At 48.8% G+C, this 566747-nt stretch overlaps 15 protein-coding genes, 6 long non-coding RNA genes and 4 other non-coding genes across 99 annotated transcripts in view; 12 read left to right on the top strand and 13 right to left on the bottom strand.

The window, feature by feature from the left end:
* The window catches only part of TLCD2 (TLC domain containing 2), a 3964-nt gene extending 1151 nt beyond the window's left edge, over positions 1 to 2813 (bottom strand). Inside the window, exons 1-4 of the mRNA XM_086359763.1 lie at positions 2443 to 2813; positions 2121 to 2203; positions 1821 to 1903; positions 1 to 1253 (exon numbers count right to left, since the gene is read on the bottom strand). The exon at positions 1 to 1253 is cut by the window's left edge and continues 1151 nt beyond it. Of these exons, the coding sequence (XP_086215889.1) occupies positions 801 to 1253; positions 1821 to 1903; positions 2121 to 2203; positions 2443 to 2618 (795 nt within the window). The 5' untranslated portion in view covers positions 2619 to 2813 and the 3' untranslated portion in view covers positions 1 to 800. The remainder of the gene's footprint in view (positions 1254 to 1820; positions 1904 to 2120; positions 2204 to 2442) is intronic.
* A 1146-nt stretch (positions 2814 to 3959) lies between these two features.
* On the bottom strand, positions 3960 to 9667 carry LOC147352351 (uncharacterized). Of its 3 annotated transcripts, none has more exons than XR_015148092.1 (3): positions 9227 to 9667; positions 6392 to 6562; positions 3960 to 5115 (listed from the first exon to the last, which is right to left on the bottom strand). It is a non-coding gene; the product is annotated as an uncharacterized LOC147352351 (long non-coding RNA). The 3 variants fall into 3 exon arrangements; XR_015148090.1 differs by having other exon boundaries at positions 8602 to 9655; XR_015148091.1 differs by lacking the exon at positions 9227 to 9667 and adding an exon at positions 8551 to 8715.
* A 3470-nt stretch (positions 9668 to 13137) lies between these two features.
* Positions 13138 to 15148, bottom strand: LOC147352350 (uncharacterized). The gene is made up of 2 exons (XR_015148093.1): positions 14816 to 15148; positions 13138 to 14121 (listed from the first exon to the last, which is right to left on the bottom strand). It is a non-coding gene; the product is annotated as an uncharacterized LOC147352350 (long non-coding RNA).
* On the top strand, positions 14600 to 26814 carry WDR81 (WD repeat domain 81). Its single transcript, XM_086359757.1, has 10 exons — positions 14600 to 18574; positions 19487 to 19594; positions 19837 to 20027; positions 20137 to 20327; positions 20584 to 20749; positions 20842 to 21007; positions 21686 to 22375; positions 23428 to 23573; positions 23873 to 24052; positions 25441 to 26814. The coding sequence occupies exons 1-10, from the start codon at positions 14893 to 14895 to the stop codon at positions 25759 to 25761; spliced, it is 5841 nt and encodes a 1946-aa protein (XP_086215883.1). The 5' UTR covers positions 14600 to 14892; the 3' UTR covers positions 25762 to 26814.
* A 546-nt stretch (positions 26815 to 27360) lies between these two features.
* On the top strand, positions 27361 to 35333 carry SERPINF2 (serpin family F member 2). 4 transcript variants are annotated; one of them, XM_086359762.1, is made up of 10 exons: positions 27361 to 27424; positions 28835 to 28901; positions 29047 to 29085; positions 29201 to 29263; positions 29535 to 29736; positions 30335 to 30478; positions 30635 to 30838; positions 31629 to 31771; positions 33389 to 33593; positions 34222 to 35333. In XM_086359762.1, exons 2-10 carry the CDS (start codon positions 28839 to 28841, stop codon positions 34632 to 34634), a joined length of 1476 nt encoding a protein of 491 aa, XP_086215888.1. In that variant the 5' UTR covers positions 27361 to 27424; positions 28835 to 28838; the 3' UTR covers positions 34635 to 35333. The 4 variants fall into 4 exon arrangements, with proteins under 4 accessions (XP_086215888.1, XP_086215885.1, XP_086215886.1 ...); XM_086359759.1 differs by having other exon boundaries at positions 29044 to 29085; XM_086359760.1 differs by lacking the exon at positions 27361 to 27424 and adding an exon at positions 27637 to 27699.
* Positions 35334 to 42859: 7526 nt separating this feature from the next.
* SERPINF1 (serpin family F member 1) lies at positions 42860 to 54720 on the top strand. Its single transcript, XM_086355589.1, has 8 exons — positions 42860 to 42951; positions 46926 to 47011; positions 48373 to 48571; positions 49190 to 49345; positions 49761 to 49964; positions 51496 to 51638; positions 53444 to 53654; positions 54336 to 54720. Exons 2-8 carry the CDS (start codon positions 46934 to 46936, stop codon positions 54593 to 54595), a joined length of 1251 nt encoding a protein of 416 aa, XP_086211715.1. The 5' UTR covers positions 42860 to 42951; positions 46926 to 46933; the 3' UTR covers positions 54596 to 54720.
* A 719-nt stretch (positions 54721 to 55439) lies between these two features.
* SMYD4 (SET and MYND domain containing 4) lies at positions 55440 to 94894 on the bottom strand. Of its 6 annotated transcripts, none has more exons than XR_015146929.1 (11): positions 94523 to 94851; positions 93617 to 93762; positions 79263 to 79407; positions 74404 to 74493; positions 71863 to 73027; positions 61898 to 62080; positions 61197 to 61360; positions 59837 to 59969; positions 58884 to 59000; positions 58556 to 58755; positions 55440 to 57286 (listed from the first exon to the last, which is right to left on the bottom strand). XR_015146929.1 is itself a non-coding variant. In XM_086355584.1 (11 exons), exons 2-11 carry the CDS (start codon positions 93748 to 93750, stop codon positions 57133 to 57135), a joined length of 2409 nt encoding a protein of 802 aa, XP_086211710.1. In that variant the 5' UTR covers positions 93751 to 93762; positions 94523 to 94894; the 3' UTR covers positions 55440 to 57132. The 6 variants fall into 6 exon arrangements, 5 of the variants coding, with proteins under 5 accessions (XP_086211710.1, XP_086211707.1, XP_086211711.1 ...); XM_086355584.1 differs by having other exon boundaries at positions 58556 to 58679; positions 94523 to 94894; XM_086355581.1 differs by having other exon boundaries at positions 58556 to 58697; positions 94523 to 94875.
* A 44-nt stretch (positions 94895 to 94938) lies between these two features.
* On the top strand, positions 94939 to 140095 carry RPA1 (replication protein A1). Its single transcript, XM_086355588.1, has 17 exons — positions 94939 to 95089; positions 99050 to 99100; positions 100837 to 100915; positions 101580 to 101688; positions 114078 to 114166; positions 121728 to 121820; positions 124081 to 124213; positions 126056 to 126158; positions 127380 to 127448; positions 127589 to 127781; positions 128277 to 128416; positions 128831 to 128979; positions 131397 to 131529; positions 133821 to 133997; positions 134540 to 134647; positions 137530 to 137616; positions 139059 to 140095. The coding sequence occupies exons 1-17, from the start codon at positions 95057 to 95059 to the stop codon at positions 139161 to 139163; spliced, it is 1851 nt and encodes a 616-aa protein (XP_086211714.1). The 5' UTR covers positions 94939 to 95056; the 3' UTR covers positions 139164 to 140095.
* On the bottom strand, positions 101912 to 115608 carry LOC147352345 (uncharacterized). Its single transcript, XR_015146930.1, has 2 exons — positions 114625 to 115608; positions 101912 to 103407 (listed from the first exon to the last, which is right to left on the bottom strand). It is a non-coding gene; the product is annotated as an uncharacterized LOC147352345 (long non-coding RNA).
* Positions 140096 to 167185: 27090 nt separating the features above from the next.
* Positions 167186 to 201556, top strand: LOC147352343 (uncharacterized). The gene is made up of 2 exons (XR_015146928.1): positions 167186 to 167281; positions 199275 to 201556. It is a non-coding gene; the product is annotated as an uncharacterized LOC147352343 (long non-coding RNA).
* On the bottom strand, positions 170663 to 245228 carry RTN4RL1 (reticulon 4 receptor like 1). Its single transcript, XM_086355579.1, has 2 exons — positions 244744 to 245228; positions 170663 to 173767 (listed from the first exon to the last, which is right to left on the bottom strand). The coding sequence occupies exons 1-2, from the start codon at positions 244754 to 244756 to the stop codon at positions 172440 to 172442; spliced, it is 1341 nt and encodes a 446-aa protein (XP_086211705.1). The 5' UTR covers positions 244757 to 245228; the 3' UTR covers positions 170663 to 172439.
* A 3740-nt stretch (positions 245229 to 248968) lies between these two features.
* DPH1 (diphthamide biosynthesis 1) lies at positions 248969 to 259119 on the top strand. 6 transcript variants are annotated; one of them, XM_086355574.1, is made up of 13 exons: positions 248969 to 249044; positions 250850 to 251002; positions 251125 to 251188; positions 252812 to 252933; positions 253319 to 253476; positions 253596 to 253717; positions 255345 to 255413; positions 255813 to 255969; positions 256084 to 256184; positions 256850 to 256928; positions 257203 to 257343; positions 257500 to 257966; positions 258299 to 259119. In XM_086355574.1, exons 1-12 carry the CDS (start codon positions 248984 to 248986, stop codon positions 257587 to 257589), a joined length of 1317 nt encoding a protein of 438 aa, XP_086211700.1. In that variant the 5' UTR covers positions 248969 to 248983; the 3' UTR covers positions 257590 to 257966; positions 258299 to 259119. The 6 variants fall into 6 exon arrangements, with proteins under 6 accessions (XP_086211700.1, XP_086211702.1, XP_086211699.1 ...); XM_086355576.1 differs by having other exon boundaries at positions 248969 to 249416; XM_086355573.1 differs by having other exon boundaries at positions 248969 to 249571; positions 257500 to 257607.
* On the top strand, positions 257762 to 259119 carry OVCA2 (OVCA2 serine hydrolase domain containing). Its single transcript, XM_086355580.1, has 2 exons — positions 257762 to 257966; positions 258299 to 259119. The coding sequence occupies exons 1-2, from the start codon at positions 257783 to 257785 to the stop codon at positions 258796 to 258798; spliced, it is 684 nt and encodes a 227-aa protein (XP_086211706.1). The 5' UTR covers positions 257762 to 257782; the 3' UTR covers positions 258799 to 259119.
* Positions 259120 to 268276: 9157 nt separating this feature from the next.
* On the top strand, positions 268277 to 273270 carry HIC1 (HIC ZBTB transcriptional repressor 1). Of its 2 annotated transcripts, none has more exons than XM_086359723.1 (2): positions 268277 to 268789; positions 270262 to 273270. In XM_086359723.1, exons 1-2 carry the CDS (start codon positions 268348 to 268350, stop codon positions 272424 to 272426), a joined length of 2607 nt encoding a protein of 868 aa, XP_086215849.1. In that variant the 5' UTR covers positions 268277 to 268347; the 3' UTR covers positions 272427 to 273270. The 2 variants fall into 2 exon arrangements, with proteins under 2 accessions (XP_086215849.1, XP_086215850.1); XM_086359724.1 differs by lacking the exon at positions 268277 to 268789 and adding an exon at positions 269747 to 269920.
* Positions 273271 to 273421: 151 nt separating this feature from the next.
* Positions 273422 to 474094, bottom strand: SMG6 (SMG6 nonsense mediated mRNA decay factor). Of its 12 annotated transcripts, none has more exons than XM_086359688.1 (20): positions 473899 to 474074; positions 470010 to 471744; positions 469270 to 469462; positions 468582 to 468692; positions 465293 to 465399; positions 464981 to 465059; positions 456949 to 457059; positions 456356 to 456568; positions 426873 to 426934; positions 419887 to 420032; positions 382310 to 382351; positions 381721 to 381837; positions 379955 to 380123; positions 368142 to 368343; positions 295547 to 295723; positions 291697 to 291843; positions 281684 to 281837; positions 278612 to 278823; positions 278284 to 278365; positions 273422 to 275127 (listed from the first exon to the last, which is right to left on the bottom strand). In XM_086359688.1, the coding sequence occupies exons 1-20, from the start codon at positions 473984 to 473986 to the stop codon at positions 274997 to 274999; spliced, it is 4278 nt and encodes a 1425-aa protein (XP_086215814.1). In that variant the 5' UTR covers positions 473987 to 474074; the 3' UTR covers positions 273422 to 274996. The 12 variants fall into 12 exon arrangements, 11 of the variants coding, with proteins under 11 accessions (XP_086215814.1, XP_086215813.1, XP_086215812.1 ...); XM_086359687.1 differs by lacking the exon at positions 473899 to 474074 and adding an exon at positions 473641 to 473783; XM_086359686.1 differs by lacking the exon at positions 382310 to 382351 and having other exon boundaries at positions 473899 to 474094.
* On the top strand, positions 286928 to 295342 carry LOC147352338 (uncharacterized). Of its 2 annotated transcripts, none has more exons than XR_015148087.1 (3): positions 286928 to 287090; positions 288999 to 289118; positions 294225 to 295342. It is a non-coding gene; the product is annotated as an uncharacterized LOC147352338 (long non-coding RNA). The 2 variants fall into 2 exon arrangements; XR_015148088.1 differs by lacking the exon at positions 286928 to 287090 and adding an exon at positions 288531 to 288702.
* Positions 321949 to 322056, top strand: LOC147352337 (U6 spliceosomal RNA). The gene has a single exon (XR_015148537.1). It is a non-coding gene; the product is annotated as a U6 spliceosomal RNA (small nuclear RNA).
* Positions 388477 to 388549, bottom strand: TRNAK-UUU (transfer RNA lysine (anticodon UUU)). Its single transcript has one exon. It is a non-coding gene; the product is annotated as a tRNA-Lys (tRNA).
* SRR (serine racemase) lies at positions 473851 to 490961 on the top strand. 9 transcript variants are annotated; one of them, XM_086359746.1, is made up of 9 exons: positions 474230 to 474285; positions 479377 to 480754; positions 486009 to 486180; positions 487814 to 487940; positions 488149 to 488252; positions 489297 to 489416; positions 489538 to 489612; positions 490095 to 490304; positions 490632 to 490961. In XM_086359746.1, the coding sequence occupies exons 2-9, from the start codon at positions 480726 to 480728 to the stop codon at positions 490827 to 490829; spliced, it is 1035 nt and encodes a 344-aa protein (XP_086215872.1). In that variant the 5' UTR covers positions 474230 to 474285; positions 479377 to 480725; the 3' UTR covers positions 490830 to 490961. The 9 variants fall into 9 exon arrangements, with proteins under 9 accessions (XP_086215876.1, XP_086215879.1, XP_086215882.1 ...); XM_086359745.1 differs by having other exon boundaries at positions 478995 to 480754; XM_086359750.1 differs by lacking the exon at positions 479377 to 480754 and having other exon boundaries at positions 473851 to 474241.
* On the bottom strand, positions 489643 to 500015 carry TSR1 (TSR1 ribosome maturation factor). Of its 5 annotated transcripts, none has more exons than XM_086359726.1 (15): positions 499881 to 500015; positions 499598 to 499701; positions 499053 to 499272; positions 498800 to 498934; positions 497994 to 498418; positions 497097 to 497256; positions 496559 to 496716; positions 496109 to 496302; positions 495206 to 495368; positions 494738 to 494848; positions 493434 to 493566; positions 492200 to 492316; positions 491678 to 491818; positions 491497 to 491571; positions 489643 to 491369 (listed from the first exon to the last, which is right to left on the bottom strand). In XM_086359726.1, exons 3-15 carry the CDS (start codon positions 499105 to 499107, stop codon positions 491191 to 491193), a joined length of 2046 nt encoding a protein of 681 aa, XP_086215852.1. In that variant the 5' UTR covers positions 499108 to 499272; positions 499598 to 499701; positions 499881 to 500015; the 3' UTR covers positions 489643 to 491190. The 5 variants fall into 5 exon arrangements, with proteins under 5 accessions (XP_086215852.1, XP_086215854.1, XP_086215851.1 ...); XM_086359728.1 differs by having other exon boundaries at positions 499222 to 499272; XM_086359725.1 differs by having other exon boundaries at positions 499889 to 500015.
* On the bottom strand, positions 493208 to 493302 carry LOC147352333 (small nucleolar RNA SNORD91 family). Its single transcript, XR_015148516.1, has one exon. It is a non-coding gene; the product is annotated as a small nucleolar RNA SNORD91 family (small nucleolar RNA).
* Positions 494504 to 494597, bottom strand: LOC147352332 (small nucleolar RNA SNORD91 family). Its single transcript, XR_015148517.1, has one exon. It is a non-coding gene; the product is annotated as a small nucleolar RNA SNORD91 family (small nucleolar RNA).
* Positions 500016 to 500972: 957 nt separating the features above from the next.
* SGSM2 (small G protein signaling modulator 2) lies at positions 500973 to 539192 on the top strand. Of its 30 annotated transcripts, none has more exons than XR_015148078.1 (24): positions 501017 to 501415; positions 506562 to 506637; positions 520624 to 520786; positions 521031 to 521192; positions 521457 to 521524; positions 521624 to 521769; positions 522036 to 522170; positions 522642 to 522766; positions 523158 to 523225; positions 523359 to 523519; positions 523682 to 523808; positions 525381 to 525515; positions 530322 to 530475; positions 531250 to 531314; positions 531417 to 531562; positions 531998 to 532126; positions 532356 to 532538; positions 534522 to 534899; positions 535109 to 535233; positions 535645 to 535727; positions 535850 to 535982; positions 536588 to 536684; positions 537208 to 537375; positions 537591 to 539192. XR_015148078.1 is itself a non-coding variant. In XM_086359701.1 (24 exons), the coding sequence occupies exons 1-24, from the start codon at positions 501359 to 501361 to the stop codon at positions 537677 to 537679; spliced, it is 3051 nt and encodes a 1016-aa protein (XP_086215827.1). In that variant the 5' UTR covers positions 501017 to 501358; the 3' UTR covers positions 537680 to 539192. The 30 variants fall into 30 exon arrangements, 22 of the variants coding, with proteins under 22 accessions (XP_086215833.1, XP_086215829.1, XP_086215828.1 ...); XR_015148079.1 differs by having other exon boundaries at positions 537208 to 537449; positions 537591 to 537832; XM_086359701.1 differs by having other exon boundaries at positions 534522 to 534800; positions 535873 to 535982.
* LOC147352330 (uncharacterized) lies at positions 506737 to 508801 on the bottom strand. Its single transcript, XR_015148089.1, has 2 exons — positions 508677 to 508801; positions 506737 to 508174 (listed from the first exon to the last, which is right to left on the bottom strand). It is a non-coding gene; the product is annotated as an uncharacterized LOC147352330 (long non-coding RNA).
* Positions 539193 to 544113: 4921 nt separating the features above from the next.
* MNT (MAX network transcriptional repressor) lies at positions 544114 to 560576 on the bottom strand. Of its 6 annotated transcripts, none has more exons than XM_086359730.1 (6): positions 559966 to 560576; positions 553788 to 554367; positions 553206 to 553247; positions 552946 to 553057; positions 547768 to 547960; positions 544114 to 547634 (listed from the first exon to the last, which is right to left on the bottom strand). In XM_086359730.1, exons 1-6 carry the CDS (start codon positions 560036 to 560038, stop codon positions 546877 to 546879), a joined length of 1758 nt encoding a protein of 585 aa, XP_086215856.1. In that variant the 5' UTR covers positions 560039 to 560576; the 3' UTR covers positions 544114 to 546876. The 6 variants fall into 6 exon arrangements, with proteins under 6 accessions (XP_086215856.1, XP_086215859.1, XP_086215860.1 ...); XM_086359733.1 differs by lacking the exon at positions 559966 to 560576 and adding an exon at positions 558643 to 558908; XM_086359734.1 differs by lacking the exon at positions 559966 to 560576 and adding an exon at positions 556393 to 556510.
* Between the last annotated feature and the right edge of the window lie 6171 nt (positions 560577 to 566747).

The following is a 566747-nucleotide window of genomic DNA, read 5'->3' as shown; positions in this document are numbered from 1 at the left end:
AAGCTTGGGAAGACCCTACACGGGGCTCTCAGAATGGGTGGTTGAGTTCCTGCTATGGCTCTTGACTTTAGTACAGTTTGGAGAAGACAGACCTAGCCAGGTGCTCATTCCTCTAATGAATCTCAGAAATCCTCTAAGAATCTGCACTTTCTTTGAAAAGGTGCAAAGACACTAAAAAAAGGTAAAAGGAGGATGCTGGACACAGTTGGACTAGATTGAAATACAAACAGAATGATATGGTTTTGAGAACCAGAAACATCACCAGTTCCTTGTCTCTTAGCAACTATTATGTCCATCCCTACTGGTTACACAGCACCTGTTGTACCCTCTTCCCTCTGCCATAATTTGGTCATGGATGAGGTCTCTCTTCTCTCTGATCTTCACCCCTTCTGACCAGATCTCTCTCTGATCCTAGAAGGACTTCCACTTTCATCATCTGTTCCTGTGCTAAAGCAGAGTCTCTGTTCCCATTGGCAGTTTCATCCAGCTTCATGTCTCCCACTACCCTTTATTGGTAGCACAGGCTGTACCTCTGGAATTAGTTTGCTGAAAAGGGCAGTAATCTGATGATGGGATTCAGTGAACCAGAAACATTACCAGTTTCTTGCCCAGGTTCCCACCCATCCATGAATATTAGCATTTCTCCTCAGATCCTAGGAATGCAGGAGTTAGCTGGAAGAGGAACTGAGGTACTGAAAACCAAGTCCAGGCCTTGTCCCTGGGGGATAGTGCATTGAAGACGAGCATCTCCTGGTCTTAGTCTTCCCTCTCCCAGGCCTGGCAGAGGAGGAGCCTGAGGCTCAGTCTTTCAGGCTGAGAGTGGAATCATCCCTGGTGATGGCCTCACCATCACAATCGGTCCTGGTGCCCCTGGCTTCCTTGTTTCCAAGGATGGGTGGGCAGGGCCGAGATCGCAAAACATCACTGACCAAAATATGGACACCCAAACTGATGCTCATGACACCCACAAAGGCCAGTCCAGTTCCACCAAGGATGACCAAAGCAAGAGGGATCTGGTGGCATTGCTGGAACAGCCACAGGCTCATCCATCCCAGCGGCACCAGGCGGAAGAGGACCAGGGTGGCCAGGGCAGCCCAGCTGGTCACGCTGAAGGCCAGAGATGGGGCCTGGCGAGAGAGCAGCAGCAGTTGGCGTAGGTGCAGGAAGATGGAGTTGAGCTCCAGGAGCAGAGACACCACAGAGAAGCCCACGTAGTGGCCGGACAGAACGGCGGTGCTGAGGCAGCTCACGACCTGGGGAGCCGAGGTCAGAGGTCAGAGGACCTTCCATGACCTACCACCCATGAGGTCCCAACACAATCAGGTCCCAACATCCCAGTCCTCAAGAAGGGTTCCCAAGCATTTTGTGGCACTTCCCACAGAGCCCCCAACAAAGCCAACTTTATGTTTACCCTTATGTTAGGAGCCTGAATGGCCTTGAAACAGCCCTTCCATAGAATAGAATTGGAGCAGCTTTGGCCCCGGGCTGTCTGCCCCCTACGATTTGCATTCCTGTGCTTTCACACCCTATCCCCACTCCCAGTACTGGGACTCCCCCTTCTTATTAAGCTCCATAGTCAATGTTTCTGCGATAGACTGGACACCTGTGGGAATCCAGTCTCCTTGGGAGACTGCAGTGCTGACTCCAGCTTTGGCCAGCAGTAATCCCCTCCCCGCAGTTCAGCCCAAGGTTGGGAGGATCAAGTGCCAGCAGGGGTTGGAAACTCTGGGGGAAGTCACAGGACAGAAAGCTGATGAGAGACCAGGAACCCCCAGGCTGGGCATGCCTCCTTCCCTGTCTCGCCGCTTGCCAAGTCTCACCAGTGCATGGTGACAAACAAGATCCCAGGCCTGGCCCAAGGTCTGGTTCCACAACAAGTCAGTTCCATCTGCCAGGAAATAACCTGTGGGCAAGGAGGGGAGGCTGCTGTTACCCTTCCCCCAAGCCAGTGTCCAGTCTGGAGAAGAATCTCCACCTTTCCCTGCTCTTTAGTTTCCTCTCAGTAAAGCTGCCAGAAACATTTCACTCCATCAAGAAATGGAAGAGCGAAGGAGTCCTGGCATGACTTCTGGAAGTTTGTCCCTTGCCCCAAACTGGTCCAGCTTTCCCTGAAGACTCACCCACAGAGAAAGCCACCAGCAGCAGAGCCCAGGGAGGGTGGCCATGAATCGGGTCGGCGGCCATCTGAGGGTACAGCGACAGCCTGGAGGAGACGGGGGGGGGGGGGGGGGGGAGCCATGGTCACCGTCTGTGTGGACACGGATCCATTCTCCGACTGTGGACGGATCGACACCACCCACTCATCCACGAACCCACCCCAGCCTCAGACACTTCGAGATCTCGCATGGATTCTGAAGATGCCCCCGGGTCTTTTAATCCCAGCCAACCGCCCCCCTCCCTCGCCCTCGCCACGGTGCCTCCGAAACCTCTTAAGCCTCGCACCCGAGCAGCGCCCCGGCCCCCGTAAGCAAGCTGTGCACCAGGGAGACACAAATGTTCCGCCACTTCCAGCGGTTCTGGGCGGCAGATCCCGGGGTGGGCAGCAGCTGCAGCCCCCAGTGCAGCCCCCGGAAGGCGGCAAAGGAGGCGCCAGTGACGAGGAGCCCCGAGGGCGCCATGGCCTGGCGGGCGGGCTACGTCCGGATCGGTCCCTAGGGCTCCCAGGCTCTCAGCCCCGACGCATCCAACACCCCGCTGCGGAGACTGCGAGCAGGTTTTGTGGCAAGGCGGGGTCCTTAGGTGCCCCGCCCGCTCCGCCTTCGGAATCGGCTTTAACTTTTCCAGGTCTCGTCCACGCCCCCAACCCCTAGCTGGGCGGTGATTGGAGAAGCCTTGGGGCCACCGCCCCTTGAGCCACAGCAGCCGATCGCGTGCCGCCCTCGAGGGGGATGGAGGGTAGGGGGCTTCCGGGGCTCAGACCCGTAAACGGAGCTTAAGGAGGCTTTCTGGATGTCGACAGGGATCTTCCCAATCCCTCTTGTGTCCCCACGTCCCCGCAAATCTGGAAATGGCTTGTTAATCTCACCTGACACTCTCAGAGGCCCAGCCATATGAACCTCCACCTATTTCACCTGCTCTCACCTCTCACCTGCTGTCCCTCCTGCCCATCTCCTACCCACGCAGCCCTGAAGTCAGAGTCCAGGGCAAACCCGTTCCTATGGGCATAAACTTCGTCATCGCTCTGCCCCGCGCCCCACCCTGGTCTCAGTTGTGGAGCGGGGGGCGGGGAGGGGGCGGAGGGGGTGGGGAGGGGACACTGGGGCACCTCACTTCCTTCCAGCCACCTTCCTTCCCGAGGTTTCCAGACCTTGAACACATTTCAGCAACCTCATGTAAACTCCAGGAGTCCTGCCCCCTTGACATGGTACCTCTCATAGGGAACAACTCCCTTTCTCTAAGAGCGACCCACCAGGGCCCCTCCCCTACAGAGGACCCTTTCATCAAGAAGGGAACCATTCAGCCCTAGTCTTGAAAAGCACCCCCCGCCCCCTCCCGCCAGGGCTTGGTACCCATTAGGGGAGGAGTGAGTATCTGTGCCAATTTGAGGAGGCAAGGAGAGGTCACACAGGGTTATCTCAAGATTGGGGAAGAGTCAAAGGGAAAAAGACACATCTTGCTTTCAGAAGCAGGACTGTCAGGATTATACAGAAGCTTTCAGCTTTGGGGGCGGGGAACTTTTCCTCTTCTGAAGAGTGACAGGTTCTTCCTGTTTTCCATTTTACTCCATCCACTCTACATCTCTTTAGGTGGCTGCCACCAAGTCAGCGCAACAGCTGTTCCCTGTACAAGGAGTGGATTCCAGCTACTCCCAAAGAATAAAATTCATAAAGCAATAGGTGCTCCCACAAATGTTCTCACAACTCCCCTCCTCCACCAAAACCCTATTATGTGAATGGGGCTGGGGGGATCTCTTCATTCTTCCACACCCACCTCTCCAGAAGTTTTAAAAATTACACTGATTCTTTTAAATCTTATTTATTATATGAAAGCCATACATGATTAATGTAGAAAATTTGGCAACTACAGAAAACCAAATGGAAAATTACAACTTTATTCCATCATCCAAAGATAACCACTATTATTAACAATTTGGAGTATGTCTGCAGTCTTTTTAAAACTGTCTTATAAGTATACACCCATATTTAAAAAAGCAAAATTGAGATCACATAATACATATCATTTTATAACCTTTTTAATATTCAGAGAGCATTTTTCTTTCCAGTCAAATCCTCTCCTACATGACTTTTAATGGCTGCGCAGTGCTCCACCATCTGGGTGGATCCATAACAATTTACTCAAGCAACCCCCTCTTGCAAATTTTCATCACAGTAGAAAAAGAAATGAATTCCCAACCGGATAGTTGGTTCTCAATTTTTCCTACTGCATTGCTGGGATGAACATCTTATTACTAATCTTTAATTATATTCTTAGGATACATTCCCAAATATAGAATTACTAGATCAAAGGCCATGAAACTTTTAGGATGTTTGGCACACATTACCCAACTGACATCAGTAAGACTACCCACTTGTATACCCGTGTGCAACATATGAGAGTGTCATTTTAGTACTTCTTTGTCAATAACTGGGTCTTGTTTTTCCTCTTATAGTTGGCTACAGGAAAAAATGCTTCCAGCTATAGCTGCTTTTCTTTAATTACTAACGAAGCACACCTTTTTCCATGGTTTTATCTATCGGAATTTCTTTTATGAATTTTCTGCATATGTCCTTTCACAGCTGGCTCTTGCTCCTCTACGGTGCTTATAGACAAATTACATGGTGAGGAGAGGTGGGAGCAGGAGGATGAAGTCAAGGACACTTCAACATGGTCCCACGTCTCTGAGGGAGGCAGAAAGACTGGTGAGGAATGGAGAATGAAGTAGTCGGCTGGAAGCTTGTCTTCGATGGACAGTGGCTTGTCCTCCCTCCTCCTGGGGGCACTCCTGGCCTCTACGGGCCCCCCTCTGCAGGATGTCCAGACAGGGCCCTGTGCTCTCCAGGCCTGGTCCTTCACTGGTCTTCTGTCTGCCTCTGTGTTTTCAGGCTGTTCTTCCTCATTTCTGCTCCATGAAGGGTGAGGATGGCAGAGCCATGTACCCAAGGCTGGATGAAGACACTGTGGCCCGTGAAGCGAGGATGGGAAGAAAGGACGGAAGCAATGTCCAGGGACAGAGCAACCTTTGTTGCAGCCTGTGAGTGGACTCAAGTCTACCCACCCTCCTCTATTGCAGTCCACTCACATCCAGCTTAGGCTGCAGAAGGGTGGGTTCAATGAGCTACTCTCTCCTAAATCTGTTCCTCAAAAGTGGAGAACAGGATCCAGTTAACCGCACAACTCCTGCCCCCAAACAGAACAAACAGCTTCCAGTAACCCGTGAACTTGATTACCTTCAGGCAGGGAGACTGGGCCAAGGCTGAACCACACCAGAACATGAGCCCAAGGGTGAGATTAGATCAGGAGCTGGGGGTGGCAGTTTTATTCTGCTTGATGCCCCTAAAGCGGTCACATCTCAAAACCCATCTCTTCTGGTTGCTGGAGAGGAGAATTTCCTGCCTGCACGGGCCTGAGCTGAATCTCACACCCTATCCTTAAAAAGTGGGGGAAGTCAGCAGTGGCAGCTGGAACCCCATCAGGGCTGTGGTCCTGCTCTGGGAGGCAGGGGAAGCCTGAGCCACCTTTGCTTGGTGGGAAGTCAATGCCAAGACTGAGTTCCCAGCAGCTCCTGGCATTGGTCTAACCCTAGTCCCTCCCCTCAACCTCCAGCCCCAGCTGGGTTCTGGTCAGGGGTGGGGGAAGGGCAACAGCTTATGTGAAAAGCTGTTCTGTTCCCACCCACAGCAGAGGACAGCCCAGGCTCTGAGTCCACAAAAGTGGGCTTCTGATTCCTTCATGCATGCTCAATTGTGTGACTCCCCATTTCACAGGTGGAGAAACCGAGACAGAAGGCCTAAGGGTCCCACGTGGAGGTGAGTATCCCTGAATTTAGAGTCTGGGCCAGACTAAGGAAATACAGGGAAGAGGTAAGAGGAGGGAGATGACTACTCAGATGGGCAACTCAGTATGACCTTTTCCCTGAAGAAGAAACTTACTTTTGAACTTGGAAAGGCCAGTAGGAAGGAATGAGGGGCAAGGAAGGAAGGAGGATCAGGAAAGACATTTGCATAAAGGGTAAGGCAGGATTTCTTTGCTCCACTTCTTCCCACTGTCAAAGAGCAACTAAGCTTGGGTACTCAGAGCCTTCTATTCCTCAATTCAGCCAGGATCTCTGATCTGAAACTGTCTCTCTTGCTGGGTCAATCTGGGGCAAGGTTCTCCAACTGAATAGGGTTCCCTTCCCTAAAAGGTATCATCACTCTCGCTGTTCAGACCTTCCCAGCCCCAGTTCTGTCACCTTCCAGAGGGGGAAAGCAGCTCCTTCTCCTCTTCTTCCTCCTCCTCCTCGAAGCCAGGGGCAGAGGGCAACAGTTCTTCAACTGGCAGCTTTAGCTGGGTCAGGACATAAAGCTTGCCACTGAAGAACTACTGCGGCTCAGCCAGGTGAGGATGTGGGAGGCACAGGTTCCTAAAAGGGAAAGGAAAGAAAAATGGGAAAGACATGAGCAAGGCCATGTTACAGGGACACTGTCCCACTGGCCCTCAAAGTCCAGCTCCAGTGGATGTTCAACCTTCTAATGAAGGGCTTCTTGGCTCTGATCTGGGCCTCCAGCAAGGGACAAGAGGCAGCTCTGAACCTACTTCCCTGCTCCTCTTTCCAGAACTGAAGGCTGTAGAAACCTGAATGTGCTCTCACCCCTTGTCGCCTTGGCTACCCACCTACCCACAGGGCAGCCTCCAGCCTCCTCAGCACTGAGAGGGCAGGATCGGGGAGCCTGGACACCCTCCACCAGTTACCCAGGTATTAGGTGAGAAGGTGTACCTCAGGTCCAGAAATGGGAGGGATCAGGGCAACTGACTCAGTCTCAGGGAATTCAGCAGGAAGAAGAGTTTTGGGGGGGGGGCCTACATCTGGGGAAGAGTAAGGAAGGGAGGAGGTTTAGGGTTTCGAAGGTCAGCAGAGGTTCCTGGGACTGTGAGGAGAGGAAAAGGGACCAGAGGCTGGAGGAAAGGGAGGTAGGGCAGGGTGGTTGGGCAGCTTCCCCAGGACTCTTAAATGCCAGGCATTCCGCTTGCACATTCCGGGTACATCTGGTATGAATTCCAGGCTGTCTGCCGGCCCCTCCATGTCTGAACTTTGTTCCAAGTTCCAAGCCCCGCCCCCACAGTTCCAACGCATGAATCAGCAGGAAAAGCCGGGCCCTGCAGCATGGCCCAGGGAGGGGGCTGGGGGCGTGGCAGGCTTGAAGGCTGCGAGCTTGGGAGGGTGGGTCTGTGCTGACACTCTGTCGAAGGGCATGGTCCATGCCAGTGTGAGGGGACAAGGTGGTCTTGCCTTTAGATATCTATACTCAGAGGGTAAAGAGAGATTAGGGTGGGAGGTTTTCAAATTACAAAACCCTCTTGGGAGGCATGAACTTTGTGGCACCTTCCTTCTCCCAGGTGACCAGTTCAACTCCTTCCCACTCCTATCTGCTTGAGCAGGCTCTGTTCAACCCATAGGACTCAGCTGCTGCTGAGAGTCTGTGCCAAGCAGGTGCCCTTGGCTGCAGGGAGGGGTGGGCCCAGGGCACTGACCCTCTGACCAGCTGCTCCATCAACCCTTTGGCACTCTGACAGCTCCTAGCTCAGTCTGACAGCCAGGATGACAGGCCAAATGAGTTGGAGGCTGGAACTAGGGCCGGAGAGAGGTGGGGGCAATAGCCTAGCCAGAGGCCACGGGGAGGGGCCAAGAGTTGGCCGAGAGGTGGGGAGAGAGGGAGCCCAGTGATGACTAACCCAGGCGCCCCACCCAGCCAGCCGGCTTCCCAGGCGGTCAGGGCCAGGCCTGGGCTAGGGGCCCCACAACCGGACAGGCTGGGGGGAGGTGCAGAGGTGACCTTCTCTCGGCTCAAGACGGCCAGTTAGGCTGGGGAGGGGGGAAGGTTAGAGTTTCCAGGCTCTCCTTCTGCCTGCTCCCCCCACCAACCCGCGGTGAAACCCTAACCTTTGGGTTGCATAAGGCCCCCGCACCGCCGCCCCCTACTCCTCTCCCCTCCCCCCTTACATAACATCCCCTGGAGGGAACGAGAGGAGGGGCTGGTCCGCCCAGAGACCCCTTCCCTGCCAGGGCGCTCAACTGGCCCTGACCCAGTGACTGCCGGCACAGGCAAAGCACCTCCCCGCTACCCGCCCTGTCCAAATCCTCCTCAAGCTGGGAGGCCGGCTCCCGTATCCTCATACCAGAGGGCGCCGAGGTTAGCCGCCCCCAGCCCTCTGGCCCCTCGTCTTCCTCCCAGCTACTCCGCAAAACCTTCTGCACGACTACTGTCCCAGACTCCTTCTTTAAACCTCCTGACACACTACTCCAGCCAGTCAAGGCCCCTCTCCCCCGGAACTCCCCAACCCCCGCCACCCCCTCACCCCTCCCCCGGAAGGGCAGGGTGTGGCCGTCAGGACCCTACTTTCCCCCATTACCCCGTTAGCACGGTTCCCTCCTGTGCTGCCGGGACCCCAGCTCACACCCACCTGGTGCTGGGTGGGGGGGTTGCTGAGGGTAGGGGAGCAAATCAGTGCGTCCGATCCCCACGGCCGGCGGCGCTGTCTCTTCCCAGCGCCCAGCACACACCGGCTCCAGTCTCCGATCAGCTGGCGGCGTCGTGACGCACAAACTGCGATTGCACGGCCCAGGGCCAATCACCGCCCACTGCTGGGCAGCGTGACTACACCCACTCGGGGGCGCCAGCGCTTCGCCTTGGTCCCGCCTCCCTGGCCGTCTTAGCTTTGATTGGCAAGGAGGCCACCCCTTTGCCGAGTGGAGTAAGGCTAAGCCACGCCCACCAACTCGAGAGCTGGCCAATAGGTAAAAAGGTGTGGCTTAGCCCTGCGTCTAAGCTACTTGCTTAGAGGGGCGCTACGTCAAACCCGAGTCCTAAAGTGCAGAAGGAAGTCGAGGCGTGTGTGTTTGCGGTGCATACTGGTCAATGTAGTTCTCGGTCTGACACCTCGTTCCCAGAATCCAGCGCGCTCTGTGAGTTGGCATTTTTAAACTCCTCTCAGAATCCATCCCGGCGAACTCCTTAAAGGGCTACAGCCCCTCCTTCTCGGAGCTGTGAGTGGTTCTTTTAGACAGCCCCCAAACGGATTCACTGACCTCTTGCAGGAGGCGATGTTTCTCTCAGGAAGAGCAGGAGAGGCTGCAGGAGTGAGAACTGAAGGTGGAAATCAGCCCCAGGGCACACAGACTCTTCCTTTGAAATGAGGACTCCTGGGAACTTTTGGAGGAGTGAGGACTGCCCACCTCCGCTGGCCTCAGCTTTCTCTTGGAGAGGTCTAATCCACTCCTCCTCCTGGAGGGCCTTCCTAATCAGAGGAAACTTCTGGTAGAAGATGTCTTGCCCCAGTCATAGAGAGACAAAGCCTGTCAAGCAGCAGCTTCCCAACGAAAGATTTATAGCACAGTCTTCACCTGAGGGTAGAAGTTAGACTTGTGGTCAGAAACTAGGGGACGGGCCGGGCCAACGTGCAACTGGCCAGCAACCCCGTCCTCAGGACGATACCCCCATTCTGTCCCGCCCCCCAGAAGCTTTTCACTGACTCAGGCCTACTTGGGGAAGAGATTTCGGAGGTGGAGACCAATGAGGAGGCTGTTCCTTCCCCAGAGGCCAATCAGAGCATAGAGGGGCGGGGACATGGGCCAAAAAAAATTAATAATAATCGGAAAAGAACCCAATGACTTGGCAAAAGCTGCAGAACCGCTTCGTTAAAGGGGCAAGTGTGAGGTCCACCCTATCTCAATCATTCCCATCTCTCTGCCACCATCAAAAAGGGACGTGTGTAGAGGGATTCATGATGTTTCCATAAGCTCCCAATTGAGGGTGAAGGTAACAGCCTAGAGTGTGAGGTAGTTCCTTCTGCACGAAAGACAGGCTCCATCAAGCGATTGCTATGGCTCCTACGAGCCCCAGAATGCCGAACCTGTGTTCAGAACATTGTGCCTTTAAGGAAACTTCCTGCCTTCCACCCCGGTAACAGCTGATTGTTGGAAAGTGTGACCTCAGGGGACGAATCAGCTGTTACCACATCCTCCTCCAGTTCTACCCTCCTCTATCCCCTTCTTCTCCGCCCTCGCCCCCCCTCCATGGGTGGTGAGCAAAGGAAGATGAAACCCCAAATATGGGGGACCTGCTTGTACGTTCTTTCCTCTCTCTCACTCCAAGGCTGCCTCCCTCCCCCACCCTCCCCCATCTCCTCCCTCCCCGACGCTCCCCTTCTTCCTCCCTCCTCTCTCCCTCCTCTCCCGCCCCTGTCTGCTGGTTAGGTCTTCAGAGGCTCTGAGCGTGGAACGAGAGGTATTTCCTGTCAGCACAGTCAGCTCAGACTCGCCCTCCCCTGGTCTAGTTGGGAGGCCAGTATTGGGGAAGCCCGGAATGGTGGCTGCCTGGGTGTGTGGGTGCTCTCGGAATGGGTACTGGGGAAGGTCCCGTGAATCTACAGTCCAAACCTGGAGGAGAAAAATGGCTGTGGAAAGGAGCCTCCCCAGTGTCAGAACTCTGCTTTCCAGGCCAGCTCCCCACTACTCCCTCTCAGGTTCCTCCCCAGACAGGGTCCTGCTAAGGAGATCCTCCTGGCTTTGCCCATTACTCCATATACATTTTTTACACTGCTCCATTTTTTTATATTTTCACCTCCCCATCCCCCCGCCTTGCCAAAGGTGCTAATGTGGAACCTCCCAGGGGCCGCAGGTGGAGCACAAAGGCCCCAGGAACCAGGGGCTTTGGCTAGGAAGTCCTGTGCTGGAAGACCCAGGTAAATATTTTGCTCAGCCCTGAGCTGGGAGTCGGGGTCACTCCAGGACAAGCTTAGTGTGACGTCCCAGGACTGACTTGGCAAGGTTGGGAGAAACTGAGCAGGGTCTTGGCCAAGCTTGGAAGAAAGAGAAATCTCACCAGCTGCCCCCGTTTACCATTATGCTTAGCACAGAAGTCCTGTTCCCTTCTTCTCACCCAAGACCCTTGGGATAGGCCCTTTCCTGTTTTGTTCTAACTTACCATATTGCCATCCTGCCACTGTGTAGGGCAAAAGCAACAGGCTTTGAGCCCAGGGTTTTTGATCACAGCACTTGTGGGAGCTGTCCTGTACACAGTAGCTTGTTTACTGGGATCCTCAGCTCACTAGGTGCCTTTAGCACAACCCCTCCCACCGACTTATGACAATCAAAATTGTCTCCAGACTGACCAGATGTCCCCTGGGGGCCAAAATCGCCCTCCATTTAGAACCACTGAGTTAGACAAACTTGGATTCAAATTCCAACTCTTACCACCTGTAAGCTCGATGAAGATACTTCACATCTCTGAGCCGCAATTTCCTCATCTACAAAATTGAATGAATAATAAAATCATGGCTTATTGTAGGGTTTTAAAAAAGAATATGTTTGAAAACACCTAGCACAATACCTGACTCAGAGTTGGTGCACTAAACTTTAGCTTCCTTCACTTTTCTCCTTGCCACATTGGCAAGAGCTAAGCTACATCAGCACAGGCTGACTGTCGGGACTGCTGCAGGCTTCCTCCCTGACCATCCAAGCCGTGACCTCCGAGAAACTCAATATGGGGTTTGGTGAAGGAGAGTCGCTGACTTGGTGCCAGATCCCCCGAAGCCCAAGGGTGCTTGGGCTGAGATTCAGGGAGCATTTGGAAACAGAGTTATTACAGGACACAGTATTTCAAAATGTGGCCTGCAGATTGCCTGCATCAGAAATACCTAGTGCTTGTTAAAAATTCAGATTCCAGAGGTCTCAATCAGAAGTACGTCATAACATTTGAAAAACCACGGTCTTAGGGTTTGAACTGGGGAAGGTGTCATTACCCCAGAATTTTAGAACACCAGTGCCCAGTATTGCAAAGACATCTCAATATGAGAAATGGAAAGAACTCTTAAGAGATAAGGTTAGTTACACTCAAGGTCATTGGTGCATTACAAGCTAAAACCACTAGAGGGCAGGGCACACACAAACTTGAAGAAAGAAAAAGGAATGCCTCCTTACTCTAGGTAAACTGAAAGCAGAGCAAAGAAGACTGCAAAATTTTGTTGGTACTAAGAAGCAGGCTCAGGTGCACTAGTGGTAAAGAACCCGCCTGCCAGTGCAGGAGTCATGAGACGTGGGTTCGATCCCTGGGTTGGGAAGATCCCCTGGAAAAGGGAGTGGCTACCCACTCCAGTATTCTTGCCTGCAGAATCCCGTGGACAGAGCCTGGAGCGCTACAGTCCATGGGGTCACCAAGAGTTGGACACAATTGAAGCAGCTTAACACGCAGCACGCAAGAAGCAGGCACTACCTCCAGAACCTCCTCTGGTCTTAGGTATTTAGACCAATGTTGAGGATACAAGATTGTTCAGTTCAGTTCAGTCACTCAGTCGTGTCCGACTCTTTGCGACCCCATGAATTGCAGCACGCCAGGCCTCCCTGTCCATCACCAACTACTGGAGTTCACTCAAACTCATGTCCATCGAGTCGGTGATGCCATCCAGCCATCTCATCCTCTGTCGTCCCCTTCTCCTCTTGCCCCCAATCCCTCCCAGCATCAGAGTCTTCCAATGAGTCAACTCTTCGCATGAGGTGGCCAAAGTACTGGAGTTTCAGCTTTAGCATCATTCCTTCCAAAGAACACCCAGGACGGACCTCCTTTAGAATGGACAAGATTGTTAAGAACACATAATTTCCCAGGTGAAAAAAAACAATATAGCATGATGGTTACCAAAGGGAAAACAGTGGGGGAGGGACAAATTAGGAGCTTGGGATTAACACACACACACTACTATATATAAAACAGATAACCAACAGAGACCTACCATACAGCACATGGAACTCTCCTCAGTATTCTGTAATAACTTATATGAAAAGTATCTGAAAAAGAATGAATATATGTGTATGTATAACTGAATCACTTTGCTGTACACTTGAAACTAACACAACACTGCAAGTCAACTATACTCCAATAAAATTAAAAAAACAAAACAAGGGACTTCCCTGGAGATCTAGTGGTTAATTTTCTGTGCTTTTACTGCAGGGAGCACAGGGTCCATTCCTGGTTGGGGAACTGAGATCCCACATGCCACAGGCATGGCCAAATTTTTTTTTTTTTTTTTAATTAAAAACAAAATAGTACTTGGCCAAGGAGTACAAAGAACATTAGTTTTAGAATGAGCCAGGCCTAGATTTGAATCCTGGTTCTACCACTTCCTAGCTATGGGACCTAAGCAAATTACTTAAAGTAGTCAGCTTCCTCATCCTAAAACGGATCTAAAACTATCCTCTTAAAAAGGGTTGGGGTGAGAATTTAAAGTATGCAAACTGCTTAGCAAGATGCCTGGCTCCTGATCAGTGTTCTGTAAATGGTAGCTGTTATTACCGGTCAAGGTCATGTGACCAAGCACATCAGCGGTTCTAGCTGCTTTTTTCAAGAAGGATACAGATGAAATCAAATTATGGCTGAGCCATTCCTGCTCCTCTCTAATTAGGACTTCATTTTTTTCTTAAGTGCCTTTATGGAGCTCCCACACCTCCACACCAGACTCCTACATGAGGCAAACTCTCCTTCTAGGAGTAGGACTGGAAAAAGAGAGATATTGGCCACTCGCTGAACACAATGGCCTGTCAATCCTGTAAATGAGTCAGAACCGAGACCTCTTGAAGGAGTCCTGTAGTTCTGGCCCAGCTCGCTGGTTTCTGCTCCCTGACGTGCTGCACCATCCCCCCAGCCATGGTGGCATCTGCAAGGCTCAGACAACAGCAGGCAGGCTCTGTCATACAGCAGAAGCAGATCTTCAACAGGAAGTCTTGGGGGAACATTTCCATCCTGGCTTTTCAGCCTGGTCAACTTCTCTCCCCAAGATTGCCCAGAATTTTTATTTTATTATTAGAAAAAAAAAAAAAGGCTTTAAAAGAGCTGTCAGTGGGGAAGACTCCAGAGCAGATCTGTGCCCCAGTTTGGTGAGTTTCCATGCTGCCACTTGGAAAAGCCTCTTCGGAGGTTCTTGTTTTTTTACCTGTAAAATATGAACAATAATAACCGCCCTTCCTAAATCACTGAGTGTTGCCAGGGCCAAATGTAATGTTACTACTGAAACTTCGGAAAATTAAAAGCTCTTTCTTTTGGAAGGCAGCATAGAGGCGGTGAAGGGACTTAACGTGAAAAGTCCCAGCTCTGCTTCAGGTTTCTTATCGGTAAAACCAGAGCGAGGTGGTTGTGGCGGCGGATGCGGCGGCTGCGGCGGCGGGGGTGATCACCTGGTTAAAGGCTGCCCTCTCTAAGGGAAACCCTCCCTAGGTCCGCGTCTCAGCGCTTGAAGGAGGAAGTAAGGAGGGAAAGGGAAGTCTCGTGGGCCGCTCATAGCCCCCACCCCTGCCCGATTCAGCCCGGGAGGAAGCGAAGCCGCCACCAGGCCTAGCAGGGTGCGGGGAAGGAGAGGCCGGCGGGCGGTGGCGCGGCCTAGAGGAGGCGGGGTTCCCGGGCTCAGTCGAGCCACGTGCGGTTGTTTCCGTACCGGGGCGATCACGTGAGCAGCGTCAGCTGACCCGTCACGGTGGAGCCTGGCGCTGGCGCCCCTCAGCCCCCTCCCGGCCGCGCCCGGAGCGCAGGACCCTGCGGAGGGGTAAGAGCGCCCCCGCGGCCCCACTCTGTCCCCGGCCCATCCCCGCCTCCTCCGCCCCAGCCCCCGTCCCTCGCTCACCCCTACCCACCTGGCATCCCGGAAGCCGAGGCGAGGGGGGCTGTGGCCGGGCTCAGCCCCGCGCTGCCCCCAGGCGGCCAAGAGGGGATGGCCCTGGGGAGCAGGGGGCGGGAAGTCGCGCTTACCGCGAAGGCGGAGGACTGGTCACCGCCCCCGAGCCCCGACATGGAGGAGCTGCTCCGGAGCGTGGAGAGGGACCTGAACATCGATGCCCGACAGCTGGCTCCGGCCCCGGGGGGCGCACACGTGGTGGCTCTAGTGCCCGCGCGCTGGCTGGCCAGCCTCCGCGAGCGCAGGCTGCCCCCGGGACCCTGTCCGCGCGCCGAAGGCCTGAGCGAAGCGGAAGTCAGGACTCTCTTGCAACGCTCCGTGCAGAGGCTGCCTGCCGGCTGGACTCGAGTGGAGGTGCACGGGCTGCGGAAACGAAGGCTCTCCTACGCGCTGGGCGGCCTGCCTTTTGAGGAGGGGTCCAGCACCCCGGAGACCCTCACTCGCTTCATGCAGGATGTGGCTGCCCAGAATTATCGCAACCTGTGGCGCCACGCGTATCATACTTACGGGCAGCCCTACAGTCATAGCCCTGCCCCCGCGGCTGTCCCTGCCCTGGATTCAGTGCGACAGGCTCTGCAGAGGGTCTATGGTTGCCCTTTCCTGCCACTGGGTGAAGCTGCACAGTGCCCCTCATATGCCAGAGAAGGCCCCTGTGCCCCTCGGGGCTGCCCTGCCTCTCCCAGTCTTCTGAGAGCCGAGGCTCTGTTGGAGTCACCGGAGATGCTCTACGTGGTCTACCCGTATGTGCAGTTCTCCCTGCACGATGTGGTCACCTTCAGCCCCGCCAAGCTGACCAACAGCCAAGCCAAGGTGCTCTTCATTCTCTTCCGTGTGCTGAGGGCCATGGATGCCTGTCACCACCAGGGACTGGCCTGCGGGGCCCTGTCTTTGCACCACATCGCGGTGGATGAGAAACTTTGTAGCGAGCTCCGCCTGGACCTGAGTGCTTATGAGAGGCCCGAGGAGGCAGGGGATGAGGAGACCCCGGAAGCAAGAAACGGGGCAGGTGTCGAGCCTGGCGAGGAGGGACGACGGGGACCTGGGTGTCCCACCTGCCAGGAGGAGCTCAGGGGCCTTGTGCTAGACTGGGTCCACGGCCGCATTAGCAACTTTCACTACCTCATGCAACTGAATCGGTTGGCAGGTCGGCGGCAGGGGGACCCCAACTACCACCCGGTGCTGCCCTGGGTGGTTGACTTCACCGCGCCCCGTGGGCGCTTCAGAGACCTGCGCAAGTCCAAGTTCCGCCTCAACAAGGGGGATAAGCAGCTGGACTTCACATATGAGATGACCCGGCAGGCGTTTGTGGCAGGGGGTGCAGGCGGCGGGGAGCCACCTCACGTCCCTCACCACATCTCCGACGTGCTTTCTGACATTACCTACTATGTGTACAAGGCCCGGCGCACACCCCGGTCTGTGCTCTGTGGACACGTGAGGGCGCAGTGGGAGCCCCACGAGTACCCGGCCAGCATGGAGCGAATGCAGAGCTGGACTCCAGATGAGTGCATTCCCGAGTTCTACACCGACCCCTCCATCTTCTGCTCCATCCACCCTGACATGCCTGACCTGGATGTGCCGGCCTGGTGCTGCTCCAACCAGGAGTTCGTGGCTGCCCACCGGGCGCTGCTGGAGAGCCGAGAGGTGTCCCAGGACCTACACCACTGGATTGACCTCACCTTTGGCTACAAACTACAGGGCAAGGAGGCTGTGAAGGAGAAGAACGTGTGTCTGCACCTGGTGGACGCCCACACACACCTGACCAGCTATGGCGTGGTACAGCTCTTCGATCAGCCACATCCCCAGCGCCTGGCAGGGGCCCCTGCCCTCGCCCCTGAACCTCCCCTCGTCCCCAGGCTATGGTTCCACACCATCCAGGAGAGCACAGGCCGGGAGGACTTCCCTGCACAGCTTACAAATGGGATGGGCAGGACAGTTTTGGAGGCTACTCCCTGTGAGGCTGGCTGGGCCAGGGACAGGCCCGGGGTAGGGGAAGATGAGTTGGAGCAGGCCACAGAAGCTCTGGATTCCATCTCTCTCGCTGGGAAGACAGGTGACCAGCTGGGACCGTCTCCCTCCTCTACTTCGTCCTCCAGTCAAGTCCCGCCAGGCCTCTTGCCTTTCTCAGGGGCCTCAGCCTCTCGACCGGGCCGTCGGAACAGAGCTGCTGGGACAGACCCCAGGGAAGGTGAGGAGGGCAAGATTCTTCTTCCGGAGGGCTTCAGTCCTCTGCAGGCTCTGGAGGAGCTGGAGAAACTAGGCAACTTCTTGACCAAAGGCCTAGGGGGCCGCTTGGAGGTGCCTGAGCAACCCTGGGTTCAGCCCCCCGTGCAGCTGCGGGACCTCTTTCATCGGGACATGCAGGCTCTGGGGGTCCTGTTGGCTGAGATGGTGTTTGCCACCAGGGTCCGGACACTACAGCCTGATGCACCTTTGTGGGTACGCTTCAAGGCTGTGCAGGGGCTCTGTGCACGCCATCCCAAGGAGGTCCCGGTGTCTCTGCAGCCCGTGCTGGACACACTTCTGCAGCTGAGTGGCCCTCAAGGCCCCGTGGTTGCAGGGAGGGGCAAGCTGGACCCACTGTTTACATATAGGCCCGTCTCCCAGGGATTGCCCCCACCCTGCCCCGCCCAGCTCCTCAGCCCCTTCAGCTCTGTGGTCCCCTTCCCCCCATACTTCCCCGCGCTGCACAAATTCATCCTCCTGTACCAGGTGAGGCGCGTGGAGGACGAGGCCCAGGGGCGGGAGCTGGTCTTTGCCCTGTGGCAGCAGCTGGGTGCCGTTCTGAGTGACATCACCCCTGAGGGCTTGGAGATCTTGCTGCCTTTTGTGCTGTCACTCATGTCTGAGGAGCACACGGCCGTGTATGCGGCCTGGTACCTATTTGAACCTGTAGCCAAGGCCCTGGGCCCCAAGAATGCCAATAAGTACCTTCTGAAGCCTCTCATTGGGGCCTACGAGAGCCCCTGCCAGCTCCACGGCCGCTTCTACCTGTACACTGACTGCTTTGTGGCCCAGCTGATGGTGCGGCTGGGCCTGCAGGCCTTTCTTGTCCACCTCCTGCCCCACGTCCTGCAGGTGTTGGCTGGCGTGGAGGCCTCCCAGGAGGAAAACAAGGGCCTGGCGGGGGCCGCCGAGGATGAGGAAAGTGGGCTCCTGGGGTCCGGGCCCGGGTCCTGTGCCTTTGAGGAGGAGATTCACATGGAAAGGGAGCCTGCGGCTGCCTCGGGCCTGGGGCTCCCGGACTACACCTCTGGCGTCAGCTTCCACGACCAGGCTGACCTCCCCGAGACGGAGGACTTCCAGGCCGGGCTCTACGTGGCTGAGTCCCCTCAGCCCCAGGAGGCTGAGGCTGTGAGCCTGGGCCGGCTGAGCGACAAGAGCAGCACCAGTGAGGCCTCCCTGGGCGAGGAGCGGGTGGCCGACGAGGGGGGCGTCCCGATGGACAAGAGCAGCCTCAGGTCAGGCGACAGCAGCCAAGACTTGAAGCAAAGCGAGGGCTCCGAGGAGGACGAGGAGGAGGAGGAAGGCTGTGTGGTGTTGGAGGTGGGGGAGGGGGAGGGCGAACAAGAAGAGGTCCCTGAGACATCCGAGCTCACGCTCTCCGACACTGTGCTGTCCATGGATACGGTTGTGGCTGGCGACGCCGGGGCCAACGGGGAGGAAGAAGAGGAGCCGCTGACCGAGCAGTCAGAGGGCAAAGAACAGAAGATCCTTCTTGGTGAGTTCTTGGGCCTGGAGGTGTTGGTCTGATGGTCGTCATCTGCTGAGCTCTGCACCGAGTGGTGGATGGAGCCGATCTACACACAGCAGAGATGCGGGCCTGCCCTCCTAGAGCTCATGTCTAGCAGAGGAGATGCCACGCTGTAGGCAGGAGTTCTGTTAGTGCTGCAAAGAACGTGGCTGGGTACTACGAGGGAACATAAAGTGGGACTTAGATCTCGTTTTCAGGGGTCAGAGAAGACTTCCTTGAAAGTAGTGCTGGTGGAAGTTCAATGAGGAGGAGGAAGCTGGGCAAACATGGCAGGGTCTGTGGTGGGAAGGGCATTCCGGGCAGAGGGAACAGCATGTGTGAGGCTCTGAGGCTGTCATGGTTCCATTCAAGAACCTGTGAAAGGCCAGTGTGGTTAGACTGAGAGAGTGAAGAGAAACGGAGAGGGTGGAGGGCACCTTCTCATTTAGGAATTGGGGGAGAGTCACCATAAGAGTAACCTTCCTGCAGTTTGTGCCCAAGTAGGGCTTCCCTTGTGGCTCAGCTGGTAAAGAATCCGCCTGCAATGCGGGAGACCTGGGTTCAATCCCTGGGTTGTGAAGATCCCCTGGAGAAGGAAAAGGCTACCCATTCCAGTATTTTGGCTTGGAGAATTCCATGGACTGTATGGTCCACAGGGTCCCAAAGAGTCGGACACGATTGAGCGACTTTCACTTCACAGAGGTGCCTGGAGCTGCCCCAAAGCCAGACTCCCACAGGCTGCTCTGCTAAAGGGAGGGTGGGGCCTTGGGGCCACCACGCTCAGGCTGGGCTCCTGGGTGGAGCTGGGACCAGTGTCACTAGGTGGGGCCCATGGGGTGGGGTGGGGGAGTCGTGAGCCCCTGTTATCTGATGCACTCAGGGACTACTCCCGCCCTGCAGATACAGCCTGCAAGATGGTCCGCTGGCTGTCCGCCAAGCTCGGCCCCACCGTGGCCTCTCGCCATGTGGCCCGGAACCTGCTCCGCCTGCTGACGTCGTGTTACGTTGGTAAGATTGAGTATGGGGCTTCCTTCAGCTCTTTGTCCCTCTGGCCCCCTGTAGTGGATCCTCCACGTTCTCATCTCAGACCTCCTCCTGGGTCCCAGTCTGCTGTGAGTGCCTTCCTTGCTTGGGTCGGGTGCAAGGAGACCCCAGGCTGGAGTGAGCATGAGCGACCACTGCAGTTCCCGAAGGCCTCCTCCCTCTCACTGTCCACGGGCTGCTCAGGACTGCTGGCCCTTCCTTGGCAGGGCCCACCCGGCAGCAGTTCACCGGGGGCAATGGCGAGAGCCCCCCGCTGAGCGTGGGCAACATCTATCAGAAGAGACCGATCCTGGGCGACATAGTGTCGGCGCCCGTGCTCAGCTGCCTCCTGCACATCGCCCACCTCTATGGGGAGCCTGTCCTCACCTACCAGTACCTGCCCTACATCAGCTACCTGGTCAGTTGGGATCTGGGGGTGCTGAGGAGCCTGAGGGCTGACCCAGGACTTCTGGGGGTTACAGGGGGTCTGTGGGGCCACCTGGCCCTCATCTGCTCTGTTGCCATAGGTGGCCCCCGGTAGCACCTCGGGCCCCAGTCGACTGAACAGCCGCAAGGAGGCGGGGCTGCTGGCTGCTGTGACGCTGACCCAGAAAATCATCGTGTACCTCTCGGACACCACCCTCATGGACATCCTGCCCCGAATCAGCCACGAGGTCTTGCTGCCCGTGCTCAGCTTCCTCACGTCTCTCGTCACCGGGTAAGTCTCTGCCCACATCCCCCACCAGGGAGCAGCCCAGCAGAGGGGGCTACCCCAGGGTGGGAGTGGGGTGTCAGACATCCTGGTCCTCATCCTGGCTGGGTGACCCTGAGCAAGCCACACTTTTCTGTGCCTCCGTTTCCTCATCTGGTTTGGATGAGGTGGTCTTACAGCCCCTTTTGTTTACAGCTTGTAATAGATTCTGGACGAGCCCTCTAGACTGGGGATCACTGGAGCTTATAATCTCTGTTGGCAGGTTCCCAAGTGGAGCCCAGGCCCGGACTGTCCTGTGTATGAAGACCATCAGCCTCATCGCCCTCATCTGCCTGCGTATCGGACAGGAGATGGTCCAGCAGCACCTGAGTGAGCCTGTGGCCACCTTCTTTCGTGTCTTCTCTCAGCTGCATGAACTTCAGCACCAGGTGGGCAGATGTACCGGGCAGATGTACCTGGCAGCTGTGGGCTGGCCAATGGCCATGGCCTCTGCTAACTCCCCAGGGCTTCCTGCCCACAGGATCTGAAGCTGGAGTCCGTGGGCCGCAGTGAGGGCCAGCTGCCAGAGGTGGCCTTCTCTGATGGGCAGCTGCGTCCGGCGGACCCCGCCCTGCTGGACGAGCTGCAGAAGGTGTTCACCTTGGAGATGGCATACACAATCTACGTGCCCTTCTCCTGCCTATTGGGTACTGCCGCATCGTGTCCCCTCCCAGCCTCTGCAGCTACCGTTCTTCCCCTGGGAGGGCCCCACTTCCCGTCCCTGGAGTCAGTAGTGGTTGTTAGGTGCAGTTTTCTGGGTCAGAGCCTTAGACCTCTGAGTCCCAGTGACATATAAACAGAGACTGAATTTTGGCCAGTTGGGGGTGGGGGGGCACAGGAGTGGCCTAGCCTGTCCCTGGGGCAGGGAGGGGAGCCAGGCTGCCGGACTGATGTCTTAGGAGCCGCCCAAGAGGAATGAGCGGCCCACCATTCACGTAGCTTCCTGTGCAGGCCTGGCCCTGTGCCGAGTGTCCACATGTGTCATCTCCCTGAATAGTATGAGCAGCCCTGGTCGGATGTGTTGTCATCCCTGCGCTGACATCTGAGCCGTGGGAGGCAGAGCATCACGTGTCTTGGTCCCTGTTCTGTTTCTGATGCCCGGCGTGGCACCCAGCTCATAGGAAAGATGCTCACATGTCCATACTGAAGGCGTGAATCCAGGTTTTCCTGGGAGGAGGAAGCCGGCTCAGAGACAAAGAGTTACTTGCTGAGAGTTGCACAGCCAGTATCTTCCTTGTGTGCTGTGGTTCCCAAGCCCCTTGGGTGGGTGGCGGCAGTTGCTGGCCATCTCCCTTCATCTCAGGACCTCTCCCGCTCCCATCCAGGTGACATCATCCGGAAAATTGTCCCCAACCACGAGCTGGTAGGGGAGCTGGCGGGGCTGTACCTGGACAGCATCAGCCCGAGCAGCCGTAGCCCTGCCAGCGTGGAGCCCACCGCGCCCAGCACCGGCCCGGAGTGGGACCCCCAGGGTGGGGGCTGCCCCCAGGACGACAGCCACTCGGGGACCTTTGGGAGCGTCCTGGTTGGGAACCGCATCCAGATCCCCAATGACTCCCAGCCTGACAGCCCCGGCCCTCTGGGCCCCATCTCTGGGGTGGGCGGCGGGGAGCCTGGCAGCCAGAGTGAGGACAATGCGCTGAAGCGGGAGCTGCCGCGGAGCGCTCATGGGCTGAGTGGGAACTGGCTGGCCTACTGGCAGTACGAGATTGGCGTGAGCCAGCAGGACGCCCACTTCCACTTCCACCAGATCCGCCTGCAGAGCTTCCCAGGCCACTCGGGGGCCGTCAAGTGCGTGGTGCCCCTGAGCGGCGAGGACTTCTTTCTGAGCGGCAGCAAGGACCGCACCGTGCGCCTCTGGCCACTCTACAACTCCGGGGACGGCACCAGCGAGACGGCCCCACGCCTCGTCTACGCCCAACACCGCAAGAGCGTCTTCTTCGTGGGCCAGCTTGAGGCCCCGCAGTGTGTAGTGAGCTGTGACGGGGCTGTGCACGTCTGGGACCCCTTCACAGGTGAGCGGGCCCGGGTGAGGCCTGTTCTGTAGCTGCGGTTCTGTCCTCTACCAAGGGTGGTGGGTTGGGGTGTAATGGTGTGTGGTTGGGGGTGATGCAGTGAGTCCACAGAACAGAGCATTTAGGACTTGGAATCCATCAGACTTGAGTGTGAGGGTCTGCCAGCTTCCTTGCTGAGTGACTGAGCAAGTCCCCCTGCTGCTGGGAGCATCGATGTGTATGTGTGTGTGTGTGTGAGTCTTTTGGCCATGCTGCCGGCATGTGGCATCCTAGTTTCCCGACCAGGGATTGAATCCGTGCCCGCTGCATTAGCAGCGCAGAGTCCCCAGCTACTGGACCACCAGGGAAGTCCCTGGAAACGTCAGTTTTCCCATCTGCAAAATGGGAATCAGAACAAATGCTTAAGTAGATAACGCGTAGAGGTTTGGCTTAACATGTAGCATGTAGTATCCTGGTTAGTAAACAGTTGCTTGCTTATTTTGTGTTGTCATTGTAGGGAAAAATAAGGTTAAAAATCAGGGATTGGGGGGATGGAGTAGGATCAAAGCAGACGGTGGAAGGTGTAGCTTTCAGCCAGTTTGCTACGTGAATAGAGAAGCCTGGCATGGCCACAGAGATGTTAATAGAAAGATGGGAGGGTCAAAAAACATCCTTAGTGTTCGTTGAGATCTGGGATGTGGGAGGCAAGTATGGGGTGGGTAGGGGGGATAGGGGAGAAGGAAATGCAACCCACTCCAATGTTCTTGCCTAGAGAATCCTGTGGACAGCTGAGCCTGGTGGGCCGCTGTCTATGGGGTCGCACAGAGTCGGACACGACTGAAGCGACTTAGCATGCATACATGCATTGGAGAAGGAAATGGCAACCCACTCCAGTATTGTTGCCTGAAGAATCCCAGGGACAGAGGAGCCTGGTGGGCTGCTGTCCATGGGGTCGCACAGAGTCGGACACGACTGAAGCGACTTAGCAGCAGCAGCAGCAGGTGGGATAGGAGGAATTGGGGCTCTTCCATCAGTAACTGGAACCCCGTACCCACCATGTCTTTCCTTCACAGGGAAGACTCTTCGCACGGTGGAGCCATCGGACAGCCGGGTGCCCCTGACTGCTGTGGCCGTCATGCCCGCCCCCCACACCAGCATCACCATGGCCAGCTCTGACTCGACCCTGCGCTTTGTGGACTGCAGAAAGCCAGGCCTGCAGGTCAGGAGCGACCCTTTTTCCAGCCCTGACCTGGGTGCCTGGCAGGGAGGAGAGAAACCCCTCCCCCCACCCCTGCCCCCCAGGAAGAGAGGAGCCCAGGGTGGAGTTTTTCACTGGAGACAGATCACCTGCAGCAGCAAACCCTCCGGGGTGGGGGTGGGACTCTGGCCAGGGATCCTGGGGGCCTCTCCTTGATGGGTAATGAGGCTCTGGGGGTTGGAGGCTGAGCTGCACCTAGCGGGGGGAAACACGGGTTGGACTGGGCAGTGGAGCCCCAGCTTTTCCTCCTCTGCCGGCAGCATGAGTTTCGCCTGAGCAGCGGGCTGAACCCCGGGCTCGTCCGCTCCCTGGCTGTCAGCCCCAGTGGCCGGAGCGTTGTGGCCGGCTTCTCCTCGGGCTTCATGGTGCTGTTGGACACCCGTACGGGCCTAGTTCTGCGTGGCTGGCCTGCCCACGAAGGGGACATCCTGCAGATCAAGGTGACAGGCCAGGTCCCCTCCCCTCCTGCCTGACTGGTCCAGCCCTCACCTCTGCTTAGGGCCCACCCAGGACGGGCCCCCCTGCTGATGTCCTTCATACCTGCTGGAGGATTGACAGGCAGGGCGGGTCAGGAGCCAGACTGCACCTCAAGGACTTGAGCAGGAGGTGGGCCCCGGGGGCGGGAACCAGGGGGCCGAGCTGACCCTGAGCTTCCTGGAGATGTTCTAATGAATAACCCTTGTCCATATTTGTCTTACTTGGGGGATCAGGGGTCAGGCCCTGTCCATGACCCAGTCAGGTTAAATAAAGCTCAGCTGGGAGGCTGTTTACTGCCCCCAGACCACTGAGCAGAGTCCATGCCCCTTGCTGGGCTGTCCTGGTGGGGGAAGGGGCTGTCCTGGTGGGGGAAGGGGCAGGTCAGGCCTGGGAATCCTGCTCCCACCTCCACCCCGCCCCATTTTTTCAATCACAGACCTCAGGGAGGTCCAGGCAGGGAGGAACAGGGCTATTTGTGGGAGGGTTTTTCCAGGCAATTGGGAGTTCCTCCCCAACCTAAGTGGCAGCCAGGGGACATGCACTGCCACTGCTGGGGGCAGGGCACCCCTGGCTCCTTCCAGGGCCCCCTAGGTTCTGTCGTTGCTCAGTTGTGTCCAGCTATTTGTGACCCCATGGACTATAGTGTGCCAGGGTTCCCTGTCCTTCACTATCTCCTGGAGCTTGCTCAAACTCATGTCTGTTGAGTCGGTGATGCCATCAAACCATCTCATCCTCTGCTGTCCCCTTCTCCTCCTGCCCTCAGTCTTTCCCAGCATCACGGTCTTTTCCAATGAGTTGGCTCTTCACTTCAGGTGGCCAAAGTATTGGAGCTTCAGCTTCAGCATCAGTCCTTCCAATCAATATTCAGGGTTGATTTCCTTTAGGATTGACTGGTTTGATCTGGGTTCTGGATGCCTCTAAATTCTGACTTTCCAAGAAAGCATCAGGAGGTCCCTGGGGTCAGCCTGCATGTTAGTCCTGGCTCTGCCACTTACTGGCTCTGTGACCTTGTATGATGACTTAACTTTCCTGAGCCTTAGTTTTTTTTGTCTGTAAAATGGAAACAGCAGCACCTATCTCATAGAGTTGTTATGAAGATTAATCATGGTAAGATGTTGAATGTGCTTGATACAACATCTTACATGTAGTAAGCACCCAAGTTACAATGATTACTGGGTCGATGATGCTTTAATATACTCATATGAGCTGATGCTAATATAATGTGGGAGGGTGTAATGTAGGAGGGTGGCAGCCTGTCCCTGACTCAGGACGACACATCTTCCTGGGAGGAGATGTAGGAGAGAACAGGACGACTCCGGCCCCCACTGAGGCTCTCCCCTCTCCCTGGCAGGCAGTGGAGGGCAGCATCCTGGTCAGCTCCTCCTCTGACCACTCCTTGACTGTCTGGAAGGAGCTGGAGCCGAAGCCCACGCACCACTACAAGTCCGCCTCTGACCCCATCCACACCTTCGACTTGTACGGCAGCGAGGTGGTGACCGGCACTGTGGCCAACAAGATTGGTGTCTGCTCCCTGCTCGAGCCCCCTTCCCAGGCCACCACCAAGCTCAGCTCTGAGAACTTCCGCGGCACGCTCACCAGCCTGGCCTTGCTGCCCACCAAACGCCACCTCCTGCTGGGCTCTGACAACGGGGTGGTCCGCCTCTTGGCGTAGGCTGAGGCGAGATCTGGTCAGGCAGAGATGGCACACATCGTCCAGGAAGCCGTCCCTCATCTGTGTTTCCCCAGTAGCTCCTTCCTGGCAAGCCTCAGGCCCCACGCCCTGGGTGCCCACGTGGCCTGCCAGCTAGGGTGGTGTGGAAGCCTGGGCTCCTGAATCCCCAGAGTCACTGAGGCCCCCGGAGGGGATCTCATTCATGACTTGGGGCGATGTTGCTCGGAGCCAGCGGGAAGCAGATGGGAGAGCCTGGCAGGGGCTTCCCTGGTGGCCCAGTGATTAAGACTCTGTGCTTCCACTGCAAGGGGCGTGGGTTCAGTGCCTGGTCGGGGAACTAAGATCCCACATACCGAATGGTGCGGCCAAGAAATAAAAATTAAAAAAAGAGGGAGAGCCTGGGAAAGCATCGCTGCCCTCCCTTCTCTCCAGCTCCGCCCTCTGCATCCGCATGGGGACAGGATGCTCTGGGGAAGAGGGCAGGAGACCCCCTGCCAAGCTGTCTCTACCACAGCCCCCCTCCAGCTGGCTCTCTCTGACACTGTCCTCCAAGGATAGGGAAGCTGCCCCACTCCAGGACACTGATGGTGCTTGGACTCCAGCCTCTAAGGGCTGACCACGGTCCAGGAGTTAAGAGCCTTGGGCTGGGCTCTTAAGTGTCCACCCAGCCAGGCCCTGGCCAGTGTGGGACCAGTAGGGGGAGAAAGAGGGCAGGACCAAAGGAGGGCAGATGGATGGGGCCAGATGGTGCCTGTCTGGAGTGACCCCATGCCTTGCCTGCCCACCCCTCACCACAGTGTTTGTGCCTTGAGCTGATGAGGCAGCTTCTGGGTCCAGAAGCCTTGAGGGAGGGGGTCCAGGACCCTGAAAGAAGGGGTGAGAAGAATCATCTCTGCATCTCAGGTCTCCCTCCCCCAGGGGGACAGGAAGACCCAGGTGTTGCAGGTCCTCGAATTCTGGAGCAGAGATGAGGTCTGAGGCTGGACCCCTGCTGCCTTCTCACTATTTGCAATAGATGTAAATATGATCAATAAATCCTGTGGAAGAGCCATGGATCCGAGTGAGGCTTTTCTTGATGGTGGTGTTCGGGGAGGAAAGGTTGGGACCCCGCAGCTTCCAGGACAGGGATGAGGAGGGGAAGCATCCTGACCATGGTTCTTCAGGTGGTTACAGGGTCCACGGCCTCTAGTTCATGCAGCCCAGAACCCTCACCCCAAGGAGGGGAAGGAAACATTGCTTCTGAGGAGGTGGGATGCTGAAAGAGGCTGCGTCCCTAGACGGCATCTTTTCTCTCCCCTCCCCCTGCCTTCTGGACCCAGGCTGGAAGCAGCCCACCAGGAGCCAGGACATGGGAGGACCAGGGATTCGCATCCTGCATCCTGATCCAGGTTTCCTCCCTTGCCTTTTGTAGCTTCCTCTTCCCTCTTCTTGGGAGGGGGAGGCAGTTCTGAGGAAGAGTCAAGGACACTGGAAGCGGGAACCTGAATGTGACTCAGCCCAGCTCTGTGTCCTTGGCTAGGTCATACAGCTTCTCGGAGCCCGACTGAAGCAGTGATAACCCCCTACTTCATGGGGTCACTGAAAGTCCCCTGTCCTTCTTGGATCTAACCCCCTGATTGAAGACAGGCTCTTGGTCTCCTGAATCTCCTTTCTCCAGGCTCAGGTGGGAGCCTGAGAACCCTCTCCCGGGGTTCCAGGTGGCTGTCCCAGTATTAGATGCCCTGGTGGGAAAGGGGCTTTTGGTCCCAATATCAATGTTTAACCGGATGTGCAGGTCAATATTTACCAGAAGAGAAGGCAACTGGAACAGTGGTTGGCTGAGAGCAAAGGTCCTGGTGGGAGGGGAGGGCTCAGCTGGGTTGGCTGGAGCGGGGCAGAGCGCGGGAGCACCAAGCGGGCCGGAGGGAGGTTGTGTACAGCAGTGAGGAGCCTGCAGAGGTAAGGGCAGGGGGGTGCCTCGGCCTGGAGCTGCCCACCTTGCTGAGGGGTCTGGGCTGAGTTTATTCAGGAGGTTTGTGACTTCCCAGCCTCCTGAGATGATGAGGGGCCAAGGTGGGGGCTTTCAAGGGGAGTCCCTCTGGGAAATGAAAAACTAGAGGTCTTTTTCTTGGCAGGAAGATTTAAAAAACCCAGGTCGGAGATTGGGGCCCTGGCCAAGGGTCCTTGTGTGGGATGCGGAGGGGCCTAGGGGTGAGAGAAAGACGCTTGAGATGGGGGCGGGGTGGGGGTGTGTGCGAGACCCGCTCCGGGGCCAGGCCGAGACCTGCCCATCCCCACCAGTCATCCTGGCTTCCCGGAGTCAGCCTGGGGCTAGCGCGGGGGCCGAGGCCTGTGTTTTCCGTAAGTCCAAAGGTGGCTCTGGCCACAGTCATTCATTGGGCTCAGCTGTTGGGTCAATAAGGCCAGTCTCTGGCCCAGCTCCCCACCCCTACTGAGACCACAGGCCAGCCCACCCTTGTGGACAAGACCAGGCCAGCCAGAAAGGAGAGTTGGATTGGAGCTCTGGGGAGGGAATTCCAGTACGGAGCAGGCTTCAGGACAGGCCTTCCAGAAGAGGGGCCTTGGGAGGCTGACAGCCATCGCTGCGTGCTGGCCCGTGCAGTCAGGGCTCACCAAGACCAACTTAGGTTGGTCTCCACAATACACGTGGGATGAGAAAGGGACTTTTGCCACCATTTTACAAGATAAAGCAGAGCCCAGAGAGTTTAAGGGACACATCCTGGGTCCTCTGCCAAGAGGCGAAGCCTGGATTCAAACTCAGGTCTGACTCACAACTCCCAGCCTTGAGAAATAGGGACTTTTTCTGTTTGGGTAATATTTTCTGCCATGAACCAAAACTCCTTCAGGGCATACAGTCTAAAAACCAGAAAACACAAAGCGGGAAGAAAGCAATTCGGGAGAGAGTTCGAGCAATTCACAGCTCAGAGAGACACGCTGTGGGTGTGGGTACTGCTGCTGGCGTTGTCCCCTCCGCAGTGGTGGCTCAGGACTCCAGCTGCCCATGAGCCTGTGGGTGGGATTCCTCGGCGGGTGCGGGGGTGAGGTAGGAACAGAGCCTTCCCGTCCTGCACAGGAACATGGCGCTGCTCTGGGGGCTCCTGGCGCTCAGCCTCTCCTGCCTGTCAAGCCTGTGCTCAGCGGTGAGCCTGGGCCGAGGTCTGGGTGGGGCAGGGCGGCAGCTCTGGGAGAGGTCGAGGGTCTTGGGGAAAAAGAGGGGGGGTGCTGGGTTGAGGGAGGTCTTGGCTTCAGGGGTTCCCTCTCCTCTCCCCCTCCCTCTCTCAGCAGTTCTCTCCTGTGAGCACCATGGAGCCCTTGGATCTGCAGGTACTGGGGAATGAGGCAGGACAGGGAGGAAGGTCCCCAAGGGCCTCTCCTGTGGCTGGTGCTGGGTAGGGGGCTCAGGAAGGGCTGCTCTCCATCTGCTTCCTCCTTCCTTCAGCTAATGGACGGGCAGGCCCAGCAGAAGCTGCCCCCACTTTCCCTCCTCAAGCTGGACAACCAGGTACAATCAGGTGGGGCTGGGCAAGAGTGGGCGGGACCCGCGGGAGGAAGGCAAATCCGAAGGGCAAGGAAACGGGGAGGGGAGGGTGGCAGTGAGGCTGAGGCCTGAAGGGAGAGGATGGGAGGGACCCGAGGGAGGAACCTAGCCCCCAGAATGCTGTCGCCCATCGGGACAAGGCCCTGCTGTCCCCAGTACAGGGGCTTTGAAGGAAATCTTCAACAGAGCTGACCCCTTGACCCCAATGCCCCCCCCCCCCAATCTGTCCCTGTAGGAGCCAGGTGGCCAGATTGCCCCGAAGAAGGCCCCAGAAGACTGCAAGTTGTCCCCAACCCCTGAGCAGACACGCAGGCTGGCCCGGGCCATGATGACCTTCACCACAGACCTCTTCTCCCTGGTGGCCCAAAGCTCCACCAGGCCCAACCTCATCCTGTCACCTCTGAGTGTGGCCCTGGCACTGTCTCACCTGGCACTAGGTACTGGGGCAGCAGACCAGGAGACCAGGTGCAGACCAGGAGAGCTAGGAGGCCAGAAGGAACTCGCCTCCTTCCCCAGAGCTTACTATCAGGCGCTTCCTCCATCAGGGTCCCTTGAAAGTTTGTTAAAAACACAGACTCGTATCTCCATGAATCAGAGTCTCAGGGATTGGGCCCAGGATGGGCCTCTGGTGATTTTTATGCACGAGTCTGGCAGTTCCAGTGTCTCTTTTGGACTGGAGGGTCTCATGGTGGGACAGAGTCCAGAGAGGGAACGCGATGGAATGAGGTCACCCAGACTAGCAGCAGTGGAGATGGAAGTAAAACTTGGGTGTCCTGACCCTCAGGAGGTGGGAGGAGACAGTGTGGTCTCGTGGGCATGCTCACTGTAGATGTTCAAGGGGGACAGGAGGACTTCCCTGGTGGTCCAGCACTTAAGACTCTGCGCTTCCATGGCAGGGGACATGGGTTTGATCCCTGGTCTGGGAACTAAGATCCTGCAATGCTGCAAGGCACAGCTCCGCCCCCCCACCCAAAAAGGGTTAGGAAAAGACGAGGGGGTGGGAATGCCCACTGCTGCTGTGTCCTCCCTGCTCAGGTGCTCAGAACCAAACGCTGCAAAGGCTGAAAGAGGTGCTGCATGCAGACTCAGGGCCCTGCCTGCCCCACCTGCTCAGCCGCCTCTGCCAGGACCTGGGGCCTGGGGCTTTCCGGTTGGCTGCCAGAATGTATCTGCAGAAAGGTAGGTGTGGGTGGGGGCAGACACTGCCTAGGTAGCTAGGTAGTGCTCTGGGGTGGACAGCGTGAGGAAGATGGACGTGGGCTCAGGCAGTTTGTTGGAACGCTGGTGGCTCTGGAGCCCAAGTCCTGGCAACAGCCTGTGCTCCCTTCTGTGTAGGATTTCCCATCAAAGAGGACTTCCTGGAACAATCAGAACAGCTCTTTGGTGCAAAGCCCATGAGCCTGACGGGAATGAAGGGGGAGGACCTGGCGAACATTAACCGATGGGTGAAGGAGGCCACGGAAGGGAAGATCGAGGATTTCCTCTCAGATCTGCCAGATGACACAGTGTTGCTTCTCCTCAATGCCATCCACTTCCAGGGTGAGCTCCTCCCCTTCTCGGTCCCCACCTGCAGCCCCTACCCCTGCCCTGCAGGCATGCTTTGTTCTGAGGGTCCCTCCTTCTCCCCAGGGCTAGGCTGGGAGGCGGTGGAGATGGTGGGAGATAGGTCGCAGTGTTGCTGGGAAGAGGCCCAGGAACTGGATGGGGCTTTCGTGGAGAGTTCCCTAAGAGGAGCACATGGCAAGCCACTCCAGTATTCTTGCCTGGAGAATCCCAAGGACAGAGGAGCCTGGTGGGCTACAGTCCATGAAGTCGCAGAGAGTCGGACATGACTGAGCGACTAAGCACAGCACAGCCCTGGGAGTAGTGGTAATAGTAGTAGCGTTAGTCACGTCCAACTCTGTGACAGCGTGGACTGTAGCCCGCCAGGCTCCTCTGTCCATGGGTTTCTCCAGGCAAGAATAGTGTCTTCAGAGCATCGTCCCAATCTGGGAACTGAACCCGGGTCTCCTGCATTGCAGTCAGATTCGTTACCGTCTGAAATATAGGGAAGTCCTCCCTAGGAGGAAGTGAAGTCTAAAAAAACCTGGGGTAATGGGGGGATTTCCTGGGAGCAGAGCAGGGTAGGGGGAATGAAAGCCCAGATTCTGCAATCGCTCCAGAGAAGACACCTCAGATCACCTGGGTATCACCTGGCACGCCACTGCCTGGGGCCTTACCCTCCACCTTTTGTCCCTTTAATGGGTTCTGGGTGGGACGGGGAAGAGGCTAGTGGTGTAGACCCTACCTTGGTCCCAGTCTAAATGGCCCTGCCCTCTGTTGGATGCAGGCTTCTGGAGGAGCAAGTTCGACCCGAACCTCACACAGAGAGGTGCTTTCCACCTGGACGAGCAGTTCACTGTGCCGGTGGACATGATGCAAGCCCTCACGTATCCACTGCACTGGTTCCTGCTGGAGCAGCCTGAGATCCAGGTTACCCCTGACTGCTCAGGCTGGGCCTGGGTGCTGGGAGGTGGGAAAGGAACTGTGCAGCTGTGGACCACCATACGGTTCAACAGTGCACCTCACCTCCCTTGCAGTCTTGTCACTGGGGCAGGTGGCTCTGAAAAGTCTCGCGGGGCCCTCACCCAGGGGGACTGAGACTCGAGTCTCTTTGAGGTTCATTCCTTGGGCGTTACTTGTGTGCAGACTCTGTCCCAGGCACTGTGGTTCAGTGGAGAACAAGGAAAAGCAAATCCAGGGAAGACGCACAGTGCCTGAGCAAACGTAGATCAACAGGATAATTTCAAAGAGTGGGGGGAGGTATTTTAGCTAGAGTGGTCAGAGAGCCTTCTTTGAGGAAGAGACATTGTTGAGGCCCCTTTGGCTAAGGGGATTCATTTCAAGGACCTGTGGGTTGTGGGGCAGCACAAGCTCTCAGCAACCCGAAGCCTTTGAGATGCGACTTGAGCTCTCGCATGCTCCTTAGAAAGGAGGGTCTGATTGGGATGGCTTGGTCAGCTTCCTGATGGAGCGTTCTGATTAGAGAGAGGGCTATGCTGTGTATCTCAGGCGCAGCCTCCCGTGCTTCTAGCCTAAACATGGTCCCCTTGGCCTGAGCGAGCACTGGTCCCTGGGCCAGTCAACTGAGGTGGCAGTGTTGGTTAATTTCGCAAGGCCGTGACTGAGAGGGGCTGTGGGCAAGGCGGGTCCCCTGGAACAGTGTCCCAGCCTCTCTCCAGTTCACCCTGACACGTGGACCATCTGATTCACCTCCCCACCAGGCTGTGTCCTGCCCACACTTCCTTCACCCTTTAATTTTTTAAATTTTTTGTCTGTGCTGCTTGGCATGTGGAATCTCAGTTCCTCAACCTGGCATTGAACCTTTGTACTGGAAGCGTGAAGTTTTAACCACTGGACCACTAGGGAAGTCCCTTCCTTCATCCTTTAGTCTCCATCCTTTGCCCTCCTTGGCCCTCCTCTTCCTCGCACCCTCTGCAGGCTGGCCCAGGCAGCCAGATACTGGCACTCCCCCTCCCACCGCAGGGGTCCTGCCCCCTGGGTGCTCTGCCTGGAGGCCGAGGGGTCACATCCACTAGGGCCCGTGGAGCCCAGTGCTTTTCACCCTTCTTGGGCTGCAGAAACACCCATTCACATGAAATCTTACCCCAAATCACAGTATAAATAGGCAGCCAGGCAAGTCACTGTTGGAGGAGAAGGGAGTAGAGAGGGTACCCGCCTCCAGCAGGGAAACCTGGTCCATTGTACACAGGGAGGAAGCGAGAGGTGTTCACCGGGAGTTCCTCATCCCGAGTCACGGGCTGGCTGGCAGCAGAGGAAGAGAGAGAAAACCACCATTTATTGAGTGAGCACCGCCTATGTGCAAACACTCTGCTAGAAGCTTTAACAGTGTATCTCTTTCCATTACATGTCAGCTGGCAGTGTGGGCAGGTAGTGTCACTCTGCCCATGAGGAAGTGGAGGCTCAGGGAGGCCCCCTCCCCTGACACACCTGTGAAGGATGGGCTGTCTCATAAGGGATGCTGGCCCAGCTCCCACCTGGGCCTGGGCGCTTTCTGGCCCTCATGGTGTCTCCTTCCCCTGTCTGTAGGTGGCTCATTTCCCCTTTAAGAACAACATGAGCTTCGTGGTCCTGATGCCCACCCGCTTTGAGTGGAACGCGTCCCAGGTGCTAGCCAACCTGACCTGGGACATCTTGCACCAGCCCTCACTGTGGGAGAGGCCCACCAAGGTCCAGCTGCCTAAGCTGCATCTCAAATACCAACTGGACCTGGTGGCCACCCTCAGCCAGCTGGGTAAGGAAGCTGGGCATGGGACAGCCCCCCCACTCAGGCTAGGTGGGGTGGGTGAGGAGGAAGTTTCCAGCTGGCAGGTCAGAGTCAGAGCTAGCCTTGTGTCCTGGACTTTTCTGGGGCTTGGGGAGGTGAAAACCTTTGGATCCTCTCTCCTGGGGAGGGGTGCGTGGCCCGGCCATTGAGGGCCTGCTCTGCCCAAGACTGAGCACTTTATGTAAAGAATCCTGAATGGAAAACCAGAGTAGCACATGAGCCTCCCTGGCTCCCCTGCAAGAGGCACGGGAAGCCCACCATGTACAAGGAGCTCAGTCTTATGGGGTGGACAGGTGAGGAATCAAGTACTTAGAATTCAGCATAAGTGCTAAGATAGAAGGCTTCTCTCCAGTTCACCTGGGAGAACACTGAAAAGGCACCAGGCACCTATCTGGACTTTGGGGCAGGCAATCAGGGAAGGCTTCCTGGAGGAAGGGGCCTTTAAGCTGATACATGAAGGTTAAACAGGAGTTAACCAGCCCTCTGTGAGTTCAAGGTGTTCCCTGACCAGGATGCCAGACACCCTTCCAGGCAGGTCCAGGCAGCCTGTGGGGCAGAAGGCAGCTCTGACCAGCCATCTGCTGCCCTGGGGCAGGCCTGCAGGAGTTATTCCAGGCCCCGGACCTACGTGGGATCTCCGATGAGAGGCTGGTGGTCTCCAGCGTGCAGCATCAGTCGGCACTAGAGCTCAGCGAGGCCGGCGTGCAGGCGGCCGCGGCAACCAGCACGGCTATGTCCCGCATGTCCCTATCCTCCTTCATCGTGAACCGCCCCTTCCTCTTCTTCATCCTTGAGGACAGCACGAGCCTGCCCCTCTTCGTGGGCAGTGTGAGGAACCCCAACCCGGGCGCGCAGCCGGAGCGCAAGGAGCAGCAGGACTCCCCCGACGGCAAGGACTCCTTCCAGGATCACAAAGGCCTCCCCCGCGGAGACAAGCCCTTCGACCCAGACTTGAAACTTGGGCCGCCCTCGGAAGAGGATTACCCTCAGCCTAGCAGCCCCAAGTGAGGGGCTGTGGCCTCCAGCATCCCGAGTCTCTGCTTGGACCAACATCTCAACTCGTGTGACTCTTTCCAAAAACAGCTTTGTGGGATTGGGGCTGGGGGCCTGGGGAGGGCAGTCTGGGAGAGGGGAGGAAGGGAGCGTTCTCTTGTCTCCTCTTGGGTAGTTTGGGGTGGGGTGGCGCTGGGAGGAGGGCAGGCATCAGGGAACCATGGGCCTCGGTCCCACATCGCTTCTTCCAATGGGGCCCAGAGGGTGTCCTGGTTTGGGGCTCAGACAGAGGGGTAGCGGTGGGTCATTTTGTTGGGAAGGTAGGTAGTTTATTCCCTAGGGCAGCTGTGTGCCTCCACACTTGTTTACCAGAGAGGGAGGGACAGGGAGGAGGGGACACCCTGGCCGAGGAGAGGGGGCGGCTGTCTTGAGGTTGCACAACACGGGTGGAGGTTGAGCTCCCTGCACCACTGCCTCCTGAGCTGCCCAGGGCCCACCAGCCTCCCGCTCACTGTCACCTCAGTCTCCCCGCTGGTCCTTGGAGGTACCAACACTGCCAAGACTCCTCTTCTTCCTTCTCCCCTCTGCCCCCTCTGCGCCGTGTCTCAGTGGCTGAGAGGGTGGGGAAGGGGGGGCATTAGCTGCCAAAGGCTCTTTTGTAAAGTTTTTGTAGTGATTTTTATGCCACCTGAATAAAGAATGAATGGGCCTGTCTGCTTTGATGTCATTGTTTGGGCTATGGGTGTGAGCACAGGGTGCTGGGGGAATGCGGGAATGAGGCTACCGAGCAGACGCGAGGAGAACCACTCTGGGCTCCGGGAAGCAGCCCTCTCCGTGCCACGTCTGGCCTCTGGCCACTCGCCAGCCCTTGTCCAGCGCGCAGGCCCTCTGACCTTGCCAGCCTGGCTCTGCTCTCAGCCTGGTCCTCTCTCCGGGCCTCAGGCAGCCGGCAACAAAGGTGGCCCAGAATAGCGCCAGCCTCCTGGTCTGGGAGAAGAACTGGCAATTAGGGAGCTTGAGGAATTTCTAATTACACGCCGGCCCCCTCTGTCAGGAGCTGGCGCCTGCCAGCCTGGGAAGGGAGGGGAGCAGGCGGCTGGGAGCGCGGGCTCCAGCTGGAGACTGTCAGTGCCTGACGATTTGGGGGAAGCAACTGGGGGCACTTGGGCACAGGGCTGGGGGCTGAATGGCTGTCCACGTGGGTGGGCTCTTGTCTGTGAGTGCAGGGTGTCTGTGTGGCAGCAGCCACTTGCAGCCCTGTGGTGCAGTGGTTAAGAGCAAGTCCTTAGGACGGGCTCTGGCTTCTAACAAACCAGAAGGGTGGGGAGATGAGAAATAAGTCAATTAGTGACATACATGGTGTGTCAGAGGGGGATGAGTGCTCTGCTGAGAAGTAAAGCAGGGAAGGCCTCCCTGAGGAGGTGACTTTGGAGCAGAGATTAGAAGGAGATGAGGGCAGGCACTAGGGGAACATCCTGAAGAAGAGCATCCCAGGCAGAGGAGTGGGAGCTGCCCAAAAGGTTTAGGATGAGCAGGAGATCCGTGGGGCTGGAGGAGAGAGAGAATTGTAAAGAGATCATTGGAAAGTTACTGGAACAAATTGCCCAGCCTGCCAGCTTAATTTTCCCACTCCTGAGTTTTCTTCAGTTCTCTCCTGTCTATTCGGGCTCTAGCCAAAATTTGGCTCTAGTCATCACACCCAGGGCTGCCTTGACTACATCTTCTGCCCTGTACATACTTGTCAGGTGCCTCTGCTGGGCCCAGCAGCACCCCACGCTCTGGGGCTGCAGTGATCAAAAAGCCGACAAGATCCTCCCCGACAGAATCTAAACCTGGTGGGTGATTGGTCCGGTCCGGCAGTCCCCCACCTCCAGGATCTAATGACTGATGATCTGAGGCGGAGCTGATGTAATAATAATAAAGTGGACAAGAAATGCAGTGTGCTTCAATCATCCCCAAATCACCCCCTACCCCGCTGGGTCCGTGGAAAAACTATCTTTCACAAAACCGCTACCAGGTACCAAAAAGGTTAGGGATGCTGGTCTAGACAATAAACAAGTTAACATTTTGGATTGAAGTATAGGGCTTCCCAGGTGGCTCAGTGGGTGAAGACTCCATCTGCAATGCTGGAGACACAGGAGTCGCTGGTTTGATCCCTGGGTCAGGAAGATCCCCTGGAGGAGGGCACGACAACCAGCTCCAGTACTCTTGCCTGGAGAATGCCATGGACAGAGGAGCCAGGCAGGCTACAGTTTATAGGGTCACAAAGAATCAGACGTGACTTAGCAACTGAGCATGCACGCATGCATAGTATGCTGAAGCGTAATGAGCTGGACATGACACAGCGATGGAACAACAAAAGCGTAATGAATTTGTTTCACAAACCGAGCGCCCCGTGCCACCAGTACCTAGGTCAAGAAACAGTACTCATTCTCCTGACTCCTGGTAATGGACCAGTTTCTCCTGGTTTTGAACTTGAAATAAAAGAAGCACACAATCCGTGCTCCCTTGTGCCTGGCTCTTTTCGGTCAACCTCCTGTTTGTGAGATTCATCAGCGCCATGTGGATGGCAATTATTCACTCCCTGTGGAAGACTTTAATTGAGGGGCGCCATGGTCTGAAGTAAGCTCTGGAAGGCTCATTTGGCTGTTGTGTGAACAGACTTTGAGGGACAAACGCAGGAGGAGGGAGGCTGGTTAGCAGGCAAGAGTCGAGTTGTAGGTGGCTTGGCCCAGGGTGCTGGCTGTGGAAATGCAGGGAAGTGATCAGACTTCAGGTATATTGTGCAGGTAGATGTTACAGAATTTGTGCATAGATTGTATTGGAGATAAGGGAAAGGAGAGACTCGCAGATGTAGGGTTCATCATTCAAATCTCCGGATTTTTGTCTTGAGAAGATGAGTTTTACTGAGATGGGAATCTGAGTGAGGGGCAGACTTTAGGATTGACTGGAGATGTCCATTTTGAACATGACTGAAATGCTACATTGATACAGAGCAACCTATGTCCCATTGTGCCTCGGGCAGTTTGAGTTATGCCTGTGGTTCCAGTTTAATTCACAGCACCTATTTTTGATCTTAGAAGTGTTTGGATGATGAATTATAAGCTCCTCTCACTTGCTGGGCATCCATGTGGTTATGTCAAAGTCGAGGCTGCAAGTGTGTATTTGGGAACATACAGATGCTTTGAAAGTCATGGAACTGGCTGATGTCACCTAAGAGGAGATGGAGAGAGAAGAAAGGGGGATCCCAGAATCAAGCCAGCAAGGAAGATGGAAAAGATGGGGCTTGTGAGATGGAGAAAAATGGGAGGATGTAGGGAGTCAGGGTTTCAAGAAGGAGGAAGAGTTGGCTGCCTGCTGCCAAGGGCAGAGATGTCTGCTCCTTTGACAGCAGTTTCAAAGGAGAGCTGGGCACAGAAGCAGGTTGGAGGTTGAGGAGGGAAAGCACGAAGACGGTGCCGATGCCACGGTAACTAGCTCTGTCCTGTGTGGGTGGGAGGAAGGATGGAGAAACGGACAGTAGCTCTAAGGGAGGCGGCAATAAAGGCAGTGCCTTCCAACAGGGGAGTAACAGGCTATTTTACGGCTGTGGGATGGTCTTTCAGAGAGGGGTACGTTGATTGTGCAAGAGCGGGGTGGCCCATACAGTGCTGCTGTGACATTCTTGCCACGTCCTTGTGCACATATGCAATCTTTTGGGCTCAAACACTTAGAAGTAGAATAAATGAGTTGTGGGTTTGCATTTTCTTGCACTGCCAGGGCTGCCTCATACAGTCATTATGATTATTTTTCCGAAATTTTGGCTGCACTTGGTCTTTGTTGTGGCGTGTGGGCTCAGTTGCCCTGCAGCATATGGGATCTTAATTCCCCGACCAGGGACGGAACCTGTGTCCTCTGCATTGAATTCTTTTTTTTTAATTTATTTGGCTGTGCCAGGTTTTAGTTGGGGCACACAGGGTCTTTTAGTTGTGGCACACAACTCGGTTGTGACATGTGGGATCTGGTTCCCTGACCAGGGATTGAAACCGGGGTCACTAAGCATGGAGTCTTAGCCCCTGGACAGTCAGGGAACTCCCACGCTAGATATGGTTATGCACAACTTTGCCGTTTGTTGCCAGATTGTTCTTCAGAGGGGTTATATCAATTTACGTTCTCATAAGGAGGGCCCATGGAGAAGGCAATGGCACCCCACTCCAGTACTCTTGCCTGGAAAATCCCATGGATTGAGAAGCCTGGTAGGCTGCAGTCCACGGAGTCGCTAGGAGTCGGACACGACTGAGCGACTTCACTTTCACTTTTCACTTTCATGCATTGGAGAAGGAAATGGCAACCACTCCAGTGTTCTTGCCTGGAGAACCCCAGGGACGGGGGAGCCTAGTGGGCTGCCATCCCTGGGGTCGCACAGAGTCAGACACGACTGAAGCGACTTAGCAGCAGCAGCAGCAGCAAGGAGGGCCCAAGAGATCCTAGCTGTCTGCATGCTCACTAGTACTTGGTATTCTCAGAAGTTCCAGTTTAGCCCATCTGAAGAGTGTGAAGTACACTCATCAAAGTATGGTTTTAATTTGCATTCCCTTGATTAGCTGGTGAAAAAAACATCTATTCATAAGTTTATTGGACACTCAGGAGTCTTCATCTGTGAATTACCTGGGCCTGTTTTTCTGTTGAATTGTTTTTATTTTTTTATTGATTTGTAATTATTGCTGTGTTACAGTTAGTAATCTTTTTTGTCAGTTATCTGTGTTACAAACATTTTCTCTTAGTGTGAGGCTTGTCTTTTCATTTTGTTTTATGGTACCTGTTCACGAGAACAAGTTTCTAATTTAGTGCCAAATTTATCAGTCTTTCACAATTTGTGCTTCTTTTGGTGTCTTGTCTGAAAAAGCATTCCTATTCAGAGATCACAAAAAAATCCATCTATACATTTTTCGAAAATGTTTACATTTTTTTCCTGTTGTGTATATCTGTTTGTACTTGCTTTTTTTTTTTTTTAACGGGAGAGAAGGAACGAGTGGCTTTATTCCTTTGCCAGGCAAAGGGGAAACGCAGTAGGCTAGTGCCTCAAGAACTGTGGCCCCTAAATTTGTTTTTTAAGCCATTAAAATTATCTTTGAAAGGATTCATACAAAAGAGATTATTATTACCTGTCTCCAGGGAGTATGGACTCAGGTGACTGGAGATCAGAGTGAAAAGAGAACATTCTCTTTAGATAGTTTTGAGTTTTGAACATATGAACAAAATACCTATTCAAAAATAAGTTGAATAATTTAAATAAAAATTCATTAAAAAGGTGCTGCAAAAACAGAAATTGTTTTTAAGAAACACTTAAATCTCTAATGTACCTACAGTTAATTTTTGTGTATGTTGTGAAACAGGGATCCAACTTCAGCTCGTCCACAAAGATAGTCATGCCTTCCCATGTTTCTTATTACTCTTTTATTTGGGGCTTCCCTGGTGTTCAGATGGTAAAGAATCTGCCTGCAACGCGGGAGACCTGGATTACATCTCTGAGTGGGAAAGATCCCTGGGAGGAGGGCATGGCAACCCACTCCAGTATTCTTGCCTGGAGAGTCCCATGGACAGAAGAGCCTGGTGGGCTACAGTCCATGGGGGTCACAAAGAGTCAGACACGACTGAGCACATTCTTTTACTTGACTTTGCCAGGTCTTAGTTGAGCCACATAGGATCTTCCATCTTCATTGTGGCATGCGGGATCTTTTTTTTAGTTGTGGCATACAAACTCTTAATTGCAGCATTTGGGGTCTAGTTCCCTGACCAGGGATCAAACCCAGGCCCCTGCCTTGGGATCGTGGAAATTTGACTACCAGGAAAGTCCCCTTCCCATGTTCCTATGATTAGCTTATTTGTATTCATCATGCAAAACTCAGATTCATATATTCCAACTTTGCTGCCATGATAACATATAGAGCAATGACATCCATCAATGAAAATCACATATGCAGTTTAAGATTTCTAGAAGTTACATTAAAAAAGAAATAGGAGAAATTAATTTTAACAGTATATTTATTTAATCCAATATATTAATCAGGGTCAAAGTTATTGCTATTATTCACATTATTTTTCATACTAAATATTCAACATCTAGTGTGTATTTTACATTTACAGGTGATCACAGGAGCTCTGTGGCCACCGTGGTGAGTGGTTATCATACTGGATGGCATGGCTGTAGACAGCTATCACAGAACGTGCCACTATATTGGAAGGATCTGGGCTCATATCAGCCTCTGTTTTTAGCCAGCGAGCTTCTGAAGGACGGGCACCAAATCTTAATCGTCTATGCACTCCTTCTCCGTGTACCTAGAGAGTGATTTGAATAGAGGTCCTCAGTTTTTGGTTGGAAGGATTGAACTCTGACTGCTTTTTCCCTTTGTAAAAAATCGGGGTATACTTGCTTTACAAGGTTGCACAATAAAGTGAATTAGCTATATGTATACATTTATCCCCTCTCTCTCGGCCTTCCCTGCCCCTGACCCCACATCCTACCCACCTGGCTCATCACAGAGCACCAAGCTGAGCTCTCGTTGTTATACAGTAGGTTCCCACCAGCTGTCTGCTTTACACATGGTAGTGTGTAGATGGCGCTTCCCTTGTGGCTCAGTCAGTAAAGAATCCGCCCGCAATGTGAAAGACCTGGGTTTGATCCCTGGATTGGGAAGATCCCCTGGAGGAGGGCATGCAACCCACTCTAGTATTCTTGCCTGGAGAATCCCCATGGACAAAGGAGCCTGCGGGGCTACAGTCCACGGGGTCACAAAGAGCCGGACACAACTGAGTGACTAAGCACAGTGTGTTTACGTCAATCCCAATCTCCTAATTCATCATAGTACCCCCCACCCCTTGTTCACATGGCCATTTTCTGTGTCTGTGTCTCTATTCCTGCCCTGCAAATAGGTTCATCTGTACCATTTTCCTAGATTCTATATATGTGCGTTAATGTACAATGCTTGTTTATCTCTTTCTGACTTCACTTTGTATGACAGACACCTGGTTTATCCATATCTCTAGAAATAACCCAATTTTGTTCCTTTTTATGGCTAATATTCCACGGTATATATGTACCACATCTTCTTTATCCATTCATCTGTCGATGGAGAACGCTGACTGTTGACACACTTTTCTTTACATAAATCTCAACCTGGTTCCCTGGGGAGCTCTACCCAGGGGCCCTAGATCTGCTCCCTGGAACCTCACATGAAGTGTGTGTGTGTGTGTGTTAGTCTCTCAGTTGTGTCCAACTCTTTGCAACCCATGGACTGTCGCCCAACAGGCTCCTCTGTCCACGGGATTCTCCAGGCAAGAATACTGGAGTGGGTAGCCGTTCCCTTCTCCAGGGGATCTTCCCAACCCAGGGATTGAACCTGGGTCTCCTGAATTGGCAGGCGGATCTTTTACTGTTTGAGCCACCAGTGAGGGTCCCCTAAATTTTCTCTTCTGAATATCCCAGAGTGCTTTCCCTTCCTTCTCTGACCCCGCCTTCTCTGAACAACCACTGGGCTTGTGTCAGGGCTCACACGTGCCTGGAAAAGGTTTTGGTACGTTCTCTATAATCATTTCTCATGTCAGTATTTTAGTCTCACAATCACACTGCAAGTTTCTTAATGCCCTGAGGTGAGCACAGCCTCGGAGCACTGTTCCCAGGTGAAATCTACGGTGCCCAGGTGGGTGCCAGGTACTCACACTCGGCCTTCTCTCAGGACTAATGTTTACAGTACATTTCATTTCTTCTGCTCAGATATTTTCCCCACTGCCTTGTCTGATCTTCAGAAATCAGAGCATTTCAGTGCTGAAAAAGCACACAGACATCCCAGTCCCATTCAGTCATTTTTCAGTCAAGGGTAGGGAGGAGCCATGAATGATGTCTTGCCCCAAATCTCAGTACCAGAACCAAGGACCAGCAAAAACCCGAGTCCCAGTTCTCGACCAGTGTTTCCTCTATTTTGGCTTCCTCCTGAGCCTCCTCCTGCCAGACTCTTCCTCAGCCCTGCTCCCACCCAGGCTGACGAGGCTGCCCTCCGGGGATGGGGGGCACTGTCAGGGCTCCAAAGAAAGGTTTGGTGCTGCAGTCTGATGCGTGAACTGGGGGTGTGTGGCAGAAGGCCAGCAGTGGGTTAAAGTTAACACCAAACAATGATGCAATCACAGATGCAATCACAGACTCCAAATTGAGTGCAGATCGCTTTAAGAAAGGAGTAGCTGTAATCTGAAGCCTGCTGGACGCTGGCTTGGGAGGCAGCAGAAAAGGCTCTGGTGCTCACAGGAGCCCCTCAGTGTGCAGACCCAGGCTGGGCGCAGAGCGGCGGTGCACCCACAGGTAAAGCAGCTCCCTGTCTAGTCCGCTAGTGTATCAGGGGAAGTTGGGAGGCTCCCCTGGGCTGGGGTGACCAGGGTGAGGCAGGTATAACTCCAGGAAGCAGAAAAGAGGGGTGCCAGGGAGAAGAGGCAGGAAGACCATAGTTCCTCCAGCTTGGGGACCAGGGTGAATAGGTGAGGGACGGCAGAGGGAGTTGGAGGTCAGAAGGTCAGAACCCAATTACCCCTAAACCACTAGGAGAAGCTGGAGAAACTGCACCGCTGGAAGAAGCCGGGAAAACTCTTGAATGGAATGGGTTGGAAAGCAGTGGAGGAGGGCAGTGCAGGGGGAGAAGCGAGAACGTGGCTAGCTGCTGGGTCAGGTCTGAGCAGCAGTTTGGGGTGGGGTGCTCTGCAACCCTCGGGGAAAGAGGCTGTTGGGTGCTGTGCCTCCACTGGGGAGCCCAGTGGGCAACCTGGCCATGGCTTAGGCTAAGCTCCCTGTTGCCTTTTCAACATCACTGGCGCTGATTTTAAAGGTAACTTCTCAACACTGCCCAGCAGCTGGCCTGAGGGGAGCCCTCCTGGGGTGGGTGGTGTGCTGGGATGGAGGGCAGCGGGGTCCTTCTCTCCAGGGCCCACCATTTTTCTTTGGCCAAGTCAGCTGCCACTACAAGCTGGGAGATCAATGGGGTCTTGGCCTCTTGCAAACAATGACCACTATTGAGTTCAGCCTAGGGTATGGGATTTGGGGGCTTAGCTGCCAGAGCTGGAGAGGTTGGCCGCCCACACCCTCGGTGCTCCCTGGGGCCAGCCACATCGAGGGGCGGGTCTGGGCCAGAGAAGAACTTCAGGCTTCCCAGAAACCCCATCATTGTCTGGCCCATTCCAGTTCACCAGTTCAACCCCCAGGCTGGGGGTGGGAGGGGAAGCGGGCCAGGGAATTCTGTTCCCAAGACTGATCCTTCTGGGGTGCGGGGAGCCGAAACCCCTGGGTGCTCTGCCTCCACGCGTTCAGGTTCCAAGACTTCAGAAAAAAAGCTGCCTGGGGACTTGGTGGGGTCACCATGGTGGGGTGGGGCCGGGCAGTGCCCTTCCCTGCACTGCCCGTGAGGTCCACCGCCATGTGGCTTAAAGGCCGCGTGGTTCTGGGAGGAGGAGGAGTGATGGTGTTTGTCTCACCACTGGGTTTAATCTGAAACACATGTATTGGCTCAAATGTATCCTTCCAGCTGGTAGGCAGGATCCCAGAATCGCAGTTCCTTGTGTCTCTTGATTGGGGCAATGTGGCCGAGAGGCAGGCCTGAGCTTGGCCCAGCTGGGAGGAGTCACCTCCTCCCCGCCCCCGCAGCTTGGACACTGCCCTTTGGACGGGATGGTACCACTGTGCGTGTGCCCCTGGCCAGGTGACAGCTGCCTGGCCCAGCCACAGAACCGTTGTCCCCTTGGAAGACACCGAGTGTGCTCAGAGGGGCCCTCCTGTGCCGAAGACCCTTACTCTCAACCCTCTCCCTGCCCTTGCAGGGGGCTTTCAAGAATCTCTCCACTTCCCTCATCCCCAGGGCTTGAGGTGGAGGGTTCAAAGAGGCACCGCTAATACTATGTGTCCTGGCGACTGGCTCTGGCAGCTGTGGACCTGTGTGCCTTTCCCTGCCAGGGTCCCTGACCACCGCATCTTCAGTCCTCAGCTCACCCACGTGGTAACAATGATCAGATGACCCAAGGTTTGAGCTCAAACTCTGTAGAGACTCCTGTAGAGAAGATCCACCTTCAAGAGCATCTGGACCTGGTTTCCTTAAACACCAGGCCAGGGTGGTGTCTCTCAGCTCCTCCCTCTTCACTCGGTTCCCTACCCTGGCCCAGGGACTAGAGCTAATGGCTTTTCCTTGAGCCCTGCCGCCCCTGCATCTCACTGAATTTCCAGTCTCTGCTAAACCAGTTTGCTGGGGCTCAGGCAGGGAAGGCCCCTGCCAGCTCTGGGTGGGGCTGGCCGGGTGGAGAGAGCAGCTGTGAGCCTGGACGCTGTTACGGGCTCTATCTTGCCCTGCAGAAAGTTCTTCCCATTGCCTCAGTGGACAATTTCTCCCTGAGTGGCAGGGGCTGCCAGGCAGAAGAGCAGGTGGCTGAAAACAGAGGGGTCACTGGAACTCACTGGGTGACACATGCTCAGGGTTTAGAGAGAAAGCCAGGCTGGTGCCCACTGGCCATCCAGCCGTAAGCAGAACAAACTCAGAGGCCATCTTTTCTTTTGCTGCCTTTCACATTGTCCAGAAGATTGTGTGTTAGTCGCTCAGTCGTGTCTGACTCTTTCTGACCCCATGGACTGTAGCCCGCCAGGCTCTTCTGTCCATAGGATTCTCCAGGCAAGAATACTGGAGTGGGTTGTCATGCTCTCCTCCAGGGGATGTTCCCAATGCAGGGATCGAACCTGTATCTTTTTAGTCTCCTGCATTGGCAAGGGGGTTCTTTACCGGTAGTGCCCCCGGGGAAGCCCCGAGTATGTGTTTATGGGTATACAAAAGGAAGAAAGAGCTTGAGACCCTTGGCCGGTGTGTGTGTTGCAGGGAAGATGAGAGGTACAGAAGACAGATTACAAGTTCTTGACTCAGCAATGTGAATGGAGGGAGAGCCAGAGGTCCTGACTGCTGGGACCTTATCCCTCTTTCTAACCAGAAGGCCCTCAGAAGACCTTATTTATGAACTTCCCACTGCCTTCATCCCCTCTCACCTCCACATCCTGACCCAAGGTTGAGCAATATAGAGGCAATGAATGTAGGAGGGCAAGAGATGGGGGAGCCCTGCACTCAGAGTTCCCTTTGCCCTTGTAGTCCAGGGGTTGGATCAGAGTCAGGTCCTAAGAGGCTACTGCTGGGGAGGTATAGGGATTTGGGTGGCCTTACTAAGACATGGTATTATTTAACTTGAAGGAAAGAATTCTGAGGAGTGTCAGAGTGGGTCCCAAGCTGGTAGGAGGAAGAGGACTTGGCTCCCCAAGGGGAAAGGGGGGCCCTGGGGTTCCAGGAGTAGGGAGACACAATTTGGCTCAGGGGTCATTGGAGAACTCACCTGTCTTTGGCCCCGCTGAGTGCTATGAATGCATTGCCGAATTTAATTCTCATCACAATAGGTAAGAACTGATTTCCATTTTACAAGAGAAGACACTGGGATTTAGAGAGGTATTAAGACACAGAACTGGGGACTTCCCTGGTAGTCCAGTGACTAAGACTGCGTTCCCAATGCAGGGGGTCTAGTTTCAATCCCTGGTTGGGGAACTGGACCCCACATGCCACAACTAAGAGTTCACACGCATCTAAAGAAAAAAAAAAAGATTCCCATGTGCTGCAATTGAGACCCGGCCCAGCCATAAACAAACAAAAAAGACACAGGATTGATGGGAATTCCCTGGCAGTCCAGTGGCTAGGACTCAGCATTTTCTCTGCCTGGATCTGGGTTTGATCCCTGGTAAGGGAACTAAGATCTCACAAGTCCCTGATGAAACCACAGGTTCCAGGGCAGGGCAATTCGAGGAGAGAGTTTGAGAGCTTCTTGCGGGGGACCTGGGGCTGGACTGGATGCCCCCATTCTCTGTGTTCTGTGACTCTACATTTGAGATTCTGCCCCCATGCTGTTACTAGACATAGATCCAAATCCTACATAATGAGCTGGTCAGGTGCCCGCAGGGAACAGCCTCGGTGTGCATTTGGGCTGGATCACACTCCCACACAGGACCACTGCTGGGCCTTCACCACCCTGGAGGTTTAGGAGAGTCTCCTGGCACAGACATGGATGAAAGCATAAGCTTGCCACAGGACTGTGGGCTGTGAGGCAGGGGGAGGGCTGGGGAAGTGCTGAGAGGGAGGGGTTAGCAAGCTGAGGGTCCACTTCCAGCCCTGGGGGAGGCTGGGTGGAAGGTGCCTGGCCCTGCTCCCTCCCCAGGACGGCCGGTGGTGCAGGTGGTGAGGGAAGCAGCCTGCCTCCTCTTTTGCTCTCTTGCAGGCCCCGAGATGCAGGCCCTCGTACTACTCCTCTGGACTGGAGCCCTGCTTGGGTTTGGCCGCTGCCAGAACGCCGGCCAGGAGGCGGTCAGTAGGAGTTGGGTGTGGTGGGGGCCTGGGGCGGGGGGACGTTAGCAATCCCAACCCCGCCTCGCCAGGCAGCACGGGGAGAATGGACAGCACCCAGGCTGCAGGCCAGGCTCTGATCTTTCCGTCCAGACAGGGCCTTGGTTTTTCCAAGAGCAAAACAGAAAGTGTCTCGCCCTGCCTTTCAGAGGACAGAGTGGCGGTGGGGCGGGGAAGATCCAATAAGGTGAAAGGCGAAAGCCCTCTAACAAGCCCTTCAGTGAAGATTTTCTCATTACCCTTCATTACTTATGGGTCTCAGTGAGGAGCTGGTGGTCTTGGATGTTTGCTCTGATCCTAACTAGGGGGCAGCAGAGACGTAAGAGCGTGGAAAGCCCTCTTTCCTGTCCAGAGAGAGCACCGTCGGGTTGCAAAGGCGGATGCCAAGAAGCCTAGGCTATGCGACAATTGGGGGGTAGGGAGGTGGTGGTGACTGTCCCAAGGGCAGCCAGGGCAGGTGGGGCATACTGGCAGGAGCTCTGGACTTTATTGTGAGTTCCAAGTTTGAATTCTGATTCCACCTCTCACCAGATTTTTTATTTTAGATAAGTCACTGTAACTTGAATCTGTTTTCTTATCTATAAGACAGGATGAAAAATACCCATCCTTACAGGGCCAACGTGGACAGTCACTTATTTATCTACTGAACACCTACTCTGTAGGTGCTGGGGATGGGTGGAAATATAAAAGACTCAGTTCTGGCCTTCAAGGAACTGTTTTAAGACATTAATCTTTGAGGATATCACTTAGATCAACTAGTATGAAATGAAGTAACTCAAATGAAAAGAACCACCACAGAGCCTGGTGGATGGTATACACATGGTAAGTGGTTAATACATAAGTGGTAGTTGACTCTCAAAAATGGCCAGAGAACTAAAGGTGCCTTCATACTGGGGCCACCAGGGCAAGTCTGTGAGGGAGGAGGTGATGTCTGATCAGGGCCGAGAACGACAAGGAGAGTTTGATAGGAGGGTCCACGTGGAGACCTGGGAGCAGTGGGCAAGGCTGAGCAGACAGGAGACTCTGGCCTGAGAACAGAATTTCTTGGGAAGGGGGACTTCCATTTTTTTTTTTTTTCCATGAGTCACAGGCCTGAAGCTCCCAGATCACTGGTGTTTAAAGCTGGCCAGCTAACCTCTCTTGCGGGTTGCCTCTTCCCAGTGGAGCACCCCCACAGGAGTAGGGGGCACAGACTCATTCCAACAGATGGCTATACCTCCTCAGGCAGGACAGCCTTCAGGGACCAGAAGGACAGTCCCACGCCAAGCCATGAGACCAGTCACCCCCTGCTCAACTGCACTGGTCCTTGTACTCAAATGCAGGGCTCTCCGACCCCTGAGAGCACGGGGGCACCAGTGGAGGAAGAGGATCCCTTCTTCAAGGTCCCTGTGAACAAGCTGGCGGCAGCCGTCTCCAACTTCGGCTACGACCTGTACCGCGTGAGATCCGGTGAGAGCCCCACCGCCAATGTGCTGCTGTCTCCGCTCAGCGTGGCCACGGCGCTCTCTGCCCTGTCGCTGGGTGAGTTCCCCGCTGCAGAAAGCCCAGGATCCCAGAGCTGCCCTCTGACCTCTGTACATACCTGACTCTAGGCCCTGGACACACTTCACTTAGGGAGGGTGATGAGGGCCGAGAGGCTGGCCCAGGGGTCCTAGCACGTAGGAGTGGGGGCTCAGGTGGGGGAGTGGGGAGTACTGCTGACACAGTGTGTGGCCTTGGGACCTCTTATTGACATTCCTTAAAGGAGCTCCTCCTACGTGCCTGCCTCATCGGCTTAGCTAGATACTGGGGATGTAACTACACACACGCAGACACGGTCTCTGTTCTCACTCGGGCCACACAGCTGAGTTCATGGGGAAAAGTAGGAAATAGGAAGCTGTAGAACAGTCTGGTAAGTGCTGTGATGGGAGAAGCACAGGGACTTTGAACCTGACTCCCATCCTTTTATTTTTCCAGGCCTGATGCCTTTGGCCTACCTTCAGGAAAACCTATTTTTCTTCCACTGCCTTCAAATTCCTTCCTGCCTAGACAGTCTCCAGGGTTAGATAGACAGGCTCAGGGTTCAGGGTCCCCGAGAGCTAGGCTGACATGGGCCTGGCAAGCAGTTACAGAGGCTCACACGCCTGTTCCACTTGGCAGGTGCGGAACAGCGGACAGAATCCAACATTCACCGGGCTCTGTACTACGACCTGATCAGTAACCCAGACATCCACGGCACCTACAAGGACCTCCTTGCCTCCGTCACCGCCCCCCAGAAGAACCTTAAGAGTGCTTCCCGGATTATCTTTGAGAGGAGTGAGTTGCCCTGCTGGTCCGAGCTGCCTGAGGCGCATGGGGCTCTCTGCTGCAATGCATCTGGGGGTTTCTTTCTAAACACCAGAGCACGTCTGCCCAGGGCCAGGCCTGGCACTGGGGGGTGGGCAGGAAGGGGCTGCATGAGTACAAAGAGGATCAGAAAGAGGATATGGGCTGAAGGAGACAGTGGGAGGGTTGGGGGAGGGCAGTCATGTGAAGAGAAAACAGCAATGACTGAAATCTGTCGTTCCCCATCCAGTGCCCGGGGAAGCTGGCATGGAGTCTGGGAGAGCCCCGGAAGGATGCCAGGCAGGGAGTCAGGGCTTGCCAAGGATCAGGGAGAGCCACAGACTGTCAGGGAGGATGCTGGGTGAGGTCTCAAGAGTGCACTAACCTCTGCCCCATCTCTTTGCAGAGCTGCGGATAAAAGCCAGCTTCATCCCACCCCTGGAGAAGTCATATGGGACCAGGCCCAGAATCCTGACCGGCAACTCTCGAGTAGACCTTCAGGAGATTAACAACTGGGTGCAGGCCCAGATGAAAGGGAAAGTCGCTAGGTCCACGAGGGAGATGCCCAGTGAGATCAGCATTTTCCTCCTGGGCGTGGCTTACTTCAAGGGTGAGGGCTTCTCCACTTGGCTTTCGGGTGAGGGTGGACAGTGGGTGTCAAGAGGGGGCCAGGAAGGAGGGGACGTCAAAGGCAGAGGAGGACCCTGGAAAGTTCCTTGCCTGAGGGCTCCCTGCTTGTCACCAAACCCAAGGCAAACAATGGATAAGTACTTACAAAGTGTAAGGGGTGGTGGAGAAAGACCAGCAGAGATAAGGGGGCACTCCTGCTCCTGTGCCTTTTTCGGGGCTGGTAGAGGGTCCATGCCTGGCTCTGGCTGCAGAGATCTGCATGAACTTCATAGCCTTTTGGAGGCTGTTTTCTTGTCTGTCACTGGGAGATGGCAAACTGATTTCAGAGGCACTCTGTGTGTGTGGTCTCCTATCTTCTCATGGACCCAGCATCATGCCTGGGACACACAGCAAGTACTCGATAAACCAGGTGTGTGTGTGTGTGCTAGGTCGATTCAGTTGTGTCTGACTTTCCAACTCTATGGACTGTAGCCCACCAGGCTCCTTTGTCCATGTCTAGGCAAGAATATTGGAGTGGGTTGCCATGCCCTCCTCCAGGGGATCTTCCCGACCCAGGGATTGAACCCACATCTCTTACATCTTCTGCTCTGGCAGGCGGCTTTACCATCAGCATCACCTGGGAAGCCCTTGATAAATTACGTTAGTTTTCTAATAACATTCTTCTAGGCCATGGTGAGGTACCCAACTATTCCATGGGCCCAGTGTGAGGCCAGCCCTATTCATGAGCCTTGGGTGGGGTTTTGGGCAACCTCCCCTTAAAATGCTTCACAACTGTCTATCAGGCAGTGTTTAGAGGGGACCCCCTAAACCCCAGAGAAAAATCCTTCATGAAGCACTGAGCTCCAGGAAATGAAGAAGCTGTTACAGATCAGCATGTTAAAGACCACGTTAAACGATCGGCTCACTGTGTGAGCATGGGCGAGTCACTTCACCTCTCTGGACGTTCATGCTTTTCATCTGAGATGGTCGATGACATGACGTCGAGGTCCCTTCCAGCTCTGGTCTCCCTGCAGTCTGTCTCCTGGACACATCACTGTAGAAGTGTGTACCAGTTCACCTCTCTCCTAGCTATCACAGAACTTGAATAAACCTGACAATATTTCTGAGTTTACATATGGAAGGTAGTCAGGACCCTCAAAATATCATGGTCCAGACTGCCCATCCTAAGACAGAGCTATTCCCTGACGTGTTCGGGCCTCTGATGACTCAGGTTCCTGCTGTTGTTTAATTGCTAAGTGGACTCTTTCACAGTCCCACGGACTGTAGCTCCTCTGTCCATGGGATTTCCCAGGCAAGCATACTGGAGTGGGTGGCCACGCCGTCCTTCAGGTGATCTTCCCAACCCAAGAGTCGCACCTGCGTCTCCTGCATTGACAGGAGATGCAGGTCAATTCTCAGTTCTTTACCACTGAGCCATCAGGGAATCCCAAGATTCCCGTAGCCGGGCAATTTCCAGAAGTATGCCTTTCTGGTCTCCTGGGTCTCAGGGCACTCCATCTGTTTCATTCCAGGGCAGTGGGTGACAAAGTTTGACTCCAGAAAAACTTCCCTGGAGGATTTCTACTTGGATGAGGAGAGGACCGTGAAAGTCCCCATGATGTCAGACCCTAAGGCCGTTTTACGGTACGGCTTGGATTCTGATCTCAACTGCAAGGTCTGTATGGGCAGTGTGAGTGGTGGTGTGGGTTCAGGCAGGATGGTGCAATGGGAATAGAATGGCCTTTGAGATCTGACAGCAGTCTGAATTATTTATTGACTTATTTACGGCTGAGCTGGGTCTTCACTGCTGCGCAGCATGGACTTTCTCTAGTTGTGGGATGGGCTTCTCACTGTGGCTTATCTTGTTATGGAGCTGTTTGAATTTTACCTGCCACGTGCCCTTCAGTAAATTAAGAGCTTTTCTGAGGTCTTACTGGAGTGGGTTGCTGTGCCCTCCTCCAGGGCATCCTCCCAACCCAGGGATTGAATCCAGGTCTCCTGCATTTCAGGTGGATTCTTTACCAGCTGAGCCACAAGGAAAGCCCAAGAATACTGGAGGGGGTAGCCTATCCCTTCTCTTGTGGACCTTCCCGACCCAGGAATCAAACCGGGGTCTCCTACATTGCAGGCAGATTTTTTACCAACTGAGCTACCAGGGAAGCCCCACTAGCTGAGCCCTTTGTTTCTAAAACTGAAGGGCCATAGCTACTGAAACTTATCCTCGGACTCAAGGTTTGTTGCAAGGGTTGGTAAAGTGAAATTGAGTCCTCAAGACTGGGCACTCAAATTCTGGTTATTTATTTTTTTCTTCCCTTCTTCTCTTTTTTGGGGGAGAACTTGTATTTATAAAAATCCAAACTTTCAAACGGAGAAGGCAATGGCAACCCACTCCAGTACTCTTGCCTGGAAAATCCCATGGGCAGAGGAGCCTGGTAGGCTGCCATCTATGGGGTCGCTAAGAGTCAGACATGACTGAGCAACTTCACTTTCACTTTTCACTTCATGCGTTGGAGAAGGAAATGGCAACCCACTCCAGTGTTCTTGCCTGGAGAATCCCAGGGATGGGGGAGCCTGGTGGGCTGCCGTCTATGGGGTCGCACAGAGTTGGACATGACTGAAGCGACTTAGCAGCAGCAGCAGCAGCAAACTTTCAAAATCTGTCACAAACTCCAAGTTGCTGGCATTCTAAGTCTCTCCTAGGTGACTCAAGAAAATTCTAAGTCAGTAGTTTTTTTCTTTGGGAATCTGAAAAAATGCCTGAAGCACTGGAGAGAAATGCCACCTATGCATCTCTGCAGGTGATTCCAGGGGCTCCTGGGACCCCCGATGCCATCTGCCCTTAGGTTAAAGGCCTCTGCTCAGAGGGCCACTGTACTGCCACTTCTGCACTGCTCTTCCCAGTGCTCATTTCTAGTCCGTTCTCTGTATATAACAGATGATCAGTAACTATTGGCAGGCAAACCTTGGGAGAGAACCAAGGCCTGGGAATTCAATTCTGGCTTTTTAGAAAACCACAGAAGAAAATTCTTTAAGCAGATAACTTCAGTTGGTATTAGACTAAGAAAAGACAGTGGCTAATGCTTGAAGAAACATCAGCAGATAGCTTTTGTTTATTTAGCTGCATCAGGTCTTAGTTGCCTCGTGCAGGACCCTTCACTGCAGTGCAAGGACTCTCTAGTTGTGGCCCATGGGCGTAGTTGCTCTGCAGCATATGGGATCTCACTTCTCAGCCCAGGGATTGAACCGCTGTCCCCTGCAATGCCAGAATTCTTTAACCACTCTACCACCCGGGAAGTCCCATCAGTAGACATCTTGCTGCTGGAAAGCAACAGCTTAGAGGGACAACTGTTACACAGATGAGGGGCGGGGAAGCAAGGCAAGGCCTGGTCCCAGGAGAGAAGGCAGCTTGGGGTGTTTGTCCATCGCTAAGCTCCTGGGCTCCAAACGACTAACCCATGTGCTTCCTCCCTGTTGTTTCAGATCGCCCAGCTGCCCTTGACCGGGAGCACAAGTATCATCTTCTTCCTGCCTCAGAAAGTGACCCAGAACTTGACCTTGATAGAAGAGAGCCTCACCTCTGAGTTCATTCATGACATAGACCGAGAACTGAAGACTGTTCAGGCGGTCCTGACCATTCCCAAGCTGAAGCTGAGTTATGAAGGCGAACTCACGAAGTCCGTGCAGGAGCTGAGTACGGCTGCAACACCTCTTTGCTCTTGGGGAGTGTGGGGTTGAATCTTTGAGCCTTCCTTCCACCTTGCTACAGTGAAAGTGAGAGTCGCTCAGCTGTGTCCAATTCTGCGACCCCATGGACTCTACAGTCCATGGAATTCTCCAGGCCAGAATACTGGAGTGGGTAGCCTTTCCCTTCTCCAGGGGATCTTCTCAACCCAGGGACTGAACCCAGGTCTCCTACATTGCAGGCGGATTCTTTACCAGCTGAGCCACAAGGGAAGCCCTCCACCTTGCTAAGCAGAATGCAAAGCCTCCAGGGACTAGTACTGGGGCCCGGGATGATCCCTTCATTCTAATAGTGCTGGAGAGGAAGACTGAACTGCCTTCCTTATCAGACTCATTCCTAAGCCCTAAGACCATACATCCTGTAACAGGAACTCTGAACACTGCCTCTCAAGACAGGTCCCTTGACCTCGTTTCTAATCTTAACCTTGTTTCTAATCTTAACCTCACTGGCTGTGTGCTCTTAGGCAAGTCACTTAACCCTTAACCAGCCCAGAACTCTACATATGTCATAGACAGTCAAAAGCAATGTTTCACCCCCACTTAGCTTGCCTTCTTGAGAATCAGGATTGTATTCTTCCTTGCAGCGTTCACAAGGCAAGGTTTTAATGGAAATCTTTCTCAATTTCTGCAGAGCTGCAATCCCTGTTTGATGCACCAGACTTTAGCAAGATCACAGGCAAACCTATCAAACTTACTCAAGTGGAACATCGCGTCGGATTTGAGTGGAATGAGGATGGGGCGAGTACTAACTCCAGCCCAGGGGTCCAGCCTGCCCGCCTCACCTTCCCTCTGGACTATCACCTTAACCAACCTTTCATCTTTGTACTGAGGGACACAGACACAGGGGCCCTTCTCTTCATAGGCAAAATTCTGGACCCCAGGGGCACTTAGTACTCCAACTAAATGTTCAAATACCCCAGAAGAAAAAAACACTAGAGGGATGGCAGATTATATATTATACGAAGGCTGCCCCTACATTTCAATGTATACTTTGCAATAAAAGTGCTTTATCCTTACCTTTTGTTACCCTGCTCCTCCTCCTATTTTGAGCTATGTTAAATTTAATGTGAAGACAAACAGCCCTTTAGGAATTTTTTGGTCCCATCTTTATAGGCTGGGTCTATCTAAACTGCAGAAAGTCACCATATGAGATATGAACTTTAGTTATCTGCACTATATGATGCTGGGACTGAGTCTCTGCTCTGTGGGGGTTCACACTTCAGGACACCAGTCCCCCTGGGAAGAGATTTCCTGTCTCTACAATCAGTGGAGCCAGCTCTTAAATACACAGGACTTTGCACACTAAGTCGCTTCAGTCGTGCCCAACTCTTTGCGACCCTATGGACTGTTGCCCGCCAGGCTCCTCTGTCCATGGGATTCTCCAGACAAGAATACTGGAATGGGTTGCCGCGCCTTCCTCCAGGGGGTCCTTCCCGACCCGGGGACTGAAGCCACATCTCTCTGTCTCCTGCAGTGGCAGGTGGGCTCTTCACCACTGGCACCACCTGGGAAGCACAGGACTTCAGGGTTTCATTTTGTGGCCACACTACACAGCATGCGGGATCTTAGTTACCCTGGGTCTCCTGCTTTGCAAGTGTGGAGTCTTAGCCACTGGACCCCCAGGGAAGTCTTGGACTTTAGGTCTTGAATCAAGCACAGATAACCCCCTTGTCAAGCTAATGTCACCTGACAACACAGGCTAACATGCAGACAGATCAGGGAGGAAGCCTGTAACTTCAGGAAATAATTCTTTATTTTATAGAGCATTTAAAGAAAGCTTTTAGTTCACATAAGAATGAGGTCTGTGATGTAAAATTCTACCCATATTCTTTTTAAGGAAGTGGGCCTCTTTTACAAAGTACAGCGGAACCTTTTTTTCAGGAACTTGAAACGTGCCAAGTGTTTCAAGAACAGAACAACTACAGAAGCGGCCACAGGACTAAATTTTTCTTCTTGAAAGTCAGCTCTACCCAAACATCTCACTGGCCATGGCCTCTGCCACAGTGAATTAGCAGAAAGGAAGATAAACGAGATTCTGCCTGCCCTTCATTCAAAGGTTTGAGTGGAAACCATGTTCTGAACACTCAGCTTCTTGAAAAGCTATTGCCAGGCAGCGTCAAGGCCATTCAATTCCTGATTATAAATGCCAGGGCACTGGCATTATAAACTACCAGGCACTTCTTGGGCATGGTTGGGGTGGGCAAGCTCTCAAGGCAGTGTGAATTCTTTTCCACTAACTAACTCATCTGAACCACTTGGTCCCCAGTGGTGACAGAGAACCCAGGGTTCAGATCCAGAGACTCTGGCCTCCTCACAGGGTTTAGACTGGGGTCCCCAACCTCCAGAATCTAATGCCTGATGATCTGAGGTGGAGCTGATGTAATAATAATAGAAATAAAGGGCACAACAGACATAATGTGCTTGAATCATCCCCAAACCATCCCCACCCTGCTCCTGGTCTGTGGATAAACTGTCTCCCATGAAACCAGTCCCTGATGCCAAAAATGTTGAGAGCAGTGCTATATAGCCAGGCAGACAACAGTTCTTCCTATCTTGTCTCTTAGGTTTGAAACCACAAGCAGCCACGCCCACACCCTCAGCATCTTCTGAAGCTGTTTTTCCCCCTTTTCAGTACTTACATAGTCTGTATTTCATTTGCCTGCTTGGGGAGATAGGAAAAAAAAGCGATCTCTTTTCAGGTTTGCTAATAAACATAACTCAGAAAGGAGGTGTTATAAAGCCTTCGCTACAAGCTTGATCTTATTAGTGTTTGGTCAGTGAGTCAGCCAAGAATATACAGTGAAATCCAGAGAACAAGGACTGGAAAACTAGTAGAAAACACATTGAGAGATGCCATCCTAGCCCAACAGTAAAATGGCCCCATATTTATTTCTCTATTCATGATTTATATGCTACCGGTTTAAACAAAGGATTTGAGGAAGCTAGATAACGTAAATGAAACTGTCTCGCTAGAGGTAAGGAGCCTCACTGACTTCTGGCTTTATAACTATTTTTCAATTACAACACAACTATTAAGAGTTTAAGTTCCCACTGGACTGGTACACAACATTTCATTACTGCTAGAAACCATAGGAATGTTCCAGTGAAGCCGACATCATCATTTAGAGAGGTGGCGTCTAGCCAAAACCCTAGGCTAACATCCAGATGCCTGCAGACCAGCTAAAATCCTTTTAAAGGGCTTAGGCTCTCCAGATACCAGTTTGAAGTCTTTTCTGGGAAATGGGAGTTTGTGCTGGAGAGTAGTTAACTACTTCAAAAAACATCCATCAAAATAGGTGAGCCTGTCTCTAACTGCGATGCTCTCCAAGTCCTTCCCCATCTCGTACACCAGGCTGGTGACTGTCAGGCAGGTCCTGTATTTTAGGTGACAGCTCAGCAGCAACAGACCCTCTTTAACTCATCCCACCCTACTCCTTAGGTCCCACAGGGATGGGCAGCAAGTCCAATAAACAGGACTTCATCTTTTGTAGCTCCCGGATCTCGTCATTCCAAGGGCCATAATGTACCAACAGGACCTTCTCTGCCTTCTGTATTGTCTTCAGAGCTTCGGGTACTGCACACCTGAACCAAAAGCAGGTAAAGAGGAGTGAACCCATGTATTCAATCAAGCAAAGATTAGTGGAGGGCCTACTCACATCCTGCGAAGAATGCAGAGTACATAACTTTTGTTTTCAAGAACCTTATAGTCTAGAAGGGCAGATAAGACTCACAGAACACACTGAAAGGCAGAGTTTGAAATGAAAGTTACAAAAAAAGTACAAAGATTCCAGGATACGGAGAGACGGGCAGGTCTCAAAGCACTCATCCGATATTTCTGTTGTTGTTCAGTTGCTAAGTCAAGTCCGAGTCTTTGTGACCACATGGTCCTATATTTACTTGAGGTTTACTCAGGAGTCTTTGTCTCAAGAGATACCAAGTCCGTCTGTGACCTGATTCTGCAGCTCTTTGCCCTCTCTCTGACCGAATGGGCTGCCTCTATGTCTTGGGTATCAGGCCCACCCACCACACAGTCCCAGGACCTAGTTTCAAACATTTCACCACACCAATGGCAGCTTCATCAAGGCTGGACGTATTCCATCCAGAAATACTGACAGCAGGGCCTCCTAATGGTCCCCGTTACAAAAGTGGATGAGGCCGTCAACTCACCAACCCTACTGTTCTTTCAACTTGTAAAGCTGGGTTTCTCAACCTTGACGATATTGACATCTGGGGGCCAGATAATTCTTAGCTGGGGGGTCGAGGTGCTGCCGGCCCATGCACTGATGGGTGTTTAACAGTATCTCTGGCCTCCACCCCGAGTCCTAACAATTAAAAACGTCTTCAGACATTGCCAGACGTCCCCTGGGGAGCAAGAAGACGTGTGCTTGATTACAACTGCTTTAAAAATAGGACCAGGAAGAAGGAAGAGGGCCTGGAGTGAGGGTGCTGAGAATGAGCACCCGAGGGAGGGAGGGGACCGAGAAGAATGGCTAAGAGCTGCTACGACGGTGGGCATGGGGTGCGGGGAGCCTGAGGCAACCTCTCCCTGGGAAACTCCCTTCAGAGCTAAGAGCTTCCCCGCATCTCCCAGGAGGAAATTCTAAAGCAACAAATGTGTCAGCAGGACAGAAGGAAGGGATCGTTCCTAAAGGGGAAATAAAGACGTTTCACTTTATTTTCATTCCAGGGGCCGCGTGACCTAGTTTCCTAGAGAAACTGTTCGGCCCTCATCAGAGCCTCATCTCTTTTCTACAGAGCAGTGGGGTGCTGTGAGAGCAAAAAGGAACACGCAAAAGAGCCTAGTATAAAATCAGTATGTGGCCTGGCGAAGTGCTACGAAACAAGACTTACCCATTGAAGAAGACCTGGGCCAGTTTGAAGAGCTCATGGCCCATCTCCACACTGGATGGCCCATGGTGGACCTCCACCACCTGAAGACTCTTCTGCAGGTGGGTCGCTGACTTCTCCCAGTCCCCTGCAAATAGAGGAAGATCTGGATCCAGGTGAGAACCACAGTCAGCTGTGGATGAACTTGTTCTGGGAAAGGAAAGCTGAATGGAAGGGAGAGCAGCCTCAGATGGAAGACTGAGAGACACCCAACCAGACAAGGCCAAGGTCACGACCGCACACACAAGGCAGGTTCATTCCTCGGAGCGGAAGATACAGACACAGGCCATACCTAAGGCAGCATAGGCCTGGGCCAAGGCATCCTCGATTTCTCCCACCACGCTGTGTTCCGCAGACAGGAAGCTCTCGACATCACTCTGACACCCCAGCAACAGCTGAATGGCTACCTCTATCAATTCAAAGGAAAGTGGACTCATTACAGACACAAATCCAGTCTTAGAAATGAGATTCCAGCCCTTAAATCCTCTATGGGTGGGCCTGAATGTGGAAATCCCACTTTGTCTCCCTGGGTTGTGATCAACCCGCAATGTTGGGTCCAATAAAGCTGTTCTCTTATGTTTTCTCTTTCAACAGCACAAGGTGCTGGGTGAGGCCTCCCCACATGTGCTCTGGGTTTCCAACTTCAGTTTGAAGTGGGATGGCTACATTCCATGTATGGTCATTACTTCTCTTGACTCAGAAATCTAAGCAAAAAGGTCAACTTTCATAAAAAGTAGGGTAAATAAATTCCCATGACATCAAGCCCCAAGGCAGAGCTTTCCAGGATAATGAGGGGTTTTGTAACTCCCTTTCTGGAAAAAGCAGGATACTTAAACCCACTGGGCACATGCTCCACTGCTCTGTAGATGAGAGACAGGCTCTGGTGAGTGCAGAACAGTTTCTCTGGGAAATTAGATCACGAGGCTCCAGAACTTAAATAAGTGACATTGAGCTTCTGGATATGCACAAAGATTACGGATGTCAGAGATAACCCGTTAGTCTTTAACTAACTCTCTGATGCCTAAGAGAACAACAGCTTAAATCAGTTGGCCCTTTTTCAAGGACATCATGCAAATTGAACTGGTAAGGGTTTGGTCTCACTGGCCTACATAGCCATCTTGTGGCTGGCAGGGGGATAATTAAATTCAACGCTTCAATCTTCACTGAGTATCCTTGAGATCAAGGTGAACTTGGACTGAATAAAAGAGAAGGGGCTGGAGGACCGAAGCAGGGAGCCAGTCTCACCTAGTCTGCCGTTTCTGAGATGCTTCTGGGCCGCCCCCACCTGCCGCTGAAGGTCCTGTAGCCGGGAGACCAGGAGGTCTCTGCTGACTGATTCCATACAATCTGGGCCGCTGCAGCTCAGAACATCATCTCCCTGCAGAAGTCAGTATTCTCTTTATTGACCAGAGTCAGCTAGCGTCACTGCACGTGCTTACCCTATAGCATCACTCCAGAACTTCTGACCCTGTGGGGCAAGGAGACTCCTGCCGTAGCATACAATGACCAAGGGGGACTGAATCTGGATTCGGTTTGATGGCAGCAACTTTAGCAGAAGCAGGAGCCGAGCCTTGTGGGAGATTTAGCTTCTGCAACCAAATTAAAACTGGTACAGACCACAGTCTCTTTCCATATTAGCGTTGTGTTGTGTGTTAGTCGCTCAGTTGTGTCTGGCTCTTTGCGACACCATGAACTGTATCCCACCTGGCTTCTACAGTTCCTCTTACTTCTCTCTGGGGCTAGGACTTTGGATGACAGACATATTTCCAGGGGTTATGAAAAAGCCACAAGGAAACCAACAGGAAAAGGTGCTGGGTGAGGCCTCCCCACATTTGACGCTGGGCTTGTTGTGACTTCAGCTTTACAATAAAACCAGTTCCATGTTCTACCTACAGGTCCCCTAAGACATTAGCTGTTTTTCAGATGCCAGAATCCGTGGCTCCATTTGGCAAGAGCACCCTGATTTCTCCCGAGGGTCCTCTTTCACCCTTCCTCAGTCAGTACCTGGGAGCTGAGCGGGGAGCAGGCAGCTCTGATATGGCCCATCCCTCTGGCCCAAATGGCTGGAGGGAATCTCTGTGCCTCTGATTTCCCTCCAGCCACAGGTATTAGGTTGATGAAACGCAGTATGATTTTTGCCTACATCTCTGTTAGAGTCTGTATGTTTTTATCCTTCTGGACTGGGAGGGTCTAAGGCTGGAGCTAAAGGCAGCCATCCAGCCACGGCAAGGAGGAAGTCTCTCTGAGACGGGGTTAAATAACAGAGAAAATGGAGCTGAGGGGCAGAAAGAAAAACTGGGTCTTGGTGACGCTCCCTGAGCCCCTGGGCCACAGTGTATTTGAAGCGCCCTTGACCTGGGACTTCCTCGCGATTCACTGGAGCAACCCTGACTTAGTTTAGGTGGGATTCTCTGCTCTTTGCAGGAGAAAGAGCGTGAATCCCAACCCTTCCCTGTGGTTCCTGTAGGGGGTGATCAAGGTGTGGGGAAGAGAGAGTATGGCTTTCAGCACCTCCAAGTCCCAAAGGCATCCTCCTAAAGATTTCAGGCCTTTCAGCTGGATAACTGATGTCCCAGAAAAGCCACGAGAAGAGAGAAAGATTCACCTGCAGGAGCGCTCTGCAACGGTGACAACGGAAGGCTCCCCGACCAGGCCCCGCCGAGGGTCTCTGCTTCTCACGTTCACAAGGTGGACAGTCGCAGTCAAAGAAATACTGAGACCTCAGCTTCTGGCGCCTCTCAGCAACGCCCATCCTGCTCTCATGCGGTCCTGCAGAAAGACCACGCTTGGCCAATATTGAAACCCAGAGAGCACCAAACACTGCTTAAAAGATTGCAGGGGACTTCCCTGACGATCCAGTGGTTAAGACTCTGAGCTTCCACTGCAAGGGACAGCGGGCTGCCTCCCTGGTCAGGGAACTAAGATCCTGCACATCACAGTCAAAAAAAAAAAAAAGACTTCAGCTTAGTGGAGGGTCTGGTAATCACACATCATGTGAGAAGTACCTTTTACTCAAACACGGGTGTAACTATAGAAACAGGCTTCACAGTCATGGGGACAGGAAGGAAAAGAAGCCAAGAAGTTGTTCCCAGTCCATTTTCAGAATAGGATGCTTATAGGGATCAAGCCGTGAGACACACCGTAGTGTAGACACAACAGGGCCTAGTGAGGAGCTCTGTGCCACCTCCACCAGGAAACAACCCTCCCTGGGCAGATGAAGGCACCTGCTTTGGGGCCTGCCCATGCGAGTTCACCCCGTCCTTTTCTGCTGGAGAAGGTGGGCAGCGGGGAGGATGGACGGCTCACCATAGCAGTGCAAGATCTCTTGCCCACTTCGAATCAGCTGTGATGCCCGAATGGTGGCGATGGTGCCGATGAAGGACACGCTGGTGTTGGGGCTGCAGGAATGGTTCAGGAGGCTGACGACAGGGAAAAGGGCCGTGGCAAGGCGCACCCGCCGGGTGTCAGTAATGAGGCTCTCTTTAGATCCTGAAAGTGCAAGAGGAGACAGGGGAAAAATGTGTCAGGACATTCGTCCTGGCCTCGCCCTCCATTCCAGCCCGATGAGCTGGGCGATCAGGCCTGAAGCCCGGCTGAGTCAGAGTTCCACAAGCCGGATCTGATACAAATCAGACGGAGCGTGACTCAGAGCTAACTCTGGTCCCCAGGAAGCAAAGCAAATGAGCACATGAAAAGTCCACCAGAATCCAGGAACCTAACCACTGTGTCTCAATTCCCCCCAAATAATCCAAAGATTAGAATTTGTAGAAAATAATAAAAAAGGAATTATCAGTAGGGAGCCTTCTAGACAAGACAGTTGCATAATGTTCATGACGACATGGAAACCAGAGCACCTGCTGAGGTTACTTCCTAAAGACTTTTATAGTCCAAGTGCTTTTGTTTAACTGGTCTTTGGGGGGTTAATAGAACAGGTAACCTAATGGCTATCTTAAACAGGCCTATCATCTATTTTTTAAAAAAACTATAGTTATTTCTTATGCTCACCTCTTTATTCTGCTCTTTGTCCCAATTTGATGGGATATCAGTCAGTAGTAGTTCTCACTGAAAAAAATCTCTGAATCACTTTTTTTTTGGCTACACCTTGCCGCATGTGGAACTTCCCTGAGCAGGGATCAAGCTTGTGCCCCCTGCACTGGAAGTGTGGGGTCTTAACCACTGGACCACCAGGGAAGTCCTGGGCTATGTCTATTCCAGTTCCATATCCCAAGCAACCTCTTCTTTGAAACACAATCAGCAATTTAACCACATGACTGAAAATTAGGAAGGAAGTGGTGGAAAAGAGTCGTGAGGCTATTTCTGCACCAAGGCTCAACCACTTATATTCATATGTGAGTTCTTCTATTCTCCTGCAGGCCCACTTGCTCTTATTTTAGCCGTAACTCTAATTGGCATAGCTATTCAGCTTCTCAGCCCACAACAGTCCAGAAACAGAGAACTAATAAGATGCAGGATTTCTGACAACGGCCAAGGAGACGGTGACAGACTGGGGAGGAAGCAGAACTTATACAAGGATAATAGACTTGGGGCAAACAAAAATACTAGCACCACCGAGTTTTACTACAACTGTACATCTGACTTAACCAGAGGCTCTCAGACTCACACCATGCTTGCACGGATTTTTGTGACAGCCATACGTATCAGGAGAATGCACAGTACACACAACCTTGAGTGTACGAAAGGTTTCAACTGCGTTCCGAAGCCTTGGTGTAAGCATGAGCAGATCGTATTTCCAACAAAGCTGGTTGAAATAGGAAAGATACTGGTACTTGAAAGGGAAATTTCAGTTTTCTGGAAAACTGATAAGCCATCACTTAATTGTGATATCACCATATAAGCCAGGAGTCTCAATCTACCAACCACCAAATAATGGGGTGTAGGCACATATGAAATAAAGAAAATATAAACCATCAAGTGAAAATGTTCTAGAAAGGAAAACATTAGCTATAGGGCTAATACTGTCTCTCTGCAGACAATTCTATTACCTGCTGCTGTGGAGAGCCAGAATTAGAACAAGTAAATAAAACTCACAGGGAATCCAAATGACTCCATTTTAGTCAACAGTTCTACACTGTATTGAAATCTTTCATTAGTCCGTCTCCTAAATGCATAACTGATTTTAGTATCCTTCCCCCCGCCTTGTCCAAGGCCTACCTTCTGGTAAATGTGCTAATGAGCAGTGGAAATGCTAAAAGGTAAGGAGGCCGCAGGAAGGAGCAGCACCGGGCACAAACAGTTTGTAGTCTGAATAATCAGCCTCTGCATAATTAAAAGTTGACTTGCATTGCCAACTACTGATAACTGGCAATCTATATTAGAACAGCTGCTAAAATTTTCCCAGAAAAAAATTATCACAATGCCGTGAGTAATGCCAGCTTCGTGAATTATTTATGGATTATCCTCTGACAGAAGTAGGCCCAGCAACTGAGTGGGGTGAGTATTTTATGTCAGAGTTGAATCTCTCTCTAATTATCTCGACAAAATTAAGTATTGATTTTAAAAGTTATTCAATATTTTGCATTAGTCATCTATTAGCAGAGATCAGAGAAAGTGAGAATGTGTAGGTACCTTAAGCAAATCTGTTGACATTTTGTGTACAGAACAAACAAAAAACAAAAAAAGAGGGACCGATTCTGTATCTTACGGAAAGGGCAGCTCACTAATATCCTTAGTACACTTAAAATGAGATTCAAGTAAAGAAAAAACATTCATTTATAATACTTTTGGAATATACCTCTCTTGGCAGATATTTTATGAAACTTCATAAAACTTATGGCAGATATTTATGAAATTTCTGTGTAAAACAAGTCATCAAGGATCCCCACGAAAGGTAGATTCCCAGTGGCTGAAGAGTGAAAGGGCAGTGAATTGACCTGAACCTCTGCAGAACTTCATTAATCCCCTTTATGACCTGAACCCAGACACACCATGAATATGCCAGTTTTACCCAGACAGATCTGCACATACGGAAGTCTGGAGTTTCATCGGTGGCCAGTTCTATTCCTTCAAATAAGTGCCAAAGAGAGGTTCCTGAGGAACTATGATTAAATAGGATTTATGCAAAGATAATAACATACATTTTTATAGGTTTTTGTCAAAATCCATCCAAGTTAACACTTTAATCCTTCTTCTGAGCTACTGATGAAACAGCTGCTAATGAAATTCAATGAGAACACTAAACTGGGAGGTGTTGGAACCCCAAAGAAATAATAAAAAGGAATGAAATAAGATTAGAAATATTAGCAGACGGAGACAAAATTAGATTGACTTCAAAAATGAAAGTGAACATTGCTCGTGGGCGTGTTAACTGGTACAACTTTCCTGGAGGGCAATTTTGCAGTATGTATCAAGTGCCTTAAAAAATGCTCTTATCATGTGAACTTTTTTTATTGTTTAAAGAAACGAAATTACAGAAGAAACACATGGGAGTCCGAAAAAATTTACAATCTGAAAATTACAGAGAAAATAACATCATTTATAATACTCTCAGTCAGCTATAAGGTTTTGGAGCATTATATAAGTTTTCTTTCTAGCCCTAAATATGGAATTTTTAACGTAACTAGCAACATGAGAAACTTCACTTTGACTTTGCACTTTCATGCATTGGAGAAGGAAATGGCAACCCACTCCAGTGTTCTTGCCTGGAGAATCCCAGGGACGGGGGAGCCTGGTGGGCTGCCGTCTATGGGGTTGCACAGAGTCGGACACGACTGAAGCAACTTAGCAGCAGCAGCAGCAGCAACATGGTACACATAGTGATTTGTAAGTTACTTCTCTTCACTTAGTATGTCATGGCCATCTCTTTATACTCTAACCTGAGATATATACTATAATTAAAAAAAAAAACAAAGCAACTCTGCCAATCTGATAGGGAAAAAAATGGTTATCTTGCTTAAATTACTAGAGAGAGGTTAGAAATGATCATCTTTATTACTACTTTGATAAAGTGCTTGCTTATGTATATATAAGATTTAACTTATATACCATAAAACTCACCTATTTTAAGTGTAATTCAACAATTTTAAGGAAATTAATCTAAGTTGTGCAACCATTACCGCAATCCAGTTTTAGAACATTTCCATCACTATGTCCATTTGTAAAAGTTGACTTTAAGAGTTGCACAGTTGCTGGAAATGTTCTCATTTTGTCACTCACGTTCTCATTTTTCTTTATGGGTTTTGGGGGGTGGGGAGTGTTAAATCGACAACTATTTCATTTCTTACAATGCTGTGTGCCAACAACTTTGCTTGAGCTCAGCTGAATATTTTTTCTGCTAGTCTTGCCTGGGATTACCTTTAGGATTACAACCATCTGCATGTGGTTTTTTGAGAGGCTAGCCCAGGCTTGTTCACAGTCCACATCATCATTTTAAGAATTAACAATCGCAGCTGCAAGGTCTCTTAAGGCTTAGATTCATTAAGTCACATAACATCACTTCTACTGCACTCCACTGATCAAACTGAGGTTCAGCAGGGGGAAACAGGCTCCACCTCTGGATGGGAGAAAAAGCAGTGTCAAGTTCAAATGGAGTAAACATATAAGGATGGGACCACAGAAATTGTGGTCATGTTTGCAAACAGCCTCCCCTAGAGGCCTGGAGATTCACCTAGTCCTCTCATTATCCGTATCAGAGTAATGACCCCCACAGAGGTTGAGTAACCCGCCCAAGTTCATACTGAGAGTTAGTGGTTAGAGTGAGAGAACAGGAACTCACTGTTCCCCATCCAGCACTCTCATTCCTTCAAGGGCCTCTTTCACCTACATCTGCTATCTTCTTTTCTGATTATAGTGTTTTTGAAATTTGGCATTTAAGTTAAATCTAGCTATCTTCTAATTACCGAAATTTGGTATTATACACTTTAGAAAGCTTCTCTGACCAGCCTAAAATTATGTAAAAATTCACTTATCTTTGTCTAGATATTTTATGGTTTAATTTTTAAATATTTAATTTTTTAACGACTTGAGGAAAGACTCTAATACTTTTGGGGGGCTACCATATCAGTACTATATTGCTTTTAATTATTGTAGCTCAATGCTGATAGGAAATCTAGTAGTACTAAGTCCCTTCAGTACTTTTTACAACAAATAGGCTATTCTTACCCAGTTATTCAAGAAGAACTTTAGGACACTGTCAAAGTTTCAGAAAAATCCAATCGTGATTTCACTGGAAATGGCATTATACTGATTAGGTCAATGCAGGGAAATCAGCATTTTTACATTTTTTAGTCTTTCCTTCTCAGGACATGGCATGTGTCTGCATTTATCCAAGCCTTCTTTTATATCTTTCCAAATTAAAATATCCTTGCATTTCTGGAAGAGATTCTACTTGGTGATATATGATTGTTCCTTTAATAAGCTGCTGGATGTGACATAGCAGTGATTTTTTTTTTTTCAGGGTTTCTGCATCTATATTCACAAGTGAGACTGGTCTATAGTTTTTATTCTGGGCTTTGTAAAATGAGTGGGAAAAGGTACTAGGTTGTACCCATGTCCTGGAAGAGTTTATAATGTATAAAAATGATATAAAGTATCATTATATTTTTAGATATTTTTATAATGTTTATATTGTATAAAAAAGATAAAAATATCTTTCTGTTCCTTGAAAGGTACTTTTTAAAAGGTAGCTAAATGTGTTCCTTAAAAGTTTTAAAGAACTCACATAGAAAAGAGTGGGTCTGGCTTGTTTTTATGGAAATATTTTGATAACTTTTTCAATTTCTTCCATAATCATTGGACTTTTAAAGCATTTTCCTCCCTCTGGAAAAATTTAGGCAATTTCTATTTTTCTACAAAGTTGTCTACTTAGTATTTTCAAATTCAATAATCTAAAGTTGTACTAAATATTTGCTATAAACTTTAAAACAAATTTATATTCTTGGCTAAACCCCTTCATTGTTTCTAATTTGGGGGCGTTTTCCCCTGCTGCTGCTGCTGCTGCTGCTAAGTCGTTTCAGTCGTGTCCGACTCTGTGCGACCCCATGGACGGCAACCCACCAGGCTCCCCCGTCCCTGGGGTTCTCCAGGCAAGAACACTGGAGTGGGTTGCCATTTCCTTCTCCAACGCATGACAGTGAAAAGTGAAAGTGAAGTTGCTCAGTCATGTCCGACCCTCAGCAACCCCATGGACTGCAGCCATCCAGGCTCCTCCGTCCATGGGATTTTCCAGGCAAGAACACTGGAGTGGGGTGCCACTGCCTTGGATTTCTTACTTAGATTTGCCAAACTTCTGTCTCTATTAGGAACCTGTAGACTGTATAGCCTGTGTGCCAAATCCTGCCTGCTGCCTCTTCTTTGTACATATGTGGCCTAAGAATGGCTTTTGCGTTTTTAAAAATCATTTATTTTTATTTTTGGCTGCCCTGGGTCTTCGTTGCTGTGCACGGGGCTTTCTCTAATTGCGGGGTGAGCAGGGGCGACTTTCCAGCTGCAGTGGGAGGGCTTCTCACTGCGGGCACTTCTCTTGCTGCGGTATGTGGGCTCCAGGGCGAGGGCTTCAGCGGTTGCGGCCCACGGGCGTAGCTGTTCCTTGGCATGTGGAATCTTCCAGGACCAGAGATCGAACCCATGTCCCCTGCACTGGCAGGTGGATTCTTAACTAACCACTGGACCATCAGGGGAGTCTGGTGCTTACATTTTTAAGTGGTTCAAAAGAAAATTCTCATGAAATGAAAATTGTAAGGAATTCAGCGTTCAGCGTCCATAATAAATTTTCATTGGCGCCCAGCCAGGCACATTCATTTGTGTGCTGTTTATCATCGCTTTCATGCTACAAGTGCGGCTGAGTGGCTGCAGAAGAGACCACGTGGTCTGCAAAGCCCGGGCATTTACTACCTGGCCCTTTACAGAGAAAGTTGGCTAAACCCTGGTCTATAGGACACAAGCTTTGATGACTATATCTCTGAATTCCCTGTTTTATTATGTTATCTTGGTTTCTATATCCTTATTTTTAATATATTTGATCAGAGGGGCATATTAAACTTTCTTATAACCATGGAGTTTTTGCCAGTTTCTCCACGTATACTCAGTCACTTTTGTTTTACAGACACAATCTCTATGTTCCTGAGAGCTAAGCTTGATGATACATTTCAGAAAAGTCTTCTTTACAAAAATAAAGTGCCTCTTTGTTTTACTAGATATCTTACCTTGGGTTCTACTGTTTTATATTAATACCCTGATTTGCCTGTGATTCCCGACATGTCTTGCCCAAACACTTCATGTTGTTTCAAGAGTCACTTGGAGGAAGGCACGGCAACCCACTCCAGTGTTCTTGCCTGGACAATCCCATGGACAGAGGAGCCTGGCAGGCTATAATCCATGGGGTCGCAAAGAGTTGGACATAACTGAGCAACTAGTACTTTTTGTAAACAGAATATAGTTGGATTTTAATCTTTTTGACCCATCCTAAAAGATTCATTTAATAGAGTTTAGTCCATTTATATTTACTGTTTAAGACTCATTTTTATAATTTTCCTACCTTTTGCTCTGTGAACTATTTTTTTGAATGTTTCTCATTTCCCTAGAATGAAGGGAAAGGTATACAACCAATTTTAAATTTACTAGAATAATGTTACCACAGTGCGAATATGTGTTTTTAATTTTAAAAATACAGGTATGTTCAAAGAAAGCCATAATCACCCATATTTCCACTTTCAGAATTCATCACTGCTAATTAAGATTTTGGTATTTTTACTTCTAGTGTTGTTTTTGACTAATGTATATACAGTTAAAACATAAGTAAGAATAAATCATGCATAAAATACTAGAACCTCATAGATGAAGACAGAGTCTCCTTTTCCGATCACTTCAGGTGACCAGTATTATGGTACGTATCTAGTCCTTTCTAGTCTTTTTCAGCCACAGAAGATACAAGTGTTCCTGACCATACATATTCTTCCTACCAAAATTCATTCTTAACAACTTGTGAAAAATTTTACCCCAAACTTGCCGTGTAAATAAAAAATTGACTGCAATGCAATACCATGAACAGGGAACAAAAACATTTAGGCGATGACTCTTTGACCATAAGGGGAGGCCAGTGAAGGAGGGCAGGTGGAAAACACGTTCGTCCCTCTGGCTTTGCCATCCTGCCTCAAGGACTCAGCCTGAGTTAGTGGTCGCCACTACTGTTTTTCGCAGACAACAGTTTTCACAGTTTTGCAAGCTACTGACATTTATATCTTTTTTGTATGTTCTACTCAGTATTTTAGAGGCAAGACATAATAGAATCAAGAGGTGGTATCTTTCTGCTGTATAATCTGGAAGCTCTATATACTATTTTTTATATTCAGAAAAACAAAACAAAATGAAAACAGTATTTTTTAAAATGCCAGTGAATGTACCCGAGGGAAAACACAATTCTGGAGAAACACTCAACAGATATATTTTAGAAGGTAGCAATGGCTCAAAGCAGCAAAAGGCAGAGAGGAAAACGGAGACTGGCTTGCAGTGTGATTCTGTTGTATCATGGGATGAGGCCAGTGCTATTTTGGGATGTTTCCTGTGCTTCAGGATGGGGAATTGAGTCCTGCCCCAAAATATGTCCAATGAAATAACTATACACTGTATAACTTGGCAGCTGAATTAAAATTAGAGATAAAAAATATAAACAAAAGGTTGACAGGATTCTACATTACCTCGTGTGAGACAATCAAAAGAGCTAAGCATATATAGTTCAGTGAAGCCACATTTAATATCTGCCTATAAATACTAGGTGTAGATATGACCTCATTCCTCCCCTCCAGAGAGCTAATTAGGAAATTGAGAAAAGTATCCTGAGCTGACTGAATTGAAACACACTGTCTGCTAAAATGGAGATCAAACAACAGAAATGTTGGAAACACCATTTCTTTGCTAATAACAGTATCTGTTGTCAGTACAATCATATTAGAGGTGGCACTCAGGATGCTGGGCACAGGTAACCTCCCCATCTACCTTAACAGCCTCATCTCCAGGGTCTAGTTCAGGAAAACAGGGCTAGGCTAGTCTGTGTCTAGCAATGGCCCTGAGACCAAAGGCAGCCCAAACCCAGATAAGGTAATCCATGTTTGATTAGAAATAGTCATACAGCCCTGGAGAAGGCAATGGCACCCCACTCCAGCACTCTTGCCTGGAAAATCCCATGGACGGAGGAGCCTGGTGGGCTGCAGTCCATGGGGTCGCTAAGAGTCGGACACAACTGAGCGACTTCACTTTCACTTTTCACTTTCATGCATTGGAGAAGGAAATGGCAACCCACTCCAGTGTTCTTGCCTGGAGAATCCCAGGAACGGGGGAGCCTCGTGGGCTGCTGTCCATGGGGTCGTACAGAGTCGGACACGACTGAAGCGACTTAGCAGCAGCAGCAGCAGTCATACAGCCCACTATAGCAGTATTGCCTGAAAAGCTGTGCTGGGCCAGATTCCTCTCTTGGAAATTTAAAACAGAAGAATGGAGGGAAAAATCTGTTGGCTGAAGAGAAGAGATAAGACTAGCTGTGTCACAGGAGTAAGTTAAGATTCTGATACTTTAACTACAGACCCTGCTCCGTCTGCAGTCTTGTTTGTCGTGATTGTTTTGTCTAGATTGTTTGAGCTTTCCTTCACAATAAAAAATTAACAGTGTAGGATTTCCCTGGTGGTCCAGTGGTTAAGGATCTGGCTGCCGATGTAGGAGACATGTTTGATCTCTGATCCAAGAAGATTCCACATGCTCTGTGGCAATTAAGCCTGTGTACCACACCTACTGAGCCCTCGCGCCACAACTACTGAAGCCTATGCACCCTAGAGCCCATGCTCTGCAACAAGAGAAGCCACTATAATGAAAAGCCTCTGCACCACAACTAGAGTAGCCCCTGCTCACTGCAACTAGAGAAAGCCTGTGCACAGCAATGAAGACCCAGCACAATCATAAATAAACAAAATTTAAAATAAAATTACAGTTAAAATTAAAACAAAAATTAACAGTGTAACAGAGTTTTTTTTGGGCAGGGGATAGGATTTTTAACTTTATTTTTAGAAATAAGCACATCAGCTTCACAACTCTGTAATGTTAGGTGAGATTAAACTACCCATTTTACAGATGAGAAAGCTGAGGCAGAGTAGGATCAAAGTAATTTAAAGTCACAGAGCTTCTCGATGGCATAAGCAGAAGACAGCTGTGTGTTCCCTTAAGCCACTGACTTGACTACTGTTCTCTTTTACAGTTCTTTCTCCACTGTAAATGTTAGCTCTATCAAGAACAATATTGTAAGGCAGAATAAAGAGGTTTCCTCTTACCTGTTTGCTGGATGGTCGTTATTGCCTGAGCATTACACTGCAGCTGTAACATGTGTCTCAGCATAGCCACTCCCCAAACACTCAGCTCTGCACACAACACAGGAGGCTCTGCAGCTTTCAGCTTAGTTGGTTTCAGATCTGTTGTGAAGGCCTGTAAACCAGCTGCTTCGAGCTGCCTGCACAATGCAGAAACACTTAGAGCACAGAGGAATTTGTGCTCAGGGCTATGGTTTTCAGTATGGGGTAAAAGGTGGAAGATGGCATTATAATTCCTTTCATATTTCCCATTAATATCACATCCAGGAATTGGGGTCTCAACTGCTTTGTCCTTTTTGTCCCCCTCTCCTCCCAGGTCATATTTGAGTGTCTGCACCGGATTCTTGCTTTCAGGTAAGCAGATGCCCTGGTTACTCATCTCACCACAGAGCTTCTTTGTGACTTTGCCAACATCCTCAAACCTAGCTAAAAGAGTCGACCTCAGGGCAACATGACAAAACAAACCCAGTGTGAGAAGCAGAGCCCCCAGAGAACACTCCACACTATGGTAGCGATCCCAGGCCTGCTGCATACACTCCTGGCTGCAGTACTTGGCATAGCTGCATCCATCACAGGGAACCGGGGCCAGAGTGTGCCTCAGACATCGGTGACAGTGAAGGTCCCCATTGGTAACTTGGATGTCCCACTTGCTCTCCAGGCCACGAGGCCGCAGTGGCACTTCTCCTGGGTTAAGGACACTCACAAAAGCATCCTCTTTCACCAGAAGCTCTCCTGGGAGGATATCTTTTGTGGCAACCAGATAGCGGCCTTTTAAAGGGTCTATATGTAAGCTGACAGAGGACGAGGCACCAGGAATTTGTTCATTCTCTTCCCTTAGGTCCACACCCTCAAAGGTTTTGGTTAGAGCCTCTGGGAAGATTTCTGGGAGATTCTCCTTTTCTTGTACCTTCACTTTCACACGACAGAGGGTTCTCTGCAGAATCTGAAACTGGGAAGCTGAGAGAGTTGGCTTGGCAGCAAAGCTACTTTCAAGATCAATGATGGTCTGGCTTGCCTCCTGTGGTCTCCCCAGGGTCACCAGACACTCTGCCTTACGCAACAGCAGCTTGGGTTGCAGTCTTTCTGGATACCCATGGGTCTGTGCTCTGACGATGTCTTTAAGGCATGTCTAAAAACAGAAAGTAGATTCCCAAATGACCATTAGTCCCCACTCTATAAAATATTCACTTGGAAGTCTTAACAAAAATCTACAAGTGAGTGAAGGATTATTAAAAATAGAGCAACTACAACCCTGTGCTTATTTCTTTAAATCATATTGTACTGTGATCTTTTAGTTTAATGATTAGAAATACATGCTGAAGGTATTATGTTTAACTGTCATTAACTATTTTTGATTCTAAGGAGAAAAGTTTTACAGACAGAAGAGGCATATTATGGTGATTAAGAGGGCATCCCAGTACAGACTCCGCCTCTTACTAGTTGTATGACCTTGTGCAAGTGAATTAGCTTCTCAGTGTTTAAGTTTCCACATCGGAAAAAATGGGGATAATACCTCACAGGATAGAAGTAAAGACAAAAACAAGGTAATATACCTGATGTGTTAAAAAGATGCCTGGAACACAGTATGTGCTTAATATATGGGAATCATTATTGTAAGAAGTAATAATATAGGGAAGACATAAAGGGCTAAATGCTTCACAAGGTCTTCCCATCGCTGCCTTCAGTAGCCCAGGCTTTTCTTGCTGGGGGACTGGAGTTAGATTCTTGCTCTCCTCTTTTGGACCAAAGGGCTTAAGCGTGAACTTGTGATTACTCAGATAGCTCTCTCCCCCACCCCCGCCACTTTTCCAGTTTTGGTTGTGCTGGGTTTTCGTAGCTGCTCAGGTTTTTCTCTAGTTCTGGAGCATAGGGGCTACTCTCTAGTTGCGGTGTGAGGCCTTCTCACTGAGGTGGCTTCTCCTGTTGTGGGGCACAAGCTCTAGGGCTCTCTGGCTTCAGCAGCTGTGGCTTCTGGGCTCTAGAGCATAAACTCAGTAGTTGTGGAGCACGTGGGATCCTCCCTGATCAGGGATCAAACCTGCATCTCCTGAGTTGGCAGACAGATTCTTTACCACTGAGCCACCCGGAAGCCCTACAGGGATATTCTTAAACCTGCTCATCTACTTATTAAAAAAAAATAAATAACCCAAACAAATAAAATAGTTTGCAAACACTTAGAACCTAAAGCATTATTAGCAGTAGCTGTGTGTATCACAATTGATCTTAACAACTGAGCACTGCTGACCCACTGGAGAGAGTCCATGGCCCTGGGGAACGTGCATGTCTCTTTCCTGCCAACCAACACCACCCTACATAATAATCTGTGACAAGTGAAGTGAACTATGAGAAAGAACAAGTTCGGGAGGATATCGATTTGCTTCTGGTTCAACCAGTTGCATAGGGCCCAGTTTTAGTGTTCTGAGGTGGAAGCAAGGATGAAGGTCTAGTCCCCCGGGGAACCCCCTGCAGATCCTCTCCAATCACACCAGGCATTCTGATACTCACTTCATACTGACCCAGGTGGAAGAGGGCTGCAGAGCGATTGGCATAACACAGTGAAATGTCCGTAGAGCTGGGCCCCGAATGCGATACTCCCTGAAGAACAATGAACCGGTTAAGGTATATACATGGAAACTAGCATCTTCAGAGTTTTTTTTTTTTTTTCAGAGAACAGGGGCTCTGCTACAAAACACTGTATACGATTGGGAAAGTTACTGGATCTCTTTGTGCTTCATCTGCTTCATTTTCAAGTACCTTAGAGCAGAGCTGAGAAGATTAGGTGAGGAAATAAATATGTGAAGCACTTTGAAGCCAGCAGCTTCAGACACAGGGTCGGCCACAAGACCACACTCAAGGTAAACAAAAACTGAGGAGTATAACCTGGCACATAACAAAGTGTGAGGAGAGCAAACAGAAAGTCACACAAGAAGAAACACTAATGATACGTGGGAAACAATTCCTAGACAGATAGTCAAATACATGAAAATGAAAGCAGACAAAGGCTGCTTTTTTCTACCACCAAATTGGCAAGGAATAATCATAAAGGTGGCGTCTCCAATCACTGGAGAAAAGATTGGGATTATTCAATGAAAGTACTGGGACAAGTAGCCACTGAGGAAAAATAAAGTTGGTTCTCAACAGATGATAAAACTTTCATTAGGATAAATTCCCAATGGATCAAAACCTTAATGTGAAAACTAAAACTGTAAGAGCACTAGAACAGTCCAAAGTGATGCTGGAGTGAGAAATACCTTTCTAATTATGACACAAAACCCAGAAGTCATAAAAGGTTAATAAATGTGGTCACATAAAAATAAAAAATTTCTGTGGAGCAAAAACCAGTATCAAAAGACAAACATTGAACTGGAAAAAAATATTTGCAACTCCTATTATAGGCAAAGAGCTCATTTCTTTATGAACAGTCCTACAGATCAATAAGATGACAAGCAATAATTTAGTAGGAAAATAAGCAAATGATAGGAACAATTCTCACGGGAAACATAAACGGCCCTTAAACAAATGGAACATGCTCAACCTCATTCATAATCAGCAAAATGCAAATTAAAACTCTGCTGAGATGCTATTTTTCACTTATCAGATCGGCAAAGAGAAGTAAAATTGATAGGATACTCTGCAGGCATAGGAATGAGATATACTTTGTCTACATGGCTAGTGGGAATGTAAACTAGTTGCATGACTACTGAGGCGATTCAGCAATACATATATCTCTTAATATATACGTGCTGAGGCTTTCCAGTTGGTTAGTGGTAAAGAATCCACCTGCTGACGCAGGGGACGCATGAGACACAGGTTTGATTCGTGGGTCGGGAAGATCCCCTGGAGCAGGAGATGGCACCCCACTCCAGTGCTCTTGCCTGGAAAATCCCATGGGCAGAGGAGACTAGCGGGCTACAGTCCATGGGGCCACAAAGGCTCAGACACGACTGAGCATATACACTATATTTATATATGTATCTGTATCTCCACTGACCCAGCAATTCCTCTCCTAGGGATTAATCCTACAGATATAATCTCTTATCCTACACATATATGCAAAATAACATACATGAAAGGCTTCTCATCACAGAATTGTTTGAAGTAACAAAAGATAGGAAACAAATATTGATCTAGAAGACACTAATAAATTAACATTACATCCATACAAAGCAACAGAAGTGCAAAAACTGCAGTGCTTAACAGTGTGTGCAAAATTTTATTTACATAAAAAGAGTGCATGTGTGCAGGGGTGGCAGATTACTTGTATTTATTTGTGTTTGGTGAGGTACCTCTGGAAAAATACCTTTTAACAGCATCAGTGCTACTCACTTCTGGAGATGGAAACCAGGTGGCTGGGGAACAAAGGAAGCAGACGGCACTGTATATTCTTGCACCTTTAAAATTCTAGCTATGTAAGCACATTTCCTATGCCAGAATAAATAGGTAAAATAATGATAATAATACCATAATAATCAGTATTGCTTAGGATATAGAGAAATGAACATCCCATGTTCTGGTGGAAGGGGAGTAACTAGCTTTTTCCTGGAGAAAGATTTAGCATCAAGTGCCAAAGGCCTAAAAAAAAAAAATTACATTCAATTGACCCAGCAATTGCCCTTCAAGGAATTTATCCTGAGGAAATAATCAGGTGTGTACAAATATTTACATAGAAAGATGCTTCTTGCAGCTTTATGATACCAAACAACCTGCCAACATTAGGAGATGTTAAATCAAGTATAGTTCTCTGTAATGGAACACTAAGCCAGCCGTAAAAAATCATGTTCTAGCGGAAAATTTAATAACATGAGAAAACGGTCACAATAAATTGTTGAGGGGAAAAAAAGGTTACAAAACACTAAGTACAGCATTATCACAATTTTGTACAAGAAAAACATATTTTCAGAGGAAAAAGAGGCTGGCTGGATGTAAGCAAAAATGTTAACAGTGCTTATCACTGGTTATGGGATTTTTTTCTTACTCTTTATGCTTCTCTGTATTTTCCAAGTAAACATATATTACATTTACAGTCAGACAAAAATAACAAATAGTATTTCAAAAAAGAAAGAAAATAGCAACTCTATGGGAAAACGGCAAAGTACTATAATCACCAAAATACTAGCTTCATGAAAATAGGAAGGCTCATCTCCCTCTGCATTCAGAACAAATCTTAATTTTTCATCTGATTTTACTTTTTTTAGTTTATTTTCCTTGAACAACTTCCCTGTGATCACATTTATGACACGTATGCATGCAGCTGAAGAAAGATTAGCTCTGAAAAAGAACTATTAAGGCATTTATCAGTGATCATTACATCTAGTGGGTTTTAGTTCTTCGGCAATCACTAACATGTTATTCAGATAAATACTTTCTTGTAGCATCATAAAGCAGAGCTTTTATCAATTTTAGAAGATACTGCTGTTAGTCTGATAGCTGGAAAACTAATTCCAAACTTTAAGCATCGGTCTGTTTAAGATGCAGAGTAGGGGGTACCCACTTCAAAAGCACTGGCTTCCCTGATAGCTCAGTTGGTAAAGAATCTGCCTGCAATGCAAGAGACTCCGGTTCCATTCCTGGGTCAGAAAGATCTGCTGGAGAAGGGATAGGCTACCCACTCCAGTATTCTGGCTTGGAGAATTTCATGGACTGTATAGTCCATGGGGTCATAAAAAGTTGGACATGACAGAGTGACTTTCACTTTCACTTAAATTGCACACTAACTATAAATTGCACACTAACTATTTCAATAGACAAGGTTCACAGACCTGATTCAAGGGATTGATACATTCTTGCTTTAAACCCATATTTATTGCTAAAAAATTATGGAAGGAAGTCTCTCAGGAATTTTTTTCAAGTTCCTACTCTGGAAGCCTTCTCATACTGTTCATGGGGTTCTCATGAACAGTAGATCACAATAAACTGGAAAATTCTTCAAGAGATGGGAATATCAGACCACCATACCTACCTCCTGAGAAATCTGTATGCAGGTCAAGAAGCAACAGTTAGAACCAGACATGGAACAACAGACTGGTTCCAAATAGGGAAAGGAGTACGTCACCCTGCTTATTTAACTTATATGCAGAGTACATCATGCGAAATGCTGGGTTGGATGAAGCACAAGCTGGAATCAAGACTGCCGGGAGAAATATCAATAACCTTAGATACACAGGTGACGCCACTCTTATGGCAGAAAGCAAAGAAGAACTAAAGAGCCTCTTGATGAAAGACGAGAGTGAAAAGCTGGCTTAAAACTCAACATACAAAAAAACGAAGGTCATGGCATTTGGTCCCATCATTTTATGGCAAATAGATGGGGAAACAATGAAAACAATGAGAGACGATTTTTTTGGGCTCCAAAATCAATGCAGATGATGACTGCAGCCGTGAAATTAAAAGACGCTTGCCCCTTGAAGAAAAGCTATGATCAACCTAGACAGCATATTAAAAATCAGAGACTTTGCCAACAAAGGTCTATCTAGTCAAAGCTATGATTTTTCCAGTAGTCATGTGTGGATGGGAGAGTTGGACCATAAAGAAAGCTGAGCGCTGAAGAATTGATGCTTTTGAACTGTGGTGTTGGAGAAGACTCTTGAGAGTCCATTGGACTGTGAGGAGATCAAGCCAGTTGATCCTAAAGGAAATCAGTCCTGAATATTCATTGGAAGGACTGATGCTGAAGCGAAACTCCAATACATTGGCCACCTGATGCGAAGAACTGACTCCTTGGAAAAGACCCTGATGCTGGGTAAGATTGAAGGCAAGAGGAGAAGGGGACAATGGAGGATGAGATGGTTGGATGGTATCGCCGACTTGATGGACATGAGTTTGAGCAAGCTCTACGAGTTGGTGATGGACAGGGAAGCCTGGCATGCTGCAGTCCATGGGGTCGCAAAGAGTCGGATATGACTGAGCAACTGAACTGAAATGAACCTTAATCAAAGTTACACTGGCTATAAGCTAACCTGGTGGCTAGCCCCCAAATCCAACTTCTCTCTACATTGGGACTATCACACACTAACAGCCTCATCGGTTATTCAGACAAAAAAGGGCACACAATTCAGTGAGAGCTGATAGACACGGGTGAGGGAGGCCAAGGCGTCCAGTAAGGCTTGCTACACTTGTGCCTGAGGGAATACGTGAAGAGAAGTTTCTTGGTGGAATTTAGGACATATAATACAAACTCTCCTTTGTTTCAGAATATGAACAGAAACAGAGTTGTACCAGTTTTCTTTTTCAAATCCAATCCAGAATTAATAGACAAAGTTACTAGTGGCTATACCACTTGGCAAGAACGGTTCTGTCTTTTGAAGAAATATGCACTGTTGGATGGTTGAGACAGCTCCTCCTGCTTGGCTGGGGGTGGGTCTTACCTTAGAGTACAGCACTGCGGCTCCCATATAATCCTTCGCCTGAAATTTTTGGTTTCCTTTTTCTCTGTAGAAAAGGGAAGCGTCGGGGTCTTTTCCAACAAGGTAACCTCCAGAAAGCCTTTTTAAAAACATCTCATCCTCAGGTCTTCACGAAGAAAGAAAAAACAACAATGACAAAAAAAAAAAAAAGCACAGACTTGTTATTTCAAGGAAAATGAACGACTGCACCTGAAACAGGAGTGAGTGCCTATGAAACACTGGGACGCAAGAGGTTGGATGCGTTATGTAACGTGACTGGGGAAACCAGCTTCGGTCTCAGAGACAAAGGGACTAGAATTTCTATTTAGAGGACAGAATACAATTTATTTATTTGTTTTGGGGCTGTGCTGGGTCTTCACTGCGGCGCAAGGGCTCTAGAGCACATGGGCTCAGTGAGCCCACATCACGTGGGACCTTTTAGTTCCCCCGGCAGGGATTGAACTTGAGTCCCCTACACTGGAAGACAGATGCTTAACCACTGGACTTCCAGGGAAGTCCCGTACACTTTTTATTCTATATCTCATAATTACTGGCCAATAAACCATTCCTTGGATTAATGCATTATACAGAAGTTTGGGTGTGGAGAATGACATAATACACCAGAGTCTGTACTAAGACGTAGTCTCCACCTAAACTTTATTGAAAATACCTGGGTGAACAGCTGACAGAGGGGAGAGAGGGAGGAAGGGAGAGAGTGAGAAGAGGGAGGGGGAGAGAAGCCTGAAGAAGAGGAAGAGAGGAGATGAATCATAAAGTTAGTGTAATGAACTGTGAACATCTGGAGAATCTGAAAGAAGGGTGCTGCACAGCAATTCTTTACCTTATTTTTGCAAGAAAATCTGAAATTGTTTCAGTCTGCCAAGTGTTTAAAAGTAAGTATATGAATTTTCTAATATAGAAATATACAAACATACACCTTTCTTCCAATAAAGAAAAATAGTATAGAATAACCTAGCCTATGCTCTGACTATACAGTGCAATGAAACAAAATATGAACAGAATGGGAACTAAAAATCCTCTTAAGCAACTCTTGGGTTAAAGGGGAAATCAAAGTCAAAACTGCAGAATGTTCAGAAAACTATTTTTCAAATTTTTGTTTACAAAGATCTACCATAAGAAATACCTTTCACGTTGCGATTCAGTGTGATGCATCTGTGTATATCCGGAAATTTCACAAAACATTATCTTTCATTTAATGTCAAATATGGTTTTATTAATATTTAAACACAATATAAAAAAAAAAACTCAAAATAAATAACAGAGAAAGAAAAATAAGGAAAGATTTTATTTAATTCAGAAGGTGTGCCTGCCTGTTCAAAATTTATTCCAGTCCAGAAAATCTGAGGACAATAACCCACGCATATCTGATACACACAGATCCTATTCTTTGTTCTATTTGTTTTTGTGTTGTTTTAAATTAGGTTAAATCTGCAAATCCTATCCAAACAAAAAAGTTGTGATGAACAGTAATAACAGGAAAACTCTTCTTGCCTAACAATGACTATTCTTTAATCTTAATCCAAAATGATGACAAACTCAATGTTATTGTAATTGGTCTTCAGTGTAATTAAGAACTAAGCTGTAATAACTCATTCTTTCTTGCAGAACCAACTTTAACTCAGTAATTAAAAGTTTTGAAAAGCAAATGGATGGTCTTTTTTAATATTTCAAATTTTCTTTTGGAAGGTTAGGATAAAAAATGTGTGGAAGTGAGATGAAAAACGTTTTTCTTTGGGTGTGGGTGCACTCTGTGGCATGGTAGGTGTTAGTTCCCCACCCAGGGATTGAACCAGTGCCCCTTGCTGAGGAAGCTCAGAGTCTTAATGGATGGACCACCAGGGAAGTCCAAGATGGAACAATTTTCTAGTTAATTTTTTTTATTGTGGTAAATATTTTAAAAATTATCATTTTAACTATTTCAAAGTGGACAGTTTAAGTACATTCATAATGTTGTGCAATCGTCACCACTATCCATTTCCAGAACTTTTTCACCAGCCCAAACTAGAAGTCTGTACTCATTAAGCAGCAACTCTCTAGTCTTCCCTCCCTCCAGCCTTGGTAACCTCTATTATGCTTTCTGTTTCTATGAAGTTGTCCATTCTAGGTACTTCATATAAGTGGAATCATACAGTGTTTGTCCTTCTATGTCTGGCTTGTTTTACTAAGCATAGCATTCCCAAGGTTCTTTTTTTCACCGCTGAATAATATTCCATTGTACGTATATACCACAGTTTCTTTATCCATTCATCTGTTAGTGGACATTTGGGCTATTTTCACTCTTAGGCTATTGTGAATAATACTGCTCTGGACATTGGTGTGCAAGTAAATCTGTTCAAGTCTCATTTTCGGTTCTTTTGGGTATAAACCCAGAAGTGGTACTGCTGGATTCCATAGTAATTCTAGTCTAAAATTTGAAAAACTGCCATATTGTTTCTCATAATGGCTATACCATTTTACATTCCCACCAACGGTGAACAAGGGCTCCAATTTGTCTGCATCCTCACCAACACTTTTTAATTTTTTTTTGGATAGTAGCCATGTTAACGAGTATTAGGACAATAAGGTATCTTGCTGTCGTTTGACTTGCATTTCCCTAATGATTAGTGATGCTAAGAGCATCTTTCCATATGCTTATTTCATGTGCTTATCTTCTTTGGAGAAATGCCTATGCAAGTCCTTTGGCCATTTTTAATTGGGTTTGTTGTTGCTGTTCTTGAGTCTAGGATTTCTTTATACAGGATATTAATCCCTTAGCAGCTATATGATTTGCAATATTTTCTCCCATTCTGTCGGTTGCCTGCAGACAATTGCCAACAGAATAAATACTCTGTTGGTATTGCCACTTGAGGCACTAAATATTCCACTTTTCATGAAGTCTGATTTGCTTGTTTTTTCTTTTGTTGCTCATGCCTTTGGTTTCAGAGCCAAGAAAAGATGCCAAATCCAATGTCATAGGCTTTGGGCTTATGTTTTCTTCTAAGAGTTTTATAGTTTTAGCTCTTAAATCAACTAAATTACTTGAGTTATTTTCGAGTTAGCTTTTGTAGATGGTTTAAGGTAAAGGTCCAACTTCATTCTTTGGCATGTAGAGTCTAACTTGAAAGCAGATAGAAAGAACCAAGCTCTTTCCTCTAGCCATGCCTTCTCTTTCTAGAGCCCTAGAGAGGTAGAGCCTCTTATTAGCTTGATAGGCAAAGCAGAAAGGCCCAGCCCCAGCAGAGCGTACAGAAGATAAGAGCTGAGAAGCTATAGCTTAATAACTAGCATCCATTCACACGTGCATATTTTTTTTCCTGAAAATAAGTGCAGTCATCATGGAAGTTTACCTCTAAGTATTTCACCATGCCTCTGCTAAGAATAAGGACATTCTCCTATATCTTGATATTGCAATATCATTATCATGCCTAAAAAATTAACTCTAATTCAAATATCATTTAAAATTTCTCCATTATTCCTAAAATGTCTTTTTTTTTTCTTACCCCAACCTGATGCAGGATCAAGGTTCTAATTACTGCACTTAGCCATTATTTCTCTTTAGTGTCTTTTGATAGTTTCATGATTTTTGTTTTATTTTTCATGACTAAATTTTCTGAAGATTCGGGCCAGAAAAATGTTCTACATTCTGGTTTTGTCTCATTGTTTCCTCATGATTAGATTCAGATCAAACAATTTTTGCCAAGAGTATTAGTACATTATTAAATCTGTATACTTTTTGCTGTTTCAAACCAGGAGACACATAATATTAAGCAGTCAGTCCGACCACCACTGGGGATGCTGTTTGGTCATTTGATTAGTGACTGTTAGATTCCTCCAATATAAAGATAACTTACCTCTTGTAGTAAGTAACATTAATAAGTAATCTGTGGGGCTTTGAGGCCATGGGAATAATCTGTTTCCAGTGATCTTTCTTCTAATGGTTTGAGCATCCATTGATGATTATTGCCAGAATTCAGTTATTACATTGGGTGTTACAAAATGGTGATTTTCTAATTTTATCATTATTTTTAAACTTATTAATTAGCATTCTTATGTAAAGACAAATGTTGCCCCCTTTTCTTCTTTTACTTATGTATTTATTTGAATATCACCATGAACTTAAAAAATTCATTTTTATAAACCATTACCATCATCATACTTTTTGATGCTCAGACTGTCCTAAATTTGGACAGTGGAAACTCTCCAGACTGGCTCCTATGTTATTTTTATTTACATAAATCCATTAGTCTTTGAGCATTTCCTTGATTTCTGGAAAGTAGTCCAGCTGTACCAGTATAAAATCAAAACAAATGGAAAGGCAGTGAGTACAGATAATAACTCTGTTAAGGATTCCCTAGGACACTGCAGATTATCAGTGGGAGAGGTTCACTTGTCTCAGGAGGTCTTGATATTGACAAAAGGCATCTAATTGGAGAAAATATTCCTCAAAGACTGTAAATGGCAAAAAAGAAAAGTGCATGCCTGGCTTTAAGCTTTAAAGGCCCAATTCACATTTTCCTTTAACAGGCAAGCATATGGGAATTAGAAATTTAAATCTTTTTTGGTCATTTTAGATTATGATTGGCTAATTTTACAAACAGCTCTCCAGAACTAACTTGTTAAGTAAAGAAGTTTGGGGATGAAGTAGTGAGAGATACACAGAACAAATAAAAACAGAGGGAAAAATTAACTTCAGGGAAAACAAGAGCTGTATCAGAAAGGAAATGTAATTCAAAATATACTTTGTGGTTCACATGATATCTACAGAGACATAATGATATACACAGTGAAAACTGGTTTAACCAGTATCATATTCTATTAGCTATACAATTGTGGATCACAACAGACTGTGGAAAATTCTGAAAGAGATGGGAATACCAGACCACCTGACCTGCCTCCTGAGAAACCTATATGCAGGTCAAGAAGCAACAGTTAGAACTGGACATGGAACAACAGACTGGTTCCAAATAGGGAAAGGAGTACGTCAAGGCTGTATATTCTCACCCTGCTTATTAAACTTATATGCAGAGTACATCATGAGAAATGCTGGGCTGGATGAAGCACAAGCTGGAATCAAGATTGCTGGGAGAAATATCAATAACCTCAGATATACAGATGACACCACCCTTATGGCAGAAAGCAAAGAAGAACTAAACAGCCTCCTGATGAAAATGAAAGAGGAGAGTGAAAAAGTTGGCTTAAAACTCTACATTCAGAAACCTAAGATCATGGCATCTGGTTCCATCACTTCATGGTAAATAGGTGTGGAAACAATGGAAACAGTGACAGACTACTTTTTCGGGCTCAAAATCACTGCAGATGGTGACTGCAGACGTGAAATTAAAAGATGTTTGCTCCTTGGAAGAAAAGCTATGACCAACCTAGACAACATACTAAAAATCAGAGATATTACTCTGCCAACAAAGGTCTGCCTAATCAAAACTCTGGTTTTTCCAGTAGTCATGTATGGATGTAAGAGTTGGACTATAAAGAAAGCTGAGCACAGAAGAATTGATGCTTTTGAACTGTGGTGTTGAAGAAGACTCTTGAGAGTCCCTTGGACAGCAAGGAGATCCAACCAGTCCATTCTGAAGGAGATCAGTCCTGAATATTCATTGGAAGGACTGATGCTGAAGCTGAAACTCCAGTACTTTGGCCACCTGATGTCCTTGGAAAAGACCCTGATGTTGGGAAAGACTGAAGGTGGGAGGAGAGGGGGATGACAGAGGATGAGATGGTTGGATGGCATCACCAACTCAATGGACATGAGATTGAGTAAGCTCCAGGAGTTGGTGATGGACAGGGAAGCCTGGCATGCTGCAGTCCATGGGGTCACAAAGAGTCAGACATGACTGAGAGACTGAACTGAATGAATACATTGTGAACTATAATATAGTTATGACAACAGAATGAGGGAAAAACAAAAATATACATGGAGAAGGCAATGGCAACCCACTTCAGTACTCTTGCCTGGAAAATCCCAGGGACAGAGGAGCCTGGTGGGCTGCCGTCTATGGGGTCGCACAGAGTAGGACATGACTGAAGCGACTTAGCAGCAGTAGCAGCAGCCTGCATGTGAATTGGGAGTAAGAGAGCTAGATTTGGCATCTAAAACTAAAAACTCAAAACTAACATTATTACCATACTGTTTAGCAATATGAAATTAAATACTGGAAGAAACAGTGAAAATAATTTTAAATATCAGTCTTTGGGGAACAGAAATGGGGGAAAGTAAGACAGAGAATTGCTGTTTTTCTTTATAAGCTTTGAAGTATTATTTGACTTCTTACATTATATGCATATTCTGCTGTGCTATGCTTAGTTGGTCAGTTGTGTCCAACTCTTTGCAACCCCATGGACTGTAGCGCACCAGGTTTCTCTGTCTGTGGGATTCTCCAGGCAAGAATACTGGAGTGGGTTGCCATGCCCTCCTCCAGGGGATCTTCCCAATCCAGGGATCAAATCCAGGTCTCCCACACAGCAGGCAGATTCTTTACTGTCTGAGCCACCAGGGAAGCCTGATATGCATATTACTCTGATGAAACACGAACTAAAAAAGGAAAATATTTCCACTTAATAAGGTACCATGTCTACACAGTTTTACAAGATTTTCTACCCGCTTTAAAGAATCAAATAATCCCTACAATACATGAATTATTTCAGAGCACATAGAAAGATGGGAAACTCTCCAATTCAGGCTATGAGGCTACCATAACCCTGATACCAAGAGCTGACAAATAGAGCACAAAAAAGAACATGCCATCTAATACCATTTCAGAACACAGATATAAAAATCCTAAAAATAACATCAGCAAATTGAATCTAGCCATGTGTTAAAAAAAATGATAGATAATAACCAGAGTTTACCTCCAAAACAGTTCAACTTTAGTACATCTACTGATACCAATTTTGCATTAACAGATTAAAGGAGAAAAAGAAAATGATCATTCCTCTTAGAAGACACTAATATATAAAAAGAAAGAACTGATAAAATCCAGCACTTATTTATGGTGGAATGTAAGGCAACTTCCATAAACTGAAAAGGGTATTATATAATACTATATCCCTGTAGCAATGTCCTAAATGGCTATTACTATTCAACACTGCACTAGAGTCTGGTCTAACTAATGCTATAATTAAAAGGTAGAAGAGCTACAAATATTGGAAAGGAAGATTACTGCTTGCAGATATACTTCCTAAAAATTCTAACTGGACTGGCATAAAAATGATGAAATAATGTGAAAGCAGTTAGGTGGCCTGTTACGATTCCTAGGTTATGTTTATACCATCGATCATCAGTTAGATAATTTAATTGGGGGTTAAGTCTTATTCACAAGAACAACAAAAACCTTTTAAGAAGTAAGAATAAATCTGAGAGGAAATGTACAAGATCTGTATAAAGAAAATGATAAAAAAAATTTTACTTATGGACATAAAAGAAGCCCTAAACATGTGGCAAGATATACCCTTTACTTGAATGAGGAAATTTAATATTGTAAAGATGTCAAATCTCCCTAGATGAATCTATAAATCCAACACAATTCCAAAAACCCAATGACACTTTTTATTGAACTTGACTGTCAATTCTGAAGTTCACATGGGGGAAATGTATATAAAAATAGCCAAGATAGTCTTGAAAAAGAAGAATGACCCTGTGTGTGTGTGGGAACTTGGCTTAACAGAGAGCAAAGCCACATTTGTACCAGACTTTTCTGCCTTCAAGTGCTCTTTCTCACTACATCTGGTAATAAAATCTCAGGGGAAACCATTTCTTGTGGTTGGAGGAGGACTGACCCCAATTTCACAAGAGGGTTGGGCATGTGGTACAGGCCTGGCCACTCAGAAGAGCCCACGCCTTTGGTTGAAGGGGTATGCATGCCACCAAAGATAGGTTGATCAGAGTCCAACCCAGACATTTTTTTTTGGCCAAAACTCTTGGAAAAGATGACCTCTTTTCTTGTAGTTATTATCAGGGTGTGCTCAAGGCTACCAATGGCTATCCTGAGTACCAGGGGGAGAGAGTGCCTGACAGATGAAGAGATGGGAGTCTGATGACATCTTCTGAGCTCCTGGACACAACTTTGCGAAAAAATAGGCCTGCCTTTCTGCACATCCTAGTTTCATAGCCTGTAGATTTCCTAATTTGGGCTGGGTTCTGTCACTTGACTGAAAGAATTCTAATATTACACTATAAAATCACAGTAATTAAAACTCTTTGGTTTTGGCACAGAAATAGAGCCTAGGAACACATTTACAGATAAGTAGGAATTTAATTTTTAATAAATGTGGCATTTTGAAGCACTGGGGAAAGGATGGACTATTCAATTAATGATGTCAGGAAATCATCTGGGGAATAAAACTTAAAACATTCCCTCACATCATATACAAAAAATAAATTCCAGATGGATTAGAGAGCTAAAACTAAAACACAGAGTTACCAAAAGAGTAAGAGGAAAATAAAACATTTTTTATAATCCCGGGGAAGAGTAGACTACCCTAAGACACATAACCCAGAAGCCATAAAAGAAAATGACAGATATGGCTGTATAGAGGTTAAAACATATACACACAATTTATGCACGAGAGACACCATGAGTAAAAATTTTAAAAAGATAAACAATAGACTAGGAGAAAAATTAGTAGCATGTACCATAAAGAAATACATAGCCAGAGTCATGAAGACTTCTTATGAACGAGAAAGATAAATGATCCACTAGAGAAATGGGCAAAGGACAGGAACAAAAAATTAACAGAAGAAACAGAAATGGGTAACATTGCAAATGGTGTTACTGTAACTAGTCATCAGAAAAACGTGAATTGAAACGTTATTTTGTCCTTAAGGGTGCCAAAAATTAAAGACTGTTGCTTTCTAACGCTGGTGAGAGTACGTTTATGATAAATGGGTAAAGCCTTCTTGGAAGACAATTTGGCAGTATTTGTTAAATTTTCCGTGCTTATAACCATTGATACAACAAATCCTCTTTGAACAATCCATCTTAAGTTCTAAATATATGTACAAAAATATACATATAAGCTGTTCACTGCAACAGTTTTGTAACAGTTAAAAAAAAAAAAAAAAAAAAAACCCACAATACTATTTTACCATTTCCCAAACACAAGAATCTTACAATTTAACACCATTTACTCATCTTGCCCTTTGAACTACTGATGTCATGTCTTTGAAATGTTTTAAATCCCATAAGACGTTAACATCATTGTTTTATTTTTGTCATCATTTTAAGTAATTAATTCAAAACTATTTACCCACATACATACCTTTTCTGGTGCTTTTCATTCCTTTCTGCAATCACAATGCTTCCTAACCTGAAGAACTTACTTCAGTATTTCTTAAAGCTCTGATTTGCAGAAGAAACAGTCTCTCAGATTTTTCTTTTGCATTTATTTTTGAAAGGTACTTTAATTAGGTATAGAATTCTAGGTGGGAAAGTTTTGTCTTACTTTGTTTTTCTTTCACCACTTTAAATGTGCCATTCAGGTGTCTTCTAGCTTCTATAGTTTCACTGAAAAAAACTAGCCATCAGTCATATTCTTACACCCAAAAGGACAAAGTACATTTTTTTTTCTTTGGTTATTTTTCAGATTTCCTCTTTTTTTCACCTTTAGTTTTGAGCAGTTTGAGTCTGATGTCTCTAGGTGTGATTCTATTTATGTTTACACTGTCTGGGACTTGCTGGGCTTCTGGAATCTGTGGGTTGATGTCTTATCAGTTTTAGAAAATCTTTGGTCATCCTTTTAGAATATTGCTTCCATCTGACTCTCTTCTTTACTGACACTCCAATTACAGGTAGGTTAGACGTTTGATTGTATCCTATATATCTCTGTATGCCATACCATTTTCTCCATTTTCTTTTCTTCTTGTGCTTTATTTTGTTTTTCATTAACCTGTAAACCACTTTCCTAATCTAATTTTCCACTACATCCAATTTTCTGTCAAGCTTGAGAATTAAGTTGATTTTAATTACAGTATATTTTGAATTCTGAAAAGTCTACTTTTTTGCCTCTATTATTTAAAAACTACTTTTATTGTGGTAAAATACACATAGTATAAAATTTACTATCTCAACCACTTTAAAGTATATATTCAGTAGTAGTATATACATTCATGTTACATGACCATCGTCAACATCCATTTCCATAACTTGTAAAACTGAAACTCTAAACTCATGAAAACAATAACCCTCTATTTCCACCCACCCTCAGCTCCTGGCAATCACCATTTTACTTTCTGCCTCTTTGATTTTGACTACTCTGGACTACCTGAATTTGATTTTTTTTATAGATTCTGATTCTCTGTTGCAATCTATTTTTTCATCCACTTAGTCCATCTCCCCTAGTTTCTTCAACATGTTAATCAGAGTTATTTAAAAGTCTGTATGTAGATATCAATCGATCTATTTCTAATGTTAATTTTTTTTCCTCTTCATTATTGGTTATTTTTCTGCCCCTCTGCATGTTTAGTAAATCTGTGTTCCTGACACTGTGTACAAAAAACATAAGGAAGCAAGACAACATCTTCCACTGTCAAAGTGTCTCCTTTCCTATCCTAGACAGACAGAGTATGAGGGCTGGCCTACATTTATCCAATCAAGAGTTGAACTGGATCAGTGTTGGGCTACAGGCTTACTAAAACTCAGTACATCTGTGGTTTCCTCGGGTGTGGATCTCCTGAGCTTTTGGTTGAGAGACTAGAAGGTCTCTTGTCTCCTCATGCATGAAAGTTTTGGTCTCTGCATGTTTTGAACTAAGATTTTCTTTTTAATAACTTTTTTTTGGTTTTGGCTGTGCCACGCAGCACGTGACCAGGGATAGAAAATGTATCCCCTGCAGTGGAAGCAGAAGACCACTGGACCTTCACGGAGGTCCCTAGGATTTTCAACTTACCACGACACAGGTGCAGAATCCAGCAAATGGCTTGAGAGGAAGATTGTATGTGTGTTTTTTGTGTACAAAAAGCACACAGGAAAGACGTATGGCCAGTGATCTGGAGGGCTTCCCTGGTGGCACTAGTGGTAAAGAATCTGTCTGCCAATGCAGGAGACACTAGAGACTCACATTCGATCCCTGGGTTGGGACGATACCCTGGAGGAGGGCATGGCAACCCACTCCAGTATTCTTGCCTGGACAATCCTATGGACAGAAGAGCCTGGGGGCCTACAGTCCATGGGGTTGCAAAGAGTCAGACATGACTGAGTGACTGAACCTGGATGTCTACTGGACATTGCCAACTGGAATATGAATCGTTCAAGCTCCTTCCCAAGACAGCTCCACCTGCAGCTTTCCCAGGTGTGGAAATTTCATCCTTCTACCTTTGCCCTGTAGGTCTACATCACGAGAGCCACTTTTGACTTCTCTCATTCTCTAATACACCATATTCCATGTGTCAGGAAATGCGATTAAGTCCACCATTGGAATTCAACCACTTCTCATCCCCACTACTACCACCCTGGCCCAAATTACTATCACCTCCTCTCTCACCTGGATTAAAGCAATAATCCTCCCAACAAGTCTATCTATTTCCATTCTTGCTCCTCTTATGAAAGTGAAAGTCGCTCAGTCATGTCCGAGTCTTTATGACCCCGTGGGCTATACAGTCCATGGCATTCTCCAGGCCAGAATACTGGAGTGGGTAGCCTTTCCTTTCCCCAGGGGGGATCTTCCCAACCCAGGGATCGAACCCAGGTCTCCCGCATTGCAGGTGGATTCTTTACCAACTGAGCCATCAGGGAAATGTTCCTCCTATAGTATACCCTCAACACAGTGGTTAGAGCAATCCTTTAAAACAGGGATCAGCAAACTTTCTCTAGAAAGCCAAAGAATAAACATTTAGCCTATATGGGCCAAGAGGTAAAAATCAGGCTGTTATATACATACTTATACAACAAAAGAAAAAACATGCTTTTATTTGCAAAATTCAAAATTAATAGTAATAACCGAGCACATTTTTAAACAAGGTCTACTAATGAGAAAATGAAAACCAAAAAATTTTTAAAGGATCCCATTTTGCTAAACTGGAGCTCAAAGCCAATGTCCCCCATCATCAAACTGACTACAAATGTTTATCTGTAAAAACCATTCTTAGCTGAAGGCCACACAGAAACAGGCAGTGGGATGGATTTATCCTGTGCGATGTTGTTTGCTGATATCTGTTTTAAAATATAATCAGATCATATCATTCTCATCTCAAAACTGCGTTAATAGTTTTCTATTGTTGTGTAACAATTGCCACACATTTGGCAGGTTAAAACAATACCCATTTATTATCCTCAGTTCTGTAGATCACAAGTCCAGGTGGGCTTGCCTGGGCTCTCTGTTTAGGGTCTTAACAGGCTGAAATCAAGGTGAGCTCTTCTACAGAAGGTCTGGGAAAGAATCTGTGCCTAAACTCATTTAGGCAGTTGACAGAAGCCAGTGCCTTGCAATTGTGTGTCTGAGGTTCCCATTTCCTTGCTGGCTGTTAGCCAGGAAGCACTCTGGGCTTCCAGAAGCTGCCTGCATTCCTTGTCATGTGGCTCCATCTTCAAAGCCAGCCAAAGCGCATTCAAATCTTATGCTTTGAATCTCTCTGATTTCCCTTTCTGCTACCAGCTGGGACAAACTCTCTGCTTTTAAAGGTCTTGCTTGATTAAGGTTATGCCCACCCGGTAATTATATCTCAAAGTCAGCTGGCTTGGGACTTGCATTCCATCTGCCAAATCCCTTCCCAGCAGTGTTTAGGTTAATGTTAGATTAAATAACCAGGGGACAAGAATGGTGGGGGTGAGGGGCATTTTTAGAATTCTTCCTACCACATGCTGCAATAACTTCCCACTCAGAGTAAAAAGATAAGGCACTAATAAAGGGCCCACTTGATCGGGAAACCTGCTCCCAACTCCCATGCATGTCCCATTACTCCTCTGATAGTATTTCCTACCACTCGCCCTCTGGCTCACTTTGTTTATTCACTACTACCTGTTCACCCAACTTGCTGTTTTTTAAACCAGGCCGGATACTCTCCCATCTTAGGCTCTCTGCCCAGAATTCTCTTCTGTCAGACATCTACTTTGCAAACTCCTGTATGGCGAAGACTCTGCTCCACTTTTGCTCTTTCAAGAGGCATATCTGACGATACCATTTAATACTACAACCTGTACTCTCGTTCCTAGCACTGGCTATTGCCCCCACCCCATTCAATTTTCCTTTTTTCAACTGCACTTATCACTTTTAACATATTATACACATTATGATGTTTATTTCTGTTCCTCCTTGGTAGTAAGGATCTTTGTCTGTCTTAAAAAATTCATTTATCTATTTTTGGCTGAGCTGGGTCTTTGTTGCTACCTGGGCTTTTTCTCTACTTGAGGTACGTGGACTTCTCATCGCAACAGCCTCTCTCGGTGCAGAGCCTGGGTTCTAGGACAAGTGAGCTTCAGAAGTTTCGGCACACAGGCTCAGCAGTCGTGGCTCCCAGGCTCTTGAGCACAGGCTCAACAGTTGCGGCTCACGGGCTTAGTTGCTCCGCAGCATGTGGATTCTTCCTGACCCAGGGATGGAATCCGTGTCTCCTGCATTGGCAGATTCTTTACCACTGAGACACCAGGGTATTTTTTTAAATGATGTGCTTTTGGTTTACTAAGCACCTAGCACAGTAGTTGGCATGAAACAGATGTTCAATAATAATTCACTGAACGAGGTTTTGGGAAATTGTTTCAGTTTCTTATACACATGTGTGTACTAGGTCGTGATGTACAATATGTTTCTTATTGAAGAATGTAGTCAAGAGTGTTTTAAAACTACTTAGGTTAGACTATATGACCTCCATGGTTCTTTCCAAATAGAATTTTTTAATTTCTATGTGCAGCCACTGAATCTGCACTGTATCCTTTGGGATATGGCAAGGTGTACAGCCTAGTAACTACCTCAAGGCATGACTACTGAGACATAATGCTGACAATGACAAAGCTAACAAGCATCCATCCACCTGCCAATGCAGAAGACTCAAGAGACACAGCTTCAATCCCTGGTCGGGAAGATCCCCTGGAGAAGGGAATGGCAACCTGCTTCAGTATTCTCGCCTGTAAAATCCAACGGACAGAGGAGCCTGGTGGACTACAGTCCAAGGGGTCGCAGAGAGTCTGACATGACTGAGCACACACATACCTGTTCTATTGATATAATAGGTTAGAAAGAACTGTGGAAATAGCAAGAACTGCTGAATGCCCCAAAAGAGAAAAATCTGCACTTAACTCTTCCATCAGAAAGAGATATAATCTGAGAGGAAGTCATAAAAGAGAACACTTTCCAGATCAAAACTTCCCTGACTGAAGCTTTCATTCACTTACTGAAGAAGCGGAGATGAGTGAAGAAAGAGATCGTGCAAAGTCTCTGCTGTAGAAATGGTGACCTGAATGGACTTGGGGAGCAAAGACCACTTCTGAAGTATGTATGATTTCCACTCATCCACGGGCAGATCCATGCTACTGTAGATCTAAAAAATGAGTGAGAAAACAAGGAATTCAGTTTTCTACAAATGCATAATTTCAGAAAATCGATTTCATTCAAGCAAGCATGAAGCAACAAAATCAGATCTTGTAGTCTCTTCCTACAGTTGTTTACATGCCAAGCAAGGATGTATCCTCTCCCGCACCAATTCACATCCCTTCATTCAGAAATATTTACTGAAAACTGACTTTGTTCCCGGCATCGTATTAGGAAACCGTTATACATGATGAATCAGATTTCTTACACAGTTCAGTTTTTTCTTTTCAATCCCGAGGTCACTCCTTTAGTTCAAGCCCTCACCATTTCTTGTCTGGCATTCTTTCTCGAGTGTCATTAGTCTTCAGGCCCTCTGACTCCCCCTCCCCGCTCCCCCTTCCCAACTTAGTCCATCCTCCATACTGAGACAGATGTCAATTCTCTGCCTTAAATTCACCGATGCTCCTCCTAGAACTTAGGGAAGCCCAGTGCAAACCCTTTATTATTTGACCCCTGGCCCACTTTTTGATCAAGTCTCGCTTTTTCCTCTATACCCTACTATCCGAATTTCCACACATCCTTCAAGATGGTGGAAATGGTTCCTACTCCGGGAAGCCTTCCCTGATTTTGCCACCTGTGACGACAGGAGCACACTTTGCGTCTCTCCTGGGGCCCAAACCACGTCTACACTGAGTTAAGGCTACGCACAGCAGAAAACTCCCTCGACGTACTGTGCTCCCCTCTGGGAGTAGAGACCAGGTCTTATTTACCTTGAGAGACCCCCCACTGTGCCAAGCTCAGGGTCTGGCACCTGCGGGAGTTCAGCTCGGGGTTGCTGAAAGAAGCGAGTCACTGCTTTGACCACATTCAGTAGCAGAATTATCAGGGAACCCCTCGAACACGCCTCTGGGCCAGCAGTCTGCGGCTGCCAGCCAAAGGCCGAGCGCGGTTCGTTTCCTAGGGCCCGAGGGGCAAGCTCCCGGAACCCCTCCGCCCTGCGCCCTTGGCGGCGCCCGCGTCACGCTTCGCGCGCCCCGCGGCTCGGCGCCCCGCCCCCAGGCCCCCGCCATCCCGCAACAAGGCCCGGGACCCGGACTCCGGTGGGTCACGTGAGCCGTGTGCCGCGCCTCAGCCAATGCGGTGGCTGCTCGGCCCTCAGACCGCCCCGTGCCGTGCGCACGCCGGGAGGCGGGGGCGGTTCACGCAGCTCCTCCGGCCAATCGCCTTGGAGCGCGCGGGTCCCCGGGAGTAAAGCCAGGCTTGTGTTGGGGGAGCCGGAGCGCGGGAGTTGTTGCGGCGGAACCATGGTGGGCCACCTGAGCGAGGGGGCCATTGCGGTGAGGCGACGCCTGCGAGCTGGGCGCGGTCCGGGGTGGCTGTGGGCCCTGGGGCCGTGCGGGTGGAGAAGGGGGAGAGAACACAGGAGCCGGAGTGATAGCGGGGGCTGGGGAGGAACCACCGGATGACTCCCTAGAATCATCAGTTAACGTATTTTTATCGTCATCTTTTTAAACATGCTCATGTTTTTCCTGCTTAAGGAATTGAAACAAAGTAAACTATTGATTTCCTCCCATCTCTCTCCTGCAGCCACTTTTTCTTCTTCCCTTCCCCCATCCGCAGCGAAACTTTCTGCAAGAGTTGTCAGTTTTCAGTTCTTTTCCTTGCCTCACATTCCCCTTTAACCGACTCGAATTAGGCACTCCCCTCCCTGATCAGTGTTCTTGCCTGGAGAATCCCAGGGACGGGGGAGCCTGGTGGGCTGCCGTCTATGGGGTCGCACAGAGTCGGACACGACTGACGCGACTTAACAGCAGCAGTAGCTCCCTGATCGCTGTAACCCTGGCTGAAGTCAGCAGTGCCTCCTGGGGTTGTTAAATCCAACAGACACTTTTGAGATCTAAATTTATCAGTTCTCAGCAGCGTTTGACTATTGGGCAAAGCTTTCTTCCGGTAGCATCCTCTTTTTTTGGTTTCTATGGCTCAGCTTGGCTTGTCTTTCCCCGTCTTATTTTCAGATCCTTCTGTAAATTTTTGTTGACTCAAGGCTCAACCCTAGGCCCTCTTCTCCCAAAACAATAAAATTACCGTCTCTATGTCAGTTGCTCACAAGTTTTATTTTTTGTCCAGGGCCAGCTTTACTCTGAAAGACAAACCTCTATCATCTGTGTACTTGATATCTCAAAGACATGTTCCAACATGTTCCAAAGCAAATCTAGTATCTTCCTAAATTTGGGCCTCTGCTGTCCCCTGGCTGGATGCATGGCACCATTATTCATTAAGTTATGCCAGCCAGAAATGGTCGAGTCATTCTTCCTATAAACTCTGTCACCCTGGCTGTCCAGTCCGTACCTAAGTTTGGTCTGTTATGCCTTCACCTATGTCTCAAATCCAGCTACTTCTCTCCAGGCATACTGGCACCCTTGTTTGTGCCTGGCCTTCTCGCTTTTACCCAGCATAATCTTCCTCCTGCCATTCCTAACACAGCATAAAGTAAATTGTAAATTCCTGGTATATTTCATACTCCTGCCTTCCACAGGGGCTTTGAACATTCTTTAACCTGTGCCTACTGCCTGGGTGGTGCTTTTTTAAAAAAATTATTATTGTTATTAGATTTTTTATTTTTTATTGGAGTGTAGCCAATTAACAATGGGTTGTTCTTCATTCTTCTCCTGTTGATTAACATAATCTTCCAAGTCTCCACTCAGTTACTTCCTCAAAGAACTCTTCCTTGACTCACTTTGCTAGGCTTAAGTCAAAGTATTTTCAGATCCTAATTCCTGTTTGTTCACCTATTATCTGTGATTTCAGGCAAGATATTAAAGTCTGTCTTTCCTCTTCTGTCACAGGCTAATCATACCTAGTACCTGTTGCCTATGATTAGTGGAAGGATTAAATGAGCTATTAAAGTGCCTAGTCCATGTCTGATACATAATAAATGTGCATTACTTGTTACTTTTTATTAACAGTCGCAGATATGATTTTACATTAAATATAGGTCATTTCATTAATGTCAGTTCCTTTCTGTCTCCCCCCCACTGGATTGTAAATGCTCTGAAGCCTGAAATCTTGTTTGGTTTTTTTTTTTTGCCCAACACAGTCTGCCCGATTCCTGAAGCAGTGCTGGCCAGTATTAGGTGCCCAATAAATGTTTACTACTTGCGTGTGAGGCAGTGAAAAGAAAGGGACAGAGGTGGATGAAGAGGCACAGTTGGCAAAGTGGAGTGAATATTTTAATACATTAAAAATAATTAACCTTGAGAAGTGATTGCAAATTGTAGTCCTTGTTTCCTTTATAGCCGCAACCCTGCATCTTTAAGACAAATCAGGAATTGTTCTTTACTTTTAAAAACAGTGACTAAGGTATTATTTAAATAATTTGCTGAGTTAGTTTTTGTCACGTTCAGAATTGTAGTATTACTTAGATCTTGTTCATAAACGACAATGAAAATTTATATGTGTGTTTTGGTAGAGAACCTTTGTCAAATTTCTCATCTAAAGCAAGTAATATTTTAGTTCAAAAGACATAGACCCCCAAAGGGCAACTAACGCACACAAATAGTAGGGACATTTTCAGCAAGAGCTAACATGAGAGATTATTCATGAAACTATTGTGGTAAATAGAACAAATAGTATTTCTATCTTAAGTAATTAGGTAATACAAAGAAAGGGGAAGGGAACTAATATTTTTGATCATTTCCAATGTGCCAGATATTTCATTATAGTCAGTACTTACAGTAACCCTGTAAAGTAGATTTTTATCATTAACCCCGTCTTACAGACGAAGAAATTAAAATGCAGAGAAGTAGTTTGTGCACGAGCTGAGGATTTGAATGCATACTTTTGAGCGTTGCATTCTGTTGCTTTGTGTTTTTTTCCTTCCAGTTTTACGGAGATATAATTGAAATACCGCACTATGTAAGTTTAAGGTGTAGGGCATAATGATCTGAAACCATTACCACAGTCAGTTTAGTGAACATCTGTCACCTCATACACATGCAAAAGAAAAAATAGTATTTTTTTCCTTGTGATGAGAGCTCTTAGGATTTACTCTCAATAACTTTCATATTTAGCATCATTATATTAATCCTGTTGTACATTACATTGAGCCTGGTACTTATCTTACAACTGGAAGTTTACCTTTTGAATAGATTTGTTCAGTTCCTTCTCCCTCTACTTCCTGCTTCTGGTAACCACAAATCTGATCTATTTTTTTCTTTGAGTTTGTTCATTTTTGAAGTGTAATTGGCCTACAAGGTTAGTTCCTGGTGCACAACATAGCGACTTGATATTTCTGTACATTACAAAATGATCACCATCGTTGCTTTGTATTTTTACTAGCAATGGTAATTTGGAATGTTTAAGTCAGTTCTGTCTTAAGTGTATATGTCGTGTTATATGTCCCAGAAGAGTAAGTCTTATATTCACTATTTATTGATGACACAAATGTTAAGAGTAGTAAAGAAATACATGTATTCTGTTTTAGACTCAGATAGAACAGAAAGGTGCTTGATGAAATTACTAACCTGCCCCTTCCCCTAATTCTGTTCCCCAGTAATGGCTACTTAAAAATCAGACTTCTTGGCAGTCCAGCAGTTACAGTTCTGTGTTTCTAGTGCAATGCACGGGGCTCAGGTTCAATCCCTGGTCAAAATCTAAGGTCCCACATGCTGTGGGGCATGGCCAAAATAAAGATCACATTTACTGAAGTTTAATTAGATTTACATAAAGTAGAAATTATGTTGCATAAGATTTGCACACTATTAGTCTGTAATACATCCAGCTGTACACAGTAGTACATCAAGCCATATGCCGTTTGATGAATTTGGACAATTCAAAAAGTATAGAAGGACACAGTGCAAGGTCTGCCTCCAACTGGATGATGTATCCCCCATCACCCAGTTCCTCTTACAAGAGGCAACTAGTGGTATATAAACATTTTCTTGAGGCTGCATAATACTCTGTTTTAAGGGTTTGCTATACTTATTTGTCTGATTCCCACTTAATGGACATTATAGGGAAATAAATGTGCTATTATGAATAATGAGTACATATGTGATACCAGTATTTTATGAATACATACATGAAGTAAATGTATATTGTTGGTAAGTATGAATCCCACTTTTATAATTTGTCCAGAATGATAAAGAACTTAAAGTGGATTCTCAAATGGTAAGCTCTGAAAGGAATCTTTTACTAATGTTATCTGTGGTTTGTTCCAGATACCAAACTAAAAATACGTCAAGTTTTAATCATGATTTGAATACCTGTCTCACAAGAATCCGTTTTTACTTTTTCAGGCCATCATGCAACAGGGAGATACATCTATAAAACCCATCCTCCAAGTCATTGTGAGTATCTCCATATTTTTATGTCAAACATTTTTTGAACTTACATATAATTATAAATTACATTTCATAGAGGACATACAGTCCACTTTAGGAAATTTGTCCACTCTAAATTCTCTTCATCATCACAAAATTAGTCCAGTCCATGTTGTAACTCTGAGAGAGAAACTGGGCTTTATTTTTCTGTTATGTTAGTCAGAGTTTGATCTCTGGAGGTTCCAATTTGAAGCTTTGCTTTTCTCTTCTTTCCACAATTGGTAGATACTGTATTGCTACCCATTTTTATTTAAGAAAAGTATCATTTCTGTTTTTGCTACAACATTGTTGTTATTCCCATTTCACAGATGATGAAACAGGCTCAGAGAGGAAGCAACTTGTCCAGTTTATACAGTAGAAAGCAGTAGAACCCTGATTTGTACCCAGGTGGTCTGACTCCAGAGCCCACCTGCTGAACCCCTGCTCTTGATTATCTCATCTTAGGAACAGCTTTCTAACCCAAGTTCAGTGCGTCATCATTCTGTTATTCATAAATCTTGCCTTTGTACCTGTCATTTTTTAGCCTTCTAGATAAAGTATTAGAATCTTATAACAAGAACACCTGCTACCTGTGAGCATCTGGAGATTAAAGGATTCCTATAAACCCTTCAAAGTCAGTAGAGCCCAGAGTGAAATAATCTCTACATAATATAGAATGTAGGCTTTCCTGGTGGCTCAGCAGCAAAGAACCTGTCTGCCAATGCAGGAGACTTGGGTTCGATCCCTTGGTTGGGAAGATCCCCTGGAGAAGGAAAGGGCAACCAGCTCCAGTATTCTTGCCTGGAAAACCGCAAGGAGAGAGGAACGTGGCGGGCTAGTCTGGTTACAAAAGAGTCAGGCCTGACTTAGCGACTAAACAACAACAACAACAACAACAAAAACACACCATTACTTCTTCCTCCTTGGTGGTTCTACCCTGGGGTTTGTCTTGCTCAGATCTGTCTCATATTTGGCTTCTGGAGCTCTCTACCCAAAAAGAACTTGTCTGCTTAAAATTCTTCATTAACCCTATCAGTCATTTAAGGAGTTCTCAAATTTTGCTGAGGATTTTCAAAATCAATAGGAGCAGAAATCTGGACCACGATTGCAGATTCTGAGTCAGTAGGCCCGATGGTTTATCTCCCTGTTGCTCCCAAACTCATTGCCAGTCTTCTTAAGGCTGTTTTCGTATTTCATGTTCTTCGGAAAGCTGCCTCTGATTTTCTTCAAGCTGAAATAAATGTCTTGGCTCTGCTCCCATGTCATTATGTGCACACCTCTGCTATTCTCTGCCTCCATCTTCACCCCAATTGTAAGCCTCTTTAGGGGAAGGATTTCCCACCCCCCACCTCCCCACCCCCCGTTTTGTATTTTTATCATGTTTCCTCCATAGTACCTTACCTATATTAGCTGCCTTGTTGTATGGTGTTTTTTTTTTTAATTAAATTTTCAATCAAATTTGAGTTAGGGGAGAGAGAATACAAGAGTATTGGTAACTTACTTTGTTTTTATCTGTGTTGTGTTTAATAATGTTAGTAGAGAGAGGTTGGTGGGAGAATCATCAAGTCCAATTTTCTTTTGCTTGGATATAGGTGTCAAGAGAGTGGGCAAGCAGCTCTGTTTCTGTGGGACTAATGGCAAACCCACTCTCCTGCCGCTTAGGTTTACTTATCCCTGGGGACTGGGCAGACAACATGGCTAATGAATTGTGTTTTCTCTCCTAGAACATCCGTCCCATTACTACAGGGAATAGTCCACCCCGTTATCGACTGCTTATGAGTGATGGATTGAATACTCTATCTTGTACGTATGATGTATAAATCTAGGAGTTTGTATTTTAATAATGAAAGCGCACCCAGCAACCTGATTGCAGTAATTGGAACATTCCAGAAGTCTACATTTGCTTGGCTGTGTCTTCAGTCAGACAGAATTGCAGCTGCCAGAGAGCATTCTAACAATAGACTGGGTATAGTGGAAAGCTGCCACTTGGCTTAATTAATTTTCTCTAAGTGGTGCTCTGTGCTTCCTTTGATTAATTTCCCTTAGGATGATATTGACATTTAGTGGGTATGATGGGTTAGCTGTCCTATACTTGTCTTTTTGGGGTTTTATTTCTGCATTGGAAACTTTACAGGGAGAAAGAGAATTTGCAGAATATATACTTACTATCTCTAGTCACAAGGTGAAGGACCTATAAGAGATTTTTTTTTTAGTCTTTGTCATGAAACCTGAATGATTGAAAAGATAATTTGGGGCACTTCAGGAAATACTTAATTTCATCAAAGCACCAGGTGTTAAATGCACAGCAAATTATTACTGTTTTTTTACCTTACAGAGTCTGAGTAGTTTTAATTTCAGGAATGTCTTTTAAGGCATTGTTTTATCTTTTGCTGGTACAAGTATGATCAGCTTTTAGACTGTCATGACTGAAATGTCTTAGAGACTAAAGCAGTCTCTGTGCTTTCAGCATTCATGTTGGCAACACAGCTGAACCCTCTTGTTGAGGAAGAGCGATTGTCTAGCAACTGTATTTGCCAGATTAACCGATTTATTGTGAACACGCTGAAAGATGGAAGGTATGTGGTTTTGGTTTTTTTTTTCGTATTTATTTATTTGGCTTCATCAAGTCTTAGTTGCAGCACCCGGGGTCTTTCATTGGGGTGCTCAGACTCCTCAGTTGTCGTGAGCAGGGTTAGTTGCTCTGTGGCATGTGGGATCTTAGTTCCCTAAGTAGGGGTCGAACCTGTGTGTCCTGGACCACCAGGGAAGTCCCTGTGGTATGTTTTTTTCCTGTTGTATTGTGTTGTAAAATGGGGGCTAATTTTATTTAAAATAGAAGTTTAAAAAAAAAAAGTTTACTGGATGCCAAAATTCAATTAGGAATCAAAGAGACAGTGGTGAGCTGTCAGCCAGGAGTTCAGAGCTATTGAGTTCTGAACTCAGGCAACTGAAAACGGGACACCGACAGGACAGACGTATGGAACCAAACTGGAAATCTCAGAGCAGGAAATTGAAGCCGAATGTAGAACTCATATTTCTAATCTCTTCAGCAGCACTGATTCTAGGATTCTCTCTTGAAGTATCTTTTAATGAAAAAAGGGTCACTTTTTAGGGCAAAAGAAGATGCATTTCATTCTGTAACACTGCCCCTTTTCTGCAGTCTTGAATCTTTCATAGTAAACAGTTTCTTCAGCCAACAGAGAGTACTGTAGAGTACCTACATGATGCTCCATGCTATAGACACAGCGGTGAACAGAACTGTTAGTCACACCTGAGTAACCATTGCTGAAATACTTTTTTTGGTGGCATGCAGAGTCATACTTGCCAAATCTAGGGCAGTTTAAAAATTAAAACTGTGAGTTTCCTGGCAGTCTAGTGGTTGATGCTCGGTACTTTCACTGCCATGGTTCCAGGTTCAGTTTCTGATTGGGGAACTAGGATCCTTCATACTGTACGGTGTGGCCAAAAAATTAAAAAAAAAAAAAAAGCCAAAGTAAATAAAAATAGTAGCATTACAACTTATTGAATAAAGTAGGAATTCATACATCCTCACTGAATTAATGAATACATGAGGGGGAACAGAAAGCTTTTCTTACGATGGAATGTCATCTAAAAATGTAGATGGATTGACAGAATTAGAAAATCACCATTTGGCGACCGTCATATATGCAGGAAACATTTAATAGGTGCTGTGTAAGTTTCCTATGGCTGCTCCAGCAAAATACCACATGTTTGATAGTTTAAAACAAAGAAATTATTTCTGGAATAATTTCTGGAAGCCATGAGTTGACATCAGTTTCACTGGGCAGAGATCATGGTGTTGGCTGGGCTAGACTCCTCCTAGGAGGTCTATGGGAGAATCCATTCTTTGCCTCTTCCAGCTTCTGGTGGTGAATAGCATTCCTTGGCTTGTGGCTGCATCATACCAGTCTCCCTCCATGGTCACGTTACGCCTTCTGTCTGTACCAAGTCTGCCTCTACCTCCGCCTTTTTTTTTTTCTGACTGCACAGTGTGGTTTGTAGGATCTTAGTTGGCCAGTCAGGGATCGACTTTGTGCCCCCTACAGTGGAAGTGTGGAGTCCTAACTCTGGACCACCAGGGAACTCCATCTTCCCTCTTCTTAGAAGGATATATGTAGTTGCTTTTAGGGCCCATTGGATAATCTGGGATAAAATCGCCACTTCAGTCCTTAATTAAATCACACCTGCAGAGTCCCTTTTTGCCATAGAAGGTTCCAGGCGTTAGAATGTGGATGTATTTTTGTCGGGGGTGTTCATTCAGCTGACCGCAGATGCTGAAACAGGTAGTGAAAGTTTGATGAGGAACAAGTTATTTTTAGGGTTAAAGTATATCCCCCTGCCCCACACAGCATAATTATTAGTTGTAAAAGGAAAAGAAGCAATTTACAGCAGAGAAAACTGGCAGATGGCACCTTATTCCAGTTGTTGACATTAACTTTATCAATAATGGGGCAAAGACAAGTCAGCATGTTACCTGATTGGATGCAATGAGAACATAGTGTCAGTTCAGTTCAGTTCAGACCTCAGTCATGTCCGACTCTTTGCGACCCCATGAACTGCTGCACGCCAGGCCTCCCTGTCCACCACCAGCTCCCGGAGTTCACTCAAACTCGTGTCCATTGAGTCAGTGATGCCATCCAACCGTCTCCTCTGTTGTCCCCTTCTCCTCCCACCTTCAGTCTTTCCCAGTATCAGAGTCTTTTCAAATGAGTCAGTTCTTCACATCAGGTGGCCAAAGGATTGGAGTTTCAGCTTCAGCATCAGTCCTTCCAATGAATATTCAGGACTGATCTCCCCTAGGATGGGCTGGTTGGATCTCCTTGCAGTCCAAGGGACTCTCAAGAGTCTTCTCCAACACCACAGTTGAAAAGTATCAATTCTTTGGTGCTCAGCTTTCTTTATAGTCCAACTCTCACATCCATACATGACTACTGGAAAAACCATAGCCTTGACTAGACGGACCTTTGTTGGCAAAGTAATGTCTCTGCTTTTGAAAATGCTATCTAGGTTGGTCATAACTTTCCTTCCAAGGAGTAAGCGTCTTTTAATTTCATGGCTGCAGTCACCATCTGCAGTGATTTTGGAGCCCCCAAAATAAAGTCTGACACTGTTTCCAGTGTTTGCCCATCTATTTGCTGTGAAGTGATGGGGCCGTTTGCCATGATCTTAGTTTTCTGAATGTTGAGCTTTAAGCCAACTTTTTCACTCTCCTCTTTCACTTTCATCAAGAGGCTCTTTACTTCTTCACTTTCTGCCATAAGGGTGGTGTCATCTGCATATCTGAGGTTATTGATATTTCTCCCAGCAATCTTGATTCCAGCTTGTGCTTCATCCAGCCTAACATTTCTCAGGATGTACTCTGCATGTAAGTTAAATAAGCAGGGTGACAATATACAGCCTTGATGTACTCCTTTTCCTATTTGGAACCAGTCTGTTGTTCCATGTCCAGTGCTAACTGTTGCTTCTTCACCTGCATACAGATTTCTCAGGAGGCAGGTCAGGTGGTCTGGTATTCCCTTCTCTTTCAGAATTTTCCAGTTTGTGGTGATCCACACAGTCAAAGGCTTTGGCATAGTCAATAAAACAGAAATAGATGTTTTTCTGGAACTCTCTTGCTTTTTCGATGATCCAATGGATGTTGGCAATTTGATCTCTGGTTCCTCTGCCTTTTCTAAAACCAGCTTGAACATCTGGAAGTTCATGGTTCACATATTGCTGAAGCCTGGCTTGGAGAATTTTGAGCATTACTTTGCTAGTGTGTGAGATGAGTGCAGTTGTGCAATAGTTTGAGCATTCTTTGGCATTGCCTTTCTTTAGGATTGGAATGAAAACTGACCTTTTCCAGTCCTGTTATATTATTGCCAAAGATGCATAATCTGTATCCAGTCACGAGGAAGCCTAGGGTAAATTGATGGACATTTTATAAAATAACTGATTTTCAAATTTCAAACATTGAAGAAGTCTAAAGAGATAGAGTAATTAAATATAACACGTGATCCTGGATCCTTACACTGTTAAGGGCATCATTAAGACAATTTATGAAACGTGAATGAATTCTGTGCATCAGGTAGAAGAATTCTTTGGTTTTCAAGTTCAATAACCAGGTCATGTCTCAATGTCAATTGTTCCTTTTTTTTTCTTTTCTGGTACATGATGTACGCTCTTTCAGTCCGCAATCAGTTCTTTCTGATGAAAAGTTTCTGTTGTTATTCCTTAATGACCTTTTCTATTTCATTTGAGCTCCAGTTTTCACTTATGTTGTGGATAACTTTGTTCTCCATATATGTCTTCAGATTGCTCTAGTCTTTTTTTTCTAAGGCATGCCTTGGCTTAAGATTTTCTAACACATCACATAGTTTGGTCTTTGTTAGATATTGCTTCTGTTCTCTCTTGCCCCTTAACCTTTTTTTTAAAGATACACACACACACACAATCTTAGTTATTTTTTTCAGCTGTGCTGGGTCTTCATTGCTGCGCGAGCTCTTCTCTAGTTGTGGAGAGCAGGGGCTACTCTCTGGTTGTGCTCAGGCTTCTCACTGCGTTGGCTTCTCTTGTTATGGAGCATGGGCTCTGGGGTACTCAGGCTTCAGTAGTTGGGGCACGTGGGCTCAGTAGTTGCTGCTCCTGGGCTTCAGAGCACAAGCTCAGTAGTTGTGGTACTGGGGCTTAGTTGCTCTGAACATGGAATCTTTGCCGATCAGGGATCAAACCCGTGTCTCCTGCAATGGCAGGCATATACTTTACCACCTAGCCACCAAGGAAGCCCTCCCTTAACTTTTCAAGCTCTTTTTTTTTCTCAATCTCTTGTTTCTTCTCATCTTTTGACTTTTACTGAATTCTTAGTCTTATTTTACAAGCCACACTTGGAAAGCATTCCCTTTCTTGGCTTATGCTTTTCTCTGGATTGGATTCTTAATTGTCTCTGCCTCCTCTGTTCCTTTTATTTTTATGTACTGTTGTGTGTTACATTGCTGCTGTGTTATTTCTTTTTATCTTATGCCTGCCAATGCAGGAGAGATAAGAGACTCAGGTTCAGTCCCTATCGGGAAGATCCCCTGGAGGAGGGCATGGCAACCCACTTCAGTGTTCTTGCCTGGAGAATCCCCATGGACAGAGGAGCCTGGTGGACTACAGTCGACAGAGACGCAAAGAGCCAGACTCGACTGAAGCGGCTTAGCATGCACACACACACATGCTTAATGTGGACAGCTCTGTCCAGACTTCATTTGCTCTGACGTAGTCTAGGCTAGGTCCATCTCCTTGCCAACCTCTTCACTTGGGACCTGTTATCTGCCACCCCGGGCTGCTGTGGATTGCTTGAGTGGTGCCTTCTATCCACTTTCTCTCCTCTAGAACATGGGATAGGGGAGGGTGGGGAGCATTGCTGTGATTGAGTACAAAAACTCGAGCTCCATTCTCTCCCGTCGCGGGTGATGCCATGTGTTCCTTCCTACCTCTGCTGAAAACTTGAGTGTGAATGTGCGACCAGGTTTATTCCTTATCTTATTGATGGTCACTGGTTTATTCCAACCAGGGCTTTAGCAGTCATCCTTATACATTTATCTTTACAAGCTCATGCTGTTACTTCATAAGAGTTGATTACAAGAATTAGAATTGTGGGGATCAGGAGACATCTGTTGTAGAAATTAAACCAATTAACATACTCTTGATCCTTGTATAAGAGGACCTGTTTTTGAATAGGCAACAGACACGGGTTAGATTCCTGGTTCCCCATGGTGGGGGACTGGAGAGTTACTGCCATGGAGCACAGGGTTTCTTTTTAAGGTGGTAAAATGATCAGAAGTTAGGTCATGGTGATGCTTGCCCAACTCTGTAAATATATGAAAGACTGCTGAATTATATTTTTTTAAAAATTTATTTATTTTTGATTGAAGTATAATTGCTTTCTGGAGAAGGGAATGGCCTTCTCCAGATCCCTGTATGGGAGACAGGGATCAAGACCATCCCCAAGAAAAAGGAATGCAAAAAGCAAAATGGCTGTCTGGGGAGGCCTTACAAATATCTGTGAAAAGAAGAGAAGTGAAAAGCAAAGGAGAAAAGGAATGATACACGGATTTGAATGCAGAGTTCCAAAGAATAGCAAGGAGAGATAAGAAAACCTTTCTCTGTGATCAGTGCAAAGAAATAGAGGAAAACAATAGAATGGGAAAGATTAGAGATCTCTTCCTGAAAATTAGAGATACCAAGGGAACATTTCATGCAAAGATGGGCTCAATAAAGCACAGAAATGGTATGGACCTAACAGAAGCAGAAGACATTAAGAAGAGGTGGCAAGAATACACAGAAGAATTATACAAAAAAAATCTTCACAACCCAGATAATCACGACGGTGTGATCACTCACCTAGAGCCAGACATCCTGGAATGTGAAGTCAAGTGGGCCTTAGGAAGCATGATTACGAACAAAGCTAGTGGAGGTGATGGAATTCTAGTTGAGCTCTTTCAAATTCTAAACAATGATGCTGTGAAAATGCCGCACTCAATATGCCAGCAAATTTGGAAAACTCAGCAGTGGCCACAGGACTGGAAAAGGTCAGTTTTCTTTCCAATCCCTAAGAAAGGCAATGGCAAAGAATGCTCAAACTACTGCACAATTGCATTCATCTCACATGCTAGCAAAGTAATGCTCAAAATTCTCCAAGCCAGGCTTCAACAATATGTGAACCATGAACTTCCTGTTCATGTTCAAGCTGGTTTTAGAAAAGGCAGAGGAACCAGAGATCAAATTGCCAACATCCATTGGATCATCGAAAAAGCAAGAGAGTTCCAGAAAAACATCTATTTCTGTTTTATTGACTATGCCAAAGCCTTTGACTGTGTGGATCACCATAAACTGTGGAAAACTCTGAAAGAGATGGGAATACCAGACCACCTGATCTGCCTCTTGAGAATGTGTATGCAGGTCAGGAAGCAACAGTTAGAACTGGACATGGAACAACAGACTGGTTCCAAATAGGAAAGGGAGTTCGTCAAGGCTGTATATTGTCACCCTGCTTATTTAACTTATATGCAGAGTACATCATGAGAAACACTGGACTGGCAGAAACACAAGCTGGAATCAGGATTGCTGGGAGAAATATCAATAACCTCAGATATGCAGATGACACCACCCTTATGGTAGAAAGTGAAGAGGAACTAAAAAGCCTCTTGATGAAAGTGAAAGAGGAGAGTGAAAAAGTTGGCTTAAAGCTCAACATTCAGAAAGCGAAGATCATGGTATCCGGTCCCATCACTTCATGGGAAGTAGATGGGGAAACGGTGGAAACAGTGTCAGACTTTATTTTTTGGGGCTCCAAAATCACTGCAGATGGTGACTGCAGCCATGAGATTAAAAGACGCTTACTCCTTGGAAGGAAAGTTATGACCAACCTAGATAGCATATTCAAAAGCAGAGACATTACTTTGCCAACAAAGGTCCATCTAGTCAAGGCTATGGTTTTTCCTGTGGTCATGTATGGATGTGAGAGTTGGACTGTGAAGAAGGCTGAGCGCCGAAGAATGGATGCTTTTGAACTGTGGTGTTGGAGAAGACTCTTGAGAGTCCCTTGGACTGCAGGGAGATCCAACCAGTCCATTCTAAAGGAGATCAGCCCTGGGATTTCTTTGGAAGGAATGATGCTAAAGCTGAAACTCCAGTACTTTGGCCACCTCATGTGAAGAGTTGACTCATTGGAAAAGACTCTGATGCTGGGAGGGATTGGGGGCAAGAGGAGAAGGGGACGACAGAGGATGAGATGGCTGGGTGGCATCACTGACTCGATGGACATGAGTCTGAGTGAACTCTGGGAGTTGGTGATGGACAGGGAGGCCTGGCGTGCTGCGATTCATGGGGTCACAAAGAGTCGGACACAACTGAACGACTGATCTGATCTGATCTACTCCTTGGAAGCAAAGTTATGACCAACCTAGACAGCATATTAGAAAGCAGAGACATTACTTTGCCAACAAAGGTCCATCTACTCAAGGCTATGGTTTTTACAGTAGACATGTATGGATGTGAGAGTTGAACTATAAGAAAGCTGAGCGCTGAAAAATTGATACTTTTGAACTGTGGTATTGGAGAAGATTCTTGAGAGTCCCTTGGACTGCAAGGAGATTCAACCAGTCCATCCTAATCAGTCCTGAATGTTCATTGGAAGGACTGATGCTGAAGCTGAAACTCCAGTACTTTGGCCACCTGATGCGAAGCGCTGACTCGTTTGAAAAGACCCTGATGATGGGAAAAATTGAAGGTGGGAGGAGAAGGGGATGACAGAGAATGAGATGTTTGGATAGCATCACCAACTCAGTGGACATGAGTTTGGGTAAACTCTGGGAGTTGGTGATGGACAGGGAGGCCTGGCGTGCTGCAATTCATGGGGTCGCAAAGAGTCGGACAGGATTGAGTGACTGAACTGAATTGTGTTGGTTTCTGCCATATATCAACATGAATCAACCATAGGTGTACATGTGTCCCCTCCCTCCTGACCCTCCCTCCCACCCCCCACCCCTGAATTATACTTTTAAAGGGTGAATTTTATGGTATATGAGTTATATTTCAACAAACCTGTTTTTAGGGCAAAAAAATAACCATTTCCCCTTAACCTTGTTGGCATATTATACTAGGTATTACAGATTTTTAAAAAATAATTGCTAATCATTTTAATTTAAAATATAATAAATTCTCCTGTTTGTGAGGTCAAGTATCTTTTCATATATTTATTGATATTTGTAGTTCTTCTCTGAATAGCATTTGATTATATACTTTGTCTTTTATGTGTGTGCTGAGGGTAGGGTAGGGGGAAGCTTTTTATGAATGAGGGATATCAACTAATTCTTTTATCTCACTTTATCATAGTCTGTTTATGCTGTCTTATGATAAGGAGTTGATAAGTTTTTAAAAATATAGTTAGTTTTATCCATTTTTTTCTTTATGGCTTCTGAATTTTGTTTAGGAAGCTTCCTGACTGGGTTATAAAAACATTTCTTTGCTTCAGACACTTCCGGTGAATTTTTTTAAGTAGACGTCAGTTCATCTAAGATTTTAGTTTGTTTCTGCTTTTTAGTTTTAAAGGCACTTGGCTTATTTTAAGTTATTTAAGGTTTGGGTTTTTGTTATTATTGAAGTATAGTTGATTTATAGTATTAGTTTCAGGTGTACAACATAGTGATTTAATATGAGGTTTACTTTTATATGGGATATAAAGAAAGAATTTAGCTTAGTTTTTCCCAAATGGATGGTGCATATCATGGGAGGTCTACAGGAAGGCGTTTATTCTGAGTATGATGGGAAGCTATAGACTTTTGAGCGGCAGTGTGTGTGATCTGATAGTCCATTCTAAAGGAGATCAGTCCTGGGTGTTCTTTGGAAGGAATGATGCTAAAGCTGAAACTCAGGCCACCTCATGCAAAGAGTTGAGTCATTGGAAAAGACCCTGATGCTGGGAGGGATTGGGGGCAGGAGGAGAAGGGGACGACAGAGGATGAGATGGTTGGATGGCATCACCGACTCGATGGACATGAGTTTGGGTGGACTGCGGGAGTTGGTGATGGACAGGGAGGCCTGGTGTGCTACGATTCAAGGGGTCGCAAAGAGTCGGACACAACTGAGCAACTGAACTGAACTGATTTAAATATTTTAAAGTATCCAAGAGATGATTTTGATAGCTATGTGGAGAATTGGTGGTTGGTGACAAAAGTAGATAGAGGCTGCTGCTGCTGCTAAGTCGCTTCAGTCGTGTCCGACTCCGTGCGACCCCATAGACGGCAGCCCACTAGGCTCCCCTGTCCCTGGGAGTCTCCAGGCAAGAAGACTGGAGTGGGTTGCCATTTCCTTCTCCAATGCATGAAAGTGAAAAGTGAAAGTGAAGTCGCTCAGTCATGTCTGACTCTTAGCGACCCCATGGACTGCAGCCTACCAGGCTCCTCCGTCCATGGGATTTTCCAGGCAAGAGTACTGGAGTGGGGTGCCATTGCCTTTTCCGAGATAGAGGCTAGTATTCCATTTATCTTGCTCTGTTCTGTTGATCATCTTTTCCATCTATCTGTTTGTCTAGTCCTGTGTTTGTGCCGGAGTTGGTCTTTCTCTTTCTTTTTCTCTACCTTTTTTGTGACATCTTCTTGACATATAATTCATATACCACACAATTCATCTATTTAAAGTGTAAAATAGTTTTTGTTATACTCAGAGATGTCCAGCCATTACCACAATTAATTTTAGAATATTTTGTTACCCACCAAATAAACCCTGCACCCTTTAGCTATCACCCCCAAACACCCCATCCTCCCAACCCTAGACAACCGTGCATCTACTTTCTTTCTCTATAGGATTTGCTTATTTTGAACATTTCATAGAAATGAGACCTTGTAATATGTGGTCCCTTGTGGCTGAGAAGTCCCTAGTATATATTTTTAAAAGGTAGTAGTTCTTTTTTAAAAACTCTTATTTTAGTGCCTAAATATTCTGTCACTGTTCAGTATGCAAGTATTCGTGTGTGTGTGTGAATAATTTATCTGTATCAGGATCCAAAGGGAAGCGCACACTGCAGTCGGTTGGTAGTTCTTTTAAGTCTCTATGAGTATAGGTTCCTCCTCCATCTCTTTTTCTTCCCTGAGTGTTTATTTGTTGAAGAAACCAGGCCATTTGTCCTTTATCCTCATGCTGTTTCCCACAGTCTCAGTTTTGCTGATTATATCTGTATAAAGTTGTAATGTGTCCTTGTCATCTGTGTTTTCTCCAAGTTGGTATTGTGTGTATTCTTTTCATGTGCTGCTGGATTTATCTTACTAATATTTTATTTAGGATGTATGTATATTACAGAATAAAGTTAGTAGTTTGTTTTTTTTTAGGTTTTGGTATTGGGATAATACCAAATGATTAACAAGACTTCTGTTTTTTTCTGTGTTCTGGAGTAATTTGGATAATTTTGGAAGGTGTTAAATATCCACCACTAAATACCTATCAGAGTTTTTAAATAGTGAATCTGTATGTGATATTCAGGAACAGATAGTTTCAAGCTTATTTTATTGAAATAATATAGCCTTGATATGAAAACCTGCTAAAGGTTGCACGAACTGATGAGTTATATGTGAAAATGTAAAATACAGCAGACCATTTAAAGAATACATCACAATGAGTTTGGGCTTGCTGTTGTTTAACTACTACTCCAGACTGACTACCTTTTTTTTTTTTGCTGTGCTGTACAGCATGTGGGATCTTAGTTCTATGACCAGGAACTGAACCTGTGCTCCCTGCAGTGGACGAATGGAGTCCTAACCACTAGCCTGTCAGGGACATTCCCCGTCTGATCTTTTTAATGTCCATCGAGACTGTGCTAATTCTGGCCCCGTCAGTTCTTCTGTTTTTCTCCCTGCCTCCAGTTGTGTTCCCCTCAAAGTCTTTCATACTGCAGTTCTTTTTAAAATACGAACATAGGAGAAGGCACTGGCAACCCACTCCAGTATTCTTGCCTGGAGAATCCCACGAGACAGGAGCCTGGCGGGCTACAGTCCATGGGGTTGCAAGAGTTAGACACAACTTAGCAACTAAACTGCCAACCACCACCACTACCACAACTAGAGAAAAGCCCGAGCAGCAATGAAGACTCAGCACAGCCACAAAATAAATAAATACAATTAAATTTAAAAAGATTTAAAAATACGAACATGATCATGGCATTCCTGTTCAGGCACATATTGAGAACCACTGTGGACCAGTTGCTGAGGTGAACCCTGGAGGATGCCTGCCATGACTGAAAGGGCAGCTTAGTAGGAGTACAACATAGTCAATAATGAATATACAAGTAAAATATATATGTGAGTAAATAATCAATAATGAACATGCAGTTAACCCAGATATTAATCATTGTCAACCTGTATTAATTAAACCTGAGAGATTTGATCTGAAGGAAGGAAATGATGGCTGTAGAAAAGAGTACAGCCGAAGACTGATCTAAAGCAAAGATTAAAGAGGCCTCTCTTAAAGACCTGATGTTTGAAATGAATATTAGATGAAGCAGAATGAGAGACCCTCACAATCAGAAAGAGGCACGTACAGAGCCCTGTGGCAGGAGAGAGCATGATACACACCAGGACCTAGAAGGAGACAGATGGTGGAGGGCAAGGTGCCAGGAAAGCAAGATCAGCTGGAGAGAGAGGCGCGAAGCCAGAGCTGGCCGAGCCTCATCGGCTATGTGGAAAGGTTTCTAACTTGTGGTCGTTGGTCCTTGAGAAGTTACCGAGAGGTTTTAATCAGAATGAAAGATGGACAAAGAACTGAAAGTTCTTAATTAATTGTAATCACATGAAAAATGTCTCTGGGGACTTCCCTGGTGGTCCAGTGGTTAAGGCTTCGCCTTCCAGTGGAGGGTACAGGTTCAGTCCCTGGTTGGGGAATCGAGATCCCACGTGGCTTGTGGCCGAGGAACCAAAACAAAAAACATGTGACATTGTAACGAATTCAACAAAGACTTTAAAGTACTAAAAAACACCTTAAAAAAGAGTAAAAAAAAAAAAATCTATAGTCATATTGGTTTTCACAGGGAAAGGGCAATTGTTCAGATAAGTATATGTTTCTAAAAACAGATCATCTCTTGTTGTGCCACATATTGTCGGATTTAGTAATCTAAATTCTTATCATGTCATTTGCTCCTTGAGATACGGTATGTAGTAAGGACTCTGCATTTTAATTAAGGAACTAGATGGGAAACGAGAACCCTGCAATCATAAAAGGCCTTGATAATGATGCAGTGAAAGATTAAGGGAAATATTTATGTAAGAATTGATATCATATACTTCTCAAGTTATTCAGTAATGAAAAACAGTTGACAAAGGGAAATAGTTTTTATCACTGTGATTATTGGGGGAAAGCTTTTAAAGTAGCTTGTCATTTTAAGGGCTTCTGAATTTATTTTTTCTAACATGTTTCTATTCCTTTGCCTTTGTAGGAGAGTGGTTATTTTGATGGAGTTAGAAGTTTTGAAATCAGCTGAAGCAGTTGGATCAAAGATTGGCAACCCAGTGCCTTATAATGAAGGTAAAATGTTTTTTATAGGTTGTAGCACTCAGCTGAATACCTCTTAATAGATCTGGAATACTTCCTTTTGCTATAGTTTCATTTGTTCCTCTATGGGGGGGTCTTACTCTAGGAAAGAGTAACAGGTTACTCTTTCAGATTTTTTTTTTAATACTGAAAAAATGATGGTAGGACTCTGTAAAGGAAAACCTCTCCTCTGTTTTTCTCTGCATGCAACAATCATACATATTTCTGGCTGTGACCAGATATGTGGGTTTTTTCCTCTCTAATAAGCCATTCTCCAGTTCTCTATGGACATCAGCTGGGTCTCCTACAATTCAGTTTAGTTCTGACACTGGGTATCTGGAGTTAGCATCAGATCTCCCAGGGTAAGGGCTCAGGCCCACCAGACTGCCTTATCCCCGCCCCCACCCCTCCCCCCACCGCTGCTCCCTTCAGTCGAAAGTCCTGCTTGTTACCTGTGCTTCTGACCAGCTGGCTGTAAATTGTAGATTCCTCCAATTCCCTCTTCTGATTCAATTAGATTAATTTTTAAGTTGTATTTGTTAATTTTTGGCACGGCTGGGTCTTCGTGCTGTGCGTGGGTTTTCTCTGACTGCAGCTAGCGGAGGCTACTCTCTGGTTGTGGTGCTTGGGCTTCTCTTTGCAGTGGCTTCTCTTGTCGTGGAACACAGGCTCTGGGGCTTGTGGGCTTCGGTAGTTGCGGTGCATCAGCTCAGTAGTTGCAGCACACGGGCTTGATTGCTCCACAGCATGTGGGATCTTCCCTGATCAGGGATTGAACCCGTGTCTCCTGTATTGGCAGGCAGATTCTTTACCACTGAGCCACCAGGGAAGCCCTCAGTTATAATAATTTGCTACAGTGGCTTCCAGAACTCAGAGAAACAGTTTACTTACTTTGTTGTTGTTCAATCGCTCAGTTGTATCTGACTCTTTGTGACCCGTAACAGGCTTCCCTGTCCTTCACTATCTGGGAGTTTGCTCAAACTCATGTCCATTGAATCGGTGATGCCATCCAATCATCTCATCCTTGGTCATCGCCTTCTCCTCCTGCCTTCAATCTTTCCCAGCTTCAGGTTCTTTTCCAGTGAGTTGGCTCTTTGCATCAAGTAGCCAAAGTTTTGGAGCTTCAGCATCAGTCCTTCCAATGAATATTGGAAGGGGTTGATTTCCTTTAGGATTGACTGGTTTGATCTCCTTGCTATCCAAGGGACTCTTAAGAATCCTCTCTAGCACCACAGTTCGAAAGCATCAATTCTTTGACCCTCAGCCTTCTTTATGGTCCGACTCACATCTGTGCATGACTACTGGAAAAACCATAGCTTTGACTATACAGACCTTTGTTGGCAAAATGATGTCTCTGCTTTTTAATAGCATCAGTATCAGTTCTTGGTCTCTTTTAATCAGTTAATTTTTTTTTTCCATATTATCCAGAATATTTTTCTGCTTTGTGTGCCTGATAATCTTGGAATGAATTCAGGCATTGTGATTCATACTCTGTTGGGTGCTGGAAACTTGTATTCTTGAATTTTTTTCAGGGATACAGTTAAATTATTTGGAAACAGTTTTATCTTTTGGGGTGTTGCTTTTAAAATATGTTAGATGGGATCAGAGAGTGGCATTTATTCTGGGTCTGGTTATTCATAGTACAGAGGCAAGACCCGTTAGCGTATCCTACTCGATGCCCCATGAATGTGAAGTTTTCCATTCTGCCTGTTAGGTACAGGTGCTATTTCTAGCTTGTTGTAAGCACCGGACACTGATCCCTGAGGTCTTCTCAGATGGTTCTTTCTTTCCCTGGCTTCCGATAGTTTCCACACACAGATCAGCCAACCAGTACTCTGCCGACTCCTCGAGGGGAACCTTCCATCGTCTCTGGAGGTCTTTCTCCATGCAGCTCTCTTCTCTGGTACTTTGTCCTGAGAACCCTCCATGTCTTGATTCCCCACATGCTCAATTCCATCTCCTTAACTCGGTTTCTTCCATGCCTACTTCCTGTGTCACAGCCTGGAAACCCTCAGGGCTTCCAGTAATCTGGTGCAGTCACACTCACCTTGTTTGTTTCCTGTCTCAGAATTACTGTCCTTTGTTGCTTAATGTCCAGTATCCTGAGAATCATTTGTCTCATAAATACTTTGCCTTCTTTTTGGTTATTTTTGGTGGGAGGGTCATCTTGGTCTCTGTTATTCTGTCATGTCCTGTACATAGTTTAAAAGTCAAATAGTTTTGCGAGTGTGTTCTTTGAAGCAAAACCAAAAAAGCATTTCCCTCCCCAGCTGTTCTTTGTCCTCTGGCTCCTATCCAGGGGCAGTTTATTTCAAATCTTAGAGCTGTTTCTCTGCTTTGTGTTCACGTGTTTGTCCATTAAAACTTGTATACTTTTCAAAGTTGAAATATTAAGATAGACATATTTTTTTAAAATAAACATTTTTGTTTTAAATTTTGAGTAGATAATACAGTTACATCTTTTAGAAGGCAAAACTCTAAAATTAAGTATTTAGAGAAATCTTACTCCTGCCCCTGCCTCCTCTTGTCTTGTTCGTACTCACTGCTGCCCTCTGTAGGTAACCAAATTCAGTGGTTTCTTTTTGTCCTTCAAGGGTTTTCTTAATGAAAATACAACCAAAAAAAAGAAAATATAACCAAGTACGTAAATTACGTATTTTCACTCATAATCCACTTTGCTTACACCAAAGGTAGGATTAAAAAAAAACAACACTGAACAGCTAGACAAGTATGTACACTATGTTGTCTCTTTTTTTCAGTCCTGTTTTTGTTTTTTAATTTCAGCTTAGAGATATTTTCATATATATACTTAAAGATCTTCCTCCTTTTTATTTATTTATTAACAGTATAGCATGTTGTGTTGTGTGACTGTTCCATAGTTTAAGCAGCCTTTTATTGATGGGCAGTTGGGTGTTTCCATACTCTGGCTATTAAAACAGTGCTGCAGCAGCTAACTTTATACATATGCAGGTATATGGGCAGAGGGGCTTTGATTGTTAAAGGTGAGATTGTTGGATCCGTGGATAAATGCCTTTGTGGTAGGTAGATATGCTTGCGTTCCCTTCATAGGATAGCATTATTTTGCATTCCCACCAACAGTATGTGAAAATACATGTTTCTTCACAGCTATGCCAACAGAGTATGTTGTTAATCTTTTGATTTTTTTTTTTAATCAATCTGATAGATGAAAACTCAGATCTCAGTGTAGTGTTTAATTTGTATTGTGAGCAGTATGAGCATCCTTTTAAATGTTTAAGGGCTCTTTATTCTCTGAACTGTTGTGTTGTCCATTTTTCTTTTGAGTTGTTTATCTTTTTCTTCTCAATTTTTAAGAGATCTTTAAAAAAAAATAGAATTAGTCCTTCGTCTCTGATACAAGTTACAGTGTCTTTCAGACTTTGCTTGTGGTGGTTTTTTTTGCTGTGCAGCAGTTTTCTTTTGTTTTTATGAACTTGTATTTTGCAGTTTTTTAAGACTTTGGACTTTTGAGCTGTAGTTGGAAGGATCTTCCCCACGCCAGAGTTATAAAGGCAGTCACCCGTGTTTTATTCTAGTACTGCTGAGATTTTATTGTTTGTATTTGAATCATCCATGCTGCTTCTCTCTTACAGTTGTGATGTCTTTATTTGTGGTGTTTTGGGCTTCACTTTCGCATAATTTGCAATTTGTCTCTTTCCCCTAGCTTCACTAAAGATGCAGTCTGTATATGGGATGTTAGTTTATGGTACGAGCATTCATTCTTCTCGTCACTCTGTGTGATTTTTAGGAGAAGGGAAGGCTTGGGACTTGGTCATCACCATGCTTCTTTCAGAAGTGGAGCCTTCTAGATTTTAATTTTTACCTATACCAAACGTATTAATTTGGTTATTTACATTGGAAAAGGGAAGCTGCAGCCTATTCAGGTAAAGTTTCAAGATGTTAAATAGGAACAGCACAGTTGTTTTGCAATAGTAAAGTGTTTTTAAAACGAGCATGTAGGTTGTCTTATTCCCAGCTTTTAGGAAGGCAGGCCAAGACAAAGCAATACTTAGCATTTCTATGAAATCTCTGGATGCTGTAGGCTTGAGGGAGAGGTGATTTGCCCAACTTACTACCTTTGGCCGGATTTCTTATGTTTTTTATATTGTATTTAATTGACTGGCTGCTTTGAACATGTTGTCTTTCAGGGGCAGAGTATTTGAGGTAAAGATGGAGTTGAAAGGGGTGAAGGATAATCACCCCTTGGGGAGAGGACCTAGGAGTATGGGAAGCACTCCTTTGTCCAGTGCTCAGTCGCACTGGCTCGTCTTTCTTTAGGCTCTGTTAAAGTGCAGAGGAATGAGGCAGAGATTTTGCTGCTCAAGAGTATTTGCTATTGAATTTCATTGTAACTAGATCAATAACACATTGTTACTTGGGCCATCATGAAATAGCTTTGTTACAGTGACTACTACCTTATGGGTGTATTTCACAGAAATGGTTTATAATTGTTTATTGGAAAGCAAAGAGACTATTATTAGTGAGTAGAGAACTAAAGTTAGATTTGTATCCTCCCAGCACCTAACCCAGACTTGTAACATGTCAGGTGACCAGTAAAATTAACTCATGAGACCCAGTCCAGAATTAGGCAGAGGAATTCCAAAAGGTGCACTGAAATCGTCTCATGGTACTAGTACCACATTAAGTAAAGAGTGAAGATGCTTAGAGAATTTTTAAAGCATGAGAAGTAAAATTCAAACACAGCTCATGTTTCATTCAATATTGGGTTGGATGGTTTTAAATATCCTGTCTTTACCATTATGTATTTTTTTAAATCAGTATGTATATTAGTCTTGTGTACCTGCACTGTTTCTAACCATGATATCTTACTTAAGACTTAAATTTCTTAATATGTTGCTTAGTTATTAGTGTCGCTCATTACTGAAAGATACTAGTTGGAATTTTTTTCCAGCCTGACTCTGTTTATTTTCTATCAACAAGAAATTGTATTTATTGGATTGACTCTTCCTTATATTATTTGTGGTTATTGTTAAGAAAGTAATTACTGGTAGAATCTGAGGTTTTTGTTAATCTGTATACTCTATTGTCTGTTGTCTGATTTTTCTCAGCTGTTATTTTACTATTAGTGGCTTTTTGTAACTACTGGATATTGTAGTTATTAGTTATGTTCTTTATAATTATATTTCTGCCTGCCAGAATTGGTTGTTTAGGGTTAAAAATTAACTGGATGGTAGTGAAGTTGATTAGATCTAGTCACACAGACCTGGGTTCAGGACAGGGTTCTGCCTCTTCCTAGCTGTGTGACTCTGGGCAAGTTACTTGACCACTTAAACCCACTTTTCTCATCTGTTAATTGGGTGCAATAGTACTGTTATATAGAGGGCTTAAGAGTAAGTGGAATAATGCACTTAACCTTGTACCTGGTGCATTAAGTAAGCATTCAAAAAATTGTAGCTATTATGAACTTGTCTATCACAGGGCCTAATTGGAGTCTTATTAAAATATACTAAAGTTCATTGACTCTAAGAATCCAATGGTTATAAAACTATGCTATTATATACTACTAAAAAGAAATTTTAACATTAATTTTAACCCATATGTTAAAATGTTTTAAAATACTGATCTCACAACAGGTAAATAGATAAGTTACATTTTAAAAAAATTGTGGTAAAATACACATAACATAAAATCTACATCTTAGTCATTTTTAAGTGTATCATTAATGACATTCAGTCCAGTCACATTTGTGCAGCCACCACTTCTATCCACCTCCAGAACTCTTCCATCATCCCAAACTGAAACACTGTACCCATTAAGCAATCACTCCCCACTCCCACCAGTCCCTGGTAACCACCATTCTACTACAGTACGCATAAAAGTTAGTTACATTTTGATAGAAATTAACATAAGAGATTGGCAAGATCCTGTGACGATGTCCTACTTAGCAAGATGCTTGGAGAAGCAGGCACGGTGGCGAGGAAGGGACTTGGGAGCGTTGATGTGTTTGAGGCTGTGGGAGCACTGGGGGGACTAGGCTGGAATACAGAAGGGCTGGTGTATCTTCATGGTTCCATCTTTAACTGTTTAAATTATTTGGTTCGTTTGAATAAAATTTCCCGAAGCAGGTAAAAATGCAGATTAATTTCTTCCCAGTTATTTGGACTCAGTACTGTTTGTGGAGCAATTCATCTTTTCCCTACTAATTTAAAGGAAAGTTCACTGTAGAATTTCAGAATGTTCCTTCGTAAGACACACTGTCAAAGGAGAACAGTTCTCCCGTGCAATCTCTTGTGACACTGGAAGTTTAGAGGTAATGGAAAAGCTGAAAAGCAGACACAAAAATTCATTGTCGATAATCTTGGCTCTTTTTTCTATGTAAATAAGGCCTCTCAATTCTCTCCATAGGAAGAACTAAAGAGTTCTGTTTAACCCTTTTAATTTGATGCTAAATTTGTTTTACTCTAATGGCGCAGTTAACTCTCATTTAGTGGTACCAGTTAGGAGTGATATGAGCAGAAGGAAGTAAAATCAGTGCGCAGTGTGCCCATTTGCTTTAAGGCCTCGGAAAACCCAGTGGGGAACAGGGATGGAAGAAGCAGAGGCAAGGCGGCAGGCAGGGAGCTATTCCAGGGGTGCTCGCCGCGTGTCTGTTCTTACGGCTCTCTAGGAAATGTTTTGAGCTGCACTTGTGTGCCGCAAGCACTCTTGGTGATCAGCCCAGATTAGGTTTAACTTCTGCTTTTAGTGCCACTCACAAAGGCCACATCAAATTCCATAAATTTTTTTTTAATTAGCGTATTTTAATATTCTTCAGTTTCATCAACATTTGTAGAAAGGATGAGGGCCAAATAAATACTCTGATGGCATGGCCTTTTTTATTTCCTGTTTGAGAGACATGTTTGTTTCCCCTCCTTTTTCCTTTTAATCTCCGTCTCCCTGACACACCTGCTTCTGAACTCCATCCTCATCTCTCCTGCTGTGACAGTTCACTCGCGCTTCACGGTACCTAAGGCACTTTCAACTCTTATTTTCCACCAACTGTCAGTTGCAAAATAAGGTTGCTTTGTTTGGAAGGGAAAGGGTAGAATCCTTTCTGAATGTCTTCTTTCCCTTTGAAGCAGGAGCACTTCAGAGACAATTGAACTGCTTTTAGGTTTTTGTTACCACCCAGCTTTTTCTTCTGATAGATCCTGCCGTGAACACAGTTCTGTTGATAACATCGATTTGTTGCTATGGAAATAGTGGTAATGTCACCGATTCAGCCCAGTGACTTTACTTCAGGTTCACGCAGGAGAAATGGGCAAGGCTTTAGGGGAGAACCTCATTAAAACTGAAAGCCATCAATTATAAGCAGGTGAAAGGTAAATGGAGCCAACCTTTTAGGTAATGAAAACAAAAGTGAACCCCCAGCACTTTCGCTGCATGCAGTAAAGTGCCCCAGCATGAATTCTGACCCAGGAGAGTCTTTGACAAAAATCACAAATTTACACTTTCTCAGAATATTTCTTCTGCTTAAGTTTAAATCTCTTAATCCAAATTATTGGCACTAAAATGGTCTTTCCCTTTTGATCATCAGGACACGGACAGCAGCCAGTAGTTCCTCCTCCTGTCTCAGCAGCCAGTCCACCAACCAGCAGGCCCCAGCAACAGAATGGGAGCCCAGGAATGGGTAAGGCTGCCACCCAAGGACGCGTGCTGATTGTGTGCGGCGGGCTTTTGAGTGATGATTTGAAATTTAATCTGGGACTAAAGGGAGTTTTCACAATGCCGCACATGACAGTTGCTTCTTGCAAAGAATAATTCCAATTTTCATTGTAAAGTGTGTGATTGAAAAAAATGATTAAAGACAGTCTTTGAAAGATACTTAATATGCTTTTCTTTAAAAAAAAAAATCAAAATGATACACTATTCTCTGTTAATAATTTATCTGGTAGTTTCTCACTTAACATCCTCTTGACTATGTGAATTACATAACTTTTAAATTCTCGCCTTTTAACTCTCCAGGATCCACTTACTCATTTGGTTTGTCTTGCTCCAGGTTTCCCGTTTGGGGCTCTTGGGAGTATTTATCTTAGCTTGAAGACAGTATCATTTATGTTGGTCATAAGTCTTGCTTCTGTCTCGTGGATGAGAAATAGTTTCTTCTTTCTGACTTTCTCTTCAGCAGGTCCTGAGAGACTATAATGGAATCACTTTGTTTACTCTCTGGCCTCTCCTTTAGGAACCTCTTCGTGTGGGATGTCACCAGTGAAAATTATGATTTGTAGAATTTGGTTGGAATTTATTTTTAGAGTTTCTTTTTTCTGTCACAGCTTCACACACACTTCCTCCCTTCCCCTCCCCTCAATGATGAGTTTCTATTCCTCAGTGCTAAGGTTCTAAAAAAAAAAAAGCAGGGTTAAGACGTCACTAGCATTTCTATGAAACTTTCAGGAGGTATGTCTTTTTCCCCACTAGTCTTTGATGTTTTTATCTGCCTTGTAATAGCTATCTTCTAGCCATCTCCTTTTACAAGTGGATCTATTTATATATAGCTGTCAAATTATGTACTGTTGGAGGGAGACGAGGAAATAGATTATCTAAAATGGTAAGTACCCCCAAAATATTCACTTTCTTAGGCTGAAATACAAATAGTATGTTATTCTTCTCCCCACTCTCTGACCCCTGACAGATTTATCCTTGTGTCTGTCTTTGGCTTATATTGAGATCCATTTAAAAAAAAAAATCAGTTAACGGTCTCTAAACATGTAACTGGATGCCAAAAGGAAAAGGACTGGAAATGTATTGAGGGGGAATGGCCAGCATGCAGACTGGATGTGTATGTGTTTTTATAGTTGTGTATTGTATACCAGATCGATATTCTACACGTACACATAAGATGTTCTACAGAGAGCCTGTGCTTCCTCGACTTACCTTGAGGTAATTGTTACTGCTGTGTGTGTGAGTCGTCTCTTGACTCCCGAGTTAGAAAATTTTAAGATCTGGGACAGTTTATGTCTATTTTTTTACCGAATGCTACAAGTACCCAGAATAGTGTGGTGCTTGCTGTGGAAACTCAGTAAATAAATTCTGAATATGGAAGATACACATTTCTACCCGGATGCCATGTTGAAGAAATATTTTGGTATAGAAGATATGAAATCATTGGACTAAATTATTGCTTCTGAACTTGGAGGTTGAATCTTAATAGAAACAGCGTGCATATAAAGGCATTCATCTGCTTATAGGTGTTACATAATGACATATTCTTCCCAAGTGCAAGGCAGCTGCATAGGCTTGGAGGAAAAGGAGGCAAGAAGGGGCCGTGATAGCCAGTCCCCCCCACCCCTGTTCATCTTAAATGAAAGACTGATTCCTTGGCCTTTGCTCCCAATTAAACCCAATCCCATAAACTTCATTCTAGATGATCTGTTCCTGTAAGACCAGTTGAGAGCTGGGAGTTTTCTGGGGGTGTTTTGAGGAGATTTGTTTGTAATAGGTACTCTTCACCTCAGATGGTTCACCCACTGTGTCCCTTAATTCCCAGTCTTTCCTTCTTGCTCTTTCTCTTAGGCAACCAGTGGCTTGTCTTCACTTCTCAGTCAAGGTTATTTTCTTTCTCCAACCTATTATCTTGCCTACTGATAGAAAAGTTTAAAGATTCATCTCTGAAATAGCAGAGTCTGGATTCATTACCCTAATTATCTCAACCTCAGGATGTAAGTCAGCAGATACAGTCCTGAACATCTGTACACCCAGCCTTCATTTTAGACCTCACTCTAGTCTCCCGTTTCAGTCTGTGTTTGATTTCCAGATCTCTTGATTATTTAAAAGGAAAAACTAGGCTTCTCATTTTATATGATGTCACTAGTAGATTAAGAGTTCTTACAAAACTTACCATAAAATTTAAATAAAATAATGATTGTCCTTCTTTGTATTTGATTTTAAAGCTTCCACTGCATCTAAGGCTTTTGGTGCCTCAAAGACATTTGGAAAAGCTGGTGGTACCAGCCAAGTGAACAGCTCTGGGGGAACACAGGCCAAAGTGGTACCCATTGCCAGCCTCACCCCGTACCAATCCAAGTGAGTTATTTCATAGAATACATTTAGAAGGGACTTAGAAAGGAGTATAAGAGGTTGTTATGGGCTCTTGAGTTACTCATATGTGAACTTCAGGGTTACCATGCATAAAATAGGTTTCCTCTGTTTTTGTTTTTTTTTTCCAGAAGGGGATGAAATTGCAAATTGTGGCAACCTTTAACTATTTCATAATAAAATAATGGCAGAAAGAGCAATCAGCCATAGCTTATGGAATTTCATTCATTTTAAAAGAGTTTGAAAATTAAAAGATTTAATGTTTTAAGAGGGTGGCTCAGCTGTAAAGAATCCAACTGCCAATGCAGGAGACATGGACGTGGGTTCAGTCCCTGGGCCGGGAAGATCCCCTGGAGAAGGAAATGGCAACCCACTCCAGTATCCTTGCCTGGGAAATCTCATGGACAGAGGAGCCTGGCGAGCTACAGTCCATGCGGTTGTAGAGTCAGATACAATTTAGTGGCTAAACAACAACAACAGAGTTTTAAGAACCAGTTGATAGTCTTAAGAGTAAAAATAAATCTTTGTTCTAATGCAGAAGGCATTTCATCTTCTCATCAAATAAATAGATGACTTTCAGTCCAGAAATTATTACTACAATTTTGTTGGCTCAAAAGAATATGTGTGTACTGGAGCCTATTATACAGAATGAAGTAAGCCAGAAAGAAAAGCACCAATACAGTATACTACGCATATATATGAAATTTAGAAAGATGGTAATGATAACCCTGTATGTGAGACAGAAAAAGAGACACAGATGTATAGAACAGTCTTTTGGACTCTGGGAGAAGGCGAGGGTGGGATGATCTGAAAGAATAGCATTGAAACATGTATATTATCACATGTGAAACAGATCGGCAGTCCAGGTTTGATGCATGAGACAGGGTGCTCAGGGCCGGTGCACTGGGATGACCCAGAGGGATGGGATGGGGAGGGAGGTGGGAGGGGGGTTCAGGATGGGGAACACAAGTAAACCCATGGCTGATTCATGTCAGTTCATGGCAAAAACTACTACAATATTGTAAAGTAATTAGCCTCCAACTAAAATAAAAAAGAATATGTGTGTGTGTGTGTCAACCGTATTCCTATAAACTGAACAGATACTTCTTTTATATGATTTCTTTCCATTAAAAATTTTAGCAGTTGAAAATTAGTGCTCTTTTCAGAATTCTTTCAGATATCATTTACTTATTTATTCTTCAGTTGTTGGCAATGTGAGGAAGGGCTGTTCCCCTGTGAAGTGATGAGTAGGGTAACTAATGTGTCCAGGATGGGCACCAGGATTGGATATCAGACCTTGTGCCCCCCTCTCTCTAATGGCTTCTGTCTAAGATCATAATGCTTGAGAGTGTTTTCCTTTGGTGGCTTACCCAACACCATGTTCCATACCCTTGTGTTTACATTCCATGTGTGCTGGAAGTGAGACAGAAGTTTGACATCAGTTATATCAGTTCCTATAATTGAAAATAGCGGCAAAATATAATTGCTGGTATTACTGCATTTTCTAGCTTAGAACCTTTCATTAAGGGGATAGTGTTGCCTTGGTGATGCCTTTTGGAGAAGAGAAAGCGTTTATAAATTTACTTATTTGACAGGAGAATGAGTCAGTGTTAAATCACCTTGTGTGTTTTACTATTTGCTTATTCTATAAACTGTCAAACCTGGATGTCATCCTGGGGTTTTAATTAGCTGGATTAAAATACAGCTTCCCCTGGAAAATAGAATATGCATAAGGTAAGAAAGTCTCTAAGAAGATAATAGGGAGGGAACATTTCAGATCTTTCCCAAGTAAGACTCCTGACACTAAGATTATCTGTTTTTGATTTTTAGGTGGACTATCTGTGCTCGTGTCACCAACAAAAGTCAGATCCGTACCTGGAGCAACTCCCGAGGGGAAGGGAAGCTTTTCTCCATAGAACTGGTTGATGAGAGTGTGAGTATCTGTCAGGTGGGGAAAGAAGAGTCCTCAGCTCTGGGAAACAGAGGGCTCACCTCTGTGCAGGCCCATAAGGTGAGAAAGAACAGTAGGCCAAGAAGAAACATGCTTCTTGCTGCTGTTTTTCCTCTCTTGTAATCTTCTGATGCCATCTGTGGGCACAGGGTTCAGTCATAAGTAAAATCCTTGGTCTCAGACGGAAGCATTTATAGCAGTTGACACTAGTTTTCTAAATGTGAGTAGCCTCACGGGCAGGAGAAATCAGAGACGTTGTCTGACTTGCCAGGAGGCTTAGTCAAAGCCCCAAGAGGTGATGTCTCCTTGGGAGCCTCATGGAGCCCTGGGCCACAACAGAAGGCACGTGGCAGCCTGGACTAGTGATAAGTGGTTGGTTTTGCGAGACATGCTTTCTGGCAGCGCAGACTTCCTGTGCTTTATGTAAACGAAGCCAAACCACGATGGAGAGATGAGAAATCCAAGTAGTGGCATCTCAACAAGCGTCTTGTCATGCTATATTTCTGTCCATTCATTTTACTTATAATCCCTAGTATATACTTCAGGCATTCTTTTCAAACAGCTGTATATTTCCTATTTGTTCACACCTCTAAGAGGGCAGAAAAAAATTGTTTGTTTGTTTTTTTATTTGTTTCTGTTTTTTTTGAAGATGGGATAACACCGCCAATGACTGTGTCAGAATCCAAATTTTTTAAACCAAATTATTGGTCTCATCTGTCACTTGGCTAAAAATTCAGCTGTTAATTTAAGTTTCTTCTCCATCTGTAGCGTTTTGACTGACAGGAAAGTACAAGTGAAAATCCAATCACGAGCAACCTGAAAGTATGATTTATTTTAACATTTTTGGCAATGACTCTTGAGTATGAAGTAATTCCTTGATCGGTGCAAATGCGAGGGAAGCTGGTGAATCACGGCGGCCCAACACACTTCCCTGGGGGCTTCAGTAATGTCACTCACGTTCAAAATACATTTTTTAAGGTTTCTAACTTGAGGTTTAATGAGGCGCAGTAATGGGGATCGGCTAGTTAAACCTGGGTTGTTTCGCTGGAGTTAATAACGTGAATGTGTGACTGTGAACTGTGTGTCTTCTGTGTGACTGTGCTGCTGTTTCCAAGATGTCACCTTGACACCAGAGTGTCCCGTTTTTCACTGGTAAAACGAGCTCCATAGTTCTAACCTGCTCTCTCTCACACGCTTCTGCAGGGTGAAATCAGAGCGACTGCTTTCAATGAGCAAGCGGACAAGTTTTTCCCCCTTATTGACGTGAACAAGGTATGGCAGTGTGGCGTCTAGACCAGAAACGGCCAAGTGATGGGGTGGGCACTGCTCTCCAAAAGCAGTGTGATGGTGAAGGCTTTTGAGACCCGATTTGATGGCACATCCCACGTTCCACGGCTTGGCTTCTTTTGCAGGTCTATTATTTCTCTAAAGGCACCCTGAAGATCGCCAACAAACAGTTCACAGCCGTCAAAAACGACTACGAGATGACCTTCAACAACGAGACTTCTGTCATGCCCTGTGAAGACGGTCATCACTTACCCACAGTTCAGTTTGATTTCACAGGGATTGGCGACCTGGAGAGCAAATCTAAGGACTCGCTTGTAGGTAAGTCTGTGCGTGAGAACCAAGATTGGTCATCATTAGTCCGGCTTGCACCACACAAGGGGGTGGCATGAGACGAGTCCTTGCTGCTTCACTTTCGGTTGTGCTGTCACGAGAGCCTCGACCATCTTTTTAATTTTGTTTATTTATTTTTGGCTGTGCTGGATCTTTGTTGCTGTGCAGGCTTTTCTCTCATTGCAGAACGTGAGGGCTACTCTCTAGTTGCCATGTGTGGGCTTCTCATTGCATTGCAGGACTTCTCTCTCTGCAGAGCACGGGCCCTAGGGCATGCGGGCTTCAGTAGTCGGTGGCTCTCGGGGCTCTAGAGCACAGACTCTGTAGTTGTGGTGCACAGGCTCAGTTGCTCTGCAGCATGTAGGATCTTCCCAGACCAGGGATCGAACCCATGTCTCCTGCATTGGCAGACGAATTCTTTACCCTGAGCCACGAGGGAAGCCCTTGACCATTTCTTACTAAAATGCCGTGCTTGTGTCTTAGACATAATCGGGATCTGCAAGAACTACGAAGATGTCACAAAAATCATAGTGAAGTCTAACAACAGAGAAGTCTCGAAGAGAAATATCTATCTGATGGATATGTCAGGGAAAGTGGTGAACGCTACCCTGTGGGGAGACGATGTAAGTGCTCGCGTTGAGTGGCGGGAGTGTATGCAGAAAGGTGGGGACACAAAGCTTCCTGGGTGGTGGTCTTGCCTCTGGAGCTGTGGGGTGTTGGCCATGTTGGCCGAGTGGACCCTTCCTCGTGAACGTTTGGGCTCTCTGGGGAATATTTGAAAGCCTTTAGGATTTACTTCTGTGAGATTTGCTGTGATTTAGATTTTACGTAGTGAAATTTGCTCTTTTCTCTAACTCGGTTAGCTTTGCTGCATCTCTGAGCAGATTCTTGTGTGCGAGGTTACCTTGTATTGAGTCCATGTAGCGTTTATTGCATTCACTCTACATGGCTGTTTTCTTTGTTTTTTATAAAAAAACTTTCTGTGTGTCCTTCCTGCCATTGACACTTGTTTGTTTGTTGTTTCTGTTGTTATGCAGGCTGATAAATTTGATGGCTCTAGACAACCCGTGATGGCCATCAAAGGAGCCAGAGTTTCTGATTTTGGTGGACGGAGCCTCTCTGTCCTATCTTCAAGCACCATCATTGTGAACCCTGACATCCCAGAGGCCTATAAGCTTCGTGGATGGTAGGTTTTTTGGGGCTCAACACAGGGGCTATTTGAACTTGGGCTTGGAGAAGAACTGGTTCTTTTGGTTCCTATAATCAGCGTGTGATCTGTCTGCCAAGCAGAGGGCTCTGTTACTAAATGAAGCAGTTCCTATATTTCTTGGAGGCATTATGCCTTCTGAGAGGATGGCTCTAAAGCCCTTAAACTGACAAACCTGTAATCCCATGACAAACCTGGAGAGTCGCAGGGAGCAATTGGGACAGGAACGCTGCCCGCCGACCTTGATCCTGCGAAGCAGGTGAAGACGGGCTGTAGCAGCTTTGTGCTGGAGCTCCGTGAGAGGAGGTGTCTTTCATTTCACGGCTCAAAGCCGTGGGTCTCTGCGGGTGGAGGGGGTGGTGGCTAGGCGTCTTGTTCCGTCTAGACTCTGGTGCCGATCGCATCTTCTAGTGTGTATTCACCAGACTCTGATCGAGTGCAGTGGGCACAATGGGCTTTTGTGGGCAGTATGTTGTTATTCACAAAGCACTCGGGATGAGGAGAACCTACTAAAATCTCCTTGCTGTGTCTAGCTATTTAGGGTGTTAAAACTCTGCCTCAATAGAGCACTTCAAACTGAAACCTGGTATGCAAGCATTGATGTGGTCAGGGGAACAAAGCCCTGGAACTCACTTGAGCTTGCAAGCTACAGAGTGGGGGTAGGTGGGTGTTGATTTCCAACCATGTCCTAGGGTTTGAGTGACTAGAGAATTGCCTTGTATTACATACTCCCCTCTTTCATTTGAGCTTAATGTGAGCCAGTAGCACTACTATTTGAATAGTTTCATGACACATCTAAGGCTTCCCTGGTGGCTCAGTCGGTGAAGAATCTGCCTGCAATGCAGGAGACCTGGGTTTGATCCCTGGGTCTGGAAGATCCCCTGGAGAAGGGAATGGCTACCCACTCCAGTATTCTTGCCTGGAGAATCCCATGGGCAAGGAGCCTGGTGGGCTGCAGTCCATGGGGTCACAGAGAGATGGACACGACCGAGTGACCGACACACGTGACACATGTCCTGGCATGGCCATGTCGCTTAGGCCAGCCTTGTGCGTGTGGTCCGCGTGTTCCCTGTTCCGCTCTTCTGGTAGCTGGCTTTGCATTTTAGCGCAGGGCCCATCATCGACACGCGACCGGAAGGAACCACGGCTTCGGTTTGTCCTTGCCGCTTGATTTCCCGTCAGGCTCTGAGCACGACCGCAGCTTAATTGCCCACGTTAAGGTCTTCATCGTTTACTTGTCCATAACTGTGATCCCAGTCAACATAAGAAGACATGGCTGTCCTTGAATAAGGCAGCTTGGTGTTGATCAGAAAGGAGCTCAGCGTGTCCGCCCCCCAGGCAAGGTCTGGGGGTGTCTAGATCTCGGTTGCAGCAACGTGGAGTTTCTGCTGTACGAAGGGCTGCCTCTCTCCCTGTTGTTTCCTGATGAGCTGTCTTTGGTGGCAAATGTCTCCTCAGAGTTTTTGAAACTGTAGACTTGTGTTGCTAGTCGAAGTGAAATAGATTTACAGACCTTGCTGTGCCTCTGTGACGGATTTAGCCGCTTACCTGACAGAACAAAAAGGCAATTGTCTGCAGCTTAGGGCAGCATCCATTCTGTCCCATGCTCTCATTTTACGGAGCCTTTTCTGTACGTGGTTACTTTTAGTTATCCTCCTTTAGGGTGACATTGGTGTGTTTTTAATCTCAGACTGCCTCTTTCTTGACACAAGTGTGTTTCTGACACACTCCTCTTGGGTGTCCTTTCCTTCATGTTAGCTGATAATGTGATCAGCTTTATAATTTAACATAATTAAATTTCAACTTTCATTTTGGCATAAGTAAAATCTCACTAAGAAGGTCAGTCTACAGGGAAACAGGTAAATACCTTCTAATAAATTATTTTCGATTATATAATCTTTTGAAATTATACCAGTCTTAAAAGATCTGGGAACATTTTTTGCTATGCCATTAAAATATGTCAACTGTCCCTTTCTAGCCTGGTACATTTCAGCGATGAGAAAAATGCAGCTGCTGAGCAAGAATGAGCATCAATAGCCCAGAGAAGTACACCAGGACTCTCCATTGTTGCTTGTTTTGTTGTTGACTTTCCAGGTTACTGTTTTTTTAGGCACTTGGGCCATCTGGCTAGTGTTGATAGCAAGGCTAATTTAAGAAAAGGTTCTGTGGCAGTTTGGCACTGTCTTTCGTGACCACTGGGAGGCGTCAGAGCAATTGAGATTTAAAAGAGGTCACTCCATTTCTTCAGTAGACTTGAGATACAATGAGGAAGATGATACCACTTGATCATGACCTGTGAAAAGTTGGACGGGGAGCACATAGCCTGTACCTGGCATATAGAAACAAGTATCACATTCAACATGCATATAAAGTACCTGTTATTCTTTGTTTTTCAGGTTTGACTCAGAAGGACAAGCCTTAGATGGCATTTCCATCTCTGATCTAAAGAGTGGAGGAGCAGGTGGGAGCAATACCAACTGGAAAACTTTATATGAGGTCAAGTCGGAGAACCTGGGCCAAGGTGACAAGGTATGCGGTTCCTGACTTTCTCCACAAAAGCGTGTATGATGTGTGAGAGGGTGAGTTTCCAGGTCCACTTTCTGATAACCAGCTGTTAGACCTTAGTCCAGAGCCATGATTCTTACCTGGGGTGATGGCTAAGGATGCCAGCCAGAGTGAGGGAGCCATGCTTTCTAATAGGAGTATGTTATATCCCTCAGGTCAGTTGAGGCAAAAAGATGTTCAGAGCTCTGACTTAGAGAGTTGTGTAGTTCTTGGAGGAATCTTAATGAAGCAGTAGTAATCAAGTTGTGTATTAACGTGAACTGCATTCAGGTCCATATTCCTTCTCTGTGATTGTTCCTGCAAGCTGAAATGCCTGCAGACCAGAAAGGCAGCTTTTGAGATTATAGCTCACACTGAGTGTTAGTGAGTTTCGGCATCAGACATGGAGTGGTTCACGTGTATCCTCACTGGCTATAGAGGATTAACCTCTTGGGGGCTGAGCACCCCTGGTATCCTCTGACAAGAATTGACTGGTATTTGACTGGAGTTGCAACTTCCCTTTCAGTGTTTGTGTTTAATGACCCCCGCCCCCCATCTTGCTCTGAATCTGTATTCTGTCAGCAGTTCAAGATTTAAATCATTTATTTCTCCTTTATGTTCCCAGAACCAGTAATTCCTGCTTTATTATTTTCATATTGTACAATATGGTTTTTATTCCTTACTGTCTCATTCCACAATACTTTCTTATCCATCACTGTCAATGACTGCAACTCATAAGGCTGTTACACAATGTCCTGAGACTTAAACGTTGGACAGATCTGTGTCACTCTGGGTTTTCTTGTTAACCAGTTTCTTTCTTAGACCTAAGGGTAGACAGTAGGTAACAAGGAATCAGGCCTAGAGAGTACCTATTCACACCCAAACTTTCAAGTCACACTTGGAATCGGGCCCTTACCTGGAAATACAGAAAAACCCTTCAGGCATTCTCCTGGAAGGCTCCCCTTCAGTAGAGCAGGAGTCCCCAACTCCTGGGCTACAGACCAGTACTGATCCACAGCTTGTTAGGAACTGGGCCACACAGCCGGAAATGGGCTGCTCCCTGTTGCTTGCATTGCTGCCTGAATCATCCTGTGGAAAAATAGTCTTCTACCAAAATGGTCCCTGGTGCTGAAAAGGTTGGGGACTGCTGCTCTAGAGCCTTTTAGAGTGAAGATTCATCTGGCCCTGAGTTCAGAGTACACCCAGAGGGAACTGCTCACCCCCCCAAAATTATTCGTCCTGTATCCTTTCCATGACAGTTAAAAGGCAAAGCAAATAGCAACAGAAAGCCTATGCTTGTGACTTGGTCCTTGCCACGTTTACTTATCAGTGATGTCTCCACTTTGAAGGCGCTTGTTCAGTCTTCTTGCATTCTACTGAACTTGGTGACTTAGACCGGGGGCCCACAAACAGGCCCATGGGCCATGTCTAGCCTGCCGCCTATTATAAATACAAATACATTGAAACCAGCCACCCGCTCTCATCTCTAGACTGTCTGTGGATGGTCTTGCACCCCAGCAGCAGGGCGAGTAGCTGCAACAGACTGTGACCCAATGGCTTGTAAAGCCTGAGATAGATACTGTCTGGCTTTTTACAGAAAATGCTTGTTGACCAAAGACAAAGTTGAATCTAGATGATCGAAATCACTGCTATTGTTTTTAACATGGGAGGAATGGTTGAAGATAAGTATGCTAGAGTTCACTGTGTCCTGGTTCTGTTACCTTCTGAGGGGTAGAGGAACAGGAGCAACAAGATCAAGAGCTCTTGAAGTCTTTTGCTTTCATATAGTCATATAGTCTATTTCAGTTTTAATTAAATAGTTTAGTCTAATTTAGAATTAAGGACTTCCCTGGTGGCTCAGACAGTCAAGAATCCACCTGCAATGCAAGAGACCTGGGTTTGATCCTTGAGTTGGGAAGATCTCCTGGAAGAGAACATGACAACCCACTCCAGTATTCTTGCCTGGAGAATCCCCATGGACAAAGGAGCCTGGTGGGCTAGTCCATGGGGTCACAAAGAGTCAGACACCACTGAGTAACTAAGCACAGCACAGTTTAGAATTAACTTCTTTATTATTAAGGAGTAATATGCTTTAGAACTTGGTTTGTTACCCTTCTGGATTTTGTAGTCAGCTCAAGTAACTTCTGAAACTATAGAATGAATTATCCCTTGTAATCACATTGTGAGAGTATGCAAACACCCTCATATGTCAGGGCAAATCCAGTCCTGAACTTTGGTCTGTACTCTTTGCCTCATACCACTCTCTTCTCCTGAAGCCTGACTATTTTAGCTCTGTGGCAACTGTGGTGTATCTTCGCAAAGAGAACTGTATGTACCAGGCCTGCCCAACTCAGGATTGTAACAAGAAAGTGATCGACCAGCAGAACGGATTGTACCGCTGCGAGAAGTGTGACAGTGAATTCCCCAATTTCAAGTACCGCATGATCCTGTCAGTAAGTAGAATGGGTGAACAAGGACCGCTCTGGTGTTTCTTGAGTCCCTGCGAAGCTCCCGGCACTGTGGAGACTAGCTTGTCTCTTAGTTCAGGCTTTCAGATTGTCTGGGATGCTCAGCAGTGACTATAAGCTGTCTTAGGGAGTGCCTCCTGGTGACTGAAGTGTGTACGATTTAACATGCAGACGACATTGGAGACTCATTCGAAACCTTTAGTCCAAAGGCCATTGCAGCTGGAGGGCCACTGAGTCCAGTGTGCCCGGATCCTGCATCTGAAGGTGATTTTTGTTGGGCTGTATCTCCCCTGAGAACTGAAATCACAGGTCCACACCACATGTTCCTGCTGTGATCCACACTTAACATTTTGAACTTCTCTCTTGGATACTTTTTACATTCTTTGGAAAGAACATAGCTATTTAGTGGAATCGGCTTTTTTCCCTAGAAACTCTTTTAAGGAGTGGAAAAAGTCAATCTCCCAGTCTCCTTAGTGTGTCTTCCTTTTGTTATTTCTGTGGTGTAATGATGTAAAGTTGTTTTTTAGGTCAATATTGCCGATTTTCAAGAGAATCAGTGGGTCACATGTTTCCAGGAGTCTGCAGAGGCCATCCTTGGACAAAGCACTGCTTATCTTGGGGAATTAAAGGAGAAGGTTGGCCATTTCCTGTATTATTACTGTAGTAGTTCCCATGCTGTAACACTTACCTGTTTTTTGCTCTGATAATTTTTGGTCTATTGCTGGTGGGTGTTGTATAGCGTCTCTCACTGCTGACTGTGAAAGCTCATCTAATTCTAATTGTGTCCACCTTGTGCTAACAATGAGGTGATGAAGTAATGTGTATAAAATTCTTTAAAAACAGCCCTTTCTAAGTAGAAAGCACTTTTTCCTCCTGTTCTAAGAGTCAGTGTGCCTGCAGTCACTTGAGATCTGGAAGTATCTTCTGAAGTAAGCTGAAGTCCAGATACTTTTTTTTTTTGAGTCTGTAATAATAAACTTTAAGTCCATTATGGTTTTCCTGTTATAGTTTATCCTGGGATGTTGACTAGTTCCCTGTGCTTTACAGTAGGACCTTGTTATCCCCCCGTTCTATATGTAATAGCTTCTATCTACTAACCCAAGATCCCCGTCCATCCCTCTCCACCCACTCCCCCACCCCCGCCTTGATAACCATGTCTGTTCTCTGTGCCTTGAGTCTGTTTCTGCTTCCTAGATAGGTTCATCTGTGTCATATTTTAGATTCCACACGTAAGTAATGCTCTGTGGTATTTGTCTTTTTCTGACTTTGCCTAATATGATAATCTCTAGTTGTATCCGTGTTGTTGCACATGGTATTATTTCATTCTTTTTTATGGCCGAGTAGTGTTCCATTGTGTATCCATACCACATCTTTATTCAGTGTGCCTTTTTAAAGTAATAAACACTTTTCTGAAAAGTTGAGTCAAATCCTGGTTTAAATTCACATATAAGGTATGTGCTTATTTCATGTTGTCAGATGCGTTCTTACAAAGTAACTTTCTTTCGTAAGGTCACTTTCTCTATTTTATTTTTATAAAAGAGTATTTTCACATAGTAGTTTTGTTTAATTCAAGGACTAATTACTAGTTATCCTAAAGTTAAGAAAGATGTTTGCTCAGATAAAACATATAAAGACCAATAAAAGCTATAGTTTCTGAGCCACACAAATTAGTATCTGTCTATAGATTTTTCTCCCCCATTGTCCTCCAAATCGGTTAGTATACTTGTAAAAGCCAGTAGCGAAAAAGGATTTGTCATTTGTTTTGGTGTGTGTGTGTTTTTTTCTTTCTTTCCTGTCTTTTGTTCGTTTAGCTCTGCCCTTTTGTCTCTTTGAAATTGTCCATGAGCTCTCTGAAAATAATCCCAACAAGCCCTTTTACAGAAATAACTGGAATTGACTTTAAAGTATGATGGTATCTTTTATCTGTTTTGCCTGGTCCTCTATTTTCATATCAGCTTTTAAGGCTCGAGGCAGCCTTTCAGGATTTTTTATGGGCTTATTACATTTGACTGGTTTTACTGCCAGTGAATGAGGACATATAGGAACTCTCCCCTCAGGAATCATAATATTCTTGGAGTATGCACTCCACGCTTTCACTAATCTTGAAAGAATGATGGCAGCTGGTACAATTTTCTGAGGGTTTAACACATTGTTTTATTTACATACCCAAAAGCCTGAGGACTCTGTGTGCGTGTGTGTGTGTGTAGTAACCTTTATACAAAGAGTTCTATATATAACAAAGCTATTTTCATGTTCCAAGTGGCATGCAAATAATACTTGACTGATATGAACTATTAATTTTATTAAAAGTTCTTGTACATTTATTTTAGGCATATTTGTGTAAAATGCTTTCTCTAATCCCTCTGTTTACCAGACTCTTTTTTTAACTCAGAAGCTTAATCAAGGGATATTTGAGAGGCCAGTAAGAGAGAGAAAACTGTGGATTTTAAACTTCTTCCCAAACCTTTGCCCATTTCTGTCTTCTTCACTTACCACATCTGTAAATCCAGAGGCTGAAATAATGTATATATGACAACTTGAACTTTTTTCCTGAGTCCTCGCCCATTCTTAATTTGTTCTGAAGATTCTGAGCCTCAGATTTATTCCATCACACATTTTGAAAGTTTAGAAATGTATTTCCTAAGAGTGTTTCAGTTTTTTTCTATTGTGATAAAATATACATAAAATTTACCATTGTGAGTGAGTGAGTGAAAGTCGCTCAGTCGTGTCTGTCTCTTTTGCAACCCCATGGACTATACCAGTGAACCAGTGAAGTTGCTCAGTCGTGTCTGACTCTTTGCAACCCCATGAACTATAGCATACCAGTCTCCTCCATCCATGGAATTTTCCAGGCAAAAGTACTGGAGTGGGTTGCCATTTCCTTCTCGAGGGGATCTTCCTGACCCAGGGATTGAACCCAGGTCTCCCACATTACAGGCAGACACTTTACCATGTGAGCCACCAGGGAAGCCGCATGGACTATCCAGTCCATGGAATTCTCCAGGCCAGAATATGGAATGGGTAGCCTTTCCCTTCTCCAGGGGATCTTCCCAACCCAGGGATCGAACCCAGGTCTCCTGCATTGCAGGTGGCTTCTTTACCAGCTGAGCCACCAGGGAAGCCCACGTATACAAGTTCAACGGCGTTAAAATACCTTCATATTGTTGTGCAGCTGCCACCATCATCCAGCTGTAGAACTTTTTCATCCTCCTCAGCTGAAACTCTGTACCCATCAAACACTAACTCTCTGTTGCCCCTGGCAGCCATCATTCCACTGTCTGTCTGTATGAAATTGAGTACTCTAGGTAGAATATTTTAATTTTTAATAAAATTCTACCTAAACAGTTTTATGCGATGAAATGTCACCTATATATTAGTCATTCCTAAGAAATTTCAAGCCACTGGGAGGTGATCATTTTCTCAGAGGTTTTCCTCCAAGTCTTTTCAAAAACCGTACAGATAATTTCAGGTGGTCTGGTAGTTTCCATGCCGACAGTTTTACGTTTTGTTTCTCCAGAACGAGCAAGCGTTTGAGGAAGTTTTCCAGAATGCCAACTTTCGATCTTTTACGTTCAGGATCAGGGTCAAACTGGAGACCTACAATGTAAGTAACGTCACCCACGGTGCATGAGGGTAGCAGCACAGAACTGCTGTTTGTCACCCACAAGCCCACTACAGTGTTAGCTGTGAGTTCCTCGTTCACTGTGTTCCAGACGGAACCCGTAACACCCTGCATTTATTACTCACTGAGTCACACCAGCACTAGGGTACTGTTATCATCTCTGTTTTCAGATGAGCAAACAGACCAAGAGAGAGGTTAAGGGTCTTGTCCAGTATTAACATCCAAGGAAAACATGCTGTGTGGCCTTTTCAGTTAAACCTGGGGGATTTTGGTTTGTGTCCTGACAGAATGGACCCACATCTTCCCCATGGTTTGGGTTCTAAAGTCAGTATATGAAAGAAAGACCACATGTGGTTAAAATTACCTTGAAAATTCCTGTAATTGCTCATAACATCATACAGTTGTAAAATCATGAAAAAACAGCCTTTATTGAGTACTTACTGTCTGCCGGATACTGTTCCACACCCTTTGCATACTTTGTCTCCATTCATCCTGGCAGTAACCTTGTGTGAAGGAACTTTTGTTGCCCGCGATTTGGCAGTGAAAAGCCGTAGGCTTATAGAGAATTGAGTAACTTGCCTAAATTCATATGCTGGCAAGTGGCAGAGCTAATCATTGCACACAGGCAGTCCAGCCTCAGAGTTCTACTCGTGCTTAGAAATCTGACTGAGTTTTGTAGATACAGAGCTGGAGTGTGCAGGCCCTGAGCTGGCCTCACCCCAGTCTGCCTCTGAAGGCACTGTCCAACCTAGTGAATGGGCAGTGGGAGGATTCAGGAAACCTTGCTTGTTTCAGGGTTTACTTGCTCTGTTTTCTTGTCAGGCCTTAACTCTAATGCCTGCTAACAGCTGTGTTTGATTTTGTGAGCATTAAATGAACCTCTCAATGTCAGCAGTGTGGTATCAGGGTGGGGTAGGGGTGGTCGAGAGGGAGGGATGGAAGGGTCTCTGGTCCCCGCGTGATGTGGACGGGGTGGTGAAGGGTGGCGAGGTCGCCTCTCGTGGGGCTGAGACAGGCCACGGCAGGCCTCGGCCTCTGCTGCGAGCACGGCTGCTCTCCCCCAGCCCGCTCACAGAGCCCGCGGCGTGGCTTTAGCAAGCCACTGTCTTCTCTGGGCTCCCGTTTCTCGCTCTGTAAAGAGAACAGATTGAACTTGAAGAGCCCTCTATAGTCCGTCACACTTGGAGTCTCGGTTTCCGAGTGTTTGGGACCATGAGGAACCAGTGCAAGGACCTGTGTGGAAGGGAGGCCTTTGTTCCACCAGAAACCCTGGCCTGGGCACTCGTCATCACGGCTCCTTTACTGGCATCACGGGACTCCGAACCACCAGCATGTCTTTGTGCTTTCTCCTGTTGGGATCAGTGAAACCAGGAACATGGCCACAGGCGTTTATTCGTTCACAAATCGTTCTTCTCTTTTCAAAGGATGAGTCTCGAATTAAGGCCACGGTGGTGGACGTGAAGCCTGTGGACTACAGAGAATACGGCAGAAGGCTGGTCATGAACATCAGGAGGAACGCGGCGATGTGAGAGGATCGTGCCTATGGGGCAGGAGCTTGTGGATAGAGGGCTGAAGCAAACCAACCCCCCACCCCACCTCCGACCTCCACCCGCACCACCATCCCCGCCCTGACTGACGGCGGTGCAGAGCGCCCCTCTACCATGGACTAAGCCATCACCTCTCGTCACACCTGGGAACCCACTGGCAGCAAAGGCACACAGTGGAATACGCCTAAGTGAAAAGGGAAATACGCTTGTGGGGCTGTGGTATAAACCGTTTCAGACCTCGGGGTCAGCTGCGCGGACCGTAGTACCACTCACTCCCTGTCTTTAGGTTTTTGTCAGTTTTACTAAGAGCTCATTATTTTCAACCAGGAATTATGTCACAAGTAATTGACCCTCAATCTGTAGACAGTGAAATAAATTATGTAAGTTGGGTTCCTGCTTCTCCAGTGCTGACACCTTCTCAGCTCGGGTCCCTTCCCAAGGGGGAGCGCTGAGAAGTGGTTTTGTGGAGGAACTTGAGTGTTTTAGGAAGCCCGTCTTCCTCGATTTCAAAGGCTCCCTTTCTAGAGGGGCCACACAGTTGTTAATGCCTGGATTGGCAATAGGGTAGAATTATTAATCAAAGTCATATCTTTTATATCTGAAGAATATCCTTCCTTCAGGGTTTAATAGACTGAGTCAGATGGGTCTGATATTAATCAAAATGGTCTCTTCTGAGGAAGGCTGATAAGCATTGACTTGCTGTCCCCTAGAGACATCCCGGCAACTACAAAGCATCGCTTTCGTCTCCCCTTCAATTAATGTTGCATTTCTGTTGGTACGCCTTTTCTACCTGTACATGTTTCTTGAATTTGTATGTTTTCTTTTCTTGATTAAAGCTGTATTAAATAGAAGGGATTCTGAAGGGAGAAGCCCTTTGTTGCCATTGCCTTGTTTAATAAACAGTTTATTCTCTGCTTATGAATCCCACTTTCTTTGAATGCAAAGTGTTCTTGTAACTGGAAAGCAATTAATTAGCCTTCATAATAAATGTTCACTTGGGGAAGATGTTAACTCATTACAAACTCGAAGATTAGTCCAAAGCATAGAGATCATTCTTCCTAATGTCTGCAACCTTGAAATGCATCTTTAAAAGAATGAAAACACCAAAAACAAAAAGCCATTGTGCCCTGGAATGCTGATGATCCGGCACTTTGGGATTTTATTGATGTTTACACAGCGGTCTTAACACCAACCAGGCTTTGAAATGTGAACAGACAGTGAGCTGGTAAGAAAACAGTAATTATGCTACTGGGCTTTTCAGTCGGCAAGAACATGCTTGCTCTGTGTGTTCCTAATCATATTAATTATCTATCCGGTCGCTGCAGCCCCTCATCTGGCGTTCGCAGCACACCTCTGCAAGCGTCCAGGCGGCATTGCCGTCTTCCTGTGGTGCCGGGCCCTGGTTTTTAATGTGGGCAAGCGCGGCACATGGAGGCCCTGGCTGGGAGTGAGCACGTCCTGCCTGTGTCATCCTTAGCCTTCCTCTTCCGGGAGGAACCAGCTGGCGTCAGGCAGGATGACTTCCATGGCTCAGAACCTAGGATGGCCTTCTCTCAGGCCCTCTTAATTGTCTGGACACGGTCAGGATAGCCACTGGGCCACACTTGATTCTCCGGCCAAGGCCTCAGCGATTTTTTACGGAAGCTCCTTTCTGTCTGACCTTGCTCGTAAAGCGCTGACTAGAAAATTACAGTCTTCAGTGCTATGGTGGATTGACAAATTGTGGGTTGGAAGTGGCAATCTAGCTTTCAGCCTGGTAACCAGTCTTTTATATCTACCGCTCCCAGCATCCCCTCCTCTCCCCATCACGGCTCCCACCCCACGAAGAGCACTGACCGGCAGCGTGACCCTGACGCGTCTCCCGGAACATGGTACCAGCTGCCATGCCTTCTCCACGACCATGCGGTGACACCAGCACGTCTCCGCGGATGTGATTAGAAGCCCACAGAGGGATGCTCTGAGGTGGGGCGGCTCCCTCGAGGGGGCATGTAGAGCAGATTCCCCACTAAAAAGCAGATCACCGGCAGAGGAGCATCAGAAATTGGCTCCACTGTTTGGCTTTTAAGAGCTTCAGGTCCCTGAGGGTCACCTAAATAGATTCTGGCCCACAGTTCTTAGAATTCTCTTGGAGATAGTTTAACCTCGAAAGGCTGTTCGTGTTCTATTTCTCATCTTTCACTTAGAGATCAATGTTTATTTTGTGTACACCATGACATCAGCGTTAGACAATTAGGGAAAAATCTAATCATTTTGTCTTTATTTTAAATGGCTCTTGGATCCCTTCCAGTCTCATTGTGATGGAGGCAGTGGGGGGGGAAAGGGTAATAATCTGATTTCTGTCCATATTTTCTGTGTTTTATGCTTTCCATTAAGGCCTTGCTAATCTCTGGTGTGCTCATTCTGACTTTTTGAACTTCAGGATCAAAAACTTCCCCTCCCCCACGTTCTTTCCTGAGTGGCCCATCTTCGAAAAGTATAAATAATATCGATTATGGCGTTTAATACCCTAATGAAACCCATAGTTATTGACTACGTAATTAATACACTGTCTAAAAGTGAAGTTTGGTAGCCCAGTATATAAAGGTTTAGATATTGACTTGTGTTTCTTTGGCAATATGCCTTCTCGGATTTTATTTATAGAAAATGAAACTGGTTGTTCAGTCTCTTCTCGTTGTTACTTGTTAGAAACCCACTACTCCCCCCGCCCCTAGTAAATTGATGATTTCCTTATCTCAAAGAGGATATCCCCCATCCCCAGGGCTCCCACCCACCCTCTTTTATGTGGTTTGTTAGCTCATAGTGTTATAATCCACTCTGCTGCTAGAGCTATGGCTTTCAGAAACACTTTTAGGAATAATCTCTTTTTTTTCCCTCTCAAAAAAGACTTTAGATGTTTAATTTTCATTGTTTTGAAAAAGAAGCCAACTGAGTATGTTTTATTATTAAGCTGATAAGTATTGTTAATGTCAATTAAAAAAAAAAGAATGGGTACTATTTGAACCATTGATTATTTCTTAAGTAATCCATGTTCATTGTAGAAAAAATAACCTGCAGACAAGAAAAAACAAAATTGTCCTTAATCCCGCCTGTCAGCAATAATTGCTTATATAGCTGACTACTTTTCTCTCTGCTTTTATGTGTGTAATTATAGTTTTAACTTAAAAATGGGATTATATTATGCATATTATTCTGTAACACTTTGCTCCTAGCACTAAAGAATGGACCTCTTTCCTGTTTCAATAAAAATAGATCTGCATTATTTTTTTGTAAATCTGCATAATTTTAATTGGCATTTGGCTATGTGTATGCATGGGTAAGTTCATTGAGCCAATTCTACTGGATGTGCGTATTTTCTAACTTCTAAACTTTTATTTTTATTTAGACCTAATTGGCATATAACATCACATTAATTTTCTTTTTTTGACTGCATTGAGTCCTCATTGCAGCGCACCAACTTTTTCTACTTGCGTTGGGGCATGTAGGATTTTCGTTCCCCTACCTGAGATTGAACCCGCATCTCCTGCATTGAAAGGCAAACTCTGAACCACTAGACCAGCAGGGAAGTCCATTAGTTTTAGGTATACACATACTTTCTAATTGTATTTTAAAAACTCAGCTTTTGAGCTTTTGATGGGCAGGAACATTCTCCTTTGCTCCAGTGTGAAACTGTGTGCCTCTCTTGTTCTGTACAATTCTCTGATCGTGCTTTCTTTGCCTTGGTTCAGCAAGGGCTCCTCTGACCCTGTATACCATCAAGAGCTGGCAGGTGGTTCAAGCAGGCACTAGAATCCTCTGGAGCAAAAGCAGGTGGTTGACTTGGGAGGAGAGAGCTGGAGCCATGGTGGCTTCTTCCTACCTACCACATGGACATGGTGGTGGCCAAGAAGAGGCCTGAATCCTCTTGTTTTCTATGAGAAATGGCCTTTTGAGAACACATCTGACTTGCATTATAAATCAACCTGATTTTTAAAAAAAATTTTTTTGACCACACTTTACGGCATGTGGGATCCTAGTTCCCCAACCAGGGATTGAGCCTGCACCCTTTGCCTTGAAAGCTCAGACTCTTAACCACTGGCCCACTGGAGAAGTCCCAAATTAACCTGCTTTTTATCTAAAGTTAATAATGATTATTAAAATCTTTTCATTATATTTGCGATGGCAGTTTCGAATCATTGAGAAAAGTACATAGCACCTGTCTTCATTGACCACCTGTGCCATTTTCTCCCTCTAGGTGACTTTTTTTTTGGGGGGGCACACCTCATGGCTTGTGGCATCCTACTTCCCTGACCAGGGACTGAACCCATGCCCTCAGCAGTGAAATCATGGAGTCCTAACCACTGGACCACCAGGGAATTCCCCTAGGTGACTACATCAAAATACCTTGTCCCCAAGAACTGCAGTCTATTTGGAGCAAGGCTTGGGGCTAAGTAGTAGTATCACAACTCAAATTAAAATTCAGTAGATGGAGAGATCACTGGAGACTGGAGTCATCAGAAAAGATTTCACAAAGAATTAGGTGATTTGAGACTCACAAATTGTAGCCTTCATTTAGGTCAGGGGCTGTCTGATCTATATGGAAAATGCGTGCAACCCCTGCTAACAGCTATTCATTCTATATTCACCACAGGCAGATGAAGCCACGTAGATGCCATTAGAGTTTTAAGTAGCATCAAAGGAAACGGGGTTCCTGTGGAAGTAATGTTTGACCATGGCTGGTATAGAAGGACTTGCTTGTACTATCTCTTGCCAGGCCCGTAACTCTTCCCAGGTGGCACAGTGGAAAAGAATCCACCTGCCAATGCAGGAGATACAGGAAATGCGGGTTAGATCCCTGGGTCAGGAAGATCCCTTGGGAAAGGAAATAGCAACCCATTCTAGTGTTCTTGCCTGGAGAATCCCATGGACAGAGGAGCCTGGTGGGCTACAGTCCATGGTGCTGCAAAGAGTTGGACATGACTGAGCAACTGAGCATACATAACTCTTCTTGCATTGGGCTTGCAAGTCACATGAGTTTGTGACTTGCCCGTGACCTTGTGGCTGAGACCCAACCCACCACCTGGCCATTTTTGCAGCCCTCCAGCTTTGCCAGGCTCTTGATAGCTGTCTCCTTGGACCACCCCCTCCTCCTTAGCTCTTGATAAATCTCAGAAAAAGACTTTTCATTTCTTTTTCAGCCTTGAATACAGACCACATGAAAAACAATCCCACCTGCCTCGTGAGATATATTTATATCCAATTCAAAAGTAATCGTGTAAACTTTTAATAATTTTGAGCCATTCTTATAAAAAAATCATACCTGCTCCCTGGGGTATTACCCGGTTGGTAATTGGAAGTTTGTGCTGTCATTAAAAATGACAGCTTCCTCAGTTAACATTCTTGGTGCTTGTAAAATGCAGATAAGTCAGCCTATATTTAACTTGTGTGGGGCAGCTTCCATTCCTTGGTTAGGTAACCAGGGGCTGGTGCTGGGAAAGCAGTAGAGCTCACTGCAGGGAGCGGCAGCTTTGTGTCCATGAATGCCTCCCCCCGAAACGCAGTCAGAACAACCAGGACTTTTTAAAAATAAGCTTGGATTGGGCTCTCATCTCCCCTCTCACAGTTGACACTGCTGTTCATGTTGAAGTTTATTTATATCTTCAGTCAGCCATGGTACAGAGGTCATTTCTATTGGCCTAAAATTTTAGAGGCTTATGTTTGCCTCGGAAAGCTGATCTCCAAAGCACTTAGGCTTGGAATGCAAAGCTGGTCTTCTGTGGAAGTTTTCTGTCTCCACAGCAAACCTCTCCCCTCCTGCTTCTATCACTACCACCACCAATTCCTCTCTCCATCATTTATTTAAAATTTGAATAGCTTTCGGAGGTGCATTCCTGTAAACGAGCTCCCCACCTCTAATGGGCTCTCTCCAGGCAGCAAACCTTCCGTAAAGGAGCCACTAATTAAGCAGAAAACGGTTTGTCTTGCTTAGCCATGTTCCATGAATCTAGCAGTCAATTTAGAAGATGGCAACATCCTTCTTTATGGCTATGATTTTAATAATATTCTTTTGTCTTTCTGCCAGCGGTTAGGGTGTTTGTGTACGCGTCTTCCTCTCCACCTTGAAGACTCGTTGCCGTGGACTTTTTATGAATATCCTTATTAAAGTTACTCTTGACGGATCAGACCCTTGCCGAGCCTTCCTGGTCGGAGAGCCGGGCGGTGGGAAAGCTCGTCCATTTGCAGTGAAAGCACGCACCCGGGCTCCCAGGGAAGATGCCTGTCAGTCAAACGGCTCTCTTGTTGTGAGAGGCCCCCAAGGCTCTCTGGCCTTCTCCATCTGAAGGTGTTAGCAGGCTTCCCCGTTGGCAGATGTGCACACCCCGGCCAAGCTGCACATGCCTCCTATTCGAACCTTTAGTTCCTGGAGCCGAGTCTCCTTGTGTGTGTGTTATTCAAGTGCCGGGAGGCTAGGAAAAGCAGGGCCTTCTTAATTAGAAAGCAACATTCTTGCATAGTAGTGGTGTTCCGTTCGTGGCATAATTGTCACAGCAAATTACCAGTTAGGTTAAATATTGAGCTGGTAGTTCTCCGAGCTTCAATTATTTGCTCCACCCCACCCTCCCCACCCGCCCCTACCCTCACCATCACCTGCTATCCTGCACTTCTAACTTGATCTTCTGCCAAGTGGTAGCTTTTAAGTGAGGCTTAGAGAAGATACACTTTACAGCAGGAGCAATAAATCTGGCTTTGGGCAAGTTATAGGACGCTGGGAACATCTAAATGAGGGGTGCAATTTTTGCTCTGCGTGAAAGCGGGGGATAAGCTGGGTCGTCTTTCCTGACTTCTCACTCCATCTATAAAACCGTTAGGTCAGTCAGTATATCTAGCAAGGCTGTCTCCTAATGTGAAAACCCTATTTGAGATGCCAGAAGAAATGCAAAGGAAATATAAGACTCAGTCCGTTCTCTCTAAATTTTCATCGGTGAGGGGGAAGGCCCACAACATGGTAGAGTACTTCTTATAAAGAAGCAAAGTAGGAGACTTCTCTGCAGGTCCAGTGAGTGGTTAAGACTCCTAGCTTACACTGCAGAGGTCACCGGTAGGATCCCTGGTCAGGGAACTAGGATCCTGCAGCCAAAAAAAACACAAAATGATAGCTATGGGAAAGGAGCCGGTGGAGAGGAGGGAACAGACTCTGGCGGAGGCAGTCCCAACACATGTGAATTGTCATCGCAAGGGCAGGAAAATGAATTGGCAGGGAGAAGAGATCCATCTCCAGCTGAAGGAAGAGCACACAGTGTGGGCGCAGGAGAAAGGGAAGTGGGTGCAGTGTTACCAAGGAAATCAGCTCGGTTCAAGGGCTTGATCTTTGTAGAGAAATAGGAAGTGAGATTGCTGAGCATCGGGAGAGCGGCCTGGACCTTGATTTACAGGGAGCTTAATGTTAAGCCCTTTGGAATGTGGGTCCCAGCTAGCATCCTTTGTCTTTAATTGACCGATTGTCGGCTGCTTCCTGAGCCGGCGTTCAGGCCAGCCAGAAACCCTGGCAGATTGCTCCAGTGCAGCCTCTCTGCTTAGCCAACTAAACCGCCGAGGAAATCCTGCAGGGAATGTTATTGGAATGTTGTACACTCCATTCCTCACCAGCTTCATGCTGGGCGGCTCATTTTCTTTGGACAGAGATAGACTGGCTCCCTCTCTTGTTGATGGAATGAAAATTCTCCCTTGCATTATGGCTCATGTGATAGCTTTGGTGGCGGTGCCATGGGGGTAATGAAGAGCCTCTTAATGGCTCTAGTTAAACCCAGTAATCTCACTCTATCAACCTTCAGCCGGCTGTGGGACTCTAACCCAGTTTTGTATTCCTTAATGCCTAACACCCACCACTGGCATCCGGAGCACATTTATAAATGGGTGCTCATTCCTTGACTCTGGGATTGCGCCTCCTTCAACTCCACTTCTTGGCCAAGGTCAACCTCTCTGAATAAACCAGGGAAGGTGAAGTTATTTTGGCCTCAGCATCACCCTTCTCAGTCTCTCAGCTACTGGGCTGCTGGTATAGTGTCCCCAAGGCGAGGAACTCATTTTATCCTGGAAAATGGGGAGCCGGATTTGCTTCAGGACCTGCCTAGGTCTAATTAGCCCCGGTCTGTAAGCAGGTGTGTGAGCACGGTTTGTGAGGTGGTGTGTGTGCACATGTGTGCCCTTGGCTATAGGAACCTGGGCTCAGCAATGGCTGCTGCTCCCTCTGGGGGGCTCAGTCCTCTTGTTCTCAAGAGAGCTGGTGCATGAGCCCACCTTACCCGGGTCTTCCTGAATTTCCCAGGTTCACCCCCAAATGGAAAAGCATTGATGAACTTATTTGTAGGGAAAGGAATGGAGACGCGAATGTGGACACGGTGGGGGAGAGGAAGAGTGGACGAGTGGAGGTGGCATCAGTGACATACAGACACTCTCCGGTGTCAGAGGGACAGCAGGTGAGAAGTTACTGTGTAGCGCAGGGAGCCCAGCTGGGTGCTCTTCAGTGACCTGGAGGGATGGGATAGGGGGACGGGATGTATGTATAATTATGGCTGATTTTGTTGTTGAATTTCAGAAACCAACACAACATTGTAAAAAAATGTTTTAAATTTAAATTAAAAAACCGAAAAAAAAAATGGAAAAGCGGCCAAGTGGATATGAATGTCAAGGCAACTTTCTGCTGTGCCTGAGTGAACTAGGAAATGCACCCCCACACATCCCCCGCCCGGGGCCGGAGTAAAGATATAGGTGCGGAGAGAGGTCATTTTAACCTAAATTAAATAATGGAAATGACAATTATGAACAGCACTGAGAGCAATGACTAGGCAGCCAGGGCTACCTGACCATGACAAATGGCTCTCCGGGGAGGGGGTGGGGGGCGCAGGGCTGCTGCAGGGCGCAGCCTCCTGTCCTGGTGGAGCCGAAAAAGGGTCCCTCCACCCGCCGGGGCGAGAGGCAGGGCGGGCGCTGCCTGATTTAGCCTGGAAGTTAAAATCGCTGGAGCAGTTTATAGAAACAGAGGAGTGAGCTGTACCGCACAATCAGTAGGCAGGATCCAGAGATGATGGCATAAACGTTTCAAATGTGCTCAGGGTAATTAGTTTTGAATTACCATGTGCATATTTTAAACATTTAAATGATCATCCCAGGTTTTCGAAAAACAGTTTCACACGGCCTCACGTCGCTCCCCCTCCCGGCGCGGCCTCCCCGCGGGAAGGCAGCCGGCGCGGGGCTGGAGATGGAGCCAGGTGGATGGAGCGGAGCGGTTCTGCGGCAGCTTCGGTGGAGAGAGCAGAGCGGGAGCCGCGCTAACCCCGCGGATCAACGGGGATTAGGCCTCAGCCCAGGTCCTGGCGCAGACAGCTCGCCCAGGACTCTCCTTCCTCCAAGCCACTGTCGTCTGTGCCAGTTTTTTTTTTTTTTTCCAAAACGATTTGTTCAGCTTTCATGTTTTCCATTGTGCGTGAAAATGCAATTCCATTTGGGTAGCTTCTCCCTCCCCCGCCGCCGTCCCATTTTATTTTATGAAGACCTGGACAGCTGGGAAACTTGAAAGATGGTTAGCCAGGTAGGAATAACATGAGGGGTTGTACAGTCGGGTCCATGTCCACCAGTCAACTTCCAGCAACTTCAGTCGACCCCTGTGTTTGGGCCAGAATGCCAATAGAAGTTTCTAAAATCCCTAATTCGGTGGAAAGTGGAAAGGGCAAACCTGCAGTCTCTCTCCTCTTACAGGAATTGCTAAAGGAGGTGCACGCTGGTGGTATCTTTCACAGGACCTTCCCAGGTCCTTCCCGTTCGAAGAAGCGGGTATTTATAAAGTCAGGTCTCTAATAAAGGACCTGAATTTGGAGCAGAGGCTTAGAAAGCAGCCCCGGCATCCTTTTCTCCCTGTTAGATGCTGTTCCTCCAGCAGGGGGAGCTGGGAGAATAAAAACTAGGAGCCCTTGTCTAGGACCTTTGGAGTGGGAGCTATCTTTGCTGAGATCCTGATTGAATGAAAATTGTTCATTATGCAAACTGTGTGGTGATACACAGAGGCGGCCCCCAGGCACAAACCCCAAGTAGTTGCTTTTTCTCTCTGCAGATTAAAACATATGAATTGCTTTGATGTAATCTTATAACAAAGCCTAATAGAAATTTTATTTCTTCTGAAGTTGCCTGTCATTTCTTATTGCCCCTCTTCTTATGTCCTATTAATACCCTTACAGTCAGGGATACGCGGCTGAGTTTAGACTGTATCTGAGGATGGGAACAGTGTGCTTTCCTTGGCAACGGCCGGGGTTATTTAAATACACGTACACTGCTTGCGATATGTTTAGTCTCTTGGTTTTTCCCGCCACCCCCCACTGCTATTTATCATCTTAATGGAATGCTACAGAATATCACATTATGCAATGTGTTTAAATTGATAAATTATATTAGAAAAATATTAGATCGGATTTTTTAATGGTAAGTGGGTTTTGTAGAAATATTTCCTCATTAGTAGATCAGCTGCTTGCAGGGTAGACATTGTAAGGATTTGGGAATAAGCTATATTTATGACCTATTTGGCTAATTAAAATTAAAGCATAATTTTAGCATGAAGTTCCTGCAAGACTTTGCAGAGAGGGTGGAGGAAGAAACTTGCCCAAATCCAGTTACTTTTAAATGTCAGTTGCCATAACAACTTCACATGAGCCATATTTTTGCTTGAAAATTCCTTTTAGGATTCGGTTGCTATAATAATTTGCCTCAGCTCTTTTTAGGAGGCATATTTTCCTGTTTTCCTTTTGTGATCATTTCAAGGCTTTCAATCCTGTAACAAAAATGACCATGTAAATAGCTCCACTCTTCTTTCCTTCTACAGGAGCAGAGTACCCCCCTCCCCAAAATAGAAGTGTAGGCTACAGGGGATTCTTTTACAGGGAGGGGTCTCCCAGACCACAGGGGAAGAGGGCAAAGTTCTAGGGCTCCGTTGCTGCAGGAGCCTGTGTCCTTGTAGTTGGGAATCATTAAGCCCACAGAATCTTCTGAAGTGTCACTGTTCAGCTTTTCTGTGTCCTGGGGGTTTTGCATAAGGCAAAAGCAGATCTGACCCTCTGAAGGAAGTCTAGGTCCGCTCATGTATTCTGGAGGCCTATCGCCTGTCATCAATTTGTTGTTCAGAGGAAATGCTGGCATTTGATGACTGAATGAGGCAATCCCCAAAGTATTCACTTAGAAGCAGAGTGGTAGCAGAGTCAAGTTCTGTGGCCTTTCTTTAGCTGTTTAGCTGTTAACCTTAATTCATTAGATGATGTGACCTCAGAGAAGCGCTTGCATCTAAGATCTTCTGGCCACAGGCACACCAGAGGGGACCAGTTGCCACCAGCCTTCCAGCTCTCTCTGGGGCCGACACTGTCTTTGCTGAGGGCAAGCTTGGGGTCCCAGGGAAAAGGTGTTGCAAGTGGGAAGAATATTTAATTTCAAAAGGCTTGTGGTCCTGTCTCCTTGGAGGAGCTCTGCTGTTCTTACTCACTTCCGGTGTCCCTTCCCTGGGGCAGAAGTTGCGATCGAGTCTCTGAATTGACCCCACCATGACTTTAGTGACCCTAGCCTCTCTTCTGGGTTCTCCCCATGGTCCTTCTTCTCCCCTGACCATCTTTCCTGTTCTCGCTCCAGCTCTTTGGTGAGATCTCGAATTGTCACATTTTTCCTGTGACTTGGAGGCTTGCAAAGGAACTGTGGGACTCCTGCTAGGAGAATAATAAAGAAAAGAGAGGACTTGATGGCTCCCCTATGATCCCCGGGGACTCCACAGTGGGCAGCCCACTTGGCTTTCTGCTGTCCATGCCTGTGTGGGGAGGGGAGGGTAACCCCTGCCATGACCCCCACCTCTAAGGGTGGAAGTGAGCATCAAATGCAATGATTTGTGACAAAGAGAAAGCGTAAAACCCTCTATAAATGTGCCAGGGATAAAAAGTATTATATTTTCTCCTCGGAGTGAAAGCAGACTCTGGAAGTATGGAACTTATACTCTAGAAAAATCAGCTGGGCTGGAGACATGAGCTTCTCTTTCCACACCTTGGCGGTGTGTCTCTGAAGGAGACTTTGGTGAAGGTCTGCGTCTGTTTGGGGATGTTCAACCTTTTGATTGTTCTGTACACGTTCGCTGAAATGTAATACTTGACATTTCTCAAGCACTGGTTGTGCTTTTTTCTTGTTTTTCAATCTGAATGTAACTGAACTATACGTTCAGGGAAGTGGAAATAAAACATGATTGCTTGGTTTCGATGTGAAGCTGGAGTTTCTGCTTCACTTTCATCCTCCTTTTAAGGATTTTCATCCTTTCCTCAAGTTTCAGTCCCCAGGCACGGAAAGCAGACTGTTCCTTCACACAGGAGGAAGACAGAGATGGGGTGGGCACAATCTGAGGACTCTGCGATTAGATAGATATGAGTTCAAATCCCACATCCTCCACTTATCCGATGTCAGGATTCATTCCCTCATGTGAAAAGCATGAGGGATAATGACCCACACCTTTCAGACTGTTGTGTAGATTAGAAATAATATTTGTAAGTATCTAGCATCAGTTCAGTTCAGTCCCTCAGTCCTGTCCGAGTCTTTGCGACCCCATGGACTGCAGCACGCCAGGCTTCCCTGTCCATCACCAACTCCCAGAGTTTACCCAAACTCATGTCCCTTGAGTCGATGATGCCATCCAACCATCTCATCCTCTGTCGTCCCCATCTCCTCCTGCCTTCAATCTTTCCCAGCATCAGGGTCTTTTCAGATGAGTCAGTTCTTTGCATCAGGTGGCCAAAGTACTGGAGTTTCAGCTTCAGCCTAAGTCCTTCCAATGAATATTCAGGACTGATTTCCTTTAGGATGGACTGATTGGATCTCCTTGCTGTCCATGGGACTCTCAAGAGTCTTCTCCAACACCACAGTTCAAAAACACCAATTCTTCTGTGCTCAGCTTTCTTTATAGTCCAACTCTCACATCCAGACACGACTACTGGAAAAACCATAGCCTTGACTAGATGGACCTTTGTTAGCAAAGTAATGTCTCTGCTTTTGAATATGCTGTCTAGGTTGGTCATAGCTTTTCTTCCTAGGAGTAAGTGTCTTTTAATATCATAGCTGAAGTCACCATCTGCAGTGATTTTGGAGCCCCCCAAAATAAAGTCTGACACTGTTTCCCCATCTATTTGCCATGAAGTGATGGGACCAGATGCCATGATCTTCGTTTTCCGAATGTTGAGCTTTAAGCCAACTTTTTCACTCTCCTCTTTCATTTTCATCAGGAGGCTCTTTAGTTCTTCTTCACTTTCTGCCATAAGGGTGGTGTCATCTGCATATCGGAGGTTATTGATATTTTCCCGGCAATCTTGATTCCAGCTTGGTCTTCATTCAGCCCAGCATTTCTCATGATGTACTCTGCATATAAGTTAAATAAGCAGGGTGACAATATGCAACTTTGATGTACTCCTTTCCTGATTTGGAACCAATCTGTTGTTTCATGTCCGGTTCTAACTGTTGCTTCTTGACTTAAATACAGATTTCTCAAGAGGCAAGTCAGGTGGTCTGGTATGCCCATCTCTTTCAGAATTTTCCAGTTTGTGGTGATCCACACAGTCAAAGGCTTTGGGATAGTCAATAAAGCAGAAATAGATGTTTTTCTGGAACTCTCTTGCTTTTTTGATGATCCAGCAGATGTTGGCAATTTGATCTCTGGTTCCTCTGCCTTTTCTAAAACCACCTGGAACATCTGCAAGTTCATGGTTCACGTATTGCTGAAGCCTGGCTTGGAGAATTTTGAGCATGCCTTTACTAGCGTGTGAGATGAGTGCAATTGTGCGGTAGTTTGAGCATTCTTTGACATTGCCTTTCTTTGGGATTGGAATGAAAACTGACCTTTTCCAGTCCTGAGCCATTGCTAAGTTTTCCAAATTCGCTGGCATATTGAGTGCAGCACTTTCATAGCATCATCTTTCAGGATTTGAAATAGCTCAACTGGAATTCCATCACCTCCACTAGCTTTGTTCGTAGTGATTCTTTCTAAGGCCCATTTGACTTCACATTCCAGGATGTCTGGCTCTAGGTGAGTGATCATACCATTGTGGTTATCTGGGTCGTGAAGATCTTTTTTGTACAGTTCTTCTGTGTATTCATGCCACCTCTTCTTAATATCTTCTGCTTCTGTTAGGTCCATACCATTTCTGTCCTTTATTGAGCCCATCTTTGCATGAAATGTTCCTTTGGTATCTCTAATTTTCTTGGAGATCTATAGTCTTTCCCATTCTATTGTTTTCCTCTATATCTTTGCACTGATCACTGAGGAAGGCTTTCTTATCTCTCCTTTGCTATTCTTTGGAACTCTGCATTCAGATGCGTGTATCTTTCCTTTTCTCCTTTGCCTTTCACTTCTCTTCTTTTCACAGATATTTGTAAGGCCTCCTCAGACAGCCATTTCGCTTTTTTGCATTTCTTTTTCCTGGGGATGGTCTTGATCCCTGTCTCCTGTACAATGTCATGAACCTCCATCCATAGTTCATCAGGCACTCTATCAGATCTAATTTCTTGAATCTATTTCTCACTTCACTGTATAATTGTAAGGGATTTGATTTAGGTCATACCTGATTGGTCTAGTGGTTTTACCTACTTTCTTCAATGTAAGTCTGAATTTGGCAATAAGGTGTTCATGATCTGAGCCACAGTCAGCTCCCGGTCTTGTTTTTACTGACTGTATAGAGCTTCTCCATCTTTGGCTGCAAAGAATATAATCAATCTGATTTTGGTATTGACCATCTGGTGATGTCCATGTGTAGAGTCTTCTCTTGTGTTGTTGGAAGAGGGTGTTTGCTATGACCAGTGCGTTCTCTTGGCAAAACTCTATTAGCCTTTGCCCTGCTTCATTCTATATTCCAGAGCCAAATTTACCTGTTACTCCAGGTATTTCTTGACTTCCTACTTTTGCATTCCAGTCCCCAATAATGAAAAGGACATCTTTTTGAAGGTGTTAGTTCTAGAAGGTCTTGTAGGTCTTCACAGAACCATTCAACTTCAGCTTCTTCAGCATTACTGAACAGGGCATAGACTTGGATTACCATGATGTTGAATGGTTTGCCTTGCAAATGAACAGAGATCATTCTGTCATTTCTGAGATTGCATCCAAGTACTGCATTTCGGACTCTTTTGTTTATGATGGCTACTCCGTTTCTTCCAAGGGATTCTTGCCCACAGTAGTAGATATAATGGTCATCTGAGTTAAATTCACCCATTCCAGTCCACTTTAGTTCTCTGATTCCTAAAATGTTGATGTTCACTCTTGCCATCTCCTGTTTGACCACTTCCAATTTGCCTTGATTCATGGACCTATCACTCCAGGTTCCTATGCAATATTGCTCTTTACAGAATCAGACTTTGCTTCTATCACCAATCACGTCTATAACTGGGTGTTGTTTTTCTTTGGCTCTGTCTCTTCATTCTTTCTGGAGTTATTTCTCCACTGATCTCCAGTAGCATATTGGACCCACCTGGGGAGTTCATCTTTCAGTGTCCAATCTTTTTGCCTTTTCATACTGTTCATGGTGTTCTCAAGGCAAGAATACTGAAGTGGTTTGCTGTTCCCTCTCCAGTGGACCACATTTTGTCAGAACTCTCCACCATGACCCGTCCATCTAGGGTGGCCTCACATGGCATGGCTCATAGTTTCATTGAGTTAGACAAGGCTGTGGTCCCTGTGATCAGATTGGTTAGTTTTCTGTGATTGTGGTTTTCAGTCTGTCTGCCTTCTGATGGAGAAGGATAAGAGGCTTATGGAAGCTTCCTGATGGGAGAGACTGACTGAGGGGGAAACTGGGTCTTGTTCTGATGGGTGGGGCCATGCTCAGTAAATCTTTAATCCAATTTTCCGTTGATGGGGGAGCTGTGTTTCCTCTCTGCTATTTACCTGGCATATAATGGGCTAAATTTAAAAACTGCAGTAATGATTGCTGTCCATGGTTGTGGAAGGGTTGAAATTCCTTTGGTCAGTCTGGTCCAGCTGCCAGTGCCCTGTGTCCTCTGGGGGGAGGGTATATTTTTCACCCCCTCAACTGATTAGAATAAAACCTGAACTCCTGAGCTCAAGGGTGACCTTCATTTGCAGAGTTCTTGAAGGAATCTGGGACAGTAGGAGGATAGCATTCCAGGTAGGTCACTTAAAAAAAAAAGTCATTTATTTGGCTTTGCTGGGTCTTAGTTTTGGCATATGAACTCTTTGTTGTTCCATGGGAGATCTAGATCCCTCACCAGGGATTGAACCCTGGTCTCCGGCTTTGGGATCAAGGAGTCTTAGCCACTAGACTACCAGGGAAGTCCTCCAAGGAAGTCACTTTGAACTCAACCAAAGAAAGCATTTTGTAATGATCAAAACTAATGAATGACATAAGAGGTCACTTTAGAATATAATGAGCTTCTATCCATTTTCCATGAAGAAAAGGCTGGTAAACATTTGCAAAATCCCTGAAGGAGAGGAGCCCTGGGCTTGGCCCTTGCGGCTCAGAGCTTGGGAGAGGACAGACTGTGAGCAGGAGCATTTTGGCTACAGGGTTCAGCAAACACTTCCCTTTGATTCTCTTCCTTCCTGGGGATTTCTGTGGGGAGATGCTCTGTGGTGGCTTCCATCTTAGAAACTGCCTCCACGGTTTCTAAGGTTCTCATGGCTGAGTAACAGTCCAGGGACATGGTTTAGAAAGATGTGGCCTGGCTCTGAGGAAAGGCTTGGTGTGGTGGTGGCTTTGTTACAGAGCCAAAGTCCCAGGCACCTCAAGGGTAGGCAGAGGGTACAGTGGGAAGTGGACTAGAAAGTTTTGCCCCGGAAGCAGTTCCCCAGATGACTTCTAATGTCACTGTGAGTTGAATGGTGTTTCCCCAACAGATATATCCAACTGAATCTGTGAGTGTGACCTCACTCAGAAAGAAGGTCTTTGCAGATGAAATTATGTGAAGGCTCTTGAGATGAGATCATTCTGAACTAGACGGTGAAAGTGTTAGTCACGCAGTCGTGTCCAACTCTTTGAGAACCCATGGACGATAGCCTGCCAGGAATATCCATGGGATGCTCCAGGCAAGAATATAGGAGTGGGTAGCCATTCCCTTCTTCAGAGGATCTTCCCCACCCAGGGATCGAACCCAGGCCCCCTGCCCTGCAGGCAGATTCTTTACCATCTGAGCCACCGGGGCCATTACCATCCTAAACTAGAGTGGACCCTAAAGTCAATGACCAGTGTGCTTAGAAGAGAAGGCTTGAGGGCACAGAGGAAGTAATGTGAAGATGGAAGTAATGCTGCCTCAAGTCCAGGATGGCAAGGATTGCTGGCAGCTATGAGAAACTTAGAGAGAGGCGTGGGGCAGCTTGTCCCTCAGAGTCTTCAGGAGGAAACCAGACTACTGACCCCCAGATTTCAAACATCTGGCCTCCAGAACTGGGGAGAATAAATTTCTGTGGTTTTGAGCCACGCAGCTTGTGGTTATTTGCTTCAGCAGCCCTATAACACTATGCAGCTGCTATTTTGCTATCTGGGGCAGTGAGGGAAACCCTGGACCCAACCACCCAAGTGTCCATCATATCCTGTTAACAACTGCCTCCCTTGCTCCTGGGGCTGTTCTGTGAGGTGCCTCAGCTCAACTGTCCCTTCTCTATCTCCAAATGCTGCCTGGGATCTGATTCCTTCTGCACCAGGTACAACTGTATTGTATTCTTAGTGGCTGGGGTTTTATTACTTAATGATGTCTGAGCCAGGCATGAAGAAACACAGGGCCATCGCCACAAGGCATAAGCCCCATGCAAAAATCACCAGCAGAAATAACATTTTTGAAAATCACCTAAAAAATAAAGGTAGCACCAGGCATGCAATAAACAGCTTCCAGCCACAGTCTGCCAGCCATAAATTTAATCTGTTTTGACCTGGACACAGCTGTTTTCCTCTCTTTTCTTCAGCATCTTATTCTGAGCTGGCAGCGTCCAAGTGCCCATTGTCATTGGCAGTGAGTTTTCATGTTGAAAGACACTTTAATGAGAGAGTTGGCGCCACATTCCGCACCTCGGTGGGTATTGTTCCCTCAGCAAAGTTTGCAGTTAACGAGTTTGGGGTTTTGATCTCAAAAGCACTAGGGAGATAAGCTAGGAGGCCTGGCAGTGACATTCCTTTGGAGACAGGCAGGAGCCAGCACTGTTTTCCAGGAGCTGCTGATCAGCCTGGGAGGGGTCTGCAGGCAGACCACACAGAAGGGGTGAGCATGCTGGGCTATTTCATCCCACTCATCACAGCACCCACCCGAGCTCCTGCTTTCTCCTGGGAGAGAACACCAGAACCCCTGGGTCTGCTTCCTTGAGCTATGGTGGCCCGTCTTGCTTTTCAGAAAGATGCTTTTCTTCCCAGGGCAGCCCAGCATTAGCATGGAAATTGAGACATCATTCTCGAGGGGACCTCTGTTGACATGTTCCTCACACATCAGTGCTGGGGAGCCAGTCCCTCGGCTGTGCTCTGAGCAGAGAGGATACATTTATCCTGTCTCCTGGCAGGTGGTACCCAAGGAGCCCTTGCACTGGACCCTGTCACCACAGAATGTCAAACAACGTGCCGACTTGGATTCTCCAAGCCTGGCTTGGATGTCTCCGGAGGCAGCCTTTCTCCTTCCTGGGACTAATGAGAACCTTTCAAACCATCTTTTTCTCTTTTTTCTTCTTCCTATTTTTTCCTTTCAATATTCTTTTCTGTCTGTGTGAAAGTACCAAGTCCTGAGTGCTGCTGAGAATGGAGTTGTCAAAAGTGAAAAAGGCAAGGAAAAATCAAATGTTACTCTCATCAGCCACAGCTGAAGGCGTATGACGACTGTCTCCCACCGAGGGCCCATGCCAGGCACAGTGCCCCCTGTCTGCAGCCCTGGGTGGTCACGAGGAACTCAAGCACCAGGTACACTTGAAATGACGGAACAGTTAAACCACGGCCAGCTACCGCCCACGCACCTCTGCTTGGCTTTTCTTTTTTGACCGTGCCATGCAGCATGTGGGATCCTAGTTCCCCAAGCAGGGATCAAACCCGCATTGGAAGGACAGAGTTTAAACCACTGGACCATCAAGGAGGCCCCTCTGCTTATCGTCCTCACTTGACTTATGAGGAAGCCTCTCGTGCCTGAGGAATCCATTTCCCATCTTCGTGTGGACATGTGGTGGCCTCACGTACAGAGCAGGGTGGCGTGTTTGGTGGGCAGGGGTTATGATTTGGAAGAGAAGGTTGTGATCTGTGAGGCCAGAGAGAGAGAGAGGCTGGGAGGGAGGAGCTGTCCTGGGCAGAAAGGCAACTTGTCTTTAATGGAGTCCTTCGCGGGAGCAGAGGAAGGGGGGCTAGAGGGAGACGCGGAAGCTGCAGCGCAAAGTGTAAATAGGATGATTGTTGTCTCTTTCTCGGGAAGTAAATAAATCAGCTCCGTGTAGATTCGAGAGGTGGCTGGCGATGCTGTGTACTTACACGGCGTCCTGGACCCGGCCTCTTCATCGCGTTCCCGACGTTGATTCATGACGCCTTCGCCAGCCCACCGAGGGCGGGAGGTGGAGAGAGTTATTATCCTTCCTCTAAATCCAGAGACTGAGAGAGGTTAAGAGGCAGTAAGTTGGGAGTCGAAGGCGGGGTCCCCGCAGCCCTTCCAGCATTTCCTCCACTAGATCATGCTCCACTTAGAAGCAAGTAATTGTCAGGTAACCTATTTTTCGGGGGCTAATTTCAGCGTATGAGGGTTTTGTCTCCCCCGTATATTTCTTTGCCTAAAAAATGTATGAGCTTATGGAGCAGGAAAGAAGAATTTTAATCATGTGCCCGAGCTCATCTGGGGACCAAAGGTCCGAGAGACAGAGAGCAGAGGATGGCATTTCCCGCCCCACCCCACCGGAATGGAGTACCTTTGGCACCCAGGTGAAATGTGGATGGGGAAACGCCTGCATCGGTGGAATCACGGGGCTTCTGGCCTTGGGTTTCCTGAAAATGTGGATCTGAAATGATTTTCTCATTAAGAATCTGTTGACCAAGTGTCCTGGGGGAGGGCTCAGTGCGGGAGAAGAAGTCAGACGCTTTGGCTGTGGGTTTTTGCTCAGGAGTGGTGCTGTGGCGGTGCAGCTGGCTGCTGGGGTTTGCAAATGGGTGGAAAGTGCATAAGCCTCTGTCATCCCAGGCCTGAAGTTCAACCCCGGCTGGAGGATGGAAAGCCAGGCAGTTAGGAAGGGATGAGACTCAGATCTCAGATGCCAGAAGGAAAAGTTCTTTGGAATAGTTCTCCGCAGTGCTACTGCTATAACAAGACCATCCGGAGCTCTTCTCACCCCAAACCCTGCAGCTCTCCCCAGGTTCCTGAGAACGGGCGGGGGTAGCGGGGAGCAGGCGAGCTGCCAGTGGAGCTCTGTCTTGTGTGTTACCAAGGAGCAGGTGAGCAGAGGAAACTGCCTTCTGTCCCCAAAGACCAATTTCTTCCAGCACCAGCAAGTGTGCAGAGCCTCCACCGGGTCCCACACGTCAGGGTGGCCCCGGCTGGAGCCTCACGGACGGCTCAGCAGATGGATGCAAACTCCGCATCTTCAGGCCCCCCTGGGGAGATGCATGGCTCCTTCTACGAGGGAAGGCACACCTGGGCATGCCTGCCCGCCATCTCCTCCGCCCCCCACATGTACACCATGGGGAGAGGAAGCTCTAGGCAGCCTGGGCCCTGTTCCCTTATCCTGAAGCGGCAGGGCCCACACCGATCCCTGCTATATTGCGCAGGCCCTGCGGGGACGTAATAGTATGTGTTTAGCACCATTGCAGGGACCTGCCACCATTATAGCCGTCTGACGCAGTCTGGCGCCCCCCACCTTCCATTGCTTGCCTTCATTCCCTTCTTCCCCTCCCTGCCTCGCTTCTCCATCTCTTTTTTTCTCTCACTCAGCCTCTGCTGAATTCTGCATTGACATCAGCACTTCCAAAAACAACAACAAAGGAAAGTAGGTCACTGGCGGTTTCAGGTCGGAGCTGGGCCCCAGTGCCAGCTGAGTCAGGGGGTATGACTCCTCCCATGCAGAGCAGGGAGACACCCCAAACTCTGCGCCTGCTGCTTTGTAAGTGGGGCTGGGTTCCCACCCCTGCCCCATATTCTCTGGGAAGGGTAAGTCCAGGCACATATTCCGTGTGTTTGCACACTAGCTCGCTGACAAGGCAAAGTTGGGGCTCTGGCACTGAGAGCCATGCTCTGATCCTGGTATAATGTTGGGGTTCAGGGACCCCGGGGTGTGCACAGCTGGTCTTGTGAGTGGGAAGGCAGCCTGAAAATCCACATGTTTATTCACACATGTGTACATAGGCCCGTTGCCTTGGCCTCTTCTGCCCTCTTCCTCGGAGGCATCACACGTAATATTTCCTCTGCTCTCTGTGGTCATGGAACTCCCAGTTCTACTTGAAAGATACCCAACATGCTAATTGGGACTCCTGCTATGATTAAAAAGAAATTTCAGATTAGAGCCACCACACTCTAGAGCCGGGGAAGAAAACAGCTCTTTATAAACGCAGCAGGAGCAGACTTTAGAGTCTTTTTTTTTTTCCTTCTAACTTTGAAAAAAATTGCATCTTGCTGGTGTTTTGCCCATGACGGCTTATGTACAAATAGCCACTGGGTAGGGCCCAACCCATAAAGAGAGGGGTGCTTACAAGGAGATGAAGTTGCAGCTTCCCCCCACCCTTTCTAATACAACAGCTGCAATGGAGTTCTTTCTGTGAGCCTGGATCCTGCCTCACCAGCATCTCTGGCCTCCTGACTTGGGAGATGCCAGCATCCATTCCAGGGCAGCCTTTGCCCAGGATAAAGCGTTTATGAGCAGCCAAGGGTGAGGTACACATTTCAATCAAGCTCCCTGAAGCGATTAGCTTGGGAGGTCCCTAGGGCTGGCCGGGGGGCGATTTAAGCTGTGGTCAGTCACCGACAGGAGGCACGGCAATGAGGGCAGCGCTCCTGAGTGATTTCACTGCAGGGCTGAGCTCATCGCATGGGTACTTTTAGATCTCATTAGCTTGGGGAGAGCAAGAGCACACTGTACTGGGTCCCCGGGGCTCCTTACCTTTTCAAGCAGCTTCTCTTGTTTCAAGAGGGATCAAGTTCGCCCCATCCCTTCCTACCCCCAGCCCCCAGGTACGATGTTTAAATTTTAATGTTGAACTCAAACCCTCCTCAAAGGGGACCATCTGACTCTGTAGATGAAGTGTCTCCTTTATATCGGTTTCATTAAAAGACCCAAGAAAAGAACATCAATGTTTGCTGATAGAAGAGTATAATTGTCTTTAAGGGTAATTGGTAATTATTGCAGATAATTATCTGCAAATAACGGAGAGGCAGGTAATAAAGAGAGAGAAGGCTGAATGGAGGGGCTGGGGCAGGTAAGGAGACCTCACTGCTTCAGTGGGATGAGGTTGAGGCTAGGAGAGTATAAGGCCAGGACTGCACTGTCTGACTCCTCCAAAATCACCTTTCTCAGGGTCTTGCGATTCCCCAGAGCAGGAAAATTCCAGAAAGAATTTGGAGGGCCTCCCTGGGATGGCCAAGGAGAGACGTGGAGAAACAAGAGCCCCTGTGCACTGATTCTATCAGTTCACAAAAGGAGGGGTCCTTTCAGGACACCCCTCTCCATCTCCCAGCCAACACCAGGACTCAATTTCAGAAGAAAGGATTATCTTTATATTGAATAACTTTGGTTTAATGAAAAGTTCGCTACATTAATGTTTCATCGCAAATCAGTAATATCACAATCACAGGCTCCCCTTGTCTTCAGACCATTGTTTCCCAGAAGCAGTTGCCATGTCTTTTGGAATGAAGAGGAGGCAGAGAACCTGGGTTTGGCGTGTGGGATCTTAGTTCCCTGACCAGGGAGGGATTGAACTCGTGCCCTCTGCAGTGGGAGCATGGAGTCTTAACCACTGGACCAACAGGGAAGTCCAAGAACCTGGGTTTGAAAGGCTGTTGCCATTTTATTCTCGTAGTCTCTCAGTCTTCCCTGCCCCCTCCCCTCATTTCCTTCATGTGAAGTAGAGGATTTGGTCAAAGCCAAGCTGGTTAAGAAGGACTATTTCCACTACTGCCTTAGCCTGATCTCCGGCCACTGCTGCCCTGAGAGCCAGGGATGGCATCTGGAAGGCAGAGCGCCACCTATGGGGCAGGGTGGAAAGTGCAGCAAGGATTGCTGCTGCTGCTGCTGCTGCGTCGCTTCAGTTGTGTCCGACTCTGTGTGACCCCATAGACGGAAGCCCACCAGGCTCCCCCGTCCCTGGGATTCTCCAGGCAAGAACACTGGAGTGGGTTGCCATTTCCTTCTCCAATACATGAAAGTGAAAAGTGAAAGTGAAGTCGCTCAGTCGGGCCCGACTCAGCGACCCCATGGACTGCAGCCTGCCAGGCTCCTCCATCCATGGGATTTTCCAGGCAAGAGTACTGGAGTAGGGTGCCATTGCCTTCTCCGGCAGCAAGGATTACTTGAGGCTTTAATTAGACTCCCAGTTTTTAACTTTTTTGAGGATCTGATGAAAAGCTCTCTGTAGAAACTTGCACTTCCCCAGAAGGCCTTGCATCAGAGCCACACAGTTTAAGGACACACTCCCTCATTCCCCAGCTCTGTTTCAGAATCCTGATTCTTGACAAAGCTCTCTCATCTTTCTCATTTCAGTGACATATTTACACTTAAAATCCCAATGTTTCATTTAGAAACATCCAAGCAAAAGTGTAACCATTTATATCATTGTCCCTAAATTTGAATAAAGTTCCAATAAAGTTGAAAATTTTGTTTTACTAATCAAAGTTGTTTAAATAGAAAACTACCTAAATATGTAATAGCATGAATTGAAAATAAATTTAGAATTGAAAAAGCAAAATAACCTGAAGTTATATAAGATGTTACCATTGGGGTAAACCAGGTGAAGTCTATACTGGACCTCCTTGTACCCTTTTGTGGTGGGGTAGGGGATGGGAAACTTCTGTGAACCTATATTATTTTTTTTTAATGTTTTTTAAAAATGGAAAAAAATTTCACCAAGATAAATTATAAAAAAATATACTATCATCTACGAAAAATTACTTGAGCTAGTGATTGCCTGTTCATGTTTTAGCCAATTTTCTATTAGACGATTTAATATTGGAACCAAACTTTCAAAATTCATGAAAATACTCCAAACAAACAAAAAGCAGATATATTTGACTGAAAATATTATGATGATGGTAAGTTAATTTTCCAAATGAACAAAAACAATGAAAAGAAAATCTAAATGTCCAAAACAGTCTCAACAAAGCTCTGAGGAGAGGCCAAAAATAAATTATCAAAAATGCTGAAGGGGGATTTCCCCGGTGACCCAATGGCTAAGACTCCATGCTCCCAATGCAGGGAGCCCAGGTTCGATCCCTGGTCAGGGAACTGGTTCCCACATGCTGCAACTGAGACCCGGTGCGGCCAAATAAATACATGAATTAAAAAAAATGAATACTGAAGAGACTTCCGTGGTGGTCCAGTAGTTAAGACTCTGCTTCCACTGCAGGAGGTACAGGTTTGATCATTGATTGGGGAACTAGGATCCCACATGCTGTGCTATGTGGCCAAAAAATAAAACAAAAAAATACCGAAAGCACAAAAAATTATAAAAAATGCAGGCACTTGAGAGGAGCAGCTAGGAAGGTACCTGTTTTCTGTTTGTACATAGGGACCTCCACATTGTTCTCGCAGGTCTAATTGTCGACTTTGAGTGGCTCTTACCCACTGTCCTCCTGTACAAGGCGGGAGCTGCCTGCAGGGGAAAGGAACATGGGGCAGGCTCTTCTTTCTCTGCCTTTACTAGTGGGATTGCCCTACTATCAATATGTGGGGTCCTTTCAGAAATGGGGACCCAGAGACCACTGTCAAGAAACTGGAGAGGGGCTTCCCTGGTGGCTCTATGGTGAAGAATCCGTCAGTGCAAAAGACACGAGTTCGATCCTGGGTCTGGGAAGGTCCCACATGCCGTGAAGCAACTAAGATCATGTGCCACGACTTCCGCGTCTGTGCTCTAGAGCCCGGGACCCAAAACTACTGAGCCCATATGTTGCAAAAACTGAATCCCGTGTGCCCATGCTCCGAAACAAGAGAAGCCACCCCCATGAGAAGCCTGCTCGCCGCAACTAGAGAGCAGCTCCCACTCTCTGCAACTAGAGAAAAACACCCGCACAGCAACGAAGACCCAGCACAGCCAAAGATAAATAAATAAAATTATTTAAAAAAAAAACAAAAAAAGAAAGAAATTGGAGAAATAACCGTGCCAGCGTGGGAGTTCGTTGTAACTGTACCCCGGTACTTGTGGGGGTGTCTGCCAGCTCCTCCAGTCACTGGCAATCCCAGTGACCCAGTTTGGGAAAGTTTAGGGGGTCAGGAATGCAGAGAGAACCTCTAGGGAAAGATTCTGCCTTTTGATTGATTCTGCAAATCAGTTCTTCTGAGGGTAAAATTCCTGAGGGTGGGAAGAAAGAGTTGAGTCCCACCCCACACAGGTTGTTCCCACTCTTAGCCTTGGGTCATGTGGGAGGGGGTCTTCCACTCGGGGAAGAAAGCCCAGAGCTGTATTGGGGAAGACCCCAGTCTTGGGCTCAAACGCATGGATTTGAATTATCAGGAGACTATTTTTTTCCATCTGCAAAATGGGGATTGTGATCCACTCTCCTCAGAGGTGACACTTCCCAATTAACTCTGAGGTTGTGTCTATAAGGGGACTTTAAAAAACTCTGAAATTCCACCCAGTTCTAAGTTGCTTTTTTGTTGTCAGTCATCACTGGTCTTAGGAGAGAAAAACAGATGTGGAGGAAAGATTCCCAAGAAGACAGGGCCATGGCCTTGCTGGAGCTGGCCTCATGGGTTGAAGTGGGTCAGCAACTCTGAGAGATGAAGCTGTCCCTGAGTGAGGAGGCTGAGGGGAGTGGTGGCCGCTGGCGAGACCAAGGCCAGGCTGGGCCCAGTGTTGGGCTGGTAGGGAAGGAGAGAGGCGCTCCAAAGACAGCAGAATGGTTGCAGGGAGAAGCCCCCCACCCCTGTCCTGGGAGCATCACCTGTGAGGCCAGGAGGGATGTTCGTCTGGTCTAGGGAGTGGGGAAGGGCCGCCGCAGGACAGGTCCAGCCGATCGGGGACAGCTTGGGGGTGTGGAGTCCACAGCAGCCTCTCCTACAGCACCTTCCACCCAAGATATCCAGTCTCCACCCTTCCTGCCTCTGTGGGCACAGAGCTGAGGGCATGTAGGGCCCCCAGGGTGGTCTGAGTCACCTTTCCGATGAACTCTGTTCACAGCCAGCAGAGACACAGATGAGATGAGCCTGGAGTGGCATCGGGAAAGGAGGCTGGTGTGGAAATTCAGAAGAGCCTGTGCCTTAGACTTGCAAAGTGCCAGACACTCAGTGGCACTTTAAATGCCACAGATGAAACAGTGAGAGACTCTCTGGGCGGCAGGCGAGACGAGGGGTCAGGGACCTCGGGGCTTCTGAGGCTCAGACGCTGGGATAAAGAATAAAAACACCTTGGAGACCTCAGTGATCCCGAGCGTGGGGGCGGAATGCCAATATGGAGAGGCACCCGCCACATGCCCATGGACACGGCCTCCAGGAGATGCAGGACTCAGTCCGCTGGAGCCTCCTCGGGGCTGGGAGGCACACAAGCACTTTCAGGGTCAAAGCTCAGTGGGAAATGCTGCCCCCCAGGGCTCAGACCAGATTCCGTCTCTGGTCACATGCCTACCAGTCCCTAAAGAGTGGTCACCAGCGTGTGGGCAGGACTCACCCCACCTTCCACTCTCCCTGGGCAGCGGGGAGTGGTGTCTACATGACAACCCCCTCCACCCTGCTCCTGACTATGCTCCTTGTAATCCTCCCTGGGGGCTCAGACAGCAAAGAATCTGCCCGCAGTGGGAGAGATCCAGGTTCAATCCCTGGGTCGGGAAGATCCCCTGGAGGGGGCATGGCTACCCACTCCAGAATTCTTGCGTGGAGACTCCCCATGGACAGAGGAGCCTGGCAGGCTATAGTCCTCAGGGTTGCACAGAGTTGGACATGACTGAGTGAATAACATTGTCACTTTTTTTTTTCCCAGTCAAACAAAGGGGGATGTTGGTGGCTGGAAGGTAAGTTCCTCATCAGTGCATGTGGTGGGCATCCAATCTGGGGACCATGTGAATGTCCCATGCTCGGATGCACAGGGGCGGTGACAGGACACAGTGCCCGAGAGATGCGGTTTTCTCCCTACTGCACCCTCCTGTCTGTCTGTCTGCATCTTCCCTGCCTCTGACTCTGGCTTCATGATGCCCCAGAGGGTTGTTTTTTCTCTCCAAGTGACACTGTGTGTGTCTTTCGGGGTCTCTCTTGGACTGCGCCAGTCCACACCGGGACCCCATCCCCTCACCACAGTTCCCTTGGTGGGTTTGGCCTGCCGGCCCTGGTCCCTGAGAACGTCTTATTTGGTGGCTGTCCCTTGCATCTCTCTCTGGCTGGAGCAGTGAGCAGACACCTGGATGCTGCCTTGCCTCCATCTCTCATCAGCTGCCACTCGGAAGGCATCCTTGTCTTGCCCATGACCGTCCCTGAAGCTGGGGGGTTGGGTGATCCAGAGCCTCTTGCCTCGGAGGCCTCCCACCTGTCTAGGTCCTGAGCACTTGTGTTTCCTTCTCCCTTAGAGTCTGTCTCCTGGGAAATGGTACTTACAGAGATTGAAGAGTTTAATACATCTCTCGCTTCCTCTATTTTCTGAGAGGGAGCTACAGAAACTGTGGTTGGCAGGGGCTCCCCAAAATGCCTGAGTGAAGGAGGAGGTGGGGGTGGGGTGGAGCCTCAACCAATTTGGACAGCACTGTGACCCAAGCCTGCTCTGCAGCAGCAGTGTCAAATTCTGCTGTTCAGACATGCCATTAATGTGCACGCTGCCACACAGGAATCCGTGACACAAAAGGCACAGCCTTCCCCACCCTCCTGGTGCTTAGAAACGGAGAGCTGTAATGAGAAATAAGAGCTGAAAGCAGAGAGATGCAGGGCAGGCCACATCCGTGCAGGCGGGTGGCGTACCTCGGAGGAGGCTGACCCACTTCTTTTGGAGGTAAGGGGCCTTGTGGGCCGGCTCACTGAAATACCACTTAAATTAGCCACTGCTACCCACACAAGGGTCCCCTTTGTTCTCACCCCTCCCGCATTGCTTTTGGAGCATGTCAACACGGACTCACAGTTATCCTGCACTCGCTCTCCCTCGGGGCATCCTCTGCTGCCTCGCCCAGTGGACATTTTAAGACCACAACCCACCCTGATTCTAGGGGCCCTCTTAAAAGAGACAGACAGAGAGACAGCACAGGTAGGCAGGTCTCACGCTGAGCCTCCCTTTCTTCCTGGCTTTTTGGTTGTACTGTGAGTTATTTAGCCAACAGTAGATGTTTATGTATACTTTTTTAGAGCTTGTATTTATTAACAGCCTGCAAAGAAGGGAGACGGGGAGATTTATACTGAAAGCACAGTGAGTTAAAAGGGACAATTAGAGGAGCAGAAAGAGATATCGAGTAGAGTTGAAAAGGATATTTTAATGCACAAAGGTTCTTGAGATATTTCCCAAGTAGACAGAAGGTAAAAGAAAATTGGCCCATTACAAGCTGATGGTGGGGAATTGGTAACACGGGATGGGAGTAATAGCTGATGGGCTAAACTCCTACTTAGACCAGAGAGCCAGGGTGGGAGGAGGTGAGCTGTAATGCTACCACAATTGCGTCAAGAGGCTGAACATTAGATATTGAGAGGGATCCCATCAAAAGGTACACTCGCTGTGGATCCAGCAAAGAAGATACACAAAGCAAGGCTGACATCTTCCAGGTCAGGGTGGAAAAGGCCCCTGAGGAGCTGGGTCCCAGAGTCAGGTCCACCCAGGGGCTGGTGGGGATAGTCTGAGTGGTGGAAACTCAAGGGCAGATTTGCTGGGAACCACCAAATCCCTGAGGCTCCCAGCCGACTTCAGGGAGCCCCACTCCCAGAGCAAACCTGTTCTCTCTGACCCCGGATGCTGCAGCTTGTCCTCCAAGAAGCCTTCCTGGCTCCTCCCAGCCCCCTCAAACCTGCCGACAGGCCTTCTGGAACCCCCCATTTGCCATAGTGGCAGAGTGCTGAGTGATTAGTTAGGTGGCAAGTAAACATTTGCTAAATGGGATTCTTGGCTCCCTGGTAACGAACAGCCCCAGCAGGAGAGGAAAAAAGGGAGGTGCAGTCTGGGGGAGTTCTGGGGATCACTGATGGTCTGCTGGAGCAAGCGCATGCAGAGGTGTCTGGGCAGCCCTGTGGAAGCGAGGAGAGGGGCTGAGGGGTGAGCCCTTTGCGGATAGGGAAGGAAGGAGTCTGGGAGATAAAACAGCTCTGGGGTATTTCCGAGCTTGGAAGCAGCAGGTGTCTGGGAATGGGACTGTGGCCCAGGCACACTTCCAGGGAGCGCTCCAGCCTGCTGGCACAAGGGAAGGATCTGGCTGAGCAGAAGAGGCAAGGTTTCGATGATGAAATCCACTGTTGAGGAACATTGGCAAGTGTGCCACGGGTGCGGGCCACGTGCTTGCAGAGGCGCTGGGGGTCTGGAGCAGGGACGAGGACCCCAAGGCAGGGGGCTCACACCTACACTTTTGGAGTAGAATCCAAGTTCCCCAAGTAGGATCCCTGGGCCTTTCCCTTGCCAGGCTCACCTCCCACACCTCCCCCAACAGCATTCCCAGTCTTCAACTCACAGTTGGTTGCAGATAGCCCAAACGTGGTGCTATTGCATGCCTCCAGCCCTCTGCCTGGAACACTCCCCACACTCTTCTCTGGCTGCCTCCTCATCCTCTGAGACCCATCGAGTGTCACCTCCTCCCGGAAGCCCTCCCTGACAGCCCCCACCTTGCCTGAGTTTCTCATGGTGGTAATGGGGTGCACTTACAGAGACACCAGTCCCACTCTGATTTCACCCATCCCATACTTGTTTCCACATCTAGGCTCTGAGGTCCTTTTGGCAAAGCCACATCTTCACACTTTTAGGTCCCCAGAGCCTGGGCCAATAGTTGGCATAAGTAGATCCTTGTTTAAAGCTTGTTGAATGAAGGGTAGAGAGCTGGCCAAGCTCTGGGGTCTGGGGAGGAACTTGTGGAGAGAAACGCTGAGACCACTGGTGGCAGATGAGCAGATGGCTCCCTCCTGGGGCCTGGGGACAGCAATGAGGGAAGACGGCAGAGGGGCTGGCCCCACCAGGAACAAAGGGGTGGGGGATGGCCCTAGCCTCTGGGAGGAGGATGGAACTCTCCGGGCAGGAACCCACCCCTCTTTGCCCTGAACCACCCAGAAGAGACGCCGGGTCTGGTGAATTGAGGGGCCTTGGCTTAGCTCCCAACGTGTCAGCTTGCTCCAATGCTCTGCACAACGGTGTCATTGTGCCTGAGTAGCGTATGAGCCACTGAGTGACAAGTGATGTCATCCACCACAGAGCTGCTTTTATTCCTTCTACTCTTAGAGGAGCAAGCTGCTGAAACACACCTGGCATCCTGGGCCCCTCTGCCTCAGCTCTAATAACAGTCGGCAACCAGAGACTGCGCTGTGCTTGACAGAAGTGGATCATTTATAAAACATTAGCATTTCTTGTCCTGACATTTCACTCCCATATTACAGGACTTACAAAGTCTTTTTAAAAAAAAAATGTAATAAAGTGCTTGGACCCTTGATTTTCCCGCCGAGGGCTGTGCTGTCTAAAGTTGGAAATGAAATCAACAACATAACAGCATCCTCAGGTTCTAAAGGGGACAGCTAGGCCTGGCACCGGCCTGGGTAAGAGCAGGCAGACCACTGGGAGCAAACGCAGATAATTTGTTCTGCCGCCACCAGACTCCCTTTAGGGCACATTTCCAGCCCTGTAATTAGGAGGATTTGTCCAGGCCTGGAAACACAGCCTCTTTCTTCTATTTGGGGAAACTCACTCCTTTCTTCAAAGCCAGGGAGGTGGGTGCAGCCTCCAGACCCCACACACATCCACTATTCCATAAGTCAGTCTCTGGCTTCCTGGAACACCCTCTGGGTCCTGGGAACTGGCAGTTCCCTTCCAACTACCCCCCAGAGCCCACTTAAGAATCGACAGCTCAGCTGCTGCGGGTGAAGCTCTTAGGAACAGGCCAGGAGTGATCCAGGGCCAGCCTGCTCTGGGGACAGCCACAGAAATGGTGCCGACCCAGTGCAGCCAGAGCATGGGAAGTAAGTCGCATCCTGTGTCAGAGAGCGAAGAACCGAGAACGTGTGCGTGCATGCATGTGTGTGTGTGTGTGCAGGCACACGTGTCCCAGTGAGTCAGTGTGCCCCTGCTTCAAACAGCACCTCCCACCGACAAACGTGCTTGTGTTTTCAGAGCTGAGCCTAACCAGGCTCGCCCACCCCCACGAAAGCCTGGGATCTGCCACTCCTTTAGGAATGCGGGGTTAAGAATTGAGAAACAGGGTTCTTTCCAAGAGAATTTTATTATTATTATTATTTTTCTCTCTTAATTGGATTCAATGTTTCTTGCACCTGACACACAGCTTCTCTGGTGGGGAATTCGGGTTTGTGCAAAGCCAAAAACAATTGCTCCCGCTCGGACCCCAGCCAGCAGCATGGCTGACCTTGACTTGAGCCCCCCTCCCCTGTCTCTGGGCTTTCCTGCTCCCTTCCCTGCACATCCCCACTTCTGACCCCTGAGTCTGGCCACCCCCCTGAACTCTCCCTGTCCCCGGGGCACCTTCAAAGGGTCCAGGAGGGATGGGGCCTCCGTAATGAAAAGTGCCTGAGATGGTTCTTGAAATGCCCTCTTTGTTCCCCTTCTGCTAAGGCCGCCTGATGCCACCCTCCTGCCACCCTACCCAGGACCTTTGCTGGGACGCCCACCAAAGAGCCTCAAGGAAAAATTCAGCAGCTGAGCCATGCTGGAGGCCTGGGCTCATGCCCAGAGTCTCCCTGGCCTGTCCAGACTGTTGCTGGCAAAGCCCTAGGCTGACGACACTGCCCAGCCTGTTGGACTAACACTGTGAATGCTGCCTCGCCTGCCGGCCTAAGAAACCCAAATCGCCTTCCTGCCCCTTCTCCTTCCAGCCCCTTCCCAGAGCCTGGCTCCCTGATGTCCAACAAGCTGCTTCTAGCTTCTCACCCTGATGCCAATTGCTGCTGTACTGGGAGTGATAGGGTGCGCTGGGGTGGCAGACGGTCTTATGTTGCATATAAAAACATGGTGATGTTCTAAATATCTAAGAATATTGGTCCCCTGAAGTGATTCTTATGGCATCCCCTTCTCTCTGACCCTCCCCACTGCCCTTTGGCCCCAGGCTCGGGAAAAGCCCAGGTTACGCGGGGACTACCGTTGCCAGGTTGGGATTCTAGACAAAAATCCTAGAACTCCTTTCTTGCTAGAAATCACCAATACAACCCTTAGTTCCGCAGATATAGTTTTCCATATAGTTTATAAACATGATGAGACATACAGTTAGGTAAGGGACTAGGGAAAGGACCTGTGCATTTGTGTATATATATGTAGAGAGTGTGTATATATATATAAGTGGACATAGTTATAAAACTGCACCTCCTGTGAGAACCCCATTGCACATGATGAAGTTCTGAATTTCAGCCTCTGATGATCTTGCCTTTGGTAATTGGTTCTTGGAGCCCAGCAGCTGGGCCTGGTCTGCCAGGGTTGCCTGAGACATCAGGAATGAGAGGCATTACCCCCAAAGGAGGGACTGAAGGTGGCACATGGTTGGATTCAGGGCAGGGTGACTAAGTGGCCTCAGGCAAGAGCCAAAGTGCCACCTGCTCACGTGCCCCCACATAGCTGGCGGGCCCAGCCTCTCATCTGTTCGCTGAGTCCTGCTTCCTCCAGGGTGGCGGGGCCCCTTCAGACATCTCCAAATGACCAGGATTCCACAGAGCTCAGCTCCCATGGGGCACTGTCCCATTGTTGCTAATGAAGGATTCACCTTGAGGCTTTAACTGCCTTGCTGGGTGGATGCTGTCCATGGTTGCTCGGCGAGGGGGCTGGCTGGGAACAGCTGGGTGGGATGCACTAAACCCCCCTCTGCTTGGGGCTGTACACTTTGGGTTTATAATCCACTGGCCAGGGCCCAGACAGCAGCCGAAGCCTCTACCAGCCTTTGCCTGAAACCCAGCAGATCCTCCACTTGTAAAAATAGAAAAGAAATCCTGTTCCTTGGTGGACATGTAGCAGTGCTGGGTGCTGGCACCCCGCTTCCTCAGCGGAGAGTGACCACCAGCCCCAGTATCCAGGCCAGGAGCGAGGCCCTCAGGGAGGTACCCAAGGAGGCCTGCTGCACCCCGCTGGGGGCACGGATGGGGGTCCTTCGGGCACACTTGCCCTTCCTCTTGGGCCGTGATGTGGGCATGAAGTCAAAGCTGAACTTGTGCTGGTAGTCAGGGGCGTAGTCCTGCAGCTCGGGGGCCTGCTTCCCGGAGCCCGCCTTCGAGACCTGGTTGCGATTCCTATGGCTGGTGCAGTTCTTGCCCGGCTTCTTGGAGCCTGACCGAGAGCCGGGCAGATGGCCGTGTGGGTGGCCCTTGTCCCTGGCAGGGCCGTGGTGGGGTGGGTGGTGCTCCTTGCGGGCGGCCCTGTCGGTGGTGGTGAGCGTGTGCGACTTGATCTGGTGCGGGGACGCCGGCCCCGAGCAGTTCCGGAAGTCCTCGGCCCTCAGCAGCTTCAGGTCCTGGCCGTGCAGACGCTCAGGGGACACGCAGGGGACCGCCGAGCTGGAGCCCCGGAACCTCTGCAGCCATTCCCACAGGGAGCGTGCCCGGCAGCCACAGTCCCAGGCGTTCCCGTTGAGGCGGAGGAACTCCAGGGCCCCCAGGGGTGCCAGGCAGTCACCTGGCAGCTCAGAGAGACTGTTGTTGAAGAGGAAGAGGGTGGTCAGCCTGCGGAGGTCGTGGAAAGCCTTGTGATGGACCCACTGCAGCTGGTTCTCATGCAGCAGCAGCCGGTCCAGATTCACCAGGCCCCGGAAGGTGTCCTGGCCCAGGCTCCACAGCTTGTTGCCGTGGAGAAACAGGTGGCTGAGGTTGACCAGGTCCACAAAGATGTCATCCTGGAGGTACTCGATGTGGTTGTCCTGCAGATAGAGGTACTGCAGGCTGTGCAGGCCGCCAAAGATGCCGGCCGGCAGGGCGCTGAGCCCACACTTATAGAGGTAGAGGGCGTGGAGCTTCACCAGGCCCTGGAAGGTCTCAGGGGCCAGCGTCCGCAGCTGCCGGTTGTCGCCAAGGTCTAGCTCCTCCAGGTGCACGAAGCCCTGGAAGGTGTTGGGGTCGATGAAGGTGATGTTGTTGGAGTAGATCCACAGGGTGACCATGGCGGGGCTGAAGTGGCCCTGCCGGAGGAGGGTGATGTGGTTGTTCTGCAGGAAGATGCGCTCGCTGTCCTCCGGGATGCCCTCGGGGATGGCGGCGAAGTTGTGCGCCTGGCAGCTGACTGTCATGGGTGCGGGGTAGCACACGCAGTCCCGCGGGCAGCCGCTGCCCAGAGGCAGCTCCCCGGCCAGCAGCAGCAGCAGCAGTTCCACACAGCACCCTGGAGGGGAGAGAGAGAGCACAGCCAGGTCACAGGGGGCTGCCCGGGACGTGGGAGACGGTCAGAGAAGCCGAGCTCCACGGGTATGTGAGCCTCCTTGGTCACCGGGGCTCTGTCCTCGTCTTAGCCACACAGCGATCTGGGGTCTGGGGTCATAGCCCCCTGACTCCTGATGGCTTCCCATGCCCTGGCGCCCCATCTCTTCTGGGGGTTTCTATTCCAGCCTGGGTTGTGAGGTGCGTTGGTGTAGAGGCTGCGGTCCCCCTACATCTGGCGGACTTCTTTAGCCCCACCCTGCAAAGCCCTAGCCCCGCCCACAGCTTCTGAGCCCCGCCCCCTTAGGCCCTGTCATCCTGGCTAGGATTGGGGTCACAGCCCGTGGACTCAGCAGCCAGCCTCGGGGGTCCTGTCCCCCTGGGGTCTCAGCTCTGCCACTTACTTGCCTTTATCTGCATGAGCAGATAGTGGGGCAGGCTCCTGTTCTAACAAAGTAAATATCTCATATGGGCTCCTGAAGAGTCTTTTTATTTCAATTATTCCCAATAACAAACAAAGCGAGCAGGCATGTCACCAAAGTTTTATCTTGAAAGATTTCTCATTTACAGTGCCTTCCACGTCCTCAAGCATGCATCATCCCCCATGACTTAAGATTCCTCATTTCTAAGTAATAATAGTTTTTCTCTGCAAAGGACACGTGTGTGTATGCGTGTGTGAGAGAGAGAGAGGGAGGGAGAGACAGAGAGAGAGGAGGACTGTGGGAGGCACCAGGACTGATGGTTCTGGGGTCCTAGGAGTAGCCAGAGAGAGACTGCCCCTCACTACGGTCCACTGTCTGGTCCCTCCCCTCTCCCCAGCTCTCTGGAGATCCCAGGCTACCACTGCAAATCAGGCCTTGCCTCTCGATTGTCCAGAGCATTTCCTCTGTAGCTTCTCTCTAATTGGGCATTAATTAGGCATTCGTTAATGGATCCTTAAAATAATTTATTTTCGGATGTGTCCAGCCTGTGGTCGGATAACAGCCACGCACTCATTATCACAGCAGCCTCATTATGGATGATCGTCATTACCTGCCTTTTTCCAGGGTCGCAGCTGCCCCGGGCAGCCTGGCAGACACGCCAGTGTTGTGGGGACCGGCTCTAGGCCTGTAGACCCCCACCCTGCAGGGCCAGGCCGTCATCTCGTTCCTGCTGGGGTTGGCTTCCTGATCCTTCCCTTCCAGCTTGGCTGATCACAGGCCTCTGGGGAGAGCTGGGTGCCTGGGGCAGCTCGGCTGGTTCTTCCGGCTGCCAGCTGTACCCAGAGCATATTGGATGAGAGAACTAACCCTCCCGGCCACTCTCAGGCGGGCCCCTACTCCCGGTCTCGGGCCGGCCGCTGCCCTAGAGCTGCCTGCCCGGGCTCCAGCGGACCTCACCACCCCTGCCACCCTCTCTTTCCTCCCAGAAACGGCGTCGTAAATAAGCGACAGCTCCCAGCTGTTGGGAGTTATGGGTTCCCAGAGAGTGGCAGCTGCTTCCTGTCCCCCTGTAATCACCCGGCTTCAACAACGTTTCCAACACAGAAAAATCATCGCACATAATTCGGTTTCTGCATAATTGTGTTGGGTTGCGATTTCAGAGCAATTATGACCTCGGCAGTTGTGGCGATGGTGGCAGAGCAGCTGTGAGTTCCCATTCTGGGCTGGGCCACGCTCTCTGTGGCCCCTGCCCCGCTTCAGTCATCACCACCATTGAACAGTCATCACCACCATTGAACAGTCTGCAGCCCCAGCCCCAGGCAGGGGGTCCTTTTGAGCCGCAGTTTCCCCGTGTGTAACAAGAGTAGGAGAGGATCGCTAGGCCAGCACTCCCTGAGTGGAGTCTGACCTCCAGGTCTGGCCAGGGGGCCCCAGCCCTTCAGGAGGAGACTCTGCAGTGGGAGGACCCCCTAGGAGCCTGGCCCCCAAACCCAGGCTGACTCTCAGGGAGTCTGCCCACTGCCTTGAGCCTCCAACACCAGGGCTGGGAGGAGGGCCCAGCAAATACCGGTTGCATCTTCCACACAGCCCACCACCCCATCTCCCCTTGCTCATCTCTGCTCCTCCTCCCGGCCCAGATGGCCCTGGGGAGGCGCCCTCGCCCTGGCACCATGAGGGAGCCCAGGGTCCCCTTCCTAGCTCAGGGACATTCAGGGTGCTCACTGTGCTGAAGAGGACAGGGCCACAAAAGACCCCCACCCCCACCCCCTGGGGTCCTGCAAAGACAAGGCACTTCCTTCCTTTAAGTCAGGCAGGGAGCGTGGCCCGCAGTGGGAGCAGGCTGAGCCCTGGCAGGCTCAGTGTTAATACCGCCGACATTTGTGCAGCTTACAGAGTTTACAGAGTGCTCTGCTCACATTCCTCAGAGCCTCAGAACCACCCTGTGTGGTGTGGGGGTGAGGGAGGAGGTTTCCTGCCCCCTGACCTGGGGTGGGGCAGACAGCCCTTCTGCCTGCTGCTGTGGCTCTGTCTTTGAAAGGCTGTGGGTGGGGATTTTCTGAAGTCATCCTCAGAGAAGCTGGGGGTGCTCCATAAAAGCCACACCCCTCCCTTAGGCAGGTGCCCCTGGCTGGAGGTGTTGGGGTACAGGGGAAGCCAGGCAAAGACCCTGGTTTGGGTAAAGGAGCCAAAAGTCCAAAAATCTAGGTGTGGCCTTAGCGGTCAGCATATGAACACATTTTGGCAGGTGGGAGCGGTCAGATATCGTGGGTGGGGGAAGGAGTATAAAGGTGGCACTCAGGGCAGGAGCCTGAGAGGGGCTGTTCCCCTGAGAGGGGCCCAGGAGGAGGCAGGGACCCCAGGCGATGCTTAGAGCTGCTCTCCATCCTCGGGTACTATTGAGATGCCAGGGGACCCAGGCCAGTGACCACTGCTCCCTACCACTGGGCACTGCAGTGGGTCTCAACTGAGTCTGCTTCTCCAACCTGGAAGCTGGTTCCATCTCCAAGGCCTTGGACCAGCTCTCCCAGCCTACCCCGCCTCCTCTGCCTGAGCCAGCATGTGCCCTGGTCATGGATCATCACCCTGCCTATTTCTTCCCAGGGAGGCTGGCACTGCTTCGCCACAGCTCCTCCTGTGCCCCCGTGCCCGCTCTGTGTGGCCCATGGGAGCCCCGACCCACTGATTACTGATTAATGTACTAACAATGACACTGGTGCCTTTGCTGTGCATTTTAAGATTGCAAATTAGCATGGATACAAGTCTCCGTGGAGGAGCCTTATGCTTCCTCCCATCAGCTTCCTTGCCATGTCCTGGGGAACAAGGAGGTCACTCTACCTGAGTGGGCTGGAGAAAGTAAGGTGCAGACTCAAACTCTGGACTTCCTCTGGCTCTCATCCTCCACTGTCTCCTCTCCTGCTCCCCCTTCCTCCCCCTGCTCTCCGCCTACTCCAGGGGCATCCACCTGATCGTCTACTCGGCTGCTCCCAGACCTCCTGGCCTCCCACACACAGATTTGCAGCCTCATTCATTCCTTCCTCCATTCAACACTTGTCGCCAAAGTCTTGGAGTATGCAGAGTGCCAGGGTAGGGAGGGGCCTGGGAAGAACTTGGCAGGTGGGTTCAATTCCTGGGTTGGGAAGATGCCCCTGGAAAAGGAAACAGCAACCCACTCCAGTATTCTTGCCTGGAGAATCCCATGGAGAGTCAGACACGACTGAGTGACTGAGCACACACACACAGCAGATGGGGGTCTCAATACCAGACTGTCCAGCAGGTGCCAGGCCCAGAGTAGGCGCCTTGGTGTGTGATGGGAAAGGCACTTGCTGCCTTGTGCCACTTCCTCCATGAAGTCTTCTTGCTCCCCTGCCAGCACAAAGGGTGTGCAGAAAAGGAGAGCCATTACTGTCTTCAAGTCCCGTGTGTGTGTGTATGTGTGTGTGTGTGAGTGCGCGCTCAGTTGTGTCTGACTCTTTGCGGCCGTGTCTGACTCTTTGCGGCCCCATGGACTGTAGCCCACCAGGCTTCTTTGTCCATAGAATTTTCCAGGCAAGAATATCAGAGTAGGTTGCCATTTCCTACTCCAGGGGATCTTCCTGACCCAGGGATCAAATCCTCATCTCTTGCATCTCCTGCGTTGGCAGGTGGATTCTTTACCACTGTGCCACCTGAGAAGCCAGTCTTCATGTCTTCTTTGCCTCAAATCCCCAAATCCCTCACCTGCTGAGCAGGGACCTGTGAGGATCTGGGTGAGTAGCCTGGGCTTGGGCAGGCCCCTCACCCAGACTCAGCAGCCCATTCATAAGCTGTGCCTATGAAAATTTCCATAGGGGCTGGACCTCTTGGGCTGGGTGGAAAGGGCATTCCAGGCAGAGGACAGCACGTGCCAAAGTACTGAGGTGGGGAAGTAGGCAGCAGGCCCTATCTTACCGCAGCCCTTCTCTTAGCCTCTAAGTAGCCTGAACTCCCTATGAGGCTGTAACTACAGCTTAAGCTGGGTAAGGGCTACCCAGGGCTGGGGAAGCCAGTGAGCTCCCACTGGGACCAGCACCACTGATAGGGCCCCTGCTCCTGTCTCAGGGGCCCTGCAGCTTCCCTTCCCCCAGAACGGGAAGGGAGCTAACCAAACGGGACCCAACCCTGTACCAGAACCGAGTAGCAGGTTCCTTACATGGTATCCTCCTGCTACCCCACAGGTGGGAGGCACAGAGGGGAGGGGCCGGCCAAGGCCACACCGCTGGTGAGCAGGACAGCGAGGGCATCCTCGTCTGAGGCCTGGTCTGCCCTCCCTGGCCCCAAGGTCTCGGGCGTCACTCTGGCCTGAGTCTGGTGCCTGCCCTTCCCCACACCCATGCAGGGTGCCAGCCCAGTGGGCTGATATCCCCTGGAGCCACCAGGCAGCTCCGTGGGGCTCTGGAGGCTTAGAGACCGGTCAGCCGTGTGGTCAGTCCTCCTGCTTCTGCAGCCTGCCCCCCCTGCCCGGGGCTCAGCTCCTGGCCCCGCTGCTGCCCCAGCCTGGCCTGGCGCTCCTCTCTAAGCCAATCGATGCTAACGGGATGGCTCTGTTGCCAATAACGGCCTCAGGCCAAGCCTCCTGTGCTCACAGAGTGACTGGCGCCTCCAGCCACACGGCACTGCCCCTCTGTGCCACACCCAAACCCAGGTCACTTCTGGAGACAAAGAAGCCAGCCGGGGCGGAGCTGGGTTTCCCTGCTCTTGTCCTTTCCATGCCGGGCACATCCTGTCTCCAGCCTTCTGCACGCACCGTCCACTCTGCTGGAAGCTTGCCCCAGGACACCTGCAGGGTTCCTGCCCTCACCTCTCCGTTCAAGCCCCTCCCCATGTCACCTGCTCAGGGAAGCCTTCCCCAGCAGCCTTTGAAAATATTTGTTTATTTATTTAGGGGCTTCCCTGGTGGCTCAGACAGTAAAGAATCTGACTGCAATGCAGGAGACCTGGGATGGGAAGATCCCCTGGAGAAGGGCATGGCAACCCACTCCAGTATTCTTGTCTGGAGAATCCCATGGACAGAGGAGCCTGGTGGGCTACAGTCTATGGGGTGGCAAAGAGCTGGACACAGCTGAGTGACTAACACTTTCAATCCATTTATATTTTTGGCCGCACCACTCGGCTCGTGGGATCTTAGTTCCCCAACCAGGGATGGAACCCAGGCCCTCAGCAGTGGGAGCACAGAGTCCTAACCACTGGACTGCTTGGGAATTCCCCCCCCCCCCGCAGCCTATTTTAAATGACCCCTTCCCTGTTTTACTTTTCCCCGTAACATTTCTTCTTTCCTAATAAATTCCCGTCACTTTTTAATTGATGTTATTTTCTGTCTTCCCTCACTTGAGGGGCAGTTCCATGAGGAGTGATCTTGTCTAGTGTTCCCTGCTGTGCCCTCAGGGCCTAGAACAGTGCCCGACACACAGTAGGTACTCAGGAAGAAAACTCTAGGCCCAGAGCCTGGCTCATAGTGAAGTGAAGTCCTCAGTCATGTCCGACTCTTTGCGACCCTATGGGCTGTAGCCCATCAGGCTCCTCCGTCCATGGGATTCTCCAGGCAAGAATATTGGAGTGGGCTGCCATTTCCTTCTCCAGGGGATCTTCCCAACCCAGGGATGGAACCCAGGTCTCCCGCATTGCAGGCAGACGCTTTAACCTCTGAGCCACCAGGGAAGCCATAGTAGGTGCTCAATAAACATAGTGGTCTTGATTAGTGCACAGGCCTCCGTGGTGAGCAGAGACTCAGCTGTGGCTCTCTTTCAAGGGGCCCTTGGCCAGCACGGAGGTGACAGAGGAGGACTTGGGGAGGGAGGGGACACGCCGGGCCTGCCTGGGGCCTGGGGCAGGCGACCAGCACAGGTTTGTCCGGGACTCAGGAGTTTCCCAGGACACAGGACTTTTAGTGCTAATATCTGAAAGTCCCAAACAAATCTCAGTCAACCTATCTGGGGGCCAGGAGTGCCATGGCCCCCCCAAAAAACTTCTGGCCACAGGATGAGGGGCGAGTAAACAGGCAGGCATGAGGCACGATCGTTCTTCAGACCCACACCTCAGGCCCTGTGGCTGCAGCCTGGGGGCTAGACAGAGCCTGTGTGTGTGTGAGTGTCTGCACATCTACATGTATGTTTATCTATGTGTGTGGACATGGCCGTGTGCACATACCTGCGTGCCCGCATGTGAATATTTCAGCACACCTTTGTCTCTGGAGACCATCGAGGGGGCTGGCCACCCAGCCCTTTCATCCTGACCGTTCCTGAACTCCACCCCAGGGAGGGGGCAGGGCCCTCTTCCAAGGAGAGGCACGCCCGCCCGTGACATCCCCGTCTTATCTCAGCGCCCACTCTGGCTTTGCCTATAGCTCCTGCTCTCCTCCTGACACGCTGAATTATGTACCCACTCCAAGCCCCTCCAGCACACCAGGATCACTCTCAGCTGGGAAGTGGGCGGCACCTTATTGGAATAACCTTTCAGCTTTCATCTGCTGCAGCTAGTCCCCCGAGCGGGCCTGGCCGGGAACGCCGTGCTAATTGGGCCGCCAAGCTCTCAGGAGGCCTTGTTGGAGCAAACTCAGCCTCCTCTCTCCTCTGCCTAACCGTGTTTATCACCTCCTCACTGCGGGGGTCCCTGAGTGGGATGGAGAGGTGAGGGGCTACACTGGAGGCCGGCACAGGCAGCTCTGTGTCCATGAACTGCCTGGGCCTGGGACCAGTCCCAAAGGCAGCACGTTTCATCTGGACAAGCTCAGACAGGCCACCAAACCTCTGCAGCCTCAGTTTCTCAGTCCGGGAATGGGGACTTAGAGCACCTGCCTTCTTGGGTGTTGGCAGCACTCACTGAGGCTGTGCTCTGAACTGGTACCCAGACCGGCTGCAGGGCGGGGCATCCCCAAGGCTGAGGGCTGGGCATCCCCAAGGCTGAGGGCTGCATTACCGTTACCGCTACTCCATCAGAGGAAGCCGCTGCCTCCCCGCCCCCTACCCCGTGGACCCTGGCTTTCACCCCACCCACCCTGGCGCTCCCAGACCCCAGAGGCCTGGCAGAGGGACCTGATGGATTAGATTCCAAGTCAGGGCTCAACCTCAAGTTCCTGCCAGGCCTTTGCTGCCCCAGGGCATAGCAGGTCGGGGGTGGGGGTGGGGCCGCGGGGCGGGGCGGGGGACGAGGTCTTGAGCTTTGTACTTGGCTCTCTCTCCCAGTCCATCCCCCGACACATGACCAGCTCTCTGCACAAAGCCCTGGTCATATGAGCTCTATCTTCACTTTGCAAAGCTGCCCTGGGGCTTATAATATGTGTTCACTGCTACTCAAATTTGCTTCCCAGTCTGTGGGCCCCAGAACCCGGGCTGTGGCCTCCAGGACTCCAAGGCTGAGGACAAGGGCCTCTGAAAGCCAGCCCTTCCCAGGGGCTTCAGAGAAGGCTCTGTGCCCTGTCTCCTCCATCTGGAACCAATTGTCTGTCCCCACAAACCCCAGAAAACTGTAGGCCCACATGCAACCAGACAGGCCCCCTGACACCCTTATGGTGTGATAACTGGGGCTGGGAACCTCTGCAGGGTTGGGACAGTCCTCAGGGGGCAAGTGTCCATTGAGATGCCTTCCTAGGGGGCTCCTGAAGGCGTGTGAGAGAAGGGAGTTGCGGGGGTTGCTCTACCAATCCCTGGAGGAAAACAGATGGAACCCAGCCTTTGAGAAGCAGGTGCAGAGCTCTCCACCAAGACCCCTCATTCTGAGTCCCTGGAGCAGCCACTCCTTCCTTGCTGTTTGTGAAAGGCCTTCAGAACTCACGTCCTATTTATCGATCACCCCTTTCTGAATCTGCCTTCCAGTTCTTTCATTCATGTGAGGAACAGCTCCGTGCTTGGTGCTACAACAGTAAGAGACGTAACTCCTTCCCTCGTGGAGCTTACAGTCTAGGGGGAGATGATTTAAACAACCAGAGACGCCCAAACTGACAGAGCGGTAGGCACTGGGGACACAGGAAGGGGGTTTAAGACAGATGAATGAATGAATGGCCTCTCTGAGGAGCGGTTGACACTTGGGTTGACACCTAATATTAAGAAGGAGCTGAAGAACAGCTTTCCAGGCAGTGGGAACTACAGGTGAATAGGTCCTGGGGCAGAACTGAACTTGGTGTGGATGAGAGGGACGTGTGATGGGGTCAAAAATGGCTTTAAAAGGCTCAGTCAAGAGTTTAGTTCTGGGACTTCCCTGGAGGCACCGTGGATAAGAATCCACCTGCCAATGCAAGGGACATGGGTTCCATCCCTGGTCGGGGAAGATCCCACAGGCTGCGAAGCAACCAAGTCTGCATGCCACAGCTATTGAGCCTGTGCTCCAGGGCCTGGGAACTGCAAGTAGTGAAGCCTGTGTAACCTAGAGCCTGTGCACCACTGAAGCCTGTGCGCCTACAGCCACGTTCCGAAACAAGCCACGTTCCGGCCACTGCAAGGAGAGGCCCACACTTGTCGCAACCAGAGGAAGCCGGCCACAGCAATGAAGACCCCGCACAGCCATAAATAAACAGACTTTGGATCTGATTCTGTTTCTGGCAGGAAACCGAAGTACTAGCAACCTGATCAGATTTGGGGGGAGCATGGATTTGTGGGACCAAGAAGGGAGGCAGCGAGGCCTACGGCTGTCATCCACGAGAGACACGGAGGATTCAGAAGGGGTAGGGGCCATGGAGACAGACAGCAGTGGACAGGCTGAGAAACATCTGGGTTGCAGAACTGACGGACATACGGATGGACCGTTGTAAGGGAGACAGGAGGCTGCAGAGCGTAAGAGTACAGCAAGATGGGAGGAGCCTAGGAAAACAGGTGTTGGGGCCGTGAAGAGCTCCGCCTAGGATGAACAAAGTCATAAATCTTACAGAGTTGTACAAAACTGAAGCCCAGAGGTGAGAAGCACACTTGGGAGGCACCAGCATAGAGATGGTATTTCCATCCATGGGAATGGATGAGGTCACCTCTGAGAGTCAAGAGAGAAGTTAGAGTCAAGACTTCCCTGGCGGTCCAGTGGGTTAAGACACTGCACTTCCAACACAAAGGGTGTGGGTTCAATCCCTGGTCAGGGAAGTTCCACATGATGCATGGCACAGCCAAAAAAAAAAAAAAAAGAGAGAGAGAGAGTGTGAGAAGATAAAGGATTGCGGACTCTGGCAACACAGCAATTCTTAAGGTGTGTAAAGGAGAAGGATGGGCAATGAGGTCAGAGGAAAGCCTGGAAAGTGTGGCATGACCAAAGCCAAGAGTGTTTTGAGAAGGAAGGAGGAATTAGTCGTGATGAGAGTGGCTGAGAGTTTCCTTGAGGACTGGAGAGTGTATTTGACAATGTGGAGGTAATGGGTGATGCTGGAAAGTTCGTTGCTGGTAGAAAGGAGGGGCAGAAGGCATGTGGGAGTGGGATGAAGAGTGAATGGGAGCTGAGGAGGGGAGACAGCACTGTATCAGTCAGGACAGGCTGGGGCACGCTGATGTGACCAGGGACCCAGAATCTCCACGGCCACAGCAACAAAGACTGGCTTCTTGCTCAGGCAGGGCAGCTGCCGTTCTGCTCAGGGATGCAGAGGGGACAGAGGACTGGCACTTGAGGCTTTCGTTTCCAGGGGTGCATGTCACTCCAGTTCACGCTTCACTGGTCAAGGTCCTTCAAAGGGCCCAGCCTGTTGTCAGTAGGAAAGGGATGAAGGCTCCCAGGGGACTCCGGGATCAGCAGCTGGGAGCACCCAGAGGCCACTCACTAGGGAAGCTTGGATGCGAAGGGAGCAGACAGTCTGGGCAGGACCCGAAGGGGTGTAGGGTCCAGGGAGGTTGGTTGTTTTCTAAGATGGAAGAAAAGACACTAGAGTCTGTTTGCATGCTCCTGGGGGTGATCCAGGAGGAAAAGGAGAGAGAAATTGATGGCTTAGGAGTGAGAGGACCAGAGAGACCAAGATCCAGAGGTCCAAAGAACACCTCTGGTGCAGGTGTTCCTCCTGAAGAGAGGAGGATGTGTTAGCTTCTGAGGGCTTCTATTTTCTCCCGGAAGTAAGTGGGGTCATCAGCTGAGAGCTGAGGGAAGGAAGAGGGAGGGAGTTTGAGGAGGAAGAAAACGGAATGAAACAGGCCCTCTGTGTGGTGAGAAATCAAGCCACCCTGGTCACACACAAGGTTTGTGGGGACAAGAGGACAAAGTGCCTGCAAACCCAGGCTTCCACGGCCACTGCCCCAGGCTCTGCCCAAGATCCCCTTACCTTTCACTGGACAGGTGGGGCTGTCTGGCCCCTCCCGTGAAACCTGCTCAGGTCACTCCCCTGCTGACATTGCACTGTGTGTGTGCGCGTGTGTGTGCTCAGTCGTGTCTGACTCTTTGCAGCCCCATGGACTGTAGCCCACAAGGCTCCTCTGTCCATGGAGTTTTCCAGGCAAGCATACTGGAGTGGGTTGCTACTTTCTACTCCAGACCCAAGGATGGAACCTGGATCTCTTATGTCTCCTGCATTGGCAGGTGGGTTCTTTACTACTAGCTCCACCTGGAAGCCCTGACGGTGCATTAGCTCAGCAAATGTTTACTCCCCTACTTTCCTCTGACCAGGCACCATGCCAAGAGGGCTCTGGGAATAAAAGAACCAGTTCCTGGCTTCCATGAACTGACAGTCTTCCCCAGATGCCTTCAGGAGAGTATGTTGTGGACATCTGTCACTCTTGTCAGCCACCCAGCAGCTAAACCCTCTTCCTGTACTTGGCAGATCTTCCAGTTTATGTAGATGAGCCTTTCCTTCCCCGTGGAAGCTGAAAAGGTCCAGCCCTCCCTTTCCCAGCCTCCCTTGCAGCTCCGCCAAGACCCAGGGTCGGGGCTCTGCCACTTGACACTACCACCCCAGACTTCTGAGCTGGGAGTTAATGAGGCGGATATACAGGGGGCCGAGCAGGACACATGCTTGCCAGGATGGCAGCAGTGGCAGAGCCAATGGGGGCAGAGGCTGCGGTGAGAACCTTAGAGGTGCTCACTGGAGGTGTCTTTGCCTTCCCTTGGGCTGTTTTTCCTACCTGTGGAGTCCCCAGCCCTCTGGGAGATTCTGTGAAGGACTCAGTATACTCCCCAAAAAATTGCCTTTTATTTAAATTAGTCAAGGCAGGTGTCTGTTGCTTGCAAATAAGAATCCTCACAGATGTGAGGTCCCTCCTGCTGAGCATGACTCCCAAGCCCTCCATGGTCTGGCGCTGCTCCCCCAATTCCTGCTCTTCTTGTGGGAGCAGTGCCCTAAGTTTCCTTGGGGTTGGGGGGAACCACCCCCAACTAGTGCCAGGTATGTGGAGCTTATCCAAGCTTGTCTGGTGAGTGCATGAATGAATGATTTCGCTGATGTAATTCTAGCCCAAAGCAAGGAAACCAGGTGCTAGAGTTGGCTGAGATGGCTTGTTATGGGTAAACACATGCGTGCGTGCTCAGTCACTTCAGTTGTATCTGACTCTTTGTGACTCTATTGACTGTAGCCCACCAGGCTCCTATGTCCATGGGATTATCCCAGCAAGAATACTGGAGTGAGTTGCCATTTCCTCCTCTGGGGGAATTTTCCCGACTCAGGGATCGAACCTGCATCTCCTGCATTGGCAGTCGGATTATTTATACCACTCGAGCCACCTGGGAAGTCCAAATATATACAATATATATTTTACAGTAAGTTTTAGCAGCAGGAGAGACCTCATGCCGAAGAGAGTAATTTACCAGGCATTTCAGGCCTCACCTCACAGACCTTTCTCTTTTGACCCTTTTGCAGAATCTCTCGATTGGCTCCTTAAGACACTCGGCAGGGAATGCTTCACATGGATCTGTGGTGTTCTATGTGTTAAACTGAGCAGCGGGCTCAGGGATGTTAACTTTCTTATTTTTTATACCTTATATTTGCTTACATTTACTCTTCAATAAAATAAATAAATCCTACAGAAAAAAAAAATACCCTGCTGAGTTTAGCTGAGAATCTTAGGTCCCAGGCCTTGAACTGCTGTCTCCTCCCTGCTGGTGGAGCCCCGTACTTTCTTCAGGGACCCTCGTCTGGCCAGCCACCAGCACAGGGTAGCTTCTGACCCTTATCCAGAGAGCTTTAGTCTAGGTGGCGGGGGGCTTCCCGGTGTCCCCAAGCCCTACCTATTTTCCCCCACAAGGTTTTCCTTTAAAGTCACTCTTCCTTACTTGTTTTAGCTTTAAAATAATACTTGCCAATTGTGGAAAATGTGAAATGTATAGAACTAAAAAGGAAGAAAAATCACCACAATCCTATTATCCTTGACAATCATCCACTGGGCCTTCCTGTACCTTCTTACGAGAGTTCCTTCATTTACGTAGGGATATATAAAATTTAAATAAAAATTTTATTTAAAGCAATAAAACTGGGATCATGCTATATATGCAGCTCTGTAGCCTGCGTTTTCTGCCTAACTTATTCATTCGTTCAGCTGCTCTCCAGGTGCCTCCATCTGTGAGTCTCTGCTCTAAAGCAGCCTTGGGGAGCCCAGCAGACAGACTGACCCCACCCTCCAGGAGAATACAGTCTGATGGGAAAACAGACCCTCACTGAAGGGCCATATCCATATCTAATCATTGGATGGTGTCACCGACTCAGTGGACATGAGTTCAGTAAACTCCGGGAGTTGGAGATGGACAGGGAGGCCTGGGGTGCTGCAGTCCATGGGGTTGCAAAGAGTTGGACATGACTGAGCGACTGAACTGAAGGAGGAGTATAAGGAGAGAGATCCAGGTAGCCAGGAGAACTGTGGGGGCTCCCCTTGTCCACGGGGGTGGGAGGGCTGGGAGTCTGAAGGTTGAGAAGGACTCCACTGGGTGAGTGGGCATTCCAGGCAGAGGGAACAGCAGATGCTGAGGATAAGAGGCAACCACAGTCAAGTGACGAAAGATCAGGTATGGTTTTTAGAGACTACAGAGGATCCTATTGTATGGACAGACCATAATTTATTTTTCTGAGACATTTAGATTGTTTTCCGTTTTTCACTGCTATAAATTATCATGGCAAAACTGGTAATATCATTTGCCTCCTGGGAGACTCTCCTGGAAGCTTAGGGACTGGTGTGAAGGGAAATTCACTTGTATACCTGTCAGGAGTTTCCAATTTATTACCGTGTGAATGTACCTATTGATTCTTTTAAGAGTCAGTTAAGCTAAAACTAAATAATATTGAAATGAACATCCTTATGCATAACGCTTTATCCAAAAATTTTTGTTTTTACTCTTTCCCTAAATCAGAGATTCATTATCAGTCCTCCTGATACACGATGACAAGTCACCCAGAAAGGTTAGTCTATACAGACTTACGTTCCACGCCCAAGAAGTCACCAACCACAGGGTTTTCTTCCCATCTAGGCTGTGAGCTACTCAGGAGACAAAAGCTGTGTGCCTCCTACAAAGAGGAGACCTCTGGGGTGGGGAAGCACAGATAAACACATGTTGAATCCCTCCTGTGTGACAGATATACCATCCTGGGAGCATCCACATATACTCTTTAGAAGTGTATGTGTGTGCTCAGTCGCTTAGTCGTGTCTGACACCTTGCGATCCCCTGGATTGTAGCCGTCCAGGCTCCTCTGTCCATGGGATTTTCCAGCAAGAATACTGGAGTGGGTTGCCATTTCCTCCTCCAGGGGATCTTCCCGACCCAGGGATCGAACCCTCAACTCTTTCGTCTCCTGCATTGGCAGGCAGATTCTTTACTACTGCATCAACAGGAAAGCCCACTCATTAGATATTCCCCCACAAAGATTATTTATTTATATTTGTTTATTTGGCTGCATTTGGTCTTAGTTGCAGCACACAGGCTCTTCGTTGAGTCGTGCTGGATCTTTTGTAGCGGTGCACTAACTCTCTAGTTATGTGGCGTGTGGGCTTAGATTCCTCTTGGCATGTGGGATCTTAGTTCCCCCACCAGGGATCGAACCTGTGTACGCTGTGTTGCAAGGCAGATTCTTAACCACTGGACCACCAGGGAAGTCCTCCCCCAAAAAATTATTAGGAAGGTATTCATATCCTTATTTTACAGCTGAGAAAAATAAGGCTCAACAAAGTGCAGTGATTCACCCGAGATGGGGAACCAAGACCCAGACAAAGCTGGATCTGGCATTGATCGATGGGAAGACAGCTCTCTTCTTCGAGACCCCTGGCCCCTCAGGGACCCTCACCGCATCCCACAGACACTGTCTCTGCTCCCTTGCCGACAGCTTCACCAGCCCTCTCAACCCACCCCATCGTCGTTATTTATTTCCTCTCCTTGTGCTTCTCACTTGCAAGGCTGGGGAAATGGAGGAGGCAGATGGGGAAAGAAGTGGAAATTCTGTGTAATACCATTGACTGTTATCACAAAACTTGTCTTAAGTGCCAACCCTGGGGATTTGCCGGAGTTGGTACGACAGAGGCAGGGCCAAAGGTCAGATTAAATTGGGCTAGTAACCCCAGGGGGATGCTTGAAAGGGGTAGCTAAAGAAAGCATTTCAGCAGGAACGTGAGGCAGCCGAGGCAGGCAGCAAGCCGGCTGGCCAGGTCAAGCCTGCTTAGAGAAGCTTAGTGGTGACAGGCCTGGGTTCACACATCCTCCTCCAGAAACCTGAAATCTTGCCTTTTCCCCCCAATAATGAGTTGGTATAAAAATGGATCCTGAATAAAATCGTCTGCAGTTTTCAAATTTCAAACTGCATTAGTCAAAATATATCAAATTTCCGTGTACTGACTTACCACCTGCTCAAAATCGGATCCTTTTTCAGCTGGAATATATTGAAATATGAATCACCTCCTGAAGGAAAAGGGGAGATGTGGAGAGAAGGCCCTCACAAAATGTGCGGATGGGCAAGCCAGCATCCTGTGCTCCTTGGGCTCCCCGGCCTCCACCAGCCTCCCAGCCACCCTCAGCCTCCCTGTGACAATGGGCTCCCCAGTGGCCCGTGCTCCTCAGCTCCTTCCCCTTGATAGATAACTGATTCCTAGCTCGAACTCTGATGCTCTGGGCAGTCTATGCTGCATAGTCCAGAACATGCTCATTTCAAGTCCTCCAACCTTTAAATAAGCATCTACTATGTGCTGGGTGACACAACTGAGCGACCAAGCACAGCACAGCACACATGTGCTGGGTGCTCAGACTCACAGGGAAAAGTGAAAGTGAAAGTCGCTCCGTCCTGTCCAGCTCTTTGCGACCCCATGGACTGTGCAATCCATGGAATTCTCCAGGCCAGAATACTGGAGTGGGTAGCCTTTCCCTTCTCCAGGGGATCTTCCCAACTCAGGGATCGAACCCAGGTCTCCCGCATTGCAGGTGGATTCTTTACCAGCTGAGCCACAAGGGAAGCCCAAGAATACTGGAATGGGTAGCCTATCCCTTCTCCAGGGGATCTTCCTGACCCGGGAATTGATCCAGGGGATCTTCCTGACCCAGGAATCAGACCAGGGTCTCCTGCATTGCAGGCAGATTCTTTACCAACCAAGTTATCAGAGAAGTTGGACTCACAGGGAGCCCAATCTCTAGTTACACTGCTAAGTCCTAAGATGACTCCTCTGTCCCCATCTCCTCATCCTCTCAGCAGCACTCACTGAACAGTGTGGGCCCTCCCTTCTGGAAACACTTTCTCCACTGCAGAGGTAGAACTGCCGTTTTTTTCCTCCTGCCTTGCTGGCTGCTTTTCTTGGTCTGCTGTGCTGGGGGCTCTTCTTTGGCTTGATTTCTACATAGCCTGACTCCCTAGGCACAGCCCTGGGATCTTCTCTCTTCCATACCCACACCTATCCCCAGGAAGCTCACCCAGGCTCAGGTTTTAAATACTGTCTCCATGGGATGAAGATCAGACATGTGTCTCAGTCCTGAACTCTAGACCAGCCCACCCAACGGCTCCCCTGACATTGTGCGTGGATATCTAATAAGCTGCTCAAACTCTGAGTGCCCCAAAGGTGTTCCCTCCACAGGCTTCCTCATCTCAGTAAACGCCAACCCCATCCTTTTAGTTGCTCAAGTTGAAAATGTAAATGGCATTCTCCATTCTTCCCTAGCCCTCAGTCTCTTTCCCTTTAATCCATCAAGTCCCACTAGTTCTACCTTCAAAATAAACCCTAAGTCGGTTCTCATCACTCCATCCCCAAGGCCCGCACTCTGCCCCAGGCCACCATCGTCTCTCCCCCGGACCCCAGCAGCAGCCTCTCCACCCAATCTCCCTGCTTTTATTTAGGTCCCCTCACCACCCACGGCCCACACACAGCCACCAGCATCTTTAAAAATGGTAAGTGCTATCTTGTTCCTTTCCTGCTTGAAGACTTCCCAGTGGCTCCCCCACTGTACCAGAATAAAATGCAAGCTTCTCACCAACCCAGCGCTTCCTCATGATCAGCTCTCATCACATCTCCAGCCCCATCCTCTACCATTTTTCCCACACTGGCCTTTTGGTACCTAGAATACAGCAAGCTCATTCTTTTTTTTTTTAATGTATTTATTTATTTGGCTGCGCTGGGTCTTATCTGTGACACGTGGGATCTTTGATCTTCATTGCGGCAAGCAGGCTCTTTAGTTGTGGCATGTGGAATCTAGTTCCCTGACCAGGGATCAAACCTGGGCCCCTTACACTGAGAGCTTAGAGTCTTAGCCACTGGACCACCAAGGAAGTCCCAGCAAGCTCATTCTTTTCATCATCCCAAAAGAAACCCCATAACCATTAGCAATCATTCCCATCCTGCCTCCTGCTCCCCACCTCCCTCGCCACTGCCCCCGCCCCCACCGCCCACCCCCGCCCCAGCCTCTGGCAACCATTAATCTGCTTTCCGTCTCTAATTTGCCTATACCGGAAGTTTCATACAAATGGAATGATACAATATGTTTGCCTTGGCCTTTTAGCTCTGACTATTCCTGCTTGTACCACCCTGCCCCAGGCCCTTGTGGGACCACCTCCCTCTCAGCACTCAAGCCACAGCTCCAGCATCACCTCTTTGTCTAAAGCAGACGCCCCCGCCCACCGCAGTCCCTCTTGATTGCAGAAGTACATTGCGCCATTGCCCTCTTAGCCCTCTTAATTATCTGTTTACATGTTTATCGTCTTTGCTCTCATCTGCTCGTTCCCTGTCATGTCCCAACCCCCAGGATAGTGCCAGGCACCTGGGAGGCACTCAACAATTATTTGTGGATTGAGTTAAGGAGGGCAGCATCAGCGCCATGATGGAGCATTGAAAACGCTCTTAGAGACATGGGTGAGGGTGGGAGCCAGTTGTGCTGCAGGGGAGTGGAGGGGTCACAGTGGAAAGGCTGCCTCCAAGGGCGAGTAGAAGCTCCCCCTGGCTTTTGTGCTAGGTGGAAGGAACCGCCATGGTCAAAGGCCTAGAGGCAAGAGACAGCCTGTCTAGTTTGGAGTCCATGATGTCTCCTCTGGTTTGCAGTTTGTCCCCTAATTCATCGGTCCCCCAACCTTTTTGGCATCAGGGACTGCTTTCATGGAAGACAGTTATTCTCTGGACCAGGGTGCAGGGGATGGCTTTCGGATGATTCAAACACATTACATTTATTATACTTTATTTCTAATCCAATGCCACCGCTGACCTGACAGGAGGTACCTGTCTGCAGCCTACAGGTTGCGGGCTCCTGCCCTAACTCTTTCCCTAGCTTCCCGCAATAAGGAGACACAGATATGTCTAGGAGTTGGGTTTGATACAAGATGCAAGGTACTGAGGAGAAAGAAAAGATGGAGTCTTTTTCATGTTTCTTCTCCCCCAGCTTGGTCCTGGCATGGGCTGGACACCCGCACAGATGCAGAGAAAAACAGACCGGTTCCAAGTTTTCTGATTCTGAGTCATTCGCAGCTACCTTTCAGAGACATGGGAAGGTGGGAGGAGATGGCGATGTATATTACAGACACTTGCAACGGCGTTTTGAAGATGGGGCTGAGCCAATGGCCCCTCTGGGCGCTGGGCTGTCTGTGAGTCCCACATTCTTTATTTCTCCTGATCCAATCAGGCCCTGCCAACCTAGGCCCTGTGGCTCTGGGAGTCCAACTGGGCTCCCAGGAGGAGAGGCCCTTCCCCAAAGCCAGGAGGCTCAGGAGGGCAAATTGAATTGTGTGCAAGGCAGGAGCCATTAACCTGTCTGTGGACCACAGTCCCCCCTGCCTTTCTCCGCTTGGCCAGCCAGGCCTGTTCAGGCTGCCTCTGCCAGAAAACAGCCTCCCAACCATCCCGAAGGCCCCCTGCTGCCCCGGGGCTGTGCGAAACCTTTCCTGTCCCTTGGTGCCTCATAGCTCCCATCACCCCTGCCTCTAAGATCAGAGCAGGTTCTGAGCTAAGAAGAAAAACCAGTCCATGTGGAACTCACTCTGTAGTCAGAGGCAAGCCTGTATCTTGGTGCTTCCTGCCCCTCAAACTTCCAGGTGGAATCTGCCCTCGTGTGTGCATGCTCCGTCACGTCCAGCTCTTTGCAACCCCACGGACTGTAGCCTGCCAGGTTGGGGATTCTCCAGGCAAGAATACTGGAGTGGGTTGCCGTGCCCTCCTCCTGGGGATCTTCCTGATCCAGGGATTGAACTCGTCTCTCACATCTCCTGCACTGGCAGGCTGGTTCTTCACCACTAGAGCCACCTGGGAAGCCCATCTTGGCAGGGATACCCAGCGCGGTATGCGGGAGGGCGGGCTGGGAGCACTCTGAGTGGGTCCGCCTGCCCCTCGAGGGTGCAGAGGAATTAGCTCAGAGCAGGACTGGCCTGTACCTCTCCCAGGTGGCTCTCCCGAAAACTCCGGGCCCCTCTCAGCCCAATCTCAGGCCTTGGTGGGCCTTCCTGCCCACTGCCCTGCCAGCCACACACCCAGTCCACACTCCAGAAAGTCTGGCTCCTTTACCCCACGATTTTCCGCCCTTACCTGGACTCAATTTATCAAATGGCTGCATGTCACCATGGATGATTGTGGCTTCTGTCTTTCCCCCACCCCAGAAACACACAACTTGCTCGCTTTCTTGTTTCAAAGCCCAGATTACCGTTTCAGGCTCTCCACTAAATCTGCTGCTTTCTGTTCAGGATCGGGCCAGCTTATTTAGGCAGCTGGAACATGAACAGGAGCAGGAACAAATCAGGAGCACCTCCAGAGCTAATGAATGATCCGAGCCTTCGGCTCAGGTCAGCAGCCCCCCGCCAGCCTCCTGGGTCCTCTGTGATGGCTCATTATTCCAATATTCCCAGGAGACAGACGGAATTTTCCCCAACATCGCCTAATTACATTCCGGCTCTACGTGATACTGTGACATGTGTGCAAGCTCACACCGTTCCCCACACGACGCAGACCGGAGCATCCCTGCAGAGGGTGCGGACGGCATGTTTTCATCTCAAGGTGTGCGCTGAGAGCTGCTACCTGGGGAGGCTCGGGGATGATACCCACCCCTCTCCTGTCAAGAGCAAGCCCCATCCCAGGTGACAGAGAACCAGCCGCAGAGGCACAGACAGAAGGGACTTCAAAGGGAGGACAGCTGTAGGGAGGGGACGTGTGTTTCCTGAAGGCCTGCCGCAGAGGATTGGAGATGGCTCTGATGTGGAGTCTCGGGAGCACTCGTACACAGGCCCTCCTGGACTTGAGTCCCTCGGGGTGCCATGTTGAGCTTCCCAGCGTGCTCCCAGCCTGGGAGGGTCCCTAGGACAGAGGAGGGCAGGCTCTGTCTTCTGGGGCCCTGGCTGTGTGGCCCCAAGGCTTGGGGACAGCCCAGACCCACTAACAGAGCCAAAGGACACGGAGGTGGGTGCAGAGGCTCCTGGAGGACAGAGCAGCCTCCTTCACGCCCTCCCCTCCCTCCAGCTTCTGTTCCATCACCCGGGGGTGTAGGCTGGACTGCAGGTCCCGGCCCCCCAGCCTCACTCCGTGTAACCTTCACAACCTCCTCTCACGTCCTCCTCATGGCCTTTCCAAACCTTTCCCACTCTCCCTAAATCACTACCCTTGGCCTCCGGGCCTGCCTCCTCACCTTCTCAGCACCCTCCCACATCAGGCCCCCTGCTGAGGCTGGCTCTGGTCTGCCCTCTCACCTCTCCTCACCCCGAGGTTTCAGTGTAAACGTCTGTGCTGTGCTCAGTTGCTTCAGTCGTGTCCAACTCTTTGTGACCCTGTGGACTATAGCCCACCAGGCTCCTCTGTCCATGGGGATTCTCCAAACAAGAATACTGGAGTGGGTTGAGGTGCCCTTCTCCAGGGGATCTTCCCCACCCAGGGATCGAACCTGCGTCCCTCAGGTCTCCTGCATTGGCAGGCAGGTTCTTTATGACTAGCGCCACCTGGGAAATGTCTCCTGGGGCCAAACAGGAAACACAAAGCGTGAGAAGGGCAGGTAGGATGAACGGGTGGCCACCTGGAGGCCAGGCCCATCTGGAGAGGCCCAGGCTCCAACCCCTGCTGCCTGTGGAAAGGAGAGGAGGGGAGGGCTTCGATTTTTCCGGACAGTGGGAATGGGAATTTTCACATGTCATTGTTTAGCAGCAAATTCCACCCAAAACAAAACACGCTGTGGACCAGCGCAATCCCACCTGCAGCCCGATTCTGCCCGAGGCCGTGGTTTCTGACAGCTGCCTCCTTGTCTGGTGTGCGCCCTCTCAGCTACTCCAGTTCCCTGCCCCCACTATCGACTGCTCCCAATCCGCCTTGAGACTCACTCTAGCCTCTCCCATTGAACAAGAAACCCTGCCAAACCAACATCGCCCTGCGGCCACCGCCTCTCTCCTCCCGACTCAGGCCAGTCAGAGGCAAACCACTTGAAAAGTCTCTCTCCTCGCAGTCAGCCCACTTCCTCTCACTTCCAGCCCCTGCCCTGGGATTCCACCTGCTTCTCATGCACAAACTCCCTGCTTCTGCCCAAATCCAACTGTTTTCAGTCTCTCTCTTGGATCAATTGCCCCTTGAAATCTCCTCCACCCCAATTTCCTCAACACAGCTCTCTCCAGGGTCAACGCCAACTCAGGTCTACTCCGGACATTCCTTCTCAGCCCCTGCCACGCGCACCTCTTCCTCTTCCCATTCTATCCACAGTCCTTGGGGGGCCACCAGAACCCACACAAATTCATCCCTCCCTTAGCTCACTCCTAGCTCCAAATCCAAATCTCCAAAGGCTCCGTGCACGTCCCCTGCGATCATCCAGACTCTTCCTACTCAGCATTTCCCAAACGACTATCACCCCCCTCCAAACCTCCTCCCCTCTCCCTGAATCACCTTCTCAGTGACCATTGAGTCTTCAGTCTGCACAAAACCTGGACTCTGCATTTCTTCTCTTCTCTTCCCTTGAGTCCCGTTCACCCCTGTAGCTTCAACTTTCAAAACTCCTTCCCAAGGGAGCAGCTGCCTGCTCATCTCCTACCTTCATCGTTTCTCCCTTCCAGCTCCTCCTTCTGACCCTGTCACTCCAATGGCTGTGACCCTCTTTGTCCAGTGCCCTGGATCCTGAGCCAGCATTCAGCTCCTGTCACAAGCCCACCCTGGTCCACCTGGCGCAGTGTCTCCCCCATCTCCAGGCCTTGGGTCATGCTCCCCTCGCCTTGAGATGCCCCTCCTTCCCTCATCTACCTGCGAGTTCTCACCTGTTCTTCAAGCTTAGTGCAAGCTAAGTGTGATTTTCCTTGTTTTGGGCTCACCTAGAAAGCTCTGTTCATTCCACACGGCTTCACTATCATCAGTTCACTTGCAGGAATCTGTTGTCATATGAGAGACTGAATATACAAACAGGTAATTCCAAACCACATAGAAAAACAGAACTCTGACACTCAGTCTGCAGTAACCAGCCCAGGAAACTGTCCCCTTACCTACAGTAACCAGCCCAAGAAGGCAGCCTGCTACCAACAAGTCAGACTTGTAGGAAATCAGTCCATACCTCTAGCAAACAGTCCAGGAAGCCAAACAGTAACCCCTGTGACAATCAGCCCCAACTGGCAAGAACCTGACTAGCTTCCCTAATTTTTGTCCCCACTTGCAACTTAAGGTTAAGCAGGGAAAACCAAATATGCTCCTAACCACACATAGAAGATACCTTGCTTCTTTTTTTGAAAAATATTTATTTATTTGGAGCTGCACTGGGTCTTTGTTGCTGCTCAACACTTTCTCTAGTTGTGGTGAGCAGGGACAGTGTGCAGGCTTCTCGTTGCGGTCAGTGGCTTCTCTGTTTGCAGAGCATGGGCTCTAGAGCTCTCGGGCTTCAGTAGCTGTGGCACACAGGCTTAGCTGCCCCGAGGTATGTGGAATCCTCCCTCCCAGACCACGGATTGAACATGTATCCCCTGCACTGACAGGTGGATTCTTAACCACTAGACCAGCAGGGAAGTCCAAGGATGCCCTACTTCTAATGAGTCCATCCCTAGCTTCCCCAGGTCGATCAGGGCACAATTGAGGCCTTCTTTTTTTTCCACTGTAAAACTTTCCCACTCCTCTGCCTGCCTTGGACTCTCTGCCAAAACGTAAGTGATTGTTACTTCAAAAGGCAAGCTCTGAGTAAACTGTCTTTACATGTTCTCATTCGGTTGGTCCATTTATTTCCACGTGTGTAATAAACTATCCCAAACTTGAGCCATTAAAACAAAACTCATGACCTTGTGGCTCTGTGGGCTGCATGGGCTCTGTGGGATGGTTATTCTGTTGTTCTCGTTCAGGGTATCTCTTGTGCTTGCAGACAGATGATGGAGAGCCCTGGGTCCTCTGGGCTCGGAACTAAGAAGCTGGGACTCTTGAACCCCTCTCTCCTTCTCCATATGGTCATGGGGCTTCTCCTCTCAATGTGGTCACTGCCTGTGATCTCTCCAGAGGAGCCAGGGGAGCCAGACTTTTCACCATGGCTCAGATCTCCCAAAATCTTCTTCAGACTTGGGAAAGTGAAAATGCTGGCTTTGATCAAGAACTGGGGATGGGATTGGATGGGAACAGCTCCACTTCCACTGCATCCAACTGGTTAAACCCAGTTGTGTACCAGCCTGATTCCATGTGGGAAGGGACCCTTCCAGGCTATGATGACGGGAGGCACGGGGGCCACCTTTGGAGACTGGCTTCCACACATCTTCCCTCTCACTGATGTTGTTCTTAGTCTCTGGGTGTCGGCATTGAGCAGGGGCTTGGCTGAATCGGGGCTCAGCAAGGCTTGACGATCGGGTATGAACTGACAGAGGGTTGGCGTGTCCAAGAGATGAACAGAAAGACTCTGCACTGGAGGCCCTGCCCCCAGGCCCACACCACCAATGTGTCATTCACATAAACACTGCTCTCTGCTGCTCAGCACACCGCTATTTTTAAACCTCTCAAGCAGTGAGTGGTGCTTAACATTTTTTGAATCAGAGACCCCTTAGGGAATCTCATGAAAGCTGTAGGAGACCCTCTCCCTGGAGAAGTCACTCACAGTTCTGCAGCATATTAATGACAGCTGCCCTTTACCGAGATCTTTAGAGCAAGCCAGTGACCGTGTGCAATGCAGCATGTCCATGATCTGGACTTATTACCCCAAACATACTGCAGGCTAAATACTACCATTTAGCACCATTTCATAGATGAGAAAGCCGATGAGAAAGCCAGACTCAAAAAGGTTAGGAGTGGGACTTCCCTGGTGGTCCATTGGCTAAGACTCCGAGCTCCTAACGCAAGGTGCCTGGGTTCAATCCCTGGTCAAGGAACTAGATCCCACATGCTGCAACCAAGACCCAGTGCTGTCAAATAAATAAAAACAAACACTAATTTTTTTAAAAAAGCATTCTGGAGAAGGAAATGGCAACCCACTCCAATATTCTTGCTTGAAAAATCCCATGGACAGAGGAGCCTGGTGGACTACAGTCCATGGGGGTCACAAAGAGTCAGACACAACTGAGTGAGTGAGTGCACGCATATTAATTCCTACTTGTAGATGCTTTATGCCTTTGAAAACTAAAGCCTCCTCTTAACAAGAAAAAACTTCACAGACCCCCGTGGTAATTGTGTGCTTTAGTCCCTGATTAGAAAAAATGGACAGTGACAAGAAGCAACTACTCAGAGACATTTGCAAATGAGAACTATTTCATCATCTGCAACAGATCACACTTACTTGAAAACAGTAGTCTAGTAAGAACGGGCTGTATGGTGCAGGGACCTCTATTCGATGCTCTGTACTGACTTAGATGGGAAAGGAATCTAAAAAAGAACGTGTGTATGCGTATGTGTCACTGATTCACTTCGCTGTGCAGTAAAAGCTAACACAACATTGTGGACCAACTACACTCCAATAAGAATTAATTTGGAAGAAAGAAAGGTTAAGGAGTAACTAGAAAACAGCACTAGAACTCAGTGCAGGAAGGTCTGAAAACAAAGCCCAGACCCTTCAACCACGGCACCCTACAGTTTTGGGGTTTCTGGGATGCTCTGAGTCCATCTGGGAACCCCAGGTTAAGAATCCCTCCTCTAAGGGCTCCCAAAGTCCTACTTCCTGATCTAAATACCCTACCTGTATTTAAGGCTCTGAATAAGCCGGACCCACTCCTTGCTTCCCCCTCCCCACCCCCAACACCCGGATTTCTGGCTACTCCCAGGCCACACTTAACTGCTGTTTCAGCCTGGCTACCCCAGACTCTGAGCTGGCCTCCCTTGAAATGCCCTCTCCACACTGTCCTCACCCAAAGGTCAAGTCCCCTTCTCTCGAGAGCTTTCCTTGACAGCCTGCCCTGGACTAGTGCTGGCTTATCCCTCTCCCACTTGGGGCTCTCATCACTTCCTGAGTAACTGCTATTTTCCCAACTTAGCTCTGATCCTCTTGAGAGCAGAGACCCATCCTCCCTGTCTTTCTCACCTTCCTAGATAGATACTTGCATAAACACTAACGGTTCACAGACTCCTCACCAGGCCCATTTCCTCCACTCTCCTTTTGATCCCTGGACTCTCAACCCCAAAGGCTGAATGAGACTCCAGAGTAGACCAGGTCAGAGAGCCGCTGCCTAGACCCAGACATGTTTCCCTTATGCAGAGAAGCAGCTGCTGAAATACAGTTTTAGGACCCAGTCCAGGGTCCAACCCACACCTGGCTGCTCCAGCAGGAATATCTGGTATCATCTGTTTCTTTCTTTTGCATTCTCAGGGGACACCATGTTGCACGAAATCTGTGACTGTTTTGTTTCCTGATAACAATAAATAAAGACTGAAAAGAATGTGCATGTATCAGTCGGATGCACAGCGTCTATGGAGCAAACAGGACAAGAAAGCAGGAGACATGGGTTCAATCCCTGGTTGGCGAAGATCCCACATGCCTCGGGGCACCTAAGCCCATGCACCACAACTCCTGAAGCCCATGCATCCTTCAGCCCGTGCTCCTCAAGAGAAGCCACTGCAATGAGAAGCCTGTGCGCTGTGACTAGAGAACAGCCCCCACTCACAACTAGAGAAAAGCCCGCACAGCAACAAGACCCAGCACAGCCAAAATTAGGAAAATAAATAAATAAAATTTAAAAAGAAAGAAATACCAGCTTCCCAAGCTCCATGAGAGTCTGCTCTCCTGGTGCCCCACTCCTAAACCAGGCAGTCAACAGGCGCTGGCCTGTGGATGGAAAGCTGACAGCAGGATGTAAGACCGCCACAGGCAGACCAGGACAGACAACTCCCAAGGACAGAGATGATTGACCAGCCCCCCACACACACCATTTCTGTCCCGGAAGGCTAAAGTTACTGTCCTCCAAGCCCTGGGTCAAGCACTTTGCGCTTGTTTCAACCACATGAGCAAACTGTTGAATAATAAACTTCATTTTATAGGTGTGAGAACCAAAGCTCCAAGAGGGAAATGATGTGCCCAGGACCACTGAGTCCATTGGGTGCCATTAGGTACTTTGAGGATAGTTCAATAAAGGGACAACTGACCAAGGTGTGGGCGGGGCCTCGGCAATCCTCAGGGATGGCAAATAGCAGGCAAGTGTCACCACGCCTAGGCCTGAAGAGGGGACAGAAGGGAGGGGATTGGAAATCAACCCAGAACACAGAATCTGCATGAGGAGGGCAAGAGCTGAGACATTCGGTCAGGGATGAGGATAAATACCCAGCAAGCACTTTCCTCCCTGCCTCTAATTGCCTTCCCTCCCCATGCCACCTGTCGGCTGGGCAGGAGGTCACAGTTGGAAACAAATAGGTCAGACTCCAGGGGTGGGGTGGGGGAAGGGCTAGCACCTTCACCCTCTGGAAAGGGGCACATTTCTATGGGGTGGAGGCCAAAGAGGCCCAGAGGGGCTTGTGCACAAGTCTGGGGTCCTCCACTGCCCTGGGTGTTGGCACTCCCATCAACTCCAAGCATTGAGGTCTCACCCCTCATTTGTTCCCCACATGGTCCAGAGCCCAAAATGAACCTTCTAGTTCTTTGAGAAAATATGGTGTGGAAGGTTTGAGAAGTCCCTGGCAGAGGGGACCTGTGGTTTTACAATTAACCTAAAAGCCTCTTATTAGCATCTTGGCCTAAAAGTCTCCAAACACCCACACAGAAACAGGTCTTCCCCCACACCGCCTGGCTTTCAGCTTTCAGGTAAAGAGAGGGTTTCAGCAGAGATGTGGGCTGAGGCTCTGCAGTTCAGCACAGCCCCTTTGCGGGGGGGGAGTGGGACCAGGCTGCACCCCTGTGACAGGAGGCTCAGGGGTGGCTAACATCACATCAGCTCATCAAACCCTCCTTCATTTGCAGGTTTATTAAATCAAGAGCCAATTCTGACACAGTTTCTTTCAAGCCATTCTACTTTGCAGGTGTGCAAAATTTATCTGAGATAAAGAAAACCATTACAGAGAGAGCACAATCTTCAAAGCCCACCTCTGAGACCAGGAAGAAATAAAAACAGTAGCCCATACAAATGTGCAATTAAGTTTGCAAATACTTGGGAGCCAGGAGAAACACCTTCCCTGTGGAGAGCAGGTCTTTAAGGCAATTTTCTTGAACTCTATTCAACACTTACTCAGAATGCCTTTTAAAAAATAACATATGATTTTCTTCTCTCTCCAAAGACTCCCTTATTCTTTCTCTTCCAGGTAAGAATAAGCCAGCTCTGGAGTGAGAAAAGCAGTTGCTCATATTGATAAGGGATGATGGACTATGTTTCAGGGGAGGTAAAGAAGAAAGACAAACAAACATCCTTGGCCAGGGAGCAGGGTTTTGCTGAGGTATAGGGAGGCCCAGAGCCTAGGGGCTGGCCCTGGGGGTCTTTACCCACCAACAGAAGGCCACGGTTCCAGAGATCAAGACTCAGCTCAGAGGAAGTGTCTATCCATAGCCTGGTCTGGGCTCCACAAATGCTCAGTCTCCCCAGGTGGGGATTTGATTCCCCGTGAGAGGCAGAGGGCTTGTTTCTGCTATAGTGTTTACCAAGCATTAAATTCATTTTTCTACATGAAGTTGTGTGTGTGTGTGCTCAGTCGAAACCAACTCTTTGCGGTCCCCTGGACTGTAGCCTGCCAGGCTCCTCTGTCCATGGGATTCTCCAGGCAAGAACACTGGAGTGGGTTGCCATTTCCTTCTCCAGGGGATCTTCCCAACCCAGGGATCAAACTCACATCTCTTGCATTGCAGGCACGTGAAGCAGAGCTACAAATAGATGCAAGATGGAGTCAGCGCCGCAGAGACAGGACTCACATTCTGGCCCTCCACTCAGCAACAGTGTGACTTTGGGCAAGTGACTTGGCCTTCTGAGCCTCAGTTCCCTGAGCTGTAAAATGAGACACTTCATAGGGCTGTTGGCTGAATATGTGGTTTAACTACAAGAGCACCTAGCAGGTTATACGTCCTGGACCCAGGAAAAAACCACTGCAGCTGGGGCTCAAAGCATTGTCCTAATTCCAGAAAGGGCCACCACCCAGTTACCAGTGCAGAGAACCAGAGGTATCACTCTGTAGAGACGCACAGTTTTTGGATGTTGCTGCTGCTGCTGCGGCTGCTAAGTCACGTCAGTCGTGTCCGACTCTGTGCAACCCCATAGACAGCAGCCCATCAGGCTCCACTGTCCCTGGGACTCTCCAGGCAAGAATGCTGGAGTGGGTTGCCATTTCCTTCTCCCGATGCATGTAAGTGAAAAGTGAAAGTGAAGTCCCTCAGTCGTGTCCGATTTTTCGTGACCCCATGGACTGTAGCCTACCAGGCTTCTCCATCCATGGGATTTTCCAGGCAAGAGTACTGGAGAGGGTTGCCATTGCTTTCTCCGAGTTTTTGGATGGGACTCAGCCTTTCTTTGGCTGTGCCTGGTCTTAGTTGTGGCACATGGGATCTTCGATCTTCGTTGCAGGGATCTTTAGTTTCAACATGCAAACTCTTAGTTGTTGCCTGTCGGATCTAGTTCCCTGACCAGGGATTGAACCTGGGCCCCCACCTTGGGAGTACAGAGTCCCAGCCACTGGACCACCAAGGACTCACATTTGAAACTTAGTTCATAATTTAGCGTCTATATGTCCCTCGGCCGAAGCCCTTAGCTTCTCTGTTTCTCAGTCTCACCGTCTGTGCAATGGGAACGTGAATAATATCTGATCAAAAGAGCTAATCCATGTAAAGTGTTTAGCTAGTGTCTGGCACAGAGTAAACATTAATAAGCATTGTTTTGTTGTCATTATGGCTTTCCCAGATCAGACTCCATGTGCTAAAATTTAATAACATTTTGTTTTTTTGTATTTATTTCTGCAGTTACTTTCTATTTATGGCAAGTGTTACTGTCTCCATTTACAGAGGTGTTATCAAGTTTCCCTTTTAAATACATCTATTTAAGCTAAAGTGGGTCAATATATAGAAGAGAAAAGAAATGAAAAATTAGTGCAGGTGGATCACAGATGGGTGAGACGCTGAGAAGGTGTGAAGCAGAAATTGAAATTTGGGAAACACCCAGATAATAAGCCGTGTGTAAAGCCAGAAGCAGACCCAAGCCATGCCCCACGCCCACCCCAAGGCCATCCCAAGGTCGTTCGGAGGCCAGCAACCTTGAAGCCTGCTCTTCCCTGCCTTCAGAGTCTTCCCTGGATAGGCCACTCTGCCTCAGGCAGAAGTCCCCAGCTCCCCTGAGGATGACTCCCAAAATGAGGGTGCTGTGAGGAGCTCCCAAGGCCCTCTGCATGCCTGACTCCCAGGGGTGCCTGGGCCCCAAGAGGGAACCATGGCGCCGGAATCTCGGGGCAAGTCTGGTGGAAGACCTCCAGGCTGGGGGCTGGGGGCTGGAAACTGGGAGGTTGGGGGGTGTGGTCCCTCTGAGGAGGTAAACCGAATGCCATTTTTCTACAACTTCTAAGGAGAGACTTGGAACAGCCTGGAAAATAAAAACAGAATTCTGACTCTCTCCGCCGAGGTGTTACAACTCAGTCCCAGTTGCCTGGCAACTGTGCAGGTGTGTGATTGGGTGAGCGGCGCTCCCAAGGAGCCAACCAGCGCCCGCCGGGCCGGCCAAGGTGGGAGCAGGTCCGGGAGCAGGCCTGCGGCCGCATCCGCATCCCGCATCCGATCGCGCCCGCCGCCACCCTCCGGCTGCCCCTCCCCCTGCCCACTCGGCGAGAGAGGAATCGCTATGGCCTCTGGGGGTCGCGGTTTGGGCGGCTGCCAGGTACAGGCACCCGTGCTGCGGCCTCCACTGCTGTCTCTAGCCCAGGAGGGGTCACCGACTTCAGAATCCGTGTCCGAGTCCTGACCCGCTACAGACTGGCCTCCCACTCCAGCCCAGCCCAAACCCGGCATTTCAGAGAAACCCGAGAATGAGAACGGGTGGGACCTCCGCCTCCGGGATCTAGGCTCTCTTTTGGCACATAAATACACCTTCTGTCCCCAGAGAAGGTGCTAAGGGAGCAGAAGCTTTCAGAGGAGGGTTTTGGTGGACTTCTTTTGGTTGGCGCCACTCTCCAGGTGGGTTCTCCCAGCACCAACAACCAGTAGGAATAGTGGCTAAGACGGCTGTTTGCAAGCAGGCCTGCATTTGAATTCCAGCAGATGACCAACGGGGCTGTGTAGCCCTGAGCAAGTCACGTCGCCTCACAGTTTGCTGATCTGTAAAATGGGGGAAAACACCTGCTTCCTAGGGCTGCTGTCATGGTTAAGTAATAAACATAGAACATTTAGCATGGCGCTTGACAAATTCTCAGCCCTCAGTCCCGGAAAAATAAATAGTTCTATTAGGACCTAGAAGCTGGTGCCACGAGGCATAAGTCACTGATGCTGGGGTGCCTCCCACTCAGCACATGGCATTCCAATCTCCACCCCTTTTTCAGTAACCTGTGCAGGCGGCCTCTCAGAGGTGGGTCCCTGTGATGAAAGATGGGCTGACTACCTCCAGCCAGCATCCCTGCATTTACTGCCTGGAAAATCCCATGGATGGAGGAGCCTGGTAGGCTGTAGTCCATGGGGTCGCTAAGAGTCGGACACGACTGAGCAACTTCCCTTTCACTTTTCACTTTCATGCATTGGAGAAGGAAATGGCAACCCACTCCAGTGTTCTTGCCTGGAGAATCCCAGGGACGGGGGAGCCTGATGGGCTTCCATCTATGGGGTCGCAGGGAGTCGGACACGACTGAAGCGACTTAGCAGCAGCCGCAGAGAAATGCTGAAGAACTTCTCTGGTAACCCAGTGGTTAAGAATCCACCTGCCAATGCAGGGGATACAGGTTCGATCCCTGGTCCAGGAACTAAGATTCCCACGCAAGGGGTGACTAAGTGTACCACAACTACTGAGTCCATGCTCTAGAGCCACCCCAATGAGAAGCCCATGCACGGCAGCTAGAGAGTAGCCCCCACTTGCTACAACTAGAGAAAGCCCACACGCAGCCAGAAGACCCGGCGCAGCCTAAATAAATAACTAAAAAGGAGTGCTGAGTCAAGGGGCAGGGGGTGGGGGCAATCAAGTCTTCTGCCTGGCTCCACCTGCTGTTTGCTGCACCCGCCCGACTCTGCCTTTTCACTCTCCCCCTAAGGCCGCGCTCTCCATGGGGTCCTCTGCAGCCTGCACTAAGGACTCATCTTCTCAGGGCAGGTGCTGCTCACTTGCAGTTCAGCAGGACTGGGCGCTCCCCACCACCCCCATCAGGAAAAAAAAAGGGGAAGCAGGCCAGCTGACTCCACCCCTTGGCCAGTGGATAGCTCTTCTTTGCGGAGAGTATCATTCCCCCCCACCCCGCCAATCCCTCTCTTCCATCCTCTACCCTTCACTGCCTTCCACAGACCCCAGGCGGCAGGCGGAGAGGCCAAGTGTGAAAGCGCTCCTGCTGGGCAAGAATGTAGAGAAGGAAATCTCTGAGATTGAGGCAAACCCCATCCCACCTTCTGGGAGGCTCCTGGAAAGACTTGCTGAACCCCAGGGGCTGAAGACCCAGACTTTGTTCACACTCCCCAGCCTGGAGGGGGGTGCCTGCAAATCCCCTACACTCCAAATGCACTTGGTTCAGATGTGTTTTCTTAAAAAGATTAATTCCATGAAGTCCCAGGCAGCCTTTGACACTGATGTTTACATGGGGTTTTTAAAAGCTTCTGCTTTTCAGCCAACATATTAACATGTTAACAGTTGTGCTTGACTCTGCTTTGATGTCTGGGCTTTTTCTCCTGCTTCTTTAGAGTTTTCTATACTTTTTTTTTTTTTTCAAATTTTCCACAGATGGTGTGTATTACTTTCATAGCAAAAAATTAAAATAAACAAAAACAAAAGATTAATTAGTGGGCCCGCTCAACAACCTGTTTAAATCCTTATCGGAAGGGTAGCAGAGTTTCCCCGAGGGCCAGAAATGGCCCCTGTCTCTGGATCCACGCTGCTTTCTGAAGCCACCCTGGGCAAGAAGGGCAGGGAGGCACTGGTGGGACAAAGTGACCCCAATGATTCTCCTGGGACCCCTCCAGGGAATGGCTGTGGTCCTACCAGGGAACAAGTGGCCAGCAGGTTCCTGGAAGTCACCTACCCATGGTACCAGACAGAAACTTCCCTCTTAGGAAACTGGCAAATGAAAATTCTGGTTTTCCCTTTGTTCAGCTCTGCGCTTCCAGGAGAGTTTCCCAGGTTGTTCAGTGGTAAAGAACCTGCCTGCCAGTGCAGAAGACATAGGTTTGATTCCTGGGTCTGGAAAATCCCCTGGAGAAGGAAATGGCAACCCACTCCAGTATTCTTGCCTGGAAAATTCCATGGACAGAAGAGCAGGGTGGGCTAAACCATCCATGGGGTTGCAAACAGTCAGACTTGACTGCGTGACTGAGCACACATGCACCCCCTTTCAGAGACATTAGGAAAACAGGCTGGAAGGGCAGGGTAGGGAGATGGGTTGTCCATCCCTCATTCCTGCAGCTTCCTCATCTGCCCATCCTGACCCAGCTCCACCCGAGTTACCGACCCCTTCCAGCTTGGCCTGCTCCAATTTGTTGCAACCAATACTGCCCAAGGCACTGCCCTGGGAGATCCATCCATGCCTTGGCCTTGACCAGTCTTCTCCCAGGAAGCTCTAGGACCCAGCAGAAAAGGAGACTTGCCAAGATGCTAGAGAGAAAAGGGTGGAAACTCCAACGGGGCAGGGATGACTCTTCCAAAACAATAACAGTAAGTGAAAATTTAGAGCCACTGACCTCAGGGTCAGCACTGTGCTCAGCCCTACATGTGTGAAATCCCTAACCTTCTCAACACTCCAGCAAGGCAGGTGTTATTACCCATCTTCTAGATGACAAACTGGAAGTGCAAAGAGGTTCAGAGGCCTCCACAAAGCCCGCAAGTACAAACTGGCAAAGCGAGAGCCAGATCCGGGTCCTGTGGGGTCAGCCTCTTGCTCCCAACAGCATCTTTCTTGCCATCATATCTTCAGTGTCGTGCAAATACAGGTGAATAGATAAGGCAAGGATGGAGGGAAGGGACTTCCCTGGTGGTCCAGTGGCTAAGACTCAGCACTCCCAATGCAGGGGGCCCAGCTTTGATCCCTGGTCAAGGAACTAGATCCCACATGCCTCAACGAAGCATTCATAGGCTGCAAAAATAAAAAAGATCCCTCATGCTACACCTAAGATCCAGCACAGCCAAAAAAAAAAAAAAAGATGGAGGGGACTTTCCTGGTAGCCTACTGGTTAAAATTCCATCTGCCAGTGCAGGGGACACAGGTTCTATCCCTGGACCAGGAAGATTCCACATGCTGCCACAGCTACTGAGCCTGGCTCTACAGTAAGAGAAGCCACTGCCAGGAGAAACCTGTGGACTGCAATGAAGGCTAGCCCCTGCTTGCAGGAACTAGAGAAAGCCCTTGCAAAGCAGTGAAGACCCAGCACAGTCAAATAAATTAAATTTAATTAATACATGTTTTTTTTTAAAAAAGGATGAAGCTAGCTTCTATGCCCCCTAACCCTCCATCTTCCAAAGGGCCTGCCCCAAACCTGGGCCTGAACAAAGCATCATACTCAGCTCACCTCAACAGAAACTATGGGAAGAGGCCATGCCACAGACACTGGGACCCCTCCTTGGAGGCCCTGCACACAGCCCTCTCCTCTTCCTGCACAGAAACAGACGGCCAGGACCCTTTTTATCTGTGGGATAACCCTGAAAGTGAAGCCGGGGAGGCCCCACCACTTGCTGAGCTGGGGGAATGAGGAAGATGGTGGCTCAGCAGGCAGCAAAGCAAAAGCAGGGGAGTTGCAGTGGCCAACGGGCCATCATTTACCCGTAAACTGGGTCTTCTGTTACTGGGAGCTCCTTGAGGGCAAGCTGGTCTTTTCACACATCCATCTCAAGCACCCAGTGGAGCAGCAGCCAGAAAACTGGGTCAGCGCCCCTGGGAGGCCACAGACCTGGTGGCTGAGCTATGCTGAGACCCCATATTCTCTTGAGGACACTTGTTTAGTAACAACACCAGCAGAGGCAGATTTACAGGGATCCTGACAAAGCATCCACAGTCCTCCCAAGGCCCTGCACCTAGTTCTGTATTCATGACTTATTTTTTTTTATATTTATTTATTCATTTATTTGGACTTCCCTGGTGGCTCAGTGGTAAAGAGTCTGCCTGCCAATGCAGGAGACACAGCTCGATCCCTGGGTCAGGAAGATCTCCTAGAGAACAAAATGGCAACCCCCTCCAGTATTCTTACCTGGGACACCCCATGGACAGAGAAGCCTGGTGGGCTATAGTCAAAGGGGGTCACAGAAGAGTTGGATATGACTTAGAGATTAACCACAATGATTTATTTGTTTGTCTGCCTCGGGTCTTAGCTGCAACACATGGGATCTTCCTTGCACCATGTGGGATCTTCCCTCAAGGCATGAGGGCTCTAGTTGTGGGTCCCGGAGTGCATGGGCTCAGTGGCTGTGGAGCGTGGACCTAGTTGCTCCTTGGCATGTGAGATCTTAGTTCCCCCACCAGGGATCGAACCTGCATCCCCTGCCTTGCAAAGCAGACTCCTAACCACTGGACCACCAGGGAAGTTTCTCATGATTTGTTACACTTTTTCATAAAAAGGGGAGTCTAAATTATGTAAACTCCACAAAATCTGGAACCAGCCCAGAATGTCAAAACCTGGAACCACCCCTCCCCTCCCACCACATACACACACCCTGCTCCTAGCTGGCACATGTAAGCTGGTTTTCCAGGGAAAGAACAGGAAGAACCAGGGTAGAATAAGAAGGGCTGGTGGGGCCCTGAGGCCAAGGAAAACCCCAGATTACAGTCAGATTTTGATCATGATCGAACCTGCGTAGAACATCAAATGCAGGTGGGAGGGTCGGGCAATACCCCCACCTCCACCCCCCAATAGTCTCAATATCAGAGTCCAAAAGAGCCCTCAATATTTTTGAATTTTTTAAATATTTATTTAAAAATATAGAAAGGGGAACCTTTCTAATGTTACATGACTCTCTCTTTCTTTTTTAAAAAAAATTTTTATTCATTTATTTTTGGCTGCCCTGGGTCTTCGTTACTTTGTGCAGGCTTGCTCTAGTTGTGGTGAGCAGGGGCTACTCTTCATTGCGGTGTGTGGGCTTCTCATTGTGGGGGCTTCTCTTGTTGCAGAGTACAGGCTCAGTAGTTGCGGCACACGGGCTTGGTTGCTCCGCAGCATGTGGGATCTTCCCAGACCAGGGATTGAACCCATGTCCCCTGCATTGGCAGGCAGATTCTTATCCACTGTGCTCCCAGAGAAGTCCTTGAATGGGGGCACCTTTTGAGAATCTGATGAAAACTCTGGAGGCATTAAAATGCACTCACACACAGAATAGTGCATATCCTTGCAGGGGGTTATGGCTGCTGAGGGCCATTGGTTGGCCCTGCAGGAGGCAGGGAGGCCCAGGTTGAGGGCCCTGCAATGGAGGCAGTATGATGTGATGATGTACAATGGTGGCTGTCAGGAAACTGGGTTCCATCCAGCTTCTGCTGCTGCTGCTGCTGCTACGTCACTTCAGTCGTGTCCGACTCTGTGCGACCCCATAGACGGCAGCCCACCAGGCTCCTCCGTCCATGGGGTTTTCCAGGCAAGAGTACTGGAGTGGGGTGCCATTGCCTTCTCCCATCCAGCTTCTAAGTCTCTTCAATTCCCCAAACCTCTACTAAACTTTGCATGAGGTGTTCTCTAAATTCCTTCCAATTCCTTCCAGAATTCTGATTATTTCTGTGACTTTCATCTTCTGCAGGCCTGAGCACTGCCCCAGGCCTTTAGGGGAAAAAAAAAAAAAAGAACCAAACCACCCATTCCATGCAATAAGAACTTTTCACACGTTGCTTGTTTAATTCTCTCAGTTACTCTATGGAGCAAATATTCTTTGCTCCATTTTACAGACTAAGAAACCCCTCTGTTGGCATGAGGGTTAAAGGAACTCCCCCAAAGTGATGGTAGGTAGTGAGGTTCAGATTTGAACCTGGATCTGCTGGACCCACACAAGCCTGTGCCTTTGCTATGGGCACACCGATGCCCTTAGTCCCCACTCCTTCTCACACCCACTGTCAACTAAGCCTTGAAATATTGGTTTTTTCCCCCAACCTCTTGGCCTCAAGCCACCTGCTTCCCACTCTCTGTCCCTAGGGGTCTGCTTGCCACCCAACAGATGGGGAATGAAGACCCCAATCCCATCCGGCTGGATCAGATCCTATTGAACCTGATTCCTCCTGGGGCCAGTGCTTTGTTGGGGGACAATTAATGGCCATGGTTGATTGTTGGACACTTAGACATGGAGCAGCATCACCCAGGTTTGCCTTCCCAGCTTAAAAGCCCAGATTAATCGCCCTGGGCTGGTTCTGTCACACACGGGGATATATTTTCCTCTTGGAATTTACAAGTAGTTCCATCTGAGAAATAAACAACCAGAGATAAAAATTACATTGTCACAGTGCAGGTGTGATAGATGTAAGAAGCAAGCCATCGTGGTGGTTGCCGCGGAGGTGCTCTGCGGACAGAATCCACCAGATGAGACCTGGAGGAGCCCCAGGGCAGGGGAATGAGATGCTGATGGGGCCTCAGCGGAATGGGAAGCGTGGACTATCTGCAATTTACATTCCATCACCCTAAATCATAAGGTTCCAGGCCGGCCTCCCGGAGCCAGGGTGAGAGTTTGATTGACAGGAGACCTCCTCAAAAAACTCCGCCTCTCAGCTGCAGGCTTCAGGAAGGGGGAGCCTGGACAACAGAACAGGCCCCAAATGAAGAGCCAGCAGGGGACACTTGGCTTAAACTCGGCCAAAGAGTCTCCATCAAGACACCCACCCTGGTGGACCAGTGGTTAAGAATCTGCCTTCCAAGGCAGGGACGTGGGTTCGATCCCTGGTCGGGGAACTAAGATCCCACTTGCCACTAAGGATATATGTCACAGCTAGAGAGAAACCTGCTCACCACAGAGAAAAGCCTAGATGCTGCAACTAAGACCTGACACAGCCAAATACATAAATATTAGAAAGAAAAAAAGACACCAACTACTTGACTTGTCTCTACTGCTACTAGGGAACCCAAGCCTACCTAAGTCTACTTGTAAAGAAAGCCACTTCAGAGAAGCCCACAAGAAGACCAGACTGGACCTGTGTTCAGAATAACTAACATTTGCTGAGTACTACATGCTCCGTCCTCTGTGAAGGACCCAGCAAAAATTATCTCATATTAATCCTCAAGGCAATGCTATGAAGTGGTATTATTCCCATTTTGCAGATGACAGACTGAGGTTCGGAGAGGTTAAGTGACTTGTCCAAGGTCCCTGGAATGGATTCAGTTTTGTTGTTTAGTGGCTGTGTTGTGTCCAACTCTGCAATCCCATGGACTATAGCACACCAGGCTTCCTTGTCCTTCACCATCTCCTGGAGTTTGCTCACAAACTCATGGTCATTGAGTCAGTGATGCCACTCAACCATCTCATCATCTGTCACCCCTTCTCCTCCTGCCCTCAATCTTTCCCAGCATTAGGGTCTTTTCCTATGAGTCCTCTCTTGGTATCAGGTGGCCAAAGTATTGGAGCTTCAGCTTCAGCATCAGTCCTTCCAATGAATATTCTGGGTTGATTTCCTTCAGGATTGACTGGTTTGATCTCCTCACTTTCCAAGGGACTCTCAAGAGTCATCTCCAGCATCACAGTTTGAAAGCATCCACTCAGCATTCAACCTTCTTTATGGTCCAACTGTCACATCCGTACATGACTACCGGAAAAACCACTCAATGAATGGCCCCCAAAATATATGTCCACATCCAAATCCTTGGTACTTGGAAATGTGACTTTATTTGGAAAGAGTCTGCAGATGTAATTAAGGATCTTGAAATGAGATCATGCTGGATTACCCAGATGGGCCCTAAATTTAACGGCGAACGTCCTTCTAAGAGACAGGAGAGGAGAAGACAGCAAAGAGAGAAGCCTGGTGAAGACAGGGGCGGAGACAGGAGTACCACGAGGGCAACAAGCCACCACTGGAAGCCGCCGCCACCGGAAGCTCCCCCCAGAGCCTTTGGAAGGAGCACAGTCCTGCCAACACCTTAAGTTCAGATTCTTTTTTACCTCCAGAACCATGAGAATACATTTCTGCTGTTTTAAGTCACTCAATTTAGGATTCTTTGTTGCTTGTTTCTTTGTGAGTGCTTGTGTGTGTGGTTGGTTTTTTTTTGTAAAGTCATGTCACACAGCTTAAGGGATCTTAGTTCCCCAAGTGGAGACTGAACCTGGGCCCCGGTATAATGAAAGCACGGAGTCCTAACCAGTAGACTGCCAGGGAATTTCCTAGCCACTCTATTTGTAGAAATTTGTTATGACAGCCCTAGGAAAAGAATACAGGGCCACAGCTAACAAATGGCAGAGCCAGGATTCAAATCTGGCAGGCTGGCCCCAAACTCAGGGTCTGCCCACCAGGTGATGCCTGGATGCCAATCCTGGCTCCACTGCAGTCGTGGTGTGTGACCTTAAGAAAGTTGCTAAACCTCAGCCTGCTCACCTGCAAAATGAGGAGGTCAAACAAGACAAGTGGGGTGACTCTGGGGCTGCCATGGTGACAAGAAGGACAAATGGGGTTCTGAGTACATCATCAAGTGCAAAAAAGAAAAAGGGCTTTCTTAGCAAATCACTTGCAGACTGCAACTTCTGGGGGGTTTTGGCCACCCATGACACAGTCCCCACCTTCTGGTTACAGTTCCCCAGCAGCACACCTTCCCAGGCCTCAGTGACTGGTTCAGGGCCAAACCAGGGTTGTGACGTCAGACCCAGAAAGATAAGCCTTCTCTTTCTGAGAGGGAGCGGGGTGTGAACTTGGAGTTGCTGGGCCTTTTGAGCACGTGCTGATGCAAGAGAAGTCATGTTAAGATGCTAAGAAGCGGAAACCAAGTCCTGGTGACCAAGTCACACCTGAAGGTGAGTCTTGCAGTTTTATGAGCCTGGGAGATTTCTTTTTTTTTTGTTTCAACAGTTTGAGTTTCTCGCCTTTCTAAACTGAGTGTCCCAACCCTCAAGGAAAGGGTGGGATGAATTGACAGAATAGCATGGAAACATATTCATTACCATATGTAAAATAGCCAGTGGGAATTTGCTGTGTGACACAGGGAGCTCAACCTTGTGCTCTGTGACAACCTAAGAATCCGCTTGCAATGCAGGAGATTCCTAGGTTGGAAAGATCTGCTGGAGAAGGGATAGGCTACCCACTCCAGTATTCTTGGGTTTCCTTTGTGGCTCAGCTGGAAAAGAATCCATCTGCAATCCAAGAGACCTGGGTTTGATCCCTGGGTTGGGAAGATCCCCTGGAGAAGGGAAAGGCTACCTACTCCAGTATTCTTGCCTGGAATACTATACAGTCCATGGGGTTGCAAAGAGTCGGACACAACTGAGCGACTTTCACTCACTCACTCAGGATGTACAGGTACATGGAAGGGAGGTTCAGGAGGGAGGGGACATATGTGTACCTGTGGCTGATTCATGTGGATGTATAGCAGAGGCCAACACAATATTGTAAAGCAATTATCCTCCATTTAAAAAAAAAGCAAGAAAATAAAAAATATATAAGCCGGTTTTCTCTATGGATCTCCATCACCCCAAGGATAGCCTGCCGTGATCGTCTCATGACCCAAAGGTCTCGTGTGAACCGAGCACTCTGCCCGCTCCTTTCCCCTGGTCCCTGTGCCCTGGCCACTGGGGCCATCTTTCTGTTCCTGGAACACGCCAAGCACACTTCTTCTCAGGGACTTTGTTCTGGTTTTCCCCTCCACCCAGTCCCTCTCTTGCCCCAGTATCCACATACTCTGTCCATCATTCACCTGGCTCTCTGATCAATGTCACTTCCTCCTAAGGTTTCTTTGAGCACCTTATCTCAGACTGCCCACGCCCACTTTCTGTGCTGTCACCTCCACGGTCCTCATCAGCCTGACATTGCTTTCTCGTCTCTGACCTGCCCTGGATGTGGGCTCCATGACAGCAGGGCTCTGCCTGTCTCGTTCACCACGGCGTCCTCACCATCCAGGCTCCTAGTATCTGGCAGGTGTCATTACATGTTTGTTCAGTGACCAAATGAATGAGTGCTGGATGCCCTGGGTGCCTGTAACTGGGGAACCTGCTGTAGTCTGGCAGGCTCAGGGCCGCTTCTTGAGGAAGGGTCATTTGAGCTGAGCTCTAAAGGAAGAGAAGGAATTATCCAGGTGAAGGGGTGGGGCAGAGGCAATATTACAGGCAGCATCATCTGCTTGTGGGAGGACCCTGACCAGGATGAAGGCTGACACAGTGAGGGACAGAAAATCAGTAAGAGGGGTAAGTCATGTGAGGTGTGATCAGAGGTGTAGGCAGGAGGGGTCAGTTTACACGAAGCCCTGAAAGCCCTGTTAAAAAACGAAGCCTCTGATCCCAGAGACGTGGGAAGCCACTGGAGGATTTTAAACAATCAAAGTGATATGATCAGATCATTTTCCCTAACATCACCTTTCTGCAGGGCAAAGCCTGGAGACAAGAGAAGAAGCTAGGACACCAATCAGGAGACTACTGCAATAGTCCAAGTGTGAGATGTAGGGCCCTGGTTTAAGATGGTAGAAGCAGGGGACATGGAGAGAGGGGGATACGTTTGAGCAATGTGCAGGGGATGGGCTGGACTGGTGGAAGATGACAAAAAAGCGGATGACTCAGTGGGTGCTCAGCAGATAGCAAAGCAGGCCCCTCAGTGTCCTAGATTTGGACACTTGTATTAGTGTGGCCAAAGATTATAGCTGCTTGGGGTTTTTTTTTTTCTTTTTTTTTTTTTGAAGGCACATCAAACTTTCTGACTCACTGCGCTTGCAGGCAAACGCTTCCTCATCAGAACAACTCTTATGGGGACAAGAAGTCTCTACTGTGAGGGAGGCGGAGCCTGCAGCAAGCTGCTGGATCACAGCCTGGAGAGAGGTGCTGGGGCATCACACATTGGCCAGGTCTGGAGAACTGCTGGGGGCGGGGATTTTATTTCAAGAATGAGAAAGTGATCATGGGCAAAGGGTATATACTCTTTCCTTCCAGTAGGCTAGAGAATTTTTGCTGCTGCTGTTCAGTCGCTTCAGTCGTGTCTGACTCTGTGCGACCCCATAGATGGAAGCCCACCAGGCTCCCCTGTCCCTGGGATTCTCAGGCAAGAACACTGGAGTGGGTTGCCATTTCCTTCTCCAATGCATGAAAGTGAAAAGTGAAAGTGAAGTCGCTCAGTCATGTCTGACTCTTAGCGACCCCATGGACTGCAGCCTACCAGGCTCCTCCTTCCATGGGATTTTCCAGGCAAGAGTACTGGAGTGGGGTGCCATTGCCTTCTCCGAGAGAATTTTTGAGATGGGGGAAAAAAAGAAATAAATAGTAGGAGAAATGTCACCAAATTATGATACCTATATCTCTGTTTCTAGAGTCTTCCATGACCCCCTCCCCACTCTGGTGTTCTACCGGACTGTCAATGCCTGTGGATGATTACAGAGAGCAGGGAAGGAATTCCCCTGGATGGCAGTTTCAGAAGCTGGAATCTGGAAGACTTATGTGGGACACAGGCCAATCCCGATCGAGGATGAGCTCCTTAAGCAGAAATCAAATGGCCATGAATTTGGTGGCCTTTCTCTACTTTTTAGCAACCATGCCCCATTAAAATCGGTCATCATGGGTTGCAAACCAGTGTGAAGGTACTTAATGCTACAAAACGGCACACTTTAAAACCGCTCAAAATGGTACAATTTATGTCGTGTGCAACATAAATACGAAAAATGTAGTCCACCAAAACAACCGACTACTGAAGCTTTCATTTCTCCTACAAATGCCTGTGAAGGGGTTGTCTTCCAGCCTCAGGCTGAACATATACAGCAACAGGTGAGTCACTGCCATTGTCACAGAGGATGCCATCTTTTCTATCACTATTTAAAACTTCTTAGAATAAAATCAAACTGGCCAGGGACTTCCCTGGTGGCTCAGTGGTTAAGAATCTGCCTGCCAATGCAGGGGACCCAGGTTTGATCCCTAGTCTGGGAAGATCCCACATGCTGTGCACCACAACGACTGAGCCCGTGCTCTAGAGCCCACATTCCAAAACAAAAGAAGCCACCACAGTGAGAAGCCTGCAGCCTGCAACTAGAGAGAAGCCCCCGTTCGCTGCAACCAGAGAAAGCCCCCATGAAGCAACAAAGACCCAGCGCAGCTAAAAATTAATATTTAAAAAAAAAAGATCAAAGCGGCTAATACTTAAAAGAAAAAAAAAGTCATCATGGAGTTTTGGGGCCCCTCTCCAGATGCTCTTCTGAGTCAGAATCGTTCCAGAGCTGGACCTCCCTATCGATTACACCATTGTTCTATCCTGCTTCCTCAAGTCACTCTGAGTTGTGTCTCTAGAAGAAACGGTATACACGAAAAGCGCCCCCAGGTCATGTCGGAGCCAGGGTTCTGAATGCATGCAGGGAAAGAGCCCCTCTCTGAATCCAGAGAGCCAACCTGTGTGGGATTTGGATGGCTGACCTTGGCCAATTAGTGCCTTGCTCGGTGTAACCAACCGAGTCACAGATTCAATTCAATTCGGCAAACATTTATCGAGCATCTCAGAGCCAGCTGATTTCTGTCTGTTCTGTAAGTGCAATGAAGCTCAACCTTCTCTCTAGATTAGAGTTATTTGTATTTCCAGGCGAAAAGGTAGGTTTTAAGTACCTGTGAGAGGTGGTAATGGATCCTGGGGGAGGGGTGGGCATGGGCTGGGGCTGAGAGAGCGGAGCTGAGAAAAGGCCTGTGAGTCAGGACCTGGCCACAGAGACAGGGAAGAAAAAAGTACCTGAGAAGCCAGATAAAACCTGGAGATTTTTTTTAAACTTCCCCTCCCCTACACACACTTTCTTTTTAATCAAAAAGATAATGCATGCACATAGTTAAAAAAATTTTTTTTCCAAAAAACACAAAAGGGAATACAATGAAAAACAAGTCTCCTTTCCTCTCCCAGACCTCCAGTCCCTAGTATCTTTCTTCAGAGGCATCCCACTGTTAATAGTTTCTTTTGTGGTCTTTCCAGAAAATTTCTATCACATACAAGCATATCTTTCTTTTTAAAATCCAAATGGGAGTGCAGTATATTACCACTCCTTTTTCACTTAGCAATGCATCTTGGCATCTAGCCCATATCAGCGCTACACAGTCACCCATTCCTTAGAGCACAGAATCCGATTGTATGGGCTGTTGTAATCTACCCAATCGATCCCCTACTGACGGACATTTAGGTTGCTTCCCGTTTCTGCTATTACAAGCAATGATAACGTGCACGCTCCTATATGTGCATTTCTGCCCACAGGTGCAAGGGAATCAGTAATAATTTCCTGGAAGTGGAATTGCTATATTTAGATAGATGTGACTGACTGTGGCTGAGAAGTCCAGTTGGAGCTCTCGCTCCGGGAGAGGAGCTGCTGTGTACCAAGCCTCTACCTGCACCCCTTCCTTTCATGGGACTCCAGTTCCCTCACTGCCATGTGGCCATATCAGAGCAAGGGTTCAAACTGCATGTTGGGAAAGAGTTCCTCCCTGGATTCTCGGTTCAATCCCTGGGTAGGGCAGATCCCCTGGAGAAGGACATGGGAACCCACTCCAGTATTCTCGCCTGGAGAATTCCATAGACAGAGGAGCCTGACAGGCTACAGTCTGTGGGGTTGCAAAGAGTCAGACACGATTGAGTGACTTTCATTCATTCACTGAATTCAGAGGAACCAACTTGCATGGCTGAGGACCCAACTGGGAGCTAAGCATATGCAGACCCCCCTCCAGTCGAAGAGGTTAAAAACGTGCAGAGAAGGAATTCCCTGACAGTCTAATGGTTAGGACTCTGCACTGAAGACGTAGGTTTGATCCCTGGTCAGGCAACTAAGATCCCACAAGCCAGTGTTTAGAAATCAGCCTGCCAATGCAGGGACACTGGCTCAATCTGTGGTCCAGGAAGATTTCACATGCAGTGGAACAGCTAAGCCCCTGGGCCACAACTACCGAGCCTATGTTCAGGGCCCTTGAGCCGCAATAAGAGAAGCCACCGCAAGGAGAAGCCCGCATACCACAAATAGAGAGTAGCCCCCACTGTCACAACTAGAGAAAGCCCACGCACAGCAACGAAGACCCAGTGCAGCCCAAAATAATTAATAAATTAAAAAAAAAAAAGATCCTGCAAGCCTTGAGGCAAGGCCAGAAGAAAAAGAAGAGGGAGAGAGACTATACAGAGAGATCAAACCATCATGGTAAGGCATTTGCACAATGCCTAGCACATAAGGAGGGTTCCATCAGCATGAATTATCATTGGTATAATAATAATAGGAGCCCTGTCTTGCCAGTGGTGAGGGTCGGCCCGTCCAAGCATCCAGCTGACTCAAAGGCTCAGACCTGGGAGCCTGCTCTGTGTTTGGAGCCGAGACAGGCAGTTTCCACTTATCACAACTTGGCATCTGGAACTCTCGGGCCTTTGCCAGTGCCTAATAAACACCATACTTCACGCCTTGCCATTGTCACCCACGCGTCCCCTGACGCCTGCTGACGCCGCCTGCCACCGCACACAGTCAGCATTTCGGCCAAGCACATGACTCCTTTATGACCTGCTTTCTTTTTTAAAGTGGTGGATGTAGCCTAAATGACGTCACCTTGACATAATGAAACTAAATCTGTGTTTGGCGGGCGGCCGGGGGTGCGGGGGGAGAGGAGTGTGCTGGGCACACCAGAACTTACCCAGCCAAAAAAGAATCAGCCTTGAGTTTGGGGCCAGTCAGACCTGGGTTTGAATCCTGACCCTGACACTTACAAGCTCTTAAGTCATTCAACTTCCCTGAGCCTTAGTTTCCTCACCTGTGAAATGGGCTAAGCATTTGTTCTAACAGGATTACAGTGAGAAGTACAGAGTAGACAAGATAATGGATTATTGATGAATTGTTTTTTATAGACAGGCCTTACTCCAAAAATGATTTCAGGCAGCTGAGATAATGTATGTAAAGTGTCTGGCACATGCAGTGCTTCCATAAAGGATCAATTCCCCTCCCTGGCCCTTCTGTTGAAGTGGTCACCTTCAGACCCCAGCACCCCCACATACACTTCGGTTTCAAAGTACTGCCATCACTTGAAATACTTCTGAAAATTTCTTGTGAGAAAAGTGGCTCAATTCTCTCTGTCTCTCTTTTTTTTTTTTGGCTGCAGCATGCAGCTTGTAAGATCTTAGTTCCCTGACCAGTGATTGAACCCAGGCCTTCGGCAGTGAAAACAGAGTCCTAGGAAAGTGAAAGGAAAGTGTCTGACTCTTTGAGACCCCATCGACTGTAGTCTGCCAGGCTCCTCTGTCCATGGGATTTTCCAGGCAAGGATACTGGAGTGGGTTGCCATTTCCTTCTCAAGCAGACCTAGGAATCGAACCTGGGTCTCCTGCATTGCAGGCAGACTCTTTGCCATCTGAGCCACCAGGGAATCCCTGATGGGGATTCCCTAACCACTGGCTAAAACAATAAAGCTTCTGTGCTGTGTGCTATGCTAAGTTGCTCAGTTGTGTCCCAATCTGTGTGACTCTGTGGAATGCAGCCTGCCAGGTTCCTCTGTCCATGGGATTCTCCAGGCAAGAATACTGGAGTGGGTTGCCATGCCCTCTTTCAGGGGATCTTCCTGACCCAGGGCTTGAACCTGTGTTTCTTACATTTAACCTGCATTGGCAGGTGGGTTCTTTACCATTAGAACCACCTGGGAAGCCCCCAACCACTGGACTGCCAGGGAATTCCAAAAGTGGTTCAATTCTTAAGTACCATCTTGCTTTCAACTTAAAAAAAAAAAAAAAAAACCCCAACAACAAAAACAAACCACCTTCTGAAAATGTCTTGTCTGTTTATTCACAATACACAGCTTCAGATTATTCTTGGCCTTTCCCAAAAAATCAAACCTACCCTCAGTGGCCAAGGATTCACCACCATCGAGGCTATTAAGAGGAAAATGCTGTGAGATCTGAGGCAATTTCCAAGAACTGTTGTGATCTAGCAGAACTGGAATAATGGCAAAGCCTTCCCAGTCCCCACCTCCCCTCCACTCCCCACCCCCATGACGCCTTTGACCCGGCCCATTTCTGGGGACACTTGAAGTCAAAAACCTCCTCGCAGGAAAGTCCACTTGCTGCTCCCTGGTCCCACTCGTGGACCACACTTCCAGTCTCTGGGGTAACAGCAGACTGCTGCCTCTGGACCCTGAGTGCAAGGAGAAGGTATCAAGAATGCAGTTGCTTTCCTTCCATCTTTCAGGGGGACGCTGAGAAAGCAGCCCCGGGATTGGAGCCCAGGGGTTGGAGACAGGATGCTTCAAAAGCAGAGAGCAGGGTCCCCCTGTGCCCACGCCCACTGTATACAATAACACCCACCAACTCTCCTAGCGGGATACACACTTGACCCCTCCTAGGACCAAAGGAGGGCAAAGGCTGCCCACAGTCAGAATTTCCTCAGCCTCGTCCCTGCCAGCTGGTGAGCTTGTTCCTCCTATTCCCCCAGTTCCTAAGAAGGCCCTGCCCCTACTTAACCTTGGGGAAGGCTGCCGGCAGTTCGGCCAAGCGGAAAGATCTAGCCTCCAGAGTAAGCCAGGCCTGGGTTCAGACAGCTCAGGCAGCACAAGCAGACGAGTTGCCTCCCACTTCCAAGCCTCAGGCACCCTTGTCTAGGAAAGGGGATAACACCTGTTTGGGTTGGGAGGAGGGGTATTCAGGAGGAGGGCTCATAAAGATGAGATGACTTAGCCCCTCGGCAGATGGCAGCTAATATTCCCAAGGCCCTGGATGTAGGCCCTGATTCTGGAGTGGGTGGTTCACCCACTGTCACAGGAAGCCTGGGATGATGCCCTGATCCCACTGGGATGGAACTCAGCCTGCTGAACTCTTACTGTGTTATCTGTGAAAGGAGGGTGGGGGAGGGGAGCTTCCACAAGCGGGAGGACCTAGAATTGGCTCTGGAGGACAAGACCTTGCTGTTCCCTCACGCTCCTCCCCACAGGCTCACCCCAGAGAAAAGATGGGCTGACTCTCGCCGTGGATGGAAGCACCATCTGGAAGGTGGGACAGCACATTGGTTAAGCCTGGCACTCAAGATCTCTATCAGCCCTCTTAGATGGCTTGGTGCAAGATCTCCCCTTGGTTGAAGATACACAGGTCCTTATCCTCTTGCTAATTGGTTCAGATCAATTGACCTTCAAGTAGGCCTAAGTACAAGTACAAGTGGTAAGAGATGGCTTGTATGCCAAGCAATCCATGCACTTAACTAGCTATTGCTCAAGCAACCAAACGAGGCACATGAACCCAAATTTCTCAGAACACCTTCTCCTGCTGCTGCTGCTGCTGCTGCTAAGTCACTTCAGTCGTGTCCGACTCTGTGCGACCCCATAGACGGCAGCCCACCAGGCTCCCCTGTCCCTGGATTTCTCCAGGCAAGAACACTGGAGTGGGTTGCCATTTCCTTCTCCAATGCATGAAAGTGCAAAGTGAAAGTGAAGTCGCTCAGTCGTGTCTGACTCTTAGCAACCCCGTGGATTGCAGCCTACCAGGCTCCTCCGTCCATGGGATTTTCCAGGCAAGAGTAGTGGAGTGGGGTGCCACTGCCTTCTCCGACACCTTCTCCTAACAGGCTGCAAAGCTGGCATCTCCCCCATTGGCCTGAAACACTTGGTGGGTCCACAGACCTGCTTAAAGGCACCAGATCCTATTAGGCAGGTAGCAATAACACGAGTGCAGATTCCTCAGGGAGGCACAAGGGGGGCTGAGCCTGGTACCACCGTCCCTGGGCCCTGCTCTGCCCTGGCTCAAGCCATCTGGCAGGAAAAGGGGCTGCATCCCAAGCGTTGGCAGAGGAGGGGGAGGAAGGCGAATTCCTGGCACTCTGGCTCCCATCTGACTTTTTTTTTTTGGTCAAGTTTCGAGGCCTGTCGGATCTTGGTTCCCTGACCAGGGATCAAACCTGCACCCCCTGCACTGGCCATGCAGAGTCTTAACCACTAGACTGCCAGGGGAGTCTCTCCCATTTGCCTTTTGATCTGTTTCCTCGATCGGCCTATTCCCAGGAAAGTCGGAGTCTGTCTCACTGAACCCAGCTCCGAGGTTAGGTCACCGCTGATTTTCAAGCGGGAGCTGATGTTTAGTCTTTTATTGCTGCCAGTCCCTGAAGTGATCTGGAAACAGGTAAAGACACCAGGAGAGGGCCTAGAAATCTTGGCCAGGCTGGGGGTGGACAGCAACTCTCCCCACCTTCCATTACCCGTTCTGTGGACCCCCTTCCCCACCCTGCAGAAAGCGAGCTGCTGACCAGAAGTATCTCTCTGCCTGCCAGAGTGGAGGCCAGCCACCCCTAACTTTTCTATTTATAAACCTCTGCTGTGTTCATTCTGAGCCCCCTCCTCAGGGTTGAGCCAAGCTGCTTTGCCTTATCAGCCTTGCTTTTCACATGCGCTTAAATTCATGAGAAAAGGGAAAAAGTGAAATCAGATAGAAATGCAGGTCTGTTTGCTGTTTTCTCCAATGAAATGGTTCTGGGTAAACAGCAGACGCCTTTGATGAAATCCCAGCAGGCTTAAACAATAAAGCTGGTTACAAACTCAATCTGGCCAAGATATCAGATCTGAAATTGTTTCAAAAAACATGTCAACATTTTCTAATGCTCCTTGAAAAAACTTCCTGGGCTGCCCTCTGTGGAGTCTGGGTCGAGGACAGAGGATGGGGGCAATCCAGGCAATCGGCTTCTGCTCAGGCCCCACAGGACTTAAGCAGCCGGGAGTCCAGGAACAGGCTGTTCCAGCTGCTGGGAGGCCCTGCCAGGGCCTGCTGTACACGTCTAAATGGTCACTTTGCCGTCCTTGTCTGATCCAGGCAGAACACCAGCCTCCTTCCTGTCTGCCACTTCACCCGCCTCCCTGAGCTGACCTGTCAACCTCCATTCCTAACTCCTTAGCTTCTCTTCTCCATACCGCAGCCAGCAGAAGCTTTTAAAAATGTAAATCAGATCATGCCTCATGCCATTCCTTTGCTTAAAACCTCTAATGCCTTCACACTGCACTTAGAATAAAATCCAAACTCCTCCTGTGGCCTACAAAAAATCCTACGGGATCCGTCACTGCCAGCTTCCTTCCGGCTCACTACTACAACTCCAGCCTCCCCCCACCTTCTCTCCGGTCCTAGAAGCCGCACCCATTTCTGCCTCTGGGCCTTTGCACTTGCTGTAAACCGCCTGCAATGTTTCTGTCTCAGTTTGTCAGCAGCTCCCTGCCCACCCTAGCTAAAGTTGGTCCTCTTCTGGCCAAGCACAATATCACCTCACAGCGTATTCTCTACACTAAGTCCCACCACTCTCTGAAATCACCTTATGTGTTGACTCATCAACTGTTTCCTCCTTTGGAATGCAATCTCTCTGCAGGCTCCCAACCTGTGTGTCCCCTTACTGGTAGCTTAGGACTGGCATACAGCTCAGTCATGAACTGCTGCATGAATGGATGAGTAGCAAGGATGTCATCAACCCCTTTAGGTATCCTCCAGGGCAAGACCCAGGAGGACAGCACCATAAAGATACCTCACCAAAAAAAAGATACCTCACCAGCCTCTCCCGGCTGGTCACCCTGGCTATCCTTGCCCCGCCACCTCCCCGCCAGCAGGCCTCACCCAAGGTGCTGCAGGCTTTGGGCCACCAGGCCTTGGTGGAGCCCGAAGGCAGGAGCTCAGGAGTGGGTCTCCCCACTATCACTGCCTCCCTTCCGCCTGGCTGTTTCTCTGCTCTTCCCATCCCTTCCTCCCCCAGGACCCAAGCTCACACAGGCCTGAGATGGGGGTGGGCAGGGGCGCAGCGGCCCCCCACCTCCTCCTCGCTGGCCTTCACGGACAAGCTCAGGCTCCCGGTTGGCTCAAGTCTCCTGGGTCTGAGATGGCGGAGCGGAATGGGGGCGAACAGCGATGCCACCCGAGGGCTCGGGCCCCCACCCCCACCCTGCCCGGGCCGCGATCGATCCTTGCTGCTCCGGCCTCATTACCGGGGAGAACGGCCGGGGCTGGCAGAGGAGCCAGACGGCTGCCGAGGGAGGTGGGGAGGGCTCCCGGCTCCCTGGCCCGGATTAAATATTTACTATGTTTTGTTTGGCCTTTGGGGGAGGGGCAGGAGGGCTGTCGCATCGATCGCGAGCTGCCGGCGGGGCGGGGCCCGGGGGCGGGGGCTGGGCTCACACTGGGCGCCCCGCACCCCAGCCTCCCTGAGAGGGCTGGGTCGGGAGCCCAGGACCCCCGAGTACCCCCTCTCCAGTCGACCCCTCTCGGGGCGGGGATTTGCTGCCGAGACGCTGGGCCGCGGTGACAGATCTGGGTTACCGCGCGGGAGCGGCGGGCCGCCCTGGAAACACTTCCCACCGCGAGGGCGCCTAGGCCGGTGGCCCGGGAGGGGCGCGGCGCTCGGCGATACGCTCCTTCGCCCACCTGCGTCCTGCCCGCAGACCCAACCGGGATCGGAGACCGCTGCCGGAGCGCGGGTCTGGGCTAAACCGCATCTCCAGTCCTCCCCGGTCTGATCCCGCCAGCAGCCCTGAGCCGGCTGCACTCGCCCATTGCACAGCTGTGAAATCCGAAGCAGAGAAGGAGACGCGGGGCCAGGTTGGACACCCAGGACCGCCCCTAAAGCTCGGGCCCTTCCTCACCAGGCTCGCCCAGCATCTGGTCGAGCTTTACTTTCTGCCGAAGGCGGCGCCATGCCAACGCCCTGGCAAGCTCCCAGCACCCGCCTGGCGGGCTTCGGAGAAAGGGAGAGAAATGGGAGTAGTCTGGGCCTCGGGGTGCTCTGGGGGTGCTCTAACACTGCTCGCTGGATGCGCGGGCTTGGCACACTCCTCCGCAGCCAGAAAGGATCCTCCCAGAGGCCCTCTACTCCGTCACACACACAACTGCTAGTCATCCATTTAGCGTTCCCCCAATCGGATCAGGTGCGGTGGGGGCAGAGTGCTGCGTAAACAGGGTCACTGCCCTCAGTGAGCCTGTGGTCTGCTGTACATACAATAAGAGTTGTCATCTCTTTCCAACCTTCTACCCGCTTGTGCGCGCGCACACAGATACATACACAGGGTGACTGCTGCTGCTGCTAAGTCGCTTCAGTCGTGTACGACTCTGTGCAACCCCATAGACAGCAGCCCACCAGGCTCCCCCGTCCCTGGGATTCTCCAGGCAAGAACACTGGAGTGGGTTGCCATTTCCTTCTCCAATGCATGAAAGTGAAAAGTGAAAGTGAAGTCCCTCAGTCTTGTCCGACTCTTAGCGACCCCATGGTGACTACTCCCCCACAATCCTGTTACAGGACATAGACCCACCCTAAAGGACTGCTCCAGGCTTCCCTGGTGGCTCAGGCGGTAAAGAATCTGCCTGCAATGCAGGAGACTCAAGTTCAATCCCTGGGTGGGGAAGAGCCCCTGGAGAAGGGAATGGCTACCCACTCCAGTATTCTTGCCTAGAGAATCCCATGGACAGAAGGGGCTACATTCCATGGGATCACAAAGAGTCGGACACGATTGAGTGACTCACACACACACACACACACACACAGTCCTGCTCACATCACATTCTACACGTGCAGGTGGACCCACAAATTCCCAGCCCACCCCAACCCCATCTCTACATGTGTATGTATGCACATCACCCCCCCACAAAACAACTAAAGAGTGGCCGCGGCACCCATCATGTGTGTGTCCACTAATAAAAACACACATGCGTACAAAGAGCTGCTCCATCCCTGCACATGCATGTGCATATGCTAGTACACACACGTTCACACACAAAGAACACCCCTCTCCACCTCCACACAAGTTGGTGAACGTGCCCACAGAGCTGACCGTCCCCTCATCCCATCCCTGCACACACACACACACATGCACACGCACTGAAGTATCCACTGACATCTCATCCCTATACATGTGTGTCCCCCTGCACACCCGCACACACACAGGCACAGACGCATGCGCACTGACTGTATATAGGCAACTGGGGAAGAGCTGCAGCCTCCAGCCCTGCTCCTATTTAAAGAGAAGCATTGCTGGAAAAGGAACAAAAGCAAAGCTGGCTATAAATAGCCACCTCCCTCCCCACTTTTCCTGCCCTCCGGCCTAGCGGCCTTGCCTCTCCTCTCCTGCCTGGGGCCCAGAGCAGGGCAGGGCTGTCCCCAGGGGTGGGCATGGGGGCCCTCAAGGCCCAGTGGCCAAGCACAGAGCACTGGGACCCGCCAGGGGCTCTGGGCCCAGGTGGGTGCAAGAGCTCACAGCCTGCCACCTGCAGCCAGCCCTGCGTGCATGTGCCCGGCTCAGAGGGAGGGAGGCCCACTTGGGCCTGGCGGGGCTGCTGCCTCAGCAAAACTGCAAAGGCTGGCAGCTGCAGGGGAGAAAGGCGGGGCTGCTGAGGAAGGCCACAGCTGCCCCTGCCCGGGCCCTCCCTTCCTGGCCAGGCCAGACCTTCCTGGGATTGATTCCTGGTTGGCTACCTGGGCCCAGAGTCAGGGATACTGGCTGCCCTCTCAGAAGTCACATGCACTGGAGGAAAGGTTGGCAGGACCAGAATGGGGGATGGGATGCAAGCCCTACTTGGAGTTCCAGTTCTATTTCTTCTGATCCACTAGCTTTAGGCAAGGCTCCTAACCACACCACCCAGCCTCAGTTTCAACCCCCTCTTCTTGGGGTTCTAGAAATGATGCATGAAAAACCAGTGTGCCTAGCAGGCCCTTGCAAACTGGAGGGCCACTAGGATGGGGGAGATTACAGACTGCTCTCTGCAAGAATCCGCGTGCAGTGCAGGAGACCAGGGTTCGATCCCTGGGTCGGGAAGATCCCCTGAAGAAGGGAATGGCTACCCACTCCAGTATTCTTGCCCGGAGAATTCCATGGACAGAGGAGCCTGTCCTGTCGAGCTATACAGTCCATGAGTTCTCAAAGAATCAGACACAATTGAGTGACTGACACTTGCTTTTTAACACTTTCTGTGTCTGAGAAGAACTGGATAAAAATAATAATTTTGTTTTGTATTTGCCATGTGCTAGGCACTGGGCTATCTTTATTTTATTCCATCCTCTGTGAGGTAGGTACTATTTATTCCCATTTTACAGATGGAGAAACTGAGGCTCAGGTGCTCACTCTAAGGTCACACAGGACCCTAAAGCACAAAGCCGGGTCGCAAAGCCAAGCTGGAACAGAGACTGAAGCCCTCTGTTCTATGTTTTATACTGTGGGGGCCAGGGGGGCCCTAGTTCTCAGGTTAGCCCCTCCTCAGAGACCAGTGGAAGGCTGGGCTGGGCTGCAGGGAGGGAGCCGGTGTGACCCTCAGCTCCTGAGGCCCCCACCGGGGTCTTGCAGCATGAGCCCGCCTCCTGTTCACCCTTCCTGTCCCCTGAGGGGCTTTTCTCCACCAACCCTGGGGGAGGGGGCGGGAGGAGAAGAGCTCAGGCAGACCTACTTTCAAGGCTTTAATCCTTTTTGCTTAAAGGATTTTTTTTTTTTTTTTGCTTGGGGAAGACTTGGTCTGATCAGAGGAGAGACGCAGGGAGCTGACAAGCTGCGGAGGATGGGGCGGGGGGTACGGTGAGGAGAAAGAAATACATATTTATTACCCTCAATTATTAAAAAATAGATAGTACCAGATCTTAGGTCCTGGCAGACACTGCAGTGGTATTTGTGCAAGGACTATTTTCTTTCCCTTTTCTTTCTCTCTTTTTCTTTTTTGGTTATTTCTGTTGAAATTGTAATGCTTGTAATGTGGTGAGCTTGTTAGTGGGAGAAAAAAAAAAACCTCCCTGGCCAGTTCCCAGAGGGTTGGGAAGAGCCTGTGAGCAGGGAGCCTCTGTACCCCAAGTACTGGGAGGAGCCGGGCCCCTTCTCAGTGGAGGAGAGGGTGTGGAAGAGAAAGATCTGTGCCCTCATTTGGGGCTGCAGGGGCTGGGCCCAGGCAAGCATGTGTCCCCGGCTGATCTCTCAGGCAAACCCTCCACCCATTCAGCCCCCACTCCCGCCCCTTCCCTCATTGCTGCTCTTTTTGAGGGAGTGGAGAGAGAGAGAGAAATCGATTCTGCTTCTTCTGTGAAGGAGGTGACAGCTCTTGCCCCAGGCTTCTGAGGGCTTTGCCCAGGGGCACTGCCAGCTCCCCAGACACACCCTTCTCTTGCCAGGGCCGGATCAGCCTATTGAAAAGGGGGCTGGGGCAGGCCACCAGCTTGGTACAAAGATGCGAGGCATCCTGTAGGGCAAACTGAGGCCTGAGCCCCCGGTCAGGTATACACCCCCAACCTCTTTTGTTGTGGATTCCACATCAGGGCCAGATGGGGCCCTAAACAGAGAAAAAAATAAATAAAGAGGAAGAGGAGGGGGGATCTACAATGAGGAAAAAGACCAAGAGAAAAAGCCACTGGGAAGCGGACCGTGGCATTCATTTTGGTACTTGAACACTCGCAGAGCCTGGCACACAGTCGGCCTCAGTCAAGGACCGTTGGCCAACAGACGGAGCTGATGAAGGCAGGAGAGCAGCATTGCTACCTGCCAGGAAGGCCCTTCCCAGGCCCTTTCCACCTACCTGGTCACGATTTCTTGGAACCCCGAGAGGCAGCTGGCATTAGCCCCAGTTTTCAGATGAAGAAATCGAGGCCCAGAGAATTAAAAGCAACTGCCCAAGGTCGGGCAGCTGGTAAGTGGCAGAGCAGGGCCCTGGTTCCCGCCCGCCTGGCTCCATAGCCTCGGCTCCCAGCTACTCAGCTCGATATACAAAGACAGTAGGCAAATGGGAGCAGACCAGGGATACTTTTGAGAAGAAGCAGGCAAGAAGACGTGTCTCATAGGCCAAGAGACAGAGTCACTGAGCGGGGGCCGGGTTTTCCTTTCTGATCAGGGAGAACCTGCTTTGGAGGGAAGGAAGAAAGAGCTGAGGAGAAGTCAGAGCCGGTGGCTGGTGGATGATGTCCCAGTTTTCTGGGGAGGCTTTCAACCTCTTCTTACTTTCCTGAGCCAGTGAAAACCCCATGGGGATGCTTTGCAAAGCCCCGTCCCCTGCATTGCCTTATGGGGCTTCCCCCAGACTCTAGGCAGAGGGGGCGGGAAGTTGAGGACATACCCAGTCTCCCCCAAACAAGGTGACCCATCCCTGAGACTCCTCCCACTGGCCAGGGCTGGCCTGTGTCACTTTGTCCACTCACGAGGACTCAGCCCTGGACACAGAGAGGCAAAGTTTCAGAGGGCGGCCAGTTCTGAGCTGCAGGAAGGAGGGCACAGGGAGTTACCATTCACGCTGCTCATACTCCGGCCGCATCGGTTGAACTCCCATTCTGGGTCATAGTAAAGTGCCACGAACTTCATCAGCGTCATCTCACTTAAGCTTCACAACCCTCCAAGACAGGTACTCTTAGTAGCCCGATTTTACAGATGGAATAAGTCAAGCTCAGAGAAATAAGATCATTCCCAGGACTTGAACTTGGGTCTGACCAGATCCAACATGCTTGGAGGTGAAGGGCTCGATTGCTGACCCCTGGACTGAGCTCTGCCCACCAGACTCATCTTTCGGAAGCAAGCCTCCACTGAGCAAGGACAGCCACGAGCATAGCTGCAGAGGTCACCACCGAGGGCCCCTCTGAAACAGAGGTACAGGGAAAGACTGGCTTAGGGCTCCTGGACAGATGAGGGGCGTGGAACCAATCTTACCAGCCAGTGTGCTGTGGACCAGCTTTGGGACGCAGCAACCTGATGCTGTGTGATGCTGGGCAAACCACGTGGGCTCTCTGGGCGTCGATTTTTCTCAGCTGAGTTATAAGGTCTCTTCTAGCACCAAAGAGCCTGCAAATCTATAAAAATCACACCAATTCCCTGGTCCAGATCGGAAGCTAGGGACCTGCCCTTTCTCATGTTCCACCCTCAGGAGTTTTTGGTGCCACAAGCCACCCCAAGTGCAAGGAAAACCAGTGCCCTCTATTCATCTTCCCCCTCTGGTGTGCTCACAGCCCCCTTCACTGGAGATCTGTTCTATGTCCATGGCCCCAACACACTCACACACACACACACACACACACCCTCCTCTCCGAATAACCAGAAGACTTAGGGTCTGGCTGTCTTCTGCCTGGGGTAGTGTCAAGCCCACCTACCTATGGGACTTTACTGACCTCCCAGGATGGCTTCCCTAGGAAGCCCTTGACCTTTCACCCTTCTCTTTTCCTGCCCAGAGGCCCACACAGCACATGGACCAAGGCATATACAAAGATGCAGGCTGTGGCATGGTCTCCAACAGCAAAAAGCAGCAAACAGCCTCCATACGCAAGCCAGAGGACAGGCAGTCAGATGAGGCACCTTCTGCAGCCATTCAATAGAAAGGCATTTGAGAACTACTGTTAATTCATCCAGACGGGGCACATTTCATGCAGTAGAAGGAAGGACGCACCAAACACCCTGGGAGGGGTAAGCGTTCCCACTCTTTGGGTTGTGGGGTTACAGTGATTTTCTTCTTTTTGCCAATCTGTGGGTTTCCAGTGTTTTCTGCCATGTGTACGCATTAGTTGCGAAGTTCAAAAATGTTACTCTGGGGAGAGAAGTTTTCTGTATAAATGAGGCAGCAGGTGAAAAAGATGACACTACAGAAAACTAAGTTCTGTGTAAAAGGCAAGGTCTTATGGGAACTGACCTCGGACCTTGTGCCTGAACCTCATTAGGAGCCAAGGAGGAGAGGTTGTCTGACCTCAGTGGGAAGGAGGGGCCCAAGACCCACCACTCCTCCTCCCCATCCGCTGTAGCTGTCTCTTTGGTCTGGGTTTTGGCTCCTCCCCCTTGGCCAAGTGACTGATGGGCTTGGGCTGACCCTGATGCTCTGGTCCTCTCCAAAGGAACCCGAGACTATTCCACGGGCTCATCTCAGAAAGTGTGCCCTGCTCACAGCTCCAGCCCCCAAGGCAGCAGGCATTGTGTTAAGCGCACTCCTGCCTCAGGCCTTTGCACTCACTGCTTCCTCCATCTCGAGAGGTTTTCCCAAGCAGAAGCAGCTTTGGTAGCGAAAGAGAGCCTTCCCTCACTTCCCTTAGGCTTCTGTTCAAATGTCACTTTATCAGAAAGACTTCTTAGCCACTCTCTAAAATAACAGCTCTCTGGTCACCCTCTGTTCTTTAATGAACCCTCTGTTACTTTTCTTTTTCTAAGCACCTACGCCCACCTAACAGAGTATAGTTGATCGGCAGTTTTGTTGTTGGGTGTTTTTTTTTTTTTTTTTTACTTATTTTTTGACTGTGCTGGGTCCTCGTTGCTGCATGTGGGCTTTCTCTGATTGCAGTGAGTGGTGGCTTCTCTCGCTGCAGAGCACGGGCTCTAGGGTGCATGGGCTCAGTAGTTGAAGCTCGCGTACTTGGTAGTTGTGCACTTTGCCTACAAAGGTCCATATATAGTCAGAGCTATGGCTTTCCCAGTATTCATATATGGATATGAGAGCCGGACAATAAAAAAATGTTGAGCACTGAAGAATGGATACCTTCAAACTGTGGTGCTGGAGAAGATTCTTGAGAGTCCCTTGGACAGCAAGGAGATCAAACCAGTCAATCCCAAAGGAAATAAACCCTGAATATTCCCTGGAAGGACTGATTCTGAAACTGAAGCTCCAATACTTTGGTCACCTGATGTGAAGAGCTGACTCACTGGAAAAGACCATGATGCTGGGAAAGATTGAAGGCAAGAAGGAGAAGGGGACAACAAAGGATGAGATGGTTGGATGGCATCAACGACTCAATGGACACGAGTCTGAGCAAACTCCAGGAGATGGTGAAGGACAGGGAAGCCTGATGTACTGCAGTCCATGGGGTTGCAAAGAGTCGGACATGACTGAACAACTGAACCACAGGCTTAGTTTCTCCGAGGCATGTGGGATCTTCCCAGACCAGAGGTTGAACCCTGGGTCCCCTGTGTTGGCAGGCAGATTCTTAACCACTGGGCCACCAGCTAAGTCTCCGATTGCTCATTTATTGTCTGTTCTCCCCACTAGAATGGAAGTTTCATGAGAACAGCGGATTTGGTTTTTGTTCACTGCTTCATCCTCAGGGCCAAGCCAGCAGAAGGCAGGCACTCAATAAATGTTTAATGTTTATCAAACTGAGGGAGCCCTCCCAAACCTCTCTTGGCTGACACGATAAAAGATGTCCAGCTCATCTATGGACAGATAATCCATGGTCTGACACGGAAAAACATGGCTGGTTCAGCTGGGGTCTTCCTTCTGGGAAATAAAGCTGAGAATACCAATAGGAATTCCCTGGTGGTCCAGTGGTTAGGATTCAACACTTCCATTGCAGGTTCAATCTCTGGTGGGAGAACTGACATTCTTCACGCCGCACGGCATGGCCTAAATAAATAAAGCTGAGAATACCAAGGATGTGGGGCAATTAAGTGGTGGGAGGAGAGGGGTGAAAGGCCGTCTTGAAGAATAAGCAGCCCAGAGACTTCCCTGGTGGCCCAGTGGCTGAGACTTTGTATTCCCAATTCTGGGGGCCTAGGTTCAATCCCTGGTTGGGGAACTAGATCCCATATGCCACAGCTAAAAGATCGCACATGCTGCAATGAAGAGCAAAGATCCTGTGTGTTGCCAATAAATCAAATAAGTAAATTTTTAAAAAAGAAGAGGAGGAAGAAGCCACCCTGGGTGGCCATATCGGGCCTGATGAGAAGTGAAAAGTCATGAGTGCGGACAGTGGGGACAGTGGGGTGGGGGCAGTAATAGCTGGCTTGAGTAGAAGAGGAGTCCATGAGGGGGATCACACAGAGGCTGCTCCTTCTTAAAGGGACCCCCTTTCGTGGAGGTTTCTAGAGTCCAGGTCACGCATCTCTTTGCAATAATTCCCCATTTCCAGTGAGATATCTTGAATCGCTGTAATCACATTTGTTCACTGAAGGTGGAAATACCAGCCCACCAGGGGCAGTGGGCCAATTACAGGGAGATGATAAGCACTGCTACCTCGAGGCAGCCCCGGGGCCAATTGCCGCCCCACAGTTTGGTGGTACAGTTCCCCTTTGGGCTGGTGTATTCTTCTGAGCGTGGCCCTGTGGACTGTCCCAGCCTCTCTCCCCTGCTCAGAGATTCTGTATCTACCACAGGCTTGGGCAGCAACCCGGGAGCCCTCCCTGCAAGGAGAGGAAGTGGTTCAAAGAAAAAGTCATTTTCACAGACGGGAGAGAAGGCAAAAGAGGCAGCGTGTTCTCACCCCAGGCACCATCTGAGCTCAGCTTGGCCTGGCAATTTTATCTCCTCATGTTCGGTCCAGCCTTATTTAAACATTTCAGATCTCTGAAGCCCAGAATGTCCACGAGAGGTTTTCCATTTGCCACGGAATCAATAGTGCAAATTTTGTTCCATACAACCTGCCAAGTCCAGCCCTAAAGTTTTTTGAGCGAGAGTGCTGCCTCTTCCCCCAGCACAGCCCCTGCCCTGTTGGAAGTCCTCTGTGGCCCGGCTGCCCAGTCTTCCTCTGCCTGTTGGCCTCCTCCTACAGAGGTGCGGAGCTGGGCTGGAGTGAGGCAGCAACCGCCCTAGGCCCTGATGAGCTCAGTGGCCCCTCTGTGCCTCAGTGTTCTCATCTGTAACTTGGGGCTAATACTACCTGCCTTTTCTGCTCTTAATGAGGCATTGCACAGAGAAAAGTGTGAGACACCTTTCTCCACCCTCCTCACTAAAAAAATAGTAATATTGGGGCTTCCCTGGTGGCTCAGTGGTAATGCAGGAGCTACAGGTTCGATCCCTGATCCAGGAGGATCCAACATACTGAGGGCAGCTAGGCCTAGGCACCACAACTACCGAGCCTGTGTTCAAGAGCCTGGGAGCCACAACGGAGCCCATGTGCTGCAACCACTGAAGCCCTTGCTCCCTAGGGTCTGTGCTTCACAACAAAAGAAGCCACCGCCATGAGAAGCCCATGCACCGCAACTAGAGAGGAGCCCCCACTTCACCGCAACTAGAGAAAAGCCTGTGCAGCAATGAAGAGCCAGCACAGCCAAAAGTAAATAAATAAAAATTAACACTGACAAATAAAAAGAAAAAAGGAAAGAAAAAAAAATTTCTCCTAGTTCCTAATATAAAGTTTTTTTCTCTCTTTTTTTTTAAGCCCTAAGTTATCATGATTTAATTTTTCTTGCAGTTACAGAGCAATTTAAAAATTGGGTTTCGATACTAAGTTCCTTGTGTTCCAGCGTAGTGTACAGTCATTCAATCAACATCGCTAGTCAACTCATAAAGACACGACATTAGTTATTGATTCAATACTGTTTACCCAATGTCATATTCCCGCTACATTTTATTTTCTGCAGGATGCTGTATTCAGTCGGGTCCTGGTAGGAAAAACAGAACACTGTCAGACTGAGTACTTTGATGAGTACATAATGATGATGAGAACAGTGGGTGTCTGTGCTGCATGCTTAGTCTCAGTCACGTCCAACTCTTTGCGACCCCATGGACTGTAGCCCACCAAGCAATGTCCACGGGGATTCTCCAGGCAAGAATACTAGAGTGGGTTGCCATTTCCTTCTGCAGGGTATCCTCCCATCCCAGGGATCGAATCCAGGTCTCCCGCATTGCAGGCGGATTCTTTACCACTGAGCCACCAGGGAAGCCCCAGGAAACCCTAATAGATAATGTCTTTTCCAGCCCCCTCCCTCCTCCCATGGCACCCCCTCCCCTAACTCCAACTCCCCCATCCCTCCAACTCCCCATCCCTGGGGCGGAGTGAGGGGAGGAAGCTCTTACCGAGCGCGGAGACAGAGCTGCTGGGAGAACTTTCACTGGTTCAGCACAAACCAGACTGACATCCAACTGCCAGAACCTGCATTCCTTTGCCTGAGGGCCTTCTCTAGCACGGAAACTCTCTTTGCTCCCTTCAGGGGAACAACACTCACCCAGTGAGGGACCAGAGTTGTGTATAAACACCCAGCTCCCTCCCCTTGGGGTGAAATAACTTTGAGGTGCATGTTCTAGACTGTATCTGAAATTCCCCAGTGGGTCTGAGTTCTGGGAGAGGTGGGGTGAGGTAAGGGGCTCATCCGTGGGTCCAGTTCTCCGACTGATGGTGCCTGTAAGGATGGCGGTGCAGAAGCTGAAATGGGAGAGATGGGGAAGGGTGAGGGTGCTCAGAGCTCAGGCAGCACAGCTGCCACTGGCTTCTTCCCTTCCCTGTCTCACTTCCATGCTCCTCTCCGTGTGTTCCCTAGGATCCTTCCCAAATAGAGACTTGCACCTGAACCCTTGTCTCAGGCTGTACTTCTGGGAGAAACTTTGGCCGACCCGTGATGGAGGGACACAGAGTCCATTGTGACCCACCCATCGGTTGAACTCGACTGGAAGCTCATGGCTAAACTTCAACAGAACAAACTCCTGGGACAGACAGCACGTGGAGAAGAGTGGAGAACAGATCTGGAAGGGTTGGGGAGGCGGGTAAAGAGGAAGCTGTTTCCTCATGGAACTTGCCATCCAGTGGGGAAGGCTAATGACATACAGGTAATTGCAATAAAATAAACTGAGTACTCTGACCGGGGTACAGGGAACAGTGGGACACTGAGGACCACTCCCCTAGCCCGGGTAAGTTTTCCGAGCGGAAGTGCCGTGTAAGCTGAATCCTGAAGGATGAGCGTGAAGGCAAAGAAGGAAGCAGGGAGTGTTCTGGGCAACAGTGGGTGCTTGTGCAAATCTTTAGAGATGAGACAGAGAGAGAACAATTCCATTGGGGGACTGAAAGAAGGTGATTAGACCTGGACCTCAGAGTTCAAAGCGGAGAGTGGGGAGAGGAGAGCTTAGTGGGGCTGTAGGTGGGACAAGAGAAGAGGATTGACTGCCAAGCTGGGACGTCTAGACTAGCCCCTGAGAGACAAGGAATCACTGAAGGTTTTTAAACAAGGGAAGGACAAGATCCTGTCGCACTGTAGACTCTGACCGCCATGTGAAGGCTGGATGGGGTGAAGGCAGGAGTAGACGCAGGGGGGCTGCTGGTGTGGTCCAGGAGAGGATGGTGGCAAAGGCTAGGGTGGAAGCAGGGAAGGGAGGTGCAAAGGATGCTGAGGGAGAAGGGGCATCACTGCTCGATGGACTTGTGGGGAGTGGTGGGCTGAGGTGAGGGGCTCATTGTGAGTCCAGTTCTCCGACTGATGGTACCTTCCAGGATGGTGGTATACATGCTGAAATGGGAGAAATGGGGAAGAAGTAAGGGTGCTCAGAGCTCAGGGTCGAAGTAGGAGCATCGTTTCACACATGCCAGGTTTGAGGGGCCTGTGCGGCTGCAGTGGAGACATCTGGGGGTGGGGGGTCAGCTGGATGGATGGCCCTGGAGATCAGAAGGAACATCTTGGCTCTCGATAAGATGTGGAGGGGAAGCGGTCAGTAAATGGACCCTGCAGCTGTAGACAAGCTGACGTCCCCAGGGCTGAGCTGACACCCTGAGAAGACAGGCCCAGGGCAATGCCCCCAGGAGGCACCACACTGGAAGGATGGCAGGCGGTAGTGAAGCTGGCAAGGAAGGCTGAGAAGGAGGCACAGAAGCAGGAGAAAGACCAGGGGAGCCGCCATCGGGGAAGTCGAGGGAAACTATGGAAAACATAGTCAAGGGTCACCAGGTCAGGCGAGATGAGGAAAATGTCCAGTAGGGTCAGTGTCAGGCCAGAGGGGTGGCAATGGAGTGACCGCTGAATCTCTTCTCTTTGAGGGGTGAGCGGTAGGTAAGGGTAAGCGGACTCCAAGTGTAGACAGCTTCTCCCAGCGAGCTAAATGGTCACAAGGAGTCCAAGTCCCACTGCACGAGAGCGAGCTCCAACCCAGGCCTGGGCAGTGTGGTGTCCTCTGGGTCAGCACACAGCACATGACACAGCCAGTGGCCTTCCTGCCTGCACTGCTTGCTAGTGGGGGACCACAGGGGACTCCCCAGCCCCCAAACTGGAGGAGCTTCCAGGGCAGCAGTAAGGCCAGAGGAGGAGGCCCCTTGAGCCAGGTGTGACCAGGGCCACCTGAGCTATCTGCTTTGTATTCTGGGCTCTGACACTGGACATCATTTGAAGAAACTCTCCTACTGCCAAAACATTTGCCAAATCATCAATCTGATTATATGACACATGGGGAAACTGAGGCCCAGCGTCCGGGGTCCTAGTGAGTCAGTCACAGAGACGGAAGCAAATCCAGCCCCGGGGCTTCAAGTTTGGGATTCTGTCCACAGCCCCAGAGTCCATAGCGAGAAAAGGGCCTTGGCCAGGCCAGAGCCAGGATTGTGAAAGGCTGCTGCTGCCGGTGGAGCCGGGCGGCCAGGGAAAACAGGGACAGACAGCAGAGTAAACACTGCGTGGCCGGCCGCCTGCAGCTCAGGCCGCGGAGGTGGCCGGCGTGCTGGCCGGCGGGCTGCCAGTCCGTGACCACAGCTCTCGCCCCGTGCCCAGCCTGCCCCGGCCGCCCCACGCTGGCCACTGAGTGACCGACCCCGGCCTGTCTCCCCCAAAGCCCCCCGCACCGCCTACTCCTACCTCCTCCCAGCCTGCTCAGACAAGGCCATGAATAGAACATTAAAGGTAAAACCTTCTAAAAGAAAAAGCAGCTCCCTGGTAGGAGTCGCCTCTTGAAATGTCAAAGGCAGAGCAAGGCTTCCTGCCTTGTGCGCTTCTCACTAATGGAGGCACCTTAGCCTCCGTATCCCCATCATCCAATCGCCCTATAAATAAATCATCGTAAGAAGAATGCCAATTTTCCCCCTAGGGCCTCATGAATCTCTGCATAAAAGCCCCCTTCATGATGCATGCATTGGCTCAGGTGCCCGGAGAGAGAGATGCCGAACCCTGCTTCCAACAATTTCAGAGGCAGTAGCAACTCTCATGCCACCTCTGTGGGCTGAGAGTTGGGAACTCTGCTTTCCTCCTGACTTGGGGAAGAATTTTTTGCTCCATTTCCTGCAAATCCACCCCGACCACAGAGCCACTGCCCTGTGGAATCAGCCCAGGGAGCTACCAGGAGGCCTCATCTCCTAGGGCTGCGGTCCTGTGTCCCTTGGCAGACATATGATGACAAGTCGTGCCCATCCCCCTGTGTGGGTGGGCGAGCCACGTACCCACTGGAGCTCTGTTCCCGACATGTGGCACGCACAGTGCTGGCCCGCCCGCCCACTCCCAGGGGGCCCCCACTGAGTGGCTCACCAGCCGCTCGTGCTGCCGGTGGTCCCAGTGGAGGGAGTGCCAACCTAGGCACCCGGGAAGCTCAGCTCTGCCACCCGGGGGCCTCTGGCGAGCACTCCTGGAACCTGTTGCACGCTCCCCAGGTGTGGTTCTGCGCGCAGACACACACACACAGCACTGTGGCAACTCTCTTGCTGGGCGGGCCTGGAGGCCTCCACAGCCCCTCTTCTGAATCACCTAGCAGGGGACGTTTGCAGGTTTGGATCCCAGCTTCACTGACTGATTAGAGGATAATCACAGGTTCCAAAGCACCCTGCTGAATCTGTTAGCTCTGACACCCCGTCCTGCCCCCACCAAGGAGAGGGGCGCTCCTCCTTGAGAGGTGGGAATGTGCTCTTCTGCACCCAAGATGAGATCCACTAGACTCTCCGCCTTCTCTTTTCTTTTCCAAACTGCAGGAAGAATGGGTCTCTCGGGTACACATCCGTGGCTGGAAGTGGGCAGGAGAAACCCTGTGTGGAGGACCTGCGGTTACTGCCCAGCTGACTGGCCAGGGCTGGGCCATGGGAACTCTCCAGAGGAGGTGGGCCAGGTGGAGGGACGCCGGCCCCTCATCCAGCCTGCCAAGTGCCACCTCCTGGGGCTATTGCTCCCCAGTCACCAACCATTCTCGGGTGTGGCTGTGTTAGCTGCTCCACCAGGACAGCCTGGAAGGGGAGCCTTGGAGAGCAACATATGCAGAGTGCCCAGCCCCCTGATAAGCCAGGGCCCCGCCTTCCTGAAGGGCCTGAGAGCGGACAGGATGCTTCATTGTCTGATCTCTGTCTGCAATGAAGACAGCAGTGCAGGAAGCAGTAGGGGAGAGAAGGGTGGGGGAACAGGGTAGAGGAGGGCAACTGAGAGAGGGGTTTGGGGTCTCAGGAGCCCCAGGTCCCAACCAGAGACGTTCCTGGAGGAACACCAGAAGAAGAGTGCACGGGAACTACCAGGGAACTCTGTAATGAGACTCGAGTGATTCAGATTCAGCAGTGCCCGGCACCTCGCAAAACAAATGTCACATAAATCAAGGCACATGGGCGTGTGAGGCAGTGGAGCTGAGAGGTTAAGAGAGCGAGGCAAAGAGCGTGGTGGCAGACAGACCTGGGGTGGCATCCTGACACAGTGTGCCAGCTGGGTGACCAGAGTCAGGGAGTTCATTTGGTCTGCGCCTCAGTTTCCTTATCTGTATGGCAGGGACGAGCACAGACTGATCTCGAAGGGTGGTTGTGGAGACCACCTGAGGCTAGGCATGGAGTCCACTTAGCTTGGCCCGTCACTAATTATAAGCCACTATTGTCAGCATGTGGACAGGGTCCGGTGGGATTGGATTCAAGGCAGGTGAGGAAGAACAGTCCATTCTCTGCTGCCCATTCCCTGCTCGCATCCATGCCTCCTCCCAGCAGGCTTGGCCAGGCGTGATCGGACCACAGTGGCCTCCCCTTGCTCCAGTGATGGACCCCAAGTCGACTGTACCTTTTCACCCCAGTTCAACGGCATCCAAGGAGGCCCCTGCTTCTGGACCCCCGCTTCGCCTTGGGATTGACGTCTCCCTAAGTGTTCTCTTAGGCTTCCCAGATGGCACTAGCGGTAAAGAATTTGCCTGCCAATGCAGGAGATGCAAGAGACATGGGTTTGACCCCTGGGTCAGGGAAGATCCCCTTGAATAGGAAATGGCAACCTGCTTGAGTATTCTTGCCCGGAGAATCCCATGGACAGAGGGGCCTGGTGGGCTACAGCCCATGGAGCCACAGAGTTGGACATGACTGAGCGACTAAGCACATGTGAGGTCTCCTCCCAAGCCTCGAGGAAGCCCTCACCCTGGGGTGCCTGCATCACTCCTCTGTCAGACTCATTTCCACCCAGGTGGCCTGGCCAGTGCACCCCGAGGAAAGGGCCGCTTCCGGCATTCTGCATGGAGGTCCTGCCTTCTGCTGTCCCTGGAGGCTCTGTTCCTGTTTGCCAGCTATTTTGCTTCCTCGGCCATCTGTTCCCTCCCTGTCATCTCCTCTCTGCTTTAACCTTAACCACTACTTCGCTGCAGATGGCACCAAACAGATCCGTTCTTGACATCCTTCAGCAGGCCTGCCCCCTCCTTCTCATCTCCAGAGAGTGAACTTCTGCTCTGTCCTTTCTCAGGCCCTGACTTCAAAGCTTGGAGTTGGACTCACCCCCCCACAAGCCTCCCTCCTAGATCCCATCTGCTGTCAACTCTGCCACAGGTCAGGGGGCAAACAGGCCTACCAGCCTCCCCTGTCTTTTCCATTTCCTAATGAGACTTCCTCGCTTCAGACTTGGCTAAGAACCTCTCCCCGTGTCAAGTCCACTGTCTGCTCTGGTTATCCACCTGGTCTCCTAAAACAGAGCCACTGTACCCTCCAGGGCAGTGGGGGTCGAGCTTAGCAGCCTGAGTCCGAGATCAGAAACTCGGTTTCGTTCCTGCAGTAGAGGAGTCAGTGCGTCCACGCTGGAGTTTGGGTCTTGAACAGTTCCTCTGCAGCAACTAGACCTGGAAACTGCGGTGAAGAGTTGGCCTCGTGCTGGCATGACAGGGGCGGAACCAAAACACATTTTCTACATCGTCTTAGCTCACAAACGGGGAGCACTGCATTTCTTTCCTTGCTTTTATTCTGGCTACTGGTGAGAAATGCATTCAAGGACTTTATTTAGCCACTATGCCTCTTCTCTCTGTTGAGGTGACCTGGTGCTTCCTCAAAATTCCTCATCCTGGCTTCTCTTTGCTGGTGTAAGGACCAGGAACTTTGAGGGGAAAAGCAGTCCAGAAGCTCCCAGTTAAGGAAACTCTCTAAGTGTAACTGGTTTCATTGGGCTGCTTTCCTTGAATGGGACAGACTTGTGCTGGGAAGACTGGAACTCCACTTCTGTACCTAGATTTGGGCTAAAAAGGCTTGTAACTCATCCCTCTACACAGGGCTCTTGTAATTCCCCTCTCTACACTTCCTCTAGTAGAAAGGGGAATGTCTTGGCTGGCTGTGGAACACTCTCCATTTCCCTTCACTGTTGGGGCTAAGGAGGGCCACAACACTAACAGCTCTAAGGGGAGCCTGCTTATACCTGGACACATGGAGACTCTCTGATTCCCTAGGGGACCTCTGAATGCAAATCAACCAAGCATCTGACAACCCCATGGTCCCTTCTGCCTCCTACCTTCCCTTCTTCCCACAAAAGAGACCCAATCCAGCCACCAGGCCAGCCCATCTGGCTATGGAAACCAAAAGAACAAAATGCATCTTATTGGGTTGTAGGCCTTAATCTAGCTCTTGCTGAATTATTCAGGGATGGCATTAACTTATAAATGAGTGTGTTTGACTGATTTTGTGGTTGATGTACAGATAAATTCTAATGAAAGACAGCTACACGATTTTAAATTATTAATTAGACTGCCACTTAACAAAGCCTATTTGGCACTCTATTTCCTTGCTTAACAAGACAAAAACTTTAAGGAAAGGTTTTGTATTCACCCAGAGGCTGTTGATTGGCATTCTGTTTTTTATAGCTCTAAAAATGAAAACCATAGATCCTGACCTTAAGCAGGCCACTTCTGGCCAAGCAAAAACCCAGCAGGCCACTCTTCCTTCCTAGATGGTGCTGAGTGGCTCGGGGCCTCACTTGCCCTGCCTGCCTCTCATCTCTGACCAGAGATTTGCTTTTTATATCCCCGGTTCTGCCAGGCTAGGCTGGGAGATGGAAAAGCCAGCAGGGCAGCTGCTGAAGCCTTCAGCTACCAACGCAGTCAGCAGCAAGATCCACTGAGGACTCGAGGATGTTCAGGTTCACAGAGGTGGGGCTGTGGCCAGGAGAGTCTGTTCATTAAGAGATGCAAGGTAGCACCCCCAGTTCTTAAAATGTCCTGCCCAGGGACAACACCGTATTAACTGTCATAGGACAACCAGAAATCAGAGACGTGACCCTTGTGGTCCTATGCCTACTCTTACCTTCTTCCTTCTTTGGGGTTTCTCCGCAGGATATGTAGGGCTCACGGTCCTCTCTCCTCCCGGGATCTAGGAAAGGCTACTCTCTCATCATCTTTCAAACCCTTTTCCAAGTCATAATTAAACTATGAAACTTCCCCCAGGGCCAGGACCCTAGGTAGGTTTCTGCATCTGATGGGCAGGGAAATTGCGACAAATACCTGAATCCATCCTATGACCTTTTTTTTTTCATCCTATGACATTTTTGCCAGGAGCTTTTGGGAACACTCGAGAAGCAGAAACTTCAATGGCCACCTCTCTTGCCACCAGCCCCAGGCATATCTTTGTCTCTGGGCACATACCTAGAATCCACACAGAAAATCTGAGTGCCCTGTGTTATGTATGCACAAGAGAGACCAATCCTGGTGACCAGGATCAGGGGCCAAGGGAGAGATTTACCCAGACTAGGACCAAAATAAAAGCCCTTTGCCCACACAATGGCCCAGGGCAGCAAAGGACTTCTCTGCTCTGCTTCCCTCCGGCCAATCCAGGTGAAAACCTCTTTATTGGTAGAATCTCTCTCACCAACCGAGCTATGCAGGAAGGGAAAAATAGCCCAAGTGGCAAACACACGTGACTGCCAAGCCTCCAGTGGCCATCTCTTGGGCAGGGTAAGGAGCCTCCCGCTGGGGAGCAGGCCCCAGAATGCACTGGGTTCATCCCAAGCTGGGTCTCTGGCTAGCGAGGATGGGAGAAAAGGCTCTTGGAGGCTGCTCAAGCCTCCCTGGACACCTCAACCATATAAATAAAATGCGTGGGCTGCTTCGTGGCTCATTTTTAACTGTAAACTGACAAAAGACCAAAAGGGAAATGAGATGTCAGCTGCTCTCTATTATCTCCATCACAGACCTGCAGCCCGGACATGGCGGCCTTCAGAACTACCTGGGAAGCCTTCCCCACTGGGGCAAGTTTGCAGGATCCAGGTCCAGGCTGCCCAGATCTGTAAAAAAAAAAGGCACCTTCTCTGTGCAGACACACTCTGGCCAGCAATGGCGGGTGCTGAAAAGACTTTTGGTCCCTTTCTAGCTGGGGAAAGGAATTGGAGTGTATCCTTGGAGTGGTGTCTCCAACCAGCCGCAGAGACTTCCCACCCACAGTGAAAGGCAGTCAGCGTTCACCCACCCTGCACCGCACTGACCCACGTGGAGGATACAAGTCACACACAAGTTGGTGGCTATTCACACAGTGGGGCGACCCAGATTCATCGGTTGGCCTGAGCCAGCCAGGACCGCCACACAGCCTTTAGGGCTTCCAGCGCAGACGTGGTTTCTTCACGCACCTATCCCACCAGCTTATGGGGTCTCTTCCATCACCCCCACATCTGCTCCTCTCCGCCCATCCCTGGGCTTCGCTTCCCCCTCCTCGCGTCACCTCCCCTTGCCCATTTTCTCCTTTCCCATCCTACTGTGAGGTCAGAATTCCGTGCTTACGACACCTCGGTCTGTTGCCATGGAAACAGGGGCGGATTAAGGCTGGAGCGCGGAGCTCAGGGATCAGGCCCCTCCGCTACCTGAGGTCCACCTCAGCCGGCTCCCGCAGGGCCGGGGCAGCCAGCCGCAGGCGCGGGTGGCTCACCGGTCGCTCGGCCCGGGCCAGGGACGAGGGGGTCCCGGCGGGGCGCCGCAGCCCGCCCGGACCTGGGAGGTGAGAGAGGTAGACGCAGAGGCCCGAGCGGCGGGTGGCGGAGCCCGCGGGCTCACGGCGTGGTCACCTGCCGTCCCTGGGCCCTGGGGACCGCTCCCCGCGCGGCAGCCACGTGGGGGCGCGGCGGGACTTCCCCAGCGCCCGCGCCAACTTTGCAGCGCTCTGCTAGGAGCCCGGCGGCCCGAGGGTCGTAGTGAGGTGGTGGTTGGGGGGAGGGGGCAGCTGTCCTCAAGTTAAGCCTGGCACCGGCTGCGCACGCTCCTGGCACGGCCTCCGCCTTCCAATCCCTCCTCTCCAGGCAGAAGGAAAGTTTGAGGAACCGGACCTCGGGCGCTAGCCACCAACCCTCGGCCGCTGGATGCCCAGAGCCCATCCCTGGGGACCACCAAAGCGCGGTGCAGGGAAGGTGCCCGCGTCCGGGCCCCACCTGGGAAGCCGGGACGCGCGGTGAGTGAGCGCCCGGGCTGCGCGGCGCCTGACCGCCGGCTGCACCGGAGCGCGGGTCGAACCCGGCCCCGCCTAAGCGGCGGAAGCTGGCGGCGTGGGTCCGCGAGGGGGATGGAGGCTGCAAGTGAAAAACTTTATACCGGCAAAGCTAAGGTCCCAGGAGGCCGGCTCCCCTTCCATCACAGGTAGTTCACTGTGGTCTCCAAATGACCTCGCCAAACCAGATCTCTAGGCCTGGCCCCTGGGTTCAGGGAGCAGATCCCGAGTCTCGCTACTAGCCCCCCTCGGGGGCCGAGCTCCCCCAGCACCACTCCCTCTGCGGCTGAGTCCCCGCGAAGCCCGCTAGCCTTCCCAGAGCTGCTTCCCAGACCGGGAGCCCCGGCGCCGGGCGGCTCTCGGGTGGCTCCCAGGCTCGCGACTCTGCCCCGTGCGCATACAACTCCAACTTGCCCCTGCGGCTCCAACTCACCTTTGCGAAGCATGTTGGCCGCGGGGCCGCCACTCCGAGGTCGGCCTAGGCGCGCTCCCTCCCGGGGTCCGGATTCAAATCGTCGGGCGCCGGCTGCAGCTAATCCGTGCGCGTCGAGGCGGGGGCAAGCCGGGGATCCGCTGGTGCCCGGCGGCCCGGCCCCACAGGGGCATGGTGAGCCCGAGCCCCACGCCGAGGGCACCGGCGCCCACCGGCAACCGCGGCTCTGCCCGGCAGCCCCCGGGGCGAGCTGCTTTCTCCGCGGAGCCGGCGGCCTGCTTCTGCAACCTCGAGCACTTTGCAGGCGGTTTTGAGGGGGGACGCCGCCCCCTGGTCCCCTGGCCGCGGCCCCCTACTCTCCGCCCCCTCGGGTCGCCGCCGCCGCCGCGGCTGCTGCAAAAGGGCGCTCGCACGCACCACCGAGCTCTGGGGAAAGCGCCCGGCGCGCGTTTGCAGGACCGTGCGATCGGCGGAGTGGGGCGCCTCCCTTCCTCCCCCCGGCTTCCCCCACCTCTCCTCCTTCCCTCCCTCCCCCGCTCTCTAGCTCCCTCCCTCTCTCTCTGCGCTCCCCGCCCCCGCTCACGGAGCGCCTCCCATACAAAATTTATGAAAGTGCTCTCAGCTCGCGGTGCCGAGCGCCGTCCTATTCCCAGGGCAGCGGCGCTCAGCCGCGCGGCGCCGCCTCCCAAGGTGTTTTTGCCGCTCCCGCCCCCGGGGACGATCCTCGGCCCGCGTCCGTCCAAGTACCTGCCCCAGTCCCCGGGCCGGTCGTCGGGCCACTCGAGAGTCCCTCCCGGGCTCCGCGGGCTTCTCGAAGCTTGCACCCGCAGCCCCACCCCCTCCGGGCGAGCGCCCTTCGCAGATGGAGGTCACCGAAACAGGCGGCTGGAAGCGTGCGCTCTGCCCACCGGCTGGGATGCGAGGACCGCCGCCCAGAGCCCTTGATTACAAGCCCGCACCCCTGCCCATCTCCTCACTGGCCGACTCCGCTTCTTCAGAGGCTCGACGGCTCCTCCTTGCCCAGGACAGCTCCAGCAAACCCAGCCGCATCGCATCCCGAGTGCTAGGACACTGTTCTTTTTTGGGGGGAGGCGAGTGCGATGTGCCCCCTGGCTAGTCTAGACCTGGCAACAAGCATTGGGGAGGCCCAGCTGCATATCCTAGCGAGGGAAAGACCGATGTGGGGCTCAGCCAGACTATCTCGGCTTAGGGGGAACTCTGTTGTCCCTCAGTCTATACAGACCCAGCCTGGGGCTTCGTGGAAAATGGAGGCGGCACCGCCTAAAAAGCAGGTCCAGCTGGGAACCAGTTGGGCTGAGCTTAAAGAAGGTTAAGGCCGGACCAGTCCCTGGTGGAGGCCGGCACCCCCTACTGGCCTGAGATAAGAGGGGTCCTGAACAGGGGAAAAGAGTGGCCTAAGTCACCCATTAAAGGCACATTTATTGAGGGACTGTCAGTATAGAGCTTTAGTCTTCCGGGATTCAGTCAATGAAAAAGGCAAAGTCCCTGTCCTTGTGAAATTTACCGTTATTAGGGACCAATTTAGGAAAGTCCAGATGAGATCTTGCTTGGAAGAAGAAAAAATAAGTCAGGTTTTGTTCTGGAGCTGATAAGAGGGGATCAGGGAAAGCACTCTGAGCAGGTGACATCTAAGCAGAGATCTAACTGAAGTGAGAGAGTCGTGTGATTCCTTGGAGATAAACTTGCCATGTTAGGAAGCTCAAAAAGAAGGCCAGTATCATTCATTCACTCATACATGCATTCAGCAACACTGAGGTTTGTGCTAACTACATAGGCTTGGTATTCTGCAGTCCATGAGGTTGCAAACAGTCAGATGTGGCTTAATGACTGAACAACAACAACAAAGCCTTGGATTTTCAGAAGCTTATGGCAAGCTTCTGTAGGGGAAGACCCATAGCTATCTTAGAATGTGCTAGGAAGAGGCAGTGTGGGAGGGGACTCTGCTAGCTCTGTAAGGGGCTGAAAGACCATCCAAAAAGGTTTCACGGAAGAGGTGCCATTGGTCTTGAGGGCTGAATTCATCAGGCTGAGAAGGGGAAAGACTAGGACAGGCAGGAAGGAATGTGTAGATGGCTTGGAGGTGAGAAAGTGAGCTTGTGCTGAAGATTAAGAAGATTGGTCCATCTTGCAATAGAAACCCCAGGTAAGGCATTCTCTTAGCCTCTACTAGCTGCAGGACTGGACTGAGCAATCCTGTCTGAGCCCTGCCAGGCAGACACTAGCTGAACTCCGAGGACACAGAGCTGCAGAGGCCCTCCGCCAGTAAAACCCAGGTCAGGGAGGTTGAGCAACTCGCTCAGCATCTCACAGCAGATCAGTGCTGAAGTATGAGCCTGCATCAGGGTATGATAAACCTCCTTCCACCTCCCCAAGCCGCCTCCCTATGACCCCCTGCCCTGCAATCTCCAGTATCTTAGGCAAAGTTGGCTGGGGCTGGGCGTGAGTGTGAGAAGCAGAGTTATTTCAGGCCTCTGGAGGGCTGGGTGCTGTTCTGGAGTCCAGCCAGGGGGTGAGGGCGACTGTAGGCGGGTGCTGTAGTGTAAGGTGGGGGTGCGCTGTGCCCGCCTTCTTGTCAGGCAGTAATTACTCAGACTGCTGAGTAACTCTGGCAGGGAGACCCCCACGGACAGATGGAGGTGTTCTCGGCCTAAGTTGAATGACGGCCCCCAGTGTCCTGCACAGCAGGGTCTTCAGGCACAGGCTTGTTTGCTAAAGGGGGCCACACAATTCATTCAGGCCAGAGGCTGTGGGGTGGTGCTATAAGAGGATGGGGGCCTTCTATTACCAGTGGGCCCCACTTCTGCTGAGGGAAAGGTCCTAAGGGGTGCGGGGCCGGCTAGGGAAAGGCCATCACTCTGTACTGAAGCGGGTCTTTCCCTCTTGGGACTCTCAGCTGCATCCAGAGCTAAAGCTGCCCACAGACTGGGCCTTCGTGTCCTGAATGTGGAGGGGCTGGACTCAAGTGGACCCCGGAATTGAGATCTTCCACACTGGGGGTCTGGAGAACCTGAGGGATTGAGAAAGCGCAGGCTGGACTCTCATCACACTGATGGGTTGTTCCTTGGGCCACATTCCTGTCCAAAGGTGTGACTGTCCTAAGAGCATTCTTTGGGGGTCTGAGGGGCAGAGCACTGACCCCTTCTGGTCTGCCCCCCGGCTGCTCATTCCCAGCCTGCCCAGCCAGCCCTCCTCTGTGGGCAGTGTCCCAGGCAGGACCTGTCTCTGGTTTCTTGTTTTTCACTTCTCTCTGCACCTTAATTAGGAGTTTCCAAGCAGGGAGGGCCTCCAGGGGAGCCTGAGGCCACAGAGCTGCCTTAAAGGGCCAGCTGTGTTCACAGAGAGCAGAGAGGAAGATGGTGCCAGAGGGCTGGGTGGGCAAAAGGCCCTGGGGGTGACTGCTCTGTGGGGCAGACCTTGCTGAAAGCCAGTCCTGCAGGCAGTCGGCTCTTCCAAAGGTCAAGGCTGTCCCACTGGCCACTTTGCCTTCTCTTTGGGATTCCAGAAGCTTATAGGCCGGCTACCTAGGCCAGAGGAGCAGCCAAGGGGGGTAAACGTTGGCCAGAATCCCGAAGGTTTAGGCAGTCGAGTCCTTGGACTTCCCTTTTCTCCCAGGAAAGACTCAGGCTGGAGTCCTTCCCCTGGTAGCAGTTTTTCACAGTGAACCTTCCACATTGTCGGTTCTAGAGGTGTAAGGGCATCCCAGCACTCCGGAAATCGGCCTCAAGACTCAATTTGGCACTGGCTCAGTGGGCGCTGAGCTCTGTCCTGTAGGGACAATGGGATCCTCTGAGGCAGAGAATGCGGCCCCGCCCATAGGTGTCCAGGGCTTATCAGGAGGACAGATAGGGGAGCTGAAGGAAGACCCGGCGGTGCTTCCATTTACAAGACTGCGTCCCCCGAACTAGGGCAGGGAGTCTTTACATAGGAGGGCACTTGTCCAGGAGAGCCAGGTTCAGGCTGCTCACAAGGGGAGGAGGGGACAGGGTCGCCGGGAGAACGGAACCACAGTGGTCGACGACCACTAGGGGCTCCCAAGAGTCCCGACCTTCCCGGCTGAGACAAGTGGCCCACTCTGGCCCCGCCCCTATCTTTCTCCTTCACGGTCCCCGCCCCGCAAATCCCCGCCCCTCGCTGGCCGATCGGCGATCTATCGCACTGTCTGCGCTCTCTGCATTCTTCTAGCGCTGTCTTTTTTGGTCCCAACGTGGGTCCGCTGGCGATGGCGGCGCTGGTGGCGGCCGAGGCCGCAGAGTCTTGCAGCCGAAACGGCTCGGGCAGAGGTGGGTGCTAGGACGCTGCGGCCTCCGGACCTCGCATCTCGGGGTAGGGCCCCTGAGTCAGGGACAGGACCAGCCCACTTTAACGGCGGCGATGCCGTTCTCCGCCAGATTCGGAAGGTCTCGTAGTCACTCGCTCCGAGTCACTGTCGCTGGAGTCCAGGGGGACCGGTCTTTCTTATGCGACCTTAGGGCACCATCGGGAGCAACCCCTCCTAGAAGCTTGTAATCCTCAAGCCAGAAACGCTGCCTCCTTGCCTTGGCGGGCAGACAGACTCATGAAGACTCAAGGATGAGATGGACCCGACGGGGAGGGAAGGAGCCAGGCGTGTTGGACGGGGCATTCCTCAAGTCTGCCTTCAGAGAATGCTTTACGTAAGAGGCACAAGGTTTCATTAACCTGGCACTTATGGAGCGCCCGCTGAATGCCAGGCCTGTGCTAGGTGCAGGGACTAGACTGCAACCCTGCTCTCAGGGATCTCACCGTCTACTGGCGAATACTGACGTAAACAAAAGGTTACAGCCAAATGGTAAAGAAGGAGGAGCCTACTGGCCTTTGGGACAAATTGAGCTGCTAGGACTAGCGGCTCCCACAACCCTGCAACCACTAGGGACTTGGGCCTGTCAGAGGAGCTTCTGTGAGGGCCGGCCCAGAGGCACTTAACTGGTGTTCCAAGGCCTTTGAAACAACTGAACAAGTACCATAGCAGTGGTTACATTCAGATCGGGACTTAGGGTCCCAGCCTGCCATTCTACTCCACTGCACCATCACCATCATCACCCCTGTGTCTACTGCTGCCCCAAACACGTACCCACACACAGAGGCTGAAGTGTCAGTCTAGCAGGATCTCTGGTAGAAGTCTGGCAAATAGTACAGGCTCAATAAATACTCGCTAAATGAGTCCATTTCTCGCCTTTTCACACTCTTGAACTGTCTGGTGCCTAAAGAGATGCCCAGGTTGGGCTAAACTGCATTGTGGGAAGTAAGGATGCCGAGTAAGGGGCTGTAGGCTTCCTAAAGGACTACAGTGTTTCTTCTCCTTTAATCTTGGCGGTGGGGGGTTGTAATTATTTGTGTCCCTACATTTCGCCCTCTAGACTACAAGCCCTTAAAGGGCAAGATCACTTTTCTATCCTACCTGTTTGCCTACAGTCCTGACTAGAGTGTATTCTTTCCAGCCTTCCAGGAATGGGAAGTGGGGGAGAATGATGGAACTAGGGAACTTAAGTTGGTTAAATGTATGGTGCTTATTTACCTTTTGAATGAGGAGAGGGAAGAAGCAAGAATTAACCAGGGTAGACATAGTCAATGGGACTCGAGTAAGGAAGAAAGTATTTTAAATTAGTACTTATAACAGTTTGTTTATAGATCTCATATCTAGGATCTCAGAACTTCAAGGCTTTCTCAGGGGCTGGGAGCAGAGGGACATTTTCCCAGACTGATTGGGCTGGCTGGGCTCTTAGGCTTTCCTCAGGATTGTTCTCTATCAAGGGGCAGTTGTGTGGATATTTTTCCCATTTTCCCCTCAGTTGTGTCCCCTGGTGCCAGCTCTACTCTCAGGGTGAGCTACACATTCAAGTCCTTGATTCCCAATAATCTCATAACATGGAAATTAGTTACACAGACTTCCTCCTAGCTCAGTGGGTTGTCTCTCCAGCTTCAGGATGAACTCAGTGGGGAAGAAGGCTGGGCCAATCTCCTTGGCTTCTGGGATCTGGGCCTTAAAGTTGGGTGGCATTAACAGTTCCATCAGGTCTGGCTGTGATTTAGGCCAGGCACCAACTCAGGCCTCTCACATTTATCCTAGGTCGAGCCCCTCGGGGCCGCTTGGCCAATCAGATCCCGGCTGAGATCCTGAACAATCCCCAGCTGCAGGCGGCCATCCAAGTCCTGCCTTCCAACTATAACTTTGAGGTTCCCAAGACCATCTGGAGGATCCAACAGGCCCAGGCCAAGAAGGGTGAGCCCCCCAAGCTCTGAGCTGGAGTACAGGTGGAGAGGTGGTCTGACCCAGCCAGGGGGGTGTTCCCATCCCAGCCTTTTCCCAGCCCTGTGCTCTCATGTCTCTGCACTCTTTTGCAGTGGCCTTACAAATGCCCGAAGGCCTCCTCCTCTTCGCCTGTACCATTGTGGATATCTTGGAAAGGTGAGCCTTGGGGCACTGAGGAAGCTGAACCGAGACCTTCCCAGTGTCCATTATAGCTCTGGCTATTGACATCCTTTTTTTTCCTTTCTGGACCTCTGCCTTACTGTGTTCCTTCCCACAACCATACACACACCAAGGGAAAAACCCCAGTCTAAACTCCTAGCCTGCTACAATACCTCCTTGTCTCTATAAATCTCCCCTTCCCTAAAAAAAAGAAGTTGGGAGGGAGAAATGAGTCAATTTCATTGTCTTCAAAGCTGGGCCCAGAGCAGATGGTGGGGCCTCAGGAAGAAGCTGAGAGCCCCTAGAGTTGACCCTAGAATGGGCTGGGTGGTCAGCGTGGAGTCTGGCTATGGGGGGAGACTTTTTCTCTGGCACATTTGGAGGAGCGGGGCAAGGGGGGCTTGGCAGCAGGAGAAGTGCCTAGGAGATGGTATTCAGTTCCTCCACCTCCCTCATCTAAGTTTCTTCAATACAATGAGCCATCCTCAGGAGGGGGGTGAGCGCTCAGCCATCTGGAACCGGCACAGGAACAGGGAAGGCGAAACAAGAAAGGGAGGTCATCTCGTGATGGGAACCTCCCACTTCCCTGCTGCTGCCCTCCCCCCACCCCGCCTAGCATCCCGCAGCCACAGACTCACTTCCCTGCTCCCACCCTCTTGCCCCTTGGGGATGCTCTCTGGGGCTCAGGCCAATTTGCATACATTTTAATCTATAAAAAATTAAGTGCTCCGGCTGACTCAGACGTCTGGGCTGCATTCTAAGGAGCTGAATAATCTGCTTCTGTGCACAGCCTGATTTGGGGAAAGGGGTGGTGTGGGGGGAGGGGCGCTGCCTGGCAGCAGCTCAGTGTTCCCCACCACACCCCCAGGAGAAGAACAGGGAGACACCCCCCCCACCTCCCTGTCCCTGAGCCGGACTCCATGCCCCAGGGGTGGGTCTCAGGGAAGAGCTGGGCCCCTGGCCCCATTCCTGTGGTGAGTTTAGGGGCTGTGGGGTCTTCCTCACCCACCCCCATTCCCCAGTGATTCAGGCCTGGCAGCAGATCCCAAGGCAGTGCGCTGGCCATAGCCCACTCTTCTGACGCATGAGGCATGTGGGTGGCACCATGTGCTGTGGGGGAGCTGTTCATGGGTTCCCCCATCCTGGCACAGAGGGCCTTGACTAAGGGTGGGAAGGCAGCAGGGGTTCTGGGCGACTGGGAGGTTATGCGCATCCACCACGCGTCACAGTGCCAGGGCGTGGAAACCGGTGTCTTTGCCAGTATGTGCATGCATCTGGCTCTGGGTGGGATGAGTCAGGGCAGCGGAGGTCTGTGGTTGACCCATATGTATGCCAGGCTGAGGCTGGGGGGCGGGGGTCCTTCTTGCAGTTGGAGTCCGGGCAGAGGAACCAGGGCGCTGCAGAGTCCATCCGCATACAGCTAGAGTTCCAGGAGCTGCTGCCAGACCTGGGGGAGGTAGCAGCTGGGCCCCTCCTACTCTGTTGGCAGAAGTGGCAGTTGCCAACCCAAGGGATTGGGAGAGGCAGGCAGAGCAGAGCTGGGCCCTGAGATATGCCACATTCAGGTCTCTCTGCCACCTCACTCCTTGTGTCACTGTCCCCTCATTTCCACCCCCACAGGTTCACGGAGGCCGAAGTGATGGTGATGGGAGACGTGACCTACGGGGCTTGCTGTGTGGACGACTTCACTGCAAGAGCCCTGGGAGCTGACTTCCTGGTCCACTATGGCCACAGCTGCCTGGGTACAGGCCGCCAGGACGCCCAGACCCGGCAGGGAGGCGGAAGTGCACGCTCATCTCCATTGCAGTGCCTGGTGCTGCTTGCGCGCATGGGTCCCTCCTGGCATCTGGGATGGCCTTGGCCTTCCTGCTCCATGGGTGGAGCTTGCCTTTGGACTTGGTTGCCTTGGAAACCATGCTGCTGTCCCAGTTGTGGGTGTTTGAAAGGCTGTTGGTAGTAGAGCAGGCTGGACCCCCCAGTTGAGTGGCAGAGATGGAGCTTCTAAAAGACCCATGACACTATCCTCCCCACCTCCCCGAACCCCCCGACTGTCCTCAGGCTGAAGCTGCTTGTCCTCTGCCCCTCTTGCCTTCCAAAACAGTCTCCTGAACTCTTCTCTCCTCCCAGTTCCCATGGACACCTCGGCCCAAGACTTCCGGGTGCTGTATGTCTTTGTGGACATCCGGATAGACACTGCCCACCTCCTGGACTCTATCCGCCTCACCTTTCCCCCAGCCAGTGCCCTTGCGCTGGTCAGCACCATTCAGTTCGTGTCAACCTTGCAGGTAAGTGAGCTGGTCTCCGGGCTCTTCCTGGGTCCCCACGTCAGGTGCTCCAGGCTGGTTCTCTGGGCCTGGCTCTCCCTCCCCGTCCACTTGCTTCCCTTCCCTCATTCTCCCTACAGGCAGCCGCCCAAGAGCTGAAAGCTGAGTATCGTGTGAGTGTCCCACAGTGCAAGCCCCTGTCTCCTGGGGAGATTCTGGGCTGCACGTCTCCCTGCCTACCCAAGGAGGTGGAGGCTGTGGTGTAAGTGGAAAATGGCGGGCCAGTCATAGAGACATAGGAAAAGTTCCCTAGGTTCCTCTGAACGCTGAGGTTCATCGTCCAGGAAAGGAAACTGAGTCTCAGATTCCTTAGCCATTCGCTCAAGGTCACCCTGCAAGATGGGGACCAAAGAGGGTTTCAGGTTCCCCAGCTCCCTCTCCAGTGCTCTGGCCAACATCCAGAAGACTATCCCCAGGGTGGGGCAGGAATGAGGGCCTCATGGGGGCAGACAAGGGTGGGGCTCAAAATGGTGCAAATATAATTGGAGAAGATGGATGGGCACGCCCAGGCTGCAGCCCCATTAATTTAGCATCTGGACAGCTAACAAGCAGGAGCAGCGTGTCTCCTGCCGCCTAATTATTTTAGGTAATAGAAATGCTTAATGTTGTGTGAATGCAGCCAGCCTCGGAGCCGACAGCCCCCCCGCTAAGACTGAGGAGGGGAGCCCCATTCTTAGCTAATGGCAGGGAAGGCGGAGGGGCAGTCCCCTGACTCAGCCCCACTTCCGGGGCTGCTGATGCTGCTCCTGCAAGCTTTGCTGCACCCACATAGGACATCCCTGCCCCCAGAGAGGCCCACATCAGGGCCTTCCCTTTCCCTGGCAGCCCTGCTCCCAGATGGGCATTCCCTCTTGCCTGAGCATACATAACTCTCAGCTCATACATGCCTGCCCCTGGGGGCTTCAGGTGTCTGTTGGAGGGAGGAACACCCCGACTGTGTGTTGGCCATTCATCACAATTTGGTGTGGTCTCCCAAGAGAGAAGGAGCTGCCACGTGGACTGTCTTCCATGCTGTGGCCTCCATGATCTGGGAAGGTACAGTTAAGGACAGCATCTCCTAGCCCTGCTTGATACAGCCTGGTGTTTAAGCCTAGAATCAAGTCCCAGGTATACTGCTTAACAGAGCTGTGTGACTTTGGGCAAGTTTCTTAACATCTCTGAACCTCACTTGTATCTTTTTTGAAATGGGGATTCAAGTTTCTCAACATCCTTGAACCTCACTAGTATCTTTTGTGAAATGGGTAGCTTGGAGGATTACCTGTTAGGACTGAGTGAAGTCATATATGTCAGGTGTTTAGCCCAGGCCTGGTACACCGAAGGCATGAGCCCAGTAAACAGTGGCTCTTATTACAGTTCAGTAACTGGACCCAAGAGCTATTTTGAGCAGAGAGTAGTCAAACTATATATACACCCTGAAAGCTCATTTATGGCCCAGATGACACCCTGAACACCACTTCCCACATCCGTACTGAGCTAGGTGAGGGACAGTCTGGCCTCCTACCTCCACGTTAGTCTCTCTAGAGCCTTCCCATGACCCTGGCTGGCTCTTTCCTCTTCCCCTAGAAGGTTCGGGTGGGGATAGGGGCAGTTCTTAGACTCTGCATTACATAATTAGAGGGGCCTTAATGGTCCTCCAGTTCAAACTCCTGTTTTACATGTGAGACAGCCAGGGCCTTGGGGGTGGGAGGAGGGGTTTTAAAGGGTGGCTTGTCCCAGTTCATATACACCGCAGTGTAACCAGCCAAGAACTCAGTCCTCTGGACCTCCAAGCCGGTGCCTGCTTCTGGTGCCCCATCCCACCCTCATGACCCGCTTTCTCCCTGCTGCAGGTATCTTGGAGATGGCCGCTTCCACCTGGAGTCTGTCATGATCGCCAACCCCAACATCTCCGCTTACCGGTATTGGCTAGACTGGGCTGACCAGCTGGGAAGGGGGTGGAGTCCCCTGCCCCTGAGACCCTCAGTCAGCCCCAAATTTCCTCACCCCAAGGCCACTTAACAGCCCCCAGCCCTGAGGATCTGAGGTTCTAAATCTGGATCCCAGACGTAGGGTTGCTGCTACACAGCACCTCCTCATCCACTGGATCCACAACCAGATCCTAGAACCCTCTCTCACTCATGCCTGCTCCAGCTGTGGAACTGATCTTCCCAGTAGCAGTCTCTGCTCTTGCCTCTGTTCCTAATTGCCTGCATGGAGCCTGAAGGTTCCGAAGACCAAGGTGCTGCATGAGGGAGCTGTGTGTACAGCACAAGTTCTGTGAGTGGCTGTCCCAGTGACCCTGACAGCTTCTTTTCCAGATACGACCCTTACAGCAAGGTCTTGTCCAGAGAGCACTATGACCACCAGCGCATGCAGGCCAACCGCCAGGAAGCCATAGCCACTGCCCGGTCAGCTAAATCCTGGGGTCTCATCCTGGGCACTTTGGGCCGCCAAGGCAGTCCCAAGATCCTGGAGGTTAGAGGGCTTTGGGAAAGGGGACTAGCTGGGAACCCAGCTGAGAAAATCAGGAGGCCCAGGGATTTACTTTGGCCGCTTGATCACCCCAGCTCTGCCTCCCTCTCCCAACAGCACCTGGAATCTCGGCTCCAAGCCTTGGGACTTCCCTTCGTGAGGCTGCTGCTCTCTGAGATCTTCCCCAGCAAGCTCAGCCTCCTTCCCGAGGTGGATGTGTACGTTTCCCCACCTTAATCTATCTAGCGATGACTGGCTAAGGAAGCTTAGAATCTGGGTTCTGCCCATCACCTATTGCAGGCTGGAGTCGTGCTCCCATGACCATGAAATTTTAATGTTTAGAGAGCACTCATCTCCCAGGGGCTACTTTTGGCTATGGGTCAACCCAACTTTGGCTTGGGGGCTCACAGGCAACGGCTACATCATAGTCGTTCTGTGTGAGATGAGTTTGAGGGGTGGTTGGCACTTGCATTGGACCAGGCGCTAAATTTTATCCTGGGGTCTGATTGCAAACATGCTGCCCAAGCCCTCTCTTCAGAAAGGTCATAGTCAGGGACTTCCTGACCGTCCAGTGGTTGAGACTTCACCTTCCAGTGTCGGGGGCTGCAGGTTTCAATTCCCTAGTTGGGGAGCTAAGATCCCACATAAGATACGCAATATTGTAACAAATTCAATAAAAACCTTAAAAAAGCTCACATTGGAGGAAACAAGAAAACAATGTCATAGTGCTATTCTAAACAGCAGTGGGTGACAGTCTTTACTTTCGAATTAATAGTAAACCCCGTTGAGTGTGTTGGGGACACAGTCATGTTCTTCAGCATGCTGGCAGGAACAGGGAGGCTACCCCCTCCCCCAGGATCTGACCTGATTTCCCTTCTTATAGGTGGGTGCAGGTGGCATGTCCACGCCTGTCCATCGACTGGGGTACAGCCTTCCCCAGGCCGCTGCTCACACCCTATGAGGTAACACTAGGTTCTGAAAATCCCTGGGGGAGAATGGGCTTTACCCTTAGTTCTGTCCTGGAAGGGGTCCTCAGTGGAGCAGCACTTAGGTTACAGCGGAGGCACTTCCTAGCTGTGTGGCCTTGCGCAAGTCCCTTCCTGCTCTCTGAACCTCACATTTCCTTTCTATGCTATGGGTATAATAGGACCTTCGTAGGTCATCGTGAGGACTGAATTAAATAATCCTGCGTAGAAAAATGTCGGCAAGTGTCACTGTCCAGATTTTCTCCCCCAGGCGGCGGTGGCCTTGAGGGACATTTCCTGGCAGCAGCCCTACCCTATGGACTTCTACGCCAGCAGCTCCTTGGGGCCGTGGACGGTGAACCACGGGCGGGATCGGCTGCTCCAGGTCCCAGGCCGGCTGGCCCTGGGGAAGGTAGGAAGGGACACCAAGGAAGACCGAGGGGCCTGGGAGCCGCCGCCCAGGCGGCGCGAGCCGAGGCCGCCGCCCTGCGGCCGCTAAGGGAAATGCACGACAGCGGGGTGGGGAACGTCGCAGAAGCGGGACCGTGACCAAAGTCTGCCACCTCAGGTTCAGGGGGGGCCCGCGCGCCCCTCTCCAGCCGCGGCTTGCGAGGCTTGCAGCTGCAGAGACGAGGAGGTGTCGCCGATCGCTCTCTGAGACGCTCCTGGTTCCCAGGTATCAGCCCTACTTCTGGACCTGCCGCACCCTCTTCCCCGTTGTCATGGCAATGTTCGCTTGCTCTGAGGCCCGCCTCCAGGGTGGTGGCTGTTTTGGGTCCCGCCCTTCGTGTTCAAGTTCCGCTCGGGGAAAGGCTGCTTCCGGTTCCTCTGTCGCGCACGCGCTATGCAGGATGGCTGCGCAGCCGCTTCTGCGGATTTTGTGTCTGGCGGGTTTTCGGCAGAGCGAGCGGGGCTTCCGTGAGAAGACCGGAGCGCTGCGGAAGGCGCTGCGGGGCCGCGCAGAGCTCGTGTGCCTCAGCGGCCCGCACCCGGTCGTGGACGCAGCGGGGTCGGAGGGCGCCAGGCCAGACTCCGGTGAGAGGAGCCCTGCCCGGAAATGCGCCCAGAGTTTTCTGTTTTGCTTCGTCCGCGTAACATCTGCCTGCACACAGCCACCCTGTCCCTCCCCACATTCCTGCCATTCTCCCAAACCTAGCCTCTTGCTTATATTCCTGCCTGGTCCTCCCAGACTTCTATCCATCTCCTCTCCAGGTCAGTCTGTTCCGCGCTTCATTTTCCCCAGACTTGCTACTCTGCCTCAACCACCTCTCTTTCCCTCATTCCCAAACCCTCCCTCACTCCCTTTATTTCATTTCCCCTGGATTTCCCCTTGCCTTAACTCTGTACTCTGTCCTTCATCGCCGTAGGACCCTGCCCTCCGGAGGAGCAGCCTCAAGGCTGGTGGTTTTCCGAACAGGAGGCAGACGTTTTCTTGGCCTTGGAAGAGCCCACGGCGTGCAGAGGTCTGGAGGAAGCTCTGGAAACGGTGGCACAGGCACTGAACAAGCTGGGGCCTTTCGATGGGATCCTTGGTTTCAGTCAGGGGGCCGCGCTGGCCGCTCTTGTGTGTGCCCTTGGCCAAGGCGGCGATCCCCGCTTCCCTTTGCCCCGGTTTGTCATCCTCGTATCTGGTTTCTGCCCGCGGGGCCTTGGCCTCATGGAACCCATCATGCAGGGCCCCTTGTCACTGCCTTCCCTCCATGTCTTTGGGGACACTGACGGCGTCATCCCCTCTCAGGAGAGTATGCAGCTGTGTAGCCGTTTCGATGGAGCCATCACTCTTACCCACTCTGGTGGCCACTTCATTCCAGCAGCTGCACCCCAGCGCCAGGCCTACCTCAAGTTCTTGGACCAGTTTGCAGACTGAAAGCTCTACAAAGGCCTTTGCCTTTGCATCCCCTTTCCACTCCCCCCACCCCCATGACCTTGATGCAGCCTCTGTAATCCCTGCGTTTCTTTTTCTACCTAGAAATCTTCCCTACTATTAGGGCACCTCACCATCTCCAATTAAGAGACAAATATCAGTACTTAAGACTCATAAGCCCAGCTCTGCACTCAAAGAAAAGGGGGAGGATTAGGAGGCCTCAATGGACTTTGACCTTGGCATCCTGAATGAGTAGGGGATGACAGGAAAAGCTGAGACTTTTCCAGCGCTAACTGCCACACAATAAAGTGATTTGGATTTTGAGCATCTTTTTCCTGGAAAAGATACACAGGAAAACTCGTTTTTATCTTTTTTTAAAAAGTGGATTCCTGGCCATCAACACAGCCTCCAGGGCAGCACCAAGCAGGGAGGTGTTTGCAGTTGCGAACCCCTAGGACAAACTCATGCATATGTGCACATGGACACATTTTTGATGGAAGTCTTAAGTCCCAAGCTGAAGGAAAGGACTCCTCCCTGGAGGAGGGAAGAATTTGCATCTGAGAAGTTCAGGGAAGAGACCAGTTGGCAAAGCTCTGCCTGGGCCATACTGAGTTTTAGCTCCTTTGATCCTGATCCGTAAGAGTTGTGTGTGGGCCTGTCAGAACCAGGTTCATGTATTTGTTTTCTCTGCCGTAGCTGTCAGCTTCTCTAAACCGTGAGTGAAGGATGGGATAGTGCTAGACCTAGATGGAAACAGAGCACAGAGGTAACCTTTTTCCAAACTTAACCCTGTTTGCAGAGTTGGAGATGGATGCTACTCTGTAGCAGTCACAGCCAAGGCCTAAGCAGCCCATCTGGTCTGAAAATGCTGTTATCGTGAAAGTGGCTCAGTTGTGTCCGACTCTTTGTGACCCCATGGACTGTCCATGGAATTCTCTAGGCCAGAATACTGGAGTGGGTAGCCTTTCCCTTCTCCAGGGGATCTTCCCGACCCAGGAATCGAACTGGGGTCTCCTGCATTGAAGGCGGATTCTTTACCAACTCAGCTATCTATTCTTAGGCACTCTAAAGACTGCTCGCTTTAGTTATTTCCTCCACTTCCAGTGCCTTCTTCCCCAGGCTGCCCTTCCTCTGCAGATTCACCAGTTTGTTTCTTTTCTGGAAGATTGCAACATACCCTATCTGGCCCGTAAGCATGGCTGCCCCAAGTAATTAGTAATTGAGCAGGAATTGGGGTTAGGGAATTGCAGCACAAATGCCGTAGCCCATCCTGAGGCAGCCAGACTAAGAGCCTTAAATCATCTGAAATCCTGAGTTCTTCACTATGCATAGCAGCTTTCTGAGACTTACAAGGGCTCCCCAGGTGCACTAGTGGTAAAGAACCTGCCTGCCAATGCAGGAGATGGTAAAAGATGCTGGCTCGATCCCTGTGTCAGGAAGATTCCCCTGAAGGAGAGCATGGCAACCCACTCCAGTATCCTTGCTTGGAGAATCCCATGGACAGAGGAGCCTGGTGGGCTACAGTCCCTAGGGTTGCAGAGAGTCAGACACGACTGAAGCGACTTGGTAGGCACCATGCAATATTTAAAAAAAAAAAAAAAGCTAGATTTAAATGCCTAGGCAGAAAGTAGGGGTGGGAAGAAAATTCTGTGCTACAGGCTGCTACTGCCTTGCTCTTGGTGTTTTAAAGGGACCCCTTCCTTGGCAAAAGGAAGAGACTGAAATGCTCTGAATTACTCCTACAGACCTATGGGATTTGGCCCATAGAATTTTAGGGGGAAAATTGGGTTTGTGATAGTTAAAATTTTAGGAATGGCACACAAAAATTCGGATTCCTTTCTTCTCTGGAAATAAGCAGTTCGTAATGAAAAGCAGTGAGTAAGTTTGCAGTTAAGGGCTCACAAGCCCTCCTGGCAATCACAGGCTTCCCTCTTCAGCAAGGCTTCAAGAGGTGAACATGATGCCTTGCATACCCCAGTTGCTGCTACTTGGAATTATTGGGAGGAGTAAATGAGAGAGGGAAAGACATTTGGGGAGTGAATATTAAGGCAGTGTTTAAAGTTGGAAGGGTGAAATTGAAGACCAGAGTAGGATCTGGTGAAGCAGAAGTGAAAAAGGTGGAAATTCCCCTGAGGATCAAAATGTATGATGGGCTTCCCTGGTGGCTCAGATAGTAAAGAATCCACTTGCAGGGTGGGACACGTGGGTTCAACCCTTGGATTGGGAAGATCCCCTGGAGGAGGGCATGGCAACCCACTCAAGTATTCTTGCCTGGAGAATCCCCATGGGCAGAGGAGCTTGGTGGGCTACAGTCCATGGGGTCGCAAAGAGTCAGAAAATTAAGCACAGCATAGAAGGAAACACGATACGATCTACGTGTTCCCAACAAGTGTGATACGTCATTTCCCATCGTGCCCTCCAGGAACAATGGGGAATATTAGGGGGTTATTCCCCTCCACACAGATTCTATGGACCATTTGCGTCAGGATCATGTTAAACCTTGGGTTCCTGGGACCAACTCCAGACCTACTGAGCTAATCACTAGGACCCAGGAATCTGCATTTTGACACCATCCTGGTCACTGTCATGCAATGAAATGCTGGAAAACCACTGTCTCTATAGAGTGTAAGTCTCTGGTGATTGAGTGAGTGAGTGAAGTCGCTCAGTCGTGTCAGACTCTGCGACCCCGTGGACTGTAGCCCCAAGGCTCCTCCGTCCATGGGATTCTCCAGGAAAGAATACTGGAGTGGGTTGCCATTTCCTTCTCCCGAGGATCTTCCCGACCCAGGGATCGAACCCAGGTCTCCCGAGTTGCAGGCAGACGCTTTAACCTCTGAGCCACCAGGGAAGCCCAAGTCTCTGGTAAATATGTGTAATTTGAAAAAAATAAAAATAAAAACATTGATTCTCAGGCACTCTACTAGGAAGAGGGAAACAAGCTCTCTGGCTAAGAAACATTGATCTAACATTTTCAACTCAGGATAATGAGGTCCAGAAGACAGGAAGAGGAATATCATCTATTGAGTTCTAACTATGCAAGGCCTTGTGCTAAGCAGAAGCTTTAGTTACCTAGTTTAATTTCACAGCTTCATAAGGTAGATGCTAACCTAGTTTTACAACTGAGACAAGAGGCACTGAGAGGCTAACTTCCCCAGAGTTGGATTCAGATCCAAGAACTGCCGTTCTTGACCTTGACTAGTCATTTTCTTCTCTGCTGCTGCACAGAAGATGAGCAGAGAGGCCACTACTCACCACTGGACAGCATGTCCTGCAAGGGCCTCACCTTCCTACTCCATAAAGTAGGTTGTGGGTGTGGTGCCCTGAATGATTTTCAAAATACTCAAGTCCTAACTACAGTCAGTCCTCTGGTTTTTCCCCCTCTTCTGACCACTTGCAGATGGGTTCAAACTGCAAAAGACTTCATCTCTTCTTTCCAAATCATCCCTGCCATTTATCTTTTCTACCTGTCACTCCACCTTAGTTCCTAAAGCTCTTGGGAGAGAGAGTCCCTAAGCAGAGAACCCTCAACAGCTTCAGTCCTAGAGCTTCTGCTCAGAGAAATGTGTCCCCCCACTCCCCTGTTCATTCTCAGTGCCCAGAGCTGAGGTCTCCCCAGCACCACCACCTCCTTACAAGGACATAGTAGCCTGCTGCTGCTGCTGCTAAGTCGCTTCAGTCGTGTCCGACTCTGTGTGACCCCATAGACAGAAGCCCACCAGGCTCCCCTGTCCCTGGGATTCTCCAGGCAAGAACACTGGAGTGGGTTGCCATTTCCTTCTCCAATGCATAAAAGTGAAAAGTGAAAGTGAAGTCGCTCAGTCATGTCTGACTCTTAGTGACCCCATGGACTGCAGCCTACCAGGCTCCTCCATCCATGGGATTTTCCAGGCAAGAGTGCTGGAGTGGGGTGCCATCGCCTTCTCCACATAGTAGCCTAAGAGAATATTTAAGATCAAAATAGCATTCTGCAGTTTTCAAAGGTTGTTACTTACATGATCTAATTTGGTCCTCACAACAGGCCTGCCCAAAAAAATTTTACAGAAGGCTTGGAAACAACATGGCCCCTTAACAGCCAGTTGGTGACGCAGGTGGGGCCTCCTGCCTCCCTGTGTGCTCTTGGCAGGTGCACACAGTCTGCCCACCGATGTGCACTGGATGCCAGAATCAGGTGCCTTTTCATCTAAGCCCTCAGTGTCCTTGGGTGGGAGACAGGCAGTGTGGGTATTGATTAGCTGTGAAACCAGCACCAACTGTGTTGGAAACAGTTTAGAAAAGGGGAAATGGAGAGGTCAAGAAAAATTGCATCAATGGTGGCAGGGCTGGGTTGCATTAATCATTCCCAACACTGTCCCTTGGTGGTCCTGCACCCAGTATCCAACAGTCAGCCCTGACGTGGGTGATGGTGGTGGCGGCGGCAAGTGACAGGCAGAATGTTTTTGAAGAGGTCATTGCTTACACTTCACTAGCCCAAGAGGACTTGAGCTCCTCTGGTATTTACTCCCCCTCTTTATGGCTAATCTGAGACAGTCTAAAATTGGAATCCAGCACCTAGAGATAGAGTGAGGTGAGGATGCAGGTATGTTCACACAGCCATTTAGGGACGGGTTAACTTTACAAGCTTTACGCTTCCTGAGGGTCGGGGATCCTTCTTATCCTTCAAGATTCGGAGGGAAAGAGAGAGGGAGGGAAGGCTGTGACTCCATCAGGCAATGGGTTCAAGGTTTACCCTTTGCCCTCTGCCTACTCAGCTAGGCGTTCCTGGAAGAATGAGGTCGTGGCGCATTTAGAAAACCTTTCCTCCAACAACCCCCTTCGGTTCCCAGGATGCAAATATTTTTCCAGGTGCCTGCGGCCTCCCTCCCTCCCTCCAAGGAGGTAAAAATGAACCCAAATCCCAGAACTCCCCATTCTCTCACGGTCCCTTGGCTGCAGTACCTCGGCTAGGAGGACAGGATGGTCACTGAAGGGGACAGTCAGACATACTCCGTAGAGCATACTCCGCTTCCTTCTCTGCCTCGTTGGATGCCCGGCTCCGGAGTAGCCCGCCTCCCTGTGCGGCACCTCCCGCCACCCCCGCAGCCACATGGGCTCTCGACACGCCGCCTCCGCTTCCTCCTGATCTGAGTCTCCCCCATCCCGCCGGGCGGTGCGCTGCGTGGCGCGGCGCGTGGGCGTGCTGCGGGGCGACCATGGCTGTAGACTGTTACCTCCGGTTCCCACAGTAACAATCGAAAGCCACGGTTGCCCTGGAGACGCGGGGGCGGGGCGCGCGCTGCTGACGGCACCACGGCAGCTCGGGTTGGGCTGACGTCAGGACCGCGGGGTGGGGGGACAGTGGGGGACGGCGGCGGTGCGGGCGGGGGGCGGCGCTCGCTGCAGGGACGGGGCTCTGGGCTCTTGGCTCTGCGAAGTGCGTGTGGGCCGGCAGCCCCTCAGTAGCCCCTGGGGACTGGGGACGGGACGGCCCAATGGCGGTGCCCGCGCTGGATCAGCACCGCGGACAGCGGCGGCGCGGGCAGCGATCGCGGGGCTGAGGGATCTTCGGGGACCGAGGGGCCGGGGGCGCGGCAGGTGGCCGGGTCCGCGGTCCTGAGGCGGGGCCAGGCGTCGGTGGCCGTGACTGGAGACTGTTACTGAGGGCGGCCCGGGCAGTAAGCAGTCTAGAGCCAAGGTGCCGGCGCGCTGCCCGGGCAGGGTGGCTCCGTCGCCCACAGCTGGGGGCGCTGCTGCTCTTTCTGCCCCGCGTCTCCAACCCTTCTCGGCCCCGGCGCTTGCGGACAGGCACGCGGCCCTTGACGTCAAAACCCTATGACGTCAAAGATGTCCCTGCGGAGAGGCACTTCCGGCTGCGGGGAGGGGGGAGGGGCCGGTGATGGGGGCGGGGCGGGGCAGTCAGGCCGAGGCCCCGCCCCCGCTTGGTCCTGAGAGGACAGCTCCTCATGCAGAGGCGGGAAGTTGGGGGCGCGGAGGGACCAGCTCGACGGGACGGGGAGGGGGCGCCCCGGCTGAATGAGGGGAGGGATCCTGAGGAAGGTGCGGCAGGGGGGCGGGTAGGTGGGCGTCTGTCTCTCGCCGGCGCCCCAGCTCAGCAGACCGGGGGCAGCGAGGCTGAGTCACCGCTCTGCGGGGAGGAGAGGAAGGGGCGCGTCTCCTGGGGCGCCAGCACCTTCGTCCCACTTTCTTGGGAGGATGGCGCAGGAGCCCCAGGAAAAGCCGCAGGGACTCTGGTCGGTCCTCTGATTGATGCTCCTCCGAAGTGGTTGCGTATCCATCCGGGCGCAGGCAGGTGCTGCTCGGGGTTCTGCGTACGCCTCTGGCTCCAGCTCCAGCAGCTGCGAGGGGACCCTCGTCCCCTCCACCCTGTCCCCAACCCCACCCCTTTGGGGCCCCTCTAACCTGCCTCCTGTCGGTCTCCTCCTTGCCTTCCAGTCCATGTCCGTGCATCGTCCATCTGTCGCCCATTGGTCGGTCGGTCCCGCTTACCTGTCGGTTGTGTTGCGCCCGCGCCCGCTCGCCTCCTGCAGCCCGGCTGGCGCGGCGGCTTTTATAGGCACGCGTAGTACTCGTGCGGCGGCTCATTCATGCGGCCGCGGCTCCTACACACTGACGCGTTGCCGACGTCAGCAGGGAATTTAGGAAACGGGAAGAGGGGCTATTTATAGTGGCGAGGCGGGGGGGGGGGGGGGGGGGGTGGGGCGGAGTGATGGGGACTGAGGCGATGGGGAGCTGGGAAGGGGAGGAGGGCGCACGGAAGCAGGAACGGGGAGGAGAGCTCGCGCCCCCCGTACGGGTCTACAAGGGGTTAACTTTCCGGAACTGCGGGCTGGGGGCCAGCGAGAGGACAGTGCAGGGAGTGTGGCCAGGCCCATTATAAATGTATTCACTCTGGGACATCTAGGGGCTCAACCCCAGCCCACCCCCCGGCTTTCCAGGGTCCTCACCCAGTAGCCCTTACTCCCACTCCTCAGTTCCTGGACCCGACGGCTCTGTAACATCACTGGATGCCCCGCGGTGGCGGCGTTATACCCCTCAAGGCTATTGTGGTGTCGTCACCCTTGCGCGAGGGTGGGGGGAGGATGCGGAGAAAAAGCTGGACCCCCGGAGGGGCCTCTGACATCACCTAAAACTGTGGTGTCAGGGACATGAGGGGAGGAGGGGGGGAGTCCAGGGGGTTGTAGGAGGAGGCTGGGCATGGAAGAAAACGCTCAATGGGAATCCAGGAGCTGGAGACCCGAGGGAAGGGAGAAAAGTTGAGGAGAGTGGCTTGGACTCCCCAGAAATGAGCAAGAGGGTGCTCTATGGGGGAGGTGGGGGAAAGGTGGCAGGAGAAGGGAAAGGAAGCCTCAGTAAGTGGAAGGGAGGAAGACCAGACTACAGTTTCAGAGCCTGACTCCCAGCAAGCCTCATTTAGGACCCATCTGTGGAAGGAGGGATTTTGACAGCTCAGCAGAGAAGAGTCTTGTGGGAGGGTAGCTGGGCTGACACCCCTTCCTGGAGGAGTAAGAGTTCCTGTAGGTCAGAATTGGTAAGAAGAGTCCATGCTATATTAGGTGAAGTTCTCCTGGACAGGAGTAGGGAAATGAATGAATGAATGGTCCTGGCCAAGCCTAGCTCAATCAATTGAGGAAAATTCTAAACGAGGGAGGGGAGTGTGTTCAGAGAGAGGAGCTGGGCTAGGGTGGAGAGGGGGCAATGCCAGGCCAGGCCAGATGAAACTAGGGAGGGAGGGAAAGGTCAAAGATTAAAGGCAGCTAGGCGGGGGCAGGTATGTCAGACCCTTCCATACAGACATAAGGACAGTGTGAGGGTAGGGACTGGGGGAGCAGGAATCTGAGGAGATTGTTAAAGAAAAACACTGGCACAGGGGCCCTGGGGTGGGCCTACAGTGGACAGACGCCACTGCACAGAGACCAGGCTGATTGGATCCTTGTGGGGCTAGGATCTGGCCTCATCATGGGGAGAAAAGATTACAGCAGAAATGGGGTCAAAGAGGTCCTGCATGCCCTTTGCCATCTGGCCACCTAGAGTTCTCCGTTTTTGGCCTCCAGCCTTTGTCCTACTAGTTCTCTTCCCCAGGAATGTCTTCCTGCCTGGGGGAGAACTCCTATTCATCCATCAAAGCCCAGATCTGAGAGCTGCCTCCCTGCCCAGTACTCTATACACTTTTCCACCTCAGTGTGGCAGCACATCCCTCCGCCAAGATGTCAGTGGATGTCCACCTCCCCTGGAGGCTCTCGGCTCCGGAGCCCACCATTTTCATTCTTGGAACCTCACTATTTCCCTAGTGAGCACCCTAGGACAGGGGTTAGGGAGACCGGAAAGAGGACTGTGATCAGATGTACCCAGAGCACAGAGTGGAAACAGGGTAAAGACTCGGGACGCAATGGGTGTCAGAAGAACCCGTGGGGACCAGGAGCCGCCTTCTGACTGTTGAGGGAAGGGAGCCTCTGGGGGGCGCCCGAGACCTTGGTGTCTGGGACCGCGGGTGGCCGCGCCGGCGGCCCCTCAATGAATGACTCAGCCACTACCTCTGGCGGGGGCATGGGGGCGGAGGATGGCGCGGAGCCGGGGGAGATTGGTGAACGCGGCCCCCACGGCCCAGCGGCCCTGCGCGGTTGCTAAGCTTTCCAAGGCCTCGGAGAGACGCGATCTGGGCGAACCTCATCGGTTACTATGGTAACTCTGCGCCCCAGCCTCTCGCGCTCGGCGGCTGAGGGAGGCGCAGCCAATCAGAAGCTGCAGGCGTTCTTGGGGACCCACTCCTACCCTCCACGTGTGGGCGGGGGTCAGGAGGTGCGGGGAAGAGGCGGAGCGTGGGCTGCGGAGGCCCACTCAGCCGCACAGGCGCTGGCTGCCGGCCTGATGTGCTGGGGCGGCACGGGGACACTTCCGGAGTTAGCTGTGCAAGCCCCCGCGCTCCAGCGCCGGGTCCCCTCCCTCCTAGAGGGGGCGTCATCTGCAAGAATTGGACCTTCACGTGGGGTGCAGGACCTTGTGGGGATCCCGGGCTGCAGGCCCTCCTGTGACTTTTCTCTCGACGAGGTCGCTCAAGCTGGTCGTCCCTCAACACAGCTCACACGGGAAATCTGGGGGCTTGGGTCGCTTCTGTGGGACCCCAAAGAGGTGCTGTCCAGCCATTTCCAGTCACCTTTCCTGGGGTCCCTGTAGAGGTCTGCGAGTTCAGGGTGAGGTTTTGGGTACCACCTCTGCCCGGGTCATGGAGGGCTCTATATGGCAGTACCCTGAATATGACAGAAAGCCGGTTCTTGGACTCCGGAAGGGGACAGGTGTGTGTCTGCGAACATGAGCGCTCACGGGTGTCAATGCCTGGAGAGGGTCTGGGTGCAAATGGGTCTATTCTGTGCATACCTATCCCACGTGGCTGAGTGAGGTTGGGTGTATTGGGGGGCCGGTGTACAAATGGACAGTGCCATCCAGCGATATCTAATGAGAGCCCCTTAAGAGCTTGTCTATCTTCTTCCTTAGGATTTCCGAAGCCTCCTCCCTTCCACTGCCCCTTCCTTGAAGACCGGACTTTTCTGAATTGGAGCAATGTCAGAATTTAGAAGTATGTACACAGGAACATTCAGCTCAAAACCCCGATTTCTGTGGGGCTTGCAGGTCCGGGGCTGGGGACTCCAGGTGGGCACATCTGGAAGGCTGAATCTGAGAACAGGCCCCCCTCCTGGGTCCAGTTCGTCATCTGCGAGCCTCCATCCCAGGTGCGCAGGAAGGAGGCCGTGGCTGTGCCGCGCAAAGTACCGCACGACCGCGAGGTGGCGCCATAGCTGCAGCAGCGCCCGCCGGCCCGGGCCGCTCCAGATAAGAGTGTGCGGAAAGCGCGGCGGGGCAGAGACGCGACCAGGACGCGGGGAGGACGGACCAGCAGGACAGACCGACCGGGGGCCCGGCGGGCGGAGGGCAGCGCAGCGCAGCCACGTCCCCCCCTGGATCCGCCGGCAGCCGGGCCCGGGGCTTCCGACATGCCCCCCAGGTGGGTCCTAGGGCTGGGGACCGGGGAGGGACAGGGGACCCGAACAGTCCGGTCCTCGCGCTCTGGCCGCCTGGGGCGCATCCTCCGGCGCGGGAGCCCCCAACGCGGCTGGCGTTCAGGGCTCCGGGTGTCACCCCTAGAGGACTCAGGACCGCCGGGCCGCTGCTCTGCGCCGGGTTCACGGCGGGGTCAGCGGCCCGGGACCGGCTCTGCCCGCACATGGGCTGGAGAGGCGAGGGGAAGGGAAGGGAAGGGGAGCTGGCGGGCGGGGCTGGCAGGGGCGCTGCCCTGGCACAGCGCGGCGCCTGGCAGCGGGGCGGGTGGGGCGCCGACTAGGAGCTGCCACCGCCGCGGGGAGGGAAGCCCGGCCGGGCTGTGGCCGCAGGTAACGGGCCGCGCGCGAGGCCCTGGGGACCAGGCAGCGAATGGGGTCGGGCGGGCGAGCGGACGGCCGGGGAGCTCAGGGTTCAGTTCAGGCCCAGCGGCCGCTTGGCAGCCGAAATTGGGGGCCGAGAGGAAAAGCTGGGAGCCGAGGGACTGGGGCTGGCGCGCTCCTCCCGGCCTGTCTGAAGTTGGGAAACTTTTCCCCAAGTTTGGGGCGGCGGAGTTCCCGTGGAGAAGGGGCCGAGGGGAGCCGGGGAGGGAGGCGCCGGGCCCGCGAATGCAGAGCGGAGGCCGAGGCCGGGGCCGGGACGCGGGTGGGGCGCAGGCCAGGGTCAGGGCCGCAGCCGGCTGTGCGCCGTGCCCGCCCGGGGCGCTGCCCCCTCCCTCCCCTGGGAGCTGCGTGGCTCCCCCCTCCCCCCCACCTGCTTCCTGCCTCAGCCTCCTGCCCCGATATAACGCCCTCCCCGCGCCGGGCCGGCCTTCGTGCTCTGCCCGCCACGGCAGCCGCTGCCTCCGCTTCCCGCGCCACGGCCGCCGCCCGGGGCCCCAGCCGAGGGTCTGACAGCCCCCGGCCAGGGCGGCGCCACGGCGGGCACCGCGTTGCCCTCCTCCGGACCTCTTCCCCCAACTGGGGCAACTTCTCTGGAGGCGGGAGGCGCTTTTTCACTCGGCTCCCTTGTATCCCACTTGGGCAAACTTCTCAGCCCTGAATGACTTTTCCTGAAGCGGACATTTTCCTCAAATCGGGTAACTGTTTCCACAAGGGTCGCTTCGCCGGGACAGTTTTCTCCTCGGAAGCCCCCAGAACCCAGGCAGAGTGCCCGGCTGCATCCGGGCCTGGGGGTGCCGGCCAGCCTGGCCTCCTCTGCGCCGGCCGGTCTCGGCTCCTTCCTTTGGTCCAGGCCGGCCGGCCCAGGCGCCCACTCTTGGAGGCCGCGGATTCTCCGCCCGTGTCCAGGCCGCCGTGCTCCATGCCCCTGCCCCTGCCCAGCTGAGGGGAAGGGGAAGTGCAGGGGAGAAGCGCCGGGCTGGGTGCAGGCAGCCAGGGCTCGGTGCGGCTCTGACCCAGCCGGTGTGTGTCCCCGCAGGAGAGTGTGCTGGGCAGACGATGCTGGACACGATGGAGGCGCCCGGCCACTCCAGGCAGCTGCTGCTGCAGCTCAACAACCAGCGCACCAAGGGCTTCTTGTGCGACGTGATCATCGTGGTGCAGAACGCCCTCTTCCGCGCGCACAAGAACGTGCTGGCGGCCAGCAGCGCCTACCTCAAGTCCCTGGTGGTGCACGACAACCTGCTCAACCTGGACCATGACATGGTGAGCCCGGCCGTGTTCCGCCTGGTGCTGGACTTCATCTACACCGGCCGCCTGGCGGATGGCGCGGAGGCTGCGGCGGCGGCTGCCGTGGCCCCGGGAGCCGAGCCGAGCCTGGGCGCCGTGCTGGCCGCCGCCAGCTACCTGCAGATCCCCGACCTCGTGGCGCTGTGCAAGAAACGCCTCAAGCGCCACGGCAAGTACTGCCACCTGCGGGGCGGCGGCGGCGGCGGCGGCGGCTACGCACCCTACGGGAGGCCGGGCCGGGGCCTGCGGGCCGCCACGCCCGTCATCCAGGCCTGCTACTCCTCCCCGGCCGGGCCTCCGCCGCCGCCCACCGCCGAGCCGCCGTCGGGCCCCGAGGCCGCTGTGAACACGCACTGCGCCGAGCTGTACGCCTCGGGCCCCGGCCCGGCCACCGCGCTCTGCGCCCCGGAGCGCCGCTGCTCCCCGCTCTGCGGCCTGGACCTGTCAAAGAAAAGCCCGCCGGGCTCCGCGCCTCCCGAGCGACCGCCGGGGGAGCGAGAGCTGCCCCCACGCCCAGACAGCCCTCCCAGCGCCGGCCCCGCCGCCTACAAGGAGCCACCACTCACCCTGCCACCGTTGCCGCCGCTGCCCTTCCAGAAGCTGGAGGAGGCCGGACCGCCTCCGGATCCGTTCCGAGGTGGCGGCGGCAGCCCGGGATCCGAGCCCCCCGGCCGCCCCGACGGGCCCAGCCTCCTCTACCGCTGGATGAAGCACGAGCCAGGCCTGGGCAGCTACGGCGACGAGCTGGGCCGCGAGCGCGGCTCCCCCAGCGAACGCTGCGAGGAGCGCGGCGGAGACCCCTCGGCCTCGCCCGGGGGGCCTCCGCTCGGCCTGGCGCCGCCGCCGCGCTACGCGGGCAGCTTGGACGGGCCTGGCGCTGGCGGCGACGGCGACGACTACAAGAGCAGCAGTGAGGAGACGGGCAGCAGTGAGGACCCCAGCCCGCCCGGCGGCCACCTCGAGGGCTACCCGTGCCCGCACCTGGCCTACGGAGAGCCCGAGAGCTTCGGCGACAACCTGTACGTTTGCATCCCGTGCGGAAAGGGCTTCCCCAGCTCGGAGCAGCTGAACGCGCACGTGGAGGCGCACGTGGAGGAGGAGGAGGCGCTGTACGGCCGGGCCGAGGCAGCGGAGGTGGCCGCGGGGGCCGCCGGCCTCGGGCCCCCTTTTGGAGGCGGTGGGGACAAGGTGGCCGGGGCCCCGGGGGGCCTGGGCGAGCTGCTGCGGCCGTACCGCTGCGCGTCGTGCGACAAGAGCTACAAGGACCCGGCCACGCTGCGGCAGCACGAGAAGACCCACTGGCTGACGCGGCCCTACCCCTGCACCATCTGCGGGAAGAAGTTCACGCAGCGCGGGACCATGACGCGCCACATGCGCAGCCACCTGGGCCTCAAGCCCTTCGCGTGCGACGCGTGCGGCATGCGCTTCACGCGCCAGTACCGCCTCACCGAGCACATGCGCATCCACTCGGGCGAGAAGCCCTATGAGTGCCAGGTGTGCGGCGGCAAGTTCGCCCAGCAGCGCAACCTCATCAGTCACATGAAGATGCACGCTGTGGGCGGCGCGGCCGGCGCGGCCGGGGCGCTGGCGGGGCTGGGGGGGCTCCCCGGCGTCCCGGGCCCCGACGGCAAGGGCAAGCTCGATTTCCCCGAGGGCGTCTTTGCAGTGGCGCGCCTCACGGCCGAACAGCTCAGCCTGAAGCAGCAGGACAAGGCGGCTGCGGCCGAGCTGCTGGCTCAGACCACGCACTTCCTGCACGACCCCAAGGTGGCGCTCGAGAGCCTCTACCCGCTGGCCAAGTTCACCGCGGAGCTGGGCCTCAGCCCCGACAAGGCGGCCGAGGTGCTGAGCCAGGGCGCGCACCTGGCCGCCGGCCCCGACGGCCGAACCATCGACCGTTTCTCTCCCACCTAGTGCGCCTCTGCCCTCCGTGTGGCCCCGGCCCGCGCCCCCAGGCGGCGGCGGCGGCCACCAGCAGGCGGGTGCCCCCCCACCTCCCCGCGCCCGGACGACAGTAGCAGCCTCGGCAGCGTCGCCGCAGGGGCGGCGGCCTCACCTGGCCTCACTGCTTTGTGCCTTAGCCCGGGGGTGGGGGTGGGGGTGGGGGAGGAAACCCCGGGACGGGGGTGGGTTGGGGGAAGGGAGATTTATATTTTTGATATCAGCTTTGACCAAAGGAGACCCCGGGCCCTTCTCCGCCTCTTCCTGTGGTTCTTTGGCCCCCACCTCCCGGCTCCGTGCTGCTCCTGGGGGGGAGGGGTGCCACTGTTGGGGCGCTCCCAGCCCTACCTCCGGCCCTTGCGACCACACCCATTCTCACTGTGAATCTCCCCGCTGGGGTCGGAGCGTCGGGCAGAGCTGGGGAGCGGGGAGGGGACTGAGCCGGCCGGAGGGCCCCCCCGCCCCAGCCCCCGCCCGCCCCGGGACGGATAATGTGAAGTTCCTCATTTTGCACAAGTGGCACTAGCCCCAGGGCTAACCTTTCCCGCCCTCTGGAGTCAGAGGGCTGAGATGGCCCTGGCCTACCCGGTCTCCCACTCCCGCGGTGGTCCCCCCTCCCTTCCCTGGGGCCCCGGACCATATTTATTGCATGCGCCCTGGGCGGCCCCCCACCCTGAGCCCAGGCTGGGCTGGGCTGGAACGTGGTCTCTTTAGCTCCCTCCTCGTTTGTATATTTCCTACCTTGTACACAGGCTCTTCCAGAGCCGCTTCCATTTTCTATACTCGAACCAAACAGCAATAAAGCAGTAACCAAGGACCCTGGACCCAGCGGCTCTCTTTGCCCTGCAGGAGGAGCTGGGTGGGGCACACGGGGGTGGGTGCTGGGGCCAGAAGCAGCACCCTCAGACAGGTGCAGTGGCTTGGACCTTCCCTCCCCAGCCCCACAGACAGGTCAGCAACAGCTCCAGTATGTTTTATAACTAAAAATTTATTCAGGAAACAAAACCAGGGCTGCAAATGGAACAGAAAGGAGGGATGGGGGTCTCCCACCCATGTCATTAACCTTCATCCTGGAGAAGGGATCTCAAAGGAGAGGCCAGGGACCCTATATCCCAAAGCCCAGTCTTTTGAGCCCTGTATCCTCAAATCACTGGCTGTGGCTCTCCTGCTCCCCATCTTTCTGGCATAGTCTTGGGCTTCGGGGAGGGCACTGCCTTGTTCCCACCGTCTGGGCAGGCTGTGTAGTCAGTCAGGGGCCTCTGGGGGACTTCCCCACTGGTCCCATTAAAACTGACTCCTGGCTTCGTCTCCAAACCCTGTCTTCCCCTAAGTCTTCCTCCAGCCCTGTCCCTGGCTTGGGAGAACACAGTCCTGGTAGGAAGCCTCTGGAGGGAGACTGAACACAGGTGCCAGCTAGAAGCAACAAAAACTCCAAGCATAGCCAGAGGGCCCCTGCACCTTCCAGGGCAGAGCTAGAAATGGGGTGCAAACCCCAGGTCAGGCAATGCTCCTCGTGGGCACTGGCCTGCCCTACCCTCAGACTAGTCTGAGCATTTCTCAGAGCACAGGGGCCTGGGAAAGGAGCTCAGGGGCAGGAAAGCTACATTAGGTTCCTGCCACAGGTACCACAGAAGAAAGAGTCAGAGAAGCTCCACAGCAAGGGACTGAGGGGCCAGGAAGGTGAGAAGGAAGGACTAGAAAGGGGGGGAGAAGGGGGATGGTTCAGGAGGGAGAGAGGGAGGGGGAGTTGGCAAGAAATTTTGTGAAGCAGGAAGAGAGCAAAAGGAAAGCCATTGAGGAGAGAGGGAGCAGGCAAAGGCAACCCAGGGGGCATGGGCCTGAGAGAGCAGAGGGGCCTTCCCTACAGACCCATGACCAACTGAGGGGAGAGCAGGTGGCCAAGCACAGGGGACCCAGGCGGCAGGGCAGGGAGAAGAGCAGCGGGGCGGCGGGAGAAGAGCTGAGGGCCTAGGGCTGCAGTTCAGCACATGGTTGGTGCTCAGAACCCAAATGGAGTCCCTGGGGTCATCCAGGCATCAGGGAGACAGACCTCCTGGGTACTCTCCTCATGGCATGACCAAGGCCTCTTGGACACTTTCGGGTCAGGGCTTCTGAAGACTGAGGGGACCCATGGTTTCACCTGCATCTGATGGAAATGCTAACCCTGCCCTGCGCCATCTCCAGCTGAGAAAGTGGCTGCATCTCCGGGCTAAGAGGCCTTCTGCCGGCCCTTGATCTGGACAGGGGGAGGGAGAAAGGCTGGGCATGGGGCGGCCCATCTGGTTTGCCCGCCTGCCGTCGCTGCAGCCAGCCACCTCCCTGCTAAATCCTGGCAGCCGAGGAGGGTCCCAGCACTTCCGCCCACCCTTAGGAGGGGCTCTGTGAGGAGCAGCTCCCCCACAGCACGGCCACGGCGTGGGTTGGAAGAGGATGGTTTATTGTCTGGGTGGATTGGTGGCTCAGGCGCGTGGGCGTCGTCTGTGCTACACCGGGCGCCTGGCGGCCTTCTCAGGAGCGCTTCCGTGGGGGGCGGCTGCGCCCCCTCAGCCCACCTGGGCCCACGTGAGGAAGGCCGGGATGTCCCGCACAGGCACGTTCCTGGTCAGCGCCTTCACACGCAGGTTCCGGTCATCTGTCAACAGCACCACCTCCCTCAGCAGCCGGATGGGCTCCTCTGTGGGCATGAGAGAGCACAGGGACTCAGAGGGCAGGACGCGGAGGCCCTGGCTGCCTCCCCTCTCCTGCAGGGGAAAGCGGTCCGGGGGGCTCAAGGCCAACCATTTCTTGGCCCTCCCACAGGGTCTTTCCCTCACACAAACCAGGAGCAGAGGGCGCCCCTCCCCTGCAGGCTGAGGGAGGGCCGTCATGGGCCGGGGCTGGCCTTCTGTTATGCACCCCTGCCCCCTGCACAGGACTGGGCTGCCTCGTGCCCTGCGAGCCCCCCAGCCCGCCAGTCTCTGCAGACCCCTCTTCTCAGGACTCTGAGCTGAGGCAGGAGAAGCAGCCTCCTGTCCCTTCTGACTGCAGGGCTAGTTCTGGGCTCATAAGACTCTCTTCTGCATTATCTTGCCTGCCCGAAGGCCAGCAGCCTGATGCTTGAAGTATTCAGAAGTAGGAAGTGCAAGATGGAACATGAAATGTACCCAGGGCTCCCAGGATGTGAGGAGGGGTGCTAGCTCTGAGGAGAGGAGGGCAAGGGTCCCCTGACAGAGGCCAGCCAAGGTGGCCCTGAGGCTAGAGCCCAAAGATTCCCACCAGTAAATAAAAGTAATCCTTGTCTGTAGTATAAACCTTTTAAGCACAGAACAAGGAAGGTCAAGTTGATTGTCCTCCCCGTGAGCTTCCTTATGTCTCTGTCTTGTCCCAGGGTAAGCTGTGTATGTTTCCAGGTTTCTTTATGCCCATTTACAAGTATAGATACTTGTCACATAAGCTTTTTCTCTTGTAATGTTTCAGTCATACTAGCCATACTTACTTCACTGAAATTCTAAAGATCTTTCTATGTCAGCACAAACAAAGCGCCTTCATTCTTTTTAGATGACTTTTTTAAGCAGGATGTCTTTCTCCCCAATTCCTTAACTTTTTAATACTAATGTATGGGGGAGAATTTAAACTGGGGCCAAGGACTCTCACAAGTGACACCCCCAACCCCGCTAAGGCCCCCTGAGTGGCAGGTCCACTCCTCATCCCCAGGCAGGCAGGCAGTGAGGCCCAGGAAATGTCCCGCAGGGATTCCTGACCACGGGGGCCTGGCGGGGCTGGGGGACTGCAAATAGCCGTGTCGGACCTGAGCAGTTTCAGGCTTGCCAGCTCCAGGCAGGGAGGCTGCGAGCTGGCTGTCAGCCTTGGGAGGAGTCTGGGGGAAGACAGAGGAGAGGCTCGCAGGGTTGATGGTCGTGAGAGAAGGGGAGCAGCGGAAGGAGGCTGTGGTGGGAGGTGAACAGCCGTGGCGGACTGAGAGGGTGAGGAAGGCGGCCGTGGGGAGAGGAGATGCTCTGAGACGCCCAGCGGCTCAGGGGGGTGTGGGTGGGGCGGGGTGACGGGCAGTGCCCTGTGGGGCTCGCAGCGGGCGGCCCGGGTCTGTCCACCGCCCCACTGCTCCCGCGCTGGGACTCAGACCAGGCGAGTCCCAGGCCTCCCAGCGGCCAACCGAGGCCCGGCGTTGCTGGCAGGGGTCTGCAGGGGTTTCTGTGGATACTTTGAGACATTTTGAACAATAAACATCCTCTGTTTTGACACTGGTAACTTCACTTTGTTAGAAACCAGAGACTGTCATCCTGTCAGGCCCCATCCGCCATAATCCACATGATTTTAAAATTCAACATCGTTTACACATAAACATTTGGTGATGGTTTCTCTGTGAATCTGACAAGTTAATCTGCTAAGAATTCACACTGACAAATGGGGTTTGATTACACCAGCCGTTGCTGATGTAATTCTGATAGGGGCGGTCCCCAGGATGCCAATGGGTTCCTGTAGGCTGTTGGGGGTGAAGTGGGGGGTGGGGAGACTAGGGCCAAAGCCAAAATGTGTCTCTGCTGAGAAAGAAACAGCTCTGAGGCTGGGTGGGGCCACAGCGGTATCTGAACCGTACTTCCCAACAAGGCCTTCTGCAGTCCGGCTGACCTTGCCCTCAGAAGGTGCCCCTCCAGGAAGCTGCCTGGGAGCAGAGCCCCACCCCTCTGCAGGGCTCAGCTGGGCTCCTCTTTGGCACTGGGATGCTCTGGATCCGCCCCTTAGGGACGGTGCAGGCCCATCACGTAGCAAGGCCCCTCTGAGGAACAGCAGCTGTGGGCGCGTCACCCGCCTCAGGTACAGGGCCGTGGGTGGCGTGGGCGGCGCTGAAGCGGCGGGAGGAGGCTGGAGGGAAGGCAGTCCTGGGCCCGCCGGGCAGCAGGATGGGGAAGCGAGCAGAGATGGGCTGGGCGACCTCAACGCAGAGAAGAGGACAAGAAGGCTGCACACATGCAGACAGAAACCAAGAGGTGGGAATTATCAGCTGTGCAGATGACGCTGAGCTAGGAGAGCCTAGGAATTCCTTCCAGAAGAAATGTCTGGAGTCCTGGGAGCCAGGAGCAGAACACCTGAGCCTCACTGACTCTCAGAGGCCAGCTCAGGCAAGAGACGGTTCTGGGATGAGGGTAAGGTGCTCAAGCACCCTGAAGAGAGTCTCTGACTCCCCGACGGGCTTCTGCTCACCAAAAGGGTTTTGAAAACCAGGCTGAGGGCTCCGTCTGCAAGGTCTCACCTGCCTCCAAAGTGCTCTGTCACACAGCCAGAGAGACAGGATGAAAAGGACGACTACTAGCTGGGGAAGTACTTCCAGCCCGGCCTGATACAGGGTAAACGTTCACAGATGAATTGAGAGGGTGAGCACGACCAAGGACAGGGAGGTGGGGCCCTAGGGACCGCTGGGGACTGTCCTCAGAGCGGCAGAGGGCTGGGCTCAGGAGACCATGGCCGGAATAAGCTACAGTGAATCATAAAGACATTCTTGCTGTCAGAGAACTCACTGAGGACCCAAGAAAGGAAATGGATGCTTGCAGAGCAGGAAAGTTCACTGCCTGAAGCCCAGCTTCCTGGGAGAGGCCCGTCCTTAGCTGGCTGAGGGTCCACCTGAGGCTGGGGGAGTCGGGGGGGGGTCTGACTTCCAGCACGGGGTGGTGTGTGTGTGTGTAGGGGGGAACTGGGCTGGCCTCAGGCTTGTATCAGGCCTCATTCCTGATTTTTACACTTCCCAGGCCAGAGTCAGGGAAGGGACCTAGGTCTGAGGCAGGTAGGACAAGGTAGGGAGGGAAGGGAAGGTCCCCAGGCGGAGGGAGAGCACTACCTTTGTTGGTGGGCATGAAGTCCTTTGCCTTGTCTTTACAGTAGTGGAGGCAGCAGGAGAGGATCAGGTCATCATTGTTACCCTGGAGGAAGACAGGGTGAGTGCCACTGGGGTCACATCTCAGTGTCCCGCCCATCCACGCCCTGGCCCTGCTTGGCCAGGTCCCACTGTGCTGAGAGTTACCCAGGGGACAAGGAACCCCCTCCTGGGCCTCGATGGCAGCTGCCCCCTGGGGGCAGGAGGCCCAGGCTGGGGGGCCTGCCTCGAGCCCCTCCCTCCCCTGTTCTGAAGGCTGGCTCGAGTGCTCCCGTTTTGCCTTGGGTCTCACCAGCTGGCCAGTGATGTCCTCGCTGCGGAAGGCGATGGATTCGAGTTCATTGCCACGGCTGGTCAGGGCCCGCAGGCAAGAGTCCCGACTCTCGAATCGCCGCTCGAGAAACTCAATGGACTTTCGGGCCTTTTCCTGCACCACGCGGGCATAGCCCCCGGCCCGGTGGTCTGTCTCCTGCCCCTTGGCCAGGCCATCCAGCTCATTGATCACTGAGGAGACACAGTCCCACAAGGAATCAGCCTCAGCAATCACGTCTGTCTTGTCTGTCTGCACCCGAGGCCTTGCTTTCTCAGGCAGCTCCTACCCGACCCTGGAGGCCACGTGGCCCCACAAGAGTCTTCCCATGAAACCGGGGGCCCTTGGAGGGCAAGAAGTGCCTTCGATGTTCCAAGTGTTCTCTCCTTTTCCTGCCTCTTCCCCTGGGCCCCACCCTTCTCCTGGGAGGAATTGACAGGATTTTCTGGAGCTGCTGTATTCAGAGGAAGAAACCTGGCCCCTCCATCGCATTCCTCAGTTATAGAATCAAATCGAGAGGGTCCCTCAGGAGAGGCAGGGGTATTCAGCAGCTAGAGGGAGAGGGGCACCCTCCCTCATCCGCCCGGGCCCCCAGCTGTTCTATGCCTGCCCCTGGCAGAGCGCGGGGAGGTCACGGGGTGGGAAGTGGGGTCATGGCCTCACATGCAGGAACCCTGCTGGTCCCCTGAACCATCCCCTTGGCACTTCTACCTCCTCTGATACTGCACGTGTGTGTGTGTGTGTGTGTGTGTGTGTGTGTGTGTGTGTGTCTGCCTGCCTATGTGTCTGGGACACGGCTTCATTTTCTGGTGAAGATTCTTTCCAAAATTCCAGCCAAGAGCCTGAGGTCAAGTGGGAAATATGCACTCCTTGGGGGCTCCGGGAGAGTTTGGGGTCTGAGGCCTCTCCTCAGCACAGTGATTCATGGCTCGGGGAGTCGGTGTGAGCACGCTGTTCCATGGTGAGCCTGGCACTCACTGTCTGGGTATTCAGAGACACTTTCTGGAAAGGGCCCATGTAGGAACACGAACACACACACACACACACACCCATGCCTTCAGCAACCTGAAGCTGCAGCGTCCACACAACGGATGGCTGAGGCTGCGGAGTAGTGGTGGCTGAGTGTATGGTACACCAAACAGAACATCAAACGTGAAAAACTAGTATTCTATCCCAAAATCTTCTTTCCTGCTTCCAAACTAAACAGGCTTCAAAGGGGAAGCTTGTTTGTGCTTCTGCACCAGGCGGGGCTTCTCGACGCTGGGGTCAGGCCTAAGGAGCATGGAGCAGGTTAAAGAGCACAAGAGACAAGCGGGGAGGCTGTCGGCTTAACTCTCTGTGCTCTGGGCACAGGGCAGGGGCCCACCCTCCCGTGAGAGAGCTGGCATTTCCCGGTGCCCCTGGGGGCTGACTATTCTATAGCTGCCATCTCCTCTGGGTCCCCTTATATATTTGTTCCCTCCCCACATAATCTGGCTTCCCCCACTGGCCCATAAGCTCGCCAAGGCCAAGGGCTGCTGCTCTGCCTTTCATGGGCCCCCTCGGAAACAAGGAGACTGAGCACATGGTGGGCCCCATCAGTGCTGGTGACCAAGAACTCGTCGGGCTGGGGTGGTGTCTGAGGCTCCTTCCAAGACTTAGATGAGCAACCTGAGACGTGGCCGCCTCTCTCAGTTACCCCATTTCCTGACCATCCAGCAAAGAGCAGCCAACTCACTTTCTTACTCCTGAAAATCTCCTGGGCAGGAGAGCACGGGGACTTGCTCTCCTGAAAGCTGCCCCACCCGGGACCCGGTGAAGGCAGAGGGGTGGGTACAGCAACACGAGGGTCTGGCTCGGCCCCGGGCAGACAAGCTGCTCTACTTCTGAAGAACAGAAAACCTTCCTGTGGGTCTCAGGGCCTGGGCTGAAGAGGCTCTGGCCAGGCCACATGGGGAGGGGGAAGGAAGACAGGGAGGGTGGAGGCGGGCCGAGGGCCGCTTCAGTGCCAACATTCTCAGGTGGTGCTAACGTGTTTCCCACAACCCCCCAGGGTTCTAGAGCCTCTGCAGGGGCGGATGTTTCCTGCCCTTTGTTTCCACCCTCATCTGGCACTAAGACACTGGGGACTGGGAGGGGAGGCCCAATGGAACATCTTGGCATGGATGTCAGAGGTGGCTTGGCAGGCACACGGCCAGTCTGGCAGACCGTCCAGAAGCCAGGGCTTCCAAACTTGCTCCAAGTGGCTGCTGAGAGGGGACATTAAGCAGCCCTGGCTTCCCAGTCGTCTCCCAGACCCCCTCCCTCCAGAGGACAGCTCTCAGCACTAGCAGCTGTGTGAGTTGTACAGACAGAAGCCCGGGGCCCCTCCTGAAGCCGACCCACCACAGGGCTCCGAGGACCAGGGTGCCTTAGACAGTCCCTGGAGATGGCCCAGCTGGGCTCCTCCGGCCTGAGGGTGGAAGCGCGCGAGCCGGCCCTGAGATGCTGACCCTGTACCAACAAACAGCGACCAGACAGTGGTGAGGGCCCAAGTGGCAGGAATCCACAGGCGGGAGCCACGGGCTTGCGCTGGAGGGCCTCCATTGGCCTGGCCTTAGGGTGACACTGGCCAGAAGAACGCTACCTCGAACCAACAGAATGATCGTGAAAAGCTACGAGCCCATCAGACCAAAGGCATCTAACCACTTCAAAATCCTCCCAGCCTCCCTGCCAGACCACCCAGCAGCACTGCCGTTATCTGCCAGGGCTGAGTGTTTACCAATAACGGGAACCAGCTTTGCTGTTTTACTGCGAGCTTTATAAGGATAAAAACAAGGGCTGGGCTCGGGCAGCCTCTGGTTGCTGGGACACAGGAGTCCATTTGCTCAAGCAGTTTAAGCCACGGATCAGCCATAATAATTCGAACTGCTTTGATTATTAAACAGTCTCCCTTGCCCCACGCATTCCCAACTTCCCTGCAAATCCCGTCTTACACACACGGCAGGGCTCTGCCTGCTGGGCCCCGGGGCTGCGGCGCGTGCATGCAGAGGGGTCTCGCTGCGCATGTGCAGGGTGGGCCCGGCCCTGACTCACCGATGAGGGGCACCACCAGGATGTAGTTCCTGCTCTCCAGTAGCTGTGCCAGGCTGGCCAGGTGGTCAATGAAGCCATTGGTATCTGGTACGAGGAACAAGGGTCTGATTTCGAGCTCCATCTGCCGCACGTGACTCTGGTCCTCCAGGACAGCCTACGGGGACACAGAGTGGTGGATGAGCAGGCCAGTGGCGGGTGAGCCCAGTCCCTGACTACCGTGTGCGTCAGCTCCCTGTCTCCTCAGCCTCACCCCCCGCTCCAGACGGACAGCCAGACCCCGTGGGGCCAGCCCAAGACAAACCCACGGAGACCAAATGGCTTGGGGAACAGGGTGTGACTAAAACCCCGTGTGGGACTGAGAAGGGACCCTGATGGCATTCAAAATAACGGGGCTCTGAAAGGAAGACCTGGGGCTAAAAATCAACAAGGTGCCTGAGGGTGGTTTCACACACGTTACTGAGAATACAGGAGGTACTTCTTAATCTAGATACTTTAGACATACACATATACTCAGACAGAATCTGTCATTTCCACTTACTTCACTATGTCGTTAAGAGAGAAAAAAAAAAAGAACCACCTCAAAACCTATGCAAAAAAAGCGATGCTGACAACTAATAATCGACACCAATGTCTCCCAGAGTGGCAGGAGTTCACACAGCGGGACGGATGACATCCCAAGTCACATGTCTGTAGAGAATGCCATCTGGACTGAGGAGAATGAAGACCGTCTTCCCCGGACCAGCCAGGTGCTCCCTAAGTGGGGGTCGTCTGTGTTCCACCCGCGCTGCTTTGCCACAACTCTGCACAGTCTATACTGTTTGTTTACTTGGTGTTTTTCTTTAGGTGGACTTCAAGTCAACTCGCTTTTGTGGCTCAGCAAATAATATACGTGGTATCGGGAGTCTGAGCGCCCAGCATGTTTACCAGTTCAAGCTGAATTTCCGCAGTAGAGTCAGCGTGTCTCCTACGCATCACTAAAAAAACCCCTTGGGCAGCACCAGTGGCCTGGGCAGCATACCTCCGAAAGCTCATGGCTTGGAGCTTGTCAGTCTTACACATTCGCATCTTTCAGGGTTGCTTTCATACCCATTTGGAAAAGCCCAATTTTCTCAAGACTGACAGGGCATGCGTGGCGGAGGCCCTGGGAGACAGGCTTTGGTCCACCTGTCACTACGGGCCCTGATCACTCTCTGGCTGCTTCGTCTTCTGGGAACCATGGCTAGGAAGCAAGCTGGTTTGTGGGCATCTACCCAGACCCCGTGCCCCCATGTGTGGAGCTGGAGGGCACCAAAACAAGCCTGGCAGGGGCCCGGCGCGCAGGTCCCAGCCATGCCCAGCCCTCCTGTGGCCTTCTGCCACACACCAACCTGCAGGCACACAGACACGAGCCCCGAGCAGGGGAGGAGATGTGCGTGCCAACTGAGATGGGGCCCAGGGGCTGGGCCCTGGCCACCAACAGTCAGTGAGGAAGGTGTTCAGGTTTCACTGGCAGTGACAGTAAAACTGAAAGGGCATGCCTCCGAATGCCGGGGGTGGCGCCTCTGTGACCTGCTGGGGACCTTTCCCTTTGAGTAAGTCACTGTTGCCACTGCCACCACAGCTGGTGGAAGGCACAGAGCGCCGGCGGGCATGGGAAACGCGGCCCAGGGGCTCGGCTGCAGTCTCCTGCGGCTCTCACTCACGGAGGGACAGCACCTGGCCCGCGGGCCACCTTCCCAGGAACCTGGGTCCCCGGCCCTCCCCTGGGGCTGCCAGCTAGTGGGTGACACATTCCACCGAACTCAGCCTGGGCATTTAAAAACTATTACTTCTCAATGTGAGTGAGTCGACACAGAACACGTGTGATGGCGTGGATATTTTGTGAGGGCAAGAAGCGGTCCCCGCTCAGGCTCAGCGAACACCCCAGCCTCTCCTCACGGGTGGGGCTTCAGCCTCTGGTCCCGCCACCCCTCTTCCCAGGCCTCAGGGCTCTCTACCCGCCTTTCCACTGCCAGGAATGTGCTCTTGGTGTCCCGGGCCCCCAGACCTCTGTCTTTCTCGATGAGAAGCGGCAGGATGAGCCCTCATGTCGGGTTCCCCTGAGGATGGCATCTCTGCCACCGCCTCCCTGGCTCAGACCTGTCATGTCTTTAGTTTTCCTGCCTCCAGAAGTGACCCTCCGGCCCTCAGGCTGACCCTAAGGAAGTGGCACTGGCTGCCCTTTCTACCCTGCAGGAACAATGAGCTCCCAAGACCTCGGACCAGCCTTCCTCACTGGGGGGGGGGGGGTGCCCTTAGGCCAGGTGGCCGAGGGAGGCGGGGGGCTGAGCCTGCTTGGGTGTTTTGATGACAGGACGGAAGAAAAATCTAGGCACAAGGTCCAGGGAAGCGTGCGCCGTCTGAGTTCCTTGAGTGCTGGCTCAGGGCCAGAAAGGTGAATGGAGGCCATGGCGTTGTGGGGAGGTGGCAGCCTGGCTGGGTCCCCAGGGTGGGTGGGACCGAGCTGCTGAGGGTGGTCGGGGCTGTGCTGCCACCATCCGGTCCCGGGGACACCCGCGGACAACTTCCCTTAACCTGGTTTCTGCCCAGTGAGTCACCGCACTACTGCTTCCTGTTCCCCACATGCCCTCCTGGGTCTCAGGAGATTTGATGAAGCTGCTCCCCCTTCTTTTGGGGGTACCAGTAGGCCTCTGGGGGCGGTCATGCCTGGGTCATGACACTAGCCCAGTCCCCTTAAGAGAATTCAGACGAGGAAGGATTGGGAATCGCAGGCCCTTGTCTGTGGGTGTCGGTGTTTCCGGTCCTCTGAGTGGCGGGGTGTGTGTGTGTGTGTGTGTGTGTTTAGTATTTGCCCTCCCAACTTTTCCAGATTTTACCCGTCAGATTCCTGGCAGCTGTGCACGGCGCCTGTGCCGGCCGTCACGTCCCACTCTGATCCCTGGGTCGCACGGTGAGAGAAGGACACAGGATGCGCAGGGAGTGAAAAAGTGATGTCGGTGGGGCGAGTGCCAAGTCCCCACTCAGAGCCATGGGACGCTGGGGAGAGGGGAAGCATGCTGCCGCGGAGTTCAGAGGCCGGTAGTGAGATTTATTTTTGTTTGTATGAGCAAAAAGCTAAAGAAGCCTCTGGTGGGGGTGAGGGGGGGGCAACTGGAATGCTGTGATTCAGACAGACTGGCCCTGGCCCGGAGTCAAGTGTGCTGACCCGGAAGGAGAGGTCCTTAGGAACCCTTCTCGCTGCGGCGAACGCTGGGCCGCAGTGGTCCTCTGATGCAGAGCTGGGAACCCTAGGGAAAGCGTGGACATGCTGGATCAGACCAGGGGCGACAGGGACCATGAAGTCATCCAGTGTGAAGAAGGAAAGAACTTAACTCTGTGTCTGAAGGCACTCAGTAACCAACTTTCTCTGAAGCCCGGAGGCACCCTGGAGCAGGCTGGTGGGGACCTGGGAGGGGGCTGGTCCACAGCGACATCTGAGGAGGAAGCTACAGGGCCGGGGTCCCCAGGAAGGGCTCCCTCACAGGTTAAGTTCCTCCTTCAACATGCTGGGGATGACTGGGGGAGGCTGACCCTTTTAGAGAATTGAGACACTGAGAGTTACAAATAAAGGTGCCGCTGTTAGTTCACACGGGAGTCGTGGAACTGAGGAGCTCGGGTCACAGAACAGCGCCAGGTCAAGAGCAGGGCTTCCTTCTGCTCAGGGCTCCACAGGGACTGCAGCCACAGGCTGATGGGACTGTTGATCCCTGGGCCTCTCTGGCCAGACCAATGTCTTCACCAGAAATGAGAAGTGTGGTAACATGGCGAATTTCCACGCTCATCCTGTGTCTGAAAGTATCTAGCTAGATGCCTGATATTAGTAACAGCCAATTTCAGTTTCCGTTCTTCCTGCCCAACTCCATTTTTCACCTTGTGTATATCCAGTGGGGGTGACTATCTGGGGCAGCCACTAGGGAGCAGAGCTGGGGATGGCGAGGCGGTGGACTGCTGATCTCTGTTATGAGATTCACGGTGCTCTTGGTGGTTTCTTATTCCTTTTTTCTTTAAAGTTATGTGGAATATTTAACTATTTAAAGTTAAGTGGGGGTATTTAAAAAAAATTTAAAAACCTGGAAAAATAGAAATGAAATACAAAATAGGAAAAGCTGGTGAGATAACAACCGGCATTGCAGGCAGACATTCTTTTTTTGGGGGGGACACACTGTGCAGCATGTGGGGTCTTAGCCCCCCAACCAGGGATTGAACCCAAGCCCCCTGCAGTGGAAGCTTCCAGTCTAATCCAATGGACCACCAGGGAACTCCCAGGCATTCCTTCTTGAGCTGCAGAAACCCACGGGTGCAGATTCTGCATCTGCTCCACAAAGCAGCTTGGGTCACTGGCTTCCCTTAGCATCTTCATTGCGGGGGGGTTGCTCATGGGAACATTTCTGCTTAGGGTCCCTTCTCTGGATATCCAGAGTCGGTACCACAGAGCTTAACATATACTTGCTGTCTTTTTCAACGTTATAATTATGATGACTTGCCTGCTACTTCTTGCTGCCCTTTCAGGATGGACAGGGAGTGGCAGGGCCAAGCATGCCAACCCTGGGCTTGCTCCAAGCAGCAGCCCAAGGGTATTTCGGCCGAAAAGCCTGACCTCTCTCAGGAGGTCTCTCAGCTCCCTGTGGATGCTGCAGGAACCAGAGAGTTGCGAGTGGCTGAAGCAAACTCTGGGATGGGCGTTTGCCCAGCTCCATGGGCTGCTGTGCCTTCCTGTCGGGGCGTGAACGTGCCCTTGGCCGGGTAGTGCGCTGGCTCCCGCCCCGTCTCCGACAGTTAGGAGCCAGGGCTGAGTGTCCGCCTTCCGCTGGATTCCATACAGGTGTGGGGGCTCTGTGTATGCCCCATTGTTCCACAGCGCCGCCCCCCGCAGCTGGGTGGCAGTGTGAATGGGCTGCAGCTATATTTAGCATGAAACTCCTGGGGCCGTCACAAAGGAGTGACCGCATCTTCAGGAGGGTGGGTGGGCGGGAAGGGGACAGGGGAGCAAAGCTATTTTCAGAACACATGTCATTGCTGGCTATGGAGCAAGGCTGTGGCCATAACGCCGAGGGAAACAATAGCTGTGGCCAGAGGAAGAGCCTGTTATGTTTCAGGTGGGATGTTTGCAACTGCTCAGGAAACCTGACCCCGCCCGACAGCAGCACAAATCACAGCAGAGCCTCGTGGAGGCAGAGAGGCGGGGGATTCACAGGGCCAGGGTGAGGTGCCAAGAGGCCACGCCTCGAGCCCGGAGGAGGATTTTCAGCAACTGCTTTGCCCTGGGGGCCTGGTTAGGAATGAAACACTTCTGACCAATTTCCCAGACAAACCAGGCCCCCTGCTCTGGTCTCTGACACCTCCCAAGAAGGGCAATGGGAACAAAAGGAACTCGGCAGAAGGCAGCAAGGTGGGCACAAGCAGGGCAAGGCGCAGAGCCGCCTCGGGCAATGGGCGAAGGCTGGGCTGAGCCGAGAGGGGCCGTCTCGAAGCCCTCCCTGGGTGGGCGGACTTGGCCCCCAGCGTCCAGGGCCCCGCCTGGGCGCTGAGGCTCCAGCTGCACAGGTCCCGAGAGCTGCCCACACCCCTTTTCTGACCTCCAGCCGGCCCCACTCACCAGCCTCTGTACAACGCCGGAAGCGGGGAGGGACAGGCTGCGGAGGAGGCCAGGCCTGGCCTCCCCCCATCCCGCAGCTGAGCGCAGGCCCAGGGGTCTAGGTGGGAGCGGGGGAAGCGGGGGTGTGGCTCCGGCCCCAGATCTCAGTTGGACTTTACAGCCAGCATGGGGGCCGGGAGGGTTTTTTCCAACCCCATCTTCATATCCCCTTCCCCAAACATGTGTGGTTCCTGTTTTGCTGCATCTGTAAAAGGCGCTGGGAGCTGGGGACCTGCCTTACACCTCTTGGTTAACACCCCTGGAGACGGAGGGGGTTCGGAGCCGTGTAATTTACAGCCCATCTCCCCGATCTTAATTCACCCGATGCTCCTCTCTTCCTTATTGTATTAGTGTGACCAGGTACCTGCCAACAATAATGGCCTCTCCAGCTAGGAGCCTCTCCCCTACTCCCAGGACAATTTATACCTTTTCCTTGGGATTTTCCCCCCTTAAATTAAACAAAAAGAGGAAAAATAAGAAAAGGTTAACATGGGTTTGGAGTGCTGCAGCCCCGTAGTTCTGGGCAGGGAGCCAATGGCCCGAGGGCACACACATGTGTGTGCTCTCCCAGAAGGGCCTTCACCGGCCCTGTTTTACAGCCACCTCGGCACAGACTCCAGGGTTCACGCATATGGCCAGACAGATGTGTCTGGCTTACGTTCAAGGCTGGAAAATGAAGAATTATGGAAGTGAAGGGCCCCGGGCATTAAAGGGGGGCGGGGAGAAGGGAAGGGGGGAATTTTTTCTCTGCTGAGAAATCCTCCTGTGGCCGTGAGGCTGGAGGAAGAGGGCTGACAGGAGGCAGGCCGCCAGCAGCAGCGCATGTGGGGCCTGCTCTTAAAGGGGCCCCAGCCGCCCAGCCTGACGGCCCGCAGCAGGCCCTTGGTGCCTGGACCCGAGCACCCTGCTCCGAGGGAGCCAACGGGCGGACGGGCTCCCCAGGCAGGAGCGGCCACGGGCCCCGGAAGTCAAGTCCCGCACGGGAGCACTGCCAGGTACCGCCTGTCACCCGTGAGGCCGGGCTGCCCATGGCACTCGGGACAAGGCCAGGTCCCCTCGGCATGCGCTCCTCCAGCGGCCGGTGCTCCCCTTTGGTAACAGGGCTCGCGCCCACCACACGTCACTGACCTCCGTGCCAGTGGACACTCTGGGGCGGGACTTCCTTGGTTCACCCCCATGTGCCCTTGTAACCAGCCTGGTAGGTGCTCAGCACTGCTTACCACACTGAGCGGAAGACGCAGGACCTGATTCCAAGGAGTTCGTGGTGCAGCCGGGGAACAAGCCCAGCAATAAGTGTAATCTGAGACGCGATATACATTTCACAAGTGAAGTATAAATCAGTGCCACAGGAGCACTAAGCAGAGAGGTGAATTCCTCCTAGGGGGAGTCGGGGAAGGCTTCACTGGGGAGATGGGGTTTCGTCTGGGGACTGAGGGAAGAATAGAATTTCAACAGGTAATAGGAAATGTAGAGCAGAAAAAAGGGTACTTGGGCTTGAGGGAGCAGCAAGACATAGCATGGGGAAGGGGAGCGCTGTCTGGGGACGGTGGGAGGAAGGAGGGTTGGTGCTGTCCAGGCAGCGGGGCCGGAGTGTCTGGATGGACGGGCACTTCGCATGCACTGTTTTCTGAGGGAGATGCTGTCACCACTTTCGTCTGACAGGTGAGGAAACGGGCTCGAGGAAGTCAAAGCATTTGCCCAACAGCCCACAGCTTGTGAGGGCTCACGAGGAATGGGAGAAGAGGCTGGGAAAACAGACTGGGAACAGCCTCAGATGCCACAGTAAGGAATTCAACTTTATTAGCCAAGCAAAGGTGCTGATGATTCCTGGGCAGGGGAATGGCTCTTTTGGGAAGGGAACGGTGAAACTATGTATAATGATGCACTGCAGGCAGTGAGCCTGGCTCACAGACCTGGTTCCACAACTCCAGGAGCTGCCATTCATAGACTCCAAGGTAAACAGGACCCCGTCAGACTTGTGCAGTGCAGGTTGCTGGCTCCAGTCTAGTCAATCCCTAGGCTAAAGCAACAACTGTGGCGATGGGAATGGAGAGGAGAGGAGGGCATGAATGAGTGGACAGACAGGATCTGATAAGAAATCAGTCAAGAGGGGGCTTTCCTGGTGGCTCAGTGGTAAAGAATTTGTCTGCCAGTGCAGGGGACATGGGTTCAATCTCTGGGCTGGGAAGATCCCACATACTGTGGGGCAATTAAGCCCGTGCGCCACAACTACTGAGTCTGTGCTCTAGAGCCCGGGAGCCGCAGCTACTAAGCCCACGTGCCACCACTACTAAAGCCTGCACACCCTGGAGTCCGTGCTCCGCAACAATGAGAAATCCACGCATCCCAACTAGAGAGTAGCCCCCACTCGCTGTGACGAGGAAAAACCTGTGTAGCAGTGAGTACCCAGTACAGCCAAATATAAATAAAACTACAAACTAAAAAAAGCAGACATGAGGGCTTAAAAGCCAGTGAGGAACTTTAAGATGATGCTCTCAGACTTCCTTGATAGTTTAGTGGTTAAGAATCCACCTGCAAAAGCAGGGGACATGGGTTTGATCCCTGATTCAGGAAGATCTCACGTGTTGCGGGGCAACTAAGCCTGTGAACCAAAACTACTGAGCCTTGCCCTAGAGCGTGTGTTCTGCAACAAGAGAAGCTACTGCAAAGAGAAGCCTGAGCACCACAGTGAAGAGAGTAGTCCCCACTCGCCACAACTAGAGAAAGCCCAAACTCAGCAACGGAGACCCAGCACAGCCAAAAAGTAATAATAAATAATTTTAAAAATTAAAAAAAAAAATGACGCTCTTTTTGGTATCATTCATGAACCCACTGAACAAAAATATCTGCTGAGTGTCAACTCTGCATGCTAAGACTAAGAAGTAAGAGAAAGGAAGGAGGAGAGCAAATAAAGAACGATGGTCTAGAAGCCCAGAGGTTGGTGTGGTCAACAGACAGAATACGAAGGTCCTTGTGAGCTGGAGAGAGGTGGCTTCAGGGCCCAAAGCCACAGGGAACTCAAGCGTAATGAAGAATCAACAAAGACAGGTACTTGGGGACCTCTGATACAGTCGACGCTATAACTGTTGGGGTGAGAGTTAAGAAATGGAGGTGGCAGTATGGAGACAACTTTTGGGACGACTGATGAGGAGGAAAAGAGCTTCAGGTCAGGAAGACAGACATCCTGAGGACGAAGCTCTGAGGGCCAGGACAGAGGTTTACAGAGATCACGAAAAGAGGGAGGCAGCGGCCATACCGCCGTGACGCTGATGCTGTAGAGGTACCACGCTTAATTCCAACTGGTCGACTGGTACACACATGTCTAAAGGCCCACGGATCCCCACAGACAGGGCTCTTCCCAGGGCAGGGCTCTGTCTGGTGGACCATCAGTCTGCTGTCAGCCCTCGGTGTGCCGCGAGCACACCCCAAGTGCCACGCGCTGTGCTGGGGCCTTATGTGCACCAGCTCCTGCAGGCCTCACAGCCATTCCACAAGGGAGGTGCTGTCACTACTTTTACTGTGCAAATGAGGAAACTGGTCCGGAGAAGTAAAACCATGTGCCCGAAGACACATGGTTGGTGAGTGGTAGAGCCCAGCCTGATCAGGTCAGCCTGACCACACACACTATGCTCCATCCCAAAGGCCAGAGGTGGGTGAAGAGAGGGCTGAAGACAGACATCCCTGAAGAGGACTGGCACTTCCCCACGTGTGCAGCTAGTCTTAAAGCAGGAGTGTGGCTGGCCCTTCCCCGTCTGCCCTGACAGATAAGAGGAACAGATAAGAGGAAGTGAGCTTACAGCACAAGAGCTGGACCTGGGAGAACCATAAGGAAAAGTTTGCGGGCAGGGACATACGGGTCCACGAGAGGCCCGCTGATGTGAGAATCCTGGTGTGGAGATGGAGAGTTTCTCTCTGAAGGGTTTAGCGTGTCCTATCCAGAGGGGCTCGGCTACTACAGTGGGAATACATGCAGCCGGACTGTGGCCATGACACCAGCTCACCCCCGAGGACAGGTGTTCTCAATAGAGAACCTTGGTTTCTCCAGGAGTGTCTGCACGAGGCTCAGGGGAACTGGGAAACCCCCGAAACTGTGTGAAAGGTCGGGTCTGTGCGGCATCACAGATCATCACAAGGGGAGGAGCTTTCAGCAGATTCTTGGGGAAGAACCTGACTCTGCCTTGGATCCCAGGAGGAGGCGGACTGCAGGCGCCAAACCAGAATTGAGCGGCGGAGGAAGAACACAGGTGGTGGAACCACTCAGGTCCCAGCGAGAGGGTCCTGCTCACCCCTGCTCCCATCTCCCCTGGGCCCTGAGCAGACCACCACCCACACCAGAACCGCGTGCATGGCCAGGCCCCACCTGGATCTTCTCCTGGCGACGCTGCTGCTCCGCTATCTTCCTGGCCAGAGCCAGCTTCTTGGCCCGAAGCTCCCTGATGTCATCCTCGCCCCCGCTGCCTTCGGCCTCCGAGTCTTCCTCAAAGTCTTCAATCACCACGTCCTCCTCCTTCGGCGGGGGCGCACGTCAGGAGAGAGAGGAGACCGTGAGCCCATAGCACTGACCAGACCCACCCTTTGGTCCCTCCCGCATCTCAACTCGGGCTTCTCTGACCATTCCCTGCACAGGGCCCCACGCTGTGTGCTCCCCTCGGCTCAGGGAAGTGTCACATTTTCCCCTGGCTCTCCTGTGCACTCCAGGGTCCTCCTCTTGCACACTCACAGATCCACACTGTATCTACTTCCATGCCTACAGTCACAGACCTTTCTTCTTTGCACATACTCCAAACGTCAAACTTCGGGCCTATTTTCATTTTGAAATTCACCAAAGGGGAAAACGATAAGAGAAAGTTAAACCACCCAACTGAAGTGTAATTCATGCTAATGATCTGATAGGAATCACTCTGGCCAACAGCTGGGAGCTGGGCGTGGACGCGCCCTTGCCCCAGACGGCGTCAGGGAGCAGATGCTGCAGCTCAGCGGACCTTGCCCTGGTTTCTCTTTAAGACCACAGGCTGGCGGTGTGAGGGCTGGGGGCCCCATGACGGGAATTCACATGACACGACCTTGCACGGCTGCCCTCCGGGGGCTGGGACAGACTGGGAGAAGGCGGGCTGGCTTAAGGAGTCTCCTGCCAGGCTGGAGGCGCCTTCCCCAGGGATGGCACCTCCCTGCTTGCAGCCTCGCTCTTAGAAGCCACTACTCCCCGGGTGGTCCTGGGCTCTACTTCTCACTCCCTCACTCTTGGCCTTGGTCAGTGGAGAACATGCAGCTGCCCGAGAGAGCTCCCTTGGAGGGACAGTGTTAGCACGGTAACAGGGGGTAGTTGAGCAGAAGATTCCTGGGTCTGAGTGATAACTGGATGATAATGATGATGATGATTATGACAGTAACAGCTGTCACTTACTGAGTGCTTACTATGAAGCCAGGTACCCAGCCAAGCATTTTTCACATATTAATAACTCATTTAATACAACAGCCTGTGAATGCATGCTTTCATCACCCCTAGTTAATAAATGAACAAATAGAGGTCTAGAGAGTTAAACAATTTGCTCAGGTTCACGAGGTGAGCAAGCGGCAGACCAGGGACTCAAACCTCAGTGAGTCTGATTCCAAAGTCTGCGCTCCTACCAACGACCCTCATCGGTGCAGGTGCGGCCCTGGACCTAGATGGAGCTCAAGGCCGGCTTTAGCAGCCCAGCTGTGCTCCCGCAGGCCCACAGGGATCCTGTTCAACACAGGCGACCCTTTCCTCCAACTGCCCGTTGCGATGGCATTCCGATGGACACGGTTTACAGAAAGTGGTTAGCAGAGCGTGTCAGTGGGCAGGCAGTGCCTTGTCTTAGGAGAATCGAGGGGTGAGGGGGTTAGGTGTCTAGGCAGCATCCTTAAGGAGACAGACTCTGTTCTGCTCATGAAGAAAGATGTCTGAATGAACAGCTCCCCTCTTCCTCTCTCGATCACCTTAAGTGGCTCAGTTTTACAGGGTGGAGAGGGACAAGACCTCAGGAAGGGGCCACTAGACGAGATCTCAGAACTGCCACTAACCTAAGAGGTCTCAGGGGTCTGGGGTGTTGTCTGCAGTCACTACTCATCTGACAATCTGCAGGCTCCTGCAGTGTCACCCGCTTCCAGAGTGGCCCAGGGGTTGGGAAGGAGGAAGGCTCTCTGCACATTTACTTCCTGTCTTAGGGGTTAACCTGGACGGGGTGAGGGGAGTCAGGTCCCTGGCCGGCCTATGGGAGACACTGCCCCTGTCTGCTCTGATCAGCGATACACAGGGTTATCATGGGGCTTGCGCTGAGCCTGACTGAGGTCAAAAGAGGGTCAGTGAGGCTTGTCTGAGGTTGGCTCAGCTCTCACACCAAACGAGGAAGTGCAGGGTTATGAAATTACACAGACCAGGGTAAGCAGGGTTTCCCAGGGGCCACTAACACAAAGGAACCCAGGAGGCTCGTGGGAAAAGGAAGAAGTGGGCAGCACAGCGTGGGTCACAACCTTTGTCTGGGCAAGAAGCCTTGGAAGGAGGGAGACAGTGTGGCACAGCAGAGATCTAGGGCCAGGAGCTGGACTGCTCCTTGTGAGGGGCGGAGCCCCGCCCTCTGGGCTTGCCTGCTGCCCTGGATCTGGTCCTGCAGGCTCTTGGGCCAGGGGACATCTCCTGCAGTACCCTGGAGAGCTACCTTACTCACCTACTGCCTGCCTCAGCCTTAAAACACGGCTGAGAGAGCCCACTGGGGCGCTACCCCGCCCAGGCTTCCCTCCACGGTGCCCAGGGCTTGGGTGGCACTGCTCTGCCCTGCCCAGAGCCTGGACACCCTGGTGGCTTTAGCAAGCCCACTGGCTCCTCCCATACTGACAGCTCATTCTTTCCCATTACTCCCTGCCCAGGTTTCATCTGGAGGGCCTGGAATCATGGGCTCAGCTTCATCCTTGGAACTACCTCTCGCCTGGAAGCAGAGCCCTGTGTCATTAGGGGTGGGGTGGGGTTCTCCGGCTATTCCAATGAAGCCGATCCAAGACTGTGCTGCTCTGAAGACTCCGAAGCAAAGGTGGCCACTCTATCACTGCCTCAGATCACCAGCGACAGCATCCAGCTGACATCTGGCTTCCCTGGCCTGCTGCTGATTTCATCCCCGAACCCCGCCCTGCTCCACCGGGCGCTGGAGACCGCCGCAGGCCAAATGACTGTGCTGGCCGACGGCTGACCTGGCCTCTGGCTGCAGTTGCTTCCGTCTCCTCCTTGAGTCCCACGTTCCTTCCCACCTAAGCCCCCTCTGCCTCTAACACTGGCGGGGTGGGGGGCAAAGAGGAGGGCAGAGATGAGCATCAGGCAAGGTGGGCTCTGTGTGCACCCCCAGCAGTCATCCACACCCAGACACACAGCAGGGCAGCGGGCAGCGGCAGTAAACGCACACACGCACCCACAGTCGCACCCACAGTGCCCCACCTCACACCGACTCACCACCCACAGACGGTGGGGCAGCTGGCAGCAGTGTTCAACTTAAGCTGACACACAAACCCCCTGCACGCAGAACCGCAGTAACAGTCACCCCCAGAAAGAAACCTACATGCACAGTGAGGCCAACACCAGCGGGGTCCAAGGGGTGGGCACTTGGGCTGGTGCACACACATACACGCTCACATACACTGTCTGGAGTGAGTGAGGCAAGGGCTACAGGAACAACCAAGGGCAAACAAACAAGAGGAGAATTCCTTAATCACATCAGGATGTGCAGGAGGGAGGGCGGGAGGGAGCGAGGGAGGGGGTGATTTTCCACACGGGGCCAGCAATGTCAGCTCTTCCTGTACGTGCGCTGGAGGCTGCAGTTCGGGCCTGTGCTGCGCTGGGCTCCACACATCCATAAACTTGATCCTCGGCCTGAACCCTAACACTCCCCACCCCCCCGACCCCCTTCCCTAAGCCGCCAGAGCTGCACATTATTAAACTCTTTCTTCCCTCCCTTCTCCTCCAATGCAACATTAAAAAGAAGCATCTGGAACTCGTAGCAGAGCGAGATGGAGGCATTGGGGTGGGACTGGCAGGAAGGGGCACCAGCAGAGTGCACTCCTGAGGAGCCAGCCGGCTGGTCACGTCGGCATCGCCACTGCTCTGGGTAGTTATAAATAGCCAGGGGTCAACGCTGAACCCTGGGCAGCGCGGGGCCGGGGGAGCCGTGCCTTGGCCACAGCGGGCTCTTCCCGCATTGTACCTCATCTTCCAGTTGTTTTCCCTCTTGGCTTCCCATTTCCTTTCCCATGGTGTCTGGGACGGGTGCCACTGACACATATTTTCCACCCTTGAATGCCAGCAGAGGCTCTTCTTGTCCACAAAGGGCTTCCAGAAAATACTTCAGCACTGTGACCCTTTTGCAGTCGGCTGCAATAACCTACGGGGCGAGAGAGAGAGAAGAAAAACAGCACTTTCTAAAAGGGAAGATGAGAGACATTGACTGGAGGCTTAGGGGCACCCGAGAAATGTGTCATCTGCATGGTGGGGGTGCGTGGGGAGAGTGAGCAGGATCGTGTGTATGTGAGATGAGGCCAAAGGCCAAGATCTCTGAGTCACCACCATCTCCCCTCAGGTCATCTCTAGGGTAGTGGACACCCCCAGCACCAATGACCGTTGTCCTCTGGGGTTTTGCCTCTCTTTGACTTAAGTCCTGATATGGTATCTAGCTGGATAGAAGGAAGGGTGGAGGGTAAGATGCTGATGGTCACAGAACTTGGAGTCCTGGTACTCTCACTGCCACCCTCCATTCTGCTCCCAGCTCCACTCTCGTCAGACTCCTGAAGGGAGAACTTCCAGCCTGAGTGAGAAATGAATGATGAGGGCTTTCTTGGCTGTTTCATTTCAGGTTTCCCCTGACAGGTTCCTGCCCCACCTAAGAGCTTCTTGTGCTCAAGAGACGGGGGTCCAGCAGGAAACTTGTCAGGAGAAGGGAGACAGGCAAAGCAGGTGGAAGCAGGGTGTTCCACCGAGCTCTGTTCCTCCAGGGGTTTGGGCTGTCCCGCTCCCGTGTGGCCACATCAGCACACAAGCCAGTCCTGTCAGAGAAGCTGGGGCTGATTTAGCTGAAATGAAATCACTGTCTTGAGCAATCATCACATTTGTAAGTGGCTGAGATAAAGTTTCCAGTCACCCTGCCTGGGGTCCTTCTCCTGCGAAACCTGCAAACCCACCTGCTTTGCACCTTCTCGTGCCCTTTCTTCCTCCCTGACCTCTGGGGTCCTCTCCTCCCTTCTGGGAGGGCACTCACCAAGGGAGGAGAGGGGCTCCCCTTGGATCTGGAGCTCACAAGTAGTGAAGGCCATTCCCACAAGGAAACACTGTGGTGGCCAAATATGCTGCAGGGTGGCAGCCCCTCCATGACCATGACTCCGGCCCCCAACCTGCCACCAACACCATGCCTCCCATCCTATCGTGTGACACAGACTGCCCTGGCTGCTCCGCATAGCATGGTAACTAACCTGGAGACTGTCTCAGATTGTTTGCTCAGTGGTGCGCAGGTGTCTTCGTTATTCCCCTTGCCTGGGTAATAATGCCCGACCCCCTGGTGGCAGAGATTACATCTTGCATTTCCCTGGCAAGGGGCGCCGGGGACAAGTGGGGCACTAGGGAGGCGCATGGGGAGGGCTGAGAGGTGCAGGGAAGCCTGGCTGTACCAGAGGGAAAGATGAGGCAGGCAGGACCCAAGTCCACCAGGAGCTGGTGGAGACGAGTACCACTCTGGCAGCCGGGTGGCTGGGGGAGGCTGACCGCACACGACTGTCAGCCCTGAGCCATGCGCCTCCATCGTTGGCCACGTCTCAGCCTGGATGGAGGCCCAGGATGGAGGCACACGGCTCAGGACCGACAGCGCCTCTGCTGGCCCCACCAACGGCCTGGGCAGCAACTGAGGCCTGAATCGCAGGCTGAATACCTCGACCACCTGGGAGGCTGGCCTGAAAGGTGCTCAGCCACCTGGGAACGGCTGAGGGAAGGACAGCTGTCGTGAGCTTGGGGTGCCCAGTCCTGTGCTTCCAAAGAGGGAAGAAGTGCATGCCGGGCCAGAGCGGGTCACCGTGGGTTCCATCGCGTGTCTTCACACATGGGATGAGGAAGGCTAGAAATACAGAAGCAGGGGCTAAGAGGCATTAAAGAACAGAGCTGAAATGAGTAATAGCCTGGCAACCAGCACGCACAGAGGCCTCCCTGCATCCCCAGCCTCTCACTTGCAGAGGAAACTTCTGCATTTCCACAAGACTGCCAGTTTCCTCTCTGTGGTCTAATTTTAACCACCTTGTCGTTACAGTGTGTGTCAGCCACCTGACCCCACTGTGACCTCTGACCTTCTGCCCCAGCTACTGCTTGCACTATGGAGAATTATGTAATGGAGCCAGGACTTTCCTTTTCGGTGTGAGGCTGTTGTCACCGAATGGAGAGGAGGTGGGGTGAAGGAGTGAGAAAAGGACAGAGGAAAAACCTGACGGTGGTCCCTAGCATCACCCTGGGGCGAGGGGTACACTGGCACTCCCGCTGAGTGTGCAGCTGAAATGTGCCCAGGAGACGAGAGTGTGCCTGGGGGTGTGTGTGCTGACAGGCGAGCCGGACAATTCCTGCTGTTAGGGCATGGGCCGGAGGGCACGCCGAGTTCCTGGCCAAGAGGGAGGAAGGCCACATGTGTGGACGTGGGGCTCCTGGATACGGGGATTTCCAGGGACGCAGACATCCTGAGCCGGCCCACGGCACATCCTTAGAGGATCGCGGGGAGCTGTCATCTACGTGGACACACACACAGAAGCAGTGTCGCCTGCCTTCCCCAGCCCCTGCTCCACCACCTACCCCCATTTTAGTTTTCACTCTGTTTGGAAGGAACCTGGCTTCTGGGGGCTTCTGTCTGCTGTGGCCATCAGTTCCTCCTGGAGGGCAAGGAGCTCCTGGATGATTCTCAAAGGAGCGCTGATCCAATGGGGTCTCCAAGTGGGGTATGAAAAAGAATTCTGCAAGTTTGGAGAGAGAAAAGTCACCCAGCCTTTTGGAAGGGTGTTCTTGCCTTCATGATCCAACTATGGGGGAGGAGAGCCACGGCTGTACAGTCTCCTTAGGTTTCAGAGTGCACTGCGGGGGTAAGGAGTGGGGCTGGAGCGATCAAGGAGCTGGGAACTCTGAGAGGCAGAAAGTCCAGGGCTTGTCCGGGGGCCCAGAAACACCTTCGGTCTCCAGCCCACTGGCCTGTCTGCTGAAGCCTTCTGCTTTCAGATGGGAGGCACCAGCCCCGCAGGGTAGGTTCCTCCTATACAAAGCCTCCAGCACTTGAGTTGGGCAAGAAAAGTTTAAATGTGTATAAAAAGGGCTGTCACAACAGATGAAGCCCTTTAAACCACCCACAAAGAGCCAACTCCAAGGCGAGCTTTGTCTGGCCAAGGAGGATTTCCTGGTAGGAGAGGGGTTAAAGTTGGGCTCCCCGCTCAGAAAGGAAGGAGCCCAGATGCAGTCTATGACATAATCCCCACAATAGCTCTGTTCGTGAGTACATTTTTCCATTCTGTATCAATGAAAAACAGAGAATGTAAGTGGTATGTACATTGTAGCTCTGGGCAAATTCTAGATTCTCTAGAGGAGAAAGATCTGGGCTGTAAACAGGTGGGGCTGGACCAGTGATGGAGGTAAGGAAAAGGCCTGGTGGCCAGGGAACACCTGGGGAACCTAAGACCTGGGGAACCTGAGACCCGCACCTTCCTAGGGGCAGTCATCGTCCTCCTGGAGGGACTCATGGTGCAGGAGACTACGAGGAACTCCAAAGTTACTGAACAAAATGCCTCTCATGTCTCACTCCAGTCAGCTCTGAAAGGAGACTGGGGCTCTCAAGAGAAGCCACTGCCAGGAGAAGCCTACACACCACAAGAAGAATAGCCCCCGCTAGCCGCAACTAGAGAGACGCCTGCGCGGCAACGAAGACTCAGCACAACCAAAAATAAATAAAATTTAAAAAGAAAGAAGGAAAGGAAACTGGGGCTCTGGGTCAGGGAAGGGCTCAAAGAAGGGCACCCAGAGAAAGCCCCTTCCCCTCCCCCAAAGGCCGTCTGGGGCAGCGTGCCCCGCTGGTGGGAACTGAAACCTCGAGCTTCAGGGCTCCAGCTATCACCCGGGTCAGGTCCACACGCAAAGAACCCAGCAGAAAGGAAAACTGAAAGTGAGATGTGGCTGGCGATATGGAAGCCTGGCCTGTCCTGGGCTCAGTCCCTTCGAGAGAGATAACGTGAGCGTGCATGTGGTGAGTGGAGGCTGGTGCCCAGAGGAAGGTGAGGTCTAGAGGAAAGCAGGAAGAAACCGCCAGGGTAAAGAGAGAAGAGGGAAGGCAGTCTGGGGCATATCTTGGGTGGGGTGGTGGATGAGCAGAGAACGAATGGTGTTCTCTGAAAACCGGTGGGTCTCCATGGCCACGCAGCAGAGCATGAGCACAGCCTGTGCGGAGATGCCTTGAAGAAACAGAAAAACAGATCTAAGCTCTTATAGAAGGCGGTGGAGGGAGAGGGAGCGACGGGGAACTGAGCAGCAGGTACCACAGATGCATGTTAAGTTGTGAGACTTAACAGCAGCCAGGGAAGGGGAGGAGGGGCCAGAGAGCTGAACCAGGCCTCTGGATGCAAGCTCCACGGAATGAGGGACTCGCTGCATCTTTACTGGGCCCCCGTTTTCTCCAGACAGGCCTCCTGGAAGGCACAGACACTGGAGCGGCTGGCTACATTTTGCAAAATGTCTTTTTCTAAATTTTTGGTTTGGGGCGGTCAGAATTTAAACTTGCTCTATCAGCCAGTTCTATTTTTTTTTTTTTTTTCTTTTCTGGTTTTAAAAAGTCTTGCTTGCTACTGCTCCTCTGGTTACAGAGAAAAATCACACGGGTTTTCCCCTACAAACTCAAGTTTACAGGTTATTTTTCTTGTTTCTCTAAATGGAGCCAATTACTTTCACATTTGTTGAAACCTTCAATCAAACTTTATAGCTTGTTAATTTCACAGAATGTCCTTAGAGCAAATAAGATGCAGACAGAAAAGTGAAGTCTTGCTGAGATTATTAAGAAATTTTAACATAGCCTATAAACCCACGACCAAGGCTGGTAAAACACAGGCCCGCCCGGCTGGCTGCTGAGGTCAATTAGCAATGGGTTAATTATCATCTTTAATAAGCCAAGCCTGCATGATTGGCTACAAGAAACTGACTCAGACTACAGTGTTTTCACAAACTGAGAACCTCCAGTGATACACGACTCATCCTCACGGGAGACCGAAGGGTGGGTCGGTCATCCTGGAAGGATGATTCTACAGTGGCCGAGGGTGGGTCAGCCTGAGAAGAGGTCTGCCAATGAAAGTTCAGACACAGGGAATCCTCTGGAGCTGGGGAGACAGAGGAAAGGGGTTATTCACGTTCCTAGGGGAGGGAAGCTGGCTTTGAGGATGCACAATCCCTCTGAAGGCCGAGGCAGCTGCTCACGATGAGGGGGAAACAGATACTCCCAGCCCAGCTGAATCAGGACGGATGGGTACCGCACTGTGAGAGAGGGTCACAGGTCAGAGGGGAAAGGAGGGAAGAACCTGGCAGGCGCTGAATGACAAAGTGGACAAGGAGAAAATGTCTGGGTCCTTGTGCCAGACACGGATCCTGATGAGCCCCGGGTATCCTGTCCCAGGGCCTCCACTTGGTCAGCAGGTCACTTGCTCCCCATCCCTGCTGCAGCAGGACCCCCCTGCTTCCAGCACAGGCCTGGCCCTCAGTCTCTTTTGATCCCAGTGTCCAGACTCAGTGCTTACGGTTGGTCTGCGCCAGCTGAGGGGTCTACGGGTCACAAGGCAAAATGCTCACATCATTGGGCAAACCCACCCCGCAGCAGCCACACCATTCCACATGTCTGGTCCCAACAGCTGTGTTTTCTTCTTCGTGAAGGCAATGCGGGCTGTTACCAATCAGCTGGCAAGGCACAGATGCCTGTTCAGAGTGAATGGCAGCCAGCTATCCCCACCCATACCCCCCCCACCGTGTACTTGTGTGCGCGCGCGTGCACTGGCCTTAAGTTTCCTAGAGAGGGGTGGGTGGGAACTGGCAAATGGTCAGGTAGGAAGACTTGGTAAGGGTGAGAGAGATGGAGATTATGTTCACACTAGGAAGAGAGGTGGGAGAACAGAGGCGAAGTGGAGCATACACTGGTGGCAAGAAGGTAAGTACAGAAGGAAAAACAGGTCCATTTTGGGAACAGGCAAGTTGAGGTCATACAGCAGCTTGGTGAAGAGCCTGGGCTTTATAGGTGGAGGTCTAAATTCAAGTGCTGATGGACACTTTCTAGCTGTGTGTCCTCAGGCAAGTTACTCAATGTCTCTGAGCCCCGGATCAAAGCTGTTTGAGAGAGATAATGCATCTCAAATATACAGCAAGGTGCCTGGGCTCAAAAAGTGCTAAATACATGAGTGGCTGTGATGCTTCTTCTTCTGTGCTGCCCTGCTCTGCTCAGAGGCAGGAGGGGGACTCCGTCTGACACCACGGAGACGTACGGAAGCCAGGCTCAGAGGTAAGGGCACACGGCCCCGGGCTGAGGGGAAAGGCCCTGGCATGCTCACCTGGCTGCTGAAGCTGCTGAAACAGTTTATTTTAAGCTAAGGTGTTGGATCCAGGTGACTGGACAAGGCACTTGGTGGAGGGAAGGGCCAGCCTTTCTGCAGTGGCCCCTTTCCTACTGTCTACAAGGACTCGGGACCTAACCACAGGCCTGCATGCTTTCTATAGGACTCCAGAGGGGCCCCCAGGGCTGGGGCTTTAGGACAAGCGTGGCACTAATGCACACACCACAAGTAAGGTCCTGTGGTGAATCACAGCTGCCTTAACCCTCTGGCCCTTTCCTATTGGGGTGTGGGTGGCAGATCTGCCTCTGTTAATGGTATCCTCCTTACATGAGACAAGCTGCATCCTTGCTCCAGGTCTCTCGACACAAGAAAAATAATTTCTACCCACCTGAATTTCCTGAGCTTGGACATTCTAAACAAGCGAGAGAGGAGTCCTGGCTCTCCTGGGTAGAGGACAGCTGGCTCTTCTTGAACCGTTCCCTCGTGGAAAGAAACTACCTTTTTTCTTCCCCTGGAGCTCTAAGCTCCGACTGTATGAGCAAGGTGCATTCTCAACAGTGAGCGCGTTGCAGGGAGCAAGCTATAGGCAGCAGTAGCTCGGGCTGCAGTCCAATCGGCTTCCCCTGCAGAGGCTCTGAGAGCAGCCACCCACACTGGCAGGGGCTGGGCGGATACTGGCACTGCCAACACAAGCCTTTCAGGTCTGGCTGGCTTCAGCTGCTCTGAAACCTGGAGCTCTGGTGCTGGGGCCCTCACTCACTGAACCAGCAGGGGAGGCTACAAGCTCAGCCCCTGGGGAGGAAAGGCCTGAGTCTGTCTCAGTCTACAAATATCCACATGCAGTCGGCTTCTACACTGCCGGTTAGTTCTGGGCCAGGAGCACGGTATCTGGAGCTCTGGTCGCTCTGAGCCACTTGCCTCTTTGCCTTCCAGACAACCAGCATCAGGAGGCCGCCCCTTGGGTTCGTGTGCACGCTCCATCACCCAGTTTGCTTCTGGTTTTATTTATGTGTGTGGGGATGAATGCTGAGACCTGCAGCATTCAACACACCCAATCACCACTCAGCTCCACAGACGCTTACTAAGTGTCTACTGTGTGCACGAGGCCCCATTCTAGACCGTGAGGATTCAGTAGAAGGGGGTGGGGCACATTCAGAGCAGGTGAATCAAGCTGCCAGGAGAGATACCTGCCCCACCAAAGACTGACGGCACCCAAAAGGGCAGAATTCTCATTTCTCTTCTCCTTCAAGGGGAGAGGAAGAGGAAGCCTGGGAGAAGCAAAAGCCCTCTGTAGAGACTGGGCACATGCTCCTTTATCCCTTTTAGGTGGAGAGAGCCTGAAGAAGTAAGGAGGGAGAAATCCCTCGGGCTCAGCCTTGGCACCAGGTGAAATCCCCGTCTCTTCTCAATGCTCCCCACGGTCCGTGTGAGGCCTCCCCACCAGACATCTCCTCACTCCCTCCTCGTTGTTTCTCCCTAACCCCCAACTCCAGGTACCCCTGTTCAACATTCCCCTGCATGCCATTTGCCCCCTGGTACCTCTGAGACTAAAGATGACTCCCCAAACTGCCTCGACCTACAGGCCTTTACTTCCACGCAATCAATTCATTCCCTCACCTTCCTTTAAGTGTGATTCAAACTCTTTCTTTTCAAGAAGTTATTGTCCAGCCTGCTGGCCCACTGCCCACACATTTTCCCTAAGGCTCTGCTATGTAACAAGGATCATGCCAGGCATTTTGTGCAAGAATAGAATAAGGCAGGACTTCCCGGGTGGTCCGGTGGCTAAGACTCCACATTCCCAATGCAGGGGGCCCAGGTTCGATCCCAGGTCAGGGAACTAGAGCCCACATGCTGCAACTAAAGATACTGCGTGCCATAAAGAAGACTGAAGATCCCGAGTGCCACAACTAAGACCCAGGGAAGTCAAATAAATAAATATTAAAAAAAACAAAAACAAAAACCATACATGGTTTAAAAAAGACAGAACAAGGCAGATGCAGTCCTTGACTTCACAGGACTTTCAGGCCACGGAGGGATCCGACAGTAACCTGGCACTGACCTCTTCCAAATCCCCAGATGCCCCTCTAGAACCTACGGGCTAGGCCTCCACGCCCTCTGCCCCTTCTCCGACAGCATGGGGAGCCCTCCACACCTGTACTGATGCCACAAAGTGAGCTAGCAGTCACTCAGAGCCTCCCTGGAACCCGCTACGTCTCCCAGCGAGCCAGCCCTTTCCTGTCTATGTCGGGTGCAGAGGACTCAAGAGCCTCTTAAAACCATTATCGCTTCATGTTGAAGACATATATACGTAATTTTTCTTATGGCCTACTTAACAGATTCTTTTTCCTATTAACTTTCATCTTGACCATGCTGTGTGAGAGGTCCATTACTGCTCTCAGTCTACAAGGGGGTTCGTTCCCTTCTAGGGGACCTATCCCACCTTTGGGCTGTTCTCATTAGTGGAAATGTCTATCCCTTTCAAGCCCAGATCTGCCTCCCTGTGCTTCCAATTCTGTTCTGTGGGGCCACGACAAAGTTCTTAACTCTGCTTTTGTCTGACCTGCCTCCAATTTTTTTGAAGTCTGCTCTGTTACACCTTCTCTAGGCTGAACAGTCCCACTTCCTTCCACTGCTCCTCACTTCAACTGTCTCCTCAACATCCTGGGGATTCTCTCACTAAGACTTTCACTGAGACGAATGTCTCCTGCAGGGAGTGCCCACGTGTGGTCTGGCAGCAGAGAACAGAACACACAGCTCCTCCCTGTTCTATCCTGGACACCTCAATTCTGCGAATCGGCCAAAAAAGCACATGTTCTGCTGTTCACCACTTTGCCCTAGTGGCACATTGTGAGCTTTTAATCAACAAATCCCCAAAGAGTTTTCACATATGTGGCTAAATAATCTCTCCCTCCACTGCGTGCAAGCCCTCCACTAACTATTTCCCTTTATCACATTCCTTCACTGAGGCCTCCCCACGCTATAAAAACCCCATTATTCAGTATTGTCCTGCACACTACTTGCTGTGTGTGCTGACTTTCTGAATAAAGTAGGATTTTAGGTTTATTCCTATTGGATTTCGTGTAATTATTTACTTCTTTCATTGGAGCCTATCAAGTTCTCTTTGGGTCCTTCATTTGTCATCTGAGAATGCCACCTTCCTTCTCAAGTTCGTGACATCCATAAATTTCATCTGTTTATGCTTCACAGTATCTTTCTCCCATTAGGCTATCCTGTTTTCTCTTAAGGAAGGCTCTTGAGGACAGGCATGTAATCTGTATGTGTGCGTGTGTGTATTTAAAGAAAAATCTATCTGCTGCCTCTAATATACACTATGGGTAGTCGGACGATGTGGATGGCCGACTGTGGAGGCTGACGGCAACTCTGGGACCTGAGGACAACTCCAGGCGCCACAATCGTGGGGGCGGGGGTGCTGGCCACACTGTATAACCGTGAATCATGCTCCTTGTGCTGCACAACGGGACACCCTGGACAGACTCAGAGATGCTCCTTTCTGCTTTGGCTGGTGCTCCCCATGGAGATTCAGGCTCCATAAGGAATGATGCTCTCTTTTGACAGGCTACCTACAGAGTTTCTAGTTTGAAATAAGATACCATGAGAAGCCAAGCTCTGGGCACGTCCTGCCTTGTCTTCACTGCAGGCTGGTGCCCTAGGGCAAGGTACAACACACCTCAGCAAGAGGTGAGACTCATTCTCTTCAAAGCACTGATGTCATGCTTGGAGGAAAGCATTACACCTGTATCTCGAGAATCCCCATGGCACATTAAAAATACAGTGAAGAGAATTTCCCTGAGTTTAGGGCTGGGACCTGAGGCCACTGTAAGCTGCATTTTCAGGCTCTCCATCTAGAAGCCTGAGTCCTAAGTCGCACAGGGTCTCATGGCTGGAGACACGACAAACGTGGGTAACAACTAAAGTGAACTGAAGTTTATTTATAGTTTGATAAGGTTTAAGTAAGCCAAATGCCTGGCATATACAAGCTGTTCAATAAATATTAGCTCCCCTTTCTTCACCCCGAGTGCTAAAAAGCATTTTAAAAACCACCTGCACTGAATCACACAGGGAACTGGTTAAAAATGCTGATTCCTGGACCCCACTTTGGACTAAATAAATTAGTATCTCTGGGGACAGGGCCTCGGAATGTGTACTTTAAGTAGGCGTTCCTGTTATTAACACTTACGAACGCTGCAGTTGGAGAATCAGTGCTTTAAAGGCTGGAAGACTAAGAGGAGGCAGCCGCAAGTTTAGTCCACTCTTCAAATGCAACTCTTGGGAAGGTACAAAGAAACAGGCTACATTTTTCACGGCAGTCTTGAATCTAGAAACCCTCAGCACCCTATGAAGCAGCAACTATTACATTCAGATAATGATACTAGAGATGAGAAAAAATTAATGAGATGTGAAGCCAGATGCAATGACTTCCTAGGCCAGCATTCTTGCCACCTCACCAGACCCACTTCCTGCTAGAGCACCACTGGGGCTTCCCGGGCACAAAAACAAAACCCGCTGCATGCGGCTCTACCCATCACAGCCATGCACGGTGCCTCATCTAATCCCCTCAACACCCCACGAGGCTGGTGCTGTCAGAACCTCTATTTTACAGACGAGGAAACCAAGGCACAGAGGAGGAATGTGCTCAGGTTCAGGCGGCTGGTAAGTGGAGGGGCTGGGAATGGGCCCCTGCTTGGAGCGCTCCAGCTGCCCCAGCCCTCGATGGGCCTGAAGCATCACCTGTGCTTCAGCCAGAGACTCTTACAGTCTCCGCAGGGAAAAGGGCTGATCATAAAAAAATCCAAACGGGGCAGCCTCTTGCCGCTGATCTTGTGAAGATAGAACTCCCGGGCTTGCTGCCCTTCTCTGGGGCAGCCAAGCTGCTACAGGACTGCAGGGACGTTCACTGCATGCTCTCCTACATGATGGTGGGCAAGTCACCCAACCCAGTTTGCAGAGACGCAGGTGATCCCAAAGGTCTCTTTCCATTTTCAGGGGTTTCTCTGACTCTGGGCAGTCATCTTGGGAAGGAGAGGAAGACGGTTCTGCCACTGACCTTGACGCTGGAGCCTGGCTCTGTCACGGGGGATGGTGCCAAGAGCTGGGTTTGGCCTTTTTGGAGAGAAGGGCTGAAGATTCAGAATCTGAACTAACAGTGAGAACCGGGAGATAATCCCGGATGGGAAAAGATGGTACAGGTTCTTCTCATATGGTTGGCCCCTCAGGGAGACTTGGAAGGTTTTATGAATCATTAGCACAGAGCTCCCCTCTGGCCACAGAGCAGAGGAAGAAACATCAGACCAGTTTATAAAGCTCCAGAGCGGAAAATTTCTGGTGGTGTCCAAGCTAAGTTTTTTGGCTTTCTGTGAAGTTTGGAAAGACTTATACTGATGTTTTAATCACCTGTTTAGTGTTCTGAAGACTCTTGTCAGCAACTCACTGAGCCGGCTCCAGCAGGCAGTGGGAGCTGCTGGCGCACGCACTGGGCTCGTCCTGTGAGCCGTTTCTTTCCCATGGTCGTCTCTGACACCCCGCAGCTCCCACCAGGCCGCTGGGAGGGTACAAGCCAAGCCAGTGTGCCTTGTAGGAGGTGGAGGACAAGGTTTCTGGACTACTTCTCACCAGAGCGGAGGCCAGGAAGGGCGGCTTAAGAAAAGTCAAGGTGGGAAGAGAGAAGGGGTGGTCTCAGAGGACCAGTCTGCCTCTGGTGGGCACTGAGGAAACGGCTTGCCGTCCAGGAGAACCACCGTCCAGACGTTCTAAAGCCCCTGGGTACTGATCACGAAAAGACATTCTTACGAGTGAAAAAGAAAACTGAACAAACTCAGGGCAGGGCACATTCTAGAAACAAAAACTCATGAGCATGCAAGAAGCCCGTTAAGGAGGTTCAGGGCAGCGGCGTGCAGACCAAGTCAGCACTTTACTTCTGCAGTTTGCATGGGTCACAACATCTCGGTGGCGGAAATAGCCCATTTTACTGGGAAAGCTGTGCTGGAGATGAAGTGGTAGCTGATGGTTGCTAGGCACCACACTATTTCATCTGATTATCACAGTAATCCTGGGAGACAGAAAGAGGAAGAAGAAACTGAAGCCCGGAGGAAACAAACATCCAGTCAGGGGCAAAGCTGGAATTTAAACCCATTGTGTCTTACTCCGGGCTTCCCAGGTGGCGCTAGGGGTAAAGAACCCGCCTGCCGATGCAGGAGATAGACACAAGATACATGGATTTGATCCCTGGGTCAGGAAGACCCCTGGAGGAGGGCATGGCAACCCACTCCAGTACTCTTTTCTTGCCTAGAGAATCCCACGGACAGAGGAGCCTGGCGTGCTGCAGTCCATAGGGTTTCACAGAGTCAGACATGACTGAAGTAACTTAGCACGCACACAGCACGCGTCTTACTCCAAAGTCCATTATACTCTGTAGCCTCTTAAGGAAGTAACGGTATTTTTGGAGAAAGGGACCTACTGCAAGTCCGTTTCACTCAAGGATATATTGCCCCACCCGCCCCCAGCTCAGCAGGAGCCCAATGGCCCGCTCCCAAAACAAAAGAAACAATTCTGGTGAACTCACATGCAGATGAACGGGAACCAAATGGGAGCTTGGCTAAGTTATAGGCAAGAGCTGCTGCTGCTAAGTCGCTTCAGTCGTGTCCGACTCTGTGAGACCCCATAGATGGCAGCCCACCAGGCTCCCCAGTCCCTGGGATTCTCCAGGCAAGAACACTGGAGTGGGTTGCCATTTCCTTCTCCAATGCATGAAAGTGAAAAGTGAAAGTGAAGTCGCTCAGTTGTGTCCGACTCTTCGTGACCCCATGGACTGCAGCCTACCAGGCTCCTCCATCCATGGGATTTTCCAGGCAAGAGTACTGGAGTGGGGTGCCATTGAGCAGTGACACTCAAATCAAAACCTTCTTGGGCTACCTGCTCTATCATTCAGCTCATTTCATTTATTTCCCCAGACACAGCGTGGGTAAGACCTCACCTGGTCAGCTGATGAGCTGAATGAATATGGGAAACTTGTCACTATGGGATGCCAAGTTAAAACACACACGTGAGTATCCCCAGAAAGTTCTCTGCAGTCTTGGACTCGGGATGGACTGTAGAGAAAAAAGTCCATCAGAGAGCCTGGGGGCAAGACAAAGGAAGTCAAAGCTCCTTCCTGGTACCCACAGGCTCCACAAATCTGTCAACCTGAGAAACTTCTACGGTGAGAGCAACAGGGTGTGTGGTTCATTTAGCAATCCTTGATCCTGGAGCAATATATGAAGGCGGAGAAGAGAGAGAACAATAGTTTCCTTCTCAGTAGAGAGGCCAGGCTGAGGGAGGAGATGCTGAGAGACTGAGTTCTCATAGGATTTTCCCTTTCCTTCTCTTCTGCTCTTTCCAGGGGACGCTTCTTCAACTGCCCGCTCTCTCCAGCTGAGAGTTAACTTCCCTCCGCCTGGCCAGACCGCTCCACACACAGCATCATTCCCTGCCCTATTATGCCCGAGTTCAAGCAGATAAGCTGCCAGCAGGGCTTCTAACGGAGGAAGGGAGGGGGGCTCTCCAGGGAACTCCGCTTTCTGAGGGAAAGGAGACTTGTACCACAGCAAAAGGCACACGCTGCCCTTCCTCAGTGACCTCAGAGAGGAATCTACTTACAAAGGCTGCAGATGAAGAGGGAAGTGGGAGAAGGAAGGGAGAGAGAGGGAGACCGTGACCAGAGAGGTCGCAAGTCCCACTGGAATAACTGGGAGGACAAGGAAAAGGCCGCCTTGTCACGAGGACATAACTGCTCGGACCCCTCGGATATGACGGAGGGAAGGCGGGTGCTGAGGCGGTGCCTGGGGCAGAAGCTCGCGGACCACTGCGTCGTATGTGGGGACATGCAGGAGAAAACGCTCTGAAGCTGATGACAAGGCAGACAGGAAACTTCCGTGTCCTTGCTGACAGGAAAGAAACAGTGAAATTCTGGATCCTCTCTCCTCGGCAGGATTTCTAATAGGCGTCTGAGGCTCACCCGCTTCCCAAGGATGTGCTGACAGCTGGGAATACTGCCCTTCAGGTCAGGCAGAGCAGGGATCTAGGCCTCTCCAGGAGTTCACAAGAGGTTCAGTAAGGACTCAGACCATGATCCAAAACACAAACGGGACTGCCACTTCCTGCTGGGTTTCCATGCTGTAAAAAAGTGGGGGAGAGATGCCAGCAGCAAAGTGCTCAGCCTCCTGTGGAAAATGGAGTATGCGATGTAGCCGGCTCCAGGCTCTGACTTGTAAATCTAAGTGAGAACTAGTTGCTAGCTGTAGAGGATTACAGTGTTCAGGAGACACTCCACCACCCAACCTGCCAGCCTTTCTGCTCCTGCCCGTGGATTCTAGGGAGCTGATGACAAAGCTGTCTGGGGCCTCCATGGGACGGGCAGCCTGGGGCTCTGGCAGCTCCTCTGGACCTCGGTTCACTGTCCTGTGTTCTTAAACAGCTTTGATGGAACAAGCCATCTGTGAGGGCTATTTAGCTTGGAACTGGAAGACGGTGAGGATGTGGAAAAAATAAATCGGGCAGCTAAAGGATGGGGCCAGAGAGAGAGAGAGAGAGAGAGGGGGCAGGTGGCATGTTCACGGGACTAAGTGCCAGGGCTGAGCGGAGGGTGGGACTGCAGAGCAACGGTGCCGAAGGAGGCCAGCATGGGAGGTGCTAGGGCACCCAGGACAGCATGACTGTATTTCCAAAGTGGTGTCTGCCATTCTCCTTCAAGGGCTCACAAACCCTCACTGCAGGTGTCTGTGATGGGAGACTCCTGGGCTAACACAGCTGTTAAGCGCCCCTGCTTTGCCATCTGAAAATCAACCTGAGTTCTGCCTAATTTCTAGCAGGGCCTGGGCCTGCATCTTAGCCTAAAAGGCAAATCAAACAGTTTTTTGACATCCAAAGCCACAAGATAACAGCAAGAGCTGAAAGAGTGGAAAAGTGAGATGGTGGGGGATCCTTATGAATTACAGAAAACAGCAACAGAAACACATAAACTGCACAGCATGAGGGGAGGATACACGGGAGTCTGACGCAGGACTGGACTGTACCTGGTCGTTTCTTTGGAGTCGTCTTAACTGCTCCTCCAATTAGTATAAAGAATATGTATATGGGCTTCCCTGATGGCTCAAATGGTAAAGAATCAGCCTGCAATGCAGGAGGCCCAGGTTCGATCCCTGGGTCCTGAAGATCCCCTGGAGAAGGAAATGGTAGCCCACTCCAGTATTCTTGCCTGGAGAATTCCATGGACAGAGGAGCCTGGTGGGCTACAGTCCATGGGGTTGCAAAGAGTCAGATACGACTAAGCAACTAACACTTTCAATTTCATATATATGTGTATATACACAGAGAGAGACTTTTATATGTAGAACCTAGGCGTTTTCACATATGTTATCTCATTTAATCCATGTCAAAATCTTAGGAAGGGCCTACTAGCATTCCCATTTCACAGAGGGTAAACGCAAGCCCAGATGGAACGAATAACTTAGGTGTAGTTTTCTTATGATCTGAATGGAGCAGAATGAATATTGCGATTCGTAACGAGACTTTTAATCAAACTTTTCTACAGGTCACTCTGGCAAAACGGCATTAGCACTGATGGTGTCTCATCTGATCTATTCTCCTCACAGGAGCTGAAAAAGAGACCGAAAAAGCTGCTGCTCGAGTCTATTTCTGATTCTTTACCAAGTCTTTCCAAGTCATCAGACTAAGAACAGGCTTAGAGACAGTGAGCCAGCAACTCTGAACGCTGTTTACTTGACATACACACACAGAAAGACATACAAACAAGTATAAACTGCTTAGTATAGTTTCAGTTCTTCATGCTGGTAAGACAGAGACACAAAATTTCTGTACCAGCCTGTACTAGTGAAGCCTACACAGAGCCTAAACTGTTTTAAAATGGAAGACACAGAGCTAAAACTGAATCCCGTCGCTGAATTCTGTTACATAGACTAAAGTCATTCTTGCTGCTGACAAAGCAGAAGAGAAGTTCAACAACAGCATCTCTTCTAGGAGCCACTGAAGAGATGGTGGCACCTGGGCTTCAAGTACCAGGACAAACGGAAGCTGTTCAGTAATAGCTTAAACACAAGACACGTGGTAAAACACAAAAATCAAAACGAAGAGTACAAATGGCTGAATTTTAAAAACAGCCTTCCCACCTCTCGTTTCTACAGCTTCTGCCAGCCTTGTTGCCAGTTTCTGGGGTGGCCGGCAGAGGTATTTATGCACATACTGCCGTGTGTGATTAACTATGGCTCTATACCTTTTACACATATTTATATAAATGGTGATATACACATTGCCATTAAAAAAAAAAAACAACTTAACAGCATATCTGAGAGATCGTCAACATCATTTGTGTAGCACATTTCATACCAAATGCTAAAGATCATCAACAGTAAGGTTCTGGAATAGATCCAGAAAACCAACCATGTTTATTGCAACGGAATCTCTCAGTGTTGGGATGACTCAAAGACTCAGCAAAAGCAGCAAGGGAAAGCAGACAGACGAAAACTATTCATCAGTAAAGTCCATCAGTCACCATCAGGTCCGACACGCCCGGGAGTGCTCGCAACCACAGACCCGCAACCAGGCAGGGTCTCAAATGACAACAGGTTTGGGTCACGAGGACTGCACTGACATATCCAGAAAGAATGCGAGGGCTTCCCTGGTGGCTCAGTGGGAAAGAATCCTCCTGCCAATGCAGGAGACATGGGTTCAATATATGTAAAAGGTATAGAACCACAGTTAATTATACATGGCAGTATGTGCGCAAATACTTCTGCTGGCCACCCCAGAAACTGGCAACGAAGCTGGTAGAGGCTGTAGAAATGAGAGGTGGGAAGGTTGTTTTTAAAATCCAGCCATTTGTACTCTTCATTTTGATTTTTGTTTTTTACCACATGCCTCGTGTTTAAGCCTGTGAGTCACAACTGTCGAGCCTGTCTGTGCTCTGGAGCCTGGGAGCCGCAACTACTGAGGCCACGTGCAGCAGCTCCTGAAGCCCACACAGCTGAGAGCCTGTGCTCCGCAACAAGAGAAGCCACCACAGCGAGAAGCCCACATGCTGCCGTGAAGGACAGCCCCTGCAGTCAGAGAAAAGCCCGCACACTGATGAAGACTCAGCACAGCCAACATGAGTAAAATTATATATATAAAAAAGAAAGGGAACAGTACATGTATGTGCTCCAGTCTGCACGCTGCCCCGACTCCCACAACAGAGCAAACAACATCAGGAGGGTCCTCAACAAAACTGAAGGCCAGAAACAAAACACTGTCACACTTTCTAATGAAAACGAAGTTGTGTTAATTCCATCTCTGCTTGTAACCGGGGTTTTATGGCAAGAGGTACACCTGAAGGCGCGTGCACGGTCTGCAAGTGCCTGTCTCCCCAGCAGGGACTTTACGCAGATGCCACACCACTGGAGGGTATTTGAGGGGCTTCCGGCTGATCTCACAGTCTGAGCTTCTGCTGTGACGGTACCCTATTCCAGGGATCAGGGGACAACAACTCTTTGGCTCCCCGGACTGTACTTCCTCAAACATTTTCAAGTATTCTACTGAATTCATTCAATAAATATTTATTAAGCATCTGCTCTGCACAGGAGGGTTTATTTGAGACACGAGGGATACAATAGTCAATAAAATTATGTTCATGTTGTCATGAAGCTTAACATTCTTGGGAAATGAGAAACAAGCAAACAAATACAGGGACAAGTAGTGGGAAGAACTAGGAAAAAATAAAGTAGGGTAAGAGTGACAGAGAGCAACAGGCTAGCAGAGAGGGCAGCTGTTTAATCTAAGACTGACAGAAGAAGGCTCCTAGATCAAGTGCTGTTTGATCAGATGTGAAGGAGTGAGCCACAGAGCAGAGATGGCCTTACCTTCTGGGGTAGGTACCTAGAGCGCCAGGGAATCCCTTCTCTCCTAACAAGGACTGCCAGCTATGCAGTGTGAAGGAAGGGGCAGGGGCCTGCTCTTCCAGCCCGGCGGGGTGAGAGGAGAGGCCTTTGAGAGCTCATGCAGCTAGCACGCCCTCCATGCAGTTTCTGGATAGTTTCCATCACAGATGAGAGTTTTATGTTGAATTTTAAGTTGACCACAAATATTTAACTTCCCTGGGCCACAAATGCAGTATCTTCTCTGTGGTTTAGCTGGCACCAAGTACATATTTACGAATCTCTATATGTCTGCCTGTTATTTAAATTTCTTACAGAAGTGCCAAGGTCTTCAGTTGTGATTTATCCCCTCGAATTCCATATGAGTGGGGCTGAACCCTGATCAGGCCTAATTCTTGGAGAAAGGAGGTATCTTTACCATTGAAACTCAGGGTCTTCTGAGTTACATTTTCCTATTACTGCTTTCCGCCTCAAAAAATATTACTGGGGGGTGGGGGGTCCTGTTCTGGGTTCTCGTATTTGAATTACAAGGTAGAAAATATAAACTTTCTGTTTTTTTCCCACAAGAGAATGAAAAATAAAAATAAAACACAGAAAATCTATGTACCTTAGCTACATTAGAAAGCAAAACAAACAAAAAAAGCTAGGTGTAAAGCGCCCTAAACTTCTAAGTATGTATTCTTATTTACTGAGCAATTCCTCAGTATCATAAGGAGCACCAGGCTTACAAAGACTATAGGAAACAGTCCCTGCTCCCTAGCTGGGTCTTCAACAAGCTGGCCTGGGAAAGGGCTCTGGCTCGACAAGAGCACAAGATTCTGGGTCATTCCACATCCCAGGGTCAGTTTCTCCTGACAAGCTGGCAAGAAACACGAGGCAGCAGTTTTATTAAATAAAGGCATATGAGCAAATCGTAGGAAACCCGTGATTTCAAAACAAGCCCTCCGACTTCATTTTGGGTGTCTGTCATTGCCTCCGTCTTCTGCAGTGCTGCTCATTGGGCCTTTGGGTTATGGTTCTACTCATGTGCCAGCTGTGGGCAGGGGGGTGGGGGGAGATACCAAGCTGCAGAGCTGAGACCAAACACAGGAAGACCAACACTTACTTTCAGAAAATCAGTGAACTTTCAAAGTATTCAACTTGGAAGGCTAGAAGCTCATTTAAAGAGCGACTTCCCTGGCAGTCCAGTGGTAAGGACTCTGCTTCCACTGCAGGAGGCACAGGTTCGATTCCTGGTTAGGAAGCTTAAGATTCCACACACCGGACAACATACTGCACACCCCTCTGGCCCTGCAAAGAAACTCATTTAAAAAAAATCTAGCACTGACTTGTAATTAGAATGGCTTTAAGTACATGCATCTAGTTACTCTGTCCACCCTTCTAGTTTTCCACTGAAATGACTGAAGGAAAAAAAAAAAGAAAAAAGAAAGTATATATCAGTACTAGGCAACCACATACCAGAAACTATGAGGAATTTTCTGTAAGACAAATTGCAGATGGGACTGGAATGAGGAAAAGGACAACTGATGTTCAACCCTCTGCCTGCTTGATAAGTACACAGATGAGACTTCAGCAGCCATACCCCACTGATGCCCTTTTCTTGGAGCAATTAAGCTAAGAGCCAAGGTGGGCTCTGGTCCACTCAGAAGGGCACAACTGGCTTCACCAGGGTATCAGAACAAACTTAGTGGCTGCTGGATTACAACTGTTGTGGTTGGCCACGTTGAGGCAGGAGGAAGACAGAGCTGAGTTTGGCTTCTTAAAGAGGCAAGAACCCCAGAATGAGAACATGAAATTGGTCTATTACAGCAAAGAGAAGGGTTAGCTCCTTGCCATGACTATCTCTAGCTCTAATTTCCACTCTAGAAGTGTTTAACACCAGCAGTGTAAATCAAATGTTCCTCTTTTCCTTTTATATGCACCTGAAAATCTTAACAGACCCCTACCTGAGATCCCAATATGAAAAAGTACAGACTGCCTAAGAAAGGATGGGGGAAAAAAAATCACCTAATGTATGAAAAGGTATTAAATTGAACAGAAGGATACCAATGTAAGGAATAAGTGAATATGTCTCTAGAACAGTCATTGCAAAAACTCTGGACTTTTTCATTTAATCTTCAACAGTAATGACACAAGGAGAGATAAACAGACCATTGGAACAGAACATAAAGCCCAGAGATGGACCCCAACATAAAGTCACGTGTGTTACATAATAAGTCAATGATGCCCAATCAATGGAAAATGCTCCTGTATGTAAAAAAATTAACCTTGTCTCTACCTCATGCCACAAACAAAAATTAATTTGAGATGGATTACAGACCTAAGTATGAATGATAGATAATCCTCTAGAAGAAAAGAACAGACAAATATCTTCATGATCTTGTAGGCAAATAGCTCTTACATAGGACACAAAAAGCATTAACCATTAAAGAAAAAAATTGATAAATTTGACTTCATAAAAATTAAGAACTTGTGTTTATCAAGAGACACCATTAAAAGTGAAAATATGAGCCAAGGGTGAAAATATGAGAGAAGGTATGAGAAAATGTGAGAGAAGGTATTTTTAATACAAACATGTATACCCAACACAGGACTTATATTCAGAGTACTTTAAAAATTATTCTATAAATTGGTAAGAAAAAGAAAAGCCACTGAAAGGAAAAATGGGCGAAAGTCAGGAACAGGCACTCCACAGAAGAGGACATCCAAGTGACCAAAAGCAGAAGAAAAGGTTCTCAACGTCACTATTCACCAGGGAAATGTGAATCACAGTCACAACGAGATACTTCTGCACACCCACCAGAAAGGCTAAAATGAAAACCAAAACCAAAACTAAAACCAAGACTTGGCAAATACGTGGAACAACCGAAGTTCTCGTATACTGCAGGTGGTCATGTATACTGGTACAAGCTCCCTGGAAATCTGCTTGGCAGTGTCTACTGAAGTTAAACACACATCTACCTTACAACCTAACAAGCCCATTCCTAGGTACGTGTCAAAGAGAAATAGAGTGTATGTCCATGGTTGCTTTATTCATAATAACCAAGATTGGTAAAAGAAACGTCCATTGACAGGAGAAGTAGTAAACTTTAGTGTATTTATACACAAAATGCTACACGGCAATAATGCAGCGTGAACTCTTACCTGAATGACTCTCTCATAGACCGTGTTGGACAAAAGAAACAAAGGCTATCTACTGAATACAATATAATTCTATTTATACACATGTCAAAAACAGGCAAAACTAACAGACAGTGAACAAGGTCAGGATAACTGTTACCTGTGTTAAGGGAGAGGGAAGAGAGGGGACATAACAAAGCCTGCTGGGATTCGAGAAATATTCTGTATCTTGATGGGGGTCACAGTTAGCATGAATAGAACCATATGTAAAAGGTACTGAACTCAAATTTACAAGTAGTGCATATTACTTAGTGAAGGTTAACCTTCAATAAACAAGTAAAAAACAACACCACACACACACAAACCAGAGTAAACTGCATTTCAATCTAGAGAAGGCAGTCATATGAGAAAATAATCAGGAAAAACTATAGGTAAGGCTATGTTATGCTAAGTCGCTTCAGTCGTGTCCGACTCTGTGCGACCCCATAGACGGCAGCCCACCAGGCTCCCCCGTCCCTGGGATCCTCCAGGCAAGAGTACTGGAGTGGGTTGCCATTTCCTTCTCCAATGCGTGAAAGTGAAGGTGCTCAGTCGTCTCCGACTCCTAGCGACCCCATGAACTGTGCCCCATCAGGCTCCTCTGTCCATGGTATTTGCCAGGCAAGAGTACTGGAGTGGGTTGCCATTGCCTTCTCCAAGGTAAAGCTATAAGCAGCAGCTAAATATAGCAAAAGAAAAGCAAATTACTGATATGTGTGATTTGGTTGAGTCTCTTCTGTAACACAGAAGAGAATATAGAGATGAAAATAATGGGCAGGGGAGAGTAAATCTTTAAAAAGCTATTCCAGAAAGATCAAGACTGATGGGAAAAGAGCAATAATTTAAAAAATGAGAAAGGAAAGGGGAGGGGGAAGGAAAAGTAAACTTTCCCAAGTAACAGAGACAGAGACATTTGGAGCCTGAATATTCAAAAGTGAAAGAAAGTGAAGTCACTAAGTCCTGTCTGACTCTTTGTGACCCCATGGACTACAGCCTGCCAGGCTCCTCCGTCCATGGGATTTTCCAGGCAAGAATACAGGAATGGCTTGCCATTTCCTTCTCCATATTCAAAGCTCATGCTAAAAAACTTAATTTGAAACCAACACCTTCATTAGAGATGACAAAAAAAAAGTGGGCTTTGTATTTTTTTTTAAAAATGAATACAAATTTGTATTCAGTGGAAAAGAGTGCTGTGATCAATTAGTAATGCCTGTCTTTGGCACAGAATGTAAACGCACCTATGAGACATTTGCCATCTGTGACTGAGACATACCCTGGTTCAGTCTTTAACTTCCAAGGACAATGAGAAAAAATAATCCTATTAGCATTAAAAAACAAAACAAAAGAACCCACACAAATCTGACTGGCCTCATACTTCTGTGCCCCGCACTGCCCTATTCATGTAGAAGGGCAAAAGAAAGACGTTCTCAGATAAACTAAAATCTCACTGATACCTATGATACCTATACAAACTAGGAAACGGAGGAGTGGTGAGAGGAGGAAGCAGGAAGTCTTGCACTTATGTGTGGGGGTGTGTGGCAGAAACTGCCAGTTGTTTCCCATTATCTGTTCTCCTTCTCTTCTTCTGTAACAGAGCCCTTGATTTTTAGCTGTGTATACAGTCCATGGGGTTGCAAAGAGTTGGATGCAACTGAGTGACTAACACTTTTTTTCATGGTCTACCTATTAATAGAATAAAAATATTTCCCAGTCTACACTGCAGTTAGGTTTGGCCAAGTGACTCAGTTCTGGCCAGTAGAATGTAGACTGTAATGTGTATGAACTCCCAGGGAAGGCCCTTATTAAAATTTTTTTAAAAATTGCATTCCTTCTTTAACTGTTTCTACTTCACACAGGCTTGCATGCAGATGAAGTGGCTGGCATTCCAATAGCTATCTTAGACTTTAAGAGGTTGTTGGAAATGAAAACCAAGTAAAAAGCACATCAAAAAAGTAGAAACTTGGTCCATGACACCATGGAGTGTCAAATCCAAAAACTTCTGGGCTTCCTCCACTTGAGAGGGAAATCTATCTTATTTAAGTTACTGTTATTGGGGGTCTTTTGCATCTTGCAGCTGAACATAATCCTAACTAAACTGAGAGCTAGTTATATCCTATTTAATTTTTCCGCTTGATAAGTAGAGGAAAAGAACTTAATGTATTTTATTTTAAAAATCAGAGATAAACAACTGGAATTAAAATGCTATGAATATAGAAGTATTGGTTGTACAACACTGAATGTTCTAAATGCCTTTGAATTGTTCACTTTAAATGGTTAACTTTTATGTTATATGAATTTTACCTCAATAAATTAAATTCTAAAGAAAAAAAATCCCAAAGTAGAAATTAATAACAACAGTTTAAGAAACCCAACTTTAAAAACAAACTTCCAAATAACTTTAGAATCAAAAAGAAAAAAATCAAAATGATAATCAAAGACTACTTAAAAAATGACCATTAGAAGAGTATATATTTAAATGGATTAGAGTACAGCCAAAGTATTAGTAATCACATATTCAAAGTCATAAAGCTTTTAAGTAAACTAGTAAGAAACAAGCAAACACAGAAGATTCAACACAAGCAGAAGAAAAAAACAAGAATAAAAGAAAAAAAAGATAAAAGTTAATAAATTAGAGGACAATAAATATAAGAGCTAGTTTTTTAAAATGAAGAAATGTAAATAGCTAACATTGTAAGAAAAAAGTCAGAGAACAGAAAAAAAAAAAGGGAAGATTTTAGAGAAATGGATGATATTTCGGGATAAGGTCAGTCAAGAAAACTGACACAAGAAGTGATGAAAATACCCTCACTGTGGTGATGTTTACACTACCGCATATTTTTGTCAAAACTCATACTTTGAATCAAACACTTAACTGCTGAACTATTTATTGTATGTATTTGTTATAGCTTAATAACCTTACCTAAAACATTTTTTTCTGCCTAAAAAACTGACTCAGAAACTAAAAAAGCCTTTAAAAAACACATACTAAGGGAAGAAACAGAAAAAAGGAGGTGTCAGAGGCTTTCTTTTCAAAACTACTAGAGGCTGAGGTGCTTTTATAGGTAAGTTCCTTCAGTTTATTCACCTATTCAGTCAGTAAATATTTATTCATGGTATGGAACAGGATCCATTCTCCAGGCACTGTTCTAAGCACTGGGGAGTGCACAGTAAATAAAATAAAAGTTTTTACATTCTGGTGGAGGACAATCAACAGGCAAAGCAAAAACAAAACAAAATCCAACTTGTCAGGCAGGTGAAGGAAAGTGTTAAGAAGAAAAATAAGAGTTCAGTGAAGGGACAGAGAGTGCCTGGGGTAGATGTCCATTCTTCACCGTTTATTACTGGTAGACAACTTTCTGATAAGGTTGGCTCTTGAACGGGAATCTGAAGGACTTTAGGAAGTAAGCTGTGCAGTTGGGTAACAGCAGAACAGAAGTGCAAAGGCCCAGAGACCTGAGTTGTTTGGCATGATTAAAGAATGAGGAGGCCAGTTTGGCCAGTGAAGAGTAAGTGGAGAGTGGTAGGAGATGAGGTCAGAAAGGATGTAAGCCTTGGCAAGGGCTTGATATTTTCTTCTGAGTGAGATAGGAATCCTCTGGAGGGGCTTGGAGCAGTGGTATTAGCTAATCCAACTTACATCTTAAGATCACCCTGGCTGTTGTGTTGAGACTAGGCTGAAGGGGAGAAAAGATCACAACACGCCTACACGAACAGTCTAAGCAAGAGAAAGGAATACTTTGGATTAGGGTGGTATTAGTAGAAATCATTGTTAAATGGCTGGATTCTGTACATATTTCAAAGGCAGAGTAAAAAGACTGCTGAGAGGCTGAAGGTAGAGCATGCAAGACAGTCAAGAATGACTCTATAAGTAACACACTCTATATACTTGTCAGGTCACAGAAAAAGAAAAGCTGCTTCCCATTTCTTTGCATAGAGTCAGTACACCAGAATACTCCAATACACAAAGAAAAAAAGCAGTAAAGACAGAAAAGAGAGGCCAGGCCCACTATGGAAATGAATATAAACACCCTAAGTAAAAAACACATCAAATGTAGCAGACCACTAAAATGCAACCCAAATAAGGTTCATCCCAATAAGAAAAGGACCAGTCAAATTTAGAAAACATTAATTTAAAACACACCACATATAAAGATGTGGTACATCTATACAATGGAATACTACTCAGTCATAAAAAAGAACAAATAGTGTCATTTTCAGCAACATGGATGCAACTAGAGATTATCATACAAAGTGAAGTAAGTCAGTAAGAGAAAGAGAAATACCATATGATATCACTTAAATGTGGAACCTAAAATATGACACAAATGAACCTATCTATGAAACAGAACAGAGTCAGGGACACAGACTGGGGGGTGCCAAGGGAAGCAGGGGTGGAAGACGGTCCAAGTGGAAGTCTGGGATTAGCAGATGCAAACTGCCATATACATAGAATGAATAAAGAACAAGGTACTACAGTATAGCACACGGAACTATATATTCTTGGGATATACCATATCAATATCTTATGATGAACCACAGCGGAAAAGAATATGAAAAAGGATGTATAACTGAGCCACTTTTCTGTATAACAGTAATTAACACAATATTGTAATTCTACTATAATCCAGTGAAAGTAAATGAAAAAAGTTAAAAAATCACATAAACTAATGAATAAATGATCACCTAAGAAGAGAATTAGTAAGAAAATTTGATGTGATAGCAGAATATAAAAGTTAGCTTTCCCCAAGTACTATATAGACAGTGTACTGAAAAAAATCCCATTCATTATAGCAAGAAAATCAATAAAAAACATGGGAGACATAAAAGTACTGATGTCCAGAGAATACATTGTTTTAATAAGAAAACTTGTAACAATGTCAAATTTTCTTCAAAGATATTTTTAAAGTGAATGCAATTCCAATCAAAATACCATGAGGACTGCTCCTTTCTGGCAGTGCATATAGTAAAACTGGAACCACAGAGAGAAAATTAGCATGCCCTCCTACACAAGGATGACATACAAATTTGTAGATATGTCCTTTTTTCTTTTATTGCATATTTGAAAATTGCTGAGAGTACATCTCAAAAGTTCTCTTCACACAAATAGGAAATCTGTACCTATGTGTGGTGAGGGATACTAACTAGACATTATTAACTTAGGAGATCAAACCAGTCAATTTTACAGGAAATCAATCCTGAATATTCATTGGAAAGACTGATGCTGAAGCTCCAATACTTTGGCCACCTGATGGAAGAACTGACTCATTGGAAAAGACCCTGATGCTGGGCAAGATTGAAGGCAGGAGGAGAAGAGGATGACAGAGGATGAGATGGTTGGATGGCATCACCAACTTGATGCACATGAGTTTGAGCAAGCTCTGGGAGTTGATGAAGGACAGGGAGGCCTGGCGTGCTGCAGTCCATGAAGTCACAAAGAGTCGCACATGACTGAGCAACTGAACTGAACTGAGACTTATTGTTGTGATCATTTCACAATATATTCATATATCTAATCATTATGTTGTATACCAAAAACTAATATGTTACATATTAATTATATCTCAACTAAAAAATACCATGAGGATTTTTTTTGGGGGGGTGGTGCAGTGGGATTGAAAATTATTCTGAAGTTTGTATAAAGCATAAGTAGATGGGAAAAGCCAAAGGTATACAGCAATAAAATATAAAAGGAATGTGTGTAAACTCACATCAGTAGAATTAGAACACATTACAAAGCTACAGTAACTAAAATGGCAAGGTTACGTTTCAAGAACAGACTAGCAAAAAATAATAAAAGTCCTAAAAACAGATGCTAGTATGCATTTGCATCTATGTATAAAAACAGATTCTAGCATAGCGTATCCATGTATCAGTATATAATGAAGCTTAACTTTTAGTTAAGCTAGAAGTTTAATAAATCATTTAATAACTGATGCTACTTTATAAACTATTTATAGAGGAGGCTAAGGATGGGGGGACATATGTGCACACATGGCTGATTCATGTCAATGTGTGGCAAAAACCACAATATCGTAATTATCCTCCATTTACAATTAATTAATTAATTAAAAAATTAAATTAGATCTCTATTTCACACCATTCAGAAAAATAAATTGTTTTTAAATAATAACAATTTTTCAAAAAGTAAAATAATGAGAATAAAATATGAATATTCATTTGGTTTTAAGTTAGGAAGACTTTTTAAAGTATAAAAACAAATTTCATAAAGGGAAAATTAAAGATTTGGCTATGTAAAAATTTAAATCATTGACATTTGAGAAGAATCCCATAAATAATGGAAGGTAAGTGACAAACTGTAGAAAATATTTTCAATGTAAATGACTGAAAAGGGTTCAAATCCTTGTCAGAAAGGCCTTTAAGTGAAAAATACTCCAAAAAAAACAGGCAAAGGATTTGAAAAGGTCTCCTTAAAAAGACATAAAAATGCCAATGCTCAAAAGTACCTGAGAATTCCTCTTTTAAACATTTTCAAGATCATTTTCTTAATTACAGTGGTACTGCTCATTATTTGAAAGACCCATTTTATTTTTAACTTTAAAAAGGAATTAAAAAAAAAGAAAAAGGAATAACTGAATTTGCTCACTGTATTTATTGCCTATTGAAAAAATATTTACTATTCTTGATTCCAAGTGTTGTTCTGGCTATTTAAAAGAAAAACAAACAACTAACACAACATTGTAAATCAACTGTACTCCAATAAAAATTAATTTCAAATATCAAAATAGTTCAATGATATTTTCTTTATCAGTGAGATTAATGAAAATGACTGAAATAAATGAAAACATAGGCAATCTCACCAGAAAAACAGAAAATGAAAAAGAATCAAATGCAAAGTCTAGAACTGGAAGGAAAAAAAAGGAAGCCAACACAACAGAACAAACCCAATAATCCAATATCTGAAATAAGAAAGTCACTGGATGTGCTTAAAAGGAAATGGAGATGATATAGAAGTGAGTAAATTTGAAATCTCAAATCTCTGTATAGCCACAAAGAAGAAGCCCCATATTCTGTGTATACACAATATTCAAATTTCTGGCCTGACTTCTAAACCATGTATGTGTAGATTAAATGTAAAAAACAGTAAAACAACAAGACCAGACAAACAAAATGGATGTTTGACCTACTGCAATTTGAGTCCAAGCAACCGAAATGCCTAATACACTAAAGCAAAACCCTTCTCTGGAGGAACAAAACAAACTCCACAGGACATTTACAGTCACAGGGTAAAATCTCAAATCACTCAATGTATAAAGGAACAAGACAATGTGACCTACTCTTTTTGTAAAGTATTTTTTAACTGAAGTTTTCAGTTCAGTTCAGTTCAGTTCAGTCGCTCAGTCGTGTCCGACTCTTTGCTACCCCATGAATCGCAGCACGCCAGGCCTCCCTGTCCATCACCAACTCCCAGAGTTCACCCAGACTCACATCCATCTAGTCAGTGATGCCATCCAGCCATCTCATCCTCTGTCGTCCCCTACTCCTCCTGCCCTCTATCCCTCCCAGCCTCAGAGTCTTTTCCAATGAGTCAACTCTTCGCATGAGGTGGCCAAAGTACTGGAGTTTCAGCTTTAGCATCATTCCTTCCAAAGAAATCCCAGGGCTGATCTCCTTCAGAATGGACTGGTTGGATCTCCTTGCAGTCCAAGGGATTCTCAAGAGTCTTCTCCAACACCACAGTTCAAAAGCATCAATTCTTCGGCGCTCAGCTTTCTTCACAGTCCAACTCTCACATCCATACATGACCACTGGAAAAACCATAGCCTTGACTAGCCAGACCTTTGTTGGCAAAGTGATGTCTCTGCTTTTGAATATGCTATCTAGGTTGGTCATAATTTTCCTTCCAAGGAGTAAATGTCTTTTAATTTCATGGCTGCAGTCACCATCTGCAGTGATTTTGGAGCCCCCAAAAATAAAGTCTGACACTGTTTCCCCATCGATTTCCCATGAAGTGATGGGACCAGATGCCATGATCTTCGTTTTCTGAATGTTGAGCTTTAAGCCAACTTTTTCACTCTCCACCTTCACTTTCATCAAGAGGCTTTTTAGTTCCTCTTCACTTTCTGCCATAAGGGTGGTGTCATCTGCATATCTGAGGTTATTGAGATTTCTCCCGGCAATCTTGATTCCAGCTTGTGTTTCTTCCAGCCCAGCGTTTCTCATGATGTACTCTGCATAAAAGTTAAATAAGCAGGGTGACAATATACAGGCTTGACGTACTCCTTTTCCTATTTGGAACCAGTCTGTTGTTCCATGTCCAGTTCTAACTATTGTATAGTTGATGTTTAAGTTACAGACACACAACACAGTGATTCACAGCTTTCAAAGATTTCCCACTTATACTGTCAAACACTGGCTATGTTCCCCTCTGTACAATATCATTGTAGTTTATTTTATACTGAATAATTCATAACTCTTTATCTCCTACCTCTATATTGTCCCCTTCCCAGCAATTTGTTTATTCTCTGCAACTGTGAGTCTGCTTCTTTTTTGTTATAATCACTGGTTTGTTTTTTGTTTTGGGCTGTGCCACATGGCACGTGTGGGACCTTAGTTCACTGACCAGGGATCAAATCCATGGCCCTCGCAGTGGAAGCAAGGAGTCTTAACCACTGGATCCCCAGGGAAGTCCTGTTGTATTGTTTAGATTCTACACATAAGTGATATCACACATTATTTCATGTGACCTATTTCTAAGAGAAAAGATAGGAAATGGAGACCACTTTAGAAATGACACAAATGTTAAAATTAACAGCAAGATTAGCGACAAAGTTACTATAATGGCATTCAATGAGATAAAGGAAAATGACTGAAATAAATGAAAACATAGGAAAGCTCAGCAGAGAAATAGAAACTGGAAAAGAATCAAATGGAAAGTCTAGAACTGGAAGGAAAAAAAAGGAAGCCAACAAAACAAACCCAGCAATCCAATATCTGAAATAAAAAAGTCGCTGGATGTGCTTAAAAGGAAATGGACATGACAAAGAAGTGAGTAAATTTGAAGAATGGAAATCACTCAAGGTGAAGAGGAAAAAAATAAACAAAGCCCTTGATTTGGGAGACAATAGCAAAAGGCCTAACATATGTGTAAATGAATCTCAGGAGAGATTGGAGCAGAAAAAAATAACTTTAGTAATAATGCCTGAGAGTCCCCCAAATTTGGTGAAAGACAATTTGTAGATTTAAGAGCAGTGAAGCCCAAGCAGGAGAAATACAAAGAAAATCATGCCTAGACATATCATAGGTAAACTACTGAAAACCAGATACAGAGAAAAATCTAGAAAGCAGCCAGAGAAAAATGCCCCACTACATGTAGAGAACAACAATCTTAATAAATGCTAATTGATGTCTTATCAGAAACTATACAGGCCATAAGACAAAAGATGACTGTATTTAAAGTACTGAAAATTTTATATACCCAGTGAAGAGAACTTCAAAGAAGGAAATGAAATAAAGACTTTTTTTTTCTGATAAAAGAATACTAAGAGAATTTGTAGCACATGCCTTAGGAGAAAAGCCAAAAGCTCTTCAAGCCAGAGGGAAATGATACTGCCTGGATACTTGCCTCTTCACAAAGAAATGGTAAGTATCTGGATAAACACAAACAACAACTTTTCTACCTTCTTAAATTAAAAAAGACACATAGATTTGTTTAATGCAAAATTATAACATTTTACAAACTGAATATCCACATTCCAATGAACGAGGTTGGTTCCTTACCTAACATCATACATAAAAATTAACTCAAAATGGGTCAAAAATTTAAACTTATGAGCCCAAACTACAAAACTCTTAAAGCATAGGAGAAAATCTTTACATTGTTGGATATAGTAATGATTTCTGCACAAGACAGCAAAAGCACGTGCCACAAAGAAAAAAATAGACACAATGGTAAAATTAATGCCACATATTATGTACACACACACACACACACATATGTGTGTACATGTACATGTGTGTGCTATATTGATCACAGCTTGCGGGATCTTAGTTCCCCAACCAGAGATTGAAACTGGGCCCTCAGCGGTGAAAGCACGGTATCATCAGGGAATTCCCAATCTTACATGTATTTTACCACACATGTACAAACAGCCTTATCAGCACAAGAATTTAGCATTTTATTTCAAATATTTGCTAACATTTAGTAGAAATAAAATTTGCATGTCTTTGAAGTAAAAAACCAAAACCCAAACACAACCTCGTAACACTGTCATGTTGGTGTATATAGTATATTATGTATACAGTATGTTATATACACATGTATGTTATTGTATACAGTATATACCACGTAACAACTAAAATAATACAAGAGCAATGGGTAACTGGAACTGTATGCTTGCAAGATTTCTACATTTTATGTGAAGTGGTACAACAGCAACTCTTAAGTAGTCTGAAAAGTTCAGGACATATACTATAATCTACAGAGCCACCACTGAAAAACAGCAAATAGAAATACCCAAAACCCCAATAAATAAGTTAGAGTGGAATTCTCAATAAAAATCATATAATGTAAAAGAAGACAGGAAAGTAGGCACAAAAAGAAGATATATATATATATAAAGAAGGAACAAAAAACCCAGCAGGGACAAACAGAAAACAACTAACTAAATTGTAAACCTGAATTCAACCATCGGGTTAGTTACTTTAAGTGTTAATAAACTAAACACTTCACTAGAAAGGAGGAGATTTTCATTATGGATTAAGTGTAAGACCCAACTACATCCTGTCAGTAGAGATTTTTATATATAAAGATACAGACTGCTTAAAAGAAAATGGACGGAAAAAGATATACCATGCAAACAAAAAACATAAGAATGCTGGAATGGCTATATAAATATCAAGAAAAAAACTGATTTTAAGGCAAAGTATTATCAGAGATGAAAGAGGGACATTCCAGTGATAAAATGGTCAGTTCATCAGGAAGCTAAAATAATCATAATGATGTGCCTAGCAAGAGATCTCCAAAATATAGAAAACAAAAATTGACAGAATTAAAGGGAAGAACAGAAAACCCACAATCATATTAAGAGATTTTAACATTCCTCTCTCAGAAATTAACAGAACACCAAGACAAAATAAGAGTAAAGACAGGGGATCTCAACACTATCAACCACTGTGACCTAATTGATATTTATACAACACTATGCCCAACGTACAGAATACATTCTTTTCACTGCGCGTACGGTTATGGTCTTCCAAGTAAATATGTGAGAGGCCATAAAGCAAGTCTCAGTAAACTTAAAAGGGCTGAAATAGTGCCAAGTATGCTCTCTCATCACAATGGAACTAAATTAGGAATCAGTGACGGTAAGATATCCAGGAAAACCTGAAATACTTGGAAATTAAGCCACACACTTCTAAATAACCCATATGTCACTACATACAGATCTTAAAGACATCAAAATAACAAGAAGACATTATTATGAACCACTTTATGGCCACAAGTTCACCAACTTAGATTTAACATCAGTATTACACAAACTCTTTCAGAAAATGGAGGAAGAGAGTAAACTTCTAAAGTCATTTGATGAGGTCAGTATAACTAATGCCAAAACCTGATAAGATATAACAACATTATTAATATTACCCAAACACTGGAAAATCCAATACAGCAAACAGGATTTATTTAAGTAAAACACAGTTGTTCAAACATTTAAAAATCAATCAGTAACTTTTAAAACTTAACAAGAAAACAAAAAACCCAATTAAAAAATGGGCAAAAGCTCACTGAACTAAATACACAGGTGGCAAACATATGAAAAGATGCTCAACATCATAAACCATTTAAAAACAGCAAATTAAAACAATCATGAACTACCACTATACACCTATTAAAATGGCTAAAATCCAACATACAGACAACACCAAATGCTAGTGAGGCTATGAAGCAACAGGAACTTTCATTCATTGCTGGCAGGATGCAAAACAGTATAGCAACACTTAAGGCAGCTGGGCATTTTCTTACAAAGCTACACACTAATCCTACCATGAAACTGAAAGTGTCAGACACTCGGTCACGTTTGCCTCTTTGCAACCCCATGGACTGTAGCCCACCAGGCTCCTCTGTCCATGGCAGAATACTCGAGTGAGTAGCCATTCCCTTCTCCAGGGGATGTTCTCGACCCAGGGATCAAACTGGAGTCTCTTGCATCGCGGGCAGATTCTTTACCATCTGAGTCACCAGGGAAGCCTTAGTTTTATCATATGATCGAACAACTGCAGTTTTTGGTATCTACCTAAGTGAGCTGAAAACTTACCTCCACACAAAAATGTTTATACTGGCTTTACTAGTAATTGCCAACACCTGTAAGCAACCAAAATGTTCAGTAGGTGAATGCATAAACAGATGGAGATACATTCATACCACCTCCATGAATATTGTTCAGGGATAAACATTATTTTATATCATGGAATATTAGAAATAAAAAGAAATGAGTTATCAAGCCGTAAAAACAACCTTAAATGTATATTGGTAAGTGAAAGAAGCCAATCTGAAAAGGCTACAAAGGTTGTATGATTCCAGCTATGTGACACTCTGGAAAGGGCAAAACTAGAGAGAGAGAAATAAGACCAGTGGTTGCCAGGGGCTAGAGGTGATGGAGGGAGGGATGAACAGGTGGAGCACAGGGTATTTTTAGGGTAGTGAGACTATTCCGTGTCATACGATAATGGTGGATACACGTCATTATACATTTGTCAAAACCCAAGACTGCACAACACAAAGAGTGAACCCTAAACTATGGACTTTTAATAATAATGTACCAGTTTATCTGCTCATCAGTTGCAACAAATGAGCTACACGAATACAAAATATTAATAACAGAAGAAACTGTTGTAGGGAGGGGTGGTGGGGGAGAGAGTGTATATGACTTGGGTTTTCAAGTTCTCATAAAATAACAGCCATAAAGGAAAAACATGATAAATTAGACTACATCAAAATTAAAAACTTCTGTTCAGCAAGACACTGTTAAGAAAATAAACAGGCAAGCCATAGACTGAGTGAAAACAGTCACAAAACATATATATCGACAAAGTACTTGTATCCAGAATACATAAAGAAATTTGTAACCCAACAAGAAAACAAACAACACAATGAAAGAAAATGGGCAAGAAATCTAAAACAGATCCTTGATGAAGAAGACATATAGGTGGCCAGTAAGGACGTGAAAAAAGCATGTAAATTCTATATTAGTAAGCAGGAAAATGCAAATTAAAAGCCACACTGATATACTGCCCCTCTCCTCCAAATGAGGATGTGAATGGAATATACTGCAATCACCTCTGGAAAAAGGTCTAACCATCTCCAATAAAATGCACACATCTACTCTGTAACTCAGCAATTCCAATCCTAGGCACTTACTCAAAAGAAAACACATGTCCACAAAAAGGTGGACAAACAGCCATCTGTCCATCCATCAGAGAAGAGATAAACTGTGATATATTCATAAAATGGAAAACTACTCAGAAACAAAACGGAATGAACTGCTGAGAAGTATGACAACATAAAGCAATCTCAAAGCTTTCTACTAAATGAAAGAAGCCTTATTAAAAAAACTATATGCCGTTCTTATGAAGTTCTGGAAACAGCACATCCCATCTATCATGGGGAAAAAAAGGTCAGGACAAAGAACTGCCTCTGGGGGTACTGGTGGAGCTAAGGGAGCATAATAAAAAGACTTCTGATTTTGAAAGACCTTGGGTTACAGAAGTATATGCATTTGTCAGAACCTAGCAAAGGTACACTCAATATTTGTCCATATCACTGTATGTAAATTTATCTCAAAAGAGAAAACCATAAGTAAATACTGAACTCTTAATGACATAGGTTCATGCTGAAGGACTTAGAGGAAATACATTGATGACACAGATCAAAAAGAAACATGATAGATGGAGAAATGGATGGACAGATGGATGACAAAGCAACATTATAAGACGAGTGACAGAATCCAGATGTGGAGGATAAGTGAGCACAAGTACCTTCCAACCGTGCAATATAATAAAACACTGAAAACCAATTCTATCTGTCACTAGAAAATAAAAAGGCAATGTATATTTGGGTGCAGTGGACATGAATGTTTGCATTAAAAAAAAAACAAAAAAACACCTATCTTTATCCTTGCTGCCTTCACTAAACGGCTGTCTCAGTAGCTATTAAGGAAAACAGGTCAGAATGTTGGTTTTGCCACCTAGAAGTAGTCTTCAGCTGCTTATGTCATAACATTTGCTCTGATACAAATCTTCAAATTTGAAAGGCTAGAAATGTTGAAAAAGTAGAGGCAGTCTCAATACCCAGAAGGCAGGGCTGGGAACTGAGAGCTATGAATTTGGCTCTGGCACCCGGTGGGGAGGGGGGCCGTGGCTGAACAATGTCAGACTGGCCGGTCACAGAGAACCTCGCCAGCTCCAGCAGTTCTCTGTCTGGACGTCAGCCCCACACACTGGCTTCAAACCTCAAGAAACTAGAAGATCTCACCAGTGGGATCCGCCAGAGCAGCTGAAACACCTCCCTGTAAACAATAAATGTTTATCTGGGCAGATAACCTGGCAGATAGCCGCGTCCTGATCTTAGGCAACTTGAAACCCCACAACGGGAGGCTGAGCACAGAGGGGCCCTTTGCCTCTGCCACACGGGTAGGAAGGCAGGAATGGAAGGTGGTCCTGGCTCCTACTACAAGAGAGGCAGCAGGAAGCCACTCTCCAAGTGCCAGCTTCTTCTCTCCTGGGCCACGGCCAGACGCCTTGAAACACAGAGGGTGGGGACCGAGAAGTCAAGTCAACCAGCACTAAACAATGCCACCGCATGAAGCTGGCTGTTACACCACAGCCCCGAAGGTATGAGGAGCTCTGGCGTGTTGGCTGCTGCCACAGGAACCACACTGGCGGAGGGCTTCCCCAGGCCTGGGTGGGAGGCTCATCACTGACTCCGGCCACACACACAGGCTCAGTCGCCACCTCGGTCAGTGGCAAACAGCTGCCGAGAGAGGAGGGGCAGACTCTGGGATGCCACACTCTGCATAGCCAAACCTGCCACTTTAGAAGACTCCAGACAAGATTCATAAGAGCCATGTGGCTTAGACCTCACGGAGGAACTGGGAGAGAGGGCTGTATGGGGAACCGGGCAGCTAGAAGAAAGGAATGGAGGTGTGCTGATGGCACAGAGATGCTGTTCACTGACAACTGTCTCCGCAAACAATTTGACTACCAGTCCTGAAAACCCTACTCCCTAATTGAGGGATTAAGTTTTGGCACTGGTTACTCCTCCATCTATACAGGCGTCTGCCCACACTGCTCTTGGGAACGGAGAGGACAGGGAAGTAGAACCCACAGTTTGCCTAAAGGGAAAGTTCAGCCCTTGTTCAGCAGATTATGCTCGAGTTCTTTCCTAGGGAAGAGAACGGAGATACTTTAACAAAGGTTCTTTGCTCTGAAAGAGTACCAAGTTAAGTCCAGCAGAACAATGAGGGTGTGGATCTGGGATGAAGCCTAATGGAGGAGTCGAGGAGTGGAGGGGAAAGCGGGGAGAGAGAGACAGAGAGAGAGAAAGAGAGAGAGGGAGAGAGTGTGTGTGTGTTTTTTTCTTTTTTGGAAGGTTGGGGGAGGTTGCCAATCCATTCTGTAGGCTTCAATCGCACTTATAGCTGTTTTATAATCATTTCCTGAAAACACAGTAGGAAGAGAGTGGTATTTGCTCACCCCACCCTCCATCTAACATTGCCCCAGCAATCCAACTATGTGCTTTAAACTGCGAAGAGGCCAGCTTTTTGCCTTTGGCAGCACTGACGGCCAGACATTACCAGCACTCCTGTGAACAGCTCAAGGCTCCACCCAAAGAAGACTGCACACACTGAAATCCAAGAGGAATATCATTCCAGCACAACAGCCCAGGAGAGAAAGAGGAGAGCTGAGGAAGCTGGGTGGGACAGCTGGGACACTACTGAGTTCTGACACCAGAACACCCAAGTGGCTAGGCACAGGAATTTGGGTAGAGTGGTGATAGATCAATGCTAGTGTGGGAAAACCAAATGCTACAATAAAGAAGTTATCCGTTTACAAGGCGAGAGATGACAAGGAGGGTAGGGTGTAGGCTAGAGGGCAGAAAGGTAGAGAAAGCATAGAGAACTGGGTTGCTGCTGAGCTAGACCAATTCTGAACACACAGGCGATGTTCCAGCCTCTTTTCAGGAGAGCCTGATGGAGAGTGGTTATGGGCAGGCTAGGACAAACAGGTCCCATTTCTGCTCCAGAAGCTGACTGGAGGGGTCCTCTGCAAGACAGTCGTAATAAAATGTTTATACAAAGACACCTACTCCTGGCTGTCCAAGGCCAAAGGGACCTTATTCCAGAAAAGTGTGTGATAGCCTCTAAGCTCTAAGATCCCCAGTGTTATTTACTGAGTTTTCCTGTTTACTCCCAGAGGATCTGCAGATCTCCCTAGGAAGTCTTTGGAGAGATGCTCAGCAGGGGAGCAGGAAGCCCACTGTGGAGTGTACTAAGGACACAGCTCTGTTGCCTCCTAACATTACTTCCTCCCTGGCAGGAGAGAGAGAATGCACTTGGAAAAGGGGTTCTCTAGTTTGTTTAACTAATTAACTAATTGACTGAGTAGTTAATTCTAGTATTATTTGTTTTTTGTTTCTAATGTGCAGGGATCTCTTGGACTCTTGACCCTCAAGGAAGATGGAATTGGAAGCACAATAGTTATTGGCGCCTGAAGGCCCTTGCTGCTGTTTGTGGTTGTTTCCGAGAACAGCATCAGAGAGATGAACAAGGTATAAATGCTTTAAAATAATCACCATTTTCATTTAGAAAGGAAATTTATTTTAAAGCATTTGATCCACTTTGGGTACCATAGTTTCTGTTTATATGAAAATAAGAAGAGGCAGAAGGAGTTCCATTTCTGCCAGAGGCAGTTTGTCTTTTGCTAATTTTTAAAAAGTTGTACGTTCTTTTTAGTTCTGGAGCAAACCAGACACTTTCAAAAGGAAAACAGAGGAGACAGGATGCTGCGTGACTTGTGGTTGTCTCCCATCTCGGGTGGGGTGGGGGATGGGGGGAGAGCCTACACAATCACCTCAGGGAGAGACTTATGCCTCCTGGAGGCAGGCCTATCTAACCATGCTTTTCATATGTGCAGTCACCTTGAGCCGTCAGATGATTCAGGTACCACAAGGCCTCTGCAGGTGTCACCATTGTCCAATGTTTTAGAAAGAAAATCTGGGAAAAGAATCTAAAAAAAGACCAGATGTATGTGTATGTGTAAGTGATTCACTCTGCTGTACAGCAGAGACTAACACAACATTGTGAACCAACTATACTCCAATAAAAATTAATTTAAAAAAATCTGAAGATGATTCTCTAGGGCTGTGCTAATACAGCAGTCATTAGCCACATGTGGCTATTTAAATTAAAATTAAATACAAGTAAAAATTTAGTTCTAATAAATAGAAAGATATCCCATGTTCATAGGTTGGAAAGCTTAATATTGTTAAGATGATAGTACTACCCAAAGTTATCTTCAGATTCAATGATAAATCAAAATAAGATTTATCTCCTATGAAACTAGTCTAGAATATGTTCATTTGGGGGATGAGATAGTAAGAATAAGAACACACTGAACTATTTTAGGAAGGAAATGACAGTTCTCCATCAGAAATGTATTAATGTAGATCCCCATACTAACAGGTCAAAAAAGACAGACCACATGATCATCAACCAATGAAGGAAAATATTTACCAGAATTTAACTCATTTATTTATGATGAAAAACAACCTCAGCAAACCAGGAATAGAAGGGAACATACTTAAACTGATGAAAGATATTTATCAGAAATCTATGGCAAATAGCAGATGTAATAATACATGTTTAGAAGCACTGCTATTTAAGTCAGAAAAAACTAAGAATTTCTGTTATTCTGTCATCTATTATTAGAACTCATACTACTAGGGTTGGCAGATACAGCAATAGAAAAGAACAGCACTCATGTTTATACCATTAATAATCAACTAGAAAATACAACATTCAAAACAGCCATGAAAGCTGTACAAGGGTTTTATGGAGATTTCCAATACACACAGTGGACAGAAAATTCATATCCAGACCCCCACATCTATATGAACCAATCAGAATAAGGAGAGAAAGTGGGCAGAAATGTGAACATGGGATTCAAATGGCTAATAAACACATGAAGAAACGTTTAACCCCTCTAGTGACAAAGAAAATGAAACCTGAAACAAGACACTTAAAACCCATCAACTTGCTAACAATTAAAAAGTTTGGAACTGCCTAGTATTGATGAGAATGTGGAAAAGTTTGAACTCACTTACCTTCATAGGGGGTGTAAACTGGTGTGATCGCTTAGAAAGCAGTACGGCAGCAGCCAGCAAGGCTGAAGGTGAGCACACCTTACAACGCACCAATTCTGTTTCCAATATATTTCTTAGAGAAACTCACACATTAGGAAAAAGAGACTGCAGTGATGTCAGTAGTGGTAAAAAATTGTACATGTGTAAGAAAAGAGATGAACGAATTATGGTATATTCATATTAGATTATTAATTACAGTGAAAGAAACATGCATCATAAATAAGTAAATCTAAACGCTGTAGTGTTAAGAAAGCACAGCGGATGATGGCCATAGTGTGCCATGCGTCTATATGTGCAAAATAATCCTATGCTGTTGATGCATATATACGCCATTAAGAACATACACAGATATAATGAATTCAGGATAGTGATTACCTTTAGGAAAGGAAAAAGAGAAATGGGATCCATCAGGATACAGAAGGACTTCCCACTGTTATCTATGATGTATTATTTCTTTTAAAGCTGGGTGGAATGTACCCAGGTGTTTGCTAACTATTGTATTTTTAATGTAAGGATCATTGCTTTAAGAAAAAACAAAACAACTGGGTATAGAGCTGAATTTATTTTACTTATTTACTTTTTTTTAAACTGCCTGTCTCCCTTCAATTAGAACATTAGGTCCATGAAGTAAGGGACTGTCTCTGAATGAGTATGTAGTATTAGGAGAGTGACACACATCACACCTGCCAGAGGAAGTGGAAATGTCAGACCCTGCAGAGAAGCCCAGGCTATCTACTGACCACCATATATTCAAGAGCCAGTCTCCGTGGGGCACACACGGGGGAGACACAATGATAAATGAGTGGTACCCTCACCAGCCACAGCTGGGACTACACCACTGAAGCTGGGGAGTGGGAGAGAAGAGAAAACTTTAAATATATTTGGAGACAAAATTTCTGTTAACAAGATAAAGAAACTTTGAACCTCTGGATTCTCTACAGACACCTAATTAATTACCAAGCAAATCTTCTCTTGCAAGTTCCAACAGGAGTTTAGGGAGATGAACTTTCTAAAACCTAAAGCATATCACAATCTCTTTTCTCAGCCTCAGGTTTGGAAAAAGAACAGAAAACAGGGAAGAGGGAATGGAAAAGCAAGACAACACAACAAACATACTGCTTTTAACACAGTTTATGAATAATCCCAAGGAGCGGAAAGGCATGTCTGTAGTGTGATGAAGGATTAGGCAATTACAGCACCTCCCCAAGAGGCTGTGTCTAGTAGCAATGGTTCAGAGGACGGGCTCTGGGGCCTGACTTCTTGGGCTTGAATTCTGATTCTATTTACTACCTGTGTTACCTTAGGCAGGTCATTTAATGGTTCTGCACTTGGGTTTCCCTAATATAAAATGGAGGCTGATCGGTACCTACCACTAAGGGTTGTTGTGAGGATAAATGTTTGAATACATGTAAAGCTCTTAGAATAATAATAATTAAGACATAATAAGTCCTCAATTAACAGAGCTTTTAGTGTAATTATTCAACTGAGGGGGAGAGAGAAAGAGAGAGAGCTTATGTTTTAATTCTTTGGAAAAACTGGAGCCCTGGAGGCCTGGATGACTAAACCATTAGCTAATGAAACAGAGACAACATGAAACAGAGGGAAAGCACTAGACCACAAAAGCAAACTGCTGCTGAAGGAGAGGCTGCCGGTTACCTCCCAACACCCAGGCTCTCCCTTTTTTTTTTTTGGCTGCTCTCATGATACAGGATCCTAGTTCCTCTACCAGGGATCAAACCTGCTCCCCCTGCGGTGGAAGCCTGTAGTCTTAATGCCTGAACCAGGGAAGTTGCAGTCTCCTCCTCTTCTTTAGTAAAAGAACTTTGATTTTTGGCTGGATACATTTCTAGCGAACCAGGAGACTACACTGCCAGCCTTCTCTGCAGCTAGGGTAGCCATGTGACTAAGCAGAGGTTTCATGTAAAATCTTGAGGAAGTCTCTTTAAAAGTGTGAGGAGGACCCAGTCTGTCCTCGTCCCCTGTGATGCTGCCTACTGAAGCTCTAAGCAGCCATCCTGGGATGGGGCCACATTCTGCGATGTTGTAGTCGTGAGCTGGAAGAGGTCATGTACCTGCCCACGTGGTGGAGCGCCCACATTAGCCCTGGACTGCCTATTTCTGGACTGTGACACGAGAGAATAAAACCTTATGTGGTTATGCCTCTGTGTCTGGTGGTTCATATTCACTCAATACTCAATGATATATCTGGGTTCTGGACTATTATTACTATATGATCTCAGATAAACTAGGCTCTTTACATCTGTGTTTTCTCACCTGTAAAATGTGGGCAATACCTCATAGAGTTGTGAGAATCAAGTGAAACAACACATCCCAACAGTGCTATGCAGAATACTGATTTTTTTATCAATGAAAATGGGAGAGGCATTCAAAAAAGGAAAAGCAGGTGATAATGATGGGTAGGGGGTATGAGCCAAAATAAAAACTAAGAAAAGGATTAAAAAAAGAATCTAAGAAAAGACATTGTGCTTATGAGAGTAGGAAATTTCTTTCAGAAGATGGTGAAAATTGACCTCTTTGGTGAGATAATACCTCGTATTGTGAATCCTGCTAAATATATTACTGGGGCTTCCTGGGTGGCTCAGGGGTGAAGAATCCACCTGCCAGTGCAGGAGACTCAGGTTTGATCTCCAGGTGGAGAAGATCCCCTGGAGGAAGAAATGGCAACCCATGCAGTATTCTTGCCTGGGAAATCCCACGGACAGAGGAGCCTGGCAGGCTACAGTCCACAGGGTTGCAAAGAGTCAGACACAACTTAGTGACTGAAATTACTAAATTATCTTGATAGGAATCTTGTAATTTTCCACTCTTTGGAGTCCACAATCTCTGATCCTGATTCATTTCTAATTAGATGACTTCTGCCCTTCAAATCCTAGTATCTCCCTTTCTACATCCTTTCTGTCATTACCCCCCAATCTTAATAATCAAGTCATACCTCTTGATTTTACCACATAGCAGAGCTGTCCAACAGAGCTTCCAGCAATGATGGAAATTTTCCAAAGCTACTTTTGACGACACGGTAGCCATTAGTTACACGTGGGTTATTAACCATTTGAAAGATAGCTAGTATGACTAAAGAACTGAAGTTAAAACTTAAATTTTAACAATTTTAATTAATTAAAATAGATACACATAGCTAGTGACTCCTGTTATTGGACAGTGCCACCTATGGAGTGAGCTCTAGGAAAGAAAAGCAAATTGAGTATCTTTTACTCATTTCTATTTGATCTAGCCCATTTCTTCTCAATGCCTATGCGAAAATGCTTTCTCTTAGCCTACTCCTGACAGCCAGTAAATTCTTGAGGAGTACCCATTTCCCTATTTGGGATTTGGGTCAATTATCTTTTTTCCAGAAGAATACACAGATTTGTTCAAAATACATACAAACACAGTCCTCAGTGAGACAGACATCCTTAGGGCAAAAGTTTACTGAATACACCAGAATAACTAGACCCATGGAATCTATCAGGGGGAAAAAAAAAAAGTTCCAGAGATGATTAATTCCCCCCAAAGCCCAGACCCTCTTTTTGGCTTTTTTTTGGTCTAAAGACATCTGAAGTTCAATTATCCTTCTTGATAAGTTCTTATGTATCCAATCTAAGTCTAGCATGTCCTTTTTAATTAAATAAAACAGGAGGAGAAACAGGCAAATTCTGCTCCGAGAAGATCAAACTAAAAGAAATGGCCTGAAGCAAGATTGCTGACCACAGAAGGCATGGTACAGCAAATAAAGCTGTCAAAATAAGCAATCTGTCAACTTGAAGAATTAGTGTCTTCATGATGGGGATGGGAGGTTGGTTAAAATAATACCACAGGTGATTTAACTCAGAGAAGGACAGAATACTTTTTCCACAATGCTAACCCAATCCCATAAAGGACTGAGGGATCAACAATCTCCTGGCCTGCTCCATCTGTGTGGACAGCCCAAGCCATTTCTAACTATGATCTATGAATCTCAGCTGAGGAGTGGGCAACTTCTTTTAGGGTTTCTACGACCAGGTGGATAGACAGGGCAGAGAAAAAGCTCTAGAAGCAGAGGGTACCAGACAGATGTTTTTCTAGCTCAAAAAACACACGTTAGAACAAACACCTTGACCCTGATGACCTCTCCAGCTTGCTGCTCAGGTGCTCGTGTTTTAGATGTGAAAAAAAAGTGTAATTTCTTCAAACTCCTTGATGTGAATCCAAGAAAGGATGTGACAGTACTCGCTGCAGATTTCCCTCAGAGGCAAACCAGTGCGACCTTTTTTTCAAATGCAAATTGGCTTACTCACTGTAGCTGTCAGGTTCCTCGGGGAGGAGTTTAAAAGGAAAGGCAACACTCCCCTCGGACTTATCTGAGGAGTCCGGGTGACCCTGATTAAGTGAGAAGGGACAAAGGACACCTGGAGAATGACCCCAGGGAGCAGAATGCTCCACCAGAACTGGCCTGGGCAGACCTTGATGGGAGGTGGGAATTCCTATTTCTGCGGATTCTTGCTTGAGTTGAACCACCTTGATTTCAGCAGCTCCTTCCCTCTTACATTGGCTCAGGTGTTCACTGATATCAGTACAGAATCTCAAAGTCCCCTTCCTAGACCTCCAAGTCAGTTCTCTTGTCTCTACAGCAGGAGTGCCCGTAACTGTGTCATCCAGCTATGGCCCACTGGCTCTTACTCACTACGGAAGTATTTATTAAGCCCCTGTGAAATCCTCAGCACTACACAAGACGCCTGGGGGATGTCCAGAAGAGAGTGGTTTCAAGGAGTTCAGTGTGTAGTCTTTTTTTATTTTTAAAAGAAAGAATATTTATTTATTTATTTTTGGTTGTGTTGGGTCTTAGTTGCAATGTGTGGGCTCAGTAGTTGAGGTGTGCAGGCTTAGTCGGCCCATGGCATGTGGGATCTTAGTCCCCCTACCAGGGATGGAACCCCCATCCCCTGCTCTGAAAGGCACATTCTTAACCACTAGACCACAAGAGAAGTCCCGGTGTGCAGTCTTAAAGGTAGATGCAGGCACAAAGAGGTGAGAGATGACCCAAGACAACTGTGTCCACATTCAGAAAGTACCCCCAGTCTTTCTGAGGGCTGTTATATCACAACATGGAAACATAATTATTTCATAAGAGGTGGGGGGAAAAAGGCTGGAATTTCAGAAATGAGAGAAAAAACGTGGGGTAAGGGCAGGTAGTTGGGATTAGTGAAAATGCCAGAGTGGATGCTTTAGACTCAAATAGAAAGGCCAGGAAAAGGAGGCCTGGAAATTCAAACATGCCTAGATTAAGGAGCCTGTCCCCATCTACAGGAAGTTTATCTCTTACATCTAAATAGTCATGTTTTAAAATCAACAAGTTTGCTTGTTTCAGCTGCCACTGACCGGAACCCCCAGTGGCTCTGGCCCACAGTGTAGACAGACTGTGCCCAGCCGGACTAGTTGAAGACATGCAGCCGGAAGTCAGCCAGCCAGCCTGATCCCTCCCAGCTTCGGGAGGAGTTTGAGCAAAATGCTACCCAGCTACAGTGAGGAGTAGACAAGAAGGTTTAACCCTGAGAGCACAGGACTATCTGTGGAGGACAGCCTTTCCATCAGCAGATTCAGAGAGTAAGTGGTCTAGGACCCAAGGGGAATCCAGGAATGAGAACAGAAATCTACCAGCAAGTTTAGCAGGACCTTTGGTCCCTTCCTGTCCACTGCAGTTGCTTATTCACGTTCACAGTCACATATTTTAAAATTTTGATATAATTATCTCCTAGAAATTACTGTATGTAGCCTCTTGGGATCTAAAGCAATTAAGTGAAGATAAATTTCTTTCATGGAGCAAGCTGTCAAAGGATGAAGCAATTTCATTCCCCATTTGAAGTGGAAGCTTTGGGTCATGCATGGTTTATTTGAAACAATGCCATCACCTAAAGCTGCTGATCTTATCTCTAACTCCGTTCTCCATTTCAAACTGCTGGAGATATGTAGCGTGGCACTGCCTAAAGTTATGACATCTGGCTCAAGGCCAGCAACAAAACAAGCCAGCTCCTCTTCTAGATTGCAAGCTTAAGAGGACAAAAATAATATTAAAGCAAGATAATTTTATAGGTGAAGTATGTTAAACCCTAAAAAGGGGAGATCTTTCCAGGGTATCCGGTGTGACTATGCTGCTGCTGCTGCTAAGTCACTTTAGTCGTGTCCGACTCTGTGTGACCCCACAGACGGCAGCCCACCAGGCTCTCCCGTCCCTGGGATTCTCCAGGCAAGAACACTGGAGTGGGTTGCCATTTCCTTCTCCAATGCATGAAAGTGAAAAGTGAAAGTGAAGTCACTCAGTCGTGTCCGACCCTCAGTGACCCCTTGGACTGCAGCATACCAGGCTCCTCCGTCCATGGGATTTTCCAGGCAGGAGTACTGGAGTGGGGTGCCATTGCCTTCTCCGAGAAGCACCCAACCAGTGGGGAAGTGACTGAAGAATCAGGCAGGAACGCCCCCCAAAGGGGGTAGGGTGAAATACACGCCAAAGATCTAGATTTTTCTCTTCTGGGAGACACTGAACCAAACAAATAGTGGGGTCTATTTCATGAAACAGCCTGACAGATTGGAAAGCGTATCAGGCCGAGAATCAAATCCAGCCCAGGGTTCCAATTCCAGCACTGTAAGACTATGTGTGAGATTCAGGAGAAAGTTCTCATTAACTCTTTTTCTTCTGAACGGCAGCTGGTACTTTATTTTTAAAAATTCTTCACGACCATGTATTATTTATTTTATGACATACAGTCAATGTGATATCTACGCTGTAGTATTCAAACTTTATTTTTAAGCCACTGAAACTTTCTTCAGGTAGAATCACTGCAGGTCAGACCATGTCTGAGCACTGCTTTTTTTTAATAGGAACCTTGGGAAGTAGAACTTGTTAGTGCATTAGAATCACCAGAAGAGCTGGTTACTATGGATTGCTGGGCTCTACCCTCAAAGTTTCTGATTCACAGGTCTGGAGGAAGACCTAAACATTACCTACCAAACCTGTTCCCTGGTGCAGCTCACAATGCTGGTCCAGCAACACAATTTGACAACTAGGGATATAGAGGAATCTGCCCAGGAAGAATGACCTGGGCTTGGAGTGTCTACTATAGAAGCCACTGGTCACATGTGTCTACTTCAGTTTAACTAAAATTAAATTGTCTATTTCTCAGTCACATTTCAAATAGTCAATAGTCACACATGGCTAGCAGCGACTGTATAGGAGGGTAAGGAAATAAATTTTTCTGCACCATCATCAGAAGAAATTCTATTCAATCATGCTGGTTAATAATCTACTTGATTGCACTGGTGAAATGTTTACCTGCGAGAAAAGAAAATTTAAGGAAAATTTTAAGTATATTAAGATGTGTCAGACATAAGGAAAAAAAAAGGCTCTGTGATTCTCAGAGTCTAAAACCAGTAAGTGGGAGTTATGGAAAGGCAGACTGTGTTCAGTTTGAGAGAGAACTTTTTAATAGTGACTGTCTCATGACACAGTAAACTCTGGGAAGTATCTGAAGCAGAAGCTATGAGGACCCTGGGAGACAATTTCTTAATTAGGTAGAAGACTGACTGTGATGTCAGTTCTAAGGGGCCTCCCAATCCCATGTTCCTTTTGTAATCTGATCTAATTTTATAATTACTATCATGGCAAACCAATCCTTCTTGCATCTGGGATAGTTTTCTAAAGTATGTACTTGCAGAAGGAACTTCCTTTATTAGGGTGTTTCGGTGATAAAACTTCCCAGTTTTTATTGTTTAAAAATGTTTTTATGGGAATTCCCCTACAGCCCAGTGCTTAGGACTCCATGCTTCCAATGTACGGGCACAGGTTCAATCCCTGGACAGGGAACTAAGATCCCATATGCCGCACGGCACGGCTCCCCTCCCCCCGCCAAATCTTTTACAATACCAATGTACAAATAACAAAAGACAAAAAAATAGATGAACTGAATTTCATCAAAATTAAAAATTTCAAGAAAATGAAAAGACAGTCAACTCACAGAATGGGAGAAAACATTTGCAAATCACATATCCAATAATGGACTTTTAACCAGAACATTTAAAGAACTTCTACAACTCAAGAGAAGACAAATGATCCAATTTTTAAAATAGGCAAACTATTTGAATATGCATTTCTCCACTTTTACAAAATCTTTACAAAGTTCTTTCACAAACCTGATCTTTTATCCTCACAAAAGCTTGAGTTGGATAGAGCAGTTGTAGGTTTCCTAGTTTTAGTGAAAACGAAACAGATGCCCAGAGAGGTTATATAAACTGTCCAAGGCAATACAACCAGCCTGTGGCAGAGTTAGAATCAGAGCCCACACTGACTCTTTCTCTTTTTTTTTTTGACCTTTTGAATTGTGGGATCTTAGTTTCTCAACCAGGGATTGAACCTGGGCCACAGCAGTGAAAGTGCCAAGTCCTAACCAGGGAATTTCCATGACCCTTTCTTTATTCCATCCTGCCTTCCTTTGCCTCAAAGAGAAAAAGTTAATGCTCAGGCATCCCAAGGCTAATCAAGTGAGAAAGCAGAAACTATGTTTTTTAAATGCATACAGTAAATAAGTATGTGAAAAGGTGCTCAACATCATTGCTCAGTGTGGAAAAGCAAATCAAAACCACACTGAGTTATCCCTTCACATCCACTAGGACGGCTAACTTCAAGTAAATAGAAAATAACAAGTGTCAAAGATGTGGAAAAATTAGAAGCCTTGTGCATAGGCCATTCCTCAAAAAATTAAACAAGATGACTATTAAACAAGTGGAAGCCAGTGATTCCACTTTTGGGTATATACCCCAAAGAAGTTAAAGCACGGACTTGAATAGATATTTGTATTATCCAGCATTTATTTACAGCAGCCAAAAGGTGGATGGAAGTGACTCAAGCGTCTATCCACGGGTGACTGGATAAACGACATGTAGTGTATATATGCAATGGAATATTATTCAGCCTTTAAAAAGAAGTAAATTTTGACATGGGCTGCAACAGGATGAACCTTGAAGATGTTATGCTAAGTAAAATAAGCCAGTCTCAAAAACACAAATACTGTATGGTAACACTTTATATGAGGCTCAGAGAGTAGTGGAAATCAGAGACAGAAAGGAAACTGGCAGTTGCCAGAGGCTGGAAGGAGGGAGAAATGGGGAGTTTTAGTGTTCAATATCAGAGAAGGCAATGGCACCCCACTCCAGTACTTTTGCTTGGAAATTCCCATGGATGGAGGAGCCTGGTGGGCTGCAGTCCACGGGGTTGCTAGAGTTGGACATGACTGAGCGACTTCACTTTGACTTTTCACTTTCATGCATTGGAGAAGGAAATGGCAACCCACTCCAATGTTCTTGCCTGGAGAATCCCCGGGACGGGGGAGCCTGGTGGGCTGCCGTCTATGGGGTCGCACAGAGTCGGACACAACTGAAGTGACTTAGCAGCAGTGTTCAATATACAGAGCTTCAGTTGGGGAAGATGAAAAAGTCCTGGGACGGAGGATGGTGATGGATGCAAAAACAATGTGAATGGATTTAATGCCACAGAACTGTAATCTTTAAAAACAGTAAATTTTATACTATGTATATTTTAACAATTACATTTTTAAAAAAATGGGATGTGACTCTTTTAAAAAGTAAGATTCTAATTAGAAGAAAGCCACCCTTCCTAGCTCCTCACCCTCTTGAGAAGTCTGGTATAAGGATTTTCCAGCTTCTGGTATTGACAACGTAAGGAAGAACCAATTAATGTGATCAGTGAGCCAAAGGCTGCCCTGTGAGCCTGGTCCCTTCAGAGCAAAACACAACCTAGGCAGGCTGGCAGTTACTCCTTGACTGCGTGGTCTGATGCTCAAGGCCAAAAACGATCCTTGGCTCCATCTGTGTGGGATTCTGAGATAAAAGAAGGAACACCAAAGTACTACTTCAGTGGTCTGCTTCCAGGTTAGGCCCCTAGAAAAGAGAGTTGACTCTCAGTTCTAAAAGGCTCAAACTTGCCTTATACCAAAATGCAAGTCAGTGGCAAAGCACCAATTCCCGCACTGAAGTTACACAGCCACAGGACTCTAATGTTCCTACAGGGAGAATCCTGCTTATGTTTTGTAACCCTGAACGGCAGAACTGCCTGTTCTTTACTGTCAGGTTAGCCTGAGCACTGGAAAGAAGACAGGTTGGATTCTGGGAAAATCATCTTCCTGGGCCAGATGCAGCCACGCTCTTGAGGTTCCAACTTGAATGCCTCGGACAGATGTCTTCACCGTGTTCATTAGGATCCCCCAAGGAATATAGCTGTGTCCCTACCTCTCAAGGGGTTAGCTGACCTTTCAGAGGGTTGTTTCCTTGATTCCATGGAAGTGATCAAAACCAACTCCAACGGCCATCTTGAGGAGTTTTTTATATAGCACTTGCTGTTTCCAGAGTTAAATCTTGAGTTGATTTTCCAGAAGGCAAATCACTACAGATCTCTATCCACAAGAAGTGGATGTAACTCTAAAGTAATAAGAGAATGAATGCCATGCTAAGTCGTTTCAGTTGTGTCCGACTCTTTGTGACCCCATGGACTGAGGTCCCCAAGCTCCTCTGTCCATGGGATTCTCCAGGCAAGAATACTGGAGTGGGGCGCCATTTCCTTAAAGTAATAAGACGCGTCTTTAAAAAGCACAAATGAGTATCAGAGTAATCAGTATATTTGGGAGTCACACCTTATACTGAGGCTGTGAAGTACTCTTTCCCCTATATCCCAAGCCCAGATCTCACTTGTGTGTGGAAGAGGTGTGTTTTTTTGTTTTGTAATATCCGTAACCCAGCTGTGACACTTCCTTCCACCTCTACCTGTACATCTGTTTCCTACAGAGTGCTGCTGCCTCAAGTGAGGTGCGTGAGGCTTCTGTAGATGCTGGGGAACAAGATGGAACAAAAATGCTTCACACCTGGCTCCCAAATTACAGGCACGCTGGACTGGGGCCAACATAAGCTGGCACAGCACCAGCTGAAATGGACATCAATTAAGGAGGCTGTCATCTTTCAAGACTGCGGGGTCTTTTTTCACTCCACGATCCACACTGCTCCACAAACCAGCCACGGCACCGCTGGTAGAGTTTTCCAGATGGGATCATTTCCCTCAGATTCCATACTTGCAGATTTATGGCAGGACTTGTTTTTAACCCCTCCCTTTGTTTTTAAAGCCCGAACATTTTATTTCACATTACAGTTTTATCTTTAATTGAAGCTACCTGTCCTTTAGGAAAGTGGGAAATTTGTACCTACATGAGCAGGAAAAGTTTTGCACTTTCCTAAAAGATGCTTTGTTTACAAAAAGGCATTCAAATAATTGAGATTAGTAAAGGGTCAGAAATTCTTCTCTGTACACATCACTCCTACTGGGGTCAGAGAGCCTTGACCAGACTGCACTATCCTGTAAAAATGGGCAGACCTCTAAGACTAAAGCAGGCCTCCTCTGGCCATCACACGCAGCATCAGTGATCCATCTCATGTGCATAAAGAAACTCTGCTAGTGGCAGTGTCTGGCTAGTGGCAATGCTGTTTAAGAAAAACACCTTTTTCAAAAATGTATGTTTTAACTGTGCCACATGGCATGCGGGATCTGAGTTCCTCGACCAGGAGATGAACTCCCTGCAGTGGAAGTGTAGAGTCCTAATCACTGGACTGTCAGGGAATTCCCAGAAAAACACCTTAAGAATGTCAGCAATTAAAAAAGGGACAAGATTACACATCGAACCTTTTCTTGACTTCTGTCCAAAGGGGCAGAACATATTTTCTCCTCCATACCTAAGCGGGCTGCCCTGTGGAAGGAATTCCATGCAACATGAAAGAGCCCCATGATAAATAAATATCTCATCCACATTTAATGTATGTTCTGAGAACCGAATTCCACTGCCCCAGGGGGCGGCCTATTGCTGCCAATTTGCTTCTCATGGCAGAAGCCTGAGTGGCAGAGCCCTGCTTAGGCGCTGCCGATGCTTGTTTGGAAAAGAGGCCAGCTGGAGATGAAAGAAGCTCTTCAAAGTGGGTGACTCCTCGGAGGCTATCACTTTAGGGCTTGGGAATGATTACTTATCAAAAACTCTTTCAGTCTGGAATAGACTCTGGTGAGAAGCTGGCCTGCCCTCTCGGGCGTTCTGTTGGTGTTTGCGGGGCTGGAGGGGCCTCAGTGGGGCTGAAGTGATGGGAGGAACTGAAGAACCCCATTGAAGCCAAGAGCCCAGAATCCACACCAAAGGTGGGGACAGGAGAGAGGAGAAGGAATTAATGAAAGCTTCAGACATCTGTCTGCACAACTCAGTCCTGGGGCACTCCTTTCCCCCTTCTTGTATTTTAAATAAACAGCTTCAAAAGGGGTGGTCCTCACATCTTTCTGCTGACGAAGGTCTCAATTTCCTTACTTTCTTCTACCAAGAGAGCCTGAAACCTCTAACACTCAGCATTTAATCAGTCAAAACCTTAAGTCTCTGAAGTGAAGAGACAAGCCACAGGCTGAGAGAACATACGGGCAACATATATATCTGACAAAGGACCTGCAATGAGAATACATAAAAACCTCTCGAAACGCAGTAAGAAAACAAACATTCCAACTTAAATATAGGCAAAAGATTTGAAGACACTCTACCAAGCACAAGAAAAGATGCTCAACATCATTAGCTATTTGAGAAATGCAAGTTAAAACTGCAATGGGATACCTGTTGGAATGACTTTAAAAACAAAACAGAACAGCAGTACCCGGTGCTGGCACGGATGTGGGGAAACTGGACTTCTTGTACGTGGCTGGTGGGAACACAAAACGGTGCAGCCACTCTGCAAACAGTCTGGTAATTTCTAATAAATTTAAACCTACACTTAACAAATGACCCGTCCATTCATTCCGAAGTATTTACTCGAGAGAAATGAAAACCCAAGTTCACATAAAAACCTATATATGAATGTTTGCAGTCATTCTATCCACAGCTACCAAAAGCTGCAGACAAGACAAATGCTCATCAGTTGGTAAATAAATAAACAAATTGTGGTATATCCATACCATGGAATCCTACTCTGCAACAACAACAAAAATGAATTAGTGACACAGGAGACAACATGGATGACTCTCAAATGCTTTATGCTATGTGACTGAAGCCAATTCAAAAAGCTAATTACTGTATTTTTTTTTCTCATTATAAACAGCTGTTTTATAGATATCTATAAAACAAAAATCAAATTAAAAGTGTAAAAAAATAACTAACCCAAGAACTTCTGTTGTTTAAAACAAGTAAGAAAATCTGGTTTGGGAAGCTTCATTTATGGTCTTTGTTTCCTTCAATGGGTCTTAGAGATGCTAATAAGAGTATTAGAATAATTAATGTCAGCAACAACAAAAAAGACGAAGTCTAGCTACTATTTCCAACAGGGTAAAATTTTTAAAAGGGATTATTTCGAATTAATAAAGAAATCTTTAGGTGGTTATTTGAAACAGAATAAAATGGACATTTATGCGATTAAAAGATTTTTACATTATTGCACACCCTAAAGTTAAATGGGAGAACCTGCTTTTCTCAGTGGCGCTAATGATAAAGAATCCACCTGCCAACGCAGGAGACAACAGACATGGGTTTGATCCCTGGGAAGGTCCCCTGTAGGAGGAAATGGCAACCCACTCCAGTATTCTTGCCTAGAGAATCCAATGGACAGAGGAGCCTGGCAGGCTACAGTCCATAGGCTTGCAAAGAGTCGGATATGACTGAAGCGAGTTAAATGGGCACTCTATGGTTTTTCAATATGACATTCTGGAAAAGGCAATCATAGGGAGAGTAAAACATGACAGGGTGCCAGGCACTGGGAGTCTGACTGCATGAGGGAGTATTTTGGGGGTGATGAAAATATCCTGTATCTTAATTGCAGTGGTGGTTCCATGACTGTATGTTTGTCAAAACTGTGTAACAAAGAGTGGATTTTCATGTATGTAAACAAACAAATCTTGGTCTCTGAGGAAGGGGATGAACTTGAGGAATTCCACTCCATTCTGTGAGTGGGCTTACCTGGGGATGTAATATAGCTACATTGTGACAGAGCTGACACTTTCACCTTGAAAATGGAGGCAACTCTGAAACAGACCTACACTGGTGCTTCCCTGGTGGTCCAGTGGTTAAGACTGTGCTTCCAAGGCAGGGGGCAGAGGTTCAATCCCTGACCAGGGAACTAAGATCCCACATGCTGCATGGTGTGGCCGCAAGATTTTTTTAAAAAGACCTATATTTCTGTTGAAATATAAGGAATTTTATACCATTTGTCCCCCAGACTTTTCACAGTTACAGAGACAATGCAATCTTCCATAAGCAGATTAAAAGATACCAAGTCCCAGCTTGGTTTTCCTCCTCCCCTTTCATTTCCTGTTTCATTTGGGCAGAGGTCTCTGTTTCTGCAAAGGGCAAAGTGTATGCAAGTTTAAAAATCATGGGGAAAATCAGAGGCTTAAGTTAATTGGAAGCCTCTTAGCCTGAATGGGTTAGTGAGCACAGACCCAAATAAAAATAAATTCCAAAACATTATTTTCTAAAATAGTAAACAAACACTTGCCAAGATCTAATTACAAGAATTCTCCAAGAAATCTTTGTTATGTTGCCAGTGAGTGAAGTTAAAAAATCTTACAAGTATACCTGTTACTAAACAACAACATAACTGTAATAATAAAGTTTCTTTTAATATCATGATGATCTAATAATGAAATTACGAGCATTTTCAAAGGTGCAATATTTTGAAAGAAAGATTATACTCCTTATTATAAGGTGGTCATAGGACCACGGGGAGTGAGAAAGTCGAACGGATGAAGGTGTGTGTTAGTTACAGTGGTACCTGGAGAGTTGTGAAGGCAGTTAGCTTGAAGAAGGGACTACATTCCCACTTTCATTTTAGTGGCTTATCTTCACACTTCTGCTTCACAGCTTATTCCTTCTAGTACTTCTTGGGTGCTTCAGGTTAGAGGAAGGAAACGGTACTTGGAAATAACAGCTAAGCTAGAAACTCTCTGCTCCTACCTTCGAAAAGCACAGGCCTGTAAGCATATGCACACATACAAATGCAGAGAAAAGGGCTTTTTCATTTAAATGGAGGAAGCTGCCATGTCTACCTCTATAAGCAAAAATATTAATCATCCACCGTCTGGTTTTAATCCACACGCTCCTGATCCTGCATCTGAATGTATTGTTATCAGGGGAAGGAGCATTTCTGCTCAATCTTATTCACCAGCCAAAAACCTGAAAATGGGAAAACCACATTGGTGGAGTGCCTTCTTGGGGACCCAGAGAACTCTGAGCTGATGCTTTCTTATTGTTTTCTTTCTTTCTTAAAAAAAAAAAAAAAAAGATGAACAAATGTGAATTTCAGAGGGTCTGGAGGGGAAAAAAAGAAACAGCTCAAGTTACAGGTCCCTTGTCTCTTGGATTGACACTATCCTCGGGGGAATTAGCACTTTCCTTTCTGTATTTCCCAAAGGGGCTCCACCAGGCCACCTGATTGACATCAGCCTGTCAGAGGCGCCCAGGTGCATCCCTTCCAAGTATTTACAAATGAAACGGCAAGCCCAAACAGCCAGTCTTTGCCTCTGGTCTCCATTCTTCTGGTTTGTGCTTTGCTAGCAGTAAAAGCAGGGACTAAAAGGGTGTCTGTGTGAGTCTAAGCATGCTTCTCCCACTGTCTGCGCTGAGACCCTTCCCTCCGGTCAGGCTCTCCCTAAAAGGGGTCTCCAAGCCAATACGTGGGCTTAAGGGCCTTCGAAGCCATTAGTCACCACCCTTGCAGTCTCACTCCCAACTGCGAATGGGGCCACCCGTGACACAAAACTCTGGCAAGATTAGGGGACTAGGCAAGAGCAGAAGAAACCACAATACGCCGGAGACTCCCAGGAGAACAATGACTAGTACTGGTAGGGAACAGACTGACAGAGCAGACAGACTCTAACCAGGCCTCGTTCTGTTTTCGATGCAACACAAATGTTTTCCATTAGAAGTTCCTTGCCCCACAAACACTCATACATGCGGCTATGAAATCCACATACTTAACTTCTGCTTTTCTGGCACTCTGACCCCACTACCTCTCCTGTTCCTCTGGAACGGAGCAAAGTGGAGAGTGAAGAGATTCCAAAATTCCCAGGACAAAGGTAAGGTGGGGAAGAGAATCAGAATAAGCAGCATGCTAAGTACCATCTACCATGAGTGTGACTGAGCAGGCTAAAGGGAAGAAGGGAGGAAACGAGGCCTTTTTTTTGCCAAGAGAGAAACAAGTCCGGTCGAGCTCTGGCTCTCATTGGTTGGCTCCCAGGCTTTCAAGCTTAAAGTCTGGCTTTACTTTCTAGTAAAGTCTGCAGCTGATCATCATCGGGAGGTGTCAGTCGCCATTAAAAGCAAAGCAGGCAAAACCCTCTGAAAACTCATTACAAAGTCTGTGAAATTCTAGTGTTGAGCAGTCAAGGAACACTGGCTGATCAGTACGCCGTATTTCAAACGCTCAGAATCAGCTGAGTAGGGCAACTGTGAGAAGAAGCTGAACTAGAAACCTTAAGCCATCAGTAACCAACCTCCCACCATCTGCAGAGTCAGGTCCAGGTTCACTTCTACTCCCAGTCACAGAGGTGGTGACATGTGGATGTCAGACTAATTAATCTCTTCCCTAAAAAACAAAAGACAACTACAACAAAAGGGAAAAAAAGGAAACAAAATACCAGGGAAAATAAACCACAAATAAGTAAGAATTTGAAGAAATAAAATAAAAAGAATGCTGAAAAGGAGGGGAAAAGTAAAATTTTTAAATGGTATGTAAGAAATAAAAGGAAATCCCCTATTCAGGCAGCTCTGGAGTTCCCTAATTGCACAAGAGCAAAGGACAACCCCCCAACGTGGATGCCTCGTTAAGCAATTGCTCAACCTACACTCATTGTGCAATTCCAACCTTCTAAAGCTTTTGCTGCACATATGAAAACCATGTTTTCCACTGGCCTCTAGAATTAAGAACAGTTTCTCATTTTTCTCTTCTTCACTTTAGAGGGGGCTGTGTCCATGAGCAAAAAAAATAAAACCCAACTATTGCTAGATAAGCATTCACTATAAATGAGGTTTTACATTGTTTCATCTGCTTGCTTCTGAGTTTACTGGTAGTTAAGAAACATTTGGATTTTTTCCTTAGGCAGCTAAAGATTCATTTTTCCTGCCACAGACAATAGTGATATCACAAAAAATTGTCCACAAAAACATCAAACCTTTCAAAAATCTTTGTTCTAAGTGACTGCAGTTCTGGAAGATATGCAGCAGTTAGAAGTGGCGGTTCTTTCTTTACAGCCAAAATTCCAACAGAGGCCTGCATAGCTCACAGTCTCGTTCGCTAATCACAAACTTTTCTTTTCAGAGAAATCAAGTTAAACAATTAATAAGAACAATAATCAGTATACACCAAGATGAAGAAAGTGTAACAAGAAAACCCAGTGGCCACACAGAAAAAGACAGACAGATCTGACTCTATAAAGTTTAAGTCATACATTGTAAAAAATATAAACAAGATTATAAAACAAGTTACAAATCAGGAGAAAATATCTGCAACATATAAAACTACCTACAGTATATTAAGGACTCCTGCATATCAAACAGGATAATAAAGAATATGCAAGTGGGCATGGTCATAAATATATATATGTGCAAGTCAGAGAAGAAAAAACATAAACATACCATAAACATATGGAAAGATTCTTTATTCCACTAGTAAACAAGTGCAAGTCCAAGTGAGATACATTTTTAAACCTAGAAAATTAGCAGAAACTGAAATATAATAATAAAGAGTATTGGTGAGCGTATGAAGAAACAATGTGTATAGTGTTAATAGGAGTGTCAACTGGTATGGTCATTTTGAAGAGCAATTTGGCAGTATTTGTCAACATAGTAATATGTATATTTTTTTTGACAAAGCAATTCCACTCGTAAGAATCTATTCCACAGAAACAGTCCTGTAAGTATACAGAGACTTAACACAAGCATAATGAAGTTCATTTCAGCACTGTATGTAATAACAAAAATTGGACATAACTCAGTTATCATCTGAAAGATAGATAAATATACCTATACAATCAAACGTGATGCAACTTGAAAAATGGTATAGATCTATATGAACTGAGGTAGAAACAGTTCAAGGTATTTTGAAAACAAAAAATATTGGTAATATATACATAGCATGCATTTGAAATTTATTAGAAAAATCAACACTCTGCTACTAAACTGCTAATAACAATCATCTTTCGAATGGAGGAACTTATATTCTCATGTTCTATAGTCTATATTATTTTAATATTATTGCAGAGAGCATCAACTACTTTTGTAATTATCAAGTAAAAACAGGAGCTTCCCTGGTGGCCCATTGGTAAAGAATCCACTTGCCAATGCAGGAGACATGGGTTCGATCCCCGGTCTGGGAAGAGTGCACACGCCACAGGGCAGCTAAGCCCGTGCACCACAACTACCGAAAGCCTGTGCTCGAAAGCCCGGGAGCCACAACTACGGAAACCCACGTGCCCCAGGGCTCATGCTCCGCAACAAGAGAAGCCACCTCTATGAGAAGCTCGAGCCCTGCGGCTAGAGAGCAGCCCTCGCTCGCTACAACTAGAGAAGAGCCCTTGCTCACCCCAACTAGAGAAAAGCCCGTGCAGCAACAAAGACCCAGCACAGCCATAACTAAATAAAGCTGAACAGTTAAAAAAAAAAAAAAAAAAAAGTAAAGACAGTCCAACTTATTTTTCTGACCACGATGGTAATGGACTGGTCCTCACCCCATAAACAGCTCTAAAATATATAAGGTAACTATTTTTAGGCAGTGCTCAACAGGCAGTGCAAGACACTGATCCCTGAGGGAAAAGACTCATGAAATGAGCCTGCAATCACTCCATCCTCTGCTTGGGGATTATTTTCCAACCATGACACAGAAAGCTGAATCCCAAGGATATTATGATTGTCCTGAGGAGACAGAGAACAGAATTTGAGGCAGCTGAAAGGGCTGAATCTGCGAGTAAGGAAATGAACAGAAAGAAGCTGTGCAAAGAAAGGGCTTGAAGTCCATGTGGGAGTCCTCAGTGCACAAGTACGTGAAGGCTAGACTGTACATATGTAGGCCAAGATGACCAGGGCTTACCAGACGGCAGCCGCTCCACGGCTAAAAGTGGGAAAGAAAGCTATTAGAGGTGGTAGCTCAGGGGTAAGGAATCCACCTGTGATGCAGGAGATGCAGGTTCAAATCCCTGGGTCAAGAAGATCCCCTGGGGAAGGAAATGGCAGTATTCTTGCTTGGGAAATCCCACGGACAGAGGAGCCTGGTAGGTTACAGACCATGGGGTCGCAAAGAGTCAGATACGACTTAGCGACTAAACAACAACAACATCCCTTGAAAACCACCTGAGATTCCAGAGAGGCCACATTCTAGATTTAGACCTAACCTGAATGTGCACTAATTGTTCCTAAAACCCAGCCTAAAGCAACACTGGCAGAGGAGATGGGGCTTGGAAGCTGATTGTCACCAAGTCAGTGGGGCTTGAGAAACATCCTAGGTTCTGACACAGCTGCACTGATAATGTATAAAAGCTAATCCTATACCAGTTCAGGAGGATCAAGCAGTAATATAACTGCCTCTTAAAAAAGAACCACAAAGAATACTCTGCAGAGGAAGGTTAACAAAGTCCAGAATCTCTTTAACAAATTATCCACAATGTCCAGTGATTTTAAACAAAATATTCACAGGACAAAATCTCATAAGGCTTTGTGTCCAGAGTCTAGAAAGAACTTTTACAACTCTATTAGAAAACAATTTTTTAAAATGGGCATGAGATTTGGACACTTCTTAAATGAAGATCTATGAATTGCTAATGAACACATGAAAAGCTCACCGTTAGGAAAACACCAACTAAAATTAAAATGAGATACGTGAGAATGGCTAAAATAATAAAAACTAGAAATACAAATGTCAGCAATGATGCAAAGCAACCAGAACTCTCATCCATTGCTAGTGGGAGTAAAATGGTGCAACCACTTTGGAAAATAATTCAGTAGTTTAAGAAAGTCATTTATATAGGGCAGAGCAATTCTATTGATATTTCTAGCAATTTACCCCAAAGAAATAAAAACATTTGTTCACAAAAGATAGTACATTAATGTTTACAGTATCTTTACTCCTAACATTGAAAGATAAGGCAACCCAAATGGCCATGATCAAGTGGATGGATAAACAGACTGAGATACATCCATTGGCAGGTGGATTCTTTACCACTGTGATACCTGAGAAGCCCTCTATAAATCACAGTCACTGATATAAACTGAAAGGATGGAAGTAAATGGAAGTGATAATTAGTAGTTCTATAAATTTATATACAATTAGTAAAGAGGTAAGAGAGAGCACATAAAAAAAGGTGAGGGAGGGCAACAATGAGCAGATAGAAATACATAATACAAAAGATTAGTGCCAAAGGGCCACCAGCGAAATGAGTCATCATACAAACTGGCCCATCAACGTATTATACCTCAAGTGAGAAGAGGCAAAAAGAAAAAGAAAGACAGAGGACTTCTCTGGTGGTTCAGTGCTTAAGAATCTATGTGCCAATGCAGAGGACACAGGTTTGATTCCTGGTCCAAGAAGATCCCACATGCCACAGGGCAACTAAGCCCACGAGTCACAACTAGAGAGCTCATGCTGCTGCTGCTGCTGCTGCTAAGTCACTTCAGTCGTGTCCGACTCTGTGTGACCCCACAGACGGCAGCCTACTAGGCTCCACCGTCCCTGGGATTCTCCAGGCAAGAACACTGGAGTGGGTTGCCATTTCCTCCTCCAATGCATGAAAGTGAAAGTGAAGTCGCTCAGTTGTGTCAGATTCTTTGCGACCCCATGGACTGCAGCCCACCAGGCTCCTCCGCCCATGGGATTTTCCAGGCAAGAGTACTGGAGTAGGGTGCCATTGCCTTTTCCACTAGAGCCCCTTATACAGTATCTAGGGCCCCTTTGATTAAACAGGCAAAACAGTGAAGGAAATAAACACAGTTCATAGTTTATTTCTAAACACCTGACTGGAAACAATTTTTCCTTAGATATCTACAGGCCAATAGAGAAGGAATTGCAAGAAGGAGAAATAATTCAAAGGGTGAAAAAAAGAGATCTTATCCAGCATGGTATGACAAAGGAACATACATGTTTTAGTGCCTAAAAACTAGAGAGTACTCTCCCTTCCAAGTTTCAAAAAGCTCTTATCTTATTCAGTATAAAAATAAAACACCTCTTGTATGAGGGTAACCAAAGAAAGTTCAAAAGTTATTCATAAAAAACCTTTACAAATCATTAAGAAAAAATGGATGAGCATTCTAATCATAAAATGGGCAAAGAACATAATTTATAAAATATGATACCAATACATATACTCAGTAAGCATAACACTAGGGAAAAAAAAACACCCTATTAGTAAACAAAGAATGAAAATCAAAACAATGAGATGCTATTTTCGCTCATCTTTGGCTTAGTTACAAAAAATCAAACTATTCATGGTTAGTGAGGATGCTAGATAACAGAGATGATATTCTGCAGTTTACACAGCTATAAACTTTTCTGGAGGGCAATTTGGCATTATTTATCAAAAGTCTTAAAAATCTGTATACCCTCTTTGACCTAGTAATTGTTTCTTTCTTTTCTCAAAGATTATTTACTTTGTGGCTGCACTGGGCTTTCGTGGCTGTCCGCGGGCTTTTCTCCAGCTGTGGTGAGCGGGGCCTACTCTCCTGTTCCTGAGCTCAGGCACCAGGGCAGGAGTGGGCTTCAGGGGCCTACTCTCCTGTTCCTGAGCTCAGGCACCAGGGCATGAGTGGGCTTCAGGGGCCTACTCTCCTGTTCCTGAGCTCAGGCACCAGGGCAGGAGTGGGCTTCAGCAGTTGGGGCTTGTGGGCTCTAGAGCGCAGGCTCAGTAGTTGTGGTGCACAGGCTTCGCTGCTTGGTGGTGTATGAGATCTCCCCAGTCCGGGGATGGAACTCATGTCCCCTGCGTTGGCAGGCACTTCTTAACCACTGGACTACCAGGGAAGCCCTGACCTAGTAATTCTACTCAAAAATTTACCTTATGAACTGATTAAAAAAAAATATGTAAAGATTGTTTGAGATAGCACCATTTACAAAAGTGAAAAATCAGTAACTTTCTAAATGTCTTATTGAGGACTAAAATATCATGGTATGTCCATACATGTTAATATAATGCAGTCATTAAAGTTCACATTACAAGTGAATATGGAACTATATCCAGGATACATCTACTGCTAAATGACCAAAGTAGATTACAAAACAATATATGTACTTTCACTATAGTTCTGTTCAAAAGCAAAAAACTTCACATGTATCTCTCTGTCCATCCATCTATCCAACCAGGATAGAAGACAGGAAGATCAAGAGATCTTTCTTTCCTGAATACTAATATTGATTTTTCCAATATTGCTTCAAAGGAACATCTATTTTATAAAACAAAGACTTTAATAATTTTAAAAAACTTAAAAGTATACGCTTCTGAGTTAAATAACTCTACTTTCAAAATCCCAACTGAAGTGACCAAACTGAATACACAGAGCACAGCCCCCACTCCCCACAATGCCTCCTTTGTCAATCACGTTCACAGCAAGGGCCACGGAATCTAGCATAGCGCCTGACACATAGCAATCAACAGCTGTTAAATGGGAGAATGCTATTCATCTGCCATAAACCTTATGGAATTACTGCCAGGTGGATGGAGGATAGCTAGAAACAGGTCATGAAGAGCCAATCCACAGCTTCCCTTCCTAAGAGAGCAACTTAAAAAAAAAAGTTTACTTTGCTTGATGTCAGTATATAGACCGGAGAAGGCACTTGGCGACCCACTCCAGTACTCTTTGCCTGGAGAATTCCAGGGACGGAGGAGCCTGGTGGGCTGCCGTCTACGCGGTCGCACAGAGTTGGACACGACTGACATGACTTAGCAGCAGCAGCAGCAGCAGTATATAGACATGGAATTGGTTTTTGTATACCGACTTTATATCCAACAACTTTGCTAAACTCACTTATTAATCTGAATAATTTATCCTTATTTTCTACATATGAATCACATTATTTACAAAGATAGTTGTTTTTTTCTTTTCTTTCCAATTGTCTTTTTAGTACTTTTTCTTATCTTACTGTATTGGCTAGAACCTTCAAAATAAGCTGAATGAAACGTAATTAACGACTCTTGTCTCGTCCTATTTCTTGACATTCTTGGTGGTAATAACAGCTGTTCACCGTGTGATCAGTCTTTTTGTTTTACATATTCCCATATGCATATTTCATAATTTAAAAGGCAAAATAAAAAGAAAGCAGAAAGAGAAGAAACTATGAAGAACCTGGCAAAATTCTTCAGTTTGGAAGAGTCAACTAGTTTCCTACTGCTGCTGTTAACAAGATACCACAAATTCAATGACTTAAAACAACATAATTTATTATTTTATAGGCTGGGAGATGAGAAGTCCTATAATCAAGGTGTTGGCAGGGCTCTTCTTTCCAGACACTCTGTGAGAAAAATCTGTTTCCTTGTCGTTTCTAGTGTCTGGAGGTCACCTGGCATTCGAAGGCTCATGGTCCCTTCCTCCATCTTCAGGGCCAGCAGCATACTATTTCCAAATCTCTCTCTCTGACTTCTGGTTCCATCACCACGTCTCCCTTTTCTGACCCTGACCCTCCTGCCTCCTTGTACGGACCTTCGTGAATATGTTAAACCGCCTGGAAAATCCAAGGTCACGTTCCCATCTCAACATCCCTAACTTAAACACATCTCCAAAGGCCCTCTGCCTTGTAACATAATTTATTTAACAGGTTTTGGGGAACAAGATGTGGCCCATCTTTGGGGGAGGGTATTATTCTGCCTACCACAAAATGTGAAGATGTGGGGGCAGATGCAGAATACCACTTGGAAGACTTTTCGCAGCTACAGATTAGTACCATTCACAATCAGCAGTTTAGAGAGGCCCCGAAAAATGTAAATGGGAAGTGGCCAGAGGGTAGAATTTCTTCTTGACATGGTAGGCCACAGCTCTGGGAAGGAGGTCAGAAACTGCCTTATCATTTAGGTGAAACAAAAACTGGACATGGGATGCTAGCTCTCTAAGTAGCTCCATTATACACAGGACAGAAATACAGAGAATAAATTCACATGTTGAGAATGCACGCCACCTGGCCTCCTCCCCTTGCATGCCCTTCAGGGTGGTGACTTGGTAGCACAAACCTGTATCAACCAAATTTAGACCTGAGAAGGGGATTTTAAATAATATCTGTAGACAAAGACGGCATCCAGTGAGAATCTACCTAACCTGTTATGGACAAAATATCAGAATTGAGTAAACCTTTAAAGAAACATAAATGGCCAGAACTGGATTGCAGAAATACAAGCTTGGGACCTAAGGAAAACAGCCTGAAACGTAAAAAAAGGGAATGGAGCATGCAAAGAGGGAGAGAAACCGAATACTTGGAGGAAAGATGTTAGATGAAAAAGATAGTATCTGCTTTATTCTCACACTGGATTTTTAAAATCACAGATTTTGTAAAGTATGCTAAAAAAAATGATAAAAACAAAAATGATAAAAGAGACCTGGATAAAAGGCAGGCAAAAATATAAAAATTCCAGGATAAGACAGGGAAATAACATAAGGAGACAAATAATGCAACAGAAGATTTAAAAAACTGAATTAGAAGCAGTGAAGAATAGAATCAACACTATAAAAATCTGAACCAACTACAGAGGGGAAAAACTTGAGAAGCCTTTTGAGGCTGTAGAGGTAAAAGCAAAATAAATAAATAAATAAATAAAATGATGACAGAAAGATATGTGGAGGGCAAAGAATAGAGATCTAACATACACGTCAGGAGGAAAGAAATTACCAAAGAAAAGAACAAACACATTAGTAATCAAATACACGAGACATGAAAACTTTTCTGATCCAAAGATAGAACTGCATTTGCTTATTAAAGAGCTCATTATATGCCATACAACATTAAACTACAGAGCCCAACATCTAAACAAATCCTCATATAATTTGAAATTCAAGATTTAAGAAGCTGTAAGTTACCCATGCTGTATGCGGGAAAAAAAAAAAAAGTAAATCTACAAAAGAAGAAAAGTAAGACTTCTCTTCATTTTTTCCTAACCGCTAATGCAATGGAATAATAGCTATTGTTTTAAAGGGGAAAAAAGTTGACCTAAGTTAAGTTGCCATTCATGTGCAAGGGCAAAATAAGAACACTTTCAAAACACAAGTGTTCAGATAGCAGCCATGAAGAATGTCATTGATATATTGTTTAATGAAAAGAACAAAGTAAGGAAGAGAATGTATACCACACTATCATTTTGATCATATATGTATATATGTTTATAAATATATTTCAATGGGCATAGAAGTGGTATAAAAAGACAAATATCGAATTGTTAACAGTGGTTATCCCTAGATCGTGACTTTTGCCTATACATTTTTGTGAACTGTTTGATTCTTTTGCATATATATATATATTACTGTATTTTATAAAAATCACCTTAATTTTTAAAAAGCCTTCATGTTATCTTTGCTGGGAAAAATTCTATAATGTCCATTTCTAAATAACAAATAAGTCAAAGTAAAGAAGATAAAAATGGGACAGCCACAGAATAAACAGACTAAAAACTGAGAACTGAAAACATTTAAAATAAATTTGAAATAATTATAAATTTAGAAACAAAATGCAACTGTATGAAAAAGAAAATACATATTGTAAGCAGTCCTAATTTCTACATCTTAAATATAGGATAGTCAACTGACTTTCCCCCCCCCCTTTCATTCTTGATGTTGATACTCAGAGAATAGAAGATTATGTCATGTTTTTCAAAAAATTAGCCCCACTTAAAATGAATATTTTCCAGATCACCAAAAAACAAAGGCAACTTTTGTCCCCAAACTATGTATGTATGTATACGTGTGTGTGCGTATATATATAAAAACAAGGATTTTTTTTTAAAAAAGCACAAAACAAGAAGCATATGCTATATGATTCCAATAGTATTAAAGGAAAAGAATACACACGTATAAGCATGCGGGGGGTGGAGACTGAGAGGACACATACGAAACCTTAACACTAGCTAATTTTAGGTGGTAGTTTGTAGGTGATTTTAATTTTCCTGTGCTTTTCTATACTTTCTATTTAAAATGTTTGCATAATTATGTGTACAACAAGCAACTTGCCAAAACTGTCATTTAAGAAATGGACAAGCCAATGGTTTCAAAAGTTGGACAGTTTAAACCTCATTTTTAACCTCAATTATGTATTAATGACAGTTTCCTGGGATCCTACATCCAGACAGAAAGCAAAGATGACTGTAAGGATGAATGGGATATGCTTGTGAGATGTCTAACTTCATCCCTGGTGGCTCAGAGGTAAAGAATCTACGTGCAACGCAGGAGATGTGGCGACATGGGTTCGATCCCTGAGTCAGGCAGATCTGCTGGAGAAGGAAATGGCAACCCGCTCCAGTGTTCTTGCCTGGGAAATTTCATGGAGAGAGAAGCCTGGTGGCTACAGTCCATGGGGTTGCAAAAGGGTCGGACACAACTGAGGGGACTAAAAAACATCACCTTATAATACAATCTCTCTCTCTTAATCAAGCTTAACAGTTGCCCCAGCATTAACTTGTTGCAAAGTTCTTCACTGAGTTCTTGGGTCAGATAACAACATGGGAATGAAGACGCAGAAGATCACACAAGTTAGCCTACTTGGGGAAGCCAGAATGAGGATAGCTTACTTCATTACTTATGACATAAATGATTTGGTTCTCATTAAATGGCTAGAGCTTCAGAGCCTAAGAAAAGAAACAGCCTGTCACTAAATAAATCCTTGTTCAGTACTACCTATAGCTATACAGTCACATGCATGCTTTTTAGATAATTAAGCTTTTTTGATATAGACTAACATATAACATGAACTCAACAGGTTTCTCCTAAAACAATTTCCTTTTTACCACTTCTCCTATCTGCCCACAGGGTTACTGGGGTTTCAGTGAGGAAGTATGTGTAAAGAGCTTAGCACGCCTGGAACCTGACCAGTTGACTGCAAAACCTTAAGTGAAGTGAAGTAAAGTTGCTCAGTCGTGTCCTACTCTTTGCGACCCCATGGACTGTAGCCTACCAGGCTCCTCCATCCATGGGATTTTCCAGGCAAGAATACTGGAGTGGGCTGCCATTTCCTTCTCCAGAGGATCTTCCCAACCCAGGGATTGAACCCGGGTCTCCCGCATTGCAGGCAGACGCTTTACCATCTGAGCCACCAGGGAAGCCACCAGGGAAGCAAAATCTTAAACTTACTATTATTATGGTTTGATTACTTTTTCAATCACTTATGCTTATTCAGTATAATGCAGCAAAAAGGACACAGGGTTTTAAAACTTGTTCTTATGGAAATTTTCATATATGTACAAAAGTGGAATACTATTAATATAAGAAACTCCATGTACCCACCCAATGTGAAGAGCTGACTCACTGGAAAAGACCTTGATGCTGGGAAAGATTGAAGGTAAATGGAGAAAGGGGTGGCAGTGGATGAAATGGTTAGATAGCATCACCGACTCAATGGACACGAATTTGCACAAACTCCAGTAGATAGTTAAGGACAAGGAAGCCTGGGGTGCTGCAGGCTATGGGACTGAAAAGAGATACAATTTAGCAACTGAACAACAGCAAAAACCCACTATTCAGATTTAATCACGATCAACATTTGGCCTTTTTCCCCCCATCTACACTCCTATCCACCTTCCTTCCTCCCCAGGTTATTTTGAAGCAAATCCTGGATGTCAAATCATCCGTAAGGATGTGATATTCTGAAGTCATACAGACAAGGATTCTAAACCTCACACAGCGACATGGCCCTGGGTAAAATACTAAACCTCTGAATTAAGGTGCCGAGCAGCCACTCATGAACTTAACATGACTTTCTCCTGCTGCTGCTGCTGCTGCTGCTAAGTCGCTTCTGTGTCTGACTCTGTGCGACCCCACAGACGGCAGCCCACCAGGCTCCTCTGTCCATGGGATTCTCCAGGCAAGAACACTGGAGTGGGCTGCCATTTCCTCCTCCAATGCATGAAAGTGAAAAGTCAAAGTGAAGTCGCTCAGTCGTGTCCGACTCTTAGCGACCCCATGGACTACACCCTACCAGGCTCCTCCGTTCATGGGATTTTCCAGGCAAGTGTACTGGAGTTGGGTGCCATTGCCTTCTCCATCACTTTCTCCTAGCTGGCTCTCATGTTCAGCGTCGGCGATATTTCTGTCTACATGTAACCAGCTCCACTCTGTTGCTTTTACCGTAACCCATACTCTCTATCTCACTTTTGAATAATTCCAACAGCCACCTGTTTTCTCAACCTCTTGTTCATCCCATGCCTGGGTTTTCTATTACGGTTTGTTTCTTTTAGGCAGAATATTAACCCTGAAAGATGTTCAGCAAATCAAAAAGATCAAGGGTGAAGCAAGTTTGGGAAAGGTAGCAAAGGCTATCCTCCTTGCAACATACATGACATTAGAAGTTCCAAAAAGTCCTGCAGTAACGGCTTCTGTCTAATACTGTGTTACTCTAATTTACATGATTGTGGAACTTTTTTTCACCTGACTATTAAGAACCCATAAAACTAGAGTTTCTTGGAATTTACTTGGGAAATACAGTGATCGGTTAATGCCAAGTCAGTGCTCCTTGAGCAATGCCTTCGGTGGGAAACTACCAATTCAATAAAATTTCAAGAGTTCCTCTTTAACTACAGATGCAAATGAACTTGTTTGCTTGTCACATCTTTGTGTATGCCACAAGTTATCTTCCAAACTAGGTGGGTGTCTGCCTTACACGTCTGAATCTCTCTTGCTGTGCACACAGGAGTGGTGTAGGTCTGCTCAGTGAGCGCCTGTCTAGTGCACATCCAGGCTGGGCCAAAAGTGACCATGCTCGACCACGATGAAATTCTCATGTTGCCACTACAAAGTCCTTGAGATACTTTACATTTCTTAGTCGTGAACACCAGAAGCTGGAGAAGATGTCTGTCTTCTTCAGATATCCAAAAGGTTGAGAGTCCCTAAAGAGTCCCCCATATCGATACTGATCTTCCAGGTCGGTGGTGGAGATACTTCATAAGAGCTGATCATCACTCTTCGCTGCTTTCTTGAGCCTCAGTTTTCTCTTTTATAAAATGAAGGTACTAATACCTACTTGGCAGGCACTTTGTGTGGACTTAAATACTGGACAGAAGTAGCTTGTCCAGGGACTGACACATGCTAGATATTCAAGAGATGTTATTTTTCTCTGCCATGGAGAGAAAGAGAGAAAAGGGCACAGGAAGGCATGTAGCATCTTAAATAGGGTAGCCAGGGAAGACCTCTCCAACCAAGGTGGCATTGAGAAGGGCGTGAGAGGGCAACACAGTGCTCTGGGGACAGGGTGTTCCAGGTTACGAGGAAACCAAGTGCAAAGACCCTGAGTGTGCGGCTGGTCTGAGGACCAGCAAGGATGCCAACGTGACTAGGGCATACTGGGCACAAGCAAAGTAGCAGGAGCTGGACCAGAGAGTCCATAGAGAAGGGACACGATCTTACTGATGCTTTAAAGAGATCATTCTGGGCTTTCCAGGTGGTCTAGTGGTTAAGAATTCACCTGCTATATAGCAACATGAGTCAGCCATAGGTATATGTTATGCCCCCTCTCTCTTGAACCTCTCTTCCAAATTAACACAATATTGTAAAGCAACTGTCCTCCAAATAAAAAAAATAAATTAAAAAAAAAAGAACACCAAGAATTTGCCTGCCAATACAGGGCACATGGGTTCAACCCCTGGTGCAGGAGGATCCCACATGCCATGGAGCAACAAAGCCCGTGCACTACAACTACTGAGCCAGGGCTCTAGAGCCCAGGAACTGCAATTACTGAAGCCCACGCACCTGGAGCCCGTGCTCCACAACAAGAGAAGCCGCTGCAACGAGAAGCCTGTGCACCGCAACTGGAGAGAGCTGGCGTGTGGCAACGAAGACCCCGCACGACCAAATATAAAATAAATAAATAGAAACAGAGAGATCCTTCCAGTGGCTGTGTTGGAAATAGACTGGAGAGCAGGAGGAGGGAGGAGCTAGAGAAACTAATCAGAAGGCATTTCACTGAATCGAACTAGGGTGCAGTGGTAAGAAAGCACTGTATGTGTTTATTTTGAAGGTAAAGAAGACTTGGATCGCTGACAGATTAGATATGGAGGTGTGAAAAGAGAGGAGCCAAGAATAACCCCAAGAATTTTGACATGAGCAGCCCCAAAGTCAAAGCTGCCATTTATCAAGATGAGAAGACTGAAGACAGCTCAGGTTTGGAGGAGAAAGAAATTCCAAAGTCTGGATTTGGAGATGTTGTATTAGACATGCCTATTTCACAGTCCTTGAGGTGGAGACTACCTTCAGACTACCTGAGTCTCAGTGAGCTGCGACTGCCCTGGGCAGCCTGAGGGCACGACCACAGGCTGAGGGCACGGACCACGGGCTTGGTGTTCTTCTTGCCAGTCATGTACTTAGCACATGCTGTTGTATATCATATACTGTATCATACACATGTATCATATGCTCACACTAAAGCTGGGAGAGGGGTTTCCCTGGTAGTCCAGGGGTTAGGATTCTGCACTTCCACTGCAGGAGGCACGGGTTCGACTACTGGTGAGGGAACTAAGATTCCACATGCCACACAGTGAAAGGCTTAGCAAGTCTAAAGCTGGTTCAGACTCCTTCTGTGTTCTTCACTGAAAGGCAGTTAACCCAATAGCCAATTTCCAAAAGCACCCCCAGAGTCAAGACCACCCTATGATCACAGAAGAACAGGACGTACTAGGATTCCCCTGGCCCAAGTTGCCCAGTTTCTCTTCCAACTCTTCCAACTGAACATCTTCCATAAAGTCTGCACTGTGTTAGCTGTCCTCAGCCTCACACACTACAACTCCCCGTCAGTATTCCCTCTGGAGACTAGAACGGCAGGACTTTATTCCAACTTTTTGCTAGAAAAATATAAAATGAGTATTTCTCTAGTATTTCTCTAGAAAGAAAGGTTCTCACATTCCCCGTATTAGTCATTAACTGCATTTAAACTCCATTGATATGTCAATGTCGAGACCTTTATCTGCTTACAGAAATTTAACCAAAGGGAATATATAAAAAAAATTCTACAAGGAATCACTTCACTGATTATCGTAGTTCAGAAATTCAGGACAGGCCCTTTGTTCAATAAAGCAAAGACTGGTTAAAGAAATCTTTGCATAGAAATGAATACTAAGTGATCCTCAAACATGATTCCATTTAAGAATACATTAAAAAATACAAATGAAAAAAGCAGAGTACAGGGACCTCCCTGGTGGTCCAGTGGCTATGACTCTGCGCTTCCAATGCAGGGGGCCAGAGCTCTATCCCTGGTCAGGGCACTAGATCCCACATGCCCCAGCTTAAGGTTCCTCATGTCACAACTAAGACCCAGCGCAGCCAAATAAATTTTTAGAAGCAGAGCACAAATAACATGTACAATATGACCCTTAGTTGTGTTTAAAAAAAGTGTGTGCATATACTCAAGTTAAATATGACTGTATATAATCAGCAAAAACAACAGTTGTATTACCACTGGGTAAAGGGAGTTGTGGATACATTTTTTTCCTTTTCACTTGTCTGCAAGGAACACAGACCCTTTTTTCACAAAGATGAGTTAAAAAAATTTACATTCAACATAAAATCTCTCATATTTGTAGTTTATGTTTGGATTTTAACTTTTACTATCTGACATTAAAACGACGACAAAAAAATCTACCTGCCTTTCTATACATACTTCATCTAGCTCAAAAGCTTTCCTTCTGAGAAGCCACTTGTGGGACTCTCCCCAAAAGGCTCTCCCCTAGGGGATGTGACACCAACAACTCCGCACAGGGGTCAGTCACAGGGATCCCCTGCTTGGCATAGGAGACCCTGCTCCGGGGGTCTGTGGGCGCGACTTCCCCAGCCCAGCAACTGCTGCACGGGAATGGGAAGCAGAAAGGACGGCTCTACTCTCCACACCTGGCCGCAGCCCCAACTGTTATGCAGAGACTAAGAGCTCCACAGTCCCCACCAGGGCAACAGGCAATGGGCTTTGTTTTCTATAAACAGACAGACAAGGAAAAAGTTCAGGTTAAAACGCGGTCCTCAGAGGAAGAAAAATAGAAACCAGGCAGCGGGGAATGCTTCATATTCCTAAAAGCTTTTTTTGTAAGTTAACACATGGTGTCTGCTTCTCTCTAGTCACCTATTTATCACTCTCCTCCTCAGAGAAGGGAAAAAGCCCTGGCTGTTTTCCTAGTGCAGAGTTTTGTGGCTGGGGGGAAGGATGAAGGGGGGAGGAAGGAGGGTGCCTTAAGCATGATGCAAACCATTTGGAGCTGAGTGAGAGCACTGCCAACACAAGCTGCACTATTTAAACAAGTGAGGAAATGATCGTATATACAACATGCCAGCGAGCGCACACACACACCAAAGGAAGTCGAGAGGGCTTTTTTTTTTTTTTTTCAGGACACGGAGCTGGATGTCAGCGGCTAAAAGGTCGATATTTTCCCTTAACACCCTCCTCAATGACTTAATCATGTTCCGTTTGCACAGAAAACTTCCCAAGAATAAAAAAGTCTGGAGAATTGAGAGGAGGGGTGAATGGGGGAGGGATGTTTGGCCTGGGGCTGACCTTATCCGAGGTTTTCTCCACGTAGCAGGGGTCCTGAGGGGCAGCCAGCAAGGGGACAAAGCCCGAGAGAAGCCGATCCTCTTCCAAGATGAGGAGGGTGAGGTCATCGTCCGGGTCCTTGTACAGTGGCACCTCAGACTGATTCACTGCAGTCAGTATGTTACAGAAGTCAGCCAGCGTCGACCACACATCCACAGGAACCCTGCGAGAAAGGAGGGAAGACAAGAAGAGCAGCTCTAGAGAGGGACCAGTTCAAGCCGTCTAAGCACTTGTGGGCAGGGACATGCTTGTGGCAAATGCCGTCTATGGCTGGCATCTGCCAGGAAATCTAACCCAAAGAGCTCAGAGACAAAACTGTGCCCGTGGCAGTAATCTGGTGGGTGGGTGTGTGTGTCCATCTCTGCAAAGTTGAAATTGATTAGGGGGACGCTTTTAATCCTAACCAGAAAGGAAAAAGAATTTAGAGAATCAGTTGCCTAATGCAGGTCCTGTCACCTTTCCAGACAGTGTGCCTGAGACACTTACTCAAACATTCAAGACAACCAGTGCCTGAGGCGGCTCCCAGAATTCCCCTGCTCCTGTCCAGCCAAGTATATGCCACACAGACAGCAACACCACGCCAATCTCTCCTCCTCCTACACAGCCAGAGGGACCAGACACACCAGGCAACGAGTCACGTGGTTGTTGCCTCCCACCCCAGTCCCCTACAGTGGTTTAGAGATCTCTTCCTATAGGTAAGGAGGAAAACAATCAAACACACCCAACAAAAACCTCATTCCTGGCCTGCCAAGACCCTCCTGGGAAGGAAAAGCCACCCACGCATTTCGGCAGGTGAACAATATCAATACTGTCTCGGCCACCACTCTCCCCCTCCTCTCCCACACAAGCGGAAGGTAACATACAGGGTGACCAACTCTTCTGGTTTGCCTGGGACTGTCCCAGTTTTAGCACTGAAAGTCCCAGGTCGCCAGAAACCCCTCAGTCTTGGGCAAACTGGGTTGGCTGCTCACCCTAACTGCGTATCACCAGGTCCTGGTCGAACATGCTAAGAACTCCTGAAAAGAAAAAGTCCGGCTCACCCCAGTTTGAACTTCAGAGCCAAATCAGAAAAAGGAGGTTCATTTCTCTGTCACTGTCATTTGTCAAAACTCTCCTGTGGCTCACATCCCTGCTTTGGTGAGTGCTAAGGATCCTTAGAGCTTTCTTTTTTCGTCTGTAGCTCTAACAGTCAAACTGTGGTCAGATCCGGGACCCGCCAAGTTTATAGGCCCTGGGCTGTACAGGACTTCACTTTCTTTTCCAGAATACCTTAACCAGGGCGTCTGGAACAGGCAAGTGCCCTATGGATGCTAAGCTGTACTCTAAAAGGAGCTGCACAGAATAACAAAGAAAAGCTTTACAATGAGGCTCAAGAGATGGGGTGGCGAGAGGCGAGAAGCAGAAGAGAGCTATAAGAGCGAGCTACATCCTGGAATCTTCCCAGAGGAGTCACTGCGCATGAGCCGGATCTGCCAGGGAGGGGCCTCAGACCTGAGGAGTGTGTTTCGCCCGGAGATGGGGAGCTTTTGGGAGATGGCAGAAGAGAGGGCGTTCAAGGGCCATGGCACTGAAGGTGATGCTGGGGGAGAGAGTGGAGTGGAGGTGTGAGGATTCCTTGCCTGGATCCAGGTGGAAGGAGCCTGCACTGGTTTATTTACTGAAATCACTGCATGAGGAAAAGGCCATGAAATGAAACATCTTGTTTTCAAGAGTGTCCTGGGAACCAGGCGGAACACAGCTCCATTAATCACACAACGGCACATAATCAACACACGTGTATCGCACAATGACTCGCCTCCCAGGCTTTGCCCAGGAACGAGAACGTGTTTGGGAAGAATCACTGGAGGGGCGAGAGCTTTCTAAGGCCTCTCTCTCTGCACAGACACTGACGACCGGACTCATTCACAAAGCTCCATCTTTTGGCTCGGCTGAGTTTGGCTGTCAGAAATGTTTAAATATGGAAAAAAATAAACAGTTGCAACACGTTTCTGTGCGGAGATCTGCCTGAGCCCCTTTGTGATGTAATGGGAAACGCGGCATTCAGGCTACCAGCTGTAGAATAAACAGAACTTGGAGGGTTAAAAGGAACTGAACTTTCCACGACCCCATCTGCAGAGAAGAAAATAATAAGAGGAATGATGCACTGCCCCACAGCTCTGATAGTTTATCCTCCGGTCCCGGCTGCAGAGACAAGCACCGGATGTGATAGGGCCGCTCAGGGCCGCCTCCGAGGTTAGCGCTGCCCATGGGAGACGCACAGGGAGGCTCTTCCAGCTCCCCGCTTCCTCCCCCTGTGCCCTGCTGGCCACTTGAGCCCACTGCCTGAGTCTGATCCCACAGCAGTGGTGAGCTCTGGCCAATAGGCACTGCTCGGCTGCAGAGCAGCAATTTGGAAAATAAACAGGAAAGACGACAGCGAGAAGGAAGAAGGTGAAAAGTCTCCCAGCTGAATTCTTGGCTTGGGGGCCTTGGTTGGTGCTGTGCAGGTCAAGGCTGCTTCAGGACGTACTTGGGGGCAGGGCGAGGTGGTGGTGGGGAGCAGCAGCATCTCAAGCCAGGGAGAGGCGGCAGAAAATTACCCATGGCTGCCACAATGGGAGGCCCCACATCCCTCTCTCGTCCCCCCACCCCTACCATCTTGGATCCAAGACGAAGAAATATGTGGTACCATGTGGTTCTCATTACCATGCTCCCTGTCCCTAAGGCTCAGATAAACCAAAACGGACTCCTCCCAGAGACTGCTGGCCACCACGAGGGACCCCTGACCACATCTGCCTTTCGCCCATTACCACCCACCTTGTGCCCAAACCTGGACACTCACTGCATAAATGCAGTGGATGGGAGGTCCTACCCTAGTATTGATTTGTAAACAGCAGCTGATGCCAAAAGACATAGGAAGTGTCCTGAGTTCCCACCCCAGAAACGTCAAGGGGCCCAAGGGGCCAAGCTAGACTGAGCAGAACCAAGGGAATAAATACACAAAATGCTCCAAGGAAAGGTCATTTCTGTCTGTATCCCTCCAAATGGGTGTGCAGATCTAGTGGTTTCTTTCTTCTGGTACCGCAGTAGGGCTGCCCCAGATCACTGCATAGCTCACCGATAGTCCTCTCCCTCCTCGCTGAGCCCCATAAACACAACAACTGACCAGGTGCCCATGGACCATACAGTGACTCCCTACAGAGGGTGGGGGAGAAGGGAGTGTCAGGAAACTAATACTAAAAGGAAGAAGTACTTAGAAAAACTAGGTGAGATGTCTGAGCTCAAAGTTAAGATGTCTGCAATGGGATGAGGTAATTCCTGGAACCTGGGCAACGTCACCTCAGCTTACCCTGATCAGGCCTCTGGGCTGAGAGGTCAGTTCCGTGGGTGAACACAGGGCTTCCTGTCTGAGTAGAAGGGGAAAAGTTAGCCTTTTCCTGCTCTAGTCTTTATCCCAGCTGGGAGTGCCTTCCAACCTTCACCCTACTGCAGCCCTTGAATGCTAAGGATTCAAGGTTGGCCCGGGCCAAGGGGCCCGATGTCCAATTCTGGTGGCTGTGAGGAACTTTATAGCGCTCCCATTCTTCTAGAAACACTTAGGAAATGACTCCCCAGGAGAGTTTCCAGACATGCTCAAGCCACCAGTGGTTCTAAATGGACCCTCTAGAGCACTATCCGCTTGGGCAAATCCCTCTGGTTTGTTCTGGTCCCAGCTCGTATTTGGAAAAAGCTCCCAGAGTCCAAAAAAATCTTCCCCCCAAACAGACACAAGGCAGCCAGAGAACATGAAACTGCATGCGAGTCTGTTTATGGCCTTCAGAATGGCGGCAAGGGAGCCTCTCAGGCAGCTGTGATGTGACTAAGTGAGCAGGGATCGGCGGCTGCAGGGTGACCCAGTGGTCCAACCCCACAGAACATGCCACACACCGGGAAAGTAGACCTCTGGCTGGAGTCTGAACACCAGATCCTAGCTTGGGACCGACCAGCGGTGGCTAGTTAGAGGTATGCACTCAGGACCAAGGCTTGCTCACTTCCCTACAGACAGGCATTCATTTACTCCACCAGGAAAGGAAAAAAATAAGAGTTAATTTACTTTTTATTGCCTCAGAATTCCAAGGTTTAATGTAGCTGTCAGTTTGAGTGCGGTGCAGCTGCCGGCCGATACAATGCAGCCCAGGCCAGCCCAGGTGACTAGGGAAACACATTTCACAGAAATGAACCAACGCACACTCTTGGCCGGTTGTTTGGGGGGATATTGACTCGGGGAATCAGATTAACCCTTCGGGCTGGGGTTTGTTCTGCAAACAGCGTTTGAAAAGCAGCTTCGGTACAAGGATCTGAGAAGCCCTGATCTCAGGTGGACCAGTAGGTTTCTGGTTTCTTCAATTTTGGCATTTCCTCATATGACATGCCACTCAACTACAACGTGCTTGGAAAGATTCAGGTGTGAGGCAAGTTATACCACAGATCTCTATCAAGCTCCTTCCTAAACTTCAGAAAGGAAGGCAGATCTGCTGGCTTTATAGGGAGCAGGTCAGGTATGAACTTTTCTGCTAACTCCACCCGAGGCCGGGACGACAGTTCAGAGAATGAGGACAAGGGCCCCACTGGGGCTCAGGCCATCCTTCTGGCAAGTCTGAGGAGGACTGAGCCCTCACACACCCCTTCATATTTTTACTGGGGGAACAGGCTGACTGGTGATTAATATCAAGTACAATGACCCCATGTTACAAGCCTGCAGGGGCCTGTGGAGGTGGCCATTTCCTGTGTAATACCAGCTTGTTTAAACACTAACATTCAAACGCCACAGCTGCAGAACAAACCCGGAAAGAGTTGAGTGAGAAGAAGCCCTGCATTGTGTTTCGGAGCTATGGAAGATCAGAGAAGCGGTACAGATGGGAAACGAGTTGGGTCTTTGGTTCCTGGAGTGAGGAGCTCTGGAAACAGCTAAGATGGCACAGAAGCCAGGCACAAGAAAACTGAAAAAGAGATGGTCTGTGGACTACAGCCACAAAGGGGAAAGGCTAAAGGCCACAGCAAGAGAAGTTGCTCTTAAGATACGTTATATCCTCTTTTTCAAACTTGTCTGCCGACGGACCATCGTATTCTAGTCCACCACCCTTCACGCGGGGTTCCAACCCCCATGGGAGCCCTGCAGGACCCCCTCCCCCCACCCACCCAACTGGAGGAAACTGGAGGAAATGAGCAGGCAACAGCAGAAACGGACCTGAATGCAACAAGTCTGGTAGAGTCAAAAGAACAGTACCTGGGCTTGAAGAGCTCGGTAAGCCCCTTGGAAAGCCAACTCTGTTCTCAGTGGGCTGAGGCTCTGGTTCTGGTCTCAGGCTAGGCAGCTCGGCAGGATGGGGCAGAGCCTGAGTCGGGGTGGGGGAGATCTATGCAGCTCTCTCTGAGACTCGGGAACCACAGTGTATTTTCCAGATGCCACCATGATATAAACAGGAGACGACGTTATCAGGGCTCACTGCTCTAGGAGTTAAGACATGGGTGGCCAGATACCATCCTCCAAGAACATCACTGTTTATTAGGTGACCATTGAGAACTACGAGACTCGGTTAAAGAAGATCCTTTCTGCCTTTCTAATTCACACAAACAAGTCAACCTGGGCCCCTGGAAGAGTGCCTGCTGAAATTAATTCTGCCCAATAGGGCAAAATCAATCTGCAGCCCAGTCACCCTGCACTTCTCTGAGAACATAAACTTCATGTTCTCAGCAGTGCAGCTGGAGCCCTATGGCCAACAGCAGGTCACGGTAACCTCATTCCAGGATTTCTCAAGTACCTCTCCTGTGCCTCCCTCAACCTCTCTCTAGGTCAGCGCCTTATTTGACTTCAGTTCTCCTAAGCTACGCTCGGACGTATGGCCTCGGTCTCATGATGATGGTGTGTTAAACCCATCAGCACTGTGTGTTTGGGAAAGAGCGGTCCCCAGGGGACCTCGACGTCTCCACGGCCTGAGTGGAGTCCTCGGTGGCCTCCCTGGTGCGGATTCTCACGGTTCCGGCCTCTCTGAGTTCTGAGCTGTAACCACTCCAACACGTCTTCTCAGTTTAGCACACACTGGACCCAAATAACCTCAGCCTGGAGCTGGAAAGTACTCTCCCGGGGTCAGCGGCTGTACCCTGCTGGGGTCAGACTGGAGCCTTGGGCCAACACCCCTTCCTCTCACAAGAAGTCCTGAGTGGTGGTGGGGGGGGGGAGGCGGGGGACGGCGGCTCCTGCCGTGGGAGAGATCACGTGTGCCCCACACTCAGCACTTGGAGGAAGAGGAACCCCCTGGTGCCAGGCTAGAGTGCTGACGCCCCAACCCGGAGCCAGGGAGACTGGGTGGGGAGCCAGGGTAGCAAAGGGGCTTCCCACAGTCACCACCACTTCCTTCAGGGAAGTGCTGATGGACTAGTACTTAGTGACCTCCTAAAATGCCCTTCTGGGAAGACGTATTAAGCGTCCTTGAAGGGGTGCCGACCAGGCTTGGGATTAGTTCTTATTTCAGAGCTGCCCTAGGAGGGTGAGCAAACGAGCTTCTTTTTAACTCAGGAATGTCTATCTCGTCTACAGGGTCAGCACAGGCGGGCTCCCTGCGGAAATGAGCTTACTGCACGCTCCCTCCATGTCCCCACGTCTCCCAAGGTGGCGGCACCTCAGGGGGCTCACTCCAGGTCATTTCCAGCATGCTCCGTAGACTACACAAGGCAAACCATGGAAAAGCAGCAAGTCCAGGAATTTCTGGAGGGTTTTTTTTTTTAACAGTACTCCAATCCAACAGTGTGATAAATGCATCCGAGCTACAATTAGGAAGATATATAGCATCAGAATGCGAAGGTCTGGGCAGCCTGGTGAAGCGCGGGCTCTCCAGAGCCCCAGCTATGTTTCCCATTATGTAACCCTGGTCATGGGCAGACAGCCAGACTCCAAATGAAAAAGAGACTCTGGCTTGGCACCGGTTCTATTTTCCTATCCTCATTCGGGGTCAGCGCAGTGTCATACAGCTGCAGAGAAAGCTCCGGGGATTAAACCTGGGAAAGCCTCCAAGACCAGGACCTGGGTTCAAGTACCAGCTGAAAGCAATAAACCAACTGCCACAGCTGGGCTAGGTTTGGATGTTCTCAAAGTCCCCTGACTCTTTCACTTACTGAGAACTAGAGATCAAGATGAGGGAAGATTTGGCTTTGGTGGAGCCTCTGAAATGAGGTAGGTTGTCCCACTGACCTCGCCTTGCCAAAGGTCCTGGGATGCAAGGGGGCTACGCGTGGGCTCGTGGAAGCCCGTTGCTCTGCTCTTCTCCACCACCTGATGTTCACAACGGCCTCATGCTCCCTGGGCAGAGTCAGGAGTGGCTGCCCCTCCCCTCTCACGAAAGCCACAGAATCTGTGCTCCCCACTCCTCCTCCAACCCCCAACATGTGAATGGCCCCTCCAAAGACTGTGATCTGTTCTAAACAGACCAAAGCACTCTACACTGCCTTTTACAGTGGCTCAAGGCAACTTTCCACACCCTGATACAAACCTCCATACCCAAATCTCCGATACAAAGCCATTCCATTACAACTCCTAACAGACACGAATGGGAGGTCAACGTGCCCACGTGCCAATGCCAGCCTACTAAGTGCCACTGTGTGCAGAGGCACAAATGGCTCTGAAGCCCTGCCCCTGTCACTCTGCAGTGTCAGGGAAGTCCTGTCACCATCAGAACAAGTGCTCCATACGTGCCTAAGTGGCTCCTGCAAGGAACAGTCAATGTGACCAGAAAGAAGAGGAATACGGGCCAAGAGGAGAAAACCAGGGAGACCTCATGATGTGGTTTAGAATTGCCCTGAGGAGGTGGAGGATGCTTCCAAGTGACTGACTGTGCAAGGAAACATGGTAACACAATGAAAGGCAGACAGGGAATGAAGAACGATTAAACAAGGGTCCAAATGTGTCAAGGAGACAACGTGGGAGTAGGCATTTCTGGAGGAGAAGAAAACTGAAGCACAGGCTTTCTGGCCACCTTAGTTTAGGATCAATGAGGAATCTGACTTTGCAGAAAACAAATGCGGGCATAGACTAATGAAAACACGCGAAGGAGAGGTGTTAGGTGGAAGCGATTTCCTTCCTACTTTCTTGAGATCATTCCCAGACGTTCCAAAGTGAAGAGCAGCATAGGGACCTAGTGTGTCAGAGGGATTTCTATTCTGACATCTACAGAACTATCTGGAGTATGTTATTCCTCACAGCCTTAAAAGAAAAAGGCTCCACAGTATGGAAGATCAGTGGATGGGAGATGTCATTTTGTAACCTAGAGAAGAACCACCAGACCCTGCCAATCCCTCAACTACAGCATCCACTCAGTGAATGTTAGGCAGTTATATGAGAAACCAGAAAGAAGGGAGGTAAATTCTTACTCCACTTTTCCACAGCTTGGATCTGAAGACTATGAGATGGGGTGATGGTTAGACCAGGTCTGCTTTGTCCAGTGGCACCAGCCATCAAACCACCGTACCTTGTGGTCAGGCCCCGGGATGGCGGGGCCCCTCCTCTATGCTTAAATTTGCATTCCAGAGACAACCAGCCACTGATTCTGACTGCAAAGGCAGACAGTGCAGGAAGGACTCTATTCTCTACCACACTGACTTCTCCAGCCTAGTCTGGACTCATCAAAGAGTAAGTTAACAGCTACAGGAACTTGTTTACTAAGCAATCAGATTCACAGTATTTGGTCAGATTTGCTATCCCTGTGAAGGAAAGTCTGAAAAGACTGAGCAAACTTGATTCACATGTCCCAGCCCCGTTTGCCTCTGGCCTTGGAGGTGAAGGCCAGTTGGGGGTGGATGTAGCCTGGACCACGTGCCCAGCTGCAGACTGAGCCCTTGCCCAAAGATGGGCAGCAGCTCGCATGAGCCGGCAACGGTCCATTTGCTCCAGCATCCACAGAGAAAACAGACTCAGCACCTCGAGCAAATGAGGCCCAGCACTTCCTGTGTGAGCTTTCCATTTCCTCAGCCAAACAAAAGCCAAGGGGGTGGGAGAGGGAGGAGGGGAGAAGGGAGACAGGTCACAGCAGAGCAGTTAGCCAGCCTGATGGCCAGGATATGGGGAAACGACCTGGGTCGACCATACCTAAGACTGTGAGATGGAGTGACCCAGGGAAGGCCCAAGCTCCAGGAGCAGATGGTCTGCCTTCCCCCAGGCCAAGTGAAAGACAGGAAGACACTGTGACCCCTGCACATGCTCAGAAGCAGTGGCTTGAGATACTTGGTGAGCAAGAGTCCTTCCTTGTCAGTTTCTTTCCAGAACTGCAAACTGCCTAGTCGGCATTGCAGATTAATGGCCTGAAAAGTCGGAGGCTGACATGTTAACTCTTCAGGGAACGCTGCTGAGAACTGGCTGCCCCAAGCCAGATCAGCCTGCTCCTTTATGTATCTGCAGCTGCCCAGCTCAGGGTTCAACTCTGCCTCACCGGGCCTCAGCCTGGAGTGCGTCCTGGAAACTTAAGAGGGTTCACAGGAAAGATGCAGAGATTTGTTTGGTGCTGTGAGCATCACCCACAGGGTTACAGAGCCAGAGTTGGGGGTCCTGGGAAGGGCAGGCTGAATGGTCCAGGGGTGGCTTCCTGGGGTGAGGAGCAAGGGAGATATATGAGGAAGGAAAGGCAAGAAAGAATCAGATTCTACAGTCCACATGGAAAGGTCAGTTAACTGCTGACCAGAAACCTCTGCATGTCACCCAGGAGCCTGGAGACTCCCATGGCATGGCTCCCAGCCCAGAGAAGCACCCCTCCCCACTCCCTAGAAATGTACCATCCTAGCCATCCATCCTCCTCCTTCCAGTACTCTCCCCTCCCAGGGAAGAGCACTAGGCAAGAATGAGAAGACGCTGGGCATGGATGCTTGCTCCCGAACACACACGCATATGCCCAACACAGAGCGTGAAGGAACTGTGCGTGTACCACACCTGCCAGAGACCCCAATACAGCTGCTGGAAGAGGGAGGGAGGGGGGTTGTAGAAAGGGAGACAGAAAGGTCAGACAGAGAAATGCCGAGGGAGAAACCGAGACAGGGAAAGAGAAAGAATGAGGGAGAGAAATGGACAGTCAACAGAATTGACCAGAAACAGGCCTGGGTGCACACACATTAGGGCGCTCTTAGGCAAACACACACACACATACACGGCAACCTGAACACACAGAAGAACATACACAGCGACCTGAGCACACAGAAGAACAAGACGCACAGGAACACGGGTATGGAGCAGGAGCCGTCAAACCTTTTCTATAATGGAACAGACGGTAAGTACTTTTGGCTCTGCAGCCAGTATGGTCTCTGTCACAACTGCTCAGCCCTATTACTGCAGCGCGAGAGCAGCGTGGACAGAGGGAACAAACAAGCATGGCTGTGTTCCAATACAGCTTTATGGGCGCTTTTCAGGGTCCCTTTTCATACACTTTCTGCAAGTCATGAAGTCTTATACTTTTGATCTTTCTCTCAACCATTTAAAAATGTAAACCATTCTTAGCTCATGGGCCACAGCTTGCTGACCCCTGATACAGACACACACAAACAGCAGGGAGGGAGGTGGGAGAAGAGGCAGGCGGGAAGAAGCTGAGATGGGCAGGAGGAATGGACAGAGGCAGGTGGATGGGTACAGGAAGACCCACATATAGAGAAACGTCCCCCGCCCCCAGCAGAGAGACCTAGACTGACACACAGAGATACACTCACAGACAAATATGGACAGGGACACAGGCAGTCCTGGGTACAGATGCTCAGGAACAGACACTCCCACAGGACACAGCCACACAGAGAGACACAGGCAGGACCGAAGCAGAGATGGACTGACATGGGCCCAGACGCACATATGAACACAGAGACAGGGCGTCAGACCACAGTGCAACAGGGTCCTCAGGGGACACAGGAGCCCTGCAAAGAGACCCAGACACAGATGTGGACACAGCACGTGGACACGTATACATGCGCAGACATGGACAGGCACGCCCAGAGCCTTCAGTAGACAAATCCCCTCAGACACACACACATTAATACAAAAAAACCCTCACAATCAGACACGCACAGACAACAAGACCCAAGCAGGCACACACAGAGCTACAACTCACACACTGCTATGAACACAAGAAATCGCTCTATATGGTTGCACAACAACGTGAATGCACCGTAGACTTAAAAATGGTTAAGATGGCAAACTCTGTCGTATTTATTTTTTACCACAATTTTTATAACAGAGAGAAAAAAGAGATCTACATAGAGACATCCAGCAGACACATTTTCCCCACACCAACATCCAGAGCCAGGGGGACGAGGCAGGATGTGCTGCGGGGGATGGGGATGCAGTGAGTGCAAAGCAGTCTATGCTCTCACCCCCACACACACCACATCGTGAGAAGGAGGTGGGGAGACAGTGCGCAGGACAGCATGAGAAGCGGCAAGGGCCTGAGAGATGCACGGAGACGAACTAAAAGGGAGAGACAGAGAGGGTCTCACACACTGACCGACACCCACCCAGACCTGGGAAGTAGCTGCGGAGACGGTGAGCGTGAGCAGTGCACAGTGAAAACTCACAAGATCAAGGGCAAGGAGCAGAACAGAGCAAGCCATGAAGTGAGAGAAAGAGAGACTGAGAGGAGGAGGAGGAGGAGGAATGGACCAGAGAGCAGGCAGAAGCAGGGGCCTGGGAGGTGTTCACGGAAGGGGAACACCCAAGTTCAAGTAAAGAGGGGAGACACAGGTCAGCAGGCCACAGGAGGGGGCTGTGGGAACTCGGGCAGGCAGGGCTGACTCACTGTGAGGGCAGCTCCAGGGAGGTAGGCGGAGGGTTCCAGGTGTCTGGGTAGCCGAGCATCCAGTCTGACCAGACCTTCACACTGGGGAGCAGTTCCTTCAGGTCCGGGACAAAGGAGGACACCTTGATGTCATCTTGATCCTCCTCTCCCTCAGGAGAGGACAGCTGAGCTGCAGAGGCAAAGGGTAAGAGCTGGGCCTAGATCTACAGTGGCCCTGCGTGCGGCCAGTGAGGCGCTGGGACAGCAGCCAGCTCCCAGGGAAGGGAGACCCCATCCACAGGACAGCCAGGCCCAGAAGCGAAGGACAAGTGCCAGTACCTAAGAGGATTCTGAAAAGCAGGACAGAGAGAGAACCAGTGCACTGGGTCTGCCCTGCACACAGCTGCCTGTGCTCCACCTGCGGCCTGGCGACAGGGTTGCCACCCTGGCCTCCAGCCTCCAACCCACACCCACTCTAGCCTTCCTTCAGCACAGCACTGACATGGCACCAGGGTTCCTACTCAAACGGAACAACCCGAATTTGATGGTAAGGAAGTATCAGAGAAACCCAAACAGTGGGGTGTTCTACAAGATAAATGTCCTGCATACTTCAAAAATGTCAGGAGCATGAAGAACAAAGGAATATTCAGAAACCATCCATGTTGCAGGAGACTATAAAGAGACATGACATCTAAATGCAACGTCTGATCCTGGAGTGCATCCTAGACCAGAAAAAAAATATTTTTTTAGGACAACTAATACAAACTCAGTAAGGTCTGTAGATTCAGTAATAGTACTGTATCAACGCTGGCTTCCTGACTGTGATAACAGCACTGTCGTGTAGGAGAAGGTCCTTGTGACTAGGAAGTACACAGTCCAGTATCTGGTGCGGGAAGGGGCGGGGCGGGGAAGCTACCATGTCTGCAACTTATGATCAAATGGTTCATAAAGAAAATAATACGTATACGTGTACGTATGGAAAGAGAGAGAACTTAAAGCAAGTGTGGTAGAAAGTTAACAATTAGGGAGTCTGGGTGAGGGGTAAGTAAGAGAGTATTATTCCCAAAACTTTTCTGTAAATTTGAGATTCTATCCAATTAACCTCCCTTGCTCTAAATAGGCGACTCCAGCCGCTAGAGGCACTCCCAAAGGCTGATGTGGCTGGCGAACAACAGAGGGGCCTCACTACTCATCACAACTGATCCAGAAGCTGAAAGAAAGGTGCACCCTTCAGCCCTGCCTTACATGGCCCAGAAGTCAGGCTTGGAATTCTAAGGGCAGACTTAAAGGACATGGGGACACTGCTCAAAAAGCAGTGGCTTTCAGGAGCTAGTTCTTTCAGGGGCTAGAAAGAACCCCTGATCTGGTCCAGTCAGTCTCCTGGAGATGGCTGGTCCACAGCGGTTACAGCCCCCACCAGGTAGGTACCAAACAAAGAAGGACATACAGAGAGAGAGGTGGAAACCAAAACATCAATTATGAACATCAAGGAAAACTCATTTTTCAAGTTGCATGAACACTCAGCAGTTCAGAGGTACAGTGAAAATCCTGTTAGAGGAGAAGAGAGACAGAGGATGAAAGAAGTCTCCTTTCCTTTCCACAGAACGGAAGGAGGGCCGGAGAGGAAGTGGGACTAGTCAGGTAGGCAAAAGGAAGAGGGCACGCTGGCAAGAGGGAGCCTGGAGTAGAGGGAGAAGACACGGAGAACGCAGCACGGCCTCCTGAGCGTGTCTGGACAGGACCCAGGAGCTGGAAGGCCCACCAGCCAGGGGCCCTCGTCTGCTTACCTTTGGCCGACTCCTTCAGTAAGTAGGTGCAGCGTCGCACCAGGAGAGAAAACATGGCCAGGCCCAGGGCTGCAGCCTGCTCCTGGATCACAGAGCGACACTCCTCCGAGAAGCAGTCTGGGAAGGGGAAAGGCAAGTCCATCAGTGTCCTGGGGGCTAAGGGGTCCTCTCCCCACCTTATGAGGAGGAAGTCCTTGGTCGTGTCACTGAGTTCCTTTTCCTCACCTGAGCCTGGGGCTGGAAGATTCCCATTCTCAAAGGGCAGTCAAAAGGTTGAACAAAGTATCGCATGTGAAGCACTCACTAGGATACCTGGCATGTGGTTAAGTGCCCGATATGGTTATTATAGGGCTCCCTGGTATGAATTCTGTTTCACACCACTTCCCCGAGACCAGTAACCCCAGGTGTACAGTCGGAGCCCAAACTGCATGCTCTCTGCTGACGACATGAACCCACAGTGAACAGGAAGTCATGTTAACTCAGTCTCTCTAATGCATAGATGGCAGGAATACAGTCACCAATTAAGATGAGAAAAACACCGATTTAGAAGTCATTTTCTTGAAGCACCAACCTTTGATTCCAGCCTTACCTTCTCTCTGTTCCTCCTCCTCCTCAGAGAACACACACGACACTTAGAAATAATATATTTTTCACTGAATGAGTCAAATTTTATAAAGGACAGTGCCTGGCACACAATAAGCACTTAAGCAAGTATTAGCTTTAATTTTCACCTATTCATTCCTCTAGGGCTAAGAAATAAACCTGGTTCTAACATTAGCAGTCTATGCCCCTCACTTCCTGAGCCTGACCAACTTCCTTCCCGCTGTGGGTCAGGGAAAGGAGCCACCCTGGTGGTGGCCGGGCCTATCCTTTAGCAGGAGCTACAGCACATAACCCTCAAACCACTGTCTGTACCCGCTCCCTGTCAGCGGCCCTCCCTGACGGTCACCTCATGCAGCCCTGAGAGAAACAGGTGACAAGCGGAAGGCAGCAGGCCAGGCTGCAGCCCCAGGGGAGGAGACCCCTATATACGCAGGAGGCAGAATCCACAGCCAGGCTTGCTTGGTCTGGCAGCAGCTGATCTGTTAATTCCTCCTGTAATACGGGAGAACTCTCAGAATCTCCAAGTGTTAAAAGCATAATGAGCTGCACGTTTGATCTCTGTCCCTGCTTGCGTTTTAACCTCGGAAGTCAAGGGGGAGCCCTCTTGCCTCTCCCCTCATTGACACTCGGTTTTTCAATGGGGCCTAATTGAAGTCTTTACTCCAGGAGATGCTATACAACCACAGTTATTCCTAACCGTCTTGGCCACAGGAACAAACATGACTGGAGTATGCAAAGCCAGCCCCAAACCACTTTAGAAAGCCCTGGGGGTAGAAGGAACAGGCTGCTGCTCAGAAGGTCCCAACATATGACTAGCATCAGTGTAGCAATTCTTCTCTTGTGGTTTTCCCACCAGCCTGCCAGATGCCCAATGGTCCCAAATGTCAGCCTCGAACTTTCCAATTCAACTGTGGCAGGCAGTAAGGAAGTGGTAACAATCCATGTGATGAGAATAGATCACCCGTCTCCTTCTTCCTCTGGTAAGGCCCTAAACTTCTGCTAGAGAGAAAGGAAACGAGCATCCAAGGACCAAGCAGAGGGAGGATGGACAGCAGGGAAGGGGGAGACATGGAAGCCATCCCAAGGAAAGCTGCCAGCTTCTCCCCTCCATGCTCACTATACACAACGGCACTCTCCAAATCACCCTGGCCCAGGCCAGGCCCCTGCCCAGCACTGCCAGCAGCAACAGAGCCCAGAACGGGAGAGTGAGTCCTGGACAGAGGGACTTATTAGGAGAGGCTAGTTAGGAGAGGATGAGTGGAGGCCACATCCTGGCAGACGACACGCTGAGTACACATTAGTGTCCCCTCATCAACAGGACATCTTGGGCAGAAGCTGTTGTTGTTTAGTTGCTAAGCTGTGTTAGACTCTTTGTGATCCCATGGGCTGCAGCCCACCAGGCTCCTCTGTCCACGGGAACTCCTGGGCACACGCAGAAGTTACCTGCACACAGAAGGCCCTCAGAAGAGACGCAAGTGGATATCTGAACTCCAAGGACTGGCAGAAGCCCAGGACTACAACAAGATACTCTCATCAGCCTTGATAAAGAAAAGACAGGGCAAAGAGAGATGACTTTCACCCAGACCATTTCTATTTTTATGACAAACGGCAACCTTGGGTTAGACACTTTCTCAAAGTGCACAAAGCAAGACTCAAGGGGAGAATCAACTGCTTAGGAACGACACGGAGGCCTCTGGGGAGTCCAGCTTGGCTCCTTTTTAAGCTTCCTGCAGGAAGGTCTGAGGACCAGGTAAAGAAGCAACAACTGGAGCCTCTCTGCTATGTCTGGAAGGGATCAACCACCTCTCAGGGCTGTGGCTGAAAGGCAGCTGCATGACGGCTCTGCCCCTGGCCACGGTTACATCACCTCACCCTTCACCCTTCCATCTCCCCGGGAAGGGCCTGACAGCACTCCCTGCTGTGTTTGGGTCTGATGGATGGGGAGGTATTAATACAAATCAGTACACTATCCTGTGCTGATCAAGTAGGTGGTGATACCACAGTTATCTCTGGGGATCAGAATGCCTGGGTCTTGGTCAGCTCTGCACATAGAACACTTCTGGAAGGCCTGCCCTCCTCCACAGCTCAGTGGTACCCGAAGCACACACTGAGCACCCACACACACAAAGCTACAAATAAAACAGGGTCCCTGAAATCTTAGGACCTTCTAAATGGGTTATTTATTACCCCCAAGTAACCATGGTGACTCAGACCCCATGCCTCCAGTGAGAAATGTATTAAGTGCTATGGTATCTTCGGGAGATGCTGTCCGCCTCACTTAGGTTTCTGTGGGCTAGAAGCTGTAAGATGCCAGTCCTTGAGAAGGACCCACATGATGCAAGTAGGCAGGAAAGCAGCATCCAGGGTCCCAGGCCCATCTATCCCAGGTGAGGCCTAGGAAACTGGCGCCACCCTCACAGAGGCCCATATATATCCCTGGAGGGGGCTGGGCCAGGCCAACAAGTGATGTGGGGTGGGGAAGGAAAAAGCATTGTTCGCCTTGGTATTTGCCTGGGTTCCTCTGGCTTTGTGTCAGGTGGCTGGAGCCTGACATGAGCTGAGGAACTCATTAACATTGTGAAACAGCCTTTCCCCTTCTTTCCAAAAGCAGGCCTGTTCAAGGGGGTAGGGGAAAGCTTCTGGCTGAGGAAGTCAGACGGAAATGTCTCGTACCAGAGAGTCACCTGAAGTCTGAACCCCTCCCACACGCTCTCAGAGGGGCAGGTGACTGTGGCTCCTACCATTCCTCTGGCCAAATACCTGCTCAAGCAGAAACACTCTTCTCGCTCCTATTAACGAGGAGACCTTCTCATTTTTCTGAGAACATATTCATGGAAAACATAAACCAACTGTCGTCAAAGTTGTATGAAATCAGGAAATGGAGCGGCCGGGAGAAGGCTGCCATGTGGCCGGATGTTATGTATTTCTAATTAGTGCTATACATCTTTCAACAGCAAGTGTCCTTCTGCTGGGAAACACAACACACTGCCCTTGTTATTGTAACTGTCAGAGAAGTGCTTAAACAGATAATCTCCAGGAAAAGTGATAAACACGGCCCCTCTCCCACCCGTGTGTGCACGACGGTGCTGCCAAAGCAAAGCTGTGCTTGACGGCTCCAGGATGGCAGAGTGGTGTCCTGCAGGAAATGGGAACGAGGCGGGAGCAGGGAGAGGGGAGCGGCGCGGAGGCGAGGCAGGCCCACCTGCCCAGACCCGTGGAGCCCGGCCAAGGGACCGCAGTTCAGAACCATCACTTCTGATCAATTCCTGGGTCAGGGGGAGATCTGGAGGAAATCAGATCAGCAGGGCTGAGGTTTGGCTGGTCACGGAATAATCTGGTAGCAACAGACAAGCAGAGTTGGCCTGGCACACACAGCCAACCTCCTAGCAAAAGAATGAGAGGCGTAATGAAGAGAAGACACGGGACAGATGACACTTAAGTCTGATACCCCCATGGCCACAGAGGGCATTCGGAGGGCACTGGGGTCCACTCGCCATTCCAGCAGAGAGGACCAACTGTTTGCTCAGCGGCTTCACTAACAGCCAGAGAAAAATGCAGGCAAGACCACTTATTCACTGATTCCGTCCCCAACGGCTCCTCCCAGAGAGAGGAAATGAATGGTCAGTCACCTCCAAACTAACACCACCTGGAGGCGATTTGTTGGCTCTTATCTTTCAGACATGAGGCTGCTTTTCTCATGAGTCAGTCACCAGTCAGACACAGAGCTGGCACCACTCCTGAGCAGCCCACCAAAACCTCCCCGTCTACAGGAAGTGGGCAGTGAGAGCATCTTTCGACTGCTGCTGCTCAAGACACAGAGTTCCCTGTGGCAGCTGCTGGCTGACAGGGAGGTGGAAGAGGCAGTCGCTTTTATAAGAATCAGACAAAAATCTCACAGCAAAAGCAGAGATGTCCACGCCATCAGGGCATCACTTTATTCCCCAGGGAATAAAATTCATCATTCGAGAGGATGATGAATGAGTCAGAAAAATCAGGCACCAATACAGCCAAACTATATTCATGCACAATGGCAGAATATAGGCTGACTGGGTGGAAGGCAATCCAGGACGTATCCCTGAGCAAAATGTGTCCGAGACAAGACAGAGGAACATGGGAGGGAATGTGTCTTCTCTCTGAGACCCTACTGTCCTTCTGGATTTTCCAGGATTATAAACTCTTTTTTATTTTTTTTTATTTTTTTTTTAAGGATTATAAACTCTTTAACTTTCTCTTAGCAAGCGGGTAGATGTCGGGACAAAGGAAATCCCAGCCTCCCGACAAAGTGACCTCTCCCACTGACTCCACAGTTGTTGATTTGGCTCAATTGTGGAGGTACGATGGAAAACAGGATACTGTCCATGAGAAGATGATATTCTAATAAGGAAGACGAGAATACTACACAGACACCCAAATAACTGTAATTCAAGACCATGTATTATGGCATTCCATAAGGAAGGCGGAAATAAGATGCTTTCTCTAACTATTTCCTGCTAGTGTATATCACGGAAGGTTTCATGGAAGAGAACACATCCATGCTGCAAAAGATGAACAAAGATGGAGCGTGCTAAAGAGGCACGCAGGTAGAGACACACCAGCACGTACTCTGACAGCAAGCACTATATTCGGCATGTCATAAAACAGGGACCCATCGCACAGGGCCTTCGATGCCAGGGCAGCAAACACAGGCTGGACCCAAGAGGGAGTGAGGAGGTCTAGCTAAATCTAGCTAAAGCATTTAGGATGGATTAGCGTAGCTGGAAAAAAGTGACAGGGAGGCAAACAGGCTGGGAAGCTAAGAGGACGTGAACTTGCTTGAATGAAGAGGAGTGACATGTAGAGCACTTCATAAACTTTATAATACCAAATAAATGTAACATCTTTCTTAGAAGACAGGTGGGAGAGGGGACTGAAAGGCGTGCACAGATGTGAGAAACACTGTGGAAGGAAAATCAAGAGAAGAGAGAAGAGAAGATGGAGATGATGCGGGGAGGAAAGGACCCTTGCTGATAATCTTGGCAGGTTCCAGAGGATCCTGAGATCCCAACAAGGGAAACACCCACCAAATGAGATCCAGGAGAGGGGCAGAAACTGGGACTGTGGAACACCTGGAGGGAGGGGGGCTGTGCGGCACGGAGTCCCCAGGCTCCCGCCCACTTGGCTCCGGGCCAGTCCTGTCTTTTCAGAACAAAGACACTTCAGGGGGTCAGAAATACTTGAGGAAGACCTTGCAGAAGGAGGCCTGGGAAGTCTGAACGGGCTCTCCCTGTGGAAGCCATTAGATATTCAGCACTTCATTTGTTTCCAATTCTTGTAGGAGCGCAGCTCCAGGCTGTGGGGTGAGAGGCTCCCCTCTGACGTAACCAGGAAGCAGCTGCAAAATTAAGGAATCCCTCATGACATCATAAAAAGGGTCGATGGTTTACTGGGGAAAGTATAAAAATTAATTACTTATTCCCACATGACCCCCTTCCCCTAAATCTGTACACACCCCCTCCTACCTCCACGCATTCTCTCATCAACAACAACCAGAAGCCACACTGATGAGCAGGGCACGAGCAGGGCAAACAGAACCCAGGAAGAGAAAGCTCCCTGGTGCACCCACTGTCTGCACCACACTGGGGACTGGACAAGGAATGCCTAGTCCTGGAGTTTTTATGCATACAGCATCCTTCCTCAACAAAATTATCAGCCCCTTGAGGACAAGAGCTATGTCAAGACTTCACATCCTTAAAAATTAGCACCATGAAGTGGTTCAAGAAACGATTGCTGCTCTTAACAGCAGGTACACTTGCCTCTCCATTTGTGGATCATAAACGATGATTCCACTGTGGCCAGAAATAATAACTAAGATATAGGGAGACCTGTACAGAGCATATGTGTGTGTGTATGTGTTTATATATATGTATATATATAAAATCAAGGAGCTTTACAAAAGATCTGCACAGGAGGTTATTCTCCCTTTCTGACAACTGAGAAAATAGGCTCAGAGAAGTTAAATGACTGGCCCTAGCTCAAAAAGCCAGTAAGTGTCAAACCTGGGATTTGAGCCCAGTCTGCCTGCTCTTACACATATACACTGTTTTCATACCTTGTGGTTTTTTCCTTTAGTTGGTTTCTGTATATTTTTTGGCTGCGCTGCTTGTAGGATCTTACTTCCCTGATCAGGGATTGAACCCAGGCCCTCAGTAGTAAAAGTACTGAGTCTTGACCACTAGACCATCAGGGAATTCCCCATACCTGGTTCTCAAATGCCTGTGATTCAAGTTTCAAACTCCAACTCTTCTTCTCTCCTTTGCTATGAACATAAAAACCTCAGACTACTCCACAGTTCTGTACCAAAAGCTCTGCAATAACTATGTGAAAACTGAAATTAAAAACACCAACATTGCCGAAGAAAATGAAATATTTAGGTATGCTGCTGCTAAGTCGCTTCAGTCGTGTCCGACTCTGTGTGACCCCATAGACGGCAGCACACTAGGCTCCCCCGTCCCTGGGATTCTCCAGGCAAGAACACTGGAGTGGGTTGTCATTTCCTTCTCCAATGCATAAAAGTGAAAAGTAAAAGTGAAGTTGCTCAGTCGTGTCCGACTCTTAGCGACCCCATGGACTACAGCCTATCAGGCTCCTCCATCCATGGGATTTTCCAGGCAAGAGCACTGGAGTGGGGTGCCATTGCCTTCTCTGTACTTAGGTATAAATCTAGCAAAATATGAATAGGATCCTAGGCTGAAAGCTACAAATGCTGATGAAAGAAATAAAGATGACCCAGAATAAGTGGAGAGACTTATTAATGTTCATGGATCAGAGAATCAATATTGTAGAGATATCCATTCTGCCCATAAAGATTTATAGGTTTAACACAATTACTATCAGAATCTGGGCAAAGATTTTTGTAGACAAAAACAAACTTCATCCTAAAATAAAACTTTAACCTTTATACAAAAAGGCAAAGGACCTAGAATAGTTAAAACAACCTTGCAAAAGAACAAACTGGGAGGAGTCATTCTTCCCGATGTTAAGTCAAAGAATGACTGCCTTTTCAACATATGTTTGCTCAAGCAATTAGATATCCACAAACTCAGATGTTCTTCAATGGATGAATGGTTAAACAAATTGTGGAATATCCATATTATAGAATACTACTCAGCCATTAAAAAAAAAAAAACTCAACCTAAATGTTACACCTTACACAAAAATTAACTGAAAATGGATCAAAGACTTACATATGAAACATAAGACTATAAAACTTTTAGACAAAAAACAGAAGAAAGTCTTCAGGACCTAGGACTAAGTGAAGATTTCTCAGACTTGATGCCAATGTCTAAAAAAGGAAAATTGATATGATACATCTCATAAAATTAAAATCTGTTGCCCTACTGTAAGACAACGAAAAAGCAAATTACAGACTGGAAAAATGTATTTGGAAACTACGTATCTTACAAAGGACTAGTATCTAGGCTATATTAAGAACTCTTAAAACTCACCAATAAGAAAACAAATTGTCCAATTAGAAAATGGGCAAAAAGAAAATGGGCAAAAGACATGAACAGACATTTCACCAAAAAGGATATACAGGTGAAATATCAACACGTGAAAGGCTGTTCAGTATCTTCACAGTTTACACCTTTACATTTATATGGGATATAAATATATACAGTTATATTCCACTAGGGAAACAAAAGTTAAAACTACAACGAGACATCATTAAACACCTATTAGCATGGCTAAAATGACAAACAGTAACAACACCAAAAAGCGGTGAGGGTGCTGAGAAATCGGACCATATACACATAGCTGATTGGAATATAAAATGGTACAGCCACTCTGGAAAACAGTTTGGCAGTCCTTTCAAAACTAATAATACACTTATGATATGACCCAGCAATTATACTCTTGGGCATTTATTCCAAAGAAATGAAAATTTAAGTTTGCACAAATACCTGTATGCAAATGTTCATAGTAGCTTTATTCACAATAGCTTAAAACTGGAAACAACCCAAATGTTCTTCACTGGATAAATGGTTAAACAAACAGTGGAACATCCATACTATGGAATACTACTCAGCCTCATAAAAGACTACTGATACAGGCAATAACATGGACAGTCTGTCATGGAATTACGCTGGGTGAAAACAGCGTCAATTCAATGATGACCTGCTATATGATCCCATTTATATAATATGCTTGAAATAATGCAATTGCAGAGATAGAAAACAGGGGTTAGCATCTGGGGATAGAAGGGAGGGATGGTTCTTAGAAGGTAGCATCATGAAGGAGCTTTTGCAGCGATGGAACGGTTCTGTATCTTAACTGTGAAGCAGTTACATTAAACTACCTGTGTAGGGATTACCCTGGTGGTCCAGTGGCTAAGACTCTGAGTTCCCAATGCAGTGGGCCCGGGTTCAATCCCTGGTCAGGAAACTAGATCCCATATGCTGCAACTAAGAAAAAAAAAAAAAAAACACCCTGTAGGCTGCAATGGAGATGGAAGATGCCGTGTGCTACAACTAAGACCCAAAGCAGCTAAATAAATAAAATTAAAAAAAAAAAGAAAACAACTACCTGTGTGGTTAAACTGCACACAACTACACACACACACACACACACACACACAAGAGTGCATATATAACTAGTGAAATGTGAATAAGGTCCAGGAGTGTACCAATGTCAATTTCATGGTGTTGACACTGCACTAAAGTTATGCAAGATACTAACATTAGGGAAGGAGGGATGAAGGGTGAACAGGACCTCCTGTGTGTATCAGTTCAGTTCAGTTGCTCAGCCGTGTCCAACTCTTTGCGACCCCATGAATTGCAGCACGCCAGGCCTCCCTGTCCATCACCAACTCCTGGAGTTCACTCAAACTCATGTGCATAGAGTCGGTGATGCCATCCAGCCATCTCATCCTCTGTCATCCCCTTCTCCTCCTGCCCCCAATCCCTCCCAGCATCAGGGTCTTTTCCAATGAGTCAACTCTTCGCATGAGGTGGCCAAAGTATTGGAGTTTCAGCCTCAGCATCAGTCCTTCCAACATATATATATATTTTTCTTACAATTTCCTGTCAATCTATAATTATTTCAAAACAAAAAATTTAAAACAAGTAAGCCGACAGACAAAACCCAAAAAGACTGGACACAGGATTCCAGCAATGTTTCTCTTTTACACAGAAAAGGACGACTCTTTTACACAGAAAAGGACGACTAAGACATTCTGAGGATAGCTTCTCAGTTGAGAATCCTTTCAACCCCTTGTTCTCATGTGCTGCCCGGCTTGAGATGCTGGACATGCCCATCCGTGTGGTTCCTTATCTGGACTGAGCAAGAAACTGCCAGGGGCAACCAAAAGCAAAGTAAGAAAAAAGAAGGGAAAGTTCACTGAAAACAGAACTTCTGTCCAAAGAATAAGGAGTCAAGCAGGAGAACTCCATCAGCAAGGCTACGACTCATCGGACTGGCAAAATCCATGACAAGCAGCACTAAGTGAAGGTGATGAGAAAGTGAAGAAAGACGACAAGAACGAATTGCAGAAGCTAAGTGAGCTGTTTAAACATGTTCTTGCTGTTCAAAAAATAAGTAAAGGTATAAATCTCAAACAAATGGTATGTACATTCTTCAAACAAGGGCAGGTGGGGTGGGGGGAGTTGTTTTAATGCACAAGTCCTAGCACTGTTATCTTCATAAATGAAACTGCTTATACATTTTCAGGGCTGCACTGCTTTGGACTGTTAATCAGATGGATATTAAGATTTTTTCAATTAGCAGCATGAGCTATAATACTATTTTAAACTGCTCCTTTGCCAATAAATCTGTAAAGATCAAATTAAAAAAAATAGATTTCATTAAAAAAACTTACTTTTTAAAAGACAAAAATAAAAAGTCACAAAAATTTTCTCACTGGGAGAAAATATTTGTAAAACATATATCTGACAAAGGACTCTCATCAAGAATATGTAAAACTCTTCCAAATTAATAAGATACACCAAAAAATGAGCAAAAGACATATGCAGATGGCAAATAAGAACATGCTGAACATGTACTTCTGATAAGATGCTCAACATTAGGGAAATCAAAACCATGAGAAACTCTACCCCAACTAGGATGTCTATGATCAAAAAAACAGAAAATAACAAGTATTGGTGAGGATGCAGAGAACGTAACTCCTTCCTTACACATGGCTTTAGGGATATAAAATGATACAATCACCCTGGAAAATAGGTGGGAAATTTCTCAGAAAGTTAAAACAGATGACTTAGGTATACCACTCCTAGGTACCAACCTAAGAGAAGCGAAAGCGTTATGTTCACACAGACTTAACACTTGATCGCATACAGCAATTTTATGTGTTAACAGCCCCAAACGAAATAAAACCAATATCCATCAACAAGGGGATGGATAAACAAATTGTGGTATATCCACACAATGGAATACCAGTCAGCAATGAAAAGGAACAAACTCCTGTATCACTCAACAATGCTGATGAATGTCAAAATCAATCTGGAATAAAGGCAGGACAGAGGGAGGGTGAGGAAGGGCGGAGAGAACTCACTGTTGAACTTCAGAAAACTGAGATTAATCTACAGTGACAGCAGATCAGTGGTTGCCTGGGACTGGGAGGGGACGGTTAGGGAAGAATAGATTACAAGCGAGCACAAAAAACTTTTATTTTAAGGGTGAAGGATATGTCCACTATCTTGACTGTCATGATGGTTTCACAAATGTGTATATTTATATTTATATATATATATATATAAATATATGTCTAAATTCATCCAACTTACACGCTTTGAGTGTATGTGGTCTAAAATACAGTTACATCCCAGTAAAACTCTTAAAAACATTTTTTAAATTAGGGGAATCAACTCTTCAGATTTCTCAGAGTTTATAACTTAGAGACTGATTTAATCAAGAAAGGTGGACATCTACTGAGTATCCAACACATACAAAGGCCCTGAATAAGGTGTTTTGTCTACGGCCATACCACCCTGAACACACCCGATCTTGTCTGAATTGGGTGTTTTGCACACATAACCCTTATACTGAGAAAAACACCGCAAACTGGCATTGACATTCCCCACTTTGTTGTTTTTGTTCAGTCTCTAAGTCACGTCTTACTCTCGGAGACCCGTGGATTGCAGCACACCAGCCTGCACTGTCCTTCACTATCTCCTGGAGTTTGTGCAAACTCATGTCCATTGAGATAATGATGCCATCCAACCATCTCATCCCCTGTCATCCCCTTCTCCTCCTGCCTTCAATCTTTCCCAGTATCAGTTTTTCCCAGTATTGGAAAAAACTTATTTCCAATGAGTTGGTTCTTCACATCAGGTGGCCAAAGTATTGGAGCTTCAGCTTTAGCATCAGTCCTTCCAATGAATATTCAGGATTGATTTCCTTTAGGATTGACTGGTTGATCTCTTTACAGTCCAAGGAACTCTTCAAAGAGTCTCCTCCAGCACCACAATTTGAAAGCATCAACTCTTCGATGCTCAGCCTTCTTTATGGTCCAATTCTCACATCCATACATGACTACTGTAAAAACTATAGCTTTGACTATATGGACCTTTGTCAGCAAAGTGATGCAGCCATGAAATTCCCTACTTTATAGACAAGAAAACAAAGCTTCAGAGGGTAAGTTAATGCTGTTCATCAAGGTCACACAGCTGATATTAATAAATGGTTGAGTGGCAAATTCAAACCTTTGGTCTGGTTGGCTGCAAAGCTCCTTATGGAGCTGTAACATAACTGCTACCTTCTGAAGGCACGGACATGACCTCCAGAGGTGTTAGGCCCTCTCCAGAGAGGAGCTTGGCTTTCCCTCTTCCTCGACATGGAGCTCTAGAACCAAGAAATGTCCTGGGGACTTTATTGATACATCTTGGCAAGACAGATGGCAAACCACTTCTACTCTTTTCAAGGAAAATTGAAAACACTTTTAAATGAGTGCTCAGCTTTTTCCAGGAAATACCCATGCCATCTTAGAAATGGAATTCCAATAGATTTCCTGGGAAAATTCAATCAATTGCCAATGAAAACGTACTCTGGCTATTTCCACCTTAGTTATATCTCCAGATTGATATTTCCATCACTCGGAATTTCCAGCCTGATTCCAGGGTTATTCATTGCACGTCCCCTCTTGGGCAAGCTGAGCTGCTGCCAGCAGAATGGCATGCTGGCACCAGCCAAGCCTCTCAGGAATGGGGCCCAGCGGAAGCATGCCTGCCACTCCAGCGTCACATTTGGAGGAGTTACAAGTAGATCTTGGAGGACAGTGTCTCTGCTTCTACACTGCTTGCCAGAGGTTTGGGGAAGCTTGTCTCTCTCCCAATATTTGAGTGAAGCAAAGGAGGCACAGAAAAGAGTGGCAGCTTCTTGATTTCACATCAGGCAGCTAAATCCCTGTGGAATGCCATCAGGAGATCTGGGGAGCCTTGAGCCAGAAGTTACTTAAGGTTGTAGAGAAGAGAAGCAAAAGAAGCTTCCTAAGAGGCATGCCCATTGGCTAACCTAGAGAGAAAACTTCTGCTGTAAAGCTGTGAAGGAATTAATGCAGCTACATCGCTTCTGATGGAGCAGGCAGAGGTTTGGCATCTGATTCAAGCAGGTTGAAACCCACCTTTGTTGGTATGACGTTTCAGAAGCAATTTGGGCTCAACGTAAGTCAGTGAAAAATAACGCCAGCAGACACCTCATTCAGAAGAGGCTCCTTTGAGATGGCAGGCAGAGGAGCAGAGAAATGTTCAGCTTTCATTTTAACAGATTAACTCAAGTTATTTTCATTTTATGGTTTACTGAAGGATGTTTTAAAAGAGTTTGACAGCTTGCAAACAAGGCCAAAAATAAAACAACCCTGAGACAGGTAGGGCAGAGAGGTACCTAGAATAGGAAGGATCTCTTGGACTCCTTTTGAGACGCTTCCAGAATGCAAAGATTACAGCCATCACACAAATTTGGAGGAGTCAGTACTGAAAATTGAGGCCAATGATGAAACATAATTCCTGGGTGGATTCCTCTTGAGTATCCAGATCTGCATGTTCATCCCAGCCTGCTCCAGCAACTTGCCTTGAAAAGCTCCTCAAAGCTGTACTATCCAAGATCAATGCCCAACCTACATCAAGTAAGTAATGACTTTATCCAACCCCACCCACTGTGGAGCATGTGTTTTTAAAGCAGAAAAGAGATCAACAGAATGATAGCTAAATAAAGTAATTATGCCAAGGAAGAAAAGTGAGAAAGCACTCCGTGAAGGTGACTAGAAACCCATGGGGCACCAGCTAGTACCCTGACTGAGAAGGTCTGCAAAGAGATCCCCTTTAGAATTTGTATTTGTATTTGTATTCAGCTTGTCAACAATACTGGCTGAAACCTATATACATTGCCTTAAACTAGGTTTAAACTTTTTAGTTTATACTTATTCTTTTATACTTCAGTATATACAGTAATGTAATATACATACAGTACAGACAGTATCCATACATACAGTGTAACAGTATATAACAGTATACGCAAGGTAGGGCAATGTATATACAACACAGGGCAACATCACCTGCAATGAATAACATTAAATGTAGAAAATTAGGACCAAGAAGAAAAATATAAATATGTCAATCATGCAGGTTAACAATCTTTCATGAATGAACTTAAAATTTGCCTCTGGATTTTCCTGGCAGTCAAAGCAGAAAAGGAAACACCAACAATAGTATACTTGTCAGTATTGGAAAGGAATAAGTATATCAGTTCCTCAGGAAAAACAAATCTTTTCTCAGCACTGAGTTCTAAACTTTTTTTTTTTTTGGCCTCACCGTGCAGCATGTGGGATCTTAGTTCCCAGACCAGAATCAAACCTGTGCCCTTATACTGGAAGCTTGGAGTCTTAACCACTAGACCACCAAAGGGAGTCCCTAAAATAATTTTTTAACACTGACTCTGTCCAAAGGATACTGTGTGGAAAAGAAAAAAAAAAAGCAATAATCTTGGAAAGGCCTTTATAACACATGGCATTATACCACATACTATTAAAAGATATCCAAGAAATATTATCCTGAAGTTATCTGTGTGGTGAGACAAAATAATTATATATCACAGTCTAAGAATGTTTTTCCAAAAACACAGACGTTGGAATATTCTATATATTGATAGATAAATAATGCTTTAAGAAACTCTTTAAAACTAAGTTAAAATAATGCTAAATTAGGAGACTGTAATTCTTATTCCAAAAGCCTCCACAAAGGGTTTCCTTAAGTAGAGAGATCGCCGATGTCTAACATATCTGGCCAACAATCAGTCTGCAACACGGACCAAGGGTCAGAGAAAACCAAATGCAAGAGCCACTTGCAGTTGATGATGAAAGGCTGCAGTATCCTAAAATTCTAAAGAATCTTAGATCAATGGGAACATGACATATGCTATAAAAGTCTTATTTTAAGAAGACCAAATGATACATTAAAATATATACGCTCTTAAATATATACATGCATAAACATAATGTGTGGATATGAAAGGGAAATGGTCTAAACTGTAAACTTTGATTTATGTACATTTTTGGGATATTTCCAAAACAAAAAGTTCAACAGCATGCTATAGGGCAAAGCGATTTAAAAGCTAAATTTATATTTGAACATTGGTGCTGAGAACAAAGCTCAGTAATTCTGGGATTAGCACCCCCTGCCAAACAGGCAGTCTTTAAGCACCAGCTCAACTTCATCTTCTTAGTGAGATTTCCTCCGTTTGGAGGACAGAACTGACCTGCTTCTGCTTAGTTCAAAAGACCTAACAGATTTATTTTTAGAGCACTGCCTTGCCCCTTAGAGTGGGCCCAAAAGACAAGTGAAAACAGCCAAGAGGAAATAAAATAGCAAACCTGCCGCCTCTGTGGCCCTGAATGGCCATTCTTCCACCCTCCCTCTCCGAAACCCACCTCTTTCCTCTCCATTGTCTAAGTCTTGCCTTCAAGACCCAACATACATTAAACCTGTGCTGTGCTCCCTGACAGGCCTCCTGTGTCTGGGCTCAAAGCAGTTCCATCCATAACATGCCCCTAGCAGGTGGCTCAAAGCCACTCCAGCACAGGATTTATCAAGCTTCCCCACTAGGCCGGAAATCCCATGAGGGGAGGGTCTACAGGCAGACTCCTGTAAATCCCAAGCACTTGCCACAGTGCCTGGTCAATGGAGACGATCTGTTCTGAGTAGTACCTCACTAAGCGGTGGACTAATCCATTTCCTTACGCACAGTCAGCTTTTACTAAGCAGCCACTACATGGGACAGCCCTAAGCTAGGCACTGAGCTTTCAAAGAAGAATCAGACATGAAGCTGGACCCTCAAGGAGTTGAAATCTAATAGGATCCCCCACGCATAGTTAACTATGAACCAAAGAAAAAGTGAAAACTACCTTAAGAGATATAGATAATGTGTGAAATGAATGAAGAAAGTCACCATTACAAAGTTTGGACAGGAAAAGCCTGCAAACAACCTAAGTGTCCATGACTGTTTAAATAAATTATGGGACATATGTAAAATAAAACACATAGTCATTTAAAAGGGTCAGATAATTGTTAAAATACGATATACAAAAATGATATAACAGACCTACTATTTACTGAACCTTTACCATTTGCCGGGAATGGGGGCAGGCAGAAGGAAGCAGAGGTGCAGAAAAAGGCTTTCCTGGCTTCAGTCCCTTTTGCAGGACAATACCCTTGTCCTCAAGTTCCTTGCAATACATTTCCTCTCTTGCTTAAGCTACTTCAAGTTGGTTCTTGTCATTTTCAAACACTCCTAACATACATGGTAAAAAGGACTAGAGAGTGGGGCTGACATTTGTTAAAGCTCATCAAACCGAGCGCTTAAAATCTGTGCTTTACTGTTTTACATAAATTACATCTCAACTTAGAAACAGTGAGACCAAGACAGCATGAATAAATGGAGGACACTGGTACCAGTAAGAGAACAACTGCACTGGAGGAGCAGTTCCGGGGCAGGGGTTGATCTGGTGCATTGCCCAGATCCCCGCTCAGCACGAACACGCTCGCTCTCCCAGCTGGCAGGAGTACTGGCAGCCGCAGATTTCAGCTGATCCCTCTCCCAGACCTGCTCTCAGCTGAAGAAAAGCGCTTCTCCAATGTCACTCCCCCTTCCCAGCCAAAACTCACATTCATCGACTGGTGGACGGAGGGAGGGTGTATAACGATTCAGCCCTGTTGGCCTAATCTGGGACTACTCTGAAGGGTTAGCCCCTTTAAGCAGCTCCACAGCTCCGTACAGGACTGGCTAAGGCCTCTGTTAGATTTGCAGTGAAGTTCAACTTCTCTCTGTTCCCCATCCTGCTTCCATCATGCCCCCTTGGGTAGTGGTCCTGAGAGCATTCCCCAAATAACTTCCTGGGGATGCAAACCTCCATCTTAGGAGTATGCTTCCTGGGAAACCTGACTTGCAACATGTGAGAAACAGAATGAATCAATTTTTAGCAAGCTTGAGATTCCAGGTAAAAACATCCAACAAGGAGTTACAAATGTGGGCTAGAGCTCAGGAAAGTTTTGGGCAGGAAAGAGATTTAGGAGCGATCCACAGAAAGGTGACAATTAAAACCATGGGATTTTACAATACACCAATGGGGAAAGGCTTGAGAGAGGAAGGCCAAGGTAATAAAAAGGGCTGATATTTCATGTGTGGATAAGAAAGGGAAGACCCAAGACACAGGCAGAGATAAGCGGAGAACAGAGAATACAGTCATTATCACCAAAAGCACTTCAAGAAAGTCTCCTGTCAACAAAGGCAAATACTACCAGAAGAGCGAAGAAGAACGAGACACGACGCAACAAATGCTCAACAAACCTTGGTTAATCAAGCTGAGTGGGACACGTGGCCTGCCGGGCACTCAGCTTTTGCTGGGTTGTTTTTGGCAGCTCCTGTCCTACAGCGACAGGCACAGACTCTACCTGAGTGCCCTGAGGCAGATCCACCGTTGGATTGGTAAGCAAAGAAAAGCTGAAACGGTCCAGTACATGAATATAAGTGAGCCAAGACAGAGTTCAGCTGCTTAAGCAATTTGGAAGAAACCTTCTTCTGAAAGGTTTCTTTCAAGAGTATTCCCAGGGATCCTCTGAATTAACAGCTGGGATCCTTGAGAAGGCTCACTGTCCCTATGGACCAAATTCAAACCTCAGTCAAATCCACAGATATTTAAATAGACTGATTCTAGCACACTTTTTTTTGAGGGGTGGGGACAGAAGGCCACAGGTATAAGGAGGGAGGGGGGAGGTAATCACTTACAGACATCAGTGACATCATCATTGCTTTGAATACAAACAAACAAGCTCTTCTTAGCCATGGCACCCTAAAGTAAATGACATCCCACACAAACAGGTGTTACGTGACCTCCAGTCCTAGACCGGAGTAAACAATTTTATTTCTGCCCCTGTGCCCGACGTAACTAGGCGTGATATTCAATGGCACACTGGCCTTCCCTGTTTTCCTTTGGTGTGGCTGAGGGATTCTCACACCTATGTCCCTTACCCGAGTCCTGCAATCCAAGGCCAAGGCATCACAGATGCCCAAGAACTGGTGTGGCTCTACTTCCTGCAGAGATTTCAAACCTGTCGGGAATTCCGAAAGTCAGCACCAATTTCAAATCTGATCAGCATCTCTGAAAGTCACAGTTACCATACAGCTGAATAAAATATTTTTTCATAAATTTAACGCCAGTGTGTCTGTGTTTGGAAACTTTGAAAATACATGTTGTATGGTTTACTGCACTGGAAAAGGTGCCAACAGAGTTTCAAAGGAAGGGAAGTGTATAACTGTTTCCTTTCAAATGCATTTTCCAATGGGATCCATTCAGGGAAAAGGCTGGAACTAACTAAAACATTATTAAAAACTGTTATGGAAAGAGACAGGGAGATGGAAAAAGATAGACCCAAAAAGCGAAATACATAACCAAGAGTGAGACAGACATACGAGGAAAAAGAAAGGGGATCTGGGCAGAGAGACAGGTTGGACGGGGAAGTGGGGGGAGACGGAGTTTTGTCTGGCAGTTGCCGTTCGTGGCCTCATACTGCCGCAGATCAATCGATCCGGCCTGCAGTGCTGCTGGCCCAGTGGCACAAGACAAACCACAGAGTTGGCTTCAAGCTCAGCGCTTGCGAACTGCTGACCTTCAGTTTTCAAACCAAAAATATTCTTTGGGAAACGGTAATACCAGGTTCAGCCCAACCAGCCAAGCAAAAACAAGGACTACTAACCTGAAGTAACACCCTATTCGGTTACATCAGGCACCAAGCCTTCACAGGCATCAACTAGGAAAATCGGCAAACCTGAAACCACACCCCACCAAAAGCCAACTCCAGATTCTGACTCAACCAAATAGGCAATGATAGCCAGAAATGCTAAAGCAAGTGACATGGTGTTTCAAAGTTGGCTTGACCAGGACCTGCTCCAGCAGGAAGGCCAGTCCTTGCTCACAGAGCCAGAGATATGGCAATCCTTTCTGAGGTCACATGTGCATGACTCCAGTGGAATCCGCATGCAATGCTGAGGGCAGGGTTTGGCACTGACTTACAAGCCATTACATTTCTAGACAAAGGATTAACAGTTTGTAGTGAGTTGTTTTTTTGGTTTGGAGTGTTTTTTTTTCCCCCCTGTCTTTTTCTAAATTCATCTAAGTTAGGGTGATGCTAAAATCTATCTCCTAAACTGGGATACTTGTGAGGGCAAAAGGGCGTGCTATTAGTAACTCTTAAACAGGGGCAATCACTGGGCAAACCAGGACTTACCATCACCTTAGCCTAAGCCATAGTAGTTGTTCTTCTCTCTGGGTCAGTATTATACAATTTCAGCTCTGAAGAATCTTATTTAAAAAGCCAGGACTGCTCCTGATTAGTGCCAAAGCACTTTTTGAGCTCCTCCAATGGAGAGGTAAACAAATCAATTAAGTTAACTGCAAAAACTAACAAGAAAGATTGGGCTTGACAATCAGGATTCTGGAGAAGCTAAAAATTCCAGGCAGCAGCTTCAGGGGAAAAGGGAATGTGCCACAGATGGAGCTGTGGAGGCTGATCCGCCCAGCCTCTCAGTGCTGGGCCCTGATGCCTCAGCCAGCTTCAAACGGCGAGTGGAGGGCGGGCAGACCTTGGTGCAAGTTTGCTGAGTTCCAGGCCATCATTCTTGAGGGTGTAATAACCATGGGCTGTAGCACACATGTTGAGGGATGAGGGAAAAAAATAAACAGAGAGACAAAAGAATGAGGATGCACTGCCAATTTCAATTGTGCAGCTTTTATTTTTAAATGCTTATCAAGCTGAGAGAGAGCAGAGTTCTTGGAAAACAAGGTTTCCTTTTTTCCAATGCCAGCGTAAAACACCCTCAAGGACGGGCACTGCACAGACTGTAACAACAAGGAACGTGGCCCTGCACCCTCCCAGCAGCACAGCCCGCCACGGGTCCCACGCTGCTCTGATTTCGGCTCAACTGAGAACTTGAAATAACAGGCCCACTGCCTCTGGTAAAAACTGCTCTTTTTAAATTTTTTATTAATCTCCAAACTGGCTGTGTTAGAATTACAGCCCATTACCTACTAACTCTCTTCACTAATAAAATAAATTTGTAAAAGGCCTAATTACTACTTTTACTGAAGTACACTGCCTGGGGATCAAGTACAGGAAGCCAAGGACTCAACCAGTTGTCAGCGAGACTGGGATGGGGAGGGGGCCCGGGGGAGGATATGGAGTCACCAGAGGGAGGGGATAGGAGGGCCGCAGAAGAGGCTGAGCCCGTGCCCAAAAAGACACAAAAGGCCACTAACCCTGCTGTTGTTCTGAACAGCCTCGAGAGGATCCATGCCATCATGGCATTTTGGGAGGCCTGTCACGGGTTACACAGGCCTGTGCTGCCCACGCCCCAGCTCAGCAGAAAAAGCGAGCTGCAGTCCAAGACAGATGGATTCTGGCCGGACTCTCAGCAGAGAGCCTGGAGAGTCTGACCAGTAAGGAAATAAACAACCATCCTTCCCACCTACCCCTCTCTCTCTCCTTGCCTCCCCACCCCCAAATCTAGGCCCCCAAAGAAGAAAAAGACACAAAACAACAACAAGTGCGGGCAATTGCACAAGAGCTGTACCGTGAAGGCGAGGCCGGCTGCATCGACTTCTGGGCCGTGCCCTGCACCCCATCCCAGAACACTGATTACAGAGCTGGAAGCGTTCCTCACCCGCTGAGCCAGCCGGCCCCTCATCCAGGGCTGGTGCGGTGCAGTCTGACTAGAAACGAGCAGTCAACTCTGACACGCTCATTTGTAACAGAAGGTGTATATGAGACAAACTAGTCCAAGCTTAGAGAGAAAGGAGGAACAAGACGTGACTGTCATTCTTAATTGTCCACGATCAGCCCTCGAAGGCAAATCCTGTGCCTCTCTGAGACTCTGATAAACAGTATTTCTCCTCCAGAGAAAACTAAAAAAAAAAAAATCAAGTGCTGCCAAAGAACCTCGTTTTTAAGGAATCCTGATAAGAAAACCTGCCATGGCAGGTGAGTGAAGCCTGTGGCGGACACGCCTTTTGGGGACGACCAGACTGAAACCTGGCAGCTCACTGAGGCGGGGTCTGCACTAACTCTCAGCATATCACATGCCTGACCCTGAAGGAAGGACTGAGGAATGATCTCAATGGGAAAAACCCGACAGCAAGGGCTGTGACACCAAAGCCACAGCTCCGTGGGCCCCTGGAGCCTCTCAAACTAAGCTGCCAGCTAGGGAGCTAACACTAGCTTTGGATATAATGCAGCTCTGGTAGAGTAATTAATTTTTTTCTTAACTGGGATTACATTAATTTTCAAGGACTAATGGAGTCCAGCTGTAATGGGAAGAGCGGCTGTCGATGCACAAAGGCACTTGTGCGTACAACATTATAAACACACACATACACACACACGCGCGCGCACGCACACACACACACAGACCTATAAAAAGGATCCACTATAACAGGATATTTTTAGTTTCTACAATGCTGCACTAAAAATACAGCCCCGGCTGATACATCATGGCAGAACTATTCTCTCTCTGTCCCTTCAGGAACAGTTTAAAACATTTATTTTTGTTTCCTTTTTGCGATGGTCAGAGTAGAGAGAGAAAATAGCAACTCATTGATAAGAGGAAACGAGAGAGACATGAAAAATTGAAAACTACCTAAAAACTCATGGAGAGGTTTATTTTATTAGTTCTTAATAAATATCTTGCAGATTTCCTCAGGAAATACACCAGATCACATGTAAAATAGTTTGATACTGATGTCAACTGCATCAACATATGAAGTCTATTAGGGTGAAGCCACAGCAGGGTGATCAGCGTGCTGAAAAACTCCACAGTACTTGGAGGGAGGAGGGGGGGGGGTCTCACGGCCTTCCAAATTCTTCGAGAGGTAAAAAAGTCAGCCAAGACGCAGAGAGAGAGAAAGAGAGAGAAAAAAAAGATCCCACATCCTGCTTTCAGCTGCCAGCAATGTGAAGTGCCCAGAGATTAATTCTACGTCTGGCCTGGAAATGTGACTTTAAAGCATGAAGGAGGGGAGCTGGGGCGGGGGGAGTGAGGAGGAAAGAGGAAAGAGAAGGGCAGGCTAACTGAGGCTGGCAGCGGGCCACCAACCCCCTCCCAAAGCCATGTTTCAATGTAGACAGAAGTAAACCCCAACAGACAGCAGCGCCTCAGCCTGCCAGGGCCTTACACCAGCTGCAGCGCATCTCGCTCTCCGCTCGGCCCGAGTGCAGATGTTCCCCACAGCATCACTTCCGCTCAACTTTCTTTTAAAGAAATAGCACACATATGTGGAGGCATTTCCACCACTTCCCAACAGGACGCTCCTTGCCTTTAAGGGCTTCGGAGCAAGGGCGAAACTGACAGCAGGTACCACGATGGCTGACTGAACTGCTCCGCCTCCTGTGGGAAGGAGCACCAGCCATGGGCTACAGAGCATTAGTTAATTAAGAGGACTGTCTTTACAAATGCGCCTTCCTACTGTCTTCAGTGGGAGAGGGCCCCATAGTTTGGGGTAAAGAAAAAACGGGGGGGAGAAATATGTTGAAGATCTTACTCCTGGTTTCTCAAAGCAGTCCACTGTAGCATTACCATCTCAAAGTGAAGGTACTGATGGCTTGTCACCATGGAGACTGCATAAAGCCACTGTAACAGAATGTCTTAAAACCAAAGTAACATCTTTGGGAATCCCCTAGCAGTCCAGGATTCCACTATGGGAGCCCAGGTTCAATCCTTGGTCTGTGAACTAAGCTCCCACAAGCTGCACAGGGTGGCCTCGGGTCCCGGGGGTGCGGGCAGCAGGGAGTACATATATATCTGTGTGTGTAAGTTTTTTAACACGCATGTTTACTTGGCTGCAAGAAATATACCAGTTTTTTTTTAAAAATTAAGTTGCTAATTTCTTACATGCCTAAACTCATTTTATATAATCCCAAACCCTGGTAAGTTAATCAATTGATAATTAATGATTAAGTACCTAATTCTGAAGTTAGCTTTGATATTGCTAGGGATTTCATAAAATATACAGTCTTCTCTTGTTCTCATGGAGTAAATACTCTAGTTGAGGGATCTATGTATTTCATGAAGCTAAAATAATTGAATTTTTTAGTACAGCTGAATATCCTCTAGTTGGTCTGTTAGGTTATTGATTCTTCTGGAATGAAAGAAGAGAGAAGAATCAGCAATGTCAAAAGAACACAAAATACTTTTGTTTTTGAGAAAACAAAACCCTCAAAATCAAAGTTGCTTTGTTTGAACCTCAAGTTAAAGAGAGGAAATAGGATCTTCCTGTAAGGGAGGGAGAGAGATACTGGCAATCAGTGGCAAATAATTATGGTGAGAAGGTTTAAATCAGTAAATATTTAATAAATGTCTTCTATGCTCAAGGTACCAGATATAAAAACAGATTTAGAAGCTGTTAACTAATTTGCATGATACAGCATGTAACACAATCAGAGCTAGAACCTAATTTTACCTAACTTCAATTTTTTTGTCATTACAATTTCTAAAAATAAGTTTAATACAAAAACACTGTGATCACTATAGAAAACTTTAAGAACCCAAAGAAAACAAAGAAAATTAAAGACACCTTTAATCTATCCCAGGGAATCATGATTTAAGTTTTTTTCTGCTGAAATGTGTATATAACATGTATTATTTTACAAAAATGTGATCAACTGCAAAGTTCATAACCACACAGCCTTCAGAGGAAGGAGAGATCACATTTTTGGCAGCTGACCCCACCCCTAGGAGTCACTCACCCAGGAAACAGAAATGTGATGATCTGACTCCCCTGACTTGGCGGCACACACACATCTGTTCCAGCCCTGTAACTCTTCCTGAGTTCCGTAAAGCAAAGATATTTCATTCTCCTCTGTCCTCCTCCTGCACAACCTTGAGCCCGTCAGGCAGGTGCGCTGGTTCCACAGAGATGCTGCCCTGGCACACCTTCCACGTGAGTGTGTGCTAGGCTGCTTCAGTCGTATCCGACTCTGTGAGACCATACAGACTGCGGTCTGCCAGGCTCCTCTGTCCATAGGGTTTCCCGGACAAGAATACTGGAGTGGACTGCCATGCCCTTCTCCGTGGAATCTTCCCTACCTAAGGGTCGAACCCGTGTCTCTTACATCTCCTGCCTTGGCAGGCGGGTTCTTTACCACTAGTGCCACCTGGGAAGCCCACAGTGCCTCCAAAGCCAAGACTGACTAATGGAAAGGCTACCAGAGATTACGGGAAACATCTGCATCCAAATGTCTCTGGCTGAGTCTAGTTCCATGTGCTGGTGGCTTCTGTGCCCCCCCGGCACAGCCTTAATTCCTTGCAATTCTGCTCCATAGACTGTTTACTCCCAGAGCTTTTGCTACCAAATAAAGATGGTACTTCCTTATTAATATTCTGTTACACACTGACAATTCATTCCTTAGTGAAAAGCAGGACAGCCACAAAAGGCAACCGTATTCTTTCCTCCCTGAAATGGCAAGACCACACAACCACTCGCCTACACGCCCAAGTTAACTTTCGAGGCCTGAGCTCTTCCCAGCTGGCAAGCGGTCACCTGAGGTGAGGTGGGGTGAGGTGAAGTGAGGGGAAAGGTCTGACTCTTGACAGTGCAGCCCTTGGTGACTCCACCTCTACCTCACTCTGCGAAATGTATAAAAATGGGCTGCTATGCTGGTCCGGAACTTTTACATCTGATGCAGAAGATCTACTGTCACAACTCTTGGGTGTTATTTCATTAAGCGCGTAGGGTTCCTCGCATCTCTTACCAACTGAATGAAATTACAAATGGGGCTAGAATTCCCTCCAGCTGATGGAAATGAAAATATATTTGCAGAGCTGCCTAGAAACGTCTCCTTTTTAAGCTTTAAGAGCAATGAAGTAAATCATAAAGGATGACATTTTTAACTATAAAAATTTTTTACAACTTTTGTACATTAAAAATATATATAATTAAGAATCAAATACAAGTAAGAAAATCACCAATGAACACAGAAAGGACTTGCTATATCAACTATAAACCTCAAATAAACTGGTAGGAAAAATATTAGGGAGGAATGGAAAAATTTGCAGAGAACAGGACCACACAGAACTATACATGGTTAATAAAACACAGGAAAAAATGTCCACTCTCACCAATAATCAAAGAAATGCAATTGAAAACAGGACAGGTTGGAAGACGGTTTGGCAGTTTCCTACAAAACTAAACACAGTCTTACCATATGACCCAGCACTCACACTCCTTGGTATTTACTCAAATGAGTTGAAAACTTAAGTCCCCACAAAAACCTGCACTCAGATGTTTATAGCAGCCTTATACATAATTGCCAAAATTTAGAAGCAACCAAGATATCCTTCAGCAGGTTAATGGATAAATCAACTGTGGTCTACTCAAATAATGGAATACTACTCAGTGCTTTAGAGAGGAAAAAAAGAGCTGTCAAGCCATGACTAAGTGAAAGAAGCCAATCTGAAACAGCTACCTACTACTGTAGGACCCTAATTCTATGACATTCTGGAAAAGCAAAACTATGGAGACAGTAAAAACATCAGTGTTTGCCAGGGGTTAGAAGGGAGGGTGGGAGGGATGGACAGGCAGAGCACAGACGTTCAGGGCAATACGATACCATAACGGAGGATACACGTCATTCTACACTGGTCTAAACCCACAGAACACCACCAAGAGAGAACTCTACGGTGAACGATGGGCATTAGGTAATGATGATGATCAGGTTCATTAACTGTAACAAATGAACCACTCATTCTGGATGTTGATAGCAAGGAAGCTGTGCAAGTTTAGGGCAGGAGATAGTACGGCACTCTCTGTATTTCCACTCCATTTTTGCTATGAATTGAAAACTTTTCTAAAAAATAGTCTATTGAAAAAAAACAGAGATAGGTTTTCTTCTGTCATTTATTCAACAACTTTATGAATGCCGACATTGTGCTAAGGACTATAAAATATTAACAATACTCAGAACTAGCAAGAGGTGGTCACTGGGCGTTCTCAAACACTGCCGCTAAGACTGTAAGCTGGCACAGCTTCTGAAGAAAGTAATCCTACACACCATGTATCAAAAGCGTTAAAAGGCTTCAAACCTTTTAAACCTAAAAGTTAGTTTCTAAAAATACAGTCCAATGAAATAATAGGAAAAGCATGTTTCCTATTTATTAAAAGACGTTAATTAAAGCATTATTTATAATCTGAGAAAAGTGGGGGAAATGTGTGAAAATGGGTAATGATTACATTAATGTTAACACATTTACATGAGAATATTATTCAGCCATTAAATATATTTACAAAGAATTTCATAACTGAATACTTATAAAACAAGTGAAAACAGAATCAAACACTTTATACTCAGTATACTTTCAACTGTAAAACTTGAATATTCACACATACATATAGGAAGGAATGTCACTGCTGGGAAGCCGGTTTACAGGTGGTTTCCACTTTTTTTCTTTTTTTTTTTTCCAGCACTCAACAAAACCCAAAAGGTGAAAACTTATTTAAAAAAATTATTTAGCTTACACAAAACAGGACACAGTTGCTCCAGTAAGGTGAGAATAAAAAAATATAGTAAATGAGTAGACAAGGAAAAATAAAAGGATATTTATGGGCAGGAAGAAAGGACAGAGAATTTATGATGAAAGATTTAGGAGACGACAGGGGACAGAACTCATGTTGTATTCAAAGAAACTTTGCTTCCAGAGCCGTGAAGACACTGAATCCAGTATTAACAGTAAACAGCAAGACACATTTAATGTACTCTAATTGAATGTCAGGATATAAAACAGGCAGTTGGAAATGACATATTCAGAAGTGGCACGTTAACAAAAAACAAGGAAAAACATGATTATAAGTAATAGCCCAAATAGCAGATGCCCCGTGGCCCTGCCACTCAACTTTCAGTGTCTAGACTGACTTGCTGACCAACTTTATTCTTGATGTCAATTCAACTCAAAACCTACTTGGGCTTCCCTGGGGACTCAGACAGTAAAGAATCCACCTACAATGCGAGAGACCTGGGTTTGATCCCTGGGTTGGGAAGATCCCCAGGAGGTGGGAATGGCAACCCACTCCAGTATTTTTGCCTGGAGAATCCCCATGGACAAAGAAGCCTGGTGGGCTACAGTCCACGGGGTCGCAAAGAGTCGGACACGACTGGGCAACTAAGCACAGCACAGCACAAAACCTGCTTATTTCAAACTTACAGCACACGAGGCACTGCCCTGGATACTCACAATAAATACATCAGTGGGTAAAACAGGCCAGGGATCCCTAACTGCAGGGAACTTACAGTCTTGCAGAGGAGTCGTGAGGGAAAACAAATAATAAAGATACACACAAGTTGGAGAAGGCAACGGCAACCCACTCCAGTATTCTTGTCCGGAGAATCCCATGGACAGCGGAGCCCGGCGGGCTACAGTCCATGGGTCTCAAGAATCAGACACAACTTAGCAACTAAACCACCACCCAGGCAGGTTAGCTGAGAACCAGAGCCACCTGGAAGTGGGAGGTTGGATGGGGGTGCAGAGTTCTGTCTGGGGGAGAAAGTAGCCTTGGACTAACTGGGGCAGGGAGCTGCCAGAGACACTGCTCAAGAAGTCCTTCCCAACAGGAGAAAGGTCAAGTTCAGATGTAGGCTTAGAAAAACAGGTAACTTGACCAAAGGCAGCAGAACAAGCCAGCCCAACTGGTTCATGAATGTAATTAAATGAATCTGGACGGGAACAAAAACAGATTGAGGAACCACAGAGTGACTGGAGGAGTGGAGAAGGCTCAGAAGGGTCTAGCTGACCTCACCTGAAGCCTAGGAGGAATCGGGGACCAGGCAGAGAAGGGCTGTAAAGGCAACTGGGAAGTAGTTCGGGGAGATTTTGGAAGGCAATCTGACTTCTCTTAGGAGGAAGTTTGAGCTGGTTCGGTTAGCAGCCAAGAGAAATGGGATTGAAAATGGAATTGGGGTCTCTGTACCCTTGGTGTCGGCCCAGCAAATATTTCTTAGTTGCCACCGGCCTGAAGAATCCATGTTGTAAACTCTTTCATTTCTTTGATTGTGTACTTTATACCCTTTTTTCTGTTTCTTAATAAATTCTTTTGAAAAATGTGAAAAAAAAAAGAAAAAAAAAAGATATACACAAGTTATCTAGTGTTTAGAGAACAAGTGTTATGAAAAAGAAAAGCAGAGCAGGACGGGGGCGATAGGAGAACAGGTGGGAGTGCAGCAGTGTCAACAGAATGGTCAGAGTAAGTCACATGGAGCTAAGACTTGAACAGACTCATGGGAGATGAGATACAGGCCATGCAGATGGCTGGAGAAAGAGCGCTTCCATGTAGAGGAAACTTTAATGCAAGGGCCCAAAGGTGGGAGAAGCCCCTGGCTCATCAGAGGATCTGCAAGAAGGCCAGAGTAACTAAAACAAAGTAAGCAAGTCAGGGTGTGGTCTGAATGAGACCAGAGACAGCAAGGAGGGCAGTGGGGAGGAGGGAGAGTCTACACCGGAAGGCCTTGTGAAGACCTTCACGGCTTTTGCTCTGAGAGAAATGGGAAGCCAGCAGAGGCTTGTGGAGAGCAGCCTGTGTGTGTGTGAGTGCTTGTTAGGAGTTTCAAGTCTTTCTGGAGAGCAGACTACATGTGTGTGTGTATGTGTGTGTAAAAAGGGGAAATGGGAACAAGAGAGACCACAGTTAGGAGTTTCAAGTCTTTCTGGATCATCTTTCTCTTCATGTTTAAAAACAAGTTCGATTCACAAAGGGTATCCAGGGCATGTTTGCAAGAGGGTTTTTGCTTTCAGTGTGGAATCTTGAAGAATGTGTCAATAGCCTACAACTGTGTCCTTAGCAGGCATCTCGAAATAATGATTACCAAACATTTCTCTCTGTTCACTGCCCTGACACGAGTTCTGGGCATCACCCTCTCTCAGGGGAGAGGTGGAAAGAGGTTATGCAGAACAAGCAGTGATAACGGGATGACGTCACAGGTGTGCCTCAGAGAAGCCCCTAGTGAGTTGGGCTCATAACCACTCCACAGTGATTTACTCTGTCCTGCCAACGCCAGCTGGAGGAGGGATGAAGAAAGCTGACACAGCCTTAAGCCCTGGGCAGGCATTATAAGATCTTTCTCCCTCCAGGCCTGCCAGCCCCTCCCCTCTTCCAACCGCTGATCCTTGCTTCAGAAGCCAACGTGTGAACAGCACGTGTCTGGATTTCAGAAACCTGCCCAGCAGTTGGAAACTCCCTGCAGCGTGTCAATTGCTGCATCTGCTGTTGGCACTTGGGGCAAGGGATCACGTGGGCAGTTTCTGAACTAAGCTTCGAGATGGGAGTCTGATATCTGAAGAGGGGACTCGAGAAGCCAGAAAACTCCAATTACAGTAAATAAATTCCTAACCATATGACAATCTGCCTTCTAAAAAGGAAACTGGGACATACAAGCCAACCAAACAGCTCTAAGGACAGCAGTAGTCAAGAACAAAAGCACAGAGCACCCTGACTAATGGAAAGGATTTTTATGGGCCAACAGAGTTTACCAGCTCTGGAGTGTGATGTGGCTGAAACTAGAGACCACTCTTGTCCAGATCCCTAGCTTACACCCTTTCGGCAATAAATGGCTTCTATCATTTCAGCGACAGGCCTCTATCCCTGCCTTCCATTACCTTTCTTCCCCATCTGTCAATTAGTCCTCTGAGTAGTGTATACCTTGACCATCTCTTGGAAAAATAAAAAAATCTGAGCCCATAAACCATCTGCCATAAAACTAGGCTGCAACGGCTGGAAAAGGAGCTGCCCAGCCTACCATGCTCTCGCCACCCGACATACAGGTGCCCCTATCACACTGTTCACAGGCAGAGGTTAGGAAAAAATGCTCGAGTCTGATGTTTCAAAGAAAAAAGGAATAACAGCATTTCCTCTAGTAACACGGCAGGCAGACTAGGAACCTAGGTCTACTCTCCCAATGAAACAACTAATTATCCTGGAAAGAGCATTTTTAAAATCCTTCTAGAAAGCAGCGGTGAGTTAATAAATTAAAAAGGAATCCTCTGGCCAGGGACTGAGTAAAGACAGAAAACTAGAGCTGTTAAGTGTGGGACAGGGCCAGGCTTTACCCCAAGAACCTCTGCTACCTGCTGAACTTGAGCTCTGGGTTTCTGAGGCTTTGTGGGTACAGCCAACAAGAAGATGCCCAAGACCCCTGCCATAAAGCTGAGGTCCCACAGAGCTACACCCAAGTACAAAGGTGAATCAGAAGCCATCCTCAGCCTCGTGATAAGACAACTAGCTAAAAAACTGACTATATCAAACCCTGAGGCTGACTAGAAGAGAGAAAAAAAATAGTGCACGGAAAGTGCAGACTGTACACTAGCCCTCACAGGGGTGTGCAGCCTGAATTCGCATTACCTGAACGGTTTGAAAACCCTCAAGCAGGCATTTTACTCAGAATGATTATTTTAGACTCTTTACACCAGACTGTGGACAAAAGCAAACTCAAACCTTTTCCCCATTTTCATCCCAGGTCTCCAAGAATTCCCACTAATGATTTCCCACAGAAAATTAGCAGATTACAGAGAAAAAAAAAATTTTTTTTTTAATTACACGGGAAACAAGGCACACGTGCAACAACCAGCAGAAATACGAGACTAGCAGAACCTCACCTAAAAGGACCCCTTGATCAGAGTCCCTAAAATAACACGTTTAATATATTAGAAAATAAATAAAAGACAAACTCACAAATATGTTCAGGAAATAAGAAACTAACAGGAAAAGGCCAGATTTAGGAGGAAAAAAATCTGGAAATAAAAATATATAACTGAAATAAAATCTCAGCAGGGCATGTTTAGCAGATTAGATAGAGCTAAGAAAAGGTTCAGGGACAGAGTTAAGGAAATTACGAGGAATGCAGCACCAAAAAAAAAAAAAAGAGAGAGAGAGAGAGTCAAAAATGAAAGAGAAGTTTTAAGAGACATTTAAGACAGAAGGAGAAGAGAAAGCACGGGCAGATGCAGTATGTAAAAAAAGAATGCTAAGAATTTTCTAAAACTGCTGAAATCAACTCACAGATACATGAAGCCCTATAAATCCCCAGCAAAAAAAAAAAAAAGTACAAACCTAGAAAATCATTAAAGCTGTAGAACATCAAAGGGTTTATTAAAAAAAAAGACCTAAGAATCACCCAGAGACACAGATTATTTTTAAGAGGACAATTAGACTGACGGCTGACTTTTAAACAGTAACAACCCAGAGACAGCAAGGTACCTTCAGTGGGCTAAAGAAAAACAACTGTTAATATAGAGTTCTATTACCAGTGAATATAGAGGAATCGGGAAAATAAAGGGTTTTCAGACAAATACGAATTGGAAAAGTTTGTCATCAAAAGAATGTCACTAAATAAATTCTAAAGAATATGCTTCACGCAAAAAGAAAACAGTCCCAGGGAATTCCTGGTGGTCCAGTGATTAGGACTCTGCCCTTTCACTGCTGGGTTCCATCCCTGATCCAGGAACTAAGATCCCACAGACAGGGAGGGGCAGCCAAAAAAAAAAAAAAGGAAAAGAAACTGATCCCAGGGAGAAGGTCTGAAATATAAAAAGGAATGAAAAGAAAGTAGTAAATATATAGGTGAGTCTAAACAAATATTTACCATCAAAACAATCATGATAATAATGAAAACAAAACAAAAGTGAAAACAACAACTTGTCTTTCAAGGTTTAAAAGTAAAAAAATAATTAAAACAGCTGACAACAGTAGCATATTAACTGGGGAAGAGAAAAGGAGAAGAGGACAGAGTTTAAGTGTGCCAAGCTATCTGTATTATTTAGTAGAGGGAAAATGCAGCTGCTTAGACTGGGGGGTGGAGGTGGTGGTGAGGCAGGGTGGGAACGATTGCTTGCTGTGTTGAGCTGTCTCAACCAGGTCCAAAGAAATTTCTGTGTGCCATCTGACACGGGAGGCTGGACCCTTCAGACCTGGGTGTAATTTACTACCTTTGTGACCTTCCTAAAGTTACTCAGCCTTTCTAGTATGTTTCTAGTCTGTAAATCGACGAAATAGGACACAAAATAGCTGTTCCATCTGTCTCGGGGCTTTTCTGGTAGCTCAGTTAATCTGCCTGCAATGCAGGAGACCCCAGTTCGATTCCTGGGTCAGGAAGATCTGCTGGAGAAGGGACAGGCTACCCACTCCAGTATTCTTGGGTTTTCCTGGTGGCTCAGCTGGTAAAGAATCCGCCTGCAATTCGGGAGACCTGGGTTTGATCCCTGGGTTGGTAAGGTCCCCTGGAGAAGGGAAAGGTTACCCACTGCAGTATTCTGGCCTGGAGAATTCCATGGATTATATATAGTCCATGGGATTGCAAAGAGTCAGAGGCTGACGGGAGACATCACATGAGAATACATATACAGCAACCATAAAATCTCATCAGGTATGACCACAATGTTGTTCTGTTGTCATTCCTGGCCACTACATCTGAAAGCTTACAGTTCTTCCCCAGACCAACATTTAGTTGGTTAGGGTCCAAAGTGCAACTTACTCCCCCTAATCCCCACCCCAAGAACATACTCATGTTCCCTGAGTATTCAACAAATAGCAGAGAGCTGGCCCACGCCCCCTGTAACATGTAAAATTTTACTCCCCAGGAAGAGTTTAAGGAGAGTTCACAAAAGGCAGCAGAGAGTCCTGCTGCCAGCATCCCCCCAATAACGTCTCTCTTTCAGAACAAGTCCATCCATCCAGGAGAAAAAAAAAATCAAATTGAGAAGCTATAAAATGGCAGCAGAGATGAGGTCTCTAGCCCATAGTAAAGATGAGGTGGTGACGGGACACTGCACTTCTCCATTGCCCCACAGAGCAGCCACGGACATCAAACCACACTGTAACCCTGGGGCAAAACCAGAAACCATTTCACCAACCGACATGGTAAGAGGCTTAATTTTATTGATATGAGTGGATTTTCTCATGTCTTTAGCTTTTCACAACTGCTTCTCCTTCCTCAGCCTAAAATAACGGATTCATTCTGAAAACAAGGACCCTGAAATTCAGAGTAGGGAAGATAGGAAGATCCCACGACAAACACTTCCTTAGCTTTTCCTTCTGTTCCAGGGAACTCTGAGGGAAGAAATCCATGCTAAGCAGCCTGTTGATAGCTGTAGCTCCCCCGGAGGAACAGAGGGCAGGGCAGAGGGATGCGTCCTTCCCCTGGTCTGCCTCCTAAAGCCTTGCCTCTTCTGACCTCCGAATCCATTTCTCACATAATTTGGGGGCCAAGCTGGCTGTTTCTTTGTTTATCTGCCCTCAACTGAGCAGTCCTGAAAACGAAGGCCAGGCAGTGCCGACTACCTGTAAAATCTACGCAAAGGTCCTTGGGGAGAAACAGCCCAAGAGTTTCTATCACCAGAGACAGACAAGAAGGGATGAGAGGGGCAGTTTACAGAGCTCAACTCAGGCCTACCCTTTCCGAGAGGTGGATTCCTGTACAGCTGTTCTGACAAGCAGGGGATTAGGCACTTGATACATTCTGCTCCGGTGAGAGATGCAGACAGAAGTGAGCTGCATGGGGCAGCACCCTGCCTTACCAAAGGTCTCTAAGGCAGTGGTTTGCTGAAGACAAAGAAATTTTGGTTGTGACTGTAAACTTCACAAACTAGGGTCAACCTGCATACATGACCACAGCCTGGAGGTGAGTGGCTCCCATTTCAAGCATCCCACACACTGGGGTCAAGTTCTGTGGGTCCCCTGTCGACAGGTCCCGTGTCTCTATCCCTCTGGAGGCAGGCAGGTGGCACCCCCTCCCACCACCTCCTGCAATTCAGGATTACTAACAAACCATAAAAGCGAGCATAAATGATAACGAAAGGAATGCCAGCCTAGCCCTAGCTCAATGCCAGCCCCTAAACGTTCCCTAAGAACAGGAAGCCCCAACGGCGAACACACGAGCAGTGTCTCTTGAGTGCCCTCTTGCTGTCACCAGGGCTTTTCTGCAAGGCTGACACGGAGGCCTCCTCTGTGAACTGGTAGATGAAGAAAAAGAGGAGGAAAAAGAAGGGGCCAGAGCACAGAAAAGGGAAGTTATTCTAGCGGTGGCCAATGAATAACATCCAATGATTTATAGGAAGTATAATCCAATAATACAGTAAAATAAAACAGTGTGTGCCTGCAATGGTTTTGATTCCAGGAATTATAAAAACATATTTTTTAAAAAGACAAAGTGAGAGAGAGAGCAAGAGGGAGAGAAAACAGGGGGAAGAAACAAGGGGACCAGAATGGAGCAAATTGGGCACAGATGGGAGATGCAGTGGGGTTCCAGGGGTGCCCTACCACAAATACTGCTTCGATTACTCCTCTTCAAGAAACGAGAGCTTTATTTCCTTACATTACAGAATTAAAAAAAAAAAAAATTAAAATTCTTGGGAGTGCTTGTGGTTTAGATCAACCATTCCCTCTCCAGCACCACATCAGCCAATCGGGTGGCTATTGAAGTGTTAAATGCTGAGGCACGTGGAGAAGGCCCCGCTTCTCCGATGACCGGCGGTGACATCACCCTGGGAACCACCTATCTCGCCACCACCCATTACTCGCCAAAGGGCAATTCTGGACACAGGCCAGGAAGGGAACACACTGTTCAGTGACGGTCGGCCTGGAACCATGGACTTCCTCGTCCATGTGCTCAGTGAATGCTTACTGAGTGCCTGATAAATACCAGGCCCTCTGCTAAGGGAAACCCGAACATCCCTCGCATGTCTCTGTCCTCAACCTCTTCAATGTAGACTAGCAGGATTCTGGACTCTCTGCAGTCCCACTCCAGCAGGCTTCTTGCAGAGCACCCACCTGATGGGAGGAGATAAAGGTATCAATAGCCTTGAACTTGTGAGTTTTAAGATCACTGCTGAGACCTGAAAGGTTCATTGGTTAAACGATGTGGCAAAAGTCAACTTACTTTCTTTTATTGGAAGGGGGACAAATCTCACGACCTCTGCCTCCTTGAGCTCCAGGGAAAACTGTAAGTTAAGAAAGGCCTCTTTGACCATCTAAGTGTTTCCCTTCCGTTGGGCCTTCTGGGGTGCCTGAAGCTCTTTAAGAGTTCTGTGTCTCTCGACCCCAAGGAAAGCACATTTGAAAAGTATTTTAATAATCACACTATTAGCATCATTTCCGATATTTTGAAAAGAGGACTTATACCAGGGTAGCACCGAGCCCATACAAAAACGAGTTAGAGGCTACAGCAAAGGACATGCTTTTTCATAAGGCTATCCCTGTGGCTCTCCCTAGGCACCACATCTCCAGGGAAGGGCCAGGCATAGATGGAGAGGATCTCGACGGCCGTTGGGGGACACAGATCACCTCTGCTCTGGGCTGGAACGTTCCTTCTCCACAGAGTCCAGGAACTGACATATGCAAACACCCACCCAGAAGGACAAGTCCAAGAAGGAATGGAAAGAAAAATGATGGCCCAGATGTTCTGTTAACTTGCAGCGACTGCCAAATCACCACAGACCCCAAGCACCTGGGAGGGCCAGGCAGCAGCAGGCCCTCGCTTCCTGGCTGCAGACAGCCGGGGTCCCGTGGCTGGGTGGCGGCTCTGACAGCCAGCCGACCGGCCTGGAGGGCAGCCTTCAGAAGGGCACCGGCTGACGGGACCCGGGGGCTGAACACTCAAGGGCTGATTTATCACTTCCTTACTCATAAAAATGTGATTCAAACTGCTGCTGATTAGTGAAGGATTTAAATCTTTACCCTCTCCCCAACCCCCTTCCCGCTCCACCCCCGGCACAGATGCTGCAGCTCAGCCACAACACCCCCTTCTTGCCACTGTCCGTGCGAGCACAGCACAGGGGCCCAGCGAAGATGACTCACATGCTGGGAAATGGAAAAGTGCATCTTCCCACCAGCCAGCCCCGCTGAGTGCTCTGCTCACCCCTCTCCCAATGGCAGCCCACACAGTGGGGTCTGGACAGCCGCCTCAGCTGCACACCGGGTACTTGGCAGCATGTCCACAGAGCGCTCTGTCCTAGCTGAGTGTTACATCCTGTGGCCCGGGCTGTTTTTCCCTGAAACACCCTTGGACCACCTCAGCTCTCGGCCCCAGCTGCCCCGTGGAGGTGAGCGTCAGGACAAAGCCGGAGCCGGTGGCTGGGTCTCACGCACAGGCTGCGACGCGTCCTTCCTGGCAAGCAGGTCCTCGTTAGGAGCGACCATGGTAAAGAGTCTGAGAAAAAGCATGCTGGCCTCCAAGGGGAAAGCACTACTTCCTTCTTTCTCTGTTCTCACTGTCTCACCTTCTTTCACCCATATTTTCTTAACTTTTAACTTTACAACAGCTCCAAGGAAAGGACTCATTGGTGGCCTATGAAAAGGCCAACATCTTCCTTTTCGCGGAGCAGAAGTTGCTGACAACAGAGGCTCCGCAGACTAGAGCTGTGGGGCCTTTACATTCACACCTCCAGGTTCCCTGATGGGGAAACAGTACCTTGGCAGAGGCTGCGCTCTGTGACAGGCGGCTCACTGACTGCGACGCTGCCAGACGGAGGCAGGGAAGTGAACAGGAAGCTACCTCGGGAGGCTCCACTCCCCCGAGCCCACGAGCTTCCCACCCGGTGGCCCGACCCTCGAGACCCTCAAGCCATGAGGAAGGGATAGAGTTCCTTCCCCTCCGGACTGACCGCCTCACCAGCCTTTACAAACTCTATTTCCTCCTTCCTGGAAACCACCACTGCCCCTCAGGACTGCGTGCTTTCTCAGTGGTGTTCCCGGACATATTCAGAGAAGTTCAAAATGGCACCTCAACCTGAGCCTTTCACCTTCTGCAAGGAGCTGTGGACGCTGCGGCAGACGCACGAGAGAACTCCCTCTAGGCTTCAGATGTGACGGAAAGCCCACGCAAACCAGCAGAGGGCCTGGCGGAGTCCCCGGAGAAGCCGAGTTTCAGAGGAAAGCGCAGCTGCCTGCTCACCAGGGAGAGCACCCCCCCACTTGACCAGAGCAGGCTGAAGCACAACCCTAAATACAAATGGGAAAGGGAAATAAACCAACTTCAGAGTGACAGAGACCACTAAGAAAAGGTGCCATGAAAGAACCAGCGAGACTCTGTCCAGAAACACTGGGTCTGCTTTACAATGGAGTCTCTGTAAGGGAATTCCCACTTCCTGGGATTGCAGGTGACAACCTTCTAATCCTGAGACCAGACACTCTCTGTTGAGGCTCTGAAATGATTTTTTGGCAGCATGGACCAAGTCTCCTTTGCAAACAAACACACAAAATAATGTCACCTCCAGGCTACAGATTTCCATCAAGTCAAACCACATCATCCTTACCTCAGTGGGGTGGGGGAGAAGGGAAGGGATCCGGTTAACATCCTTCCACTGTGACCTGGTCACCAGAACATTTACAAATCCTGCCAATCAGCCCCTCCCCCATTTCTCCTTCCCCACCTCCCACCTCATGTCAAAAAAAAAAAACACCCAGCGTTCAGAAAAGCATCTCAGAATGCATACCACTACATCTGCCAAACTCTGGGGCTGGTGAGTTTTTTGCTTCCAGATTTGAGTCACCAAAGCTCATCAATTCTCTGTTCTTACTCCCTGGCAGACTCCCACAAGGGATATCCCATAGGGAACTAGACTTTTCCATATTGAACAAACAGGGTACATTAGTCCAGAAACAGCTATTCCCCATCCCTGCCAAGCGTATGGTCTCTGCAATGAAACATTTCAGCCATGCCTCCCCCCGGGGACAGGCTTTGGGTCTGCAGCCTCCGAGAGGCCTTGCTGCTGCCTTCAGCACAGCCAGATGTGCAGCAGCGTCTCTGGGTTTGCAAATTAAGCTCTATACCCATGATTCCCTCCAACCATCCCACCCAAGCACTAGAGAGTCATACGGATTTCGGAGGGTACATGAAAGATCTGAAAGGCGATGGACGAAAAGAGGAAGGGGTGGGTGGGTGGGTGGGTGGGTGGGTGGGTGTGTGTGTGTGTGTGACTCTGCAGTGGCATGGCAGCACAGGAAAGAAGACAGATTAATCTTTATCTGTCTAGATTAAGAAACTGGATGTTCCTTACCTTTCAACTGGGAGTTGTGTACAGCAAACATGTTGATGGTCATAAGCTGTAGCATGCGGGTACTTCCAATAGGAGAGGGGCTGTGCTGCAGCAACACCTGGAACTCCTTGAGGACCTTCTCAGCCACTGCAGGGAACGTCTCCATCCTACAAGCACAGCCAGCCCATCAGTGAGGCATATTCCCGAGAGCACTCAGTGCGTGCACGCACACATACACGCACTCATTCATTCCTTTCTTCCCTCCCTCTTTCTCTCTCTTTCTCAGAAAAGCAGACAGCTAACACCTAGGATGCTTCTTTGACTTCACAAACCTTCCGGGTACCCTAAGGTTGTGAACAAATTTAAAAGAAAGACGTGTTCAGGGTTTAGAGATGGAAACAACTCAATTTTTTGGATAAATCACCATGAGTTATTACGCTTTGGTATGCTATTTCCTAACCTCTGGCAATAACTGGATTCCAGCTGAAATCAAAGTTTCTCTCTGAAACCATCAGTTTTTCTAAATAGTGAACAAATTTCCTTTAAGCTCTAAGGCCAGCATAGTCCCCAAACTCTCTAGTATGAAAACCATATTCTAGGAAGAGGTTTGTGAATCTAAAGATTCTTCACTCAAAGCTTCACTTCAGAGAGGCTCTCAGACGCAGTTCTGCTGCTGTCAACTTAGGGACCAGCACACGAATCGTTCCACATAAGGACCCCAAATGTCCCCTGGAGAACCCCTCAACCGGGGGCCCCGATGATCTGTTTCAGCCTTTCCTGAGCTGCTGTCCTCCTCCCTCTCACAAGGGCTCTGCTCATCAGGGTCTGTATGTTTTCAGGCCAGTGGAAATATAATGCCCTGGCCAACTGCCACTCCCAATACAGGAAGAGCCTGTAATGTAGGGAGGCAGAAATCTAGCCAGTGACCCGGCGCTCCTAAGGAGAGGTCATTCAAACCGCTGCTTGCCAAACGTGGCCACAGAACAGTGGTGCATGCCTGGAGCTCCTCTGGCAACGGGAACAAACCACAGCTGAAGTCCTCAGAAATAAAAAGCAAATTCAAACTCGGTGCTAGAGAGAGAAAAAAACCAGGCACATGGGCCTGAGGGCCACGCCGAACAATTCACGGTCACCAGAGTATCTTTTCATCCATCCTCACACCCCCTCACAAGCAAGCAAACTGCTTGTGGTCCACAGCTTGTGTACTGGGGTGAGGGGAGAGGAGGGTGAGGAAGAGCTCCAGCTTGGATTAATAAGTAGCTTCTGGAAAGCCACAGGGAAGGGAATCCTCCTCAAAGGATACAACACAGTCTCGAGTCCCAGGGAAAGGTGCTTCTGCTTTCACCTGAACCTCAACCCTTTCTCCGGTGTGTAGTAAGCACCCTCCCCAGGCTAGAAAACTCCACAGCTTTCTGAAAGCCTGGCAAGCTTCATTCCTCGCCCTTGGAGGCACCTCCTGCGACTGACCCCCCAGCACCCAGAAGTCATGCCACAGTTACGGGTCAACTACAGTTTACGTTCCAGTGCCCTTCTCTGCTGAGCTGTCCTCGTTTTCATTGGCACAAAACATGCCAGGCATTTGCTTCCTTGCCCCCACATGCCATTTCAAGTGCCACCCCACCCCACACTCTGCCGCCACCACCCAACAGCAACAAAACTACCAAAACACACTGATTTTCTCCCACCTCTAAAAAGTTTCAGAACCATTAAAACTCTTGGTCGGTTTGGAATGGCAGAGAGTGATATGTTTGGGGCTGGACTGGATCCATTTTTCCCCCTGGGCTGTAACAAAGGTTTCATTTTAAACCTTGACACTGTGCAGCACTCCTTCTGGTCGGAGGTGGGGAGGGGGGCTAGCACTTCTCATTACGAGAATCGCAGAGTTCACTCTGCTTGAAAAGCAGCCACACCGGGCGAGTCTCGGAGCCATGTGTCTCTGTGTTGAAAGGCGGTAGAGAGCCAGCACAGAACGACACGACAGAAGTGTCACGTGGGACGGTCCTGCTTCGAGGCTGTGTCTGAGGAAGACTCTTTCCCGGGATGCGAATTGAAACAGCCATTATCACTCCCTAGGTCAGACTTAAGGCTCAAACGAGCACCAGGCCAAATGTCCACATCGTCTTTTTTTAAGTTAAAAAAAAAAAAAAAAAAATTTGCTGTTCACCTTTCAACTAGTTCACAATGATTAAAACAAAAGAAAAAGAAATCAAATGCATAAGGGTATGAGTTAGAGTAACTCCACTTCTGAGATACGAGGGAAGATGAAGTTCTCAGACAACATCAGCTTTGTGAGGCAACAACTGAAGGACATGCAGATAAAAGATTCTTCCTCAGAGCTCGATAACGGCATTTCTCGTACCCAATTTTGTAACCAAAATGCTCTCTGGTTTTGGTCTCCAATTACCTGTAAGTAGTTTTATTTCTTTCTCTTTGTTCCACTCCATATTGCAGAATGAAAATTATACTAACACTGGGATAATGACAGAATACAATTTGTTTAGGAAAAAAACCCACAAAATAAAATGATGGTTTTTATGGCTACATAAGTAATTATGCAAATGCAATAAAAAGGTCTAAAGAATACACAACCTGGTATCCAGCATTATCTCTTTGGAGGGCACAGGGGTTGGGAAAGAGTTGAAAGAAATTTTAGAAAAGCACACTATACTTTTACAAGGAGATTTTTACATATTACTTATGTAATAATTGTAAAAGTTTTACACAAGAAGCAGCAGCAGTAGCAGCAATAGAGAAAGAGGTGAGAAAGCATAAAAAGATGGCAATTTATAACAGCAAAATACTGGAAGCAGCCTAAAACGTCCAACAACAACAAATAATTAAGATGGCATATCCATACAACTGAATTATATTTTTTAGAAGCTGTATTAGATTGTTTTTAAGTTTAATATATATTAACTGAAGACAGTTTTAAAGTAGTTTAATGTGATCCCTTTTATAGATATTTATAAAAAATAAATAAGAGAATGCATGTGTGTGATGTATGGAAGAGAAGATAAAAATATACATCAAGTGTTAACAGTGGATAGTTATCTCTGGATAGTGAGAATAGGAATAATTTTTTATTTCTTCTTTTTGCTGGGTTTTCTAAATATTTTACAACGAGCACTGTATACGGTAAAAAGATTTCCCCTACGATGGATACTTCTGGCTTTTGTATATAATACACTTCTAGTTTTAAAAAGTAAATCAAGACACAAACATAATATTTTTAACAATTCGAAGTCCAAAATAAACACATGAGTCTTTGAATTCCAAGAGATCTTGAAAGTGTGCAAAGAGCATGACTCGGCAAGCAAGTAAAAAACTAAAGTGGCAACTTCAACCTAGGCTACAATGGGAAGCTAAATTATTCTCTTCGTCACGAGTCCCAAGTCTACAGATGGCCGGCCTCCCGACCCCTCAGAGGAGTCCCAGGCGGGTCCGCTGTGCCCCTCCCCGGGAGAGCCAGTGTCTGTCAGGAGCCACACAGCACTCCTGCCCGATTCTGTTCCCTGAGCCCGGGAGGACTCTGGCCCTGTCTTTTAAAACTGTATGATCACTTGTAGGATGTGCATTTCTCCGGCTGAAGTGATCGCTTTCTGAAGAGATCTCAAGAGACACCTAGTCTCCTGTGAATGGCAGTTTCAAGAAATCAATCTTTCAGACAGCACTGGGACCAGACTCGGGTGTGACTCAGACAGTGAGTAACGGGGCAGGACCCGATCTCTCAGATACTGGGGAACACAGCTGGCCTGACAATATTCTCTGCGGAAAAGAATCAGGCTCCCTAATTTTCCTTAACATCTTGATTTTTAAAAACTGTACAAGATAGGAGCAAACCAATAGCAAAATCAAACCAAACCAAACAACTCGGCCGTGTGACAGGGTAGCCATGAGAAACAAAAATCACAGGGCTATAGAACATAAGGACTGGAACAGACCTTGGAGCTCATCTGTTTAAACTACTGATAAGGAAACCAGAGCCCACAGACGCTCTGACTCGTTCCCTCTCGAGGTCTTAGAACTAGTCAGCAGAGAAAAACAAACTCTTCTTGGCACCTGATTCCATCAAACACTTGGAATTTCTTTTTTTGCCAGCTGCTGAGAGAAAGGAGACTGGTGTGGCACACAGTAGGCCCTCAAGTGCACTCGGAGGCAGCAGGGAACACGGGCCCAGAGGACGAAGACTGGGAGGGCCACGCTGCTGGGGCTTTTCTCAGCAGGCAGGCGGGACAGTGGATGTGTCTTCAGCTGCTCCCCATTACAATCTCCTCACTCTTAATTCATTTTCAACGCCTCCCACATTTCACATCTTCTTGGTAATTAGGCAGCAGTCCATGTTGCTGTGTGTGGCTTGGGCTCATCGCTTTTCTGGTCTTACAGACTTCTATAGTTTGGGGCTTTTTTTCTTTCCAATAGAAAAATTATTGCTGTTTCTCTGCCTTCCAGAATAAATATGGGGCTCAATTCTCTTTTCACCTCCAAGAGAGCACGAGAGGAATACTCACTGAGGGGCTGAAGTGCCCAGAATTTACATGCATTTTCCTCATGTGAACACTACTACAACTCAGTGTTCATGAAGGTGGAACTAGACCGGCCTTATCTTTTTGCCAACAGAGTTGGTTATATGCAGGAATAGAAGAGATCTTGAAAAATAATCTGGACCACAGGAAACCACCTCTGACAAATGAGATAATCTGCTCATTTTTCAGCAGAGAAGAAAATTCCTGAACACCTTCCCTCTGTGAAATTTTCTTACATATAACCCAAACCTCTCCAGCTGCAACATAAGCCTATTTTTCTCTTGCTGTCATCCCACAGAAATCAAAACTATTTGCTTATGACTCTAATAGTTAAACACAGTTAGGGTACCCCCAACAGCTGTCTCTAAGTAAACCTTTGGTTATCTTATTTTTAAAAAATTCATTTATCTTCTCAGAAATCATTTCTAGCTTTTTTTTTTTAAATCATTATTGCGACTCTTTTCCAAACTTCCTCCAAAACACATCTAAACATGAGAAATTTAAAAGGGGGAAAAATAGGGTTTTAACTAATGCATAATCTGATTTTATATATATATATACATAACACATATATAATATATATATATATATCCTAAACATTCCTATATTCTGGACCAAGACTTTTAACTTTTTTAGTCCCAGAAGTTTCTAACAGAGCTGAGAAATGCCTACGGCAGTGGTTCTCAATCAGGAGTAACTCTGCACCACAGGGAACATTTGGCAATGTCTGGAGACATTTTAATTGTCACACCTGGGGGTGAAGGGAAAGGATGCTACTGGCCTGTAGTGGGTAGAAGCTTTGGATGCTGCTAAACACAGGACAGCCCCTACAATTAAGAATTATAAGGTTCAAAATATCAATAGTACAGAGGTTGAAAAATCATGCCTTAGAGCAAACATGGTACATAAACATTCAAAGGGCAAACACAGCAAAAGGAAAAACAGAGAGAAGATGCTGACAACAAAGGTACTAAAGGAAAGATTTTTTTTTAATGAGAATTTTTAAAGAATAAAGAGATGAAGAATCACAGCACCTATTTTAAGTGTAGTACAGTAGTTTTTTCTGATATGCTGTGCTATTGCATGAAATAATATCGTCTTACCCACCCTGAAACTGCAGCTTCACATTATTCACTAGTGACTGGCCTGGGTCTACGATGACCCAAAAGAATTCTAGATTCCTTCTCTCCAGTCTTTTGCAATCTACCCATTTCTTGTAATGATTCACTTATTCCTACAACAGCTATTTACTGAGCATCAACTACATGCCAGGCACTAGGGTTACAACAGTGTTGAGCAAAAACTCCCACCAGAGTAGAGCTGGCGTGGGGGCGGGGGGTGTTGCTACTGAGGGACCTAGCTTCCTTTGCTGAGTGGTTACTTCACACATATATCTACTAGCAGACAGGCATCTACTGGCACTGCTCCAAGTTTTCCAAGTCATTTCAAGACTACGGCCATCCTCGTCACTCTTGCCCAGGTTGATGATACATGAGTATGTAAAAGGCACAGTTTCTAGTCCGCCAACACGTTCAACAGTGTTCCTCCGAACAGGACAAAGCCTTTCAGCTTCTCCCACTAAGGAAACCTTCTAGAGCGTTAAGAGATAAACTTACAAGGTTATGACAGAAAGCGAAAGGGAAACACAACAACTGGAGCAACTGGAGTCTAAAACAAGCACCTCAAAGGGTAGTTCACCAGAAAACCTCCAACTCAGAATGTATTCAACGCAGAGAAGACCTGCGGGCACTGCCACCTGTTCCTCTCCTGGAATAACAAAGCACTCAGCACAGGGGCGCTGGCTTCACAGTCAGGAGAAACTCTGACCCACCAAAAGAACACTCGAAACGTGGTCTCTCCCCAGAGACTTAAAGCGCTAAACGACAGGGTCTCCCACACACCACCTTCCCTGAGATTTATCTGGAAATCCATGGTGGCCAGTGAGACTATAGAAAAGTCTCAGCATTGACTGAGCTCAGCAACATGGTGCCAGACACTGAGCACAGGAGGAAGGGGTATGGTTTGAAGTGGGAGAAACTGTTGGAGGAAAAAAATCACTGTCCACTCTTTTTCCCTTCTCCTTAAGGGAAAGTGAGTGGATAGTATTTTCCCCCAAGGAGGACCCCTGGCAGCTGCACCCAGGGACTGAGCATGACTTCCTTGAGGAGCTCACTAGGGGTTGAGCCGGAAGGCAGAGGAAAGAGAAACCCAGAGGGATTAGGGTTGGGGGGTGGAAAAAGACTGTGGTTAAAAGGGGGTTTTAATAAAGGTAGAGAAAGGGGAGTCAGAGGGGGGGAGAGTAACATTTCCCAAACTTCATGAGCACTGGAGGAGAGTGAGTGGAGGGAAGGGGAGGGAAGGTGGAGGCCCCTAAGAATTCACACCCTGTGCCCTCAGTTACAAACACAGTCTAGTTGCTAACAATATTAAATTCCAAAATGACTTGTAATGTAGGAAAATAAAATAAACATCCTGCACACTTACCCAATCCGGGTAAACAGCTTCCCATGGGCATGGAGAAAACTGAGGATGAACCTTTTGTTCAGCTGCATGGGAAAAAGAGAGAGGAGAAAACAATTAAACTTTCCCCAGTTTCCTGTTACTGAACAGAGTCCCTAGTGACACAATAACCTGGCCAGGGTCTAAGGGGTGGGCACTAGGGATGGGAACCAAATGAACATGCCCAAACTCTCACACAGACCCAGAGCCCATGCCCAACAGCTGCTGCTCAGCTGAGCCAAGAGGACTGCAGGCTCAGTGAGGAGACAGCACCCCCTGCTGGCAGCAGTGCCTGAGTGCAGGGAGCGAAGCACTGAGTACCAGCCAAGCAGCGCAGAAAGCAAGATGCCTGTCGCCCTCTGCCATCTACAAGTCACTCTGGCCTCATACAATGAAAATGAAACAGAGACAAGGGCAAGACAGGAATAATGATGATCCTGCATAAGTCCATACTCTTACTTAAGAGCTGTTTTTCTATGTACCCCAAAAGCAAAACTCTTCTTTGGAAACCAAGGGTAAGGAAACCCACCACTAACTAGCTCATCAAATTGTATTTCTCTGGCTTTTAAAACCAAAGTTAAAATCTTTCTCTTTTTTCTTCTTTTAAATAAAAACTGAGTGCTGGTTTTTTATGTGAAATCCTCTGACTTTTACATGTTAGCTACTAACAACAACAACAAAAAATTTAAACATTAGGCAAGCCAAAAACATGCATCTGCCAGCCATATCTGGCTCACATCCATGAGTCACCAAATTTGCAACCTCAATTCAAGGTTCTAGAAAATCTACTTCTGTCAAAAACTAGGAGAGAGATTCTTCTGAGCAAAACAAGGGAGGGAAAAAACTTCAAAGACAGTAGGAGTAATCTCAGAATCAAACCCTATCATCCTCCCTGGTCTCCTGGAAGAAATGTGCTCAGGGCCTTGTAACCAGACAGGAAGAAGGATCAAGAATCCCTCAAGAGTGGGTGCTTAGGACAAGGAACGGTCCAGCACCCTGGATGCTCTGCCCAAAAGGCTTATACTCTTGCAAAAGAGAAAAGCAATCAAATTGTGGCAGTGCCACCAATTTCACACGGAAACTGAGTGTGAGGAAAGGGGGGCATTCTCACCTCACCAGCGACTTCAACCACAAACTGCATGTAATCTTCAGTCTTTCAGTCTTTATTTTTGCTTAAACGAATTACATTTAATCAGCAACATCAGATCAAACATCGAATTCTGGAGTTAAAAAGGATACTTTAAGGAAGGTAACCTGTCTCTATAGAGAGGTGAGTCAGGACTGGGGGGACACTGGGTTCCATGAACAGAAATGAAAGATGAGGAATTGCTGCAAAACGAATGGTCAGTGGTTCTGCCATGGTTAGTGGCAAGGCCTGGGCTAGAATGCAAAGGAAGGTAGTGGAAACTTACCCCTCAAACCTCTGCCACTTACCTGCTACGGGGTCTCAGGCAACAGATGTAACCTCCCTGAGTTTTCCCTTTTACACGATGGAGATTCAACAAATGGAACCTCCCAAAGATTTCCCTTCTGCACAGTGGAGACAACAGTGCCTCCCACGCTCAGCGTGCTGTAAACACTCAACTGTCAGCCGAACATCCTCTCCCAACAAGCAAGTGGTAAAACGTTAATAACTGGGGAAACCAGGTGAAGCATATGCAGGAGTTCTTTGTATTATTCTTATAGCTTTTCCATGGGTATAAAATTATTTCAAAATAAAAAGATAAAAATACATATTTCTCTCTATTCCTGTTTTAACTCAATTGTCCCTTTTTCCAGCTGTCAATCATAAACTGGTTAACTCATCCATAACCAGTTATATTTATACATACAAGGTCATTGGATAAACAGTATTAACCCATTTAATTCAAGCCAGTTATTATCCCCCAACGCAACACAGCTCAAAAACTGAAGCAACGTAAACCAGTATATGGCAGAGTTAGAACCTGAACCCAGGTCTTCTGACTTCAAAACAGTTCTCCTCCCCTTAAACTGCCATCTGTCTCAGGAAGAGAACTGGTGAGCTTATTCATGAAGGGCTGATGAGGGAAGAAGAACACTAAAAGAGTAGTTCAGTTTTCTCTTCCAATTTTCTTTACCGATTAGGCAGGAAACATACTGCGTGACCCACAACGCCTCCTGCAATAAAATGAGCGCACCATGGGTTCTTTTAATACTGTGATTCTAGCTACGTATTTCCCAAAGGTCTCACCCTCAGGGTAGCAGATGACTCCGACTTAATTATCTGAGTTCACACCTACCATTAGTGTATTTTAACTGTATCCAGTAGAAAGCGGATTTCGATGCATTGTTTCTCAACTAGTGACAGTGAAGGGAATCTTAGCAAACTCAAACTACACACACATTCTCTCTGACCTTGGTTAATGAGAACCACTGCTTTATTTTTAGTCTGAAAGTACCTGCTACCCTAAATATAGTTTATCTCTATTTGTCACCAATATTCTGAGCAGGAAAGGAGCTAAAATGTAGATACATTGTACAGAGAGGTAAAGCATGCTATTCTGAGAAAGATTTGTTCCACGTTGATTAAAATGGGACTAAGCATCATCATAGATATCAACATGAAGTCAGCACATGCTGAGGCAGAACTTTAGGACAACTTAACTGACACCAAGTCCACAGTAAGGAAGGTCTCAGTCTGAGCTTCCTCTCTCTCCAACACATCACCCCGGACTGGCCTCACGTTTGGAACTTCTCGATTCTTAACAGGGCACTTGGATGGTCTCCCAGGTGGAGAAAGAACCACTTCTCCTCGTATGGTGAAGCTATCTGCCTCCAGACCTTCCTTGTGCAATTACATACTGGTCACCAGAAACCAAAAATGCTTCTTGGGTGTTAGCGCTGAGAGGTGTTAGAATTATTAAAGGGTGCCTGGCTCTTTGGTTCAAAGTCCAAAACCAACTCACTGTGGACACCTGAGTCTTCTATACCATCTAAAAGCAATGACCCAAAGAGACACTAATAGTGGGTACGACACTCACAGTAAAGTATACCGGCCATTAACTATGGGATTATGAGTTAAAATGGTTTGGGTTGTTCTTAAACTGTAAAATGGAATTTCTACCACTGATGTCACCTAACTCAGAGCTAAAAGGATAAAACGAAATAATACAAATTAAAGCATTCTGAGGAGTTAATGTCTTATGCCTGTGGTGGTTATCAGCACTCAGAACTGCCTGAGTGCTCTGTGAACTGCAGAGCAAGGAAGGAGAAAGAAGCTGCTGAGAGGCAGTGAGGTATCACCTGAGGAGAGGACTCTGAAATATGCCCAATTTCAATTTTAGAGAGCTGTTCCTCCTTCGAAAGAGCTGTATGGAAAACTGAATATCTGAAAAGTTAATCATTTTAAGGACAGTAGGAGAAAACTTAATATTAAGAGGAACTCCAGCATGCATCTTTAAAGGGTTTGGGGAAATATAAACTATCGTTCTCTAATTTATTCATCTGGAATGCCTCTACTTTTATATACCAAGTATTAAAAATGGCTCTATACCTGTCGATATGACACAACGTGGGGGAAGGCCAAGTTTCAAGGGTACCTGTTAGAAACAGTCAAGGACTCTCAGAGCCTGCCATCAAAGCCCAGTCATCACCTACCTCAAGTGCTGAGATTACAGGGTGGAGAGGACTGGGAGCACAGAGATGAAGCCGCCCACCTTCACCCCAGTGCCCCCTGCCAGGTACAAGCAAGAGGAGACTAACAAGACAGGGTCCTCAAAGCCAAAGAACTTGCAGTCCAACAATAAAAGGTAAGCAAATAACATATGAACTTGCCAACTCCCCATTTATGCCCCGAAACCTAGGACAAGGCCTTGTGACTATGAGGGTGACAGGAGGACTGTGTTTCCCTGTCACTGTCCCTCGGGCAGAAAAGTCTGTGGCGGGGAGATCTAAGATGACAGAGAAAGTGAGGATGTAGAACGTGGAAGCCAAAGGGTAAGTCAGCAGTATAACCGCCATACAGTAGGAACAAAACTGTTCATTAGAACGTCCGGGATTCCTCTTTCCAGGATACAGATGAAGAACAATGCAAAGGCAAGTCACGTGGCAAGACTCAGATGCCTTGTAGGGACAAGACAGAGCAAACCACAAAAATCAATCCTCAAATCCCAAAGAGCCCCGCCAAGGCGGAGGTGGAGCAGGTATGGTGAATTACTCCTCACCTTCAGTTTCTTCTCCCCTGAACCATTCTGGGCAGGATGACAGCTCAATTAGCTCTAATTAAGCCCAAACTCCATGTAGCGATGTCCTACTTAAACGGCTGGACTGGAGCCATGTGAACTCAAGTGTAAAACACGCCTCTTAAAACTAGGGACCCCTTCAAACAACAGTTCTCACTCTCACACAGCAGCTTAGTGCTGCCTCAACAAAGTCTTACACGAAAGCAATTTACTTGCTATTGCTTCATTATCTCCCCTACTTAGAGCCAGCAGACCAGAGGGAAATGGGGCTGAACGGCAAATCAGCAGTCAGCTCCGGAAAACCCGGCGAGCAGGGGGACAGCCGAGCTCAGAGTACTGGCTGGCTCTCGGGAGGGTGACTGGCACTAGGTTTAAAGAAAAGAGAAAGAATCACGCATCTGTGACTATTCTGTATTTATGGCTTATTTGTTTACGGGGGTAGGAAGTGGTATAGAACAGTTTGAACAAAGACCACTGAACTGGGTTCACGACCTGGGTTTGAATTTTGGTTATGCCACTGATTTGCTACACTGTTGACAAGTCACATAAAATTTCTAAGGCTCTTTCTTCAATAAGATGAGAAGGCTGTGGAGGAGGAAATGACAATCCACTCTAGTATTCTTGCCTGGAGGATCCCATGGACAGTTCGGACAATCTGTGCAGTCCATGGGGTCACAAAGAGCTGGACGTGACTGGGAAATTGAGAACACACACGTGCAGGTGCTGGGTTCAGCAGGGCAGTCACGGCGAAGGAAGCTCACGCGGGATAGGGCAGGCAGGCGTGTGAGCGCCGGTGGGGGAGACCACGTCCTAAGATGCAAGTGTGTGCAAAGGAAGGAGGTGACCGTATGACCCAGCAATCCCACCCCTTGGTATATACCCAAGAGAAACAAACACATATGTCCACACAAAAACTGGCACACAGATGTTCATAGGTCATTATTCACAACAGCCAAAGAACAGAAAAACATATCCACTGATGAACAGACCAATAAAATGTGGTCTCTATCCATACAATGGAATAATACTCAGTATAAAATGTAATAAAGGTTTTCAGTGATGCAGACAAAAAATAAAATGAGAAGGCCGGGTGAGATGAGTATCAGCAATTCCACACCCCTGATCATGTACACATCACAAGAAGGCCTTCTGTAAAAAATACAGATTCCCCAGGCCTTCAGGATCAGAGTCCTCCGGGAGGGGAGAAGTAGCCTCAGAGTCAGCATTTTGAAAATGTCTCCAGGTAATTCTGAAAGACAGACAGACTAGGAAACCCTGGGCTAGATCATGGGTCAGCAAATTATGGCCAAAGGGTTTTTTCGTATGGTTCATGAGCGAAGAGTGGTTCGTATGTTTTTTAACCACTGAAAAAAATCGAAAGAATTTTTCATGACACATGAAAATCATATAAAGTTTAAATGTTGGGGTCCACAAATAGGGTTCTACTGAAACACAGACACACTTGCTTGTTTCGTATTGTCTGTGGCTGCTTTCCCCCTATGGAGGCAGAGCTGAGTGGCTGTAGCAGAGAGTGTATGTCCCAAAGCCTAAAATCCTATCTGGTTCTTTCCAGAAAAAGCTTGCTGATCCCTGGGCTCATCTGTAACACTGGGGTCTCAAAAAATGTATGGATCTGCACAACAGTTGAGGGCTACCACTCACACAGTGGAAACAGCAATGATGCTCCTGGCTGTTTTAAAAGAAGCGCCACCCCCCAGGAAGTTCTGACAGCTACCCTTCCACCTACCAGTGCAGGGGAATCACCAATCCACAGTGCTCCTTCCAATTCTAAAAGCCCAAAGATGCAGAGTTCTAACTAAACTGAATCTCTCTTGCCGGCTTCTCAGCAAACACCATCCTGTTCTGTGATGACAGCACAAAACACACCAAATGCCAAAGACTGCTGCTCCCACAGCTTTTGACCTCAAATGCCCCGAAAGCTAGAGAGAAATATGAATGGGGTCTCAAGGCTTCCAGCTTGGAAGCCACTATGAGGCTAAGGGGCCCGGTGAAAATACAACACATCCAAGCCCAATCAGCATTTCACTTGGACCAGGGGGCCAGAAGTTCTCCTAAAACAACCCTAATCAAGGGAAAGTGCCAGACTAAGGTTTATGAATCCCTGTGCTGTGTGGTCTGACAACCTAGAGCTCAGAAGTGCCACCAACTTAGCATCTCAAGGTACACAGAGAAAGAGAGAAAGTTCAGCCAAAGGGCAGCACTGTTGCTCTGACTGAGTTACTTTCTGAATGAGTCTTCTTTCTGACTCATCTCTCTCAAAGAGTCTGGGAACTCTCATGCCCATCCACCCAAAAAAATGGGGGAACTGGGACAACTCTGCATCTGCACAAAGTGGGAGAGAAGAGGAAGGGCTGAAGCGCCCACTTGGTGGTCAGGTGGACGACTAGAAAATAGCTTTCCAAAGGCACATACACAAGTTCAAACCATCTTTTAAATGAATGGGTCAGTAGTGTGTTGATGATGGTGAGTGAGGTCCTTCTCACCCTGTGTCCACCCCACTCCTTCATTCATTCAACAAAAACTGACTTACCATCGTCTAGGTACCTGACACTGTGCATGAACTATGAACAAAGCAGAGAGAATCTCTGCTCGGTGGGTAACACAATTATAGAGCACCATGATTGGGCAAGTATAGGATGCTGTCTACTTCCACAGTAGAAGCATCAGAGATGTCCGAGGAAAAGTACATTGAAGAGTCACGTCTATGTGTCTTAAGAAAAGAAGACAGCGTGAGTGATGTTCCCAAGAGTGGCACGCTGGCCTGGCCAGGTGAGTGATTCTGCAAGGAGGAGGCTGGAGAAATAGGCTGGGCCAAGTTGCAGAAGTCCCTGTTAAAGAGTTTGATCTTGATCAAGTCACTGAATGGTTTTGAGCAGGGTAGTGACAGAAGCAAAGCTCTAATTTTAAAAGGACGTTCTGGCTACTGTTTAGAAATTTTAGCTTTTTTTGGGGGGGAGGGGCAAGATAAAAGTGTTCAGAGGCCAGGAGACCAGTTTAGAAACTGCTGTAATCCTCCAGTGGCAACAGAGAAAAAAGAGGGAAGACAAAGAAAATGATCATTCCATGCTCAAATGATCCTTTGTCCCTAATTCCCAATGGTTCAGTTCTAACTAACTCAATTTACAGAGACCAGCAGTGGCCCAGACCAAGTAGAAGTCTTTAGAATCATGTAGAGGTCTTACTCAAACTAAGTGAAACACAGATTTCATCTTTAGAAATAAACTGGAAATTCTCTTATTTCCTTTCAATAATATTTTTAAACAGCCTAGCATAGTGTTTGTACTTAATATGTATTCAGTAAATGACTATTGAAGAATCTATTAAAATATACAGATTTGATAATGGTAAGGTAGATTATCCAGGTAATACACAGAAAAAAAAAAACTCAAGAAAAACAGTCCGGTACTAATATTAATGCTGGAGGGAAATAACATACTCATCACCATGAGCATTTAAATCTCTCTCTGACAGACTCACAGACTAAGAGAACAAACGTGTGGCTACCAGGGGGTAAGAATGGGGGGAAGAGACAGGGAGTTTGGGATCGACATGTACACTCTACCGTATTTAAAATGGATAACCAACAAGGACCTACTGTACAGCACAGGGAACTCTGCTCAATGTTCTGTGGCAGCCTGGACGGGAGGGGAATTTGGGGGAAAACGGATACACGTATGTATGGCTGAGTCCTGCTGTCCACCTAAAACTATCATAGCGTTGTTAATCTGCTACACCCCAAGATAAAATATAAAGTTTAAATACATATATACGTGTGTGTGTGTGTGTGTGTGTGTGTGTGTGTGTGTGCAGGTATATATATATATATACACACACATACCTTTCTGGAAGATAATTCGGCAAAATCCAAAAGTGTTCAAAGAAAAACAGTACTATCAGGAATTAAGGGTTTTGATCCTGAGTAATTGCTCCATCTGCCATATTCCAGCTCAACAGACTGGCCAAGAAGAGACCACGGCTAATGTGAGAATAAAAGCCAAAGTCCTTACAATGGCCACCAAAGAGTCCTGTGTGATAATCTACCTCCTCTGCTCCTGCAGCTTCCTGATTCCTGAACGTGTCAAGCACAGTCCCTCTGAGGACACGTGGGAGGAGGGTATGGTGGCCATCCTGACCCTCTAGCCCAGCAGCTCCCCACCTTTACAGTTCACTGGAATTGCCTATGAATTTTTGAAAAATACGATGCCTGGCTTCTATCTTCAGATATTCTTTCTGATTTACCTCGCGAGGCAGTGAAACCTGGGCGTCAGGATTTTTAAAAGCTTCCCAGGTGACTGTACTGTACAGCAAAGTTTGAGAACTGCTGTTCTGGTTTACGCGCTCTTATAGCATTTGTTGCCGATTTGTACGCACATATCATGGCTTTGTGGACTTTGTTCACCACGGCCAGCAGGCTCATACAAAGTGACCTGCAAATTCATGGCGAACAAACAGCCTGTCCAGTCTGGTCTCTGGCTGTTCCTCCTGCCTCCCCTCTTGCTGACAGAGAGGTGCCCTCAACTCACAGTGTTCTCACTGCTGCCACGCCCAGTCTTCTGTCTAATGCCTTCGCACATACTCCTTTATATTAAATATGTCTAACAAAGCCCTACCTTTCCTTGCTTAAACCCCTCTTCCCAAACCCTACCTCCAGGCTGAGCTTGACACCTTATCCTCTAGACGCAGAGACTGTTTCACATGCCTCTGTGATTCTGGGTCTCACGGTACATCTTAGTCACATACACGTCTGTCTTTAGACCAGCTCTGCCCACAGCATTTCTCCACGGTGATGGAAATATTCCTTATCTTCACTGACCAATACAGTAGTCACTGGCCACAGGTGGGAAATGAGTGAAAGGTGGCTCCTGGGACTGAGGAACTGAATTTTTAGTTTTATTTCATTTCAATTAAGCAACCACATATGGCTAGTGGCTACCACAGTGGTCAGCTCTGCTCTAGGCTGATGTCCTTTAGTGAATGATTTGTTTCTGTATCTCAGGACAAGAAATGATCAACAGTGATGGACAGTGGGCTAAAGACATGGATGGATGTGAGTTTGCTCTAAGATTACAATACTCCCCACTTTCACAATTTCTGGTGTACCCCCTGGTAGCAGGAAAAGACACACATTCTGAGGTACAAGTGAGGCTCAGCCAAGGGAGCAAAGGACTGGAGGAACCATTCTACTCTTTTGCCCAAATATATAATTCACACAGCATGAAGTGTGGCCTAATAGCTGATTTTAACTATTCGATGGCACCTTTCAGAAGCTTGGGGGCAGCTCCCAACTAAGGACAGGTTAAATTTACAGAGCTTGCTCTGTGCTTTAGGAGTTAAAAGTACCATCAAGCTACTCAGACACAATTCAGACTCAAGTTCGCCTAGCCAAACAAAGCAAGCATTACGGTCAGCTGCCTTAGTGACAGTCAAAACTTCCCCAGCACCTTCTCCGTGTAAGGCACATTTCTAAGCACCTTAGGACTATCGGCTCATTTCACCTCTCCACAATCCTGTGAGGTAAGTACTACTATTATTTCTATGTTACAGATGAGAAAACTGAGCACAGAGAGGTTAAATGACCAGCCCAAGTCTGCTTCCAGACTCTGAGCTCTTCATCTTTCACCTCAAAAAAAAAAAAGGCAACCTTTTGGCAGAACCAGGAATGACACTGAGGATGTTTCTAAAGGCCAAAAGCTAAGGCAACCCCAAAGAAAAACCCATCAGTGGCTCGGGTATCATTCACTGAGAGACCAGTGGTCCAAACAAGAGAGTAGTCTTGCACATGAAGGGAAGTAGACATTTCCAGTCCAGATTGTATCATGCACGTTGGTGGAAGCACTTAACAACTGCACCCGAGGATAATGCCGGCCAGGAGGGAGAAAAAAGAAAAGTGAGAAAAGCGAATAAAAGCTTATTCTCCATGTCAGTAAAATAGCAGTAATAAAACTAGTAAAATAAAAACCCTAACATTTTTCTAGACAAATCCCCAATCCGCCTGTTTAATAAGGAAGTAGTTCTTCAAGAGTCAAAGAAGACAAGTGCATTTACAGACTATCACCAAGGGACTGTGCAAAGTCTGGAAAAAAATGTCTGAAAACATACCCCCTCCACCCCCCCGCCTACCACCTACCACAATACAGGAAAACCCCTGAATCTCTCAGGAAAGGGAGGAGTAAGAACTAGTCTAAGAACCCAGAGGAGAACGAGGGTTCGGTTTAAGAAAGATGTGGTCACAAAGAAGGTTTCACAAACCATTCTGCCATGGGCACCAAAAAAGCAAATAGCCAGCATGACAGGGAGCTCTGACAACCTCACATGAGCTTCGGATTTGAGCAAGGCACCAAATAAGGAAAGGATTCTGGCCCATCGACTCCTAGGAAAAGTGTTTCAAGTTAAAAATGGTTATTCAGGTTTGGATGTGAACTTCTGTATCTGTTCTTTATCAGCAGAGGCACCTCTACACCTCACTGGCAGCCAGCAGTAGACTGGGGAAGAAAACGGCTGAAATAAAAATGGGTTACACATGGATGACAACACGAGCTGACGCAGCCTGGCATTTACCTAGACACCAAAGACAAGGCCATAAACGTGCAACACAGAACGTGAGGGATCCCACATCCCAGCTGGACCCAAGCATCTCCAGGAGCAGGCAGGCTGTGATGTCACTGTTCCCCCAATAGCCAGAGTGCTCAACCTCGAGGCTGAAAACCACAGCACTTTTGGTGACAGACTCAGTTTCACTGTGACTGGAGGAAGGCCTGCTTCCATCTAGTTTTCTGTCAGTCATATCCTTTGGGTGCTGGTTCCCAGACTCAAAATATCTGGTTCAAAAGACATGGCAAACACTTTCAAATGTCTTATCTTTGATGCAATTCTCCTCTGTGCTCTCCTTATCCTCTCTCAACAAAGAAAATCAATCCTGGGCATGCCAGAAAGCGGGGAAATCACGAGCATTAACTTCTTCCGAACTTACTTACAGTGCTTTATCCCTCTCACTGCTCCTATTCAAAGTGTAGGGAGACTGTGAGTTTAGAGTTCAAAGGAAAGGGAAGCACAGAAACGGCAAGTCAAAAACCAGTTCCGCTGGACTACACAGTTTGCTTAGTCTGTGACAGTTTATCAGACTGTAGGGCTTTGATATAGGCCCTTTCCTGTATGTATACGACTCTGTAATACAGTTTTCTTTAAATTACCACAACCTCTTCCGCTGTCCCACAAAAAGCCTTTACTTCATGCCAACACCCTTTACCCCGTGTGTCCTAACCCCATCAAACTCTAACCTGAGGTGGTAAAAATGAAGGTGACCGTGCTGAAAGTCTGTGGCTCCACCCAGATGCAAGAAAGCTGCACGGGTGTTAAATACCAGAGCTGCTGATGGTGCAAACTGGATCCCATTTTTCAGATGTAGAAACAAGGAAAGAGCCTGAGAAACATGTTCGCAAAAATAAAAAGAAATTTAGGAATATGATCCAGAAAAACTGACTCCAAGTCTACCTCAGCCACAAGGGACAGCTTCTGAGGGGGCAGCACGGGCATCCACTAGAGTCTTAGCCAACCTTTTGATACATGTCACTTCAAAGTATTTTAAAAGCCATACTGTTTTACAGATCTGTCCAGAAGTCTTAAAGAAAACATGCCGAAGAAATTCCTCAAAGAGAATGTCAACTGACTTACAAATAGTTTGCTTTACAAATTAGGGCTGAATATCTCAGAGATTTGTGGCACAAGTCAGCTCAAAATCTCATCAGATAGAGTAAGACTCTAGTATCTTTACCAAGAAAGACACACCCCAAAAAATGCAAATCGGCAGAGGTATTATTCTAAATCCTCTCTCCCATATGCTTCAGTAGTTGCAGTCCTACTATGCGTGTGAAGAGCAAGACTAGAACTTATTGCCAATGGTTACAACACAAAGCATAACTTATTCCCAAGCCAAGCTGGGCTTGGCTCAGAAAGCTTCCCAGAATGATGGAAGGCATGACTGTAGGATGACTCAACCTTTGCTAATGCATAAAATAAAGCAGAGAAGAACTATTTGAAGGATTCACTTCTAAGCTTGGGCCAAATCAAAAGCCTAGAAGTATCCACTGTGATGACTCTTCGGTTCCAGTGGACTGATTAGACAGCATCAGTGTGGACATCTGCACCATCGCCTAAAATGTTCCAATGACAGACTCCTGACTAAGAATCTCAGAAGCGAGCACCATGATTTTAATCCACGCCAGAGAATTCTGCTGCCCACACCTCCCTGAAGAGCTTGTTCCGTCCTTCAGAATGAAGGGCACGGCACTTTTCTACGGAGCCTGCCTTGCTCACCGTGAGTTAATTTCTTTCCCTCTGCACTGCCTCTGCATGGTGTACATATTTCTAGTCACACACAGCATTTCGTAAGTATTTATTTACATATCCATTTTTCTTACTATACTGTATCTTTGAAGGAAGGACTACTATTTATCATTTTCCTTTCTAGGTGCAGTGCCTAGAACAATGAGCAACATACAAAAATATTCACTAAGTATTTATGGAAATGACCTGAATGGGGACAGGAAAAATCCTGATCCGCTCAGAGATGATTAGCTGACCTGAGAAAAAGGCTTCACAACTGAACAAGCAAGAGAAAAGAGAAAAATGCCCATATAAAACTGAGAAGCAAGTTATTTAGGGCCACGTATAAAGGTATATACTGTACTGCAAGATAAAATTAAAAAAGAAAACAGAGGAGCCAGAGAGATAAAAGATTAGAGGTCAGGAGTAGTAAGGACATGACAAAAAAACCATGCCAGAAACTCTTGACACTTATAAAGCCAGTTACAAGTTCAGTTCTAACCTCTGGAATAATTACAGAATTATTCTGAATTAACAAATTAGTAAATGTGCATGAGGTTAAAAACAAAATACCAAAAACCCACCACATAACTATCTCTGATACTAAAAGCAAAAACTTCTCCCGCAGTTTCCACGAGACCTGGTAATGCAAACAGCAATAATTCCCTAGACCTCTTTATTGTTTTAATATAGGCTGATGATCTTACTGTTCATACTGTTCAACCAGTCCATCCTAAAGGAAATCAGTCCTGAATATTCATTGGAAGGACTGATGCTGAAGCTGAAACTCCAATACTCTGGCCACCTGATATGAAGAACTGAGTCATTGGAAAAGACGCTGATGCTGGGAAAGATTAAAGACAGGAGCAGAAGGGGATGACAGAGGATGAGTTGATTGGATGGAATCACCAACTTGATGGATGTGAGTTTGTATAAACTCCGGGCGTTGGTGATGGACAGGGAGGCCTGGTGTGCTGCCGTCAGTCCATGGGGTCACAAAGAGTTGGACACGACTGAGCGACTGAATTGAACTGAATGATGACTTTACACCAAAGTACAATTCAGTCAGAGCAATGCTACCAGGGCCCAACACGCCACCCGGGTGCACGTTCTGGGCCTGAATGACATGTGAAGAGCAACAGGAGGAGAGACGCCTCACGATTCCCAGAGCAGACTCTCAATAAACCTTGAATCAGTAGAGAGAGAAAATAAAACAACTGGAAAAATCACTGAAACTCTTAATAAAAAAAACTGTGTGGTAAATAGATTTTTACAGGGACTCGAGCATCAGAAAGCATCTCGATCGTATTTTAAGTTCCTTCTGGTCTAGAGAGCCTAAATACCAATACTTGGGAAAATAAAACTGAGCAGCAACTTCAATATTAAATATTTATGAGTAAAGGGAAACACTTTCAGGAGGGGAAATACCCAAGTTTCCCCCTGGAGCCAAACAAAGAGTCTGCCGACTGGGGTAAGATCACACGCCAAGACAGCTATTTCACATTCTCTACCTTAGCCCAAACATCACACCCAAGGCAGCAAAAAAAGAGCAGACAGATGAAATCCTGGGACCTTAAAGAGTGGAGAGAGAAGGCAAATCACAGGACTGCAGATACATCTCTCCACAAGCACAGTCAGAAACTTAAAGAAACATAGGAAACTGGTGAGAAAGGCAACACGGAGAAAACAAAAAGGCCAGTGCAGTCTCTCCCTCCACCCCAGACAGAATGCTAGATAGAAAGTGAGCCGCTCCCACTCACTACTAGTAACATCGTCTCACTCCTCCATTCCTTCCTATAGCAGCTGCAGCTTGAACGTGGGTGCAGGGGAAGGGTCTCATTCTCACTTGGAATGAGAATTTCTTCGCAGGCTAGGAGCTGGATCCTAGGGGACGATTTATAGCACACCCGCACATACATTCCAGTTGGCTGGAAATCAGCAGCTGATTGCTCCCTTGTCTAACTTGGGGAGCAGCCAGAGGAGGACTTTTCTCAGTCGGCTCTCCCAGGCTGGAAAATTCTCTAACCCCAGAGTTCTGGCTTAAGTCTGGATATCAGGTTATTCAGGAGATGCCAAAACTACGTCTTTACATTGGCTTTGAACAAGTCTCTCAAGTACACCGTACAGATTCCCACAGATCTCAAAATCATCTGGACGTTAAGGTCAAAGATGGCTACTCTTCCTCTCACGTAGAGAGGAACATGCTTTTTAAGGGATGGCCAACATCAAAACAAACCTTTCGTAAATCATACGCCAACTTGAATGAGTATCTTGAAGGGTGAACAAGCAACAAACACACTCATTAAATGGCTTCGTTACAACCTTTTTATTCTACACTGAAAATTCTCCTTATTCCGCCAGTGACTGGAATTCCCTCACTGTGGTTGATCCCTATGCCGTGAAGGACCAAATGCCAAGTCTGTTTCTCCGACTGAGAGGAAATGAAGGAAGAAACCTTAACAAGGTGTTTTTCTAATCTCAGTAGGTGCTAAATCAGCGGTTCACAACCAAAATACTTCCACCCCTCCCAGGGGATACTTGGAAAAGTGGAGGCCAGACACTGGCATCTAGTGGACAGGCCAGGAATGCTAAACATCCCATGGTGCTGCTGCTGCTGCTAAGTCGCTTCAGTCGTGTCCGACTCTGTGCAACCCCACAGACGGCAGCCCACCAGGCTCCCCCGTCCCTGGGATTCTCCAGGCAAGAACACTGGAGTGGGTTGCCAAAACATGCCATGGTGACAGACCCAAAAAGTGAACTGTGTTTCCAAAAGGCAGAAACACCTCCGTTGAGAATCCATGTCCTAAAGGACGTCTGGGTTACCTGCCTTCACCCGTCCAGCTTCTGGAACAGTGGTGGGCCAACCTTTAGTTGGTACAGGGGTCAGGCACTAAACAGTTTAGGCCTTGTGGGCCACGTTCATCTCTCTGTCACATGTTCTTCTTTTTAAACAACTCTTTACATAAGAAGGTAATAAAGTAGTTCTTAGGGCTTCCCTGGTGGCTCAGATGGTAAAGAATCTGCCTGCAAGGCGGGAGAGACCTGGGTTCGATCCTTGGGTTGGGAAGATCCCCTGGAGGAGCACATGGTAACCCACTCCAGTATTCTCCCTGGAGAATCCCATGGACAGAGGTGCCTGGCGGGCTACAGTTCCCGGGGCTGCCAAGAGTCGGACACGACTGAGCTTAGGACTGCACAGTACAGCCTGCAGGCCATGGCAGTCTTGATGATCTGACTTATTACAGTCCATTTACATAGAGAGATGCTGACTAAAATAATATTCAATGCAGTGTGTTATCAGCAACTCCAATAATAAGCATTACAAGTTTATAAAGAAGGCAACAAGAACTTCAGAATTTAGTCTTGAAACCTAAGAACTGGGGCATGGACTCAACTTCTAACCAATCAGATAGTTCTCTTCTCCGTCCCTGTGCATTTCAGTAGCAAGTTTTCTTGTGAATGTTCACATTTTCAAACATGTTACTGAAAAGAGCACAGGGGCAGCCTTTCTTCCTCCCTTCAGGATGTCTAACTTCCCATTCACTATGCGTGCCACGCGAGAAAGTCTCTGTAAAATTACTACTGTTAACATTTTCTAAAATGTCTAAACCAAACCAAAGCCTGGAAAATCTGACTGGTATCTGGGTCCTGACTTTCCGGATGGTAACTAAAGGTCACGTGGGGTGGAAAGTGGCCTGTGGGTAACACAGAATACACACAAGCACGCGAACAGGATATGTTGGTAATCCGGTTTCCTGAGACCTGGTGAGTTGTGAGAGTTCTCATCAACGCCCCTGGGGAAGACGAAAAACCTTAAGCTGGGAAATACTGGATTTTAAGCCAGTGTCCATCCTTAGAATTAGATTTCTGGCTGAAGCAGAATGAGGCAGGTCCACCTCTTCCTCACTGTACTTGTCTAAAGACATAAATTAAATGAACACAAACACTAAATGAAGCGAGCTTCTGACCAGGTTTCTTCACCATGTGGAAGCTGGTGTTTGCAGCATGGCTTATGTCACGTCTCAAGCCCTGAAAGACGAAGAGTGTGGTTTTGGTGTCTAACCAGCCTCAACTGCACCCTGGCACTCTGCTTCGTCCCCCTAGAGAACTGTGCTCTGCTAGAGGAAAGAAACCAACCTCACATCTTGAAACGAAACGGCTGGGATAAAAATAAAGCCCTGAAGTGGTTTGGTGACCGAGGTCATGTGAGGCATTAGGGTTTGCAGGTAGGGCCAATGTACTTTGAGAAACTTCCACTCACGGCCAACCACAAAGAGACAAAGACAGACGTCGGCCTGAGAGTCCAGCAGTGATCCAGGCAGGCGGGTCAGTCCTCGCCTGGTAGGGATGTTCCTCACCACACACTCATAGGATCGAGATCCAAAAAAACCCAGTCCCGGTTCTGCTTTTCTTTGACAATTATCTCACCAAGTTATCGTCGTGAGATAACTTTCTTATGGCATGAGAAAAAGAGCAAGGCTGTAGCCTTGTCCTACAGAAAGAGACTCGGATGACCGTCACCACACGCTGTCAAATCTCAGTTCACAGAAAAATATTTTCAAATAGTTGCCAGGGTGGAGGAGAATGACATGGGGTACACACTGCAAACTACTTTACAAAAGGCAAGGACCACATCAACGACATGAGGCTAATACCCACAGCAAGCCTGAAAACATACACGGTGTCCACCTTACAGATATAAAATCTCTGTATGTATGAGGCAAAAAAATTAAGCCAACATTCTCTGCTGTGATGATATAATTATGGGGCAATGAAATAACTGAGTTACCAAGGACAAAACATTTACCTACCAGCATAGAGACTGAACTCTTCTCTATTATTGTAAATTAAATCAATGCTTGCGCTACCCAGAGGAAATCAGGTCAAAAGCTATTCTGACTTCATAGTGGCACTAGCATTACAAATGCCAACCTGAAGGATCATGATTCAACCCTAGGAACTGGAGCTCACTCCAACACAAGCCAAGGCAGCCTGCCTTCTAACCATGCTCTCATCTATAGCTGTGTTCATGGGTGGGGGGCCAGGGGGTAAGGAGAAGGTGGAGGCATTAGACGTGTACCACCCACACATCACAGCCTTCTTCTGCACAGCGGTGGCAGCAACAGCAGCAGCTCAGGTGCACAAGCTATGCAAGGGGCACTGAAAAGCAAGACAAAGGATGGGTCTGAAGAAAATGCCACCTGCATAGCATACTTAAAAAAAAAAGCCTTCAAGCAAATCAAACAAGTTGAGCACATGAGACCTCTGTGCTACCAGGCCACCTGGCCTGGGTTTCTCACAGTGAAGCTGTGCTCCTTTGTCGGCCAATGTTCACATTGCTGGACTCTTGATTAAAGGCAAGGAAAAAAAAACATATACCTCATATAACTTCCAGCCTTGTAGAGCCATATATTCAGAGTCAGAAAGGAAACCATCAACTTATCACAGAGCCTTGAAGGAACTTATCACATAGCCTCGAAGGAAAAACCACCAGGGAAACATGGACACAGGAGATGCAGGCAGGGGCAGCACACAAAATTCTAGGCAGATGAGTCCAAAACCTTGGCAAACAAGGTTCTCACTCTGCCAGAAATTTCAGATTGTTACTCAAAGTCCTGGGCAAGGGGAAAACTACCTGAGATCAGAAAAGCTTATTCTAACCATCTGGTTTGGTGGGTGGCATTCAGACTTCACAAAAACCAGCCTAAAGCTTTTCAGTTCACACGCTTAGGCAGTGTAACTTCTCACTTTTCACCAAGCTTGGCTGCAACAGGATGTTGAGGAAAGAGCTCTGTCCCAGAGCTCTGCAGGTAGGCCTCAATTCCCACAGGCACAAATTTCATTAGGAAACAGAAGTGATACCTTTGGACTCCCCAGGCTCACCACTGGGCAGCAGACAAACGGCAAGCCAGCGGGCAGCAGGATGCACTGCTAAGTGGGTCTTGGGTCAGCACCAGTGACAACGTCCCCAGCAAAACACCTATGGCCCAACGACGAAGGCACTTCCCTTGTGCCCAAGTCAGGCCTGGCTGGATGCGCCTGGCAATCCTAAACGGAATCTCTGAGAAACCACCTAAACAGGTCCTAAAAAACCTGGACTGTAATGTCTTACTTTGGTGGCCCTTGTGGAGCATGGATCACAAATCAAATGCCTGCACTGGCAAGGTGGGCGGTGTAAGCAAGCAACACGTGAGCACAGGAGGGGACGGGCTAGTGACAAACTAAGGGAGAGCAGGCCGCTCAGCTCTGGCGAGTTGTTGCCAGATCTTGATTTATTTTTTTTGAGAATTAGCTGGCAACTTATTGCAATTTTAAAATAAAACCAATAAAATCTATTTGTACCTGAACTCTGGTTATTGAACTAATCAGACACCTCCTGACACAGTACAGAATGAGGCACACAGTCCCACCAGTGAAGTACTCTTGCCAAAAAGGCTCAAAGTGTCACACCATGCTTTTGTGTTGACTCTCATTTAGAGTTATATGGGGATAGAGGAAGAGGTTAGATGATACCATGAGGAAACAGAGACAAATCCAGAAATGTGGAAATGCCACAGGACAACTGACCTGCTTCTTTAAGCAGCAAGTGACATGAAGAAAATGTTTAAAAGGGAAGGCAGAGCTGGTCTTAATTAAGAGAGACTTAGGAGACAACATAATATAGATCTTGAGTTGAACAAACCAACTATAAGAAGACATTTGATAGATGAATTGGGAAACGAAATTATAGATCAGATGTTGAATGACACCAAGGAAAGGCATGGGAATGGCCCTGTGATACTTAAGAAAACGTCCGTTATTTTTTTTAAAGGCATGTAGGGAAGTGGAATATGTACGGATGCAGTGATGTGATATCTAGGATTTGCTTTAAAATACTTCAGCAGGGAATGACCGGAGAAGAAGCCAGAACAAATGTAGAAAATATGGGTGACATGTATGAGGGTTCGTTATGCTATTTTCTTGTGTGTGTCTGAAATTTTTCATAATTAAATAGAACTCCTCAGATCAAATAAACAGTCTGCATTTAGACAGTGGGCTGTCAGTTTGTGAATTATCAAGCCTTATGGTTCACTTTGGTTAGAAACTGAAAAATGCAAAATCAAACCTAATAGCTTAAAAGAGCATTATAACAAAAACCTGTCAGTAACAAGTACTACCACTGTACGAGAAGTTACAATGTGCCACTCACTGCTCTACGTGCATTATCTCATTTAGTCTACCGTTATCACCCCTTACAAATGAGGAAACCGAAGCACAGTCAGATTAAAGAACATGCCCAGAGTCTCACAGCTAATAACTGATAAAGCTAGGACTTAACTGAGGACTTCCCCAAACCCAAGCTGTTAACCTCTGCACTGTCCTGCCTCTGACATGTAAGATGCTGAACAAAACTAACGAAAGCTAACAAGCTACCAAATCCTAAAGAGATATAATGGACTTGCAGGCCATCACTCATGGAAAGATCTCTTAACTCCCAAGTCCAATAGTGATATTAAAAAAAAAAAAAAAGCAAAGATGAATAACAGTATGTATGACATACCACTAACGGACGATCACATATCTACCTGATAAATACCTGCATGCTCAGTCGCTCAGTTGTGTCTGACTCTTTGCGATCCCATGGACTGTAGCCTGCCAGGCTCCTCTGTCCATGGGATTTTCCAGGCAAGAATACTAGAGTGGGTTGCTGTTTCCTCCTCCAGAGGATCTTCCTGACCCAGGGGTCAAACCCGTGTCTCCTGTGATTCTTGCATTGGCAGGAGGATTCTTTACCACTGAGCCACTCAGGAATCCCTCTTATATATATATAGAATTTATATTTTATATATAGACATACAAACTATATTACCCCATTCAAAAATATGTCTTAATTAAAATATCTAAAAAGGCAACCACTCCTTTACTAGATCTTCCAATCCCTTTTCCCACCCACCTAGAAACCAACCCCAACATAACTGCCTAGAAATTTCCCCAACAAGAATCCAGCTTTCCAAACAAGGTCATAAATTTTATAAGCCCAGGGAGCCTCACTTTAATCCTTTATGCCCCAATTTATTCCTCACTCAAGATGCTTCCCCATGAAATGTATCCTTTCAGACTCAATCTTCCAAAAGCAATAATCAGTCCTATTAGATGCCTAACCTTTCTTGAACTCTTCCTTCTTCATGTGGCTTGAGAAGCTTCTCTTTATGCACGAGAGAGGACATTACGGTTGTCACTCTAACTGCGCTACTTTGATGAAGACCAAGATATGGATAACTCTGTTGACCTAAGAAATTAAAATACCACTTTCCCAACCAGACTCTAGGTTAAAAATTAGGCACGGATTTTTCTCTTCTGATTTTCCAGCATAATGAGCATGAGACGTTTCTGATCTAAATGCCAGGAAGAGCATACCCTAAAATGTTAATAATAGTTACCTCTAGGTGATAAAACATAGTGTTTATTGGCATGTTCAAACTTTTTACAATAAACATGTGTTGGCTTTGTGAACTTTTAAAAGCCATAAAAATATAAGTATGAAAAAAACTTTGCCCTTCTTAATTGAAGCCATTAGCAATTTCCTCCAACCACCAAGACACAAGAGACACTAGTACCTTCTCCACGTTCATTAGTTCGCCTAAAGCACAATCTAAAAGAGTAGTCCTTTTAATCAGCAAACTGCGGGGCAAAAAAATTCAGTCAACTTTCACCCTACCAAACTTAATGAATGGAATGGTACTGCTTTTGTTGAATTAGCAGTGCAGACACGACAAGGAAACAATGAGAAATTCCAGAAACAAAATGTTATTTCCAGAATCCAGAAGGATGTTATGAGACCAACCTCCTGACCACCACGCCCATGTATACCTACAGCACCAAACCAGAGAATGGTTCTTGTGGAAGGTTCAGTCTTTCTACCACTCCAGCTTTCTCACATCCTCCTCCAAATTATCACAGATTCAGATACCCTGCAAACCCTCTGCTGTGTCTATTGCCTCTGTTTCTGCTCAGGCTGTTCCTCCTACTCGGAACATTCTCTTTCACTCTCCTTAGTTAACTTTTCTTGGAATCCTTCTGAATTGGCCCTTCCTTTCCCCACCACAACCCATGCCTCCACTTGGACTGGACTATGCCCTTCTCTGTGCTTCCACGGCACCCAAGACATACTCCCTCACGACACTACGATAGGCGGTCCTCATATCTGTGGATTTTGCATTTGTGAATCCACAGACTCACTAAAACTTATTAGTAGCACCGAAATCAATAGTCACGGTGCTTTCACAGTCATTTGTGAACATGCACAGAGCAGCAAAAAAACTTGAGTCGCCTGATAAGCACATTCCCTGCTGAGACTGAGCAAGGTGATTCTCTCACACTTGAAACAAGTGTCCTTTCTGTGGCCTGTTTAGTGCCACATTTTCCACATTTTTATGCACTGATTAAAATGGTCCCCAAGCACAGTGCTGAAATGCTAATATTCCTAAACATAAGAAGGCTGTGATGTGCCTTAAGGAGAAAATACATGTGCTAGGTAAGTTTGCTTGGGCATGATGGGTGCTGTTGGTTATTAATTCAATGTTAATGAACCAACAATATATTAAATAAGGTGTCTTTAAACTGAAACATAGACGTGTACTGATCAGTAGATGAAAATCTTGTAACCAGAGGCTCATAGGAACCTAACCCTGAATTTCCCTTAAGAGCGTTCAGTACCTGCTCAGTCAATGTCTATGTTGACTTCACAGAACATAACTACCACAAACAACAATAATCAACTGTTGACGGAAACATTCTCTTTATGGAGCCATTCCTCCCACTCACCCAGAGGCTGGCAAACTAGGCCCGCAGGCCAAAGCTAGCCTGCCACCTGTCTTGGTAAATAGTTTTACTGCAACACAGCCATGCTCATTCATTTAAATTTTGTCTGTGACTACCTTGGCACCAAAACAGCAAAACTGAGTAATAACAGAGGCCATATGGCCTACAAAATCCAAAACATTTACTATCTGGCCTTTCATAAAAAAAGCTGGCTGACCCATGAACTAGGCTCTAAACACTTTGAGGATATAACAATGTTGCACTTATCTTTATGATCTTAGCACAAAACTGGCACAACAGTACAGGTTAACCAGTCTGGTTAAGCACTAGACCCAGAATTTAGTCTTCTGCTCTAAAAATTCAGGGGTAACTGCATTAAATTCCAGATCTGAATAAATCCTGGGAAAAAAAAAAAAGATACTATGCAAAGAAATAAAATAATGGAATGTGACAGAAGGATGAGGAGCAAAAAAAAAAAAAAGACCAAGGCAAACAATATAATTTGGTGGGTGAAATAATAAGATTCAAATAAGAAAAGGCCTAATGACAAGTATTAGTAGCTACTGAGATTCAGTCTAGTTGACCCTCCAAAAATATTTCAGAGGAGCCAAAGAGAAGGTCTGGCGAGAGCTTGGCCAAATATACAATGACATTTACCTTGTCTAAAGACATATTTCTACATACAGCACCGAGAGTGTTATACATACAACAATCACAATGGGTTGAGGAAAATGCTGAGCATGGCAAACCAAATCATGCCACAACAGAACTCACTGAAGTCTGAGAGACAAACATCTAACGAACAGCTCTCACTATCATCTGCTCATTCTTTACCAGCAGATGGACACATGCTACACTGCATTCGAGATGTTGATAACAGAGCAATCAGGTCTCAGAAAATCCTCAGCATTTCCAACAGAGACTCTCACCTTTCAGTATGAACATTATTTCTGATGCCATCATTTTATATCCTTAGATTAACTCACACTCAGCAACAACTCATTTGCTAAATAGGACACTTTCCTGATTTTCAAAGGGAGCTGAGACACAGCAGAAGGCATATTCAGTAAATAAAGAATGCTTGGAACCCTAGTGACACTGAACTGGGAGTGGCCTAGCTGGCAGGGAGACAGTTTAAATGTGAGGCACAATAGTTTCAGAGGATGCCACTTACAGCTGGGGCTGGCAGTCCCTCCCCAGGTTGCATGTTTAACCCAAACCACATCTCAAGGCTGAAAACCAACAACCCACAAGCTAACCTCCTGCAGCCACTCAGAAAGAAAGCCAAAGCTCACGCTTGGCAGAGAGAGAACAAACTAGTTTGGAGCTGACTATCATTACTAACAACCACTTGAAGCCAAATTTTCTGTTTCTCATTCACGGATCTCAATTGTAGCAACTGTAGAAGTCTGTGCTAGAAACTCTCCAGGAGTTGTCAAAGGAGCAACTTCTGTCAAAGCTAATCACTCAAAAAGGACAACTGAAGTGAATAAGCAAGTAAAACACAAGCAAATATTTAAATTACACAGATAAATACATGGCATACACGTTTATAATAAAATATCATACAGCCATACTAAGGACGTACTAAAAAAAGATATTCTTGGGCAAGCGGAAACACAGTTCTGCTGTAACCCTTATTTTGAAGACATAAATGTGTTCCATCATGATCAACCGATTAGGGAACAATGTGAGTCTAACACAAACTTTTATTTTGTTCAGGGGAAACAACAGGTAAACACAGAAAACTCCACCCAGCTGAACGGAGCTGCACAGGAATACACAAAACACACACACCCCCCAAGCATTCACCAGCTCCTGCAGTTCACCACGTGCGCTTGCATTGTGAGCCACGCCTAAGCCCATCTGGCGTTCTACCTGCAGGTCCAATTTCAAGTGATTCTCCTTCTGTCATTTCACAAGAACTCACAAGCGGCAATGCTTCCAAACCCACTTCTACAAGTAAACTTTATGTCTTTTTCAAGATAGTATGTACATACTCCTTAACCAATGAACATGGAGAAAACACAACAACTGTTTTCTTAGGTTCTTATCTCTTTTTTGAACTATGTCACTGAGGAAGCTTTTGAGTGTTATTCTCCTAACCCCATTTTCCCCGTCAGCTCTGTGGTTTTTATCGTGCAATTTTGCATAGCACAGTGATTTTTAGGAACGCATGTGTTACCTTATAGCAGAAGTGACTATATGTATGTCCAGTGGATAATTCAGAAAAGCAAACTGTATGCTGTTTATATATAGTATAAACCCATTTTTGCTTAAAAATACATTGCATGTGTCTAGGCACGTATGTATACATACACACACACCTGTAAAAATTTAGAAAAATGTCTGAAAGAACTTCCAAATAGTTAACAGTGGTGCCTCTGAAGGCAAGAAAACAAGTGAATCTCATTTTCAACTTTGTTTTTGTTTGACTTAGATTCAGTGAATTGGTGTTATCTCTGCAATTAAAAAAGAAAAAAAAAAACTTTTCCTTTAAAAAACAAAGAAAAAAATTAACAAAAAACAAATTAAAAAAAAATATGTTTCAACATTAAAAGTGTTGAAAAGAGTGATCATTATATAATCTGATTATGTGATTCCCCTGCTTAAAGTCCTTAATATTAGATACTCAAACTCCTCAATATTTATGAAGAACCTGGCCCTTCCTAATTCTACAGTTTCATCCCTCACTTTTCCTCCCCTCCTTTATATGCTCAACTAAGATTTATTTAGAATCTTCTATACACAAGCACTGGGGATAAGGCAATGAACAACCAAATATGGACCCCACTTTCACAAAGGCTTGAATCTAACAACAGAGACTTAAACCAACAAGAGAAAAACTGCATCTAAAATTACTTAATTAGGGCTTCCCTGGTGGCTCAGTGGTAAAGAATCTGCTTGCCAATGCAAGAAACATGGGTTCAATCCCTGGTCCGGGAAGATCCCACAGGTCAAGGAGCCAACTTAGCCTATGGTCCACAACTACTGAGCCTATGCTCTAGAGCATGGGAGCTGAAATCACTGAGCCCACATGCCCTAAAGCCTGTGCTCCACAACAAAAGAAGCCACCTCAATGAGAAGCCTGCACAGTGCAACTACAGAGTAGCCACCACTTTCGGCAGAGAAAAGCCTGCACAGCAACAAAGACCCAGCAGAGCCAAAAATAAATAAATAATTACTTAATTAGAAACATGGCATTACAAAGCGGAAACAGCCAGGCTCAGGGATCAGGAAAAGCTTCCCTGGAAAAGGGAAGTGATATTTACTCTGAGAATTTAAGGATGAGTCAGAGTGGAGCTGATTAAGAGAGAGCAGAACTGCAGGCAAAGACAATGTGTCATAGCCAAGGGCAGAGATGCAAAGACAATGTGTCATAGCCAAGGGCCAGAGAAGAAGCTGGGCCCTTCAAGGAAGGAGCCAGTATAGCCAAAGGACAAGAACAAAGTCGGGGGTGGGGGCAGTGGAGAGGTAAAAGATAAGGTTAGAAGTAGCAGAGGCCAATCTTGCAGGGCCCAGTAAACTATTTTAAGGAGTTTGGACCTGATTCTAAGAGCAAAGAGAAACAACTGAAGACTGTCAAAGAGGGAAGTGGCATGATCAGAAATACGTACCTGGAAGCTCATTTGGGTTACTATCTAAAACGAAAGGCCTAAGGAGGACCAGGAATAAATGTGGGAAGACCATTAAGAGCTTTCAATAATCTGTGGATTACTGAAATGATGAATGACAGCTTAGACCAGGACAGTGGTAGTAGAAATAGAGAAAAGTAGATGGATTAAAATTATGTTTAGGAGGCACAGTAATAGCCCTTGGTATTAACTGAAAAAGAAGGGGTAAAGGATGACTCACATCTCCAGCAAGAGCACTGTTCACATTCTAGCCTCCAGCCACACTGAATGACTTGCAGCTCCCTAAGCCTTCATGCCTAAGAGTAGAAATGCCCTGACATCATCCTTCAGCTGCAAATTGCCTTCTCAGTCTAGCCTTCCTTAACCGTACCCCTTAGGTGCCTTTAATTCCTGTTCCCATAGCCTCTCATGCTTGCCTTTATCACAGCACACCGCATTATAATATAATCAAATATTTATGTTTCTATCTTCCCCACATGACACAGTGCTCCTTAAGGCTAGAAATCATCTTTGGTTATTTTCATCTCTGCATTTCCAAAGCCTAATTACTCAAATGTCTGTGAATAAACTCTCACTTCTCATCCAATGTATGTTCCTGTTCTGGGGAACAGAGAGTGAACTGAGTTCTTGAGGCCCGCTGTATCAAAGAAAAGGATATGGGAAGATGACCTGGGCCTGAGAAAACAGTCAAAAAAGGCAGTGTGGTTTCCTAGCTGGACAGAGAGCTATGAAACTGTAGGCTTCTTCCTCCTGTGCTGGTATTACAGAACTAAGAGTCCAAACCCAAAGATGTAACTTTAAAAGAAATTAAGGGAAATGATTACTCCAGGATGATGCAGAGGCTGAAAACATACAAAGAGCTTCACCAATAGTTCAGAAAACAAATTACTAAATTTTACTCTGCATATATATGTAATTATTTGAAATTTTTACTAAAAATACATTAATATATTACTTGCATAATTAAAAATGTACTAAATATAATAAAATGTAATGGCTCCAACGTGTAGCTGAAAATGCCTCTCTTAGATGCATGCAGAATAAAAACACATGCCATATGATCCAGCAATCCCATTCCCGGGCACATATCCAGACAAACTCTAATCTGAAAAGACAGACGCGACCCAATGTTCACAGCAGTCCTGTTTACAACAGCAAGACATGGAAACAACCTAAAAGTCCGCTGACAGATGAATGGATAAAGAAGATGTGAGCATGTGTGTGTGTGAGGGAACAGCACCCAGCCATGAAAAGGAATGAAATAATGCCACTGCAGCAACATGGATGGACCCAGAACTCATCATACTAAGTGAGGTGAGTCAGAGAGAGAGACAAACAACATGTGATATCACGCACATGTGGAATCTAAAATACGACACAAATGAACTTAACTACGAAACAGAAACAAACTCACGGACATAGAGAACAGAGTCGTGGTTGCCAAGGGAGGAATGGCGTAAGGGAGGGATGGATTCAGAGTTTAGAGGTAGCACAATCAAATGCTTATAGAATGGACAAATAACAAGATCTAACTATATAACACAGGGAACTACATTCAATATCCTGTAAGAAACCATAATGGAAAAGAATATGAAAAAGAATATATATATATATATATATATATAAAACATATAACCAAATCACTCTGCTGTACACCAAAAACAAATACGGCATTGTAAGTTAACTATACTACAATTAAAAAATAAAAATAATTTAATAAAAAAAGAATAAAAATACAAACTTACAAACATACTACTTAAAAAAATAAATAAAACCCCTAATGGAAGACAGAGATCTATAAAACATTAATTATAACTTTAATGAGGGATACTCCTTAAAAAATGCCATAAAATACTTTCTCAAACTGTCATTGTTGCTTTCATTTTAAAGACACACAGTGGAGCTAATCCCATAGAACAGTTTGTCTCCCATTCAAGTAGACTTCCGGTCTGAGGTGGTACCATCCAAACTAGAAGCGGCAGCAGTGAGGATTCTGCCACAGTAGCAACCCCTCTGAAGCACCCTCACGTCCTGGGGCCCCATGCACACCATGGCACACAGGAAGCTGGTAGTTTCGTTTATAAGCAATGACTTCTCCCCAAGTCATCAAGAAAAGAGCTGAAGACCAAAGACAGAGGAAGATAAAGGGAATTCTAAATTAAACCCTGAAGGATGAGTCCTCCTATCCCACCACCTTTGACTCATTCTTAGCAGACAGCCAACCCTCCAACTTCAAAGAGGAAACAGACAACATGAAAAGGCCATCCTTCACCTTCCTCCTACAATACTCACGATCTTACCTGCACCCCCAGTTATCCATTCCTCTTTTCCCTCAAGCACAAGAAAGACGGATCTCTCATCTTTTTTTTCCGCTATCCCCCTCACCTGTGCTCTGGATCCTACTCCTTTCTCATCATTTGCAAGGACATTTTCCTGCCATTTACCTCCTTTCTTTCATAGGTCTTCAACCTATTTATCATTATGTCCCTTCCTTGAGTAGCTGAATCAACTCTCTCTCATGACTTTAGTATCATCTATAAGAGGATGCCTTCAAGTATCTTCACCTCTGGCCCAAATCACTCTCGAGTTTCAGATATTTGAGAGTCTCTAAGTATCTGCACGTCAGTGTCCTACAGAAATTCCAACATGTCCAAAACTAAACTCATCGTATTTTTCTTAAAACCAATTCCACCTTTATTCTCTATCTCAGGGAATGGACCAGTTCACCCAGTTCTCAAGTCAGAAACCTAAGTGCTACTTCTCTCAGCTCCCATGCCCAATTAAGCCCTTTGGATTCAACCTCATTAATATACTCTGTTCACTTTTCCCCATCTCCAAAGCCATTTCCTGGTTCAGTTCCTTCTCACATCTCACTTGGATTACTGTTGCACCCTTCTACGCTCCTTATTTCTAGTCTTACTCTTCTCCAAACTTTCCACAAAACATCCAGAGTTCTATTTCTAAAATGCACACCTGACATTTCCCTATTTAAAGCACTCAATGGCTCCCTATGACTTTCTGGGTAAAAGGTCAAACTACTTATTGTATGACCTTTCAAGACCTGGTCCCAGCTCATCTCGCCATTCACTGTATAAGTTTTGCTCTCAGGGCACGATAAACCCGCCATCTGCAATTTTCCAATTACTGTGTCCTCTCCCTAGTTTCAAATATCCCACCCAGAATCCTAAAGCATCATACTGATGACTACGAACCCAGGGCAGCAAAAAACTTTTAATTCTAAATTCATCTTCATCTAGAAAAGCTTTTACTAAATTCTGTAGTGCCACACAGTGGTGAAAGAGGGAAGCGCATAGTAAAGATAAAGGAAATGTAGGTGGAGGACATGTATAGAGCATCAGGGAGCCTGAAGTGGTCTGACTCCCTGAGATGAATGGGAAACGTCTGCGCAGTGCTCCATGGCTCCATGCACCAGGCTCTCACGCCTACTCAGCTAGTCGTGCTCATGACATCGCTCCCAGGAACTTACATCACTGGGGCTTAGGCTGCCCAGCCCATTCTCCTGCTCAGAATCCTTCCCAGACTCGGTGCCCTGGGAGGACCGGGGATGGGATGGATGAATCCAGATCTCCAGGCGAGTGGTGTCATCTCCTACATGCCGGAAAGTGGATTTCTTCCCTTTCCGCCACTGGTCAGGGCTCAGCTCCAATTCTTCGTGTTGCTTCTTTTCCATCTGTTCCGCCTGTATGACATACAAACATGTAAGCTCAGACTCTCCTGGTATTCAGCCAATAAAGAGAAGTGCTCATCTCACCTGAGCTTGTTCGCTAAGAACTGTAAAAAGTAAAGACTTAGCCATAGTTCCAAAGTACAGAGTATCATCTGTTTTGTCTCATAAAAGCTACTTATTCTGTAAACCATATGCTGTGGAACACGTACACCCAAAGGCCCTCGTGGAGTGCTCTCCTAAAGATGAGTTTGGCTCTGCACAGAGACTGACTCTATGGCACAGACCAACGGCACCCCTTGAGGACACTATGAGTCATTTCCTAAAGGACACAGAGACAGTAAGAGAAATGCATTCTTCTAGGAAGAAATGATTTTGCCTGCATCCCTACTCACCTTCCGTTTGGTCTCTTCAAACAAGCTCATGAGACTCTCCTTGGCAGTCAGGATAGGGTTGCTGGCAGCTAAACTGCGCATATAATAATAGACAGCATCCAGCTTCCTCCTCTGCAGAAAGAGGTCAGAGACACTGAGTCAACCAGTTCTCTTCCAGACTCCAGCCTGAGTCAGCCAACCCAGGAAACCCTACCATCCCTCCCAAGCTGTGAGGAATTCCAACAAGAAAATGAGAAAGCTATCCATAGAAGAAGCCACGGTGATGACAACAGAGCTCTCTTCTCACCCAGGACTATGTCTACAATGTGAGCTACTCTTAAAGCCACACACTCAAAAGCAGGGGAAAAGAATAAAAAGCCTTACAAAATATGAAAGCAATTATATTTTCTCTTCAGAGAAAGAAAATGGTCAGCATGTACTAATTACTATCATATTTAAATTATAAATAACAATGGCAATATCACTGATTAAGCGTAACTGTGAGGCAAATGATGAGCACTTCAGAAACAGTATTTCCAAACCCAAGGAAACTGCCCCGTAGACATTATTATTTCCATTTTAACGATGAGGAGACAGGAGTTCAGGAAGATTATTATATAACTTGGCCAATAAGGTCTCAAAGCCAAACCTCTGAGAAGCTAGTATTTGAACCAAGGCCTCCCTGGCTCCTAAGTTCATGTTTGCACTACAAGGTACTGACTCTACTGAGGAAAGGAAACTATGGCTCAATGCATTCAGCAAATAAACACTTCAAGTCCAGTTCTACAACCAATTAATAAGGAAATCAAAGGGAGAGGGTTAGAAGGAAAGAAAATCAAAAGCCTTTCTATCATATACATCTTTACCCTTTCCCTGTCTCAAAATGTACCTAGACTACTATTTCCTTCTCTCCCCAGCACTTACTTACTCTTTAAAAGTGCCCCCTTGCAATCATCTAACATGGTTAAAGATACACATTCTAAGCTCGACTGCCTGAGTGTGAATTTGGTCCTGCCACCAATTAGGTATAAGCCTAAGAAAGTCAACCTAGAAAAATTTCCTTATCTGTAAAATGAAGATATTCACCAACATATATGGCTCCTGAAAAGAATAAAATTCGCATAATTGTTCGTTTAACAGAATATCTGATACATGGTTTCAGTCAGTTAAATGAAAGCTATCTTTAATGTTATTCTAATTATGCCACTCCCGTGATTTTACAGTAATTGATCAGTCCCACAATGATTTTTTTCATATTTTAACATCTCTGAAATCAAGATATAACTCACAATCAATATCTACCATCATCTTACTTTAGCTCACATTTTTCCTTCTTAGTGGCATAGAAAATTATATTTCCAACAATCAGTTGCATCATATGCTATCAAGTGCAACTTGTACTGTTGTCTGTACACACTTGTCTTCTCAATGGTTTTTTTTCAGGACAGAAACCGTATCAAATTACCTAGCAAAACCTGCACAGCATGTTCTCAGCAAATACTTGGGATCCACTGAAGGAAAAGTTACAGAAAAGTTGAGAAAGTGATGTTAAAAGACAATTAATTGGGTTAAGACAGAGAAAGAAAAAGAGGGACAGAAGAAAAGAACTTGCAAAGAGTACTAACCTAGGTCAGAGGTCCATGAAAAAAACACGTAACAATTTAATTTGTGTGGCAACAAACCACTGAGGGAAGACACAAGATTAATACTCAAAAATCAGTTGTATTTATGTATATTAGTAATAGACAATCTGAAAAAGAAATTAGGAAATAATTCATAATAGCATCAAAAATAACAACATACCTTATTTATACCTTAGGAATAAATTTAACCAAGGAAATGCAAAACTTTTAAACTGAAAACGACAAAACATTTCTGAAAGAAATCAAAGAAGACCTAAATAAACGGAAAATATCCTATGTTTTTGCAGCAAAAGACTTAGTGCTGTAAGGATATAAACAGACCAAAAGCCCTCCAAAGACTCAATGAATCCGTATCAAAATCACAGTGACTCTTTTGGCAGAAAAGAAAAAGCTGATCCTAAAATCTATATGGCTTTCCAAAAAACCCCAGACCACCAAACAATGTTGAAAAAGAACAAAGTCGGAAGACTCACATACCCCAATCTAAAAACTTACCACAAAGCTACAGTAATTAAAACAACATAGTATTCGCACAAGAGAGAGAATTCAGAGTCCAGGAGTAAATTTACCATACATTAACTGACTTTTAAAAGTATTAAGACTATTTAATGGGGAAAGAATAATCTCAACAAATGATGCTAAGGGAATTAGATTGCCACATGCAAAAGAATAAATTAGACCCTTACTTCACACCATAAATTAACCAAAAATGGATCAGTGACCTAAACAGAGGAATTAAAACTATAAAAAAAAAAAGATTTCTGCATTTTCGCTTAAATAAATAAGAAACCTTAACTTTTAATTTGGTTAAGCGTTTCTTAGCTATGACATCAAACCACAAGCAACAAAAGTAAAAATAGATAAACCACACTTTATCAAAATTAAAAACTTTGTCAAAAGGGCACTATCAAGAGAGTGAGAAGACAACCCGTAAAATGGGAGAAAATATTTATAAATCATGTATCTGATTAAGGTCAAACTACGTAAAGAATTGCTACATCTCAACAATCAAAGAGACAACTCAGTTTAAAAATATGCAAAGGATTTGAACAGACTTTTCTCCAAAGAAGATACACAGATGGCCAACAAGAACATAAAAAAACCAGTACTCATTAGGGAAATGCAAGTCAAAACCACAATGCCATACAGCTTTGAAAGCAATTAGGTTGGCTACTATTCAAAAACACACACACACAACAAAAAATAGTGTGCTTTAGCAAGGACGCAGATAAACTGGCATCCTTGTGGGACTATTAAGTGGTACAGCTGTTGGTATGGTGATTCTTCAGAAAACTGAAAATGCTATTGCCCGATTACCACATGATCCAACAACTCCACTTCTGAGTATATGCCCAAAAGAATCGAAAGCAGGGTCTTAAAGAGGTATTTGTACACTCATATTCGTAGTGATATTATTCACAATGGTCAAAGGTAGACATGTCCACTGAGAAATGAAATGAAAAACAACATATGATATATACACAACTGAATGTTACTCAGCCTTAAGGTGAAAACTGACATGAGCTGTAACATGGATGAACCTTGAGGATTTAATGTTAAGGGAAATAAGCCAGTCACAAAAAGACAGATACTTTTTGATTCCATGTATATTCGGTAACTAGAGTACACAAATTCACAGTGACAGAAAGAAGAAAGGTGGTTACCAATGGCCAGAGGGAGGGGAGAACAGAGAGTTGCTGTTTAGTGGGTAGAGAGTTTCAGTTCTGTAAGATGAAAAGAGTTCTGGAGATTAATCTGCACAACGGCAATGTACTCAACACTACTGAAACAGTATGCTTTTAAAGACGGCAAATTTTGCTTTCTGTGTGATCACAGTTAAAATTTTCGCTGAGGTTTGACAGTAAACAAAACTCTGTAAAGCAATTATCCTTCAATTAAAAACTAAATAAGTTAAAAGAATTTTATTTTATTGATTTTAAAAAAATGGGTAAAGGACTTGAACAGACTAATAAGCACATGATCAGATCAGATCAGATCAGTCGCTCAGTCGTGTCCGACTCTTTGCTACCCCATGAACCGCAGCACGCCAGGCCTCCCTGTCCATCACCAACTCCCGGAGTTCACTCAGACTCATGTCCGTCGAGTCAGTGATGCCATCCAGCCATCTCATCCTCTGTCGTCCCCTTCTCCTCCTGCCCCTAATCCCTCCCAGCATCAGAGTCTTTTCCAATGAGTCAACTCTTTGCATGAGGTGGCCAAAGTATTGGAGTTTCAGCTTTAGCATCATTCCTTCCAAAGAAATCCCAGGGCTGATCTCCTTCAGAATGGACTGGTTGGACCTCCTTGCAGTCCAAGGGACTCTCAAGAGTCTTCGCCAACACCACAGTTCAAAAGCATCAATTCTTTGGCGCTAAGCCTTCTTCACAGTCCAACTCTCACATCCATACATGACCACTGGAAAAACCATAACCTTGACTAAACGGACTTTTGTTGGCAAAGTAATGTCTCTGCTTTTCAATATGCTATCTAGGTTGGTCATAACTTTCCTTCCAAGGAGTAAGCGTCTTTTAATTTCATGGCTGCAGTCACCATCTGCAGTGATTTTGGAGCCCAGAAAAATAAAGTCTGACACTGTTTCCACTGTTTCCCCATCTATTTCCCATGAAGTGATGGGACCGGATGCCATGATCTTCGTTTTCTGAATGTGGAGCTTTAAGCCAACTTTTTCACTCTCGACTTTCACCTTCATCAAGAGGCTTTTTAGTTCCTCTTCACTTTCTGCCATAAGGGTGGTGTCATCTGCATATCTGAGGTTATTGATATTTCTCCCGGCAATCTTGATTCCAGTTTGTGTTTCTTCCAGTCCAGCGTTTCTCATGATGTACTCTGCATAGAAGTTAAATAAACAGGGTGACAATATACAGCCTTGACGTACTCCTTTTCCTATTTGGAACCAGTCTGTTGTTCCATGTCCAGTTCTAACTGTTGCTTCCTGACCTGCATACAAATTTCTCAAGAGGCAGATCAAGTGGTCTGGTATTCCCATCTCTTGAAGAATTTTTCACAGTTTATTGTGATCCACACAGTCAAAGGCTTTGGCATAGTCAATAAAGCAGAAATAGATGTTTTTCTGGAACTCTCTTGCTTTTTCGATGATCCAGCAGATGTTGGCAATTTGATCTCTGCTTCCTCTGCCTTTTCTAAAACCAGCTTGAACATTAGGAAGTTCACCGTTCACATATTGCTGAAGCCTGGCTTGGAGAATTTTAAGTATTACTTTACTAAGATGCTAAATATCATTAAACATTAGGGAAGTGCAAATCAAATGTGAGCTACCACTTCACACAAACTGATTATAAAGTTTACGTGAAAAGGCAAAAAAAAAAAAAAATCCAGGATAGCCTACACAATACTGATACTACCTGACTTCCAGATTTGCTATGAAGCTAGCTATAGTAATCAAGACAGTGTGGAACTGGCTAGAGAATAAACAAGTAGATCAATGAAACAGAATACAGAACCCAGAAACACACCTTCACAAATACAGTCAGTTGATTTCTGACAAAGGAGCAAAGGCAGTTTAAAGGAGAAAGCAGAGTCTTTTCAGCAAATAGTGTTGAAAACAACTGGACACCCACATGCAAAACCATGAATCTACACATAGACATTACACCTTTCACAGAAATTAACTCTAAATGGACTACAGACTTACGTGCAAAATGTAAAACTCTACAACTCCTAGGAGATAACAGAGGAGAAAATCTAGGTAACATGTGTTTAGCCATGCCTTCTCAGATACAACACTGAAAGCACAATCCATAAAAAAAAAAAGTTGATGAAGTTCTTAGATTTCATTGATTTTAAAAACTTCTGCTCTGTGAGAAACACTAAGAAGATAAAAACTACAGATTGAGAGAAAATATTTGTAAAACACATATCTGATAAAGGACTGGTATCCAAAATAGACGAGCTCTAAAAACTCAACAACAGGGACTTCCCTGGTGGTCCAGTGGCTAAGATGCCATGCTTCCAATGCAGGGGAGCTTAGGTTCGATTCCTGGCCAGGGAACTAGATCCCACAGGCCACAACTAAAATATTCTGAATGCCACAAGGAAGATTGAAGACTCTACATACCACAACTAAGACTCAGCACAGCCAAATATTAAAAAAAAAAAAGCCAATAATAAGAAAACAATCCAATTTAAGAATGGGCAAAAGATCTAAATAGACATCTCACCAAAAATACACAGAAAGCAAACAAGCATATGAAAAGATGCTGTACATCATCTGTCATTAGGGAATTGTAAGTTAAAACAAAGCCTAACACAAATAGGATTCTGCAAACCTATTAGAAAGAGCAAAATCCAGAACACTGACAAGACCAAATGCTTAAAAGGATGCACAGCAATAGGTGGGAACACCAAATGGTACAGCCACTTTGGAAGACAGTTTGACAGGTTCTTCCAAATCTATATATGCCCTAACCACACAACCCAGCAATCACACTCCTAAGTAGCTATCCAAATGAGTTGAGAACTTACGTCCACAAAAAAACGTGCACACAAATGTTTCTAGCATTTCATAGTCCAAGGATATTTCCAACCTGGAAATAACCAAGATGTCCTTCAATAGGGGAATGGATAAACTGTGGCACATCAATACACTGGAATACTACTCATCAATAAACAAAAAGAGCTATCAAGTCACAAAAATACCTCTAAGTGCTAAATGAAAGAAGCCAACATGAAAAGGCTACATACAGGATGGTTCCAACTATATGACATTCTGGAAAAGTCAAAACTAGAGAGACAGTAAAAAATATCAGTGATTGACAGAGGCCTGGGGGAGGGAAGAAGGATAAAGGGGTGAATGGCGAAGCACAGGGTTATTAGTTTTAGGGCACTGAAAACATTCTGTGATCCTGTAATGGTGGACACATGGATACATTTGTTCAAACTCACAGAGTGTACAAGAATAAAAGTGAACCCAAGTGTAAGCTGTGGACTTTAGTATTAATAAATGTACCTGTACTGGCTCACTAACTATACCTAATGTACTATACTAATGAAAGATGGTAATAATAGGGAAGACTGGGAGTTGAAGAAGTATACACTCTCTGTACTTTCTGCTCAATTTTTCTGTAAACCTAAAACTGACCAAAAAATTTAAAAAATACACTAAAGAAGAACAAAAAACAGTCCCCAGGTAGGGAGGAGGGAACCACAATGAGATATCACTTCATACCCACGAGGTTGGTCAAACTCTAAGCAATGAAAAGTAATAAACATCAGCAAGAACATGAAGAAACTGGAACTCCCCTATACCGCTGGCAGAAATATAAAATGCTGCAATCACTAGAAGAAACAGCTTGGCAGATTCTCAAAAAGGGAAACACAGCATTACCATTTGACCCAGCAATCTCACTCCTAGGTACAGACCGTAATTAATGGTTAATTTTCTCACATGAATTTTATCACAATTTTTTTAAAGCCATTGAGGGGAAATTTTTTTTTTATATTTTCTAGTTAACAAATAAGACTAAAGGGGAGAGAAAAAGTCACAAAGAGGGGAGAAAAAAATCTCAACACATATCTAAAAGAGAACAGGACAGAGGTAGAAAGCAGAGAGAGAGAAATTCATAGATTCCGCAAAAAGTGTATCCTTAAACCCCATTCCTTATTAACAATGTCAATCCATAATTAAAGTGTTAGGAATTTTTGTGTGTGTGGAATAAAGGATAAAAATATCAATTCAAACGCTGTTTATGTGGGCAATGAATTTTACAGCGTTAAGAAAACTCTCCCTGCCAATGAACACGTTAACTGCCCCTTGTATTTAAACCTTTGGTACCTGCAATTGGCCCCTCCCCCTTGAAGTCAGTTTCCTTACTAGGGGCTCTGTCAGATCCCAAGGCTCACTGTGAGAGCCACATTTAGAGGAGTTCAGCAAGATCAGACAGGTACAATTTGGCATTTACTGCGCTTCTGCTAAAAAGACTCCTAAGGTGAAAATCAGCTCAGATGAATAAGGTGATGATCCGGGAAAAGGAAGGAAGGGTATACTTAGTTGAGGACTTTAAAGGGGAGACATACAGGGAGCCTTCCTTTCCTTCTAGAGATGAGTAACCTAGTTCAACCTAGGGAAGGGAAACAAGACAAGATTCAGAGCAGAAACCTTGGTCAAAAACAGCGAGTAATGTTTGGCTGCCACATAAGCATTCCCCTGGGAACTTACGTGTAGTGAAAGTGGATTCAACTGAAGTGAAAAGTCCCTCACAGCTTACCTCTGAAAGCAACAGTTAACAAAAGGAGTGTGAGGATGGCAGACAGAAGGGGGTATACTTTGGGTTGGGTGTTCAGATGAGTTCTAGTTCCAGGACTTGATGCTATCAAAATCCATATATCTTACATACTGCCTGCAAAATACTGCCCCATCCAAAATTTCTTACCGTATACACAGCCAGCAAAGCCAATTGGTTATAAGGGCGCCCATTCTTCGGAGCAATATGCTGGGCCTTCAGGTACCAACTAGAACAGAAAAGCAATTTTTAAAAAATATTTCTGTATTAACACTTTCCCAATTTATCACCTGATAGCCCTTACTACTTAAGCTGTAACCCTCGAGTGGTAAAGCATGAGGCCTATCGGAGCACCAGCAGGACGTATGTACAGGACGCAGCTCAGGTGGGCCACTGCTCTCAACAGGGCCTAGGTTAAAGCCACACAGGGGAAGAGGAGTAACGAACAAGAGGCAACAGTACCTGCGTGCCTTCCCATAATTTGCCGTGTCGTTGGCTTGCTCCCGATACCTGGCAATATCTCCTTGGCAAATCATACATCGCTGGGCACTGATCAAGGCATATTTTACCTTCAGGAGAAACGACCAGTTAGCAGCATCTACCCAAGAAACTCTAACTTCAACCCCAAAGGACAGGGAGAGGGTCAAAATCACAGAGCAACATTAATAAGGGACCAGCAATCCTCAACAAAGTCCAGTCAAATGGAAAAACATTCTGCCTGTCTTTGTAGTAGCTGGGTAACCTCAACTAAGTCTCTGGGACTCAGCTTCTCCATCGGAATATAAAAATACCTATCTCACAGGGAAACTGGAGGGAAAATGTGTAAGAATACTTTATGAATTATAAAGTGATATACAGGGATCTCCCTGGCAGTCCAGTGATTAAGACTTAGCACGTTCACTGCTGTGGGCCTGGGTATGATCCCTGGTTGGGGAACTGTGATTCCACAAGCCATGCACAGTGATATACAAATAGAGTATTAAAACTGTTGTTTGTTCTTTCCTTTCCATCCTTCCATCATCTTTCTCTCCTCAAACAATACAACTGTATTGTGTTACTGTACTCCATCTCCTTTGCAGGACAATAATAATTCCCTACGGAGAAGGCAATGGCAAGCCACTCCAGTACTCTTGTCTGGAAAATCCCATGGATGGAGGAGCCTGGTAGGCTGCAGTCCATGGGGTCGCTAGGAGTCGGACGCGACTGAGCGACTTCACTTTCACTTTTCACTTTTCACTTTCACACAATGGAGAGGGCAGTGGCAACCCACTCCAGTGCTCTTGCCTGGAGAATCCCAGGAACGGCGGAGCCTGGTGGGCTGCCGTCTATGGGGTTGCACAGAGTCAGACATGACTGAAGCGATTTAGTAGCAGCAGCAATAATTCTCTAAAACAGTAAGTTACAATCCTTTACCAAACACCCACAACATCCAGGACTGGGAATACTACATGTATGTTTTCTCACTGATGGGCTTGGCATCTGTCCCTCAATGAGAAGACAAGAGTAAAACTTTAACTACCCTAAGACATGAGCTCAACAAAAAAGCCTTCTTAAGGAACATCACTTCATAACATGTATATGCTGTTACAACATACTGTTAGGAGCTTCCCTGGTGGCTCAGCAGTAAAGAATCAGCCTGCCAATGCAGGAGATGTGGGGTTCAATCCCTGGGTTGGGAAGAGTCCTTGGAGAAGGGAATGGCTACCCACTCTAGCATTCTTGCCTGGAGAATTCCATGGGCAGAGGAGCCTGGTGGGCTACAGTCCATGGGGTTGCAAAGAGTCGGACAAGACTGAGCAACAAACACTTCACCTGGCTAATATCTTGGGTCTTCAGCCTTAGCTTAACCATGACTTCCTCGGGCCTCTATGATTCGCTAGGCCCCTTTACACCTATACCACAGCCCCACAACACCCTTTGCAGAAGTCACTACACCTGCAGTTACTAATCCAACACCTGTACTCATCCCTAATCAAACTAAACTCTGAGAGTTGGGACCACGGCGTTCTTGTTCCAGGCTGAATTACGTGTGCCTAGAATGGCACCTGGTGCGTAGGAGGGACTCGTCAAGTACTTGTTGATTAGTAATACAGCTTCTGCGTGGCAACTGATCAGAAGGAGCAGAAAGGCAAGAGGAAGCCTCTGCCCCATAAATCACACTCGTTTCTCTAATGAATTGACCTCTTACTCTCCGTTGGCCCTTTCCTCTCAACAAACATTTACACTAAAGTCTCTCCAAGCTTAAAAGCAAACTTCTCTTGGCACTATGTCTTTTAACTACTAACTTCCCTTCCCTCCTTGCCTTCACAGCCTTCTTACAACAGCCTAGGCTACCATCTCATTGTATCTGCTACCCTACTTCTCATTCACTTTGATCTGGTTTCCATCCTCTCCAAGTAACGTAACTGGTGATAAGGTCATCCAACCCAACCGATACTTTTCAGCAATTGTGACATGTGAGGGTTTTTATAGCACTTGACCATTTTACCCACCACCACCCTAAAATCTGACCCCCTGCTCTCAGGCTGGCTCTCCTAGTTTCCCAACTTTATAGGTGGTCCTTTCAACTATCAACTATACATTGACAACTTCTGAATCTCTATAACCACTCCAGCTCTTTCTCTTGAGCTCCAGACAGACCAAAACATTCATTTGTTCATATCCAGCTCCTCTACTCAAGCTGATTCAAAACAGAACTAACCTCCTCCTTTGCAGCCTCTCTTCTAGGACACACAATGTGGGGAGGATCTGGACTCCTCCTCACGCCTCCGATCTGGACATTCATACTGAACCAGCCGGCAATTCAATGCTGCTCCCTACAGTCTTCCAATCTGTCTCCTCTTCACCTCTACTTCCTCTACCTCAGTTCACGCCCATACCCAACTCTCCTACCTCCACTCTTGCCCAAACTCATCTAATTGCTGAGTGATTCCCAAGAACATATCTATGCCATCCATTTGCTGAAAATCAATCAACAGCTCCTCACTCCTTTCAGGAAAAAAACCCAAAATCTTCAGCATGACACCTAAGAGTTTATGATCCATCCCTTCCTACTTCATTAACTTTACCTCCTCCAACAGCCCAACCCACATTACAGACATCAGCATGCTGACTTCTACTTTCCCAACAAGGTGTGGTCCTCTCACTGTGCCCTGCGTCTAAACTGCCCCTTCCACTCCTAGTCATGTTTCAAAACTCAACCTGACAGTCACTAAGAAACCTTCTTTGACCCCTCCATCAGTCTCTAGCAGACCCAATGCCCTCTACACTCTATACATACCACTACTACAGTATTTATGACATTACATTATAACTGTCGCTTTAACTCATCTGTTCCCCCACAGACGAGTGGGGGAACGCTCGTCTTTCATTCTTGTTTCCTCAACACCCAGCACAGTGACGAGCACATTCAGTTCAGTTCAGTTCACTCATTCAGTCGTGTCCGACTCTTTGCGACCCCATGAATCGCAGCACTCCAGGCCTCCCTGTCCATCACCAACTCCCGGAGTTCACCCAAACTCATGTGCATCAAGTCGGTGGTGCCATCCAGCCATCTCATCCTCTGTCGTCCCCTTCTCCTCCTGCCCCCAATCTCTCCCAGCATCAGGGTCTTTTCCAATGAGTCAACTCTTCACATGAGGTGGCCAAAGTATTGGAGTTTCAGCCTCAGCATCAGTCCTTCTAATGAACTAACACTAAATAAATGCTTACTAAGTGAATGAATAAATTTAAGATAAAGAAGCTGGCTTACTGTCTTTCGTAATGGCTTGCTGCGAATGGCAAGACCATCCATGTAGTCCTCCAGTTTGAACTTATAAGTGACCTGCAGCTTCTGAAGCAAACTGTCAAAGAAGTCACTACCCTATAAAGAGAAAAAATAAGAATCAGCCAAATCAGCCTGTTCTGATTCATTCTACCCAGAAACTGGGGCAAGTAACCCTTTCACAGTTCTGCTATTGTTCAGCCAGCAGATGTTAAGGGAGGTATGTGCAGTATTTAGTGGCCACCAACTAAACCCAAGACAAATTGATAGCATAAGCCTTTCTGTGGTTTTAAAGATATGAAAACATACACAGGGACTTGCCTGGCAGTCCAGTGGTTAAGACTGAGCTTCCACTGCAAGGGGCATGAGTTTGATCCCTGGTCAGGGAACTAAGAGCCCACATGCTGCAAGGTGCAGTCAAAAACACACACACACATGAACACACATTCCAGGTAAGACATTCAGAAAGCTTCCAAGCTCAAAACTAACTCCACCTGTCGGTTAAATTATAGTGTCAAGGAAGCAACAGAGGTAGGGTAGGCCTAAACTCAAGAAAAGAGCATAACGTTTGTCGTCAATGTTCTATTATAAAACATAGTATTTCGGGTGGTAAAAACTCATCACAACTAAAGGATGCTGAAGCCTTTATCCTGAGGGCATAAAGATGATGGTTTACCTCATCCAAGAGCTCCAAAAGTCTGTTCCGAATCTGTTCTGGGTTCTCAACATTCGGATCCTTGAGAAGCTGCCTGAACTTCTCAATCACCTGATAGAAAGCATTCTTCCACAGGATCTGATCCACATTCTGATTATCAGAGAACTCAATATCTAATAGAATACAGCGCTCATATAGCTGCAGCAGTTCAGCTCTGGAATAAAATACATGCAACTTCTAGCTCCAAATATACCACAGGGAAGGCTAGACCCAAGACCTGAGGTCCCTGCAAATCACACACCTTCCTTGGCAGGAAATCCAAAACGCCACCAGGTATAGCTCTCACTCTAGCTTCCATTCTGCACAGCAGAATGTCATTCTAAAGACAAGTTGTCTAGGAAAGTAGTTCTTCCCCATGTACCTCTACCTGAATTTAACAGCCAAAGTAACAGGGTACATGCTGTTTATTTCTCAGCACTTTAGAAAGTCTTTCCTTTTCCATATCCAGAGTCCATGCTCTCTTAAAAGATTTTTTTCTTCTTAAAAAGTGGGAAGCACAATCATTTCTAGGACTAGAAACAAATTTTTCTGCTCCGTTCTAACTTCCCTTCCCTTACAAAAATTAATATGAAAGGGAGGTAACACCCGGGAGTTTACCTGAAAGGCTTCTCCCTTCCTCAGCTATGGGCCCCGTACACCTCCAGCTTATTCCTACTCCCCTTTAGCCAGGATAGGGATTCCTGCCGCCCCCCCCCCAATACCTGAGCTGAGCCATCTTCTCCAGGCCCTCAGGACTGATGCGGTCCCTGGAGAGCAGGTTGCTGAGTTGTAGTTCTTGGTTGTCAGCCACCCGGAGGAGCCGGTGCAGTTCCTGTTGCTGCATGTTCCTCATGTGCTGTTCCATCTCCTCAGGACTCATGGTGCTGGCAGGGAGAGGGCTACACACATACTGTCCTGATGGAGCTGGGTAGCCCGGGTAGTAAGGCGCTGGGTACACACCGTTTGTAGGGCCCACCGGGTACTGCAGAGGGCTATAGCCTGTGTAAGGATACTGGGAGGCAGGGCCTGGTGCCCGGGGGTAATAATAGGGGTTGTCAGAGTTCTGAAACTTATAGTAAGAGGCTTGGGCCTGGCGTGAGTCACCCCAAGAGGTAGGGCTGACTTCATCATCAGTGTCCAAGAAATGTAGCTGCGGCGTCTGGCTCTTTAGAGCGGGTTTCTGTTCAGGATTGTTTGGGTCCCACAATCGTCGAGTGGTGCCTCCCCGGCCCCAACTCCGAGATCCCTTGCTACCAGTTCCAAATAAAAGCCGAGGTCCCAAAGGCGTCGACTCTGGAGAACCGGCTGAACTGACTGACAGGGTGGTGTGGGCAGGGAGAATGAGAATGCCCCGACCGCGACCCCGAAGCTCCTGTCTCAGGTTTTTGGACTCCGGCTTCTCAGAGCCTTTGCCCCCACCGCTCGAGCCTTTGTCTGGCTTTAACCTATCCACCTCTTCCCTGGCCGACCTCACCACTGGGGAATCTTTGTTCATGGTTTCTGCATCAAAAGTGACTCGAAGAGTACCTCGATTTTCTTTACCATTGCTTTTCTGCTCTCCCTCCCCTCGGCCAGACCAGCTTCTTTCTGAATGTTTCTTCCTCTCTGAGCTCCTCCGTGGTCCATCGGGCTCATCAATTCTGTCCTCATCCAAGGAGTCGGTTGAGGACACAGACACCTGCTTCTTCAGTCGGGGCCTCTCCTTGGTCCGATCCTGGCGGCGGCGGCGACTTCCACTGTCAGTCAGGCCAGCCCCCTCGGCGCTGTTGTTGCTCCCCGCCGAGCTGGTGCTGCAAGTGCGGTAGCGGTTCCTGCGTTTGTCTGAGCGGGAGTAGCGCTTGGCAGAACCCGGCTTCCCCTGAGCTGAGTCTTCGTTTGCTTTCTTCACCCCTTCCCCCCTTTCTACCCTCTTTCCTTTTTCTCCCTTTGCAGCCCTTACTCTGTCACCACTTAGGCTCTTTTCAGCCTCCTCTCTGTCTGGCTTGTTCACCACCTCCTCTTTCACATTTCCCCTACACTCATCTTCCTCTACCCTCAGTTGCTCTACCTGGTTGAGGATTTCTTCCTCTTCCACCCGGCTGGTGGCTTCTTTGGTAACAGTCTGCAAACGCCTTCCAGGCTGATAGATCTGCATGTCTGGTTTCTTTGTTCTCTTAATAATTCTTAGGCTTCGATCCTCTTGTCCAACAGTCCCAGGAAAGGACTCCTGTGCCTGAATATTTTCTGAGTCTACAGGACCATTTTGCTGTGGGTTGTCTTTGCAGACATCTTTAATGAGTTGGGTACAATTTCCAACCGCAGAAGAATCTCTGTCATTTACAACTTCATTCTTCGATTCGTCACTCCCAGAGGGTTCCTTGATTTTAGGTCTGTTTCTTAGTCGGGAGAGACCAGGCTTATAGATTTCCAGATCTGGGCGCCTGTTATCTTTTCGCTGCCTGGGCTCCTTCATGTTTTCTGCCATGTTGGAGAGAGTGTTGGGGAGGAAAAGGTGGAAGAATAAAGGGGAAGAAGAAGAAAAAAACTGTCACTAAAAGTAAAGCAAGAATTATACATCCAAGTGTTCATATTGATGGACAAGGAAGCAACTTTCTGCAGAAATGGAAATTCTACTAGGTTTAAGATATTTGTTCAGCATCTGGCAAAACTAAAAACTTAACTATATTGGAGCTACCTACACTTGAGTTAGGGAAATAAGGGGGAAAAAAATCATATTCTTTTGATTTTTACCCAAATCATACTCGGATCCACAAGACCCTAAACTACCTCATCACTGTCAGAATAAAAGATCTCTGACCAGTTCTACATTGGAGTTTTTTTTCTACTATAGAGCTCTCAGCTCCATTGTGGTCTCTTCTGCCTCTAACATTTTTTATGGGGTGGTTGAATCCTTTTAACATACTAATAGGGGAAGAGAGAGAAAATGAGGAGTATGCATATAACAATCCACAGTTCTGGATATCTCTGGAGAAAAAGTTTGCAACTCCAGTCACTGAATTTGGCCAGGACAATCCTCTTCTTGAGGCTTTCAACTAACCAATCGCATACCTCCGGTTGAAGCAAACAGGAAGCAGTTCCTTTCACATTCTTCATCTCCACTCATGCTCACTAACTCTCTGACAGCAGCCAGTAGAGTCATTTCAAGGAAACACCACTCAGACTATCATCATTAGAATACTGAGACTAACTGCTACTATGATGATGGAATATGAGAAGGAAAAAGTTCCATTAGGGAGCTTTCCCTGGAGGATGATGGAAGTATTGTGACATGCTCTCAAAACACCAAGGACTGGGGCACTCAAGAAGAAAACTGGACTTCAGAAACCACTCTCCAGGCTCCAGGAACTTGCAGAATGACAGATAAGCAAGTATCAATTTTCTGATCAGTTACCTTTAGCTGTTAAGGGGAGAGTCAAGTGTAAATAGCCACTAAACTGTTCAGTGAGGGAAGAAACTGGACTTGGTGAGATTACAGAGTACTCAAAATGGAATGCTATAGAAAATTCTAGTATTGTTCTGTTAACACCAGTGCAAACAAGCTCATAACAAGGGTCACATGCTCCAATATTTACACCCATGGGTGTAACAAAATTGAAAAAAAAAAACAAAAACAAAAACCAAAACCCTGAAGTTTAAGATACCGCTTCAGTATTTTCCAAAGTTTAAAAGACTGCTTCATTCACTCTGAATAAAGGTAAAGCAGTTTAACTCCAGAATAACTCACCCTCAGCAGCCTTTGTAAGCTGTGGGGAGGGGGTGGGGGGCAGAGAAGAACCACTACCACTTTCCAGAGAGGAGAGAGAAAACAACCCGAATAATTAATTCAGATGGCCAAAGAAAATCAATTTCACAAACTTCGGCCATAAGCCTGCGGAAACAGAACTACCATTCCTAAACGAACTCCCCTGACTAACCAAGGAGAGGTGAGACACTAAAATCTTCCCCGGTGTTTTCCCGGTGTGGCTGGAGGCTTTCACTTGCAAGTTAGACATTCTCTCTGATTTAAAAAAAAAAAACAAACTGCTCCCACACATGACAAAGCCGAACCAGAGTACAATCAGCTCTCTGAGGTCCTGGATCCCTCCGGTGGCGCAGCCTTCAGAAGCCTGCCTTGCGGGAAAAAGTTCAGCAAGGAAATCCCAAGCTGTTGAACCTTTTCTTCTTCAAGTCTCCAGCCCCTTCTCTCCAAGGGGAAATAAGACAAGGCAGGCCTGCGGCTGACTCCTCGGGGAACCATACACTCCGGGGGGCCTCCTCCCCCAGACCCCGGCGCCCAACTCCTTGTCGCTTCCCCCAACAGCTGGGAACCCACGGGCTGGTGTGAGAGGGCCGGGGCAATGGGGAACAAGTCACCTTCGCCGTGAGAAACGGGGCAGAAACAGGAACCCGGTCTGGGCTCTCCCGGAGGGGCCGGAGGCGGCGGAGCCCGACCCCACACGGGCTCTCAGGCTGGTGGGAGGGGAGGGCCCGCCCCGCCCTCGGCCCCCGCCCCCACTGTTGGGGGAAGGGGCGGGGGCTCGGGAGCGCCGCGGACCGAGCGGGGAGGAGGCAGAGGAGGGGAGGGAGGCGGGGCGGGCAGGCCCGGCCCAGCAGCTGGGCGGCGCGACTCACCTCTGCTCCCGGCCTGTGGACCCAGAGTGGCCAGGATCCCTCGCAGCTCCGACGCGGAGATCCGGACACGCTCCAACCCCTCCGCCATCTTCTCGGCTGCTGCTACAGCTGCAGCTACTCCGCCAGCGCCGCGCGCGCGCAGCCAGGAAACCACGACGGCCGGGCGGCGCGCGCGCGCGCTCACCCACCTCCCACCCTTTTCCCCGCCCCCTCCCGCTCTCCTCCCCAAACGACGGTGGCCGCACAGGGAGGAAAGGCGCCGAACGCACGCTCGGTCGCTCCAGAGGGAACAGCCGGGCGGGGCCGACGGGCGCTGCGCGTGCGCAGAGGTGTGGTCAGGAAGGTGAGCTGAGGCTGGAGGTGGAGGCGCGGCGCCCGGGTTGTGAGGTGAGGTCAGGCCCGGCCGGGTCAGGCCGAGCGAGGCGAGCGTTCGCGGCGGTGACTGCTTTTGCTGTCGTGGTGGCCGTCGAGGACACCGGTGCCGGCATGGGGCTCGGAGTCTGCCCGGGCCTTCTCCATTCGTCTTAGGCCAGGGTCTCTTCGCCACAGGCCCGGACTGGTGTATCGGGCTTTTACTTTGGGACCTTCACGATCTTGGAGGGTAGTTACTATTGTGCCCCCACCCCCTCGCTTTTTTTAAAGGTGATGGAACTGAATGTCAGGACCATAGCAAATTGCCCAGGATGACACAATGGATAATGACCGGAGACTCAAAAGTCTTTTCCTTTATGGCAATTTATATCCCAAACTTCCTTTTTTTTTTTTTAAATACAGTATAGATGGCTCTTGCTGAGGGAAGGGTTGTGTGGAAATAAGTCAGGAGGTGTGATGAGGCGATTTGGGAATTTGCTGTATCACTGAAGTTTTGGAAGAATCACTTGACTTTGCTGGATCTCAGGTTGATTTCTTTTTGTTTTTGTTCTTTTTTCATCTTTAAAATGTAACTGGTACTTTACTGTTTGTTCCTGAGCAGGCTGCTTTCCTCCACCTCTTGCTCCTTCCCAGTGGCACACAGCCTACCGGACCTCTATACCATCAAAGAATAGTTACTAATTACTCCTTAAACTGAGTGGGTATAAAAGATGTGAACAGACTGACAACTTACGCAGTTACTATTAGGTGGCAGGCCCTTCCCCTCCAGAAGGCTAAACAGATGGAAAAAGTCAGTAGAGGACAAAAGAAGAGGAATGATTGGCGTGGACAGAGCAAATGGCATGGGAGGCTTTAAAAACATGAAAGGAATAGGAAAAAATGTTTAAAACTAATTCGATATCACAGTGAAATTGGACAGAATGTTGGAACAGTTTTTTTTTTTTTTAAAGATGAAAAGTGTGAACAGAGCTTCCCTAGGATAAACATGATCGCCAAATTAATGCAACCGTTTCAGTGAACTGCAGATGAGATATGCCAAAAGTTAAAACCAGCTCAAAAAAATTTACTAGAAGTCAGAGGGGAAATGTAATAGAAAGGTGGCTGAGTGGTAAAGAATCTGCCTGCCAGTGCAGGAGACACAGGAGATTCAGGTTCAATCCCTGGTCGCGAATATCCCCTGGAGTAGAAAATGGCAACCCACTCCAATATTCTTGCCTGGAAAATTCCATGGACAGGGAGCCTGGTGAGTTACACCCCAGGGGACATAAAGAGTCTGACCGAACACACACACATTGAGAGATGAAGGAGACATGGAGAATGGATCCAGAAAACTAAGAATCAAATATGAGTTCAGAAGGTAATATTCAGAAGAAAATTTACTAATTTGGTGGAAATTTTGAATTTAAAAGTTAATTTCAACTCTCAGATTTAAAGGGTTAATGAAATACCAGGTAAAAATAAATGAAAAGACAACCATATTTAGACCTGTATCACAATGAAAGCTGAGTTTAAAGAATTAAAATATATGCTAATATATTTAAGATGTATTTTTTTTAAACCAATTGCAGAGCAAGATACAGAGTATGGTTCTGAGAGCAGCAAAACTATTTATTGCAAATATAAGTTTCTATATATATCAAAAAGGATGTGGAAGGATACATACCTGACTTTTTAAGATGGTTATCTTGGGAATTCCCTGGCAGTCCAGTGTTTAGGATTCCTTGCTCTCACTGCCAAGAGCCCATGTTCAATCCCTTGTCAGGGAACTAAGATCTCACAAGCCATGTGGTGTGGCCAAATAAATTAATAAATAAGTAATAAGCTACATACTCAATAAAGTTAGAAAATAAAAATGGAAGAAATAAAGATAAAATCATAAATTAAGGAAAAAGAATAACACTTGGTAAATCAAAGCACTCATTCTTCATAAATAAAGTAGACATTATGTAATAGACACATTTCTGGCAAAAATTTTTAAAAATCCAAAAGACATCCTATCAAATGCTTCATAGGAAGTGCAAACTTAGCTCATCAGATTTCTGATTTTCCTCCTAAAATGTTCCTTTACCAGCCTTCAGTTCAGTCGCTTAGTCGTGTCCGACTCTGCAACCCCATGAGTTGCAGCACGCCAGGCCTCCATGTCCATCACCAACTCCCGGAGTTCACTCAGACTCAGCGTCCATCAAGTCAGTGATGCCATCCAGCCATCTCATCCTCTGTCGTCCCCTTCTCCTCCTGCCCCCAGTCCCTCCCAGCATCAGAGTCTTTTCCAATATCTCAGTAAATTATACCACCATCTAAGTCGAAACCCAGAAGTTATCCTTAATACCTCCCTCTCCCTCAGTAACCCCGTTCAATCCAATATCAAGATACGTCTTCTCTATCTCTGTAGTAGACATGTATGGAGTTCATAACTTCAATATTTTCCCTTTCTTTCTCTTAAAAACTGCCCCTTACTCTCAATGATAGTACTTTGTCTTTTCCTTTTTCTATTTTGTTTTTTCCTTTCTTTTCTCTTTTATTCCTTCCCTTTGCTCCTACAGTTTATTGTGATCCACAAAGTCAAAGGCTTTGGCATAGTCAATAAAGCAGAAATAGATGTTTTTCTGGAACTCTCTTGCTTTTTCGATGATCCAGCGGATGTTGGCAATTTGATCTATGGTTCCTCTGCCTTTTCTAAAACCAGCTTGAACACCTGGAAGTTCATGGTTGACGTATTGCTTAAGCCTGGCTTGGAGAATTTTGAGCATTACTTTACTAGCGTGTGAGATGAGTGCAATTGTGTGGTAGTTTAAGCATTCTTTGGCATTGCCTTTCTTTGGGATTGGAATTAAAACTGACCTTTTGCAGTCCGGTGGCCACTGCTGAGTTTTCCAAATTTGCTGGCATATTGAGTGCAGCACTTTCACAGCATCATCTTTCAGGATTTGAAATAGCTCAACTGGAATTCCATCACCTCCACTAGCTTTGTTCGTAGTGATGCTTTCTAAGGCCCACTTGACTTAACATTCCAGGATGTCTGTCTCTAGGTGAGTGATCACACCATCGTGATTATCTTGGTCGTGAAGATCTTTTTTGTATAGTTCTTCTGTGTATTCTTGCCACCTCTTCTTAATATTTTCTGCTTCTGTTAGGTCCATACCATTTCTGTCCTTTATCGAGCCCATCTTTGCATGAAATGTTCCCTTGGTATCTCTAATTTTCTTGAAGAGATCCCTAGTCTTTCCCATTCTGTTGTTTTTCTCTGTTTCTTTGCACTGATATCTGAAGAAGGCTTTCTTATCTCTTCTTGCTATTCTTCGGAAGTCTGCATTCAGATGCTTATATCTTTCCTTTTCTCCTTTGCTTTTCGCTTCTCTTCTTTTCACAGCTATTTGTAAGGCCTCCCCAGACAGCCATTTTGCTTTTTTGCATTTCTTTTCCATGGGGATGGTCTTGATCCCTGTCTCCTGTACAATGTCACGAACCTCCGTCCATAGTTCATCAGGCACTCTATCTATCAGATCTAGTCCTTTAAATCTATTTCTCACTTCCACTGTATAATCATAAGGGATTTGATTTAGGTCATACCTGAATGGTCTAGTGGTTTTCCCTACTTTCTTCAATTTAAGTCTGAATTTGGCAATAAGGAGTTCATGATCTGAGCCACAGTCAGCTCCTGGTCTTGTTTTTGTTGACTGTATAGAGCTTCTCCATCTTTGGCTGCAAAGAATATAATCAGTCTGATTTTAGTGTTGACCATCTGGTGATGTCCATGTGTAGAGTCTTCTCTTGTGTTGTTGGAAGAGGGTGTTTGCTATGACCAGTGCATTTTCTTGGCAAAACTCTATTAGTCTTTGCCCTACTTCATTCCGTATTCCAAGGCCAAATTTGCCTGTTATTCCAGGTGTTTCTTGACTTTCTACTTTTGCATTCCAGTCCCCTATAATGAAAAGGGCATTTTTTTTGGGTGTTAGTTCTAAAAGGTCTTGTAGGTCTTCATAGAACTGTTCAACTTCAGCTTCTTCAGCGTTACTGGTTGGGGCATAGACTTGGATTACCGTGATATTGAATGGTTTGCCTTGGAAACGAACAGAGATCATTTTGTCGTTTTTGAGATTGCATCCAAGTACTGCATTTCAGACTCTTTTGTTGACCATGATGGCTACTCCATTTCTTCTGAGGGATTCCTGCCCGCAGTAGTAGATATAATGGTCATCTGAGTTAAATTCACCCATTCCAGTCCATTGTAGTTCGCTGATTCCTAGAATGTCGACGTTCACTCTTGCCATCTCCTGTTTGACCACTTCCAATTTGCCTTGATTCATGGACCTGACATTCCAAGTTCCTATGCAGTATTGCTCTTTACAGCATCGGACCTTTCTTCTATGACTAGTCACATCCACAACTGGGTATTGTTTTTGCTTTGGCTCCATCCCTTCATTCTTTCTGGAGTTATTTCTCCACTGATATCCAGTAGCATATTGGGCACCTACTGACCTGGGGAGTTCCTCTTTCAGTATCCTATCATTTTTCCTTTTCATACTGTTCATGGGGTTCTCAAGGCAAGCATACTGAAGTGGTTTGCCATTCCCTTCTCCAGTGGACCACATTGTGTCAGACCTCTCCACCATGCCCGCCCGTCTTGGGTGGCCTCACAGGGCATGGCTTAGTTTCACTGAGTTAGACAAGCCTGTGGTCCTAGTGTGATTAGATTGACTAGTTTTCTGTGATTATGGTTTCAGTATGTCTGCCCTCTGATGCCCTCTTGCAACACCTACCATCTTACTTGGGTTTGTCTTACGTTGGACGTGAGGTATCTCTTCATGGCTGCTCCAGCAAAGCGCAGCCGCTGCTCCTTACCTTGGATGAGGGGTATCTCCTCACCGCCGCCCCTCCCGACCTTGAACGTGCGTGGAATAGCTCCTCTAGGCCCTCAGGCGCCCGCGCAGCATCTCTGAAAGAGATGGGAATACCAGACCACCTGACCTGCCTCTTGAGAAACCTATATGCAGGTCAGGAAGCAACAGTTAGAACTGGACATGAAACAACAGACTGGTTCAAAATAGGAAAAGGAGTACGTCAAGGCTGTATAATTGTCACCCTGCTTATTTAACTTATATGCAGAGTACATCATGAGAAATGCTGGGCTGGAAGAAGCACAACCTGGAATCAAGATTGCTGGGAGAAATATCAATAACCTCAGATATGCAGATGACACCACTCTTATGGCAGAAAGTGAAGAGGAACTAAAAAGCCTCTTGATGAAGGTGAAAGTCGAGAGTGAAAAAGTTGGCTTAAAGCTCCACATTCAGAAAACGAAGATCATGGCATCCGGTCCCATCACTTCATGGGAAATAGATGGGGAAACAGTGGAAACAGTGTCAGACTTTATTTTTGGGGGCTCCAAAATCACTGCAGATGGTGACTGCAGCCATGAAATTAAAAGACGCTTACTCCTTGGAAGAAAAGTTATGACCAACCTAGATAGCATATTGAAAAGCAGAGACATTACTTTGCCAACAAAGGTCCGTTTAGTCGAGGCTATGGTTTTTCCAGTGGTCATGTATGGATGTGAGGGTTGGACTGTGAAGAAAGCTGAGCGCCGAAGAATTGATGCTTTTGAACTGTGGTGTTGGAGAAGACTCTTGAGAGTCCCTTGGACTGCAAGGAGATCAGCCCTGGGATTTCTTTGGAGGGAATGATGCTGAAGCTGAAACTCCAGTACTTTGGCCACCTCATGTGAAGAGTTGACTCATTAGAAAAGACTCTGATCCTGAGAGGGATTGGGGGCAGGAGGAGAAGGGGACAACAGAGGATGAGATGGCTGGATGGCATCACTGACTCGATGGACATGAGTCTGAGTGAACTCCGGGAGTTGGTGATGGACAGGGAGGCCTGGCGTGCTGCGATTCATGGGGTCGCAGAGTCGGACACGACAAGCGACTGAGCTGAACTGAACTGAACTTTGCTCCTATTTTTCCCTCAGGTGTACAGATTTCAGGCAGTCATACTGTTTGGTTCACATCATCAACAAGGCCTTTCTCTTTTTTCTTTTTTTCCTACATTCCAGTTCCCATTCGTGTTCCTTCCCTCTTCAGAAACCACTCTAATGTGTTTGATATATGTCCTTTGAAAATACATGTATCTTTGAATAATATGTAATATTGTTTTGTTTATCTATGTATTTTAAACATACATATTTGATACTGTGTTCTAGAAATCATTGTTTCTTTTTCATGTTTCTGTAAATACTTCTAACTATTGCATGGTGTTGTCTTAAATGACCTCATACTCTTGGCCACTGGTCCTGGGCCAAGATGGGCCAACCAGAGTCCCTACCCAGAACTTTTTAAACCAAAACTAAGAAAAAAAGAAAACCCCCTCCAGTGTGGAAGCCATAAAATGCAAAACACAGGAGCTGTCAGCAGCCATGTGTCCTGCCATGTGGAACCAGCTGGTCTGCAGTGAAAAGAATGAAGCCGACAGGCAGAAAGCAGCAGAGGTGAGAAACAGAAAGTCCTGGAAAACCTCCACGTCCCTGGTTCCACTTGTTCCTAATGCTCCATATTCCTGCCCTTTCCATGGTTCAACTTTTCTGGATTCCATGAGCCAATAAATTCTCATCGCCTCCATCTTGTGCCTATGCCAGGTTCAAATTGGGGTTCTGTCACTTGTAACCAAGAAGTCTAACTAATTATAATCTCCAAAATGTGTGTGTGTTTTTAATTGTAAAATACATGTAACATGAAATATACCATCATGACCATCTTTAAGTGTACAGTTCAGTAGTGTTAAGTACATTCACATTGTTGTACAACCAATCTCCAGAACTCTTTTCATCTTGCAAAACTGAAACTATACCCATTGAACAGCTTCCCATCCCCCTGTCCTCCCCACAGCCTCTTACAACCACCATTCTGTTTTCTGTCTATGAATCTGACTACTGTAGGTACCTCACATACGTGTAACCATATGGGATTTTTCTGATTGATATTTCAGTTAGCATATCCCCAAGTATCATCCATATTATAGCACAAGTCAGAATCTCCTTTTTTAATGCTGAATAATATTTCATTGTGTGTATATACCACATTTTGTTTATCCATTCATCTGTTGATGAATACTTGGGATGCTTCCACCTTTTGGCCATTGCAAATAATACTGCTATAAACATAGATGTACAGATACATCTTTGAGACCCTCATTGAATTCTTTTGGGCATATACCCAGAAATAGAATTGCTGAGTCATATGGTAGTTCTAATTATGGGAGGAACTACCACAATGTTTTCCACAGCGGCTGTACCATTTTACATTTCTACCAACAGTGCACAAGGACTCCAGTTTTTCTAGATCCTGCCAACACCTGTTATTTTCCCATTTGTTTTTTTATTTTTTAATAGTAGCTATCCTCATAGGCATAAGGTAGTATCTCATTGTGGTTTTGGCTTGCCTTTCTCTAATGATTAAAGATGTTGAGCATCTTTTCATGTGTTTGTTGGCCATTTGTATATCTTTTTTGGAGAAATGTCTATTCAAGTCCTTCACCCATTTTTCAGTTGTTTTTTCCAAAATGCATCTTGAAGATTATTTTTCTCTGCCTCTACTTTGACCATCAAAGCCCCTGTTGTCTTTCATATGGACAACTGTAATATTTCATAACTGTATTCCCTGATTCCAACTCTTTATCTCCTCCTTTTCATTCATCACTCTGTAATGTAGCAAGTGACTTTTTGTAAATATGAATTCTTACATGTCACCTGCTCAAGATTCTCCAGTGACTTTTTTTTGTCAGAGAATAGTGGATTTACAATGTTGTGTTTCTGTGGTACAGCAAAGTGAATCCGTTATACATAAAATATATCCACTCTTACATTCTTTTCCCATATAGGTCATTATAGAGTATTGAATAGAGTTCTGTCCTATATAAAGTAGATTCTTATTAGTTACCTAGTTTATATATAGTAGTGTGTATATGTCCATCCCAACCTCCCAATTTCTCTCTCCTCCCTCCTTTTCCTCCCTGGTAATCATAAGTCCAATGGCATTTTATTACTCTTAAAAAAGGTTCTGTGAGTCATGGTCCCTTATGATCTAGACTCTGCCAACTTCACTTTTCTTATCTCTTTATCACATTTCCCATTGATCACATTTTCAAATACATTGATCCTTTAGTTCTTGGAAAATGCCAAGCTCTTTCTCTCCTTAAAGCTTTCACATATTATTATTATTCCCTCTACCTGAAACACTTTCCCCACTACTATGCCTATTCATCTTATAGGTCATAATTTAATTTTACTTCTCAAAAAAAAGCTAATTATTCACAAAAATTAAAATTCACTTCTACATACACTTCTAAAATTCACTTCTGTACTGTACTTCACAGTACAGGCCTTCACTGATCTAAAATAAAGCCTTTGAATATACTATCCTATCCTAATACTCCTCCCTAAGTTAACATCTCAGTGTTGGCAAATACATATTTAATTGGATTATTTATTAAGACACCTGACCAATACATTGTAATCTTTATGAGAAGAGGAATAAGTCTACTTTTCTAATACTGTATCCCCAGATCAAACAATATCTGACGTATAGAAGGTGCTCAATATTTGTTGAATGAATATTACCGATATGAAAATCTTAGAAATATTAATATGTACAACTTTATACTAATAAATTTTAAATTAAGTGATTTTACCAAAAAAAAAATTACTGAAATTAATTCAAGAGGCAATGGCAAATCCATATAAACCAGTAACTATGAAGTCACTGAAAAGGTACCAGGGTTATGTTTATAAGGTAAAGGCAAATTATTTGCAGATGGCATGATTGTTTAAACTGTAGAACTATTAGATACAATAAGATAATCTGGTAAAGTATTGAATTACATGATAAAAATTGTTTTCATATACATCATCAGTAAGCAGTTTAAAAATCTAAAAAATGCCTTCTCTCAAAAGCAACATAAGTATGTTGCATTTAGGCATAAATTTAATCAGGTCTATACAAGGAGCAAATAAAGTATGATAACTTTACTAAGAAACCTAAAACAAAAGGACTTTACTAAATTAAAAGACATCCATTGTTAATGGATGTGGAGGTTCAACATTTTCAAATGTTAGTTATGACCCCAATTCATTTGTACATTGTACAGTGGAATTTCTGGCAACCTTGGTAAAGGATTTCTAAAGTTCTTTTAGAAGAACTGATATATGAGAAAAGCCAATAAATTTTAGAAATTTTAGAAAGGGAAGAACATAGTAATACTATTAAAGGAATTGGCAGTCTAATCAATGGAACAAAATCCAGAAAAGCCCCAAGCATCAATAGAATTTTGAATTTTTATAAATGTATTATATTTCACAGGAAAATGATTCAGTATAGTGTGTTAAAGATTTACAAAAGAATAAGTGGCCAATATACAGAAAAAATGTTCAGTCACTAGTAATTAAATCTAAACTACTAGACATATTTCAGTAAATTGACAGATAAAAATAATAAGGGTAAAGGAAAATAGTCATTCCTCAGAAAGTGATGATGGGGTATAAATTGACAATCTTTAACTCTTCTGATCAGTTTGGCAGTGGGTGTCAAATGCCTTAAGTATGTATGCCTTTTAATGCAAAATGCCACTGGTGGAATCTACTCAAACCATGTATAGAAATTATTGCAACAAGTCTGTTCATTACATCATTATTATAGCAAAAAAAGGAAAATTTAAATGTTCAACAGAGTTATGTAAAACTATGGTATTTTTGTAAAAAGAAGTACTAGTGATTTAAAAAGTCACATAAGGGCTGGTGTCTCAGTGGTAAAGAATCCATCTGCCAATGCAGGAGACGTGAGTTTGATCCCCAGTGGGGAAGATCCCACATGCCGTGGAGCAACAATGCCCGTGTGCCACAACTACTGAAACTTGTGTGCCCTAGAGCCTGTGCTCCAAAACAAGAGAAGCCACGGCAATGAAGCCCGTGTACCTCAACTAGAGAGTAGCCTCTGCTGCTGCTGCTGCTGCTGTGTCGCTTCAGTCCTGTCTGACTCTGTGCGACCCCATAGACAGCAGCCCACCAGGCTCCCCCGTCCCTGGGATTCTTCAGGCAAGAACACTGGAGTGGGTTGCCATTTCCTTCTCCAATGCTTGAAAGTGAAAAGTGAAAGTGAAGTCTCAGTCAGGTCCGACTCTTAGTGACCCCATGGACTGCAGCCCACCAGGCTCCTCCGTTCATGGGATTTTCCAGGCAAGAGTACTGGAGTGGGGTGCCATTACCTTCTCCGAGAGAGTAGCCTCTGCTCCCTGCAATTAGAGAAGTCTGTGCAGCAACAAAGACACAGCACAGCCAAAAAATAAAAACTTTTAAATCTTTTTTAAAAAGTCATATAAAATATCGATTGATAAGCTAAGGTTTATATTCCTACTACTGTCTGAAAAAAGCAAGTTACCAAACCTGTCAAAAAACTTTTGTCTGTATATATATATATATATATATATATATATATATATATGGGCCTGGACAGAGACACCAGAACTTCAGTAGCAATTGTCTTTGGAGAGGAACCAAATTAAATTGTCTTTCTATTGAATATGCATTCCCTTTGTTAAGGAAATAAAAGAGAATCACAATAAAAATAGTGAAAAGTGGAAGCTTAATGCAGTTACTGGAAATTATAATTAGGAAAACTTTGAAGAAACTGAGCCAAATGGAAAAAGGGTAGATGAAATACTGTCTTTGGTTTGATTTTAACTGTTACATGCGTATTGAAAAAACAGGAGGAAACATAGAAAGTGAATTAAGATGGTAGGATTGTAGGCGATTTTTCCCCTTGGTAAATTGTGAAATATTTTTTAAAATAAAAATCTATAGCAGATTTTGAAACCAGTTTATTTAAGCTTCACAACAATGATGAAAAAGTAGAGACCAGTGGCAGTAGCAACAGATGCATGGTATAGGTGAGGCCTGAGCTTTAAGCCTTCCAGAATCACCAGGAATCAACTTTTATTTCCTATAAAGTTTCAACAGAAGAAACTTATACACCAAAAAACTCAGCTTTGAGAGATGTTCCCTTATGCAGAAATTCTGGAACCCCAGTAATGAAGATGGTTCCCACATTAACACCACAGGCTGAGTCTATTTTCCAGTGTTATGCATTTTCTTTCTTTGTTGTTTCTGTTTTTGAGTGTTAGTTTTCTGAGTTTAAGATTCACAGCAAAACTGCTAAGAAGGTACAGAAATTTGCCATATGCCCCTTGCCCACACACATGTATACTGCTAAGTCACTTCAGTCGTGTCCGACTCTGTGCGACCCCATAGACGGCAGCCCACCAGGCTCCCCCGTCCCTGGGATTCTCCAGGCAAGAACACTGGAGTGGGTTGCCATCTCCTTCTCCAGTGCATGAAAGTGAAAAGTGAAAGTGAAGTTGCTCAGTCATGTCTGACTCTTAGTGACCCTATGGACTGCAGCCTACCAGGCTCCTCCATCCATGGGATTTTCCAGGCAAGAGTACTGGAGTGGGGTACCACTGCCTTCTCCGACACACATGTATAGCCTCCCTCGTTATTGACATCCCCCACCAGAGTGGTGTATTTGTTACAGTTGAACCTGCATTGATAGACCATTACCACCAAAGTCCATAGTTTACATTATGGTTCACTCTTGGGGATGTACATTCCATGGGTCTGTTGTGCATTTTCAAAACCTTTTCATTAAACATACGTCTAGGCTTGCTTTGACCCCCTTCTTATTCTTGGGTTACAGAACCATGTGTGATCAGTACTGCATCTCCTTTGCTGATGTTGAAAAAGCTCATATCAACATTCGAGATTTTATTCACCTCACACCAGTACTAACAAGTTCCATTTTGAATCAAATAACAGGACGTAATCTTTTCTTCAAATGTGAACTCTTCCAGAAAACTGGATCTTTTAAGGTAACAACCCTTTTTGATAGTGTATCATGTTTCTTTTCAAACCACTTTCACATATAAATGTATATGATCCTCCTGACCACCCAGTGAGGTAGGTAGAATTAATGTCTTCTTATAGCTAAAGAAAGGGTTGTCAAATTTTTCCTTTGCTTAAGTCCTGGTTACTTAGCATCATGGTGTTCCAGAGAGCCACTTTTACACTATCTCAAAATCCCTTATAATTAAGGTGATCACATACAGCTTACTATCCATATTAGGACATGTTTGGGGATGAAAAGGAGAACTTCTAATGACAGAACAGAGAGCACAGTTGTCAACTTGGACACCTGTGTTGTTCAGTCGTGTCCAGTGCCTTGCGATGTGACTTTGCAACACGTGTGATCACGCTGGATGTAGCCAAGTTTACGCATTCACTTGCTATGTGTTTATACATTATGAATAAAAAAGGTCTACACCTAGCTCAGCCCTCATATAACAAAACCTTTTTCTGTAATATATGTCAGGGCCTCTCCTTTGCATAAAAATAGGTTTCTGTGTTTCTTCATTATCAGAATTTTCTGACCATTAGTTGAACTTCATTCATTAGAATGAACTTCAAGATTCATTCAAGTAAAAATCTGAAAACTACATTTTGGACTGTGCTGAGAAGTATTAGTACCTGTTAAGTGGTAGCTTTAGGATATCATGTATTTACCTTTTTTTGGCACCCATTAACTGAGAACTTTTAAACAATACAAAAACTTCTTTATTTCCTTATGCCCTTTGCTTCTGTCATGGTTTGTTCTTCATTTGTCACACATCAAGCACATATTTTCACTAACTATACCAGGTGTATGTACTGGAGGCCTTGCCCTATAGCGATACTTTCAGGGGAAGACAAAAGTAGGTTGATGACAAGTGTCTTACAGAGATAGAGAGAACTCCCTAGCCATCCAGTGGTTAGGACCCTGTGCTTTCCCTGCCAAAGGCCCAGGGTGGATCCCTGGTTGAGGAACTAAGATCCTGCAAGCCATGCAGTACAGTCCAAATAAAAAGATATAAAGATACAAACAAGGAACATGGAAGCCAATGGAGTACCTAATTTTGCCTGCGAGAGCAAGAAGGTTGAACCAGGTGATGTTTGATCCAAGTTTTATAGGATGATACTTCTAGCCAGATCAGGGAGAGAAAAAACTACAGGTAGAGGCATCGGCATGTCAAGAAATAGAGGTGTGAGCTAACCTGGCAGGAAACTAGCAGCAACTTAAGATGGCTATGACACTGACATGTTAGAAAGTAATGTATTAGGTATGTTAGAAAGGCTGCAGCTTTTAAAGAATTTGTACTTTTCTTACAGATAGGCAATCAATGAAAAAGGTAACATGTTTTTAAAAGGTAATTTTCATAATCTAGCGGAACTATTAGATGAGAATGATCCTTGAGGCAGGACCAGCTGAGATTCAGAAACTCCCAGTTGAGAAATTAAGCCTCACCGAGGTAGTGGCCAAGATGAACGTGAGATATTTAGGAGGTACAACCAATACAATTTACTGGGTGTGCAGTGTTGGGAGAGAAAAATCTAAAGCTGGTGGGTTTTTGTTTTTTTTTAAAGAAACATTTAAAACAAATGGATTAATTCACCATCCCTCTTTTCTAGATTCGTGGTGCCCTTAATGCAATCAGAGGCCTGATTTCTGCCCATCCAGAAGAGAAGCCCAGAGCTGTTGTTGCTCACAGCAGCGGAAACCATGGCCAGGCTCTCTCCTTTGCTGCCAGATTGGAAGGTACTTGACTAATTTCTCAGGGTCCTGAGTAGGGTCATCAGAGAGGAGTGGAAAAGTATCCTTAACTTTCAGTGAGATGGGTGATAGCCATGGAAATAAATTTCCCAGCCCGATTACAAGCGAACTGAACAGAGATTTCTATCCTAAATTTGTACTAACAAATTTAGTAGTAAATTTGTACTAACTAAACGTTGTTTCTCCCTCCCAGGGATTCCTGCTTATGTCATAGTGCCGGAAACAGCTCCCAACTGTAAAAAACTGGCAATACAAGCCTATGGAGCCTCTATAGTATACAGTGAACAGAGCGAAGAGGTAAGGAAGAATGTTCGGCACCACCTTAACAGTGTTCATAGTCATATGAAACCTCTCTGCCTCACTGGGCGCAGCTTCCAGTCTCCTTTGTTGTTTCCTTTTTAAATGTTGGCACGCCCCTCACTCAGATGATCTAGTTATGGTCTCCTAGTTTAAAACTTCTAACTCCAGTCCTGACCTTTACTCTTAGCCCAGACTTGTATATTCCCAATTGGGTGTCTTAATAGGTATCTCAAACTGCCTAAAACTAAACACATTTTAACACTGTTCCACCTCCTGTCTCCCCCGTATCAGTAAATGGCAACTTGTCAGCCCAAAATTCTCCAATGATTTTCCACCTCACACACAGTAGACACAAAAGTGTTGTTGTTGTTGTTGTTTTAAACAACCTTAAGAAATCATACTGTATTTTTTTCAATATTTGGCAGAGATGGGTCTCAGTTGTGGCATTCAGGATGTTTGGTCTTCATATGGCATGTGGGAGCTTTAGTTGTGGTATGCAAACTTTTAGTTGCAACATGTGGGATCTAGTCCCCTGACCAGGGATGGAAACCTGGTCCCCTGCACTGGGAGCATGGAGTCTCAGCCACTGGACCACCAGGGGAAGTCCCAGAAACAAAAGTTCTTGCAATCACCTGTGGCCCAGACAAACTGGCCCATTACTTCTTTGCTGATCTCATCTTCCACTTACTGTCCCCTAAACACTCCACACCAACCACACTAACTTAGCAGCTTCTCAAAGCCAAGCACTCCTGTTCTGTGGTCTTTGTACTTGCTGTTCCTCTCTCCCTGGAATATTATGTGGAGACACACAGGACTTGTTCATTTTCCTCCAAAGCATGTAGACATACCTGTATTTACTTACATCCCACCCTATTAGAATGTAACTCCACTGAGTGCAGGGGCTATTTTGTTCAGTCATATCCTCAGTGCCAGATCCAAGTCTGAGAAAAGCAGCCAATGAAGTGTTAAATGACTGAATCTAACTTGTTGGGGACTCTATTAAATACAGATAAAGTAAGCTAAGGTAATGTCCTCTTTCAGTCCAGAGAAAATATTACAAAGAGAATTGCGGAAGAAACAGAAGGCATTATGGTACATCCCAACCAGGAGCCTGCAGTGATAGCTGGGCAAGGGACAATTGCCATGGAAGTGCTAAACCAGGTAACAGCTTAGTTTAGCTGCCAGTGATGCTGATGTTTGGCCACAGAACCAATTCTTTCATATGTACATATAAAACTGGTTATTAACACACCTATTTTAATACTTTACACTTTCACTGAAGGTTCCCTTGGTAGACGCACTGGTGGTACCTGTAGGAGGAGGAGGAATGCTTGCTGGAATAGCCGTTACAGTGAAGGTGAGAAACAGCTTCTGGAGGACTCCCCACTTTAGGCACAGAAGTTTATTTTGTATTACAGTACATTGTGAATACTTGCTCAGCATTCCCCCCAAACTGCCGTTCCTTCTTATCATCCCCCTGGCACTTGGGATGGAAGGCTCTGCTCTGCATCACTGCCCTCTTCTAAATGAAAACTTTACAGCACAAGAGCCGTTACAATGAGCGGCACCCTCGCAGTCCTTTGAATTCCATCTCACCAACTTACTGTGCAGGTCAGGAGCTACTCCTTTCCCAAGTCACCAGCAGAACCAGCTGTGATCTAGGCAACTGAAGGCCAGAGTGGAAAACAATTTAAATGCTTAAAGGCCTTATTTCCATTACATAGATTAAAAGAAAGGCTCTTGGGCAGAAATGTGTTAACTGTACCATCTGTTTTACTGCAAGCATGCGGGCAAAATGGCTGTGGCTAGTTGTAAGGTATCTAATATTCCTCTTCCTAGGCTCTGAGACCCAGTGTGAAGGTATATGCTGCTGAACCCTTGAATGCAGATGACTGCTACCAGTCCAAACTGAAAGGGGAACTGACCCCCAACCCCTATCCTCCGGAAACCATAGCAGATGGTATCAAATCCAGCATTGGCTTAAACACCTGGCCTATTATAAGAGACCTCGTGGATGATGTCTTCACTGTCACAGAGGATGAAATTAAGGTGAGGCTCCAAGAGGAAAGAAAACAACAAAAGAGTGGAGCAACTTCTTAGGCAAAAACTCTCCTGTTGTAAACGGCAACTAACCCACAAGGGGACTTGACTAGGTGATTTCATAACATGTAAGAGGGTGCTCTAGATGAGTGTCGAGACAGTAAAGCAAGTCAGAATGAAAAAAGCCCTGCCCTTCACTGACAAACACAAATGTATCACAAATAGGAATACTCAGACTGGGCATACACCCCCATTTGGCCTTTAATCATAAAGGCCAACCAACTAGGCTCTTTCCCCCTTTTCCCGTGTCACTAATTCTTACTTCTGTACCGACAGTATGCAACCCAGCTGGTGTGGGAGAGGATGAAATTGCTTATTGAACCTACAGCTGGTGTTGGAGTGGCCGTTGTGCTGTCTCAGCATTTTCGAACAGTTCCTGCAGAAGTAAAGAACATCTGTATTGTGCTCAGTGGTGGAAATGTAGACTTAACCTCCCTAACTTGGGTGAAGCAGGATGAAAAGGCAGCTCCTTAGCAATCTGTTTCTGTTTAATATGTGCAAAAGGAAGAAAAGGGACTCAAGTGTCTATCTAGACACTTGGAAATTTTGTCTCCTGGTCATTGTCAAGTTCCTATCTTCCCCTCTAAAACAGCCTTCAAAACCCTACTGGAGAATGTGTATTTCAGTAAGATTTAATGTTTTTGGACTAAGTTGAACTAGAAAAACATCCATACTTAACTGAGACGCCTCCTCAAAGCCAAGAAAAGTCTTCTGCACAAAGGAGCAGGAGCCCTTAAGTAGGCTTACGTAGAAAGACAAACTGGGCAGTCACAGCTACAGGCTCCCACCCTAGAGTGCTCACTAATAGCGGTGAGACAGAATCCCACTGAATCCACTACTCCATGTCCACTTCAGGCAGTGTTGAAGAAATCGCACTTTTCACCCAGGGGACTGGTTCTGGTACATATGGATCGTAAGTCCACTTGGGGAAAACTCTCTTATAAAGATTCATCAGTACTGTGTCCTGAGATTTTAGCTTCCCATCAAAACTGCACTTCATGTGACCATGAGTACCTAGAATGAAAACAGAATGAGTTGGTCATATTAATAGAAAACTTTAAAGCAGTGGTCTCTTAACCCAGTGGTCGTTTAACAGCGCTGGGGAAGTCTACACAAGCTCCCACATCGCACATTCTCTTACCCAAAGGCTCCTTGATGTGGCCCCTGCGGCCCCATTTTGTTCTCAGTTCCACAGGTTTAAACCACAGTACATCCTCTTAAGATAAAGAAACACAGAGAAGACCAGATGAAACACCTATCCATAATGTATAAACCCAACCTTCATCCCACAAAGGCAACTGGATCCCCTCTGTCACACCTACCTCTGTTGAAAAACATGTAACGCACCACTGCCGTCTTAGTAAAAATTTTGAAAGGATGACCACTCAGAACAACTCTCTTGATGACCATCCTGTCTGGATCCACTGACAAGAGATGGCCTGTGGCAATGAGGCTGTGCATTCCTGGGGGGGGAAAGCAGAGCAGCAGGAGGCTTTTGGTCAAAGCCTTCACTTACTGTCCAGTCTATTTAAAGACCTATGAGAGATCTTGGGAAACCCAGTGGGGATGTACTATGTGGCCCTCCTGGGTTCATGGCCAAGATCACTGATATTCCTGCTGGGCCTGTCCTCAGAATCTAGCCTAAACAGAGCACCTGAGCAGCCTCTACCAATTAGCTAAGGTTTGCAAGCAAGATAAAACCCCACTTGTCATCCTGAAATTGGGACAATTTAAAAATCATCATTAACTTTTTTGTTACCATTTGACTCCCAAATTTAAATACAGAGACCAGTTAATCTTATTAAGGACCTGCAGGCCTATTCACCTCTGTGAACGCAACTTACCATTGCTGTTCTGTTTGAAAAGCAGCACAGATGCAGGAGGAAAAGTGATCGGGGCATATACTGTCACCACCAGGGCTGTGTCTGCAGTCAGGAACCTCTGAAATTTATGTTTATCCGCTGCCATTAAAAGAATAAAAACCAGAACGTATTTTGAGAAACAATAGGTAATCCAGAGGCCTGTGCAAAAGCTGTAGCACTGGAACTCGTAAACTAAAGCAACTAATGTTTCTTTATCCTACTAGTTCTCCAAGCATTTTCTGGCCTCTGTACAACTGAAAAATACAACTCTGTCCTAGCAGAGTGATTTTTCGAAGTAGGAGGCAGAGTCTTGAAGCTTGAACTGTATTTTGGGGTTTGAAAAAGTTCTCCAGGTGATCCTGATACATATCACCCTACCTCATTTAAGAATCGGTGTTTTACAGAAAAACACTCCACTAATTCAACAGCTCTTAATCTTGAGCAAGGATTGGCAAACATTTTCTATAATCAGAGTAAGTATTTTAGGCTTTGTGGCCATTGAGTCTCTCTTCTAATTACTCAATTCTCACTAAAGCACAAAAGCAGATATAGACAATACATTTTTTTAAATTAATACTGAAAGTTATAGGGAAATAAAAGGGCAATATCAATCCCTCAAAGACAGAATGGTTGGTGAGCAAAGAAATTATCCAGAGCATCCATTAATACTGCCTTTTCTCACCTTCCTCTGGCCACCGCTGGGGGCTGAGAGTGTGGGGGTTCAGAAGCCCCGACATACTGCAAATATCTTCCCACTCTAAAGACTGTAAGAGGACAATCATTTTTTGTCTTAGGAGTATCCCTGGTCATCACTGTCCAAACTCTCATCTAACCTCAAGATCTCAGAAGCCATACACCTCTGCTTTATCCAACTGTGGGCCACCCCTTAGACTTCACCCACTGGGACATCAGATGCCAAGGGTTCCATGACACATCATTACTTGAAAGCTGCCGATCCCTATTCAACACTGACTCTGCAGCAAATACTCATGGCACAGGAGCCTCAGCACCACACAGAGTTTGCATCACTGGGATGCTTCAGACAGGTTCAGACATTTTGAATGGAAACATCATTGGCTCCTAAACCAAAGTTTGAAATGCTGTATTCTGCACACCCCATCCCCACCTTCTCACACTCCCACCCCCTGCCACAAAATCACAGTCCCCTAAAAGACAGTAAAATGAACAAAAACCCAGAAACTTCCCTGCTGCTTACCTGCAGTGTGCTGAGAGAATAAAGGCGAGGCTCGGAAGCGCCTGAATCCACAGTGGAAGATCAGCTCCTCTTTAGCTTTCACGGGTTCAGTGTTGCCAGGGTGCCGGCTCACCACCATATTAAGTACTGACATCTGGGGACCAAGTAAAGGAACAGAACTTCATATCAGGAGTAGAACACCAAAGTAAAAGAAGGCAAACCAAACCAGCAGACTGGGTGCACCCGAAGAGCTGACAGTACTAATTTATGTTGTTGTTTAGTCACTAAGTCATGTCCAACTCTTTTTGTGACTCCATGGACTGTAGTCTGCCAGGCTTCTCTGTCCATGGGATTTTCCAGGCAAGAATCCTGGAGTGGGTTGCCATTTCCTTCTCCAGGGGATCTTCCGGACCCAGGGACTGAACCCGCATCTCTGCACTGCAGACAGATTCTTTACTGCTGAGCCACCTGGGAAGCCCTATACTAATTTATGGTGTAGTATAAATGATGAAACACAAATCCATCTTTTACCTTCACTAATAATTTGCATTCAAATTGAAAATAAGCTGGCTTTCAGAACTTTCATGTCCCTGCTATACTAGTTGACCTTCCCATGTGTAACACACAAGGGTTCAACATCTACCACAAAATCAATGGCTACAAGTCACTCACTAACCACACACTGCCAAACCACACTCATCAAGACCCTTCTTGCTTCAACTGTTACTCACACTGACCAAAGGCCAGAGCTTTCTTACACCCCAACCTACAAGATGCTGGCCAAGAGAAAAAAGACCTATACCTTGGCATGAAAGTGAAAGTCACTCAGTCATGTCCGACTCCTTGTAACCCCATGGACTATACAGTGCAAGGAATTCTCCAGGCCAGAATACTGGAGTATTCCAGTATTCCAGAAGCCTTTCCCTTCTCCAGGGGATCTTCCCAACCCAGGGATTGAACCCAGGTCTCCCATATTGCAGGTGGATTCTTTACCAGCTGAGCCACAAGGGAAGCCCATACCTTGGCAGAAGCCCTCTTTATTTTTATGGATGCCAATCCTTGACTAAAGTCTGATCTGACAAACATACTTAGGTCAGAGAAGTCTCAGAACCATACAGAGAACACATCACTGAGGTGCATCAGACAGGTTCAGACATGTAGGTAAAACCATCATTGACTTCTCTGTTATCCTCCCCTTACTCCTCATCATAAAGGCAGACTCACATCCCAAGAAGCAAAACGTAAGCCACATAAAACATTAGGCTGTCAGACAAAACTGGTTGGAAAGTGCCATAATTCCCATTTCCCACAAGACACTAACTCACTTTCTGTTCATGAGGTAGTAACGAAAATGCAATCAAGGGTGTGCCTCGCTTGAAGTGCTCAACCACTGAGACTGGGACTTCAGAGACATGAAGTGTGACATACCAGCCAACCTGCCAGGAGAAAGCAGAATACGATTATGCAGTTACTCTTACGGTCTCAATAATGATGAAGCATTTCTCCAACTATGTTAACAGTCTCCCAAACATTGATAAAGCCAGTGCTCACCCTCCAAGACTGCCTTGCACAGATGCCTCAACCACCCAGATTAAGCTTTCCCAGTTAAAATCTCTGACACCTCTTTGTTCCCAGTGTCACTCTGATCAGTAACTCAGCAGCTTCTCTAAGTCAGCTGTATGCAGCATAAAACTCATTAAGGTACTCATGCCAAGAGAATGAATGGGGAGAGGGGACAGACACGACCTTGGCAAATAAGCTAATTATAGGGATGAACAAAGGGAAGCAGATACCTCAGCTCCTTCAACTTCTTTTTCTTCAATCTCTTTAAAGATGCGTCTCCGGGTATTAATAAAGTTCTGAAACTGAAAGATCCGAGCATAATCTCGAGGGAGGTTTTCCTTAGGATCCCACGGAGATGTCCGGAAGCTCTTAAGGCCTCTGTATTTCTGAAATCTAGAATATAGAGGATATTTTAAAGAAATTCACAGTGACGTTTATATGGTGCTACTTAACTGTTTCACTCACTTCACTTAAAATGCCTAAGGCTTAAAATGAAAAAAAAAAAAGGAAAAAAATTTTTTACTTTAAAAAATTAAATAAATGGCTAAGGCTTTAGCTTAAAGGAACTACCTTTCAAAATAACCTAATGGCCTATATCAGGACCACCCCCCAAAAGAGCCAGTAACAAGTATTTCAGTACCAAACCCCAGCTTCTTAAAAGTATTAACAGTGGCTCCCTGCTGCATATCCGGGAGTGGCTCTTTAACCTGACTAGCAGGGTCCTTGATAAAAGCCTTACCCCTTTAAGAACCAGCATAAACTCTGGTTTTAGTGAGACTCACCTTTAGAGCAGACAAGATCACCTTCACCCCTAACTCTTTTGTTCTTGCTGTTTTACCCAAACTTCCCCAAATCTTCAAATGTTATATAGTTTAATTGAGTCTTAGCTCCAAAGGAAGCATTTGCTAATTAATCACAATTATATTTCTGTAACATTATTAGCCTGTACTACACAGTGTAGAATGTGAATATATATGACTGTTTCCTGTACGTCTGTTCCCTTCCTGTGTAAGGTTAAGCTTTGGGAGGAAGAACAATGTGTTTTTTCTTCTTTTATATCACACTGACATAGTTCTGAGCCATGCAAGTTTTAAATAAAAATGTGTTGATTGGTTTTGGACTTGTTGACTCACCGAATTCTAGCAGCCACATCACGGGGGGTATCTACTTCATCTGGGAACATCTCTTCCAGTCTTTGTTGTTTATATTTCTCCAGCATTTTTTCCTCAGCCTCTTCATCCACTTTCTCATCATACAGATCATCACGTACAGACTCTCCTATAGTCATAGTTTCACATTCCTCCTCTTCTTCCTCACTACCCTCATCCTATAGAATGAAGGATCACAGTTTCTGAAGAAACCCACATCTTTACACAAAAGGCCACTATGCTGAAATTTACTAGATACACAGTCCAAACCAATATTAACTCTAATAGAGAATGAGTTATAAAACAGAGACTCAGTCCGGCAACTACAAAGCTATTCCTAAGAAACAGACCACACATACCCCTTAGGGTCAGGAACGCACCTTGCCTTGCACTGGGGGCTATACACAGAGGGTGCCCAAGGGCCCATTTCCTTACCTGAGATTCCTCTTCCATAAAATCCTCGTGTTCTATATCATCGTACTCATCTCCTTCCCCACCACTTTCACCATCCTCATCCAGAATCCATTCAGCTTGATAACTGGATGTTCCTTTGGGAACCTTCTTCACTACCTTGGAACTTTCCTTCAGTAAGTCTGTAAAAGCCCACATGATGAAGTTACAGACCTCCTCCTCTCCTCTATGACACAGGATATATTGCTACCAATACCAGGAACTCTGGCAGGCACTTACAAGTTTATTTCAGCTGCCTCAGAACTAGCAATACTGACACGGTCAAGCAAGTCTTACAATGAATTGGAAGTTTATTTACCCTTTCATTAGAAAACAGTAAGTAATTCTTAGAGATAGAACAAAGCTGTGTCCAGTGTTTGCTCAGTGCAAACTACAGCCTTTGGAGGTAAGAGAAGACAGACTTCCAGTACTGCCTCATCTACCTTTTAAGGTCCTCACTGTGAGCAGTTAGACAAAACCCACAATTCTAGGCCAGATGAATTTCAAGTTTGCCAACACCAACCATGTGCCTCGCTCAGCTCCTCCTCTGTGGGCCAGGTCTGTTCCCCCTCCATTGGATCTGGGATAACCTCTGTTTGCAAAGATTCTTGTTTATCAGGGTCTGCCTTCATTAGAACCTTCAGGTCTTCCTCCATATCAGCTACAGCATCTGCAGCACAAATCTGAAAACCCGAACAGTCGACAGTCAATTAAGTGTTAGCCAAAAATCTACTAAATCTAACATAATTAGAAGATCTAGAAGAGCACAGTCCTCAAATAGAATAGAAAGCCAAAACTTGTCAGGATTTTTCAAATAGTTCTATTTCCTAGCATTCTAAATCTATAAGTCTGCTGAGCTCTTGAAGCCTTTCATAATCTGATCCCATGCCTACCTGTTTATTACTCCCAGCCACTGTTATCCTCAGAGTTCAAAAAAACCCTTTGATCTATCACTTTGCCAAGGCTCATGTTGTCTCTATTTGCTGAGATATTCTTCCATCTCTTTTCAACTCATAAAACACATTCATCCTTCTCAGTACCTGGCAAAAGTCAATCTCTTCCGTGAATCTGGCCGGTCTATTCCTCACTTCCACTGCAGGTATGTAGCTCAACCATACTTTCGCAATCTTTATTTCACAGGTGTTTGCCATTTTTCTGACCTAATTAAGTTATCTAAGGAGAGAGACTACATCTGTGTCTATCTATAGACTCAGAGCCAATTGCTATGCAGAGCATCTACAAAGCACTGAATAAATATTTGACCCATCAACTTATTTGTAGTTGACTATTGCCTTATTTCACAATTACCTCCAGGGACTAGGATATTTGTCCAAGAGTGTAGCCGTACCACGTTCTCTGACGTTAATTAGTTCTCATCCATCAATGTACAAGACATAGTTTTTAAGAACACCAATCTTACCTCCATTGCCGTGCCTGAGTCCTTTGAGGATTTGATCACTCTCGGATTTAAAGGGAAAGGGTCCACAGGGGCATCTACCTGCTTCATCTGGAAATCACCATGTCCAATGATATGCAGCACGCTATTTACATTCAGAGCCTGACCACGAACATAGCCTGAGATCTTCAAGGTGCCCACCAAGTCACTCTCTTCACTAGGCACAAACTCAGCAGCATGAGCAAACAGATAGGCACGCCGATCTCGAAAGGCAAGATGCCGCTGTTTTTGGTTAGCCAACTGCCTGAGCAGCATCCCTGCCTCCTGCTGAGTATCTAACAGGAGGAGTTTGTCCTCAGGAAAGCGCTTCTCCACTGCTTTACTTAGCTTTTTTCTGGCATCTATTTGTTTCTTCGGCGGGAGGCTAGAAATCCCTTGGACAGCTAATGCTGTAAGCAAAAGAGAAAAGGTTTCATGACTTGTTGCTTCACTATATGAAAATCCCCCTCTGCAGTTCACAAACAAGCTAATAGTTTAGTTGTGAGCCCAGAGATCACTGGGCAACCCAACAATCAAGTTACCCTAAAGAAATTTCACAATAAAACCAAACTTCATAATCTTCTCCTTTCTCTGGGCAACTGGCAGTCCAGAAATAAAAAGGCACCTTGATATATGACTTGTAAATAATGGACCAAGTTAAGGCCACACATACTCGTACAACCCCCCCCAAAAAATATCAAGTGTTAGACATAGTATCTGGCAAATTAGAGGTGAACAATAAATGCTAACTCACTTCCTTTCTTGGCCTGCAATACTTCCAACTCACTTACTATAGGTGGGAAGGCCCTGAGCAAACAGGCAAGAAAGGCAGTAATCCCCGGTGCTATCCCAGCCTTCTAGTGGATCAAGGAGGAACAGGATGGTATCAGCCACTTTAGCCATGTCTAACACAGTGTGCAGATCCCCTGGAATAGAAGACAAAGTCAGTAGGAAAAGGTGGTTGACATCAGGACATTTTACTTACAAAGTATTACCATTAATGCTCAAAACATAATGATAGGAAATATTGTTGCATACTCTAACCTGGCCTTGCTGATGTGAAAAACCACCGATGTTTCAAGCGGGGGCATAATAGCATAAAGCTATGGGTGCTTCCCCATTCATTCAAGTGTACAGTTCCAGTGTCCCTATCCTGAAGCAGCTGAAAGGCCTCTGGCAGGGAAATCCTGTTGTGCAGGGGCACCACCAGTACCTGATGAGGAGGGCCATCCTTGCTGCCAAGCTGTCTCTTTTCTGCCAAAACCTGAGGAAAGAAAGCATCAGAGAACACCTCAATGTTTCAATACTTTATTCCAGTACTGCATTTCCAACAGTACAGAGGCCCATCCTCAGCCTCCAAACCAGCATCTCTCTTGTTAAAAGGTGTCACGTATGCCAAGGAGGTGGGCAGAAGGTAGGCACAAGGCAAAGAAAGCTATAGCTTGAGTCTGGGCCTGCACACCTGACACGTGCTCTAGAGTTATCCTCCATCTCTGAGCCCTTCCCAGGGTCACATTTTCTAGTTCGAGGCATTACCCGCCTAGAAAGGTTGTGAAGCCACACCAATCCCCTAACCCGAGTCCTCTCACCGCCTCCTTCTTCTGCTTTCGGAGCTGGCTGGCGCGATGCCTCTGGTCCACCCTGCTGAGATCTTTTCTCACCTTCTTGCTTAGGGTTTTCGGTGCTAGACGGCCTGGAAGGATATCAGACCTTTCTGATCTTGCGCAAAGCACTAGCAGGTTAAGAAAGGGGACCCCTGTCTGCCCTCCTTAGACCCTTTGCGCGGGGTCCAGGCTGGAAGTAGGAGCTCATTCTGGGCACGAAGAAAAGCAGTTAATATCGATTAAACAGCTCTTCTTCCTCCAACCCTACCTTCTTACCCTTGCCGTCTCGCTGCGCGGACCCTCGACCCCGATGCCGCCCGCCTTTATGCGCTTTATTCTGCTGCTTAAGCGGGCCAGAGCGATGGACCGCCATGCTGCCGTTCACGTGTACCAAGTCACCACTACTTCCGGGCTGAATAGATCGCTTCCGGTCCCCGCCTCGGGGGCGTGTCCTCTCCTGGTGGGGCGGGGCTCCTCGCGATCTCTCGCGAGGTTTATTTACACAAGCCTCTAGGCGAAGCCTCTAGGCGAAACCTCCGCGTAAACTTTTCCCAGGCTAGTGGTCTGCTTTGGGGGACTTGAAAACACCGGATGCGGGCTCGAGGCTTGGGCTTTCAATTTCGGAGGGCCGATATGCTTCCTTGAGTTTTTATTTTTTTTGCGCTATCATGTTGCATCACTTAGGAAGATTCTCCATTTGTGCGATAGAGGGCTAAGCCCCTCCTCTCAGCTATCTTTGTGAACGCCGCTCCTCGGTTGGGAGCAGCAGGTGTTCTTTGTCACTTTGGGCCACCGTTTGTCGCCCTCAGTTCCCAGGTGGGGCTGCTTAAGCCTACCAAGCAAATCGTGCTGAAGGTGCTTGTCTCACCTCCAGTTTCCGTGCCAGTTCCCGCTGGTCCCAGTTACTCCAACCCGCGCCCCCACGTCCCATGTAGCTGCGAGAAAAGCCAGACGGGTCGTGGCGACCCCTCGGAGGAGGGACGGCTCACCGTGACTCTGGCGCTCTCAGACCCAGCCGCGCCTCTGCAGACGGGGGCGGCTGCTCTCCCACTCCTCTATCAACAAGGTTTGCAACGGAGGGCGCCCAGCCGGCAGGGGGTTTTAAAGAAACGATGGCGCGCCACCACCTTCCTCCCAGCCGGGGGACCAACACGGGCTTCCCAGTAATCAGACTCGAGGCGCGGGGGTCCCGGCCCCTCCCGTCGGGAAATCGAGCGTGTAGGAATCACGGAACATCCAGCTGGATGGGGCCAGCTTTCGCAAGAGCGACTTGCCCCCCTTAGCCGCCTGGGGCGGGGGTCCAGGGGCGCGCCCCGCCTCCTCGGCCCAGCGCTGTGCAGGGCGGGCGACCGGCGCTCACAATGCGGGTTCGCGCCCTCGGGGCTGGAGCCGGCGCGTTGCTATGACAGCGGCCCGCGGGGCGCGCGCCCGGGCACGCCGCCCCCAGGCACGCGCAGTCTCCCCCCGGCCCGACCCCCCCACCTCCCCGTAGCTGAGCGCACCCCCCCACCCCGCCCCCGGCAGTGGGAAGGGGCCGGGCCAGGCTCCTGACGTCTGTGCGGGGCTCGGAAGATGGCTGCGGAGCCCAGCACCGGGCAGTGGCGGCGGCGGCGGCTGGCGGGGAGCGCGGCGGGCGGGGGCTCCGCCTGGTGCGTGGGGCGCTGAGCTGAGAGGCGCGGAGGCGGCGAGGGCGCGTGGGGGGCATAGGGGGCCGCTGGGCACCTTCCCCGGGTCAGCCGCCGCAAGATGGGCAGCGCGGAGGACGCGGTCAAAGAGAAACTGCTGTGGAACGTGAAAAAGGAGGTAAAGTCGGGGCACGGACCTCCGGGGGCTCGCGTCCCTGTCCTCACGGCCCACGGGACAGAAAGATCTGCGCCCATCCCAGGGTGCGGGCGCTCACCGGCCTCGGACGGGGGCCGGTCCTGGACTGACTGCGGTTCCCGCCCGACTCCCGGATCAGGGGGCAGCACCCCTCGGCCCCAGGGGCTAGGCCGGCGCTTCAGGGTTTGTTTGCTCCGCGATCCCGCAGCTCCCCGCCCTGTGACAGCAGCAGCTCTGGGAGACCGAGGGGGAGGGGTGGCGGCGATTTCTGGAGAACCGAGCTGCCCATTCATTGCCCTCGCCGCCTGGGGAGGGGGCGGGGCCCGCGCTAAACCGGTGACTTGGGGGCTTAGCTCCGGTTTGCCCTACACCCCATTCGGTTATCTTTCTGGGAACTGAGTCTCGGGTGCATGAGGGTTCGCCGCACACCACATCTTCTCACTCCACGCCCACCTCCATACCCAGAGGCCAAGGGGGCTTTTTGAGAATGGTTTTTAAGACTCAGATTTTTTTTTCCTCTCTTTTGAGGAGCCCCCCCCCGCCCATGTCACAAAGAGAAGTCCTTCCCTGTACGTACTAATGTCCTCTACTTTGTCCCTGCCCTAAAAGCCATTTCAATTCATGGGGCGGGGTGGGGGGGGGCGGGAAGGGGAGGTGCCCGTGTGAATGACTCACCCGCATAGGCACGCTGGAGAGCTCCAAACCCAGAGTGGATTAGAATGGATGCAGCCTCTGAATGGAGCCCAGTCAACTCCATGAGGCAGGACACCTGTTTTATCCAGAACTCTATATCCATGCCTGGCACACAGTAGGCACTCAGTGTTGTTCAGTTGCTCAGTCGTGTCCGACTCTTTGCGACCCCATGGACTGCAGTGCTCTAGGCTTCCCTGGCCTTCACTATCTCCGGGAGTTTGCACAAACTCAAGTCCATTGAGTCGATGATCCCATCCAAAAACCATCTCATCCTCTGTCGCTCCTTCTCCTGCCCTCAATCTTTCCCAGCATCAGGGTCTTTTCCAATGCACTGCCTCTTCGCATCAGGTGGCCAAAGTATTGAAGCTTCAGCTTCATCCGCAGTCCTTCCAATGAATATTCAGGGTTGATTTCCTTTAGGATTGACTGGTTTGATCTCAGTGATCATTGGCACTCAATAAATGTTTGGTAAATAAGGCCTATTGATCTTGGAGACTACAGAGTCTGATGGGAATGCATAAACTTTGAAATAGTCTGGACCTAGTTCTTTGTGATCTTGAATAAGTTACTTAACCTTTCTGAGTCTCAATTTCTACATCTCTAAAATAGGGATACTGATATTTAGCTGATACAGAAAAGTTTACCATATTGGTTTCTTTCCCCTTTCCTAGAGGTTACATATTAAAGAGCAGAGACATTACTTTACCGACAAAGGTCTGTATAGTTGAAGCTATATTTTTTCCAGTAGTCATGTATGGATGTGAAAGTTGGACTATAAAGAAAGCCAAGCACCGAAGAATTGATGCTTTTGAACTGTAGTGTTGGAGAAGACTCTTGAGAGTCCCTTGGACTGCAAGGAGATCAAAACATACAATTCTAAAGGAAATCAGTCCTGAATAGTCATTGGAAGGACTGATGCTGAAGCTGAAACTCCAATACTTTGGCCACCTGATGCAAAGAACTGACTCATTTGAAAAGACACTGATGCTGGGAAAGATTGAAGGCAGGAGGAGAAGGGGACGACAGAGGATGAGATGGTTGGATGGCATCACTGACTCAATGGTCATGAGTTTGAACAAGCTCTGGGAGTTGCTGATGGACAGGGAGGCCTGGTGTGCTGCAGTCCATGGCGGGGGGCGGAGGGAGGGGCAAAGAGACAGAACTGAGCGACTGAACTGAGAGGTTTCAGGACTGGAGAAGGCTCAGGGTTCTTATAGAATTCTGGAAGGCTCATAATTAAGGCTCTGCATTAATTATAGCCTGGCTATTGTGCCCTAAATGTGTTTCCTTACTTCCTGTTGGCAAAGAGGCAGCTGAAGCCATCACCTTTCCAACTGTGTTTGAGAAGCTCCATTGTGCTTTTGTTGTGAAGTGGCCAAAAGTTTTTTTAAGTCCAGGCGTATATCACGTTAACATTTAAGCCCTAAGTCTTGTCTCCCCAAGGAAAAAAGAAATCTTAAATCCCAGTGATTATCCTCAGGAAACAGTGTAGTGACAGAGACTCATATGAACAGTGTAAACAAGAGTAAAAATGTAGCTATACCCAAACTATGGGTGCATGTGCTAGGATTGTTGGTGCGTTCCAAATTCGGGGTTAGTCAGGGATGATAGCAGAGATTTCAGGGAAGGCAGTATTTAGAAGGGCTGTCTGTACTACTCTGAGAATGATTCTTAGACAAATGTGAGAAATGTCCAGGATATGCCACAGCTCTGTATATGACCTGATAGAGGTTGACCCGCTCTGAACTCTTGGTTCCCTTGACCTTCAGGGCTTGATTTTGAGAGAAACATATCCTTTCTTATCCTACATATAGAGACAGTGGGGGCGATTGTTGACTAAGCTGGCTTTTCACAAAGGACCTGTAGTCCTTTTGCTTTTTTTGGTCCGCACTGCATGGCTTGCAGGATCTTAGCTCCCTGACCAGGGTTTGAACCTAAGCTCCGGGCGTGAAAGCACTATGTTCTAACCACTGGACCGCCAGGGAATTCCCAGGGCATAGGTATGTGTGTGTGTGTGTTAGTCACTCAGTCGTGCCCGACTCTTTGCAACCCCATGGACTGTAACCTGCCAGGCACCTTTGTCCATGGGATTTTCCGGACAAGGATACTGAAGTGGGTTGCCATTTCCTTCTCTAGGGGATCTTCCCAACCCAGGGATCAAACTTGGGTCTCCTGCATTGCAGGCAGATTCTTTACTGTGTGAGCCATTAAAGGCATCTATAGGTCCTCCTAATCCAAAAATCTGCCACAGCAGCCTGCCTTAGATGTCTACTGGTCTTTGAGCTGTGACATGATGCTCTGTTTAATGTAAACACCCCTTGGGAAGTAATCTAGGAAGCTTTTAATAGTTTAGCGTGCAGGATCAATCGGATCCTCCTTTACCTAAACCACTAACCATGAGCACTTTGCAGTAAGGAGGAGACTCCTGGTCCTTCCTCCATCCTTCCCAGACTTTAGAAGCTCTACCACCTTACAAACAGAAGTGAGGGCCTGGAGAGCAAGGGCAGCATCAGGACGCTGGACACAGGACACTGTCCAAAGAATGGCAAGGCTCGCTCTGACCAGAGCTCACTAAATCAGTAAGATTTAAGACAGGGATTGAGGTAATCCATCCCTCTAATCTTCAGTATTAGTATTTGTCTCTTGGCAGGTTCCCCCAGGGGCTTCCCAGATGGCTCAGATGGTTAAAAAATCTGCCTGCAATTCAGGAGACTCAGGTTCAACCCCTGGATGGGGAAGATCCCCTGGAGAAGGAAATGGCAACCACTCCAGTATTCTTCCCTGGAGAATTCTATGGACAGAGGAGTCTGGTGGACTACAGTCCATGGGGTCGCAAAGAGTCCAATATGACTGAGCAACTAACACACACACACACACCCACACAGGTTCCCCCAGGGCATCAAAAGTGCTTGGCTTCAGTGTTGGGAGCAACTAGAACCTTCTATACTGCTGATGGGAATGTAAATTGGCAAAAATCTCATAATGCCAAATACCCTCATCAGAAATTCCTTGCCTAAAAATATAAATCCAAAGAAATGAGCCCCATGTTCACACAAAGACACATCTAGAGTGTTCATAGCAGCACTGTCCATAACAGCCCCAAATTGGAAGCTACCCAAATCCCAGTCAGCTATGGGTTGTTCACACAATGGAGAATGAAAAATGCACATCCACATACAACATGAACAAATCTCACAGTCACACAAACTACACACTGAGCAATTCCATCTATAAAAAGCACAAAATCCCACACATGTGCTCTACCATGTTAGAAGTCAGGGTAGTGGGTACCTTGGAAAGGAGTAGTGACTAGAAGGAGTCATGGCAGAGTCCAGGGCTAGTTTAGGGTGCTGGTCACGTGTTGTTTCTTGAGCTGATGCTACTTTCACAGGTGTGTTCAGTTTATAAAAATTCTTCAAGCTATGTAATTACGATATATTTGTTCTCGTTCAGTCGCTCAGTAGTGTTGGACTCTGTACAACCCCCTGGACTATAGCATGCCAGGCTCCTCCATCCTCCACTGTCTCCCACCACTCTTGTCCATGGAGTCAGTGATGCTATCTAACCAGCTTACCCTCTGCTGCCCTCTTCTCTTCTTGCCTTCAACCTTTTCCAGCATCAGGGTCTTTTCCAGTGAGTCAACTCTTAGAATCAGGTGGAGCTCCAGCAATGGTCCTTCCAATGAATATATACCCTTTTCTATATACTTATTGTACATCAATTTAAAAGGTTTTTAAAGTGTTTTCTACAGAAAGCTGTGACTGCTTACCTTACAAGGTATTCTGAAGCTTTTACATTCAGGTAGGAACCCGAACATAGGGTTTTGCCTAGACAGAGAGAAGGCTGGGCTTGTGAGCATGTGGGGAGTGTCCCTGAGACCTGGATGGACCTACCCTCCCCTCGGAGAAGGGAGAAAAGGAGGGTCAGGTGTCTTCCTGCGGCCTGTACTGAGACAATTTGTCCCTGAAGGACAAGCCTTCTGCAGCCAAGTACAGATGAGCAAATAGCATCCCATCCCTGTTCTCACAGCACGGCCCTTCCTCCTGGGTTGGAATATCTGAACTGATGGATTAGTGGGTTTATAGCACTTTTTTTGGCTTCCCTGATGGCTCAGTTGGTAAAGAATCTGCCTGTGGTGCAGGAGACCTGGGTTGGGAAGATCCCCTGGAGAAGGAAATGGCTACCCACTTCAGTATTCCAGCCTGGGAAATCCAATGGACAGAAGAGCCAGGCAGGCTACCTTTTCCTGGTTGACTTTCCAAGACATTTGGCAATGTCTGTATTGAAGAAACTTTGCTTCCCCACCCCTCCCATTCCTATCCTCTACTCTGCAAGTGGCTGAACTCAGACCAAGCGGGCAAGCCAAGCTATTTACTTGCTCACAGGCCTTTGATCAATCAATCAATCAATAATGGTGCCGCCCATTTATTTACAGGTGAAGCAAATCATGGAGGAGGCTGTCACCAGGAAGTTTGTGCATGAAGATAGCAGCCACATCCTTGCTCTGTGTGGTGAGTGAGTGACTGGAGGGTAATGAGAGAGGGGTTTAAAAACTGAGGATACTGCCCTGGGGCCACAGGAAGAGTCCTCAGGGTCAGTAGTTTTTAAATCGGGTTGTAAGTCAGAATCAACTCAGAAGCTTATGAAATCTTGTTGGGTCCCATCCCAGACCTACTGAATTAGGATCTCCAGGGCCCAAGAATCTGCTTTATATGTCTAGTCCCTAAAGTCAGTAGTGCTCAAATTTTAGCATCATAGTTACCTGCTGTTGTTGTTGTGTTATAGTGGCTAAGTCATGTCCCACTCTTTGTGACCCCATGGATGGTAGCCCGCCAGGCTCCTCTCTCCATGGGATTCTCCAGGCAGGAATATTGAAGTGGGTTGCCATGCCCTCCCACTTCAGTACTCTTGCCTGGAAAATTCCATGGGCGGAGGAGCCTGGTAGGCTGCAGTCCATGGGGTCACGAAGAGTCAGACACGACTGAGCGACTTCACTTTCACTTTTCACTTTCATGCATTGGAGAAAGAAATGCCAACCCACTCCGGTGTTCTTGCTTGGAGAATCCCAGGGATGGCAGAGCCTGGTGAGCTGCCATCTGTGGGGTTGCACAGAGTCAGACATGACTGAAGTGACTTACAGCAGCAGCAGCAGCAGCCATGCCCTCCTTCAGGAGATCTTCCCAACCCAGGGATTGAATTCATGTCTCCTTTGTCTCCTGCAGTGGCAGGCGGATTCTTTACTGCTGAGCCACTTGGGAAGCCTAGAGTCACCTGTTCGGCTTGTTAAAATAGGTTCCTGGGTCCCAGCCCTGGAGTTTCTGATTCTAGTATCTTTGAGGTGACCCCAGGAATTTGCATTTCTAACCAGTTCACAGGAGATGCCAGTGCTGCTAGTCCAGAGACTGCACTTTAAGAACTGCCGGCCTCAGTAGCTGGGCTGGGGAACCACGGTGCCGGTTTATCCTTGCATTAACTTTGGGGATGGGCCTCTGCCTTTGGATGCTTTCTGTGCTGTATCTGTTTTCTAATCAATCCCACCTGCATTGCTTCAGCATTCCCAACTCGCCAGACACTCAATTGCATGGAAATCCACAGGAGGATCGAGGAAGTCTAGCCAAGACTTCCCCGCTCAGAGAAGAGAAAGTCTGTAATAAACCACCGCTTCCTGCTCAGCGTGAACATTTCTGCCTTTGTAGGAGCAAGACTGTCTCTGCACACAACTGAGTTTTCTTGGATTTCCAGGAATTTGACTTTGAATTTGCCATCTTTTTCAAAAGTATCTATTTATGTATTTTTGGCTGTGCTGGGTCTTTGTGGCTGCACGGGCTCCTCTGTAGTTGCGGTGTGTGGGCCTCTCATTGCGGTGACTTCTCGTTGCGGCGCACAGGCTCTGGGACACGTGGGCTTCAGTAGTTGCGGCTCCCGGGCTCCCGAGCACGTAGTCGTGGTGCCTGGGCTGAGTGGCTCTGCGTCGTTTGCCATCTTTGTGTTGTTTTCCTTGGCCTCTGAGGTTGTGGTTGCTGTTCACGGAAGGGAGGTTGTGCATTTCTGAGGGGAAGGAATCAAAGGAGCAGATCAAGAGAGGGACACTTCTCACAGTAGCCTGGTGAGGCTGACAGAGCCGCCCTTCCCACCCGTCCAGCAGCAGACACCGAAGGTCCCCCAGGTTCCAGACGCTTCCTTTACCAGGCAGGGAAACAGCAGTGACGAGGTGAACTGTCTCTCTGTCCCCAGGGGATTACACTCTGTGGGCAGGCAGACAGAAAACAAAAGCACAGAAATATATCCTGCAGTAACAGGTGTGGTAACAGCTATGAAAAAAAAAAAAAGCAGAGAAATGTGGGAAGCGACTGGGGAGAGGCGGCCTGTGAGCAGAGCCCGAGTAACAGGCTGAGGGTTCAGGCAAATCCTGATGCTCTTCTTCTCAAGTTGTATTGGACACGTTTCTTGACTTCTGTCACCCTCAGTCTGCTCCTCTAAAAACAGGGTGGTGATTCCCACCTCAAGGAATTTTCCTGGGGATTGAGATGATGCATGTGAACATTCCTACCTTTGTAAGAGCTCAGGAAAACGTCCGTCTTTCCTCCTCTTCTGGGCATTAAGGCTGAAGCTAGGTTTGCAGGATTTGAGGTCCTACCATCTCCCTTTTGGGTAAGTTGATTCTTTGAGATGATATAGCTCCAGTACTCTTGCCTGGCAAATCCCATGGACGGAGGAGCCTGGTGGGCTGCAATCCAAGGGGTTGCTAGGAGTTGGACACGACTGAGCGAATTCACTTTCACTTTTCACTTTTCACTTTCATTGGAGAAGGAAATGGCAATCCACTCCAGTGTTCTTGCCTGGAGAGTCACAGGGACGGGGGAGCCTGGTGGGCTGCCGTCTGTGGGGTCGCACAGAGTCAGACACAACTAAAATGACTCAGCAGCAGCAGCAGCAGCAGCTCTTCTCAGGTCCACAGGACCAATCCGATCCCACCTTTTCTCTGGCAGAAGCCCTACTGGGGAAAAACCATGCTGGTCTCGCAATAAGTGACTTTAAAGAGTATTAGAACCCTACTCCCTTCTACCTATGCTGAGTCCCCCTGACATCAGCCACTGTCTGTCATTGTCACCAAAAGGGCTCTGCTGGTGGCCCAGTGGCACCATGGCAATGGTGCTCAGTTTCGTCCGGAGCACACACAGCAAACGCAGAACAATGAAATAGCAAAAACAGCTTGTGCATGGATGCCGAAGGTGGGTGGCGGTGGGGGAACGGGGGAAGAGAGGCAGGCGGGAAGCTGTGGGCATCCCACCATTAGGGTGAGAAGAAACTGCCTGCTCTCCTCTGATCAGTCCAGGGGTCCCGGGGAAACGGCAAGGCTCTCACTTCAGCCTCTTGCCTTGAAGCGCATGGCTCTTTCCAGCAGGCAGCGATACCACCTTCAAAAGCAATGATTCTTGCACTTTCAGTCAGTTTCGGTCACTGAAATAGATCAAGAGCCTATGAAACTGACCCAAGTTTGGCTGGATTTCAGGAGGTACCTTAGGTCAAAGCGCAAACTGAAATGCCCACAGGGTCAGATGAGAAAATCCGGATGTAGAACAGCAGGCAGTGGGCAGGAGTGGGTACAGCCCTGGCCAGGTTTGAAGGGGACAGCCACCACTCAGCTTCTGCAGGAATGCTGGTCCTGGGCTTGCCGTGGCCTTTGTTTTATTTTAAGAGAAGCCAGCAGTCTGGGTTTCTGTATGAAATGTCCCAGTTTTTAAATGCTGATAACTAACTCCCATTAAAAAAAAATTTGTGTGGGCTCAACAAGAGGCATCTGCAAGCCTCTGCCAGTTTGCTGCCTCTGCCTTGGGCTCAGTGCACAGTCACTAAAGGGAACGCCAGCAGGAGGGGCTGCCAGCAGAATAAAGCTAAGTTGAGCCGGGCATCTGAGACCCACGAGAAGAGGAATCCTGACACTGTACTAATGGTGGTGTTCAGTGGTGAGGTGGATCCCAGCTTGGGCTCAAAATAAGGTTGGTTTAAAGCAGTGATTATCAGCCCTTTCTCCTGCCTGCATCACATGGTGGAATCATAACCAGGGATTCCTGGGGGTGTTGGGGGGGCAGGCAGGAAGAATAGGCATGTACTGATGGAAAACTCCAGTCTTTTGGCTTTTTGGAGAGTCTGATATGCCAGGCTCCTTCACCCACTGGGAAAACGTTCAGAAGTGCATTTTTAGTTGGAAGTGGATCCATTCTTCCCCTGGGTCTGGTTTTAAAATTCTTTTGACCATTCTGCATGGCATGTGAGACCCTAGTTCCCCAACCAGGGATGGAACCCATGCCCTCTGCATTGGCAGCACAGAGCCTTAACCAGGGAAGTCCCCTGCCCTGGGTCTTACAGTGGTCCTAGCCATATCCAGAAGTCAGCTTTATTCTGAGGGGAAATGGGAGTGCAGAGAAAGGGAGCGGAGTGAAGGCTGTGGAGACTGGATTAGCTATGCAGTGAGTGACCCCTTTCCCTTGAGCTTTGTAGAGGCCTGGGATCCTGGGCCCCCCTGCCCTGGCCCCTCTGTTCATGGCAGAGGATGGCTAGGGGGTGTCTGACTGAAGAGGGCAGAGCCTGAGCTAGAAGAGCTTCCCTAAGCTTCCTTAGAATATAGACATTTGGACCAGAAACATCACCTTCTGGAGAGCCTTAAAAATGGAACTGAAAAATCCCTGGGTCAACACCTAGCCCCGGGTAAACCCAGGAAAGTTCCTGTTCCTCAAGGGGAAGAGGGAGACTCCGGGCCTGGCAAGGAAGAAGCTTTGTTGTGTGTTTGCTGTGCTTGTTTCTAAACCTGTCTGTCTAGAAGCTGGTCAGGCCCCTGCAGGTGGAAGCCTTGTGAGCAGGCCCTGCTGGCACACCCAGCCGGCAGGGACGGGATCTCTGTGTGCTGCTCTCCTACCAAGGAGCGTGGCTACAGCGCTACCCTGAGATGCCCCCTCCCAGCCCCCCAGACCTGGTGACTGCACCCCCCCTCCCAGAGAACAGACCCAAACCCCACCGTGGGAGATGGTTCTCTGATATCCCCTTTTCATCTTTTTGTTTTAGTTTATGTATTTGTTTTTTTATTTGTTTGGCTGCACTGAGTCTTTGTTGTGGCATGCTGGATCTTTAGCTGTGGCATATGGGCTCTAGCTCCCTGACCAGGGATCGAACCCAAGACCCCTGCATTGGGAATGTGGAGTCTTAGCCACTGGACCACCAGGGAAGCCCCTCTCCCCTTTATCTTGAAAAGTCATGTCAAGTTTGCATTTTCCTAATATGGCCTTTGACACTTTTTGATTGTGGACACTTACTGCTGAGTGAAATGAATGCTTTCTGTTTTCACTCCGCATCTTGAACCCCCACGTGTAGGCCAGTATCTCCCGCCACCCCCTCCTCCAGAGGGCAAGGTGCCTTGTGAGCAACTCAAGCTCAGGGTCAAACAGCGGATTGTCTGAACTCTGCATTTGTAATATGCCTGCTCACTCTCTTCCCATGGAGGGGTCTGGGGTAATTTAGGGCTCCACCGAGGAGCACTGGGCCTCCCCTCAATTCCCAGCTCAGGTCTGGGAGTGTCTGCCTCCCCAGTGTCTCTGTTTGCTCCATCCCCATTGGGCGCTGAGGTTGGATTTTTAACCACCAGTGGGTAGAAGGGTCTTAGGAGACCCACAGAGAGGTTCCAGGCCTGGCCAAGCAGGTTCTTAGATGTGTAGATATCCTCTGGCATTGGGGGTGGGCCCAGGCCAGAGGGAGCCAGCCCTGCCATCAGTCCCCAGGCTCCCTGCCCTCCACCCGCCCGGTCCACCTGAGGTTGCTTCAGGCTGAGGATGAGCTGTAATGGGAGATGGGGGTGGAGTCTCGAGCTGGGAACCGCACCAGGGCTTTATTAACCAGCTCCCTGTTGCTAAGCGGCTTTCATTAGCCGGGGAAGGTCCGCAGCAGCAGCTAGCTCCTCTAGGGAAAGGCGGGGATATACTAATGAGCTGAGAGAAGCAGGTGTGATGGGAAGATGCATCCCACCTGGGATGCTGCCGCAGGTTCTGAGAGTCAGACGCCAGGCAGTTTTCAGTCTCCCTCCCTTCAGTGAAAGGGATCCCTTCTCTCTGCTTCCTGCTCGCACTGAACAAACAGCTCATTCTCAGCATATGTGGCTCCCCACTTTGCACCCGGAAGTGATCGGGTAGGCAGGAAGGCCCTCTGGGGCTCTGGCTCTGCTCCCCTTGCCTTGGGGCGTGGCTGAGGGCAGGTGGCAGCGGTCTGCAGCTGACCGAGACACTGGAGTCCGACAGACCTGACCTGGCTTCACAGACTGACCATGTCACCAAGTATGCCACCATGGCCACTTACTCAGCAACTCTGAACCTACACCATAAGGTTGTTATGAGGGGTTAAAGGAGTGCGGGGGGCAAAGCACACAGCATGGAGTATGCAGTAAGTGCTCAGTAAGTGTCATCACCACCAGCGACCTTCTGCTTTGTTCTTGAAAGTGATCTTATAACCTTCCCCATAAAGCCTCCTAGAACCTTCTCCTGGATTCCCTCTGGGAATCCATGTTCCTGGGAACTTGGAGCATCTGGACAATCAGGAATTTGAACTCTGGGAACCCAATCTAGGAATTTGAAGATATTAAGAAATTATTATTAATTCTGTAGGTGCAGTACAGGTATTAGGCAGATGTTTTTAAAAGTCATCTTTTAGAGATACATACTAAAATATTTATGGGAAAAAATACAGGATGTCTAAAATTGGTTTCCAAATAACCTAGGAATAAGGGGGAAGTGGTTGGAGGCGGTATAACTAAAATAAGATTGGTCAAGCCTTGTTTATGGTGTGTGATGGGTACATGGGGGTTCATTTTATCATCCTCTTTTGTATATGTTTGGAATTTTCCATAATGAAATGTTTTGTTTTTTTTTAAAAAAAAAAAAGGAAGCAGAGGAGAGGATGGATGGAAGAAGAGATAGAAATAGCAAGTATATGTAACTTATTATTGAAGGCAATGGCACCCCACTCCAGTACTCTTGCCTGGAAAACCCCATGGATGGAGGAGCCTGGTAGGCTGCAGTCCATGGGATCCCTGAGGGTCAGACACAACTGAGTGACTTCACTTTCACTTTTCACTTTCATGCATTGGAGAAGGAAATGGCAACCCACTCCAATGTTCTTGCCTGGAGAATCCCAGGGACGGGGGAGCCTGGTGGGCTGCCGTCTGTGGGGTCGCACAGAGTCGGACACGACTGAAGCGACTTAGCAGTTACAGGAAATATTTTTATTTCAACACATCTGTATTGAAGGCATCCTTAAATAGGATTCTGGGCATATAAGCCTACAGAAGAGACAAATAAGTATGCAAATCTGTCCCACCCTCTGGGTGTTGGACCTGGATGTTGGATACAGGAGGGAGGGGTCTAAAGTCCTGCTCCCTTGTGGCTCAGCTGGTAAAGAATCCGCCTGCAATGTGGGAGACCTGGGTTTGCTCCCTGGGTTGGGAAGATCCCTGGAGAAGGGAACGGCTACCCATGCCAGTATTCTGGCCTGGAGAATTCCATGGACTGTATGGGCCATGGGGTTGCAGAGTCGGACACAACTGAGCGACTCACTTCACAGCACTACATGCTAGTCACTGAGTTTTCATAACTGAATTTGCCTTGTAGACTGATGACATTGTGTTCACTCAACACACAGAGATAGTCCTATTCCCAAACTGACCCAGGCTCTGTCCCCAAGGCTGTGTACACACATCTGTGAGCTGTGGGGGCTTCATGGTCTAGACTCGGTACCCAGGGGAGGTGGGAAGAACAAGGGAAGGGACCAGATGTTTCTGAAGGGTCCTCCCTGATCCTGGACCCCCAGCTAGAACCAGGAAGGACCTATTATTGGCTGAGGCTGCTTCCTCCCCTTCCCATCCTTGGTCTTTTAAACCAGAGATAGGGTCTGGGCTGGGGGACCTGGGTAGTTCTAGAGAGCAAACACAAGAAGGGCACAAACCTTACCCTCTCTTGTCTTCAACAGCCCACACTAGACCAGCCATCATCTGGCTGCCCAGTGGTAGGATGGTCAGTTGGGCAGTGGCCTGTCATGGTGAAATTCCAAAAAGAGGAAAAAGGGTAGAAACCCAAGACACTGGACCCCCCTGCACCACCATGAGGGAGCTTCTATAGGGAAAGCCAGAGGCCTGAAACCTCAGCGCTGACCACAACCGCTGCGGCGGGCTCTGAAGGCTGGTTTTGTAAGAAAAACAAGAGCGTTTGCAGCTCCCCTGTCCCAAAAGAAAAGCTCTCGGTGCTGTCTCCCCATCCATCAGTGCCCGTGGGAAATCCTTGACCTTGACAGAGCCAGAGGCGCGCCTATCTGGAGGGGGGTGGGGACCGTGGCACATGTCCACCCTCCCCACCCTGTCCCGCCTTCTCGGGCTGCCTACAGAGACCGCCCCAAGGAAGGGCACCCGGAGTCTCTCCCTGGAGATCAAGACCAAACCCTTCCTCAGGGAGACAGCCCCAAATGACCTGTCACAACAGTCACCACACCATCCAGCTGTGTGGCACATACACCACGTTCTTGAGAGAGGTTACATAAAGGGGAGCAGCTTAATGGTTTAATACCTAAGTGGGGATACAGGGCCAAGGGAGGTGGTGGTTTATTTTTTTTAATTGAAGAAAATAGAGAATATTTATTTACAAATATGCATTCGTGTTCAGTCGCATCTGACTCTTTGTGACCTCCATGCACTGCCTGCCAGGCTCCCCTGCCCATGGAACTTTGCAGGCAAGAATACTGGGAAGTGTTAGTCACTCAGTGGTGTCCGACTCTTTGCAACCCCATGGACTGTAGCCCGGCAGGCTCCTCTGTCCATGGAATTTTTCAGGCTCGAATACTGGAGTGGGTTGCCATTTCCTACTCCAGGGAATCTTCCTGACCCAAGGATCAAACCCTGGCTTCCTGCATCTCCTGCATTGCAGGTGGATTCTTTACCACTTCACCACCTGGCAAGCCCTTATATACAAATGGAAAGTATCTAATAGGGAAAAGTGAAAGATACAGCGAAGAGAAGGGACATTTGCTGGATTGATGTCCTTGAGACAGTGGGTCCCTTGCCTAGCTGGGTGTGGCTGGCACTGGCCTGGCTCCCTGGGCAGCCAGTGTGAGCTCTGCACATGGACTTTGCCATGCATCCCCAGCGGGACAAGGAAGATGGGTATGTGCGGGATGAACCTCATTTCCTTCACCTGTGTAATTCCGGAATCTCAGGGAAGGGCTGTCTCCTCCCAGTGAAAGTCTGGATGGGAGAGTTGTTTCTTGTTTTAGGGCTTTGAACAAAGCTGAATGCCACCCCCCACCCACCCCCCCCCCCAACACACAAAGCTGAAGCAAACAGCCAGCATCACCAGTGCAGGCGGAGGGAAAATGTACCCCCCGTTACCATAGAAATGCTCATTCCTCGTGGAGGCAGCTGTTATAAATCCCTGGGTGGAAATAGCCAGCCAGGGAAGTGGGGAGGGGAGAGGCTTGCGATACCGGCCTCACCTCTTTGCTCCGCCCACTTTATCCACCGCGTGAAAGGAGGCCGCCCATCCTACCCCGGCTTCTATCTCCAGGGGGGTTGCTCCTCTCCTGGAAATCTTGGTTCTGCCCTCCAAGACTTTTAAAAATTCTGCTCTGAGTCAAGTCCCCCAGAACTCCAGGCCCCAGACCAGCCACCTGTTTAACTCTCCTCGCTCAGAGGCTGAACTAGCCAGATGCACAGATGGCAGCCGGCGGAGGTGGGGGCTGGGACACTGAAGACACCTGCTCGTCCCGTTAGCCACCCCTCCCGCCTCGGAGCCTCCGGCCCAGCCTTCACGTCAGGCTGTGCTGACTCTGGACGCCGAGTCCTCCACCTCAGCCAACTAGCGTCATCTTTGGAAGGCCGTTCAGTGGGCCCCCTATAACTCTTCTGGGCTTGTCCAGGCCCCTTGGCTGCTGAACGCAGCTTAGTTGTGGACGTGCGTATGAGAGCCGGGGCTGCTGCTGAGGACCCGGGGCTGATTGAGGACCCTTCTCAGTCCCTACTGCTGCATTTCCTGGGCAGCCATGGCTTTAGTCCATTCTTTTTTTTTTTTTTTTGGCTGTGCTTCGTGGCACGTGGGATCTTAGTTCCCAACCAGGAACTGAACCCACACCCACTGCAGTGCAAGTGCGGAGTCTTAACCCCTGGACCAGCAGAGAAGCCCCACTCGCTTTAATCCATTCTTGTGGGCTCCTGAGACACCAGAGCTTCTCTCAGCCCACGGAATTGTTTCTCGGTCCCTGCGCAGCTCAGATCACCAGTGGCTGCCCTAAGCAGAGCTCGGGTGCTCCTGTAAGAGTGGGGAAGCAAACCAACCTGCAGACCCTACTTGCTGAGTGCTGGTGAAGGGTGGGGTGCCCATGGACAGATCCCGAGCCTTTCTGAGTTGTGTGACAATTCACATCCCGAATGGAGAGAATCTTTGGCATCCTTTCATGATGCAATTATGATTATTATTTTGAATCAGTAACCTGGCCCAGAAATCAAGACTATATTGCTTCTTGTGCCTCCTTCCAGAGTTTTTTTTATCCTAATCTTAAAAAAACTGTTTTTTGTTTACCCCACCCTTTTTGTCATCCAGAGGTCTCTTAAAGACTTTTCTGTTCTGAGCTCCTAGAGCGCATCCTCACTCTTTTCAGAGTGGCATTGTAATTACACCGTACGAATGTGTCGTGCCTGTGTGCATGCCTGTGTGCGTGCAAAGTTGCTTCAGGGTGCCCTCTCTGCTCTCATCCTGGCTCACTGACAGCAGTTCCCTGAGCCTTGCTGTCAGTGGAGCAGGATGACGGAGTAGAGAGGGTACCCTGGGCCCCTCTGGTACCGCAGCTCCAAAGGCCACCATAGGCAGGCAGTGAGAAGATCCAGCTTGTTGAGTCATGTCTGTTTCTCTGCTTCAATTCACTCACCCAAATGCTTCCATCCCAACCAGTCATCAAAAACAGTAACAGTGTAGATTTGTTCTTAATCAGTCTGTGTTTTTCTTACGTGAAATGAGCCGAACGACTATCAGGATGGTGTTTCCCATTTTTGGGAGCATCCGGAGTGGCTGTGGGTAGTACTAGGAACCCTGGTATCTGAAGCCTTCATGTCACTGCTGGGGTACCAGGGCCAGGACAGCTCTGTCAGAAGGGGGATGGTTTCGGCTGACTTGGTGATTTGGCTGTGATGGGTGTCTCCTTGCCAGGGCCCTCTCCTCCAGAGGCTTCTATGTGGCCTTTCCCCTGGGAAGGGGAGCTTAATGGTCCATGAGAGGCCCTCCTGGGGAGTGTGGCAGCTGGAGAGGTGGACATTATTGCTGGTGGCTCTGCAGCTGCAGCTCTGAGTGTGGGTTCACTGTACACGGAGAGGGACCAGGCGGGTCTTTGTGCTTGCATCTCTGCGAGTGTCAATCAGTGGACATGTCTGTGATTCTGCTCAACCCAGAAGTCTTAGAGCTGGGTTTTAAAATTTTCTGGGGTCAGAGACCCCTTTTAGAAACCAAAAGTCAAGGATTCCTTATTCAGAAAAGAACCACCCACCTATGCATGTGGGAGCAGGCCAATGATTCTATGTGCAAAGTTAGGAGCTCCCTGGAAAGTCCAGAAGCCCATCCACAGACCCTCTCAGGAGAGTAATTCTCAATTATTACAAGTGTTATGATCTCATTTTGCCTACACACTGCACACGATAACATCTTTCATCACACGCACTTCTCCTCTGCGAGGTTCACTCCTTTGGGAACGGGGGAGGCATAGTGTGGTCTAACAAGTCCTGACTAAGGAGCCTGGGGACTCAGACTAGGAACACCTGGCAGAGGGTGTTACTTTGGCAGAGGGTTGATTACTTTGCTTGGAAGGTAGAGAGGCGAGAGAGGTTTCTCCTGCTGCAGATGTTGCCTGGCACCTTGCCCGGGTTTCACAGGAGGCACTTCAGGGCCACAGGGTGAGTGGGGGCACCTGGTGTGCTGTTCTCAGCATTCCCTACTCATGGTGATTATGGAGGCATGCCTCCGCCCACTCCCAGAGAACTCGCAGCCTCGTGCCCAGAGGCTGCCTGGCAGGCTGGGTGAGGCTAGGCCGCTGCTTGGATCCCCAGCTCCCCAGCCTGGCTTCGTGCGTGCCACGCAATGGTCGCCTGGGGAAGGTAGGAAGGCTAATGACTCATTACCCCAGTAATTAGTCACATCACTGAGGAGCTCGGTCCCCTGCAGGACTGGTGCCGCCTGCTGCCACTCTGGTTCCTGTTCCTCTCTGTTTTTCTCCCTCTCTGAACGGGCACTGCCAGCCCGGGAAACAGCCGCCACTTTCCTCCAGGTGTGGGCGTGTAGCTGCAGCAGGACCAAGAGCCTAGGACTAAAAGGCCACTCATCTGTGCTCCCTGCCCCAGGGCTACATAGGACCTCCAGGGACCTACCACAGAGCGGGGCATGTGACTCAGAAGCGAAGATTCCCCCACATGCCTCATATACACATGACCCCTGTAGATACACCTGTCTGCGTACACACATGCTCACACATGTATGAATGTGGCAGGAGGGAAAGGCTGCGTCTCCCAGGCCTGAACTCCCAGGAGAGGGCAGGGACGGTAACCTCCCTCCCCACCCCGGGACCACTCTCATTGAGCTGGCCAGCCTCCAGTTTGGCCCTAGGGACTCTCTAAACGTCTCAACCTCAGTGCGAGAGACAGCCAAAACTTACAGGACAGCAGTGACCGTAACAGTAAAGGCAGAAATTAGGTGACAGCTGCTGCTTTCAGTGGTTATTTCCCAAGTGCCGGTTTCTCTCTTTTTTTTTTTAAGATGCAGATTGTTTGTTTTTTTTTTAAATATAGTTTTGTTTTTGTTTTTGGCTGTGCTGGGTTGTTGTTGCCACACGAGCTTCTCTCTGGTTGCGGCGAATAGGGGCTACTCTCTCGTTGTGGTGTGTGGCTCCTCTTGTTTCGGAGCACGGGCTTAGGACCTGCTGGCTTCAGTAGCTGCAGCTCCCAGGCTCTAGAACACAGGCTCAGTCGTTGTGGCTCACGGGCTTAGCTGCTCCGAGGCATGTGAGATCTTCCCGAATAGGGGATTGAACCCACCTGTGTGTTGAGAGTCCCTTGGACTGCAAGGAGATCCAACCAGTCCATTCTGAAGATCAGCCCTGGGATTTCTTTGGAAGGAATGGTGATAAAGCTGAAACTCCAGTACTTTGACCACCTCATGCGAAGAGTTCACTCATTGGAAAAGACCCTGATGCTGGGAGGGATTGGGGGCAGGAGGAGAAGGGGACGACAGAGGATGAGATGGCTGGATGGCATCACTGACTCGATGGACGTGAGTCTGAGTGAACTCCAGGAGTTGGTGATGGACAGGGAGGCCTGGCGTGCTGCGATTCATGGGGTCGCAAAGAGTCGGACACGACTGAGCGACTGAACTGAACTGAACTGAACTGTGTGTCCTGCATTGGCAGGCAGATTCTTTACCACTAGTGCTACCTGGGAAGCCCACCTCCAGCCCAGTCCCTGTGAAAAGAGAACACATGAGGCAAGAGACCTCCTCCCACCTTGAGCCCCCACCCCCAACGCACCTGGAGGAGGTGAAAGGGGCTCAGCCCATGTTTGGGGCCCTGGCTCCTCCTCCCATCTCTGCCACTTTGTGATGCGAATCAGCCTTCTTCCCCTTTCAGGGCCTTTCCTTCCTCAGCTGTAAAACAATCAGCTTGGCCTCAGTCATGGCCAAGCCCCTTCCTCCCCCGTACTTCCACACTAATTTCTTTTTAGCATCTGTCTGTGCCCAGGGCAGCTCCCCACCCTCCCCCACCACGCCCTTCTTTGCTTCCTGTGGAGCTTGTCTGCTGTAAGCAGCGTCCAGACGGAGAGTAGGCCTAGCCCCTAAAAATATGAATGAATGAAGGGAAGCCCTCCCTGCATGGGAAGGAGAAATCTCTCACTCCCGCAGGGCTCATCAATAATTCAGGGCCGCTGTCAGGTCTGATCTCTGCAGTGGCTTCATCAATATTTCAGCTCCTTCTCCAGAGCCTCGTTCCTTAGCAACCGCATCATCAGTGCTCTCCAGGAGGGCTGCCGGGCTGTGTGTTCCCCTCATCCCCTGTCCTGGGGGTGCTGTCCGCGCTTGCCCTCGTGGGCAGGGGTGGAGTCACCCATACCACCCGCCCTGGCAGCTTTGTCCTCAGAGCCTCAGGACGATGCCACATACAGGAGGCATGACATACCAGGCCAGGTGGTGGGAGGGGACGGGGATGGAATGGCACGTCAAAGCCCCCAGGGGTCCACCCTGGGCAGGGAGGAGCAGGGGCACGAGCGGGAGCACTTTGGGAGGAGGTCGGGGTGCATCTCCCTGGCCGCCCTAAGCCTGAACCGCACCCCCCAGTCCTCGCCCGGGGCAGTCCTCGCCCCTGTGCTCCCCACAGGTATGAGGGAGGGGTGTTCTCCCCTCGCTGTCTTGCCTAGGCTAGTTGCCGTCCCCTCTGTGGCCCAGGTGCGGTGGAGGCTTGCCTCCTGCATCAGCTGAGGCGCCGCGCTGCCGGCTTCCTGCGCAGTGACAAGATGGCAGCCCTGTTCACCAAGGTGGGGAAGACGTGCCCGGTGGCCGGGGAGATTTGCCACAAGGTGCAGGAGCTGCAGCAGCAAGTGGAGGGCAGGTGAGCCTGGGCCGGCCCCGCCCCGCCCCTCCCTTCTGCTCGGTCCATTTCCAAGGGCCTCTCGGGTGAGGGGCCAGACTAAGGGTGATGAGGGGGGTGGCCCTTTCATCTCCAACCCCTCCTCCCAGTCAGTCCTCTGGGTTCTCGTCTTGTGGCACCAGACTCTGTTCCCAGAGCCACCAGTCTGCATTGCGGCTTGCCCCCCAAGCCCTCACACTCCTGGAGCCCACCTCTCTCTTTGCAGGAAACCCTTGGCAAGCAACCAGGAGACCCTGCGGAGACAGGGCTCTGCCAGCGGGAAGGCCCCAGCCCTCAGCCTGCAGGCCCTGAAGCACATATGGGTGCGCACAGCGCTGATGGAGAAAGTGCTGGACAAGGTCGTGCAGTACCTGGTGGAGAACTGCAGGTGACTGCCCTTCCCTGAGACCCGCTCCCCACTCCCACCCCAGGCCTTGACTGCCCACCATGGTCTCTAGGCATGCGCCATTCCCTGTAGCACCCAGAAAGCAGGGACCACCCCAGGCCACCCACAAAGCTCAGCCCTTGTGGACTCATTGCTGCTTGATTACTGGACATGGATTGGGTGGGGACATGTCTCCTTGGTGAGCTTGACAGCCCTGGAAGGAGGCCCGGAGCCCTGCGGTCACCCTGTCTGTTTCTTTCCTGGCAGCAAGTACTACGAGAAGGAGGCATTACTGGCAGACCCTGTGTTTGGCCCCATCTTGGCCTCTCTTCTAGGTAAGCCTGGGATCAGAGAGGCCTGTGCTGGCCCACAGCGGTGGCTCCGGGGCAGGTGCCAAGGGGCCACCCCCGAGCTGATGGTTCCTGTCTCCACAGTGGGGCCCTGTGCCTTGGAGTACACCAAGCTCAAGACAGCCGACCACTACTGGACTGACCCCTCTGCTGATGAGCTGGTCCAGAGACACCGTATCCGGGGTCCCCCGCATCGCCAGGACTCCCCTGCTAAGCGCCCAGCCCTAGGAGTAGGTGTCCCTCTTCCCACCCCGTGCTCACCCAGGATGGGCCCCTGGGCCTGTGGCGAGGGCAGTCAGCCTGTGTGCTCCTGGCAGATACAGGCGGTAGTGGCCAGCCCGGGAGAGCCTTCCCCGCACTGGCTCTTAAATAAATGCCAGGAGCACAGAGCTGGTCCGAGGCCGAGGGCAAACTGGGGACAGGAAGGACTCTCGGGGTCCTTGGCCCCCACGCTGATCTCCCTGGACCGGGGGCCAAGCCATGACTTTGTGCGCAGATCCGCAAGCGACACTCAAGCGGCAGTGCATCGGAGGACAGGCTTGCCGCCTGCGCCCGCGAGTACGTGGAGTCGCTGCACCAGAACTCCAGGGCCCGGCTGCTCTACGGCAAGAACAACGTGCTGGTGCAGCCGGTAGGGGAGCCCAACGCCCCCCCCCCACCTCTTCCTGAGGGGCCCAGACCTCCAGCCACATCCAGCCCTTCCTTCAGAGGCTTCATTTCACACACCTCACGCCCAACCTTGAGCTGTCACGAGCCACGATGGCATCGGCTCTGGCCCACTGAGACCAGGCGTTCAGGGGGCAGGAATGGCGGCCAACAGGCAGGGGGAACACCCAGCCTGGGTGTGACTGACCCGGACACATCTGCTAGCCAAGAGGCTCACGGGGCAGAGGCAGTGGCCCCAGCCAGGCAGGGAAAGGAGGTGCCCACGTCTGCAAGGGGCATATGACGCCCCTGCTTCCTCCCGGTTCCCAGGCCCATATCCTGTGATGGGCCCAGTCTGGCCTCCCCTGGACCCACCTGGAGCTCCTCTTCCACAGGCCATCCCAGGAGCCGCTCAGGCCCTCACCCTCTCTGTCCTCTGTGTGTCTCCTTTCTGTAGAAGGAGGACATGGAGGCTGTCCCTGGCTACCTCTCCCTGCACCAGTCTGCAGAGAGCCTCACTCTGAAGTGGACCCCCAACCAGCTCATGAATGGGACTCTGGGGGACTCTGAGCTGGAAAAGAGGTGAGGGCTTTGAGACCCCCTCCCAGGAGTCAGGGAAGGGAGTTGGGGCTTGCTCCCTGGCGGGGAGGGCATGGAGAGACCCAGCCTGCTCCAGGGGGCAGACCTCACTTCTTACCCAACGCCAAGAATTGCAGGGAGAGGCTACCTGGAGAGGTTCCCGGAATCTCTCAGACCAAGCCAGGCCTGGGCATGGAGAGGTTTGTCTGAGCCAAGTTCTGGGCAGCTGCGACTGCCAGGCTCTCTGCTACAAGGATAGCACGGGGCCCCAGGAGACACAGCTGGCCGAGGTTGTTTCTCAGCCACAGTCACGCTATCCTCTGGATAGTCTCACGGCGTCTCGGCGGGGTGACAGGTCTCTGGGCACAGTGACACCAATCTGATTTCTCCTCAGCGTCTACTGGGACTACGCCCTGGTCGTGCCCTTCAGTCAGATCGTCTGCATCCACTGCCACCAGCAAAGTGAGCCTCCCCTGTGCTGGGCGCAGGGGTGAGGGGAAAGAGGCCGCGTGGCCCACGGACCTCCTGTCCCCCTCCCACTGGCCCCTGGCTCCGAGCCCTCTCCCCAGCCTCACTGGTGCACGTTTACCCCCAGAGAGCGGCGGCACGCTCGTGCTGGTGAGCCAGGACGGCATCCAGAGGCCCCCGCTGCACTTCCCACAAGGGGGCCACCTGCTATCCTTCCTGTCCTGCCTGGAGAACGGCCTTCTGCCTCGAGGGCAGCTGGAGCCCCCACTCTGGACCCAGCAGGGGAAGGTACCTCTGGGTGAAGGGAGGTAGGGACTGGGTTCTCTCCTGCCCCCCCCCACCCCAGTCCCCCATCCTTCTGCACATGGAGCTGTTCGCAGCAGCCTGGGGGTCTCCTGCATCAGACCCCACCCACCCAGGGCAGGCTGACCACCCACCCTACCTCTACAGGGGAAGGTGTTCCCCAGGCTACGGAAGCGCAGCAGCCTGCGGTCCATGGACGCGGAGGATGTGAGCACGGGGCGAGCGACCGACTACGTGTTCCGGATCATCTACCCTGGCCACAGACATGAGCACAGTGAGTGTCTCAAACCTTGCTCAGGAGGAAGAGAGCGGGGCTCCGGGTGGTGGGGGGTGCAGTGTCACCTGGGGCCGGGGTGTGGGGCGGCTGGCAGGGCCCGCTGCCCAGGCTGGGGTGACCCAGGCAGGTTGTCACTCAGCCTCACACGGGACCTGTCCCCCCACAAACCGTCCCTCTGAGGAGTAGCCTCTTGTTTATCTAGCCGTCTTCTCCTCACTTCGTAACCCCAGGTCTGTTGGCTCAGAAGTCACTGTTCGGTATTCTCTTGGCCATCTTTTCATGCCCTGCCCCAGGGGAAAAAATGTGATGAGACTAGAAATAGAAGGTGGGGAGCTCTCCGTTTCGCCTCAGCCTGCTGCCTGACCCCCATAGGGAAGTGTGGGTGCGGGGTCAGCGCTGCCTTGTGGGCAGTTTGTAGGTGCAAATTGTTCCCTGACTCTGCTCTAGCCAGGCCTCTCCCCCAACCTGCTACTGATGCGGAGGCAATAGTGGGAGTCGGGGGCATCTAGGGTGAGGTTTGGAGCTACAAGGGGCTTCTGGAGGCCGGGAGTTGAAAGTCGGCTTGGCTCTCGTGGGTCTTGCCCCCCCGGACTTAACCCCTTTGGGCTCCAGGTGGCTGATCCACAAGCATTTACCAATGCTCCCTTTCTGGTCAGAGCACCACAGTGACCATCACCGACACATGAGCACCGGGCACTGCCCACGGGTTTCTCCCGGCCAGACTTGCTGAGCCTGGGGGTAAGGTCAGAGAATGTGCCAGCCCAGAGCATGTATTTGCCAGCCAGACCACCTGCTCCCAAGACACACTAACTCATGCCAACAAGTTGTTGACCAGTGGTCTCTGTATTAGTGGACAGACTGTGCAGACTGCAAACATTCAGCCACAGCGTGAGGTCCTGACCAGCATGGAGGGCAGGAGGTGTGGGGCCCCTCCCCTCCCAGGTGTGCCTGCCAAGGAAGAGACACAGCTTTGGCCAGCCGTGTTTGCCGACCTGGCACTTAATCTCGGGCTCTTGCTCAGCTCAGCTGTTGCAGCTTCCACTTGCCCTCTTCAAGTCTTGTCATTTCCCAGTTGCGGTCACCTCAAGGAAGAGAAGCCCAGTGGGGTGACTCATGACTCAGGCTCTTCTAGAGCAGCTCCGGAAAGGCCTGGGAAGGTTGGATTTTCAATCTGAAGAGGGGGATTTTAGGGTGACGTTCAGATGTGGTTCAGCGTGTCTATGACACGAGCCGAAGAATGACGGGGATCCATCTGCCAACAGTCATGCCCGGCCTCAGCTGTGCAGGGCTGGGGAGCCCCTATCTTTCACTACCCTGACCACCCCCATCAGTTCTCTCTTCTGTTCTTCCTAGAGAGGGCATCCTTCAAGAGTGAGCTCTGTAGCTGCCTCCCAGCCCTCACTTTCTTCCATCATTTCCCCAGTAACTCATCAAAAAGCTCTCCAGTCCCCTCTTCCACACCCTGCAGGCTCAAGGTGACCCCAGACTCTGTAAGGAGGGAGTCCAGACCCTCCTGCCCTGGGACCAGGGTCCTCACGCCTCTGCGTCTCTGCTGTTCTCTTTGAGCAGTCACTATTAACTACCACCACCTAGCGGCCAGCCGCGCGGCCTCGGTGGACGATGATGAGGAAGAGGAGGATAAACTACACGCAATGCTCTCAATGATCTGCTCGCGGAACCTCACAGCTCCCAATCCGATGAAAGGTTTTTATCCCTCCCTGTCTCCCTGATCCACCCCTTCCTCCCGCCCTGCCCCAATCCCCTGGGCCCACGTGCCACCCACCGCAGGGGCTCAGATGGCAGTGTTGGCATTACAGGACTTGCACCCAGGATGCAGATCAGGGAGGGTGGAAGGAGGCGCCAGCCAGAGGGACAGGACCAAGGGCAGCCGGTTCTGGGTTCCCCATCGAACCTGTGAGGGGAGGCTTCCCACCCTAGAGGGAAGAGATTAGAGATTCCCTGGTAGGAAGTCTGATTATCTGGTTCCCTCCTGGGAATGAATGGCTCTCTGAGCCCTGTTCCTCCGGGGGTGGATCATGCTGATAAACCCAAGACAGTGTCTTTCTCTCTCTCCCACTGTCTGGAAAGACGTAAACAGAACAGAAGAGCAGGCCCCTCCTCGGCAGGGCTAGGAGTGGGACAGCTCATGGGGACAGGAGTCACCTGTGGTCAGGGGAGGGGTTGGGGCCACCATGGAGAGAGACCCAGAGCTCAGTTGACCTGGCTAGCACTTTAGCATGAAATCTAGAAATATCTGTGTCAGAGATATCAGACAGCTGTGTTCCCGCCCTCAGGGACCTGAGTCCAGGGTTACAAAGACCCCTTTACTGGAAATGACAGGACAGTGCCCACAGCTTCTCTGGTCACCAGTCCTCTTGGGGCAGAGCTTGACTGGTGGAGAGGCACTGGCCGGGGGACCAGTGAGGCCCAGGTCACGTAAGACTGGTTCTGAAGGGCTGAGGCCCCCTCTCTCAGATCTGAGGGGAAGCATTCCCATGCCACAGATTCACTTCTTTCTTCTTTTTTTTCATTAAAAATATATATTGTGTCCATATAGGAGCTAGTGGAAAAATCTTCATCTCTATCTCTTTTCTATACTCCACACGTGTGCTAAGTCACTTCAGTCATGTCCGACCATAGCCCGCCAGGCTCCTCTCTCCATGGGGATTCCCCAGGCAAGAACACTAGAGTGGGTTGCCATGCCCTCCTCCAAGGGATCTTCCAGACTCAGGGATTGAACCCGAGACTCATGTCTCCTTCATTGGCAGGCAAGTTCTTTACCACTAGCTCCGCTTGGGAAGCCCTTTCTGTTCTCTAAGAATGACCAATTAAATATATAATCCCCAACATTTTAGGAGATGAGGGTGGGGTTTGTACAACAAGTAGGAAAAGAAGCTTGACACCATCCATTGTCCAGGATGAAAGTCAGCTGGTCTCTGTTCCATCAGACCTTAATGCAGATGTGGAACGCTTTGCTTCTGTTGCCCTGCTGCAGGGGGCTTGATGGCTCCTCATGGTCACATTCACCTGCAGACAGCAGAGCCAGAGCTTCGAGGTCAGTGGATCTCTATGAAATGTACACACACATACACACAGCGTTTGTGAGGCAGACTGTTACAAAAGTATCTTCCTGTTTGTTTATGCCTCCCTGTATGCACTTGAACAATTCCCTACCATTCTTTTTATTTGTTTTTATTTTTTAAACGATTTACAAAGTTGTGTTACTTTCAGGTACACAGCAAAGGGATTCAGTTTTATAGATGTATCTATTCTTTTTCAGATTAGTTTTCATTGTCGGTTATTGTAATACCGACTGTAGTCCCCTGTCCTATACTGTAGGTCCTTGTTTATCTATCTTACCGATAGTAATATATTTATATGTTAATCCCAAACTCCTAATTTATCTCGCCCCCCAGCCACAGAGCAATTCCTTCTCCACTTTCCCTGCCCCTATACAGAGAATGTGAGGCTTCCCTCATAGCTCAGTTGGTAAAGAATCCGCCTGCAATGCCGGAGACACCGGTTCAATTCCTGGGTCAGGAAGATCCGCTGGAAAAGGGATAGGCTACCCACACCAGTATTCTTGGGCTTTCCCTTGTGGCTCAGCTGGTAAAGAATCCACCCGCAATGTGAGAGACCTGAGTTCAGTACCTGAGTTGGGAAGATCTCCTGGAGAAGGGAAAGGCTACCAACTCCAGTGTTCTGGCCAAGAGAATTCCATGGACTGTTTAGTCCATGGGGTCGCAAAGAGTCAGACATGACTGAGCGACTTTCACTTCCACTTTCACAGGGGTATTCAGGAATATGCGACACTCTCCTTATACAAAATTCTACCAAAGAATCCAGTTCCTGAGCTTGACCGCCACGCCTGTAACGGGAAACCCAGTCCATAGCCTAGAACACGCCTGGTACACCCTCAGCCCAGCCCCCGGCTGCCCCCTTACCCACCACGTCCCTGCCCTTGCGCCTGCCCCCTCTGCCAGCCCTCCAGTGGGACCCCCCCCCAGGCCAGCTGGTAGGAACTGGGGGACCCTCACTCCCCACGTTGGTCGCCTGCACTTGGCCTGCCACTTGGACTTTCCTTGCAGACCTGTGCTTGGTGCTGATGCTCATTTCCAGGTTAGCTGACTTGGAGCAGTGTGGGAAGGCTAAGTGAGGAGAGTCGGGGAGCCCCTTCCCACCCCACAAACGGTAGTCAGGCTGAAGGCTGGGGGTGTCCCAGTAGAGCCCCTGTTTGGTGGTTGTGGAGCTGAGGAAGCCATCCCTGGATGCTCTGAGAACTGAGGCCCCCCAAGATCAGAGAAACTCAGAGGGTGCAGGGGCAAGGGGGCTTGTCTGAGCATACTCTTGGGGGACTCAGGGTCAAGCCAACCCAGTGTACAGCCCCCGGCTCCAGCCCTTGAGAAAGGGGAGGAGGTGTGTGAGCAGTGTCGTCAGGTGGCTGGGGCGATGGTATGGGAGCCCCACCTCCACTCCAGTCCATAATGACAACACTGTTGAGTCCGTTCTGCTAGCCGTTGCTTTCCAGGCCTGCGACATGCTTGACTTGTGCATGTGAATCAAGTGGCGGGGGTCCAGACCCTCCCCTCCCTCCCCCTCCCTCCCCCCCTCCTCCCCTGGCTGCCTCCCCACCGAGCAGAGATGCTGTTCACTCTAATTCTGCTCCAGGCCAGGCACCTTTCACTCGGAATCTTAGGGGCTGTGGGGTTCGACCACCCTAATTGTTTCGCTTCAAACTTTCCTCATGCTCAGAGGAGAGAGTCAGAGTCAAAGCTGGCCCAGCAGACCCTCCCCGTCTAGCCTGCTGCCCCTTGCCCAGTCACTCCAGAGCTCCGGCTGTCTGCACTGGGTTAATTCAGAGATGCAGTGTTCAATGCTGGCTGGCTCAGCTCCTTCCTGGAGAATTAAGGTGAAGAGCATTGACCCAGGACACTTGCCTTGGTTGGGCCCTGCTTTCTGGGCATGAGCTCGTTTTCCTGTGTGCCCACCCTCTATACCTGGCACACCCCCACACCCCGCCTGCCCACCTGCTGCTGCCTACCTGGCTGGGCCCTCTGCCACCCCTCCCCTGCCTCCCCCCACCACGGGCCTCTCTCCTGCCTGCCTGCTGCAGGGGCCTGATCTGGGCTCCTGCCCCATCCCACCTGCATTTGTCCCCTCCTCCTTCTTCCCAGAATCTAGCATGGCTTGCACCCCTCACTCCCAGAGCCGCAGCCCCCCCCCCCACACACCCAGAGTGTTCCCTTAATTTGCCTCCGGGTGGAGCTGAAGGGCCAGATATCAAAAAATCCCAGCTATGGATCTGGAAAGAGAGCCCCCGGGGCCCAGACAGGGCCGCCTCTGAGGGGACTGGAGGGGGTCAGCTTAGTCCTGCCTGCCAGAGCACGCCCAGAGCTGGAGTCTGCCCCAGACTCACAGCAGCCTAGGACCCAGGCTGTAATGCGCAGAAAGAAACGACTGCTTGAATGAAGTCTCTTTATCACACACACACACAGCACTCTCCCTCTCTCTCTCCTTATCTTCTTCAGGCTTCTCGGTCCTTTCCCTCCCCGCTGGCGTCTTTTCCTGGTCCTTTCCCTTTCTGCCCTCATGACTCTGCTTCATCTTTGTGGCTCACCGGACCTGCCAGAGTCCCCCCCCACCACCCTTCAACGAGCAGTGCCTGCCCCACGTGGGCCCTTGAAGCTCTCAAAGATCTTGAGTTCTGATTCAGACTAGCTGGGCCGGCTGAGGAGGCTTGGTCTGCGGTGGCGGAAACATGTCCAAGGAGCTGTCTTCTGCAGCACGTTCTTCTGGGTGGCGGAACTGTGTGGGAGCTTTTCCCTTCCTGCCAGCTCACCTATGTGTTTGCAGGAGGCCACTGAACTGAGGGCAATCAGGCTGGGCAGGGATGGAGAACTCGCCCGCTGCTAGGCTGGCAGCAGGGGCACCTGCCCAGGCAGGGTGCACCGCTCCTCCTCAGCCACTGGCCACCAGGTCTAGAACCCTCAGAGGGATGAGGTCTGTGGACCAGGACTGGTGGCTCAGAGGTCCTTCAGGGACTTTGATCAGCGGAGACTCATGGCATGGGAATGTTCAGAGATTGCAGTGTTCCAGGCATCTTCCTGCAAATCCGAGAGTTTGCTTAAGAGGACCAGGCTGAATCCTGGCAGGCCAGCCAGCTGGCAGCATTTCAGAGAGCTCAGGCTTTTCTTGTTCCTTCTCTTTCTTTCTCCTCCCTCTAGAAAAACAAGTGTCTATCCCATCGCTCATAGCACAGTCATCCATGACTCAGTGAAGTACCGAATCACGCTCAGAAAGTCCAGGTGGGAAGAGTCAGGCACCCTCTCTCTCTCTCCACCACCTCCATCTCTGGGCTCTGGACCCTGGGCCAGGCAGGCACCACCCCTGTGGTTTTCCACCAAAGGGCGACTTCATGCTGCAGCTCTGGGCACAGAGGTGGGCATGCTGCAGGGTGCTTGGGGGAGGAGACCGGCCAGGCCCTGACCGTGGCCCCCTTCCTGCCCTCAGATGCTGGCGACATGATCGAGATGCAGGGCTTTGGGCCCAGCCTGCCAGCCTGGCACCTACAGCCCCTGTGCAGCCAGGGCTCCTCCTGCCTCTCCTGCTCCACCAGCAGCTCCCCCTATGCGCCCCCCAGCCACTGCAGCTGTGTACCTGACCGGTGAGTGGGCCTGCGCGTCTGAGTGCATGTGTCGGTCTGGGCCCTTGTCACTTGCCTGACACGGGGTGGTCTTGAGTTGGATACACCTGGGTTCTAATCTCACTTTTGTTCCCCACGTGGCTCTGCCAAGTCACTGAGTCTCTCTGAGCTCCTATGTTTCTGAGCCTCAGTGTCCTCATCTGTGAAATGGCAATAATACCTGCTGTTCCCTAAGGTGCCTATGAGCACTGAATGAGGTGTACAATGCACGTGAGTGCCCAGAGTTGTGCCTGGCACCGGGCGGGTGCTCGGTATCTGGAGCTCCTCTTCCCAGGGTGGACCTGGATCCCACCATCATGCTGACGTCTGAGGTGCTTCAGCAGGTGTCTGGGCATTTGCTCTGTTACCAGGAACAGTGTGTGTGTGGCCTTTGTGAGAGGGCCATGTGCCCACCCTTGATGGTTTCACTAGCTGCATTTTCACCTGTAACTTCATCCTAACCCTGTTATGTCTGTTGACCCTCAGATGGCTCTCTCCATTCTCACACGAGGACACCAAGATGTACTAACGCAAAGTTAGTTGGCCAAGATCCCTGGGGTGGTTGGGGACCAGGCTGGGCCCCCAGCAGCTCTACCCAGAGTAGCTGGCAAAGCCAGGGAGCCCTTGACATGTTCCCGGGCTGTAGATCCTGCTCCCTGCACCACCCGAGCCCCTCACCTGCCCCCTGAGCCCGAAGATCCTCCCTTCTCACTCGTCCCGCCAGAGGAGCAGCCCTGAGTCAGGCTGATCCCACAGGTTGCCCCTCAGGCTGCTGTGTGAGAGCATGAAGAGGCAGATCGTGTCCCGGGCCTTCTACGGCTGTGAGTGTGGGGTGAGGTGGGGCCGCCGGGGCGGGGGTGGGGGCGGGGGCGGGCACCGGGACGCAGGGTCACGGTCTCCTGGCTCCCCCGCTTCCCCCTCAGGGCTGGCCTACTGCCGCCACCTGTCCACGGTGCGCACCCACCTGTCAGCGCTGGTGCATCACAACATCGTCCCGCCCGCCCGGCCCCCAGGGGCCTCGGGGGGCCTCACCAAGGACGTGTGGAGCAAGTATCAGAAGGACGAAAAGGTGCGTGCTCTGGGCTACCAGGCTCTGGGGTGGCTGGGCGGGAGGCCGCAGTGAGAGCCGACCACCGTGCTCTGTGTTCGGTGAAACGTGGTGCAGGCTCAGAGGGGACAGGCCAGGACGGATAGCCTTGGAGTACGGGGGTCACGGGGAGTCTCGAACAACCAGGCCTGTGGTCTCCACAGGAAAGAGATCAGACAGGGAGTCCTCTCTGCTTCTACATGACTCCACTGCCCTGGGGAGAGCCTCTGCAAATCCCTCCAGGCTCCTTTCCTGCCCTGGAGGGGTTGAAGTAGATCTTCGTCCAGCTCTAGCCTGGGGGGTGCAGTGCCGGGATGTGATGGTCCCAGAGCCATCCGAACCATCCCTGGCCCCGGCTCTCCAGGGCGTGGGGTCACCTGGCTGGCCCACACAGTCTTGCCTCCCTGGGTCCCTCAGAACTACAAGGAGCTGGAGCTGCTGCGGCAGGTCTACTACGGAGGCGTGGAACATGAGATCCGCCAGGATGTCTGGCCGTTCCTGCTTGGCCACTACAAGTTTGGCATGAGCAAGAAGGAGATGGAGCAGGTGAGGGGGAGGACGGGGGCACAGGCAGGGAGCCAGGCCAGGGGAACCCGGGGAGGGGGGGCACCTCAGAAACCTCAGTCTCTTCCCAGCCCGAAAGAGACAGGACAGAGCAGCCCCGCCATCCTCAACCCCGGGCCCGGCCCGAGTCTCCGGCTGTCCCGGGAGGACGGCTGCCGAGGGGGCCCGGTGCGCCCCTCCCCCCAATGGTCACGCTGTGGTCTGAGCACAGGTGGACACAGTGGTGGCAGCGAGGTACCAGCGGGTGTTGGCGGAGTGGAAGGCCTGCGAGGTGGTGGTGAGGCAGCGGGAACGGGAGGCTCACCCGGCCACACTCACCAAGTTCTCCTCGGGCAGCAGCATCGACAGCCACGTTCAGCGCCTCGTCCACCGAGACTCCACCATCAGCAATGATGTGAGCCCGACGGGACCTGGGGGCCGGGGGCGGGGCCGCCAGCACTGCAGGCCTGACCTCTGATGCTCGTGCTAATGGGCAGCGAGGCCCTGGAGCACGCCTCCACGTGTCCGTGTGTCTCGTTTCCTTCCACTGAAAGATGGGATGACGGTCCCCCTGCTGCCCACTCCTCTGGCTTGTTGCAGGAATAAATGACATGGCGTGCTGTGTTGTGTCCTAAGAGACTAGCAGAGGAGGGTGGATTTATGGGGAATTAGGGAGGCCCTCCTTCTCTGGAGCTTCCCTGGTGGCTCAGACAGTGAAGAATCTGTTTGCAATCCAGGAGACGCAGGTGTGATCCCTTGGAGAAGGAAATGGCAACCCACTCCAGTATTCTTGCCTGGAGAATTCCATGGACAGAGGAGCCTGGCAGGCTGCAGTCCATGGGGTCGCAAAGAGTCAGACATGACTGAGCGACTAATGCTTCAACACTTTTCCCTCTTTGTAGAGAGACCTCAAGGCTAGGAGTGGGCTTCCCTGGGTTCCAGTCCTAAGTCCGCTAGTGACAGGATGAGTGACTTCTCCTCCCATCTCTGGGGCTTGGTGCCCCGTCTCAGCTCCTCTGATTGTAGAGGCTTCTCCTAGAGCTGAGGCTGGGGGTGGGTGTGCACTTGGAGCAGTCCCATCTCATAGAGTTGGCCATGAGAAGCCAGTTCAGAGCCTGTGTGGTTCTTCCCACATCCCCCTTGACTTTTAGATGAACATCAAATCCCAGTCTATGGCTGCTAGGCCCAACTAGAACTGCAAAGTTTCAGTTATCAGGACATTCTTTTATTAACTATTTTTTTTTCTTTAAGACTGCCTCTTTAGATAATGTATATTCTTGTTCCTTAACTCCTATTAACCAAAAACTCAAGTTGGAGCAAGACTTAAAAAGAAATATAACTGCCAAGTCATCCTCTCCTTTCCATGGTCTTTGTTCTGAATCCCATGTTTGTGAACAGATTCTCTGTCTGCTTTGGGTTTTGTTAAACCCTGAGTCTGAACCAGGGCCCCAGCTGCTTAGCTTGTGGACACAAGCAGCCTTTCTCGAAGGCACTAACCCAGCAGCACTTCGTGCTTCTTGCCCAAAGTGAAAACTCCTTTTAAGCATCCCTTCCCTCCATAGTCCAAATAGAAAAATGAGACAAAACCGTCCACATATGTCTCTTCTTTTCCTTGTGACTTGTCTGTGGGAGTGTGTGGACCATTCCCAATCAGTAGAACGTGTTTCTTTTTTCCTTCTTCCTTCTCCTCAGCTTATCCTCAGCTAATCTAACTGATGAGGTACTTGCTAGAGAGGTTTCCTGCCTTGTTCTACTACTGCTTCCCTGGTGGTGCAGAGGTTAAAGCATCTGCCTGCAATGCAGAAGACCTGGGTTCGATCCCTGGGTTGGCAAGATCCCCTGGAGAAGGCAATGGCAACCCACTCCAGCATTCTTGCCTGGAAAATCCCATGGACAGAGGAGCCTGGTGGGCTACAGTCCATGGGGTAGCAAAGAGTCAGACACGACTGAGCAACTTCACTTTCACTTTCTACTACTGCACGCTCAGTCCTGAAAACAAGCTGTGTGCCCCAGAGGCCACACCACGACACTGTGGAAGCTGTCCCAACCCAAGGCAGCCCATGACGTCTGTGTTTGTAGAGGGTCACTTACTCACACTGGCTATCGAGTGCCCAGGCCTCCGTCCCCCTTCTTCCCTTCCCACTTTTTCTCACCAACGTGAGGCCAGATGGGGTTGGAGACGGCATTTTCATGTTTTCCCAGAGCCTGGTTGGCTGGGTTGGGGGGTTGCTTGGCACCCCCCTGGGGAGGCTGTGCTGGGGAGCCATAGGGTGGGAGTAGGGATGTGAGGAGAATTCTGTGTCCCTCTTGGTTCTGACCCTGGAAGAGAGGCTGAGCTGAGGGGGGTGCTGGAGGGCAGGCGTGAGCCCCGCTGTCTTCACGCCCCCCTCTCCAACAGGTGTTCGTCTCTGTGGATGACCTGGAGCCTCCAAGGCCCCTGGGCCCCGAAGACCCCAGACCAGAGGCTGAGCCACGGGCGGAGGCCGGGCCCACGGGCACAGCCATGGTGGAGCAGCAGTCAGTGGAGTTCGACTCTCCAGACTCGGGCCTGCCTTCCTCCCGCAACTACTCCGTGACCTCGGGCATCCAGTCGAGTATAGACGAGGGCCAGATGGGCTTTGAAGAGGAGGACGGTGCTGGGGAGGAAGGCTCCGCTGGAATGGACCCCAAAGCCCAGGTCTCCGAGCCCCAAGAACCTGGCCAGGAGAAGGCCTTGCCGGCTGGCGAGCTGGAGGCCGGGGAGGAGCTCGCGGCCATGTGCGCTGCTGCCTACACTGTATGTGCTCGTTCCCCAGGCATTGGGGACCCTGGGGCGGATGGTGGGATGGCCTGGACTGTCCTGGAGGTGGGCACCGAGCCCCTCCCTCAGCAGGCCCACAGGACTCAGTGCTCCAAGGCCCTTGGCTCCCTGCTTTCGCTGTGTTCCTTTATTCGAGCATCACCTCTGGCCCCTGACTCACCCCTGAGGGCCCTCCACTCTTCCAGATAGAATTACTGGACACCGTGGCCTTAAACCTGCATCGCATAGACAAGGACGTGCAGCGATGTGACCGCAACTACTGGTACTTCACACCCCCCAACCTCGAGCGGCTCCGAGACGTCATGTGCAGGTGCCACTGGGGCCTGGGCTGGGCGGGAGGCGGGGACCCTGCTCCATGCAACATTAGGTCCGGCAGCGCCCTGCTCCCCTGCCCTGTCCCTGTCTCATCACCGGCTCCCTATGTCTGTGTGTCCCCTGTCCTGTCATTCTTGAGGCCTTTCAGATCTCAGCTTTAGCCATGCTTCTCCAGGAACCCTCAGCTGGTCCCCGCCAGCACGTTGGGGGTGGTGATGGCTTGTCCATTTCTACCCGAGCGCCTTGAGAACCGTGGCTATGGATGGTTCAGTATAGCACTCCAGGGCTTCAGGGTGGAGGAAAGGCTGACCTCTGGGTAGCCGACTGGTCTAGCAGTCGTCTCCCCAGGAGTCCCCGAGGAGAGGGGAGGACAGTGCATAGCCACAGAGACTCCCCGGTGTTTCAGCTACGTGTGGGAACATCTGGACGTGGGCTACGTGCAGGGCATGTGCGACCTGCTGGCACCTCTCCTGGTCGTCCTGGACAATGGTGAGGAGGGGGTAGTGGAATTGGGCCTGGGCCAATCCAAGTGGGGAAAGGAACAGGGGATGGCATGGTCTGCATGAAGTGGGGGGAGGGACGTGAGCCAGCTCTGCCCCCTTCCCTGCCAGCCTCACGCCCACCTCCCCCACAGACCAGCTGGCCTACAGCTGTTTCAGCCACCTCATGAAGAGGATGAGCCAGAACTTCCCCAATGGGGGTGCCATGGACGCCCACTTTGCTAACATGCGCTCCCTTATCCAGGTGAGGTCTGCAGCGAGCAGGGGCAAGTGATGGGACAGTGCTGGGCTTGTTCATTATCCACGGGAGGCTGGGGAGCGCTCCCAAAATGTGTTTTATGTATAAGCTTAGTTTCTTTCATTAAAAAATAAAAACCAAGAGAAGAAAATGGCAACCCACTCCAGTATTCTTGCCTGGAAAAGTCCATGGACAGAGGAGCCTGGAGGGCTGCAGTCCATGGGGTTACATGATTGAGCATGCCATGCATGAGGGTGGAGGGAGATGGATTGTAGAACTAAAAATTAAGTAAAAATAAAAACCCCAAACCCCATCATTTTCAACCTTATCAGTCGAAGAGGAATGTTGGCGTATGAATGCTTATACTTGTGAACGTTCTGGCCAGTAGTGTGGTCAATGATGAAATCACCCAGAAAATGGCATCATTCCAGAGAGGACATCCCAGAGAGATGGGTGGAGCCGCAGGGTGCAGCCCTGCCCTGGGAGGGAGACAGGAGGGGCAGATGCAGCTGCCAGGGGGGCACCCGAGGGCCCTGGGGGTCAGGCGGACAGGGCACTGGGGAAAGCACCCACACCCATTCAGTCCAGCGCCCTTTCTCCATTTAAACCAGATCCTGGACTCAGAGCTGTTTGAACTCATGCATCAGAATGGAGACTACACCCACTTCTACTTCTGTTACCGGTGGTTCCTGCTAGATTTTAAGAGAGGTGAGAGGCGGGCTGGAGGGCGGGCCTGGGGTCGGGGCAGTGGGACATCCCCAGAATCACTGGTTCTCAACCCACACTGCAGTGTAGAACCGCTCCGAGGAGCGTTGGGCCTCAGCTAGCCCCGGACTTAACTAAGTGTGGAGACTTTAAAAGCCATTAGGTCAATCCACAGTGCAGCTGGGGTTGAAAATCACCCAAAGGCAATGGTTTTCAGAACTGTTTTCAAACCAAGTCTTCCTGAGCACCAAGGCCTATAGAAGTAGAGCTACTCTAGTGTGACGTGGCCTCCGCGGAAGACCAGGGTACAGGAACTACACGGAGGAGGGCGGGGCTTACCCAGCTCCAGTGGCGCGATTGGGTAGCGCGCTGTACCTATAAGAGGAAGGGCGGGGCCTTGCTTGGAAGCCGCCCTCTTCACCGGTTCCCACGGTGGACCGATCCCAGGACCAGGGCCCTGGAGCTCTGTCTTGGCACGAGGCGACCCGTGGCGGCCAGGCCATCTCAGCCCCCTCGCCATCCCCAGAGCTGCCGTACGAGGATGTGTTCGCTGTGTGGGAGGTGATCTGGGCAGCCCGGCACATCTCCTCGGAGCACTTTGTCCTGTTCATCGCCCTGGCCCTGGTGGAGGCCTACCGAGAGATAATCCGCGACAACAACATGGACTTCACCGACATCATCAAATTCTTCAACGGTAGGAGACACTCGGCGGTGCCGGCTGCCCCAGCAGAGCTGTTGAGTGGGGCTTCCACTCCTGGCCTGGGCAGGGTAAGGGGTGTCTTAGGAATACTGGCCTGGCCCATAAGGGAATGTCAGGAGTCCTGATGGAAATACAGCCGGGTGGGCGGACCCCGGGCTCCTCCCATACTGCAGCCCCCACCCACCTTCAGCTATCCGTGTCTTTCCCAGAGCGGGCTGAGCATCATGACGCCCAGGAGATCCTGAGGATTGCCCGGGACCTAGTCCACAAGGTGCAGACGCTCATAGAGAACAAGTGAGGCCGCGGCCAGGAGGCAGCCGCCCGCCAGAGCCTGGGCTCCCGGGCAGGGGCCCCACACAGCGAGGTGCAGGGGCGGTGCAGCCAAGACTGCCCCGGCCCCCAGGCCCCGCACCTGCCCCACTGTGTTCTAACAAAGTGCTTGTGAGCCTGGGATCCGACTCCGGGCAGTGCCGGCCCCGCAGGGTGATGCAGGGGCCAGAAGGCCCTGAGGTCAGGGCTGGGAAGGGAGGGGTCAGCCTCAGGGACTGACTGCCTTGGGGGACACCTACTCTACTCCCCTCCCAAATACCTGGGGACAGCCCCACTGCCACTGGCGTCCTGAGCCTGGACAGCTCCCCGTGGCCTCGCTGGGGCCCTGTAGAGTTAGGAGGGCTGTGGTTGCCCGGGCCCCAGCTGGGTGGGTTGAGGGGACCCTGGGCTTTATCTCTTCTGAGTGTCCCTCCGCAGGCCCAGTGCCTGTGCACACACCGGCCCCAACAGGGGCAGGCAGAACAGCTGCCAGTTTGGGTGTGTGTCCTGGATGCAGGAGTGTCCTGGGCTGCATCCCAGGCCCTCCCCCGAGACTGCGGGACAGCCCACCAACATGGGCCCTGGTGGGAACAACCCACCTTAGCAGCACTGCCACTGCCTTTGGCCACTTGAGGTGACCGCGTGCACCATCACCCCCCACACCATTAGCCTGTACAGGGCACCCATGTGTATCTGTACGGTGTCACTCAGCACCCTGCTCCTGCTTCGTGAGTTAGACGCGTTCCTGAAAACTGTGTGAGTGATGCTTTCGCCAGCAGAACCACCTAGAATGTGGCAGAGGCACCTGCACAGGAACCGCAGGGTGATTCTTTTAAGGAGGTGGTCCTTTCACGGCCTCCTCTCAGGAACGGGCTCTGGAGCCCCGGGCAGCCATCTGTCCCCGGCATCTGCTGAGTCCCTGAGGCGGAGGGGAGGGTGCTTGGATCTCCCCAGCCTGCTCTTGGCGAGAAGCAAGGCTCGCTCTTCCTTCCACATGCTTCTCAGGATGCTGAGGATGCTAGAGACCCAGGAACCCCCTTGGAGCCTCATTCACAGAGGTTCTAGGGGGGCCCCAGCTCCTGACCCCAGACAGGCCTAGTCATACCGCTTGCTCCGTTGTCCCCACTGCCCCCCCTCGTCAGTACATGCAGGATGGTCCTTGTTCTGGGGCCAGGAGGCTGCTCTGCCACAGGGGCTGGGCCTGCCCAGCGATCACTGAGGTCTGGCGACTTCCTGTGTTTGAGAAACATGGGAAAGAGCCCAGCAACCCCTCTGCATCCCACACAGTCACCCCAGCCCCGGGCACTGCACAGCCTGTTTAGGGGCAGCCTGCCCCATTGCCCATCCATCGTCCGTGAGTCCTTGGCCTCCACCAAGCATGGTGGCCTTTGTGTGCCTGCCTTAGTGACTCTGGTTTTGTGAGGAGCAGAGTGTGTATGTTTTTTGGCTCAGAAACTATACTCTTCAGTGTAACAGACCAATAAACACAGCATTTGGCAATGCTTGAGGCTCTGGTGGCTATTTGTGGGCTGGCACTGGACAGTCAGTGACTGTGTGCGCTGGGGAATTCTGTAAGCTCCACGACTGAACGGTAAAGAGGACCTGCTCCACAAGGCCAGGATGGTGAAAAAAAGGAGAACCATTTCCAGAAGTGAGGGACGCTGGTGGTGGAATGGTTGAAGGTGAGAGCCAGACTCTTAAGTACCTGGAGAGAACCCTTGGGGGAACCTTCACCCCAGAGCCAGCAGTCCTGACCAATGGCCTCTCCAGCCTCTGGATGCATGTGGGTCCCTGCCCGCCCTCCTGACTGGCTACAGTTGAGCTGGAGCTCAACTACAAGACCTCCCAGCCCCTCTAGCCAGTGGGAAAGGACCCTGCCCCTCTGGCCTTGGCTCCTCCTGCCCACTGAGCACTGTCTTCCAGATGCCCACTTCAGGCGAGAGTGGGGAGGAAAGTAGTGGCGGGGGACGCCATACGCAGTGATGGATGGAAAGAGCTGGGCTAAACAGCAGGTTCCTGTCTGCCTGCCCCCACCTCAGGGGCCAGCCCATCACCCATAGTTCCAGATGAGGGCTGCAGTCACCAGCACGTCGTCTGGTGTAGAGGACACTAGCTTTCTGGGGACTAGGGCCTGCTGTCAAATCACTCAGCATCGTCCAGGTAAAGAAACAAGCTGACACCAGTAACTCTGGGACCAGGACCTTATAAATAAGCTCCTCAAGGGGACCATTCCCCACCGCCAAGCTGACCGTGTAGCCTGGAGTGATCAGAGTCCCCCCTGCTATAACATCTATTCAGGTAAACACTCTTGCCAACGTGGGTATAGAGGGAATGTATGTGCCATACTCACTCAGTCGCGTCCGACTCTTTGTGACCCCATGGACTGCAGCCTGCCAGGCTCCTCCATCCATAGGGATTCTCCAAGCAAGAATACTGGAGCGGGTAGCCTATGCCTTCTCCAGCGGATGTTCTCCGACCCAGGAATCGAACTGGGGTCTCCTGCATTGCAGGCAGATTCTTTACCAGTTGAGCCACCAGAGAAGCCCATAGAGGGAATATATCTCAACATAATAAAAGCTATTTTTGACTAAGCAATAGCAAACATAATTCTCAATGGTGAAAAGCTAAAGCTTTCCCTCTAAAATCTGGAAAAAGGATGCCCACTCTCACCTGTTCTATTCAACAGAGTATTGGAAGTCCTGGCCACAGCAATCAGAAGAAATTTAAAACACATCCACATTGGAAAGGAAGAGGTAAAACTGTCATTATATGCAGATAACATGGTAATTATATAAAGAGAATCCTAAAGACTCCACACAAAAATTCCTGATACATTCAGCAGGGTTGCAGAGCACAAGATTAACATACAGAAAGCTGTTGCATTTCTTTACACTAACAATGAAATACCAGGGGAAAAAAAAAATCCTTTTAAAATTGCATCCAAAAAAAAAAACAAAAACCTAGGAATAAATCTTACCAAGGAGGTGGAAGACTTATATGCTGAGAACTACAAAACATTGATAAAGGAAACTGAAGATGAGTCAAAGAAACGGAAAGATACCCCACGTTCTTGGATTGGAAGAATTAATATTGTTGAAATGGCCATACTAGCCAAAGCAATCTATAGGTTTGATGGGACTCGCTATCAAGTGTTCCAGGACATTTTTCACAGAACTAGGATAAATAACCCTAAAATTTATATGGATCCATAACCCAGAATTGCCAAAGCAATTCCAGCATTGCCACAGCAATGAGAAAACAAGAACAGAGCTGGAGGCATTGCCCTCCCAGATTTCAGACTACAGACGTCAGACTACAAAGCTACAATAAATCAAAATAGCCTGGTATTGGCACAAAAACAGATATGTAGATAAATGGAACAGAACAGAGAACCCAGAAATAAACCCACACACCTATGGTCAATTAATCTTCAATAAAGGAGGCAAGCGAATGGAGAAAAGACAGTTTCTTCAGCAAGTGGTTTTGGGAAAGCAAGACAGCGCATGTGAATCAAAGAAGTTAGAACACTCCCTTACACTTTACACAAAAATAAACTCCAGATGGCTTAAAGACTTAAATATAAAACATGACACCATAAAACTCCAATAAGAGACCATAAGCAAAATATTCTCTGACACAAATCATACCAATGTTTTCTTAGGTCAGTCTCCCAAGGCAATAGAAATAAAAGCAAAATCAACAAATAGGACTCAATCAAACTTATAAGCTTTTATACAGCAAAGGAAACTATAAAAAAATGAAAATATATGCAAATGATGCAACGAGTAAGAGCTTAATCTCCAAAATATACAAACAGATCACGTAAGTGAAAAAACAAAAAAAGCCAACCCAATTGAAAAAGGGGCAAAAGACCTAAATAGACATTTCTCCAAGGACACATACAGATGATGGCCAATAGGCACATGAAAAGATACTTAACATCATTAATTATCAAAGAAAAGCTAATCAAAACTGCAGTGAGGCCTCATACTGGGCAGAATGGTCATCATTAAAAAGTCTACAAATAGGACTTCCCTGGTGGTCCAGTAGTTAAGAATCCACTTGCCAATTCAGGGGACATGGGCTCATTTCCTGGTCTGGGAAGATCCCACATCCTGAGGAGCAACTAAGCCCACGAGTACCAACTACAGAACACTGCAACGTAGAGCAGCCCTTGCTCTCTGCAACTAGACAAAGCCTGCACGTAGCAGTGAAGCACAGCCAGAAAAATAATTTAAAAAAAAAAGTCTACAAATAATATGCTGGAGAGGGTATGGAGAAAGGGGAACCCTCCTACACTGTTGGTGGGAATGTAATCATAGTTCTTCATAGTGCTGCCACTGAGTAAAACAGTATCCAGATTCTGGATAAAAGTGGAGTTGCCATATGATCCAGCAATCTCACTTCTGGGCACATATCCAGAAAAACCTCTAATTGAAAAGATACAGGCACCCCTATGTTCCCAGCAGCGCTATTCACAACAGGCAAGACATGGAAGCAACCTAAAGGTCCATCAGCAGATGAGTGGATAAAGATGTGGTGCACACACACGATGTACTACTCAGCCATAGAAAATAATGCCGTTTGCAGCAGCATGCATTTACCTAGAGATTATCATACTAATTGAAGTCAGAGAAAGATGAATAACATATGCTACCACTTATACACGGAACTTAAAATACTATACAAATGAACTTATGTGCAAAACCAAGACAGACTCACAGACACAGACACCAAACTAAGTTACCAAAGGGGAAAGGGCACAGGGGATGGACAGACTAGTTTGGGATTAGCAGATACAAATTCTATATATAAAATAGAGGACTATAGTCAATATCCTGTAATAAATCATAATGAAAAAGAATATGAAAAGTATGTGTGTGTACATATCTATATCCGAATTGCTTTTCTGTATACCAGAAACACAGCATTGTAGATAACTCCTCTAAAAATAAAGAAAAAATTCCCTCTGCTGTTGACACCACCTGAAAGCTCACCAAAGACCCCTGAGAACTAGCCTGGAAGTGGTTGGTTCCTTCATACACTCCCACCCCTTCTCTGCTCCACCCAGAAGTGCTGGCACTCCCAGACCCCTGGCTGGGCTTTTAGGGCCAGAGGGAACCACACAGCCAAAACGATGGGTCAGCTGAGGGCTCAGTGTGGGGAAGGGAGGAGCAGGAAGCATGAGCAGGGTACTCTAGCCCTAAGGATACTGGGTCATCACTGCCAGGGGCAGAGTCTTCATCTCTGACCCGAGTGCTGGGCACAGCATCTGACACTGAGGTGTGTTAGGATTCCCTAACCCTGGGCCTTCCCTAAAGTGCAAGTGACCGAACACTTCCTGAAGCTACCAGCAGAGGGAACCAACGTTTCACAAATGAAATGAGCAGGCAAGCTTGTTAAGCAGTAGGGAGGGGCACTGGGCCTGGCCTTTCCTGAGATTAGGTCTTCAGAGAAGGGGACCTCAAGTGATTGATGGCCACCAGGCCCTTCCCCAAGATAACGCCCCCACACACCTCAGACAGACCCACCCCAGGAAGAGAAGCGGAGTCAGTTCCCTGGGCTGCAGTTTCAGGGAGAGTGGACATGGCTGGCCTATGGCTTGGCCCAGCTGACTGCTCCCTGACCTTACTCTCCCTTACCTCCCCACCTGCCAGCCGGCCAAATGGCTGACTTCTTTCTACACTGGGGAGAAAAGATGTTATAGGGTCAAAGGTCTTCAAGGCCCAGCTTAGAACATGGCTCTTTGACCCCGACCTACTTCCTCTTCTTGTTCCTTACCCTGTAAGGACAGCCTTATAGATTGCACACACACTGCCTCCCCCAAGACCTGTTCTAACTACAACCCCAAGAGTGCAGCCCCCTCTCAGGAAGCATCAGGCCCTCCTGTGCACAGACCCTCCAGCTTTTGTGCTGGAACTTTCTGGAGCGTGGGATTCCCCAGCTCCGGGACAGGGACAGGCCCAGGGGCAGGGTGGCACGTGCTTGGGGACAGCTCTGCACCAGCTGACATAGGACTGCCGCTCCAGACAGGCCCTGGCTGGTCACGTGACCTTAACAAGGCACTCAGCCACCCTCAAACCTGTTTCCTTATCTGCTAGCTGTTGGTCTGTTTACTTCACCGAGCTGTTAAGAGATGAAACAAGATAGTGTTTGTGAAAAATGGTTTGAGGAAGTATAAAGTACTGCACAAGTATGAGGAAGACCAGCGCTGCAGGTCTCAGAGCCTGTTGGGGATGGAGCCTAAGGGATTAGAACGGGAAGGTCCCTTGTCTTTGCAAAACCCACCAGCCTGGAATCTACCAGACCCCAACCCCTCTACAGGAAAAAGATGCCGCCGCTTCTTGCTGGGGCTCTTTCCCTCAAGGTCTCTGCCTCCTTTTGCAACAGAACGACCCAGATGCTGCAGGTGGCAGCTCCGTCTCGGGTTTCAGTGCAGGTTTATTTCAATTTTATATTTTATTCCAGGCAAGTGCTTATTACATGGATAGTATTCATGTCTCAATACCTAATGTCTTGGAGCATGAACAGCCACTAGAATACAGTTCCATAGTAAAAATACAATATGTACAAAATTAGGGTTTTTGTAGTTTTTTGTTTTTGTTTTTTTTTTTCCCACACAGCAGATGTATCCAAACACATAAAAATCTCTACAGTCTGGGGTCGCTACAATTTATATTTCAGGAAACGGAGACACAGTGACCAAGTCCTCACTGTAAACAAGGGCCACCTCTTCGTGGGGGTGGGGGGTGGGGGTGGGACTCAGGGGTGGGGAGAAGAAGCTGTTCCTGGAGAGGGCAGGGGTTATGGTGACCCCCTAATTCCCCTCCAGGAATTCCCTGCCCTTCTTTGGCCCCCCTAGGAACCAACCTCCCGCTCTCCCCGAGGTAAAGACTCCCAGCCAGTGAGCCACTCTGAACATCAAAAAGTAAAACACGCATGAGAGGTAAGATGTGTGTGTGTGTGTGTGTGTGCGCACGCGCGTGCACACACGTGCGTCCCCCAGGCTGGAAGGGCTAGGGAGGGGAGGGGCAGGCAGTCCCATGGGGTGAGGACAGATGTGGTCCCCACAGCGCTCAGAGGGGAGAGGCCCAAGGAAGGGCTGGGTGGCGGCTGCCCTCTCGGGCACACAGCATCACAGCGTTCACGAACAACGACAAAAACAACAGCAACAACACCCATCGTCACCAATCTGGACATAGTCATTCGGCACTAGATTCTGAGGCCCCCCACTGCGGCGGTGGGGGCGGGGAGGGACGGGGCGGCGGGCGGATGAGGTATCTGTGCATGCCCTAGGGGCGACTGGCTAACAGAACAGTTTCAAGGTGAGCAGGCCTGAGAGGAGGGCAGCTTGCCAGTGCTTCTGTTCCTGGGGGCCAGGCCTGCCCTTCTCTCTCTGCTCTTTCCAATGTCATCACACCAGGAAGAGTAAAACCAGCTCCCCCCCAAACAGGGTGATAGTGGCGGCGGCTGCAGGTGCAGAAAGGCAGCAAGCTTGTGAGCCGGGAGCTGCATTTGGGTGGGGGGCAGGGAACAGCGTCACCTCCTAGAAACCTCTGAAGTATCCCTAAGTCTCCCACCCTGGGAGACAAGAAACAGTCTCCAGGGAGGTTTTCAGGACCAGAAACTGAAAGGGAGTTCCGAGGTGGCTCAATCTACTCAAGACCTCTGTCGGCCTCCTCTGTGAACCATGGAACCACCCCCCTGCCCCGCCCCAACCTATCATTGCAAACTTCACACCCAGGATCACTGGCTCCCCCACCTCCACACACTCTGAAAGGCCACTGGTGAGTGTGTCCAGGTGGGGAGCCGAGTGTGCACGTGTGTAACTGAGTGTGTCTGACACAAGGCCACTTGAAATAAATACCCACATAAAAAGAGCAGCCAAAGCAGTCTGCTGAGGCGAAGGCATGGAGAGCAGTGGCCCTCGCACACAGGCCCCCTCGCTCCTCCCCACCCCAAGCTCAGCCCTGCCCGCAGCCCTATCAGGAAGGCGGTGGCACACAGCAGCGCCCCCTGGGGGAGGGCACATGCAGAACAGCCCGCTGGAGACAGCAGGGGTTCAAAGCAAAGAAAGATGAGCCCAGGGAAGGGGAAGCTGGGGCAGAAGCAACAGTTTTCCGTGGCCTGGCCATGCTCCCTCCCCACAGGTCCCCAGGGCCAAGCCCCTGGACTGTAACCTCCTGATTACCTCACCCACATGGCGCCAGGGTCCTGCAACCCAGACCAGACGCTGGTCCCGTCTCCCAGGCAGCAGGAGGCGTCCAGGCGCACTCATCCCTCCAGGGAGTGCAGAGCACGGAGCAGAGCCCAGGCCTCCTCTCTATCTTCTGGAAGCCAAAGTCAAGTCCAGGGATGGGGACAGGGTCCAGCACACCCTCCTCTCAGGCCAGACCCAGCTGGAGGTCAGCAGGGTGGCTGGGGGAGATAGTCAAGCCCCTCCTCCCTCCCCTCCATCTGCCCTCCTGAAGTCAAGAGCCCAGTGGTAGGGCAGTTGCGGGGGCTTGGAAACTTGGCAAGGGCTTGGGTTTGGTTTACTACTGGTAGAGAACTCTCTTAACTAGCTTGTTATGATCAATCACAATGACTGCAACCAGCCTGTGAGAGCCCCAGGCCGGGGCACTCACCTGTCTGGAGGGACGCCACACACTCCCCAGTCCCTTTGGATATCAGGGCCAACTCGCTTGAGTCCTGCTTCCCCACGTCCCCCTCCAGAACCCTGGAAGGAGAAGGCTGAGGCTCGGGAGGGGAGGGCCCGGGTGCCCAGCCATCTCACCAGACAGAGCGATAGCAGCAGCAGCAGCAGCACAGGAAGGTGGGCAGGGCGGGGGAGGCGGAAGAACACGACGTCCACATCGCACTGGTGTCAGGGGATGGGTGGGGGACGGGAATGGGAACGGCCCTGGAGCGGGCACCAGGCCAGACAGGTGGCACGTGGGCCAGAGCGTCTCTCATCACTGTCAAGTCCTAGTGCAGCGGGGTGACCCCCTGCCCTGTGCCCAGCTCCTTGAGCCCCCTCCCTCCCCTGGCTCAGAGTCTCTGCACCCCCTTCCCCTAGGAGGCCTGGGGGTGGGTATGGGTAGGGCGGGCCTGGACCTGGCTGGAATGTGTGGAGCTGGTGGGTGGGAGAGTGGGGGACAGGTCTCCCTCCCTGCCCCCGCTGGGGGCCTCTGAGTGGCCTCATCCTCAAGCCAGCTTGAGTGTGCTGACCGGAAAGGAGGGCATGGTGACCATGGTCACAGGGTTAAGCACTGTCTGGCCCACCAACTGGGGGTGGTGCACCACTTGAGCCCCCACAGCTGGCTTTGCCATGACTGTGGCTGGGGGCCCCAGCCCGGCTGTGCCATTCACTTGCTGGTGTGAGAGGGTGTGGGCGATGTGACTCACGGCCACTGGCTGGCTCACTGCCACGGGCTGCGGGTACAGGGGCAGCTGGGAGCCAAGGTGGGCCACGTGGTTGAGGGTGGCAGGGTGCACCGTGATGTGGCTGATGGGGGGCGTGGCCGGTGCCAGCTGCACGGCAGGGCTGGGGGCCGAGGGCGCGATGTGGGCGATGTGCTTGCCCCCCGGCCCCTGGAGAACGTGGTTCACAGTCTGGATGACTGAGGCGTGGGTGGTGGCAGTGTGGGCGATGACTGTGGAGCCGCCCCCGGCCGCGGCCACGAGATGGGCCGGGGCGGGCACCAGCGTTTGGGCCGGGGCCGCTGGTGGGGGTGGAGGGACCGGCAGAGGTGTCTTCTGCTGTGGCGGGGGCTGCTGCCCAGGGAGGTGGGCAGGAGACAGGGCCACAGGCTGGGCGTGCGGGTGTGGGTGTGGAGGCAGAGGCGCGGGGGCCGTGCTGGGCGGTGGCTTCGGCAGCTCCGGGTGGGGGCGATGGCTCAGCTTATGTGGGCCCAGGCCAGCCTGGTCCTCCTCCATGTCCTCGTCTATGTTGTCCTCACCCTCTGTGGAGGGACACGCGGGGAGGGACCGGTCAGGAGGGCTGGGGAATGAGAGCCTGGAGAAGCAGATGCCCCCGGGGCTCTGGGGATGTCACAGGGCCAAGGGTGGGGGCAGCGTGGGGTGGGCGGGGCTCACCAGAAGCGGTGGAGGTGGAGGCCTGGTCGTCCTCGGGCTGGCCCGTCTGCCGGAGCACGCGGTCGATCTCCAGCACGTCCATCCACTGGCTCAGCTCGTGCTTGAGCTCCGCCAGCCGCTGCTGCGTGGCAATCTTCTCCCGCGCCAGCCGCTCCATCTCATGCTCATATTCTTTCTCTTTCCTCTTCAGGGACTGGAGAACAGGGCAAGTAACAGCAGGGTACCCTGAGCAGGAGCCACAGAGCCCATGGTGCCACCAACATCTCCTTCACCCACCCTCACCTGCGCATCGGGGGCCCAGGCTGCCAGGGAGCTGCGGGAAACCACACCTGCCTCTCGGTCCATGGCTCCACCTAAGGAGGCCCAGCATCTGGGGACAGGCTGTGAGCTCACAAGCAGGTGCAGATTCAGGCCAGTCCCTCCCCTACCCCTACATGATTCTGTCCTGAGGGGCTCTGTTGCCTCTTGCCCCATCCACCCTCCTGGGAGTATCTCCTTCCATTCTGCTGAGAAGGGGAGAAAGGGTAGGAGACTTCTCAGGCAGTGCCCAAGGCCTGCACCGCCATTCACACCATCCTGCCGCTATGGATGTGGATACCACGAGCTACCCTCCATGGAACCCGTTCCTCAAGGATCCCCAGACGATCCTGCCCTTTGTCCCTTCATTATTCACTCGTCTCCTTAATTTCAACGCTCTTGCAGGACGGCCAGCAGATTCTGAGACCCCTACCTCACCTCCTTGACCACCTCCATCTCCTCCTGAACAGCTGCTGACTTGCGCACATCCTCCCCACGGTGCCCACCTGCACCGCCTCGCACGCCGCTCTATTCCCACACTCCCCAGGCCCCGGGATGTGGCCTTCCTTCCCCTCCTGGACCTGAGCAGCCTCAGCTACTGAGAAACAGCTCTTAGGAGGACAGCACCTCGGCCTCCATCTGAGCCCCCCTGGAGAAGCCCCTCCCCGCTTGACGCTGAGGCCATCCCGTCACTCAGAACACTGGAGGGCGCTCCTTGTCTGCCACCCGATCTCCCCTTCCACGCCTCCAGGGCCACGGGCCGCCTCTCCTCTCGGGGCTGACCCTCCCGGGGCACACTCCCCCATGAGAAGGGTCCCCAGTTTCCCTTCGTCCAATGCTTGTTAGCAGCTCTGGAAGGCCAGCTCCTATTCTGTTCCTCAACTCCCTTCTGCACCGTCTTTCCTTGTTTTCTGTGACCTCCTGTCTGAAACTTTATTAAACTAACACATCTTAAATCCCGCAGGCCTCCCCGTGGCCAGCTTTTCCTTGGCCCAGGCATGTCATGACCGCAGGGTCCAACAGACGACGTGGACAATCCTGACCTCCCGAGCTTCTAGTCGCCGAGGCTTGCCAGTCCTGGCCAGGTGTAGGCCCCCATGTGTCTCCCTCCTCACCCCTTCAGGTCTCGTCCGCTGGAGCTCCTCCACAGCCCAGCCCCCTCTCACGTCCTCCGGGTACACCAGCCTGCTCTCAGGCTCGCTCGTCTTAGGAGTGGCACCCCACACCGCACCGCTCCCCCTAACCCCAAGCGTTCAATGAGACTGTCAGCCTTAATGAGACTGACACTGGCTCACATGACCCCCTAAGTACTTCCAGTTTTGTTTTTCCATCTCAACACACGCTCTCCCAGTCCAACCCTGTGAGAGGAGTACACACTGTTCTATGGTTAGCTTACATCCCGACACTGCGGGTGGCCAGGACACAGCCATGTGACCTCTTGGCCAAGCACCTGTGAGGACCGGAGGGTGCTAGTCCCCACATCTACCCTGTCTATCCCCATCATCACAGGAGAATCAGTCTCTCATGAGACTTGAGCTTCCCCTGACTCCATTTCCTTTGGGCAGTCTTGCAACAGCCTTTCCCAACTGTTCACCTGAACTCCTGGGCACGCAGGTCTTCAGCTCCACACATGGACTAGGCCCAGCTTCCCCACGCTCCCTCCCGAGCCCCATGTTCCTTGCATTCCTGACCTCACTGGTCAGAGACACCTCAAGCCATTAGTGCCTGTGACACGTAACCCAGACACGGCCATACTGTGCACTGTCCTGAAAGCCGACAGCTTTACACTTTTTACACTTTTTGCCAGTCCCAGGCCACAATCAGCCCCCTCTATCACCCTGGCTTCGAGATTAACCTGCCTCCCCCACCAACATTTCTGCCAGAAAGCTCCCCCATTGCCCCACTCCCCCCACGCACACCCGGCTTCTCCCTGAGAGGCCAGTGGTAGACAGGCCATCAGAAGGGGCCACGGTGATCACGAGGTGTGGGGTGAGTCAGCTCTCAGGCCTGTCCTGAACTCTATGCACTAGCGGGGCCGGCTGACTGCCAGCTCAGAGACAATTAATCAGGAGCCAAAACCCCCACTCCTCACCTAGTCCAGGTCTCCACAGGTATAGACATCCCTGGAAAGTTTTCCCAAGGTCTAACTTTTGTCCCTATTGTTTCATTTTAAGCCCATTTCCTTTCTAAGAAGACTGGATGTGTTGTTTGGTACCTGCCTACCCTACTTCCTGTTTCTGTCCACTTCTCTGAGAACTTTCTTCAAATCCTTTACCTCCAAGGCACTGTGGCTCTGGCTGGGGGCTACAGCCTTCCCAAAGCTTCCTCCCTCAGCACACAACAAAAGTCCTCAGTCTCCACCCTCTCTGTGGTCTCTCTGGTACCCACTTCCAACTCCCATCTCAGCATAGCAACCCTCCTGACCACGTTCAACTTCCAAAATGCATCTTCCTCCCTCCTACTGGAAAAACTCTGGCCTGTGCTGGGCTCTCTGCCCGGCACTTGTCTTGGTCACCCTGGCCTTCAGGTCCCAGCTTAAAGGCCCTTTCCTCAGTAGCAACTTCCCCAAGTCCCCCGAACACATGCTGTGACCCCTGTCCTGACTATGCCCTTGGAGCAGATTCCTCTGCTTGGTTATTTTATAATCTGCAGCAAGACCAAACCTAAAGACAGAGTTCTGCACTTTTTCCCTTGCTCCCCACTTATTATCGGCCCAATCAGACACAGGGCTGTCCAAAACAACCTGAATGAGTGAACGAATAAATGAAGTTGGAGATTTATGGAGAACCTTGTTAAGTTTCCCAGCATTTCTGCTTCTGTTGCCAGCCCCAGGACAAGTATCTTTTACGGACAGCTAGGGGCCACCTTGCTTCCCACTCAGGCCAGGCCCGTATCCCAAATCTGCTGGTTTTACTGAGTCTTTTATTTCTCATGTACTTTCAAATCCACCGTCTTGCAATCAAGGCTTTCTGCCCTAAGTACTTCTATACAGGGAGGAACGCACCGTTCCATCCTTCTTCCTTCTCAACAATTGCTGCTGCTGCTGCTAAGTCGCTTCAGTCGTGTCCAACTCTGTGCGACCCCACAGACGCAGCCTACCAAGCTCCTCTGTCCATGGGATTTGCCAGGCAACAGTACTGGAGTGGGATGCCATCGCCTTCTCCCAACAATTGCTATTAAGTTACTATTTACAAATGACCAATTCTCACGTCCTTACCACAAAGATATTATTACTTTTTCCCACTTTAGCATCATCGCAGTACAAGAGGAAACCGATATTCACAGAAAATGTCGCAGAATTTAGACAGGAATTTGCTCCCAGGCTACATGATTTCCTGTAGCTGAAGGAGTAGCAACTTAAGTCTCCAGCCCGAGTTCTGCAGAAACATCCCAGAAAACACCCTCCCGGAGACCCTCTGAAACTCGACGCTGGGCCCCCTCTCCGCTTCCCCCCCCCCGCTTCCCCCCGCCCCCCCTTCCCCCCGCCCGGCCACCAACGAGGCCCCGCCCCTCCCGGAGCACGCGCGCACCCACGCGGACCCGGCTTTGCTGCGTCACTCCCCGCTGGCCGCACCCTCCCTCCGAGCGCAGGAGTCCCGCCCCCTGCCCAGCCCCGCCAATCCGCGGACCCGGACCCGCCCCTCCCGTGCCGGGAAGCGGCCTGGAGTTGCGCCAGCCCCTCCCCCTTGCCCGGAGGGCGGGCGGAAGGGCGCGCGTTCGCGGGAGGCCGAGAGGGAGCTGCCGGCTGGGAGTAGTCCCGAGGCTGCGCCTCCGCCCGCCTCCGCCCGCCTCCTTCGACAAGTCAGGCTCCGGTTACCTCAGGGCTGTGACCCCGCAGTCGAGGCCGGGGGAGGGCTGGCCCACCGGAGCCGTGACGCTGCCCATCCCCTCAGCTTCCCTAGGGAGCCGACTGGGAGACCCCGAAGCTGCCCCCGCAGTCCGGGAGGCCTAAATCCCTCCCACTCCTCAACGGCTACCTCCCGGCTCCGCGGCAGCCGAGCGTGGCCGCCTGCCCCACCCCCACAGCCTCCTTCCCGGCACACGGAACCCTCGGCGGGTTTCCAGGGAAACCAAACTCGGGCCGTCATGGCAACGGTCTTATCTGTCGGGCACCCCCCCTTCCCCGTACAGCCCAGAGGAGCCAGTGCCCAAAGGCAGGGGACACACGGCAAGGAGGGCGCCTTGAAAAAGGGCTTCTTTTAAATCCTGGGGGAGGCAGAACGTAAGGTTTTAGGTTCGGTGACCCCCAGGGCTACTCGTCATCCAGAGTGCTGCATTTCCCCTTCCCCAAGGTTTAATCCTCAAAGTCGGGAGATGGCATCTACGTGTGCTCACTGCAAGGATCTTGATCCTTTTGAGCTAAAAGTCCGGGGCGCGCGGTGGGGTGGGGCGTATTTCATGGGTTCCACTGTGGTAAGCGAGCCACGCCCAGCACCCCCCCACCCCCCAAGATAGAGTCTGGGGCCGAATCCGGTTCCCGCCCAGCACTGCGGGGGCGATGGAGGCACCGGTTGCCCTACGTCCTTCCCATTCGCCGGGCAGTAGCGCGCGGCAGGCGGTAAGGCGGGGCGGATTCCGGGCTGACACCGAGTCGCGGGGGCCGTGCAGATGGCAGGGCTCCGTAAGGCCGCCCGGCGGGGGAGGGGAGCCGAGCGCCAGCGCCGCGCTCCCCCGCGCACGCGCGCCGGTCACGCCGCCTCCACCCGGGTGGGGAGCCCCACTGACGTCAGCTGGGCCATGTGCTCGGCGCCCGCGTGGAGGCGGGCGGGGCCGCATGGGGGGGGAGGCGGGGCGTGCGGGGAGGCGGGGCGTGCAGGCAGCCTGCGCGGCGGCGGTCTCCCGCCCTTCTCTGGGCCTTGCTTCTCCCCCCAGCCCGCATACCTGAATGTACCGCAGCGCCGTCCGCAACACGCTCAGATTCGATGTCTTCTTGTCGTCCACGTTGGGGATGTTGCGCTTCAGGGTCTCAAAGCATTCCTTGAGATGGGCCCTCCTGGGGAAAGGGAGCAGGGCCGGTCAGCCAGCGTCAGGGGCGGGAGGGAAGGTCCAAGGAGAGCTTGGGGACCAAGGATGGGACCTTCCGGGTAGCTGGCGGGGGCGGGCTCAGAGTCACAAGCTCACACACACACACACACACACACCTGTTCTTCTCCAGCTTGTTGTGGACTTCTCTGGTTCCGATTCTGAAATCCAGACAGACAGGGAGCTCAGGGAGGAGGGCCCAATTAGGTGGCCTTCCCACCCCCTGCCCCCACCCTCCCCAAATGCCACAGGCTTTTTGTCCCTGACATTCTCTCCCTAGGGGAGCAGCGATGAAAACTGTTGGCCCTGTGTCCTGGTGCATACACCCTCTGGAGGGCACAGGTAGGCTCATAATTCACAACCCCTTCATATTCCACCCAACCCGTGCACCTGTGAAGGGCTCCTGGGATTGGGAGAAATAGCCAGTGGACCCTAGCCCTCACCCAGGAAGTCCAAAGGCCTGGTGATTCCATCAGACCCAACCTTGGAAGGGGTCAGAGAAGCCTAAGAACAACAGAGGGCAATGACCATTCCCCACTCCCCAGGGTGGGATGGTCCCAGCACAGTGAGAACATATCCAGATATAGGAGGGTGCAGCTCTGACAGGCTAGCTGGGAGGGCACTTTCTCTTGCACACACAGCCCCAGCTGTGGGCAGTTCTCTCCATCCCACCAGCCCCGACTCTGCCACACCTCACTCACCCCCCAGGCCTCTTCTTCTGTTCGCTGGATTTGACTTCTTCAGCAGGTGCCAGCTTCAGGGTTCCAAGCGTGGATGGAGGTGGCTGTGGGGGAGCCAGCTGGGGCTGGACTCCAGGGTGTGGCGCAATAGTCAGGATGGGGGTGGGCAGGGGCTGCAAGGGCTTGGGGCTGCCAGTGGGCGGAACAGTGGCTTTGGAGTCCGGCAGTAGAGGAGCAGGAGTGGGCACCTGCGGCCTGGTGGGAAGGGGGGCAGGCTCCTTAATGCTGAGTCCAGGGGTGCTGACCAGGGCTGGCTGGCGAGGCGCCAGGGGCAGAGGCTGGGCCGTGGGGGGTAGTGGCGGGGGTGGGGGCAGAGGCTGAGGGGAGTTGGTCACTACTGGAATAGGAATGACAGTCAGTGGGGTTGGGGTGGCCAGTGGTGGCGGGGGTGCTGGCGGAGGGGCTGGCGGTGACAGAGGCAAAGGCGGTGCCTCAGTGCGGGGCTCCTCCACCGGCATGGTGTGGGCCAGCCGGGCCAGGCTGTTGGCCTTCTTCTGCTCTTGCTCCCGCTCCCGCTCCAGGCGAAGCCTTTCCTGTTCCTCTGCACAGAGAGAACACAGTGGTCTCTCAGCAGGGCCTGCTGTCCTGGGCGCCCCAGCTCCCCTTGTCCTCCCAACTGTAACCCATCCTGACCCCATGCCAGGGACCACCCAGTGACAGCACAAATACATACACTCATCCACACCCAGCCAGGCACAGGGCACAGCAGTGAACAAATAAAACAGACTCCTGATCCTTGCTGTTGAGGAGCTCATAGACCAGGGGAGGAGGGGCATAGGACAAACCACAGGATTAACAACCCAGGTTGTGGGAAGAGAGGGGCTATGGAAGGACAGAGCAGAAGCTGTCAGTGAGCGTGCGGGAGGAGGCCTGGCACACTGCAGGTTGAAGTGTTAAGCAGGTGATGGGCAGGGGCAACAAGGCTGAGGAGAGGGAGTGGTAGATGAGGTTGGGAGAGGCCAGTCCACAAGTGATCTCACAGGAGAAGAGAAAGTGCAAGTCACTCAGTCGTGTCTGACTCTTTGCAACTCTATGGACTATACAGTCCACGGAATTCTCCAGGCCAGAATACTGGAGTAGGTAGCCTTTGCCTTCTCCAAGGTATCTTCCCAACCCAGGGATTGAACCCAGGTCTCCTGCACTGCAGGCAGATTCTTTACCAGCTGAGCCATGAGGGAAGCCCAAGAATACTGGTATGGGTGGCCGATCCCTTCTCCAGCGGATATTCCTGACCCAGGAATCGAACCGGGGTCTCCTCCATTGCAGGTGGATTCTTTACCAACTGAGCTATCAAGGAAGCCCCACAGGAGAAGAGAAGAGGCAGTCAAATCCTAGATTCTGGGGAGCTACCTTCTAGAGGGCAGGCATTACCTTCATTTCACAGATGAGACAGATTAGCTTTAAGAGGCAAAATGATTTGTTGAGGGTCATACTGCAAATAAACACACACACACCCCCTACACCCATGTGTCTCACAAGAGCCCTACACTGCAAGCAGGGAGGGGACATCGCCTTCAGCCCACACATGAGACAACAAGGCCTGGGACTCAGGACTGCCAGGCTAGGTCCCAAAGCCTGTTTCCTCAATCGCGGTTTATACCCCAAATGCTCCTGGTCTTTCTCTGCCCTTGGTTGTGCTGGAACTTATTCCACCACCACCAGCAGGAGACTAGAAAGGGAAGAGGCAAGCAGAAAGGAAAGCAGGTAACGGGTTGAACAAGGCAAAGAGTTCCAACAACCTTGCACGCCTCAGTTCAGCATCTCTACTGAAAGCCCCACCATAAGGGGAGGCCTGCTCAGCGGTGGGCGGAGAACAGGGCCAAGGGAGAAGCCCCTCCTGATTGAGATGCCCCTCTCCATCCCCACCCTGCCCCATCCCCTCCCAGGCCCCACCATTCCAGTTCCCTGGCTATAGGCTGGGGCCAGGGAGCAGGCCAGCCCTCCCCTCCTGCCCCATTCACCACACTGCTGACTAACAGAGCTGACAGCACAAAGCGGACACGCCCCAAACACACCACCACCCACAAGGGGTGGGGCTGGGGGGGCAAGGCTGGCCAAGTGCCCCTGTAGGAGAGGACAGCATCACCCTCTCCACAGGTCTTTGGGCCAGGGACCCCAGAAAACATGCAGCCTCGGGGCCCTTTGGCCAATCAACCACTGGTGTGTGTGCCAGGCCTGCTCAGAGCCCCTCCTCCTGCCGAGAAGAAGAGGTGCAGGAGGAAGTAGGGGGAAGTGTTCTGAGAGGGGAAGCGCTCAGTGGTTTCCCAGCAGCCAGCATTCAAGGGCTGGAGTCAGCAAGCACAGCCTCTTCCGTGTCTCCCCCGGCCCCTCAGGAAGGGAAGCTGCCCGGCCTGCTGCTTTACAGCCACCAGCACTGGCTTCCTTTGCGGCCCTGGAGAAAACCCACCCTCTGCGCTCCCCTTTCCACACTGGGAAAGAAACCTGCTGAGTTCAGTCAAGGAGACCTTCTCAGGCCCAGCCCAGGACACCCCGAGTGCACTCCGCACCTCCCCAGACCCCAACCCCAAGACAAGGTCCCGGAGCTCGAAGCCCAACACAGCCCTACCTCCATTCCTTTGAGCCAGGACCTGGGCTTTCACTGGCCTCGGGGCAAGTGTGCCCCTCTCCCACAAGCAGGGCGACAGACAGGGCCTCAGGCCCCGAGGTCAGGGGCTCTGGGGACCCAGGATGGAGGCAAACCTCAGGGTCTCCGTATTCCCTTTCTTGTATTCCCCATGTATAAAGGCAACTCCAAAGCTCCACCAGAAGATGGCACCCTCCTTCTCATATATCCTCTCTCTTCGGGAGCCAGGCAGGTGCCAGGCTCACAGGTGCCAGGAAGGGCCCAGGTGAATGGCCAAGATCTATCACACCTGGATCAGCATGAAAAAGCTTAACTGACGCTGAAGAGGGTGGCAGTCCAGGCCAGATCCAGCCCACTAAAGCCTCCTGTCTCCTCCTGGCCGGTTCTGACCCATCCCTGCCCAGTATGGTCCCTTCTCCTGTGCACTGGGAAGAGGGAAACAGAGCGTGCGGAGCAAATGAGTGTCAGCAATATGAGTTTAAGCTCCTAAATACTGCTGCACCCTCTTCTCACTCCCATACATGCACACACATACTCTGGCACCTTCCCCGGGCTCTGCCCAGAAGCTGCCCCCAGAGAACTGAGCACCACCCTTCTGGGTGACCCGGGTGCCAAGGCTACAGCCCCCAATGAAGAGTACAGGCTTTGTGCTTTCCCCGAAGCCACTGTGGCCCAGGACCTCAGCCGGCACACAGCTGGGGCCAGAGGAGACCGTATCAGGGGCCTCCCAATGTTCAGGGGGGTTCTCCCCTTCTACATGTAATAGGGACAGTGGTGCACAAGGCAGGCACAGGGTGGGACTAGCTCAGAAGAGGGTCTCATTTGAGTCAACTTCTCTGATTGACAGCAATGACCAGGCCTTCATGCTGGCCACCAGGATGGCCTCGCCCTCCCCTTTCCCCTCGTGTACCAACATGAAGGTGCACACACATCCTTGGACTCATCACGTGAACAGAGTGGCTGGTCTAGGTCAGAAAACAGTCACTTGAGGCTTGAAGTTGAATGGGGGCCCAGACAAAAGGATCCCTGTTCAGGGCTGCCCATCAGGTACACACTCCCCAGAAAGCAGTTCTGGTCAGCAAGCTCCGCAGCAGCACCCCCACTTCTCTTCCATTTCTCACCACCCCGACTTAGAGAACAAAACCTCTAGTAGGAGCAAAAAATGAATTCTAGAGATTAGGCTGCTGCAGCCAAATCAAGCTATCTGTACATGAGTTTTGGGAGTAAATCTGGCTTTCCAGCATCCATCCATCCATCCCCTAAGACCTCCTGCTCCACCAACAAGAAGCCTTAACTGCCTGCCTCTAGTTCTCACCACCTGGGGGAGGGGCAGCGCGCTACAACTTCTTAGTGGAGAGCCATACCCAGGTTCCTTCCAAGTGTTGCAGACGTCATCCTTGTGATTCTTACTCTCAGCTCTGGACTGACTAATTTCAGAAAGGGTGGCAGACACTGACAGTGAGCGTTTACTCCCCTCCCTTACACGGCCAACCAGTCTGCGGGGTAAGTGAAGGTGAAGTGAGTGTTCCTTTGGTCAATCCTGCCGCCTCTAGCACAGTGGGCGGTACACAGTGGGGACACAATAGGGACTCCTGAACTGCATTGTGGATGGCGGTAGCAGGTGACTCAATCTCTCCAAATCTTGTGCACGCTCCTCCCCGAGCCGCGCTGGTCCCGCACGCAGGACAATCTCGGTCACCACCTGCACTGTCCACCGCCTAACCCTGATCTGGACCTCGAAGAAAGGGGGAGGGGCGCGTGAGCCGACGTCCTGACCCCTCAGTTCCGAAAACCCAAGCGTTCTCAGTCTCGCGTATCTCAAGTGACTCTTGACCTTGAGAGGCCGGACGAACCGACTCGGCCAGCCGGCAGACCCGCGGCTCCCCCGCCCGTGGCCTGCTGCTACTCCCCCCGCCCGCAGCGGCGGCGGTACACGCTGCAGGCGCGCGCGCGCACACAACACACACTACTACCTCCTGCATGACTCATCATTGAAGCAACAATAGGCAGAAAGGAAAGGAGGGCGAAGCACTCTCTCCACCACAATCCACCCGACCGGGGGCTGGGGGTAGGGCTGGAGGGGGCAGCAGTCCCCGGATACTGCACACACGCTGCCGATCCAGGTCTGCGACCCTCGCAGCAGTCCGGAAAACGGAGGTCTTCCCCTGACCCCTATTTCTGCAGCACCCTGAAGCTGGGGCCACCAACAAGGGCGCGTGGAGATAAGGGCACCTGAAATCTCCGTCTCCCCGCTTCGAGAGAACACCAAAGTTTGCCCCTTCTTGCCCGGCTCATTTCACATCGCGGTCAGGGGTGCTGCCAGGGGGTCCTGGTGAGAACGTTCTGGGCGGGTGGGGTTAGTGGGAGCATGTGAGCTCTATATATCCCGTCGCTCGGCGATTCTGAGGGTTTCCCTCGCCCCAGGAGCAAAAACGGGAGGCCGGGGCGAGAACCGACAGGTGAGCTCGGCTCCTCCCACGTAGGGCAAAGGCTCTACCAGGCAGATGCCCAGCGGCCAGAGCCAGGGCCCAACCCGGCGCAAGGCCCCTCGTCAGCCCCGCCCAGGCCCCGCCCCCAGCCGAGCGCTAGGCTGCGGGGAGGGGCTGGGCCGCGCTGTCCCCAGCGGGAGTGTCCCCCGTGCACGTGGTCGGGGGCGGGGCCGGTCCACGTCACCACCCGGTGTAACCAACGGGCTTGGAACGCAGGCACACGCAACATTCCAGCCGAGAGCGGGTTTGGAACGCGTAGACACGCCACATTCCACACCGGCTAAAGTGGGGCGCAGTAAGAGGGGCCCGGGGTCTGCCCCCGGCGACCTGCTGGCCGTCTCGCAGATGTCCAGTGAGCCCGGCTCTCACCCAAACCCATGTCGCGCGACCCAGCCCAGCTTTGGGAGGCGGGGTCAGGCGGGGCTGGCCAGGATCATAAGACACGCGATGTCATTTCATTCTGCAAAGGCCGCCTCCGCCCCAAGAGGCGCGTAGATCTGCCGGGAGCGCCCCCCGCACCCTCCCCACAGGGCCAGGGAAGCCGGGGAGCTGCTCCGCGTAGAGTAATTCCACCCCCCACTCCGTTACACACACGCCGACTCGTGTGCACTAGACACTCGCCCGTGTACACGTCCGTCCATCCGCTCTCATCGAGGTTCGCATCACACATATCCCCGTGCATACACGCACACTCGCGCTGGTCTACCACCCCCACGCAACACCATTCCTCACCCCACCCCCCCGGCTCGCACATCTTCATCCCTACCGAGGGCACAGCTGGCCCACAGCAAAAGAGACCCCCATGAAAGGTGCACAAGAGGTGGTAGGCAGTTGGGGTGGCGCCTACAGGAGTCGGGTCCCTCGCTGCATGTTAATGAATTCATTAATTAATTTCACTGCCCACAACACTCCTCCCCGGGCGGCGGCTCGCGCGCGGATCTTTGCACTGCTCGGCTTCGCGGGCCGCCCGGGAGCGGGTACCGCGCGCGGTTTCGCGTAGGCTCGGGGACCGGGGTCGCTCGCCTCCCTTTCCCTGGTGCCCCAGGGGCCCAGCCCGGCCGCTCACCACGTGCTCTCTGTTGTTGCTGTGCTTGCCATTCCAGGAAGCGGGCCGCCTCCAGTAGCGTCTCTATGCTCATCGCGCCGAGAGCTGCCGGGGGCGCGCCGGGGCCGAGACTGCGGCCCGCGAGCCGGGCACAGGTCAGGCTGGCGGGCAGGCAGGAGGGAGGGATCAGCTCCGGGGGGCGTCAGGACTGGGCGGCGCAGCGCACTCCGCAGGGAAGAACGGGGGAGCACAGGAAGAAAAATCAATGTCTCCCCAGATATTTGCAAAATGTAATTTGCAAATTTAAAAAAATCTGATGCAAAAAAAAAAAAAAGGCGGCACTGCCTCCCTCCTTCCCCTCCCTCTCTTCCTCCCTTCTGATGCCTCCCGCCCCGCGGCCCCCAGGAGTCCCGCCGACAAGAAAAGGCTTTGCAACAAGATGGCGAGGAGGCACAGACACACACAACAAGGGAAGGAGCCGCGCTGCCCCCGGCCGCCGCCCCCGCTACTACACCGGGGCCGCAGCCAAAGCCCGGACCGGAGCCCCCGCCCGTAGGGCCCCGGCGTCTCAAGAAGGGAGGGGCGGGGCCCGGGCGGCCTGGCCCCGCCCACTCGAGACCGCGCGCGCACACGTGGCCTGGGTGGGGGCGGGAGAAGCTCCAGCCGGGTTCGCGCCCTGCATTTCCGCTCTCCCGCCTCGCCCCGCCCCGATTGCAAGCCACAAGTTGAGCAACGGCTGCGTGTTAGGGTCATTCACAACGAATTTGTCCTGCTGGAGGTAAAGAAGGGTGAAAAATTCAGGACTTAAGTTTAGCTCAAATAATATTCCAGGTCAGGGAAACCTAGGTTGGTAAAGACTGGCCTGACCCCTGGGTCTCCGCTTTCTACCTACACGTGACCTAATTCCTGCAACCATCCTGCTGTCGCAATTCCCCCGGGATCCGCCCCTGGGCGGAGCTGACGGCTGGAGGCTGCCAGAGAACCCGCGAAGGGAGCGGAGTGGAAATCCGATTCCGCGTTTTGTCTCCGTTCCTCCCCCCGCAGTGCGTTCGCATCCTATTAGGCGACGTCACCGGGCCGCGGGCCAATGGGCGGGCAGGACAACACGGCATGGAGCAGCTCCACATGGACACCCCGCGCCGCCAGCCCTGTGTTTAAAGGGCCAGTGTCTAGCAGGGTCACATTCGCGGGTGCGGATGGGGCCACTGTGTGGAGAGTGGGACGCTGAGAAGGAAATTCTACAGTTGTACCCTACCTGCTGTTTACTTTTCACCAACCTCCTTTTAAAACTGAGTCTCTTTCCTTCCTTCCCCTAGACTCTCGTCTTTGTCCACGCGCGTCTGATGCGGGTGGAGAGTCCAACTGTGTCTCCCCAGAGGCCGCCCTTTGCTCTGGGGCCGGGCTCAGGGCGGTTACGACTTAGGCGTCCACAGCCTAGACCAAGGGGGTGTGGCGCAAATCGGGAACAACAACGTGGAGGGCGGAAGCCCGGCCCTCGCATGGCTGGACTACTGAGGCCGCGGGGCGGGGCCAGTCCGCCAAGCCACAACCGCGCTCGCCGCTAGGGCGGGACCCGGGCTGGCACTCCCAACGGTGGCTTCTAGTATTAGAGTTTGGGGCCGCCTGGGGTTACAGTTAACAAATTAGACCTTTGAGGTCAGCCCAGGTGGCTCAATGGTAAAGAACCCACCTGCCAATGAAGGAGACCCGAGTTAAATCCCTGGGTGGGGAAAGATTCCCTGGAGAAGGGATTGGCAACCCTCTTCAGTATTCCTGTCTGGGAAATCCCATTGACTGAAGAGCCTGGTGGGCTACATTCCATTGGGTCACAAAAAGAGTCGGAGACGACTTAGCCATTAAACAACAAAATACCCCAATTCTCTGATTTTGCAGTTAAGGAAACTGAGGTCCAGAGATGAGAAAGTACTTGTCTAAGGCCACTCAGTAGTCCAGTTGCTCCTTGCCGGGTAGGAGGAGCATTTATCCCCAGACTGCACAGATAACTCTTCTAAAGACAGTTCTGGGTCAGGGCCCCCAGTTAGAAAACAGTGGTGGAGGAGTATCAAACTGCTCACATGGGAAAGGGGAGTCTGACCACTTAACACTGCTAGACACATATAAAGCTGGTACAGATGATATTTGCTGGCTTCATGCCTTTCGTTTGAGGCCATAATGCATCCCAGGGAAAGAAAGCCTGCACAGACTGGAAATTGAGAACCTAGTGAACAGGAGGAAAGGGGTTGTTTGCCAGCACCAGTTTACAGAGGGCTCTTATCTTTCCACAGTTACTGCCCCAGCATCTGTAGCTGAGCAGAGAGAGGCCATTACACACGAGTGACTGGGTGACATTGGCTTTATTTATGTTGAAGTTGAAAAGCAACAGGGGATCAGGGCATTAAAGAACAATTTCTTCTTTGCAGGATGAATGCTTCTTTCCTGGGAAGGCTTTGATCAGTGCTGGTCCCAACATTGCTTCTTTTAAGGTTATCTGCCACCTAAGACTGTATGTATGTATGTATGCATGTGTGTGTGTGTGTGGCTTCAGTCACGTCTGACTCTGTGACCCCAAGGACTGTAGCCTGCTAGTCTCCTCTATCCATGATTCTCCAGGCAAGAATACTGGAGTGGTTGCCATACCCTCCAGGGGATCTTCCCGACCCAGGGATTGAACCCAAATCTCCAGTATTGCAGGCTGATTCTTCACCCACTGGGGGTATATGTATATGTATATATATGTGTGTGTGTGTATAGGAGAAGACAATGGCACCCCACTCCAGTACTCTTGCTTGGAAAATCCTATGGACAGAGGGGCCTGGTAGGCTGCGGTCCATGGGGTCTCGAAGAGTCGGACACGACTGAGCGACTTCACTTTCCCTTTTCACTTTCATGCATTGGAGAAGGAAATGGCAACCCACTCGTGTTCTTGCCTGGAAAATCCCAGGGACGGGGGAGCCTGGTGGGCTGCCGTCTATGGGGTCGCACAGAGTCAGACACGACTGAAGCGACTTAGCAGCAGCAGTATATGTGTGTGTGTGTGTATATATATATATATATATATATATATATAGTCTTCCCAGGTGGCTCAGTTCTGGCCTAGAGAATCCCATGGACAGAGAAGCCTGGCAGGCTACAGTCCAGAAGGGTGCAAAGTCGGACACGACCGAAGCGACTCAGCATGGACACACATGTATGTACACATGAACTAGTCTAATATATATCTAAGTGACTTGAGATAATGTTGTTCGCCAAGTTCTCATTTTGTTAGGGGCTAGCACTGTACCATTCTGCCCAGTGGCCCGGGATGCTGAGAGAGCTACCTCCAACTGTACCCTTCTGCCTTCCTCAAGTGGTCATGACATTTTTAGAGCCCTGAAGTTTCTTCTGGCGACTGAAGTCCAATTCTTCTGACTCATCAGGGACCCAGCTCTGTCACATCACAAAGGCAACCCTCTGAAAAGTAGTGTTCTGAAGACAGCTTTGCCTTCAGGGGTGGGGAAGCAGGAGGTAAAAGTGGGGTGAACAGAATTCAAATGCCAACCTCTCCCTTGTCCCCAATAACCCATCTGGTCCGGAGATTAGTGGAGATGCTCACTGTTTAAAACAAACAGCCTTCCTGGCTTCACATGATCATCTGTTTATTTGGGTCATGTGGGGACAGCAGCCAGGGGATGTTAGGCAAAAGCAAGGGTTTAGAAAGGAGGCTTTTCCTGGGCTTGTTGCTGCATGCAGGAGCCTGAAAACGGCCAGACAGGGTTTCTCATCAACCAAGGTTACTCTAGTTGGGGAATGGACAGTGGGGGTGAGAGATACCATTTAGGTAGTAAGGGGGAGGGTAAAAGGAGAGGAATGAATAGGGCTGCTTAATGTTTTAGCCCAACTTCCTGTTGCAAGAGGGTGGAACTCAGGTAGAAGCTGGCCATTGTTGTATTCATTCAGGGGAAAGTCTTTTTGATGTTTCAGCAGAAAGGTTAGCATGTTTTGGATGTAAGCCAAAGCCCAGCCATTTCCAAAAAGTTGTTCCTAAATGGCTTCCAGTGCTTAGTATCTTTGGGGCAGGAGGAAACCTGGCCCATCCGTCATTGTGTAATTCTCATGAGAGGATTTCTGTTTCCACTCTTCCTCCTGAAGTCTTTTGCACCCCAGTGCCCAGTTTGGCCCCCTTGATTTTTCTCTCTTGGCTATGCTGCTCAGCTTGCTGGATCTTAAGTTCCTCAACCAGGTATCAAACCTGGATCTGTGATAGTGAAAGCGCCAGCCCTTACCACTGGCGTGCCCTGCGTGCTAAGTCATTTCAGTTGTGTCTGACTCTGCAACCCCATGGACTGTGGCCCGCCAGGCTCCTCTGTCCATGGGATGGATTCTCCTGGCAAGAATACTGGAGTGGATTGCCATGTCCTCTTCCAGGAGATCTTTCTGACCCAGGTACTGAACCCGTGTCTCACGTCTCTTGCATTGGCAGTAGATTCTTTACCACTAGCACCACCTGGGAAGCCCCCTTACCACTGGACCACCAGGGAATTCCCAACCTCCTCAATTTTTTAGTAGGTGGAGCTAGTGACATTCCTTAATGAGACAATCTCCCATCACCCCACCATTCATCCCAACAAAGCTCTACATATATACACAAATCTTAAGATATAGATTTGATATAGATATACACATACCTAAGAACTACAAAGATCAGTTCTCTGACCCTACAAAGCATAAAAGTAATAAGATAGGGGGAAAGGTGTGAAGCCAAAGTACAAATATACCAGGTCCCAAGTCGCACATGCCCTAACCCTTCAGGCCTGACTTCTCAAACTATGCACGTTGTCTTAGGAGAGCTTTTCACCTACTACAGTTAAAACAAGAGCAAAGGGAGAAAGTCAGCTGTGCAATGAAGAGGGAAAGACAGAAGACTAAGTACACTAAGGGACACACTGCAAGATGTTCACAGATCCTGTGTGTCAAGCATAGAGCCCAGACACTGGGCTCTCCTTGTAGCCAAGGCCAGAGTGGGATAAAAGGTCGGAGTTGAACTCAATCCCACAGTGATACATGGAAAAAGTAAAGCTTTGCTCTTTCCCACCATGCTGGATGTAGCACAAGAAATCCTAGGACCATAAAAGCATCTGTGAGGGTACTGATCTACCCATTTTAGAAAGTTAGGTTCCCAGATAATCATATTTTTCTAATAAGTGAATTAAGTGGATTTAAGGCTGGGTTAGCAAACTGAACCTGATGCCTGATGAGATCAGTCTGGATGATGATGAGCAGGATTCCAAATTACTTTCTTAGAGGTGTATCCTATAGGGCATGCATTCAATTGCAGTAAAGTGGGCTCCCCAGAGCTGGAAGTTTTCACCTGAGTCCTCATCTGCCTTCCTCTATTCCTGGTGAGCTGTCAAAGGACTTCTCCTAAACCTAAGAAACAGACAGTCAAGTTCAACCTTCCCGTCCACTGACTCCCTCTTCATTGGCTCACATGATGTTAGAGCTAGGAGAGTTATGATCACCTAAATCAATCTCCCAAGTGGTGTTTTATCCAAGGTCACAATGCTGCTTAGTATCAGCTGGGGTGAGGAGTGGCTTGGTTCTCAGTGTGGGACAGCCCAGCACAGGGATGAGGGTCCGAAAACCTCCCAGCAATAGCTGATGATGGGGAGCTGGCTGAAGACAGAATCACTGACTTTGCTTAGCAGGTGAGTGAGAAGGCAAGGAGAGAATTTAACTTAGGATCCAAGGGCTCAGATGACCTCCAGGGACACTGTAACTGCCTCAGGCTGCTCTGAGGAATGAAGAGCTAGCCTGGGTTGACAGCCATTCCTCGCTGGCGCTGTCTGGCCTGAAAAGGTGACTGGGGGAGAGGGGCAGATTTTTATCCAGGCAGACGCCCTGGGTGTGGACACTGAGTAATAAGGAAAGAAATGCAGTTCAGAAGCAAATAGGGAGGAGCCACACACACTGAGCTTTTCTGAGAAACCAAAGTGGCTGGCAAGCAAGCTATGCAGCTAGAGAGATGGGGGCTGTGAATGACTAGGGAAGGAGGAAGCTGATCAGGGTGGAAAGACAGATGGGAAAGGTCGAGGACTTTGGTTACTCCTTTGAAGCAAGAAAAAAAAAGGCGGCTTCATGAGAGTAAGTTAATTCAGGTCATGGGAGTGAGACTGGGCAAAGTTATTAGTAAAGACAGGCAGAGTTTTTGCCATGTGAGTCAAGAGCCAGCTGGACCCGAAGGCTCCTCCCAGGGCAGAGGGGCTGGAATGCAATCAGCGCCCCACACAAAGGACTCTCCATCTAGGTCCTAGCCAATCTCAGCTCACAGGTAAAAGCAAGGCTGCAGATCAAGTCTTTAAAACCCAAGGTATCAGTTGCCTGCACTAGTGACTGGTGCCCCTCAAGCCAGAAGAGGGTGTGAGGCCTGCAGCAGTGGCCTCTTACTGGCCGGACCACCCTGATCTAGGGTGCAGCTCCATGCCCACAATAGGATTTCTTACCAAGGGCCCAGGGCCCATCAGGAGAGTCTATATGGGGCAGTGCTGGGGACACCCTACACTCTCCAGGAGCCATGTTCCAGCCAGTGACTCCTCCCACTTCAAGGCTGGAGGCTGGGATAGGACAGACTCAACTTGTTCCCCAGCCCCCAGCCCGCGTGAGTCCGGGTTCCCATCAGACACCTCACAGGGCAGGCAGGGCTAGAGCTCACCAGCCATCTCTCAGAAGAGTTACTCTGTGGTAACTCTAAACTGTTCACTAAACACAATTAGGTCCTTAAAACTTCCACCACACACCTACATAAACGCAAAGTGTTAAATGCAAAG

Source organism: Bos grunniens, chromosome 19 (genome assembly GCF_055505025.1).
Source record: "Bos grunniens cultivar Pamir isolate PY7600 chromosome 19, Bosgru_T2T1.0, whole genome shotgun sequence".
Classification (NCBI taxonomy): Eukaryota; Metazoa; Chordata; class Mammalia; order Artiodactyla; family Bovidae; genus Bos; species Bos grunniens.
The sequence above is the reverse complement of the archived record's forward strand: the minus strand, read 5'-3'. Positions and strand labels throughout refer to the sequence as shown.

What these genes read in the sequence shown, in the direction of transcription:
- SMG6 (XM_086359688.1), bottom strand. Translation starts at nt 473,986, where the DNA reads ATGGCGGAGGGGTTGGAGCGTGTCCGGATCTCCGCGTCGGAGCTGCGA. An exon ending in AATTATGGGAAGGCACGCAG is followed by an intron (nt 465,060 to 465,292) that starts GTACTGTTGCCT and finishes TTTCTGTTCTAG; the next exon opens with TTGGTACCTGAAGGCCCAGC. An exon ending in CTTTGCTGGCTGTGTATACG is followed by an intron (nt 457,060 to 464,980) that starts GTAAGAAATTTT and finishes CTCTTTCTGCAG; the next exon opens with AGGAGGAAGCTGGATGCTGT.
- DPH1 (XM_086355573.1), top strand. Translation starts at nt 249,451, where the DNA reads ATGGAGCGCCCGCTGAATGCCAGGCCTGTGCTAGGTGCAGGGACTAGA. An exon ending in CCCAACATCTCCGCTTACCG is followed by an intron (nt 255,414 to 255,812) that starts GTATTGGCTAGA and finishes CTTCTTTTCCAG; the next exon opens with ATACGACCCTTACAGCAAGG. An exon ending in CGCTGCTCACACCCTATGAG is followed by an intron (nt 256,929 to 257,202) that starts GTAACACTAGGT and finishes TTTCTCCCCCAG; the next exon opens with GCGGCGGTGGCCTTGAGGGA.
- MNT (XM_086359730.1), bottom strand. Translation starts at nt 560,038, where the DNA reads ATGAGCATAGAGACGCTACTGGAGGCGGCCCGCTTCCTGGAATGGCAA. An exon ending in GCAACAACAGAGAGCACGTG is followed by an intron (nt 554,368 to 559,965) that starts GTGAGCGGCCGG and finishes CTCTCTGTGCAG; the next exon opens with AGGAACAGGAAAGGCTTCGC. An exon ending in CAGAAGAAGAGGCCTGGGGG is followed by an intron (nt 553,248 to 553,787) that starts GTGAGTGAGGTG and finishes TCTGGATTTCAG; the next exon opens with AATCGGAACCAGAGAAGTCC.
- OVCA2 (XM_086355580.1), top strand. Translation starts at nt 257,783, where the DNA reads ATGGCTGCGCAGCCGCTTCTGCGGATTTTGTGTCTGGCGGGTTTTCGG. An exon ending in GGGCGCCAGGCCAGACTCCG is followed by an intron (nt 257,967 to 258,298) that starts GTGAGAGGAGCC and finishes TCATCGCCGTAG; the next exon opens with GACCCTGCCCTCCGGAGGAG.
- HIC1 (XM_086359723.1), top strand. Translation starts at nt 268,348, where the DNA reads ATGTCAGAATTTAGAAGTATGTACACAGGAACATTCAGCTCAAAACCC. An exon ending in GCTTCCGACATGCCCCCCAG is followed by an intron (nt 268,790 to 270,261) that starts GTGGGTCCTAGG and finishes GTGTCCCCGCAG; the next exon opens with GAGAGTGTGCTGGGCAGACG.
- SRR (XM_086359746.1), top strand. Translation starts at nt 480,726, where the DNA reads ATGAAGCCGACAGGCAGAAAGCAGCAGAG. An exon ending in CTTTGCTGCCAGATTGGAAG is followed by an intron (nt 487,941 to 488,148) that starts GTACTTGACTAA and finishes TCTCCCTCCCAG; the next exon opens with GGATTCCTGCTTATGTCATA. An exon ending in TCACAGAGGATGAAATTAAG is followed by an intron (nt 490,305 to 490,631) that starts GTGAGGCTCCAA and finishes CTGTACCGACAG; the next exon opens with TATGCAACCCAGCTGGTGTG.
- WDR81 (XM_086359757.1), top strand. Translation starts at nt 14,893, where the DNA reads ATGGCCCTGGGGAGCAGGGGGCGGGAAGTCGCGCTTACCGCGAAGGCG. An exon ending in TGCCCTACATCAGCTACCTG is followed by an intron (nt 20,028 to 20,136) that starts GTCAGTTGGGAT and finishes CTGTTGCCATAG; the next exon opens with GTGGCCCCCGGTAGCACCTC. An exon ending in GGGACATCCTGCAGATCAAG is followed by an intron (nt 24,053 to 25,440) that starts GTGACAGGCCAG and finishes TCTCCCTGGCAG; the next exon opens with GCAGTGGAGGGCAGCATCCT.
- TSR1 (XM_086359725.1), bottom strand. Translation starts at nt 499,985, where the DNA reads ATGGCGGTCCATCGCTCTGGCCCGCTTAAGCAGCAGAATAAAGCGCAT. An exon ending in TTACATGTTTTTCAACAGAG is followed by an intron (nt 491,572 to 491,677) that starts GTAGGTGTGACA and finishes CTTTATCTTAAG; the next exon opens with AGGATGTACTGTGGTTTAAA. An exon ending in CCACATCAAGGAGCCTTTGG is followed by an intron (nt 491,370 to 491,496) that starts GTAAGAGAATGT and finishes TTTTCATTCTAG; the next exon opens with GTACTCATGGTCACATGAAG.
- SGSM2 (XM_086359698.1), top strand. Translation starts at nt 501,359, where the DNA reads ATGGGCAGCGCGGAGGACGCGGTCAAAGAGAAACTGCTGTGGAACGTG. An exon ending in CTAAGCGCCCAGCCCTAGGA is followed by an intron (nt 521,770 to 522,035) that starts GTAGGTGTCCCT and finishes CTTTGTGCGCAG; the next exon opens with ATCCGCAAGCGACACTCAAG. An exon ending in TGGCCACAGACATGAGCACA is followed by an intron (nt 523,809 to 525,380) that starts GTGAGTGTCTCA and finishes CTCTTTGAGCAG; the next exon opens with TCACTATTAACTACCACCAC.
- SERPINF1 (XM_086355589.1), top strand. Translation starts at nt 46,934, where the DNA reads ATGCAGGCCCTCGTACTACTCCTCTGGACTGGAGCCCTGCTTGGGTTT. An exon ending in GCTCTCTGCCCTGTCGCTGG is followed by an intron (nt 48,572 to 49,189) that starts GTGAGTTCCCCG and finishes TCCACTTGGCAG; the next exon opens with GTGCGGAACAGCGGACAGAA. An exon ending in GGGCGTGGCTTACTTCAAGG is followed by an intron (nt 49,965 to 51,495) that starts GTGAGGGCTTCT and finishes GTTTCATTCCAG; the next exon opens with GGCAGTGGGTGACAAAGTTT.
- SERPINF2 (XM_086359759.1), top strand. Translation starts at nt 28,839, where the DNA reads ATGGCGCTGCTCTGGGGGCTCCTGGCGCTCAGCCTCTCCTGCCTGTCA. An exon ending in TGGAGCCCTTGGATCTGCAG is followed by an intron (nt 29,086 to 29,200) that starts GTACTGGGGAAT and finishes TCCTTCCTTCAG; the next exon opens with CTAATGGACGGGCAGGCCCA. An exon ending in TGGAGCAGCCTGAGATCCAG is followed by an intron (nt 31,772 to 33,388) that starts GTTACCCCTGAC and finishes CCCTGTCTGTAG; the next exon opens with GTGGCTCATTTCCCCTTTAA.
- SMYD4 (XM_086355581.1), bottom strand. Translation starts at nt 93,750, where the DNA reads ATGGATCTGCCCGTGGATGAGTGGAAATCATACATACTTCAGAAGTGG. An exon ending in AACGACCATCCAGCAAACAG is followed by an intron (nt 62,081 to 71,862) that starts GTAAGAGGAAAC and finishes TTGCACTTTCAG; the next exon opens with GATCTAAAGAGAGCCTCATT. An exon ending in TCTCAGAAACGGCAGACTAG is followed by an intron (nt 59,001 to 59,836) that starts GTGAGACTGGCT and finishes TTGAATTGATAG; the next exon opens with AGGTAGCCATTCAGCTGTTG.
- RPA1 (XM_086355588.1), top strand. Translation starts at nt 95,057, where the DNA reads ATGGTGGGCCACCTGAGCGAGGGGGCCATTGCG. An exon ending in AACACGCTGAAAGATGGAAG is followed by an intron (nt 101,689 to 114,077) that starts GTATGTGGTTTT and finishes TTGCCTTTGTAG; the next exon opens with GAGAGTGGTTATTTTGATGG. An exon ending in TAGAACTGGTTGATGAGAGT is followed by an intron (nt 126,159 to 127,379) that starts GTGAGTATCTGT and finishes ACGCTTCTGCAG; the next exon opens with GGTGAAATCAGAGCGACTGC.